The sequence below is a fragment of the Macaca thibetana genome, chromosome 6 (genome assembly GCF_024542745.1).
Source record: "Macaca thibetana thibetana isolate TM-01 chromosome 6, ASM2454274v1, whole genome shotgun sequence".
NCBI classification, from domain to species: domain Eukaryota; kingdom Metazoa; phylum Chordata; class Mammalia; order Primates; family Cercopithecidae; genus Macaca; species Macaca thibetana.
The window spans coordinates 100,666,737-101,243,452 of NC_065583.1; the positions used below are offsets into that span (position 1 = coordinate 100,666,737).

The window sequence follows — 576,716 nt, forward strand, 5'->3', positions numbered from 1 at the left end:
ATTAAGCTTCAAATGATCATGTAGCAGGGCTTCCTGCCAGTTCCAGGTGACAACGCCAGCCCCAGTCATCAAGAAGTAATCCTGTCTCCACTAGACAGAACAGGGTGAGAGTTCCATGGTCCCCAATAGATAGGGACTGTGCCCCAATAATCATGAAGCAGTTACAGAAGAAAGGCCGTCGATCCCTCTGCCTTCCATAAAGATTCATGGGGATCATGTCTCTCAGGAGGAAATGAAGCAGAATAGGGTGGAAACAGGGAGCCTAAGGCCAATCTGTGGTTGACTTCTTGGAATTGGACCAAAAGGAAAACCCCACCTCTCCATGCCCAAGGAACAAGGGGCCAGAGGTCCCTCCCTCTACATAACCTCCTCTCCCCTATGTCACAAATGGGAAATGCCTCTGACTGGTCACAGAACAAGCCTCCACTTCAGCCTCTGATTGGTCATGGTCCAATCCTTCATTTGCATAGTGTATAACCTATCAGAGGCCTCTTAAGGGTACTTGGGGATATAACCAAATTCTTTTAGTTAATAAAAACCCTAAGAACATTACAGTTGGGGCCCTTGAGTCACTTGCTCCAGCTCGCTCCCACTCTGTGGAGTGTACTTTCACTTCAGGGAATCTGCGCTTTCGTTGCTTTGTTCTTTTGTTGCTTTGTGTTTTGTTCAATTTACCAAGAACCTGGACAACTTATAGTTAAGACTTTCCATCCAGTAACAATCTCAAGATACAGGATATTATCATCGCCACAGAAGGCTGCCTTGTCCTTCACCAAAGGAGGTTTTCTAATGGGGTAAGTCGGTTTTGCTTCTTTTTTCACTGGGTGTACATGGAGTCATACATCCACAGCCATACAGTATGTATGGTTATGTCCATTGGTCATGCCATTTTTATTTCCTCCTGTGTAGTTTCCTAACCAGGGAGAGAGGTCAAGAGATGAGGAGCAGAGGGAACCAGCTTGCTGTAGAGCAAAGATGACTAAACACAAATAAGTAAGACTGGACATTTTAAATAAATGGCCGGGGAGTCACAGAACCTCACACTGTCCTCCAATTTGAAGGTAGGAGAGCCTGAGAAATCTGGGACTGTTCACTCCTCTCCCTTACACCAGACTAGACATACACTAGTGATGAAAGATGAAACAGATACAGTGACTGCATGCTTGGAGATAGCATACCTAAAGTGGGCTGGCTGATTTGCTGCTCAACATCACTGCTCTCTGCTGCTCCCTTCCTATCTCTGCTGAAAGTAACTGAATAACCATACAGATTACAAGGTAAAAACATAAGGAAAAGGCAGGTGCATTAATACTTACTTTTACTACACTGGGCAAATATCAGTCTATGCAGAACTGTCCCCACTCAAAGATAAGGAAAATGATAGTATGCAACCTATGCAAAAATAATTTTTATAATTAAGGGCTATAACATGAAAAAGATAAATGCAGAATATACACTCGAAGCCTGGCGTGATGGCTCACACCTATAATCCCCGTATTTTGGGAGGCTGAGGCAGGAGGACTGTTTGAGCCCAGGAGTTTGAGACCAGCCTGGGCAACACGGTGAAACCCTGACTCTACAAAAAATACAAAAACTAGCTGAGCATGGTGGTGCATGCCCGTAGTCCCAGCTACTTAGGAAACTGAGGTGGGAGGACTGCCTGAGCCCAGGAGGTCAAGCCATGATTGCACCACTGTACTCCAACCAGGGCAACTGAGCGAGACCCTATTTTGGGGAAAAAAAAAGAAAATACATTTGAAGATTCCTCCTGAAAACCTTTAGAGTTTTAAAAACTTTAAAAGTTTTAGAGGAAAAACATGCCCTGTGATATCTTAGGATCTGAAGAAAACAAATGGAACGAGAAAGGGAGAGCAATGGAGGATGAGAATAGCTGGGGTTACAGAGATGAAAGTTATTACTAAAAAGGTCCCATACAGAATTCAATAGAGTCAACATGTGGTAACAATTTTTCTTTTCTTTTTTTTTTGAGACAGGGCCTCGCTCTGTAGCCCAGGTTGGAGTGCAGTGGCATGACCACGGCTTACTGCACTCTTGACCTCCTGGGCTCCGGTGATTGTCCTACCTCAGGCTCTGCAGTAGCTGGAACTACAGGCACACACCACCAAACCCAGCTAACTTTTTTGTGGTTTTTTGTAGAAACGGAGTTTTGCAATGTTGCCCAGGCTGATCTTGAACTCCTGTGTGCAAGAGATCCACCACTTCGGCTTCCTAAAGTGCTGTTATTATAAGCATGAGCCACCGTACCTGGCCTACAGTTTTCTAAAGAGGAGAACAGAAAAAAAAACAATGCTCAAATACACATTAGAAGAAAATTTTTCTGTATAAAAGGAAAGCTAGACTAAGTAGCATAAAAGGGTTATGTTTTAGGAAAAATTAATAGAAAGTAGTCAGTAATAAAACAAATTCTGGTTACAGTGTTGAACTTCAAGGATAAAGAATATCTGTGCACCATAAGGAAATGTAATCCCCAAGATGACCTTACATTTCTCCTTAGCAACATTAGATGCCAAAAAGTAATGATGCAAAGTTCACAAGGCTTGAATGAAACAATGAGACCCTAAAAAGCCAAGCTTCCATTCACACATACAAACAAAAGAAAGCCAGGCTCACGTATGTGGAATTCAGGAAATACAGCAACCATGAATCCTTTCTAAAAAATATTGAAGATATAATCCACTTAAGTTGATGCATCACAATAAAGAACTTGCAGGAAAGTTTTGATATGGAAAAGCTAGAAATAAGCATCACTTCTAGTTAAACATAAACACAAAAATATGTGTAAGTATAGACACCAAATAGACTATAACTGTCATAAATTTTTGAAGAAAAGCTAATGTTAAAAAGAGAAAGAGTAACTCAATCATCATAATGAACTTAGAAAAAAATCCAGAATACATCAACAAAAAGGGAGCCAAGAGAGATAGGAGGAAATCAGTGTAAGAGAATTGGCAGCACATATTTTCCTGTAGTTTTATACATACACACACACACGAGTGTGTGTGTGTATATATATACATATGTGTGTGTGTGTGTGTGTGTATATATATATCTACACACACATTTTTGTGTGTGGGGGGGGGGGTTGGGGGGACGATGGGGTCTCACTCTGTTGCCCAGGCTAGAGTACAGTGGTGTGATCATGGCTCACTGCAGCCTTGACCTCCTGGCCTCAAGTGATCCTCCCACCTCAGCATCCCCAGTAGCTGGGACTCAGGCATGCACCACCACACTGAGCTGTTTTTTTTTTTTTTTTGGTATTTCTAGTAGAGGCGAGTTTTTAGCATGTTGCCCAGGCTGGTCTTGAACTCCTGGGCTCAAGGGATCTGCCTCTCCGGGCCTCTCAAAGCTCTGAATTAGGCCGGGCATGATGACTCACGCCGGTAATCCCAGCACTTGGGGAGGCCGAGGCGGGCAGATCACTTGAAGTCAGGAGTTTGAGACCAGCTGGCCAATATGGTGAAACCCCGCCTCTAAGACTAAAAATACAAAAATTAGCCAGGCGTGGTGGTGCATGCCTGGATTTCCAGCTACTTGGGAGGCTGAGGCAGGAGAATCACTTGAGCCTGAGAGGTGGCGGTTACAGTGAGCCAAGATTGTGTCACTGTACTCCAGCCTGGGCAACAGAGCAAGACTCCATCCCAAACAACAACAATAACAACAACAACAACAACATAAAAGTGCTGGGATTACAGGTATGAGCCACTGCACCTGGCGTGTAGTATTAAAGAATAAAAACTTAAACATACGATTGTTTTCAGTTATAAAGACAATCCCAACAGAACTAATGGGATGATGGGCAAAACAAAAAGGGGCCATATAGAAAAACAGAAGAATTAAAACCTTCACAAAGACATGTAAGAAGAAAACTAACAGGGCCAGGCTTGGTGGCTCACACCTATAATCCCAGCACTTTGGGAGGCCGAGGCAGGTGGATCACTTGAGGTCAGGAGTTTGAGAACAGCCTGGCCAACGTGGTGAAATCCTGTCTCTTCTAAAAATACAAAAAATCAGCTGGATGTGATGGCGCATACCTGCAATCCCAGCTACTTGGGAGGCTGAGGCTGAGAACTGCTTAAGCCTCGGAGGTGGAGGTTGCAGTGAGCCAAGACTGTGCTACTATATACCAGCCTAGGCAACACAGTAAGACTTTGTCTCAAAAAAAAAAGAAAAGAAAAGAAAAAAAAAGAATAACAGGATCCCAGAAGTATATCAGTTGTATCAGTTAATGTATAAAGGATAAGTTCACCTATTCAAAAAAAAAAAAAAATGGTCAGAGTTTCTAACTATCTATCTATCTGCTGTCTTCAAGAGACATACTGAAGTCACTAGGACTAAAAAACAAACACACACACACAAACAAAACCAAACGGTTTTGGTGCAGATATACTGGGCAAATGCAAACCCAAATAAAGTAGGTCATCATGTTAATATCAGGCAAAGTTGAATGCAACACATAAGGCATTAAATGGAACAATGTGGGTTACAGCAGAATGATGAAGAGTGTAATCTATAATGAAGATATATAACTGGCATAAACCTTTATGTGGCAAATAAAAAAGCATCAAAGTACATAAAACAAAAACTTCATAAATAAGGAAGTATCAGGTTTAATATGCTTCTTAGTTCTAGAAAAATTGAACAAATTTGAGGGGAAAATTATATAGATAATCTGCAGAGTATAATTCATATGATTAAAATCATAAAATAGGGTCTGGGCGTGGTGGCTCACGCCTATAATCCCAACACTTTGGGAGGCTGAGGTGGGAGGATCATTTCTATCCAGGAGTTTGAGACCAGCCTGGGCAACAGAGCGAGTCACCCATCTCTGCAAAACACCAAAAACTAGCTGCTCATGGTGGCATGTGCCTGTAGTCTCAGCTACTCCTACTCAGGAGGCTGAGGTAAGAGGATGGCTTGAGCCTGGCAGTCAAGGCTACAGTGAGCCTGATTACACCACCGCAGTCATCCTGGGTGACAGTGAGACTCTATCTCAAAATAAAATAAAATAATTATAAAATACGACATAAAAAATGTGATTAATATAATAAATTTACATAGGATCTGATATAAGGGTCAACCAAATAATAAATATTTTAGGCTTTGCAGACCATATGGTCTCTGTTGCACTACTCAACTCAACTGTAGTGTAAAAGCAGCCACAGACACTATAGAAACAAATGGTCATGGCTGTAATCAAACTAAACCTTATTTACTAAAGTGGGCAGTGGGCTAGATTTGGTCCATAGGCTATAGTTTTCCCACTTCTGATCTAACGGTATAAAATTTTACATAAACATGCATACAACTTTATATCCTGAGGACAGGAAATGCGCCTTTTACTCAAGCACTCAGGGAACACTTAAATAAACATAACAGGAGAATTTCTAAGATAGTCAAAATGGTATAGATGATATTTTCTGACCACAATGAAACAAAACTCAGTAACAAAAGAAACAAAATAACTTCTATGACAAATATAACAGAGCGGCTCAATCAATAGGACTCCAACTTTGTCAGATTCTTTCCTGTGGACAAGAGCTGGAAGGCCAAAGTCTGCATTTTTCCCATTCCCTTGAGACTAAGGTTCTGTATGGGCTTGCCTTTCACCAAAGACACATGTCTATGAGAGACATGGAGGCAGAATTGAATTTTGTAATGGAAGACCATGGCTGCTCAGACAGGTATCATCTTGGAGTTTGGTTTTTCTGCAACAGCTGCAGTGGAGCGTTTGGTGTCTAGTCATTATCTTTGTGAGCAGCAAAGGAGAGGTGGTAGCAATGCCCTTTTTACCGGCACAGTACAGTGGGTCATTGATCCTGACCGTACCACTTCTCATAAAATGTCTAGGCTTGATCCTTTAGCTCATTCAGAAACTCTGAAAGCTAAATAGACCCCATAATAAACTACCGTCTCCATAAACTGGGGAGTATGTTCTGTGGTCTGTAACTAAGAACTTGTTCAAAACAACCCCAACAGCTTGAAGGTTTTACAACTGTCTAAATCTTTGTGACTCTTTTAAAGATACTAAGTGGCAGGGCCAGCACTAGAAGTGCTGTTTGTACTGAGCCATGGAGCCTCAGTTGAATGTATATCTGTTGTGTCACTCATATTTCAACCAAAGATCAGGTGAGTCACAGTCCGATGAGTATCTTTGGAGCCTAAAGAAAGGCTAGTTAGTGCTGTCTTTGCATATTCTCATTTTGGGTGGAAATCATGAGCTAAGCGGAACAATTTTTCTTTCCTCTGACTACAGTGAAAAATACATGTCATAAAAAATGATGGCCCCTGGTGAAACCCCGGCTCTACTAAAAATACAAAAATTAGCTTGACGTGGTGACGTATGCCTGTAATCCTAGCTATGTGGGAGGCTGAGGCAGGAGAATCACTTGAACCAGGGAGTCAGAGGATGCAGTGAGCCAGGATCACGCCACTGCACTCCAGCATGGCGACAGAGAAAGACTCCGTCTCAAAAAAAAACACAAAAAAGCAAAAAAACAAAAAACAAAACATGGCCCTTCTGGTTCCCCTTTAGATCCTCTTCTTAGTAAAATGAAACTTAGTGATTAAAATACACACACACACACACACACACACACACACACACACGCACGCACCCCTAAGACAATCCATTGAATCCAAGTTAATCCTTTCTACCCCAAAGCTATAAGTTGCTCAGCAAGTTCAGAGCCATTGGGAAGCCAGGGAAAGGCATTTCAGAGAAACAAACATCACAGGTTTGGGACTTTAAGAAAAGACAGAGGAGTGGAAGGTAGCATGTGAGAGGAGTGGGAGGTAGCATGTGAGAGGGTGATGGGTACAGGCAGGTGCAAAGGACACCACACAGGAAGTTATAAATTGTACTGAGAGAGAAGGGAGAAACAGCATGAGCAAGTACAGAAAGAAGTGAAGGACACACTGGGCTGCTAGGACCTTTGAATCATCAATTCACAAGGCCATAGGCAGGGAATTCTGTGCCAGTGGTTGCTACTCTCCACGCTAGCTGGCTATCCATGTGGGGGCCCCAGACAAAAACTGTACAACAGAAATTACCATCATTAACATAACCAATCAGGTCTGCCTTCCTAAACAGTTGAAGAATAAAGGAAGTAAGAAATTGGTAAATTGGTAGGGGCGGGCAGCAACAGAGACACTTGGAAAGAAGTCAGTTAAGCCAGAGGAAAGCACAAGGCCAGAAAACAAAGAGAAAACAGAGTAGAAAGTCAGTAATGGCAGATGCAGAAAAAATGAAGATAGAGAGAAACTGATTGTCTATAATGGTGGAACAGCCGCCAAGCCCAGAGAAACTGAGGCAGTGAGAAAGGAGGCTTGTTGTGGATAGAGTGACAAAATAACAGAAATCAAACTATGCTGTATTCTGAAAATGATTCCAATTTCTTTTCTTCCATAAGCCCCGGTTGGGCTACTGTTTCTGTTTTACTTTGCAATGCGTCCCCCAGTGTTTTTCTGTTCTTGCAACTTATGAGAATCTATCACTATTAACTAAGTTTGCAATTATTCATTTAGACCAGATTTATGATAAATTGCCACTCTGAAGGAATCATTTTAGTTTAACGACGTCTTAGCTATGGTTGAGCATTTATATTACATTTTTTTCTTCTGGTTTAGGGCCAGTCACAAACTGCCTGAATATAATTAGGTGTCTTGCAATTGACGACCTATACTCATCTGCCACTAACAAATGTCTCTTTACATTTAAATCAGATAACTTGAAGTCTCTGGTACTTCTGTAGAAAGTTACCATTCAAAAAGCTACTAGTCAACCCAAAAGCCCATCAATGACAGACTGGATAAAGACACTCCGGTACATACACACCATGCAATACTATACAGCCACAGAAAGAACAAGATCATGTCCTTTGCAGGACCATGGATGGAGCTGGAGGCCATTATCCTTAGCAAAGTAAGGCAGGAACAGAAAACCAAATACTGCATGCTCTTGCTTATAAGTGGAAGCTAAATGATGAGAACTCATGGACACAGAGGGGAACAACTGACACTGGGGCCTCCTTGAGGGTGGAGAGTGGGAGGAGGGAGAGCAACAAAAAACATAACTATTAGGTACAAGGCTTAGTACCTGGGTGACGAAATAATCTGTAAAAAAACCCCTATGACAAAAGTTTACTTACATAACAAACCTGCACATGTACCCCTGAGCCTAAGAAAGGAAAAACCTTAAAAAAGAAAAAGTAACTATTTCAACTTATCCAATTTATTCCTTCCCACAAATAAGAAACTGCATTTTCTCACTACAAGAGAACTGAAGGACTTTTTTTTTTTTTTTTTAAATTCAAACCTTACTGCAAGGCTTCTAATATAGGAGTGATTGTTTTAGGAGCATTTAATATTGCAGTATAAGTTAACCCACTGCTGATCAGCATTCATTTACACAGGGACTTATACGCCTGTTGCTTACAAAGTATCAGTTAATTCCTGGGTTCATTAACAACTCTTTTTTCTGTGTTTAAAACAGCCTGTCTTCTTATGTTGCCCAGGCTGGTTTCAAACTCTTGGCTTAAAGCAATTCTCCAGGCCGGGCGCGGTGGCTCAAGCCTGTAATCCCAGCACTTTGGGAGGCCGAGACGGGCGGATCATGAGGTCAGGAGATCGAGACCATCCTGGCTAATACGGTGAAACCCCGTCTCTACTAAAAAATACAAAAAACTAGCCGGGCGAGGTGGTGGGCGCCTGTAGTCCCAGCTACTCCCAGCTACTCGGGAGGCTGAGCCAGGAGAATGGTGTAAACCCGGGAGGCGGAGCTTGCAGTGAGCTGAGATCCGGCTACTGCATTCCAGCCTGGGGGACACAGCGAGACTCCGTCTCAAAAAAAAAAAAAAAAAAAAAAAAGCAATCCTCCTGCCTGAGCCTCCCAGCAGTTTAGAGGTATGAGCCACTACACCTGGCCAATGACTCTTTTCTATCATGCTTTTGTACCCACAGTGAAATAATAGTTTAGAAACCTGGCTTGTGTGCTAATACCAAAGCTATTGATTGCTGGAAAACTTAATGCTCAAGGTCATGAAGCAGACTTAGTGCTTGGGAATATTTTCGTTACCTCCTTTCCTGATAATGCTGTAAAATGATTCAAATATCATTTAAAATATAAAATACTATTCTTGTAGAGTTTATCAACAGATTGAAGTATTATGCCTGCTCTTCATAGACATTCCTTTAAATCTCATAACACAAAAATGCAATTTAAATGTTTGCTTTTGTTAAAAAGTAATCTAAAAAGCTTGGAGAAATTAAAGGCCCACTGTTATTTGCAGAAGTGGGCCTCTTCTGATGAATAACATTTTGAAGGCGATATGGCTGTGCTTTTTAAAACTTGATTCTTTATTTGCAAAGGAATCACTTAGGATACTCAGTTTAAAAATCAAGTGTCCTCTTTATATTTCCATTCAATTTTGCTGTGAGCCTAAAATTGCTCTAAAAAATAAAGTCTATTAAAAAAGAACCTAGATATAGACCTTACACCCTTCACAAAAAAGTCACTCTAGACCATTGTAAAATGCAAACTACAAAATTCCTAGCGGATAGAAGAGGAGAAAATCTAGATGACCTTAGCCGTCGCAATGACTTTTTAGATACAACTCCAAAGGCATGATCCATGAAAGAAAGAAAGAAATAGCTGATAAGCTGGACCTCATTAAAACAAAAAACTTCTGTTCCATGAAAAGCACTGTCAAGAGAATGAGAAGACAAGCCACAGATGATAAAAAACATAGCTGATAAAGAACTGTTATTCAAATTATGCAAAGAATACTTGAAGTTCAACAATAAGAAAACGAATAACCAGATTTAAAAATGAGCCAAAGATCTTGACACTTCACCGAATAAGATATAGATGACCAATAAGCGTATGAAAAGATGTTCCACATCACGTGTCATCCAGGAAATACAAGTTAAAATAAGGAATACCACAACATACTATTAGAATGGCAAAATTCATAACACTGATACCACCAAATGCTAGCAAGGATGTGGAGCCACAGGAACTCTGATTCATTGCTGATGGGAATGTGAAATGGCAGTGTCACTTTGGAAGACAGTATGGTGGTTTCTTACAAAACAGAACATTTACCAGCAATCGCACTCCTTGGTACTTATCCAAATGAGCTGAAAACATACGTCCACGTAAAAAGCTACACACAGATGTTTACAGAGCTTTATTCATAACTGTCAAACTTGGAGGCAACCAAGATGTCCTTCGGTAGGTGAATGGATAAACTGTGGTACACCCAGACGATGGAATATTATTCATTGCTAAGAAATGAGCTATCAAGCTATGAACAGACATGGAGTAATCTTGAGTGCATGTTATTAAGTGAATAATAAGCCAGTCCGAAAAGACTACCTACCGTATGATTCTACCCATACGATATTCTGGAAAAGGCAAAACCATGGAGACAGTGAAAGGATCAGAGGTTGCCAGTGGTTTGGGGTGAGTGGGATGCACAGGCAGAACAGAGGGTTTTTAGGGCAGTAAAACTATTCTGTATGATACTATAATGGCGGTTACATGTCATTAGAAATCTGTCCAAACACATAGAATATACAACATCAAGAGTGAGCTCCAATGTAAATTACGAACTCTGGGTGATAGTGTGACAATGTAGGTTCACCAGCTGTAACAAACGTGCCACCGTGGCGCAGGATGTCAATAGTGAGGGAGGTCGTGTATTTGGGCAGACAGTATGTGGGACCTCTCTGAGCTTTCCACTCAATTTTGTGTTGAATCTAAAATTGCTCTAAGAAATAGTCTATTTTAAAAATAATAATGAAGCTCCCTAGACCCCACATCAGATGCAGTAAATCAGATAGAATCTTAAAGAGCAGTCATGAACCAAGAAACATGATTTTTAACAAATTTCTTTGGAAGCCACATCACTGGCTCTGTGAGGAAGGAAAAGGTGAGAGAACATGATGCAGAGATGACAGAAATTAACACTGGTATTGCTGTGTCCCAACTTCAGAGATTCAGATTCAGTAGCTTTAAGGTGGGGCCTAGAAATCTACATTTAAGAAACTCCTTTGGTCCTTCTGATAGAGGGCAAGACATTCCTACCTCCAAAAGTGAGCTTTCTGGAAGTAGGATTAAGAATAAGGGGCTTGAAGCTGAAAAAGAGGTGAAGATGGCAAAGAGTATTTCTCTTCTGATGTGAAAAAATACCCTTTTGTCAAAAAAATAAAAAAAAGATAGTCAAAGGCAATGAAGAGAGGATCTGAGCAAAGGACAAAAGAACTAGAGGCAATTCCTCCTCCTGAGAATAACTATTTCTGCAGGAAGACAGTCTTGTCGTGTGTCTCCCAAAGTATGTAGGTGCACATTCCTCACCATGATTTCATGGAGACAAGGCAGATGACATGTTATCTTCGGGGATTTAGCCTCAAGAACAGATTAAGTAGTAAAGCTCTAACACACCAATTAGCAGAGCTGTAGCCTCTAAATGCCACAATACAAAGCACTTATCAAGAACAGGCAAAAACAACTGGCAGGTTTTTGGGGGAAAAACTGGTTCATCCAATGGGTAAGAAAAAAAATGATTTTTTTTTTTTAGATGACATTCAAAATGTAGCAAGTCAGTAACTGTGCTTATGGAATAGCACCTATAATTGGGGTAACTGTGTAAGTTATTATCTAAAACAGGAAACTTCTGAGTTAAAGAAGGTTTTTAATAATTATGCCAGCAAAACAGGTATAGAATAGGACTTCCCAAGTAAACCAGAATGAATGGCTCTCAAACTGTGGTACTTCCCTGGATATTAATAAACCAAATAATCATGATATATAATAACGACAATGTTCCACAGAGGAATTGGCCTTAATTACAAAGTTAGAAACCACAGATGGTGTTAATACAAGTTCTTTTCTCTCTCCACCCATATCCTTGGTGTGAAACATCAAATAGCCCTTTTATAATTACAAAGCACAGCAGTAACTAATATTGATCTCAGAACTCAATAAAGGTCAACATTAATTTACAGAACATTTTGGATTCAGTCTAGTTTTTACTCTGGAATTCATGCAGTGGGCAGTGTTTCACCAGCCCCATCACCATCACCATGATGACAACAGGCACAAACTTGGACAAATTGTCTGAAAAAGTTTTTATTTTTTTCTAAAGATACAGCACACTTCTGTATGGATCTTGAATCCCTAGTGAAATGGTGCCTTCATTATGAAAAGAAACATCTTTTCATTGGGTTTCTAAGCTGAAGGAGTTTGGTTTTACTTTTCCATTTTAACATATATTAATTAGGGTCGATAGTATGCCATGCTCTGCCCTAAGTGACAGATAAAGCAGAGGACAAACAGACCAAATGATTGTCAACTCAATTAAAAATATTGTTTAGTCATTTGTCATCTTTGAGACTAATGGTTCATAAACCTGACTGCACATCAGAAATACTAGGGGAGCTTTTTAAAAAACATTATGCCTCGTCACATAAAAACCTGTACACAAATATTCATGGTAGCATTACTCATAATAGCTAGCAATAGAAACAATCCAAATGTGTGTCAACTAATGAATGGATAAATTAAAATGTAAGTATACATAAAATGGAATACTTTTTACCAGTTAAAGAGAATGAAGTTCTGATACACAGATGAATCTTGCATCTAAGTGAAAAAAACCAGACACAAAAAACCACATATTCTATGGTTCCATTCATAGGAAATGTCCAAAATAGGCAAATCTATAGAGACGGAATGAAGATTAGGGGTTGTCCAGGGCTGAGGATCTTGGGGAGGAAAGGAGACTGACAGTTAATAGGTACAGGGTTTCTTTTTAGGGTAGTAAGAATGTTCTAAAATTGATTGTAGTGACAGTTGTACAAGCTTGTGAATACACAAAAACCCACTGAATTATTCACTCTAAATAAATTGTGCAGTATGTAAACTATGTCAATAAAGCTGATAAAAGAATACTAAGCTTGGATCTCAGTCCAGAAGACTATGATTCAAATGGGAATCATTTGATTTTCATATTCAGCACTGAGAAACATTGAGACAAACTGAGTAACTCAAATGCTTAGGTTTTTACATTTTTTTTCCTTTAAATTTTTTTTTTTGGAGACGGAGTCTTGCTCTGTCACCCAGGGTGGAGCACAGTGGAATGACCTTTGCTCACTGCAAACTCTGTCTTCAGGGTTCAAGCAATTCTCCTGCCTCAGCCTCCCGAGTAGCTGGGACTACAGATGCCCGCCACCACGTCTGGCTAATTTTTTGTATTTTAGTAGAGACGGGGTTTCACCGTGTTGCCCATGCTGGTCTTGAACTCCTGAGCTCAGGCAATCTGCCCGCCTCGACCTCCCAAAGTGCTAGGATTACAGGTGTGAGCAACCACACCCAGCCTTTAAATTTCTTTTTAACTTATAAAATTTAATTTTGAAAACTCATTTTTCCTTTCTCTTTTTAAATTATAAATTATAGTCCCATGAATTTTCAAATATTGTTATACTAGTTATATAATAAGAATATTTTAAAAACTACATAGAATAGACAGCACTGAGGAGAGATGAAGCAATAGAAAGGTCAAAGTTGAAACTTGTTAAAATGTGTTTGGCTTTTTTTCCCCTAAGGTTGGAATTATTAAACTGGTCTGACTTTAGAAGGTTTTCGAGGAATTGGTGTGTGTTATTGCAGAATCACTAGCTCTTAATTTGTAATTTGATGGCTAAAAACAGACAAGTCACTTAAAGGAATACATCATATTCAAAAGTTGCTTTCCTTGACATTTGGCCACCAGTCAGCCCTGTCTCCCCCAGTCTCCATCTGAAGTATGCTCATGCCTATGCAGTACCAGAGGGAATCTGAAGGGCCCTTGCCATGCACCAGCAGCCCTATTCTCACCTGTGTGGTTATATCTAACCTTAGAATTGCAGCCCCAAGATGGTCATCTGAAATACAAACACAATTGTTTGCAACTTTCTGCCTACCTCCCCATGGCATTTATGCAGTCTTTATGACTGGGATTTGGCCTCAACATTTCCTCCAATATCTCAGTAACCCAGCTGGGGATGAGCCTCACTTAGAAATGCTGTTCAGCGGTGCTGATCTCTTCCCCAGCTTAGAGGAGGCCTGCGCTTCCGCAAGCTGGCGGCCTGGCTGGCGTCCTGCTCATGCTGGAGAACCTACCCTGTAAAGTTCTACGCTGTCAGCTGCCAGACACTGTGTGCTACCACTGCCAGGACACAATGCTCCTGGAACCCCTACCTGCTTCAGTGTTGATGCTGGCCTGGACCAAGCAAGAGGGAGAGGTGGCTCCAGATGTCCACCTGGACATTACCAGTGATTGCTGGTCCCTGCAGCTCCCTCTGGCATGGGCATCACATTCCTGGAGTCATCTCCTTTTCTCCCTGTGAGGTGAGGTTACAGCACTATCTTTGAAATCTTGTTAGAAAGAATATAAGACATTTACAGTTATATAGAGTATTGAAACAATTTTGTTCTTTTTAAAAGTTAAAGCATACATTCCAACTAACTCTATTTTGACAGTTTTGAGAATTTGACTATACATTAGTATCTCTGGAGGGGTGGCAGAATCAAACTACATCATACTCTAACTCCAATAAGGTTGGGAGTCTGATAGCTAAAGAGTGACTGACTCAAAAGTGAAGCCACAACCTGGGGACACTGTATTGACTCCTGTGTCTGGGGTCATTGCTGGGATCACTGAAGGTAATAATGCAGAAGAAGGAATGAAAAATATGTCCATCAAATGTGGGGAAGACATTTAACTGAGCAGAAATAATAAAAGAGAGGAAAATAGGATGGAGAGCTTTTGTGCAAGATCATATATTTAGAAACAAAAAGAACACATGGATCTGGGAAGCCAGATTGTAAGTGCTGTAAAAAACCCAGGGACACAGTTGAGCACGTGTTACCCTAAATTTGCAGGAAGGGAGCACTGTTATGAATCAACTAAGCTGTAAGGCTCATTACTGGGAAGATCATACACTTGGTATGTTGATGAATAGCAAGGTCCCAAATGAATAAGTTCACTTCTGTGTATTGCGCTGATCAAAGCAGTAACCTTAATTTCATAATTACACCTAAAAAAATGACAATTTCCAAACACTTGAAAACACCAAAATTCAATGGGACATACCATCATCTATAGCAAGTATTCATTAAATATTTATTACTCAAACAAATGACAAATAATTTCATCCAACAGTCTTTAAACTGCTTAATCCTGTGACAATATTTAAGATTTTAAATTTCATGACCTTATTCTTTCTATGCCCTAGTTTTTAAAAGCTTGATAATTCTATTTCTTTCCTTTTTTTTTTTTTTGAGATGGAATCTCACTATATTGCCCAGGCTGGAATGCAGTCACGTGATCTCAGCTTACTGCAATCTCCACCTCCCAGGTTCAAGAGATTCTCCTGCCTCAGCCTCCCGAGTAGCTGGGACTACAGGCGTGCGCCACCATGCCCGACTAATGTTTTTGTATTTTTAGTAGAGATGTACTTTATATTTTTAGTAGAGATGGGGTTTTGCCATGTTGGCCAGGCTGGTCTTGAACTCATGACCTCAGGTGATCTGCCCGCCTTGGCCTCCCAAAGTGCTGGGATTACAGGCGTGAGCCACCATGCCTGGCCAATTCTTTCTATTTCTTATAAAAAATTCTTATGTTCTTGGTGGATAAACTGGCTGCCTAATAAAATTATTTTAGTTCAAATGGAGAGATTCCTGCCAGATTCACCCAGCTGCCAATTATCTGAACTGAAACAAATAAAAATATGAAGTAAATTTTTATATCACCCTCCAAAAGCTTGGGAATTATATTCTGCCACTTAAGGCTTTACTGGACTTACTGTCCATGAAATTTTCTAATTACAAAGTGGAAGTCTATTCAAGAGTGTTTATACTTAGAAAAGTTAGGAAGACAGGAACCTGAAAAAGACTGTCTTCAGAAAAACCTCTCTGTTTCCAGTAGGAATATACCATGGTCATAATTTTATGCTCACATGTCACACAAACATAGGCTGTTACTGGAGAGTTATTTTGTACAGTTGGTATTTTTAATTCTCCATTTTTTGTTCACAAATGTAAGTCTTTATTTTAATGAGGAAGAGAAGTCTGTGTTTCTTCCATTTCGAACTCCTCTGTCCACTTCTGCAGGTCTTGTGCATTATGCATCGTCCATAACTTTGCAAAATACTTGAGTCTCTTCCTGGGGAAAAATAAAATACTATTTAATAAATGAAATTGCTGGGAGACAATACATCTCATCAGAAGCTATGAAAAGTCTGCAATATTTGAATACTGGGCAGGCTCTATAGTTAGGAAGCTGTGTCAGTGTCACCCTTCTGGTGAAAGGAGCTTTCAGAGCTGCTACTATAATCAAAGGACCCAGGTTACCAATTGCCACTATTGCCTTTGTGCTTTCTCCTAAAATCCTTACCCCTGTCAGCCCCAGAGGGGAGAACCTGACCTCCTCCTCCTTCAAACTCTGCTAGAGGCTGGTGGTGTGTACTTATTTGCACCTGGAGACAAGAAACTCCTGTGAAGTGTTCCCAGGATGAAAAGTAACACCAACCGAAGACAATGAAGCTAATTAAAGAGTAAAACGCCAGCATAACACAGACTTACTTTTTTTTCCCGGCAGAATAGCAACCCAATTGAGTATTTAGGGTATGGAGCTAGAGTATCTGAGTTCCAATTACTGCTCCACCATCAACGAGCTGTGTGACTCTGGGTCAGTGTCCTGTCCTTGCTGGCCTCACTTTCCCCAACTAGATCATGAGGATAAGGCTGCCATAAGGATGAAATGAAATAATGTATGTAAAGCGATGAGAAGAGTAGCTGGCACAGTGTCTAGGCTGCTGCAAATGACTGCTCAGAATGGTTTCTACACACAGTAACCATCCAATAAATAGCAACTATTATAACAAATACACACTAAGGCCCAAGATTCAGTTTGATTTCTTTGATCTGGCCAAAGGAATTGATGTGATAAGCACTTTTAGAAAAAAGGTAAAACAACAAATACAGTATCTTGATAAATGATCAGATTCTATCCCAAAGCAACATCTTCTAATAATTCTCTCATCTTGTCAAGGTAACTTCATAGATTTCAAAATGTCACTTACTAGTTGGAAGAGTTATGAGTAATCTGTGAATGTTTTTGCTCTTGGCTTTGTAGGCTATATAGCAGAAACAAGAATATATGAAAATATAGAAATTGCCATATTTTATTGCTAGCTTGCATATATTTCTATAGCAAATTTAGAAATTGACATAGTTTATTGCTATCTTGTGTATATATATATCCTTTGTAGTAAAGCTTTATTCTAGGTTTTTTTCAGAGAAAAAGAACAATAATAATATGGCAACTAAAGAGAGTTTAATTTGTCTCTGGACTTTGCAGAGGAAGAGGGCTAACTTTATTTTTTAATTCTCATAGATAATTTTCCCTCAGGAAAAATTTTATATTAATCTGGCTTGTAACAGAAATAGGCTGAAACTGATTATGCCACTTTGCTTCTGTTTTGGCATTGTGATTTGGAAATGAGCCAGAAAAGAGTGTCACTAGAGGAGGCTGTGTGCCATTTGTAGAGCCCAGCACTCTGGACTTGGTCAACTATAGTACACCAAAGTGGAGGAGTGCAAGGCGGAAGCACAGGAGAAGGAGGTAGAGAAAGAGAAGTTAATTGCACTACTGTAAACAAGTTAGCAACTGTTTCTTTAGCTAGTATGATAGGCATTACTATTTCAATATTGAAATTTGGTAATAATTCCCAGAATTATTACCAAATATTAAAGAATATTCTTGGAGTATAACATAGGAACCACCAGTAGCCAGCCAAGATTTTCTGTTCGATCAACAATCTGTTCATCATGGTCATATGGTTATCAACCAGGGTACTAATGTACCCAGCACATCAGGCTCCCCAAGTATGGCAGGGGTAGGGAAGTAGGTGGATGGGGAGCTTATGTTGTTTCAGAATTTTATATTTGGGAAACAAAAGGGTGTAATTTACGAATATGATATTTCCCTAGGAATATCTTTCTTTCAAAGTGTATCTCAGGTTTACATTAAGATTAATTTATGTACTGACTACATACTAGCTGGATAGCAAGGGTAAAGGTGGAAAGTATTTCCATAAGCATTTAAAGTGACAGAAGCCTGTTTAGAATGAAAAATTTGTCACAGTCTATAAAATAAGTGACATGTGGATACTGACTATGATTGCCTGTTATGTAGTACTATTTCATTAATATTCTGATAGAATTTCTGGATGTAATTGTTGCATATCTGAATAAAATCTATGAATAAAATAAATTTTCTGTAGGTTCTCAATATCTTCAGTAACCTTTCGCATAATTGAATCTTTAAAGTAACCAATGTGGCACATATTAAGGAATTAACTTAATTCTTTATAAAAATGACTGAAAAACCAATTCAGCAACTTAATGATCTAATGAAGATGCACTGAATTCACCTGAGCTTTGCAAGAGCTGTTTTCACTTCATCATAATTAAATGGTTCAGAATATTTGAAGAGGCGCTTAAAAGGAGATCTGATGTTCATTTTTAGGACACTCCTCTTTCTTGGACAACTTAGGTTTCATTACAAATGAAAAAAATGTAGCATAATCATTCTGACCTTTTCGTATTTATTAATCCTTCCAGCTCTTTTGACTTGTGAGCTGCTTTCTTCAAAATTTCTCCAGGAATATCTGCTAGTTTAGCCACATTTAATCCATAACTCCTTGCTGCAATTCCTCTAGTTATTTGGTAAAGGAAGGTGACAAAATCAGGGACTTGTTCTTCGCCTGTGAAATAAAGAAAGGAGATCAAATCCGTGCCCGAATGCTGAAATAAATTATAGGATTAAAAAGGACATGTACATTCTCATAACTTTATTAAATCATACAATCTGAAATCACTATTCCTACTTGCCTGTTAGATCCATTTATTAATTTGATATGTCAAGAAAAAGGTAAATACTGTTTTGAAACTGCTGTGTGCATATAGGATCTTTTAGCTCACTTAAAATAGTTTTCAAAAATGATTCATTGCAAATTTGAACTGAACATCTATATTAAAAAGAGAATGATTTTATTTATTTACTTTTTTAGAGATAGGGTCTCGCTCTATCACCTAGGCTGGAGTGCAGTGGCGTGATCATACCTTACTGTAACATCAAACTCCTGGGCTCAAGTAATCCTCCTGCCTAGCCTCCTAAGTAGCTAGGACTACAGGTTCATGCCACCACACTCAGCTAATTTTTTAATATTTTTTGTAGAGATCGGGTCTTGCTATGTTGCTCAGGCTGGTCTTGAACTCCTTGGCTTTAAACAATTCTCCCTCCTTGGCCTCTCAAAGTGTTGGGATTACAGGTGTGAGCCACTGCGCTGGGATGAGAATGATCTTAGTATGTGGTTGATACAATATAATTTCTCCTTTTTATGTTTCTGAGACAGGGTCTAACTTGCTTGCCCAAGCTGGAGTTCAGTGGCACAATCTCAGCTCACTGGCAGTCTCAACCTTCCAGGTTCAAGGTGATTATCCCATTTCAGCCTCCAGAGTAGCTGAAACTACAGGTGCATACTACCATGCCTAGCTAATTTTTTTTTTTTTTCTTCAAGAGATGGGGTTTTGCCATGTTGCCCAGGCTGCTCTCGAACTTCTGGGCACAAGTGGTCCGCCCACCTCGGCCTCCCAAAGTGCTGGGATTATAGGCATGAACCACAGTGCCAGGCCTATAATTTCTCCCTTAAAAACAGGTAAGAAAATATTACATGTTGGTCAGTTTAAATAACAGGATTGAGATGTTCTGGTTTATTAAATATTCAGTTTAACTAAGAGCTATACATACTGGATTCTGTTCAGTACCACCCAGATCCCTCTTAAGACTAAAGAGTTTATTCCCTCAGCTGTCAGACAGATTGTTGGCCTGCAACCCTCGACTGTTTGCCTTCTTTGGAAATTGTTGCAGCTGAAGGGGGGGCTTCACTCAAGACCACACCTCGCTTTGGGGCAGCCTGCAGCCAGTGACTGGTTGTTGTAGGTAGCCTCGAAGATGGCCACCAAAGACCTCTGCCTGCTGGTGTTCACGTGCTTGTGTCATTCCCAACCAGTGACTCACTTTTAATGAACAGAATACGGCAAAAGTGATGAGATATCACTTCAGAGATTAGGTTACAGAAAGATTGTGGCTTCTGACTTGGGTACGCTCACTTTGTTGCCTGCCTGCTCCGAGGGAAGCCAGCCACCATGTTGTGGGCTGTCTATGGAGCTGCTCACATGGAAAAAACTGATGTCTCCCACCAACAATCGGCGAGAGCCTGAGGCATGCCAACAGCAGCATGAGTAGGCTTGGAAGCAGATATTGGGAGGCTTGGCAAGAGCCACATGTGAGCTGGGAAGCCTTGACATGGCTGTTGCCCTGATCAGTGACTGACTGTAGCCCTGTGAGGAACCGAACTAGAGGATCTCTCATAGGGCTACAGTGTTCAGCCTTAGAGGTGTGGTTAAGTTGCCCCTGGACTCCTGACTCACAGAAACTATGAGGTAATAAATGTTGTTCTAAGCCACTATGCTTTGGGGGGTAATCTGTTGCACACTGTTTGCAAATTACCCCAAATTAATAAAGATAACTAATAAAGGTATAGAGGTCTATCCTCCTCACCCCAAGTTGAGGTAACTTTGAAGGACGATTCTAGCCTCAGAGTTCTCTGCAGGGCTGGCTGAAGCCTTTTGACTATAACACAGCCCAGCACTCCCAGTGAACCTCCTGAATGCAAATCTCAGAATCTGCTTCCTAGAGGACCCAGCCTGTCATATATACATACACATGAACTTAAAACTTCGAAAGAACTGGGATATAATGAAGTACAATAATTATAATAAACCACTGCATGTAGTTTAACCTAAAGCAGCTCAGGATATTATGTAACTTTTATTATGAAATTCAATATAATTGTGCTGCAAAATGTGCATTGTGCTGCAAAAATGTCCAAGGTGGGCCAGAGTTACAAAGATTTCTACAATCCCAGTATACTTATGAGTTTATTAAGAGCTTTTTCTCAATCATTATTTCATTTGATAGATGTGTATGCTTTTCTTCTTTTATCAGTGAAAATTTAAAAAGCCAAAGACTGAACACAACAGAGAAAAAGGACAATGGATTTTTCCTGGCCCTCCTCTAAGAATTCGGCAGCAGACAGATAAGAGCTTTCTAAGGGTGGGTGCTGAAGTAGGAGGTGGAGAGAACACCAACTCACTCAGAAACACAGACCCAAATTTCCGTTACAAGGCACTGAGAGTACCTTTTGCCCCCAAATGAAAGTTGAGGAACACAGGTGCGGAAGTAGGTGGGAACAGATTAGGGAAGACGCAGCTAGAAGCCAGTGCCCGCAAACCTGGATAACTTTTTGTTACTTTTCAAAGTTCACAAGACTAAGACTGAAGTGAAAAGCAATAGACAATCAAAAAAGCCATTTCTTATCTTTAAGACAGAAAAATAGTTTATCACTTCAACTGTGTTAGTCCTAACTGATCTCCCCGTCTCCAGTTCTCCAATATAATCTAGACTCCATGCTGACCTTTCTAAACAAGATTCATTCATCTGTCTCTCTGTCCATCTATCCATCCAGCTAGCCATCAGTATTTTCTGGGAGCCTAATAAATGCCATAAAATCCCCCTACCTAAAAATTTGTTAATGAATTTTTTTTTTTTTTTGAGACTAAGTTTCGCTCTTGCTGCTCAGGACGGAGTGCAATGGCATGATCTCGGCTCACCGCAACCTCCGCCTCCCGGGTTCAAGTGATTCTCCTGCCTCAGCCTCCTGAGTAGCTGGGATTACAGACTCCCACTAACAAGCCCAGCTATTTTTTTTTTTTGGTATTTTTAGTTTTTAGTAGAGTCAGGGTTTCTCCAGGTTAACCAGGCTGGTCTCAAACTCCCGACCTTGGGTGATCTGACCACACTTTGGCCTCCCAAAGTGCTGAGATTACAGGCGTGAGCCACCATGCCTGGCCTATTGATGACTTTTAATTTTTTTTTGTTTTATACAAATAGTGTGTGTGTGTGTGTGTGTGTGTGTATATATATGTAGACATATATAGAGTGCATGAGAGATAGTTATAACAATGTTCTTATATAACGTATAATATAGCTACAAAATATAGCTAACTTACATAAAATATTTCACTGCTCTGAATACCTTGTTAACATACAAATAGTTGCTGAGTGTGTCATTATATGCTGGTCTCCACTTTACATTATGGTAGTTTTCACACCTTCAAGGTAAAGAATGTGACCACTCTTCCATAATCACCTGGAGGATCTCTTTTTGTAATTATGTACTCCTTTACCCTCTGTGCGGGAGAGGGGTTTGGGGTGCTGGCAGGATGGAAATATGGAGTCAGAAAAAGCCACATGGGAGAGAATAAAACTTGTTTTATGAGTAAAACTCTGTTTCTTTACAGGTTCACAGCAAAAGTTCTTGATGAGGAAGTAATTACTTACAAGCTATGGCCACTTCTTAAATGGACATTATTAAAATGTTTACCTGGCACTGCTTTGAGTCAGTGGAAGTAATAATTCATGTTTCTGTTTATTATAGGGAAACTTAGCAAGATTTATATTTAAGCTAAACTTCTCTAAGCAGTTATTCAGGAGATATGTGCTGACAAATAATTTCTGAAGTTGCTTTTAGAACAGATTCATAAAAATTTAGGGGTGAGTGAAGTTAGGTGACTTGTCCAAGATCATACAGATTGGAATATACTAAAATACAGGTTTCTTAACTATTTGTCCATTGTTTTACCTATCACATCATGGGAAATAGAGTATTTTAAAAGCCATCCAAAAGACCTGTGGGGCATTTTACTGATGACCTATGCAATGGCCTCTACCTCATACAGAAGAGGAGAAGTTGGGGGAGAGCTAATGGATGAAGCACAGATATAGCCAGGAACAATACTGGAAGGCAGCAGGCAGTGGAGCACTGCTTCAAAATTCTGAGTGAGATGGTTTTCAATCTAAAATTCTAATCCTGGCTGAACTATAAATTTGAACATAGAAGCTACATATATTTTTTAAACTTTTAAGTTCAGGGGTACATGTGCAGGTTTGTTATAGAGGTAAACTTGTGTCACAGAGGTTTGCTGTACTGATTATTTAATCCCCCAGGTATTAAGCCTTGTATAGATTAGTTATTTTTCCTGATCCTCTCCCTCCTCCTACCCTCCCCTGTCTAGTAGGCCCCAGTGTGTGTTGTTCCCCTCTATGTTTCCATGTGTTTCATCATTTAGCTCCCACTTATAAGTGAAAACATGCAATACTTGGTTTTCTGTTCCTGCATTAGTTTGCTAAGGAAAATGACCTCCAGCTTCATCCATATTCCTGCAAAGGATATCATCTTATTCTTTTTTATGGCTGGATAGTATTCCATGGTGTATTTGTACCACATTTTCTTTAACCAGTCTACCGTTGATGGGCATTTAGGTTGATTCCATGTCTTACTACTGTAAATAGTGCTGCGATGAACATACGTGTGCATGTGTCTTTATGACACAACAATTTATATTTCTCTGGCTATATAAATTGTAATAGGATTGCTATTACAGTAATAGGATTGCTGGGTTGAATGGTAATTCTGTTTTTAGGTCTTTGAGGAATCAACACATTGTCTTCCACAATGGTTGAACTAATTTACACTCTTACCCAGTGTATAAGCATTCCTTTTTCTCCACAACCTCACCAGCACCTGTTATTTTTTGACTTTTTAATAATAGCTAACCTGACTGGTGTGAGAAGGTATCTCAATGTGGTTTTGATTTGCATTTCTCTAATAATCAGTGATATTTTGCTTTTACAATTCTGGACACAGGAATGGGCAAAGATTTCATGACTAAGAGGCCAAAAGCAATTGCAACAAAAGCAAAAACTGACACATGGGACCTAATTAAACTATAGAGCTTTTGCATAGCAAAAGAAACTATGAACAGGGTAAACAGGCAACGTACAGAGTGGGAGAAAATGTTTGCAAACTATGCATCTGACAAAGATCTAATATCCAGCATCTACAAGGAACTTACATACATTTATAAGAAAATATGAACAGGGTAAACAGGCAACGTATAGAATGGGAGAAAATGTTTGCAAACTATGCATCTGACAAAGATCTAATATTCAGCACCTACAAGGAACTTACATACATTTATAATAAAAAACCAAACCCATTAAAAAGTAGGCAAAAGATATGTACAGATACTTTTCAAAAGACAACATACACATGGCCAACAAGCATGTGAAACATTTTCATTCATGAAAAATCTCAAAACTTTTACCTCCTTTAGTTGATATTAGTAGTAGCCTAATTCAACATTTATCCCACCCCTAAGAGAACCTTGATTTTATAAGGAATTAACTCCCTAATCATTTAACTCAGGGGACTGGGTCTTCAAAGCCAGCTCCAGAAGTGGATCCTGATTCACCTAGGCCCATCAAAGTCGCCCCTGCCATCCTCTGCTAAGGAGTGGTTTAGGAAGGAGCCTGTTACTCAATTCCGAAAATGCGATGAGGCAATTGTGAGATACTGGAAGACATCTTAGAAAAAGTTCCCTTGTTCTAAGAAAGAGTTAACAGGAAATGCTTGTCTCTTTTCTTCCTTTGGACATTCTGGACATGATGCCAGGAAGGGCTGCAGTCATTATCACTAGCCTGGTGATAAAACCGGCCAGGCAGGAAGACAGAGCCTGGGAATTGCAAAAAGGAGGCGCTGAAGCCCACTCTTCCTCTGGAGTTCATGGAACATGGGATTATACATAACTGCATCCTTTTGTCTGAGCCAGTGTGAGACCGAGCATTTCGTTCCTTGAAATCACATGCTTAGAAGAGGGGTAAGGGAACTCCTAGGATGCCGGCAAGGCAGGCTCGGGATGACAGCTATGCAGCAGGCCCAGATAGCAGCCAGTTCAGATGAGCAGGAGGACAAAGGGCTCCAGGAGGAAGAGCCCCAGTGGGACAAATGGGAACCAGTAGGTTCAGTTGTGTGGAAAAACATCTACAGAGGCATTTTACGAAGCTATTGGAGGGTACAGGAAGATTCAGCTATAGACTCAAAAACAAAACAAAACAAAATGAAAAAATAAGGACAGTCAATTCTTATTTTTGAGAAAACAGAAAACATTGTAAAAGAAATGTACTTGTCTCATACTTGGCTCATCAGTAAGCAATACTTAGCATGGCAATAATAATGAAAATAACAAATATGAATGACATGCAATAAATGCGAAATGACTACATTGGAAGGACAGAGGAAGGGAAAACTGAAGATTCTCAATTAACACAATGACAATAGTCAACTTGACGAATCAAGGGACAGGAAAATATGCATATTACTTAGAAATACAACAGAAATGGGGAAAAGTGTTGAAAGTAGTTGCCTTGGGACTAGGATGGGGAAGGACAAGGACTGGAGGGATGGAAGCTTGTCAGCTGGAGCCTTTTAGCACCACTGAATTTTAAAAATTATGTTCACTGATAAAAATTAAAATCAGCCAGGCAAGGTAGCGCATCCCTGTAAGCCTAGCTTTGGGAGGTCAAGGCAGGAGGATCACTTGAGTTCAAGAGTTTGAGACTAGCCTGGGCAACATAGTGAGAGCCTGTCTCTACACAACATACAAAGATCAGCCAGGCATGGTGGTGTGCGCCTGTAGTCCCAGCTACTGGGGAGGCTGACATGGGAGCATCACCTGGGCCTGGGAGGTTGTGGCTGCAGTGAGCTGTGATCGTGCCACCGCACTCCAGCCTGGATGACAGTGATGCCCCATCTCAACAAAACACAAAAATTAAAATCAATAAAATAAAATGCCCAGAACATTTAAGGGAAAGGTACAATGCTCTGGGTTAGTTTTCAGTTCACATCAAATGCTTATTAGTGGCACTGACTCCTCCTCTTCCCTATTGGTGAACTCTATTCTCTTTGTCCCAAGGGTTTTAGCTTAAGTCTCCTCTAGTCACCCTGGATGCAGATTAATAGATACAAAACTACCTCCATGACAGAATTTATGATGTGTTTTTCAAGACTGCATGGTGGTGAAAAGCAGGAACTGCCTAACATTACATTTATCTTAGGGCCAGTGCTTTGTTTCATTTGGGCCAGTTGCCTGATTTCTTTTTCAGGTCCATCCCTATTACTTTTCCAAAATAAAATTTGGACTCTGGGATATCTTGCATGATGGATTTTCCATTGTAGCATACCAATTGCGCAAACCACCACAGTTCTACAGGCTGGTAGCTTAAAACAATTACTACTGAACAGAAAAAAAAATGCTAAAGTCTACTATGTTACTTATGGCACTTAAATTTATTGCTATTGGCTAACGGTGTTCTTTTTCATAAAATGTCTCATTTCTGTGACACCAGTAACTGGAAAGACTAGGAAAAATATTGTAGATTTCCTTCATAGCAGCTCTAGCAGAGGGGCACAGAAGAGTACCCAGAAGCAGAAGTGAATTCTAGGCTCATTTTAGCCCCCATCTAAGTGGTTGACATGGTCAAACCACTTTACCTGTCTGAGATTCAGTTTCCTTATAATATTAAAAGAAAAACCTATGTCCAGTACAGTATATGGCCCTTAGTAAGTTAAATGATATTTTGGGGAAAATATTGGGCATTTTTAAAAGATGACTAATTACATTCTGCAGTTGACTGTCATCTATACTGAGATGAATCATGTAAGAGTACAAGGCACTAAGAGGAAAACCTAAGTGCCCCCTCCACCCACACCCTATTCCTGTAAAAAAAAGAGAAATGGGCTGCCATGACAAATGAGACAAGGAAGACCAGAGAAGGACTCAGAGATAGCATGGATAAATGTAAATTCTACTTGACCTAAAGCTTAGCAAAAATGAATCCTGACAAATGTTATTTATAGCTCACATTTACAGCTTTCATTATTAATAAGCAGTAAGTTCATGTTCCAACAAACTTTGAGGTATCAAACATGAAAACCAATATTTGTACCAACTGTAGGAATATTTTATACCTGGATCCAGTTTGCTTTCATCCTCGCTGACCAAGAATCCCATGTGGTAATTCCCCACCTCGTGTGAGTAATTTTTTTCTAGCTCACAAACTGGCGGATAATGGGTGACAAACAGGGTTAAGGATTTCACCTAAAGCAATAAGACAGAATAAATGTTATTTCATCTTTAAATTTTATTGTAATTAAAATTTGTCTTCAACTTTCTTTGGAAAAATTTTAAATCTTCCTAAAAGTCACAAGAAAAGTACAACGACCAACTATTATATACTCTTTATCTAGATAACCAATTGTTAATATTTTGTCATATTTCCCTTCTTCCTCCTCCTCCACAGACACAGACATTTTTTCCTGAACCATCTGAGAATTAGTTGCAGACATCATGACACTTCATCCCTAAAGATTTAAGATTCTCTTTTTTTTTTTTTTGAGATGGAGTCTCGCTCTGTCACCCAGGTTGGAGTGCAGTTGCACAATCTCGGCTCACTGCAAGCTCCGTCTCCCAGGTTCATGCCATTCTCCTGCCTCAGCCTCCCGAGTAGCTGGGACTACAGGCACCCATCCGCCACCATGCCCAGCTAATTTTTTTTTTTTTTTAGTAGAGACGAGGTTTCACCGTGTTAGCCAGGATAGTCTCAATCTCCTGACCTCGTGATCCATCTGCCTCGGCCTCCCAAAATGCTGGGATTACAGGCGTGAGCCACTACACCGGGCCAAAGATTCTATCTTCTAAGAACAAAACATCCTCCTATATAACTAGAATACAATTATTACACTCAAGAAATATATTACTATTATATAACATATACAGTCCCTAAATCTCCCTAATTTTCCCACAATGTTTCTTTTTGTCTCTTTCCTTTTTTGTCTTTTATGACATGGACATTTTTGAAGTATCAAGTATCCTTTCCTACAGGAATAGAGTGTGGGTGGAGGGGGCACTTATGCTGTTTTGCATAATGTCTTTCAATTTGGACTTTGCTATTTCCTCCAAACATCATTGCCAATGAGGACTAAGCTCTGATTTTTTTTATCTTGCCCAAATTCCTACCTAAGGGGTCTGGGGATTCATGCCCTACAAACCATGGATTCTCATCAGATGGGTTTTATTTGACCCTGTATATTGTGACTTGCTTTTCAATATGACTCCAGCACAACACTATGAGACACGGAAAAAATATTTAACCCCAAAATATACTTCCTTGCCACACCTTGAAATTGCCCTGTGAAGTCTCTTGTGAGAAAAATCCACATTCTATACAGAATCCCCTTCCCCCTTTGTTTTCCTTCCTTTCCAGATCCATGAGATAATCAACTAAAAGCCAGGCACCCTTTTAGGTCTGATAAGAAACATTTTACAACCTGCTCTCTCTGTGAAGTCTGAGAGCTTCCTCTGCACAATAAAACTTGGTCCCACAATCCTTTATCTTAACCTGAACATTCCTTTCCATTAATCCCAGGTCTTCAGATAAACTCAACCAATTATCAACCAGAAAATGTTTAAATTTACCTGTAGCCTGGAAGACCCTCCTTTGAGTTGTCCCACCTTTCTGAACCAAACCAATAAATGCATTTCTTAAATGTATTTGATTGATGTCTCATGCCTCCCTAAAATATATAAAACCAAGCTGTACCCTGACCACCCTGGGCACATGTTCTCAGGACCTTCTGAGGGCTGTGTCACGGGCCATGGTCACTCACATTTGACTCAGAATAAATCTCTTCAAATATTTTACAGAGTTTGACTCTTTTCGTTGATACCAGGAATATTCCACGGATATGTAGGTGATGGATCCTTCCCAGTGCATCACATCAGGAGGGATGTGATATCATTTTCACATAACTGGGGATGCCAAATTTGATTATCTGGTTGAAAAGGGTACCCATCAGATTTCTTCACTATACCTTTTCCCTTTGTAATTAATAAATAACCTGTTATTTTATTAATGATATTTTGAGATATATGAATATCCTTTTCTCCAACAATCTTTCATCCAAAGGTTTTATAATCTATTGATCATCGCTGCCTGAATCTGTTATTATTCTAGTGGTTATTGAAGGCTGATTAAGAAATTCTTCCTACATTTATTCATTGGTATTCTGTAAAGCAGAGGTTTCACTTTTCCCCACTCACCTCCACCATTTTAAAGTTTATTTTTGTTAGTGTCAGTATGAATTCTTTATTAACAATTTTTTTTTTTTTTTTTAGAGACAGGGTCTCACTCTATCATCCAGTCTAGACTGCAATGGCACAATCATAGCTTACTGTAACCTCAAACTCCTGGGCTCAAGGGATCCTCCCACCTCAACTTCCCAAGTAGCTAGGACTACAGGTGTGTGCCTACTGGGAGAACCCGCTCCTAATGATTACATGGGTTCTTTTCTATTTCCTAAGTGTCTCAGCTGGTTTGATAAATAAAGGGAAAGAGCACAAGAGAGAGAAATTTAAAGCTGGGTGTCCGGGGGAGACATCACATGTCGGCAGGATCCGTGATGTTCCCCGAGCTGTAAAACCAGCAAGTTTTTATTAGCGATTTTCAAAAGGGGAGGGAGTGCATGAATAGGGTGTGGGTCACAGAGATCACATACTTCACAAGGTAATAAAATATCACAAAGCAAGTGGAGGCAGGGCGAGATCACAGGACCACAGGATGGGGCAAAATGAAAATTGCTAATGAAGTTTCGGGCATGCATTGTCATTGGTAACATCTCATCAGGAAACAGGGTTTGAGAGCAGACAACCTGTCTGACCAAAATTTACTAGGTGGGAATTTTCCTCGTCCTAATGAGCCTGGGAGCATTACAGGAGACCGGGGCTTATTTCATCCCTTTGGCTTCGACCATAAAAGACTGCACGCTTCTAAGGGGGCTGTTTATAGACCTGCCCTCAGGACGCATTCTCTTTCTCAGGGATGTTCCTTGTTGAGACGAAGAATTCAGTGATATTTCCCCTATTTGCTTTTGAAAGAGGAGAAATATGGCTCTGTTCCGTCCAGCTCACCGGCAGCCAGAAGTCTTATCTCTGATGTTCCCTGAACATTGCTGTTATCCTGTTCTTTTTTCAAGATGCTCAGATTTCATATTGTTCAAACACACGTTCTACAAACAATTTGTGCAGCTGACACAATCATCACAGGGTCCTGAGGCGACATTCATCTTCCTCAGCTTATGAAGAAGATGACGAGATTAAGAGATTAAAGACAAGACAGGCATAGGAAATCACAAGTGTATTGACTGGGGAAGTGATAAGTGTCCACGAAATCTTCACGATTTATGTTCAGAGACTGTAGAAAAGATAGGCATAAGAAATTATAAAAGTATTAATTTGGGGAACTAATAAATGTCCATGAAATCTTCACAATATATGTTCTTCTGCCGCGGCTTCAGCTGGTCCCTCCGTTCGGGGTCCCTGACTTCCTGCAACATGCGCCACTATGCCTGGCTAATTTTTTATTTTTAATTTTTGTAGAGAGAGGTCTCACTATGTTGCCCAGGCTGGTCTTGAACCTGGGCTCAAGCGGTCCTCCTGCTTCAGCCTCCCAAAGTGCTGGGATTACAGGCGTCTGCCACTGCACCCAGTCTCATGGATTCTTTAATAAGCATTATTTTAAGGCATATTTTATATATTCTGGAAACCTCTATCTGGAGGAAAGTTAACACCAATCTTAGCCTAAATATTGGCATAAGGAGATAATTAAATCAAAGAATTCCAGTTTTGATTCACCTGCCATTCACCTTATTAAAAGTCTGAACGTGTGCCTTCTTTCTGATAACAATAACAAAGAAACATATTAAGGCAGGATTTCTTTTAAAAGCTGTGCTTAAAATCTGCCCTGAGGGATCTTAGGACCACCTATCTCCATGGTGCTCCTTCTCCAAGCTGATAGGCACTTTTAGCCTAAGGGTCTGGGATTGGACACTGCACTCCTCAAGGCTGTTCTCAGCCTGCAGCAGCAACACGTGACCTCCCTTATTGCTCCTCTCTGATCTCTCTTCCCTATCCAAAGATCAGAAGGAACCATGAAAAGAAAGATTTCCATCCATAAAAAGGTCAGGGAAGTTTCTGGTTTCCAGTCTAGCATATAAGAAGGTTGGAGGTTGCCTCTCCATCACAAGGAAAAAGTAGAACAAACTGAAAAATCAACTCTTCTTAGATCTGTAAGAGAAACGAAGTCACAGGCAAACCACTGTCCCCCAAATTACAGATAGACAAGCAGATACAAAGAATCACAACTTTCCTGGGCTGAAATGCAGGCAGAAACCTCTGAAGGAACCAGTATCAGGGTAGGAAAACTGGAACTGGAACTGATCAATTACTGGAGGCTCAGTGTCAACAAGTCTGAGAGTCAAAAAGTCCAGGGGAACCGAGTCACGGGGGAAGGGAGCACACTTCTGTGAGCTTTACTCCCAGGAGTTACACTTGATTCTTACAATAAATGCTGGAGTAAATTCCCCTTATGCTTCAGGCAAGGGGAAGAAAGAAAGAACTATTTTGAAATGCACCAGGGCACTCTGTTCTTAACAAGGCCTGCCTCAAAAGAAACTAAAGCGGAGCCTTAAGTAGCCTTAAGTAGTTTAAAAACCTGCTGGGGTTTTATCAGAGCCTAACCTACTTGGGGGAAGGGAAAGACTCAACTCTACTCTCCTCTAGCCTTCCACATGAGAGAAAGGAAATATCGAACTCCAGCCCACTCTAGCCTTCCTATCCCACCTGAGGGGTGGGAGGGAGGTAAGACTGAGACTTAATCATAGGACTCCTCCCCTAGCCCCTTACCACCACATTACTAAAAGCTAATTTACAGCAGTTCCTTTTACCCAATACATCATGGCCAGCTGTCAAGAAAAAGTCACAAGGCATACTAAAACTAAAAACCCACAAATGTGAAGAGACAGAGCAAGCATCAGAACCAGACATAGCTATGGCAGGGATGTTGGAATTATCAGACTGGGAATTGGAAACAAATGATTAATATGCTGGGGGCTCTATGGATAACACAGACAGCATGCAAGAACAGATGGGCAATGTAAGCACAGAGATGCACATTCTAAGAAAAAACCAAAAGGAAACACCAGAGATCAAAAACACTGGGATGGAAATGAAAAATGTGTTTGATGAGCTTACTGGTAGACTGGACACAGCTGAGGGAAGAATCTCTGGGCTTGAGGACATCTTAATAGAAACCTCCAAAATGGAAAAGAGAAAAAGATTGGGAAAAAAAACCACAGAATATCCAAAAAGTTTGGGACAACTACAAAAGATGTAACATACAGCTAATGAGAATACCAGAGAGAAAATAAAGAGAGAAAGAAACAGAATATTTAAAACAAGAATGACTGAGAATTTCCCCAAATTAATGTCAGACACAAAACCACAGATCTAGGAAGCTCAGGGACCACCAAACAGGATAACTGTCCCCAAAACCACACCTAGACAAATCATATTCAAACTACAGAAAACCAAAGATAAAGAAAAAAAAATACTGAAGTAAGCCAGAGGGAAGAAACACCTTATCTGCACAAGCTCAAAGATAAAAATTACATCTGACTTCTCAGAAACCACACAAGCAAGCAAAGAGAGGAGTAAAATATCTAACGTGTTGAGAGGGAAAAAAACAAAACAAAACAAAACAAAAACCTCTCCAACCTAGAATTCTGTACCTTGCAAAATAATCCTTCAAAAGTGAAGGAGAAATACAGACATTCTCAGACAAACAAAAATTGAGGATTTGTAGTCAGCAGATCTATCCTGAAATGTTTCAGAAAAGTTCTTTAGAAGGAAGGAAAATAATGGGTCAGAAACTTGTATCTACATAAAGAAAATTGCACTATTGAAGAAGGAATCAGTGAAGGTAAAAAAACATTTATTTTTCTTATTTTTAATGGATCTAGTGTAACGTTTTGTTCAAAATAATAATAGCAACAGTGTATGAGATTATGTGTGTTTTTATATATATGCTTATGTACACTTACGTATAAGTGAAATAAATGACAGTGATGGTACAAAGGATAGAATAAAGTAATCAGGATTATTTTGTTATTAAAAAATACGTACATTATTCATAAAGCAGTATAGTGTTATTTGAAAGTAGACTTGGATTAGTTGCAAATGTATATTGCAAACTCTAGGACAACCTCTAGAAAAAGTAAAACAAGAAATATAACTGATATACTAAGAAAGGAGAGAAAATAGCTGGGCACAGTGCCATGCACCTGTACTCCCAGCTACTTGGGAGGCTGAGGTGGGAAGGTCACTTGAGTCCAGGAGTTTGAGGCCAGCCTAGGCAACACAGTAAGATCCCACCTCAAAAAACCCCAAGAAACCAAAAAACAGAAAAAAAAAAAGAGAGAGAAAATGAAATAATATAAAATACTCAGTTAAAAACCACAAAAGGCAGAAAAACAGTGGAAGACACACGTAGGAACAATGAACAAGAACAACAAATAGAAAAAAGTAAAAAATGGTAAATATTAATCTAACTCTATCAATAATCACTTTGAATGCTGACGGTCTAAATGCACCAGTTAAAAGACAGATTATCAGAGTGGATCAAAAAATAAGACATGATGTCTACAAGAAACTGACCTTAAATACAAAGATAACCATATATTAAAAATGTATGGAAGGGCTAGGTGTGGCAGCTCACACTTGCAATCCCAGCACTTTGGGAGGCCGAGGCAGATGGATAACTTGAGGCCAGAAGTTCAAGACCAGCCTGGCCAACATGGTGAAACCCCATCTCTAATTGAAAAATAAATACAAAAATTAGCCAGGTGTGATGGCACACACTTGTAATCCCAGCTACTCGGGAGGCTGAGGCACAAGAATCACTTGAATCTGGGAGGCAGAGGTTGCAGTGGGCTAAGATTGTGCCACTGCACTCCAGCCTGGGTGACAGAGTGAGACTCTGTCTAAAATATATATATATGTGTATGGAGGAAGATATATCATGTTAACATTAAAGAAAGCTGAAGCAGCTATATTAATTTCTAAAGAAAGCTGGAGTAGCTATATTAATTTGAGACACAGCAGACTTCAGATCATGTAAATTTGTCAGGGATAAAGAAGGATATTACATAATGATAAAGGGATAAATTCTGCAAGAAGACATAATATCCTTAACATGTATGCATCTAACAAGAGAATGTCAAACTACATGAGGCAAAAGCTGATAGAACTACAAAGAGAAACAGATGAACATACTACTATAGTTAGAGACATCAAAATTCCTCCATCTGAAACAGACAGATTCAGCAAGCAGAAAATCAGTAAGGACATAGCTGAACTCAACAACACCATCAATCAACTAGACATCATTTATATCTATAGATATTTCGTCCAACAGCTGAAAACACATTCATCTCAAGCTAACATGGAACATTCACCAAGAAAGACCACACTTTGGGCCATAAAACACATGTTGACAAATTTAATATAATAAAAATCATACAATATTTGATCTCAGACCACAATGGAATTAAACTAGAAATCATAACAAAAAGGTAACTGGAAAACCCCCAAATACATGGAGACTAAACAACACATTCTTAAAAAACATATGGGTCAAAAAGGAAATGAAGATAAATTTAAATTATTTGAAACTAAATACAAACAGGAAGCACACCTTATCAAAATTTGTGGAATGCAGCAAAAGCAGTGCATAGAAGAAAATTTATGGACCAGGAGTGGTGGCTCACACCTGTAATCCCAGCACTCTGGGAGGCCAAGGCGAGAGGATCACTCGAGTCCAGGAATACGCGACCAGCCTGGGCAACACAGTGAGACCCCCATCTCTACAAAAAATAAAAAAGAATTAGCTGGGTGTTGTGCCATGTGCCTGCAGTCCAGCTAAGTGGGAGGCTGAGGCAGGAAGATCACTTGAGCCCAGGGAGTCGAGGCTGCAGTGGGCTGTGTTCATGCCACTGCAGTCCAGCCTGGGTAACAGAGCAAGACCCTGTCTCAAAAAAGAAGAAAAAATGGAAAGAAAAGAAAGAATGAAAAAAGAAAATTTATAGCACTGAACACATTTTAAAAAAGAAAGATTTAAAATAAACAATCTAAGCTTCCATCTTAGGACACCAGAAAGAGAAGAGCAAAAATAAGCAAAAGAAAAGAGATAATAAAAATTAGAGCAGAAATCAATGAAATTAAAACAAGAAAGCAATGGGGAAAATAATCAATAGAACCAAAAGCTGGTTTTTTGAAAAGACAACTGATAAGCTTCTAGCCAAGCTAACTAAGAACAAAAGAGAAAAGATACAAATGGCTAATATCAGAAACGAGAAGGACAACACTACGGATGCCATGGACAAATAAAAGGGTAATAAGGGAATACTATTACCAACTCTATGTCCACAAATTTGGCAACCTTGGTGAAAATTTCTTGAAAAACAATTCCTTAAAATTGGCTGACACAATCAGCCAAAACTCACACAAGAAAAAACAGAAAATCTGAATAGGTCTATATCTATTGAAGAACTAGAGTCAATGGCCTTCCAAAACAAAAATCAAAGGCCCCAGTAGCGTCACTGGTGAACTCCACCAAACATTTAAGGAAGATATTTTACCAATTCTCTACAGTCTTTTTCAGAGGACAGGAGTGGAGTAAATACTTTCTAACTCATTCTATGAGGCCAGCATTACCTTAATACCAAAACCAGACAAAGACATTATAAGAAAACTACAAACCAGTATCTCATAAACATAGATGCAAAAATCCTCAATAAAATATCAGCAAAATGAATCCAATGTATAAAAAGAAAAACAGACCATAACCAGGTAGGACTCATCCCAAGTGTGAAAGACTCATTCAACATTTGAACACCAGTTAACATCATCCATCACATCAACAGGCTAAAGAAGAAAAATCACATGATCATATCAATAGATGCACAGAAAGCATTTGACAAAATCTAACACCCATTCATGATTAAAAAAACTCTCAGTAAACTAGGAATAGAGGAGAACTTCCTCAATTTGATAAGGAATAGCCACAAACAGCCTCTAGCTAACATCATACTTAATGGTGAGAAACTTAAAAAGCTTTCCCACTAAGATCAGAAACAAGGCAAGGATATCCTTTCTTACTACTTTTTCAACACTGTACTGAAAGTCCTAGTTAGTGCAGTAAGACAAGAAAAAAAAAATAGATGGGGAAGAAAGAAGCGAAACTGTCTGTTTGTAGCTGACATGACTGCCTATGTAGGAAATTCAAAAGAATTGACATACACACAGACTGGCATTAGTAAGTGATTATAGCAAGGTTGCAGGATACAAGGTTAATATACAAAAGTCAATTGCTTTCCTATGTAGTTTCTAAAATGATTAAAGTTTCTGAGTTACGTCTTTTTGCAAATAAATTTTTTAAAGCAAAACAAAAAATTCCTTTAAAAAAACAAAATGTCTTAATTACCTATGTAATCTAAATAAATGTTTAAACAAAACCTGAGTCTCTCTTGGGTCTTCACTGCCAAAATAACAAAGAAAAGAAGGGAGGCTGGGCACGGTAACTCATGCCTATAATTCCAGAAGTTTGGGAAGCCAAGGCAGGTGGATCGCTGGAGCCCAAGAGTTCAAGACTAGCTTGGGCAACATGGTGAAACTCCGTCTCTAAAAGAATACAAAAATTAGCTGGGTATGGTTGGTGTGTGTCTGTAGTCCCAGCTACTCGGGAGGCCGAAGTGGAAGGATCACCTGGGCCCAGATAGTTTGAGGCTGCAGTAAGCCATGATCATGCCGCTGCACTGCAGCCTGAGTGACAGAGTGAACCCGTTTCAAAAAAAAAAAAAAAAAAAGGAGGAGGAGGAGGAGAAAGAAGAGAAGGAGGAAGAACAACAACAATGGTTGTGCCAAAAAGGGCCATAGCTAGGTGCAACCTATTTGCTGCACAAACTGTGTTGGATGCAAACCTAAGGACAAGGCCATTAAGAGGTTTGTCATTTGAAATATGGTAGAAGGTGCAGCTGTCAGGGACATTTCCAAATTGAGCGTTGTTGATGTCTCTGTGCTTCCCAAGGAGTGTGTGAAACTGTATTACTGCACAAGTTCTGCCACTCACAGCAAGGTAGTCAGGAATCATTCTCAAGAAGCCTAGGGGACCAAACAACTCCACTCCAATTTAGATGTGAGCATGCTGCCCCATGATCTCCATCAAAGCCCATGCATGGAGCTGAGTCTCTAAAGACTGAAAAAAAACTATCTTCTGGGAAAAAATCAAATGGAAATTAAGCTTTAAAAACAAAACTAAACCCCAAAATACCAAGGGCAACAAAAGGTTAAAGAAAAAGAAATTTTATTTTTGTGTTGCTTTTTTTTTTTCTTCTGAGACGGAGTCTTGCTCTGTCACCCAGGTTGGAGTGCAGTGGCACGATCTCGGCTCACTGCAAGCAACGCCTCCCAGGTTCACATCATTCTCCTGCCTCAGCCTCCCAAGTAGCTGGGACTACAGGCACCTGCCACCACGCCCAGCTATTTTTTTTGTGTTTTTAGTAGAGACGGGGTTTCACTCTGTTAGCCAGGATGGTCTCGATCTTCTGACCTTGTGATCTGCCCACCTCGGCCTCCCAAAGTGCTGGGATTACAGGCGTGAGCCACCATGCCCGGCCTTGTGTTGCTTTTTGAAAAGAAATATTAAAAGTATGATTTTATTGGCTTAAATAGCCAATCTCTTCCTTAAATAGAAGAGAGAAAGAAATGAAAACAAGGGAAGACACAATGACAAAGGAGCAAGAAAATGGGGGGAAAAAACAGAAAAGAAAGACCAGAGAAGGGAAAGGCCTAAGGGCAGGTTCCATGAGGGAGAGATTTCAAAAGCAGAGACCAAAATGAACAAGATAGAGAAAGTAAACTAAAGGGGACAGTTAGACGGAAGTGATAGGGATGGAAAGTTTGACACAAACAAAATTTCACACTGAAGCTTAGAAATGCACCCTGAAAAAAGGAGACATGCTTTGAAGGAATGATGTTACCAAATCATATAGAAACACAATGAGATGAGATCAAAGATCTCACAATGAGATCTTTCAGGATGTTGGTAAAATAAAAGGATTTCACAAAGTAGAAATGGCAGTATTTCCTTGTTTGTCCCTCGAGGAATTTGGCTGTAGATGGATGATACCTGTTCTTGATTTAGGGTTCACCAAGGATAATAAGATACAATTCTGAGTGAAAACACTGCCAGGGAGGCCTTTTTCATACAACCAGATTTATGTTGAGTCAGCAAGAAAAAGGAACATGTATCAAAAAACTACAAATATTATTTAGGGTCAATCTGTCTGAATTCAGTGTGTAGCATTCTAGTGATCATTTGCAGGGCTGCGGTCAGTTATAAAAAAGAGAATTCTGAGTATTTGCAGACTGAGATCAGGAAAATAATGTGTATAATATGTATCATCCATGTACACAAGGGTATGCAGGGATTGCATAATGGTATTATGACTACAGCAGTAATAATATATATTTCAAAATAACTAAGAGAATAAATTTCAAATGTCTCACTACAAAAAATGATATCTAAATGAGGTGAAGAATATGTTACTTAATCACTCCACATTGTTTATATATTTCAAAACATCACACTGTACCCCATAAATATAGTACAATTATAACTTTCATTTAAAAATAACAATTTAAAAATTAATTTCTTTTTAAATACAGTTTACCGGATACTTACATCTCTGATGAAATACTCAAGTGTAGCATAGGCAATGGCAATTCCATCATGGGTGCTCGTCCCTCTTCCCAATTCATCCAAGATAACCAAGGACTGTGATGTTGCTTTTCTGATTATTTCTGCTGTGTCAGTCAGTTCTTCCATAAATGTACTCCGTCCTTTATATATATTGTCTGCAGCACCCATCCTACAAGCAAGAGGAAAACACCTTGATTTTCCTCTTAACTTTCTTATTAGGAAGCCAAACATTATTTTATGAACAATAAATATAAAAGATCACTAAGAATCTATATATTTTGAGCCAATAATAGCTCAAATTACATTAAACAAAAGAAAACATGTTGGATGTAAACAGTGTCTAACATCACACTGTACTTTGTAGGAATATTCTGGACAGAATTTGAGGTATTGCACAGAACTCCTAAAAAGTAGGGAAATGTTTGATCCTGCTTTTTTCTCACCAATAATTCCAAATCAAAGTTTTGGTATTCACAGGATAAAACAATGCTTCTCTGTGTTTCTGTGTTTAAAAATCCATGATACTGTACAAAGATCTTGTACAATTAAAGGATTTTTTCAGTGTTTCCTTAAGAAGATTCCATACTGATATTACAAATTAAAGTACTACATAAAAAGTAACTTATTTATATACAACTTTTTACTGGAACTAGAATTATAGATGTTTGATACCTTGCACAGCAGCTAATACAGCTTCCTGAAGTGGATTTATGAAATGGTTCCTACAGATGTCAAGAAATAGGCCCAAAAGATTTAAATTTCTTTTCTGTAAGACTTTTTAGAGCCTTTAGTATGGGACTACATATTGTGCATTTCTTTTTTTTTTTTTTTTTTTTTTTTTTTTGAGACAGGGTTTCACTCCCATCACCCAGGCTGGAGTGCAGTGGCATGCTCTGGGCTCACTACAACCTCTGCCTCCTGGGCTCAAGTGATCCTACAGCCTCAGCCTCCCAAGTAACTGGGACTACAGGCGTGCGCCACCAAGCCTGGCTAATTTTTTTTTGTATTTTTAGTAGAGGTGGGGTTTCACTATTTTGACTAGGCTGATCTTGTACTCCCAACCTCAAGTGATCTGCCTGCCTTGGCCTCCCTAAGTGCTGGGATTACAGGCATGAGCCACCGTGCCCAGCCAATGCATTTCTTAGAGAAGGATCTAGTACACAGCTTTTCTTTAACTGATTTAGCTATGGTCCCTGAAACGTCTTCCAGAGCACCTTGCAGCAATAATGTCTTCCAGAACACATTTGGGAAAACACCTATATAATGCAAAAGCAACTGAAAAAAACAAAAGGAATCATTAGGTAATACTCAGTGTCATGCAGTTAACTGCAAAACTTAGAATTCAGGTTTTTCACCCAGTAGCCAGCTCTGTGAATGCTGGTAACCACTTTCTCAGCAAAATCCCTTCATTGATTTAGTTTTGCTACAATAGTTCACAAAATAGGACACATACTTCACATCTGACCTACAGCACCATAATGTACTTTTCATTTCTTGAGAAATCCATGGTCAAACTGTACCTTAACCAGCTGTGTGGCTGAAGCCCTATAAGGACAAGGAAGATGGAATGTGATGTCCAGACATGGGCAGAGCCTTAGAACTGTTCCAGTAACCAGCAGCATTGAGAAACTGTATAATTTCTGAAATGCTGCCACCTTAGGAACATTCTGGCTACTTTTTCAAAGTTCAAATACTGGTATTTACCTCAATTTTCAATGTTTACTTTACCAATATTTCCTTTTCCCCTAACACAAAACAAGATGATGAAATTTTCATATCTCTGAAACCACTTAGAATGCTTCAGAATCACAACGGTTCACCCTGTCTACCACTGTTGCCTTTATTCTGGCAGGCTGTGAGCTGACAAAAAGAAATCTTTGGCTGATAACAGAACATTCTGATGAGGGAAATATTTTGGGGGGTCATTAATTTTTAGAAATCAGGATTTTTAGAAATACACTAGCACTGGATACAATTTTTTGTTTGTTTGTTTGAGACAGGATCTTGGTCTGTCACCCAGGCTGGAGTGCAGTGGTATGACAACAGCTCACTGAAGACTTGACCTCCCAGGCTCAAGCGAGTGCCCGCCTCAGACTCCTGAATATCTGGGACCACCGGCGCATGCCACAACACCCAGCTAATTTTTAAATTTTTTGTAGAGTCAAGGTCTCACTATATTGCCTGGGCTGGTCTTAAACTCCTGGGTTAAAATGATCCTCCCACCTCAGCCTCCCAAAGTGCTGAGATTACAGGCATAAGCCATCATGCCTGGGTGTTGTATACAGTTTTAATACAGTAGATTAAGTATTACACTTAAGTGCTTTCTAAAACAGTAAAGTAACAGAGTGGTCTTGTTAGAAACATCAAGAATTGTAAGATGTGCCTGGGCAGGCACATAGGATTTCTAGGCAGATACACACACATATTATATAAAACGTTTAGTATATGACAAAGGTGAGATTTCAAATTAATGGGGAAAGGATGAACTACCAGTCAAGGAAAAAGATGCTAGCTAATTAGTTATTTCTGAAAAAACAAAGATGTGTCCCTATATAAGCCATATTCCAAAATAAATGTACATGGATTGAAAAGTTTAATGCAAAACTAGAAATCATAAACATACCAAGCTACATAGATGAAATTTAATCTCTGGACAGGTGAGTGGGTGGTTTTACATATACAGCATCAAAACACATATTTAGTAAAAGACACATAAAAAAGTTAAAGGCAAACCACAAACTGAGAAAAAACTTACAGTAATTATAACAAACACTTAACATTCCCAAAATAAAGTCTGACAAAGCAGAACAAAATGGTGAACAGAAAAACAGGCAAAGGACATAAAGAGTCAATTCACAAAAGAAACAAACTTATGAAAATGCCCAAATACGTAAATTCAACAGGAAAATATTCATATTCAATATGTATATAGTAATATGTATATTGCTAAGTTAGCAGAGATTAAAAAGAACGTTATTATCTGCCATTATCAAGAGTGTTGGGGGGAAAGGGTATTTTTATGTGAGACTGAGACTTGTTACAATCTTCAAAAGACAATTTAGCAATGTCTATTAGAAGTCTTTCATGACCTATAAATTTCACTCTAGGAATTAACATTATGAAAACTATCAGAGATACATGAAGAAATACATGTACAAATCTGTTCTTGATGTTATTTAATGAAAAGTTGGAAAAAATCAAATATCCAATAATAAGAGAAAGAGTAAACAGTACTATGATGAAAAACTATGCAACCAATAAAACTAGTATGTTAGAATTTTTGGCATTGGAAAATGGTTATATTAATAACATAGTGAATGTTACAAATCAGGTCACCAGAAATTTTTTAACTTCAGTGGAGAGGTCTACTAGGAAAAGAGACCTATTGAGCTACTGGAAATTCATCCTTGCTATTATAATAACTCAAGTAATGTTCCAGGCAGATATATGAGTAGCATCCACATTAAATAAAAATTTGAGGACACATGAGGAAAAATGACAGTATGAAAGAGAAGACTGAGAAAACCAACAGAACAAGTAACACAGAGGAAGTGGATAAAAATACAATTCACTGGTGATATGATTTGGTTCTGTGTCCCCAGCCAAATCTTGTCTTGTAGCTCCCATAATTCCTACATGTTGTGGGAGGGATGTGGTGGGAGATGACTGAATTATGGGGGCGGGTCTTTCCTGTGCTGTTCTCATGATAGTGAATGGGTCTCATGAAATCTGATGGTTTTAAAAACGTGAGTTTCCCTGCACAATCTCTCTCTTTGCCTGCTACCATCCACATAAGATGTGACTTGCTCCTCCTTGCCTTCTGCCATGATTGTGAGGCCTCCCTAGCCATGTGGAGCTGTAAGTCCAGTAAACCTCTTTCTTTTGTAAATTGCCCAGTCTTGGGTATGTCATTATCAGCAGTGTGAAAATGGACTAATACAGTAAATTGGTACCAGGAGTGGGGTGTTGCTGGAAAGATACTTGAAAAAGTGGAAGCAACTTTGGAACTGGGAAATAGGCAGAGGTTGGAATAGTTTGGAGGGCTCAGAAGAAAGGAAAATGTGAGAAAGTCTGGAACTTCCTAGAGACATGTTGAATGACTTTGACAAAAATGCTGATAGTGATATGAACAGTAAGGTCCAGGCTGAGGTGGTCTCAGATGGAAATGAGGAACTTGTTGGGAACTTGAGAAAAGGTGACTCTTGCTTTGCTTTAGCAAAGGAACTGGCAGCATTGCGCCCCACCCTAGAGATTTGTGGAACTTTGAACTTGAGAGAGATGATTTAGGCAGAGGATGATCTGGCAGAAGAAATTTCTAAGCAGAAAAGAATTCAAGAGGTGACTTGGGTGCTGTTAAAGGCATTCAGTTTTATAAGGGAAACAGAGCATAAATGTTTGGAAAATTTTAGCCTGACATTGTGATAGAAAAGAAAATCCCATTTTCTGAGGAGAAATTCAAGCCAGCTACAGAAATTTGCATAAAAAAACAAGGAGCTGAATGTTAATCCCCAAGACAATGGGGAAAATGTCTCCAGGAATGTCAGAGGTCTTCATGGCAGCCCCTCCCATCACACCCTGGGAGGCCAAGGAGGAAAAAGTGGTTTCATGGGTAGGGCCTGTGGCCCCTCGCTATGTGCAGCCTAGGGACTTGGTGCTCTGCATCCCCAGCAGCTCTAGTCATGGCTAAAAGGGGACAAGGTACAGCTCAGGTTGTGGCTTCAGAGGGTGCAAGCCCCAAGCCTTGGCAGCTTCCATGTGGTATTGAGCCTGCAGGTACACAGAAGTCAAGAAAAAGGTTTGGGAACCTCTGCTTAGATTTCAGAGATACATGGAAATGCCTGGATGTCCAGGCAGAAGTTTGCTACGGGGTAGAGCTCTCATGGAGAACCTCTGCAAGGGCAGTACAGAAGGGAAATGTGGGGTCAAAGCCCCCACACAGAGTCCATACTGGGGCACCACCTAGTGGAGCTGTGAGAAGAGGGCCATAGTCCTCCAGACCCCAGAATGGTATATCTACCTAGAGCTTGCACCGTATGCCTGGAAATGCTGCAGACACTCAATGTCAGCCTGTGAAAGCAGCCAGGAGGTAGGCTGTACCATGCAAAGCACAGGGGAGGAGTTGCCCAAGATCATGGGAAGCAATCTCTTGCATCAGTGTAACCTGGATGTGAGATACGGAGTCGAAAGATACCATTCTGGAGCTTTAAGATTTGACTGCTCCGCTGGACTTTGGACTTGCATAGGGCCTGTAGCCCTTTTGCTTTGGCCAATTTCTTCCATTTGGAATGGCTGTATTTACCCAATGCTTGTACCCCTACTGTATTTAGGAAGTAACTAACTTGCTTTTTTTTTTTTTTTTTTTGAGATGGAGTCTTGCTCTGTCGTCCAGGCTGCAGTGCAGTGGCATGATCTCGGCTCATTGCAAGTTCCGCCTCCCAGGTTCACGCCATTCTCCTGCCTCAGCCTCCCGAGTAGCTGGGACTACAGGTGCCCACCACCACGCCCGGATAATTTTTTGCATTTTTAGTAGAGACGGGGTTTCACCATGTTAGCCAGGATGGTCTCAATCTCCTGACCTCATGATCCGCCCACCTCGGCCTCCCAAAGTGCTGGGGTTACAGGCATGAAAATCACGCCCAGCCCTAACTTGCTTTTGATTTTCCAGGCTCATAGGCAGAAGGGACTTGCCTTGTCTTGGATGAGACTTTGGACTGTGGAATTTTGAGTTAATGCTGAAATGAGTTAAGACCGTGGGGGACTGTGTGAAGGCATGATTGGTTCTGAATGTGAAGATATGAGATTTAGGAGGGGCCAGGGGTGGAATAATATGGTTTGGCTCTGTGTCCCCACACAAATCTCATCTTGTAGATCCCATAATTCCCATGTGCTGTGGGAGGGACCCAGTGGGAAATGACTGAATTATGGGGGCAGGTCTTTCCTGTGCTATTCTCATGACAGTGAATGGGTCTCATGAGATCTGATAATTTTAAAAATGAGAGTTTCCCTGTACAACATCTTTACCTGCTGCCATCCACATAAGATGTGACTTGCTCTCCCTTGCCTTCTGCCATGATTGTGAGGCCTCCCCAGCCATGTGGAACTGTAAGTCCAATAAACTTCTTTCTTTTGTAAATTGCCCAGTCTTGGGTATGTCTTTATCAGCAGTGTGAAAATGGACTAATACAACTGGAAAGAATTAAAACAAGCAAAATTTCGATTTGGTATCCTCAGGGAGATTACGAATATTACAGACTTAAAACAAGAACAGTCTATGAAGAAATAAACAACTGGAGAACAAGAAATCTTGAAAATTAAAAATATCACTGAAAAAATTTACTGTATGGGTAAAATTAAAATTACATGCTGTACAGGACCAAGCTTTTATTTTATTATTGTTTATTTGAGAAAGGTCCTAACTCTGTTGCCCAGGCTGCAGTACAGTGGCATGAACACAGCTCACTGCAGCCTCAACCTTCCTGTGCTCAGATGATCCTCCCACCTCAGCCTCCTGGGAAGCTGGGACTACAGGCATACCTGGCTAATTTTTTATCTTTTGTATCTTTAGTAGAGATGGAATTCCACCATGTTGCCCACGCTGGTCTCAACACCTGTGCTCAAGTGATCCACAGGCCTCAGCCTCTTAAAACACTTGGATTACAGACGTGAGCCACTGTGCCTTGCCCTAGACCAAGTTTTTAAACTGGGAAGATAAATTCAAAGAAATCTGAGAACAGTAAAGAGAAAGAGAAAGACCAAGAAATGTAAAGTACACACAAACAGATTTAAAACATGGAGGCCATGTCCTGACAGTTGAAAGCTGCTCAAATAGAAAGTGCAAAAGATACAAACAACAAAGATAATGAAACGAAATAACTTAAGAAAATGCCCCGATGCTGAAATAAGACATGCATCTTCATATGGGAAGGTTTCGCAAAATGCTGAGTAAGATTGGTAAGAAAAGATTCACAGCTAAACATTCTGCTGAAAATTGTACAGTAAGGATTTTTAAAAATTCTAAATACCTCAGAGAAAGAAAAAACTCATCATTAAGCAAGGAATGAGAATCAGACTCTTACTGACTTTTTATATACATTGAATGAAATACTGGAAGATAATGGGAGCAATTTCTTTAAATTTAAAATCTGGATATTTATATTCATCTAAACTTTCAAAGCAAATATGAAGATAAAGCTTGAGACTTTCTAAAACTAAAAAAATTGAGACTTTGTAAACTAAAAAAATTTGCCACTGTGAGCCCTACATGAAAAAAGTACTGAGAGACAGACTCAAAAAAAAAAAAAATTTGGCCGGGTGTGGTGGCTCACACCTATAATCTCAGCACTTTGGGAGGCTGAAGCAGGCAGATCACTTGAGGTCAGGAGTTCGAGACCAGCCTGGCCAACACGGCAAAACCCCTTACCTACTAAAAATACAAAAATTACGCAACGATAGTTGTGCATGACTGTAATCCCAGCTACTCAGGAGGCTGAGGCAGGAGAATCACTTGAGCCCACGAGGTAGAGGTTGCAATGAGCTGAGATTGCACCATTGCACTCCAACTTGGGCAACAGAGCGAGAACCTGTCTCAGAAAAAAAAAACCCAAAAATTGAGGGTCACTTCCAAGATGCCTAAATAGGAACAGCTCCAGTCTGCAGCTCCCACCGAGATGGACACAGAAGATGGGTGATTTCTGCATTTCCAACTGAGGTACCTGGTTCATCTCACTGGGACTGGTTGGACAGTGGGTACAGCCCATGGAGGGTGAGATGAAGCAGGGTGGGGTGTTGCCTCACCTGGAACGTGCAAGGGGACAGGGGATTTCCTTTTCCTTGTCAAGGGAAGCCATGACAGAATGTACCCGGAGAAACGGTACACTACTAACCAAATACCACGTTTTTCCTATGGTCTTAGCCACTGGCAGACCAGGAGATACCCTCCTGTGCCTGGCTTGGCAGGTCTCACGCCCACAGAGCCTTGCTCACTGCTAGCGCAACAGTCTGAGATCAACCTGTGATGCTGCAGCTTGATGGGGGGAGGGGCATCCTCCATTGCTGATGCTTGAGTAGCTAACAATGTAAACAAAGTGGCCTGTAAGCATGAATTGGGCAGAACCCACCGCAGTTCAGCAAGGCCTACTGCCTCTCTAGATTCCACCTCTAGGGGCAGGGCACAGCAGAACAAAAAGCAGCAGACAGCATCTGCAGACTTAAACATCCGACTTAAACATCCCTTTCTGCCGGGCGCGGTGGCTCAAGCCTGTAATCCCAGCACTTTGGGAGGCCGAGGCGGGCGGATCACAAGGTCAGGAGATCGAGACCACAGTGAAACCCCGTCTCTACTAAAAATACAAAAAATTAGCCGGGCGCGGTGGCGGGCGCCTGTAGTCCTAGCTACTCAGGAGGCTGAGGCAGGAGAATGGCGTGAACCCAGGAGGCGGAGCTTGCAGTAAGCCGAGATCGCGCCACTGCACTCCAGCCTGGGCAACAGCGTGAGACACCGTCTCAAAAAAAAAAAAAAAAAAAAAAAAAACATCCCTTTCTGACAGCTCTTCAGAGAGCAGCGGTTCTCTCAGCACAGTGTTCGAGCTCGGAGAACAGACAGACTGCCTCCTCAAGTGCGTCCCAAACCCCCATATAGCCTCACTGGGAGACAACTTGCAGATGGGGCCAACAGACACCTCAAACAGGTGGGTGCCCCTCTGGGATGAAACTTCCAGAAAAAAGATCAGACAGCAATTATTTGCTGTTCTGCAGCCTCCGCTGGTGATACCCAGGCAAGCAGGGTCTGGAGTGAACCTCCAGCAAAGCTCAACAGACCTGTAGTTGAGGGGCCTGTTAGAAGGAAAACTAACAAACAGAAAGGAATAGCATCAGTATCAACAAAAAGGACATCCACACCAAAACCCAATCTGTAGGTCACCAACATCAAAGATCAAAGGTAGATAAAACCACAAAGATAGGCAGAAACCACAGCAGAAAAGTGGAAAATTCCAAAAACCAAAGCGCCTCTTCCCCTCCAAAGGATTGCAGCTTCTTGCTAGCAAGGGAACAAAACTGGGCAGAGAATGAGTTTCACGAGTTGACAGAAGTAGGCTTCAGAAGGTCAGTAATAAGAAACTTCTCCGAGCCAAAGGAGCATGTTCCAACCCATTGCAAGGAAGCTTAAAATCGTGAGAAAAGGTTAGAGGAATGACTAACTAGAATAAACAGTGTAGAGAATACCTTAAATGACCTGATGGAGCTGAAAACCACGGTACGAGAACTTCATGATGCCTGCACAAGCTTCAGTAGCCAATTTGATCAAGTGGAAAAAGGATATCAGTGATTGAAGATCAAATTAATGAAATAAAGCAAGAAGACAAGATTAGAGAAAAAAGAGTGAAAAGAAATGAACAATGCCTTCAAGAAATATGGGACTATGTGAAAAGACCAAATATAAATTTGACTGGTGTACCAGAAAGCAATGGGGAGAATGGAAATAAGTTAGAAAACACTCCTCGGGATATTATCCAGGAGAACTTCCCTAGCCTAGCAAAGCAGGCCAACATTCAAATTCAGGAAATACAAAAAACGCCACAAAGATGCTCCTCGAGAAGAGCAACTCCAAGACACATAATTGTCAGGTTCACCAAGGTTGAAATGAAGGAAAAAATATTAAGGGCAGTCAGAGAGAAAGGCTGGGTTACCCACAAAGAGAATCCCATCAGACTAAAAGTGGATCTCTTGGCAGAAACCCTACAAGCCAAAAGAGAGTGGGGGCCAATATTCAACATTACTAAAGAAAAGTATTTTCAACCAAGAATCTCATATCCAGCCAAACTAAGTTTCATATGTGAGGGAGAAATAAAATCCTTTACAGACAAGCAAATGCTGAAAGATTCTGTCACCACCAGGTCTGCCTTACAAGAGCTCCTGAAGGAAGCACTAAACGTGGAAAGGAAAAATTGGTACCAGCCACTGCAAAAACATGCCACATTGTAAAGACAATTGATGCTATGAAGAAACTGCATCAATTAATGGGCAAAATAACCAGCTAACAGCAAAATGAAAGGATCAAATTCACACATAACAATATTAACCTTAAATGTAAATGGGTTAAATGCCCCAATTAAAACACACAGACGGGCAAACTGGATAAAGAGTCAAGACCCACTGGTGTGCTGTACTCAGGAGACCCATCTCATGTGCAGAGACACACACAGGCTCAAAATAAAGGGATGGAGGAAGATCTACCTAGCAAATGGAAAACAAAAAAAAAAAACAGGGGTTGCAATCTTAGTCTCTGATAAAACAGACTTTAAACCAACAAAGACTAGAAGAGACAAAGAAGGCCACTACATAATGGTAAAGGGATCAATTCAAAAAGAAGAGCTAACTATCCTAAATATATATACACCCAATACAGGAGCACCCAGATTCATAAAGCAAGTCCTTAGAAACCTACAAAGAGACTTAGACTCCCACACAATAATAATGGGAGACTTTAACACCCCACTGTCAAGATTAGACAGATCAATGAGACAGAAGGTTAACAAGGATATCCAGGACTTGAACTCAGCTCTGGACCAAGCAGACCTAATAGGCATCTACAGAACTCTACACCCCACATCGACAGAATATACGTTCTTCTCAGCACCACATGGAACTTATTCTAAAATTGACCACATAATTGGAAGTAAAACACTCCTCAGCAAATGTAAAAGAACAGAAATCACAACAAACTCTCTCAGACCACAGCGCAAACGAATTAGAACTCAGGATTAAGAAACTCACTCAAAACTGCACAACTACATGGAAACTGATCAACCTGATACTGAATGACTACTGGATAAATAATGAAATGAAGGCAGAAATAAAAGTGTTCTTTGAAACAAATGAGAACAAAGACACAACATACCACAATCTCTGGGACACATTTAAAGCAGTGTGGAGAGGGAAATTTATAGCACTAAATGCCCACAAGAGAAAGCAGAAAAGATCTAAAATTGACACCTTAACATCACAATTAAAAGAACTAGAGAAGCAAGAGCAGACACATTCAAAAGCTAGCAGAAGGCAAGAAATAACTAAGATCAGAGCAGAACTGAAGGAGATATAGACACAAAAAATGCTTCAAAAAATCAATGAATCCGGGACCTGGTTTTTTGAAAAGATCAACAAAATAGGTAGACCACTAGCAAGACTAACAAAGCAGAAAAGAGAGAAGAATCAAATAGATGCAATAAAAAATTACAAAGGGGACACTACCACCGATCCCACAGAAATACAAACTACCATCAGAGAATGCTATGAACACCTCTATGCAAATAAACTGGAAAATCTAGAAGAAATGGATAAATTCCTGGACACATACTCCCTGCCAAGACTAAACCAGGAAGAAGTTGAATCTCTCAATAGACCAATAACAGGTTCTGAAATTGAGGCAATAATTAATACCCTAGCAACCAAAAAAAGTCCAGGACCAGATGTATTCACAGCTGAATTCTACCAGAGGTACAAAGAGGAGCTGGTACCATTCCTTCTGAAACTATTCCAATCAATAGAAAAAGAGGGAATCCTCCCTAACTCATTTTATGAGGCCAGCATCATCCTGATACCAAAACCTGGCAGAGACACAACGAAAAAAAGAGAATTTTAGGCCAATATCCCTGATGAACATCGATGCAAAAATCCTCAATAAAATACTGGCAAACCGAATCCAGTGGCATATCAAAAAGCTCATCCACCACAATCAAGTTGGCTTCATCTATGGTATGCAAGGCTGGTTCAACATACATAAACCAATAAACGTAATCCATCATATAAACAGAACCAAAGACAAAAACCACATGATTATCTCAATAGATGCAGAAAAGGCCTTTGACAAAATTCAACAGCCCTTCATGCTAAAAACTCTCAATAAACTAGGTATCAATGGAACGTATCTCAAAATAATAAGAGCTATGTATGACAAACCCACAGCCAATATCACACCAAATGGGCAAAAACTGGAAGCATTCCCTCTGAAAACCCACACAAGACAAGGATGTCCTCTCTCACCACTCCTATTCAACATAGCATTGAAGTTTTGGCTAGGGCAATCAGGCAAGAGAAGGAAATAAAGGGTATTTAATTAGGAAAAGAGGAAGTCATATTGTCTCTGTTTGCAGATGACATGATTGTATATTTAGAAAACCCTATCATGTCAGTCCAAAATCTCCTTAAGCTGATAAGCAACTTCAGCAAAGTCTCAGGATACAAAATCAACATGCAAAAATCACAAGCATTCCTATACACCAATAGTAGACAAATAGAGAGCCAAATCATGAGTGTACTCCCATTCACAATTATTACAAGGAGAATAAAATACCTAGGAATACAACTTACAAAGGATGTGAAGGACCTCTTCAAGGAGAACAACAAATCACTGCTCAACGAAATAAAAGAGGACACAAACAACTGGAAGAACATTCCATGCTCATGGATAGGAAGAATCAATATCATGAAAATGGCCATACTGTCCAAGGTAATTTATAGATTCAATGCTATCCCCCACATCAAGCTTACCACTGACTTTCTTCACAGAATTGGAAAAAACTACTTTAAACTTCATATGGAACTAAAAAAGAGCCCGCATAGCCAAGACAATCCTAAGCAAAAAGAACAAAGCTGGAGGCATCATGCTACCTGACTTCAGACTATACTATGAGGCTACAGTAACCAAAACAGCATGGTACTCATACCAAAACAGATATATAGACCAATGGAACAGAACAGAGGCCTCACAAATAACATCACACAACTACAACCATCTGACCTTTGACAAACCTGATAAAAACAAGAAATGGGGAAAGGATTCCTTATTTAATAAATGGTGCTGAGAAAACTGGCTAGCCATATGTAGAAAGCTGAAACTGGATCCCTTCCTTAAACCATATACAAAAATTAACTCAAGATAGATTAAAGACTTAAATGTAAGACCTAACACCATAAAAACACTAGAAGAAAACCTAGGCAATACCATTCAGGACACAGGCATGGGGAAAGACTTCATGACTGAAATACTAAAAGCAATGGCAACAAAAGCCAAAATAGACAAATGGGATCTAATTAAACTAAAAAGCTTCTGCACAGCAAAAGAAACTATCATCACAGTGAACAAGCAACCTACAGAATGGAAGAAAATTTTTGCAATCTATCCATCTGACAAAGGGCTAATATCCAGAATCTACAAATAACTTAAACAAACTTACAGGAAAAAAACAACCCCATCAAAAAGTGGGCAAAGGGGCCATGCGTGGTGGCTCATGCCTGTAATCCCAGCACTTTGGGAGGCCAAGGCGGGTGGATCACGAAGTCAAGAGATTGAGACCATCCTGGTTAACAAGGTGAAATCCCATCTTAAAAAAAAAAAAAAGAAAGAAAAGAAAAAATGGGCAAAGGATATGAACAGACACTTCTCAAAAGAAGGTATTTATGCAGCCAAGAGACATATGAAAAAATGCTCATCATCACTGGTCATCAGAGAAATGCAAATCAAAACCACAATGAGATACCACCTCATGCCAGTTAGAACGGTGATCATTAAAAAGACAGGAAACAACAGATGCTGGAGAAGATGTGAAGAAATAGGAATGCTTTTACACTGTTGGTGGGAGTGTAAATTAGTTCAACCATTGGGGAAGACAGCATGGCGATTCCTCAAGGATTTAGAACTAGAAATACCAGTTGACCCAGCGATCCCATTACTGGGTATATACCCAAAGGATTATAAATCATGCTAGTATAAAGACACATGCACACGTAAGTTTACTGCAGCACTATTCACAATAGAAAAGGCTTGGAACCAACCCAAATGTCCTTCAATGATAGACTGGCTTAAGAAAATGTGGCACATATACACCATGGCATACTATGCAGCCATAAAAAAGGATGAGTTCATGTCCTTTGCAGGGACACGGATGAAGCTGGGAACCATCATTTTAAGCAAACTATCACAAGGACAGAAAACCAAACACTGCATCTTCTTACTCACAGGTGGGTGTTGAACAATGAAAACACGAGGACACAGGGTGGGGAACATCACACACCAGGGCCTGTCAGGGGGTAGGGGGCGTGGGAGGGATAGTATTAGGTGAAATACTTAATGTAAATGACAAGGTGATAGGTGCAGCAAACCAACATGTCACATGTATACCTATGTAACAAACTTGCACGTTGTACACTTGTACCCTAGAACTTAAAGTATAATAAAAACAACAACAAACCCCAAAAATTAGCTGGGTATGGTGGCAAGTGCTTATAATCCCAGCTACTCGGGAGGCTGAGGCACGAGAATTGCTTGAACCTGGGAGGGGGAGGTTGCAGCCGAGGTTACGCCACTGCACTCCAGCCTGGGCAGCAGAGCAAAGAAAAAGAAAAAGAATATTCAAGGAAGATAATAACATGAGATACAAGGAAGAGCAGTAGTTGAAATGGAAGAAGTGAAAAAAGCTGGAGAGAAATGAAGAGTTTTAGACAGGGATGCCTAGAAGATTCCCCTCTGATCAACAAAGTTTAGTATCTTAGAATGACATACATATTATTTAGCTCTAAAGCGAATATACATGTAACATGTGATCACAATAATGCATTCCATTTTTAAACTAGCCTATGAAAAAGCACAAGAGATACTACACCAGTAATAATAAATGTCAGAGACCTTTTCAAGGAAAAAAACAGTTTTAGAAACTGGAAGCTGAGAAGAAGAAAGGCTCAATCTTGAACTGATAAAAAATTTCTTCATATTTTATAGCAAAAGGTCAACAGATACTGTCTAAAGCTAACAAATCTAAAACCAGAGTTAAAATATTTTATATGAATACAATGTTAACTACCAGAACAAAATCAGGGACCACTCAGTGGTTGCCTCTAGTGAGTAGGGCTGGGGAGGACAGTCAGGATTGGGAGGAAATGGGAATCCTCTTAGTTTTCAGTTTTGTGCCCTCTGATTTGCTCTAGTTTCCTCCTACCATGATAGGCACTGTTTCTGTAATTATAATTGTTGAAAGTATTTTATTATGTCACTTTTATTAAAACCTACATGTGCAAAAAATATATAGAGAAGGCTGTCAACATGTTTAGAGTAGTTATCTGTGGGTAGGAGGATTACGGTCATGTGGTGACCCTTTCTCATCCCCCAAGCACCTAGCAAACATCTGACACAAAGATGGAGATTGATAAATGGACATTAAATGAAAGCAACATAACCAAGCCTTCTTTCCCAAATCCAGTGAATTAAAATATACAGGAAATACTGTTCTAGGATGGCTATAAAATTCTATGCTGCTTATTTTCATTACTATCATTGGGATACCCTTAAGAATCAGTTAAAAAAATATAGAGCACGCCCAGATATACAGTGTGAAGACACATACACATGTAAGTAGCAAATTTAGTTTAATTTTGCTGGCTTGTTTGTTTTTTGAGACAGAATCTTGCTCTGTTGCCCAGGTTGGAGTTCAGTGGCATGATTTCAGCTCACTGCAACCTTCACCTCCCGGGTTCAAGTGATTCTCGTGCCTCAGTCTCCCAAGCAGCTGGGAGTACAGGTGTGCACCACCATGCCTGGTTAAAATTTTGTATTTTTAGTAGAGACAGGGTTTCACTATGTTGGCCATGCTGGTCTCAAACTCCTGGCCTCAAATGATCCGTCTGCCTTGGCCTCTCAAAGTGTTGGGATTACAGGCATAAGCCACCGTGCCCAGCCAATTTAGTTTAATTTAAAGTTAAAACATCAAATCACATCTTATACAATAGAGATATTCAGAGAGACTGAGTACTGTCACTAGAAATTTGCAAATTCTTATTTTAGGGCTAGGCCTTGAACTTTTCTATATATCTATTTCTTGGCATTAAAAAATTAGCTGTCACATTGAAAAAGGAGCTTCTAGTCCACAATATTGAGTGAAAAAATTTATAAATGTCATAATTAAAAATTATGTCACACAGCTAAATATGGTAGAAACAGCAGTAACTTGTGTAAAGACGCCATCACTCTAGTCCTGGCTTAGCCACTTGTGAGATCGTAGGCAAGTTGGGTAACTTTTCTATGTGGTTGTAGCTTCCTTGTCTGTAAAAAGAAGAAGTTGACTAAAAAAAAAAAAATCTACTCAAGTCTAATGATTTTTCATGAATGTATTAATCCATGCTCACAATGATATAGCAAAAAGTCCATTAGATTAAGTTTACTCAAGAGCAAAAACTGATTTAATATAGGCAAATCATTTAATGGGAAACTTTCAATTAGTTACTTCTCATGGTAGCTGAGACTCAAATGTGATAACATACGTGAGCAATTTTCCTGTGTCTTGGGTGCTTACAAAGTGTTGTACCTGCATTATCTCATTTTGTCCTGACACCACCATCGTGAGATGTAGATCTTTATCCCCATGTACAAATGAGGAGACTGAGGTTACTGCTCAAAAGGATAGTCAGTCATGGAGTCAGGATTCAAACCTGGCTCAGTCTGATGCCAGAGTCTACACTCTGGTCACTCGGCTTTAGAGGACACTGTACTGTACTTTAAGAGGCTGAAAAGTACCTGTGGTGGACATGCTCTATAGTGACCCCAACTATCTCTACTTTCTGGTGTTTACCCCCTTGGATAATTTCCTCCTCTTACTGGGAGTGGGGCTTGTAACTTGCTTTGAACCATCAGACTATGGCAAAGGTGATAGGATATTAATTTCATGATTATATGATGTTGTATGTTTTGCCAGTCAACTAGCGCTAGAGACTTTCTCCGTAGCAGGCTTTGAAGAAGTTCACTGTCATGTTGTGAGAAGGCCATGTGATCTGCAAGCATCCTCTAGGAGCTGAGAGCAGTCCCCAGCCTACAGCTGGCAAGAAGCTGAGGACCTCAGACTCACAACCTCAAGAAATGAATTCTGCCAACAACCTGGGTAATTCTGAAAGTGGGTCCATCTCTAGTCCTGCCTCCACGTAAGAATCCCACCCTGGCTGATACCTTGATCACAGCCTCACACAGCCCCAGCTAAGCTGTATCTGGGGTCATGAACCACAGAAATATTGATATAATAAATGTGTGTTGCTCAAGCTGCTAAATCTGTGATAATCTGTTACACAGCTCAGAAAAATAACACAGTATCTTTGTTCTATAAATACAAAAATGAAAATTCAGCATTTTCTTTCACTTTCCTTGCTCCTTTAAGATTCAATATCCAGTCCCCAGTATTTTTATTTTATTTTATTTATTCTATTTTTTAGAGAAGTTCTGGCTCTGTTTACACAGGCTGGAGTGCAATGGCACGATCTTGGCTCACTACAGCCTCGACCTCCCAGGTTCAAGCAAGCTCCCACCTCAGCCTCCTGAGTAGCTGGGACCATAAACGTGCACTACCATGCTGGCTAATTTTTGTATTTTTGGTAGAGATGGGGTTTTGCCACATTGCCTAGGCTGGTCTAGAACTTGTGAGCTCAACTGATCCTCCTGCCTCAGCCTCTCAAAGTGCTGAGATTATAGGCATGAGCCACCGTGCCTGGCCGCCTTCCCTGGTATTCTTGCAAACTAGTTTCACTAGTTTACACTCTTTGATCGAAGCTGTTCCAATAGCCTAGTTTCTCTCTCCACCTTCACTTTGACTAACAGCTAATTTATCTTCTACCTCCATATTTTAAAATCAATGGAGTCTTTTTGATTCCTGTGCTTAAAAACTTACAATGTTTTGCTAATGCCTGGAAAATAAAATACAAAATTCCTAGCATAGTTTTCAAGACCGTCTGTGCTCTGGTCCTACATCTCTCTCCAATCTCCTCTCCTTCTGCACAACACAGGATCTCATGTCACCATCACAACAATTTATCCTTGCCATCCCTAACACATGGCATGTACTTTTAAAAAATAACAGTTTTATTAAGATATAAGTGACACAGCATAAAATTCATCCTTTTAGGGGGTATACAATCGGCTCTCCGTATCTGCATCCACAAATTCAATCAACTGTGGATCCAAAATATTCAATAAAAATAAAAAAAATACAGAATAATATAAATGTTAAAAATAATACAGCATAGCAACTGTTTACATAGCATTTACATTATACTAGGTATTATAAGTAACCTAGAGATGATTTAAAGTATTTAAAGGATGTGCACAGGTTATATGCAAATATCCCATTTTATATCAGGTGATAATCTCCTGATTTTCATACTGGAGGCTCCTGAAACCAGTCCCCAGCAGATACTGAGGGAAAACTGTAATTCAGAGGCCTTTTTTTTTTTTTTTAAAGCATATTTAAAGAGCTAATGCCACACACCTTTATCCCTCTGTGTGTTCTCATGGTTCCATTATCCGGAATCATCTTCACCCTTCTCTTTCTATGGACTGGAAGCCCTATCATCCTTAAGCTGCTTCTGTGTAGCTGTCCCTGATTCCCTTCCCATAGAACTGACCAGAAGAGCTTTCTCTTGTCATCTTTCTAGAAGTCAATGTTCTTTGAGAACAGGCCTCACTGATTTACCTTTGTAGTCCCCTCAAATGTTAGGCAGAGTGTCTTGTACATAAGACGTTCAATATATATTGAAATGAATGATTTGTTTCCAGAACTGTAATACAACTTACTCAACCCACATCACTCAAGAGTTAATAATTTTGTGAATGTCCAAAATTAAAGTTTAAAATAAAAAGAACCGACTGATCAAGGAACAAAAGGATTTAAATTTATATGTTCCTTTGTGCTTCCATATAGATTAGGATATCCTTGTACACTATTGCTGAGCTTATTCTAAAAAACACAAAATTATAATGTATATAATTCTAAAAAATATGACAGAATCTTAATTTTTAATAAGGTATCAAAAAGTACTTTTTGGTGTTTTCATGGAAAGCTTATTATAGTAATATAACTGGTTGTTGTCATTAAAGACTGGCACACAACCTTCACAGTATTAATATTTTCTTTTTTTCTTTTTTTTTTTTTTTGAGACACAGTGTCTCTGTCACCCAGGCTGGAGTGCAGTGGTGCAGTCTCAGCTAACTGCAACCTCCACTTCCTGGGTTCAAGTAATTCTCGTGCCTCAGCCTCCAGGCAATGTGCCACCACGCCCAGTTAATTATTGTATTTTTAGTAGAGACAGGGTTTTACCCTGTTGGCCAGGCTGGTCTCAAACTCCTGACCTCAAGTGATCCACCCGTCTCAGGCTCCCAAAGTGCTAGGATTACAGGCGTGAGCCACCACACCCGGTCTCATAGTTAAAAACACTGCATTTAAAAAATAACTCCAATTGTTATTTTTCACAATGACCTAATTAGTGTAAAAATGCCTTTCCTATATTGGTAAAGCCAAACCTGTGCTAATGGAGTATATAAAAAAAAATGCTATTGCTGTTTTTTATTTTTTTACCTTCTGCTTATCCAATCTGCCTTTGCTAATACCTTCCTCTCTGGAAGACTAATAGATCACTCATTCTCCAGCCTGCCTCACTTGGAGATTTTGTCACTGGTGACTACTCACTTGTTGTAGATGCTTCTGATGATCTTTGCATCAAAGCCCAGTCTCTCAGTCATCTTTTATCAAACGCCTTTGTTCTTACCAAACCTTTCCTATGGGATGGTCTGACCTAGACAAGCTGTAAACAACAAAAGGCAATTGCTCTAGACAGAGCTACTTATCTTTCACCTACATTTTTTTTTTTCTGTGCTTAAGCTCTCTACATCGAATTTGGTCATTTCTTTCTCCAGTGGTTCTTCTCTTTTGACAGAAGGGAAGAGCTTGTCTGATGGCACATTCTTTGCCATCTTTGAGGCAAGAGAAAGAATTCTGAAAAGGTCTTGGTGTTGGACAAGTTTTTAGTAATCATTTTATACTCCTATTTTACAGATGAGGTAAGACATTTCAGAGGTCAAGTCACTTCCCCAACATGACAGGGCTAATCTGTGGCAGACAAGAGACAAATACTTACGTCTTCTGGTTTCTGGCGTGGAGTTTTTTGAGTCACCCCTACGTGCCTCATGGTATTACAGAGTTTCCTTCTTAAGGAGGGCAGGCCAGTGTTCAGGAGATCTTGGACATACTTTTATTAGGCAATGGTCCTCACTATACTACTAGGTCAGAGGTTTTAAAATATCTTCTTAGCTGTTCAATCCTTTGTTCAAATAATATGCTTACTTCATTATTTTTAAGTATTATTATTTTATATTTATATATAAGTATTTATGTATTAAGTATTTAAAATAAAAATATATTTTATTATATTTAAAATGTAATAACTAGAGCTTAAATATTAAAATTGTTAAGTAGAGGCAACAATTATTTCTATTACAATAGGATTCTTTGACATACTTCAAGTGCTTTTAAAAATTATGATAAATATATATAACATAAAATTTACCATTTTAGCATTTCTTAGGTACATAGTTCAGTGGTATTAACATCCACAAGGTTGTGTAGCCATCACTACTGTTCATTTCTAGAACTTTTTTTAATATTTAAAATATATTTTTAATTAAAAACAATTTAATATTTTATAAGAAAATTCACTTTGCAGATTAGATACAATGAATGATGTTCACTCTGGTTAAGAACCCAGCACTATTAGGCCTCTTATTCAGAAGTGGCTCTGTGGGACTTGCACCCTGGAGGGCAGTTTGAAGGAGCGCTCACATTGCATTAGGAGCCAACACATTTTCTATTACAATTCTATTTTTCCATAGCACCTGATGGTATGGATGTAGCAGCAATGGAAGCAGCAATGCTGCCCTGTACACACTGAATAAATACTGGCTCATGAACCAGTCATCAAGGCTACTGGGGACGTATGCATTTATAATTGTGGGAACTGTTTATTGATAAACGTATTTTCTGTTAATTTCCTTTAAGAAATGTATAGTTTATTTATTCTAGTTTGATTACTAGAAAACAACTGAATAACATCTTATAATAACAAATAGATACCTGGCTTTATCTCATAATTCAATTCTTATTTTCTCCCTGATTCAGAGTCTTTGGATACCATTCTCGTCTCTTATTATTCTGCTATGTTGTAAATATCTCAATAAAGTGCCTAAGATGGCCAGGAGCGGTGGCTCATGCCTAAAATCAGTTTTAGAAGCCAGATAAGACATACATTAACAATAAAGTTTGGCTGGGCGTGGTGGCTCACGCCTAAAATGTTCTACAAGCAAGGTAAGATATATATTAACAACAAAGTTTGGCCAGGCGCGGGGGCTCACGCCTATAATCCCAGCACTCTGGGAGGCTGATGCAGGCGGATCATGAGGTCAAGAGATCGAGACCATCCTGGCCAACATGGTAAAACCCCATCTCTACTAAAAATACAAAAATTAGCTGGGCATGGTGGCACACTCCTGTAGTCCCAGCTACTCAGGAGGCTGAGGCAGGAGACTCACTTGAACCAGGGAGGTGGAGGTTGCAGTGAGCCGAGATGGCACCACCATACTCCAGCCTGGCAACAGAGTGAGACTCCGTCTCAAAAAAAAAAAAAAAAAAAAGAAAAAGAAAAAACAATAAAGTTTATAGATTTTTATTAAATCAACAATCATTTATAAGACACACTATACTAAACAATGATCCTTAAAATTTTCAGATATTAAAATATGTTAGAGATTTAGGGAATTCCACAGCATATGTTATTATCATGCTATCTGTATTTACAGTCAAATGTAGTAAAAAATGAAAAATCCATTCTTTAGGTTTCATCTTAGAGTTAGTTTGCTCTGAGTAGACAGAAGGTTACAGTTATGTGATTAAGGGGAAAAAAAATCACTCTGATATTTTTAGGAGTGGCAGCTGACTAATCTTTCTAATCCCTCTACTCCCCTCCTCGCCTATAACCCTTATTTAGGTCAACAAAGCTTAATAAAGCATTAATGGAGAAAAGAAATTATTACTTTTTTGAGTCAGTTTCTAAAATCAAAAACACTTTCATTGAAATTTTGAAAAAGAGTTTGTTTTTATGAGATCTTAATATTTTGTGATAATATTCTAGATGTCTCTCAGTTAGGCAAACAGAGTGGGCTTCTGTCTCTTCAAATCACAATCTCTGGGCCTTTTGCAAGAAAAATGCTAGTATAAGGGAGAAATACTTCAATTAGGAAAAGAGGACTTTTCATATTGAATGATAACTAGAGCTTAAATATTAAAATTGTATTAAAATTTGTATTAAAAATTAAAAAGAGGCAATGATTATTCCTGTTACAATAGGATTATTGGACATACTTCAAGTGCTTTTAAAACTTATGATATATATATATGAAATAAAATTTACCATTTTAGTATTTCTTAGATACACAGTTCAGTAGTATTAACATCCACAATGTTGTGTAGCCATCACTACTTTCCATTTGCAGAATTTTTCTTTTTTGAGATGGAGTCTCATTCTGTTGCCCAGGCTGGAGTGCAGTGGGACAATCTCAGCTCACTGCAACCTCTGCCTCCCAGGCTCAAGGCAGTCTCCTGCCTCAGCCTCCTGAGTAGCTGGGATTGCAGGCATGCACCACCACCCTGTATAATTTTTGTATTTTTACTAGAGATGGAGTTTCGCCATGTTGGCCAGGCTGGTCTTTAACTCCTGACCTCAGGTTATCTGCCCACTTCGGCCTCCCAAAGTGCTGAGATTACGGCATGAGCCACCATGTTGGGCCTCCATTTGCAGAACTTTTTCATCAGAAACAGAAACAGAAACTCTGTATCCATTAAAAGTAACTCTTTACTCTCCCCTTTCCCCATCCTGGAAAACCTCTATTCTATTTTCTGTCTCTATGAATGTGCTTATTCTAGGTATCTCATATAAGTGGAATATAGATTTATCCTCTAAGTGCTTTGTATGGGAGGGTTTTCAGTGATAGTTTATTTGTGTGCTTTCTGAAACTGAAGATGTTCCCATTCACTTCAGGTTGTTTAAAACTTTGCAGAACTCTGTCCAAAATGGATGTCTAAGTTGAAGCTTCTTTTGTGTGTGTGTGTGTGTGTGTGTGTGTGTGTGTGTTTGTATATTACATACATTTTACAAAAGATAACTAATTTCCTAACAAAGTACTCTAACTTTTAAGAAGGATAGTATAAAGAAGAAAAACAGCCCAAAAAACTAAAGTCCAAGTAGAGTAAAGACTAAGAGAATACCAATTACTGAAAGATATGTAGGCAACATATGGTATTTAAAAGGCATAAAAAGCATGAATTAGTAAATTTGTCTTGTATTTAATTAAACATAAACATTAACTTAGAAATGGAATGCAATTACAAATGATTTACCACTACATGTGTGCATTTAAAAAAAGCCTGGAAGGCCATCTACCTAACAACAATGATCTCCAGGTGGTGGAATTACAAGTGATTTAAAAATTTTTCTTTTGAGTTTAAAATTTTGCATAATGAACATGCATTACTTGTGTAATTAGAAAAACAAAAGTTATTTTTAAAAATCACAAATGATATATTTAAGAATTATATTGTATCATTCTGTTAAGACAAGGCAGAAATGACTAGCCTTCTTCTAGCAATATGAAAAACATTTATTGGCATGAGTAAAATTAAAGACAATCCCTGACTTATTATTTTTAAATTTTATAACGAGCTTACTTAAGTATTAAGTGAATTTTTGATTTATGATGTTTCTGACTTATGATGGGTTTATCAGGGCACAGTCCCATTTTAACTTGAGAAGCATCTGTATTATAATAGACAAAAAGTTCCTCTAATATAATCCTTCTTTCTAATGGTTGCGACAAGATCACACTACAGTATTTAAAGTTTATTTATAAAAGTTATAATACTAAACTGCACATATAATCAAGCAAAAACCACTGTAGTAATCTTTCAATTTCCATGGAAACACTGATGAGAATCAGGAGAACAATCCAGAAAAATTCTAAATTTCTACTGGCTCACATGACAGTGTTCACTGGACCTATCTATAAAGCATGTGTAGGACACTTATGAAGGACACAGGTATTTTCCTCCAAAGAAAATCCACACTGTGCTGATTGGGCAACTCATCCTGTAACATAGCTAGTAGTACACTCTGTGGGAAAGTACCAAGAAATGCAAAGAAAAATAATTAACAGAGCAAATGCTTTCACTCAACCTTAACCTTAGCTAGGAAAACTACACATAATTAAGGTTGTCAAAGGAAGATAAGATTAATCCGTCATCATGGCTAAGATTAATCAGATAAATTAGTAAGATGAATACAGGGGAACCCAATATAACCAGAGGATGCATTCTTATAACTGCACACATTATAACCTCATGTAAGACAAAATCTCTCTGATCCTCAGTTTTTCTTCCTATAAAATGCAAGAAATTAAAATGGAAACAATGTCTCCTAAATTTGTGCATCAGAGTCACTCGTAGAGATTCTTAAAAATAAGAGTTCCAGGGCAAACCAGAAACAGGAAAGTAAATTAAATCAGAAGTAAGCAGAAGACAATAAATGAGGAGATTACAGCAGAAATCAATGAAATTGCAAACAGAAAATTCATAGAGAAAAATCAACAATACCAACAGCTAATTCTTTGAAAAGATCAAGAAAATTGATAATTTCTAGCTTGGCTAATAGAAAAAGAGAAAGGATACAAATTACTAATATTAAAAATAAAAGAGGAGACATCACCACAGATCTCATGGGCATTAAAAAGATAATAAAGGAATACTGTAAACAGTATTATGGCCACAAATGTCATATCCTAGATGAAACAGACTGATCCTTGAAAGATACAATCTGTCAGAACTCACACAAAAAGAAAGGGACAATCTGAATAGGCCTGTATCTATTAAAGAAATTGAATCAATAATTACTAACCTTCTAAAACAGAAAACAACAGGCACAAATGGCTTCACTGGTGAATATTATCAAATATTTAAGGAAGAAATTAAACCAATTCTCTACAATCTCTTTCAGAGAATAGAAACAGAGGGAATACTTCCTAACACATTCTATAAGGCCAGCATTACCTTAATACCAAAACCAGACAAAGGCATTATAAGAAACACTACAGGCCAATATCTCTCATGAACATAGATGCAAAAATCCTAAATAAAATATTAGCAAAATGAATCCAACAATGTATAAAAAGAAAAACAGACCACAACCAAGTAGGATTCATCCTAAGTGTGCAAGACTGGGTCAACATTTGATCACCAGTTAACATAATCCATCACATCAACTGGCTAAAGAAGAAAAATCACATGGTCATATCAACAGATGCACAGAAAGCATTTGACAAAATCCAACACCCATTCATGATAAAAACTCTCAGTAAATTAAGAATAGAGGAGAACTTCCTCAAATTGATAAGGAATATTCACATAAAAACCTATAGCTAACATCATACTTAATGGTGAGAAACTTGAAGCCTTCCCAACCAGGATCAGCCAAAATGGGAAGCTGTCACCTCTTACCACTCCTTTTCAACACTGTAGTGGAAGTACTAGTTAATGCAATAAGACAGGAAAAGAAAATAAACAGTGCTTTGGTTCAAATTTTGCCCCTTCTGAAACTCATGTTGAAACTTAATCTCCAATGTAAGAGTATTAAGAAGTGAGGCATTTAAGAGGTGATTGGGTGATAAGGGCTCTGCCCTCATAAATGAATTAATCCATTCGTGGATTAATGCCAGGTGAAAATGTGGGGTCAGAGCCAGAGCCAGGAGAAACAGACCCAAGTGGGGTAATGCCTAGTGCAGTGAGAACAGAACCCTGCTGAGATCTCAGAACTGTAGAACCGCCAGCATTTAGCTTCAGCCTGTGAAAGCTGCAGGCACTTGACTCTTATTTGTGAGAACTGAAGCCTGGGAGAGCCCAGGAAAGCCTAGGTGGTGGGGCTGTCTGAGGCCCTGGGATCCAATCCCCACAACCAGTGTATCTAGGAAGCAAGACATGGAACCAGGGAAGATAAACTAAGTCTCAAGGCTTAGTTTTTCCTTTGGGTGTTGGACTTACTTGGGACCTGTTACCCCTTTCTTCTTGTCTATCTCTCCCTTATGAAATGAGAATGTCTTACACCTGTCCCACCATTTATTTTGGAAGTAGATAACATGGTCATTTCATAGGCTCACAGCTGTAAGAAATTTACCTCAAGATGAATTGTCCCTTGAGCATTACTCACATCTGATTCAGATGAGACTCTAGACTTTGGGGCTATAAAGATGGAATGAATGTATTTGTATACAAAAAGTACATAGAATTTTGGGGGGCCAGGGGCAGAATGGTTTGAATGTCTGTCCCCTCTAAAACTCACATTGAAATTGAATTCCCAATGTAACAGTATTAAGAAGTGGGACCTTTGAGAGGTAATTGGGTCATCAGGGCTCTGCCCTTAGGAATGGATTAATCCATTTGGGGATTAATGGATTAAGGGGTAACGAATTAATGGGCTATCATGGGAGTAGGTTACTTTCATTAGAGTGGGTCTGTTGTAAAAGACAGTTTGGTTTTTTTTCTAGTAAGCCCCCTTGCCATGTGATGCCTTCTGACATTTTATGATGGAGTTAAGAAGGCCCATACCAGCTGTAGCTCCTCGACTTCGACTTCCCAGTCTACAGAACTGTAATAAATTTACTTTGTTTATAAATTACCCAATGAGCCCTCATGTAAACTGTGGACTTTGGGTGGTAATGATGTGTCAATGTAGGTTCATCAATTGTAAGAAACGGAGCACTCTGGCAGGGGATGTTGAAAATAGGGGAGGCTGTGCAGGGGCAGTGGCAGGGGTAGATGGGCACTCTCTATACCTTCCTCTCAGTTTTGGTGTAAGCCCAAAACTGCTCTAAAAAATTAAAGTCTTTTTTTAAAAAAATAGTGTCTAAAGGTCTCCTTCATCATACCTACTACAACAGTATCTATCTCCAGGGGATCTTCAATCAGGAGATTTGTCTGGGATTTGCATTTAAAACCAAATCAAATCAAACTTTCAGGTGACTTTGAGGGAGCTCATTAAGGAACAAACATTAAATTCATAAAACCATCTCCCATGAAAAAGATAAAATAAGATAACTAGTGTTTGCTAGACACAGCTACAAGAGCTAAAGAAAGCACAGAGACATTCATAAGACAACATTTCTAACGCCAATAAAATCATAACAACTTACTCATTTAGTGCTCACTTATCATGTGGATTTTAGTACGGCTATTTACAACTAATTAGAAGTGTGGACTGATTCAAGATGTTTTCTTTCTGTTCATAAAGAATATATTTTGTATAGAGTACAAATACTCCACAGTAGGTGCTCAATAAATATTTTCTGAATTACACTAACTTGGGCAAACAAATCAGTTACTAAGTACTTGAATGTCTATTACCTTCCAATTCTTTTTCAAGATAAACACACTCATGCCACTCTGAATACACAGCATTCTCTGAAGCTGGGTGTCAGAAGAGGGAGTTTATGTAAGTAGCATGGCATGAAAATTGTTAACTATGGGCCACTTGGAGTAAATACCCCTTTTCACCAACATTAATCACTAATGTTTAATAGAAATAAATTATGCTGAGAGAAGAGGCCAATTGTTTTGCTTTATTCAAACTGTTTTCTAATGAGACTTAATAATTCATTGCTTTTCTAAAACTTAATTACTGAGTCTAAAAGGCTAGATGAGATTTAAGTTCATATTCATCAAGATAATAAACATCTTATCTCAGTGATGCATTCAAGGATGTTAATGATCCTTGGAAATACGGGTCTAGAAATATTTCATTGATGAGTACACATATCATAATGCACAGATATATCCATTAGAGGCAAATGTATGTGTTTGCCAAAACTCTACTTTTAAAAAAAACCTGTTTCTTATTCAGGAAAAGATTCATGTGAGGTTAGAGTATTCAGATAAAACATTCTGGAGGCTGGGTGCAGTGGCTCACGCCTGTGATCCTAGCACTTTTGGAGGCCGAGGCAGGTGGATTACTTGAGGTTAGGAGTTCGAGACCAGCCTGACCAACATGGTGCAACCCCATCTCTACTAAAAATACAAAAATTAGCTGGGTGTGGTGGCACATGCCTGTAATACCAACTACTTGGGAGGCTGAAGCAGGAGAATCACTTGAACCCAGGAGGCAGAGGTTGCAGTGAGTCAAGATTATGCCACTGCACTCCAGCCTGGGCAACAAGAGTGAAACTCTGTCTCAAAAAAAAAAAAAAAAAAAAAAATTCCTAACCTCCTGTCTGTTTATAGCTTTTCATCTATTTACTACTTTTTCTTCTAGCACACTGTATAGCACATAGTGGGCACTCAATGAATATTTATGGAATCCACAGATTTAAACCTAGTGTTCTAAATGGCAAATTGATAACAGAATCAATTTACAGACAAAGCTTGGAGCTAAATCTTATGCAAATATCTCATTCTGCTAGATTTTAATATTTTTTCCATTGAGTACAAAAAGTATTTGAAGTGATTTAGAACAACATATTCTAATGAAAGAATTACATGAAACACAGATTACAAGCCATACCGTAGATTCTTACATTTGAGCTTAGCATGAGCTTTTAAAATGCTAATTCTTGCGTACCACCTTGGAGATTCCAATTAAAAAGATGTGTGAAAGGGCTTAGTAAGTAGCATTTTTAACTAGCATCCCCAAGATTCTGATGCAGCTGTTCTAAGAATGACGCTAGAGAAATACTCCCATATAAGAAGCGAAGGGGAAAACTAAACCAAATTTGTTTTCACACCTGAGCCTTGAGTTTAGCTCTTGCTGTCTTGGCAGCCAAGACAAAAAGGAATTAAAGAGGAAGCAGCCACTGGCTGATAGCAGGAAGTCTGGCAGTTTGTCAGAAAAGGCCAATAAATTGCTTCAAATCTTTTTGTAAACAGGCACAGTATGCACATGGAGAGAAAAAATGTTCCTAGCATTAACAAAAAAATAATTTACCAGATGGCACTTCATGTAAAGGACATTAATAAAAATGAAAATGTTCTTATGAGCAATTTTGGAGAATATATAGAAATATCATCAAATGAGTATTTCTTATTCTAATCTATTTTAAGCATAGAACAAACTTTTAAGCACTGGTAGTGGGATTCTAAGCTGATACAGCCTCCTTGGAGAACATGAAAAACACATGTTCCTTACAATCCAACAATTCCACTCCTAGATTGAGAAAAACTCCCTTGTGTGCACTAGGAGTATGAGACAAGTCACAAATATGACTGTTTATATTTGCAAAAAATTGGCATCATATCAAGAAAAATGAGTGAAGAGTAATATATTCATAAAATAGACCATCATAATTCATAATTAATGGAAAAATTAATGAACTCAAAGTATATGTACCCATATGGATGAATTTTGTAACTATATAACACTGAGGGGGGAAAAGCCACTTACAGAAGAATATAGTGTGATACACTGTGTATAAAGTTTAAAAGCATACCAAATACTTCCATGCATTGTTTCAAAAAACATCAATGAGTAAAAATGTAGAGAGAGGCATGGGATGGATACCAAAGTCAAGGACAACCAGTTACTTACTATGGACAGGGTAGAGGGCAATGGGATTAGTGAGGATTAGAGGTTCGATTGCATTCTAGTGTTTTATTTCTTTAGTAGGGTGGAAGGTGCATGGAGGATTACTATATGTCTGAATTATTTCTTAAAAAATAAACGCAAGCTACAAGGGCATAATATTAAACTACATCCTAGGGATATAATTTAATGGGATATAATTATATCCTAAGGATAAAATTTAATGTAGTCCATATAGATTCCTTTCCAGTGGTAACAACAGGAAGGTAGGGGAGCACAGGGGAATGGATAGGGAACATGTCCCATATACTAAAGGGCAGCCTGTCCCAGGCGGAACTCTCGGAGGTTAAAGAAATCAAGGAGTATCTGTACTCCAGATACACTGCAGTCATTAAAAAGAGCAAGATTAATCTGTATAAACTGATAGAGAAATATGTCTCCCACATATTAGGAAACAAAAGCAAGTTATACAATAGCAATGCTTAGTACGATACCATTTTAGAAAAGAAAGATGTATACTTGTAGACTTGTGAAATGTTACCTAAAGAAACATGGTAGACCTGGGGAGAATGGGGGTGTTTTTGTTTCACTTCATACCCTAGTACACTGTTACATTTCATAATAAGCATATATTATTTTTATAATTCAACACACGATTTCTCCAGCAAGGGCTTGGGGAAGTGCTTCCACATCTTGGCTTCACTTTAAAAATCATCTGGGACACTTTAAAAATGTGACTTTCAGACACTGCCCCAGTCTGACTTAAGATTTCTGGAGGTAGGGTTCAGGCATCAATATTTTTTTTAAAGCTCCGTGAAAAAAAAAAAAAAAAATTGAATGTGCACTGAGGGTTAAGAGTGCCATATGAGCTGGGCGTGGTGGCTCATGCCTGTAATCCCAGCTCTAAGGGAGGCAGAGGTGGGAACATAGCTTGAGCCCAGGAGTTTGAGACCTGCCTAGGCAATATAGCGAGACCCTGTTCTCCACAAAAAGGAACAACAACAACAACAACAAAAAGACACACACACACACAAAAAAAGTGTAAGAGTGCCATATGAGCAGTGTTTTATTATGAAAATTAAATCCATAAATCTCTGAATCTTGTATTCTCTCCCAGACAGAATGCCATCAACTCCTAAAGGAATAAGAACTAGGGTTACTTATAGTCTGGGAAAAACTTTGTGTAAGGTCTGATATATTGAAGTGCCCAGGATGGTCTAAAGCTTAAAACCCCAAATTCCATGTCCCTGGGTAGGACAGAGATATTTGCCCCAGAAAAAGAGTTGCCAGACAGTGACCATGTAAGCATTTCACCAGCTTCCTATAAAACATCTCATTTTGACGAATACTGGTAATTTGTGAGGGTGAAGAGTTTTACTTTTTTTTACACATTTATTTCAGAAATTAAAAAATTTACACAAGAAAAGAAAAATCACCATAAAGCCATATCCCCCATGGTATTTTGGAATAAGCCTTCCATCTAGATGGTTTTCTCTGCATATATTTATACATACAATTACTCATACAAAAGTGAAATGAATGCCAGGCTTTGTAACTGGCTCTTTTTCACATATTGTAACAAGCATATCTTTCCAAATAACACTACCCACCAGGACCAAGTCACTGCAAAATATATCCCAAAGTAGCTAAAAAACTGGTATGTTTGATGGAGTTAATTGAGAATGAATCCTACTATGCTGAAACAACAAATGTGGTGCTGACAAGGTTTAAAGCTTATTTGTTCTTTCACACAGTGATTGGCAATTGGGCCAGTTCCTTGAGGCTATTCCTGGGTCATGAGATAAAGGCATGTCTCAGCATGGAGGAGGATGTGCATCTTCCATGTGACCACCTTCCAAGCCAGCCACTTCCTGAGGAACAGGAGGAAAGGCACTGCCATCATCCCATTCTGTGTGGGTGGTGCCTCTATGTTGCGGGAAGTCAGGGACCCCAAACGGAGGGACTGGCTAAAGATGCGGCAGAAGAACATAAATTGTGAAGATTTCATGGACATTTATTAGTGCCTTAAATTAATACTTTTATAATTTCTTATGCCTGTCTTTACTGCAATCTCAGAACATAAATTGTGAAGATTTCATTAACACTTATCACTTCCCCAGTCAATACCCTTGTGATTTCCTAGGCCTGTCTTTACTTTAATATCTTAATCCCATCATCTTCGTAAGCTGAGGAGGATGTATGTCGCCTCAGGACCCTGTGATGATTGCGTTAACTGTACAAATTGTTTGTAGAGCATGTGTGCTTGAACAATATGAAATCTGGGCACCTTGAAAAAAGAACAGGATAACAGCAATGTTCAGAAACAAGACAGATAACCTTAAACTCTGACTGCCAGTGAGTCGGGAGGAACAGAAACATATTTCTCTTCTTTCAAAAGTAAATGGGAGAAATATCGCTAAATTCTTTTTCTCAGCAACGAACATCCCTGAGAAAGAGAATGGCCCCTGAGGGTAGGCCTCTGAAATGGCCCCTTTAAGGATGGCTGTCTTTTACGGTCGAAGCCAAAGGGATGAAGTAAGCCCCGGTCTCCTGTAGCACTCCCAGGCTTATTAGGATAAGGAAATTCCCACCTAATAAATTTTGGTCAGACAGGTTGTCTGCTCTCAAACCCTGTCTCCTGAGAAGATGTTATCAATGACAATGCGTGCCCGAAACTTCACTAGCAATTTTAATTTCGCCCCGTCCTGTGGTCTCGCCCTGCCTCCATTTGCTTTGTGATATTTTATTACCTTGTGAAGCATGTGATCTCTGTGACCCACATCCTATTTGTGCACTCCCTCCCCTTTTGAAAATTGCTGATAAAAACTTGCTGGTTTTACGGCTCACAGAGCATCAAAGAACCTGCCGGCATGTGATGTCTCCCCCGGACACCCAGCTTTAAAATTTCTCTCTTTTGTACTCTTTCTCTTTATTTCTCAGACCAGCCAATGCTTAGGGAAATAGAAAAGAACCCACATTGAATATCGGGGGTGGGGGTTCCCCCAATACCTCTAGGTTCCTGGATTCTCAATTTGATTACGGCCACAGCACTCCAAGAGGGAAAGTATCAGGGAGATTAGATTTGGTCAATTTCTTTCAAAGAGAATAACTAAGAGGAGCATTTCATAGTGATTTCACATCCTTTTAAAACTTATCTCAAATCAACCTTGTGAAGTCAGTATTATCGAACTTTTTGTTTTATAGATGCAAAAACTGATGCTAAGTTTAGAAAACTGAGTATTATACTCATACATATATGAAGACAGACTTTTAAATGTAAAATACTAATGGCATAGAATCTGGAAGGAAAAAAAAACTAAAATTTACTAGGTACCTACTATGTGTCTGGCATTTTTATGTACTTTATTTAATTCCCACAATAATATATGAGGGTAAGTAGTATCATCTCCATTTTACAGGAAAAGAACAGAGACATTGAGAAGCAGTAATTCGAAAAAGGTCACAGAGTTGTTAAAAGGGAAAAGCAAGATTTGTACTCAAGTATATATAACATGTCTGATTCTTTTGACTATGGCACAGTACTTCTCTCAGGGTTCTAGAAGGATGAAGTAACTTGCACATGGCCAGGATGCTGAAGAACTTGTACAGAATCTTGAGTTTTCTAGATCTAAAGCCCCCATTCTTTCCCATACACAGCTGGTTTACTCACATTTTGCAGGTAATTAATATATTAGCAAGAGATCTGAGAATCCTATTGACCTATTAAAAACTGTGTAAAGTCTAGGATTTTACTCTACTTAAAAGCTAACAAGTTACCCTAATACCACTGGTTTCATAGATGCCAGCAGAAGATACAAGGTCACTGAGTCAGAGACAAAAGACTTTATTACTCATGTTGGTTTGCATTAGCCCCCAAGTCCTGTGAGGATGACGTACCATGGATGCTGTACATACAACAAGGGAAGCAAGCTTCCTCTTTAAGGGGGGAATTAACTTATCCCTCCAGGTTTTCTGCTGCAAGCACAACCCTGACAAATAAATGGCCCATGTAAAAAGCAATCGGGGCTTTCTTGATATACTCAGTAAGAATACGCAGGGACACAGGGCCTATGGCAGACTGCTTCTATAAACATGACCTGAAGGTTGATAAACTAACAGCTACTCGAATGGCGGAGCACAGGAATATGTCCCATATTTCAGTACTTAAATCTCCATAATCTGCATATTTCTTTTTAAACTGGCACATGTAATTCTTTATTAATTAATTAATGCTTTAAAGTTGTGGTCAATTTTGAAATATGGGATCAGTATCTCTGGGTATGTTTCAGACTAATGAAAACTTCCAGGATGAAGTGAAAACAATGTAATATAAATGTGAAAATAATTTCATTTCTGATTGATTTTAATTTATATTAATAGCTATACTTACTGCCATCCTGAGTGGGACAGGGGATACACAATGGAGTAGAGTTCTTTCCCTCAAATCGTGAACAATAGCATGATGGCATGGGATAACCAGTTATGAACTAAGACAGATACTGAAATAACTCAGAGTCCAAATAAATAGGGCATTAGGAGTTTACCATAAATAGACCATTGTGGAATGAAATGGTCAGAGTAAGTGTCATAGAGATGGGACTTAAAATTATAACTAATATTCCTGAGGAACTATTATATGTCAGATACTAGATTGTTTCATATGCATTATTTAAACTACACAACAACGCCCTGGAATATAAGTATCATGATTATCCCATCTTACAGAGAATGAAGCAGGTTAAGAGAGTTGAATTGCTGGCATGGTCTGATACTCAGATTTTCCTGAGACTTCCCACTTTAGGGACCAGAGTCCAGACTGAGCAACTAAGCTTAACCTGGACCTTCATGAAGTACCAATCTCCTCTTACTCAGCATCACAAAGGTGCACTGGTACACAGAGTGTTGTCAAGACAGACTAATCTCCATGATTAGTCTCCACCTCCATGACACTGGAACTTTTGCTCTTTCCCTGTGTATTAATAACTTACTCTGCCACATACCTAAACTTAAGTGTTTTCTTTGTAAGACTGAACCTTACATAGAAATTTGATGACTTTTTGAGTCCTGTGGCAAAACTTAGTGAAGCTCCAATATACTATTTTAGATGGTGCTTGAATCACAAGGGGATGTTTCAGTCAGATTCCAGAAATCTGGACTAAGAAACAGAGTTATGTCAACACATCTTATTTATATTACAATTTTTTATTGTCAGTTTTTAAACAAACATTTACTGCACATCTACTTAGTACTAGGAATAGGGGATCAAAGGTATGCAGAACAAGCACCATTTCTGTCTCAGTGGAGCCTGTGATCCAAGAATAACATAATCGAACATTTGTTTCCTAAACTCTAACCAACGGGACCCAGTAAAACCTGGTCTATGTGATACTACCCAATATATTCTTCTAGCTGATTTTATTACTAAAAGATTGCTGTCAAACACAATAAAAATTTGTTTTAAGTTCTCTTCTTAACTAATTAATTCATATGGTTTTCTGGGCCCTGTGAACTATTTAACTGAACAAATTTAGCTTTGTGGAAACCTCTGAACCAGATTTATGGCTTATCCACAGCAGTGTTAGGCATTGATGTTTTAAGCCTCAGTCGTGGCTCCATTTTAAGCCCTCATCCTTATTTATTCACTTATGCTAGTTTGAATTTTCTGCAAGCTGCCTCACCCCTTTCTGGAAGATGGCAGGATAAGCATGAATGAATGAATGAGCAAGCAAATAAACACATACACACACACACTTCTCTAGTATTGCATGGTCTTACCAAATTGTAAAGATTTGCTTCTCCATCTCCCTTACTGCACTTGAGCTCCTTAAAGACAGGTAAATTATCTTATTCAGGTTTGTATCCCTAATGTCTAGCATAAAATTATAGCGCACTAAGGTTTTAATAAAAACATGTTTTTGGCGGGGTGCGGTGGCTCACACCTGAAATTCCAGTGCTTTGGGAGGCCAAGGCGGGCAGATCACCTGAGGTCAGGAGTTCAAAACCAGCCTGGCCAACATGGCGAAACCCTATCTCTACTAAAAATACAAAAATTAGCTGGGCATGGTGGTGGGTGCCTGTAATCCCAGCTACTCAGGAGGTTGAGGCAGAAGAATAGCTTGAATCCAGGTGGCAGAGGTTGCAGTGAGCTGGGATCATGACATTGCACTCCAGCTTGGGCGACAGGAGCGAAACTCCATCTCAAAATATATATATGTTTTTAGCACAACAGAGTTTAAATCTCATTATTGGGCCAATGTTAACATCTCCTAATACCATTATAATTTTTATATCATTACTGATGACATGAAAATGTAATGGCCTTCTTATTGCATAACTCCACCTCTATGCCACATGCTATAAATTAATGATTTTGATATCTTTTCTTCTACTCCATTCTACTGCATTTTTTTTTTTTTTTTAAAAAAAAGCTTATTTGGGTCAACTGGATATTGGTTTCATCCTGATATGCTATGATGTGGTACACAAAGCACAATCTAGGAAGTATTGCCCCAAAATGCTATTTGCAATTCAATGCACTGATTTCATACCCACAGTTTCAAACAATGCCTATCCTACACGAAGGTCTCGTCTCTTTCTCAAATGGCTAAATCCCATGAACTTTAGAACAACAACAACGAAAAACTTATAAAAAATCCAAAGATGTACAACAAAGAAAAATGCATAATGCAACTCCAATGTAGCCATTATCAAACTCAAACAATTATCAATTATGGCCAGTCTCATTTCATCTCTATCCTACCAAATTTCCCTATCCATCCTTGATTACTGTGATGTAAATATTGGGTAGCAGATCATGTAACATGTAAACATTTTAGCATGTATCACTAAAGTAAGGATTTTTCTATTAAATCATAACCATTGCATTGCACTATTTATCTCACTTAAACATTTAAAGTAATTCTTCAGTATCATTAGATATCTAGTCAGTGCTCAAAAATTTTTAAATGTTTCACTAGTGCTTTGAAACAAAGGTTTATGTGTTTGAGTCAGGACTGAATTAAGATCTGTATGTTGGAACTGGGTGACTGGTCTTTAACTCTCTTTTAATATGCAGGTTCTCTTCCCTCTCTCCCCAACTATTTTTTTTTTTGTCATTGCTATTTATTTGTTAAAAAAAACACCAGCCATTTGTCCTACAGTTTCCCACAGTCTAGATTTTGCTGACAGTATCCCCATGGTGGTGTTCAACATGTTCCTCTATTCTCTTTTTCTCTTGTAAATTGATATCTAGATCTAGAGGTCTGAACAGTTTCAGTTTGATTTTTTTTTTTTTTTTTTTTTTTAAGATACAGTCTCCCTCTGTTGCCTAGGCTAGAGTGCAGTGGCGTGATCTTGGCTCACTGCAACCTCCATCTCCCTGGTTCAAGCAATTCTCCTGCCTCAGACTCTGGAGTAGCTGGGATTACAGGTGCTAACCACGACACCTGGCTATTTTTTACATTTTTAGTAGAGACGGGTTTCACTATGTTGGCCATGATTGGCCAGGCTGGTCTTGAACTCCTAACCTCAGATGATCCACTCGCCTTGGCCTCCCAAAGTGCTGGGATTACAAGCCTGAGCAACTGCGCCCGACTATTCGGTTTGATTTTTTTGGGCCAGAAGACATCATAAGTTGTCACAAACTTTTACCTAATGTCTGATTGTCTGTTCTTTGGTGACATTAGCAGCCATTTCTGATTATTACTTAAATCTGTTATCACATCGGGGTTGCAAAAAGGATGATACTCTAATTCTTATTCCTGCTTTGTTTATTAGCTGGAACATTTCTATAAAGAGAAACTTCCCCCTGTTACCTATTTGAAAAGATAGGATACCTGCTTGGATCTTTCTCTTTTTCAGTTTTCATCCTCCAAAGTGACTAATGATATTTTTATTTTAAATATCATTAGGATTCATTCTAGGATCCTCCAAAGGTGATCAATTAATTTTTTGTTTTTTTTAGAATCATAAATTCTTGGGTATAACACATCCCACTGGATATCCTATTGAAATACGTTCAAGTCTACCATTTAAAAACAAAACAAGCCCCTCACTGGATCTCTCTTGCCTTCTTCCTGGCCAGCCTTCGCAGTATCACCTGTACTAACGCCCTCTACTTCCTGACCTCTAACTCACTCTTTAGCTCTCTTTTAACTGGAGTGTGGCCCCACCACTCCGCGAAAGCAGCTCCTGCTAAGGTCATTAGTGACAGTTATTTTGCTAAGACCAAAGGTGACTTTTCAGGTTTCACCTCACCTAACCTTTCAGCACTGCTGACCACTTCTTTTCTTCTTGAAGCACTCTTTTCCCTTGCTCCCGTGACACTGTAATGTCCTGTTTTTTCTCCTGCTTCTCTGGCTACACTTCTTTTGTTGGTTTTCAATCTTAACTTCTTACTCAACTATGAAATCTCAGCAGTTTTAAGGTTCAGTCTCAGAATATTAATCTTCTCCACTATACTCTCTGTCAAAATGATCTCATCCACACCCAATCATGTACACAAAAATGTCTCACAACAAATTTACATCTTTACCTTTGATCTCTGTCTCTGAAATCTAAACTTTATATGCACTGCCTACTACATAATAGCTCCCTTTGAATGTCTCAGAATAATTCTACTTATTGTATACAAAGATAAAGTCAGAATCTATGAAAAAACATCATCCTCTTCTAGCAAATGCCAGCATTTACCATTCAGAAGCACAAACTCAATGTCATCTCTGACAACTCCATGTATCTCAGCGGCCATACCCCCATCTATCACCAAGTCCTGGTGATTTATTTCCCAAATATATTTCAAATATGACTCCTTTCCACTTAAACTAGCACTACAAACTTAATCCAAGCTACTGATCCTCTCACCAGGACCACCAAAAGAGCCTGCTCTTTGGGTTCCTCTGATCTACTTGGTTTTTTCTCCAGACGTTCTTTACAGTGTAACCAATGCAGACATAATCATGCAAAATCCTGGTTAAAATTCTTCAACAGTTTACCATGGCTCTTAGGATAAACTCCTAACATGGCTATGCTTCACCTAGAATCTTGCTCTCCTGGAGGACCAGCCTTCACTCATTGTCTACGTTTTTTATGCTAAAGGACTTTTGCACATAATCTCTCTGAAATGTTCTTCCTTCCTTCTTACACTCATCCTTCAGATAGGCACTCAAAAGTTACTTGCTAAGGGAAGCCTTCCCCTGACGCCCCCAATCAGGTCATATCCCAGGATCACAGCCTAACCCAGCATCTTGCATATAGCCTTCATAGACTTGTCATAGCTGCAGTTTCACATTTCTGCATGTGATTATTTGGTTAATGCTGATTTTCTCCACTAGGTAGCTTTCATGAAATCAAAAACTGTGGTTCCTTTGTATTCTCAGTGACTGCCATATGTTAGGTATTCATTTAGTATATGTTGGATGAATGAATAAATGCTCCAATTTCTTGAAATTAGCATAGTTTAGCACGCTTAGACATGTACTCGCTGAACGTACTTTACATAAAGTACTCTATATAAGGTGCACATAACAGTGCCTGTACCTTGATAAGAATATTACACTAATATTGTAAAGATATCATAAAGTTTAGCTGTTACTATTATTACCGATTTCACATCCTATGACAGAAACTATTTTCTGATTACCACTGATTGTATTCCCAATTACTGTGCTTAACTCTATTTAAAAGCTGGACAAAAACCACCTTCTTATTTTCTGTTTTCTTTGCAACTACGGCCATGAGACATACTTCTGGTCACTGAAATGTAAGTTTTCTGGGAGGATCCTAAAAACCTACTGATGTCCTAAAACAAAACAAAACAACAACAACAACAAAAACAAACAGAGGGGCAGTGGGGAAAGCTATGGCAGTCCCGTCTCCTTTTTACCTCATGTGAATAGGAATGTGATGCCTGGAGCTGCAGCAGCAATCTTATAACTCTGAGGGAAAGGCCAGTGAAATGGCAGAGCCACTGAAACACCAGAAGCAGCTAACCACCTCCAGCCTTCTCCTTATATGACAAAAATAAACCCTTCTTTTACTTGTATCTACAAACAATCTTGATATTCTGCTCAGTAACAAGATTCCCTTCCAGGTAAATTCCCTTATATTGACCAATACTTTTTTTCTTTTTTTCTCTTTTTTTTTCTTCACTAAATATCTCTGTTACTTTCCTTAATACTGTAACCAAAATAAAATACCTGGTTTGTTTCTCTTATAAAATAGAAAATGAATTACAGCCTTAAGAACTAAAGAAAGACTCTTTAAATTTCTTATTTTGAGTTAAACATATATGGGGATCAGAATAACACCTATTTGGTGACACGGCATCAAACAGAATTCAGGGTACTTTGTTCATTCTCAGATGGAAAATGAAGTTTTAAAGCATTTTAGTGTCTACTCAAGAATATCAATATTAGCATGTGATATATTCTGATTTGATTCCATAGTCAAATATTATATAAATATGTAGCTGGACAACTCAGACACTCTATACACAGAGATTGACTATGCACAGAGACTGTATTTACTTTTTAGAAATGTACATGTAAGACATATACACAATGCTTTAAGAACTGATAAATCAGAAGGTGTTAAACAGATTAAACTGTGAATTCTCCTTAGTGAAACCAGGATGTTTCACTCATATTCGTAACATGGCATAAAATTTAGGTTCACACATTGAGGGTAAGACTTAGTTGCATGTAATGTTCGTAGCGTAAAAAGGGATATCAACAAAATGATCTCGGTCCAATGCCTTTTGCAGTTTGTCTCAGGTCTGCACCTAAAATGGGAAGGATGGACTAGTTTTCAGACTGTGCTCTACAAAGCCTAACAGCCAAGTCTCCAAGCCTTCTACCCCTGGAAGACAGAGCAGATCTGTTTTTATCTGTTTAAATATTTATTTTCTATAAAAGGTTTTCTTCAAAATAATAACTCAGCTGGGTGTGGTGGCTCATGCCTGTAATCCCAGCACTTTGGGAGGCCAAGGCGGGCAGCTCACTTGAGGTCAGGAGTTCGAGACTAGCCTGGCCAACTGGCGAAACACTGTCCCTACTAAAAATACAAAAATTAGCCGGGCGTGGTGGCGGGTGCCTGTAATCCCAGCTGCTCGGGAGGCTGAGGCAGGAGAATAGCTTGAACTGGGGAGGTGAAGCTTGCAGTGAACCGAGATAGTGCCACTGCACTCTGGCCTAGGCAACAAGAGCCAAACTCCATCTCAAAAAAAAAAAATAATAATAATAATAATAATAAATAAAATAAAATAAAATAAAAAAGAACTCAATAACTAAAAATAATTTGGAAACTACTGGACAAAATTAACTCCTAAGTTCTTTCTAGTATTATCAGTCATGATAAAAATAGTTTTTTTTTTTGTTTTTTTTTTTTGAGACAGGGTCTCACTCTGTTGCCCAGGCTGGAGTGCAATGGTGGGACCTTGGCTCACTGTTGCCTTAACCTCCCCAGCCTCAGGTGATCCTCCCACCTCAGGTTCCTGGCTAATCTTTTGATTTTTTGTCAAGATGGGGTTTTTCCATGTTGCCCAGGCTGCTCTCAAACTCCTAGACTCAAGTGATCCTCTTGCCTTGGTCTCCAAAGTGCTGGGATCACAGGTGTGGGCCACCATGCCTGACCTTTCCTAAATGCTGAATGCTTTAAGAGCATCTAAATATGTACACAAAAGGAAAATTCATGTGATAATGTGGGCTTGACTTATTTTCAAGAATATATTCAAACTGAATTAACGTACTTACCTTGTGAAAATGCCATCCACAATCCCAATTGTCGCTTCTTCTGCAGGAACATAGGAGCCAATCTGAGCCATGATGGTAATCAATGCAACTTGTTTTATGTAGGAGCTCTTTCCACCCATGTTTGGTCCAGTAATTATCATTACTCTCTCTGAGTCCTCCTAAAAATTAGAAAGGAATTTCACTTATTGTACCAGAAACGTTTTTAGATAATATCCACAATTGTCTCATAAATGGAAAGGCATTAGGCAAAACATTACTTTGCAGCATAAATATCACAAAAGGAAAGCGGTCCTCCAGAATCCAGGATCCTCCCAGAACACTTACATTTCACTGACCAGAACTGTGTCTCATGGCCATAGTTGCAAAGAAAACAGAAAATAGAAGGTGGTTTTTGTCCAGCTTTTAAATAGAGTCCTTCAACCTGAACTGTGTGATACTGCAGAAAAATAAATTCTTAGCAGTACACACAGCTGTTCCTGGGTATTAAAAAGGAAATAAGACCAGAAGTGGATAACTGCTATGGCTTTCTCAGTAAGCATTTTTTAATCTGCCTATGTGCATGTTCTACCTATTGCTTACATTTAAAGTCTATCAATTTTCATTTGTCCATCTTAAAACAACAGGTATTACACATCTAATTGCCCACGGCCCTATTTGGGGTTGGCAGCACATATAATTTTTGGCAGCAATTTTTCAGTTACAGGTAGATGACTATTAAAAGATATTTATAACATCAAATTCTAGACATTGGTTTATCAGCATTTAATTATTTACTAGCATTCACCAGAGCACGTGGAGGAGGCAGAACTATAACTCTTGCAACAACTTAATTTTCTAGAACTTCTCTGTATTGATCAATTATAGTATTTTCCAGGTACACATCCCGCTAAGGGAAATTGTCCAAATACAGCCCTTGGCAGAGGAGTTAGCCCAGGGCATCCATGCTCTGTGCTATGTGAATCCCACCCTTTGGCAATAGCTGCCTGGTCAAGAGTAGCCAAGCCGGTCAAGCATGGTGGCTCACACCTGTAATCTCAGCACTTTGGGAGGCCAAGGAGGTGGATCGCTTGAGGCCAGGAGTTTGAGACCAGGCTGGCCAACATGGCAAAACCCCAACTGTACAAAAATTAGCTGAGTGTGACGATGCTACTCAGGAGGCTGAGACACAAGAATCGCTTGAATCCAGGAGGTAGAGGTTGCAGTGAGTCAAGATAACGCCACTGCATTCCAGCACGGGTGAAAGTGAGACTCCATCTCAAAAAAAAAAAAAAAAAAAAGCCAGAACCAGCCAATGGGCCTAGCATAAAAGCTTCTCAAACTAGGCCAATCAAATAATCTTTTGGGAGTTAACCGAGAATCAGAGAGGTTCAGTTACCTGGTAACTTGAAGAGAGGCTAAAAAGAATCACAGAAATAGGCCACAAGGCACCGGGGATCATGAGTAAGTAGTTATGAGAAAATAAAAGGTATGATGGAAAATTATTTAGACTAGGAGTAAAGAGGATAGTTAGTAATGAAAGGAAGGAAAGATAAAAGCCAAAATGAAGTGAGAAACTTCACATAAACAACTGGGTATCAAAGTAAAGCCTTATAAAGTGTTGCTAATGGGGGATAAAAAGAAAACCTGTTCCATCCCTAAAGCTGTATCGTATTCTAATTCGCTACACATTTCCAGTCTCCCTAATGCCAAACTGTGCTAGAGATCTTTCTCTTCCTGTGTAATTCCTTTTTCTTATGGCACCATATGGCTTTATATTGCACCTAATACATCTCCATTACTTGAAGGAACTTGAGTATATCTGTTTCTTGTGACAGAAAGAGCTTAACACAGTAAGAACCTGGAAAGTAGTTTCATATAAGCAGAATGATAAAACTAATGATAAAAATAAAATGAATTTTACAGAGAGTAAAAAATAAGCATGTCATAAAACAATGATAAAACTAATGATAAAAACAAAATGAATTCTACAGAGATTAAAAAATAAGCCTGTCATAAAATAATCAAATATTGACATGATCAAATATTTTATATCTCTTTAATCTCTTTTTTAATATGTCTTTATCTCCTTTTTTAAAAATCACAAAATGACACAAGAAATAGAAAACCTAACAATCCTATATTTATTAAATTTGTAAAAGCCCACAAGAAAAACTCTAAATGCAGAGAACACCCCTACTGAATTCTTGCAAACATTTAAGAAATAGCACCAATATTACAAAACTTCTTCTAGTGAACAAGAATTTTTCCCAAATAATTTCAGATTTGGATATCAAGAACATTGATATTCAAACCTGATAAGAACATTACAAGAAAAATTACAGACCAATTTCACCCATAAATATACATGCAAAACTTCTTAACAAACTATTAATAAGTCAATCTAAGGTTATATAAACCACTTAGAGCTTTCGAGAAATACAAAGTTGGTTTAATATTCAAAGGCCAATCAATGTAATTCACCACATTAACAGAATAAAGAAACCATACAATTATCTCCAATAACACGGAGAAAGCATTTGAAAAAATTCAACATTCACTTGTGAAAAAAATGAGGCAGGATGCGGTGGCTCACGCCTTTAAACCCAGCACTTTGGGAGGCTGAGGCGGGTGGATCATGAGGTCAGGAGATTGAGACCATCCTGGCTAACACAGTGAAACCCCGTCTCTACTAAAAATACAAAAATTAGCTGGGCATGGTGGCGGGCGCCTGTAGTCCCAGCTACTCGGGAGGCTGAGGCAGGAGAATGGCGTGAATCCAGGAGGCAGAGCTTGCAGTGAGCTGAGATCGCGCCACTGCACTCCAGCCTGGGTGACAGAGCAAGACTCCATCTCAAAAAAAAAAAAAAAAAAGAAAAGAAAAAAATGCGCAGGAAAGGGAAATAAAAATAAAAGGTATAAGGATTAGAAAGCAAATAATAAAACTCATTATTCCTATACGTCATGATTGTGTTCCCAGAAAATCCAAGGAAATCTTTAAAAACTGAACTTCAGATACAAGTTCAGTATTCAAAAACCAACTTTTCCCCTATATTTTAGCAACAAATACAGGTTGAATATCACTTATCCAAAACACTTGGGGACAGAAGTGTTTCCAATTTCAATTTTTTGGATCTTGAAATATTTGCATTCTAAATAAAATCTAAAATGCTCTGAAATCCAAAGCTTTTTGAGCAACAATATGATGCTCAAAGAAAATGCTCATTGGAGCATTTCAGATTTTAGATTTTCAGGTTAGGGATGCTCAACCTGTAATTCAAAATAAAACATTTTTAATGATACAATTTACCATAGTATCAAACGAAATCAAATACCTAGGAATAAATCTAACAAAATGAGCAAGACTCTACACAGAAAACTACACAACATTATCGAAAGAAATTAAAGAAGACCTAATTAAGTGAAGGAATATACCATGTTCATGAACTGGATGACTCAATATTATAATGCTATAGTAATTATAGAAGTGTGATTTGGCACAATAATATACATATATAACCAGTGGAACGGAAAGCACAGAAACAGACTGACATGTATACAGTTCCTTGATTTATGACAAAGGTGACATTGCAGCACAGTAGACAAAGGACAGTCTTTTCAACACAGTGTGCTGGGAAGATATGGAGAGCAATTTGGAAATGCCTAGTAAAGTTAAAGATCGTGTACATTGGTCTAGATGACCCAGCAATTCCTCTTTTAAATATCTATCCAAGAAACATACAAGTGCTCAAAAAGGCATGTATAAAACTGTTCACTGTAGTACTGTTTGTATGTATTCATAACTGACAAAAATAGAGATAATCTAATTGTCTATTGTTAGGAAAATAAATAGATCTACTTGTACAATTATTAAAACAATTATTTACAATGCAGAATACTAGGGCTCAGTGAGACATTAATGTATATTTTTTAAAATACACAAAAATGATTATATGCTGCTAGTATATATATATATGTCAAACAAAAGAATAAAAACCATGCATAAGGATAATAAATAACATCAGGATAATGGTTACCATGTAGGTTAAGAGGTGAAGATGGAGAAAAAGGAATAGCAGTTATTTATGTATGACCTTAGCTGTATCTGTAATTTTTTATTTACTTAAAAAAACTCCTAAATATTACAAAACGTCAATCTCTATGACATTTGTGTGATGGGTAAATGGGTGTCTGTTATACTGTTTTCTATACTTTTTCATTGGCTGAAATCATTAAAAATCAAACAAATTTTCTTAGTTATTTCATGCATCACCATCACGAACAATTCAATAACTCCTTACAAACATATTTATGTAATTTACGAATAATTCACATAACTTCCAAATGACATTTTGTTACTTGGACTTCAGAACACTACATACAAATAAAGCAAGAGAGAAAAGTACAAAATGGAAAGTGAAAGAATGCAATGCCAGAGAGAATGTAATGTAAGAATGTAATGCCAGAGAGAATACCATACAGAAGGGTTACGTATGTCATGCCAAGGCTCCCTGAACTGTGACAGCATTGTTAAAGGAGCTGTCTCAAACAGGATTACCAAATTCAACAAGCACATGAGAGTGACCAATGGAAATGCAGAAATAGAAATGTTTTTAAATGGTAGTTTAGAAAAGATATGAGAAAAAAAGAAAAAATACACACTTTTTATTTTGTAGAAAACTTAAGCCTTCCAATACCTTGAAAGATAAGAGAATTTATACTTACTGTTCAATTTGGCTTTTTCATGCAGTGAGAATCAGTAACTTGACAGTGTGTTATTTAAAAGTATTAATTTGGTCAACTAAAATAACTTAATAAATCAGATTTCTAGTGGTAAAGCATATTATAATACCGTTTAGAGTTAGAAGACTGAGGTTCCATTTCTGGCTTAGCCATTGGTTAGATACATTTCATTTCTCATCTGTAAGATTTAATAATAATAGAAATCCTAGCCTTATGTGCATTTTGTAAAGTTTAAAACAATTAAGAAAATATATATGAAATTCCTTTGAAACTATAAATGCTCTAATCATTTTTATAAATCATAAATTCTTAAAAATAAAAGATGCCCAAAGTAGCCACATGAAGTCCCAATGCCCTATAAATGAATTAACTGAAAAAGAAGAAATGAACTAAAACAAATGAAAATACATTTGGCTTGGGCCAAAGTCAGATGTGAAACTTATTTGAAGGCCTTGATGAGTAAAACAATGTGTGTGGCATTTACATGAATAGAAATGTTACTCTCTTTTGAATTTAAATTGTATATACATTGGTGAAAAAGATGTATTACCCAAAGTGAACAAGCAAGTCTGACACTTTCCAATATTTTCAAAAGGAGTAACATTTTTATATTGAACTACACAGAAACTGCTGGCTTTTAAAACTATACAATCGTGTATGTGTTCTTTGAGCATTTTATTTCTCCTGAATTTAATACAGAATGAAGTTTTTAGTTTATTTGAACTTTAGGATTTCAGAACTAATTGATATACAAAAATTAATTCGTTGTATATATAGAAAAAATATCACATAAAAATTTAGACTTCACAGTTCTAATATTTAAACAATGTTTATTTAGCTGGGAAACAGGTTTCTTTCTGACACCATCCACCAGTAAGTGGGGAGTGACTGAGAGAACAAAATGACCCTTAGACAACTTCTTCAACCAGGTCAAGGATAGCTACCAAAAAGCTGCAGCAAACACAGGCTTAATGGTGAAATGGTAGAAACCTTTCCTTAGGTCAATCAAGACACTTTTCATGGAGTGTCTTTTCAATCCACATTTTCATGGAGGTCCCAGATAGAAAAACATGACAATAAAAAGAAATAAAAAGGCATTAGACAAAACAAAACTGTCATTGTCATTGGCTGCCCACAAGGAAAACCAATCTCTATACAAAGTAGTATACATATATAATACAAAGTATTATAATTAATGACAGGATCTCTAGCAAAATGGCTAGATTTAAGATCAAGATGGAAACTCAGCTATATTTTTGTATAAGAGCAGCAAATAATTATAAGACTATTGTAAAAAAGATATGACCTATATACTAACAAAAAGTACTTAGTAATTAATCTAACAAAAGATGTAAAAATCCTTTATAGAGAACACTTTAAAACTTTACTGAAAGGACTTAAAACCAAAATAAAAATACAGCAGGTCCTCAAATAATGTCATTTCATTCAATGTCATTTTATTACAAAATTAATAAGGAAAAATACATTCCCAGCCAGGGCACTGTGTTTGCACATCCTCCCTATGCCTGTGTGGATTTTCTCTGGGTATTCCAGTTTCCTCCCACATGCCAAAGATGTGCAAGTTAGGTTCACTGGTGTAATAGCCTCGGTCTGAGTGTGTGTGTGTGTGAGTGTGCCCTGTGATGGGATGGCATCCTGTCCAGGACTGGTTCCTGCCTGGTGCCCTGCACTGCCAGGATAGGCTCTGGCTACCTATGACTCTGAAATGGAATAAGTGGGTTGGAAAATGAATGAATACAAATGACTGTCAAGTAAAAATTCATAAGGTATGTGATAATCATACAAATGCATGACAATAAACTGATATAACACAAAAGTGATAAGCAAGTCTGCCATATGTATTGTTTTTGAGCTGCATGGTAGTAGGAGGTGCTTCTTAACAATCTTCACTACACAAACATTTACTCCTTGATTTAACCCACCATCACTATGACCTCTGTCACTCCCTGATTTACCAAAAATTATGTATACAACAATCTTATTTGTTTTTATTAATATTTCTTAAACATATAGCTCATACTTATTTCAATGTTTAATATTAGAAGTGTGTTGGGTATTTAGAAGTTTGATGATGTTTTCTGTGGCCAGAAATATGACATAGGAATTTAACTTTGTTTATAACCATTAGCCTATGGTAAAACTGGTTTCATTATATGTCATTTCACTTAAAGTTGCAGTTATTTCCTTTTTTTTTTTTGAAATAGGGTCTTGCTCTGTCACCTGGGCAAGAGTGCAGTGGCGCAAACATGGCTCACTGTGCCTCAACCTTCTGTGCCTCAAGAGATCTTCCTGCCGCAGCCTCCAGAGTAGTTGGGACCACAGGTGGGTGTCATCACATCTGGGTAATTTTTTTGTAGAGATGGGGTCTCCCCATCCCAGGCTGGTCCTGGGCTCAAGTGATCCTCTCAATTCAGCCTCCCAGTGTTCTGGGATTACAGGTGTAAGAGTTCATACCCAGCCAGCAGTTTCCAAGAACCCACTGAGAATGTTAAGTGAGGACTCACTGTATCTACTGTTTTCATGGAGGGACATACTCATATGTTCACATATATATCACAAAGATGTCAACTCCTCCCCAAATGGATCTATAGGGTCAATGCAATTCCGAAAAAAACTCAAATTTTTTCCCCCAATTAACTGAGTAAGTTGATTCTAAAATAAAGAGAGGAGCAAATGCTAAAGAGAAGTCAGAAAGTTCTATTAGAAAAATAGAAGGGGAGAACTTTCCCTACAGATGTAAAAAGTTATTATAATGCTATAGTAAATAAGCTTGTGTGATTCTGGCTTACAGACAAACACTGACTAGTGAAAAGTAAGAGTTCAAAACAGTCCCATAAAAATTTGGAAACTTAATATATGATAAATAATTCCATAAACTGATGGGAAAAGGATGATTTGAAAATTGGTACAAAACAATTGATTACCCATATAGAAAGATATTAGATTCCTAACTTATATCATGCATAAAAATAAATTCTGGGTCAGGCACGGTGGCTCACGCCTGTAATCCCAGCACTTTGGGAGGCTGAGGTGGGTGGACCACCTGAGGTCAGGAGTTCGACAGAAGCCTACCAACATGGAGAAACCCCGCCTCTACCAAAAACACAAAATTAGCCGGGTGTGGTGGCGCATGACTCTAATCCCAGCTACTCGGGAGGCTGAGGTAGGAGAATCACTTGAACCCGGGAGGCAGTGGTTGCGGTGAGCCAAGATCGCGCCTCTGCATTCCAGCCTGGGCAACAAGAGCAAAACTCTGTCTCAAAAAATTAATTAATTAATTAATTAATTCTGAGTAGATTGATTAATGACTTAAATTTGAAAATTAAACTTTAAAATGTTGATAAAAAATTATAGGAGAATATGTTTAAGATCTCAGGGATTGAAAGAATTCCTTATTTAAGGCACAACACCATTCACCCATAAAAGGAAGGACTGATACATTCAACTTCATTAAAGTTAAGGCTTTTGTTGTCATCAAAAGGTATCATACTGAGGCCGGGCAGTGGCCCATGCCTGTAATCCCAGCAGTTTGGGAGGCCAAGGCGGGCAGATCACTTGAGGTCAGGAGTTTGAGACCAGCCAGGCCAACATGGTGAAACCCCATCTCTATTAAAAATACAATAATTAGCTCGTGGTGGCGTACACCTGTAGTCCCAGTTCCTCAGGAGGCTGAGGCAGGAGAATCGCCTGAACCCCAGAGGCAAAGGCTGCAGTGAGCCAAGATCGAGCCACTGCACTCCAGCCTGGGCGAAAGAGTAAGACTCCATCTCAAAAAAAGGGAGGGGAGCATCATATTGAAAGTGAAGACAAAAAATTACTCTAAGTAATCTCCTTAGACTTATATAGTTACAAAAAATATTAGATTCCTCATCATTTAAAAGTTCTATGATACAAGTTCAATGTAAAGTGTAGAATATCTCAAATTTTCTAATAAATAAATTATAATGTCTATTTCAGTATTTAACTGTGTACATTAGAGGAAATTTAGATGCTTGAAAAGTCAAAAATAGTATTAAGAAGACTTAAGTGTATGGAGAAGTTTTTTCCACCATCCCTTCTAAAATGACTTGCCTGATCACTATGTTTCCCAATCCACATAGCAGTTTTAACGCTCTTGGCTATTTTGGTCTGAGGTTAGGTACCAAGACTACAACTTTTGAGAGCCAGACACTGCTGAAGCAGGCAAGGGAAATACCAACACACTCAGTGCTTTGCTTTGGCATCTACTGAAACACAAAATGTGATGAAAGTTGTTAGACTAGAACAAACTTCAAATAAAAACTTCACTTTCTGGAGATGATGGGTAGATTCCTGTGGGTCTTTTGGCCCAAGGTATCAGAAAACAAACATTACAAGGTAAGTTATTCTGTCTTCACTCCTGTGACAGTGACCAAAAAGATCCCTATTGTTGAAGGCTAACAAAGAACAGGACTGCCTAATCATATACATATCATCAAGGTCAAATTAATTACTTCCCTCCCAGAGTTTCATTCACTATTGCCACGCATGGTGGTATAAACAATGATAGCCCTTCAGGCTGGATTTGCCACCTGCTGACTGTAGATCCTAGGACTTTGAGTGAACTTAGGTGGTAGTCAGACAGTGGTCACTATGGGCCTTGGGTAAGACCCAGTGTTGTGCTGGCTTCAGGTCAGACCTAGTGCAGTCCCAGAGGTGGTGGTCACAGAGGTGCTTGTGTCACCCCTTCCTCAGCTCCAGGTGGCTCAGCAGAAACAGAGAGGCTCCATTTGTCTGAGGGAAAGTAAAGGAAGAGACAAGAGTCTTTGCCTAGAAATCCAGGGAATTCTCCAGAATAGTATGCAAGACCACCAAGGTGGTACCTCTAAGAGTCTACAAGAGCTACAGCATTACTGGGCTTAGGGTGCCCCCTAATGCAGACACAGCTAGAGTGACCACAGATTTAGATCAGAACACCCAAGTCCCTTTGAATACTTGGAAAGCCTTCCCAAGGAGAAGTACAAACAAGCTAGACTGTGAAGGCTACAATAAATACCTAATTCTTCAATGCTCACCGGGTCAGACCTGAATCCAGTGCAACACTGGGTCTCACCCAAGGCCCATGGTGACCACTGTCTGACTACCATCTATGTTTATTTAAAGTCCCAGGGCTCTACATAACCAAAAGAAAGGAAATCAGTGTATCGAAGAGATATCTGCACTGCCATGTTTATTGCAGCACTATTCACAATAGCCAAGATTTGGAAGCAAACTAAGTGTACATCAACAGATGAATGGATAAAGAAAATGTGGTACATATACACAACGGAGTACCACTCAGCCATAAAAAAGAATAAGATCTGTCATTTGCAACAACATGGATGGAACTGGAGGATATTATGTTAAGTGAAATAAGCCAGCCACAAATTAAAACGATCGAACTCATGGAGATAAAGAGTAGAAGGATGGTTACCAGCGCCTGGGAAGGATGGTAGGTGGTGAAGAGGGTGAATGGTCCCTGGGTACAAACATATAGTTACATACAATGAATAAGATCTAGTATTTGATAGGACAACATGGTCACTATAGTCAACAAAATTTATTGTACATTTAAAAATAACTAAAAGAGTATAACTAGATTGTCTGTAACATAAAGGATAAATGCCTGAGGTGATGGATACCCTAGTTGCCCTCATATGAGGGTAACATTATTACACATTCTGTGTCTGTATCAAAACATCTCATGCTACCCATAGATATATACACCTACTATGTGCTCCCCATTTTTTTTTTTTTTTAAGAATCAATTCCATGAGGTACCATGGCAGGATTATTCATGACAGCAAAGAGTAGGTAAAACAGTGAAACTTTTAGGGCGATAATGGTATATCCATATTGTTGAAAACCATGAAGCCATTACAAATTACCTTAAGACTTTTTAAGAATATAGGAAAATATTCATGTTATAATATTAACTAAAAAGGCAGGATATAAAAATTTTTTGTATAAAAAATGGCTATTTTTTTAAAAAAATTGCAAAGAAAGACAAAGGAAACATTTCAAAATGTTAACAGTGGCTGTCTTTGGAATTAAGGAGCAATTTCCTCCCTTTCTTTGTACTTCGAATCTCAATCTAACACTTATTTGTAAATGGATTCTACAGCAATGAGAATACTAACAACCATTTGTTCATTGAATGCATACTATGTCAAGTATTATACAAAAATTTTCACGGTGGTGTCAATTTCTATGAGAGCTTTGATAAGCAAGAAAGTGACAGAGTGTGAAAATAAAAGTATAAATATGAATAAAGAATTGGCCCACAAGTCAAGAAAGGTGGTTTCTCGTATGGAATTTGGGCAAGCCAATGCACCTCTCTAGGCTTCAGTTTCCTCCCCTCTAAAATCAGGGAGCTGAATTAAATGGTCTCTTACCCTAAACTCAGGTACATTGCTTGAATATGTAGCCCTGGGTGGAATGAAAGAGCAGGAATTAAATTGGCACCAGAGCTCTGTCCCAGATTTGTTTGAAAGATGAGAAGTTGTGGAAATCGTTTGCATGAAGTACCTGGGAAAAGTGGTGCGTGGTGAACCTGGTCAGACTTGGGGATACTGTTGTGGAGACAGATTTTTTCCAGCCCCACTTCCTCACCCCAGGATTTGAGGATGTCAAAGAAGAACTAACTTCAAGGCTTTAGGAGCTAAATGTGTTCAACCCACTAAACTCAAATATTTGTAGGTGACAACATGGTGGCTTTCCTAATAAGCCCTAAGAGACCGCCAGTGGGAGATAAAGTTGTACACCAGGCCCTCTAGTAAACACCAGCGGGAAAAAAGACACGAGACTGAAGAATCAGGAGGTCCTCTAGGTGCATAAAACCGCCTGTCTCCGTGCCCACTGCCACTGCCCTGACGTGACTGTAGTGGCTCATGCTGGGTCTTCCTGCTTCTCCTCTGCCCACAATCCACTCTCCATAGGGCAGCCAGAGTGACTGTCATAAAAAGTAAAACAGAACTTGTCTTTGCCAAAAGCCCTCATCCAGATCCTCAGAGCACTTCTGAGTGTCTAAAGGTCATAGTCTAAAGGCCATGTCTGCCTCCACCATGTTCACTTGGTGCTAGCCAGACTTGATTTCTGCTCTCCTTCCACCTGGCAGAATACAACATGCTCGTTCCTGCCTTAAGGCCTTTCTACAGGTCTACACTCAAACATCAACTCCCAGGACACACCTTCCTTGGCCACCCAACCTACAGAAGCCCCTCTGCTCTGTCATTCTCTATCACATCAGCCCATTTTATTTTGTTTTAACCTTCTCTGAAATTACCTGAATTTTCTTGCTTGTTTATTATCAATCTCACTGCTAGAAAGTAAGTTCTCATGAGAACAGGAACCGCGTCTTCTAGTTCATCCCCATTGCCTAGAACAAGGCTTGGCACAAAGAAGGCACCCAATAAACAGATCAAAGAGATGAATGTAATACACGAAAGGCATTACAGCGGGTATTTCCACCATGTTTACATTTCAAAAACAATCATTTGCATTCTCTATAAAAATCCATCAGGAATATATGACTCCCGTGTTTCCACAGTTCCCAAGATGACACAGTAAGTAAGGAAATGGTCAAGAAATCTCACTCATCTAATGTGTTAATCTCTCTTTTAGCAAGGATCGTGTGTATTTGAGGCAGCATACATCAAGGGTTCCCAGATATAAAAGACACATAAAATCTATCTACAAGACCAGTTAGTACAAGTAAGTGTTCTAACCAAATAGCCAGAATCCGAAAGTTGGCAATAACCACCTCTCCACCTACTCTGGAGCCCACTGGGAATGACAGCAAACAAAAGCTGAAGTATCGTGCTGAAGGGACTATGTTTCTGGATAAGCACTAGAGAGGACTGCCTTGGTGAACCTATGGAGAGACTAGAAGTACATTCTTTTAAGTGCTCACTTTAGTATTGGCAATATCTGTCTAAATATCATCAATCAATAAGATCTTAGTATTGTTTATCCAGTATCTAAACAGTGAGTCTAAACTTGTGATAACTAAGCAACTTCCACATAGAATGTCAACTTCTGTGGGGGAAGAGAAGATCTAAAAATAAAAGGCAAACTTCAAGGTATCATAAGAAAATCACAGATAACAAGTGCCAGGCACTGTGCTAATGATTTTATATGTATCACCTCATTTAGTTCTTAAAACAGCATCACAGGGTGATACTAATATTACTGGATTCCCATTATACAGGTGAGGAAACAGGCCTAGAGAAGCTAAATATCTTGCCGAGCAATGTAAAACAGCTAAGTCGCAGAACTGGAATGTTAAGGGAAGCTCATCCTCTGACCTGTCTCAATGGGGACGCTTGCCAAACGACAGGGAATCAGTCACTACTAAATAGGAGAAGACACGCTTTAGCTCTGTGTGTTCATCATTGAGTACACTAGAATGATGGACAGTCATAATATCCCTAAAGTCAGGAGATGTACGGCAGAAAAAAATAAAAATAAAATTGTCACGTTAATTTCTAAGACCTGAAAAGCTAATTTTCCGTAAAAAAAAAAAAAAAGGTGCCATCTTCCTTGACAGGTATAAATATTGACAACTACCTTTAAAGAAGAATTACAGGAGAACTATTTTTATAAGAGCTACAGACTGCTGGAAAAAGGTTGGTAGTTTCAAAGTGTTCTATTCCTCGAAAATGTCAATCAACAGCAGGTTATGGTAAGAGACTCTTGAGTTAAAGGCTCCTCCAGACAAGCTCTCAGCCAAATCTTTGCACTTTTAACCCAAGGTGAACTAGAAACAAAAAGAGGGGAAATGAGGCTGGAGAGTAGCACCAGCTGCATGTTGAGATGCCAAAGTCAGGACTTAAATCCCTCCAACACCTGGATCCTGCCCAATTTACATTCCCCTGGGTGTGAGGGCTGGCTGTGACCCAGCTCACTCACCTCCTTTTATAGATGAGGAAACCAAGACCCAGCGAGTATCACAGTCTATCCAAAATGACAGTGAAACAAGAGCAGAGCAGGATTTGAATTTAAATCTCCCACCACTGTGAGCCGCTTTCCCACTACACCTGTGTACCAAAATTAGTACGTGAGAACTTTAAAACCAGAGCAAAGAAAGGGCTCACATAGAAAGGGATTTTTTCTGGCCAGAGGATGGTGAAGGCCCTCAGGAAGAGGCAGTGTTTTGTTGGGTCCTGCAGGAAGAGTGTGAGTCCAATCAATGCAGACAGGTAAGAGGAAGAGAGGGGAGGGCCATTGTGAGCACAGACAGCAGTGCAGGTCAGAACACTTTATCAGACAAACGTTCTTCTCTATCCATTATTTCAGAAGCAGGAGAGAGAAGAACCAGAGGAAAGGACTGACAGGAAAACAACATTCAATTGCCATTAATATTTCCCAGAATTTTAATCCATGGGCCCATGATTCAAAGATCATGCTATGTGAAAAACACCTTTACAGCATAATCTATGAGAATGTAATTTAGCCATGGAATTAAATCAAGCTTAAAGCTCAGACATATTTTATGGTATACATTATTACTGTTCTGCTTGGTAATTAGGCACAAATTGCCAACAGCTTATGAATATTACTGTAACTAGTTTTTTAAACTTTTATACAGCCAAAGCAAGTATTTCTGGGCCAGCTAGACATTATTTGTACTGAGATAAGGGAAGGAATTGGGAAGTCTGTCCTCATCTTTACCAGCTTCAAGCACTTGTTCATGTAACAAACGCATGAGCACCCATTCCATACCACATGCGGAGCTAACGACTGAAGCACCCCAGGCCCATCTTGATCTCACAAGAAGGGACTGTGACTAGCATCTCAGTGTCTACCCTGTCCCAGCAATAAAACACCTGGGCGGTGAATTCCTCTTGGGCCAGAGAGTTACAGGGTTCGAGCGCTTCCTGGGAATCTTCCTGTTCTGCACATTTGACTCATTTTCTTCCCACCTAACAAACTGAGAAGCTGTCAACCACTCTCTCCCCTCCCTCTCCATCAGTTGAAATTTATATTATTTATACTAAAAACAAAAACCTTACAAATGAACTGAAAACCCCAACTTTAACTGCTGTTGAAAATCCATCCACTAAAAAAACAGTCATTTGGTTTAGCAAACAAACAATCCTGGCAAAGCTGAGATTGCAGCGGGTACGCTGGGTTTTCCCTAAGCAGCAGTCCTGGGCTGCCTCACAAGGTGACAGGGGCCAAGACACTGACCCCTTAACCCACAGGTGGCGGGTGGGGCTGGGGCAGCCACAGTCCCTGGGCCAGCCTCCTTGGCGTCTGAGCAACCTCTTCCTTCTCCTTTTAATCCGGTGTTCCATTAAAATATTATCATTTTCTGTATGATGCAAAGTGAAAAAGGTTGGAAAGCACTGGCTTGCCTTAAAATATGTTTATGTTTTGGGAAACAGTTCAAGACGACGCAACCTGAGTAACTTCTGGAAGATCATTTCCCCTTTCTGAACCATAGTTTACTCAGAAGTATGAAGAGGTGGTTACACTAAAAGATCCCAAATTTCCCTTTTAGTTTGACAGTAAAATTATTCTGTAAATTGGGGAAATCCCCATATAATATCCTGAAAAATAACATTTTGTGTAGAAAATAAAAGGCAAAAAAAAAAAAAAAAAATTTCAAGTGAGACTTGGAGACTGCTAAAGGCTTCTAGCTAATCCTTACTGATTTAATCAATCTGATTAGGTGCCAGCTATGTGCCAGAGAACTGTGACTGATCCAGGGATTACACATAGGTGACAGAGTACAGTCCCTGTTTGCTTCATGCTTACAGTCCACTGGGAAAGGCAGATAAAAAAAAGAATGATTATAATTTGGCGGAATAAGTACTGAGATGTGGAGAAACAGAGTGGCAAGGGTATGTGAGAGGGCTACCCATCCCAGCTGGGCAAAGGAATGCTGAGTGCAAGAGCTGACATCCAAGGCAAGACTTGAACAAGCCAGAGCTGGGGAGTGGGGTGGGTGATTGGTGGGTGGATGTGGGAGTGTGTGAGGCGGGAGTGGTTGGGGTGGGGAAAGATGACATTCTAGGCAGAGGGAACACCATCTGCCAAGTTCCAGAGGCACAGTGACTTGGGAACGGCATGAACTCCAATCTGGCTGGAGTGTGAAGCATGAATTCAAAAGGGAGAGTGGCATGGCAGGTTCCAGAAGCCTTGTGGCTGCAGAGTAGAGAATCTATGGAGGTGGGCAGAGTGGAGGAGGAAGCTCCAGTGGTGACCACATGTATAAATGCTTGGATTATACAGTGAATCAAGGAAGAGGAAAAAAAGAAAGAGGGTTTTAAAAAGTATTCTTAAAACTGGGAGAGGAAAAGCGGGCAGAAAGTTGGCTTATTCAGAAGCACTATAATAAGTTCACGTAATACAGAATACAGAAAAGTATACTCTTAATTACATTTACAAAACACCAGTTCTTAAAACCCCATGATTATCAAAAACAACAATGTCATTTAACTTTGAAATTATTTTCAGGGTATATTTTATAATTAACATTCATAAAATATTTTAAATTGAATTTTACGTAAGTTCTTTCTCAACACTATCCCTATATATAAATTTTTACCCTGAAAAATAGAATGCACTTCACCATAGCAACAGTTCTATATCAACTCCTACTCAAGTTAGAAAAAGCATATGTAATAGAAACGAATATTCTGGAATATTCTGAGATGCCTGCTTGGAAAAAAAATTACTCCATTTATTTTGTAAAGATTTAAATATAAGAGTTCAATGTTCTTTAAAACATTATTGTAATTAGACAGAAGGCTATTTTAGTTCTTCAAATCTTGTTTTATTAAAGCGTAACTTACTTTTTAAAAGAAAAGAATGAAAAAGGAAAGAAAGAAGTCAATTTCTTGGGGTAATATTCTTGGGGTCAAGTAGATGGGCATGGAAGCAGTAACAGGAAATTATTTTAAGAGACTTATAGTCCTAATATTTAGTTGCTTAGTTTATATTTAACTTACATTACTTTCTCAAGAAAAGCCATATCCTACTGGTATTATGAGAACTGAAAAAAAATTCTTATGTTGACATAGTCTCTTTTTTTTTTGAGACACAGTCTCGCTCTGTTGCTCAGGCTACAGTGCAGTGGCCTCTCAGGTTCAAGCAATTCTCCTGCCTCGGCCTCCCGAGTAGCTGGAATCACAGGGAGGCGCCACCATTCCCAGCTAATTTTTATATGTTTAGCAGAGACAGGGTTTCGCCATGTTGGCCAGGCTGGTCTCGACCTCCTGAGCTCAACTGATCCTCCCGCCTAGGCCTCCCAAAGACATAGTCTTCTTTTTAAAGACAGTAAAAAGATTGGTACTTATTAACTTATTTGATTAATAAATATAAAAATTTCCTAATACGAATGAACAGGTTTATAGACACCAGGTCTTAGGTTGCTATGGTATGAATATTTGTATCTCTCCCAAATTCGTATGTTGAAATCCTAACCCGCAAGGCAATGGTATTAGAAGATGGAGCCTTCAGGAGATGATAAGTTCATGAGGGCCTGAGAGTGACCCCTTCCCCCTTCCACTGTGTGAGTACATGGGTAAGAGACCCTTTACCCATTCCACCATGTGAGGTGCCATCTAGGAACCAGGAAACAGGCCCTCACCAGAAACTGATCTGCTGGTACCTTGATCTTGGACTTTCCAGTCTCTAGAACTCTGAGAAATAAATTTCTGTTGTTTATGAGCTACTCAGTCTATGATATTTTGTTACAGCAGCTGAACAGACTAAGACATGCATTATATACTACCAACAAGTCTTGTTACGATACGAAAATGCAATATTAAACTAGATGTCATTCAAAGTATTTCCTTTCACATCTCCCTCTCATGGCCAGCCAAATGCACAATGCCACACATCTCTGCCACCCTTGCTCACAGCCCGAGGTAGAATACTCTGTTACAGTCCCAGCTCACTACTATTCTGAGCTTTCTCTGACCTACATTCCAAATGCTCCCCTACATCTCAATTTTTCACTGTCCTCAGAAAAATTCCTTAGTACTTCTGTTTCTAACCACCTTGCTTAACATTTCCTTCATACACTAAAATGAAACCTGGCTGGCTGTTTGTTATTCCCCTGCAGCTCCCTCATTTGGGGGCTGACCTTTTTCTGCCACATCCAACCATGGACCATATACCTCAGGGTTCAGGGTTCAGAAGTTCTTCTTTGCTTCCTTAGGGCTTTACCACTGTCTGTCTTCAATCTAAGCCATCTATAAACTTCACAATTCCCAATCACCATTCCTTGCAATCTCGGACACCTGGATCCTTGTTGTCCTCTATGGCTAATCTTGCTGCTATCTTAGATTTCAACATTCACGTGGACAACTTTTTCCCAAACTCTGTTCCTTGATCTCTTCATCTCCAAAGACCTTCTCCCTTCTGCTACCCACCTTCTATAGCCATACATAGGATCTTGCCATCACCCAGAAGACCACCACATCTGATATCCGAAAGTCTGGCATTTTATTCTTTGATACCTTCTCTCTCACATAACTACTCCCTACATATTAATTTTTTGACCCATCACCATCCCATTTTACCCCATGTCCTTGACCAAATTCTCATCAGGTTTCTCTGAGCCCTATTCTGGACTAGTTCTCAACTTTGACCTATAAACACCTACAGACTTTGAATAAAAATGATTTTGTCCACCCTCCCTACTTAGAAGCAAGCTCACTAGCATAGTTTCTAACAGCTCAAGGCTGCATCCTTAGGATGACCCCAGCCCCACTAAAAGTACCTGCCTGAGAAAGCTTGGTGCTGCCAGGATTCACCATTCCAGTCAAAATTTGGTGACAGGCAGCCAGATGCTGAAGCCCTTCTTAGAACAGTTACCTTAGAAAGCTTGCAATTATAAAGACTTTTTCTGCCCCTCTGGGATGTAAATCTATCACCCAAAATTGTCTTTTTAAGGACCAGAGAGCTGACTCTTTGAAATGTGGTATTAGCAAACAATTAGTAAACCCACATGGGTTTCACATAACCACACCTCACTCGCTCTCCTCCCCCAGCTCATTCCCTTTCCCTGTTCCCTCATACTCCCTTTAAAACACCCAGTCATCTATGCCAAAATGAAGTCAAGTTCAATTCACACCGGACTCTTCCCTACTGCAGGAGTATTATTGAATAAGATCAATCCTTACCACTTCAGTGCCCAGCTCCATTTAGCTTTGACAATGGAACTCACACACCCTGCCACCACTTCACTATTTTTCCCCAGCTTCTATCACTCTCTTGCTAGTATTCTTAATCTTTTAGGGGGAAAAAATGTAAATTTCTTCATATAAGTAAACTGGCCTCTTCCTTATCTCTGAACACTTCTTTCTTTACACTCTGCACTCCAACCTCACTCATCGTCTTTCAGTTCCTTGAATTCATCCTGCTATGCTTCACTTCCAACAACTGCCATGCTGGTTCTTCTACCTGGAATACTCCCCTAACAATACCATGGCTTGCACCGACTCATTCTTCAGTTGGTATCTCATCCCTGGGGAACATTCCTCAATGCTTCCCTGCCCTTGGGTTAGGTTAACCTGCTACCTATCCCCAGGCCATCCTGGTCTCCTCCAACATGCCATGCACTAAGCTGTATTGCACTAGCCTGTCTTCTCTGCTATACAACAAGCTCTGTGAGGGCAGGGAAGACTTCTGTCTTGCTTACCACCCTCTGTTCCTAATACTCGCTTCATTACCTGAGACACAGGCACTCAGTAAGTATGTGTTAAATAAATTAAGTATTCAGGATCATTCGTGTTATGTAAGAGAAATACAGCCCCTATAATGAAAATTCTCATCACTGGAATCTGCAAAGGCATCTCTGATTCTTTCACAGAACATCTGAAAATAGTCACAGTACAAAGGATGGAACACTACATGCTAATATGAATTTGCAAAAACTATGGTATTATTCCAACTCTATTTGCATATTGGGTATTTACAAATGTAAAATATTTTTATTGGGTTACCTAGGATAACTAATTAGAACTAAACTTTTAGTTACTAAACCTATTGATAATCTTTCATTGGAAATAGCACCAATTCCACATTTCATGGTAAATATAAAACTATGTCCAGACTTAGCCCATTTAAAGCCGAAGTTGAAATTTGGGTAACTTTTTTTTTTTTTTTTTTTTTTTTTTGAGACGGAGTCTCGCTCTGTCGCCCAGGCTGGAGTGCAGTGGCCGGATCTCGGCTCACTGCAAGCTCTGCCTCCCGGGTAACTTTTAATTATAAAAATGTTTCTTTCGTATTTAAAAGTTTGGGATGTTATGTTGACTTATTGTTTTGTATTATATGGTACTTACTGATAAATCTGTACTATTGGGAACATATTGATCCTGTTCTCCCAGCAACACATCAATCACAGGATGCCTTCCATTTTTTATTATGATTTTTCTTTCTTCTTGTACAGTTGGTCTGCAAAAAGAAGTATGTTTCAATTTACTAAGCATGGAAATAGCCTTAAAAAAAAAAAAAAAACTAAGACAGCATGAAAAATTTCAGTGCTGTTTGTACGACAGAAAACAAAACTTTAAACATAGATTTTAAGAACATATGTCCAGAATAAAACCTTGAGTATAAAAGTTAAATTTGAACTATAAAATAAAAATTGGGAAAATATTTATTATAATAATTGTGCAATGAAGCACATACTTTAGAAGAGTCTTATAAATGGCTTCACCCTTGTAGTTTACCTTTATGAGATCTTTTTTTTTTTTTTTTTTAAGAGACAGGGTCTCACTGTGCTGCCCAGGCTGGAGTGCAGTGACTATTCACAGACACAATTGTAGCACACTACAGCCTCAAGCTCCTGGGCTCAAGTGATTCTCTTGCCTCAGCCTCTTCAGGAGGCTGGGACTATAGGTGCATGTCACCATGCTGGGCTTTATTTTTCATTTTTCTATTATTGTTTGAGATCAAACCAATATTTTCACTAGTAAAGATAACAGTTCAGATTATTGTTACTTATTTTCATTAATGAATATAATAAAGCAAATCACATAAAATTATTTCTAGATGTAATTATTAAACTATGTGTTGGACTTGGAAACGAAATGACCTAAAATTTTCATACATTGTTTCATTAAAACATCTTTCTATGGTCTTTTGTATCTTTTACTTGGATACAAGAATCATATTTTGGCCTTGTTGTTCTTTAAGTTTTTTAAAGACCTCTATATCTGTTTTATCTACAGCTTTAGCTGTGTAGTCAAGACCCTCTGAGCCCTGCCTTACTCTCAGCTCTCCTTCCCAGATGTTACTACTGAGACCAGCTTGCTGTCTACCTTTTCCAACCTTCTTCTGTGCATTTATGTTTATGTATGCATCATACTGGTTGTGATTTCTTTAGAAAAGTCATACTGTAATATATCATTCTGTAATTTAAAAAATTCGATAGTTTATTTTAACTCAGTACATACATAAAAAATAGATTTCACCATTTACTATCTGGATATAATATATTCCTTTAAAGTCATTTCACAAATAATTTTACAGAAATGAGAATAAGGGGATAGTAAAAAAAAAAAAAAAACCTCATGACAGATTTTAATAAGAATTTAAACACAGTAAATCTCAAAGTTTTATTCCATATTCTCCTGGTTTTCAAGGCATATATATCTGAAATGGGTAACACATTCTGAAGGTCATTGCTCATCAGCTGTCAAGCATGCATCTGGAACATATTCATTCATAAATACTAAATTCCAAATTTCAATACATTTCTAATAGGTTCTAGAGCAGATTATTTCTGATTCTTTTCACATTTGTATCAACGAAAATATAAATACTTGAAGTTTTCAAAATATTTTAAAGCTTATAATTTTCTTAAAGAGATGTCAGTTTTGCTCCATAATTGCAAAATATTTTCATTTTTTGACTTATCAACACCAATTAGAATAATCAAATGAGTACCTTTATTTCTACATCATCTATATCCTTTCAATCTCCTGTCTGTCTATAAATTATAACCTATAAATTGTATCAAGTAAATTTTAATGAATAAATATTATAAAAGATAGAAGAATACTATCACGTCTTTCAGCAAAACAGGACAGTCCAGGTTCTTGTCACCAAATATTACATGATGAATGTTTCCTATTGAATGATTAACTGGACAAGAATAACAGAGTTCATTTTGCCCTTACAAATATATTATTCACACACCAATCCTTGAGTTTGAGAAAATTCACCTAGGATATTGTCTGAGCATTCAGAATCTCAGATTTTGCTGATACATGAAATTTCACCATCACCATGAATATCCAGGGCACTGGTTTCTTTCTCTTCATATTCATCATCTGATGAACCTAATAATTATGAAAGGCCTTCTGTCAATTTTTTTCTCTTTGCCTTTATGGGTGAACAATGAAAAATTCTGAATTTTCAACTGTGTTCAATGAAAGTTAGAAGCAGACTCCAACTGTGGCATCTGCACTCTTCTTTTATAAACCTTCTTGGAAGATGATGTAACACGGGCAATACAATAAGAAAACGGATGATGTGATAGTGATTTCTCTCCTCACCTCTGCATCATCATTCTCCCATTTTCTTTTCATTTTAGACTTTTTTTTTTTTTTTTTTGAGACGGAGTCTCGCTCTGTCGCCCAGGCTGCAGGCTGGAGGGCAGTGGTGTGATCTCAGCTCACTGCAAGCTCCACCTCCTGGGTTCATGCCATTCTCCTGCCTCAGCCTCCCAAGTAGCTGGGACTACAGGCGCCCGCACCACACTTGGCTGATTTTTTTTTATTTTTAGTAGAGACGGGGTTTCACTGTGTTAGCCAGGATGGTCTCAATCTCCTCACCTTGTGATCTGCCCGCCTTGGCCTCCCAAACTGCTGGGATTACAGGCGTTAGCCACCGCACCCAGCCTATTTTATACTTTTATAGTATAGTTGAAACAAATGATAAACAATGTTAAAACAATTCTCAGGATGATGAAATAACAAAATGTTCCAAGATATAGAAAAAATAAGATCACTAAAGATCCCAAAATGCATCTTACATTTATAAAAGAATCCAATAAACCCACATGGTAAGTGTAAGACAGAGTAAGTTTTACTCTCCTTTTTAAAGGGAAAAAAGTAAACTTTGTTCTTTAAATGGCCTTTAAGAAACTGAAGTTAGGTTCAATAGACCCTTATGGTAGAGTATATTGAAGATCACTTCTTGTCAGATATTCAGCATTCTTTCAAAGCTGCTACACATTTTCCACTGTTAAACATTTAGATTGCATCCAAATTCTTACTTATAAATGATGATGCAATGAACAATCCTATACACATCTCCACGTGTACATGTCCAAGTGTTTCCCAAAGCTAGAGTAAATTTTTGAAGTGTGATTCCTAAGTCATAGGGTATGCATATTTTTTATTTTAATAGATAACAGTATATATACCAATCTACCTACCTACAAGCAGGATATGAAAGTTAACTTGTTTTCTCATACCCTCACCTAAAGTTGGATTATTAAACTTTCTAATGTTTGTCAACAAAACAGGTAAACAGCGTTATCCCATTGTTTTAATTTGCACTCGCTGATTACTAAGATTGAACATCTTTTCATCAGTTTCTTGGTCATTTGTTGGTCTTTTTCAAAAGCATAATATCCTACCATCGACCTCCTGTAGTTCTTTGACTCAGAACTTTCAAGTGTAACCACATTTCTGAACTTACTCATAACACCAATAAATACTACTTTCCTAAATTATTCTTCTTAAATATATCTGGCTAATAAAATCCCAGATGCTCTCACATTTTACAAAGAAAGTGACTACAGGTCAGGCGCTGTGGTTCACGCCTATAATTCCAGCACTCTGGGAGGCCAAGGCAGGTGGATTGCTTGAGGCCAGGAGTTTGAGACCAGCCTGGCCAACATGGTAAAACCCCATCTCTACCAAAAATATGAAAATTAGCCAGGCGTGGTGGCACACGCCTGTAATCTCAGCTACTCAGGGGACTGAGGCTGGAGAATTCGTTGAACTTGGGAGGCAGAGTTTGCAGTGAGCCGTGATTGCACCACTGCACTCCAGCCTGGGCCACAGAGTGAGACTCTGTCTCAAGAAAAAAAAAAAAAGTGACTACAGTATCTTCTGAGTAAATAATCTGAAATCATCTGTTGGAGAAAGACACTTAAAGTTATGAAAAAAGGATAGTTTTTGGATTTTAGAGTGTAATTCTGAAGACAAGATTTTTTATCTAGGTGGGTTACAAATTCATTGTAAAAGAAAAAAATAAAAGTATTTGTGACATTAACTTCAAAATAAAATCCTAGGTGCTCTACCAAGTTAAATCATTATGTAATAATCATGACACGGATATGATTTACCAAGAAGATTTTCACTTTGGAACAAAATTTTAAGTGATTTATTCGGCACTAAAATTTACATCGACTTATTCTGTTGCTATCAAAATTATACAATGACAAAATGTTTCCTGGTAGAACAGGACACAAAGGATAACTCACAGAGCTAGGAGGATACAGTAGGATAGAACAGGCATAGCAAGAAAGACGGGGGAAAGCATACTGATGACATCTATGGCAGTGAAGGAAAGAATCTAGATGCTTCCTGGAAAGAATAAAACATTTGAACTTGAACAACTTTATTTAATTTTATATTTTTTAAACTGTACCTTTTTTTTTTTTTTTTTTGAGACAGGGTCTCGCTCTGTCACTCAGGCTGGAGAGCATGGGCACTATCATGGCTCACTGTAGCCTTAAACTTCTGAACTAAAGCAATCCTCAGCCTCCCAAGCAGCTGGAACTACAGGTGTGCACCACCATGCCCAGCTAATTTTTTAATTTTTGTAGTGAAGGGGTCTCAATATGTTGCCCAGGTTGGTCTCAAATGCCCAGTTTCAAGAGACGTTCCTGCCTCAGCCTCCCAAAATGCTGGGATTACAGGCATGAGCCACCATGCCCAGCCTTACTTTTTCTTAAGTATATATAAACTCAAGCTTTTGGAAGACATACAACTTGTATGAAAGTTTTGTCTGAATTTTTTTTGAGACAGAGTCTCACTCTGTCGCCCAGACTGGAGTGCAGTGGCATGGTCTTGGCTCACTGCAACCTCCACGTCTCGGGTTCAAGCAATTCTCCCACCTCAGCTTCCCGAGTAGCTGGGATTATAGGCGCGTGACTAATTTTTTATATTTTTAGTAGAGATGGGGTTTCATCGTGTTAGCCAGGATGGTCTTGATCTTCTGATCTCGTCTGCCTTGGCCTCCCAAAGTGCTGGGATTACAGGCGTGAGCCACCATGCCCGGCCATCTGAATTTTAAAGTTAGATTTGTTTGTGCTAACATCCTTTATGAAAAAGAGAATAAATATTCCATGTTGGGATGCTTAGAGGTCAATAAAGAATAGTGGGATGAATATGGGCTCTTAACAAAAGGAACAGATCACTGAAATGCCCCCCAGTCCCTATTCTTCTCAGTCTTTTCTTGCCTAATCAAACTTTTATAATTATAAGTGTTCAAGTAAAAGTTAACAAATGAAAAGAGTGCTGAAACTTTATTAAAAAGTCACCCACATAAACTTTAACATCTGCTTTCATTGTACTCAGTGACAGAGCAAGCAAGAAATGAATTTAATTTTCAAATCAAGCTATATATGTATGACATTCAGCTTTCCCAAGAGTCTAACACATATGAGTAATTGTAATATTTTATAATAAAGACACTATAATTAATTGAATAATGTCATCTTATCTAAGGCACTGATAGAAGGGAAAATGAAAAATATATTACCTGCAGTAATTTCCTTGCTTAGCGACCTTGGCCAGGGAGAAAATGCAGTCAACAGTTGCTAGGTGATGCACTGCTTTACACAAGTAGTGATAATGTTCACTGAATTTCCTACAGAAGCAGCAGCAATAACGAAAAGGTGAGCAAACTGATTTCTTAGACCTATAATAGCTCTACAATAAGCAATCACTTTATCAGCTAGTGTAAGCGTACAGATGATTAGCAGGCATTCCTAACAGTTAAGAGAGATGGAGATTACACCAAACAGCTTTACTTTTTAATACAATAATTAAATTATTGAGGCTTCTTTTTGTTTCGTATATAAATGTAAAACAGCTTCTACGTAAAGATATCAACTGTTAAGAACATATCATAGATTTCATCTGACCCTGACATTTGAACTTAAGGTATAACACAAATATAGCAGTCATTTTCATTTCGCTTCAATAACATCATGAAATATTCATGTACATCAGCTTCCCCTGTGCTTCTTCACAGCATCCTCCAAACCTGGAATAACAGTTTCAATATCTTTCTCTCACACTAAACTGGAAGCTTCTTGAGAGCAGATTGTCATCTGATTAACCCCATTGTAGACATAACATCTAGTTTATAATGTTGGCATAAAATAAACACTGTAATAAGTATTTATTGAAGGGGAAAAGGTACTTTTCTCACTTATCTTCAGTTATCTTATTAATGCATATAAAAACTAAATTTTAGATTTGTTTTTTAAAAGATTATGGTCATTGCCTCAAGTCTTTGGCTACTTAAAACTATAATACCTATTGATGTAAAAGCCTAAATGGCTTTTATTGAAAAACTTATTTGGAAAACACACATGAATACTTTTTTCTTTTTTCTTAAATTATCCCATTATCTCATATCATAGTATTTTATGTCAATGTGTGTAGTGTCGTATAAATTGTGGACATCTGTATGTAGTGATCAATTGTGGATGTGTGAAGTATACATAATTAAACTACAAAAATGACCCAAAACTTAATTTTTAAGAATGACCAGTATAAAGTATCTTTTTAAGTAACAGGAAACATACAGCTGAGCTTAAATCGTTATAGTAACTACTCTGCTTCCAAGAGAGATTAAGAGATTGTTTGATTAAAAAAAAACTTTAAGTAGGTGGTGATAAGTCACAAATTCTTCAAAGATTGGAAAATGAGAAAATGTAATTAACTAACTGTAAATAGGTCCAAAAGGAAAGCTGAAAGGAAAACAAACATTTACTAATCAAAAACTATGAAGAAGCCACTACATTTTTTTCTTTACAACAACCATAAAGATAGGTCATTACCTAAGTTTTACAAATGAAGTTCAGAGAGGAAAAGCAGTTAGCCTAAAGCAATTGAGCCTAGACTCAAACTGAGCTCCTCCTATCACCCTACCTCACAGTGCAGTTTTACAGACTCCTACTAGCATCTTTTCTTATTTTTGTGCATACATAGAAATAAAATAGAAATAAGGTGGCTACTTTCTACATTTAAAAAATAGTGTAGCTCAGATATTCTGTACGACCTTTTAAAGATGATCCAAAAATGAGAAAAAAGACGACAAATGAACAATAAATGCCTCTCTTAAAAAATATTTGTCTATTGTAGTGTGAGTTTCAGAAATGTTGAGACAGTCTATTTAGTACTGAAATCCAAAGGTTTCTAGAGTGCTTCCTAGCTTGAAAAAGATATCCAGATTACACTACTAGAGTGATGGACTATTCCTATATAATCATTATGACTTTTTAAAACTGTAACTTCTGATTTTTCTAGTATTAGAATAAGGTATTGTACATAAATGACTTTTTCCAGATACTAGGAACAACATTTTAACTATCCAGCTTTATTTCTGTGTTTTTTTTGTGAACTGAAAAACATATTCACAGTGTACTATATACTTATTTGCTGAGTAGACAGAACATAATGAATACAACCTATCTATTTCTCACTGAATTAAAGTTCATCAAAACAAATAATATGATTCCCACCGTGTTAGAATCTGTGCAAAACCCCAAACACAAAAGGGACAGGACCCTGGCATCAGACAGGCAGCCCTCAGTCACCACTTTAAAATGTGGAGGGAAGTGGGGATGGCCAAGGGATCCAAAAAAAATAGAAAGAATGAATAAGACCTACTATTTGATAGCACAATACGATGACTATAGTCAATAACTTAATTGTATATTTTGGAATGGCTTAAGGAGTGTCATTGGATTGTTTGTAACTCTAAGGATAACTGCTTGAGGGGATGGATACCCCACTCTCCGTGATATGCTTATTCCACATTGCATGCCTGTATCAAAATATCTCATGTACCCCATAAATATATACACCTACTATATACCCACAAACATTTAAAAATAATTTAAAAAATAATAAAATAAAATAAAATAAAATAAAATGCTCCCTAGTTTTGAAGATGCCACATGTTGCACTGGCCTAACTGTCCTGGGTGTTTAGAGTTAAGAGTCACCCTAAACCCGGAGTGGCTGCTCACTGACTTTGCCTTGTTATTCCTGCTCTGGCTTTGACTTTATGTTTTCTTTCCTTTTTTCCTTTTTTTTTTTTTTTTGAGACGTAGCAGTCTCACTCTTTTATCCAGGCTGGGGTGTAGTGGCACGATCTCAGCTCACTGTAACCTCCACCTCCCAGATTCCAGCGATTCTCCTGCCTCAGCCTCCAGAGTAGCTGGGATTATAGGCGTGCACCACCACGCCCAGCGAATTTTTGTACTTTTAGTAGAGACGGGGTTTCCCCATGTTGGCCAGGCTAATCTCGAACTCCTGGCCTCAAGCAGTCCACCTGTCTCAGCCTCCCAAAGTGCTGGGATTACAGGCATGAGCCACTGCACCTGGCCATGGCTCTGACTTTAGATCTGACCACTCACTGTCCTCTTGCACTGTGGCGTATGCTGTCCTTGTTCTAATTACTGACCCATCCAGTCCTCCTACCTAGGCACCCTCTCTTTTGCCAGAAAGCAGCCACATTTGCTGTTTCTGCCCTTGCCTCTTGGGACATGAGCATCAAAGCTTTAGCAGTAACAAATGGTCAGTTTTTTTCCTCACTCTTTCCCTCCTTCTCAGATCCTGCCCAGGTCCTCAAGACCCTAATTTGCTACTACTCAGCAGCTTGACTTGAGGGTAGCTGTCTCTGATGATCTAATGTTTAAGATGGAAATGAGTTAACACTGCTCTTAGTGGGTCCCATTTCAGTTACAACAACAAAAAAGCAGGGAGGGATAAAGTAATTATTTTGATATGAACAACAATGTTCCTTCTGATGTCAATGGTATAAATAAGACATGAATACAATGAAAAACTATCAAAAACCTATAACATCATCATAACTCTTAAAGAAGCCTTGACTTCTTGGTCTTTGTCCATTTGATATACTTTGCCAAACTTCAGGGAGATTATCCATACTTAGAAAAATGGTAAGCTGAAAAATGGTCAATGCAGATAACAATCTGATAGACTGGGTTTACAGCATAACAACAAGCAATTTTATCACTATGCTACCAACCAACTTAAGGATGAAATCAAGGCACTATGATTTAACCTCTGGCCAAAAGACATTGCTGAGTTCATAAGAAGCAGATGAAGACACTTGGGTTCTAAAGCTGTTATGGTGTTATGATGACTACAGAAGTTTACCATCAAGTGTTGCTCAATGATATCTGAAGTTAATAAAAATTGAAAATATTTTATTTGCAAATGAATTTCTACAATTTTTTATTATATAATTCAACTTTTAAATAATTTGCAATTGAGAAGATTACTGAATATACACAGTGCATCTTCTAGAACAAAAAATAAAAGAGAGACATGTTTCAAGGGAGGATTTACTCCACAGCAGTGTCTACAGCCTTAATTTCTGGCAACATTTTGATCAAAAGTAATATGACTAATACACAACAGTTAGTACCTCAGTAAGTGACAAATACATTTGTAATGCTGGTATTCAGTCCTCTGATGTCAGGTTCATTGAGGTTAATCACTTTTTTAATGATATCACAGTCACACCATCTGGCACCTCAATAAATAGTGTACATAACAATCAATGCTGCTCTCAAGTGGGGGCTCTAGCTGCAAAACGCTCTAGCTAAATTTCAGCCAATATTCTTTTTTTGGATAAAAACTTTAATGCACTTTTTCTTATTCTGAAAGTAATATATGTACATTATAGGTACTTCTGAAATCGTGCTCAGTCATCCCTCAGTATCCATAGGAGATTGGTTCTAGGACGCCCTGCAGATGCTAAAATCCAATATGCTCAAATCCCTTACATAAAATGGCAAAGTAGTTGTATATAACCTATGTACATCCTCCCATAGGCTTTAAATCATCTCTAGATTACTCACAATACATAATACAATGTAAATGCTATAAATAAATAGCAGTTATATTGTACTGTTTCAGAAATAATGACAAGCGGAAAAAAAAGCCTGTATATGTTCAGTATAGATGCTACCATCCTTTTCATTCCTCGAATATTTTCAATCTGCAGTTGGTTAAATCCATGGATGCAGAACTCACAGATATCAAGAGCCAACTGCATTTGCAAAGGAAAGAAATTAAAATCACCAGTAACCTCACCATCCAGAAATAATCAGTAAATGTTTTGAGTCTATATATATATATATACACACATACACATATATGTTCACATGTACATAGGAATAGATATTTCTCCAAAGATATACACATGGCCAATAAGCATATTAGTAATACAATAAGCATATATAATCTTTAAAATATACAAGTCTGTATGCTGTGCATTATGTGAATATACACATATAAAATTGTATCATACTTTTACTTTTTTACATCATTTTCTTCACTTAGTAATTAAAGTATCATATGCTTCTGTGTACTGTTAGCTCACTCTTTGCAATCTCAATTATAGCCTAGGGATAATATAATAAAAACTCCTGGGTCAACCTAGTAGAAGGCCAAGTCAGAAGGCTGATACAGTAAGAATGGTTTGAGGTAATAATGGGCTATTAGAAGACAACATAAAAAGGGACAAATCAAAGAAACATCTCAAAGGTGGAAAAAGACAATCAGAAATTTGATAACAGGTTGGGCATGGTGGCTGGCACCTATAATCTCAGCACTTTGGGAGGCCGAGGCAGGCGAATCACTTGAGCCCAGGAGTTCAAGATTATGCGGGGGAACATAGAGAAACCCTGTCTCTACAAAAACACTTAAAAATTAGCCAGGTGTGGCGGTGCATGCCTGTGGTCCCAGCTACTAGGGGGCTGAGGTGGGAGGACTGCCTGAGCTGGGGAGGTAGAGGTTGCAATTAGTCATGATTGTACCACTGCACTCCAGCCTGGGTGGCAGAGTGAGACCAAAAAAAAAAAGAACTTGATAACAGATAAAGGGACCAAACGGAAGAAAGAATCAAGAATAACACCAAGATGATTAGCCTGGGAGTACTGAACTTTCTTTTTTTTTTTTTTTTTTTTTTTTTTTTTTGAGACGGAGTCTCGCTGTGTCACCCAGGCTGGAGTGCAGTGGCCGGATCTCAGCTCACTGCAAGCTCCGCCTCCTGGGTTTACGCCATTCTCCTGCCTCAGCCTCCCAAGTAGCTGGGACTACAGGCGCCCGCCACCTCGCCCGGCTAGTTTTTTGTATTTTTTAGTAGGGACGGGGTTTCACCGTGTTAGCCAGGATGGTCTCGATCTCCTGACCTCGTGATCCGCCCGTCTCGGCCTCCCAAAGTGCTGGGATTACAGGCTTGAGCCACCGTGCCCGGCCCTGAACTTTCTTTAGTCTGGAATAATGACAGAGAATAGAAGCCAGATCTATGAAATTATGTATGGTCTGAATAGAGTGAACAGGAAATTACCTCACCAAATCCCAGGACCCTTCTAGAATGTGAGTCCTTGAAGACTGAAAGGTGTAATTTTAGTTCAGTTTTCACATTCTCAGTGGTAATACTAAGGAAAAAGCCAGGAGAACTGAAAGACTCAAAGGCTCTGAAAACCCTTAAAATAGAAAATTGAAAGTGAAATAGAAAAGAAACTGAATAGACAAAATTTCCATCCCTACATTCAAGATTCTGAGTCAAGATAGTCTCAAAAGATTTAAGTAAATTGGAATCTCTTCCTGGTCTTATAATTCAAGACTCCTCAGGGCAAAAAGATTGGTACCAACTTACTTCCTTGTAAAAATTCTCACATATCTTTTTTGTTTTTTGTTTTTTTCATTTCATTTCAGGTTGATTACTTGAAATACAATAAAGCTCCCTGAAGGACATCACTGAATTTTTAGTGTTTAAGGTTGTATTTATTTATTTGAGACACAGTCATGCTCTGTTGCCCAGGCTGGAGTACAGAGGCGCAATCTCGGCTCACTGCAACCTCTGCCTCTCCGGTTCAGTGATTCTCTTGCCTTAGCTTACTGAGTTAGGTGGGATTACAGGTACATGCCACCACACCCGGCTAATTTTTGTATTTTTAGTAGAGACAGGGTTTCACCATGTTGGCCAGGCTGGTCTTGAATTCTTGGCCTCAAGTGATCCGCTCACCTCGGCTTCCCAAAGTGCTGGGATTACAGGTGTGAGCCACTGTGCCTGGCCTGTTTACAATTTTAAAGTAAGAGACTAACAGAGATGTATTTAGACTGATGTCTGCGGGCTCACCATGGGCAGGCTGGCAAAGGCCACATACCTGGCTGTCAGATGGCTGGGGCTGAATCTGGGCTCCAACCCTTACCCTTAGAAGATTAACTTCGTATTTCTGAATCTCACTTTATTCATTTGTAAGTTGGTTATGATACTTAGCCTTACAAGGGTCACATGAAAAATAATGAGTTTATATTTAAAGTACTCAGACCAGTGGTGGCCTAGAACTGGCTCCTATGGACTCATGAAAATCAACTGTGCACATCTCTTCCCAACTCCAGTCCAGTGGTAGTTTCACATCAGCCCTGGTGGGAGTGTTTACACTTCAGAAACCTGCAAACTCTACAAACATGACTGCCCTTCCAAAGAGCTGGCTATTAGCCATTCGCCAGCACACTATGACTTAAAACTGGCAATATAAATATATGACTATCAATAAATCCAGAATGTGAGGCATTCTTTGAGACAATGGCAAGGAGTCTTCAAAAAATACCATGGTAAAAAAAACAAAAAAAATGGCAGGCAATTCTAGGTTCAAATAGACTAAAGAAGCATAATTACCAAATGCAACATGTAAAAGTTGATTACGTCTTTCATTTTAAAATCTAAAGAGAGGGCAACATTGGAAAAATTCAAGAAATTAAAATATATTCACAAATTAATGTTAATTTTTTTAGATGTAATAATGGCGTTAAGATTACATAGTAGAATGTCCTTATTTTTAAAGATGCAGGTTTAAGTATTTAGGGGAAAGTGTTATGATGTCTAAAACTTACTTCCAAATGTTTCAGGAAAAAAATACATGAGAGAGAAAAAGCAAATGTGGCAAATGCTAACATGTGATGAACCTAGGTGAAGGGTATATAGGTGGTCATCTTAACTTTCAGTAGCTTATAAGAATTTCTTTCGGGCTGGGTGCAGTGGCTCAAGCCTGTAATCCCAGCACTTTGGGAGGCCGAGGCAGGCGGATTACTTGAGGTCAGGAGAACAACATCAGCCTGGCCAACATGGCGAAACCACGTCTCTACTAAAAATACAAAAATTACCTGGGTGTAGCAGTGGGTGCCTGTAATCCCAGCTACTCGGGAGGCTGAGGCACAGAGAATTGCTTGAACCTGAGAGGTGGAGGATGCAGTGAGCTGAGATCGTGCCATGGCACTCCAGCCCAGGTGACAGAGCAAGACTCAGTCTCAAAAAAAAGAAAAAAAGAAAAAGAAAAAAAAAGAAATAAAATCAGACAACACATGTACTCAACTATTTTATGGTGGGTCACAAGCTGTAATCTCTATTTTCTTTTTGATGGGAAGATTTTTCCAGTCTGTTTCTCATAGCAAAAAGTCAGATTATATTTTTCACTGTAAACTCACTCTAGAAAATCAAGCCATTCAGCACTGCAGTCAAGGACTAGCTGCTCCCGGAGTTGATTCAGATGTCTGTAATTTTCTACAACAAAAGGAGAGTGAAACCGGCTCACAGCTTTTGTGCTAGAAGACAGGAAAAAACATAAATAGGAAATCAAGGTTAGTAAAAAATCCGAAATGCCATCACTTTAGAAAATAAAAATAGTTATTTATTATTCTCTGATGAACCTTGAAAATAAACAGCTGTAAATAGAGGAACATTCTTTAATTATGGTCCTGAACTCTACTGATTCCAAAGAACATGACTTTGCTCAGGAAGCCTTTTAAAATGCATTTCAAATTATACCCATATGGCAAAGTCAAAGTTTAGAACTTTTATTTCATAGGCAAAAAGCTTTTTTCTTTAAATTATACTAAGTGAAAATGCTCTTTAAAAAAGATCAGAAGCAAATATGGTAAAAGAAAGTATGATAAAGCTAGGAAGTAGATACACTGGTGAAGGTTATATTATTCTTTGTTTTATGGGCTTTTCTGTATGACTGAAGTATTTCAGAGAAAAAAGAAAAATAAAAAGCATTACAAAGAATAGCAATGCATTAATTCAGGAGGCAATTAAGAAAGAGATCTTCAGGATACTATGATCTGTGCAGATGCACAGTGGCTCTGGATGGGAAGAAATACCACATGCTCCCCATCTGGGCTTAAGTATCATCTCTGCTCTCCGTTCAGTAGCTAGAGCACAACAGGGGATGCCATGGGTCCCCAGTCAGAGAAGCCAGGTCGAGGCTCTGGTCCTGCTACTTACTTACTAACTATGTGATTTGGGGCAAATGAAACAGACCTTCTCTAAATATCACTTTCCTCATCTATGAAACGGGGATAATAATATCTACCTCATAGTTACTCTTGACAGGATCAGACAGACAACACTTAGGAGAGCGCCTATAAGTATTCAATAAAAATTAGTTGTTTGGTGGTGGTGGTGGTTGCCATTGCTGTTAATGCTGTCATTATGATAAGTCTTTAAGAAGAAAAGGTCAAGGCATCTGGTCTTTGTTCCCCAACTCTTGTAATACACTGTTGCACTTTAATTTGCCAAGTTGCTGGATTAGGGGTGGGCCTTTTGCATTCAAAATCTGACTCCTGATGTTCTAACCCATCTCTGTCAAAACCCTATGGCCCAACAGATAAATTGCAATGAACCTTTCCCAAACTATCTTATCTGTTGATTCAATTTACATTACTAACATTTGAAAGATGGTGTCACTGATTTATGCCTTGCTTGTTGCTTTAAAATTGTATCATCTAGATTTCTATGCCAACATATTTATCAAAGCTTTATCTTCTGGAAAAACTCATTTAGTGAGATATTTCGGTTATTGTTGTAGACAGACTAACATGGTTTTTGGTAATTTCTCTTCATAATGCATATTTCATTCATTAGCTGTGATACAGGACAAAAGCAGATAAAGGAAAGAATGTCTGCAAAAAGAGAAAACAACCTCCCCTAGAATCAATAATACTCAAATCTAAAGTACAGCTTCTGGCAGCATTTTAAAAAAAAGATGGTATTAGAACGAAAGAAATCCATGCCTGTGCCTTCAGCATCTGATGATGTGGCAATGGATAATAAACATTTTCTTTTTAAGTTAAAATAATAAATTACTGGGAGGTCAAGGCAGGTGAATCACTTGAGTTCGAGACCAGCCCCTGGCCCACCCCTAGTGAAACCCCGTGTCTACTAAAATACAAAAAAAATTAGCCAGCAGTGGTGGCAGGTGCCTGTAATCCCAGCTACTTGGAAGGCTGAGGCAGGAGAATCACTTGAACCCGTGAGGCGGAGGTTGCAATAGGCTGAGATTGCATCACTATACTTCAGCCTGGTTGACAAAAAGAGACTCCGTCTTAAAAATATATATATATTATATATGTATCATTATATATATTTTTGTATATATGTATATTATATGTATAATAAATTAATCAGTCATACATTATGTCAAAATTTCCCTTCATCCTTAAAACAGAATGCCTGTACACTATTACCAGTTACTGGTCCCTCTTCTACCATCTTAGGCAAATGTACCATTTTCATCTCATGTTTGTGCAACTTATTGATAACAGTACTAATAAATATTCCACAAAGGATACTACTCACAGCTGTATATACTTCCCTAATACCTTGTCTTTAAATGAGTCCTCTCTTGGAGATTAATGTCTAACCAAGGAGAAAAGGCAGAGTCCCATTGTGGTTCTCTAAATTTGTTTTTGATTAATTTATTTTCATCAATTCACGATCTGGGTTATAAAAAAAAGATGTAAAGAATTACAATAATTATGTGCCAAGGAAGGCATTAAGAGTAAAGAAATGTGGACCTCAGTGAGGTAGAAAATGAAATTGCAGCTTCTTGTAAGAAATGTCAGGCATAGCATTCATCATGAAGTAAAAGCAACTAAATTAATCTTACAATTGAAGGTTCCTCAACTTTTCTTCCATGTGTATCCTGTGCTATAAGAATAAAACAGTAATTTACAAAATAAGAAAACAAATGTGTAAAAATAAGATACCTTTTTGAAAAATGTTTTAAAATCAATGATAAAGAGTTAAAAATAGTCATCTCCTTGGTTAAAAGTTCCCTAAGAAAGGGCAGGGCACAGTGGCTCACGCCTGTAATCCCAGCACTTTGGGAGGCTGAGGTGGATGAATCACCTGAGGTCAGGAGTTTGAGACCAGTCTGGCCAACAGGGTGAAACCCCGTCTCTACTAAAAATACAAATTAGCCGGGGGTGGTAGTGCACACCTGTAGTCCCAGCTACTCGGGAGGCTGAGGCAGAAGAATCCCTTGAATCAGGGAGGTGGAGGTTGCAATGAGCTGAGATCATACCACTACACTACAGCCTGGGCAACAGAGCAAGACTATATCTCCCCCCGCAAAAACAAAAACAAAAACAAACAAACAAACAAAAAGTTCCATAAGAAAAAAATAAAAATAAAAAGAACTGCTTTTAATTTCAAGAACGTGGCTACTATGAGCCCAGTAGCAAATAGATATACAGATGTCATTATAATTCATTATAAGAAAAAAATGTATTTTAAACCTACCTTCCAACCTTTACCCAATCAGTTGGTATACAAGATACAGCAGAGTTCTTTATTTCGATCATAAACTAAAACAAATACAAATAAACAGATATTTAGATGAGTAACCATTATATATTTTAAAGCTTTCCCCAAATTGTGGTATAACAATTTATTATATATTGTTAAACACTCAAGATAAGTTCAGAATTGTTTTTCATACTGTATATATGTCAATACAGACAAATATTATTAATTAAGGGTTCAATACTTGGGACAAAGTACAATTTGTGTTGTGTAAAACATTTGTAATACTTGGGCTTTCATGTTTCTAATATTGTTATACATATACTCTGAATGATGGCTTTTTCATTAACCGTCTCTTTCATTTATTAATACTCACTTAAGAATTCTATTACTCATAAAAGATTGAATTTCTAAGCATGTAAGATTTTAAAATATTCAATTAGTAGATGTTACACCGGTCTGAGATATGATCCTCCCCTATTCTGAACAGAGAAGATTTTTAGATAGTTTTTACCCAAGGAACCGAAATCCTCTAGAAGTATCTTCACAGGAAAGCACTGACTTCCCTAACTATAAAGAGAAGAAAGTATTTCTTTCCATATGAGAGTTTTCTTTAAGTTTTCACTTATATGAACCATAATATCTTTTTCTTATTTTGGTGGGTACATGGTGGTTGTATATATTCATTGGTTACATGAGATAGTTTGATACAGGCATGCAATGCATAATAATCACATCAGGGTAAATGGGGTATCCATCACCTCAAGCATTTATCTTTTGTGCTACAAATAATCCAATTATACTCTTTTAGTTATTTTTAAATGTACAATTAAATTATTGATTATAATTACCGTGTTGTTACCAATACTAGGTTTTATTCATTCTTCCTGTTTCTTTTTTATCCATTAACCATCCCCTCATCCTCCCCACCCCCACTACCACTACCAGTTTCTGGTAACCATCATTCTATTCTGTATCTCCATGAGTTCAATTGTTTTAATGTTTAGCTCCCACAAGTTAAGTGAGAACATGCCAAGTTTGTCTTTTTGCACCCGGCATATTTCCCTTAACCTAATGACCTCCATAATCCACCCATGTTGTTGCAAATGACAGGATCTCATTCTTTTTTATGGCTCAATAGTACTCCATTGTGAATACATACTACAGTTTCTTTACTCATTCGTCTGTTGATGGACACTTAGTTTGTTTCCAAATCTTAGCTATTGTGAATAGTGCTGCAATAAACACGGCAGTGCAGATATCTCTTTAATATACTAATTTCCTTTCTGTTGGGTATATATCTAGCAGTGGGATTGCTGGATCATATGGTAGCTCTATTTTTTTTTTTTTTTTTGAGGGACCTCCAAACTGTTCTCCATAGTGATGGTGGTACTATAATTTACATTCCCACCAACAGTGTACGAGAGTTCCCTTTTCTCCACATCCTCATCAACATTTGCTATTGCCTGTCTTTTGGATAAAAGTCATTTTGACTGGGGTGAGATAATATCTCATTATCATTTTAATTTACATCCATAATATCTTTATAGATCCAACTGTGCTCTGCAAATAAGGTTCTCATCAGCCAGGAAGCAAGTGAAGTTCTATCAAACCATTCATTTTTAGCCTTAGTTATATATTACCTCTTCTCAGTGTGCTTGCATTCCTGTATTATTACAATCAAATTCAGGCTGGACGCGATGGCTCACACCTGTAATCCCAGTACTTCGGGAGGCTGAGGTGGAGGGATTACCTGAAGTCAGGAGTTCAAGACCAGTCTGGCCAATGTGGTGAAACCCCATCTCTACTAATAGAGATAAAATTAGCCAGGCCTGGTGGCAGGCACCTGTAATCTCAGCTACTCAGGAAGCTGAGGCAGGAGAATCACTTGAGCCCAGGAGGTGGAGGTTGCAGTGAGCCGAGATCGCGCCACTGCGCTCCAGCCTGGGCAACAGAGCAAGACTCTGTCTCAATAAAAAACAAAAACAAAAACAAAAATTCAATGATTCATTTAAATAAATTTCTAAAAACCCATTTTGAGTGGAATGGAACCCTAGAAGCTGTGTGGTTGTAATTTTGAGAGAGCTATGAGAACTTTTTCGTATTTATCAGCTTTATTATATGCACACAACTTCAGGTATTTATAATGTTCATATTAATAACAGTATCAACATGGTTCTTGAGTTTATTTTTCCCATTAATAGAAATACTGTAGTTTTTACATTAATTATATTAAGAATTAGTGGCTAATTTCCCTTAGAAAAATGTTTTGAACTAGTGATGCCCTCACGTACAGAGAATTAATACAGTTTCAAATCTGCTACACCCATTTAAATAGTTAAGAGTCAAGAGTCTAAAAAGCCTCGTTTGGCTACAAAAAGTAACTTTTGAAAAACCACAAAAAAAATCATTAATGGGAAAGATAAAACCACTTTTAAACTGTGCTAAATAATTCTGCTATTTTAAAGTGTTCTACCAAAAGAGATGTTGGCCTTTTTATAAAATAATTCTGGAAAGAGCTCTGCTAAAGGCAAACAGCAAAATTCAGGAACAGACTGATTGGATCACTGATATTTGGGAAGGACACATCCAGATGCATAATGACTAACAGAGCTCCACAGGAGTTACTACCTAAGGGATGACGGACATTTTGAACAAGGAGCACCTTCGGAACAGTTTGGACCACAACTATTCAATCTGTAAGTATCAAAAGTGCTACTCTAGGACCACAATCCCTACAGCGGGCCACCATATACAGAGCCAATACAGTGCCAATGCAGTCGGGAAAACAGTGGGAGTCAGGAAGGCACAAGTTAAACCCCTCTGGTCACGTCCTCAGACAGTGGCTGGTCCTTGGACTGATCCTGAGTGTCCCTTTTCCTCACTCAGCAGTCCTCGGAATTTCAGCCTGGGTTCCTCCTCAGAGTGGTCATCTGCTAGCTTTTCTTCTCTTCTACAGCGATGATGAGATACAAAATTTTTTCTCTAGCTATTCTTTTTTTTTAACATTCTAAGAATGAACAGGTAGGCCTTTGGTTTAAGAATTTTATTACTAAAGAAAAGAAAACTAACATAGAAAAATAGCATACATTCCAGTAATCTTAGAAAGCTCTCACAGCAACTTTTCCTGCTTTACAGTTCCTGACTTTGTTTCTTAGGTGTTGATGTGAGTAGTCTGCCTTGATTCATTATAGCAATCTCTCATATTCTTCTCCTGGGACCCAATTCTGTCTTATTTAATGTCAGATATTGTTACTCAATCTATATAGCCTGTGGTATCACCGGGCTGGCAACATCACTAGGTTTGCCGAAATTCTTACTCACTCCAGAAACTGCTGTTTTCTCCAGCACCACACTTAACCCATTCCTCCACTCCCCACTTTTCATTCTCTTAATAATTTAAGCATTTTTTACTATATTTTAAATCTAAGTAAAAAGCACTCAGATTTAACAGATTATTTTCCACATTTTAAACATAGTAAACAGATATTTGGATATGCTGCATGCTGTCAATGAATAAAACTCTTTCTAAAGATTTTTTCCAATATTTTTCTTTTTCCCTTAGTAATAATAATACTTATCAGTACTGCCCCCAATGTAAATATTGCCCCTTTTCCATTCCATATTTGATTCAAGGTTAAGAGATAATTGGTCTATATTCATAAAATATGATAGAGACTGTAACAGAAGCAGTAAACTATGTAAACTTCTGCTTTCATTACATACATACATACTTTCATAAATACATACATACATTACATAATACATAATAATGTATGTATATTATTACATAAAAATATAAAGTTTCTGCTTTCATTAATTTCTTCTAAGCCAATACTTACATAGTCAGAGACAATAAGGCATCATACAATAAGGTTTTAGTATTCTAATGAGTATATAAAAGCTGGGAACAGAGGTGAAAAATGAATGTTGTCAAAATAACACTGGATTAACAGACCGGCACATTTACCTAATTTTGGTAAAAATAACAAGATCCACATATTATCACATGGATCACGTGGGGCTGCTATAATGGGTCTTTTAAGGTTATTACAAAAGCTGTATGTATAGAAATAAAATGTCAGAACAGAAATGTATAAAGAAGCACCAATAAATGTAAAATAAGGGTTTTCCATCGTGCCTCCCTCACTTCTCAGAGATAATCATATTTGATGGAGTCTTTCCCTAGTCTTTTAAGTACCTTTAAATAATTTGAGAATACCGTTAGTCTTTTTTTTTTTTTTTTTGGACAGGGTTTCACTCTGTTGCCCAGGGTGGAGTATAGTGGCATGATCACGGGTCACAGCAACTTCAGCCTGTCAGGCTCAAGCGATTCTCTACCTTAGTCGCCCGAGTAGCAGCGACTATACACACATTCCACTATGCCTGGCTAATTTTATTTTTATATTTAGCGATGGTGTCTCACTATGTTGCCCAAGCAGGTCCTCGAACTCCAGAGCTCAAGCAATCCTTCTGCCTTGGCCTCCCAAAGTGTTGGGATTATAGGTGTGAGTCACTATAGTCTTTTTTAAAACAGAATTTGATGAAAACAAGTTTGAATATTTAGAATTCCTTTGGTGTTCCAATGAATGGAATCATTAATTTTCAAAAGGTTTTATGAAAGTAATTTTGTGTTAACGTTCTACTAAAATCCTAGAGAAGATTATTAAAAACCAACAATAATCCATCCTACTATTCATAACGAAGAAACTTTGTTCCTCAAATTCATCAACTTAACCTAGTAAAGATAAAAGATAACTGATCTTCCTTTCTAATATTTTTTAATACAATTAGTTGATCTCCATGCTGTACTTTTTCTTAAACCTCAATGCCACACTCACAATGAATAACCAGTCTACTATCTCTTATGAATTCCTGATAATTTTCTTTCATTTTTACTCAAAAACTACCAAATGAATCCAGGACCGTCTTTCCAAGACTTAAATTTTATTTTGAATACTATGAGCTCTAAAATGTCCAGATTTTGTCAGATAAAATCCATGGTGTTGAGAATCCTTTGTGTTAATATTTGGAATTAATAAATGGAACGAAATACTGGTATTAACATAATAGAAAGACAAGAGTCTGGCAGAACTGGGCTGGATTTGTGCTTCTGACCTTGGGTAACTTATCTAACTACTCCAAACCTGTTTTCTTTCCAACAAAACTAGAATGACTGACCCTTTTTGGTGTTGTTACAAGAATTAAATAATATATGTAGGCACCTACCACTCTTCTAGACTTTAACAAGTACTTGATAAATGGTAACTCTATTACTATTATTGTTATTATGTGAGTAGTATAAGCATAGCACTTTATGATTAAAAAGCACTTTCATGTATTTTAATTGGTCTCCATAATAGTCTTATAACAGAGGTAACTCTTCCATGGTCATATAGCATGTAAATGGTAGAACTGGCACTTACACTTAGCTTTCTCCACTGTAATACCAGGCAGCCACTTTTCTACTACATATCTTTTATTAAAGTAACTAAAGCAATGTTCATCATTTGATTTTAAACCAATAGCCAGAATGGTGGCCTTTAGGCCAATTTTCACTTTGCAAGGTCATGACTGCATAGTAAAAACAAGAACTACAATTAAATATTTGGTATTTGTCTGTTCAGACAATAAACTTAAGTATAAATATTGTCAAATCATTTTTCTATTATATAGAGCTCCATGTGGCATTGTGAATGTCTGCTGAGTATAATATCTTAATAATTGTAGTTCAGAAGACAGGTTGACTTAATGGGTAAATCTATGAAATAACACAAGACAAACATTTTAATGAATATTCTCTATTAATGTAGAGCTTCTTATTTCAAATAACTACACAATCAACAATCTTTTGGCAAAACACACAAAGCAATGTAAATGTTAAAAATTTTGATTTGAAATTAAGTTCTTCCCCACCAGAAAAATATCTATTTTTAAAAATCCTGAATAAAATGCTCACTCTATAGAAGTTATCCATAAGTTTCGTAATTTGGTATTTTAATAAAACAGAATTTCTCAAACTCCCTCTGTTTGAATCTTCATATTTTATTAAACATAAGATATAGGAGTAGCATGCCTCAAGACTCAGAATAGGACTGAAAAGTACAACCATATTTAAAAGGCATACTTCTTCCTTTTCTGGTTCTCATTGAGACACTACTATCAAACTTTAAACAAAAGTACACACCCCAAGAAACACATTCTAAACAGTACCATAATTTTATGGAAGACTCACTAAGTGTAGTTTTTCACTCTAGATTTGTTTTTTTAGCAGCTATACTCTTAACTTTAGTAGGAAGCCCTGCCGTTTAATCACTATATGAGCCAATCAACACAGGTGGCCAACTTTGTATTATTTCATCATCTGTAAGGCAGGGATCAAAGACTAACTTCTCTTTCCTGGATTTAGAACAAATGAATTCTATAAGTTGCTATTCATAATAATCGAGATTTTCTATAATATAATTTTAACAGATAACGCTAATACACATATAACATTAAGTTGCATTACTTTCATAAGAGACTAATAAAACACCATCATTAAAATAATTCTTATCAAAACAAGTTATTACAACATATTTCCAAGGAATAAAACAGAAAATTTGAAGAGATAATACATATCCTATCCTCAGATTTTTATTTACATTTTAAAATAGCTTTTCTGCTAGAGGAAAACTAATAGAAAATAGAAGTAGGTTTGACATTACCTCCTGTCCTGATACTGTCACATATTGTGCAGAAGGATTTTTTAGTATTTTTCGTATTTCTTGCAAATGCATTCGGATCTTGTCACTAACACCTTGAATTTCATCCTTCCTCTTTTTTATTAAAGGGAAGTCAGAAAGGTCTTTAAATAATTCAGTTTTATCCCCAACTCTAAAAAATCAAAAAATGCAAATACATATTCGAAGTTTATTGATTAAAGCAGTTATCGTTTATTTTTCATAGTGTGATGAAAGAGGAAAGCACTGGAAGTCAGGGAAATGAGGTTCCAATTGTCACTAAGCACTTATGGGCTTGTTTTTTAACTTCTCTGAGGATGGTCAAAATTACCCTAATATCATTTTCACTTTTTAAGTTCATGATTCCCATGGTAAAACCAAGAGATACACTATTTGTTGTTTGCCTATGCAGAAAACAAAGACAAATGTAAATGTCAAATCCTATTTCATTTATATAGAATGTTTTGTGCAATACGTTATAAAAGAACTAACTTTTAAAGGATAACTTTGCTTTTACAGATTCTAAATATAAGGACATCTCTGGAAATATAGGAAATGAGTACACGATATCTGACATTCATTTTGGGGTTAATAATCTACTACTGCTTGGCTTTGCCTGTGTTTTACCTTTCCATCATCTGATACCTGGGGGAGTACTATATCTGTCCTAGATGGTAAACTGCCTAAATTTTAGATAGCAAGTATTCCAACTGTAATGTAACACTTTTAGGGTCCAATCACATTTCTAATTATATATGTACTCATTCAACTTCTAGTAAAGATTAAGAATCCACAAATCAAATGGCAAATGCACTGGAGTATACTGACTGTCGAAAAAGAAGAATTCAGGGTCTGGTACTTACTTGGCAGCTTGTTCATTGAGTATCTTTAAGTAATGCTCCACTGGACTGAGGAGTTCAGGAATTTCTAAAATAACGGTGCGGAGCAAGTCTGACTGAACGTGGGAATTAACAGCAGGTATTATTGCTTGAAATTCTGACTTTAGGTGATATAAGGTTTTGACAATCAAGAAGAACTCTTGGGTAGAACACTGAAAATAGAAATTTTTTTACAAAATAGCATAAGATACATGAAAATGATTAACTAGTGATCTTTTAAAGTTAGAATCAGAATTGAGGAAAGTTTAAATTTTCTATTAACTAGTTAGTTGAAATAAAATATCACTGATATTTTCTAAATGAGGTTAAATACTATGTAATATTTTAAAGGCATAAAGAAAATAATTTTAGCCAAGGAAAACAAAGCCAATACTTGTTTAGTATTTTTTCATTTTAAAATAGCATAAACCAAATAGCAAAAATAGGTTAAACAAGCTAAAAAATGTGAAGGATAATATCTGTAAGGCATAACAAACACAAGGCAAAATTCTCCCAAACATAATAGGCTCTTACAAATTGACATGAAAAAGATGAATAATCCAAAGAACAATGGCTAAACAAACTGAATATGCAGCTCATAGAAACAGTCAGTATGTACATGATTATCTTCATATACAACTAAAGACAAGCAAATTAGAAATACAGGATAGCATTTTTCACTTATCATAATGTCAAATATTTAAAAGCTCCACAATAACCATGTAACAGGATTTAAAAAAAAAAAGACACTTTCATATACTATTAGCAGAGGACTAACCTTTTTGAAAAACAACTTGGCATGTCTTCATAACAAAAAAGTGCATATAACCCTTTGAATAAACATCACTTTAAATAATTTATCTAAAATAGACTAACAAATAGTGAAAAACATGTGTCTGAATATTCATAGTAGCACTGCTTATAATTTAAAAAGATAAATAATAAATATCCATCAATTGGGATCTTATTAGGAAAAACTCATGCAATGTAATACTATGAAACAGCTAAAAAAATTTAAGATGTTTGTATCAGTATAGAACTCCATAATTTCAACATACATTGAATATATATAGTATGTTTATATCATATACCACATAGCCCATATATGTATATATTTTTATGTATTTACATGGTAATACTTTCTTTGTGATTCTTTAAATGATATACATTTTTCTATATAAATAGAAAAATCTAAATATCAATAAAAATTTTAGGAGGTAACACATGTGACTTACTCTGGTTACCCTCTGGGTAGTAGGTATGGAGGGGTGGCAGAGGGAGACTTTTTACCCTTTATTGTATACCCTTGCATACTACTGTAGTTTTTTTTAACATGAACATGAATAATTTTTACATCGTAGCTTCTGGTAAACAGAGTGGCTTAAACACATGTGCATCTAATTTCCATCTTCAAACAACAGTTAAGAGATTGTTTAAAAAGGCATAAAACCAGCCAGGCACAGTGGCTCATGCCTGTAATCCCAGCACTTTGGGAGGCTGAAGTGGGTGGATTACAACGTCAGGAGCTCGAGACCAGACCGACCAACATGGTGAAACCCCATCTCTACTAAAAATACAAAAATTAGCCGTGTGTGGTGGTGCTCGCCTGTGATCCCAGTGACTCAGGTGGCTGAGGTAGAAGAATCGCTTGAACCCAGGAAGCAGAGGTTGCAGTGAGCCGAGATCGCACCACTGCACTCCTGCCTGGGCAACAGAGCAAGACTCCATCTCAAAAAAAAAAAAAGGAAAAAACCACACTAGAAAAGAGGACAACAGCAACAATATGTTAGAAGCTATAAAGTAAATGGATAAATAGTGATTGACTTAAAAGACTCAAGGTACCTGAATTTTAAACTGTCCTTAAGGAAAACTGAGACACAATTTACATCAAGAATCCAAAAAGACTTGTGTACCAATTTGGATTCTGCCCTGCGAGGGAACTTCTAAAAATATTAATAATATCTTCCATGAAATAGAAGATACTACAACCATGAAACAAGATGCTACTTTTAAAAAGAAAAAACGTTTGGAGAACAAGAAAACAAAAATTCTTGGAAATTAAAGTATAATAGTAGAAATGAAAAATTCAACAGAAGCGGTAGTAAAGATAGTAAAGTCATCTAAAACCTAGAATTTTATACCCATTCAAACTACCAATCAAATGTGAAGGTAGTAACAACGATAATTTAAAAACAAAACAAAACAAAAAAAAACACTTTCAGACATGAATGTTTCAAAAGATTTACTTCCAACATTCTCAGGAAGATTCTAGAGGATGTACTCCACCAAAATGAAGAAATAAACCAAGAGGAAGACATGGAATATAGAAAATGACAGATTCAACTCAAGGCAAGTAAAGGGAATTTAAGATAGTACTATACAACAGATATGAGGACAACCAGTCCATACTGGATCAAGTCAGAAGGCTCTAGAAGACAGCTCAGGAAAATAAAACTGACAGAATGTTGACTGAAAAGAACTGTCTTGAGAAAACAATTTAAGGCTAAGGTAATAAGGCACATAATAAGTAGTATATATGAAATAGATTAAGGCTAGGAACACATTCAAAAACGTAATTAACCACAAAGGGTGAAGTAAATTATGCAAAAAAAGTAAGAAGTTAGGTCCAGCTGAGCAAATGTTGAATTCTAAGTGTATCATGAGGCAACTTTTCTCCAGAAAGACCCCCTCCCCAGCCCATACAGGAAGCTGGACTGTTTACATAAATATGAAACCTAGAAGCTTTTTGGCCACTAGTCAATTAATGATACCTTTTAACAAAAGTAAAGAACTAAACATAAACATTTTCAATATAATTTTGAATATTCACCTCTTGTAATTATTGTAATCCCAAGAAAAGGATTAATTTTCCAAGCTGAGACACAATGTAAAGTCAAGTCAACAACAGAAGCAAGGTGAAAACCAGTAGTGTTTTACAATCACCTTGAAAGCCAGAGGCAGCAGGTTGTTCTCAAGTTTCTTAAGCAAAAGAACTCAAAAGAAGCTGCAAGAAAGCTGAGGATGGGTAGGTGGCTGCTCCTGGAGTCACTCTCCAGGAATTCAGCCCTACTTCTGGCAGCAGCTGTCTCACTGGGAGAGCTTGAGCACAGACCCACAAGTACGGAGGCAGGGCCTCACTGGACACAGGATGGAAAGGACCCCAGCTTAAGCGCAACACTGAAAACAGGGCTTTGGGCTTATTCCTGCCTGGCTAAAAAACGATTCTCACCTAGAAAATTCTGAAAACACTCTCCTCAACATTTGCTAAGTGTGATTATCCTTTAAATGTATTCACCAACCTCGGCAGTTACTTAACACTTTCTTACAAAACAGTTCTTGAGCAAAGTTAGTATGGGTTCCTGTGACTAGCACTATTTACAAGATTTGAATTTAATGTTTTGTCATCAAAAGAAATGTTTATTTTAGGCTAGGAGCAGTGGCTCACGCCTGTAATCCCAGCACACTGGGAGGCTGAGGTGGGAGGATCCTTGAATCCAGGAGTTGGAGACCAGCCTGGGTAACACGACAAGATCTTGTCTCTACAAAAAATACAAAAAAAAAAAAAAAAAAAAAAAAATTAGCTGGGCATGGCGGCACATGCCTGTTGTCCTAGCTACTCAGAAGGCTGGAGGCTGAAGCTGTAGTGAGCTGTGGTCATGCCACTGCATTCCAGCCTGGGTTACACAGTGAGATCTTGTTTCAAAAAAAAAAGAAGAAGAAGAAGAAGAAATGTTTATTTTATGCCAGAATCAGCTCACTTGAGATCCTCTATCATTATCGACATAAAAACACCTATTGGTACGTATTCCAGGACACTTTCCACAAAACCGTACAGCCTGTGTTGACCACTTCCCACAATATCCAGTGTTCCTTCTCGTTTTATGAATTTCACATAATTGGCATAATCTGTACCCAGGACATCACTCACTATGTGGTGTACATAGAAGCTTATGTAGAGTAATCTAATAATAAAGAATAGACATATGTTTGATGGTGTGTTCGTAGAGCCAGCCAACTAATCTATAAAACATTAGTTTAAAGCATTCAGCTTTCCTGAAGTTGGTTTGTTACCAGATCATTTCTACTCTTCACCCTTCAAACTAATCTTTAGGCACATTCTTGTGCAAACAAACACTAGAACAGCAACAAGGAATGGCTTCCAAGTGAGTTATAAGTTCCTTTAGTAAAATATATTTTTAAATTCCAAAATAAGTCATTCTTGCACTGCATAGTGGCCACTTTTTAAATGAATTAGATTCTGACTTTACTAGAGTTTTGAAACTTTTATAAATACACAAACCCTGTGCAATACAAACATCAAAGTAAAGTTTACAAAAAGGCAGGAAGGTGGAAAAGAAATCACAGCCCCATGAACTGATGCTGCCATCTTGATGCCACGGACACTTTGACTTAGTGCATTTCAGTAGTCATTGAAAGATCTTCAGCTTTGCTTCTGTTTTCTCTTAAGAAAAACAAGGCCGGGCGCGGTGGCTCAAGCCTGTAATCCCAGCACTTTGGGAGGCCGAGACGGGTGGATCACGAGGTCAGGAGATCGAGACCATCCTGGCTAACACGGTGAAACCCCGTCTCTACTAAAAAATACAAAACACTAGTCGGGCCCAGTGGCAGGCGCCTGTAGTCCCAGCTACTTGGGAGGCTGAGGCAGGAGAATGGCGGGAACCCGGGAGGCGGAGCTTGCAGTGAGCTGAGATCTGGCCACTGCACTCCAGCCCGGGCGACAGAGCGAGACTCCGTCTCAAAAAAAAAAAAAAAAAAAAAAAAAAAAAAAAAAAAAAAAAAAAAAAAGAAAAACAAAAATCTCTGACATCTGTCAGTGAATCCTTTCAAGTAGTTAAGGCAAGGTGCCCGGAGAGCCGTTGTTTAAAGAAGGTTAATATGCACCAATTTTCAGACTCTGAGCCTAGGATACAAAACAACAAATGGTTTGGCAACCACTATGCAACTTCAAAAAGATCTACCATAAAACTTGCAACTATCAGCACAGCTTCTGCTATTGCCAGCAAAACAACAACATGGTGTACCCAATAATGATACAATAGGCTCCCTTGACCCCATAACCAACTCCTACATTCTTTCACCCCAGGATCAGTATTTCCAATTCTGGCTTGTGCATTGTTTTCAAATTTAGCTGAAGCATGTAAAACAGTTACATAAGTCCTCTTGGGCACCTCAAGTATTCTTAGAAGCAGTACTTATTCTAGTAAAATTCTGTGGGGGTAAAAGGGGCTGAAAAATATAGAAACTCTAATGAAAACTTGGTCACAACTAAAATTTAGGCATATAGGCTGGGTGCGGTGGCTCATGCCTGTAATCCCAGCACTTTGGGAGGCCAAGGCGGGTGGATCATCTGAGGTCAGGAGTTCGAGACCAGCCTGGCCAAAGTGGTGAAACCCCGTCTCTGTTAAAAATACAAAAGCCAGCAGGGCATAGTGGCGGGTGCCTGTAATCCCAGCTACTCAGGAGGCTGAGACAGAAGAATCGCTTAAACCTGGGAGGTGTAGGTTGCAGTGAGCCGAGATCACCCCATTGCACTCCAGCCTGGGTGACAAGAATGAAACTCTGTCTCAAAAATAAAGTAAAAATTTAGGCATATAAAAACTGTTTTACAGTAAAATTATTATATTGGCAAGGAGTTACGTTTGGAGGAAAAATAAAATTTGCTTATGAAAAGTGGCAAACAGAAAAAAAAAAAAAAGGCAGTCAAGATAACACATCAAACATGATAGTGTCCAAAAGACACAGCCAATGAAAACACAATCAAGAATCCTGGGTCTAAATACAGATTCTGTTACTAGCAAGTTATTAAACCTCTCAGCATCATCATATGAGCCAAAGTAATTCAAGTGGTTGCAGCAATTTATATATATATATATATATACATACACACACACACACATATATACACACACACACACATATACATAGCATTAGATACAATTTCTTATTAGTAAGAACGTAATAAAAATAGTAACTTCTCAATGTCATAAAGTTTTGACAAGGAACAAAGAGTATAAAGTGTGTAAATGACTTCTGCAAAAAGTAAAACCCCATAAAGAGTTTATCGTGTTTTTTATCATTTAAAAGTATTAATAATTTTTTTAAATTTTAGGCATATTTTGAAGATAACCTAAATTATTTCCCTAAAAGTGGAAAATGACTCATTTTTGCTATGACTCAAACTATAAAGCTTAAGTGATAAAAATCAAAATAATCCTTTACTCACCTTCAATATCCAAGCTTGTTTTCATACTAATTACCACCACAGATGTTATACTAGCAGATTTTTCCTTAGTTTAAGAAATAATAAGTTGTTCTAAGATCAAAAGAAATAAGGTATCTTTTTTCTAAAATAACTAGTCTACATAAATTTCCTATTTTGATAATAGTCTATACTTTCAGGATGAAACAGGAGAATATCCTGTATTATAAGAGAAGGGCCTCTATGTGGCTGTAGTTAATGTACATGAGAAAACTATTTTTTACAATGGTTAAATTGGAATAATTCTAATTTGTGCTATTAAAATTTCTGAGGATTCAGCTAGTCTCGCATGCTATATTTGTAAGATTTTACAAAATAAAATAATAATAGAGCTCTCAGAAGTTTTCTTTTAATAAAACTTTCCTTTAAAAGTTTTCTTTTAATTTGTGAGCTGAAGAACACTGTCAGCTTTATTAGATTTGTCACACTTACTTTTTTGTGATAAATGCTACAGAGTCCTCTCTCTATGTCAGGCAATTTACGTAGATGATTTTCTATCTGACCAAACACACTAGATTCTGAATGGAGAACTTCAGATACAGCATCAAGCCGGGCATTTATTTCCCTGTGAGAAAAGAGTAATAGCAATGATCAGATATGTTAGGAGTTCAGAATGTAGACATTTCCCATTCTAATGTCCAGGACTGTGACACAGCCACTTATTAGGCACAAAGGAAATTCCTCCTTCATATTGAGACAGGTGGGAAGGGCACCCTGAAAAAACTCCAATGGGCATATGCACTGGGAGGAGGGTACACTGGAGTGGAGACGCAGAAGTTCATGCTTTTGGCAGCAGGGAGGAGCCTGGCCCCTCCTCCTCCTGGGTGGAACCTGGGATTACAGTCTGTGAGGCGGGAAGCATACTAGCAAGATTCTTGTTCTGACTTGGTGGAGAGTCCCTGTTTCCCTTTTTATTCCTCTTTGCCCAATGAATTCCATTTTTCTCCTCCTTCGAACTGTCTGTGAGCCTAATTTTACATGGCTGTGTGATGAGGACCACCCTCCCCCAACCCCACTGTCTTTAGCTGAACTAAGGAAAAAGTCCTACAACAATAGATCTGGTCCTTCCATGCCTCTTATTATATCTGAATCAAACAGCAGGTATTGTACAAGGACATTCACTAGCTGGGTTTGACAAAGACAGGCTTACCAAGAAAACACACAGACTACATTTCCCAGTCTCCCCTGTAGTTAAGTATGGACATGTACCTGAGTTCTGAAGCATGGGTGGGAATGATGTAAGCCACCTCTAGCCCTGGCCCATAAAAACTTCCTGAATAAGCTTTCACATTCACCTAACTCCCTTTGCCAGCTAGGCAAGCTTGTGAGCCCCATGGTGACTCCATCAGCCTGAGTCCACAGTGGAGCAGAAAATCCACCATTCCTGTATCTGTTACCAATTGAACTTATATTAGCAAGAAATAAACTTCTAATGTATTTAAGCCACTTACATGGAGAACTTGTTTGCTGATAGCTTGCATTACCTTGGCTAATATAATAGTTCAACAATGATCAACAAGATGACTTAGTGGTGGTGGTGATGGCTGAACTGACCAACTGTTTGAATGAAATGGAATTAAACATACTGACCCTGACCAAAGACTGGGGAGTAGCAATAGAAAGTGCAGAGGATATGGGCCACAGGAGATCAGGATTGCAGGATTTTACCAATGGCTACACTTTAAGTGATGAGTCAACTTAAAACGGAAACCTGATGGACTAAATGTATCCTCAATGAGAAGTGGTCCATGAAGTACCTATAAACATCAAAGGCCCACACTAGGAATAATGGCCATATGTAGTATTAAAAACTAAGATAAGTAAACATGTCTGGTGAGTAGTAAGCCCTCAGTAAGGATTTGAAGTATTTGTAAATGAATACAATGAATAAATAAGCAAGTGGATGAAAGATGTTTTGGGGGAAAGGAGGCATCGGCCACTGAATAAACATGTCTGTCTCTCAAAATTCTGTTGACATCATACACACTAATATGAAGAGCAAATCTCAGATCAGGATCCTGGCTAGATTACAATCAAACTGAGGACTTTCCATTTAGTTGAGTGTTTTTGTCTTTATTATCCTTAACTACCTGTGAGATCATGCCTTTTCATAATACAGAGCTTCTATACTAACTTCAGGCCTCATGTTTGTTCATTTTTCTCTGGCTCATACTCTTATATGCAGAAAGACCATTTGTTAGTACAATAGTACGATGCAGGAAAGCAAGACAGAGCTTTGTACACACACGGGTTGGCTCTTCCAATCTCAGCAGGGTGGCCTCTGTAATCTATCCACCACCCTCCGCCTCTACTGCCACTACTATAGCCTAAGTAAAAATCATATTGAAACAGCCTAACTTTCCCCCCCACTTCTGTCCCTTTTTCCAACTCATTCTCCACACGGCAGCCCAAGTGGTTTTCCTATAGCCCAAATCTGTTCATGCCACACCTCCGCTTTAAACTCATCCGTGACTTGCCATTAATCTTAGGTTCAAATCCAGAATCTTTAATTGTCCTAAAAAACAACTGATACCTGTTTAGCTCTCAGGTCTCCCCTGAGATCACATGTCACTCTCTTCCTCCTACTCTAAGTTCCAGTCAGACTGCATATCTTTCAATGACTTAGTTACTCCAAGCTCTCTGCCATGGAGGCTTTCTCATTTGCTGCTTACTTTGCCTACAATGTTATTTTCCTCTTCCCTATCACCCATCAGCTACACTTCGTCTGGTGAACTCCTACCCACTCTTCCCCTGAAAGGCCTTTCTAGATTCACTAGACCAGACTTAATCCCTTTACTATCATTTCCCATACTACCATCTTTTCTCTTCGCATAATGGTAATCATAATTGTATTTCTTCTTCAATGGGAATTTACTACTTCACTGTCTTTCCTACAAGACTATAAATTCAGTGAACACAGGGGTCATTTCTTATCCTTACATTTCAAGATAATAATTTGTGCTCAATAAACAGTTATTTGATTCAATTTCATTCCGAAGACTACATATAAAGTAAATCAAGATGAGCTGGAAAAAATAAATTTTCTTTGCAAAGGATTGTTGTGATAAAATAAACCAATGTTTTACTCTAACATTTACCCAAAATGTTATACAAATATAAAATTTTACTTTAATAACTCACTCCTGCATAAATGAAAGATGACACCAATTGGAATAGACTAAGTTGATGCTACAGATGGTTTGAGGACTGATAAAATAATGCCATCTGTGAACGTATAAGACAGCCTACACAAATAGCTACTGTCTCAAAAATTAAAGGTTTTCTGAGATATAGAAAGATACGAGCAAAAGAGTTTAATAAAAACCTAAGTCATATTTATGAAGTCTACCAGAAGACTTTTTTAATAGATATAAAACTATAAATTTCTTAGAGACTTGAAAGGTTAGGCCAAGTTAGTTTGGAATCTGGGAAAATATAAAGGAAAAGGTTTTCATTCTAGCCAGTGCCAACATAAGCAAAAGCAGTATGTTCACTATCAATCAGTTTGGTTTTAACCCAACCTTCTTTAAGGGCTACCTCAGAGGTTAACAATTTGGGCTCAGAAGTCAGGTGGCCTTGATTCAAACTCAGGCTCTGCCATTTACCAATTATTTAGCCTTGCCCTAGTTTCTCCATCTATAAAATGAGAAGAGCAATAGGCCCTAACTCTTGGTGTTAGTAAAAGAATTCAATGAAATAATACATGTCAGGTACTTAATGCAGTACCTGCTACATCATGAGAACCACTCATAAATGTTTACTGTTACCACATCATTACAAGTTTTGTTTAGTAGACACTACAAAGAACAGCACGGAAGAGGGATAAATAGCACCCAAAATATGAGCTCAGAAATTACCATGTGAGGACAAACCTTAGGGCATAGATATGTAAACAGGTATTTTGTGCAAAGTGAACAAGTGGGAACTATATAAGGAAAGCTAGTCCTGGCATCTTGAGGGCTAAACCTGACAAGCAGTGATGATCTGAAGTACTCGCTGTGCTGAGACTGGACAGTAGGTTGCACTGAGAAAGCACACTATAACGATTAATAATTATGGAGGTCTAAATGGGCAGGGAGAGAGTGAAAGGGTATGTGGCACTGTTCACCATGAATTTCTCATCACTGCGGTTAGCTATAATTCCATCTTTAACTCCTATATGAAGATCAGAATGGAAATAAGCAAGAATGACTACACTTTTTAAAATTAAACAATTCACATACCTTAGAATTGTTGTTTAATGTGCAGTAGTAACAAGACCTTCCAAATAAGTGTAACAAAACAATATGTCAGGACACAATAGAGAATTATTATTTTAGTGCAATTAATGACAGAGATTGAGTGACAGCAACAGGAAACAAAACTGGAAGAAGCATCAATTGGATGATGATAAAGATATTATTCCAAGATGCCTGATAGTATTCTACAGTTGATCTTACTATACAACTTAAATAACTGAAAGAAGGCACCTGAGTCATTTCATTCCATGTACCAAACAAACAAAAAGACGAGGTCCTGGGGATGACAAAGATTCTTCTTTACTACCAAAGATGCAAGGAGTAAAAGTGAGTGTCACTGGAGTCCTTCATATTTGAAGATAAACTAGGTGGTGACGTGAGTATCTACTGTGTTTGGCTGTCACTCAGAAACACAGAGTGTGACCTAAAGCTATTGTCAGTGATGGTGTCAGTACCTACTGGTTGCTACTGTGAAAACGCCTCTATAATTCAAACTTAAGATAATTTTGTATAGATATGTTGAATAAGATCTAGTATTTGATAGTGCAACAGGGTGACTACAGCCAACAATTTATTGTACATTTAAAAATAACTAAAAGAGTATAATGGGAATATCAGTAACACAAAGAAATGGTAAATGCTTGAGTGATGGATACCCCATTTACCCTGATGTGATTATTATACATTGTATGCCTGCATCACAATATCTCATATACCCTTAATATATATACCTACTGTGTACCCACAAACATAAAATGTTTTAAAAAAAAGGTTATCTGGTGGGGGTGGGGAGCTGAAATACAGACTGCTGGGAGTGGATTTTTGTTTGGTTTCGTTTTACTGAAAAGTTTGGCTTTAAAGACGACACAGAATGAGTAAATTAAATTCAGACATTAACACACTGGTCATGTGAAATGGTTAAACAAACTACCTAAATAATCTCCTGTCAGAAACATGAACCATAAGCCCTTTCCCAGGATCTAAGCATCATTAGACCTATCTAGCTTCACCTTTCACATATACTGTTCATTTTTACATTCAATGAACAATTACTGAGTGCTTACAAAGTACTGATTGTACAAATGGTAGACATTAGGGCTATAATTGTTAACAAGAGAGCCTTGCTAGTCTACAAAGAACTTACACTCTAGTGATGAATAGTAAAACTTTTAAAAAGCATTAATGATAACAATGTAATAAGATTATAACTGGGTTAGGATCTAGATACAATGGGAACACAGGCCAGGAGCATCTAATGAACAAATGCAGTTTTAGGATCAGGGAGGATTTCCTGGGGGTAGCTATTGAGTAAAAGATTAGCTATTGTCTATAAAAGATAAGTGGAAAATGGAGGGTGAAGGTTTGAAAATGTGACCACAGGAGCTGGGATCCAAGGCTAATAGTTTGGATGCACATAAGAACAGTAGCAGGAATACTAGTTAGAAAGCTGTTTCAAAAATCCAGAGAAGCAACACTGAAGGCCTGACATTGCCACCCTATGCTACATTATAGGTAATTTCTTCAGGTATTATCTTGCATTTCAGTCATTTCCTCTATTCTTATTTAACCCATATACTGCTTTTTTGTTGTTGTTTTCTTTCTTTCTTTTTGGAGTATAAGATCCATTCTTACTTAAGTCATTCTTTTTTTAATTTCAATAGTTTTTGTAGAAGAGATGGTTTTTGGTTACATGAATGAGTTCTTTAGTCCATTCAGTTTTAAAGAATTCTATGTGGTTCCTTTTTAAATCAATCTGAGCCCCTTTGATAGTATTTATTTTCTATGCTCATATTTTTTATTCTATTTTGTTTTTTTTTTTTAACTTGGTGATTTATGTGAGTACAATCAGACTGTTTTAAATAAGTTTCACAGCTTGGAAATTGCCAGACCACACAGAGTATAAATTGAAACTGAAAATCTATGAGGGAGGACCTGTGGTTAAGAATTCTTAGAAACATTTTCCTCAGGTAAGAACAGGTTGAGACACATTTGTCACCTCTCTACTGAGACCACAGTCCTTTGAGTGTCTCATATTACTATAGTATCCCTAACTTAAATGGACCCAAGGCCCTGTCTCCTGTCTCCCACAAGGCAACTGAACCCCAATCCTTTTGATTACCAAGATCTGCAGGAGCCCAGAGGGCAGCTGCAGCAGTCAATTCACTTCCACTTCCAGTCCTTTTCCCATCTGTTCTGAGTTTTCCCCTTATGTTTTAAATACAGATTCAGCAATGTCCTAAAGGGATGTTTGTTACGCTTGATCCAGCATATCCAGTTATTTCACATAGGGAGATATTTTATGATATTAAAACCACAGAAAATGAAATCTTCTTATGGCATTTTTGAAGAGAGATATTTGGAAAATCCTCATTAATAAAGGCATAAAGATGGAGAAAGATAAAGCAGGAAGGGCCAAGAAAGAAAAGATATTTATCTCCTTCTCCTCATTCTTTCCAATATTCCTCTTCCTCAGCCCAAATGAAAGCTGCCATATTTGCTGCAGGTCATTTGTGCAGGTCTAGAGCTCACTGAAGGTCCTAATGTTGAAGAACAAAGCAGAGGCCAGCTAAAAGTTCCTGGATGTTAGTTAATCCCTATGCATTGACAGTCGGGACAAACATTTGGGTAAGAGGCACTTGGGTTCATTTCATTCTTAGCAGCAGCAGTTCCTCCTTTAAACTCCCATTCAACCCAGCAGACAAAAGGGGCACCAGGTCAGTCCCAACCAAACACAGCTCTCAATTACGCACCACATGCTACTCTCCCTTCCCATTTCCGAGCCCCCCCTGGGGGCTGAGTAAACCAGAGTCACTGCAGGTGAACACTCTGTTGGTGGCTCATGGAACACGGGAAACCACAAAGAATTCAGAGGGCTTCCCAGTGTAGTTCATTTTAAGAAGTTCCAGAGTTAAAACTGACATTTAGTTTCATTAATCTAAATTAAATGTTAAGTGGAAGGAAATATGTAACATTCTATTACTTCATCATTTGGGCCAGAGTAACAAATTAGAAATACAACCATTAATACTCCAAACATATGGGTTTACCAAAACAAAAGCCATTTAATGTAGAGAACATTGACCACTAAAATGTACTTAGTGCATCAGAAAATCATGCAAAAATGTAGCCAAAGATCTATTTCCTAACGCAAACCATTTGCTATTCCCTTAATTTTAATTTACATGATTTAAACGCCAAGAATTATCTTAGCATGCCTAATTTCCTGAAGCAGTTTTCTAAAAATCTAATTTGACTTAAAAAGGTATAACTCATTTGCTCTAATTTTGATATTGAGTTGCAGAGTGAGTAACAGGTATTTGATTTTAGTACAAAAGCTTCCACTACTCATATCTCCTTCTCCTTACTAGTAGATTATACCTTGACCAGACTAGATTAGAAATTCCCTGAGGCTGGGAACACCACCTTCTTATTGAGACTGAGTAATACAAAATTCAAAATAACTATCTTATACTACTAAGGGAAAACAGCCAAGTACAAAGTTCTGGGTATATCATGGCTTCATCTATGTAATAAGGGAGGAAGAGATTTCTCATATATATATATATATATATATAATTCATATTTGCTTTTTTAAACAAAATGTTTCTGGAAGTATACATGACAAAGTAATAACCATGATTACCTAGTGGGATCTGGGCAGACGTGGGGCAGGAATGATAAACAAACATTTTACTGTGTAACTTTTCACATTTTTAAACTTTTAAAGTATGTGAAGGTATTACCGTTCAAAAGTTCAAATAATTTTTAAATGCTAAGAAGAATGTACAATGGAATTGAAACAACAAAAACCATCTCTGGCAATAGACTGCTAGGTATTCACTAAACATTTCTTCCTACTCCTTGAAAAACAAGCAGACATTTGTTAGCCCCCGTGCAGTAAGGTGTGACCATCGGAATGCATTCTTCTGCTTATAATCAGATTTAGGCAGAAGAGCTATGTGCCAATGCAAGGCCTACCTTACATAAAAGCCATAAACCTATAACCTCCCTGTTCTTTCTCCTTCTACTGGCTGGACGTCAGTTGCCAAGATGACGTTGGAAGCCACATGTTTAAGACTGAAGAGACTCTGGGGTTCCTAACTGCCTATGTGATGAGAGTCTCACCCCACCCCCAATCTGGAAAAGCCATGGATTGTTTACTCAAATAAAAAAAAAGAAGAAATTAACTTTCACACCTTTAGAGTCATTAGACTTTCTGGGATCTTTGTGTTAACAGCTAGCTTCCCTAACCAATGCACTGGTTTTTGTGTTAACGAACACATTAGCATGTACTTAGTCAATCAGAACATGAGGTTGAGCTTCCTCAGTTTCCAGAACTTAGTCAAGTTTAGAGCATTAAATAAAAGGGACCATAAAAAACATTCCTCAATTGTTCATGGTTATATTATTTTGAGAGGAGGCCCATATAAAAGACTCTACCTACTCACCAGTAGTCCTTGCAAAGTCTCCCTACATTCTTGACGGTAGCTACAGGCAAAAGAAAACACAGGCAAGTACTAGATTTAGGTAAAGAAATGACCGGGCAGATCCTAGAAACTGACAGTGCAAGCACTCAGCCTTCTCCCTGCCATCCCTGGAAGCCTTGGTCATCTGATGGCCATCTTCTGTCTTTCTAATGCAAGACGTGCTGGAAAACAGATGCTCTCAAGTTCAGCATGGGCTTTCTAGACAGATGTGCATGGGTCTCATTTTCACCTGATTATGATGCTAGTGAAAGTCCAATAGCAGTACAATGTAAAAAATTCATGTGTGTGTATTTTCTGTATAATTTTTTAAAAATTAAATATTGCAAATACATGTAAAACACCAGCCTACTTATATCTCTATCCCTTTTCTCACTTCCCAGAAGTTATTATTGTCCTGACTGCCCATGTGATGAGAAAACACCACTTCTGTTTGAACCCCTAAACGGTGTGTGTGACAAAATTTAAATAAGTGGTATAATTTATGTGTTCTTTTATAACATTTTTTTTGAGATTTATCCATGTTGATACATGTAGACTTAACTCATTCATTTTAACTGCTGTATAATATTCCGATATATAACCAGACAATTTATTTTCCCCTTCCCTACTAATAATTACACTGCTTCCAATTTTTTGGTATGCTAAAGACCATGCCTATCTTCTTGACCAAAAAATTGTTATGAGGAACCACACTATTCCTTTTACATATACTGTCTCATTTGGTCCTCACAACACCACAATGAGGTAGGTAGTTAATTCCCATTTTACAGGTGAAGAAACTGAGGTATATACAAATTCATAACTTCTCCAAAGTGACAAAAGGGAATCAGAACTCAAGCTGAAGTATCATTAACTCCAAAGCTATGCTTTCAAAAGGGTCCCTACGTGCTTGGCTGGATGATCTTGGAAAAAACTGAGACTTAGTTTTTCTTATCTCTAAAATAGAATCACTATCTCTGAAGATAGTTGAAAAAAATACAGATAAAAAATAAAGCACAGTTAGAGATTAGTTCACTAGCCTGACATTTTCTTTCTACTCCCTTGATCCCTCAGAGCTTTAAGTCCTCTGCTTGTCCTATACAAAGACATGTTCCCAGAGAACACATCTTACCTCTTAGACCTCAGCTCTTCTCCCATTCCACCTTGGCTACTTTTCTCTCTTCAAATCTTAGATTCAGACCTCTGCTCCTTTCTTCCTAGGCATTTTCCTTTATTTTTAAATATATATAAACGTTTCTTTTTCATCTCTAAAATTAATCTAACACTTCCCATACATACGTTTACCTGGACAGATACTGTCCAGGATATTTGTCAAAGATAAGAGAATAACTTTTCAGAGAACTGTACTACAAACACAAAATTGCACAAGATTGGCAATTTTACAAAATTCAATGGTTTTTTACAACCTCACATCAGATGTTGAATAAATGTGCAAAACATTTAAATAATAATCAAAACACTTGTTTCTAGTAAAGAGATGGGTACAATCAGTCTACTTGTACCAAAAGGAAGAAAATTTGGAAATAGTGGGCCTATTTGTTTTGGGTTGAATTGTGTACCCCCAAAAAGATATGCTGAAGTCCTTACCCCATTATCTCAAAATGTTATCTTATTTGGAAATAGGGTCATTGTAGATGGAATTATTAAGATGAGGTCATTCTGCAGTAGGGTAGACCCCTAATCCAATATGACCATGTCCTTATTAAAAAACACTGTGTGAAGAGACATACATACAGCAAACACACCATTTAACCATGAAGGCAGAGATCAAGGAGCTACATCTACAAGCCAAGGAACACCAAAGAGTGCCGGCACACCACCAGCAGCTAGGAGAGAGGACTGGAACAGATTCTCCCTGATTGGCCTCAGAAGGCACCAACCCTACTGATGCCTTTGATCTTGGACTTTTAGTCTCCGGCTAACTAGTTTTCCCAGCAACATTTATCATATAGAGAATCCTTTCCCCATTGCTTGTTTGTATCGGGTTTGTTGAAAATCAGATGGTTGTAGATGTGTGGTATTAATTTTGAGGTCTCATGAAACTTTTCATAAAGCATTAATGATTTCACCACTCTTCCACCCAAGCTTCACCATAAATATGTTTGTTCTTGCTTTAATTTTTAGCAGAATTCATGTTGTGCTGATAGAAGCTCTTTTCAAACTGGTATCTTATCCCTGTTAATGCCTCAAACTACATCCTATTCAGATACGCTCTAACAAGTTAGTATGAGTTTATTTTGGTGCCAAATTTTTTTGAAATCTATGCAAAGTTTTTTCATAATATGCATTTTCCATGAACTTTCTGAAGACCCCTTGTACAGATAATGTAAGACCCCTCATACATATTAAGTAAACACAGGTAACAATCATGATAAACCCTATATGCTATCAATGAGTGATACAAGGAACATAATTTAGATTAGGAGGTCAAATAAAACCTCTTCAAAGATAGTAATATAACGTTTTAAGCTGAGACCTCAAGTATAAGTAGTTAACCCTGTAAAGATTAAAGTGAAACAGAAGAATATTCTACAAAGAGAGACCACGAAGTAAAAAGACTATCAAGAGCAAAGACTTGAGAAAAAGCTTTGGGACGCTCAGGAACAAAACCATAGACAACAAAAGCAAAAACAGACAAATGGAATTGCATCAAACTAAAAATCTCCTGCATAGCAAAGGAAACAGTGAACAGAGTAAACAGACAAACCAGAGACTAGGAGAAAATATTTGCAAATCATACACTGGATAAGGGGCTGATATCCCAAATATACAGGGAACTCAAACTACTCAATAACAAGAAAACAAATAACCCTAGTTAAAAATGGGCAAAAGATCTGAATAGACATTTTTCAAAAGATATACAGATAATAGACAAATGAAACAATGATAAATGTTTCATATTGGCATATTCATGCCAATAGATAAATGAAACAATGCTCAACATCTCCAATCAGAGAAATGCAAATTAAAACCACGATGAGATGTCACCTCACTCCTTTCAGATTAGTTATTATTAAAAAAGATGAAAGATATCAAGTATGGGTAAAGATGTGGAGAAAAGGGAACCCTTGTCCACTGCTGGTGGTATTATAAATCAGTACAGTCACTTTGTAGAACAGTATGGAAGTTCCTCAAAAAACTAAAAATAGAATTACCATATGATCCAGCAATTCCATTTCTGGGTATATATCCAAAGGAATTGAAATCAGTATGTTGAAGAGATATCTGTACTCCCTATGTTCACTGCCACATTATTCACAATTCTCAAGATATGGAAACAACCAAAGTGTCCACCAATAGATGAACAGATTTTTTAAATGTGATACGCACACACACACACACACACACACACTTTGGAATACTATTCAGCCTTTTAAAAAAGCAGGAAATTCTGTCATTTTTGACAATATGGATGAACCTAGAGGACACAACACAAAATGAAATAAGCCAGGCACAGACAGAGAAATACCATATGATCTCACTTATATGTAAAATCTAATAAAGTCAAACTCATAGAAGTACAGATCAGATTGGTGGTTATCAGAGGCTGGGGAGAGGGTAGATGGGGAAAAGGGAGATGCTGGTCAACTGGTGCAAAGTTTTGTTTAGACAAGAAGAACAAGTTCTGGTGATCCACTGCACAGTACGGTAACTACAGTTAATGCATTGTATATGTGTCAAAATAGCTAAAAGAGGATTTTAAATGTTCTCACCGAAAGAAATGATAAATGTTTGAGGTGACAGATATATTAATTAGCCTGATTTGATCATTCTATAGTGTATATATGTAATGAAATATCACATTGTACCCCATAAATGTTGTGATGGTTAATACTGAGTGTCAACTTGACTGGGTTGAAGGATGCAAAGTATTGTTCCTGGGTGTATCTGTGAGGGTGTTGCCAAAGGAGATTAACATTTACTGGACTAGGAGAGGCAGACCCACACTCAATCTGGGTGGGCACCATCTAATCAGCTGCCAGTGTAGCTAGGTTAAAAGCAGGCAGAGAAACGTGGAAGGACTAGACTGGCTGAGTCTTGCAGCCTCCATCTTTCTCCCATGCTGGATTCTTCCTGCCCTTGAACATCAGACTCTCAGTTCTTCAGTTTTTGGACTCTTGGACCTACCAGTGGTTTGCCAGGACTCTGCCCTTTGGCAACAAACTGAAGGCTGCACTGTTGGCTTCCCTACTTTTGAGGTTTTGGGATTCGGACTGGCTTCCTTGCCCCTCAGCTTGCAGACAGCCTATGATGGGACTTCACCTTGTGATCATGTAAGTCAATACTCCTTATATACATCTATCCTAATAGTCCTCTCCCTGTAGAGAGCCCTGACTAATGCAAATATATACAATTATTTGTCAATTAACAATAAAACTTCATAAATTTTTTAAATTAAAAAATGTAAAGTACAGGCAGAAGAGGTACTCATGAAAGAAACTAAATTTATTTTTATTTTTAAAATATATAGTATGCTACTGAAAGTGGAATACCTCTAAGATAAACAAATCCGCCTTGGAAACTAATTATTTTGCTTAACTCAACGTTTTAGAGACTCATCCCATATACACACCAATGAGTCTGGTACACAGACTCGTCTCACGGTTTTCTTTTTTTCTCCTCTACCAATATTTACAAGCAGAATTTGCATTTTCAGGCTTTTTGATAAAACCAATGGCATACATACAGGTGGGTGTGGGTGTGTGTGTGTGTATAAATAAAAGATTGACAAGACTATATCAACTGAAAGAAGTCCAAAGACAGAACCTCAAAAAAATGAATTCAATATAATCTATTTAATTTTAAAAGGCCTTAAGAATAATGGCATGCCAATGTGACATTCATTTATCTAAAAAAAAAAAAAAAAACTACATTGAACAATCTTCTTGCCTAAAATTAGCAGAACTGATAAAAAATACAGGTGAGAACACATAAGAAAAAATAACCTATTTATAAAAGTGAATGTGATATCAGTACAGTAAAATCTAGCCTCAATAATCAAGTGAACTCTCTGAATCAGTCAGTAAGTATAAAGTAAAAACCATTTTTACGTTCTAAAAGTCACTAGTAAAATTTTGCACCAAAGAGACCATTTCATAGAATGGTCTGGTCCTAGACCACTTGAATGCCTGGTCCTAGACTTATGAACTATGTGTTTGCCCTTAAGAGCCAGAACAAGACAAAAACACAGAGGAGTTTAAGGGATTTAGGAGAATTCATGGATGACTGACAAACAATGGGATGTTGTAAAACCTGGGGAGATCTGCATTATTTTGCTAAATTCCCTCGTCATCTATTATTTGTTCTATGATCTCACTATAGAAGAAAACCAGACCCTAAACTTACCTTTGGCTGTCAATGTCAGAGACAGAATATTAGTCTGGATGAGCCACTGATGTGATCAGCAAAGCACTTACGTTAGTATATACACCACCACCATCACTCCTCACTAAATGATGGGGATACATTCTGGAAAATGCATCGTTAGGCAATTTTGTCATTCTATGGACATTACAGAGCATATAGTTACATAAAATTAGATAGTATAGCCCACTGCACACCTAGGCTATGTGGTACAGTATAGTGCTCCTAGGCTAAAACCTGGACAGCATGTTACTCTACTAAATACTGTAGGCTACTGTAACACAATGGTAAATGTTTGTGTGTCTAAACATTTCTAAATAGAGAGAACACCTCTGTATATGCAATTCCCCCAAGGACCAAAATGTTGTCATGCGGTACATGACTAATTATACAGCTGAGCCACTGACTAATCAGCAGATTCTCTCCAGGTATTTGTTTGGAATAAGTTGCAAGTGCCAATAAAATTAAACTGGAATTCTTTTGAAATAGATTTTAATAGATTAGGAGGATAAAAGTTTAAAAACCATGACCCAAAATAAAAGGGCAAAGAAAAGTTTCATGTGTTTGTTTTTGGCTAACATCAATGTTAGGTCAGTCAAAAGTTCATACTTGAAAACATTAGTGTTGAATGCCTGGCGTATTTTCTCTCTGCATTTCTGGGAAGGTAGGATCCCCAGAGATACTTGATTCGGCCCTTAACAACAGACAACATGGTCTAGTGGATTTATCTCAAATTAATCCTGGGTACACAAAAGAAAGGAAATGTAACATTGGAAATAAAAAATTTTAATTTACATGAAAAAGTCTGCTAGTGAGTCTGTCTCTGCTGAAACAAGCAAGCAAAAACACAGTAAGAATTGTAGTAGATGTTTAGGCAGCCTTTCCAGCAGCCACAATGCTGCATCCCTTACACTGTTGTCCACAGAAAGCCATCTTGTCTGCGTTTGCTCTCCGAGGTCTGCTTATTTCATTAGAATGCTGAACTAAAGGAAGTATTTCCATTTTCAGGATTCCTTCTTTATCTCACCAGTTTCCCATGTCTTAAGGTCTTTACGGCTAAGAAATCGGAGTGACCCACTAAATCTGAAAAGATTTGGTAATTATCGTCATCCAAACAGTGTCTTGAGTGTCCTTGTCCTCTGCCTTCCTCTTCTTTGCTGACGCCGCCCTGCTCTCATAAGCCTCTGGCCAGTGGTCTCCTTAAGCTCAAACACCATGCTGTCAATTAAGGTGCTGAGTTCTGATGGGGAGATATTTGATGTGGAAATTGCCAAACAATCTGTGACTATCAAGACCATGCTGGAAGACTTGAGAATGGATGATGGAGATAATGACGCAGCTCCTCTACCAAATGTCAATGTAGCAATATTTTTAAAAGGTCATTTGGTGGTGCACCCACCACAAAAATGGACCTCCTCCTCCCAAGGATGATGCGAACAAAGAAAACGAACAGAGGAGATCCCTCCTTAGGACCAAGAATTCCTGAAAGTCAATCAAGGAATACTTTCTGTACTTCTTCTGCCTGCAAACTACTTAGACATCAAAGGTTTGCTTGATGTTACAAGCAAGACTGTTGCCAATATGATCAAGGAGAAAAGTCCTGAGAAGATTTGCAAGACTTCCAATATCAAAAATGACTTTACTGAAGAAGAGGAAACCCACGTACACCAAGAGAACCAGTGGTATGAACAGAAGTGAAATGTCCTTGATGCCATCACACTGTAAGGATTATTCCAAATACTAGCTGCCCTGCTCTGTTTATAATTGTTAATATCAGACAAAGAGCAGAGAAACACAGCAGCAAATCAATTGTGTGAGGAGAATATTATCCTCAGTGAATGTGTGGTGTGAGTACAGATTCCAAACCTATGGCTGAGTTTCTCATAGTATGATCAAGTTTCTTTTTTCTTTGCCCTGAACAAAACTGTACTGTGGGTTCTCTATAGAAAAGGGCATTTTGAGCTTTCCCTCTTTTTTTGTAAAGTGATGTCTGCCTAGATTATTGTTCAGTTAACTTTAGTGACCTTTTAAAGTTGACATTGTAAGTAAAACACCTTGCAAAAGAAAGAGAAGAAAACAGCAGCAAAACCCGAAACAGTGTCTTCAAGCCTACGACCAACATTAACATCTGCAATCCTTTCTTGAAGATAGTGACTATTTATTAATCACAGAGTAACATGGGGCTAATAACAGCATCTGTGTAGTGAGGCTCTGTGCAGTTTAAAAGAGACAATGCTCATAAAGCTCCTAGCGTACTGTGTGGTGTGAGATAAAGAGGTCAAAACTTTATTCCTTACAGCAATGCTATGATGAGGTGTTCCACCATGTCAAAGGTGAGACCACTGAGGATTAGTGGGAGTGACTCACTCAGTTGACAGAGCCAACACATAGCAGTTCTCTTCACCACCACACCATATTCACTCTGGTCTAGCCAGAGGTGTAACTATTCAGGATAATGGCTTGTTCCTGCTAAGGTCTCTGGAGTCAATGCTGGTTTTAAATCTGATACTTAGCTCTATCAGCTGTGAAACACTGAGCAAGTTAGTGAAGCTCTCTGAATCTGTTTCCTCATTTCAAGGACCTATCTCAGAAGGTGATTTTCAGTATTAAACACCAGTAAATAGAAACTGTGCAATAAATAACAGTTTTCATTCAATAAACATAAACATAAACTACTAAGTGCCAGGCACTGTTCTAGGTCAGAATCTCCACATTTATCTGCATATCAGAATCATCTGGGTAAAATTTAAATCTCAACTCCCTGGTCATGCTGGAGACCAGTTAAATCACAATCTATGGGGGCTGGACACAGGCATCAGTATTTTGTGATGCATCCCAGGTGATTCCAACATGCAGACAACATGCAGACAACCTTGGAAATCACTGTATGTTAGGCACTGGATTCAAGTATCTTCCCTTAGGGAGCTCCAAGTTTACTCACTTTACTCTTCTAAGCATTTCACACCTAACCCCTCTTTTGGACTCCTTGCTGTTACTGCTGTAGCTCGGGTTCTCGGCATCTCTCCCTGAACTTGCTAACTTGACCCCACCACCACTACCACTCAGTCCCCTCCTGCACATAAGCCCAGCTCTGATCATATCAGCCCCATGCTCAGAATCACTGAATGAACTCCCTCTGGCTATGAACTCCTCAGCCTAGCCTTCAAAGTCCTCCACAAAACGCATCTCTCCTCACTATCCTTGGGCAATGCCCTATGTCTGCCAATCTGCAAGCAGGCTCATTCATGAGAATGGGGGAAAAAAATCCCTGTAATACTAGACAGCCAGTCTATTGCTCAGTTATAAAATAAAATGTTACCCAATTTAAAACTGTGTTCTTAGAAATAATGGTAACCTTGGTTTTAAGAGATGCCTTTCACTTCACAATTTTATAATTTCAGATTAAACACCCCAAAAAGGATTCCCTTTACCTTAATTTAAGGAGTGGCTGGGTCACCCACTTCTTTAACTTCCGTCTCCCAAATGAAGTTTTAGTGTGGTCTAAAACCCACAGCAAACTTCCTTTGGTTTTCATATCAGTCTAAGAAAGACCAGAAAACAAGTTTTATTAACTAGACAATTATTTGTGCCAAATGGTTATTTCATATACCCCGATTCTAAATGTCATATATACCTACCACAATGTGGCTTATAACAGGTGTTCATTTAATGTTTGACAGATGAATACATACACACAGAATGAAGGACTGATATTTTACACAGAAAAGGGATCGTTTGTAGTTTTTGGTTACCTAAGAATAAATTATTCAGAAGATTATTTTGAAATGTATGCTTATTCAAGCATCTTTAAAATATAATTGCACACTTTCCTGCCTTGGGAAATACAATATAGTGAAGATGATTTAATTTTCCTTTGGTTTTTCAGTTACCATTTTATAAACCAATGCTCTCACGACAACACTGAACAAGGTGCTGGAGATAGATATGAACCTGCACTGCACTCTAGTTATTTACCCAGGAAGGATTTTATTTTAGTTTGTTTTACTAAATCCCTAGAAACGTTTGCTTTTGCCACTTAAAATTTGGGTCCTTACAAAAAAAAATCACAATTAACTAGACATAATTAATTTTAACCAAGGTTTCACAGTAGTATTACAAAACCCACTGAGACATTTAAATCTTGAGACCTAAAATGGCTGTTTCCACTTGAGTTGAGTTTTTTTGTCTTGTCTTTTTTCCTTCTCCTCTGTAAGTAGCTACTTCCAGAGTACCTCCTATGTGCTGAACATAGCAAGGACATGGTCCTGCCCTCAGAGTGTTCATAGCCAAGTTGGAAAAAGGCCCATAATTAGGACACAATGCCACCTGCCAGCAATCAACTAGAAAAGGTGTGACATGAGCTCTCAGGTCTCAGGATTTCAATGCAGAGAACACAGAGAAGGTACAAGGTCACAAAGGTTCCTCTGAGGATGGCTGGACAGGCTGAGGAGGGCAGTTCAGATCAGGAGCAGCACTGCTCCTGAGACCAGAGCTTGACTGGCCTGACTGGGGTAAAGGGTCCCGTGAGGAAGGCAATTCTTTGACACCCCTGGAGAAGCAGGCTCAGACAAGAGAGGTGCGAGAGACATGTGTCCTATTATATCCTTGTTCTCGCTGACACCCAACTCCTACCCTGTACCTCTTTCCATTGCTCCTTGAAAAGGTTGGGGGTGGGTGGGGGTGAAGTTGAGGTACAAAGACAAGCAGAAGATGTTAATTCTCAGCTTCTGCTTCTAAAATGGTGCAAGCCCCAATAAAGGAAGGAATTTTGAAGGGTATTTTGACTCTAGATGATTTCTGCCTTAGGAATTTGATTTCAGAACTGACTCTGTTGTAGTAGGATTTGAACAGGTAAGATGCACAGAAGCAAGGAATGCTTACAATGCCACGGCTGGCTGCAGGCTGACTGTGAGCACTCCTTCAGTCAAGAAATGTCTCTTTATTCCTACTACTTATTTCCTATCATGGAGATGGCTACAGAGTTGATGAGAGAGACCTGCAGGACAGATTTTCAGCTTTTGGATGATGACAAGATAAAAATGTTATTGAACAAAAATACATCTGAACTCAGAATACTAGAACAGACTGGAACAGGAAGAAATTGAGAGACACTAGTTAATAATATGCAGATTCAGGAGTCAGGGGAATAAATTCAGTGTTTACTTTAATTTGCAATAGTAATAAATATTTCTGGAGAATTTTAACTCCTTTGACTCAGATGGTTCAGATGATTCTCCACTACTTAATCAAATGATGTGGGGTTGCTTTTTATCTTTATGATTTTGTTAGGATAACATTAATGTTATAATATAATATCTCATCTTCCCAAGTGATAGTTTAATAAATGAAAGCAGTAACTTTAATCTCCCTGTTATCTTCCTAATTCATCAACAAAGGACAAATAAACAATGAAAGTTTGTGAACTGAGGCCGGGTGTGTTGGCTCACGCCTGTAATCCTAGGACTTCGGGAGGCCGAGGCAGGTGGATCACCTGAGGTCAAGAGTTCAAGACCAGCCTGGCCAACATAGTGAAACCCTGTCTCTACTAAAAATACAAAAATTAGCCAGGCGTAGTGGTGGGTGCCTGTAATCCCAGCTACTCGGGAGGCTGAGGCAGAAGAATCACTTGAACCTGGGAGGCAGAGGTTGCAGTGAGCCAATATGGTGTCCCTTCACTTAATCCAGCCTGGCCAACAGAGCGAGATTCCGTCTCCAAGAAGAAGAAAAAAAAAGTTTGTGAACTGAAATGTTATAAATCTTACAGTCAAAATGAATATCCCAGAAACCTGTTTTATAACCTGAATAATGAAATAAGACTGCAAACTTTTCAACAAAAAGTTAAAGGTATATAGAAAAAATATAACCAAGTAGCCAAAAAAAAAAAAATCCACTTCATATTAATTTTCAGTGACAATGCCTTTCCAAAAAACTACCTGATACAGAGATGACGTTACAGAAATTGTCAGGATAAGCATGCCCCTCAGTCATTAAAAAGGACAGCTCCATCATTCCCCCAAAAAAAACCCAGAGAAGTATTATGTACAGTTCATTCTCCAAAGAGTGCTACAGTTATCAACTAATAGTGCAGTCAGCTAAAGACACTACATTTTCACCTGCATCTCTAAAAACAGACCGTTGCCTTACTCAGAAGTTTTTCCAAAACCATTTATAATAAACTAGCCCTTATGGTTGCCTGACCTGATTCTGTAGGATTTCCAGATTCCTTAATGTTGTTCCATTAATTGTCATAAATTCCATTTTACTTGATAGCTGTTTAAAATTCCTGTAAAAGAATCAAATACAATTAGACTAGATGTAAATGCATAAATAAAAAATTAATTCAGGAACTAGAAACATTCTGGCTACATTACGGCAAACATTAGCATTCTGATAGGAAATCAAACAAAAGGAGCAAAATGAAAATTCATCAGGCTGTTGTATTCCATTAACACTGGTGCTGTTAAGTAGACTGATGCAAGACAAGGATAGTTACTCTAACACGAAAAACAAGAACGGGAAAGGGAAGTAATGGTAACAACATTTTGTTTTGGTTTTGCTCTAGGAATAGAACCAAACACGGTCTTGATTAGCCAAGCACAGTGGTCATATCTTCATGAAAAGCTGTGATCAGCTAGAAAAATATGTCAAGATACTTAAAACTGTCCTCCTTATTCTTTAGCATGAGATCATCTTGATAAATACTTTTAATCAAGATTCTAAGCCAGGCGCAGTGGCTCACACCTGTAATTCCAGCACTTTGGGAGGCCGAGGCAGGCCGATCACCTGAGGTGAGGAGTTTGAAACCAGCCTGGCCAACATGGCAAAACCTCGTTTTTACTAAAAAATATAAAAATTAGCCAGGCATGGTGGTATGCACCTGTAGTCCCAGCTGCTCAGGAGGCTGAGGCACAAGAATCGCTTGAACACGGGAGGTGGAGATTGCAGTGAGCTGAGATCACGCCACTGCACTCCAACCTGGGAGACAGAGCGAGTCTACATCTCGGCAAAAAAAAAAAAAAAAAAAAAAAAGATTCTAACATATGCAACAAGTGTTATTTTCTCTGTAATTAACAACATATATGCGGCTCGGAGCAGTGGCTCACGTCTGTAATCCCAGCACTTTGGGAGGCCGAGGCGGGTGGATCACGAGGTCAAGAGATTGAGACCATCCTGGTCAACCAACATGATGAAACCCCGTCTCTATGAAAAATACAAAAATTAGCGGGGCGTAGTGGTACACGCCTGTAGTCCCAGCTACTCGGGAGGCTGAGGCAGGAGAATCGTTTGAACCCGGGAGGCAGAGGTTTCAGTGAGCTGAGATTGTGCCACTGCACTCCAGCCCGGGTGACAGAGTGAGACTCCGTCTCCAAAAGAAAAGAAAAAAAACACACATTACCATGGCCACATTTAGTGGGTATAAAACACTGTTACTTCCTTAAACTCAGTTAAAGCATTCACACTCTCCTTATTGTCCCTGTATCTATCCAAAACAAAATTAGAAGTTCAATAAATTTCAAAAAGATTTGAGAATGAGCTACAGCATGACTAATAAATGTATGTACAATTCCAATTCGTGTTAAGAAGTACTAATCAATGCAGTACTAATGCAGTAATTCAATTTCCTTTATCAGCCAGTCCTTAGATGTTTCTGTCAATAGCCCTTACAGGCTTGAGAGCTTATTTTTAAAGGCAAGGAAAATAACAGCAGGTCACTAAATTATTTAACAAAAGAAAGGCATAAGTGTTTGTGCTATAAACCTAACCACCCTTCTCATAGCTGTAATTTTAGGTAACGTCCAGTTTCCCGAGTTAAGAAAACAAGCCATCACCCAGAACTTTAGAGAACCTAAAATCAGAGCCCGAAAAACCAGTACCCAAAAGAGATTCCTTCACTTCTAGATGACTCCTTTGACTAAGGCCCCAAAGCCCTGGAAAAGAGAAATACTTTACCTCAAATTAGGAATGTTGCCTAGTAACTGAATGCTGTCCTTTGGTGGTGTAATGTATCTGTGACAGGTTTGAGCTAGCTTCCAAAGAATGATAATCTGTTAATGATTTTCAGAGGGAAGCAACTCCAAAACTGAAGGATAACAGGTGTTCAGCCCTTTCTCTCCCTCTTGTAGCAGTTAACTTAATTTGTCTTGAATTACAGCAATTTATGTTGTGCCTCTACCTTCCTTAATAGATCTAAGCTCCCTGAAGGCAAGAATTATGTCTTAATTCATTTTGTACCACCTGTAGGGCTCAGCGGACAGTAGATGCTCTACAAATGTCTGCCATCTTCCTATGGGAAAACCAGGTTCGCTTTATTTTTTTCCCTTTGAATCACAAAGCTCCAGAACTGTCTGTGAAATAGCCAGATAGTTATTAAATGTAAAACATTATTTACAGGAAGAAACAGTTAGGCAGTGATTGGTTATGTAGCTGACAAGAGCTCACTTGAATTCATGGTCAAAGATCTAAGTTGGAAGTTCGGCTGATAGCCTGGGCTCTGAGTTGGTATCTAACCAGTTACCCGTATGTTTAGATGTGAGTCCTTACTTTGGCTGTTCTGACAATTAGGTTTAACTAAGTCCATCCTAGGAGTGACTAGTTAACATGTTAGCGCCCTAATCAGACATCGACTCTAGAAGGGTGCTTAGTTGGCATCTTTGTTCATTTGGGTTATAACAGAATACCTCAGAATGGGCAGTCTGTAAACAGAATTTTATTGCTCAGAGTTCTGGAAGATGTCAAGTCCAAGATCAAGGTGCCAGCAGATTTGGTGTCTAGTGAGGGCGCAGTCTCCATAGATGGCACCTTCTGTGTGTCTTCACATGGAGGAGGGGCAAACAGTTCCTTTAAGTCTTTTCTATTAATTTAAGGGCATTAATCCCATTTGCAAACGTTCTGCCCTCATAACCTAATCACTTAGTAAAAGGGCCCTTCTTAATATCTCCACAGTAGTGATTAGGTTTCAACATGTGAATTTTGAAGGACACAAACATTCAGGCCATAAGAGTTGGCATGAGACTAATCAAGAAACCACAATCTAGCAGCCTTTCCTAAAAGCATCTCAGCTAGCTGCCTTTATCTTCTGTCAACAACAGATGTGTAAGACATAATTTTTCACTGTGGTATGGAAGTTTGTGGGCTGTCCAGAAATACTGCCCAGTTGCCTCCTCCCTCACATGAACAGGGTATAATAATCCTATAAATCCAACAGACCATACCCTAAGGGATGGTGTTTTAAGGCTTAGGATTCTGAAAGCATCCCCTGTTCTACCCATTATCTCAGGGTTTGTTCCCTGACTCCAACTAAAAGTGAACTGTCGCTATTATAATGTTGCATATGCCTCAAGTGAACCACTGAAACAAGGTACTGACAGAATACCAAAAAGACAATTGGAATTTCATAGAGCTAGAGAAGAGTTTACATGACTGTTTTTGTGCCTGCTTGCTAAAAAGTATCTAAATGAGTGACAGAATTCAGTTTGAATTAACCCACTACCTGGTACACAGCAGGTGGGGTAGAAGGCTTACAGCCTTCATCTACATATAATTACCCAATATCTACAATATCAAAAAGAAACCAGTAACTGTGAACAACCAAGTTGGTTTTTAAGTTAGCTCACAACCTTTAGAGAGCACAGGTATAGGTTATTTTAATTAATGGTATTAATGTAAGTATTAATGTGTTGTGTGTGTGATTTTTTATTTGGTTGGTTGTGGGTGTTTTCTGTGTTTTCTTTTTGCTATGTGAGTTTTTGTTTTTTCTTTTTGCCCTTACTAAACAAGTAATCTAAATTTCAAATTAGATGCTGTTTTTTAAAACTGATATCTACATTGACTTTAATAAAAGATCAACCACTGGGCAATCTTAAATCAGACTGATTCCCATCTAGAATAATTATCAAGCAACTACAAGAAGGACTAACCATGCTTCTGGAGTTGCCATATATTTCATAAGTATTTATAAGTATAAATTTATAAGTATTCTGGAGTTGGAGTCTTCCTTCCCAATAGAAATGAAATTTCCTTCTGTTAGCACCTATTTCCATTAGAATTATATATTTTTTTGAACTAAGGGTTATATCTACCAGCATCCTTAAGTATCCAATAGTATCTGATCACTGACCTGAAACATTCAAGCAATTCTAAATTATTTATCCTTGTGGAAGACAAACTCTATGTGCTTTGAAACTCACCAACAACGTGTAGCTAGAATTCATGCTGTGTGAACCTGCATAGAAATCTTATATACAACATGGGAAAATAGTTTATCAATATTTCAGACACCAAAAATATAACAGATGCTTTTTTTCCCCTCAATAATGGGAGGGAAACATCTTTGCCAAAAGCTGCACAGAGAAATTGACTCTGTATTACTCTAACCCTGCTTACAAAAAAAAAAAAGAAAACCAATCTTTTTGACTTAGACAAAGGCAATAAGGGTACAGAATTTATTTAAATACCATTTTAAAATGGAAACAATGACAAAAAAAACTACCATATAACACATGAAATCTATTGCTGAAAATATTTCTGTATGTACAGTTTTCAGAGTTCATAAATTCACCATTTGTCTAACTTTTCAGCAGTTAATGTGATTTATAAAATATAAATTGTATTATATTACAAAACTTCAGGGTTGTAGATTCACTTACAATTGATTTGTAATTAAACAACATGACTAACTTTGCATTCCTAAATCCTGCCAATAAGCCCATTAGAAAGGCAAATAATGAGAAAAGTGTATGTTGAGTCCACAAGACCGCTGCCAGGTTCAGTGATTCAAGGAGGATACAGAGGACTCAACACAGAATAATACTAAGAGCTATGATTTACTACAGTGAAAGAATGCGAAGCAAAATCAGGCAAAGGAAAAGGTGCCTAAGGCAAAGTCCAGGGGGAACCGGGCATCCAAGAATCCTCTCCAGGCGGAGTCACACAGGATGCACTTAATTTCCCCAGCAATGAATTGTAACAACACGTGTGAAATGTTGTCCACCAGGGAAGCTCATTAGAGACTCAGCACCCATGATTTGTATGCCAGACTGGTCCCATAGACACTGTCTCCCTACCATGTACCAAAATTCCAGCTCTGAGAAAGTAGGTGATCAGCATAAACCACGCTGTCTGCGTTAACAGTTAAGGCACAGTGAGGCACTCTCATCAGGAAATGGTGAAAACTCTTCCGAAATGCAAGGTCCCAGACTCCAGTCAAGGGCCAAACTTGCAGGATGGCCTTTCTAAGGAAAGCTTTGTGATCAAGCCTGCTATGTTAGTTTTTTGCACATCCCTCTTTTTAAATTCTACTTCTCTAAAACTATATGTATTACATTTATTTGTTACTATATTCTTTCAAGTTTACGCTTCAGTCCTAAATTGATCTTTTTCTTTATACTTCTTTCTTAAATCCTATCACCTCATTTCTAAGCTTTCATATTGCTCATTGATGTTCTTTCACATCTAGTATCATTTTTTTTAGTGTCTTTTAGCTCATTTTAAAACAGATTTTTTTTTTTGGTGGGGGGGACGGGTGGGACAGGTGGGACGGATGGGACGGAGTCTCGCAATGGCGCAATCTCGGCTCACTGCAACCTCCGCCTCCTGGGTTCAAGCAATTCTCCCGCCTCAGCCTCACGAATAAGCTGGGATTACAGGCACCCGCCACCATGCCCAGTTAATTTTTTGTACTTTTGGAGAGATGGGGTTTCACCATGTTGGCCAGGCTGTTCTTAAACTCCTGACCTCAGGTGATCTGCCAGCCTCGGCCTCCCAAAGTGCTGGGATTACAGGTGTGAGCCACTGCGCCCAGCCAGATCATCATTTTTATTTCATCTGTGAGCATGTTTTTCTGGCATGTACACATTATCTGTAATGACATCCTACTCCTTATTCTCTTTCTTCTCATAATAATTTTGTAAGAAATTTGAATTTGGTTCTTTTCCCATTGCTAATTTTTAAGTGAAGATTAACTTTCCTGAAGTTTTAGAACACGGGCAACGTTTAGGACAGCTTTTCTAACTTCATACATCTCCCTCTTCTGTTTTTGTTTTGTTTTGTTTTGTTGGAGATGGAGTCTCGCTCTGTCACCTAGGCTGGAGTGCAGTGGTATGATGTCAGCTCACTGCAACCTCCACCTACCGGGTTCAAACAATTCTCCTGCCTCAGCCTCCAGAGTGAGTGGCTGGGACTACAGGTGCCCACCACCACACCTGGTTAATTTTTTTGTATGTTAGTAGAGATGGGGTTTCACCATGTTGCCCAGGCTGGTGTTGAACTCCTGAGCTCAGGCAATCCGACAGCCTTGACCTCCCAAAGTGCTGGGATTACAGGCGTGAGCCACCATGTTCGACCTTTTTTTTTTTGAGATGAAGTCTCACTCTGTCACCAAAGCTGGAGTGCAGTGGCATGATCTTGCTCACTGGAACCTCTGCCTCCTAGGTTCACACCATTCTCCTGCCTCAGCCTCCCAAATAGCTAGGATTACAGGCACCCGCTACCATGTCTGGCTAATTTTTGTATTTTTAGTAGAGACGGGGTTTCGCCATGTTGGCAAGGCTGGTCTCGAACTCCTGACCTCAGGTGATCAGCCCACCCTGCCCTCCCAAAGTGCTGAGATTACAGGCATGAGCCACCACACCTGGCCGGCAATCATGTTTTAAACTTAATAGAATGTTTTTCTCCAGCCTTCCTCTTCTGTTCGTTCTGTGCAGTGTTCTGTGCAGTGTTCAATTGTGCCACCTGACCTCTGCTTTCAATCATAAAAAATTAACTGCATGAGAAATGTCCTCCAACCATAAACAATGAGAAAACTGGACAAAACATGTGAGGGGGAAAACTTTTCAGGTGTATTTGGCACAGAACTGTGATTCCTGAGAGAGGAAAAACAAATGAGGTAAACAACATGACTGCCTCCTTGGTGGGCACAGGGAAACTATAATTTGTGAGACAGAATGCCAGATAACAGAGCTGCACATAGAGGGAGCTCCAGAGATCTGCTGAAGGGTCGGTCACCTCAACTCTTGCCAAATACCAGTCCTCAAAGTTGTTTAGGAACCTCTGTGGGACCTGGTAAATAACCACCAGAAATTAGTAGTGAACAGTGACCAAAGTTCACAAAGAGCTTGGAACACACTCCAACCAGAGTAGAAATACCTCAAAATACATGATGCATTGGGTATAAGCCTCAGAAGGATATTGCCTTAAGAATGGAATTAAAATAGAGACAAAGATTTTTCAATCTCAGCACTACTGCCATTTAAAAGTGTGTGTGTGTGTGTGTGTGTGTGTATCAACTTTATTGATATAATTCACACACTATGCAATTCACCCACTTGGAATGTGCAATTAGGCGGTCTTTAGTATATTAAAATTGGCCAACCATCACCACCATGTAATTCTAGATATTATCACTCCAAAAAGAAACTCTATACTCATTAGTAATCACTCTCCATTCCCCCCCACAACCCAAGAGCCCTAGGCAACCACTAATCTTTCTCTCTATGGATTTGCCTATTCTGGATATTTCATATAAATGGAATCAGACAATACGAGACTTTTTGTGACTGATGTCTTTCAACTACCATAATATTTTCGAGGTTCATCATGTTGCAACATGTATCTGTACTTCATTCCTTTTTATGGTTGAAAAACCTTCTATTGTATGCATGTAACACATTTTAGGTATCCATTCTTCAGTTGATGGATGTTAGGGTTGTTTCTACTTTTTGGCTATTATGACTAATGCTCTTATGAACATGTGTATAACTTTTTATGTGGACATCATATTCTCATTGTCTTAAGTAACATCTAGTGGAATTGCTAGATCACATAGTAAATGTCATGAGGTACCACCAGACTGTTTTCCAAAATGGCTGTACCATTTTACAGTCCCACTAGCAATGTATGAGGATTCTAACTTGTCTGCATCCCAGACAATACCTTTTTTTTTTTCATAGTTATAGCCATCCTAGTGGGTATAAAGTGGTATCTAACAATGGCATTGATTTGAATTTACCTGATGCTTAATGATGTTGAGCATCTTTTCATGTGCTTCTTGGTTGTTGGCATATACTCTTTGGAGAGAAACCTATATGGATCATTTGTCCATTTTCTGAGTTATCTTTTTACCACTGACTTTTATATATATATATATTTTCTAGATACAAGTCCCTTACTGGATATATGATTTGCAAAAATTCTTCTATTCAATGGGTTGTCTTTTCACTTTCTTGATGGTGTTCTTTGAAGAATAAAAGCTTTTATTTTGATATAGTTCAACGTATCTATTTTTGCTCTTCTCACTTGTGCTTTTGATGTCATACTTAAGAAATCCTTGCCTCATTCAAGGTTACAAAGATTTAGACTTATGTTTTCTTCAAAGAGTGTAACAGTTTTAACTCATAACAGATCTTTGGTCCATTTTGAGTTATCTTCCAAACTCAAATATGACAGGAAGTAAGGCTCCATCTTCATTCTCTTGCACAGACAGCTATCTTGGCACCATTTGTTTGAAAAAAAATCTTTCTCCACTGAATTGTCAGTAATCAAATGTCCATAAGTTTATTTCTAGACTCTCAATTCTATCACATTGATCATATGTCTGTGCTTATGCCAATTCCACACTGTCTTTTCTTTTAACCCCACCCTCCACACTGTCTTGATTACTCACTTTGTAGCAAGTTTTGAAACAGAGATATGAATCCTATGAATTTTAGGATCAGCTTGTCAATTTCTCCAAGAAAGCCAGCTGGGATTTGATACAAAAATTGCATTGAACTTAGAGAGTGATCTGAGGATTACTGCATCTTTTTTTTTTTTTTTTTTTTTTGAGATGGAGTCTCGCTCTGTCTCCCAGGCTGGAGTGCAGTGGCGTGATCTCAGCTCACTGTAAGCTCCGCCTCCTGGGTTCATGCTATTCTCCCGCCTCAGTCTCCCTAGTAGCTGGGACTACAGGTGCCCACCATCACACCCAGCTACTTTTTATGTATTTTTAGTAGAGACAGGGTTTCACATGTTAGCCAGGATGGTCTCAATCTCCGGACCTCGTGATCCGCCTGTCTTGGCCTCCCAAAGTGCTGGGATTACAGGCGTGAGCCATCGCGCCCGGCCGGAATACTGTATCTTAACAACAGGTAAGTTTAATGTCTTTGAGGTTTTCTTAAATGTCCATTGTCAGGTCAAGAAAGTTCCACGTTAGTCGTAGTTTTTTCAGTGTTTTTATTATGAAGGGGTGTTGAAGAGCTTTTCCTGTCTATTGGGACTATCATGTAGCTTTTGATAAGCGAGATTAGATTAATTGGTTTCCAGATTTTTAAACCAAACCTGTATGCCTGAAATAAATCCAATAGTCATGATGTATAATCATTTGTTATATATTTCTGATTCCATGTACTTACATTTCACTGAGGATTTTTATGTCTATAATCAAAAGATACAGGTCTGTGGTTTGTTTTCTTGTAATATATTTGTTTGGTTTTGGAGTGTTGAAATTTGGGGCCAAATAATGTGTTCCGTAGGGATATCCTGTGCATTTTGGGATGTTTAGCAGCATCCCTGGCTGCTAGCCATTAGATGTCATTAGAGCAGCTTATATATTAAGCCATTTCTTTCACTAGTAAGTAAAGGTAATCACCACATGTTATCATTCTGTTATCATAAGAAGTTTTCTTTAAAAAAAAGGTTTTACAGTTTATCTTGGGTGGATTTTCTCACTCTTTCCTGAAATTTCCACTATCTTTTTGAAGTTGTGACCACTCCAAATAAAAACTATCCAAAAGGACAAAAGCACTCACTTCTAACAACAAAAAGTTGATTCCTTTGAATTTCATAAATTTAGGCATCAGGTTAATTCTGTCATAATAAATACCTAACACCCTCACATTCTATTTATTTTGTTTTTTTGTGTTTTTTTTTTTTGAGACAGAGTCTCGCTCTGTCGCCCAGGCTAGGGTGCAGTGGCCGGATCTCAGCTCACTGCAAGCTCCGCCTCCCGGGTTTATGCCATTCTCCTGCCTCAGCCTCCCAAGTAGCTGGGACTACAGGCGCCCACCACCTCGCCCGGCTAGTTTTTTTTTTGTATTTTTAGTAGAGACGGGGTTTCACCGTGTTAGCCAGGATGGTCTCGATCTCCTGACCTCGTGATCCGCCCGTCTCGGCCTCCCAAAGTGCTGGGATTACAGGCTTGAGCCACCGCACCCGGCCTATTTTGTTACACCATTTTTCTTTGAAACAAACTTAAACTCTCAAAATAACTTTAGAACCTCAAGTCTGCCTTAACAAAACTTCACTTAAATCATCCTTAAGAACAATTCCTGAAATGGCATATTTTCTCAGACTACCTAAAATTCTACTGTAATGGCAAAAGGGCTTTTAAATAAATACGTATCACGATTTTAATGAAACATGCAGCAATGTTTGTGAAAGAATTTGCTAAACAAGCCAATTCAAGTGAACTTTATTTTCCCCTTGATAACACAGCTTTTGAAATAAAAGTCCAAAACTTCAGCAGCATAAGGTATGTTTATAAAGTAATGCAACTGAATTTTTCATCTACAAGGAGAAAATTCATTTTTCCAAAGTAATCACCTTAAGAAGCAACTGGGTGCGGTGATTCACGCCTGTAGTCCCAGCACTTTGGGAGGCCGAGGGGGGTGGATCACAAGGTCAGAAGTTCGAGACCAGCCTGGCCAATATGGTGAAACCCCACCTCTACTAAAAATACAAAAATTAGCCGGGCGTGGTGGTGCGTGCCTGTAGTCCCAGCTACTTGGGAGGCTGAGGCAGAAGAATCACTTGAACCCGGGAGGTGGAGGTTGCAGTGAGCCAAGATCATGCCACTGCACTCCAGCCTGGGCAACAGAGCGAGACTCTGTCTCAAAAAAAAAAAAAAGCAGCAACATTATTTTTGCAAAATATAAGAACTATAGAATTACTCTTTTAGAATGATCTTTAGAGTCAAATTACATGCCACTCATAAACACAACATTTCATTTTTAAGCAAAACTAGAGTACCAGTTTGATCACCATCTTCATTAATTAATATTGGTTTCCAATGACCTTTTGGCAATTTCCAGTGAAATACACCCTCACAGAACAAAGAATTCCTTCCTTCTTTCATTCATCCTGTATTAATACTATATATAATAATAATAATATATAATAAAAGCCTACTAGGTGCCAGGCTTATGCTGGATGCTGGGAATATATACAAAGGGGAGCACTTTATGTCTTTTGGCTTTGGCTCCATGGAAGTACCCAACAGGTACATTATATCATACACTAAGTCACCAGCAGAGCCAGTTTCCTGACCATCCTCCACCATCAATTGTAAGAGGCAAAAAGTTCAGCTTCTTTCAATTTATCAAGAGGTTAACCTTCAGGTAATTTGAAAAGATGCTATTTTAATTTCAGTATATATAGACATCTTGTTTTATTGTTTGGTATTATTCTTACTTTGAATTAAATATGAGGAAGACAGGCCGGACGCAGAGGCTCACGCCTATAATCCCAGCACTTTGGGAGGCCAAGGCGGGCAGATCACTTGAGGCCAGGAGTTCAAGAACAGCCTGGCCAAACCTGTCTCTACTAAAAATACAAAAAATTAGCTGGGCGTGGTGGCATGCACCTGTAATCCCAGCTACTCGGGAGACAGAGGCAGGAGAATTGCTTGAACCCAGGAGGTGGAGGCTGCAGTGTGCTAAGATCACACCACTATACTCCAGCCTGGGCAAGAGCGCTAGACTCCATCTAAAGAAAAAGAAAAAAATATATATATATATATATATGTATATATATATATATATGGGGAGGACACATCTTTCCAGGTCCAAATTCATTTGCTTCTGAACACACCAGGGCCTGATTTTTAAGTTAGTTTCCTTACTCCAACATTAATACTTCTTTGCTTGGTGATATAGAACAGAAACATAAGTCTTAATGGGCAAGCTATTTATCACTAATTCTACCTCACTTACAGGGTCCCTATCATTAACAAGTCAAACTGGTAGGTAGCTTGTCACCCCTTTTTTAAAAAGCCCCAACACAGCCAACCATATAGACTGATCTCTTTAATAAGTTTATTTTTGGAGCTTAAAGTAGAATCCAATGAGGGTATAATGCCGGGCTGACACGTTTTAAAATAAAACATTTTGGCCACACTAAAAAATGTCCAGATTAATACAATACCCAGGTTCAGAAATGAAACATCAGTTGAACTCCACTATGCCACATCCATCCCCAATCTTTACTCCTTTCCCTTCTTCCTCCTGGAAGAAACCCTGCTTCTGAATTTTCTGTCACTCCCCTGCATGTTTTCACTTATTCCCTAAGTACATATATATTCTTAAGCAGTATAGAGTACGATTTCACATGTTTCTAACTTCATATAAAGGTATGTACTGTGTGGCCTTCAGCAACTTTATTTTTGGCTTAATATACTGTTCATGAAATTTAAGTATTGGTCATATATTAATAGCTCTAGTTCATTCATTTTCACTGCTGTATAACATTACATTGCATGAATATAGCACAAAGATCCCTGATGGGCATTTAGATTGCTTTTAAATAGGATAAAATTGTTTCCAGAGAAATGATACTCTGTTCTAGTACCACACGGGAGAACACACATCAAAGACATTACAAAAAGAACCCCAAGGAACCTGCCTTTCTTCGACTCTCTCCAGCAACCTTGAACCAGCACCACTTCCTTGTTTCCTAGTTAATTTATATTCTGTCATTTTGCTGAGATAGCACCCATCTCCCCTCCCACCTGTGCAGAATGGGACAGAGCTGATGTATCCCGGATCAATATAATGGAGGGTGATTCTTGACAGAGCCAAAGAAGTGGCTGGTGAAGGCGGAATGTAAAAAGACAAGAAAAGTATCCTACTACTTTTTTCTGTTCCACTGGTTATTAAACAAGTATTTTCCTAGAATGTCAATTGTGAGCTTTTAAATTTCCAAAATCCACAGTTAATCACTCTTGTAAAAAGCTGTGTTAGCAGCTGGCCCTTTTCTCTCTAACTTTATGGTCTATGAAATAAGAAATGAAACCAAGAATAAGAAAGGTGGTAAAATTTTATGAATGCTTTTTAATACTATTTCTGGATCCATTAGTATAAAGCAGAGTTTTGTAGTCAAAACTATAATATATCAAATAGCTACCATGAATACAATTTATTTGACAGAATTCTATCAATATATTTTTAATATTCTTCAGCAACAATACCAAACAGCTCATCCTTGCACCCTAGTATTCTATCAATAGCAGGCAAGCTTCTCTAAGTGTAGTACTACCAAATTCAATTTAAGAAATGTTCATAATATAGCCTCCCCCTTTTTGTAATTTTGGAGGAATCACTCACTCAGGTTTGGAGAGCATTTTTTCCAAGTTGAATTCTTTGAGGTATTTTATGATGGCAGCCAAAGAGCAAATCACAGGCTTCTCTAAGTTAACAATGCCAGAAATAATTTGAGAACCTAGAAAACAGAATATATTAACTTGTTATTAAAAAAAATTTTTAATTAATCAAATTCGAAAATGTAATAAATAGAATCATTAACTTATTACCATTATGAAACACAAATTTTAAGTAAAACTTTATGGTTATTGAAATAGTAATTTAGACAATATCTCCTAAAATTGACCTTTGGAAAAATGTAAATCATTACTAATACCCAGGGCATGGAAAAAAGGGGCATTTTTCTGATGGTGGAATGAACCTTTTTTGGAGAACAGGATATTTTTTCAAAACATAAAATGTCCATCCCGTTTGCCTAGAAATACTCCAAACTGCATGTCGAGGATGTGTGTACAAGGAGGTGACTTGAAAAATCTTTTGGAGTATTAAAAAAACTAGAGGCCACCTAAATCAACATTAACAGCATAGTACTTAAGTAAAGCTTGGTAAATCCTGGTTATTATGTACCAACTAAATGGAATGACTTCCAGTTATCTGCACTGATACGGAAGGCCATCTATAACATGTTGCTAAGTGGGGGAAAAAAGTTGTCTGATCATTTTCATGTCTCACCACAAACACTGCAACAGCTTTCCATCTGGTCTCACTGCTTCATCCTTGCACCCCACAGGGTATTCTTAACAGAGCAGCCAAAGTAATTCTTTTTAAAATGTATATCAGATCATTAGACTATTTTGCCCCAAAGTCCTCCAACATCCCCCAACTCATTGAGAGTAGAAGCCAAAGTCCTTACAGTGACCCTACACAATCTGCCTGCCATCTCTTCTGTATTTCTGAGCTCACCTCCTAATGTTCTCCCCATCAGTTACTCTGTTCCAGCACACAGACTACTTGCTATTCCTTAAACATGCCAAGCACCCTCCTACCTTAAGATATTTTGTGCTTACTGTTGTCTCCGCTTGAAATACTGTTTCTTCACGTCTATGTGGCTTTTTCCCTTAACTCCTTCAGTCTCTATTCAAATCTTCGTTCAAGTGCCGTTTCTCAGTGAGGCCTTTCTTTACCATCCTATTTAAAAGTTCAACCCACTCCCCTGCCTTATTTTTTTCATAGCATGTATCACCTTCTAACACACTAGTTTACTTTATTGTCCATCTCTCACCAATAGAATGTAAACTCCAAAAGAGCAGGAATTTTTGTTTGTTTTATTCCTTATTGTATACCCAATGCCTCCCATATAAAATAAGCCTTCAAAAAAATTAGCTGAACAAATAAATCCCAGCTATGTTAAACAAATACAGAGAACTATGTGTGTACGTTTATGTGTGGATGTGTGGATTTTTACACAAGGATATATGCCAAATTTTAATGATAATCCTTCCGACATATAAGCGGCAAGGGCAGAGGACAAGTTTGAGGGCAGGCACTTTACTTTTTTCTTTATATACGACTATGTTGTTTGACTTTCTTGCAATAAGCATTAATTACTTTTAAAAGTAAAAATATATATATATTACAAGATGTTCTCTACAAATCAGTAATATAAAATATCTTATTAATTTTAACTACAGGTGTTTATAAAACCAGAGTGTAAATGAAGTGCTAACAACACCTTTCCGTTCCACTGAGAATTTTATTTTCTTTTAACTTTCTAGCTTTGTTCCCCAGAAAATGTGATTAAGATGGTGTATCAATGTGTCAGAAGTAGCACTGCCTGTGGTAAAAATGACCAAATATCAGTACATTATATCTGGACTGAGAAGAATTATAAATACCTGACTTCAGAGCTTTGGCCTTCTCTCAGTGCACTGACTTTTGCAACCGGGCATGTCTTCTGCAGAGACTGCAGCAAGAAATACGGTCTCCTCAAGGGCATGGAGCTTCTAAGCCAGGGTGGCGCTTATGCTCACTTGATGTGAGTCTCCTTCCTTCATACACTCTCCAGGGCACTGCCACAAAGACTGCTGTGAGGACTATCCCACTAAGGGGAACACAAGCTCCACTTGCAAGGTGTGTTTTCTGGCCCATGTCTTTTAAGTAAATCTGATACCACAAATGGGTCATCGTAGTCTTGGGATTTAATCAGGTCTTTAGCTGAACATAAGATGACCCCTTGGTAATACTGAATACTGGTGTTAGAAGTGGGGTACACTTGGTTGGGCATGGTGGCTCATGCCTGTAATCCCAGCAACTTTGGCAGGCTGAGGTGGGAGGATCGCTTGAGCCCAGGAGTTCAAGATCAGCCTAGGGAACATGACAAAACCCCACCTCTATAAAAAATACAAAAATTAGCTGGGTGTGGTGGTGCATGCCTGTACTCCCAGCTACTTGGGAGGCTGAGGTGGGAGGATTGCTTGAGTCCAAGAAGCAGAGGTTGCAGTGGGCTGAGATCACGCCACTGCACTCCAGCCGGGGTGACAGAGTGAGACCTTATCGAAAAAATAAAAAGAAGTAGGATACATGCTCAGACACTTGATTCAATTTGATGAAGGCATCATGAAATTAAGAGACATGCTAACAAGACACTGATGCCTAGATGCAAGGAAATGCTAACCAGATACTGATGTTTAAATGGAGCAGTGACGGGGAGCTGATGACGAACGCTCTCTAGCATGTGACAGGGATAAATTTCCTCCATATGGGGTCTGATGAAGATCAGACTAAAGCCAAGTTTATGCCGAGGGGGAAAATGTCTATTCACCTCACCATCCATAAAATGGACCCTAACATAAGCTGGACTGGCAGGAATGTGAGGTACAAATGAAAGTAAGCATTAATGCCTGACTGTGGACATGTGAATTAGACAAATAATGATTACCTAACATATTTCAACCCTGTCACTAACATTCTGGTGTTTTAATTTTGGCAACCAACATTTCAAAATGCTAGTCTTCATCAGAATATTTATCATCCAAACGGTCTACAAAATACAAAGATACTAATGAGCCATCTTTAAAGATAAGCAAAAAGGAAAGATGGTCAAAAACTCCTTCTACTGTAATGAATATGTCAAAACCATCAAGTTACTAGCTGGTCATAATTTTTTAAAAAGCTGCAATGGTTCTTTTTGTTTTTAGGAGACAGGATCTCACTCCAGGCTGGACTACAATGGCGTGATAATAGCTCACTGCAGCCTCAAACTCCTGGGCTCAGGTGATCCTCCCCTGCCTCAGCCTAACCAGTAGCTGGGACTGCAGTGCAATAGTGTTTCTGATGAGCACAACAACAGTGAGACCTTCTTCTCCCACATATTTATAGTAACAACCTAGACGTCATTAAATTGAGAATCATACTCATGCCTTTATCCAAATTTCCAATCAGTTCAACTTCAGGACCTACAGGGAAAATATTTACCTTTGATGTCAACTGTGTCTTTTGCATAAAACTCTGTAACTGCCTGGAAAGCATGGCTGTATTCAAAATAAATGTTATCCATCCTTTCAACTCGAATTCTGTCATCCTGCACACTGAAAGAAAAAAGGAAAATTTCAAAGATAACTTGTCTATTATCATGAAATGCTGGTATTTAGGTCTTGGAAAAAAGATATTTATTCCTTATTCTTTCCCAAGTTGAAGAAAGAAAGAGAAAGAAAGAGCTAAAGTTTCTCTGCCAAAAAGCTCTATTTCATAAAATATTAAAATGAATACTTTTTATTAACTGCTATTTTATATCACCTAGCACATTGTGAGTTCTTTATCATTATTTAAAAAGAAAAACTCATTGAAATTAGGGTCCATTATGTTACTAAATATGAAGGGAGAAAAAATGAAAAGCATCATTTCGATTTGATTACGTTATTTGTTTAAATACTCTAGCCACAGAATACAGCACTGAGTAACTCTTTCTTTGAGGGACTTTCTGCTAAATCTGTTTCTATCACAGTCTCCAGTCAAATATAGTAAATTAGGTTAACTCTCACTCTTTAAAGTGATTCTACAGTCCTTCTAAAAATATGTATAAAAATTTGCCTGAGTACATAAACAAAATCATATCATGCTGGGTTAGTGCATTTTCGTTTCCTATTTTTCTTGACTCCCTATTCCTTCCTCCTTCTCTTCTTTCTTTAGCACCTCACTCCCATGACTGTTATCTCTCATGTTAACAGCCTAGAATGAATCTCTCCATATTTTTTCATGTTCATATTTTGGTCATACACAAGCATATCTAATATATGCTCATTATATATTATGTTACTATATTATAAAACTGAGATGGTTTTATAAACATATTTCTGTGTCCTGTTCTCTTCACTTAATAATTCTTGAAAGTCCCTCCATAAAAATGACCTAGCTACAACTCCTTTTTAATGGCTGAAAAATATTTCATAGTATATAGATGCCACAATTTCTTCAACTATTTCTTTGTTGTTTGATATTCATTTGGTGTTAATGTTTCGTCACATGTTGCTTTAAAACATTTTTATTTAAAAATATAAAACTTTAGTTACAGTTGTAGCCTGCACATATCCCTCCCTAATCACATCCCTCTACGATTTCCAGAAGGAAACACTGGCTAGGCACAGTGGCTCAACACCTGTAATCCCAGCACTTTGGGAGGCCAAGGCAAGAGGACTGCTTGAGCTCAGGAGTTTAAGACCAGCCTGGGCAACATGGGTCTCTCTACAAAAAACACAAAAATCAGCCAGGCATGGTAGCACATGCCTATAGTCCCAGCTACTTGGAAGGCTGACATGGGAGGATCACTTGAGCCTGGGGGGTCAAGGCTGCAGTGAGCTGTGATCACACCACTGCACTCCAGCCTGGGTAAGAGTGAAATTCTGCCTCAAATTTTTAAAAAAAATTAGTAAAAGAAAAGAAGCAAACATTATCTTTAATGTGATGTATATTACCATGTATGTTTTCATTTTTTATAAAAAACTGTATCATTTCATGTTTTTCATTTTGTATGAGTGGTACTTTATCTTAACCATACAAATTGACTCAATGTTACACTATTTCTAAGATTTATACACGAAGATATATGTACTTTTTAAATTTTAACCGCAGTTAAGTATTTTGTTATTATATTTTCTAATAAATTTAAGACCTGCTTTCTGAATTTATTCACCAGAATTCATCTTTGTGGATAGTGTGAAGTTATAAATACAATTACATTTTCCATATAACTAATGATCAAAGTAGCAATTAGAGAGCATTCCATATGTCTCTGCTGATTTATAATGTTACTTTCACTGCATATTGCATTTCTATATATGTCTTTGGCTTCTCCATGCTGTTCCACTGATCTTTTTGTCTATCTCTGAATCAGGACCACGGTCTCTTAATTTCCAGGGCTTGGCATCTATAGCTAAAGTGGCATGGCCCCTACCTTGCTCTTCAAGATTGTCTTGGCTACTCCTGGACCTTTGATTTTCTTTGTAAATTTTAGGTTCACTTACCTTCTGTCTTCACAAGAAACTTGCTGTGATTATTTTATTTTATTCTATTTTATTTTATTTTAGTTTAGTTTATTTATTTATTTATTTTTAGACAGAGTTTCACTCTGTCGCCTAGGCTGGAGTGCAGTGGTAATGGTACGATCAGGACTTACTGCAGCATCATCGACTTCCCAGGGTGAAGCAATCCTCCCTCATCAGCCCCAAGGAGCTAAGACTACAGGTATGTATTACCATGCCCAGCTAATTTTTTTCTATTTTTAGTAGATACGGGGTTTCGCCATGTTGCTCAGGCTGCTGTCAAACTCCTGGACTCAAGCGGTCTGCTCACCTCGGCCTCCCAAAGTGCTGGGATTATGGGCATCAGCCATTGCACCCAGCCCTTATTGGTATTTTGCTTTGATATGTAATGAATTAATTTAGAGAGAAATAACATCTTAGAGATATCACATTATCAAAGCTGGTATATTCCTCTATTCATGTCTATTATATCCAACAGTAATGTTCTGTAATTTTCCCCATGAAGGTTTTATATAGCTTTGGTTGTGCTCACTCTTAGATATGTACACATACCTCTCTCTTGTCTTTATCTGAAACAGAAGCAGGTGTTAGGAGGGGCCCAGCATCAGGGGACTCTACTGCACATTAAAGTTAAAGAACCACTGACCTATACAAATAAAAGACTGGTGCTATAATGAAAATTAGTAGATGATAGGAAAGAGTATTTACAAAGAGTATTCCCAAAGCAAAGCGTATTTCTTTTGGAAGCTTATCTTATGTATATTGATGTAGGTATATCTAATGATCTAAGTACATAAAAAGTTGTCTGTAAAGCTATACTATAAACAACTGAGTTAAGATAATTTAGAAAGTTTCTCAATATTTTTTTCTTTGGCTCCCTATGCAGAACACTTTCTTGGTCTCTACAGAAAACCGAAAAAAGACTTGAAACCATCCCCAGCACAAAAATAAAGCAAGCTTTTTTCTATTTTTATGATTTTCCTTCCTGAGCAAGGAGATCGTATGAGTTGATTTAAAAGTTCAATTACAATGCCTTATAATAAATAAACATAGTGAAACTTTATTACCTATTTTGCTTAACAACTAGGTTAAAATTCAAAAAGAAGGATTTATGACAGAAAATCTATAGTGTATATATTTGTTTTTACTTCACAAAAACAGTTAAACAAATTCTCATGGGTATATGCCATGCATCAATCACTCTTTCTTAGTTTACAATCTAAGACAACAGACAATAATGTGGTAGACATATGTAAAAGATACAGAAAATACATAAACACAAACGGCTATACCCCATCACAAAGGCAGAACACTCCCTCCCTCAACATTATGAAAAGTAGAAATAAATGTATCATTTCATCAATGTAACACATATTGGTAATTTTTTGGTATTTTTCTTGATATAATATTTTACTGAAATAATTGTTTTTTGTTAGATTCAAGCAGTTTTTGTCTCCCTAAATCCTGCCATAAAAACAGAGAATTTAATAACCAAACTAAAACCCCCATGTACTACATTATGACTGCATCTCAAGATATTAAGAACCCTGAAATGCAAGCAGGTGGGATGAACAATAAGACACAAATGCTATCAGCAACCATGTGAGAAGCAGCAGACAGAAGCAACAGAACTCTAACAATCGGAAAACAGGAACAACACAAAACAGCAACCAGGTACTCACTGGAAAGTATAGTAGGATATTTTGAGGAGCTGAAATTGGGAGTGCAGGTTGTACATTTGATAATAGTGACTACAGGGAGTCCACAGTAAGGCCTGAAGGGGCTTGAGAACTCTAGGCCCTATGAACTCACAAAACCAATGGTGCAAAGCACTTTTTTAGGACAAATCTTACACTGAGGAAAAACTCCTATGAACAGAATCTAAAATGAGGAGAAAAGGGTAACAGGGTAATTGTTAAAAAGACAAAAGTACTACAGAAGAGAGCCAGGAGAAAATGAGCTGTCACATTTGCAAATACTGAACAGTATGCAGCAAAATGAATGAATCTCAAAAATATCGTATTTTGTGAAAGAAATCAAGCCAAAAAAATGTTAATATATACTGTAAGATATTCTGTATTTAAAATTCTGTAAAAGGTAAAATATACTGGTGGAAAATTAATAATTGCCTAGGGCCAGATGTGAAGGGAGGGAACCAACTGCAAAAGCACATGAGAAAGTTTGAGGGTAAAAGTATTCTTCCACATCTTGACTGTGATAGTGGTTACAAAATTGTGTAACACTACCACTTACACTTACAGTTGTGTAATCTGTACACTTAAAAATGAATGAATTGTTTATAAATAATACTTTGAGTTAAAAACCACTACCAGAACTATGAAGTCAGAAAAGCTATTTTGAATCTACGCCTCCTCTAAAAGTTTGGGAAAATGAATTTGCATAAAAATGAGTAATAGAAAAGGACCAAACTCAAATCCTGTCCAAAGTTATGATAAGAAATAAGAGAATAAGCACAATAACATCTCCACAGACAATAGAATGTTAGACATCTCCATAAAACATGCAAACCCTAACAAGTTAAAAAAATTATTAAGAAAACAAATTGGACTTAGAAAAACTCAGAAATGAATGGGCAGAACTCAGGAATTAGAGACAAAAGAAAAACTCAGAATGAAGGATAGACTAGAAGGAACACAACTGAATAGATACTACAGATAATAAAGATAAGAAGCAGGAAATGAAAGGGGGAAATTTTTTCAAAGTCAAAAAGAAATGAAAAAGGAGATCTGAAAGATTGGAAGAAAGTAACAAATGGAAAAGGTTGGCAAAGAAGATCTAAAACGTTTATAAAAGGTGCTCCCAAGGTACAAACTTGGCAAAGAAGGCAAAGCAAAGAAATAGAAAAATAACTTGACACTATATATTTAAAAAACACATCACATACCTGGGGAAATCAACCCATAATGACCACCACAATAAGTAATCTAGTAAAATTATTTCCAGCCAAAATGACAAGTTGTTTATAAAAGAAAGAAAAACAGAGTTGCCAAACTTTAACAGCAATGTTTTATACTACAGACAATAGAGTAACATATTTAAGATACTCAAAGAAATAAACTGTAAGTAAAGAATTTTACGCTTAGCCAATCTTCCATGTATAAAGGCCACAGACAGCTATAACCAAAGTATGGTCACCAGACCAGTAGCATCACCACCACCTGGGGACTTGTTAGAAACACAGATTCTCAGGCCCCATCCCACATGTACTGAGCCAGAGAATCTGCCGGTGAGGCCCAGTACTCGGTGCTTTAACAAGCCTGCCAGGTAATTCCGATGCACACTAAGGTGTAAGAACAACTATGCTACAGAATAAATTTCAGACACCCAAAATGACTAGAAAGACATGGATATAAGAATTGGCGGTGAGCATATACTACATATTTGCTTGGAGAACTAAGACTCAATGGAGGCTATAAGAAAGACGGTATAGTACCTAATGGCTATATGCTCTGACGATGCAGATATATTACAACTGTGAAATAAATGGGGAAGAAATGGAAGACCAAAAGGAACGGCATTTTATAATATACAATTTTAATAATATGGATTCAGTAATGTGGGATAAAGCAAATTAAATACCTGATATTTGAAATGAGAAAATCAGAGTACTTACATAAGAACCAGGCTTTTCAACATGGTTGGGAAAAGGAGATACAGATGTTAGACTGTAAAAGTTAAATAAAAACTCTTTAGCCCTGAATTTGAATTAGAAGGAATTTTTTTTTTTTTTTTTTTTTGAGACTGAGTCTCGCTTTGTCGCCCAGGCTGGAGTGCAGTGGCCAGATCTCAGCTCACTGCAAGCTCCGCCTCCTGGGTTTACGACATTCTCCTGCCTCAGCCTCCCGAGTAGCTGGGACTACAGGTGCCCACCACCTCGCCTGGCTAGTTTTTTTTTGTATTTTTTAGTAGAGATGGGGTTTCACCGGGTTAGCCAGGATGGTCTCGATCCTTGACCTCGTGATCCGCCCGTCTCAGCCTCCCAAAGTGCTGGGACTACAGGCTTGAGCCACCGTGCCTGGCCTAGAAGTATTTTTTAATGAGTTCTTAACATAGTCTGACCTATCCAATAAATAGACTCCCTAGTTGCACAGGCTGTGGTTTAGAAATACCATTTCCTGGCCGGGCTGGGAGCAGTGGTATATCTCTGAAACAAAAGTCTATTTGGGCCAGAGGTGGTGGCTCACGCCTATAATCCCAGCACTTTGGGAGGCTGAGGCGTGCAGATCACGAGGACAAGAGATCAAGACCTTCCTGGCCAACATGGTGAAACCCTGTCTCTACTAAAAATATAAAAATTAGCTGGGTGTGGTGGCACGCACCTGTAGTCCCAGCTATTCAGGCAGCTGAAGCAGGGGAATTGCTTGAACCCGGGAGGCGGAGGTTGCACTGAGCCGAGATGGCGCCACTGCACTCCAGCCTGGTGACAGAGTAAGATTCCATCTCAAAAAAAAAGAAAGAAAGAAAAGAAAAAGAAATACAATTTTCTACTAAAAGAAACTAGGGAGGGATTACTGGAGAAATGACTAACTCCAGGTCTGGGACTGAAAATGTTTAAGATGAGCCTAGACTATCTTGTTACACCAAAAAGCTACTAAAGATTACTAGCATCATGGCAAAATGGCACAGAAGTCAACTTGAAGAGACTCTCTTTGCCCAGTAACAGGCCATTTTGAGCACTGGGAAGAATAACAACTGCAATGAAGCCACAACACATAGATATGTTTAAACCCTTGGGTTCATAACGACACTTTAAAAAGCAAGACTTGTTCATCACTACTGAGTATCAATGACTACTCAATTCACAAGAAGAGAGATAATTATATGCCTCCTAATGAAAAAATAGAATCTATGAAGTTCTCTTCCTCTTCCATGAAAAAAAAAATTCTGAATTTTACTAAGCCTCTCAATTCAACTACCAATTTACAGAAAATACAGAGGAATATTTTAAACTCTATGGAGATGTAATCAGCAAAATCTAGACTTTGGAAAACTCCACAAGAAAAGCAACTGAGTTTCTTCAAAAAAAACAGACAAACAAAAAAAACCAAAGGAGGGGTTAGGAATAAAAAGAGATGGAGAGGAAACCTGTAGATCAAGAAGCTTTTAAAAGGTATTTTTATAAAAAGTCGGGCACAGTGGTATGCACCTGTAGTCCCAGGTACTCAGGGAGCTGAGGAGGGGGATCACTTGAGCCCAGGAGTTCCCAGCTCACCTGCGCAACAAAGCAAAATCCTTGCCTCTAAAAACACAAATTTTAAAAATTTTGAAGACATTTAAAAAATAAACTGGCAAAATTAAACCATAAGGATACATACTTGGGTGACAAAACTACAAAGGAAATTAAGAAGGTGATAACAATGACAAATTAAGAAGGTGACAACAATGACAAAGTCATGGTTCCTCTGAGGGCTATGACAGCGAGGCGGCAGAGAGAGCTTCCAGAGTGACTGCCAAAACGCTATATCCTAGACTAGATGGTGGTTTCAGCAGCCTTCTTCTATATCTGTATTACATTTGTTTCTTACATTTGTAACATATTTTAATTTTTTCAAATAAAACACAAATGATTCCAATTTTAATGACTTCTCCTAAAATTAAATTACTTCTGAAACTTTTACTTTTTACTTTAACCCAAGAGTCTGTTTTATCTCATAAGCAACTACCAATGTTCCATCATCACGCTGAATTTAGAAGTATTTTGATACAGGAAACTCAAACAACTCAATACCAAAAACACAAATAACCAGATTTTAAAATGGGCAAAGGACCTGAATGAATGGTCAATAGATATAAAACAAAAAAAAATGTTCACGTTAATCATCAGGAAAACACAAATCAAAACCACAATTAGATATTTACCTCACTCCTGTTAGAATGGCTATTGTCACAAAGACAAAAAGTGTTGGTCAGGACATGGAGAGGCGCGGACTCTTACATACTGTTGGTGGGAATGTAAACTAAGACAACCCTTATAGAAAATAGCATGGAGGTTCTTTAAAAACTTAAAATAGACCTACTGGCTGGGCAGGATGGCTCACACCTATAGTCCCAACTACTTGGGAAGCTAAAGCTTGAGGCCAGGAGTTTGAGACTAGCCTAACCAACATAGCCTGTCTCTAAAACAATAATATAAATTAGCTGGGCATGGTGGAGTGCACTTGTAGTCCCAGCTACTCAGGAGGCTGAGGTGGGAAGGATCTCTTGAACCAAGGAGCTCCAGGCTGCAGCGAGCTATGATTATGTCATGGCATTCCAGCCTGGGTGACAAGGCAAGACGCCCTTTCTTAAAAGAAATTTTTATAATAAAATTAGAACTACTAGATGATCCAGCAATCTCACTACTGGGTATACATCCAAAGGAAACAAACTCGTTATGTCAAAAAGATATCTGCTTCTCACATTTATTGCAGCACTATTCCCAACAGCCAAGTGATGGATTCAGCCTAAGTGTCCATCAGTGGATGAATGGATAATGCAAATGTGGCAAATGCACACAATGGAATACTATTCAGCACCCCCCAAAAATGAAACCCTGTCTTTGCAGTAACATGGATGGAACTGAGGTCATTATGTTAGGTAAAATAAGCCAGTCACCAAAAGACGAATGTCACATGTTCTCACTCAAATGTGGGAGCTAAAAAAGTTGATCTCATAGAGGTAGAATAATGGTTACCAGAGCTTTGGGGAGGGAGGTAATGAGAGGCTGGTTAATAGGTACAAACATACAGTTAGATAGAAGGAATAAGTTCTAGTGTTTTATAGCACAGTAGGGTACGAGTATAGTTATCAATAATTTATCATACATTTCAAAATAGCTAGAAGACATTAAATGTCTGACATAAAGAAATGTTGTGTCTGAGGTGACAGGTATCCTAAACACCTGATTTTATAATTATACATGGTATACATAAATGAAAATATCACATGTACCCCATAAATATGTATAAATATTATGAATCAAGAATAAATATGTAAAAAAAATAAAAAGTTTCTCAAAAAAGGTGTTAGACAGGCACAGTGGCTCACACCCGTAATCACAGCTACTCAGGAGGCTGAGGCAGGAGGATCGCTTGAGGCCAGGAGTTTGAGACCAGCCTGGCAAAATAGCAAAATCCAATCTCTGCAAAAACAAAAAAGATAGTTGTCAGATACTATCATAAAAGTTAGACACGGGAGAGAAATTTTAAAAAAAACTTCCACTTAGAGCACTTCAACAAGTTTTCTTGTAAGTTAAGAATCGACCTTTAGAACAAATAAATCATAAAGAGGAATTTCTCTAAATAAAAGTTTACTGAGGAATGTTCTATTTAATAAAGAAATAAATATAAAGCAGTTGAAAGATAGGTGTGGGGTGGGGAAAACTGGCATTTTTCATTAGTCAACACAATTCTGAAATAGAGTCTACATAACGCTTTTAAACATTCACAGGCATTTCTACCAGCCACTCTTATGGCTCATAGTGAATGGCAGAATGATCACTTTTAAAAATGCTTAGCAGACATTTATGGAGTGCCTACCGCACGTTACCCCTCAAGCCCTTGCACCACACTGCTGTCAGAGAGAGCACTAAAGATGAAGACGCTGCACTTGCCCTCTGACTCCTTCAATAGCTCCCCATTCCTGTGATCAGGAAAAGTGCTTCCATATATGATATGATTGGGATTTGTGTCCCTGCCCAAATCTCGTATCAAATTGTAATCCCCAGCGCTGGAGCAGGGACCTGGTGGGAGGTGACTGGATCATGGGAGTGAACTTCCCCCTTGCTCTTCTTGTGACAGTGAGTTCTCATGAGATCTGCTTGTTTGAAAGTGTGTGGCAACTCCCCCTCTCTCTTGCTTTTGCTCCAGTCATGTAGGACTTGCCAACTTCCCCTTCAACTTCTGCCATGATTGTAAGTTTCCTGAGGCCTCCCCAGCCACGATTCCTGTACAGTCTGTGGAACCCTGAACCAATTAAACTTCTTTTCTTTACAAATTACCCAGTCTCAGGTAGTTCTTTATAGCAGCACAAGAACAAACTAATACAACAGAGCACATTTAAAATTATCTAACAAAATGAATACCACCCCCTGCCCACCACTGTCATAGAGCTTACTTTCTAGTAGGGTTAAGCAGAAAATAGAAAAGAAAAATAATAATAATGTTAAAAAGTAATTTTTTATGGTGATCTGACCCCCTCACCTCCCTCAGGTCTCCATTCAAAAGTCGTCGTATCAGTGAAACCTTCCCCAATCACCTTGTGTGAAATGACTGCTCACTAGAATCCATGAGGATGGGGACCTTTGTCAGTGTTATTTCTGCTGTATTCCATGCCTGGAACAGTGCCTGGCATAAAACAGGTACTCAACCTAGAGAGTATTGCTCAATAAAGGAATGAATGAGTACAAGCTCCAGAACTACAGCTCTCCTTGCTGTGGGCAGCATTATTCCCATTTTAAAAATGAGTAAATTGAGCTTGAGACATTAAGTACAACGTCCAAAGTCACGAAGAGATAACAGATTAATAGATATTCAAATCAAGAGTAGCTAGCTCCAAAGGCTTTATCTATTCTACTACAAGCCTAGGCAGGCATAAGCTGACTCAGGAAGAAACCTAAGAGGGAGGATATTCTCCCATCTGTGGTGCTGAAGAAGGATTTTTCTACCTTAATCCACTAGAGAGAGAGTATCAGACTAACTACTGCAAAGTTCTTATCAATCTTTATCTTCCTGTAGACTTCCTTAATACCTGGATTTTTAGAAGTCTGCAATGAAGTTATTTAACTCAAAAAGGCGTGACCTTACATGAGCTCCACAATGTTTTTAGACAAGTTCCTAGAGTGAACACAAGCGGCAGCTGGTTACTCAATTATAGTTCTAATTAAAATTTTGTTTGATAAGCAGATAAGGATTTAGAAACCCATTAAGTTTGATAAAAATGGACTTGTCACTTATCCTTGAGGCTTTCCTGGAAGTGTTACAAGAATGTTAAATTCATCCTTCTGCAATCTGTATATTAAACCATCTTCACACAAATATTTTTTCAAACTGGATGAAGTTATAAAATCTCCTATCTCTATTTTCCTAGATTTCTTAATTAAAGAACATTATGGTAAATTCAAATCACTATATCTCTGAAACAAAAGTCTATTTGGGCCAGACGTGGTGGCTCACGCCTGTAATCTCAGCCCTTTGGGAGGCTGAGGCGGGCGGATCGCCTGAGGTCAGGAGTTCCAGACCAGCCTGGCCAACATGGTGAAACCCTGTCTCTACTAAAAATACAAAAATTAGCCAAGTGTGGTGGTGGGCACCTGTAATCCCAGCTACCTGGAAGGCTGAGGCAGGAGAATCACTTGAACCTGGAAGGTGGAGGTTATAGTGAGCCAAGATTGTACCACCACACTCTAACCTGGGCAATAGAGTGAGACTCCTCAAAAAAAGAGAAAAAAAAAAAAAGTCTATTTGAAATTCTGCACACACGCAAAACATCCTACCAGAATTCTGTCAAACAGATTTTACGAAAATTTCTACTTTAACCTTTTCATATGTAACATGCCTCTCTGTTGCTGAAGGTATGTTTTTGAAAAATTAAAGGGTAATAAACCTTACAAGATTGTCAGTCTTGATTTCCTCAAACTGTAGTCTGTGGGACACTGGCATCAGAATCACCTGCAAAGCACACTGGAAGTACAGATTCCAACTCCAAAGATGCAAAATCTGAATTCAGCAGGAAGTTAGAGGACAGCGAGCATTTTCAACAGGTTTCCCGGGGTAAGTCACAGGCAAACTGCAGAATGAGAACAGCAGGCAACAAGAACAATACCAGTAGCCACCATAGGACTGGAGTAAAAATGGATGGAAATCTGCTCCAAAGACAAGTATCCAATGGTAGTCCATGATTCAGCTGCTTTAGTAGAGGTGGACAGTAAATACCATTGCATCAAAAAAATTAAGTTATCTATGATTATATAATTGACCCAGGTCTAAAAAATTATAAAACCACATTCCCTTGCCCACTCGCTACAGAGGCTATTTGTGCTGTGGGGTTGAAGCCTCGTGAATGGAGAGGAGCCTGAACAGAAGATGTGCTCCTCCCAGGGTGGCAACTTCCCTTCTGCCCTTGTTGGTGGGACTAACAACAGGACAGTCATCTCGGTCTCTCAGTCATTACATAGGGCATGCCAAGCTAGACTGTTTTAAATTAAAGCTTCTAATTAAAAAAAAAAAAAAAAAATCCTTTTCACATGTAACAAGGCTCTCTGTTGCCTACTATATTGCTTTTGAAAAATTAAATGCTCTCTCGGCAAGTGTTGAGCACACACTAAAACAAGGGAACGTCAGAACCAATAATATCTTTTAATGTCTACTTGGAAATAAAACTGGTGACTCTCTGGCATCATATAACAGACCACCAACAGAGATTCTGAACTAATGTTCCACTGTGAACAAACAAATGTCAGCTAACCAATTTCATGATCTATACTGACTTCAGAAACTCATAGACAAAAAGAGCCTTGTTAAAGGCGGACAATATCCTCTGGGAAAACTCACAAGGCCTCCTCTGACAGTGAACTCATTGGTAATAATAACACTGATGAGTTCCAAGCTGAGTAATTCATTCTCTCCTCTGAAGACAGAATGAAACAGGGTTCTTGACTGAGTAGGACAGACAAGGTAACCTGGCTTTAATGTCTCCATATTAGACTTACTATGAAACTCATTAATTTTATCAGTACTCACAGTAGGGAACAATCACTACTTTCTTAGAAGACTAAGGGCATTATTTGAAATTATAATTCTAAAACCAACAAGAGAACAAAACCAAACAAAAAAAAATCCAAAGAAAACAGATCACATCGTGAAAGATTTAAGAGATATAAAAATAGAAAGTATAACACAAAATAATATAGATAAACTAATATCAAATGTATCTGACATATTAAAGGGTTAAATTCACCTATTAAAAGAAAATTAAATTCAGATTGGATCACACAGGAAAAAAAAAACCCAAAAATTCTGTGCTACAAACAGGATTGCAACTCAAAACAAAGTAATTCAGAAAGGTTACAAATTTAAAAGATGGCTGAAAAACAACTGCCTAGAGGTATATATTAGGTAAATACAAATAAAAAGAAAGTATGAGATCAAATCTTGTTATCAGGAAAAATAAAATTCAGAACAAAAACCATTAAAACAGGACAAAGACAGGTATTTTTATAATAGTAAAAGGGACAGGATGGAAGAAACTCTTTACCCCATAACCTTTTTAAAATACTTTTCGTTTTTTGAACTAAAATATACAACTTATTAAAAAAATAAAATGGCACATTAGAAAAGAGAAAGAAGAGAAAAAAATGATTACAGGATTTATGCAGGAGCTCCCAGAAGGAGATGCTGTTCTTCTCCCTGGACTAGAACCTTGGAGGCTGGGAGTTGGGACAGAGCGCCGGAGCATCCTGCCACCTTGTGGAACACCAGGAGGCAGCCAACACAGGAGGAGAGGAAAGAGCAGAGCCCCTATATCCGGCCAAGCCAGATTCTAGCCACGCCCGATTCCAGCCTGCCCTCAAGCTTTTCACTTATAAGCCAACAGCTTCATTTTCAACTAAAAATTTTTTCAAGAAAAACTCATTAGAAAGTGTAGTGCTGGCCGGGCGTGGTGGCTCGCACCCGTAATCCCAACATGTGGGAGGCCAAGACAGGCAGATCACTTGAAGTCAGGAGTTTGAGACCAGCCTGGCCAATAGGGTGAAACTCTGTCTCTACTAAAAATACAAAAATAGCTGGGTATGGTGGTGCAGGCCTGTAGTCCCAGCCACGCAGGAGGCTAAGGCAGGAGAATCACTTGAACCCAGGAGGCGGAGGCTGCAGTGAGCTGAGATCACACCACTGGGCTCCAGCCCGGGCAACAGAATGAGACTCCATGTCAAAAAAAAAAAAAAAAAAAAAAAAGAAAGAAAGAAAATGTAGTATTTTCAAAAAGGGGTGTCCTGCTGTCCAGAGAAGGAAAGAGATATAATCGCATAGCTTCTTAGAAGGATGGCAGCCCCTATTGAAGTCCACATGGCCAACAGTGAACCAAGGTGAGAAAGACCCAGTTTGACAGTCAGCTGGTGAGTCCTCTTCAGAACAAGCCAACAAGGAGACACAGCACCTGTGAGAGGTTCTGGAGGCCTGAAAAACCCCTCCTTATCAACAGAGGCGAAAGGGCCTTAGCCAAGTTACCACAAGGGATTGAAAACTAAAAGCAGATTTAGGGCCCAGGCTTCTCCAGGCTTAAAGAGGCCTGAGGTGAAGAAACACACCAGGACCTATACACAAAGGAGAGGCCTGTTTGGGAGCAAGGGAGGATTGAGAATTTCCCCACTATGAAACTCCATGGGGCCTCAGACTCAAGGCTAGCACAATGGGAGATGGACTGTTCAAAAGGCTGAGAGAGACAGGAGGTATTACCATAAGGCAGGAAGTCTGAACTAGGTAAACTCGTGTTGTTCTAAAATTTTTTTCTAGTTTTTTCTATACTTTTGATTATACCTTTGCTTCTTTTGTAACGGTTGGTTTTGGTTTTGTTGTTTTTAAAGGTAAAACTCTATCAAAAACATTGTAGTCTGTCTTGGCAAACCTGACGGGAAAGTACTTCTGTCTGCAGTGAGGTTAAAAACACTAAGAGGATCAGCGTCCAACTGGGAAACCAAAGGAAAGGGGAACACTTGAAGGGGAAGGGAATGGCAGAGAGGTCAAGGGCTGAGAGATGACACTCATTTCTGCCTGTTGTCATCATCGTCCAGCTCTTGGTCCTTGATCCTAGAAATCTTTTCTAAGGACAGAATTCTTTAGTAGCAGTATTTTAAAACCCCCATCCTTTCTTAATCTTTCAGCCCCTCACAATCCCAAGTCTTTTTACCACCAATCCACACATACTATACCCCAGACCTGTGCACACATTCTCAGTTAACAAGTGGGCCAAGGCTCACCTCCTCTAAGACGCTTTCCCAGAAGAATAACCACATGTGAGGACAACCCATGCTTTCTGCTGGACACCAGGGCTGTGGTTTATAAAGAAATACCTTCATAAATAAAGCTGCTTTGTTTTAAGCACAGATGCTTTGTCAGAAACTTTACCACCAGAGAGAAATTCAGACTGTAATATGCATTATAAGGGAAAGAAATTTCATAAAATATTAACCAAAATAATTTTAATTGTGCTATAAAATATTACGCCTTTTTGCAGTCAAAAGCAGAGGTGAAGGAAGGGAATAGCTGCCCCTTTGTGTGTTTTTCCTGAGAGGCTGTAAGACATAGTGCGCTTCAGAGCCAGGAAGTCTGTGTCAAATTCCAGTTTTGCCACTTAGCAATTGTATAACCTAGACAAGCAACTTAACACCTCTGAGCCTCAGTCTTCTCATCTATAAAATCTGTAGTAAAATAATAGCAGCATCCTCACAAGGGTGTTTATGAGGATTAAGTCAGTCAACAAACATAAAGCCTTTAAAACAGTATCTAATACACAGTGTTATATTACTACTGTTGGTTAAGAATCAGAGATAGCAGTAGTCATGTGCTCAAAGGAAAAGAAGGGGGAGAGCTTTAGAATAGATGTAATTGGGTAAGAGAGGCACAAAGTCAAGAAGCTACCAGCATTAAGGAATATTTTCAGTAGCCACAAATTTTGCCTCTAATAGCACCTTTTTCACTCCAGGAGAACAGAAGATAAAGGATAGGAAAAGCTACTAATGTGTGATTTCAGAAACAACTGGCCACTGCCCAAAATACCACCTCATCTACCTCTGATACCTGAAATGCCTTTAAAAGCATTTCATTTCACAAGAAGAAAGAAAAGAACTTCTTGAAGATCATTTAAATTGCAGTCCTCAAATATGAGAAAACCAAAGGTACAGAAAGGCTTATCTATACTAAAGTTATTATTAAACATAATAAAAATTAACAAAAGTTGTTAAAAACTCTTAGAATTGATTACTTAAGATTGTACCAGTTGTGCAATATTTATGAGCTTTACCAAATGCTCCACAAATTCCATTAGCTCAGGGTACACACACACACACCCACACACACCCACCCACCCACCCACCCCTATTTTATATTCATCGCTAATGGGGATCTACTAGGAAGAAGCTGACATGGTAGATTTCTAGAGCTCCCATCCCACCTTTTATTTCTAGTATGTGATAAATATAATAACTTCTGCAAAAAAAGAAAAAGAGGGTCCAGTGTCGCGGCTCACACCTGTAATCCCAGCGCTTTGGGAGGCCAAGGAGGGTGGATCAGTTGAAGCCAGGAGTTTGAGACCAGCCTGGCCAACATGGTGAAACCCTGTCTCTACTAAAAATACAAAAATTAGCCAGACGTGGTGGTGGTCGCCTGTGATCCCAGCTATTCAAGAGGGTCAGGCAGGAAAATCGCTTGAACCCGGGAGGTAGAGGTTGCAGTAAACCAAGATCCTGCCACCGTACTCCAGCCTGTGTGACAGAGAGAGACTCTGTCTCAGAAAAAGAAAAAAGAAAAAGAGAGACCTAAAAACATTTTTTAAATGACATCCTATAAAGTCAAACTCTAAAATATCTAATATATGAACATTAAATTCTAGGTCATTTTTCAAAGTCAAATCCAAAACAAAACCTTTGATCAAGGCCAAGAGTTTGAGACCAGCTTGGGCAACATAAGTGGGACTCCATCTCCACAAGAAAATCTATACCCCAGCTACCTGCAGGGCTGAGAGGATCATTTGGGCCCAGGAGTTCAAGGATGCAGAGAGCTATGATCATGCCAATGAACTCACCTGGGTGAAAGAGCGAGACCCTGTCTCTAAAAAAAATTTAAAAATTTTAATTAAAAACAAAGACAAAATGAAGCCTTTGGCACCAACATAATTCAATGCATATAAAAGTCTTTTCTATAAACAGTGTGGTAAATGTACAAAGAAAAAGGAACCTCAATCCCTGCCTCATATCATGATGCCCCAAAGTTAAATCCAACTATTTAATACACTAAAAGTAAAAGCTAAAACTATAGAACTAAAATAAAGTAGGAGAAAGTGTTCATGATGTTGGAGTAGCAAAGATTTCTTAAGATACAAAAAGCACTAGTAACCATAAAAGAAGACACTGATGCATCTGACTTCACCAAATTAAAATCTTCTGTTTTTCCAAGGTCATAATCAGGAAAATTAAAAGGCAAGCCATACACTGGGAGTAAATGTTCACAATACCTATAACTGGCAAAGGATTTTTATTCAGAATGTGTAAAGAATTCTTATAACTAAAAAATAGAAGTAATCCAAGTCTTAAAATGGGCAAAAGAGATATGTAAATGAATAGCCAATAGGCACATGAAAACATCACTAGTCATCAAGAAAAAGCAAATTAAAAATAAAACATGACACTATACATTAACTATAATAGCTAAAGTTTAAAAGACTGACAAGAGTCGGCAAGGATGTGCAACAACTACAGCTTTCACATACTGCGGAGGGGAGGGTAGACTACTCCAAAACCCACTTTGGCTGTTACTTTTTTGTTGTTTTTTTGAGACAGGGTCTTGTTCTGCCTCCCAAGCTGGAGTGCAGGGGCATTTATGGCTCACTGTAGCCTCAACCTCCGGGGCTCAAGCCATCCTTTCACTTCAGCCTTCTGAGTAGCTAGGCCTATAGGCTTGTGCCACCACACCTGTTTAATTTTAATTTTTATTTTTCTTAGAGCCAGGGTTTCACTGTGTTACCCAGGCTGGTCTCAAGCAGTCCTCTCACCTTGGCCTCCCAAAGTGCTGGGATTATAGGTGTGAGCCACTGTGCCTGGCCTGGCTGTTTCTTATATAGTTAATACATACTTACCCACATAATCCAGCAATTCCACTCCTAATTGTTTGAAGAAAATAAAAACATAGATCTGTGAGAAGACTAGTACACAAATGTTAATAACTTTAATGAAAATAGTCAAAAGCTGAAAACCCAAATGTTCAGCAAGTAAACAAATAAAATGTTGGTATATGCACATGACATAACACAACTGAGTGATAAAAAGGAATGAACTACTGATACACTCAACAACATGGATGAATTTCATAGGCATTATGCTGAGTAAAAGGAGCTGGACACAAAAAAAGTATGCACTGTACTGACTCCATTTATGTGAAATTCGAAAACAGTCTAAACTATCCTATAGTGACAGGAATCAGATCAGTAGTTGCTTGGAGTGGGAGGTGGAGGTGGGGAGAAAACGACTGCAAAAAAGGCACAGGGAACGTTTTGGGAAGATGAAATGTTCTAGATCTTAATTTGGGTGGTAGTTATATTGATGTGTGTATCTGTCAAAATTGATTGGCTCATCTACTTAAAATGTATAAATTTTGTTGCGTATAAATTACACTTGATTAAAATTGATTAAAAATAAAACTTTTTATATTTGTCATATGTAATTTATACCTAAAGATTTTCTATTAAAAAAATCTGGAAAAAAGAAAACAAATTCCTGTGCAAATGTATACTCCAAATATATTTTTGGCATAAGATTCTAATTCTGGTACTTAGCAAAAAGCAATGGTGAGAAATATCTCTCATTTTGAAGAAAACTATTTAACTTCAAAAAATATATTCTATATTTACATGCATCAAGATGATAATAGTCTAAATGTCATCCCTTATATATTTAATATATGACACAATCATTCTAACACATGGTGAATCTTTTAAAAATAATTTATGCTTCCTGTGACTCAGGAGGTATTTTTTCAATAACACAACAGCAAAATCACCTGACATTATATTTGCCTTTAAGAAAAAGCAAGAGAGGCCATACTCTTCTAAGAACTCTACAGTCTTACATAATCCTGAAGAGGACTAGCAACATTAAAACATTTTCAGATCAGTGGAAATTCATCACAAACATTTTTTTCATGCATGATTAAAAGCATCTTCTCAGCCACTGACACAAAATCAAGACCATTTCACTCAGATCATATGCCTTTTGAGTCCACAAGTTCATTAAGAAGCTCAGGTCTGCCTTAGCCTAAAATAACTAATCTTTCTAAACTAGTATTTTTCTCTAGAAATACTAGCTCTAATATTTTTCCAAGAAGGAGCTGCTTCCAAGAAAAAAAACAGTTTTTTTAAACCATACTGACTCTGAAGTTCCTGGTACAATGAATAAAAAATTATATACAAATAACATTAGCCAAAAGGTATTTCCTTTTCAAATCTACAAACCTTTACTGTGCAACTACCACAGGCACAAAAGGACTGAGGAGGGAGGTGGAAAAGAAGGTCCTTGCCCTGTTCTGAGTTGAATTATGCCCCCATAACATTCAAATGTGGAAGTCCACACCCCCAGTAGAGAATGTGACTTTACTTGAAGATAGGGTCTTTGCAGGCATGACCAAGTTAAAGTGAGGCCATCAGGGTGGGCCCTAATCCAATATGACTGGTGTCCATGTAAAAAGGGAAAACATGGACACAGAAACATGCATGGAGGAAAGACGATACGAAGAGACGTAAGAAGGAGGTGGCCATCTACAAGTCAAGGAGAGGCCTGGAACAGATCCTTCCTTCACAGTCCTCAAGAAGGAGCCAATACTGTTCATACTTTGATTTTTTCACTTCTATCCTACAGAACTATGAAACAATGAATTGCTGTTGCTTAAGCCCTCGGTGGCATTTTGTTACAGCAGCCCTGGCAAACTAATACATTCCACCGAAACGGCCAACACCTATTGACAGAAACAGGCTTATAAACAAATCACTAGAACATCAAACAGATTGAAGACAGAGCTGCGGTAGTATTTGCCAATTATGAGTGCAAATATTCCCACCATGGTTGATTTCAAGTTACCAATGCTTTCACTGCCTGGTACAAAGTCCTGGAACTATGACAGTCAATTCTTACAAGCAGCTACAAGCGGCTCTAGCACAGGCCAAAAACTCCAGCATCCGCATTTTTTAATATCCACACGTAATCCCAATGTACAGCTAAGATTAGAAGCTCAACTGGAAATTGTAGGGCAGCTTCATGAAAGCAATGAGACCGTTAGTATATAGAATATTTGAAAAGACAGATGTGACAAAAATGCATTGCACAATGTGAGAACAGCTTAAGAATGGTAGAAAAATAAATGCTGAATGAATAACAGGAGCTAGCATTTAATGAGCACTATGTTTCAGGCACTGTATGAACTCATTTAATGCTTGCTACTCTAAAACATTCTATCATTATATACTTGTTTTTGAATGGGGAAACTGAGCCATGGAGAGGTTAAGATTCACAGGCAGTAAGGAAAATAGAGTCCAAACACAGGCTGTCTGGCCCCAGACTGTACCCAGACCATTATTCTGTGCTCTCACTGTACAGTTTTGAGAGCATGGCAATTAGTCTGATGTAGCTAGAGCCCAGAGTGACGGACAAGCACAAGACTAGAGGAAGGGTATCATACTCCTGGCCTCAGGTATGTTACCCTTACACAAACAATGGGCATGCAAACCAAACTTCTGTAAAATGGGTCATTTTAATGTTTTTACATAACTTGTTATTTAAATGCATCAAATCAAATTAGAATTTGAAAAGATCTAAAAGTTTCCAAGTGAAAATCTCTCTGTAAAACAAAATCACCACCACCTTACTTGCCTCATGTCTAAATCCTGATTTTTACACATAAGGATGGGCTTACCAGGCAAAAAGCAGCATAATCACTCCAGAGAGATCAGCACAGCCTAGTGCCTCTGAGAACAAAAGGAAGAAAATCATACAGACACCCTAAGCCACAAAGAGAAATCTGGAAGATGAAGCTTCACTCGCTAAGCACACGGAGGGCAAGCAGCACCAACCAGGAAAAGCATTCCACTTTTGAGGTTACAACAAAGAAAGCCATTAACACTTCATATCACCATGGCTCCAGAGGACTGGTGGGGGTGACAACTGAATTCCAGCATTGTTTTCTACACTTAGCCAGTATTTAACGCCAGAATTGTACTTTCAAAAAAGTCATTGTTTGGTGACTGAGCAGGGAAGGATGGTAAGGAGGACCTTGTAGGACCTGGGAAGGCCACGCTGAGCCCATGGGACCCACGCAGGTGACCCACAGCCATGGCAGCGCTGATAGACCCAGTGCTGAAAGACCTCAGAACAGAAAATCAGGGAGCCCCACTGAGATCAGGACACTTCAGCAGGAGTGTCAAAGGGCGGGACTTCTAAGGAAGATTCTTCCTCCCAGAAGCCCACCATTGTGGCCTGCAGGCCGGATCTCACAGGACATGCTACAGCTGGCTGGGCACCACAGAACACACCCTGTGCAGAAACCACAGACGTGTGCTTCCTGGTCCATTCTAAAAGATTCCCCCGAGATTATGAATAAAATCAGGCTGCCCACTCTCTGCACTTGGATTTAGTGTTATACTAGTGTTTCTGTCCAGTCAACAAAGCAATAAAAAAAAAAATTCTTTAAGTTTGTAGTGCACATCGGCACATTGACAAAGGTACTATTTTAGTATACAGGATAACAGTAGGAGTGAATAAAACACGCGTTCCTGAAGTAAAATCTGTGCACTGTTGTTACAGAAGGAAAGATAAAGTATTAGGAAATATGCAAGATGGAAGTTTCTTTCCTTCTTCAAGCACATGCTTCAGCATACACAGGACTTCAGAATTAACCTGAGGAAGCCCTTTGCTCTACAGCCCCAGGAAAATGACAGAGTGTGACAGGAGGCTAAGTTATGTGTCTCTCTGCAGTAATAAGTAAGTGGGAGGGAGGCAGAATCTGACAATCAACCTGTAGGCCAGGCTGCTCCCACTGTTCTCTGGGAGGCAGAAGCAATAGAAATTCTGTATGGGTAGGCAATCTCTTGTCTTACTCAATTTAATCACCCACAAGTAAACTTTGTGATATCTGGGGGTTGATAGTTAGGAGTTACATAAAAGACTGTAAAATATACTTACCTATAAGGTAATTCATACATAAATGATACCCTGACTTAGCAACTAGAAATTGCTCACACTTAAAAAGAGCACTAATCGCTTTATCAAGCACTTCCTCAACTGCCCAGTATTTCAGTCAGAACCACAATTCAAATACACACTCCTAAACCTATCATTTATTATGTTATGGGCATATTCAATAATAATAGTAATCACCTCAAAGGATTGTTGTGAAGATGACAACAGTTAATTTCGGTAATGGCAGAATGTACCAGGTACATAATAAGAACTTCATTAGCTGTTTTTATTTTTGTTTTGTTGTTGTTTGTCTCTCTCTGTCGCCCAGGCAGGAGTGCAGTGGCATGATTTCAGCTCACCGCCACCTCCTCCACCCGGGGTTCAAGTGATTCTCTTGCCTCAGCCTCTTGAGTAGCTGGGATTACAGCTGCTTGCCATCATGCCCAGCTAATTTTTGTATTTTTAGTAAAGACAGGATTTTACCACGATGCCCAGGCTGGTCTCAAACTCCTGAGCTCAAACAATCCACCCTCCTCAGTCTCTCAAAGTGTTGGGATTACAGGTATGAGCCACTGCACCCAGCCAGCTATTTTTTTTTTAAATAAGTTATTTCAACTTTGTTTAAACTTTGCTTTCATTGCGGAATGTATTTTCCCCAAGCCTGTCTAGTTAAGTGTTACCTGTCTTTCTAGGCCCATCCCTTGCATACAGCTGTGCTACTGTCTATAAAACTACATTGCCTAACACAGTAGCTACTAACCACATGCAGTTAATGAGCACTTGAAATGTCATGGCTGGACACGAACTATCTTAAATACGCCATGCGATACCTAGCACTCCTCTGCTCCCAGTGGCTCCCACCAGGTAAGGACTAACCCTGTGGTGTGGTCATGGTCCCACATGGCCGTAAGGGAGGCATGCGAGCCCACTCATCATGCATTCTTCTCTAAACTTGCCTTTACATTAAGGCTGGGGACAATCCAGTGCACCCACACGGTGTGTTCAGGATTCGTGTTCACTCCCACGGAGTGCAGAGCCCAGTTCAGCCAGGCCAAGAGAACTGGACAGAGCTGAAGGAGCGTTCACAATGGCACTGAGGGAAAGAATCCTAGGACCTTGTCACGGAGCATTCTGGACTGCAGTGGGGAGCTTCCACAAAAGCCTGGAAAAACCTCAGTATTGTGTATATTAAGTCAACTTATACATATATAATTTTATATTAATGCATATGTTGATTATTGATACAAAATCAAGTATCAGAGGGCTTTTTTGGTTTGTTTTTTGTTTTTGCTTTTGTTTTTTCAGAAAGAAGGGTAGAAAGAGAAGGGAGGGAGGAAAAACTACAGAAAAACCATACCAGGTCTTCATATGCTTTTACTGCTTTAGAGATCAAGACTTGGGACAGAGGTTAAAGAGGATTCACCAAAAAAAAGCTGGAAGGGGGAAGAAATTCCTGGCCTGAAAACAAGAGATAAGAGAATAATCTCAAAGCAAGCAAGCCGGGAAAATAACAGAAATTAGTAAGAAGTCTCCCTTCAGCAGGGAGGTTTGACAGGAAGAAGTCATTACAAAGACTAATGGACAAGTCTAAGACCACAAAGGCTGGAAGATAAGCAAGCCCAGAGGAGCTCTAAACGAAGCTAGTCTCAAGATTTTGACTTCAGGTAGAAAGTGAAAGGAAGCTTTGCTGGAAGGGAAGAGATTAAAAAGGATCTCTCTTTGAACCATGAAGAGAAAAGGAGAAGAAAAAAATAATTAAAGAGATCGTGAGGACAGACAGTAACTGTATTTGGAGTTCAATGAAGGGGTATTTTTGTCTTACACTGCTGTCAGGTTACACCTTAATGATAGCAGGTGAATTTACCAGTATCAAATAGGGTTAGGGCTCTAGTGGGCTTTGCCACTTACTACCTAAGTGATCCTGTAACTTCAAGAGAGGTTCACAGCATCTCTGCCTCCTTGCTGCAAAATTAGGATAACTACATTTTCTTCAGAGGGCTGTGCCAGGGTTATTGAAGCCATGAACAATGCGTCTGGAACATGCTGGGACTCAATCTTTCCATTCATCTCCTGTCTTTCCTTTTCCTTCCTTTCCATTTACCCCCTACCTTGCAACTTGTACTGTTTCCCTTTGACTTCACCTGAAATAATAAACACTACTTTAATATTTCGCATAGGATTTGTTAAGATGCTAATAATAAATCACTTAAAAGCACTTTTTTTTTGAGATGGAGTCTTGCTCCAGGCTCGAGTGCAGCAGCGCGATCTCAGCTCACTGCAAGCTCTGCCTCCTGGGTTCACGCCATTCTCCTGCCTCAGCCTCCCGAATAGCTGGGACTACAGGTGCCCGCCACCATGTCCGGTTAATTTTTTGTATTTTTAGTAGAGATGGGGTTTCACCATGTTAGCCAGGATGGTCTCGATCTCCTGACCTCATGATCTGCCCGCCTTGGCCTCCCAAAGTGCTGGGATTACAGGCATGAGCCACCGCACCCAGCCTAAAAGCACTTTTAATATATTAACATTTACAACACAAACTTCTGGGAAAAGCCATGAGGACAAGATGCTTCAGCTAAATAAAGAATCTTTATGCAATTAAATCCTCAAACCCAAATGAACAGGTTTATTTACAAAAATCAAGTCGAATTAGTAAAACAAATGCTGCACACCTTGCACAATTGCTTCCAAACTTTCTATTTAAGCAGTCTGGCCCCACTTTAGGAGGTATCTGTAGTAATCAGGAAGATCTTTCCTCCACACTCCTCAAATGTTGTTTCTTCCTACTCAACTATCAATAAACCTACTGCAAACACACCCATTTTTTCTTTTCAAGGATATATATTCCTGAGGCGAATACCCTCAGTGAAAAGGCACAAAGAAGTTCTCATTCTTTAAATAAACCCATGGCAAATGTTCTTATAAAATAACTATTACCTACTAACTTACCATGTTTTAAAATCTGGATTTTCATGAGTTAAGCACATCCATTAAAAGTGCTAGCTAGATATATGAAAAGTATCAGGACTAAAAAAAACTACTGCAAATACAATGGCATTCCCACCAGGGAAGAAATTAATGTAAATTTTAAAAAGAAATTTCAAAAAGACAGATTTTTTAATACTAATAATACTTCCTCTTTAAATGGTTTCCCAGAGGCAAACATTTTCCTAGAGCATATGAGATTTATTTCTTCTATGTAGTCACTACCACCTCTACTACCAGAATTGATCTGTTCTGTCACCCAGACAGGAGTGCAGGGGGGAGATCTTGACTCACTGCAACCTCCGCCTCCCAGGTTCCAGCAATTCTCCTGCCTCAGCCTCCTGAGGAGCTGGGATTACAGGCACGTGCCACCATGCCCAGCTAATTTTTTGCATTTTTAGTAGAGACGAGGTTTCACCATGTTGGCCAGGCTGACCTTGAACTCCTGACCTCAAGTGATCCACCTACCTCAGCCTCCCAAAGTGCTGGGATTATACATAGGCATGAGCCACCCTGCCAGGCCCACAATTTATTTTCTAATTCTAGATTATCTAAATAGTTAAGTGAAACTATTATCTAATAAACATAATGAAATAGAATGACAAAGTAGTCAACTTTATATTTATCTTCTGCGCTCGAGAGGAATGAGGAAGACAAAATATAAATTAAAAAAAAAAAAGATTTCCTATGAACACCACAACAGAAAAGGTTTCAAGCGCCAGAGGGGAGGCTAGTGCCTAGTTTTCATCAGTATCAATCTTTAAATAGTAACTTAGCCATGTAGATCCCATTAATACTTACCGTAAAGGAATATATATGGAAATGTCAGAATGCTTCAATCACTTAAAGTGGTATTAAAAATTTTTTTAAAGAAATAAAAATGGGAAAAAATGATAAGAAATTAATATGATCTTTCCAAAAGAAGTAAATGAATTGGCTATATCTATATCATGTAAATAGACACTGATTACCATACATGTTAATGTACAGATTTCCAGCTACTCCAACAACCTCCTTTTTTTTTTTTTTTTTTTTTTTTTCTTTTGAGACAGCGTCATGCTGTGTCACCCAGGCTGGAGTGCAGCGGCGCAATCTTGAATCACTGAAACCTCTGCCTCCCAGGTTCAAGCCATTCTCCTGCTTCAGCCTCACAAGTAGCTGGGATTACAGGTGCTGACACCAGGCCCAACTAATTTTTGTATTTTTAGTAGAGGTGGGGTTTCACCATGTTGGCCAGGCTGGTCTCGAACTCCTGAATCCACTGGGCTCAGCCTCCCACAGTGCTAGGATTACCGGCATGAGCCACCACGCCCGGCCTTACAACAACCCTTCCATGTTTACAAAACCCAAATCACTTTTCTTAAGAAAAGCAAATAGGAGATACCCATTATTCTCTTTATTCTCAACATCACTTATTTAATCATTCATTTACCAAGCATTTATTAAGTACCCATTATGTGTGAGCTACTTCGACAGGTGCTGGGTACACAAAGGGTCACTAGGCTACAGTCCCCATCACCAGCCATCTCAGTTCAGTCTGTCACAGGAAAATCTTTATCCAGGCCCTGTGTAATATCACTTTCTCTCTCCACTGTTTCACTCTTGATTCTCTTTCACTTTACACACCCTTTCTCTCCAAACCACATGTCTGCCCTGTCTCAGGCTGCCATGCTCACCCTGGCAGAGTAACCCAACCAAACTAGTTTGTTTCCTAAGAAAAGCATGCTTTCTCACACCTCCACCTGACCGGCATTCATTCTTCCAGTCTCAATTCTAACATACTCCTCTAGCAAACCGGCATGATGCTCAAGTGCTGCCAGTAACTCTAAGATATTTTCAACCAGCGCTTTCATTACAATTGTTTATTTCCATGACTACCTCCCCTCTAGACTAAAAGAACTTGGAAAGGAGGGATGTTACTCATTTCTGTATCTTCGCCACCTTGTAACAAAGCTGGCACATAGCAGCCACTCAATAAATGTGTTTAAAGATGAATAAATGAATGACTGTATAATAATGTTCAACTCAGAAGATGTATCAACAAGTTGAGAATCTACTGGAAATATCCATCAAAGTGCAGATTTTGGCCAGGCGTAACAGCCCACAACTGTAATTCCAACATTTTGGGGAGGCCAAGGTGGGTGGATTGCTTGAGCCCAGGAGTTTAAAACCAGTATAGGAGACATAGAGAGGCCTCATCTCTACAAAAAAAATTAGCTGGGTGTCACTGCGCACACCTGTAGTCCCAGCTACTCAGAAGGTTGAGATGGGAGGATTGCTTGAGCCTGGGGGATCAAGGCTACAGTGAGCCACGATGGTGCCACCGTACTCCAGCCTGAGCAAGAGTGAGACCCTGTCTCAAAAATAAATAAATAACATTGATTTTTTTAGATATTAAAAAAAGAATCAATTAGACTTTCCTGCTCTCTAATTTAATAAAATAAACTTGACAGCAGGATAAAATACCTTTAAAAAGGTGAACTACTACAAAAAATGGAGTAACTCATCTTAAGGGAGCTTAAATGTCCTTTCTGGGCTTCAAATTCATCTATATTTCTCTACATCTCAAGTTTGGATTTTCTTTCTCATCCAAACAATGGTCCCATTTATACTAGATTTAGCTTACATAATCTAAATGACAAGAGGCAAATAATGTGACACATATTGCCTTTACAATTGCTCCAACATGTTTCCTTAACTTCAGTCATTCCCCCTTTACCTTCAGTAATACTGACATATTTGTAAGGACATCACTACTATAACCTGACAGTTCTTATTAAGTTAACTCACATTTTTAACTCAAATACCAACTTAAGAATCTTTCTTTGCAATACAAATTTATGAAATCAACAGGTTTGATTCACTGATTATATGTTTTTAATATACCTTAAGTAAATATTTAACTATGAAGGTAAAAAATGTTATTTGTGAAGCACTTAAAATTCTATCAGGTAAGTAAACCTGGTGTTTAACTTGGCTCTAGCTGACAACACCTGGTGTAACTCAGGCACCTTTCTTATGGCAGGGCCATTCCTCTGTCAACATAAGACTCTGCACATGATTTCTGACCTCTGGGCTCTCTAAATCCACTTGGTATTGAGGTTCTTTCAATTTTTTTTTTAACTTTGATGCTTTTTTGTGGGTGATAAACAAGAAAGGGTAAGCTTCTTAAGAAGGAAATATGAACTAATCATCATGACAGCACTCTGATGGAGAGCTGGCAAATTTTTCCTATACATTTTTGTATGCTTAGATTGTTAATTTGCCAAGACAAAGGACAGAATTTTCCCCACTGGTTGTGTTTTTAAAAATATACTAACATGCTTAAACTGTAAGCAGCACTAAAAATATTAAAAGCACTTTTTTAATTATAAAAAACATGAGAAGAGTTTTCTTTTTCTCTTAATCAGATTCACCTATGCGCAAAATTCAATTCTATTGCAGTTAAAATTTGCACATTGGCATCATCAATATAATCAAAGTACAAATTTTATTATAATTAGATCAAAATAATACCAAGGAAGCAAAGTTCATTTATACATAGAGCAATCTCTAAAATAAGATCTTGATTGAAGAACTTGTGCTTCTGGGAAGAAGGAATGGAGGTATGTTTCCCCACTCCTACTCTAAGTACCACTCCCTGCATATTATATATCAAACAAACATAAGACGACTCTGAAAGGTGAGCAGAAAGCAGAACAGGTAGGGAACTTGGGATGTGAGGAACAGTATTATGGTGAGTTCCCCAGGTTTACTTTTTGTAGCATAAAACCCAGACTTGGAGCTGAAGAAGCTGACAACCCAGAAAGACTAACAGGCACAGACAAAAAAGCCTCAACAGAGAAAAGGAAGCCTGGTAAGACAGAAAACTTTTAGCCAATAACCACTCTACTCTAGCCAAGCACCAGAGAAAAACCTGTGGTACCACCCATGCTAGCAAAGGCTGGGACCCCAGATTTCCATTCTCACCAGTGAAAGAAGACACTCCAAACTCCAGCTAGGGTTGTGTCAGCGCCAGTCATACAGTAGCAAACAAGAGGTTCATCCTTGCTGGCCAGTACTGAGGCTTTAACCCCCATGGTATCAGAGGAAACACCAGACAGAGACTGGACTTCCACACCCACTCAGCAGTACTGAGACTCCCTTCTCACTCCTTACAGGGATGGTGTCAGAGAAGGCCCAGTGGAGGCCACATGGGAAGCTGGAACTCCTACAGGGACCCAGCAGTAACAAGTACCCATCTCCCTTGGGTTTCAACGGAGACCAAGCAACCTGGGTTTCTATCTCCACCTGGCAATAAGAAGGCAGCACACCCCTACCCTGCTGAAGCAGTGTCAGGGAAAGCCACCTAAAACAGAAGGCTTAAATGAGACCCAAAATCTCATACCATAATACAAAAAAGCACTGGTTCCAACCAAAAATAATTTGTCATAGCAAGAAACAGGAAAACCTCCAAACCTCCAACTGAATGAAAAAAGACACTCGATAGATGCCAACACCAAGATAACAGAGATGTCGGAATTATCTGGCAAAGCTTTCAGAGCAGCCATGCTAAATGCTTTAACAGCAATTACACACATGCTTGAAACAAATGGAAAAATAGAAGGTCAAGGCAAGGAAAAATTATCTGCAAAGTAATAGAAAGGCATAAAGAAAAAAATGGGCAGGACGCAGTGGCTCACACCTGTAATCCCAGCACTTTGGGAGGCTGGGATGGGTGGATCTCCTGAGGTCAGTAGCTTGAGACCAGTCTGGCCAACATGGCAAAACCCCCTCTCTACTAAAACACAAAAATTAGCCAGGCGTGGTGGCGGGCGTCTATAATCCCAGCCACTAGGGAGGCTAAGGCAGGAAAACTGCTTGAACCCAGGGGGCGGAGGTTGCAGTGAGCCGAGATTGTGTCACTGCACTCCAGCCTGGGCACAAGAGCGAAACTCCATCTCAAAAAAAAGAAAAAATGAACAAAAATTTTAGAAGTGAAAAATATAACAACAGTGGATGCACTCAACAGCACAACAGAGGAAACAGATGAAAGACTCAGTGAAATGAAACATAAAACAATAGGAATTACCAAATCTGAAAAACAGAGAGGATACAGACTGGAATAAAAATAAAATGAATAGAGCCCCAGGGACTATAACAGAAGATCTAACATTCTTGTGATCAAAGTCCCAAGAGAAGAAAAGAAGGCAAAAAAGAAAAACAACAACAACAACAAAAACCTTGAAGTAATAATAGACAAAATATTCATAAATTTGGCAAGAGACATAAACTTTCAGATTCAAGAAGTTGAGTGAACCCCAAAAAGGATAAAGCCAAAGATACATGTTCCATGACACATAATTAAACTTCTAAAAACTAAAGAAAAAAAAAATCTTGACAGCAGCAAGAAAGAAATCATACCTTAGCTATAGAGTAAAACAATTTGAATGATAGTAGATTTCTCATCTGAAACCATGAAGGCTAGAAGGAAGTAGCAAAATATTTTTCCAGTGCTGAAAAAATAACTGTCAACCCAGAATCCCATGCCTGGCAAAAAATGTCTTCCAAAAATGAAAGGCAAACCAAGGCATTCTCATATGATGAAAAACTAAGAGACTCTGTCACAAGCAGAGCTACTCTAAAAGAACACTTCAAGGAAGTTCTCTAAACAAAAAGGAAAAATAAAAAGAAGAAACCTTAGAATATCAGGAAAGAAAGAGCAAGGTAAACCCCTCCTGAGTTTCCTAAATTATATCTGATGGTTGAAACAAAAATTATAATGCTTTCTAAATATTTAAGACAATTATAATATTTAAGGTAATTATATTATAAATGGGGGAGGATAAAGAAGCATAGACAGAGGGAAGGTTTTTATATTTCACTCAAACTGGTAAAACGATGACACAAGTACACCGTGATAAGTTATGTATATATAATACCTAGAGCAATCTGTAAAAAAGCTACATGATTTACTAATTGTTTCCTTTGATTTGTGCTTTTTGTATATGTCATGTGTAGGTTATCTCTTCAGATCCTGAGGTCACGAATACATACATATTTTCCAACTGAAATTTTCTATATGGTCTGAAGTAGGGTTTAATTTTACAGTATGGAAAGCTGTTTGTCCCTGCAGCATTGATTGAATAATCCCTCCCTCCTAGGATGTCTAATGCCATCTCTGCCATATGAACTTCCTATGTGTGCATGAATTTGTTTTCTCCATCTTTCTTCTGCTCCATTGCTCCATTTGCCACTCTCTTCATATGCTAATTCCATACTACCTTACCACTGCTTTGTAAGTTTTCAGTTTTGACCACGCATGGTGGTTCATGCCTACAATCCCAGCACTTTGGGAGGCCAAGGCAGGAGGATCATTTAAATTCAGGAGTTAGAGATCAGCCTGGACACTATGGTGAAACCCCATCTCTATTAAAACTATGCAAATTAGCCAGGCGTGGTGGCACATGACTGTAGTCCCAGCTACTGGGGAGGCTAAGGCAGGAGAATTGCTTGAACCCAGGAGAGGAAGGTTGCAGTGGGCCAAGATTGTGCTACTGCACTCCAGCCTGGGCAACAGAGTGAGACCTCCATCTCCAAAAAACATATATATAAAATAATATATATATATAATATATATACACACACATACATATATTATACACATAAAAATATATATAATATATATTCTATATATATTATATATGTACATGTATATATTTATATATATAAGTTTTGAGTTTTGATAGGGCAAATATGTCTACCTTTCTCAGTGCTATCTTACATATTATTGGCCCTTTGATTTTTCTTTTTAAAAGCAGCTTGTCAGTTTCTGTGAAAAACCTCATTATCCTTTTGATTAGAGTTGCACTGAAAAACATCTCATGTACCCTACTATGTACTCACAAAATTATTTAAAAAAAAAAAAAAAGAAAAAAAAGAATTGCATTGAATTTATATTAAGGAGAACTGATATCTTTATGCTGAATCTTTCCATTCATGAACATGTTGCATCTTTCCAGTATTTATTTAGTTATTTAATATCTTTCAGTAAAGTTTCCAAATTTTCTTAAGACCTTATTTTCTTTTTGGTAAATAGAGTCCTAGATAATATTATTGTGGTTGCTATTTTAAATAGTATCTTTTAAAATTGTGTTCATTTTCTATTTGTTGCTGCTGTATTGAAAGACTATTCATTTTTATTAACTAATCTTATATTTAATGGCCTTGCTGAATTCTTATAACTTCTGATAATTTGTCACTTCTCCTAGATTTTCTATGTAGGCAATATCTGGTCTATGAATCATGTCAGCTTTAGGATTTTAAATACATAGTCCAAACATTAACTACTTTTCAGTTGTGCTATTCAAATATACATTTCTGGGCAGTATCTGATCAGTTTCAGGTAATAAGAATGTATATATAAAATAACCTATGAATAACATTTATTAATCATATTAATATATTAAATTATGAGTTCAATTATTTTCATGGACAATTACAAACATGATAGGAATTGGAGAGAGGATTAGAAGGCATATACAGAGAGATTATCTATAAACAGATAAAACTGAAAAAAAGCAATTTCATGAAATACTTACCCTTACTACAAGTGATATACTCTGGTAACTTCTACCATGTTTTTTTAAAATGTTAGTCACAACCTACCGAATTGATTTCATGATCTTAGGTTAAGGTCTTAGATCAACTGGATTATCAGCTTTTAAAATGAATATTGTGCCGGGCGCGGTGGCTCACGCCTGTAATCCCAGCACTTTGGGAGGCAGAGGTGGGCGGATCACAAGGTCAGGAAATCGAGACCACGGTGAAACCCTGTCTCTACTAAAAAATACAAAAAATTAGCCAGGCGCTGTGGCGGGCGCCTGTAGTCCCAGCTACTTGGGAGGCTGAGGCAGGAGAATGGCGTGAACCCGGGAGGTGGAGCTCGCAGTGAGCCAAGATCGCACCACTGCACTCCAGCCTGGGGGACAGAGCGAGACTCCGTCTCAACAACAACAACAAAAAAAATGAATATTGCTACATGCTTCAGTTTCTTAATTTCTGTTTATGTTTAAGATCACATTAGTAATAAGGAGCACTTAACGGTTAAAGTTTAATGAGAAAAATAAAACCAAAGTAGTTCTAAAATTGAACTGGATGGCCAGGTGCGGTGGCTCACACCTGTAATCCCAGCACTTTGGAGGCCAAGGCAGGCGGATCACTTGAGGTCAGGAGTTCGAGACCAGCTTAACCTACATAGTGAAACCCTGTCTCTATGAAAATACAAAAATAGCCAGGTGTAGTGGTGGGTGCCTGTAATCCCAGCTACCTGGGAGTCTGAGGTAGGAGAATCGCTTGAACCCAGGAGGCAGAGATTGCTGTGAGCCAAGATTGTGCCACTGCACTCTAGCCTGGGTGACAGAGCAAGACTCCCTCTCAAAAAAAAAAAAAATTGAACAAGTACACTGGTACCAAATGGAGGGCAAACCACTTAAGTTATACTATGGTTTGAAGAGAGAAAAGACTGGAAGATGCTACATGCAGTCACTCACACCTGTAATCCCAAGAACTTGCAAGGCTAAGGGGAGAGGATCACTTGAGGCCAGAAGTTCGAGACCAGCCTGGGCAACATAGCCAGAACCTATCTCTAAAAAAAAAAAATTTTTTTAATTAGCTGGGAGGGGTGGTACATGCCTGAGTAGCCAGGACTACAGGTATGTGCCTGAGTAGTATGCTGTTCAGGAGGCTGAAGTGAGAGGATCACCTGAGCCCAGGAGTTCAAGACTGCAATGAGCTATGACCACAGCACTGCACTCCAGCTTGGGTGGCAGAGCAAGACCCCTACTCTTTAAAAAAAAGGGTGCGGGAAAGGTTTGAGCCTTTATACAGCACATCACAGCAACATCATAGCACAGGATCTGGTGGAGATTACTGATGATATGACACCTTTACTCTGTACCTTACTCTTAATTTTGCTGTGAACCTCAAACTGCTCAAAAATAAAATAAAGCTCATCAGAAAAAAAAAAAAAGAACTTGGTCCTCAGTTGGGGATATATCCCACTTGAATTGACAGGAACAGTTTATTTTTAGCAGCAGAACATCACCCTTCATGCCAAGCAATCATTCATTTATATTTTATCAGTTTCATACATTTACTTTAATCTCAAATTTTGCTTGAACTTTATTCCTGTTAAAATAGGTATAAAACCTAGAGCACTAAGTTTTCAGTTTATAAATATCTAAGTCACGTTATAATAAAACTAATTTAAGTCAAATGGATGGGGAGGTTAGCAAAAATTATTTTTTCCTTTAAAATAGACTTTTTTTCACTTTTACAGCAAACATATATTAACTCTGTAATTTTTTAAACTATAATTTAACAAACTTAAAGAAGAAAATTGTAACACAAAGTAGTAAATTAAAAAGTTGGTAGGCCAAATTTGAGAAACATCTAAATAAAGTATCAGTTCCTCCCACTAGTGCCCAGCATCCTCAGTGAAACAGCTCCAGTCTTCCTCTCTGGCCTTAAACAAAATCATTTAGCAAATACTCACTGAACAGCTCTTCTGCACTAGATTCTGTTGCAGGCTACTCTTGATCCATATATTCCTAACATTCCAGTCAACTCAATGTTACCAATTCCCTTTTCCCATCCTGTGACCACACTTCCTGGGATGCCCTCTTTCTACTCAGCCCCACTTTCCCACCTAATTTAGGTGCTATGTTATTCATATCCATATGCTACCCAGTATTTGGTATGCCATTCCACATTTACTGGGCTCTTAATATCTAAGAATTACATTGAAATGACTTCATATGAACCCACAGAACTGAGCTTATTAAACTCTGATAGACCAAACTGTAACATCGCAATCACAAAATTGGTACCATCAAGTACTGACCACTTAATAACATTTCGTATGTGTAAAACACTTCCTCTAAACCAAATTAATGAGTAAGACCTGTTGTTGTTTCTTTTACTCTCATTCTTTAAAAAAAAAAAAAAAAATTAAACTTTTATACTAATGTTAAATTCAAATGACATTAGAAAGAAGCTGGACTTCAGCCATAACACAGATACCTAATTTGCATAACAATTCCTCTGATAATTACATAGCCTCACAGTTATCACTTCATTTTGGCACCAAAACTCTGCTAAATATTTTCCATTAAAAACTAGAAAGTCAAAGTACAATAACACAAAGTAATAAGTAATTTCTACTATATAAATTAATTTAATAAGAGATGAACACAAAATTAAAATGCTACGATGGTAATTTCAAATATGTGTCACCATAAATGACATTCAGGTGGTATTATGCCTCCATATAAAGAATCATGTTAGATAATACTTTTGGTTAAACCTCAGATGATGTAAGGCTCTCTGTGGCCAAAAAGACATAATAATAATATATTTCTAACACTGAAAGTAAACATAGTAGAGGTTATTCTTATTCCCCAACATTAAGATGTCAATGTTTTCTTTAAATCTGCAGCATACACATCTGTCTTTGAGGAAGCACTTATGTGTTCAAGCATTTATTTCAAAGGTCAGATAGCTGAAGTCACTGTGGTACCCCAGGACATTCTTCCACACGTCTTTTTCAAATGATATCAATGAGCTAAGGCTAGTTTTTAACCAAGTATCTTTCCAAATGTCATACAGTGTCAATAAATTATAACAGTCAATAATGTAAAAAATTAGCTCACACCACTGGTTATATCATGTGTGACAAATTATAACTACACATCCCTACCTTGTCCTGGTTCTCCACCTAGCTCTTTAATTCCTCCCTTTCTGTTTCTATTCTTGCTCCTATTTCCAACTACTGGCATTCTCTAAGCTCCTTGATCTGATTCTTTTCTCTGTATCCTCTTTTTCCTTCGGGGAAATATTTATTTTTAAAATTCAACTATCCCATCTCGGCAGTACACTCACCTCTTCCCTCCTATCATGCCATTCCTTTCCCCAGAAACCTTACTGTCGTCTATAGGAGTCCATACCAGTTTGCTGGATTTCATAGGCCTTCACCCTTTCTTTCCCAATTCTCAACATGAAAGTTCCCTCTGATCAGAGAAATCTCCCTGCTCTCTTCACACTTCTCTAATATTTCCAGCCTGTGTGCCTCAGACCTTATATCATTTCTGTACACATACAACATACCCTTCCTCCCTCCCCATTACCAACTCAAAGCCTTCTATCCTGCAAATGTACCACCCAAGCCCACCTTCTTCATACAGCCTTCCTTGGCTATGCCAGTGCTCAGGAAGCTCTCATTTCTTTGAACACAAAATTGACTGTCATTTGTAATGTCCCCCTGATTCACCTTAAAAGTCAGTTTCCTTGAGAATTAGTAAATATCAACAGTATTTGTTTATCACTTTCTAAAGCTTTCCTCTCAACCATTTCTATAAACATGTAACATTTCTAAGCTAAAGCAACCTTAACTGCAATTGATAAAGAGCTCAAGACTATTGCTTTCCATTGGTTTCTTTCTCTACAGTTTTGCAACAAAGGAAAGTGTAACAAGATAGTAAGACTGATTCCCTAAGACCCAGGCTGAAATCTTATAAACATACTTTACATAAATAAAAATAAATAACCTAAGAAAAATTGATTCTATATCATTATTTAAGAGTAATAATTTTAGCTTACTACATCTCTAATATTTGTTCTAAGTCACAATATGATACAAAGTAAGTCAGTCTGTACTTAGAGCTATTTTAGTAACCGTTACACACCAATTCACAGAATATAAAATCCTTTGGAGACCTCTTGTGGTTAAACTTAAGAATACCAAAAACCCTAATATTTTAAGATAGACATTCCACAATTCCAAGCCATTCTTTTGCCTTTCCTCACACAGCTTTAACATATTATGTCTTCAATATTAATAAAATGTTATTAACCGGTAACTGACAAAAACTGCTGTTTTTACCTTTAGGTATACAGCATAAGAAAAAAATGGGGTACTTAGTCTGAGATACAAAAAACTACTTACCAGTGGTTAAAACAGACAAGAAGATATCACCGAAAACAAAATAAATTTTGTACTTGCAAATTTAATACTGTATTGTTTACTGGTTGTAAATATGGAAACAAAGAAGGTCATTATGTAATGACAAAGGGGTCAATTCAGCAAGAGGATGTGATAATTGTAAATATATATGCACCCAACACTGAAACACACACATACGAAAAGCAAATATTCAAGTTAAAGAGAGACTGGCCGGAGGCGGTAGCTCATGCTTGTAATCCCAGCATTTTGGGAGGCAGAGGCAGGCAGATCTCTTGAAGTCAGTAGTTCGAGACTAGCCTGGCCAACATGCTGAAACCCTGTCTCTAATTTTGTAAAAATACAAAAATTAGTCGGGCATGATGGCACCTGCCTGTAGTCCCAGCTACTCAGGAGGCTTAGGCAGAAGAATCGCTTGAACCCAGGAGGCGGAGGTTGCAGCAAACTGAGATCGTGCCACTGCACTCCAGCCTGGGCAATAGTGAAACTCTGTCAAAAAAAAAAAAAAAAAAAAAAGAGGCTAGGTGCAGTGGCTCACACCTGTAATCCCAATACTTTGGGAGGCCGAGGCAGGCAGATCACTTGAGGTCAGGAGTTCAAGACCAGCCTGGACAACATGGCGAAAACCCATACCCTGTCTCTACTAAAATACAAAAAAATTAGCCAGGCGTGGTGGTGCACTCCTGCAATCCCAGCTACTCGGGAGGCTGAGGCAGGAGAATCACTTAAACCCAGGAGGTGGAGGTTGCAGTGAACTGAGATCACACCACTGCACTCCCCACTGGGTGACAGAGCAAGACTCCGTCTCAAAAAAAAAGAGAGAGAAAAAAAAAATAGCGGCTGGATACTTCAACACCCCACATGGACAGATCTTCCAGACAGAAAATAAATAAAGAAACATCAGACTTAATCTTCACTACAGACCAAATGACCCTAACAGATATTCAGAGAGCATTTCATTCAATGGTTACAGAATACACTTTCTTTTCCTCAGCACGTAGAGGATCTAATCATTACAGCATGAATGATCTAATCATTCCCAAGATTAGATCATATGTTAGGTCACAAAAGAAGTCTTAAAACATTCAAAAAAACTGAAATAATATCAAGAATCTTCTCTGACCACAATGAAATAAAACTAGAAATCAAAAACAAGAATTTTGGAAACTATACAAACACATGGAAATTAAACAATATGCTCCTGAATGACCTGTGGGTCAATGAAGAGATCAACAAGGAAACTTAAAAATTTCTTGAAACAAATGATAATGAAAACACATACCAAAACCTATGGCATACAGTGACGGCTGTACTAAGAGGGAAGTTTATAGCTAAAAGCACCTACATCAAAAAAAGAGGAAAAATTTCAAATAAATAACTAAATGATAAACATTGAAGAACTAGAAAAGCAAGAGCAAACCAAACCCAAAATTAACATAAAATAAAAATAAAAATCAGAGCAGAAATAAATGAAATTGCAACAAAGAAAACAATACAAAAGAGCAACAAACCAAAAGTTAGTTTTTTGAAAAGATAAAACTGATAAGACTTTATCCAGACTATGAAAAAGAGAAACCCCAAATAAATAAAATTAGAGATGAGAAAGAAGACATTACAACTGACACTACAGGAATTCAAAGGATCATTAGCGGTTACTATGAGCAACCATATGCCAATAAATTAAAAAAATCTGGAAGAAATAGATACATTCCTAAACAAATGCAATCCACCAACACTGAACCACGAAGAAATCCAAAACCTGAACAGATCAACAACAAGTAACGAGACTGAAGCCATAATAAAGTCTCCCAGCAAAGAAAAGTCCAAGACTCAATGGCTTCACGGCTGAATTCTACCAAACATTTAAAGAACTAGACCCATTTTCCTCAAATTATTCCAGAAAAAGAAAAAAGAGAAGAGAATACTTCCAAACTCATTCTATGAGGCCAGTATTACCCTGACACCAGAATAATACAAATTCATATCAAATAAAGAAAATTAGAGGCCAGTATCTCTGATGAATATTGATGCAAAAATCCTCAGCAAAATACTAGCAAACTGAATTCAACCACACATTAAAAAGATCATTTATCATGACCAAGTAGAATTTATCCGAGAGATGCAAGGATGGTTCAACATAGGCAAATCAGTCACTACGATACATCACATTAACAGAATGAGGAACAAAAACCACATAATCATTTCAATTGATGCTGAAAAAGGATTTGATAAAACTCAACAACCCTTCATGACAAAAACTCTCAAACAACTGGGTATAGAAGGAACATACCTCAACATAATAAAAGCCATATAAAACAGACTCAAAGCTATTATCACACTGAATTGAGAAATATTGAAAGCCTTTCCTCTAAGATCTGGAATATGATAATGATGCCCATTGCCACCACAGCTATTCAACATAATAGTCCTAACTAGGGCAATAAGACAAGACAAAGAAATAAAGGGCATCCAAATTGGAAAGGAGGAAGTCTAATTATTGTTTGCAGATGAAGTGGTCTTATATTTGGAAAAACCTAAAGACTCTACAAAAAAACTGTCAGAACTGATCAACAAATTCAGTAAAGTTGCAGGACACAAAATCAACATACAAAAAACCAGTAGCATTTCTATATACTAACAGTGAACAGTATGAAAAAGAAATTTAAAAAGTAATCCCATTTATAATAGCTACAAATAAAATAAAATATCTAGTAGTTAACCAAAGAAGTGAAAAGCTCTCCACAATAAAAACTATAAAACACTGATGTAAAACATTGAAGAGAACACACAAAAATGGGAAAGATATTCCATGTTCACGAATTGGAAGAATAAATATTGTTAAAACATCCATACTATCCAAAGCAATCTACAGATTCACTGCAATCCCTATCAAAATATCAGTGACATTTTTCACAGAAATAGAAAAAATAAGCCTAAAATGTACATGAACAATGAAAGGCCCAGAATAGCCAAATGTATCCTAAGCAAAAAGGACAAAATTGGAAGAATCACATTACCTTACTTCAAATTACACTACAGAGCTATAGTAACCAAAACGGTATGGTACTGGCATAAAAACAGACACACAGACCTGTGGAACATAATAGAGAACCCAGAGATAAATCCATACATCTACAGTGAACTCGTTTTTGACAACGGTGCCAAGAACATACACTGAGGAAAGGACGGTCTTTTCAATAAATGGTGCTGGGAAAACTGGACATCCATATGCAGAACAATGAAACTAGACCCCATCTCTTGCCATATACAAAAATCAAATCAAAAATTGATTAAAGACTTAAAAATAAAATGTCACATTATGAAATGACTAAAAGAAAACATTGGGGAAACTCTCCAGAACACTGAACTGGGCAAAGATTTCTTGAGTAATAGGGCAACCAGAGCAAAGATGGACAAATGGAATTATATGAAGTTAAAAAGCTACTGCACAGCAACAGAAACAATCAACAAAGTGAAGAGACAACCCATGGAATGGAAGAAAATACATGTAGACCGCCCATCTGACAAGGGATTAATAACCACAATATATAAGGAGCTCAAACAACTCTACAGGAAAAATCTAATTATCCAATTTAAAAATAGACAAATAGACATTTCTCAAAAGAAGACACACAAATGGCAGCCTGGTATACGAAAAGCTCTCAACACCATTGTTCATCACAGAAATGCAAATCAAAACTACAATGAGATACCATCTCACCTCAGTTAAAATGGCTTTTATCCAAAGACAGGCAATAATAAATGCTGGTGAGGATGTGGAGAAAAGGGAACCCTCATATACTGTTGGTGGGAATGTAAATTAGTACAACCAATATGGAGAGTAATTTGAAAAAAACTACTAAAAAACTAAAAATAGAACTACCGTATGATCCAGCAATCCCACTGCTAGGTATATACTCAAAAGAAGGGAAATCAGTATATAGAAAAGATATGTGCACTCCCATGTTTACTGCAGCACTATTCACAACAGCTAAGATTTGGGAGTGCCCAGGTGTCTGTCAGCAGACAAACGGGTAAAGAAAATGTGGTACATATATACAATGGAGTAGCATTCTGCCATAAAAAGGAATGAGATCCTGTCATTTGCAACAACATGGATGGCACTGGAGGTCATTATGTTACATGAAATAAGCCAGGCACAGAAAGATAAACTTTGCATATTCTCACCTACTTGTGGGACCTAAAAATTAAAACAATTGAACTCATGGAGGTAGAGAGTAGAAAGACAGTTACCAAAAGTTGAGAAGGGAACTGGAGATGGTTAATGGGTACAAAAAAAATAGAAAGAATAAAACCTAGTATTTGGTAGTGCAGCAGCATGACTACAGTCAAAAATCATTTAATTGTACATTTTAAAATAACTAAAAGAGTATAATTGGATTGTTTGTAACACAAAGGATAAATGTTTGAGGAGATGGATACCCCATTTACCCTGATGTGTTTATTATGCATTGCATGTCTGTATGAAAATATCTCATGTAACCCATAAATATATACATCTATTATGTACCTACAAAAAACTTTCATCATGCCCGGCTAATTTTTGTATTTTTAGTAGAGATGGGGTTTCACTATTTTGGTCAGGCTGGTCTCAAACTCCTGATCTTGTGATCCGCCTGACTTGGCCTCCCAAAGTGCTGGGATTACAAGCATGAGCCACTGCGCCCAGCCACAGAAATTTTTTTTTTTAATTAAAATATAAAAACAACACTTCCTCTTACAGAGAGCTTTCTACAGCAGGTACTATTTCTGGTGCTTTACCCATATTAACTTATTTAATCCTTAAAACAACCCCATGAGGTAAGCAATCTTAATACCCCAATATAAAGGACATTGAAGGACAACGCAGTAGATAACTTACTCAAAGTCACTAAGGTGAAGAGCTAGTTTTCCAACCCAAACCCTAACTCACAAGAGTCCACACTGTTTGACCCCGCTAACTTTTGAATTTCCTCTACTTCATTCTGTCCATAGATATAAATTAGCTGTAGGAACTCCACAGAAATGCAGACTTCACTTTTGACTTTGCTTAGTCCAATATGCAAATAAAGTGAAAATGATCAAAGGATATAAAAAAAAAGTGCAAAGAATGAAAAATCACACATGGTCAGTAAACACAGGGAAAATTATTCACAATGCTAACTAGAGAAATTCAAATTAAAATAAGACAAAAGCAGGCATTAAATTTGGTAAAACCCACAGAAGACACCTAAATTATCTTTGATATGCCAAATTCAAGCTTTTAAATCTCATGTGATGAACAAACATTTAGGAATATCACCAATGAATGCTGCTTGCCAAACAAAAATTCACTTTTGGCAATGTCTGTCATTATGAAATATTTTGATATTTTATCGAATTTTGCCTTTGTTATTTTATAAAATTAAGTGGAAAACAAAATAATGAATGTGTTGATAAAATTGATTGACTTTAGACTCAATCTAAATAAAATATATACTAAGTTAATAAAATATAAAGAAAAATGAACTATATAATCAAAGACAGGAAATTATAATTTATCCATTTGGCATAATTTATCCATTTCATTTTTATTATATTCACTTTTTCAGTATTACAAATACTGTTAGGATGAATATCCATATATAGAAATATTCGTGTGCAATTTCTGAATATTTCCGTAAGATAAATTCCTGGAAATGGAATTAACTGGATCAGAGGGTATGAATGTTTATAAAGCTCCTGATTGCCATTTCTCATATTACCATTTCTAGCAAAGACATGATAGGAAATATTGAAAATACAATATAGAAGCCTACCTTTAAAATTTTTTTTCGAGATTTTATTAACGTTTTCAGTTCTGTAAAAGCAGCCCTCCTTATAAGTTTACTGTTTGACTTTCAATTATTCAAGTTTGAACACATGGTCAGAAAAGGATTAAGATCAAAATAAAGAGATCTGATGCAAAATTTTTCACCTATGTGACTGGCAGAGATTATTTAAGTGATCACCCACAATGTGAACAAAGGTTCAAAGAACCCTCCTAGACTATACCAGTAGAAGTATAAATTAACATTACCATTTCTAGCAAGCAATCAAGAGCTTTATAAACATTCATACCCTTTGATCCAGTTAATTCCATTTTCAAGAATTTATCTTAAGGAAATAATCAGAAATGTACTTGAGTATTTCTATATATGGATATTCATCATAACAGTATTTGTAATACTGAAAAAATGAATACAATAAAAATGGAATAGATAAATTATGATACACTTAGATGACAATGTTGTGTACTTATTTTGTTTTTAAGTGTACCTACTGAAATATTAGAGGATAAAATGATGCTCACTAGGATTTGCTTCAAAGCCAATAATCCAGGGAGAGAGAAAAGGGGAGGGAGGGTAGAAAAATGAGATTGGTCCTGAGAAATGCTGAAGTTGGTTGATAGATTCACAGAAGTTCATGACACTATTCTGTATAATTTTGTGTAAATTTGAAATTTTCTGCAATAAAGTTTTTAAAAATGGGGAATTTTAAAGTATTAAAAAAAAAAAAACCCACAGGATACAAAAGTGATTTTGCAGCAGGAATGCAAGTTCACAAATGGAAAAAAGTGATATACACACACAGAAATAATATGCCAAAATGTTTACCAGTCATTTGCTCTGGGTTATAGAATTCAACTTATGACTTTTATCCCTTTTTTTGTCTTCTAAATGAACGTATATTAGTTTTATAATCAGAAAAACAAATTATGAAAGCTACTTTGAAAGTAATTAAATTCAAATGAAAATGAACACAACACTAAGGACAAATAAACATATGGAACTTTACTTAATCAGTTTGATTTTCTTTTCGGTTTTTTTTTTTTTTTTTTTTTTTTTTGAGACAGAGTCGTGTTCTTGCTCTTTCCCCCAGGCAGCAGTGAAGTGGTGTGATTTTGGCTCATTGCAACCTCTGCCTCCCAGGTTCAAGCGATTACTCTGCCTCAGCCTCCGGAGTAGCTGGGATTACAGGTGTCTGCCACCACACCCAACTAATTTTTGTATTTTTTTTAGTAGAAACGGAGTTTTGCCATGTTGGCCAAGCTGTCTTGAACTCCTGTCCTTAGGTGATCCACCAGCCCCAGCCTCCCAAAGTGCTGGGATTACAGCTGTAAGCCACAGTGCCTGGCTTTGATTTTCTAAATGATTTGTCCGCCTACTACATGAAAATCCTCATGGGCTTCTCTGCCTAGTCGAAAGTCCAAATTCCTCAATATACAGTCTACTTCACTGAAGCCCCAGCACACCTTTCTGGTCTCTTTCCCACCACACTCCAGGTGGCAGTACAGATCTTTCCAACAAGGCACCTTCACGTTTAGCACTTAATACATCATGCCTTTAAGTCCAGTTAGGTATGCACACATCTTCCTCTCCTGTGGGGTTGTAAACTCTGCCAGACATACATCATAACCACATCTTCTTCCTCTGTATGCACAGTGCCTAGCACACTGCTTCATAAATAAGTGGTCTGATCTTAGATCTAGTAAATAAAACCACTGGACACAGCCATGAATTGAAACTTGCAGCACAGACAAAGCATTTCCAAAGTTACATAAACTTTTTAAGAAGTCAACTCTAAATTATCTCCAGAAACTAAAGATTACCAATAATATAATTAAATATCATAAACCTCATAATTATCAAATAATATCATTAAATAATATCAGAAACCTCTTCAGAAAGACTGCCTTCTAAAGTCCTACATTAAGGTGATAGTAGGGGTAGGTGGTGGTTCTTTTCTTCGTTTTTTAGATATGGGGTCTCACCTTAGTTGCCCAGGCTGGTCTCAAATTCTGGGGCTCAAGCAATCCTTCCTCCTCAGCCTCCCAAGTGGCTGGGATTACAGGCATGTGCCACCATGCCCAGCTTGGTTGTTTTACTTTTTGTTTTAATTTCCACTACTATAGTGGAAATACAATTTTTATAAGTAAAAACTATTTTTAGTAACTTTAGTTAAGTATCAGTTTTGGAACTAAACCTAAGTTTTAGAATCAGTTTTATTTTCCAGTGATGCGCCAACTTACCTAACAGATGTGGCTCTGTGGATGAGCATCTCTGTTTGCTCGGACAAGGCCGAAGGAAGCAGCAGCTCTACTGGCTGCAGGTTTGACATCCGGGTTTCTAGCTCTGAACGAGAAGCAGAGTCCTGGAAACTATCAAACACAACCTCGCCTGTGGCAGGCTGCACTCCCTAAAAACAAATACAAATATAATGTTACAGGAAAAGTGTATTTTCCCAGTTATGGCTATAACACAGCTAAACATTGAAAAGGTAAAGATGATACACTCAGGAGTATGTATGTACTCTATTCCTAAGGTGTTAGAAACCTGTTTGCTTTTCAACACTCTTACATGAAGAGTCAGACTCACAGATATCTAAACCATGCTATAAATCAGATTTCCAAGAGCCACCCTGAATATGAGGCCTGGAGTTAATATACCTAGCGGAGTGACTATGGCAAGTTACCAAACACTGCCAGGCCTCAGTTTCTTCCTCTGTAAATGGAACCAAACCAGCCTACTTCTCCCATAAGGTTATTGTAAGGATCAAATTATAAAATAAACATGAATTATTTGTGAACTATAAAGCACTGTACAGATAGTAGTTATCACTCAAAGTAACAAGTGATATGGTCCTAGTAACTAGACCACCAGAACAGCAGTAAATTACTACTTCATACATCAAAGTAACCCATAGAAAGTATACGTCACCAAACTCTGAATGAAGCCCAAGTAGACAGTCGATCCGGTGGAATCATCATGCCAACCTGAACCTACTCCCTAACATCCTAAGCCAATAATAGCAAAGATAAACTGGAAAAGATCATGGTTTGGAGAAGTGATGGGAAGTTTCTAGCCAAGGTCCCAGAGTGACAACGGAGTAGAGTCAAAGATTCAAACCCAGGAAATCTGACTAGTCCCCAGTACACACTGTTAGCCACTACGGATGCTTATGAAAGCCATGGGAGCTAGTTACAGGCTGCATTAGCTTAAAAAAGGAAAAATCACCAATCCCTATGTTCATATACTACCAATGGAAAGCCACTTCTGACAACAGCAAGGCATCATCTAGGAATGTTGAAGTATCCATACCCTATAATTCAGCAATTACTCCCCCAGGGATATACTCTGGAGAAACTCAGGCATTTGTATACGATACAAGACATACAAAAATATTTACAGCAGCATTCTCTATACAACTGTAAACCAGAAAGAATGCACATGTCCATCAACAGAGGAATGAATAAACTGTAGATCATAAAATGAAACAGGACAAAGCAATGAGAGAACTACAGCGACACATGTAAATAAATCTCTCATACAAAATGGTAAACAAAAGGAGCAAAACCCAAAAGAATACACACACTATATTGACATTTGTATATAAAGTTTAAGGTAGTAAGGCTGGAACTAAAAGCTCCAACTAAAAGCAAGGAAATTATTATCTTAAAAGTCTGGATTACAGTCACCTCTGGAGGGAATGGACACCCAGGGATCTTATGGGTTGGAGGCAGTGTTATAGTTTCTCTAACGGTAATTAGGGAACATCCTTAATTCTAGCCCAGAGGCTTTCTCTAGAGCCTAGAGAGATAGACTATCAGTATATAAGGATACATATGTAAATTTATATACCAATCTACAAACCAAGCATTTACAAAAACCAGGTACAGATGTCAAAGTAACAAATTCTTCAGTCAGCTGAATTCCCTTTTTCTTTAATCAGAGAAATGGTCCATACTGTAATACCCACAACATCTTTCACCCTGTGTGATATGTGACACACTGAGAAACCTAAAATCAGTCTGTATAAAACTGCACTGCCCAGACTGAAGGCACAGAGCCTGACTACAGTGCTACTACAACAGCAAAGCCCTTAATTTCAGACTAATTACCAGTTCTCAAAAGGTGACTCCCATGTAGTGACCAGGCAATGGGTGACACCCATCGTGACAGGGAAAACAGTGTTGAGGGTAAAGGAAGATAAGATCAATTTCAGTCACGCTGAGTTTGAGGAGCCAGAGTAAATTCTAAGTGTCTTTGTTCAATAAAAATTTGGATGCAGGAGCCTGAAGTTCGGGAGAGGTGCAGCTTGGACCCAGAGCTCAGGATGTCATCAGCCCAAAAGTGGTTGCTGAAGTAAAGGACAGCCCCCAAGAAAATGCTTGAAGGGCAAACAGCCGTTTTCATTTTTCTGAGTGCCAGTTCACACACATGGTTAACTTTGGTGGTAGACCAGATGGCATTTCTAAATGCACTAAGTAGGAATTATATACTATCAACTCTGTTCTTTAGACCGAGTTTTAGGTAAATATAAAATAGCACATTACATATGTTAAAGCTTAAAAGTAAATAACTTTACTATTTGTAGATAGGTCCAACTGCCTGTAGCTAGATAAAACGTGCTTCTCAAGGATAAAAATATCATTTAGAGCTGTCTAACACCAACAGGAATGCTAACTCTCTAAAAGAAGGGCTTATTGGTTAAGCAAATGTCAAGTTAACACCGAGTTATGCAGTCAAAATAAGGTATTAAAAGGCACATTGGAGACATTCGAGTTGTAAGAATTTTTGTTGATATTGCCACTGACTGTAGAGATTAGAAAAAGCAAAGAGAATTAGTTTTTACCTGGACAGAGTTCCACATGTGCTTAACTTACAACAGAAAAGGGGTGTCTGATTGTTCTGAAGGGCCTTAAAAAGTCTAAGACTTTTAGCAGAGTCCAGGTAAGTCTGTAAATGGGCAAATTTATTCATAAACTGCCAGAAAAATCAATAAAACTATGATTTGGCCAGGCACGGTGGCTCACGCCTATAAACCTAGCATTTTGGGAAGCAAAGGTGGGCAGATCACCTGAGGTCAGGAGTTTAAGACCAGCCTGTCCAACGTGGTAAAACCCCATTTCTACTAAAAATACAAAAATTAGCCTGGTGTGGTGGTGGGTGCCCATAGTCCCAGCTACTTGGGAGGCTGAGGCAAGAGAAATGCTTGAACCCAGGAGCAGTGAGCCGAGATCACACCATTGTACTCCACTGCACCCACTGCAGTCCAGCCTGGGTGACAGGAGCGAAACTCCACCTCAAATAAATAAATAAATAAAAGTACAAATAAAATTCACAAATTACACTTATCTAGAAAACTATAAATAATCCTAATATTAATTTACTATGGCATTTTATATCAGCCAATTATCATTTCTCTTTAACTATCCCTTCCTCCAAATCTAGATATATACCATAGTCATTCATGTTTAATTTCAAATCCCTAGAGGAAATTTATAGAACACTCTGCCACCCATGCCTGTGTTGGCTTAGTGTTTTATTCTGCTATCTGTACATTGTCCACATGCACGTCTGCCACTGTGTCTGTCTTCAGCCTTAAAATTCCAGGGCACATGGACCAAAACCATCTGGATCTCTCCGTAGCATAGAGTATTGATATGGTTTAGCTGTGTACCCACCCAAATCTCATGTTGAATTGTAATCCCCAATGCCGAGGGAGAGACCTGGTGGGAGGTGATTAGATTATGAGGCCAGATTTCCCCCTTGCTCTTCTCATGATAGTTCTCACAATATCTGGTTGTTTAAGTGTGTAGCACTTCCCCCTTCACTCTCTCCCCTGCTAGCCTTGTGAAGATGTCATTGCTTCCCCTTTGCCTTCCGCCAGGATTGTAAGTTTCCTGAGGCCTCCCCAGCCATGCTTCCTGTACAGCCAGTGGAACCATAAGCCAACTAAACCTCTTTTCTTTATAAATTACCCAGTCTCAAGTGGTTCCTTATAGCAACCTGAGAACGGACTGCTACAAGAATCAAGTAGCCATGAGAAAATTGTAACTAGCGATTTAACATATAATATTGTGAAAAAATGTTTTTCTTGTGTAATTATCTGAGGGTACACTTCATCAGATATCTTTATTATAAACCACACATAATAGGTCATATTTAGAGATACCATGAACATCTAACATTTGTTCCTCACCTGCAAAGTACTTACCACAATGCCAATAAAAACGATGCCCTTTTTTTTGTCCCTAACATTTTCCTTATTTTCAGAGATGCACAGAAGATAGCTGGTAGAAGTATCAGTCATTATCTCATCAACATTTACAGCATCATCCAGCTTGATTAGGGGATTCACATTTAATAATAATTAAAGAAAAATAATCATTTTTATATTTTAAATTCTAAATGCTAATAATGCTAAATTTCCAATAATATTAACTATTTTCTCCTTTAAAATAATGGTTCACAGCCAGGCGCAACGGCTAACACCTGTAATCCCAGCACTTTAGGAGGCGAAGGTGGTAGGATCACTTAAGGCCAGGAGTTTGGGAGACCACCCTGGGCAACATAGCAAGATCCTGTCTCTACAAAATAAAAAAATAAAAATGAAGAAATAAATAATAAAATGATGGCTCGTTTCACCCAGTACTTTTGCTCTTTGCAAAATCTGCCCAGTATTCATTCTTCCGATTTATTTAGATCATAGTTCCATGCCTTATCTTTCCTAAGATATAAAGATCATAAAGACAGATAACCAGTATCTTACTTCCAAAAGGCTTAGTGGAGTACATCAAACCCCACAGAGGCCCAAATAACCCACTTCTTCACTTGGATGGTGCTGAGACTTGAATCCTTAACAATCCCATAATGTTTAATTCCACAATTCAAAGTATAAATACACTAAAATAGTGTAAATTATTTTCCTCTTTTAATGTGCCTAAAAGCTCCCAGATATAGTAAGAGAATTTTTTAAAGACATGAGAAAAGAAAACAGAAACACATATACATTATATGTGTATGTATGTCTGTGTATGGGTGTATAAAATAAGTCCATTAACTAAATTTCAGGGATGAAAGCTGATTTGGGGCAAAGTCTGGGCATATCTTTGGACATCAGGACATACGAGCCATAAAAGCAGCAAAGGAAAAGCAGGAATGTACTAGAAATGGGCTTCAAATAAGAGACTCAAGCTTTGGCAAAAGAAAAAATAAAAATACCAGGTTCTTACAGGCTCATCAGCTTAGAACAACACAAGGTTGTTAATAGTTTGGAGCCCATTTTGAGTGATAACTGTTCCCTATTTATAGTATTCATGGAACAAAACAGACCTTAGAATTAAATGAGCTGAGAAATAAGCAGATCTGTAATAAACCATAACAGAAATAATACTTCCACACAGTATCATTTAAGGCCTTCTTATCCCTCCATTCTTTCATTATCAGAGAACTGATTCCACTCCATAGTAATTTTTTTTAAATGCACCCTGATCTAATTTTACATATAATTATTTGGCTTTTGAAACTGACAATTTTGCTTTTGAAATTATTTGGCTTCAAATAACACACCGCATTTATGAATTGCCATAAATTTAGGGGCAAACATTATGCACACTGAAAATTCTTACAAAGTGAGACAACTTCACCCACAATCCATTTTCAAAAGTAATAAAATTTTTATAAAGTTAACAATGAAGATGGACTACCATTATATTTTATAGGCATTTAATTCTGTCTTAATTCTGACTTCAGCAGTTTTCTTTTCACATTTTGAATTTCTGTTTGTTTTTTTGAGACATGGTCTCACTCCTGTCACCCAGGCTGGAATGCAGTGGCATGATCACGGCTCACTGCAGCCTTTACTTCCTAGGCTGACATGATTGTCCTACCTCAGCCACCCAAGTAGCCGGGACTATGGGCAAGTGCTAACATGCCCAGCTAATTTTTTTGTATTTTTTGTAGAGATGGGGTTTTGCCATGTTGCCCAGACTGGTTCAGCCTCCCAAAGTGCTGGTATTATAGGCATGAGCCACCATGCCTGGCTTCAATAAGTTATTTGTTAGGTCTCACTTTGGGAAGACCCTGAGGAGCTTGTAGGTCCTAAGTACCTAACTACTACCCACAAATGGGCTAAGGAAGATATAATTTCAAATCAGATACTAACCTGACATCATCTTTTATTAGGGTTGCTTTTTTTCTTGCTCTTCAAGTGTGATGAACTTGCCTTCTACTATGACATCTGAAAAGATGCTTGTTTCCAGCCACTACTTCCCTCTTGAGTAGCACACCTAATCAAGAGTTCACCATAATGCCTCTCAGCTCATGTAAAAAGTTCCCAAAGAGCAACTAAAACAATAATAATAAAACAAAAACCTGCCATCTTCAAACAAAGCCCTTGTACCATTAAAGAGAAAAACTCCTGTCCAAAAAGGATATCTTCTCCAATGAGTGTAGATTTTGTATAAAGGGCAGTCAATTTCCGGGAAAAGAGTGAACTTCTGTTGTCTCCAATGGCCTTTAATGCTGCAGTTTCAGTTTGCTTCACAACTCCCACCTTCAACAAAAATAAGAAATATTGATATCAAATGATAAAAAATGATTTGATTTGTAAAAACTCATTTCAAAATGTTTAAAGGTAAATTCTGAAATGGTTAAAATAATCAGTCCACAATGCTCAGATGTAGGGTTTAAAGGAGTTGACGAGGGTAGATAAATCACTAAGAAACACTATCATCGAGTTAAAAAATTTACCCTAAATATCTAACAATTGTTAAAAACTCAAAAATATATAATACTAATAATTATGAAACACTTTTTCTCTCAAATGCAAAATTCTAAACCAATTGAAGCCTACCTACCACCTTATGAAATACATTTGCATTCTCTGGAAGAGAATCCCAATTTCCTTTTCCCACAAGTTAAAGCCAAAGCTGACCTTATATCCTTTTGCCACCAGGCGGCGTACATGAACAAACAGTCTGTGAGTAGGTATACTTGCTGTCATAAAGTTGTGATCTAAATGGCAATAAATATTGAGCTCTCGGGCTGCAATCTAAAAAATGAAAAAAGAAAATATCAATAAATTTCTATTTTAAGACTCCCTATGTGAGGTTGGTTCACTCTGTTAAAAATTCATCAAGGTATACATTCAGGATTTGTACACTTAATCTAAATGTGTACTATGTCAATAAAAAGTTTTTTAAAATGTTCCCTGTATAGCCTGTATAGAAGCCTATGGTTTAATGTCTTTTGGGCAGTTCCAGTGACCTAACTTCAGTATCAACATCTGTATCTATAAAAGACTCAGAAAAATATGACAGGTCTTCTATGTCCTTAGAGCTTTCCCTACACAAAGACTATCCAATACAGAGAGCATGAGACTGTAAAAGAATAAGCATTTGCTCCATGGCATTTGCAAATGACTGACATTTAGAAGATACTACAGAGTATGCAGAAATGATGAACCCATCTGGAAAGAAGAATCAATGAAAAAGTAAAAAGAGAAGCCCCAGGCTGGCTAACTAATTAATGACACATGACTGATAGAAATATAGAACCATGCAGCACCATCTGATTCCCTGATTTATTCTAGAAAGCACCATGGCTTAGATATTGCCCACTGGAGCCATGGAACTCTAATTCCAACACTCTCACTACCCAACCTCAGCCCATCTCTGAACTCTATTAGTCCCTCACAGAAGGGCAGGAAAACATCAGCCTTTACCGTGGTCAGGCCTCAATTTACCATTTAACCTAGACAGTTTCTCTCCTTCACCTAGGGGATGCCAACTACATATTTGTTCCTGCCCTCAGAAAACATGGTGATACTATTTCAGAGTCTAATTTAATATCACAGAACACAGCATAATGCGCCTGACTTAGAGAACGCTGCTTGCCTGCCACAGAGGATTTAGGAAACTTGAAGAAAAAAAGTTGGCCAAGTCTTTACTTCCCATCCATGAGTCACAGACATGCGACCTCATCACTCTCCAGTGTACAATCCAACCAGGTCTCAAGCTATAAAATCATCACAAGCATTTATGACTTCCAACAAACGTGTAATCAGCAATACTTTCCCTAAGTTTGCCCATGAAATGCTCAAATTTCACTTTCAACCTTCTTGACTAGGGCCTATAATAAATATTTCAACATTAAATACAATTCCAATTTTTTTTGAGACAAGAGTCTTGCTGTGCCGCCCAGGCTAGGGTGCAATGGCAGGATCTTGGCTCACTGCAACCTCCATCTCCCGAGTTCAAGCAACTCTCCTGCCTCAGCCTCCTGAGGAGCTGGGACTAAAGGCATGCACCACCAAGCCCGGCTAATTTTTTTTATATTTTTAGTAGAGACAGGGTTTCACCATGTTGGCCAGGCTGGTCTCAAACTCCTGATCTCAAGTGATCCACCCACCTCAGCTTCCCAAAGTGCTGGGATTACAGTCTTGAGCCACCACACCTGGCACAATCCCAATTTAGAATAAGACACCAAGTTGACTGACACACAAAGAGATCTGTAAAACTTCAAACAACTTCTGGTGGTAGCTGGCAAAGTTCACGTGTTCCTCTATTGAGACTTAACTTTGTTCCCGGCTATGAAAATTCATAAATTAAGGGTAAACAGAGGAATTTCTATACATCTCAAAAAATTTTTCTCACTTGAGTCTTCATTAGAAAACGTATTTACATGATTATGGTTCATTCACTAATTGACTCATCCAATAAACTTCGGATGGATAAAAAGTATTGGCCTAGTACCATGGAGAATAAGCACTAATACTCCAATAGAGACCCCTCACTTTTCCCCACCAAGTCTGGTTCCCACTAAGTTTCTTGTGTTCATTTTTAGTTTTTACTTTAAATAACAGTATTTTTTAAGAGGTGATTGATCAAGTCAGCATTTATATAAGGTCAGAAGATGAAACAAAAATACTGAAAAATATCTAAGGCTAGACAAGAAAAACATAAAATAGTGCCTGAAAAAAGGACTTACCTCTGCATCTTCCCCAAAGAATCTATACTTATATCCACATTCCACACACAAAACTGCATCTTTGTGCTGCTGCTTCATTTCTATGTATTGTAATTCTAGCGGCGTATAAATGCTTTTGGAACGTTTGTTAGCTGGTTTAGAAGCAGTTTTCTGTAAATTTTCATGACTTGTATTTGATGATCCAAACTGACTGACATCAAAAAGTGTTGTATCCTGGCAACCAAAAGATTTATAAAGTTTTAAAAATATTAACCATAGTAATAAGTTCCCAGAGATGGAAAATGCAAATCTGGCGACGAGCTAACACTTGGTGAATCTAGGTGTAAAGTTTATAGAAGCACGTTGTAGCATTCAGGCAAATTATCTATAGGTTGCAAATATTTTCAAAGTAAAAGGTTAAAAAAATTATGAACCAAGTGAGCTATCATAGAATTTTTATGCAAATTTTGAAAGTCTAAATATCTTAATGTTTTACATATTTGTTTTTAAATTTGATTTCATTAAATCTATTATTATTAACATTTCTTTTCATTATTTATTCTCAGGTGTGTAATGCACAAAAGGCCAATGGGGACAAATCCGCCTTTCTCTCAGGAGTAGGACAAAACCACTTTGAGCAAAGCATGCCAACAGATAAAGGTGCACTTAATGTTTTTTACTTCCAAACACACTGTAAAAGACAGCACATTCTATAAAGTCTTATTCCAAGAAAGAACCATGATTCTCTTGGTAAAGAAACACGAGAAAGAGCTGTTAAAAAATATACAGCACAAGGTCACATTTTCAACATTACTACTCCTACTATTCTTACCTTCCTACCATAATTAATTCCAATTCACAGCTTAGAGAAAATTCCTCGCTTATTGGACTTAATTTAGAAAAATGTGAATGAGACAAATTTATAGGCTAAATCTAACTTCTAATTAATTGCCACTCTGTCACTACCAACTTCTAAAAATTTACCCAGCTCCCCCTACAATCAAAAATATGGCCTAAAAGTCTGGTGACCAAAAAGAGGGGAGAGTGAGAGAGAAGCAAAATGGCCCAGGAATGGGAATCCCAATCCAAAAGAAAACCCAGAAACATGTACACTTTGTAGTTCCCAAATGTTTAAAACAACTCAGCTTTACCGGGACATCAGGTAAAGATACTAACTTTTCAAAAAAACTCAATTTATTTGAACAGTGCAGTCCAGCAAACCTCCAAAGATCAGCAATAAGAAGATGGTGAGGGGTGGGGAGGTTGGCAAGAGAAATCCAGGTCATTATGATGGCAGTGGCAGCCCATCGGGAGCAGCCACTGCCATAACGCCAGCTGCAGTAAGAGAGGCACAACCAGGGCTGCATGCTCCACAGAACCAGCAGGAGCCAGAAATGGGTGGAAGAAGCCTCACTCCCTTCTAAGTTGGCAGGGTGAGAGCCTCACACTCCCCGGGCACAGCTGTGGCTGCCCAGCCGTGGCTGCAAACCTGGGCATCTCTGTGCTCTTGGGGGCTGGGAGCAGGCAGGAGCCCTGCCCTCCTGGGTGCAGCTGCAGCGGCCACCCAAGCTGCAGCTGTGGACCCGGGCATCTCTGCACTCTCAGGGGCCCAGAAAGGGAATTCCCCGTCCCTCTGCAGGCTCAGAAGTACCTGCTCCCACTGCCTCGCCTCTCCCAGCTCCCAGCACCCACTCTGATCTCAAAGTTGAGGCCAAGCCTGGGAACTGCTGCAACCTTGCCGGTTGTGCACATGTTAAGGGCAGTGCTAACATGCCAGCCCCCTGCTGCCTTGGCCCCCTCTGGACTTTGGACACTGATGAGCATGGCAAGGAGGCCGAGGAGGGGGCTGAGGGCAGCTCAGAGCTGTCCTGCAGGTGGCCCTTGGCACAAACAGCCTGGGTGCCATGGATGACGGCAGGGGGCAGACAGGCTCCTGGGCAGAAAGGGTCCGGTCCAGGTGAAGCCCCACCTTCAAGCCAGGAACAGCCTAAAGCCTGGGGGCCAGGCTGATGAACCAGAATTATAACTTACAGTGCTTTTTCTGAGCCCGCCCATGGCAGCCCATGAACCAATCAGCACACACTTCCTCCTCTCAAGCCCATACAAACCCCCAGACTCAGCCAAACTTGAAGAGACAAGCAGACAACCTGCCTGCAGAGAGGAGCTACCCACTCCAGGGTCTCCTCCCTGTTGAAGGCTGAACACTTCTCACTTGTTGGGATGCCCTGCCTGCAGAAAGGCCCTACCCACTGCGGGTCTCCCATGAATGTTCTGACACTCAAGAAAGCCCCTCTTTGCCTTGCTCACCCTCCACTTGTCCACATACTTCATTCTTTCTGGAAGCAGGATAAGAACTTGGGACCCATGGAATGGCAGGGCTAAAAGAGCTGTAAACAGGCCTGAAACACGTCCCTTGCTTGCCACATTGCAGCAACAAGAAGGAGAGAAGAGAGGACAGAAGAGCTGTGGACCTTTTGGGAGCTCAGACCTAGGGGCTCCCAAGCCAGGTCTATGACACCCTCTCTGGGCTCTGCAGTTCCTGGAATCTCCAAGCTTCTGGACACCACTGTGTTCCTGGGTGCCAGCCGTGGAAGCTGCTTGCAGTACGCCTGGTCCAGCCCTCACTCATGCTGGCACCTGGAGCTGCCTACCCTGCCGAAGCTGGCATGCCTTGCTGTGCACAGTAGCCAGACCCCATGGTCACTGGCTCACACACCCCTCAACACTCTGTTCCTGGCTCACCCTTGGCAGCTGCGAGATTCGGGCCAAAAGCAAAAGCCAAGCACAGCCTGCCAGGCCCAGTGGGAGGAATGAGCCCAGCCAGGTCCAAGTAAAAACTCGGGCAAAGGCACCACCAGCCACAGAGGTTTACAGCTGGCGAAGCGACACCCCAAGGATTGCATAACAATTTTCCTACACCTGAGAATGCATTTGCTTTTAATTTTGATGGGTTTCCTATTTTGTTTCCATGATTTTTATGTGAAATGCAGGTATATGCTATGCAATATAAAAGTTAATACAGAAAATATATTTTAAAATAAAAACTTATTCTTACTTTATACTTTATTCATTTAGGAAATGGGATAAGCTTCCAGAAAAAAAAAGTTTTATCCTTATGGGAAGTTAACAATTAAATCAATCTAAATACTTGAATATTAAGCAACTTTTTTTTAACTTTCATTTTAAGTTCAGGGGTACATGTGCAGGTTTGTTATATAGGTAAACTTGTGTCATGAGGGTTTGTTGTACATATTAATACCTGGGCAACAAAATAAGCAACTTAAAAAAAAATGATTTGGATGGGAATACTTATCAGATACATCACATTCTATTTCATATTCCCAGAGACAGTATGCTGAACTCAATTTAACCTTGTCTGGACAATTCAGAGTGATCAGAATATATTTCAAAATCTACTGACAGTTATGGCGTTGCCGACCCCACCCTAATGGTCCTGGACCATGGGGCGTTTATGTTCATTCAGTAGCTTTTTGCCATTCATCCATGTCTTTCCATGCCATCAAACAGCTTATCACTTGTGATAATGGCACTGCTTCTAGGTGCCCCCTTCTATCTACTTGCTTCTAATTTCCTGTGATGTGGAAATGTCAAGTTGGTCATTCTATGTATAAAGCAATAATGTATACGCTCTTCTGAGACTTTGGAGTAAATGTTCCTATCAATAAAGTGAGCTTTAATGGATAAACTTTATGACTTCTATGCTTAATAACCACTATACTTAGGTGAACTGCTTCTAAGTATGAAAAGAGACCAAAAACAAAAACACCTTTTTTTTTTCTGATGATCTAAGATAAGTCAACCAATATTAGCCTGGCTGAGGGAGGAGTTCATGGATCTGGACTTTGTGGGAAAGGTGTGAAATCTTGAAAATCATAGGCAAAATTTTGTTGGCTTGAGAATTTTTCTGAGGAAAAAGGCCAACAGCTTTCATTGGAATTTCAATGACTCAAATATATACATACATACACATATACATATACATATATAGGATCATTTCTCTAATTCAATGGTTGTCAATCACAGCTACAGATTAAAACGACTGCTTTTTCTTCAGTCTCACCTTGTCTGGAGGCTAAGGTGGGAGGATTGCTTGAGCCCAGGAGTTTGAGACTACAGTCAACTATAATCGCACAACTGTACTCTAGCCTGGGCAACAGAGCAAGACCCCATCAATAAAAATAAAATGTAAAATAAAATGCAAGCTTTCTAAAAATAGCCACGCCCATTTCTCAGTGAAAACCAATTAAATAAGATTCTGAGGGAAGGTTCTTAATGGCAATTTTTGGTTTAAGGTCTCCAGGTGATTCCAATGTAAAGCTAAGGTAATCATGGAAACTCTAAGAAGGACTGTAAGAAACTGTGCTTGTATTAATTGTCAATAAAGAATCCCTCCAAGTCAAGGGCTCCTGATCCAGGCAGTACCTCAGAATTACCTGGAAGGCTTTTGTTTTGTTCTCATACAAACCAATTAATCCCTCCCAAAACATAGTAAATCGAATCTCCAGGGATGTAAAAAACTAAACTAAAACACAAAATCTCCCCCAGATGATTCAGAAGATCATCCACGTTTAGGAACCATTGCCATGAATGACCCCAGAGAACCTGATAGTACTTCAGAACCCACTATTCTAGGTAACTGGATACTCATCTATAGCAGTTACATACCTTTTGTTTAATTTGACATTTCGAATCTTCAGAAGAAACTGCATTCTTTGCACGTAGAAGACTGATATCATCAAAATCAGTACATTTTGGCAGAACTGCAAATCTCTCCTGCAGAGATTCTGTCTGGACTCTACTTTGAGGAAGGGCAGAATCGCAGCAGAATTCTTTCAATTTTTCCAGAGACTTTAAAACATTCCTGGTCCTCAGACATTTCTTTGGCTCTTAGGTAGCAAAGAAGAAGAAAATACAACAATAGTATTTTGGTGTCATTCTATCAATTCACAACCAGCATAGAATTTTTTAAAGAGGTAGATTCCCAATAAAGCAATGAACCTAACTATAATGTGATTTAAAAAAAAAAAAAAAAAGAAACACTGGGTTCAGGGTAAAGATGTCATATTAAACACAGACCAAATTTCACTCATTCCTGAAACGTCATTACTAGAGTTTTTTTTTCTTTTTTTTTTTTTTTTTTTTTTGAAGACACAAGCCCATAAGGACAGAGAGGAGAGGTAATAACTGGAAATGAGATATCTAAAGCTAGAAAGGAAAACAAATGAACAACAACCAATTCAGCACACCTGAGAGCTAAATCCTAAGTCAGTAATTAGGAAAACCAAGAGCCAACTCTACTTAAAACACAAAATGCTCAAAAGACTCAGGAATTAGGGTACCAGTAGCTCTGGAAAGGAATAAAAGAAGGTTCTAAAATAAAGAGGATTGGTTCCAAGTAATTGGTTCCCTAAACCCCTACCATACTCCAAGTTGAAAGATAACTGCCCTTCCTCCACATCAGCAGCCAACTGGAGATTTCTTCCCTGGAAAGGCAAAACAAGCACAGTTGACGGAGTACTGTGTTAACCCAGAAGGATGACAGGAACACAGACACAATGTATGCTGAGATCCACGGCCTCTCCAGAACCCAGGCAGCCAGACACTCCCCTCCAGGCAGAAGCTGGGAGGACTCTTGACTGGGAAATCTAACTAGCTCAAGGAGAAAGACTTGACATTGACATCAGGGGTTCACCAAGAAAACCAAATCGACAGACTCAGACACACCATCACTTTGCTCATGACATGCCTTCTGCATGTCAAAATTGTATTCATTCTTCAAGACCCATTTCAAATCTACCTTTCCCATAAAACCTTCTGCTAGCTTTCCCAGCTTAAAATCATCTTTTCTGGCCGGGCGCGGTGGCTCAAGCCTGTAATCCCAGCACTTTGGGAGGCCGAGACGGGCGGATCACGAGGTCAGGAGATCGAGACCATCCTGGCTGACACGGTGAAACCCCGTCTCTACTAAAAAATACAAAAAACTAGCCGGGCGAGGTGGCGGGCGCCTGTAGTCCCAGCTACTCAGGAGGCTGAGGCAGGAGAATGGCGTGAACCCGGGAGGCAGAGCTTGCAGTGAGCCGAGATCTGGCCACTGCACTCCAGCCTGGGCGGCAGAGCGAGACTCCGTCTCAAAAAAAAAAAAAAAAAAAAAAAAAAAAAAATCATCTTTTCTTTCTCTATATTCCTATAACAAGATCACATCTCCCTGTGGCACTCATCACAGTCTGCCAATTGGCAGTTTTTCATAAACAAGCAATCCATGAAAGAAGGGAAACTATCATTTTCTGGATCCCTGGATCCCTACCATGTACTAGAACACAGTATTTCACTGTTTAGAGCAATACTATTAGGTTGGTGCTACTAAATGTAAAGGAACTGGGACTGCATGCATTTATCACCTCTTACCTTCCCTATTAAAGCAAAAACACTCTGAGGGCAAGAGTTGTGTTTTGTTCATTCTAAAAGTTTAAAATTGCTCCTGAGCTGCTTGCTAGGGCCTGCTCCCACCCTGTGGAGTGTACTTTTTGTTTTCAATAAATCTCTGCTTTTGTTGCTTCAAAAAAAAAAAAAAAGGGCTTAAAATTTTCCCGATTTATATTTAGACGTCTTCACAGGCTTTCATTAGGTCTCCTGTGAATTTTCTAGCTACAAAAATGTAAATTTGACTCTTTTCTCAAATGTATATTCCCCTTGTTTACTATTACTCTCTTTTTCGAAATGTACATGTGTATCACCCTCCAAAGTATACTATAAGTGTGTATGTTATACAAAGATTTTCCCTCCTATAGACATAAAAAAAACTTTGCCTGGAATGGAGGTGGGATGAAGAACTTGGAGTTTTTGTTGGGGGAAAAAAAAAAAAAAGTATTGTGAAAGTTGATCATATGAATTGGGTCATTCTTGTCACACTCACTTAAAATGGAGTAGAGAGACCAGGGGAAAAAGCACTGAGAGCATATATCATTGCTCCAAAAATGTAATTCTCTGCAAGCCTAGCTGCTAAAACTGCCTACTGTAACCTGAAACCAATTTTACCTGATAGCTGCTAAAACAACCTGCTGTGACTCTAAGGCTAGTTTTACCCACTGCGGTCATTCACTAATCAGAGCTTGCCAGTTCCCCCAGATTTTCCTAGTACCAATGAACCTTCTTTCAAAACAATACATTTCTTTTTCTTTTTGCAACCTTGACCTCCAGGGCTTATGAGATCCTCCCACCTCAGCCTCCTGAGTAGCTGGGACTACAGGCAAGTGCCACCATGCCCAACTAATTTTTTTAAATTTTTTTATATAGTTGGGGTCTCCCTATGCTGCCTAGGCTGGTCTCCAACTCCTGGGCTCAAACAATCCTCCTGCTTTGGCCTCCCAAAGTGTTGGGAATACAGGTGTGAGCAGCTGCTCCTGGCTCATTTCTCCTTTTTAATAAAACTTCCAATTTTATCTTTGTCCTTCATCATACCAAAGACCACCTGGTCTGTGTGTATGCCCCAAATTGCAATTCTTGCTTCCCAAATAAAATGGGTTTTTTGGGGTTTTTTTTCCTTTTTTTGAGACAAAGTCTCACTCTGTCACCCGGGCTGGAGTGCAATGGTGTGATCTCGGCTCACCACAACCTCTGCCTCCTGGATTCAAGTAATTCTCCTATCTTGGCCTCCTGAATAGCTGGGATTACAGGTGTGTGCCACCATACCTGGCTAATTTTTGTATTGGTAGTAGAGATGGGGTTTCATCATGTTGGGCAGGCTGGTCTTGAACTCCTGAACTCAGGTGATCCGCCCACCTCCGCCTCCCAAAGTGCTGTGATTAAAGGTGTGAGCCACCACACCCAGCCCCAAATAAAACGTTTTAAATTTAGAGATTTGTCTCCATATCTTATTTGACTTTGACAGTATTTAAAACCAAAGTGTGAAAAACAGAGATGAAATAATCAGGGACTCTTACGGCTGGTAGATGCTACTGGTTGAATAATAAATAATCACTGCCTAAAACTTACTACAGGTGTTGACAGTCTTGCATCATTTAATGATGGGGATATGTTATGAAGAACGTGTCATTAGGTGATTTCATTGTGTGCACATCAGAGAGTGTACTTACACAAACCTAGATGATGGTATAGACTCCTACACACCTAGGCTATATGGTATAATTTACTGCTCCCAGGTTATAAACCTGTATAGCGTGTTACCATACTGAATACTAGAGACAACTGTAACACAATGGTATCTGTGTATCTAAACATATTTAAACATAGAAATGGTACAGTAAAAATACCTACTATAATCTTGTGAGACTAATGTTGTATAGGCAGTCCCTCATTGACTGTTGTTAGGTAGCATATGACTGTATTTATGTTCTTAATGTTACCAATGTCTACTATCTCTGTATTGTGGAAATACGATGTAATGGTGTGCTACTGCTACTATGCGTCCCTTTCTAACTCTAAAAAGGTCAAGCCGTAGGAATGTGACTAAAGTTGCTCTAGAGTAAGGGCTATTATTCTCTACTGAAGTTTAAAAACAATCCTTAAAAAGATCAAAGTGATCCAAAGGAATTTAACTGCTTGCCAGAACAGAGTCCAACACTCTAAAGAAACACAAACTCCAGCAGGAGACAACACAGATTCAACATATCCATGATCCAACTAGTTAGTTACTAGACATGCAAAAAGCAGGAAAAATCTGTCAAGGGATGCAGGCCCAGAAATGACAGATGATGCAATTAGCATATAAGAACAAGAAAATACAATTTATAAATATGCTCCATATAATTGAGAATATAAAGGAAAACATGAGCAAAAAGAGAAGCAAAAGGATTTTTTTCAATAGCTTTACTGAGATATAATTCACATAGAGAACTGGAAGATATTTTAAAAGAACAAAATGGAACTTCTAGAGATGAAATATACAATATAGGAAATGAACATTTTATTGAATGAGATTTACAGCAGATTAGACATAGCAGAAAAAAAGACCACTGAAAACAGAGCAGTAGAATCTATCCAAAATGAAGTACAAAGAGAAATAAGCCTGGAAAACAAATTAAAAGAGCCTCGATGACTTAAGAGATAATATCAAATAGTTAATATCCCTGTAATAAACTCTCAGAAGGAGACACAGAGATAGGAAGACAGAAAAAACGTGAAACAGTAACAACCAAAAAAGTTTCCCACAATTAATAAGACCTATAAACCCACAGACTGGAGAAGCTTTAAATGAGCTCCAAACAGGATAAAAATAAATGAAGAAATAAAAATTAAAAACCAGACAAAGGCAGCTGGGCACGATGGCTCACGCCTATAATCCCAGCACTTTGGGAGGCCAAGGAAGGTAGAGCACAAGGTCAGGAGTTTGAGACCAACCTGGCCAACATGGTGAAACCCGATCTCCACTAAAAATACACAAATTAGCCAGGCGTGGTGACGAGTGCCTGTAACCCCAGCTGCTCCAGAGGCTAAGGCAGGAGCATTGCTTAAACCTGGTGGGGTGGGTTGCAGTGAGCTGAGATTGGGGGGGTGGCAAACAGACAAGGTCCATCAAAATCAAATATGTGTTTCTGCAGATTCTATGGGGCAGAAAAAAAATTGAATATGAAAATCAGTGATTAAGAGAAAATCTTAAAAGCAACCAGAGAAAAAGACAACCCTCTATAATTAAAAATAAAAAACCTTTGATGTCTTTTATGCTAAAGGCTAAGAATCTCCGAAGAAATACAGTGACTCTTTCCTTCTAAACATGACTTTTCCAATATACAGTTACCTTGTTTCCTATGACTTCCTTTATGCTAGAAATATATTTTTGAATCTTTTCCAATGTGATATAGTTTGACTGTGCCCTGACCCAAATATCAACTTGAATTTTATCTCCCAGAATTCTCATGTGTTGTGGGAGGGACCCAGTGGGAGGGACCCAGTGGGAGGAATCATGGGAGCCAGTCTTTCCTGTGCTATTCTGATGATAGTGAATAAGTCTCATGAAATCTGATGGGTTTATCAGGGGTTTCCACCTTTGCGTCTTCCTCATTTTCTCTTGCCACCGCCATGTAAGAAATGCCTTTCAACAAACTTGCATGTTCTACACATGTATCCCAAAACTTAAAATATAAAAAAATAAAAAAAAAGAAGTGCCTTTCACCTCCCACTATGATTCTGAGGCCTCCCCAGCCATGTGGAACCGTAAGTCCAATTAAACCTCTTTTTCTTCCCAGTCTCTGGTATGTCTTTATCAGTAGTGTGAAAACAAACGCATCTCTTACTTTATTATTCTTCCCTTGGTTTTCAAAATACATACTTAACTGGCTTTTCAAATGTATCTAAGTTTGCTTGTATGTATAAAAGTTTCCTTCTCCTGTGGATCCCAGGTATAAAAAATAACTTGTTAATTGAAGAGTTAAGAACTGAGGTGGATATATACAATGGAATACTGCCTAGAAATAAAAAGGAATGAATGTATTATAGAATAGCCAAAATGATAGAGACAGAAAGCTGAATGGCAGGCACCATGGGTTGGGGGAAGGGAAATACATGGAGTTAGTGTTTAATGGGTACAGACTTACAGGATTGCAAGATTAAAAGTTCTGGAGATGGATGGTGGTGATGGGTGCATATGTACTAAATACCCCTGAGCTGTATACTTAAAAATGTCAAGGATGATAAATTTTATGTTATGTATAGTTTACCACAATAAAGAAAATGAATATTTTTAGAAAAGGGAATGAAGTAGATACATGCTACAACACGGATGAACCTTGAAAACATTACAGTAAGTGAAAGAAACCAGACACCAAAGGCCACACATTATATGATTCCATTTATATGAAATGTTCAGAATAGGCAAATCTATAGACAGAAAGTAGATTAGTGGTTACCTAGGGCTGGGAAGTGCTGGGGGAGAACAGGGGGTGGCTGTTCATGGGCACAGGGTCTCTTTTGGGGTGACGAAAATGTTCTAAAATTGACTTTGATGATGGTTGCACAACTCTGGGAATATCCTAAAAGCCACTGAATTGTGCATGCTAAATGGGTGAATCATATTGTATGATAACTGTATCTTTTTTTTGAGACTGAGCCTCAATCTGTCGCCCAGCTTGGAGAGCAGTGGCATGATCTCGGTTCACTGCACCCACACCTCCCAGACTCAAGCGATTCTCCCGTCTCAGCCTCCTGGGTAGCTGGGACCACCAGTGCCCGCCACCACGTCTGGCTAATTTTTGTATTTTTAGTAGAGACGGGGTTTCACCATGTTGACCAGGCTAGTCTCGAACTCCTGACCTCAGGTGATACACCTGCCTCAGCCTCCCAAAGTGCTGGGATTACAGGCGTGAGCCACCATGCCCGGCCCCAAGAACTATATCTTAATAATTCTGTTATTAAAAAAAAAACAAAACTTGCCAGGTATGATGGCTCAGGAGTGCAGTCCCAGCTACTGAGGTGCTGAGGCAGGAGGATGGCTTGGGACTAGGAATTCAAGACCAGCCTGGTCAACACAGCAAAACCCTGTCTCTAAAAAACATATATTTTTTTTAATTAGCCAGGCATGGTGGCATGCACCTGTGATCCTTGCTACTTAGGAAGCTAAGGCAGGAGGATGGCTTGAGCCCAGGAGTTTGAGGCTACATGAGCAATGATCCTGCCACTACACTCCAGCCTGGATGACAAAGTAAGACCTGTCTCTAAAAAATAAAATAAACTGAAGTGGAGCAGTCACCCAGCTTCTGACTAGTGAATGATCCTCTCCCTTCTTCCTTAGTGCCATTTTTAACAAGTGGCAAAGGTCCTATTTTAAAGTATGCCAAGTGCATTGTCCTATTTCAACAACATTCTATTTCAACTGTCCCATGTGGTCTTAGTTACTTAACTGTGATAATCTTCAGTTCTCTTCATCTATCACCCACTTCTTCCTCTATAAAAAGACAACAGGCCGGGCGCAGTGGCTCACACCTGTAATGCAGCACTTTGGGAGGCCAAGACGGGCAGATCACTTGAGGCCACCAGGAGTTTGAGACCAGCCTAACCAACATGGCAAAATGCTGACTCTACTAAAAATACAAAAAGTAGCCAGGTGTGGTGGCACGCACCTGTAATCCCAGTTACTTGGGAGGCTGAGGCAGGAGAATTGCTTGAACTCAGGAGGTGGAGGTTACAGTGAGCTGAGATTACACCAGTGCACTCCAGCCTGGGTGACAGAGTGAGAGACCCTGTCTCAAAAAAAAAAAAAAAAATAGAGGGCAAAAAGCCTTCTTAGGAAAAATAAATGAGCTACAAAAAGTCTCTAGAATAAAAATCAGTTGCATATTCAGTGCTTGTAGACCTAAAAAATGGGTCTATACAGAGTAATCAAGCAATGAAAGGTAGGCAGCCCCAGAATTGTAACATTAACACGTGACAAATTCTCTCAAGTCATGCCTTCTTGCATGCCCCCTCCAGAAAGGAGAAGTTTTAGATTTACTTTTCTCCTTAGCCACACATCTCCATTCCTGTAGTTATTTCATACTAAAGCTTTCATGTTGACCCTAAATCCAAATTTTACCTTTAATGGAAGGATTAATATTTTACATATATCTCCACTGGACAGATACCTCTACTGAATTGGGACTTTCTTTTTTCTCATTCTCTTTACCTAATTTCCTGGGGATAATGAATAAAGATGGATTTCCTGTCTTCCCTTATCACAAATTCTCTGATACCATAAAACCAGAGAAAAATCTGCTCAACTGTCTATATGCAACAGCACCTCTAGAAATCCAGGAACGCAGGCACTCAGGCAGGCTGGGTTTTTGTTTTTTTTTTTTTGCTGTTTTTCGTTTGTTTTTTTTTTGTTTTGAGACAGAGTGTCGCTCTGTCGCCCAGGCTGGAGTGCAGTGGCACAATCTTGGCTCACAGCAACTTCCGCCTCCTGGGCTCAAGTGATTCTCCTGCCTCAACCTCCCACGTAGCTGGGATTACAGGCAACCACCACCAAGCCCAGCTAATTATCGTATTTTTAGTGGAGACAGGATTTCACCATGTTGGCCAGGCTGGTTTTAAACTCCTGACCTCAGATGATCCGCCTGCCTTGGCCTCCCAAAGTGCTGAGATTACAGGTGTCAGCCACCGCGTCCAGCCTAGGCATGCTGTTTTTATTCAATGCCTTTTACATACACAAACAGCAGCTCTAAGCACAAAAAAAAAAAAAGGGGGCGGAGAGTAGATCTACGGGTCCTGATACTGAAAATTGTTCAAAATTTTCTATTAAGTAGAAAAAGACAGTAGCAAATTAGTATACAATATAATATAATCCATAAAATATAATTAAATAAACTAATTTGTGAGCTTATGAGTATGCACATATATACACATGTATAAATTTTTAAAATCTGGAATTATATACAGAACACCAGTTAGCAGTGGGCCTCACTCAAAGGGAGGGATTATGGGGTCTATCACTGTCTACGTTCCAAATTTCTGTACTGTTTGAAATTTCTGTAGCAAGAATGTTTTAATTTTATAATCAGGACAAAAATAGCTAGAAGGAATAAAGGAGAAAGTTGGGAGAACTACAGTTAAATTGCAGAATTCTAGCTCTACCATCCCTTTAACGTCCTATACACATCACCATCACCTATAGGGCGCCACTCTGCTCAGGAACAAAGGGGACCTTTCTCCAAAAAGAAAAAAGACATAATTCTAATATACTCTTCCACCCTCTGGAGAATTCCAGAATAACAGGGCCATGACTGAGAGAGAAAAGAATCCCCCACAACTCACCAGAGTTGCCAGACATTCCCAGATCACTTCCTCCTTCCTTTTGTTGGGCTTTCTTTACTTTCTTTTTAACAGGCCCATCATTTTCCAATGGTCTCTTCTTACTTCTGTCAATTTCTGTAGCCTATATCGGGAAGGTTAGAAAATGATGTGTTATCTCTATTCTGAGAAGGCCTGAGGTATGCGAAGTAATTTAAACCTTACATCTGAATGACAAGTTCCTTGCCATCCATTCTTCAAAGAATCCCCTACGTTTAGTACTGGAAAAGTCTATGGGTGAACTGTTTTTAACACCATAAAAGACAAGGTAGAGTCTAATGACTGAGGCCAGGAGTCTCAGCAACTCAAGCCCTGTTTAGAATTAATTGAAACCAAGGCTGCTACCTGTCTTGACTCAATCAGCCTTCAGCTTTCTCTAATTATAAAACTTGAATCACCCTACTTACATATGCTAAATAAAATACCTCTAAGAAATAAACAGCTATGTAGCAAAGGCACAGAGAGGAAAAGATACATAATAAAAGAACAGTATCATTTTTGACATGGTCATTCCAATTTAAGTGTTTCCTGTTTAAATGGTTTATGTTCATCACTAAAGATGTGACAAGATTATGAACTTTTTCTTGGCAGAAAACTTGCCAAAAGCATACGTAAGTCCTTCACCAACTACCCTTTAAATGGTGGGTGCAAACTTTTGGTGAATTCACGAAAATGTCGGCCTCAAAAAAAAAAAAACAAAAACAGAAGAGAAGTAATCACTATAAGGGAGAAACATATAAGAAGGGAACAAGATTTTGAAGCACCCAAGCTGTCACCTACATTATAACACGGTAGGTGGCTAAATACCAGTCTTCAATGCCTTTCCACCCTCAGTTTGAAACATACTGTGCAGGTGACCCCAGTGAGGGGTCACCCTTGGGCTTTTCCCCTGGCAGTATCTCCCGTCTAAAAACAAACAAATGTACTTATTGCGTTGAAGGATGGCAACAGGAAGGACTCCATAATTAATCACATCTATACCATCCTAAGAAACTTTATCCACCCAAATTGTATTTCAGACTTTATAATCTAAACTACAAAAAGTGTTCACTGGGGAACTGCACAATATGACTGCTTTTAACCGTAGTGATTTGAAATATTGAGCAACGCTGTTGCAGCCTTGAAAACTGGAGACCTAACGGCAGCTTTCTTCTAGTTACCCAATCCTGCACTTTTTAAATCAGTAAAACTCTTCGACCACCAAGGAAAAAAAAAAAGGATGGAGGTTAAAAGACGCACCCCTTACCCACAAGCCCCCTTATCAGAATGCGAGTCAGGAGACCTGAGTTCCTGTCTCAGGCCTGCCATTAAACACCTGCGTAACCTTAGCCTATCTACTCAAATGGAAGTACTAAAAACCTCAGCGCTTCACCTAGTTTGTAGCCCCGCCTGGGCTCTTCCCACCTTCCCCTTCTTCAGCCCACCCCTTCCTCCTCCAGCCCTGCCATCTGGCGGAGAGTACCCGCCTCCGCCCGCCTCACCCACAAGCCCCGCCCACCGGCCCCGACAGCCCTTCCCCGTCCCGGACAGAACCTACCACGAGCGGCGGCAGCTGGGGCGGGAAAGTGGACGCTGGGGGCGCTGCGGCGTCACGGTCCACCTGATCGGTTGCACCCGTGGGGGAGGAGGTGGATTTCAGGCTTCCCGTAGACTGGAAGAATCGGCTCAAAACAGCTTGCCTCGCAGGGACTGGGCTGGAGGCAGCGAGGCCGCCCAACGCAGGCTTCCGGCGAGACATGGCAGGGCAAGGATGGCAGCCCGGGAACAGGGCCCTGCCGGGAGCGCGAGCCCGCGGCCGCAGTTCCCAGGCGTCTGCGGGCGCGAGCCCGCCGTGACCCTGCCGTGCGCCGGGGCGGGGGGCGGGGCCTCGCCTGCACAAATAGGAACGAGAGGGCGGGGCGGCCACAATTTCGCGCCAATCTTGACCGCGCGTTCTGTTTTAACTAGCGGGCTCGGAGGTGCTCCAGCTGCTGTCATGGTTCGTTCGCTAAACTGCATCGTCGCTGTGTCCCAGAACATGGGCATCGGCAAGAACGGGGACCTGCCCTGGCCGCTGCTCAGGTATCTGCCGGGCCGGGGCGATGGGATCCAGACTGGCGCAGGCTGCCCGCGGTCGGGGTATCTGGGTGGGACGCGCTGGGCCGACTCCCGGCGGGAGGATGGGGCCAAACTTGCGGTCTGCGCTCGCAGGAAGGGTGGGCCCGACTGGATTCGGATTCCCCTTTTCTGCTGCGCAGGAGGCAAAGTTGCTGATTTCTGCCCGGATCCTGCTGCCAGGTGAGGTCTTTGCCCTGCGGCGCCCTTTCCCAGGGCAAAGTCCCAGCCCTGGAGAAAACACCTCACCCCTGCCCGCAGCGCTCCGTTTGTCAGGTGCCTTAGAGCTGGAGCTCAAGGGATAATTGTCATGCGTGTCCATGTGAAGAGACCACCAAACAGGCTTTGTGTGAGCAACATGGCTGTTTATTTCACCTGGGCGCAGGCGGGCTGAGTCGGAAAAGAGAGTCAGCGAAGGGAGATAAGGGGTGGGGCTGTTTTATAGGATTTGGGTAGGTAAAGGAAAATTACAAAGGGGGGTTGTTCTCTGGCGGGGTAGGAATGGGGGTCACAAGGTGCTCAGTAGGGGAGCTTTTTGAGCCAGGATGAGCCAGGAAAAGGAGTTTCACTAGATAATATCGCTTAAGGCCAGGACCGGCCATTTTCGCTTCTTTTGTCTTGGAATGTCATCAGTTAAGGTGAGGCAGGACATTTGCACTTCTTTTGTGATTCTTCAGTTACATCAGGCCATCTGCGCGTATACGTGCGAGTCACAGGGGATGCGATGGCTTGGCTTGGGCTCAGAGGCCTGACAATAATGTTTCGAGTAACGCTCTTTCTCTAACTTGTAGGAATGAATTCAGATATTTCCAGAGAATGACCACAACCTCTTCAGTAGAAGGTAATGTGGGATTAAGTAGGGTCTTGGTTGATGAAATTTACCAATGCAAATGTTATTTAAATGGAAAGTTTTCCGTGTTAATCTGGGACCTTTTCTCTTATGGATCTGTATGCAGTTCCCAAGGTTCATTTACCACTATTAAAATTTTTTTGTCTTAGAAATTTTATGTTAACGCACGAGCAAATTATCAGGCATGGGGCAGAATTGGCAGCTGGGTGGAGGCTTCAGTGGAGGTTAGCACTCGGAAAGGAAAGCAGAGGAGGCCTTTGGAAGAGCTGCTGGAAGATATAAGGCCTGAACAAAGGCAATGGAGAAGAGAGGGTAAAAAATTTTTAAGGTTACATGACCCTGGATTTTGGAGATCAGGAATTTAAAGATGATGCATCAAGGAAGAACGCTCAGATTTTCAGTTTGAAAGCTGACGTGACATGTAAAGGAGTGGAGAATAATGTACCATTGTAATGATGAGGCGCCTCTAGGACATCTAGGATAATTTCAGGCACAGAGATCTAGGTGAATTGAACTATTGGAGGGAAGGGAATAACCAAGGAAAAGAATGTGGGGGTTGAGAGATGCCCCATTTAAAACCTAAGAGACCTGGATATTTATGGTTGTAAGAGGAGGCATGGCAGAGGAAACAAACAGTAAGAAAGGAGCAGATGCTGCAGCTCTTGAATGGGACAGATACAAGGTATTTGGATTTGACACTTAGGTCACTGGTAGAGATGATGACGAGAGCCCATAGCTAAAGAATTGATAAAAGCCACTCTCAGAAATCCCAATATGGTCTGGTAATGTTGATGTTTCTTTGGTTCAGATAGCTGAGTCTCAAAGTTATTCTCCTAAGAAATTGACCCAAAGTGGACGCTATATGTAAAAAGGTTTTATAGAAGCGTTAAAAGAGTAGGATACAGACATAATTAAACATGTTTTAAGGCAATTGAGTGGAACATTAAGCAGCTATTTTTAAAAGTATGATTTAATACCAATCTACAAAGTACACAAATATGAATAATACAATTATATAACAGTTTTGACAGTACTGATTAGAGGCTGAACATTATTCTAAGTCTTTAATTCCCACAACAACCCTAGAAGCAGGAACTATTGTTATCTCTATTTTATGGATAAAGAAAGTAAACTACAAGGGGTTAACACGATTTGTCTTGTGGATGACAAAATGCATTCAACTTCAGCACTTTGACTCAGTTGTTTTTTCTTTTTTTTGGGTCTCACCTCTATCTCCCAGGCTGGAGTGTAGTGGCGCGATCTCAGCTCACTGCAAGCTCCACCTCCCGGGTTCACGCCATTCTCCTACTCAGCCTCCCAAGTAGCTGGGACTACAGGCGCCTGCCACCACGCCCAGCTAATTTTTTGTATTTTTAGTAGAGACGGGGTTTCACTGTGTTAGCCAGGATGGTCTTGATCTCCTGACCTCGTGATCCGCCTGCCTCTGCCTCCCCAGAATCTTTACTCATTACTATGTTATACACAATTGCAATTGATTAAAAGTAAATATTCGATATAAATTGGATAATGCCAAAGGGAAAAATAGTTATATTTAGGCAATAAGTGATAAGTATGAATTTTGGTAAGACTTTTAAGTTTATTTTTTTTAAAGGAGAGCCACTAAGTGTCAGGATGTCAGTCATATCTATGCACATACCTACACTAAGTCCTCACTTAACGTATCTGTGAGTTCTTGGAAACTGTGACTCTAAGTGAAACAATGTATAGCAAAACCAATTTTACCATAGGCTACTTGATGTACACAAGAGTTGAGTTCCTAGGGCATATTGCTGGTCACAAAAACATCACCAAACTTCTAAATGAAGGCCGAAAACACTTCTAATATTAAACACTGAAATAAATATAAGCTATACATACATTTAAGAATAGTAATGTGCATGTCTTTGGGATGTGGAAGGAAACTGGAGTACCTGGAGAAACTCCATGCAGACATGGGAAAAGCATGCAGACTCCACACAGACAGTGGCCCTGGCCAGGAATTGATTATTTTTCTCATCAATGTTAGAAGAAAACAATGTTATTCAAGGACTTGTTGTATATAAATATATGAAAATACATGTATATTCCCAAAATATACTTAGGCTTTGTGATTTTATAGGTAAACAGAATCTGGTGATTATGGGTAAGAAGACTTGGTTCTCCATTCCTGAGAAGAATCGACCTTTAAAGGGTAGAATTAATTTAGTTCTCAGCAGAGAACTCAAGTAAGTACCTTAACATAAATTCACCACAAGAAAATCGTGTCTTATAGTGGAGATCAGTATATGATAAAATGAAATTGTATAAAAGGAGCTATTGATGAGGCTGCTTAATATCACAAAGGTGATTATAGAAAATAAGCAGTTATCTATATTACATGGCAATAATTTCTTCTACTACCTGAGTAATTGATTTCATCATCTTGAAAAGTTACATTAAACATTAAGTATCTCACTGTGGTATCAGATTTGCAAGTTTTGAACCATCATTCAGTAGGCTCAAATATAAGTTATACAGTATAATCAGTAACTTGTAGTTTCACATAACGTCAAAACAACTATGTTTTAGGACTTGCTAAAATTAAGTGATGATCTCCTTTCTGGACCCAACCCTAAATGCAATAAAATGTGAATTTTAGGATGGGCTGAAATGGGTCATAATCTTCTGCTCTATTATGCCTAGTTAACCACAATACCCAGTAATATTTTGTACTTAACATTCATTACTCAGTGTCTGAAGGTAAAAAATTTCAAAGTATTGAAATGGTTCTAGAGATCCTGGAGAGAAGCAAGTTATCTCTAGTTAGCCTCTGATAAGAATTTTCCTGTACCCCAATCCAGGGTTGGAGTCAGCAGTTCATGAAGCCTAGATATGCCTTGGCAACTGGAGAGTGGGAGGGTTAATCATATTAAGACTGCCCAGGAAGTCAACTCCAATGGCTTGGGAGGTTGAGGGGTGGCCAGGATTGGACCTGTGTTAATCCATTCTCATGTTGCTATTTTTAAAGAACTGCCAAGACCAGGCAATTTTACAGGAAAGAGGTTTAATTGACTCAGTTCCTTATGGCTGGGGAGGCCACAGGAAATTTAAAATCATGGTGGAAGGGGAAGCAAACACGTCCTTCTTCATGTGGTGGCAGGAAGAAGTGCTGAGCTAAGGGAGAAAGGCCCCTTATAAAACCATCAGATCTCATGAGAAGTTATTATCACAAGAACGTCATGGGTGTAACCACCCCTCCATGATTCATTTATCTCCACCTCGTACTACCCTTGACATGTGGGGATTATTACAATTCAAGGTGAGATTTTGGTAGGGACACAGCCAAACCATATCAGGACCTAAGGGGAAAGTGTGGGATCTGGCATGTTAATCATTCTTAGTCTAATAATATAATCACCAAAAAGAATGCAGTATCCTAGGGCATTACTTGCTTGGGAACAGTGGTCATAGTATTATTTTCCCATGGATATTAGTAAAGATTCAACCAAAGAAGCAGAACCAGTAGGAGATAGAAATAGGTATATTAAAGAGTTTTATTGCGAGGAATTGGCTTACACAATTATGGGGACTGGGCATGTGAGTCCAAAAATCTGTAAAGCAGGCCATCAGAAAGGGCAAGCTGGAATTCTCCAGCAGGGGCTGAAGCAGTACAGGTGAAATTTATTCAGGAAAGCCTTAACTCTACTCTCAAGGCCTTTAAACTGATTGAATCAGCCCACTCAGATTAAAGTCCGACCTGGCACAGTGGCCAACCCCTGCAATCCCAGCACTTTGGAAGGCCAAGTCAGGTGGATCACTTGAACCCAGGAGTCTGAGACCAATCTGTGCAACAAAATGAAACCCCATCTCTGCAAAAAAATTAGCCAGGCATGGTGGCGTGTACCTCTAGTTTCCGGGAGGCGGAGGTTGCAGTGAGTCAGGATAGTGCCACTGCACTCTAGCCTAGCCAACAGAGTGAGACCCTGTCTCAAAAAAAATAAAAACTGAATTGTAATCACATCTACAAAATGCCTTCAAAGCAACACCTAGATACAGTATCTGAATAACCAAGAACTATATCCTAGCCAAGTTAACACTATGGGAAGGAAAGAACTACACAGCTATATAGGCTAAGGGGATTCAGGCTTACATAGATTTTCTCCCAAGTTCTTCCTAGAATGGCATAGGTAAAACCCCAGAAGAAAGTGTATAGAATATTTGCATTGATTGCCTCTGGGCGACCGGGCAGATTTATTGATATGCATCTTGCCGCCTGCTTCCATCTTCATGCTATTCTTTCTTCTGGTTGCTAGGATGCTCTGATTATCTCTTTCCTTGGTGTATTTCAAATTCACAGACTATATCGCCATTCCAAGAAGCTCTTTAATGACATTTTTGAATACTACTCAAGTTTGTTTATGGCTAGCTTGAGCTCAAACAGAAAGAAATCTCAGTGTGGGAGATGTTCACTTGAGCCGGCATTTCTCCTCAAAGATAATGAGTGTAATTTTTTTTTACGACCTCCCTGTGATGCATGTAATTGGGTTTGGTTGCTTCTTGTGTATTTATATATAACATATGTTGGTGTCTTGTGCTTTTTTTTTTAAGGCTAAGAAAATTTAAAGTCTTTATTATCAAGCATGCCAGGGAAATAGTGATGCCAGTTGTAAAAAATGTTAGAGTTCTTTTTTGTTGTTGTTCTTCCTCCCGCTTCCTTCCTTGTTGGTCAGTCCCACACAGAGAGACAGCACCTGCTGAGTGCCAGGCACTGCAGGCTCTTGAATAAAAGGGCAGAGATTTATACATGGAAATCACTTGCTTATGTCAGCTCTAAAGAGACTTCATTTTTCACCCCTCTCCCCCAGTGTAAGAAGAAGCTGAATCCTCAAGGTAATCACAAATTTTCTACCGAACACTAGTTATTTAGGGTAAATATTTCCTTAGTAAGGTATTGGGGGAAAATGTTTTTCCGAAGTTGTCTAGACAATCAAGTTGTGGCTTTAAAAGAACTTGAGGTGAGGCCGGGCACTGTGGCTCACGCCTGTAATCCCAGCACTTTGGGAGGCCGAGGAGGGCGGATCACGAGGTCAGGAGATCGACACCATCCTGGCTAACACAGTGAAACCCCGTCTCTACTAAAAATACAAAAAATTAGCCAGGCCTGATGGCGGGCGCCTATAGTCCCAGCTACTCGGGAGGCGGAGGCAGGAGAATGGCGTGAACTCGAGGGGCAGAGCTTGCAGTGAGCCGAGACAGGGCCACTGCACTCCAGCCTGGGCGAAAGAGCCAGACTCCGTCTAAAAAAAAAAAAAAGAACTTGAGGTGAGAAGGGTGGGAATGACCACTGATGAGTACAGAATTTTTTTTTTTTTTTTTTGGTGATGGAAATGTTCTAAAAGTAGATAGAAGTTATGCTTGCACAACTCTGTGAATGTACTAAACGTCACTGAACTGTATACTTTAAAAGGGTGAATTAAATTTTTATCAATAAAGTGACTTTTAAAAGTCTTTGGAACCAGCCAGGCACAGTGACTCACACCTGTAATCCCAGCACTTCGGGAGGCCAAGGTGGGCAGATCACAAGGTCAGGTGTTCGAGACCAGCCTGGCCAAAATGGTGAAACCCCATCTCTACTAAAAATACAAAAATTAGCCAGGTGTGGTGGTGAGCGCCTGTAATCCCAGCTACTCAGGAAGCTGAGGCAGGAGAAGCTGTTGAACCAGGAGGCGGAAGTTGCAGTGAGCCAAGATTATGCCACTGCTCTCCAGCCTGCACAACAGAGAGAGACTCCATCTAAAAAAAAAAAAAAAGAACTTGTTGGAACCCAAAATTAAATAAACAAGTTTTGCTGCAATGCTATAGTAGCCTTGACACTATCTTTAGAAAATCCAAAATTGCCTCCATGTTACAAGATTTAAATAGTCTCCCATCCATGAAAGTTAACTAAATTTCATGTCATAATTTTTTCCGATCTCACTATCAGAGTCTCCACAGTGATTAAAACTTGAAGGTGCAGATCTCTCTCCCCGTACACTTGGAGTAGCAAATGCTGACTGACCTGGTTTCTGATATCTGCTATGGCCCCTAGTAACTTTTGACTTTAGGCAGGTTACAAGTAAGCCTTGTTGAAGGTTCTTCCCTTACCTATTAAATGAGATGAATAATGACAACTTTTTAGGGTGATTTTGAAGACTCACTGAAGTTTTGTATGTAAAGTTTCTGGCACACAGAAGGGTATAGGCATCAGTTCTTACCGCCGCCGCGCCCCCCTCCCCCCCCCACACACACAAACTTGCTACTTTATATCTTATAGAATGTACACATTAATATATTAATGAAATCACAGTGAACAGACTCATGATCTCATTTTCACCTTAAAATATTATTTTGTTCTCGTTTCCCTCGATCTTGAGACAAAAATCCACTGCCACCTAAATCAACTCTCATCTCTCCTGACTTCATTCTGGATTCCTTTTTTTTTCTATCTTCACCATGCTCTGCTGTCCCAACCTTTTAGTATTATCAAAGGCAAAATAAATGTTGAGATTAATCTCTAAATTTAACATTTTGTTTGGGAAGAAAAAAAATTGCAGTTTAGGGCATACATGCCGACAGGTAGCCTTCCATATATGTCTGAAGAACAAAGGGAAGGTTAGAGGTTTTATTTAAAAGGAGAACTGTTACCGCTCTTTGAGAAAGTTCATTGGCACTACTAAGGTTTGGGGGAGCTGACAAGCTCCGATTGGTGAACAGTGAGTGATGGGCAAAATTAGTTCTAGAGTTGCAGCAAGTTATCTCAGAAGCTGGAGATAAAACCGGTTTCAAGTCACAACAAGCAGTTCCAGCAGTCAGGCTCACAGAAAATTACATTCTTGGAGCAATGTTTTATACCCTGAATGCTTTTTTCCCCTGTCCCCTCAACTCTGATTTAGTTGGGTATGACAAGAATGACCCACTGTCACCCAAGCTGGAGGGCAGTGGTGTGATCTCGGCTCACTGCAACCTCCACCTCCCTGGCTCAAGCAGTTCTGCTGCCTCAGCCTTCCAAGTAGCTGGGATAACAGGCAGGCACTACCATACCCAGCTACTTTTTGTATTTTTTGGTAGAAATGGGGTTTCTCCCTGTTGGCCAGGCTGGTCTCGAACTCCTGACCTCAGGTGATCTGCCCATCTCAGCCTCCCAAAGTGCTGGGATTACAGGCATGAGCCACCAAATTCGGCCTACCCTGTTTTAAACCTCACCACAGTTTACTTTTCTGCTACCCTCAACTTTCTCAGAGCTTTCTTGTGTTAAATAACTTTAGTATGATTAAAATAAAATTCTATACTACACTTCGATTGTAGTCTGTCATGCCTGTACCTTTGCACGTGTTTTTATCTCCTTTGACACTCGGTTAAGAAATCATGCCGTGAGGAGTATTTTCCCTCATCACCCCAGCCCTGCGTTCCCATGAAGCGTCCTCTGCACGTCTTCATTGTATGTCCTTTCATACATTATAGTCACTGCTGAGATATTTCTGACTGCCATCACAATCTCTTTGAGTGCAGGGACTGCATATTTTATCTCTGTCCCCAGAATCTAGCATAACCCCTAGCAAATTAGGGATTCAGAAATCACACAATGAATAGTACATAGGTGATTTATAAAAATAGAACCATCCCACATAGTACCACTTTGTTACCCTCCTCTTTTTCCCTTATATATTAGAAAATAAAGTCCTGTAAATATTTTTAGTGGCTGCATAGTATTCCATTATGAGGCTGGAGCATACCCGATTTTTAATATGGGTATACCTCAGAGATATTGCAGGTTCAGCTCCAAACCACTGCAATAAATAAAGCAAATACCACAATAAAGGTGGTCACATGAATTTTTTGGTTTCTCGGTGCATATAAAAGTTATATTTACACTATAGTTATAGTCTAATAGATGTACAATAGTATTATATCTTTAAAAAATGTATGTACCTTAATTAAAATATGACTAAAAAATGCTAACAATCATCCAAGCCTTCAATGAGTCATAATCTTCTCACTATGGAGTGTCTTTCCTTGATATTGATGGTTGCTGACTGATAAAGGTGATGGTTGCTGAAGGCTGGGGTGGCTGTGGCAATTTCTTAAAATAAAACAATGAAGTTTGCTACATTGATAGACTCTTCCTTTCATGAAAGATTTTTCTGGAGCATGTGATGCTATTTTATAGGATTTTACCCACAACAGAATTTCTTTCAAAATGGGAATCAATCCTCTCAAACCTTGCTGTTGCTTTATTAACTTAGTTTGTGTAGTATTCTGAATCTTTCGTGGCCAAACAATGTTCACAGCATCTTCGCCAGGAGTAGATTTCATCTCAAGAACCCAGTTTCTTTGCTCATCCATAAGAAGGAACTCCTTATCCACTGACGTTTTATGAGATTCCAGCAATTCCATCCCATCATCAGACTCCACTTCTAATTCTAATTTTAATTCTCTTGCCATTTCCACCACATCTGCAGTTATTTCCACCCCTGAAGTCTTAAACCCCTCAAAGCCATCATGAGGGTTGGAATCAACTAACTCCAAACTCCTGTTAATGTTGATATTTTGATCTCCTCCTATGAATCATGAATGTTGTTAATGGCATCTAGAATAGTGAATCCTTTTTAAAAGGTTTTCCATTTACTTTGCCCAGATCCATCAAAGGAATGACTGACTATTGCAGCTACAGCCTTAGAAAATGTATTTCTTAAATAGTAAGACTTGAAAGTCAAAATTACTCCTTGATCCATGGGCTGCAGAATGAGCAGGAATATTTTGAAAGGAAATCTTCCTTCCTGAGCAGTAGGTCTCAACATTAGGCTTAAAATATTTAGTGAACCATGCTGTAAACAAATGTGCTGTCATCGAAGTTTCGTTGTTCCATTTCTAATGCACAGGCAGAGAAGATTTAGCATAATTCTTAAACGCCCTGGGATTTTCAGAACGTTAAATGAGCATTCGCTTCCACTGAAAGTCATCAGCTTGCCTTAACCCCTAACAAGAGAATCATCCTGTTCTTGGAAACTTTAAAACTAGGCATTGACTTCTCTTTTATAGCTATGAAGTCCTAGATGGCATCTTCCTTGAATAGCAGGCTATTTTGTCTCCATTGAAAACCTGTTCTTAGTGTAACCATCTTCATCAATGATCTTAGCCAGATCTTCCGGATAAACTTGCTGCTTCACCTTGTACTTTTTTCTTATGAAGACAGCTTTTTCCTTAAACATCATGAACCAAACCCTGCTAGTTTCAAACTTTTCTTCTATAGCTTTCTCACCTCTCTCAGCCTTTACAGAATTAAAGAGGGTTAAAGCCTTGTTCTAGATTGGGCTTTGGTGTGAGGTAATGTGGCTGGTTTGATCTATCCAGACCACTCAGCTTTCTCCACATCAGCAATAAGGCTATTTGTTTTCTTTGTGGGTTTTTTTGTGTTTTTTTTTAGAGACACAGTCTCGCTGTCGCCCGGGCTGGAGTGCAGTGGTGCGATCTCGGCTCACTGCAAGCTCTACCTCCCAGGTTCACACCATTTTCCTGCCTCAGCCCCCCGAGTAGCTGGGACTACAGGCGCCGGCCACCACGCCTGGCTAATTTTTTTGTATTTTTAGTAAAGACAGGGTTGTACTGTGTTAACCAGGATGGTCTCGATCTCCTGACCTCATGATCCTCCCGCCTCGGCCTCCCAAAGTGCTGGGATTACAGGTGTAAGCCACCGCGCCGGCCAGGCTGTTTGCTTTCTTACCGTTCACATTTTCACTGGAATAGCACTTCTGATTTCCTTCAAGAGCTTTTCTTTTGTATTTACAACTTGGCTGTTAGATGCCAGAGGCATGGCTTTTGGCCTGTCTTGGCTTTGCTATGTGCCTCCTTCACTAAGCATAATCATTTCTAGCTTTTGATTTTACATGAGAAATATGCAACTCTTCCTTTCACTCCTACGCTTAGAGGCCATTGTAGGGTTACTAATTGGCCTCATTTCAATATTGTTGTGTCTCAGGGAATTGGGAGGCCAGAAGAGAGGGAGAGAAACAGGAATAGCCAGTTAGTGGAGCTGTCAGAACACCCAACATGTATCAGTTCACCATCTTAAAAGGGCATGATTTATGGCACCCCATAACAGTTCCTTGCAACAGTAGCAGCAAGATCCCCAAAACATTATAATGAAAAAGCCTGAAATATTGTGAGAATTACCAAAATGTAACATAGAAATACAAAGTGAACACATGCTGTTGGAAAAACTTCACCAATAGACCTGCTCAGTGCAGGGTTGGCACAAACCTTCAATTTGTAAAAAAGAAAAACACCTCAGTATCTTTGAAGCACAATGAAATGAGGTATGGCTTAGTAGAGAACACCATTTTTAAAGGCTCAGTGTGAAAGGTCTTAAATTGAGGGTGTATTTTTGTGTTCTGGTTAAGACACCATTCCATTTCAGGGTTTTTTGTTTTTTTAAGTGGTTTCCCAGCACTCCCTGGGGAAATGGAGCCAGAATTCCATTGGCCGTCCTCACATCAGGAACAGTGAAAAAGGATAATGTTTACATGTCACCCGGGGTAATCAGATAAGGCCATAGGACAAGAGTCAGGGTTCCACTAATCTAAGCCCTACCATCCTGATGTCTAAGGGCCCCTGTAGCCCACAGGCACCAACTGCAGTCTTTTGTCCACGTAACAAGTTGCAGCTCAAGTTTCAAAGTCAGGCTGCTGGAGTTCAACTCCAAGGTCCGTCATTTCCTGGCTGTGTGACCAGTAGTGTCTTAACCATTCAGCCTCAGTTTCCTCATCTATAAAAAGGAATGATAGTACCACGTACGATTGCCAGTTAAATGCAATGTGTACATTATCTCATTTAGTCTTCATGCAAACCCTCAACACTCAGTCACAAAAACATCAAGCACGTCCACACATTTGTTAACAAAGAATATGTATGCTACCACATACCAACTCCCCTTTGTCAGGGAATCCAATCTGGATTGGTTTAAAATAATTATAGGAAAGAAATTCAGCAGTGAAATACGTCACTATATTGGATGCTTCCTATTTGTCATTTACTGTATTAATTTCTAGCACTTGTGCCGTGTAAGGGCTGATGAACTCAAACACTAGCTCAGCTTTTTGCATGTTCTTTTTTACCCACCTGGAGGTCCAGTGTTTCCTGTGATACTGAACTGTAAAGTGCTAAATAGCCACATTTTACGGAAGCGTATTCTTCATACCTTTTTTTTAACTTAAATCTCTAACTTTGCTCTATCTTTAATTTATTTTTTTTGTTTTTTTTGTGGCGGCGGGAGTTGGGTTTTTTTGAGACAGAGTCTCGCTGTCTCACCCAGGCTGGAATGCAGTGGCGCAATCTCGGCTCACTGCAACCTCCACCTCCTGGGTTCAAGCGATTCTCCTATATCAGCCTCCCAAGTACCTGGGATTACAGGCACGCGCCACCATGCCCAGCTAATTTTTCTACTTTTAGTAGAGACGGGGTTTCACTGTGTTGGCCAGGCTGGTCTGGAACTCCTAACCTCAGGTGATCTGCCCGTCTTGGCCTCCCAAAGTGCTGAGATTACAGGCATGAGCCACCATGAGCCTGGCTAATCTGTTCTTCACTTTCTTTTCCACATTCACTACAAAAGGGCAAGGAAGTCGTCACATCTGCAGTTACTAACACCGTCACAGCTCTGTTTTGGCCATCATTGGTTTATTAACGAAACTCTCTTCTCTCCCAACTCCAAATCTTTGTTTCTTCTAGGTTCAGTTCTCTCTCCGAAGAGCCTAGTCCAACCTGGTCCCTGCAACTGCCCTGATACCTTAGGAGATAACCTGGGCTTATTTAACTTCTCCCTGGCCTCCATGTCTTTTTCCAGCCTGAGTCAAAGTACATTCTTTGCTCTAACCTAATTCTTTTAAGAATGACAGAATAAAATAAGTAAAATACATATTAGGAGGGAGAGGGAGGAGGCAATCAAGTTCTTGATTAATCCTTATTATAACTATGAGTTCAAGGGCAATTATATAATCTTGTTAAAGCAGCAGGCTAAAAACTTGACATTGAATTGTAATTTCTGTTGTGTATCTAATTACTATGAAAGCCTATTTCCACATGTTTCGTCATTTATAAAGGGAATTGCAACCCCCACCATGACCAACAAAATAGTTTCAGAGATTGGGAGAGACTAAGCTAGTCAGTGTACACCAAGCTTGTCCAGCCCACGACTCGCAGGCCTCAGAGTGGCCTAGGATGGCTTTGAATGCCACCCAACACAAATTAGTGAACTTTCTTAAAACGTTATGCACAGATCTTTTTTTTTTTTTTTTTTTCAAGCTCATCAGCTATCGTTAATGTTAGTGTATTTTATGTGTGACCCAAGACAATTCTTCCAATGTGGCCAAGAGAAGCCAAAATATTGGACCACCCCTGAGTAAACACTGAAATTAATTAACTTCTTCCCTTTTGGATTTTAATTACATAATAATAAGCTCATTTTTTAATACTTCACCCATTCCTGTATTGTTTGAAACATGAAAATCCTTTCCCCATTCCCAAAGGTAATGACATATTAACAGTCTGAATGTCATTCCAAGCTTTTCTGCAGTCATTCAAACATATCACTCTTTTTCTAATATTTTATCAGGAAAATCTTCACACATACAGAAAGAAGTTTACAGTAAACCATCCACCTAGATCTACCATTAACATTTTACTCTACTAGTTTCATCACATCTTCATTCATCCATCAATCGATCTTGTTCATTTTTGCATTCATAATAAACTACAGACATTAGTGTATTTCCACCTAAATACTTCATCATTCATACCATTAATGATTCAGTCTTGGCCGGGTGCTGTGGCTCACACCTGTAATCCCAGCACTTTGGGAGGCCGAGGCGAGCAGATCAGCAGGTCAGGAGATCGAGACCATCCTGGCTAACAGGGTGAAACCCCATCTCTACTAAAAATACAAAAAATTAGCCAGACATGGTGGTGGGCGCCTGTAGTCCCAGCTACAGAGAGGCTGAGGCAGGAAAATGGCGTGAACCTAGGAGGCGGAGCTTGCAGTGAGCCGAGATCGTGCCACTGAACTCCAGCCTGGACAACAGAGCAAGACTCTATCTCATAAATAAATAAATACAATGATTCTGTCTTTTACAGTTTTTGTCCTTCTGAAGTAACTATTACATGAGACACAAGTCTTAAATGTACATTTGCTAAGTTTTGGTAAATGTATACACCTGTGTAACCCCAGCCCTATCAAAGATACAGAATAGTACCTATCATCCCCAGAAAGTTCTCTCCTGCCCTGTCCAAGTGAATCTTTATCCCACCCCTCCGGAAATAACTCCTATTCTGATGTTTTTCCACCAGAGATATCACAAGATACCACCTGGTTCTGTTTCATGATTCATTGTGAGCCATAGATGTACAAATGTAGGCTGAATTATTGGTCATAGGCCATACTGATGTTAAGTGCTTCTTGTTGAAAGGATTCATATTTATGATTATTTTAATTCTATAGTCACTGCTGCTTAGTCAGATTATTTGACTAGTATGGATGGATTTTACGAAAATTATGTGTAGGCCGGGCGCGGTGGCTCAAGCCTGTAATCCCAGCACTTTGGGAGGCCGAGACGGGCGGATCACGAGGTCAGGAGATCGAGACCATCCTGGCTAACACGGTGAAACCCCGTCTCTACTAAAAATACAAAAAACTAGCCGGGCGAGGTGGCGGGCACCTGTAGTCCCAGCTACTCAGGAGGCTGAGGCAGGAGAATGGCGCAAACCCGGGAGGCGGAGCTTGCAGTGAGCTGAGATCCGGCCACTGCACTCCAGCCCGGGCTACAGAGCAAGACTCCGTCTCAAAAAAAAAAAAAAAGAAAAGAAAATTATGTGTAATTCTTTTTTTAACCTCAGGGAACCTCCACAAGGAGCTCATTTTCTTGCCAGAAGTCTGGATGATGCCTTAAAACTTACTGAACAACCAGAATTAGCAAATAAAGTAGACATGATTTGGATAGTTGGTGGCAGTTCTGTTTATAAGGTAAGTGTAGTTATTGGTAAATAAAAAGAAATGTTCTATTCTACTTTCTTTCAGCTTCCCTGCCATTTAAAGGAAGTGGAAGAAAACAGACATAACTCGTCATCTGAACCTTTAAAAAATTAAGCCATGAGTATAGGAAGCAGCACATTATCTGTACTGTAAATTATTTGTTGTCAGTTCAAATTATTTGTTGTTTGATACTATACAAACTAAATAGAAATGCAAAAATAAATATTTTAGTCTGTATCAGCCTATCTTTTATAGGCTATTTATTATTATTTATAGCCTATTTATTTATTTATTCATTTATTTTTGGGACAGGTTCTTGCTTTGTCACCTGGGCTAGAGTGCAGTGGCACTGTCTCACTGTAGCCACAAGCTCCCAGGCAGGCCCAAGCAATCCTCCCACCTCTCCTCCCAAGTAGCTGGGACTTTAGGCACACACCATCATGCCTGGCTAATCTCTGTATTTTTTGTAGAGTCAGGGTTTTGCCATGTTGACCAGGTTGGTCTTGAACTCCTGGGTTCAAGCAGTTGATCTCCCAAAGTGCTGGGATTACAGGCGTGAGCACCTAGCCTATTTATCTTTTTAATTGGCAAATAATTGCATATATATATTATGTACAACATGTTGTTTTGAAATGTGTATATATTGTAGAATGGCTAAATGGAGCTAATTAACATATGTATTACCCACTTATTTTATGTGGTAAGAACACTTAAAGTCTACTAGCTTAGCAGTTTTCAAGAATACATTTATTAACTATAAAATAATAGATGTTGTACAATAGATCTCTTTAACTTACTCCTCCTATGTAACTGAAATCTTGTATCCTGTGACCAACATCTCTCCAGTACCAGTCTACTTTCAAATCAAAGAATAATTGATATTTCCAATTTAAAATCCATTCTAAATCTTTTCCTGAGAAATGTAGTTGCATTGCACTGGTTTCTACTACCTAAATGTACCCTAGATACACTTTGTCTTTCAGGATGAATGTATCTCTTACTGAGAAAGGGTTGGGGCTCTCAGTTGATATACACTAACTAGATGTATATGAATTTATTACAAGCAGAAAACTTCCTCAACCAATTTTTTTTTGGTTTTGTTGTTGTTGTTGTTGTTGTTTTTTGAGATGGAGTCTCACTCTGTCGCCCAGGCTGGAGTGCAGTGGCATAATCTCGGCTTACTGCAAGCTCCGCCTCCTGGGTTCACGCCATTCTCTTGCCTCAGCTTCCCGAGTAGCTGGGACTATAGGCGCATGCCACCATGCCCAGCTAATTTTTTTTGTATTTTTAGTAGAGATGGGGTTTCACCATGTTAGCCAGGATGGTCTTGACCTGCTGATCCGCCTGCCTCAGCCTCCCAAAGGGCTGGGATTACAGGTGTGAGCCACTGCGCCTGGCCAATGTACCTCTTTTTTTTTTTTTTTTTTTTTTTTTTTTGAGACGGAGTCTAGTTCAGTCGCCCAGGCTGGAGTGCAGTGGCGCGATCTCGGCTCACGGCAAGCTCCACCTCCCGGGTTCACGCCATTCTCCTGGCTCAGCCTCCCGAGTAGCTGGGACTACAGGCGCCCACCACCGCGCCCGGCTAATTTTTTGTATTTTTAGTAGAGACGGGGTTTCACTGTGATCTCGATCTCCTGACCTCGTGATCCGCCCGCCTCGGCCTCCCAAAGTGCTGGGATTACAGGCGTGAGCCACCGCGCCCGGCTTATACCTCTTTTTTAATACCAAATGACTTCCAGCTTTAAAACTTTTGAGGATAATAGAATTCTTTGCCTTTTAAAACACTAATGAAAAATTAACATTTATGAGGAGGAAGAAAAATCCGTTTCTGCCATTTGGGTGGTCTTGTGGTAAGATATATACACTGAAATTATTTTAGAAAGAAGAGGTAGGTGGAGGCCTGTAATCCCAGCACTTTGGGAGGCCAAGGCGGGTGGACTGCTTGAGGTCAGGAGTTCAAAACCAGCTTGGCCAACATGGTGAAACTCCATCTCTCCTAAAAATACAAAAATTAGTTGGGTGTGGTGGCGGGCCCCTGTAGTCCCAGCTACTTGGGAGGCTGAGGTGGGAAAATCACCTGAACACAGGAGGCAGAGGTTGCAGTGAGCTGAGAGCGTGCCACTGCACTCCAGCCTGGGTAACAGAGAGACTCTGTCTCAAAAAAAAAAAAAAAAACTCTCAGTTTCTTGGGCTCCTGTTTCTAGAACCTCTTATTTTCTCAATTTGTGATAGAAGAAAATGGACATTTTTTCCTTGATATTGTCATCCAAGTATGAATTTCTTCTAAGAAAACAAGTTATTTCTTTATTTTGTTCAGTGCCTACCACACTTTGAATGATTCATTACCATAGTCACTAGAAAATGTATTCTTTAAGCAATATAAGTACGTAAATGCATTTATATAATATGATAAATCTATATATAGATAAATAGGAAGTAGAATCTTCAAATGATATTTTTACATTATCCACCTACCACACATCACAACAGCTTGTAGATATCATTCAGGCTTATCTTCTGTGGGCCAAATCGGACCTCCCAGCCTATTTTTGTAAAGAAAGTTTCATTGGAACACAGCTCCACCCATTCATTCAGTACTGTCTGTGGCCTACAAAGGTAGGAAACCCTATGGCCCTCAGAGCCAAAAATATTTACCATCTCTCCCTTTACAGAAGGTTTGCTTATATAATCACCTTTTTTTTTTTTTTTTTTGTGAGACTGAGTTTTGCCCTTTTTGACCAGGCTGGAGTGCAATGGTGCGATCTCGGCTCACCACAACTTCTGCCTCCCAGGTTCAAGCGATTCTTCTGCCTCAGCCTCCCAAGTAGCTGGGATTAGAGGCATGCACCACCATGCCCGGGTAATTTTGTATTTTTAGTAGAGACGGGGTTTCTCCATGTTGGTCAGGCTGGTCTCGAACTCCTGACTTCGGGTGATCCACCCGCCTCAGCCTCACAAAGTGCTGGGATTACAGGCATGAGCCACCGCGCCCGGCTTATAATCAACTTTAATACAGAACTTCACCACCACAGTCAATCTAATAATCCAGACGGCTCCTAAGTGACTAAGGGGCAGGTAACATAGACAGCATGTGCAGGACAAACTGATAATTCACGTCCTAGGCAGGACAGAGCAGAACAGCACAAGATTTCTTCACACTACTTAGAACAGCATGTCATTTAAATCTTATGCATTATTTCTGGAATTTTCCAGTTAATATTTTCAGATCACAGTTGGCCACAGATAACAAACTGGAAAGTGAAACTGCAAATAAGGGGGAGACTCTGCGTTCCACTTTTTAAATTTTTGGTACAGTAAGAATTGGTAGAGCATCTATTTGGTTGTAGCAAAAATAATAAATGATTTAATATAAAACGATGTTTTGAAAATAAAAAGTAAAATTTGTTCTGTACCCTTATTTGGAATTTTAAAAATAAACACTTGGATTTGTTGTGTGTGTGTGTGTGTGTGTGTGTGTGTGTGTGTGTGTTTTCTATAAGCTATTTAAGATCAAGAACTACTGCTTTCTTAGAATTGCAATTAAGACATACTTTTTATGAATGAGAATTTTAGGACACTCATTCTAGGGCAACTTTTTCTACAGAAATTATCAACCATATTTTAGGGAGTAGTTAGAAAAGTCATGTACAGTATTAAGCCAAATGTTAATACAATTGTTAGCAACAAGAAGCAGAATAAATTACCTACCTACTAGCATTGTAATTATCTTCTGAGAATTGGAAGCATTACTAAATTTTATGTATATGTACTAAGTATGCTCTTGGGGTTTTCCATAGTCAAGGTCTCATTAAATTGCACTATCTTATTCATACATGTTAATGTAAATTTTTCTATGGAGAACAACTAGATAATTTTGGGCTCTTAACTCTAAACAGCCAAAGGGAAAACAATAAAAGAGAATGCTTAGGCCGGGCGCGGTGGCTCAAGCCTGTAATCCCAGCACTTTGGGAGGCCGAGACGGGCGGATCATGAGGTCAGGAGATCGAGACCATCCTGGCTAACACGGTGATACCCCGTCTCTATTAAGAAATACAAAAAACTAGCCGGGCGAGGTGGCGGGCGCCTGTAGTCCCAGCTACTTGGGAGGCTGAGGCCGGAGAATGGCGTGAACCCGAGAGGCGGAGCTTGCAGTGAGCTGAGATCCGGCCACTGCACTCCAGCCTGGGCGACAGAGCGAGACTCCGTCTCCAAAAAAAAAAAAAAAAAAAAAAAAAAAAAAAAAAGAGAATGCTTAAATTAAAAAGTTCTTGTAAGCAAACTGGAGGCCAGACTATATTTAAACTCAGTCTGTCATAATTATTGTTAATGGTTAGTGTCATTCTCAATATAACTAAGGCATACTTTGCAGCACCCCAGATGAAATAATAGGATATTTTAATAATACGCTTTGGCAGTACCAAGCATATTTTTAATACTTAGTATAAACTAACTAAACATAAATCTTAGAGTTTCTATGTCTTTTGATACACATTAAGAAAATTGATGTTGTTTTATTTCAAAGGAAGCCATGAATCACCCAGGCCATCTTAAACTATTTGTGACAAGGATCATGCAAGACTTTGAAAGTGACACCTTTCTTCCAGAAATTGATTTGGAGAAATATAAACTTCTACCAGAGTAAGTATATTATTTAAAAAAAAAAAAAAAAAAAAAGGCCAGGCACAGTGACTCATGCCTGTAATTCCAGCACTTTGGGAGGTCGAGGGGGGCAGATCACCTGAGGTCAGGAGTTGAAGACCAGCCTGACCAACGTGGCGAAACCCCATCTCTACTAAAAATTCAAAAAATTAGCTGGGTGTGGTGGCACATGCCTGTAATCCCAGCTACTTGGGAGGCTCAGGCAGTAGAACTGCTTGTTCCTGGGAGGCAGAGGTTGTAGTGAGCCAAGATCACGCCATTGCACTCCAGCCTGGGTGACAGAGCAAGACTCTGTCTCAAAAAAAAAAAAAAATTTAAACCCTGAGCATGTGATGTCTTTCCCCTTGTTTAGGTCCTATTTCGTTCAGCAATGTTTTATACCTTTCAGTGTTAAATTCATTCTTATGTATTATATTCCTTTTGATGCTGTTGTAAATGGTGTTTTCTTTAGTTTCAGACTGTTCATTGCTATTTACAGAAATGCAAGTAATTTTTGTTTATTGATCTTGTATCTTGCAACCTTGCTGAACTCATTTAGTAATTCTGATTCTTGGTAGATTCCTTAGGATTTTCTCTACAGTATAATGTCATCTGCAAATATAGGTTTACTTCTTCCTTTTTAATCTGGATGTTTTTTTACTTTTTTCTTTGCCTAATTGCCATGGCTAGACCTGCCAATACAGTGTTGACTAGAAGATAGCAAGAGCAGACTTACTTGTCTTATTCCTAATCTTAGAGGGGAAGCTTTTCTCTCTCATCAAGTGTGATTTAAGCTGTTAGTGCCTTTATCACATTGAGGAAGATCCCTTCTGTTTCTAGTTTATTTAGTATTTTTTATCATGAGAGTATTATAGATTTTGTGACATACTTTTTCTGAGTCTATTGAGATGATCATGTGGTTTTTGTCTTTTATACTAATACTTTAATGTACTATTAATATGGTATAACACATTGATTTTCACGTTAAACTAATGTTTCTGGGATAAATTCTACTTGGTATCTAATCCTTTTTATATGTTACTGGGCTTAGGTTGCTAGTATTTTGTTGAAGATTTTTGCATTTATATTCAGAAGGGGTGATTTATAGTTTGTTTGTTTTTCTTTTTGAGACGGAGTCTCGCTCTGTCACCCAGGCTGGAGTGCAGCAGCACAATCTCAGCTCACTGCAAGCTCTGCCTCCCAGGTTCACGCCTCCTGAGTAGCTGGGACTACAGGTGCCCACCACCACGCCCGGCTAATTTTTTGTATTTTTAGTAGAGACGGGGTTTCACCATGTTAGCCAGGATGGTCTCGATCTCCTGACCTCATGATCCGCCCGCCTCGGCCTCCCAAAGTCCTGGGATTACAGTTTTTGTTTTTGTTTGTTTTAAATGCCTTCCCCTGGTTTTGTTATCAGGATAAAAGTGACCTCATAGAGTGAATTAGGAGATGCTCTCTTCCCTTCTGTGATTTTGAAAGAGTTTGTGACGGATTGGTAGTACTTCTTAAATGTCTTAGAAAATATTAATAGTGAATAGATTGAGATAGGAATAAGGAAATTGCTCCAAAGTGGAGATTCTAAACAAGGCTATGGGAGAAAGCAAAAAACTCTTCCATTGCAACATTTGATGGTCATTTGTACTTTCAGGCATCTACTAACATAACATCATAACAGCCTCTTTAATAGAATGGAAGGAATTCTCTAACGGGAGACCTAGAATAAGTCAATCCTTCATTCTCTGGAGAAAAAGGAAACCTGTGAAGATAAAGTGAATATACCTTGTCCCTGGAAAACTAACATTGCTCAATTCTGGAGCGGCTTTCTCTCCAGATCTCTGTGCGCTGGGGAACTTGGATTTGCTTTCTACTGTCCAAATATAAACTTTGGTCATTCTCCACCTCCCCTATCCCTTTCCCCACAGCTACTCACTTAGTTTAAGCCCCGTTGTCTCTATCAGTTGACCTCTTGTGGTTATATAGGTTTCTGTTCAAATATAATGTATTTTATTAACACTATTCTTCCCGATTTAAAAAATAAGACACACTAGTATAGTGAAATACCGATGAAAGAGAGAACTTGTGAGGCAAGAAGAGAATAAAATTAGAATGTAGAAGGAGCCACAAGTGATGGAAGCCAGAGCAGAAGGTCATATTAATAAAGTAAGGTGGTTTTACTTTGTGTCTGCCTTCATCCCTGTAGGTCATTGTTTGGGCAGTCGATTTTTCAACAGCACCGTGCCAGCCTGTCCTCTAGGGCTCTGCTCTTATTCATCTTACCTGGAAGAAATCTATCTCAGACTATTTCACACTAGACCCCAACCAAACCAGCAGGCCCAGATATTTTATATCGGCAGTTTTCTACTTAATGAGCCCCCAACAGGCTTTTACTTATAGTTAACAATCTTGTGTGTGACCACATAGTCAAAGAGAATAGAGATTAAAAGAGGCCTGTGGAGGCAGTAGTTGGCTCCAGAGCTGGGACAGATGCCCCTTGTCAATGGACACCTTGAAGTAGGTTTTGGATAGGCTGATGTTTCTTCTTCTGACCCTACAACTTCCTGTCTGGATGCTGGCATACTCGTCCACATTACTCAGCTGCCCCTTTGCTCCTGAGCCTGTGCTTCCTGTAGAGTCTTGATTTTAATTGTGTTTTGGTTTTTCGGTTTATTTTTTGTTTTTGAGATACAGTCTTGCTTTGTTGCCGAGGCTGGAGTGCAGTGGCACGATCTTGGCTCACTGCAACCTCCTCCCAGGTTCAAGCGATTCTCCTGCCTCAGCCTCTCAAGTAGCTGGGATTACAGGTGCCCGCCACCATGCCCAGCTAATTTTTGTATTTTTAGTAGAGACGGGGTTTCACCATGTTGGCCAGGCTTGTCTCGAACTCCTGACCTCAGATGATCCACGTGCCTCGTCCTCAGCTTCCCAGAGTGCTGGGATTACAGGCGTGAGCCACCGCCCCCGGCCCAGAAACTTCTTGATATGTCGCTTTTGTCTTATGAACTGACAGTCTTGACACTTGAGAATTTTGCACCAAAAATGTATGTAGATGTTACTTTTCATGACTCATTTCAGAGAGACTAAAATTATAATAGAAAATGGTTAATAGAAACATTGCTTCTTCCTCTGAAATATAAATTATTCCAGAAAGCATCTTTTTCCCTATAATTTTGTTACTTTGTACTCCTAATTTTTTTTTTTACCAAAATTGCATAATCTCTCATTAGTCAACAAAGGTTAATGTCTGTTATTACTCAGCAATGAATTGAATATCAGGAGACTTAAACGTTTACTGTGTTTTCCCTGCCTACAGTGAGTTTTAAAAATAGAGAAATGAAACAAACCAATAATACTAGTAGGCACCATTTATAGAACACTTAATGTGTTAGGCACAATGCTACATTCTTTTTTGATTTTTTGGGGTGGGGGCGGAGTCTTGCTCTGTCATGGAAGCTGGAGTGCAGTGGCGCCATCTTGACTCACTGCAACCTCCACCACCCAGGTTCAAGCAATTCTCCTGCCTCAGCCTCCTGAGTAGCTGGGATTACAGGCACCCGCCACCATGCCAAGGTAATTTTTGTATTTTTATTAGAGACAGGGTTTCACCATGTTGGCCAGGCTGGTCTTGAACTCCTGACCTCAAGTGATCCACTCACTTTGGCCTTCCAAAATGCTGGGATTACAGGCATGAGCCACTCTGCCTGGCCAACAATGCTAAATTTTTTACAAGGATGAAGACTTTGACAGCCAGGCTCAGAAGCATGTCACACAGCAGAACCAGAAAGAAGCACAGTCTGATTCAAGCAGGTGTTCCTGACTACCTGGAGCATACTGGGGTGCAGCCTGCATAGTACTGAAGAAGTAACCAAAGATTGGGGTTTATTGGAGGCTGGAATGGTCAGAAGATTCCTCAGTGGAGAAGCTGGGTTTTGGATGGGAAGCTGGAGAGAACACAGGTTTAAGTGAGAGTTAGGGAACAGGAATAGCAGATCCTAATAAAGGAATTACAATCTGCCACACATTGTGGAATTAGAGCAGTGTGGTGTCCATCAATCAAACTGAAGCAGAGAACCTGTCACTGTCCAGGGCACATAATTTCAGTTATGCCCTAAACAGCTTCAGGTTGTATTTTGTCTTTTGCTTACACAAGAAATGTGATACCAAATGTAAGTCTTTCCAAAAGTTCTTAAGAAATTTCCTATGAGCTGGGTGATAGAGAGGAAAGATATGAGGGAAACTGCTAACTGGTTTTTGAGAGAATTAGGAATCCAAAGGAAACAAAAGAGGAGAAATTACACTTTTTGTTTTCTAACTTTCTATATAGTTTACAGTTTTTTTCTTATCATTTGCATATGTAGTATATTTGCATGATATTTATCCAACTTGACAGTGGTTTACCATTGTGAAGAAAAAAGGGAAACTTTTTATTTGCTTTATGCATTATTGATGCGTTTAAACTGAGAATGACGGAAGCTGTGTTTTTAATGGACACATAATTTAATTATGTATTTTTTTCTTTTACAGATACCCAGGTGTTCTCTCTGATGTCCAAGAGGAGAAAGGCATTAAGTACAAATTTGAAGTATATGAGAAGAATGATTAATATGAAGGTGTTTTCTGGTTTAAGTTGTTCCCCCTCCCTCTAAAAAAAGTACGGATTTTTACATTAGAAAAAAAGTATTTTGTTGACTTTAGATCTATAATTATTTCTAAGCCACTTGTTTTTATTCCCCACTACTCTTGACTCTATCAGATACCATTTATGAAACATTCTTGCTATAAATAAGTGCTTCTCCAAGACCCCAACTGAGTCCCCAGCACCTGCTACAGTGAGCTGCCTTTCCACACCCATCACATGTGACACTCTTGCCAGTCCTTGACATTGTCGGGCTTTTCAAATGTTGGCAATATTTATTAAAGGTGAAGATCCACATACCCTTCAACTGAGCAGTTTCGCTAGTGGAAATACCAAAAGCTTCCTACGTGTATATCCAGAGGTTTGTAGATAAATGTTGCAGCCTTGTTTGTAACAGTGAAAAATTGAAAACAACCTGGAAGTCCAGTGATGGGAAAATGAGTATGTTTCTATCTTAAATTGGGAAACCCAAAGTAGATTCCAAGACTGAAATTTCAGTGAAAGCAGTTTATTTGCTAGGTCATACCAGACACCGTCAGTTGAGGTAAGGAAAAACTGAACTGAGAAGGTAAGAAAACCAGTTTAAAGTCAGCGAGCAGGTTCTCACTGGTAACAAGCTCCATACTGCTGAGATACAGGGAAACGAAAGGGAGAAAACTGGAGTATTGATTCCCCTCTCTCCTTGGTTGTCAGCTCTTTGTCCTGTGTGTGGGCGGAATGTACTCCAGCTGCTCTATAGTAAGTCCCAGGTGTTTGCGGTAAGAAGCTGCTGGCATGCACGGGAACAGCGAATGCCAAACACTTAAAGCAATTCATGTTTAAGTATGTAAGCGTTCATTCATATATATATATATATATGTGTGTGTGTGTATATATATATGTGTGTGTGTGTGTGTATATATATATATATATATATTTTTTTTTTTTAAAGACAGTTTAGCTCTTGTTGCCCAGGCTGGAGTGCAGTGGTGCAATCTCAGCTCACTACAACCTCCGCCTTCCCAAATTCAAGCAATTCTCCTGCCTCAGGCTCCCAAGTAGCTAGGACTAAGTGCACACCACCATGCCTGGATAAATTTTTTATTTTTTATTTTTAGTACAGACAAGATTTCACCATGTTGGTAAGGCTGGTCTCAAACTCCTGACCTCAAGTGATTCGCCCACCTCAGCTTCCCAAAGTGCTAGGATTACAGGCATGAGCCACCACACCTGGCACATCTTCATTCTTTTTATGTAGTAAAAAGAATAAAACCACGCATGGTTTATTTGAAATATTCTATAATTTAAAAAAATACAGAAGCAGGAAAACCAATTATAAGTTCAAGTGAGGGATGATGGTTGCTTGAACCAAAGGGTTGCATGTAGTAAGAACTTGTGATTTAAGATATATTTTAAAGTTGTAAGTAGCAGGATATTCTGATGGAGTTTGACTTTGGTTTTGGGCCCACTGAGTTTGAGATGCCTTTGAGAAATGAAGGAAGTAGAGAGAGAATAAAAGAAAAACTAGCTGGGCCCAGTGGCTCACACCTGTAATCCTAGCACTTTGGGAGGCCAAGGCAGGTGGATCACTTGAGACCGGCTTGGGCAACATGGCAAAGCCCCATCTCTACAAAAAACACAAAAATTAGCTGGGCATTGTGGCGCACACCTGTATTCCCGTCTACTCAGGGAGCTGAGATGGAAGGATCAATGGAGCCCATGAGTCCAAGGCTGCAGTGAGTGGTAGTTGTGCCACTGCACTCCGGCCTGGGGGACAGAAGAGACCCTGTCTTGAAAAGGAATCTGAAAACAATGGAACCGCGCCTTCAGAATTCTAGAAAGTTATTTTCAACTGATAAATCTGTATTCACCCAAATAAGCAAGGGTGAAGGTAAAATACATTTTTAGGCAAGCAGACTCAGGGGTTACCTCCATGTACCCTTTTTTGAGAAGCTATTGGAGAAAATACTCCAGCAAAGTGAAGGAGTACACAAACCAGAGAATGACATAGATCCAGACAATATTCCAGCTATGGAGCTGGCTTAAAAAGAAACAGTAAAAATATTAATAGGTTAGCTGGGTGGAATGGCCCATGCCTGTAGTCCCAGCTACTCAGGAGGCTCAGCAAGAGGATGGCTTGAGCCCAAGAGTTCCAGACAAGCCTGGCTACCTTAGTGAGATCCCTTCTCTTAAAAATAAGTTATTGCCAAATTTGGGGCATTTGGAAAGAAGTTCATTGAAGATAAAGCAAAAGTAAAAAAATAAGGGGGAAGGGTTGGTTAGGCAATCATTAATTCTAGGGCAGAAAGAAGTACAGGATAGGAAGAGCATAATACACTGTTTTTCTCAACAAGGAGCAATACATATACAGTCATAATGATGTGGTGACTACTTCACCCCTAAATATGGTAAGCACTTTGGGACAATATGGGAGGAAGTGAAGATAACGATGGTGTAAGAGCTAAATCCTCACCTGTCATATCCAGAAATCACTATATAATGTACAAAATAATCAGGAAATGACTAAGTAGTTATGTGAGGGAAAAAACAGAAGACATTGCTGGAAGAGTTAAAAGTCATTGCTCTGGAGAATTAGGAGGGATGGGGCAGGGGACTGTTAGGATGCATTATAAACTGAAGAAGCTTTTTAAATTTTTATGTATTAATATATGCATTCACTTGAAAAACTAAAAAGATAACAATTTGGAAAAACCCATGAAGGTAACTAACAGAAGGAAAAATTAAGAATGAAAATTGTTTGCCTCTGGAAAGAACAACTGGCAGGACTGTTGTTTTCATTGTAAGACTTTTGGAGCCATTTAATTGTACTTAACCATTTTCATCTATTTCTTGAATAAGAACAATTCTATCTTAATAAAGAGTTATACTTGTTCATAAGTGCTGGCCTCCTGTTGTTCTTTGTACACTCCACACAAAATTTCAAAGAAACTCTGATGGCAATATATCTCCATGGTCAGCTTAAAAATAGAGAAAGGAAAACATAGAATTAGCCAAGAATCACACAAAACAAAGATTATTTGTGTTAGGAAACAATCAAAATCAAGTCTTACTTTTTCCAGATTTCCTTATGGAACAGCACTGTAAAGTGATAACTTGAGGCAAACATGTAAATAATAAAACGAATGTTTTAAATGTTCAGATTAGCACATTTTTTGTTTCTGTGAGATTAAAATTGTGTGTGACATACCCACTTCCTTAAAGGCAATGTTTCTCAAAATGTTGTACCTGCTATTCCTGAATCAGGAATGGGTCCCAGAATCTGCCTTTTAAACAAACATCTCAGATAATCTGAAGCCTGCTTAAGTTTGTAAGGCACTGCTTTTGCACTCTAAGGAAGAAAAAAAAACAAGTTTTAATTCCCATCTCTGAAACATCTCAGGAAAGCAAAACAGGAAAGCAAATTATAAATTAGTATATGAGATTTCAGAAGGCAAAGTTGTAAAGATTAGATTTTCTCAGCCTGGGCAACATGGCAAAACCACGTCTCTACAAAAAATACCAAAAAACTAGCTGGGTATGGTGGTGCCTGCCTGGAGTCCCAGCTACTTGGGAGGCTGAGGTAGGAGGGTCACTTGAGCCCAGGAGGTGGAGGCCGCAGTGAGCCGAAATCGTGTCATCACTCCAGCAGCCTGGGTGACAGACCAAAACCCTGTATCAAAAAGATTTCCTTGTTGCTGATCTATGTTAAGAGCGAGACCTTCTTAAATGTGTAATGCAAATACATTAAAAAGTATTTAATATCAGTAACTCCAAGAGAAACAGTAAACAAACAATAGATTGCCCTTAGCAGATGCTTTTCTTATACGGGTAGTAAACTAAAAACTGTAAATGGCCTAATTAGGCAACAAGACTGTGAGGAAAACGTTGGCTGGCCAGCTGTTAAAGTGATTCAGACAAATAGTTATCTATGAAAGATTGAACCTTGTAATTAAAGATGTGCCAGCAGAAAGAAAAGAAATGCATGATTAAATGACTAATGGAAATAGGATTAGAGACTCTATAAGGAGAAGATAATACTTTTTGGTTTTGAGACAGTCTTATTCTGTCGCCCAGCCTGGAATGCAGTGATGGCAAAATCTCGACTCACTGCAACCTCTGCCTCCTAGGTTCAAGTAATTCTGCCTCAGCCTCCCTGTAGCTGGGATTACAGATGTGTGCCACCAAGCCCAGCTAATTTTTTTCCCTTTTTTTTTTTTTTTTTTTTTTTTGAGACAGTCTCCCTCTGTCACCCAGGCTGGCGTGCAGTGGTGCAATCTCAGCTCACAGCAACCTCCAACTCCAGGGTTCAAGCGATTCTCCTGCCTCAGCCTCACAAGTAACTGGGATTACAGGCCCCGCTACCATGCCCGGCTAATTTTTGTATTTTTATTAGAGATAAGCTTTCACCATGTCACCCAGGCTGCAGTACAGTGGCACCATCTTGGCTTACTGCAACCTCTGACTCCCAGGTTCAAGCAATTCTCCTGCCTCAGCCTCCCCAGTAGTTGGGATTACAGGCATGTACCACCACCCCCAGCTAATTTTTGTATTTTTAGTAGAGACGAGTTTTTGCCATGTTGGCCAAGCTGGTCTCAAACTCCTGACAAGTGATCCACCCACCTCGACCTCCCAGAGTGTTGGGATTACAGGCCTGAGCCACCACACTCCGCCCATTTTTGTATTTTTAGTAGAGACGGGTTTTTGCCATGTTGGCCAAGCTGGTCTCAAACTCCTGACAAGTGATCCACCCACCTCGACCTCCCAGAGTGCTGGGATTACAGGCCTGAGCCACCACGCTCCACCCATTTTTGTATTTTTAGTAGAGAAGAGGTTTCACCATGTTGGCCGGGCTGGTCTCAAATGATCAACTCCTGGCCTCAAGTTATCCACCTGCCTCGGCCTCCCACAGTGCTGGAATTACAGGCATGAGCCACTGCGCCCGGCCCAAGATGTTACTACAGGCCCCTGCCACCACGAGGTTAAAGGGGGATAAAGCTTCTAGCCAAACAGAAGAAAGAAGGCCTATAAGCTACATGAAGTGCTGTTCTTGTTACCAAGGAGAATTACTTTAATGACCATTTCTAATGATCTGCTCCTGCCCTTTCTGTTCCCCAGCTGACCCGATGTGTGCCAGGAAGTTACTCTGTAAATATAGTGACATTTCTGTTAAACTTTTTCTTAAAAAAAAAAAAAAAAAAAAAAAAAAGGATAAAACACATTGGTGTGTGATATTTCAAATAGCTTTGTAGTAAGTAATCAAATGTGAAATCTAATTAGAAGAAAAAATGAGATGGTCTCTACTTTGCCTAGGAGCCCTAACACAAAGACAAACACAAGACAAAACCTAAAGGGACAGAGTTTCGTCTGCAAGGAAGAAAAGACTTCATGATGCTGGAAGTCAGGAAAAGCTGGAGGGAAAAGATATTTTTTTCAGCACCTACCAGCTAAAGTAATTTGGTAAAGGGATCCTGAATTAGACTGCCTCCTTTTCAGTGCCTAGTCATGGTCCCCTTCAAAAGGCCAGAGACAAGGAGTTAGGAGGCTTCCAGTTAACTATCACTGTCCACAGGTTGACTTCTCACTGCCAGTTGTCTTTACTTTTATAGGTGAATTGACAAAACAGACTAGGGATTCCTCCCCCTCCCCCACCACGCCATACCACTCAGCATTTTATAATGAGTAATTCAAGCACACGGAAAGGTTGACAGAATTGTACAGTAAGCACCCATTTAACTATCACCTAGATTCTATCATTAACACTTTGCTATCTCTGCTTTATCATATATGGAGCCATCCATCTATCCATCCTATATTTTGATGCATTTTAAAGTTACAGATATCAGTATTCTTCATGCCTACATTCTTCAGCTTGCCTATTAACTGTAGTTCGCTTTTTTGGTAAAATTTACATCATGAAATGCAGATCTTAAGGATAAACATCCTGGCCGGGCGCGGTGACTCAAGCCTGTAATCCCAGCACTTTGGGAGGCCGAGACGGGCGGATCACGAGGTCAGGAGATCAAGACCATCCTGGCTAACACGGTGAAACCCCATCTCTACTTAAAATACCAAAAAAAAAAAAAAAAAAAAAAAAAAAATTAGCCGGGCGAGGTGGCAGCGCCTGTAGTCCCAGCTGCTTGGGAGGCTGAGGCAGGAGAATGGCGCGAACCCGGGAGGCGGAGCTTGCAGTGAGCGGAGATCGCCCCCACTGCACTCCAGCCTGGGCGACAGAGTGAGACTCCGTCTCAAAAAAAAAAAAAAAAAAAAAAAAAAAAAAGGATAAACATCCTACAGGTTTTCATAATGACATACACCTTTCTATAACCCAATCTCTATCACCCTAGAAAACTCCCTCTTAGTCAGTCCTCAACCCCAACCCCCAGAGGTAACCACTATTTTTTTTTTCTCATTATAGGTTAGTTTTTCCTGTTTCTAAACTTCATATAATAGAATCATATAGGATACACTCTTGTGCATCCTGTATGGCTTATTTCAGCATGATTTATTTGAGTTTTACCCAAGTTGTTCCAGGTATCAGTGGTTTGTTCCTTTTTATTACTATATAGTGTTAAAAGATAAGTCCTGTTAAATGTTTATAGAGTTTATTTCAGCAAACAGCAATTCACAAATTGGGCAGATCCAAACCAAAAGTGGTTCAGGGCTCTACCAAGGGAATGCAAGGAAAAGGCTTTTGTAACTTGGAAGCAAGGCAAAGAAAATAATGGCTTGGTTATGATTGTGTAGTTGCCTTATTTGGTCTCCCCCCACCACTGGAAAGTCCCTCATTATGTAAGTTAGTTGGTGACTTCTGATTGAACTTAAACTTCATTTTGCGTTAATGCAGGTATTTACAAAAAATAGCCCAAGTTAAGTTTAGCTTATCTAGGTCAAGTTTGTGTCCATGACTTAACTGGCTTTGTCTGCTCAAGAGATTTACAGTCCTGGTCCCCATTTTCTCCAACAGTAATATTTCACTGTACGGATGCATCAGTTTATCCATTCTTCTCTTGATGGATGTATGGACTCTTTTAAGGCAGGACTCAAGACTGGCCTTGAAGAGGCTAGAAAAGCAATGACTAAGGGTCAGGACAAGAACAGATACACATTCCAGGCAGAGGGAAAGCCATGAAGAAACTTCATCTCCAGATTCCAAAACCCAGGACAAGCCCTTAGCAAGGGCGGGTGAGTTGCTATTAGGCCTATATTAGTCTGTTTTCACACTGCTATAAACAACTGCCTGAGACTTGGTAACTTACAAAGAAAAGAGGTGGTGGTTTTTTTGTTTGTTTGTTTGTTTTTTGAGATGGAGTCTTGCTCTGTCACCCAGGCTGAAGTGCAGTGGTATGATCTCGGCTCACTGCAAGCTCTGCCTCCCAGGTTCACGCCATTCTCCTGCCTCAGTCTCCCAAGTAGCTGGGACTACAGGCACCCACCACCACGCCCAGCTAATTTTTTTGTATTTTTAGTAGAGACAGTGTGTCACCATGTTAGCCAGGATAGTCTTGCTCTCCTGACCTCATGATCTGCCCACCTTGGCCTCCCAAAGTGCTGGGATTACAGACGTGAGCCACTGTGACGAGCCAGAAAAGAGGTTTAACTGATTTACAGTTCTGCATGGTTGGGGAGGTTTCAGGAAACTTACAATCATGGCAGAAGGGGAAGTAGGCATGTCTTACATGGCGCAGGCAAGAGAGAAGAGAGCAAAAGGGGAAGAGCCCCTTATAGAACTACCAGATCTTGTGAGAACTTGCTCACTATCACAAGAACAGCATGGAGGAAACCACCTCCACGATCCAATCACCTCCCACCAGGTCCCTCCCTCCATAGGTGGAGATTACAATTCGAATTACAATTTGAGATGAGATTTGGGTGGGGACATAGCCAAACCTTATCAAGGCCCCACCTCCACCAAGTACTCCACCTTGGCTATGCCTTTCAATCTGTTCTCTTTCATAACCACATCTAGTTCATGCCTTTTTTTCTCTTAGACTGCTGGAGAAAACTAAACTGGTGGTTTCTCAATCTCTGATCTCCCTCTCCAATGGTCTCTCATAAACATGGCCACAAAAACAATCTTTTTTTTTTTTTATTTTTTGAGATGGAGTCTCACTCTGTTGCTTAAGCTGGAGTGCAGTGGTGCGATCTCGGCTCACTGCAATCTCCACCTCCCAGGTTCAAGCAATTCTCCTGCCTCAGCTTCCCAAGTAGCTGGGATTACAGGTGCCTGTCACCACGCCTGGCTAATTTTTTGTGTTTTTAGTAGAGACAGGGTTTCATCATGTTGGCCAGGCTGGTCTTGAACACCTGACCTCAAGTGATCCACCTGCCTCGGCCTCCCAAAGTGCTGGGATTACAGGCGTGAGCCACCGTGCCCGGCCCAAGACAATCTTTCTGAACAGCACCTCTGATTATATCTTTCTTTCTCGCCTCCTTAATGCTCCCCCGGCTAAGGCCAAACTCCACCTTGATCTTTAAGGCCCTCTACAGTGGCACTGACCAAACTCTCCAGATTTACCATCTACCATTTTCACTCCCTACATGTTGTACACAGGCTACCTCGGGTCTTCACAAATCCCCAGACAGACCCCAGCTTTGCCACTCCCATGCTCTTCTTTATGCTGTTCTCTCTGCCTGTAATTCCTCCTTCCTCACATCCTCCAATGCAAATCCTACCTGTTCCTCAAAGCCCTACCCAAATCCCAAATTGAAGCTGTCATGAAGCCTGCCTTCTCACCCTCCTCTGAACCATGCAGCACTACCTAGTTTAGCACTTAAATACTGTTTTTCCTTACAGCTGTTTGTTATTCTCGTCTCCTCTCCTTTATCAATTAAGAATGTTTTCAGCTGCGAGTGCTAGAAAACCTAACTTACAGTAACTAAAACAAACTGGGATTTTGCTGACTCTGATTTTTTTTTCTTCCCCCTCCCCTCAAAAAATCAAACCAAACTTGGAGTTGCAAGATGGCTGCTACTGCTCCAGAGAACAGGCCCATGTTCTCAGTAGGAAGAAGAAATACAGTGTCAGGCACATATTTCCTTTTTGTCTAGAAAGCAAAATTTGCCTCAAATCCTCCTTCCCCTTGCCGACTCTCCCCTTATATTTCAGTGGCTAGAACTGGGGCACGTGGCCACTCCTAGCTGCAAGACAGGCTAAGAATATGGAACCAGGATTGTAGTGACTGACTGATTCAGATCAGTGGTTCTTAACTCTGGCTGCACATAGAACCACTGAGGGATTCTTCAATGTCTGGCTCCACCCCCAGACAGTCTAATTCTAATTTACGCACATCAGAGTTTAGGAGCACTGGCTTAAAACCAAACTTGATTCATCATCGGTGTCTGGCATGTTGCTCCCCAACAAACAAAATGTGGGTCTCCTGGCAAGAAAAAAATGGAGAAAGGAGAGAATACAATTAACCATGTTTACTTTTATCTACCCTGTCATATGGCCAGCTGTTTCAGGGCAGAAACCACATCTTATTTACTTTTGTCTTCCTGCAAGATGTCTAGAATTCAAAAATGTTGGAGATTAGGTAGACAGACATTGATATATATATATATTGCAATATGGGTTAAATGTAGTTTTGCATATTGTCTTTGGAATCTCATAACCTGTATAACATTGATTCATTAGGAGAATTGGCTTCAAGTCTTAACCAATTTACAAATGAACTATTTGTTTAAAAAAAAAATCCTGAGGAGGAAACAATCAATAGTTTTTTGTTTGTTGAGACGAAGTTTCATTCTTGTCACCCAGTCTAGAGTGCAGTGGCACGATCTCAGCTCACTGCAACTTCTGCCTCCCGGGTTCAAGCGATTCTCCTGCCTCAGCCTCCCGAGTAGCTGAGACTACAGGCCCGTGCCACCACGCCCAGCTAATTTTTGTATTTTTGGTAGAGATGGGGTTTCACTATGTTGGCCAGGCTGGTCTCGAACTCCTGACCTCAGGTGATCCGCCCACCTCAGCCTCCCAAAGTGTTGGGATAATAGGCTGGAGCCACCATGCCCAGCCAATACTTAGTTCTTTTAATGATGTGTTTGTGTGTTGGTTTTATTCTATGATAACTGAATAGAAAACCATGCTAACTTATCTCTTACTTACTGTGTACCTGGTGGCCATGTGCCCAAAGTATGGGCAAAATACCTAGAAAGGAAATCTTCAGCTTCCTCCCCAGCTATCCTGCTATCTGCTTTCCTCCCAGGTTACCACAGATTCTAGTCTCTTCCTGTAATAAAAAATTTCAGACCGTGTGACACACGGACACATGGTCTCGTGACATGCTAGCACAGTGCCTGAGGGAGAAAATCCTGTGACCAATCTAGGATTGAAATGTCATATTTAATTGCTACCATATATTCAAACTCATAATAAATTCTATGTGACATCCACATTTGGAATTTATCTGGCATTTCATTATATTAGCCACATTGCTATAAATTACATTCCCAATCAATTGATTAAACGAACTTGTTCACTTTCCCTGTATTACCTTAAAAGTGAAAAGCAATGCTGTTCACCCACTGTGTCAGTGAAGGACTTGCTAGCTGCCTTGGCAGATAAAACCCCAAATTGCAATGACTTAGAAATAAACAATGGAAGTTTATTTCTTACGCATCTGAAGTCCAACATAGCTGTTTTTTGTTTGTTTGTTTGTTTTTGTTTTAGAGACGGGGGTCTTACTTTGTTGCCCAGGCTGGTCTCAAACTCCTGGCCTCAAGCAATCCTCTTACCTCAGACTCCCAGGCAGCCACCATGCCCAACTTACCACAGGTGTTTCTGATCAACAGTTAGCCCTCCAGGTAATGACTTAGGGATCCAGGCTCCTTCCATCTTGTGTTGTATCTTCAGGAAGGGATTTCCAAGGTTGTTGCCAAAGAGGGAAGAGCACAGAGGACCACATGTGGGAGGTTCGACGAGGAGGGCAGGCTGGGAAGTTGCACATACTGCTTTTACCCACATTCTTCTGGCCAAAACTTCATCACATAACCATAACAACTGCAAGGAGACTGGGAAATGTAGTCTACCTCTGAACCAGGAGGAAGACGACACAGGCTTGGTGAACAACTAGCCAGGCTCTGCCATACCCATAAAAGGAAAAAGACGTACCAGGCTTACAACTTGACTCCCGCTTCCCCAAATTTTTCAATTTTTTGGATCTTTGTTTTGGAATTAAGAGATTTGGGTGGATGGTTTGGAAATGCATCTTGCTTGTAGTGAGGGTCCTTGAGGTGTTTAAAACCATAAGACTCAAAGGCGTTAATGCTAATTATTCTTTAATGGTTGTGAGAAATAAAAGCAGAGTTCAGCTCTTCTTAGAAAATAATTCCATATTTTAGAAAAGTGACTCAATTATGAGCAGAGACAGATGTTGCATTATCTCCCTTGTAAAAAATGCAATGAAAGCCAGGTGCAGTGGCTTACACCTGTAAACCCAGCACTTTAGGAGACCAAGGCAGGAGGATCACTTGAGCCCAGGAGTTCAAGAACAGCCTGGGCAACATAGCAAGACCCCATCTCTAGAAAAAAATAAAAAATTTAGCCAGGCATGATGACACCTGTACCTGTGGTCCCAGCTACCCTGGAGGCTGAGGTGGGAGGATCACTTGAGCCCAGGAGGTCAAGGCTGCAGTGAGCTGAGATTCCAGCCTGGGTGACAGAGTGAGACCTTGTCTCGAAAAAAAAGGAATAAGTACCATGCTTGGCTGGCATGTGGAGATAATTTTATCATATAGAGCCTTTTCCTACATTACACATTGGGCTTGGGTTTTAGTTCTATATTACCTATAGTTTCATTGTCTATGTCATTATATTTGGTAAAAAGTGTTCTGTTGTGGGATATGCTATTCTCATTTATCATTTGCATCTAGACTTGGAAGCCTGTCCTTGCCTAATGGGCCATTAGTAACACAGACTTCTCCACATTCTATCCTCAAAGGTCTTTGTTCTCAGATGTGAGGGAGAGGAAAATATGAACCATGTGGCCTTTGTTGGTGAATGTTCCCTGCTGGGCTTCACCACCCAGTGTTCTCCCGGGCTCATCCTCGGGCAGCCTGACAACTCATTTTTCTCACTTCCCACCTCTACAGAACTTTGTGGCATTCTGATTGAAATTAAGAATGTTATCAATTTGCTTAATATGAACTCACAGAGGAGAAGACACGCTTATTCAGATTGAAGAGTTCTGTATTTCCAGCTTAAAAACTTTAGCTTTGGCTGGGCAAGGTGGCTCATGCCTGTAATCCCAACTACTCTGGAGGCTAAGGCAGGAGAATGGCTTGAACCCGGGAGGTGAAGGTTGCAGTGAGCCAAGATCAAGCCATTGCACTCTAGCCTGGGCAACAAGAGTGAAACTCTGTCTCAAAAAAAAAAAATAGCTTTTACTCTAGTACTTAAATATAATCATATTGCTCAGGGTTTTCCACAGAAACAGAACCAATAGAATCTATCTGTCTGTCTGTCTATCTATCTATCTATCTATCTATCTAAATATATTTATATAAATATATTTTATATATATATAGATTTAGAACCAACAGAATACATAAAGATATATTTTAACCAGAAACTATTTTCCCCAAAGCCAGCCATAAAAACTAAACATATTACTCAAACCTTCCCCCATTTTTGTATAAAAATGGGCCATAAAGAAATTCTCTGACCTACCTTGTTTGATTGTAGGCCATAAGCCCCCATTCTGGGAAAGGTCCTGCTCTACACCCTGGAGGAAGGAGTGCTGCAGAGGGGCCAAGAAGAATCTGCACAGATGAGTCTTGCTGGGTTCCCTCCTCTCTGGTTCCATTAAGTCACACCCTTTTATTCAATCACAGTTCTACATGGCCATCCATTCTTCATCGAATCTAAGCATAAAAATAGACAGTTCTGGGATCTTTGGGTCTTCATTCTGAAGGCTCCTGTGTTGCATAAAACTAGGATTCAATATGTTTGGTATGCTTTTCTCTTGTTAACTTGGCTTTTATTACAGAAGTATCAACCATGACTTTTATGATGGTTATGATCATCCCTTTCCATCCCTGTGTTAACTATATCTACAAAATACTTTCATAGCAACACCTAGATTCATGATTGTTTACATCACTGAGTACTAAAGCCTGGCCAAGTCAGCAGAGAAAACTAACCATCACAGCAATCAAAGTAACAAAATGCAATTATGCTATATGCCTCCTTGGAGTTATTCCATTTTCACATCAGAAAGTGTCTTGGGGAAAAAGGCAACATTCTCTTAAGTACTGAAGTCACATTTGTTGATCTACCAGTATGCTTAAGAGTTTGTGGTTCGGTCTGAGCAAAATGACAACCACATTCCAGAGGTTGTTGATTTGTGGTTGGGTCTTAATTGTCACCTCCTTCCCCATAGGTCATAGTGATTTTTCAAGCTTAGATCAAAAATGAAAAGTGAACTCAAACTTTGAAGATTATCTTCCCTATGCTCCTGAAATTCCAGCTCGAATAGGACATCCCACTTTTGCTTTTTTATCAGTGCTTGCAGGTATTTGCAGCTTTAAAAAGCATCCTTCTGGAAAATCAAATCTGAAAATATTAAAACAGCTGGCCTTCAGCTCTGCAAACTTTGAACAATGATGTCTATTGAATGCAGTTTCTCAAAATGTTTCTTTTCATAGCCTGTGGCTTGTGAGTGATTTCTGGGAAATGTTGATTATAAGATAAACTCTTTTCAGTCGGTTTCAAAAGGTGACCCCCAGGTAGGTAACCGTCAGGCAGAGGCATCTTTTCAGAGGAGCAGGAGGGTGAGCAAACTCCTCTGCCCCCGCTATTGTCGCAGCAGCGTCATGAAGCTGCCCATTCAATGCATGAAAGGCCGCGCAGGCAGGGGTGTGGGATGGGATTGGGGAGCTTTGGCGTTTTGTATTTTAACTTTTCAGCACAACGTTAGAGCCGGGAGAGGGCAGGACAACAGCCCACATTCACACAAGCCAGCCCTCAGATCCGTCCTTGAGTCACTCTGTTAAGTGGAACCGGGTAATTGTCTCGTTGGACACCTGCAGAAACAGCTCGTGGGAGAGAACGATTTGTACCTGGAATATAGTCATTAGCTTATGTGTCAAAAGGCCACACGTGGATAGAAGCCATTATCCTGGCATTCTTTGCACTCTGGCAGCCTTGAGGTTGGAAGTGCAGAAGCCCACGTTCCAGTGTGGCCACTGTCTCCCTCTGTAGCCCCACGGGCAAGCGCTGGCAGGTGGAGGTGGTGGGAGGGGGCAGCCGAGACTAACCTGGATTTGGGTAGAGAGACAGCAGAGAAGGCAGACAACTTGTACACACAGGCAATGTAATCAACCCTCCTACTGGTCTCCATTGAATTGAGAGGGGATTTGGTTTCCCTTGCTGGCTGTCTCTGCCCACTCACATTTACAATTACATACTTTTCATTGTCATAAAATACATGTAATATGTGCCCTTTTTTCTACGTGGACCTCCGTCAAAATCTGCACAAAGACAATGTCCCTTGCCCTGAAATGGTGGAAAGAGCACTGGCCTCAGAGAGAGAAGTCTTGGGTTTCAATCCTGGGTCTGCCTTGGAATGTTCATTAAAATCTCTAGTTGCAAGGAACAAACACTGGAATCACCTCATGTGATTGGGCGGGACAAGGTGTTGAGTGTCAAGATACACACACAAACCAAAACCTGAACGTGAAGGTCCCATGGCCCAGGGACCCTGCTGGGAGTCAGTTGGGGTCTCTTTCGTGTATGTATATTCATATATATATATATCAATGGATTAATCTACTCATGAATTAATGAATTAATAGATTAGTGGGTTAATAAATTAATGGATGGCTTCATAGGAAGAGGAAAACAGACCTGAGCTAGCATGCCCAGCCCCCTTGCCATGTGATGTTCTGTGCCTCCTCAGGGACTCTGCAGAGAGTCCCTACCAGCAAGAAGGCTCTCACCAGACGAGGCTTCTCAACCTTGGACTCTCAGCCTCCATAACTGTAAGAAATAAATTCCTTTACTTTGTAAACTACACAGTTTCAGGTGTTCTATTATAAGCAACAGAAAAGGGACTGTTTCCTGTAGACACCCATGAATATGGAGAGATGGAGCAAGGCTCTCTGAGGAGGAGCTTGAAGAATGTGAGCTCCAGAACTGGCAGCCAATGTGAGATGGAGCTGGCCAAGGACCATAGATATGTAAAGGTCAGGGCAACACATGCTTAGACCATAAAGCGTATATATTATACCTGTCAAGGTAATCTATATTTGGGGATGGAAGTGAAGGACAACATCTCACATATTCCTGCTTTTCAGTAAAAAAGGACCTGGGAAAGTCATCATTTTTTCTTATAAACCCAGAATAATTCATAGAGAATGCTAAGAGAAGACACAATGATTGAGGTTTACACAAGCAAGTATGTTTTTTTTAGAAGTTTGAGTCTCCATAATATATTAGAAGTTGAAAAGTAGAGAAGAAAAAGAGCAAAAGCTGATAGAACAAATGAGCAAATGATATGACGGTCACAAAATAACCCTTAAACAGAAACGACTCTTAAACATATGAAAGGCTGCTTAACATCACTAAAATTAAATAAATGCCAATTAGAACTGCACCATAAAACTCAAAGCTTAACATCATTCTCAGGTATAACCCCTATGAAGGGAAATTTAGCAAAATGAAGTACACAGCACCACTTATGTAGTCCTTTTGCCAAAAAGTTTAATCTGAATTAAGCCTCTGGACTCAAATTTCGATTTACAGGAAAGACAGGGGCATAAAGGAGGAAGTCAAATAGTATCATCACAAATCCAGAATGTTAGACTTTTTTAAAAAAAGAAAGCTAGCCTGCGTGGCAGCTCACGCCTGTAATCCCAGCACTTTGGGAGGCCAAGGCAGGTGGATTACCTGAGGTCGGGAGTTCAAGACCAGTCTGACAAACATGGAGAAACCCCATCTCCACTAAAAACACAAAATTAGCCAGGTTTGGTAGCATGTGCCTGTAATCCCAGCTACTCAGGAGGCTGAGGCAGGAGAATCACTTGAACCCAGGAGGCAGAGGTTGCAGTGAGCCAAGATTGCGCCATTGCAACTCCAGTCTGGGCAACAAAAGACTCTGTCTCAAAAAAAAAAAGCTAGCCTGTACCCTTACAAATGTTAATGTCATAAACTAGAAATGATCTAAATGCCTATCAACAGTGGAATAATTTGTTATATAGTCATACAATGGAATGCTTAAATTACACATAACAGAATAATTTTACAAATATGAGGTTGAGTAAAAGAAACAGAAACAAGAAACAAAACCCGTGTGTTCCATTTACATAAAGTTCATAAACAGAAGAAACTAAACTATGGTATTAGAAGCCAGGATAGTGGTTTCACTTAGAGGGCTAGTGACAAGAAGGAAATGGGCTGTTCAATTTGTGAAAATTCATAGAGTTGTAAACAGGATTTGTGAAACTTTTCTTCCTTTTTAAACTTTTTTTATTGTGGTGTGGTGCAACACATACAGTGACATGCATAAAGAATAATAATCTTAAAAAGTACAGTTAGATGTTATTGAACATTTATATGCACCCTGCAACCACCACCCAGATCAAGATATAAAACATCTTCAGCACCCCAGAAGGTTCCATGATACTCCATCCCAGTCTATATCAACCCCCACTCCATATATATAATATATTATATATATCACTTTTCTGACTTCTATCATATTTGGTTAGTTTTTTCTGTGCTGAACTTCATCAGACTTCCATGTCTGACTTGTTCATGTCTGACCTTTTTGGCTCAGCATAATGCCTATGAGATTCATTCTTATGTTGCATGTAGCTATAGTTATGTGGTTTTTTTTTTTTAATTGTCAGCTGGGCACAGTGGCTCACACCTGTAATCCCAGCACTCTGGGAGGCTGAGGTGGGCAGATCACCTGGTATCAGGAGTTCGAGACCAACCTGGCCAACATAGTGAAACCCTGTCTCTACTAAAAATACAAAAATTGGCCGGGCATGGTGGCGAGTGCCTGTAGTCCTAGCTGCTCAGGAGCCTGAGAGGCGGAGGTTGCAGTGAGCCGAGGTATCATGCCACTGTACTCCAGCCTGGACAATAGAACAAGACTCTGTTTCAAAAAAATAAAAAAAAAAATTGTCATGTATTAGTCCATTGTATGAAATATAGCACATTATGCTTATTCTTTTGTTGGTGGATATTTGGGTTGTTTCCAGTTTTGAATTATGAATAATTCTTGTACACATGTTTTGATAGATATAGCCACTCATTTCTCTTTGGTTATTAACCTGAAAATGGACTTGCTGAGCATTTGGGTAGGTATATATTTAGCTTCAGTAGATAGCACCAGTTTTCCAAAGTGATTAAACCAACTGTACTCCTACCAGTAATGTATGAGAGTTTCAATATTTTTGTAACCTCATCAACTCTTTAATTTCTCATCTTTTTAATTTTAGCCATTTTGATAGGTGTATATTTCATTGTGGTTTTAATTTGTATTTCTCTTACGACTAATGATATTGAATGCCTTTTTATATGCTTATTAGCCATTTGGCTATCATTTCAACATAGTTTGTATATTTGTCCCTACCCAAATCTCATGTTGAATTGTAATCCCCAGTGCTGTAGGTAGGGCCTGGTGGGAGATGTTTGGGTCATGGGGATAGATCCCCCATGGCTTGATACTGTCTTTGTGATAGTCAGTTCTTGTGAGATCTGGTTATTTAAAAGTATGTGACACCCCCAACACAGAAACATACTCTCTCTCGTTCCTACTCTTGCTATGTGACATGGCTGTGTCCCCTCTGCCTTCTGCCATGACCGTAAGCTTCCTGAGGCTTCCCCAGAAGCTTAGCAGATGTTGACATTGACACCATGCTTCCTGGAAAGCCTACAGAATTGTGAGGAAATTAAACCTCTTTTCTTTATAAATTGCCTGGTCACAGGTATTTCTTTATAGCAATGCAAGAATGGCCTAATACGCTTTTCTTGTGAAGTACCTGTTAAGTCTTTTACCATTTTTTTAAACACTTGGGTTGTCTTTTTCTTATGGATTTGTAGGAGTTTTATATATATATTCTGGCTATCTGAGAACTTTTGCAAATATAAATGCTGAAGCTATCTTCTCAACCTGTGGCTTTGTCTTAAATGTGTCTTATGCTAAACAGACATTATTGTGTCTTTTGATGAACAGACATTATTTTAAAGAACTTCAATTTATTAGTTTTTTTTCTTTTAGATTAACGCTTTCTTATTTCCCATTTTAGAAATATTTGCCTCCATAGTTCAGGAAGATATTCTTCTACATTTTCTTTTAGAAATGTTATTTTACTCCACACACCTAAGTCTATGATCCACCTTAATTTTTGTATATGATCTGAGATAGGAGTCACATTTTATTTTCCCCCCAATGTCTTAGTCTATTTGTGTTGCTATAAAGGAACACCTGAGGCTGGGTATTCCTTTATAACCACACACCATGTGTGTCTGTGTGTGGGGGTGGGGGGGACGGGGGGGCGGTGGATGTAGAAAGAGATATAGAAAGCGGATGTGCAAAATATTAACAATTCTTGAATCTGAACTGTATTTTTCTGTATACAATATATTCTAGTTTATAAAGAAAAGAGGTTTCTTTGGCTCACTGTTCTGCTATACAAGCAGCACGGCACAAGCATCTGCTTCTGATGAGAGTCTCAGGATGCTTCTATTCATGGCAGAAAGTGAAACAGAGCCAGCATGTGTGGAGATCTCATGGCAAGAGAGAGAAAACAAAGAGTGGAAGGTGGTGGTGGAGGTACCAGGCTCTTTTTAAGGACCAACTCTCTTGGGTACTAATAAAGCAAGAACTCACTCATTACCTCAATGACAGCACCAAGCCATTCATAAGGGATCCTCTCCCATGACCCAAACACTTCCCATTAGGCCCTACCTCCAACACTGGGGATCAGATTTCAACATGAGACTTGGGGGACAAACATCCAAACTATAATACTCATATAAATATCCCATTGATCCAGGGCCTTCTATTGAAAAGGGCACATTTTCCTCCGTTAGATTGCAGTGGTGCTTTTGTCATATGTTAAGTTACTATATATGTTTGGATGTATTTCTGGACTCTGTTTTGTTCCTTGATCTTTTGTCTTCCCTGGAGCTAGTACAACACTATCTCAATTATTCTAACTTTATGGCAAATCTTGAAATCTTATTGGATAAGTCCTCCATATTTGTTCTTATTCCACATTGCCTTGCCTATTCTAGGTGCTTTGCAGTGCCATATAAAGTTTAGAATCAACTTGTCAATTTCCAGACAAGGATTTGCTGGGGTTTTGATTGGGATTACATTGAATCCAGAGATTAATTTTTTTCTTTTGCTTTTATAGACAGGGTCTTGCTGTGTCACCCAAGCTGGAAAACAGTTGCATGATCACAGCTCACTGTAGCTTTGAACTCCTGGGATCAGCCTCCCAAGTAGCTGGGACTTCAGGCATGCACCACCCTGCCTAGCTAAGCTTTTCTATTTTTTGTAGAGGCACGGTCTTATTATGTTAACCAGGCTACTCTGAAACTCCTGCCTGAAGCAATCCTCCCACTTCAGCCTCCCAAAGTGCTAGGATTACACGTGTAAGCCACTACCCTGGGCTGAATCTAGAGATTAATTTTCAAGAGTTAATATCTCTCCATTAATTTAGCTCTTCTTTAATTTCTGCCATCAATATTATATAATTTTTGGTATAGAGGGAAGACCTTATACATCTTAGGTTTATTTGTGAGAATTTGGTGCCTTTTGATGTTATAATTGAATTAATGTTATAATTGAATTTTTTAAGTTTTACTTTTATTTTTTGTTTCTGGTATATAGAAATGATATTTACATAATGATTGTATCAAAAGGCCTTGCTAAATTCATTTATTCTAACAGCTTACGGATTCTTTGGATTTTCTTTGTACACGATGACGTTTACTTATAATGCTGGCTACAATCTCCAGTGATATTTATACTTTTCTGTATGTATAATACACTTCAGTTGTTTTAGTGACAAAACTGAGTTAAACTAAAGAGACTATAATGACATAACCAAATGTAATGCATGAAACCTGATTGGATCTTGATTTTTTAAAATGTATAAGAGGTTTGCTTCTACAATGAAAGAAATTTGAACATGATCTGAACATTAAATGATTGAATGAAAATATTGTTAATTTTCTTTAAAATACTTTATTGTGTTGTAGTTATATAGAAGTGTACTGTTCTTAGGAGATGAATGTATTTAGAGAAATAATCATGACAAATATTCATCAAAAGTGTGTATGTAGAAAGAGAGAGAGACAAAGAAACAAAGCAGATGTGCAAAATGTTTACAATTCTTGAATCTAAATGGAGACTTGTGGTACACAGGCTTACAGTGGTTCCCATGATTCCAACTCCTGGTGTTCATACTCTTGTGTGACACCTCTCCCTCTCCCTTCTTGTGAGCAAGAATTGTGACTTGCTTCTGGACAATAACATATGGCAAAGGTGACAGGATATACATGATTATCTAATTAAGTCCTCTCTTTTTCCTTTATTAGCTTTGAAGAAGCAAGTGAACATATTGGGCAATCCCATACAACAAGGAAGTAACATGGCCTCTATGGGATGAAGGTGGCTTCCAACTGACAGCCAGCAAGAAACTGAAGACCTCAATCTTACAGATTTAAAGACCTAAATTATGCCTATAATGTGAGTGATCTTAGAAGTTATTCTTCCCCAGTCAAGCCTCTGATGAGACCACAGCCCTGGCTGGCCTCTTGTACAGTCTTGTGAAACCTTAAGAACAGGATCCAGCTAAACCATAGCCAGCATCGAGCCACAGAAACTGTGAGATAATAAATATATGTTGTTTTAAGCTGCTAAATGTGTGGCAATATTATTGTACAGCAATAGAAAGCTAATACAAGATGTGATGGTTAATTTTATGAGTCAACTTGACTGGGTGCCCAGATACTTAGTTAAATGTTATTCTGGGTGTTTCTGTGAAGGTGTTTTTTGTTTGTTTCATTTGGGTTTGGTTGTTTTTGTTTTTATTTTTGTTTCAGGGACAGGGTCTTGCTCTGTTGCCCAGGTTGGAGTGCCGTGGTGTGATCATAGCTCACTTATAGCCTCAAACTTCTAGGCTCAAGCCATCTTCCCACCTCAGCCTTCCACAGTATAAGGTTTACAGGTGTGAGCCACTGCTCCCGGCCTTGTAATGTTTTTTTGGTGAAATTAACATTTAAATCAATAGCCTGAGTAAAGAAAATTGTCCTTCCTAATGTGAGTGGGCCTCATCAAATCAGTTGAAAGCCTGAATAGAATTAAAAGGCTGACCCTCACCCAAGTAACAGAATTCTTCCTGCCTGCCTTTGAACTGGGACATTGGCTTATTTTTCTCCCTTTTGACTCAAACTGAAATATCTGTATTTCCTGGCTCTTGAGACTAATGGCCTTTGGACAGAAACTACACTGTTAACTCTACTGGTTCTCAGGTCTTTGGACTCAGATTGGAACTGAACCATTGCCTCTCCTGGGTGTCCAGCTTGCTGATTTCACCCTGAAGATCTCAGGACTTGTCAGACTCCATAACTGCATGAGCCAATTCAAATCGATCAATCATATTGGTTCTGTTTCTCTAGAGAACGCTGACTAATATGCAAGAATATACAGATATCATCATATTATTCTTTAAGCTTTTCTGTATATTTGAAAATATTCACAATAAAAATTGGGAAAAATGATTCAAAGTCAGCAAGTGCCAGAAGACAGTTCAAAAGTGGCTCTTATGGAAGTTCACTAGGCTTTCTCCTTTCCTGATTCTCAACCTGTCTCCCTTCCCTTCCTACTTCAGTGAATCTGCTTCATTGAAACACACAATAGACACTGTAGTTAAACACAAATAATAAATCTGCCCCTTTTTGTGCAGATTTATTCTCTATAAACATTATGCTGATAAAGTTTGGCCTTAACCTTTGTTCTGTATATGTTTCAGAATTTTTTACTGCCACATTACAACATAAATGTTAGTCTAAATGCAGGCTTTTCTATAAAACTCAGCAGCTTCACAGATGGCCTCTAATTCATAGTCATAAAAGACAAGACTACATTTTTTTAGTTGAAAATAATTTCAAGAAGCTCTTAAGTTCCCACCAGAACATAATGCTACTCTTGATTCTGCATGAGGTCAGTTTAATAAACTCAGATACCATCCTCCAGGAATTATCAACCAAACTGAGAAAAGTATATAAAAGCAAGTTTTTAACTGAATATTAATACAAGTATTTTTTCTCAGAAACCTTGATAATTATCCATAGCTAAATAGCTGGGTTGCCCCAGGTTGCTTTCTCTGATATGACTTGATGAATAATCCCATACAGAAATTGCCCAAGGTCAGCCAGAGGCAAACAATGGAGACATGCCTCAAATTCATTTTCTGAAAAACCTACCTTAAGGAAACCTATACCCATTGACACTGTATTTTGAAGGAGGCCTACTGCATAGTAAAGCAGCGGTTTTCCATTTCAGCTGTACATTAGCCTCACCTGGGGAGCTTAAAATACTGGTGCCTGAGTTCCTATCCCCTCCTTATCCTAGAGAGTCCAATTTTGGTTTGGGGATATAGGCCAGGCATCAGGATTTTTAAATTTCTGTGATTATTCTAATATGCAACAAAGGTTTAAGAATTATTGTAGTGGAGGCTCAATACATACTATTTGAGTAAACAAATGAATTCTATACATATTCTTAGATTATATACAGAAACTTAAACAGCTTAGTATGAATCAATTTTGGAAGTATAAAGCATTTTGGTACTCTATGATCTGGACTGCTCATGCTAAACCAAAATGCTTAAACTTAGAAAAAATGGGGTCAAAAATAGAGAAAGGACTTAAAATGTTTTCAGATGAGGAAAAGACATAGTAACAGGTGTTGAGTCTGAAAAGAAAGGACCTGAGAACTTGAGAATGGCCTTCACATGTCTCAGGGGTATACCCAAGGGCAAAACGAGGGTCACAGATGACTACCAAAGAAAGCAAGACACTGGCATAATACAAGACTTTCCTATAAGATGGTGTTATCTGGGGATAGACTGAATTACCTTAAAATTGTGAGTAACTGGTCACTATAGGAATTCATACATTGCCTTTTCAACTGCTAGGCCAGTTTCCTTCAGAGAAACCCCTAGACAAGGTGCTATATTAAGCATGTATGTTCTTTTCTGACCGTTCAATATCCCTTTAGCTCTTTTCCTAGTAACAGCTGCCTATTTTTCTCTGAAGGCCACTCTTCCCCCACTCACAAGTTCTGATGGAGCTGTCTTTCTATCTAGCTCTAGGGGGGGAATGTTGATCCACTCTCAACCAGCTGGAACACTGTGGACTCCCTACACAGTGCCTGGTTCAAGAATGAGCAAATGACCCAAGTTGAGTCAATCAGAGCTAATTAGATTAAACTCTAGGGATTTTTCCTTAAAATTTTGAAGATTCTTACTAGATTTAAAGTTGGGAGAATGTTCAGACTTAAAAGGAGAAATTTTAAAAATAAAGTTGTGAAAATGTGATGCAGAAAATATGAACTCAGGAATAATGAAAAGAAAATAAGTTTCAAAATAATCTTATTAATAGCCTTAGAGAGATGAAAGATATTATATCTATGAAACAAGAGGATGATGCTATAGAAAAAATTCAAATACCAAGGAAGAGTTGTTAGAAATTTAAAAACAGGATGTTAGCAATAAAAAATTACGAAGTTGAAAGACAAATTTGAGGAAATCTTACCAAAAGTAGAACAGAAAAACAGATCAATAAAAGGAGACATCATATATACACATATAATACACATATACATGTATCTATTATATTCACATATGTGTATTTATAATATAAATATATTATTAATCCAGGAGGATTAACATGCTAAAAATAGGAGGTCCAGAAAGAAAGAATAGAGAAAATGAAAGCAAATAAATTGTCAAAGAAGTAATACAAGAAAAATTCCTAGAATTGAAAAACAGGAGTATTTATACTATAAGGTTTTACCATTGAAAGCACAGCAAAATAAAAGACACATCATCATTCTCTCAAGATAAATTATTATTATCATAGGACTTGGAAGAAAGTAAAAACCAAAATATAAGAAGTGTCTTGCCCCAACTCTGAAATGCAAATAACAAACAATGCTCTGCTTTCATAATACATATTACTTTTCAATAATTAGAAATGAAAAATCCGTAAGATACATTAAGAGAGTTTGATATTTTAAGGAATTCTCTAGTGTCTTCTTTCATAAATATGGCAACCAGAATTCCTGGTTTAAATGGGCCTAGTAGAGAAAGGGAATTGGGAAAACAGCCTCCTTTATATTTCTGCTAGTGGATGGTGAAGGCCAGCTGTCTTAGTTCATTTTATGCTGCTATAACAGAGTACTTGAGACTAGGTAATTTATAAAGAACAGAAGTTTATTTCTCACTATGCTGGAAGCTGGAAAGTCCAAGACCGAGGGACCAGCATTTGGTTTGGTGAGAGCCTTCCTGCTGCATTATCACATGGCAGAAGGCTGAAGGACAAGCTGCGTGCCATGTGAAGCCTCGTTTTTCTTCTTTGAGATGGAGTTTTGCTCTTGTTGCCCAGGCTGGAGTACAATGGTGTGATCTGGGCTCACTGCAACCTCTGCCTCCTGGGTCCAAGTGATTCTGCTGCCTCAGCCTCTCAAATTACTGGGATTACAGGTGCCCGCCACCACGCCCAACTAATTTTTTGTATTTTTAGTAGAGATGGGGTTTCGCCATGTTGGCTAGGCTGGTCTCGAACTCCAGACCTCAGGCGATCCACCCGCCTCGGCCTCCCAAAGTGCTAGGAGCTAGGATTACAGGCGTGAGCCACCACACCCGGCTGTGAAGCCTCTTTTATAGGGACCTTAATCCCATTAATGAAGAAGAAGCCTATATCTCCTAATCATCTCTTAAAAGCCCTAACTCTTAGTATGGATGACACTAGAATTTTGGAGGGTTACATATTCAGACCATAGCACCAATTTGCTGGTATATAATCCTGGAATACTTCATGGGACTAGCAAATCTTTCAGGATGACTTCTCATACTCCAAAATTTTCTTGAAAGAGGACTGAATACAAAATTTTACCAATGCTACAATACGTAACAAATATATCTATAAAATGGCCAATGATAACAATCACAAAGTTAAAATAAGTCTTAATAGTATGTTTCTATTTACTCAAAAATGTTCTTAATATTGCTATATTAGTTTTGCAATTGAAAAATTAAGTTCCAATAGCTTCCTGCTCCGTACCTTCTCAGTGGGCTCCCAGGAAACTGCCAGTTGTTTGAGAAAGCTGCCAAGGATATTAAGCGCCTTGAGACCAAGCCAGTAGATGATGAGAGGATGTTCATCTACAGCCGCTGCAAACAAGCGACTGTGCAGGACTTAAATACACAATGACCCAGGATGTCGGACCTCAAAGGCAAGGCAAAGCGGGATGCTGGAATGAGCTGAAAGGCATTGCCAAGGGAAAGCTGATGTCGACAAAGTAGAAGAGCTAAATAAAAAACACAGAACATAAGAGATTGGATTTGGTTGCCAGCCATGCATTTAACCTAAATTGATACAATGCCTTTTTTTTCCTTATACTGTGGATGATGTGAAATAGTGAATATAAACAGTTAACCCAGTTTCTCAAGGCTGTTCGGGATACAGTTCTAACAGATTAAGGGCTAAAATGATTACTAATCTTCTCCAAATAGTTTTTATTTTAGATCAATTAAAAGTGTATTTGTTACTTTAAAACAAAAATTAAATTCCTTCATTTTTCCTTTAAAATAATTGGCCCCAAGTACAAAATGATAACTTTATTTTGTTTACTCTCACAACATGTTCCAGGATGATTTTGTGAAAACCTAAGTGTTCTGTTTAAAGAAAAAGTAAAATGTTAAGGGATGTTTAAAAGTTCTTTAAAGTTGAATAGAATAACATTTGAATGACAGGATATAATTATAGATCACTAAGGATATGGTACAAAGTGTACCCAATCCCACCTCTTCATACTTAGCTGAGAACAGAGTGCTTCCATGAGATACAAGATTAATAAAATATCAAATGAAATAATAATTCTAGAAGAACTCGATCTTCCTGGTTAGAGTTTATCAGAGCTGGAATAATTATTACTAAAATTTAATAAAATCTATAGCAACTATAATGGACTGGAATCTGTACCACTCATGTGTCATTTAATTGAAACCTGCTTTTTCATTTTATTGCTTTCCAATAATATTTGTTCAAATACTCCAACTAAACTTATAAGTCCCCATGGGCAATACCATATATATATGTATGATATGCCCATATATATATGATATGCCCATATCTCATATATATACATATATGTATCATGTATGTATATATATCATGTATATGTATATATGATACATATATGTATATAACATATATGTATATGTGTATATGTATATGTGTCATAATACATATACATGATATGCCCATATCATATATATGAGAGAGAGAGATATATATATATTGATTTGAGTTTTTCTTAAAGCAGAATTTAGAATTTAGACAAGGTCTGGGAACATGTAGTTTATCTGGAATGCAATCCTAGGAAGCAGAAATTAGGGAATAGAGAGAGTAAAACAGGAGAGGAGAAAAGGGCCTTTAAAGTATGCATTCTCAAGGTTGCAATTAAAGGTGACCAGGGCCTGGGTGAAAACAGAGGTGGGGACGTGATGTAAAGCACTGAAAGCATCAGCAAGGCTCACAGACCTAGAATCCTGCCCTACAACTCAAAAGGCTCTCAATGAGCTTTCTGAATTGTTTAATCCATCCCAGTGGCTTCCCAAGTCTTTCTGCTCCAATCAGTGACAGTATCAAAGATCATCTGAGGAAGAGTTGTGCTTTTCCTTTTACAATTACATTCCAGGACCTCATTTCATTTTGTCAGGTCCATGTGTAACAGAAGCCTTCTCATGCTAGCTTAATCATATAGGGTATTATGAGCCTGTGGATTCTCAGGAATCCCAAAATGAGTCTGGACTCCAAAATCTGAAGATGACTCTCTTCTCTGCATGCTGCTTTTTCTCTGCAAGGTTTAAAATGAGCCATCAAGTCCAGGGTTTTGGGGATGAGAAATGGAGAGAGGAGGCTGAGTTGCTGCTTATAGATACCCCAGAAGGCCAGTTGCATCCTGTCCTTCCAAAATTTTATGACACAATAACCCTTTTTTTTTTTTTTTTTTCTGAGATGGAGTCTCACTCTGTCACCAAGGCTGGAATACAGTGGCGTGGTCTTGGCTCACTGTAACCTCCACCTCCCAGGTTCAAACCATTCTCCTGCCCCGGCCTCCTGAGTAGCTGGGATTACAGGCATGTACAACCACGGCAGCTGATTTTAGTAGAGATGGGGTTTCACCATATCGGCCAGGCTGGTCTCAAACTCCTGACCTCAAGTGATCTGCCCACCTTGGCCTCCCAAAGTGCTGGGATTACGGGCATAAGCCACCATGCCTGGCCTAATCCCTCTTTTATGCCTGAGCTAGTTTGAGTTGAGTTTCTGTCACTAGCAACCAAAATCATCTTGTCCAACACTGTATGCAGAAACTATGGGTCTCAGATGGGTCTCAAAGGACAATAGCTTTTGCTAACCAAGGGGAGAAGGAGGTGGGAAATGGGAAAGCCAGAAGAGGAGCCTGTGCAGAGAATGCCAGTGAAGAACCACTTGGTGAAAGGGTAGGTAGAAGGGAATTGGGCTCTATCCCCAGAAAAATACATAGAATGCACAAATCAATGATTGCCCAGTTTAAGGGAGTTCAGAGATTTTAAAGCTTGCCAAAAATAACTTTGCCTTTGCTCACCGGCAGCGATTGGGATATTTTATGTATATATATTTATATCTATAAATATATTGAATATATAATATATACTATAAATGTATATCGAATATATATTATGTAAAATATATAATATATAAATATATATTATATTAAATGTATGATACATTAAATATATGATACATATTAAATATATTATATATTATATTACATATATAATATAGTAAATATATAATATAGTAAATATTCAATATATAATATATAAATATATATGTATTATTAATATAGATTAATACATATACTTTTTTTTAGACGGAGTCGCACTGTGTCACCCAGTCTGGAGTGCGGTGGTGTGATCTCAGCTCACTGCAACCTCCGCCTCCCAGGTTCAAGCAATTCTGCCTCAGCCTCCCGAGTAGCTGGGATTACAGGTACCTCCCACCACGCCCAGCTAATTTTTTGTATTTTTAGTAGAGACAGGGTTTCACCATATTGGCCAGGCTGATCTCAAACTCCTGACCTCAGGTGATCCACCCGCCTCGGCTTCCCAAAGTGCTGGGATTACAGGCGTGAGCCACTGTGCCTGGCCATATTCTTGTTATTATAAATGCTGCACTGTGGCCAGGCATGGTGGCTCATGCCTGTAATCCCAGCACTTTGGGAGGCCAAGGTGGGCAGATCACTGACATCAGGAGTTTGCGATCAGCCTGGCCAACACAGTGAAACCCTGTCTCTACTAAAAATACCAAAAATAGCTGGGTGTGGTGGCACGTGCCTGTAAGCCCAGCTACTCGGGAGGCTGAGGCAAGAGAATTGCTTGAACCCAGGAGGCGGCAGTTGCAGTGAGCCAGGATCACACCACTGCACTCCAGCCTGGTGACAGAGTGAGACTCCATCTCAAAAAAAAAAAAAGGTTCACTGCAAATTGGCTGGCAGCTCCTTTGATTCTTTTAGGGTATAGCCATGTTCCTCATCCCCAAAACGCATCTACCACCTTCTCCTGCACCTCCAGCTTTAGTGGAGGCTGATAACCAGTCATTCAATGCTCTCTGCCTGTACTGAGATGGGTACTCTCAACAATTCAAGGATAGAAGACCTGATCCTGGACCTCAAAGAGCTGAGAATTTTGCTAGGAAGGCAAAGGATACAAAGAAAAGTCTAAATTCAAACTAAAAACCCAGTAACTGCTACCATGTATCATAGAAGCTCACAAAAGCTCACAAAAGGGATATGCCATGATGGTTGGGATGCTTAGCAAAGGCTCCACAGAGTTGAGGTGGGCTTCTAAGGAGGTGTAAGAGTTAGAAAAGCAGAGAGAGGAGAGGACAGGAAATGCTTCATCAGAGCAAACCAAAAATCAGAGGAAGGAATGTGTCCAGTCCATTTCCAGTACTGGAAATGACTAGACCTGTGAGGACAGTGGCTCTGCCCACACTGATTAACTCCCTGCTGAATGTTGGTCAGCATGGCAAGCCAGAATCTATCGGGATGTTGAAAATATTTTCCTGGCCTGGCGCAGTGGCTCACGCCTGTGATCCCAGCACTTTGGGAGGCCAAGGTGGGTGAATAGCTTGAGGTCAGTAGTTCGAGACCAGCCTGGTCAATATGGTGAAATCCCGTCTCTACTGAAAACACAAAAATTAGCTGGGCATGGTGGCACGCACCTGTAATCGCAACTCCTCGGGAGGCTGAGGCAGGAGAATCACTGAACCCTAGGAGGCAGAGTTTGCAATGAGCAGAGATCGCACCACTGCACTCCAGCCTGGGTGACAGAGTGAGACTCTGTCTGAAAAAAAAAAAAAAGAAAGAAAAGAAAATGTCTTCCTGTTCTTTTTAAACTACAATTCAGTCATTGCTGTACTTTGCATAAGATTTTGAAAACCGCACAGAATATGGCCTTGCTAATATCCTGGGTGAAAGCTCCTGCATGGTCACAGGTATAATCAATCTTCATTAGGATCAAAGAATGTAAAATTCAGCCACGAGAAAGAGGCTCTAACAACAAAGAAAGGTGTTTTCCCCCAAGGAGCCTTAACACATAGATTTTTTTCCTCAGAACTTAAATATATGGATTATATTACATTGATATGAAGGTCTCATAATACATTTTAACATTTCACTCTTAAAATGATTTTTTGATTGGAAACAAACCTGAAAGTTATATTATTAATTATCTAGTTCTTAACCTCCACGATCTCCAAGAAATAGGACACTCCCAACTTAAACCCGTAAAGCATCAAATTATCCTATTATACAACGAATCGTTATCATCGCCTAAATAATACTTCAATACAGATTATAACAATTTGTTGTTTTCATCACACTATGATGTAAAAACACTCACAAAACATTTTCAAAGTTTTAAAAATATATAGTTTTGCTATTGCACCTTAGCCAGGTGTATTAGTCTGCAGTCACGCTGCTATGAAGAAATACCCAAGACTGGATAATTTATAAAGGAAAGCAGTTTAATTGACTCACAGTTCCACATGGCTGGGGAGGCCTCAGGAAACTTAAAATCATGGTGGAAGGCAAAGGAGAAGCAGGCACCTTCTTCACAGGGCAGCAGGACAGAGTGAGTGCCAGCAGGGGAAATGCCAGACGTTTATAAAACCATCAGATCTCATGAGACTCACTATCAGGAGAACAGCATGGGGGAAACCGCTCCCATGATCCAATTACCTCCACCTGGGCCCGCCCTTGTCACGTGGTGATTATGGGGCTTACAATTCAAGATGAGATTTTGGGTGGGGACACAGCCAAACCATATCACCAGGTAATCACTTCTTAGTTTTCTTTCTTCCTTCTACATGTTTGCTAGGTAGGAGCTACAAGCTCAGCCTTATAGAACAGTTGCTGTTTGAATTTCTCTTTTTCCTGTAGTAAGATGCTGGACTTTCCCCGCTAAGGCTGGTCTCCATTTGGCCTGAATTTCCTCTTTTCTTCTCCATCCTGTGACACCCCCGTTCCCTTCATAGGACCCAGCTTTGTTTGGAGACAGTTTCCTTCTCCCCACAGTTCCTTTGCTCACCCAGGAAACCTTAAAAAATAGTAAGAAGATCTCTATTGGGCATAAATCAAATGATAAATAAAAATCAACTCTAAATGGCAACAGCCTACAGGAGAGATGAGTATCCTGAGGCATATCAGTGCTTTCAACAGATCCATCTGGCACTAACATCACATGAAAGTCATGGTGATGCCTGAGAAAGCAGTTTAAACTAGTCAAATTCCCTCCTTCCAAATGATGTATTAGTTCTCTTGAGGGGCCCATATAACTAATACCTGCCCAACATATAAAGTAAACACCTCCAAATGAGGGAATAATTCTAAAAAACAGATAGAGGCACAACTGGTGATGTGCCCAGTTGCAACCTGATTCTGAGGCATGTCAATATTCAGACCAAAGGAAGAGGAAACATAAGTTCCAGAAATTACAGCTGGATTCATGAGTTTTAGAAAGGTGAGACGTTCCCATGAGGTAAAAAAAAAAAAAAAAAAAAAAAAAATTGAAAAAAAGGAAGGAAGCTGGGTGCAGTGGCTCATACCTCTAATCCCAGCACTTTGGGAGGCTGAGGCAAGCGGATTGCTTGAGCCTAGGAGTTTGAGACTGACCTTGGCAACAAAATGAGATCCCAATCTCTCTAGGAAAATTTAAAAATTATCTGGGCATGGTTGCTTTTGCCCGTAATCCCAGCTACTCAGGAGGCTGAAGCAGGATGATCCAGGAGTTCGAAGCTGCAGTGAGCTATGATGGCACCACTGTACTCCAGCCTGGGTGACAGAGGGAGACCCTGTCTCAACAACAACCAAAAGGGTGGGAGTGGGCTGAGGAGTGTTTAAATTCTTAAGCTTCTTATCCACACAACTCTGGGGAGAAGAGGAAAACTTTAGGTTTGGCCCTGGCTCTGAGACTGTCCTTTTCTTATCCAACCCTATTGTCCAGCAGCACAGCAACACCTGCCAGCCTTGCTGTGTGGCCATGCTCTGACCTCAAGACCCTATTCTGTCACTGCCCAGGCCTCTTAACCAAATGGACACTTGGTGATCTCAGTTCTGCAAGCAAGATACCAGTCATTGCCACTCGCTTCCCTACCCTGTTCATCTTTCCTGTCAAATAACACAGTTCCCCAGGAGTGATGTCTGATTAGAATTCCTGCTCTCTCACTAATTGGCTGTGCAATTTAGGGTAAATAATTCAGCCAGTCAGAACCTCAGTTTTCTTGCATGTAAAATGAAGTGTTTGGATGAAATCGTTTCAAAGGTCTCTTTGAATTCTAGCATACCACTGCCTCTCTGTCAGGTTCTTGGAGACTGTGGCTGTCCCTGATTAGTCTTTTGTCCATAGAAAGGGTGAGTAGCAATTAAGTGCACCAAACAACACGTTACAACATATTCTTTGTAAAATATATGCTTTCCTGTCAATTCATCCTTAAAATAACTGTAATTTTAGATTAATCCTTCCCAGTCTAGAATTGGACCATATATAGAATAAAATTTTCTTCTTACATAATACTGTATATCTTATTCTTACATAGAATATGAAACAACCAGTATTCTTGAAAAAGAGGAAACCAGTACTGGCGAACATATACAGAAAATAAATTTATTGAAAGGCTACTGGTTGTCTCAAAAATGTCATGAAGGGCCAGGCGCGGTGGCTCACACCTGTAATCCTAGCACTTTGGGAGGCCGAGGCAGGCAATCACAAGGTCAGGAGATCAAGACCATCCTGGCTAACACGGCGAAACCCCATTTCTACTAAAAATACAAAAAATTAGCTGGGTATGGTGGCGGGCACCTGTAGTCCCAGCTACTTGGGATGCTGAGGCAGAAGAAAGGCGTGAACCCGGGAGGCAGAGCTTGCAGTGAGCTAAGATCGCGCCACTGCATTCCAGCCTGGGCGACAGAGCGAGATTCTGTCTAAAAAAAAAAAAAAAAAAAAAAATCAGGAATGGGCTGGGTGCAGTGGTTCATACCTGTAATCCCAGCACTTTGGGAGGCTGATGCAGGAGGACCACTTAAGCCTAGGAGGTCAGGGCTGCAGTAAGCCATGGTCACACCACTTTACTTCAGCGTGGGTAACACAGCGAGACACCGTCTCAAAAAAAAAAAAAAAAAAAGTCAGGAAGAATGGAGAATTAGCCTTGGAAACAGGAACTCAGGTACACAGGGCACAATCAGGATCCCACCAGAGATTTAGTCTACAAAGGGTGCCAGCCCTAACATCATCAGCTCCAGACACTTGTCAACATCCACTGACATCTCAATTCCATCCAGCAGCCACTCTGAATAGTCTCTCCTCTCTCTGGCCTTGGTATCACTCCCTGAAGATCCAAAGCCTCAGGGAAGAACATGTGATCAGCAGAGCCTTGGTCAAATGTCCACACACAGAGCCTCGCTCTGTCACCCAGGCTGGAGTGAAGTGGAGGGATGTTGCAATTATTCTAGAATCTGGAGGGAGATTCTTTGCTCCTCTCCAGCTTCCAGATTGGGAAGCAAGATCCTGGCCTTCACTGACCTTGTACTTGCCAAAATAGAAAGGGTGTTTGGATGCTGGACAACCAAAAATGACAAATGTTCACTACAGTTTTCTCACTTATGATTATAAATGTAACACATCCTGACGGCCTCTGTAAGAGGTTTCATTATACTATGGACAGGCTTATATCTGATCAATTATTCCAACATTACTTTATCTCTTCATTGATTTACATGAATCAGTATCCAGCTAATGAAAACATATTCATCAGTATACTGACTAATTTCTTGGACTGGCTTTTCTTATGTGCATGACTCCTCTACATGACAAAATGAGTATTTAAGAGTGAATAATGAATCACCAGAAAAAAAAAAAACATATCTTCATTCTGAGCACAGGCTGTCATTGACTTCTTTTTTTTTTTTTTTTTGAGATAGAGTTTTGCTCTTATTTTTATTTATTTATTTATTTTTGAGATGGAGTTTTGCTCTTATTGCTTGGTAGTGCAGTGGAGAGACCTTGACTCACTGCAACCTCTGCCTCCCGGGAGGCTGGCGATTCTCCTGCCTCAGCCTCCAGAGTAGCTGGGGTTACAGGTGCACACCACCACACCTGGCTAATTTTTTTATTTTTAGTAGAGACAGGGTTTCGCCATGCTGGCCAGGCTGGTCTCAAACTCCTGACCTCATGTGATCCACAGGCCTCAACCTCCCAAAGTCCTGGGATTACAGGCATGAGCCGTTGCGCCCAGCCTGTCATTGACTTTTTTTTTTTTCTTTTTTAGACAGAGATTTGCTCATGTTGCCCAGGCTGGAGTGCAGTGGTGCGATCTCGGCTTATTGTAACCTCTGCCTTCCGGGTTCAAGCTATTCTCATGCCTCAGCTTCCTGAGTAGCTGGGATTACAGGCATATGCCACTACTCCCAGCTAATTTTGTATTTTTAGTAGAGACAGGGTTTCACCATGTTGGCCAGGCTGGTCTCGAACTCCTGATCTCAGGTGATCCACCCACCTCGCCCTCCCAAAGTGCTGGGATTACAGGCGTGAGCCACCGTGCCCGGCCCATTGACTTTTAAAGTGAAAATAGTACCTAGTATTTAGTCCTGGAAGAAAGTTCTTTGCAAAGCTGATGTTATTTTCCTAAGACGTTGTATTGTGCTAGTTTTATGTATAGGTCAGCAGGGATGTCAAAATTACCTGGAAGTTAGATGACAGATGTCAGAAGAGATATCAGAGTGAAATCCTCCCAGTCTCTTCTCAGAGTATATTCACTAAACCTCAGAAACATTTCTTCTACCCTAAAAACAAAACTGGCGAGAAGGTTCCCACCGAATTGTGTGTTGTTATGTCAAGGAGCTCTAGTTAAAAGAGTCTTTCAGAGTAAAAGTTAAGCTCACAGAGAGGAGCTTGGCTGAAGAAGGGTAGGGGCATCATTGCATAAAAGGCCTTTTGTTTTCATTTTTAAGACATTTAGAGGCCAACCGACAAAAACTCCCCCAAAGAGTAAAAAGCAGCCAGCAACCCAGAGTCCTTGTCCCTTGGAACTTCAAGCTCCTCCCCAAACCAGTCCACACAAAGGCTCTGACTCCCAGCTCCACAGGAGGAAGCAGGTAGTGCAGTTTTGGTACAAAGAACGCATTAGAGCCAAGTGCACTGGCCATGCCTGTAATTCCAGCACTTTGAGAGGCCAAGACAGGAGGGTCACTAAAGGCTGGAGTTTGAGACCAGCCAGACAACATAGTGAGATCCTGTCTCTACAAAAAACTAAAATTTTAAAAATTAGGCAGACGTAGTGCTGCATGCCTGTAGTCCTATCTACTCAGATGACTGCAGTGGAGGATTGAGGAGGTTGAGGCTGCAGTGAGCTGGGATCATACCACCACACTGGGCTACAGAGTGACAAAAAAAAAAAAAGGTTGGATGCATATAACAAAGACCCCCAAATAACAACTTAAATAACATATAAGTTTGTTTCTCTCCATGTAAATGTTACCTTGCTCTTCACTGATATGATACCCACTTGTCCTTCAGGTCTCCCTAGAAATACCACCTCCTCGGAGAAGCCCTCCCTCGATATCACCTACATAAGCTAAGGTATTCCCACTCTCTAGTCTCTGGACACCTTCTATCTTCTCTATGAAAAAAATTACCATACTTTTGTTTACAGATTGCTTAATTTTTCCCATTAGAATTAGCAACACAAGGGAAGGCTGTGTTTATCTTGCTCCTTACCATAGCTCCAGAGAGCTTTCCTCTCACCTTCCTATCGCAGGTACTTAGTTTGTGGAATGTTCTTGAGGATCACAGGAATTGAATATTTCTGGTTTATCAAACAAAGGGCTGTTGCCCAGAAGATTTCAAAAGAGTAAATAGTGTAAAAAATAAATAAGTGAGATAGTAACTGTTAATGTCCCTAGTATGACTGAAGATTTGGAAGAGAGCAAGAACAAATATTTCCATCGGAAGGACCTTAGCGTATTAAAGGAACAGGAGTCAGCAAATTTTTCTTGTAAAGTGACAGATAATTAATATTTTAGGCCATACGATCACTGTTGCAAATTATTAAACTCTGCCCTGGCAGTGCAAAAGCCACAACAGACACTGTGTAAAGGAATGGGTATGGCTATGTTTCAATAAAACTTTACTTATGGACAGTGATATCTGAATTTTATATGATTTTCACATGTCATGAAGTATTATTCTTCTTTTAACCATTTTTTTTAACCATTTAAAAATGTAAACACATTCTTAGCTCATGGACTTTGCAAAAACAGGCAGTGGGTGAACTTGGCCCACAGGCTATAGTTTGCCAATCCCTGTTAGAAAGCACATTTTTGGCAGAGAAGACTCTCCACCTTTGGTTCTTTTCTTTATTCCCTTTTGGTGGCATCTGAGGGCTGTGAAGTGAGTTAAGTGCCTGTGCACGCAGGGGAGTCCCACAGGGAGCTCTGAGAAGGCTGGAAAGGCGTTGTCCAGACATGGAAGGGCCCTTGGGGGCCAGCATGAATCACTATCTGGTGGGCAACTGAGAACCAACGGGAATAATTGAACTGGGTGCTCCCAACAGTGTATCAGTGGTTTAATGTTCTAACTTTCAAAACAATAAAAAGTGGTTTCTGAAGCCATTTTGAATCTTTTTCTGTTATTAACATACCAAACCATCCGCCTGGCAAAGTCTCCTAGAAAAAATGGATTGAGTCCAACAAAGGGGAAGAGGGGAGCCATCAGTGACTCCTGAAAAGGGAGTTAATGGTTTATCAGGGGTGATCATTTTTCCATTGTACAAAAGCAAGAATAAAATAATTTCAAATATTCATTAGATTTTGGGCAAACTCTGAATTTCTATCAATCACACAATGCCCTCCCTTAATCCATATTGAATCAGAAACCCCCATTTTGTGCTTCAGGAGAAAATGACTAAATATTATATTGTCCCTTATCTTTTGGCTTTGGAATGGGAATCTTGTTGAAAACCTTGAATAGGAAAATAATAAATCAATCATCCCAACAAAAAATATAGGAGGCAGGAAAAATCAATGAGTTGCAAGAATGAACAGTGAATTTCCCTTCGGTTAGTTACAGAATGTCACATTACTCACTCAACCAAAAACTCAGGACGAATCTCTGAGTGCCTCACATAAAACGATATTGTCCTGGGACAGGATGCTCAGGAAATGGAGTACCTGCATTGATGCTCCATTGCAGTGATCACCTCCCTCATGCTGACACATGCTGTCCTATGGGGGTGAGCAGTCGGGTCACAGGCATCCAGATGAGCTGTTTTGGGTGGACGTTTAGGTGGAGCCCTGCAGCTCTCCCTCCACCCGGTCATTCACCCGGCGGACTCCTCTGTGCTGGCTTCTTCCATCACCTTTCTCCTTGCCCTGATCATAGATTAGTAGACAAGATGCTCACATGCACGCTGAGTGCCGATCAGTAATGACTTTCAACAAACTACAGTGGTGCAAGATCAACACTTAATTTGTTTTTGTTTTGTTTTTGTTTTTGAGACAGGGTCTCACTCTGTCACTCGGGCTGGAGTGCAGTGTCAGCCTCCTGAGTAGCTGGGACTGCAGGTGTGTGCCACCATGCCTGGCTAATTTTTTTTTTTTTTGAGACAGAGTCTTGCTCTGTCACCCAGCCTAGAATGCAGTGGTATGATCTCAGTTCACTGCAACCTCCGCCTCCCGGGTTCAAGCGATTCTTCTGCCTCAGCCTCCCGAGTAGCTGGGACTACAGGTGCACACCACCACACCTGGCTGATTTTTGTATTTTTAGTAGAGATGGGGTTTCACCATATTGGCCAGGCTGGTCTTGAACTCCTGACCTTATGATCTGCCCGCCTTGGCCTCCCAAAGTGCTGGGATTACAGGTGTAAGCCATGGTGCCTGGCCAATTTTTAAAATTTTTTGGTAGAAACAGGGTCTTGTTATGTTGCCTAGGTTGGTCTCGAACTCCTCTGCTTAAGTGATCCTCCTGCCTCGGCCTCCTAAGGTGCTGGGATTACAGGCATGAGCCACTACACCTGGCCTTATTTACATTTCTTTTCTTTCTTTCTTTCTTTTTGAGACAGAAACTGGCTCTGTTGCCCAGGCTGGAATGCAGCGGTATGATCCCAGCTCACTGCAACCTCCACCTCCCCAAGAAACCAAGCGATTCTCTTGCTTCAGCCTTCTGAGTAGCTGGGGTTACAGGTGTCCCCACCACACCCCTATTTTTTTTTTTTTTTTTTTTTTAATAGAGACAGGGTTTTCACCATGTTGGCCAGGCTGGTCTCGAATGCTTGACCTCAAGTGATCTTTTGGCCTCAGCCTCCCAAAGTGCTGGGATTACAGGTGTGAGCCACTGCACCCAATCCCTGTATTTTTTGAATAAACATTACATTTATATGGTTCAGATTTCAACAATTATACATAGTTACAGAGTGAAAACAAAACAAATGAGACTCCTTCCCATCACTATCCCCCAGGCTCTCAGTTCCCCCTTCCACAGGTAGCATATGTTATTATCACTTCCTAAATATCCTTTCAGAAATATTTTATGCATAATATCAGCAGATGTTTTAACACATCCTATTTTAAATTATGAAAGTAATTGTATTAGTTGAGGTAAAAGGCTAGAATGAAGAGTTACAAAATGCAAAAGCTTAAACAGAATAGAAATTTCTTTCTTTTCATGTAACAGTCCAGAGTAGGTGTTCCATGTCAGTGGGTGGCTCTTTACCATGCAGTCATTGAGGGATCCAGGCTTCCTGGCAGCTCTGCCATTGTCACAAAATAGCTTCCGTCATTGTTGCTCTTGCCATTGGATGGGTGAAGGAGCAGAAGGCAAAAGGTCAGAGATTTTTCTCCTATGCACAATCCACTTCTACTCACTCTCTATTGACAAAAGCTTAGTCACATGGCCAACCAGTCGAGGGCAATCTGGGAAATATAGCCATATCCCAGCTACAAATCTGCCACCACTCTTGTGGTTGTGCCTTGTTACTTTAAGGAGGTCAATTCCTTAGGCCTGGCCGCTCTCTACAGGTCACCTTACAACACTTTCCCAGGCTGCTGCCACGTGCCTCTGCCAAATGAAGGCAGCCCTTCTCTTAATCCCCTGATGTACAGCTGATATCAGATTGTAATGGTTAATTGACTGTTACTGTAAAAGAGAATTACCATGCAGAATAGCCATGCTTAATGGAAGGCCCTACCTAGGCCCGCCTAGTGAATACTCTTCCCTTTATTAATTTAACAAACACTTTTATACTGCTGTATTCTGTGTGCTTTATAAAAATGAAGTCAGGCCAGGCACAGTGCCTCATGCCCTGTAATCCCAGCACTTTGGGAGGTTGAGGTGGGAGGTCCAGGAGTTTGAGACCAGCCTGGGAAACATAGAGAGAACCTGTCTCTATAAAAAATAAAATAAAAAATTACTCGGGTGTGATAGTGTGTACCTGTGGTCCTAGCTACATGGGAGGCTGAGGTGGGAGAATTGCTTGAGACCAGGAGGTCAAGGCTGCAGGGAGCTGTGAATACACCACTGCACTTCAGCCTGGGCAACAGCGAGAACCCTGTCTCAAAAAAAATATCCACAACAATCCTCTGATGCACACACCATTACTGTCCAGTGTCCATTTTATAGATGAGAAAGTCAGAACAAAGAGAGGTTAAGTAGTTGCCCAGTGTCACAACTAGAAACCTATGCTATTCTACCTTTTTTACTGATTTCATTGTGATTTCAGTGGACTTAGTAAAAAATTCTTGTTTACGGGTAGAGATAGCCATGTGACTCAGTTCAGGCCAAAGACTAGAAGTGGGAATCACTGGGCCAGGCACCAAAGAAAGCTATTGTTCTTCTGATAAATTAGGAGCAATACAAATGGGATGCATCTTTTGCCTTTTGACCTTTGCCCTTCTGGTCTGTAATATGGATAAGAGCATTTTGTGCTCATGAGACCAAAGCTACAATTCTCAAGAGGACTGAATGGGAAAGAAGGAGTCAGCTACATTAGCCCTGGACTCTATGTTATGTCAAAATATTATATATATAGTCTCATTAAGTTAAACACTAAAATTTGCCTAAAGCTGTTGTAACTGATATTTAGATATAGATCCTGGTCCTGATCACCCCAAAGTCCACAGGCCAACTGGCCCCATTTAGGGGTATCTCTACTGTCCTCTCTGTCACTGGGTCTGTCTCGTGTCAAAGACTCACTCTCTGCATCAGGCCCCAATGCCATCTTTTCCAGTCATGATGCACAGCAATCTAGCTCCTCATGGTCTTGAACCTCCGCATTCCAGAGTAGGATTTTGGATCTCACCACTTAAACACTGAGGGAAGCAGTCGTGAAAATGGGTAAGCCAATTTCACTGTTGCCCATGTGGTTATATTTACCAAGCCACTTACACAGGCCAAGAAAAGAATTATACATATCTAAATTTTGGAAAATTGCAGCCTCCTCTTTTTGAAACAGGGTCTCTGTCACCCATATGGAGTGCAGTGGTGCTCACTGCAGTCTTGAACGGCTGGGCTCAAGCAATCGATCCTTCCTCCACAGCACCCTGAATAGCTGGGACAGCAGGTGTGCACCATTACACCAAGCAGGTTATTTTTAACATCTGTAGAGACGAGGTCTCAATATGTGTAGAGACGAGGTCTCAATATGTTGCCCAGGCTGGTCTCAAACTCCTTGCCTCAAGTAATCCTCACACCTCAGCCTCCTAAAGTATTGGGATTACAGGCATGAGCCAGCCACTGCACCAAGCCCACAGCCTTTTTATGAAGTCCAACAGGCCATGTGTTGGGGGACCAAGAAATAGGCCTTTCAACTCTGAAGGACTTAGTTTTCAATCCGAAAGAGTCATATTAATACTCACCTGCTGTGTAATATTGAGATATAGAGGCTCAGCTCCTACCCCAGGGAACATGGCCTAGCTTAATGATTATGGCCTAAGGACCAAGGATTGGACATACAATTTATACTGTATTGCCCTCTGAGAAGCTTCCAGAGGCTATTATGAAGCGACTCTTTTATGGCAGCTTCTCTTTCCTCCTATCAGTAAGTGTGTGGTGGACACATGTGGGACCAGGGTGCATAGGCAGTTGGGGTTTTTGAAAGACTGAGCACATCAAGTCTAAGGCTCATGGATTTTAAGCGTGGGCTTTCAAATGGAGGCATTAACCCTTACTTTTGATCTTTCTAGCACATCAGAGCATTTTTTTTTCTTTCCTAGGAAAGGGATGCAATTATCTCCCAAAGATGAATCAGAAAGCTGCTGGCAGCCTGGAAGCCGCAGCCCATCCCAATGTTAAGCTGTTTGAGAAAATGTAGGGGAAAGGTTCATCCAGAACATCAGGACAGTGAGCAGAAAGGGGGAGACATGAGGAAACAAGTGCAAAGAAACTGGGAAGAAAAACATCATGAATAGATGAAGCAAAACAGGCTCTGTTTTGTTCAGTGTGACTGGAAGCTATGTTTAACCTGTTCCCACAGCCTTTCCTGTCCTAAAGAGAACCTCTTCCAGAAAAGATAATATTCATTGTATTTAAATCTTTTCTGAAATGAAAAAGACCTTGAAAAATGCATTTACATATCAAGAGCTGAAACGAAATATTGTCCTGTATTTGAAAGATGAGGCCGGGCACAGTGGCTCATGCCTGTAATCTCAGCACTTTGAGAGGCCAAGGAAGGAGGATCACTTGAGCCCAGGAGTTTGGGACCAGCCTGGGCAACATAGTAAGACCACATCTCTACAAAAAATACAAAAATTAGCCGGGTGTGGTGGTTTGCGTGCCTGTAGTCCCAGCTACTCAGAAGGCTGAGGTGGTAGGATTGCTTGAGCCTGGGATATCCGGGCTGCAATGAGCCATGGTCATGCAACTGCATTCCAGCCTGGGTGACAAATCGAGTCACTATCTCAGTGAAAGAGAGAGAGAGAGAGAGAGAGAGGGATCAAACTCATAGCCTCTTTTATGATTAACATTAATCATAAACATTTAGCAATTGGTAACGGGTAATAGGCATGATACTATCACTATTACTCTCTATCTCTGGGATGGAATATTATGCAGTCATTAATGCATTTAAAAATTATTTTAAAGAATACAATATGTTTATATAAAAAGTGAAAAAAAGCAAGATTCAAATTGTTCACTGCCATCTACATTTTGTTAAAAATATATCTGGACAGAGAAAGATTGGAAGGAAATATACCACTTTTTCTTTTTTGTATTTCCAGTTTTACAAATAGTCTATAATGATCATATATTACTTTCATAATAAGAAAACATATTTAACATTAAAAACATATATTTGACAAAATTAGCTGGGCATGGTGGCGCATGCCTGTAACCCCAGCTACTTGGGAGGCTGAGGCAGGAGAATCGCTTGAACCCAGGAGGCAGAGGCTACGGTGAGCCGAGATCAAGCCATTGCACTCCAACCTGGGCAACAAGAGCAAAACTCCATCTCAAAAAAAAAAAAAATACACCATGTATTTTAATAACTACTTCTTTTATATATTTATGCACTATCACATGAGATCAGAAAAAAAATCAAGGCTGCTAAGGAGCTAAGGTAAAAATCAACTCTGGGATATTCAGGACAATAAGTAACTGCTCTCCCAGTCTTTCGAATACAATTACTCAAAATATAAACGTTCCCTCTATCGCTTCCAAGATGAAGACGTTTTATGGTCCTCCTCAAATCAGGTGGGAGGGATGACAGCTGAACTCCTTCCACAAGGCCTCCTCCCCGTTACCACCCTCACCTCCAAACCTTCACTGTACACACAGGCTTCCGGGGATAGCCAGAGGGGTGACGAGGCCTCAGTCAAGCAGAGAGCAGACATTCTGGGGTGTATGGGTCTGTTTCCACACTGCTATACAGAACTACTTGAGAATGGGTAATTTGTGAAGACAAGAGGTTTAATTGACTCACAGTTACACAGGCTGTACAGAAATCATGACTGAGAGACCTCAGGAAACTTACAGTCATGGCAGACGCAAAGGGGAAGCAAGCAAGTCTCATCATGGTGGAGCATGAGAGAGAGCAAGGAGGAAAGTGCCACACTTTTAAACCATCAGATCTCGTGAGGACTCACTATCATGAGAACAACATGGAGGATTGGAAATCCGCCCCCATGATCCAATCACCTCCCACCAGATCACCCCTTGACATGTGGGGAACACAATTTGACATGAGATTTGGATGAGGAACAGAGCCAAACCATATCACCAATGCATCAGAGGCTTGAAGAAGAAGGCAGGACAGACTGAAGGACATTAGTGCAGGCAAAGGGTATGCTAGGTGGCACTCGGACAGTCAATTGTGTCCCCCCGCTACGAAGTGAGAAGAGGAGAGGCTGTGATCCTTTCCAACTAGCCTCCCTCTCTTCCTACTTTACTTTTGGGAGCAAAGTGGAAAACAGCATTGGATCCAGCGACTGAGAGACAACAGAACAGATGACTCGATGTCAAATCCAATCACATTTTTACCAGTTGTGTGAACCTGGGCACATCACCTGAATTTTCTGAGCCTCAGTTTCTTCCCCAGTAAGGTAGGAATAACAAGAGTTGTGAGGACTATATGAGGTGATGCATGTGACGTGCTTACTTGTGCCAAACACATGGTTTTAAGCACTGAACAGCATTAGTTTTACTTAAACTTTTTATTTTGGGGTCAGGTGCGGTGGCTCATGCCTGTAATCCTAGCATTTTGGGAGGCTGAGGCAGGCGGATCACATGAGGACAGGAGTTTGAGACCAGCCTGGCCAACATGGAGAAATCCGTCTCTACTAAAAATACAAAAATTAGCCGGGCATGTTAGTACATGCTTGTAATCCCAGCTATTCGGGAGGCTGAGGCACGAGAATTGCTTGAACCTGGGAGGCAGAGGTTGCAGTGAACTGAGATGGCACCACTTCACTCCAGCCTGGGCAAAAAAGTGAGCTCCGTCTCAAAAAAAAAAAGAATAGTAGAAAGAATTCTCAAGTACTTCTACCCAGATCCCCCAAATGTTAACATTTTACCACTCTTACTTTATCCCTTTCCTTCTCCCCGCCCATATATATGTTAACTCTTAAACAACAAGGGTTCAAGCTACTTGAGTCCATTTACATGCAGATTTCTTCAACCAAAGGCTGATAAAATATAGAGCATTGGAGGGATTCTAAACTTACCGATACAGAGTCAACTTTTTTCCTATATAGCCTGGTTCTGCAGGACCAACCCGGAACTTGAGTATTTTGAGTGGATTTTGGTATATGCAGGGTTCTGGAACCCATCCCTTGCATATATCAAGGGATGACAGGTGTGTTTGTGTGTGTGCACGTGTGTGTATGTAGTTGAGCATTAGCTACCATTGACCTTAAAATTGGCATTTAAATTTATTAAAGTAATAAGTGTATACATTTTTTAAAAAGTAAATAATTGCCGTCCGGAAGGGCTTGTACCAAAGCCCTAGCACTACCCCTCTCCACCCCAGCACCATTCCCCAAATGGAATCATTTAAACTCTTTTAATTATGTCTATTTTCAGTTCTTCTTGTCATGACTCCATATTCCTAACAAGGTGCTTATACTGTTATTTTATGAGTTACTGATTTTAGACATTTATTCCACGACTTCCTGCAATGACAGATGAGGATGTAGCTCATTCATACCATCCAGAAAGCCTCCCAAGGTAAGGATGGAGAGAAGACAGCACATTCTTCCAAAATAACCGCTTTTCAACAGCTATACAGAAAGATATTGTTATCTCAGTATCTCAAATATTAAAACCATGCTTAAAAGTTATTAGACTCTTGGCTGGGCACGGTGGCTCACGCCTGTAATCCCAGTGCTTTGGGAGGCCAAGGTGGGCGGATTACAAGGTCAGGAGTTCGAGACCAGCCTGGCCAACATGGTGAAACCATGTCTCTACTAAAAATACAAAAAGTTAGCCAGGCATGGTGGCAGGCGCCTGTAATCACAGCTACTCGGGAGACTGAGGCAGGATAATTGCTTGAACCTGGGAGGAGGAGGCTGCAGTGAGCGAGACTACACCACTGCACTCCAGCCTGGACAACAGAGGGAGACTCTGTCTCAAAAACAAAAAACAAACAAACAAAAATTACTAGAGGCCAGGCATGGTGGCTCATGCCTGTAATCCTAGCACTTTGGGAGGCCAAGGTGGGTGGATCACTTGCAGTCAGGAGTTCAAGACCAGCCTGGCCAATATGGTGAAACCCTGTCTCTGATAAAAATACAAAAATGAGCCAGGCATGGTGGCAGATGCCTGTAATCCCAGCTACAAGGGAGGCTGAGGCAGGAGAATCACTTGAACCTGGGAGGTGGAGGTTGCAGTGAGCTCAGATTGCCCCATGGCACTCCAGCCTGGGTGACAAGGTGAGACTATGTCTCAAAAAAAAAAAAAAAAAAAAAAAAAAAGTTCGGTTCACACCCACCTAGGATGGCTATTTAAAAAAAAAAAAAGAAAGAAAATCAGTGTAAGTGTTGCTGACAACGTGGATAGTATCTCTTTACCACCAACCCCTTCTTTGTAAGATGAGTACACTAGAGACCCCCTGCTGTCATGTGCACTTTTATTTTTATGTCATTAAAGTTGATAAAAGATATTCTCTTCTGTAATCATGATTAAGTTTTCTACACTTCGTCTTTATAGTTAAAATCAAGTGTTTATACCACTGTGACTGTGTATATATTGTTTGCTACACTGTATAATAACTGTTTTCCCAGATAGCCAAATCATGAGTGAACTCCTATTCACAACTGCTTCAAAGAGAATAAAATAGCTAGGAATACAACTTACAGGGGATGTGAAGTACCTCTTCTAGGAGAACTACAAACTATTGCTCAACGAAATAAAACAGGAGGACACAAACAAATGGAAGAACATTCCATGCTCATGGACAGAAAGAATCAATATTGTGAAAATGGTCATACTGCCCAAGGTAATTTATAGATTCAATGCCATCCCCATTAAGCTACCAATGACTTTCTTCACAGAATTGGAAAAAACTGCTTGAAAGTTCATATAGAACCAAAAAAGAGCCCACATTGCCAAGACAATCCTACGCCAAAAGAACAAAGCTGGAGGCATCATGCTACCTGACTTCAAGCTATACTACAAGGCTACAGTAACCAAAACAGCACAGTACTGGTACCAAAACAGAGATATAGACCAATGGAACAGAAAAGAGCCCTCGGAAATAATACCACACATCTACAACCATCTGATCTTTGACAAACCTGACAAAAACAAGAAATGGGGAAAGGATTCCCTATTTAATAAATGATGCTGGGAAAACTGGCTAGCCACATGTAGAAAGCTGAAACTAGATCCCTTCCTTACACCTTATCAAAAATTAATTCAAGATGGATTAAAGACTTAAATATTAGACCTAAAACAATAAAAACCCTAAAAGAAAACCTAGGCAATACCATTCAGGCCATAGGCATGGGCAAAGACTTCATGACTGAAACACCAAAAGCAAGGGCAACAAAAGCCGAAATTGACAAATGGAATCTAATTAAACTAAAGAGCTTCTGCACAAAAGAAACTACCAGCAGAGTGAACAGGCAACCTACAAAATGGGAGAAAATTTTTACAATCTACCCATCTGACAAAGGGTTAATATCCAGAATCTACAAAGAACTTAAATTTACAAGAAAAAATCAAACAACCCCATCAAAAAGTGGGCAAAGGATATGAACAGACACTTCTCAAAAGAAGACATTTATGCAGCCAACAGACACATGAAAAATCATCACTGGCCATCAGAGAAATGCAAATCAAAACCACAATGAGATACCATCTCACACCAGTTAGAATGGTGATCATTAAAAAGTCAGGAAACAACAGGTGCTGGAGAGGATGTGGAGAAATAGGAATGCTTTTACACTGTTGGTGAGACTGTAAACTAGTTCAACCACTGTGGAAGACAGTGTGGCAATTCCTCAAGGATCTAGAACTAGAAATACCATTTGACCCAGCCATTCCATTACTGGGCATACACCCAAAGGATTATAAATCATGCTGCTATAAAGACACATACACACATATGTTTATTGTGGCACTATTCACAACAGCAACGACTTGGAACCAACCCAGATGTCCATCAATGATAGACTGTATTAAGAAAAGGTGGCACATATACACCATGGAATACTATGCAGCCATAAAAGAGGATGAGTTCATGTCCTTTGTAGGGACATGGATGAAGCTGGAAACCATCATTCTGAGCAAACTATAACAAGGACAGAAAACCAAACGCCACATGTTCTCACTCATAGGTGGGAATTGAACAATGAGAACACCTGGACACAGGGTGGGGAACATCACACACCGGGGTCTGTCATGGGGTGGGGGGACCGGGGAGGGATAGCATTAGGAGATATACCTAATGTAAATGACAAGTTAATGGGTGCAGCACACCAACATGACATGTGTATACATATGTAACAAACCTGCATATTGTGCACAAGTACCCTAGAACTTAAGGTAAAATAAAAAATAAATAAATAAATAACTGTTTTCCTTTTTGAACAGCCTTTTCCCTAACTGGGGCATTTTTGTCTCCCTTTTCACCCCCGTGCAATTTTTCTGCCTTTGTTGCTTACTTAAGTTGTTCTAAATTCCTAAGGATAGTGTCAAATCTTCGTAATCCCCTTTTACCTCCTCTGTTCTAATTCTGATTGGCTATTTGCTGGGAATGCTGCTCTCCTGTAGTCCGAGACCTTATTCTGTGATTCTCCCAAGGGACTCAATTGTATGTGTCACATCCCAAATCTTAGTCTTCACTTCCTCTATCTGTTGGTGTGCATCCCTTAAGAAAGGAGAAAGCATATACAGAAGGCAAATTTTTTAGTTCTTACATATCTGACGATGTCTTTATTCTAAACTAACACTTGTTTGATAGGTTTTTCAGTATAGAATTCTAAATTGAGACTAACTATCCTTCAAAAATCTGAAGGCATTTCTCCTGTTTTCTAGTTCCCAGAGTTATCGAGAGAAAATCTGAAGCCATCCTGATTCCTGGGTTTTATTGGTGACATTTCCCACCCCCTGTCTTTAGAAACACATGGGATTTATTCTTTTTCTATGGTAGTCTAACATTTCACTATTATTTGCCTTGCTTTGAGTCTATTTTTATGTAATGTTTTAGGTACTTAGTTAGCTCTCTACATATGGAAACTCATGTTGTTCAGTTTGGGGAAATTTTCTTGGATTGTTTTCTTGATGATTTCCTCCTGTAGCCCCACTGTCTTCTCTTTCTGAAACTTTTCTTGGTCAGATGTTAGACCTCGTCCTCTTTCTCTTTCTTTTCTTTCTTTCCTTTCTCTTTCTCTTTTTATTTCTTCTTTCTTTCTTCCTTCTTTCTTTCTTTTTCTTCCTTCCTTCCTTTCGTCTTTCTTCTTTCTCTCTCTCCCTCCCTTCCTTCCTTTCTCTCTTTCTTTCCTCTTCTTTCTCTTTCTTTCTCTTTCTTTCCCTCCCTCCCTTCCTTCCTTCTTTCTTCTTCCTTCCTTCTTTCCTTCCCTCCCTCCCTTCTTTCTCTCTCTTGTTTTTTGCTTCTCATTCCCTCCCTTCCTTCCTTCCTCCCTCCCTCCCTTCCTCTCTCTTTCTCTCCTTCCTTCCTTTCTTCCTTCCTTCTATCCTTCCTCCCTTCCTTCTTTCTTCACCAGTGTGACTCACCATACCTGTTAGATATTTTAAATCCATCCTTCATGTTTCTTATTTTTTCTCTTTGTTTTCTCCCTCTTTTGTGGAGAGGGCTGTACTTACTCAAAGACAACTTTATTTTTATTATCAAACTCTTCTTTTGAGGTTATCTACGTCAAGTTTCTCATATCTGCTCTAAATTTTAAAATTTCAAAGGCCTTTTCTTGTTCTCTGATTGTTTCTTTTGTTTTTAGAGACTGAGTCTCACTCACTCTATCACCCAGGCTGGAGTGCAGTGGCATGATTTCAGCTCACTGCAACCTCTGCCTGCTGGGTTCAAGTGATTCTCCTGCTTCAGCCTCCTGAGTGGCTGGGATTACAGGCATGCACCACCATGGCCGGCTCATTTTTGTATTAGGGCTGGTCTCAAACTCCTGACCTCAAGTGATCCACCCATATCTGCCTCCCAAAGTGTTGGGATTACAGGCATGAGCCACTGCACCCAGCCTGATGGTATCTCTTTTATAATATCTTGTTCTTAGGCTGGGTGTGGTGGCTCATGCCTGTAATCTCAGCACTTTGGGAGGACGAGGCAGGCCAATCACAAGGTTAGGAGTTTGAGACCAGCCTGGCCAACATGGTGAAACCCCTTCTCTACTAAAAATACAAAAAATTGGCTGGGCATAGTGGCAGGCGCCTGTAATCCCAGCTACTCGGGAGGCTGAGGCAGGAGAATTGCTTGAACCCAGGCAGTGGAGGTTGCAGTGAGCCGAGATTGCGCCATTGCGCTCCAGCCCGGGTGACAGAGTGAGACTCAAACCGCCCCCATCCCCCGAAAAAAAAGAAAAAATCCTGTTCTTATTATGTGGTTGAAATATTGCACCTATTATATTGAATGATTGGGTTTTTTTTTCTCCTTACATTGTCTGTTTCCTTCAAATTTTGATACTTCTGTTTGTTTAGTTTAGTTTTAATCTTTCACATTAAAAGCTTCCCTCAAATGTCACATATTTGATGGTCAGCTCATATTTGAGAGTGAAGGACTTAAAAGATGTTTGGAAGCTCTAAGCATGTGGCTGGGGCATTTGGACAGGAAACTTCACTGGAAGCTAATCTGAGGGCCATTTGGAGAGAGTCCCTGACAGGTCTGGCTTCAAGCTATCTGGGAATGGAGCAAGAGGGCGGGGAAATCCCATCCCCAGCATCCATGACATCCCCATGTAGTCAGGATGGCACCTTCACCTCGACTCTACCTGGTGTCCTCTCCAGAGGAAAAAAGTGCCATTGTCTGCTGGAATGGCACAGGGCAGTCACATTTCTGAGAGGAGTAGGGGAGAGGAAGTGGGAACATCACTGCTTCTCAAACAGACTTTAAAAAATGTGTGACAACTTTATTCAAATGCATCTCACATACCATGTTATCATCCATTTAAAGTGTGCAATTCAGGGGTTTTAGCTTATTCACAAGGTCGAACAACTATCACCACAATAAATTTCAAACATTTCTTCATGACCAAAAGAAACCCTAAACCAATTAACAGTTACTCTTAACTTTCCCCTCCTCCCAAATGTCCCCTCCTCCCTCAGCCCTAGGCAACCACCAATCTACTCTTAGTTTGTGGATTTGCCTATCCTGGACATTTCATATAAATTGGATAATGTGATTGTGTGTGCTCTTTTGTGATTGGTTTCTTTCACTTAACATGATGTTTTTATTTTTTCTTTCTTTTTTTTGAGACGGAGTTTTGCTCTTGTCACCCAGTTTGGAGTACAATGGCACGATCTCGGCTCACTGCAACCTCTGCCTCCCGGGTTCAAGTAATTCTCCTGCCTCAGACTCCCGAGTAGCTGGGATTACAGGTGTCCACCACCACACCCGCCTAATTTTTGTATTTTTTGTAGAGACAGGGTTTTGCCATGTTGGCCAGGCTGGTCTTGAACTCCTGACCTCAGGTGGTCCACCTGCCTCAGCCTCCCAAAGTGCTGGGATTACAGGCATGAGCCACCATGTCAGGCCTTAACATAATGTTTTTCAAAGTTTATCCTTGTTGTAGTATGTATAAGGACTTCATTTCCTTTTGTTGCCAAACAATATCTCATTGTCTCAATATATCACATTTCATTTGTTCGTTCATCACCTGATGGACATTTAGGTTTCCTTTTTTGGACTATGAGCATTGATGTGCAACTTTGTGTGTGTACACATAGTTTCATTTATTTGGGGTATAGCTAGGAACAGAACCTCTGAGTCATATGGCAACTCTCTGTTTAAGCTTTTGAGGCTTAAACCAAAATATTTTTCAAAGCACCTGCACCATTTCACTTTCCCACCAGCAGTTTATGAGTGTTTTAATTTCTCCACATGCTCATCAACATATGTTATTGTCTGTCTTTTTTATCATACCCATCCTAGTTGGTGTGAAATGATATCTCTTTGTAGTTTTGACTTGCCTTTCCCTAAATGACTAATCATGAGCTTTTTTTTTTTTCTTTTTTGAGACAAGGTCTGGCTCTATCGCCCAGGCTAGAGTGTAGTAGCACGATCTCAGGTCACTGCAACTTCCACCTCCCAGGCTCAAGCAATCCTCCCACCTCAGCCTCCTGAGTAGCTGGGACTACAGGTGCACACCACGACACCTGACTAATTTTTTGTAGAGACACGTTTTTGCCGTGTGCCCAGGTTTGTCTCAAACTTCTGAGCTCAAGTGATCTGCCCATCTTGGCCTCTCAAAGTGCTGGGATTACAGGTGTGAGCCACTGCACCCAGCTGAGCATCTTTTCTTGTACTTATTGACCATTTATATATCTTCCCTGGAGAAACGTCTACTCAGATCCTTTGCCCATTTTAACACAAGCCCCTTATCAGGTATATGATTTGTAAAAATCTTCTCCCATTTTGTTGTCTTTCCATTTTCTTCTTGGTGTCCTTTGAAGCACAAAAGTTTTTAATTTTTATTTAGCACAAGTATCTATTTTTTATGTTATTGCTTTTACTTTGGGTGTTATATCTAGGAAACCATTGGCTAATCCATGGGCAAGAAGATTTATGCCTATGTTATCTTCTAAGAGTTTTATCATTTTATCTCTTACATTAAGGTCTTTAATCCTTTTGAGTTCATTTTTGTATATGGAATGAAGTAGAGGTTTAAATTCTTTTGCACATGGATATCCAGTTGTCCCAACCCCATTTTTTGAAAAGAGTGTTCTTTCCCTCATTGAATTGTCTTAGCACCTATGTTGAAAATCTGTTGACCATAAATATGAGGGTTTGTGTCTGGACCCTGCATTCTATTCCATTGATCTATCTTTTTGTCCTCATGTCAGTATCACACTGTCTTGATTAACATGGCTTTGTAAGTAAGTTTTGATATCAGGAAATGTGAGTCCCCCAAAAAGCCAGCTGGGATTTTGATAAGAATTGTGCTGTATCTGTATATCAATGTGGGGAGTATTGCCATCTTAATAACATTAAATCTTCTGATCCATGAAAATGGGATGTCTTTCCATTTATTTAATGTCTTTGACTTCTTTGACATAACTTCTTTTTTTTTTTTTTGAGACGGAGTCTTGCTCAGTCGCCCAGGCTGGAGTGCGGTGGCGCTATCTCGGCTCACTGCAAGCTCCGCCTCCCGGGTTCACGCCATTCTCCTCCTCAGCCTCCAGAGTAGCTGGGATTACAGGCGCCGCCACCACGCCCGGCTAATTTTTTTGTATTTTTAGTAGAGACGGGGTTTCACCGGGTTAGCCAGGATGGTCTCGATTTCCTGACCTCGTGATCCGCCGGTCTCGGCCTCCCAAAGTGCTGGGATTACAGGCGTGAGCCACTGTGCCCGGCCTGACATAACTTCTTTAACGTCTTCAAGCAATGATTTTGTTTCCAAAATATGTTTTCCCCTTCTTTTGTTAAATTTCTTCCAAAGTGTTGAATTATTTTGGATGCTATTATAAATAAAATTGTTTTTAGAATTACATTTCATATAATTTATTGTTATCACATAGGGGTATAATTTTTTTTGTATATTGATCTTGAGTCTCACAACCTCGCTGAACTCATTTATTAGTTCTAATTGTATATAGAATCTTAGGATTTTCTGAACACAAGATCATGTCTTCTGCAAGTAGATATAGTTTTATGTATTTCTTTCCAATCTGAATCCCTTTTATTTTATCTTCTTACCTAATTGCCCTGGTGGTTACGAAGTTGAATAGAAGTAGTGAGAGTGGAAATCCCCGTCTTGTTCCTAATCTTAGGGAGAAAGCTTTCAGTCTTTCAACATTAAGTATGATGTCCACCTTGGGAAAAACAGAATTTTAATCAGTTCTTATTTTAATTGCCTTTTTACCCCTAGTTCTAAGATAACAATGCTACCAATTTCTGAGCATTTTAGGCCTTCTGGATTGTTGGCTGGATGGTTTTAACTGTCTCCACTGCAAGCTTAGAATTCTGTTTTCTTTAATAAAATATTAATGAAATGATAACTAAGATACTGATAACCATGGAACTTTAAAAAAATTGTATAAATTTAAGGGGTGCAAGTGCAGTTCTGTTACATGGAAATACTGGGGAGTGGTGAAGTCTAAGCCTTTAGTGTAACTATTACCCCAAAAATGTACATTGCACCCACTGAGTAATTCCTCATTCCTCACTCCTCTCCCACACCCCCACACTCAGTTCTAAGTCTATTATTCTATACTCTATGTCCATGTCTACACAGTACTTAGCTCAACCATGGGATTTTAACTTCAAGATGTCAGACTAACCACACATTTTTCTGTCCAGGTGAGGGATGAGAAATTACTCAATAGGTACAATGTATATTTTTTGGGTAATCGTTACACTAAAGGCTGGATCTAAACTAAATTGGCAGTAAGTGAACTGTAAAATAGTATAAACCACAACTGTGAAGAGAACTGGGGTGATTTCATCAGTAGACCAGAATTTTCAGCTGATTTCAAGAAGACAGAAAGTAGATGGAGGGGTGTCTGATGAAAATATGTATCAAACACATGCATCTACGTTTGTTTTTTTTTTTCTTTCAGATGGAGTCTCACTCTGTTGCCCAGGCTGGAGTGCAGTGGTGCAGTCTCAGCTCACTGCAACCTCCACCTCCTGCGTTCAAGCAGTTCTCCTGCCTCAGCCTTCCAAATAGGGGGATTACAGGTGCACGCCACCATGCCCAACTAATTTTTTTGTATTTTTCTTTTTTAATAGAGATAGGGTTTCACAGTGTTGGCCTGGCTGGTCTCAAACTCCTGACCTCAGATGATCCACCCACTTTAGCCTCTCAAAGTGCTGGAATTACAGGCATGAACCACCACGCTTGGCCCAAGCATCTGCTTTTACTTGTTTCTAAAATACATTTTTTAATGGCATAAAACCATGAGGACAGGGAGTCCCACATTCCAGAGAATCCCAGTCTACCACTCACAAAGTAGGATGTATCCAATTTTGTTTGAACAGCTTGGGTCAGTTCTGTGTCCTCAGCTTCCATGACCTCAGGTCCTAGTGAATCTATACTCCAGGGAGGTGGAGACACACCAAGGACAGCAGGAAGAGCTGGGAGTCTCTTTCTGTTCCTGCTTTCTCTCCCAAGGCTTTTTAGGTGAATCATGGAGCCTCCTGGAGCCTGGCAGTCCCTTTGCTAAAATCAGGATAAAAACATCTGTCCTCTCTCCTTCAGGGGTGTAGTTGTTGGATTAAACTGAGATCAGAAGTAGGTATAATCTAGAAATTCTCATTCTCAGACTTTGAATGTTAAAATCATCTCCCTTTAACATTCAGATTACAACGATGGCATGGAATGTCCTGCCCAAATTAGCAGATGAGGTTTGTAGTCTAATCCAGCCCTCCCCTTAACTCTCCTGCTGTGGAAGTCAGTCCTCATAATTCCACCACTGTGGCACGTGATGGGACACTGTCCACTGACCACAGGGCCTTTCCCACAGTGTAAAATGTGATATGTTCACCACTGTTTAACTGCTGTTACCAACTCCCACGAAGGAGGATCTGCCTTCTCTAACATGTCACTCAGCATGGGTGCCCCAGGCACAAATCATGTAGTGCCAGCAGGTTGGTGGTGGCTAGAAGTGGTGTTCCAGCATCAGTCCCCCTCTCCTGTCCACCAGTCCTGGCACAGCACCCAGGTCAGCAGTAAAAATCCTACAGGTAAATTGTATCTGGGATACAATGTAAATTGTGAATTCTTTGTCCTCTGTTTTTCAGCCCATCCTCCATCCATGCAACATGCTCCAATATCCTGCTGATAGGTGTGGTGGGTTGAGCAACGAATCGCCATAGAGTTTAATGTCCTAATCCCTAGAATCTGTGAATATGTTACCCTACAGGCCAAATTAATTTTGCAGCTGTGATTAAATGAAGGATTTTGAAATGGAAGATCATCCGGGTGGGTCCGCTGTCATCACAAAGGTCCTCAAGAGTGAGGCAGGAGAGTCAGAGGGAGAGAAGGAAGCAGAGCGAGAGAGAGACATGTGACAACAGAAGCATGGCAGTGGGGAGAAGGGGGCAGGGAGAGAGAGAGAGGGAGAGACAGATATTTGAAGATGGATGAAGGGGCCACCAGTCAAGGAATGCAGATGGCCTCTAAAAGCTAGAAAGGGTAAGGACACAGATTGTCCCCTGGAACCCCCAAAAGTAATGCAGTCTTGCTGAGACTCTGGTTTTTTTTTTGTTTGTTTGTTTTGTTTTGTTTTGTTTTTTGTTTTTTGTTTTGAGACGGAGTCTCGCTCTGTCACCCAGGCTGGAGTGCAGTGGAGGGATCTCAGCTCACTGCAAGCTCCGCCTCCTGGGTTTACGCCATTCTCCTGCCTCAGCCTGCCGAGTAGCTGGGACTACAGGCGCCCGCCACCTCGCCCGGCTAGTTTTTTGTTTGTTTGTTTGTTTGTTTTGTATCTTTTTAGTAGAGACGGGGTTTCACTGCGTTAGCCAGGATGGTCTCGATCTCCTGACCTTGTGATCCGCCCGTCTCGGCCTCCCAAAGTGCTGGGATTACAGGCTTGAGCCACCGCGCCCGGCCTGAGACTCTGGTTTTAGCCACATAGAACTCAATTTGGACTTCTGACCTCCTGAACTGTAAGAGAATAAATCAGTGTTTTTTAAGCCACTAAGTTTGTGGTGGTTTTGTTTGTGGTAACAAGCAGCAATAGAAAACTAATAAAGTAGGAGTGAAAACTGGATCATCTGCTCTGAAAAGCTGTTTGGTGGCATCTCCAGAAGCTGAACATATGCCTACATTATGACTCACAATTCCTCTCCTAGGTATGTACCCGACAGAAATATGTATATATGGTCACCAAACGACATCTATTTTAATATTCATAGCAGCATTATTTGTAATGTCCCAAACCTGAGAATTACCCAAATGTCTATCAGTAGTAGAATGAATAAGTAATTGAGGCACAATCACACAACGGAATACTATACAGCAAAAGGAATAAACAGACAACAGCCACACACAGTATGCATCTCTTAAACATACTGTTGAGTGAAAGATGCCTGTCAACAGAGTGATTCCATCACTATAAAGTGCAAAAACAAAGAAAACTACTCTATGCTGTTTGAAGCCACCACTCCCTCCAATGAGAGATCTGAAGAGGGAGTGTTCTGGGGGAACTGGTAACGTTCTGCTTCTTGATCTGGATGATGCTCAGTTTGTGCAAAATCATCCGACTTGTGAAATGTGCATCTTTTTTTTTAGATGAAGTCTGCGTCCCTGTGGCCCAGGCTGGAGTGCAGTGGCGCTATCTCGTCTCACTGCAATTGCTGCCTCCTGGGTTCAAGTGATTCTCCTGCCTAAACCTCCCCAGTAGCTGGGATTACAGGTGTACAACACAACACCTGGCTAATTTTTGTATTTTTGTAGAGATGAGGTTTCATCATGTTGGCCAGGCTGGTCTCGAACTCCTGACCTGGAAGTGATTCACACTCCTTGGCCTCCCAAAGTGCTGGGATTAGAGGCGTGAGCCACAGCATTCAGCCAAAATATTTGTCTTTTAATAGGTACACTGCACATTGATGAAATTTTTTTAAGAGAAGGGTCGGAGGTGGTAAGGAGGAGGAGCCCTGTGCCTTCGTGCAAATTTGCTCAGTGTTCCCTGGCAACCTCCAAACAAATGGTTGAAGGCAAAGGGCAGCCCAGATCTAGGATTCAAACTCTTAGAGCCTAACTTTGGGGTAAAGCGCCTTGTGTACTTGCTTTGTATATGTTTACTAAATGAGGATCCTTTGGTCCTCATTTCAGAGGGGTCTTTTCTTTAATGAAGGAAGCCTGACCAGAGATAAGTCTATTTTTCCCCGTTGAGGACTCAAAACTATAAACAAGTTTTGATTGACATTATCTGAATAACAAAAATAGTGCTGGTCTTTTCTCCAACAGACCCTCCAAAATAAATGAAGAGTTAAAAACGTTGCTTCTGGTCGGGTGTTGTGGCTCACACCTGTAATCCCAGCACTTTGGGAGGCCGAGGTGAGCGGATCACTTGAGGTCAGGAGTTCGAGACCAGCCTGGGCAACATGGTGAAAATCCCTCTCTATTAAAAATACAAAAATTAGCCAGGTGTGGTGGTGCACACCTGTAATCCCTGCTACTCCGGAGGCTGGGTCATGAGAATCGGTTGAACCCAGGAGGCGGAGGTTGCAGTGAGCCGAGATCACACCACTGCACTCCAGCCTGGGCGACAGAACGAGACTCTGTCTCAAAAAACAAAACAAAACAAAACAAAACAAAAAAACAAACAAAAAAAAACTAAACTAAAACTAAAAAATAACGACAAAAAAAGTTGCTTCTACTTCATTTCCTTTTCATCTCTCAGTGGAGTTTAACATATGAAATGTATTTTGCGAAATTTTGTTAATGTGTTCTATTCGTGTTTTTTTTTTTTTTTTTTTTTTTTGAGACGGAGTCTCGCTCTGTCACCCAGGCTGGAGTGCAGTGGCCGGACCTCAGCTCACTGCAAGCTCCGCCTCCCGGGTTTACGCCATTCTCCTGCCTCAGCCTCCCGAGTAGCTGGGACTACAAGCGCCCGCCACCTCGCCCAGCTAGTTTTTTGTATTTTTTAGTAGAGACGGGGTTTCACCGTGTTAGCCAGGATGGTCTCGATCTCCTGACCTCGTGATCCGCCCGTCTCGGCCTCCCAAAGTGCTGGGATTACAGGCTTGAGCCACCGCGCCCGGCTCTATTCATGTTTTAATAATAGTATAATAACCTTATAAATTCCTAAAGACATAAGAATGGTTGTTCCCACTAACACCCCAACCTGAAGTGAGGCTCTGGCATTACCTGAAGTGGGTACAGGGAGGTGGAGGGGTGGAGGGACCGGTGGGGACAGACAGACTCATGGACCAGCGGGTGGATGTGAGCTGAGGGGAGGGATACGGCCTGGAAGAGCCAAAGCCCGTGACGTAGGGGTGCGTACTTCCCTCAGTGGGGAGACCCTGCTGCCGCTGTTGTTGACCAAGTCGCCGTGGCCGAAGCGCGGTGGCCGAAGCGGGGGACGGGGGTGGGACTTACAGGGACAGAAGGCGTAGCTTCCAGTAGCTTCTGGCCCCTCTGGGTCCAGAGTGGCCTTGCCGCCCTCACCTGCGCAGAGCCGGGAGCCGACGCGTCACCCCCAACGGAAGCGCCGCGCTGCCAGGGCGTCTGGCGAGGTGCGCCCTCCGCGTCCCAGCTCCAGCGCTTCGCAGCAGTCGCCCACCTCTTTCTGCCCAGCAGGGCGGGGACGGGGCGGCATCTCCGAGATCTGCGATTCGAACCGCCGAGGAGCAGAAGACCACAGCTCACCTCGGACGGTGCCCTAGGGCCACCACACAGAGGGTCGGGCAGTGCCAGAGGGAGGTTGCAAGCGCCGCCGCCAACTCGACAGCGCGTCCCAGGTCAGTGTGAGGCGCCGTGCCTGCCGGCTGCACTTGGGAAACTTCGGCTTGCAGTGGCGGCTGCCGGGAGGAGGACATCGAGGGCGCAGCGTGGGACCCAGCGGCCCGCACGACCTCAATGCTCCCTGCCCGGTGCGCGCAGGCCCCTGAAGCCCGCACCTCCCGCGCACCCTGACAATGCAGTGCCCAGAGCAGGGTGCGAGACCCAGGGCCAGCCGAGGGCCGTCGGGCTGCAGGGGCCTCCCGAGAGACTCTGCCCCGCCACCCCGGGGCGCGCTCCACGCGAGCTCACCCTCGCGCTTCCTGCCGTTCCCGCTGGTTCTCGGTTCCAGTTTTGCGGCCGCTGGGGCTTGGACTCCGCGGGGATGCGGGTTCCGCCTCCTCAGCCTCGCCGAGCGGCGGGAACCGGCTAGGGCTGCCCGGCCGGGGGCGGTCGAGGAGGACGCGGGGCGGGAGCCTGACGGGCGAAGGTCGGCAGAGGGAGCGGCGCGCGCTGGGCCGCAGGAGCGCGCGGGTCGGAGGGTCTGACTTGGGCGCGTCTCCGCAGGTGCCTCGGCACCTGGGCAGCAGGAGGTGCCGGCTGGGCGCTGGGGACTGGCTGGGGACTGCGGAGCCGTTTGCAGCCTCTGGCTCTGGAAGCACAGGGGCGGGCAGCTGGTCCCCGCGCTTCTCAGGCGCGCACAGCCTTGGCACCAGGATACCGGACCCCCTTAGCTGAGAGGCGGGTGCAGAGGTGCGCCTGCTCCGGGATGGGGGCCGTGGCTGCGCCCCTCAGACGCGCCATTTCCCAAGGGAGGGCCGCGTCCGGCGGGCGGGCGAGCGGCGCAGGGACCGCTCCGCAGCGGCTGTGGGCAGAACCCGTTTTCGTGGATGGTGATCGCCTTAGCCCGCCAGCTGCCTGCCCTGGCTCAGAGATGAGGCGACGAAACGCGCACCCCGCCCCCATCGGTGCCCTGGCGCTGTCTCCCCAGTCACCTTCCTTTGCCCTTCTCCGACAGCGCCTTGAGCTCGCTTCCTCCTGCTCTCAGGAAAAACTGAGGAAACGCGCCTGGTTCCAGGGGTCGGCGGGGACCGCGGAGACTGCTAGCATCCTCAACAGCTTGGAAATCCCATCGCCTTGATTCCCTGAGACTTGGAGGAGTAGGTTGCGCTCTCTCTCTCTCTCTCTCTCTCTCTCTGTCTGTCTCTCTGTCTCTGTCTCTCTCTCTCTGTCTCTCTCTCTCTCTCTCTCTCTCGTGTGTGTGTGTGTGTGTGTGTGTGTGTGTGTGTGTGTGTGTGTGTTGGCGGGGGAGGTGAATCAGTAACAGAGGTTGAGGCATAGATGCCCCAAAGGCCTGGGGCACAGCCGAAGTAACTAGGAGAACACAACAGCCCTTTGGGGGTATGTGTGGGAAACACAGCAAACCTTACCAGCTACCCGTCTCCTTGGGCGGTTTCGAAATATTTCTTGCAAGTCAATACCAGGGAAGAATCTTTTTCTGGCCAGTCATTCCATTTTCCAGGACGACCTCAGATGCATCTTTTATTCTGTCTCTGTCCCTTTCCTTGGGTGGGGAGGAGATACACATTTGCTTGTGGCAGGCAGGCTTGCCTTATTCCAGTGCCGCTGGCCTCCCTCCTGGCCTTTGGCTGTCCACTAGGACTCTGGGTTTTTTTCAAACCCGTCTAGGAAAGGCAGGGCAGCAAACCTCCGGCTCCTGGCCCATTCTACTAATTTAAGGCTGTCGTCTTCTCTGGGACCTGTGAGCTCCCTGGACCCGTCTCTAGGCTGTGGCAGCCATCTGTCTCTGCCTTTCACTCCTGCAGGGGAGCTGAGAATCATACCACTTGGAAGTAATGACGGAGACAGTTCTGTGTGAATCTGAGGCAGGGGTCTATAGCAAACAGGAAGTGGCCTGGAATGAGGAATGAAGAATTTGCCTCAGATTTTCTCCAAGTGTGCATTAGAAGCATCTCCCATGGAATATGTGGGAGTGGAGCCTACAATTTTCTTTTTAACAGGCGCTCCATGTGTTTCTTATGCTCACAAAAGGAGAACCCGCTGGTATAGGGAACCTAGCATCCCATTGTCAGACCCCACCAGCCCTGAGGATTCCTGTATGCAGTGCCTATATTTGGTGATGCATGTTTATAAATGGACATTCATTGAATTCTTAAGTAGCAAGTGTGTTCGGATCTTAAAATCCTCACAATCATCTACTGTAAAGTAGATATTGTGCCCATTTTAGAGGTGAGGAAACTAAGGCTAAGGATGACTTCTCAGAGGTTGGTAACTTGGAGAGAGCTGGAGCCCAGGACCCTGATATGCCCCCTGCTGCCTCATCTGAGCAGTCTCTAATCGCCTTTGGGGCAGCGCATAGGCAGGGACCGAGGCAAGGGCGATGGGCTGAATTTTGAGTTCAAACCCATTTGTTAAGTTCTACCCCACCATGGCCAGATGATGAACTTTATGAGAGGAAGCGTGGATCCTATTTGGAGGCAGAGTGAAAGGCTCAAAGGAAAATAACTTTTCTTTCTTTTTTTTTTTTTTTTTTTTTTTTTTTTGAGACAGAGTCTTGCTCTTGTCACCCAGGCTGGAGTGCAGTGGTGCAATCTCGGCTCGCTGCAACCTTCACCTCCTGAGTTCAAGTGATTCTCCTGCCTCAGCCTCCTGAGTAGCTGGGATTACAGGCACCCGCCACAATGCCCGGCTAACTTTTGTATTTTTAGTAGAGATGCGGTTTCACCATGTTGGCCAGGCTGGTCTCAAACTCCTGACCTCAGGTGATCCGCTCCCCCTCAGCCTTCCAAAGTGCTGGGTTTACAGGCATAAGCCACCATGCCCAGCCACTTTTCTGTCTTAAGAAAGGAAAACTGGGGGTGGCATGGGGACAAAAAGCCACAGGAAAGGCCTGGTCTATCATCTCCAAGATGGCTTTGCAAGCATCTCAGCTCATGCAGCACTGCCATGTGAGATAACACACAAATCAGGCCGTCAAAACGGAGTCCTACTCCGTGGGAAGCTGGCCATCCAAGAAGCAAGGCGATATTGAGATAAAGGACACAAACATGAATTGACTTCTGGCAAGCAGGTGAGTAAGATGATTGACTTTGGGAGAGTGCCCTCACCTTTCCTTTCTCAGCCTCCTCATCTGCACCAAGTGAGTGCCGAGGCCCTTCCAACCCCAGCAGTTCTTGCGCAGCAGACTCAGCCCTGCAGGCAGACACACACAGGGTTGCTGTGCATAGAATCTCCAGACACTTTACAAACTCATAATCAGTGAGATATGACTAACTGAGCAAACATTGTAGGGATTTCTTAATAAGGAATTTAAAAACTAGACTCCAAATGGGAAAGATGCATGTAACAAGTTATTGGTGTTTATGTAACTCTGAATAGCTTTGATTTCCTTCAGTAGGAACTGACAGCTGGCTGACAGAAAACTCATCCAGGGAGAGAAGAGACAAAAGTGAAGTATGAAATTTTGAATAATGTTTTCAGGTAACTTTCTATTTCCATCTAGAGTGGGTGTCTGGAAGGGTGAATGCAGTTATGGTTTGAATTGCTTTCATGTATCAACAGATATTTTTAATAGGGCTCATCTTTCCAAGATGCAATGTGCCTTACTTTCTTTTCCTGGCTTCCAGTCCCCTTGTAGCAGGGCAGGGAGCTGAGGAATTCATCCTTTGGCCTGCACATGCTCACTGAACCCCTGTTTTCAGCAAGCTGCCTCTAAGTTTGAAGACTTTCTGATCAATTTAGAAAATAAATCTTTGTTTTCTTGCCTAGGAAAGTGATTGTCTGCTACTTGGGCTGGGATAAAATACATGGGGATCCAGGAGTTCTGTCCACAGACTTTCAACCGTCTTCTTGTTCTAAGCCCTGTTACTCATTGCCATTTTCTATGGCACTTGGAACCTCTAAGTCCTAAATGTCACAGGTCCTGTGGGTAAGCAGCCTCCCTGGGTCTGTGTCCTGCAGCCTCCTCTGCCATGCTAAGGCCATTTGCCACTCCACCATTCCCCCATTTCCAGAGCCTGTTTGAAATTGCTTATCTAATGGTATCTCTCCTCCAATTTTCTTTGTTTTTGTTTTTGTTTTTGTTTTTTTTTTGAGACGGAGTCTCGCTCTGTCGCCCAGGCTGGAGTGCAGTGGCCGGATTTCAGCTCACTGCAAGCTCTGCCTCCTGGGTTCACGCCATTCTCCTGCCTCAGCCTCCCGAGTAGCTGGGACTACAGGCGCCCGCCACCTCGCCCGGCTAGTTTTTTGTATTTTTTAGTAGAGACGGGGTTTCACCGTGTTAGCCAGGATGGTCTCGATCTCCTGACCTTGTGATCCACCTGTCTCGGCCTCCCAAAGTACTGGGATTACAGGCTTGAGCCACCGCGCCCGGCCCCTTCTTTGTTCTTAAAAATATACATATTTAAAATATTTTTAAAAAATAACTCAATGCTTATAATTTTGGTGGCATCTTGGGCATAGAGGGAGGAACTAAAGGAGCATTGTAAATATGCCATCATGAGGTGCAAGTGATATTAAAGACACTGTAATTTTTGAATGAAAAGCAGTTTATCCATCGGTTTAATAATTAATATCTTGTAATAATGTCAAAATGATAGTATTTGGAAATTGTAAGGAAAGTACACTTAAAGGATATGCTCTTTCCATGTTTTGCTTATTAGATTCTACTGATGTTTACAGAATGAGAAGAAGCATTGTATCTTAGAAATATGAGATCCTTAAAAAAACAACATTTCCAATATTTTATCTGTTATTTTAAATAGGTTGTGGATTGGAGACATGATAAACTTTTCAAAAAGCTAATTCTGAGATAAACATTTTAAAAAGAAGAATGCAGTGAGTATGAAGACAAAACAAGAAAGTCTTTCTCTAGACATTGTCTGATTTCATTACCACATCCCCATGGAATGCATATTCCATGATTGTCATTCCACGCGTGAGGAACTCAAGACTCCTAGAGGCTGAGAGACTTGATCAGGGCACATAGCCAATAAGTGTGGGAGTCACGATTGACCCCTGTCAGATGCCTGAACTTTCTGCAGTTGAACTATTATCTGTATAGAAGGTGCCACTGAATTTGGGGATTGCTTATAGTCTAGACATAACAAAGGGATTGACTGGATGTTAGTATGCTCTCAGCACTCAGTGTCCAATCAGGATGCTTCCAGGAGGAAAGAACGTTCTAGGCAACAGAAGTGGTCCTCATCAAAAGTTGAGTTGGACTCTGTGAAAAGGAAATAAGTCAGACATAAATATCAGTGTTTTTGATGCACAAATGGAGAAAACAAGATAAAAGAACCCCCAGAAAAGGATGAAGGGCTAAAGAGAAGGGGGTTCTTCCATTCAGGTACTGATTACAGAAAGAACCTGAACATTTGGAGAATAAAGTATCTGGCACCTTTTTTCCCTGACAAGTTTAATGTTTAGACAATTTCAAAAGTTATCTACTAAATGTTAAGAAGTGAGCAAACAGGCTGGGCGCGGTGGCGCACGCCTGTAATCCCAGCACTTTGGGAGGCTGAGGTGAGCAGATCACCTGAGGTCGGGAGTTCGAGATCAACCTGACCAATATGAAGAAACCCCATCTCTACTAAAAATACAAAATTAGTAGGGTATGGTGGCGCACGCCTGTAATCTCAGCTACTCAGGATGCTGAGGCAGGAGAATCACTTGAAGCCAGGAGGCGGAGATTGCAGTGAGCAGAGATGGCGCCATTGCACTCCAGCCTGGGCAACAAGAGCGAAATTCCATCTCAAAAAAAAAGAAGTGAGCAAACAAAGTGGCTTTAAAAATCTTTAGAATGAGGAAAGAGTCAACCTCATGAGGTTGGTGTTGCTGGACACTCCCCGAGTCCTCAGAGGAGAGGGTCTGCCTATGTCCACACTGCAGGTGGATTAGGCAGCAAGTTGGTGCCACTGCTCAACTTCTCTGAGACCCTGAAGCCCACAGCACCCTCTTTTTCCACAAGACTGTGATGGGGCCACTGTCCTCCTTAGGCATGGTAGTTGCCAGCATAGTAGCAGCTCCTCTTCTTCTCCCAGAACCTCCTGACACCAACCTTGGTGAAAGAAAAGCTGTGACAGCAAGCGGTCAGGTTTAGTGTTGTGGAGAAAGGCCTTTACTTGAGGATGGCTGAAAAGTAGAAAGCCTTGGCTGGCCATGGTGGCTCATGCCTGTAACCCCAACACTTTGGGAGGCTGAGGCAGGAGGATTGTTTGAGGCTGGGAGTTCAAGACCAGTCTGGGCAATATAGCAAGACCCTGTGCCAAAAAAATAAAATAAAATAAGTATTAAAAAAAAAGTAAGTAAAATATCTTCCCCCAAAGATTCTGCTAAGACTTTAAAAAATAAAAACAAGATTGACGTAAATACTAGAAACTATACGAGAATATAATATTGACATCTGGTATCTGACAACTTGTTCTCGTTTGAATATCTGTTTCTCAAATGCTACTTTTTGTCAAATAATTTTTTAAATGACTGATACTGTATAGCAATTGAATTGCAATTACTAAGTAGTTTCTATATTTGATATTACATTCCAGCTCATTTCTCTACATTTCTATGCTCTATTAAGCCCATTTATATATGAAAAATGCTTTAAAAATGATCCTTTTGTGATCACTGTCTCATGTGAGCTCTTTTCAGATGCTTTGCATTCAGAATAGACCTCTGAGTTGGGACCGAAGCAGTCAACTGATCCCAAATTCCTAAGTTCCTGACTTGCAGGTATGTGTGGCTCCAAGATAGCCTTTATAGAGTATGTCACGGGGAACATAAAATGAAAGCATTCACTCTCATTGTATTTATGTATGTACAGATTGAGTAGTTCTTTGCTTTGCACCATGAATGATACTGAAGTGGAGATGAATTCTATGTCCTTTTGAATACTGCCTTTCAGGAGCTTAGTCAGTTGAAACTCCAGTTGAAAGTCAAGGCACAAATGTCATTGATAATGTCATGAGAACTGAATTACTCTTTTAAAAGGAAGACCTAATAGGACTCTTTGTAAATTTTAATAATGAAGTATATCTTACATATATGCTATGCTCTTTTCTGCACACACATTCTATTTCACAATAAGTAAATAAGAGTGATATACAGAAGAGTATGTGAAATGTGTACTTTTAAAGAAGAAGAATAGAATGGACACCCACCTATGCATCACCCAGACTGGGAAATAGAACATCACCTGAACCTTTGGGCCTCTCTGTGTCCCTCCCAAAAGGCATTATTCTCCTAATCTCTACCAAGGAGTAGCTTTCTGTTGACTTTTGTATTAATCATTCCCTTTGCTTTAAAAAAAAATTTTCAGGTGCCCCTTATATTTGATCCCTAAGTAAAATAATTGTTTATTTTTAAAAAACTTAGTAGCAGGTACAAAATTAGGTAAATAAAGAAAAGACAGTATTGCTAGTGTATGACAAAAGCTTTTCATTTTTCATCTTTTTCAATTTCTCATCTTTTCATTTTTCTGATTAATACGTTTCCTGCAAGTTGCTTTTTTCAATTTGTTCTAGTCTCTATCTTTAATGTAAGAGGCATTTTTGTTTGTTTTTAAATTTTTGTTGTGGCTGCTCATGATTAAAGGGTTGGGATTAAAAGCTGATGAGAAGCCTTAAGCACACAAATGAGGCTTGTCACCTGTAAGCCTCACTGTAGTACAACCTGGGTGGCATGTCAGATTCTTGAGAGAACGCCATAGCAATCAATGTATCCCTCAGGGGTGAGGGTATGGCTGCCGGCCTCCTCGAAGCCAAGGTGGGGAAGCAGGCTGTGGCCCCCTTCAGCAGTGGTCAGTAAGCAATCACTTATTCCCCTGCTTTCTTGTTCTCAAACATGCTGGTGTCTCCCGGTTCAGAGATGCTCTGTTTCATCATTTCCTGAGAATAAACCTCTAGACAGCCCGTAGGATGGGAGGACGGGAGGGGCAGTCTTGCATCTCCTAGTGACTGGGAGCTGGAGGAGTGACCTAAGGCAGCACTTCTCAAACTTTAATGTGCATGCAAATCACCTGGGGATCTTGTTAAAATGTAGGCTCTGATTCAGTAGCTCTGGGGTGGGGTCTGACATTCTGCATATCAAATGAGTTTTCTGGTGGTGGTTATGCCAGGGTAGGATCACACTTCAAGTAGCAAGGACCTAGGAATTCTAACTGCTTATCTAACAGCTTTTCACCTACTCCTCTTTATTTTAGCTGTATTCCTCACACACACACACACACACACACACACACACACACACACACACACACACAGCTGAGTCAGTTACTACTGGCTCATCTGCTTTCTGGCTTCCAAAATAGTGTTGCTGCCATCTTTTCCTCTTCCCTCTATCTTTATGAGTTTCTGTGTTTGACAAAATTCTTTGGTGTTAAGGATTTTCAGGAAGAAGCAAAATTAGATGTGTGTGTTCTACCATATTAACCCTAACCATCTGCTAAAATATTTTCCTGAAGTTTGGTTGTAACCAAGTAAATAAAGCCTGTTTCCTTGTAAATAACCACTATTTAGGCCTCTAGGTCTTTGTAAAAGGAGTATTACCTACTTCTCCCTCCTCCTTTGTCTGCCTGCCAGATTCTTACAAAATCTTCAAGACTCAACTCACACAACTGGCTTCTGTGAAGCCCATTTTGGTCCCCAAGATGTTAAAGCTTCTCGGCTCTACTGACTCTGAAACCAGATGCTTATTCAGTATCTCTCCCAAAAGGCTGTGAGCTCCTCAGACATGGGGCTTGTGTCTTTGTAGCTCAGTGCCCAGCACATATCAGGAGCTTGTAGATGTTTAAGAATGAAATTTCTGCCTGCATGCTTACTTTTCTCTTTTTTCTTCACTTTCTTTCTGCTCTCTTCGTCTCTTCTTTCTTTTGGTTGTTATTAGATTTGTTATCTATTCTGTTATCAAATAGAAATCCATTTCCCATAATCTTAATTTTAAAAGTAAATAGGTAGAATAAACAATAGTTTTCAACTTCCAAAAACTACTGAATCAATGAAACAGATTTAAATATTATATATACATTCATCTGATTCTCCCTACCAACTCTAAGGACTGTTAAAAGACAAAAATTTTCTTAGTCCTAGATGAAGACATAATTCTTACCACCTAATGGAATTATCTGTTGAAGGAGTCTGAATCTAAATTATTTAAATAAATTAAACATAAATATTTTTTAGTTTCACTAATAAAAATTAAAATGTTTACAAAGTCTGCATGGCTCCTTTCAGGTTTCTTGCCTATGAAACTCCTTTTTCAGAGCAGATACACTGTTGTCAAATTTTAACCCTACAGTTCTTGCTAACCTTGTTATCTGGTCAGTATATGATTTAAATAATAGAATCAAGAAAAATGCGTAATCACATGCTCACCATTCCAATCTCAGTGTGGATTTCAGATATTATGTCCGTTATTTTAACATGTTGCAGCCCAAACAATATTTCATCTTTCAAAAGAAACATAAAAATGTCCCTCAAATTGAAAATCTAGATATCACTTGCATTGTTTAATTGAAGAGCATGTTTAAGTAATGTAATACTAAAGTTTTTACATTCAGCTACCACAAACATGTTATATTTAATTGATTCTGTTGCAATGACAACAGAATTTTGGCTTTTTGGCTTAAGTTTACTTTTTAAAATTTACATTTTAATTAATTTTTTTTTTAGAGATAGGGTCTCACTCTGTTACCCAGGCTGAGTGCCTGTGGGATGATCATAGCTCACTGTAACCTCGAACTCCGGGGCTCAAGTGATCCTCCTGCCTCAGTCTCCTGAGTAGCTGGAACTACAGGTCACACTACCACGCCCAGCTAATTTTAAACCTTATTTTTGGTGGAGATGGAATCTCACCACACATTGCCCAGGCTGGTCTCAAATTCCTGTCCTCAAGTAATCCTCCTGCTTCAACCTCCCACCGTGCTGGGATTACAGATGTGAGCCACTGTACTTATCCTAAATTTGCTTTTTAATATTATTAATTTAAAAATTATTTTTCACAGGTGGATTCTTTGTTAATTAATGTGGGACTTAGGAAAGTACTATGTTGGTGTTATAAATATTCAATGAAGATTTTGAAAATAAATTTTAATTTTTAATCTCCTAAAGGTCATTACTATTCAAAAATTTATTTTATGTTGCAATTCACTATTTTGTTCTGCATTTATTAATAGCATAATCCCATTTATGTCCCCTACATATTTTCAAAATTAATTCTAACAAAATGAATATAAGTTGGGATGTTGATTCTGGCTAATCTTTTGGTCTTTACCATCTTTGATAATCAGGTATTGATTTCTAATCTCTGAAGATGGATGAAGGTATGGAAATTTCAAGTGAAGGAAATTCCTTGATCAAAGCAGTCCATCAGAGCCGGCTTCGCCTCACAAGACTTTTGCTAGAAGGCGGTGCCTACATTAATGAGAGCAACGACCGTGGGGAAACCCCTTTAATGATCGCTTGTAAGACCAAACATGTGGATCACCAGAGTGTCAGTAAAGCCAAAATGGTGAAATACCTGTTAGAGAACAATGCTGATCCCAACATACAGGACAAATCTGGGAAAACGGCTTTGATGCATGCTTGCTTAGAAAAAGCTGGCCCTGAAGTTGTTTCCTTGCTCCTCAAGAGTGGGGCTGACCTCAGCTTGCAAGACCATTCTAGTTACTCAGCTCTTGTTTATGCTATAAATTCAGAAGATACAGAGACCCTGAAAGTTCTTCTTAGTGCTTGCAAGGCAAAAGGGAAAGAGGTCATCATCATCACAACAGCAAAGTCGCCCTGTGGGAAGCATACTACTAAACAGTACTTAAATATGCCTCCTGTGGATATAGATGGGTGTCATTCCCCAGCCACCTGCACCACTCCTTCAGAAATAGACATCAAAACTGCCTCATCACCACTTTCACATTCTTCTGAAACAGAACTGACACTTTTTGGTTTTAAAGATCTTGAGCTCACTGGAAGCAATGATGATACCTGGGACCCAGGTTCCCCTGTGAGGAAACCTGCTCTGGCCCCTAAGGGGCCCAAGCTCCCCCAGGCTCCACCCTGGATCAAGAGTCCCCCATCATTAATGCACCAGAACAGAGTGGCTTCATTGCAAGAGGAGCTCCAGGATATTACACCAGAGGAAGAATTATCCTATAAAACCAATGGGCTGGCACTTTCCAAGCGGTTCATCACTAGGCACCAAAGCATTGATGTAAAAGACACTGCACATTTGCTAAGAGCCTTTGATCAGGCCAGCTCAAGGAAGATGTCATATGATGAAATAAATTATCAGTCTTGTCTTTCAGAAGGAAATCAGCAATGCATTGAAGTCCCTGCTGACCAGGACCCAGATTCTAACCAGACAATATTTACTTCCACCTTAAGAAGTATAGTTCAAAAAAGAAACTTGGGGGCAAATCACTACAGCTCTGATTCCCAGCTCTCAGCTGGCCTTACCCCTCCAAATTTAGAAGATGGCAAAGCACTTGTAGGAAAGAAAAAGATCCTCTCACCATCTCCTTCCCAATTGTCAGAGTCCAAAGAATTGTTAGAGAATATGCCCCCAGGTCCCCTGAGCAGGAGAAATCATGCAATTTTAGAAAGGCGAGGTTCAGGAGCTTTCCCTTTAGATCACAGTGTTACCCAAACCAGACAAGGATTTCTCCCACCCTTAAATGTAAATTCTCACCCTCCCATCTCAGATATCAATGTCAACAACAAGATTTGCAGCCTTCTTTCTTGTGGCCAAAAAGTGCTTATGCCAACAGTTCCGATTTTCCCTAAAGAATTCAAAAGTAAGAAAATGTTGTTAAGGAGACAATCGTTGCAAACTGAACAAATTAAGCAATTAGTAAACTTTTAGGAGATGGGTATAAAACACACTTTCTTCAAATGTTTCTATCAGAGAAACAGAAATAGAGAAGAAATCTTAAATGTTCATTCTTTTAAATCTCATAATTGGTTAGTCCATAATGGCTAGATGGATTAAAGTGTAATGTGATTTGTACTAGGCATCATGAATATAAAAAACAATATGTAGTTTCTGTTAAGGGAATTATCTCAAACAAAAGCAAAGCTATTTTTCCCAATGCTTCTAATATTTAACAATCTCGATGTAGTCCAAATTTGTCATTAAAAAAAAAATCAGCAAAGAAAGAAGGCCACATATGTTGGGGTAATTTTTTTTAATTTTCAGATTGGCTAAATATTTTATTAGGAAACAGTTTTCAAGTCAATAATTTTTTTAACGTTTCATGTTAATCAATGAGATTGTAATTTTTTATGATCCCCAAACCATAAAAGAAAACACTCACAGCTATAAAATGTTCTAAGATCAATAAATTCGAGCTACAAAGAATGAGCTAATTCTTTACAAATGGTGACTGAAGGTAGATAAAACTCTACTTAAAAATTTAAAAGGTTAAACACTGTATTAGAATAGGCAACTAAAATATTCGTGGTGTCAGTTTAATCAGTGTCAAACTGGCAAGTCAGAATTTTACAACCTACTAGGAATCTATGCTGAGTCTTGTTTGTGTACTGTGTTTTGCTTTGCTTTGTTTTGATTTTTAAACAGACTTACCTGTAATGTTATCTTACGGAATTATTCTTTCTCCATATCTTTTAATTCCTATTATTAGTTTTGGAAGCCTATCCATAAGTTTCCAATGACAAGATGATATAAAAGTTAAAAAGCATTCCTCTTTACTTATATCAAATTATTCTTGTCTTTCAAAAATAACAACAAAAAAAGTTCATCATGGATAAAAACTAAGCGCTTGCTTTCTTTTAAGAAGAAAAACTGATGATTAGAGTAGGTTAGCTAAAATTAAGAGAGGCAGTAGAAAATCACAAAATGTACTAAATATTTGGCAATATTAAACAATACCTTTTTATTTCTGATATGTAGTTATTAGACATTTATATATTAAGGATAACTTCCTTAGTGTGACATTCCAATCATCTAGTATTTTAGGACCTGTGAAGAACTTCCAACAAAATTAATAAATACCATATTAGTATTATAAAATAAAGTAATAATTATATCATCTATATAACTTCAAAGTACGATGTTTATACAAAGAATCCTTATTTCAATCTAGCAGCTTAACAACAAAGAATAAATCAGACTATACAAAACCTAAGTGTATTAATTTGATGATTGTCATGTACAACTTTCTTTGCCTTCTGAATAGAGGTGATCCTAACAATTGGCATGACGCTTTTCTTGGTAATTTGATATAAGCAAGTTGTAATGTACATAGTAATTAGTTAATTAATTGTGACTTTAATTTAAAAAGTAATTAGAGGCATTTCCATTTCATGTCTTCAACATTAATATTAATTACACTAAAAATATTTTTTGATTCAGAACTTAGAATTGTACCTGATATTTATAGGTAGCTAAATGCTTTCTGCAAGTTTAACATCGAGAAAAGTACTTGACTTCAAGTTGTAAGGATACAATTTGGAAGGATATGTAAATAGATTAGTTCATAAACAAAATGGTATCAATAAAGATTTAAAATATCATTTTGGTTACTGATTTTTCTTTATCTTTCAAATACTAATGATATTTCAACATAATTTCAAGAGTAATTGTGCCACATGCTACTTTGAATCAATAGAAAACTAAGAAAGGATAACTTTTGTTGCTATTCTCAAACCAACATGAAAAAGATTTAACAGCATTTTAAAAATGTTTTTTGGCTGGGCTCGGTGGCTCATGCCTATAATCCTGGCACTTTGGGAGGCCGAGGCAGATCACTTGAAGTCAGGAGTTCCAGACCAGCCTGGGCAACATGGCAAATCCCCATCTCTACTAAAAATACACAAAATTAGGCTGGGCATGGTGGCTCACACCTGTAATCCCAGCACTTTGGGAGGCTGAGGCTGGTGGATCATGAGGTCAGGAGTTCGAGACCAGCCTGGCCAACGTGGTAAAACCCCATCTCTAGTAAAAATACAAAAATTAGCTGGATGTGGTGGTGTGTGCCTGTAATCCCCGCTACTTGGGAGGCTGAGGCAGGAGAACTGCTTGAACCCAGGAGGTAGAGGTTGCAGTGAGCCAAGATTGCGCCACTGCACTCCAGCTCTGGCGACAGAGCAAGACTCCATCTTGGGAAAAAAAAAAAAATCAGGCATGGTGGTGTGCGCCTATAATCTGTAATGCCAGCTACTCGGGAGGCTGAGGCACAATAATCACTTGAACCCAGGAGGTGGAGGTTGCAGTGAGCCAAGATCGGGCCACTCCACTCCAGCCTGGGCAACAGAGCAAGGTCCCGTCTTAAAAATAAATAAATAAATAAAATAAAAATAAAAATTTCTGGCCGTATTTGGAAGAATTTTAAACTTGCTAGCAATCCTAAGAACACTTACGGTGTTTGAGTCTGGTTGTAAAGCTATCCGGTGGGACTTTTCACCCCATTAAGTAAAATATATCATTGTGATCCCAATGGTGGGTCCTATAGATGTTTGCAACAGCAATTTGGCATGTATGTATGCACATAATAAATGCATTTTGTTATATTTTAGCTTCATCTAAGAGTATGATTTAACTTACAGGTATAATGACATTTCATTTATTCGTCTTACAGGTACCGTTCTTAGTTACCTGGGACCAGGATTTCCAATGAATACAACTAATACTGAATCATGACAGTCCTTTCTCGGAGGACAAAGGGCAACCCCAGTTACTGAGAAAGGTGTTGACAGTGCCCATCCAAGCGGTGCCCAGGGAAGGGTAAACAACTGCCTGGCATATTCTTGGCTGGAAACACATCTATCAGACATCTCGTACTTGAACTTTATAAATTTTCAAATAAAACTACCCTTATTCTGATTAATCACCCACTGTGTAGCCTTTTAATAATTCGATTCCCATATGGCTTGCTTAAAGGAGAGAATAAGCCTGTTAGGCTGATAAGAGTATTCATCATATCTAATTTTTGTATTTCTTGAGGCTTTGACATCCTGAGACCTTGCTGACACTGGAGAGACAGTCCCTCCCAGGATAAACTAATTCCTAGAGATAGAAAACAGCTCACCCACTGAACATGCCATCCATATGCAAACCAACCAATCCAGAGCCCATTCCCCAAACATCTCCTTTATCAGGCTCTCACAGGGCTCTCACACTCTGGGTCACCATTCCTTGTCCTAATCACCCCAGGGCCAGGAACCAGCTAGAGACAGCTCCTACACCCCAGAGCCCCCTGAAGCTATTGAAACTAGCCAACCAGAAACCTGCTTACCTTGCCTTGCCCATTCCTTCCCGCCAAAACCACAATAAAGCCCCTTTCCCACCTTTCCCCCTTGCTCCTCCTGCCTCCCAACCAACCCGGGTTCTCCACATGTGGTGCTGCACAGTGTGACCCCCCCCCCCCACCACCCTCGTCACCAACCCTGTTTCCTCTTGGGAACTGAGAGTAACAAACTCTTTTTCAATATCAGTTTGTTGTCTCTTTATTTTTTGAGACAGTCTTGCTCTGTCGCCAGGCTGGAATGCAATGGTGCAATCTTGGCTCACCACAACCTTGGCCTCCCAGGTTCAAGAGATTCTCCTGCCTCAGCCTCTTGAGTAGCTGGGACTACAGACGCGCACCACCACACCTGGCTAATTTTTGTATTATTAGTAGAGATGGGGTTCACCATGTTGGCCAGGCTGGTCTTGAACTTCCGGCCTCAAGTGATCCACCCACCTCAACCTCCCAAAGTGCTGGGATTAGGGGTGGGAGCCACTGCGCCCAGCCAGTATCAGTTGTCTCTTGATCTGTTGGCCTCACCATACCTGAATAATAATTAAACCTACTGTGTTGGTCCGTTTTCACACTGCTGATAAAGACATACCCGAGACTGGGCAATTTACAAAAGAAAGAGGTTTAATAGGACTCACAGTTCCACGTGGCTGGGGAGGCCTCACAATCATGGCAGAAGGCAAGACATGGATGGCGGCAGGCAAAGAGAGAGCTTGTGCAGAGAAACTCCCATTTTTTTTTTAAACCATCAGATCTCCTGGGACCCATTCACTATCAGGAGAACAGCATGGGAAAGACTCACCCCCATAATTCAGTAATCTCTCACTGGTCCCTTCTACAACACGTGGGAATTATGAAAGCTACAAGATGAGATCTGGCTGGGGACACAGAGCCAAACCGTATCACCTACATTTTAAAACAAGAAGACATAATGCAATTGGGGATGATATTCTTATACATTAATATTTGAGCTTATAGGCCAGGTGCGGTGGCTCAAGCCTGTAATCCCAGCACTTTGAGAGGCCGAGATGGGCGGATCACGAGGTCAGGAGATCGAGACCATCCTGGCTAACACGGTGAAACCCTGTCTCTACTAAAAAGTACAAAAAAACTAGCCGGGCAAGGTGGCGGGCACCTGTAGTCCCAGCTACTCGGGAGGCTGAGCCAGGAGAATGGCGTAAACCTGGGAGGCAGAGCTTGCAGTGAGCTGAGATCCGGCCACTGCACTCCCGCCTGGGCGACAGAGCGAGACTCCGTCTCAAAAAAAAAAAAAAAAAAAAAAAAAAATTTGAGCTTATATAGCCTTATGCCAGTATTCCTCAGATCTCATTTCTAACTCTCCAAGAGGGCCAGATGGTGGACCATCACAAACCCACCAGATTTACTGGCGCTGCCCACTGGCCTCCCCAAGGTGACATCTGTCTTTTGTGTACCTTCTTTGAATGTCTACCATTCATTTTTTTTTTCTTTTTTCTTTTTTCTTTTTCTTTCTTTTTTTTTTTTTTTTTTGAGATGGAGTCTTGCTCTGTCTACCAGGCTGAAGTGCAATGGCCCCATCTTGGCTCACTGCAACCTCCACCTCCCAGGTTCCACCGATTCTCTTGCCTCAGTCTCCTGAGTAGCGGGGACTACAGATGTGCACCACCACGCCTGGCTAAAATTTCTTTTTTTTTTTTTTTTTTTTTAAGTAGAGATGGGGTTTTATCATGTTGGCCAAGCTGGTCTCAAACTCCTGGCCTCAAGTGATCTGCCTGCCTTGGCCTCCCAAAGTGCTGGGATTACAGGTGTGAGCCACTGCACCAGGCCTGAATGTCTACCCTTCTTTTTTTTTTTTTTTTTTCTTGAGATGGAGTCTCACTTTGTCACCCAGGCTGGAGTGCAATGGCGCAATCTTGGCTCACTGCAATCTCCGCCTCCGAGGTTCAAGAGATTCTCCTGCCTCAGCCTCCTGAGTAGTTGGGGTTACCGTCACCCAACATCACGCCCAGCATTTTTTTGATTTTTAGTAGAAACGCGGTTTCACCATGTTGGTCAGGCTGGTCTCGAATTCCTGACCTCAGGTGATCATTCTTATAAGAGAAGGCCAGGAAAGGAAAAACTGGGAAGAATAGCTAACACAACAAATTACAAAAACAATTCAAAAGAATGTCGATTAGCTGGAACAATGGATCAAAACCAAAAGCCTAAAGTGTAAGCATCATAAATACCCATATTTAGGTTTTAAAATCAGTTGTATAAGATTAGGATGATCGGCCGGGCGCGGTGGCTCAAGCCTGTAATCCCAGCACTTTGGGAGGCCGAGACGGGCGGATCACGAGGTCAGGAGATCGAGACCATCCTGGCTAACACAGTGAAACCCCGTCTCTACTAAAAATACAAAAACTTAGCCGGGCGAGGTGGCAGGCGCCTGTAGTCCCAGCTACTTGGGAGGCTGAGGCAGGAGAATGGCGTGAACCTGGGAGGCGGAGCTTGCAGTGAGCTGAGATCCAGCCACTGCACTCCAGCCTGGGCGACAGAGCGAGACTCTGTCTCAAAAAAAAAAAAAAAAAAAAAAAAAGATTAGGATGATCAGCAATTTATATGTTTAGTGAATTCTTAAAATCTTATGTTACCTCAGCATCCATTTTGAATATGAGTTGGACTTTCTCATACCAGAAGCAAGGTTCAGTCATCCTTGACACACTGCTAGTTCTACACCGCCTCCCACTTCCGCAGCATGGTCGATCCAGATACCTGCCTTATGTAACTGCTCCTGGGGACTTCCCTAAGGAACAACTAGATACACCCTGCTTGACTGGCCCTGCTGACCCTCACACCCCACATGGATTGTGCAGGTATGCCACAGCGGTCACCTCTTAGTCACTGTGTGACCTCCTAGAACCCATGCCTGATTACCTTAAACCCACCAATTCAGATTCCCCTTGGGAAACCTGTTTGGATAACACCCTGGACCCAATAAAGGCGTTGACCCCTGGGTCCCTTCCTCTCTCTCTCCATGTACTCCCTGACATCCCTGCATGTGGCCTCCAGGTATACTGTATACCCCAGGACCTGTAAGTAATAAAACGTTTATTTCTCTCTTATGTTTCTCATAATCATTGAAGGGATGCTTTGTATCTTAATGATCCTAAATTGAAACAACATGGGGCAGTTAATTAACTAATGCAGGTTTGTTGGGAGTGCTAACAGCCTGAATACATTATTTAATCAGTGTCTACTCCTGAATCTTAGCACTCAGAGATCAAATATGAAACGGTGTTTTTAATTCTAGGTACCATATCTTAAACTAAAGAATATGCAGTAAAAGATGAAAGTGATAGAATCTAAAAAAAATTTTTTAAATAAGTAAAAGAATTGTTGCTTAGCTTGGAGATAAAAAGACTCAGCTGAGATTAGATGGCTGGCCTTAGATACTAAAAGAACCAATGTAATGACTTATTCAGAGTCCTCCAAATAAAGATAAATTAGAACCAGAAAATTAAGTTACAGAAATATTTCAGTTCTCTCTTAGCTACTGGAGCTGTCTATCTATGGAAAAGCCTGTCCTAGGAAGACATGAGTCACCATTTTTGGAAAGAGGAAGAGGAGATGGACATGGAAGAGGAGATGTTAAATCAGAGATTTAACAAAAAAGATTCCATTTACTGAATAATCTTTAAAGTCTTTTTAAATAGATAGTACTTTGAGACAATCTTTACTTATTAACAGTTTCAGATTTAGCAGAAAAATTTGAAAACGATTGAAGTTGAAAACATTTCAAAAAGGATCTTCTTGTCAATTAAAAAAAGTTGCTATCCTACCCCTGCAACTCTGAGCCCTACTGATACTGATACCACTGATATCAATAATCTGGCATCCAAGGGAAGAATACTTCCACCAAAGGATACTATGGTAGTTCCCCTGAAATGGAAGCTGAAATAACTACCTGGTCATTCCAGTTTCCTTCATAGGAGATAAAGGGGTCATGGTGTTGGCTGGAGTGATTCTTAGAACCACAAAATAGGAGCTACAAGGAGCATGGGTGGAATCTGAGGAACCCATGGAACACCCCCTTATACTATCATGGCCAGACACAAATGTAGATTATCTCAACTATACACAGGCAGGACTATCAAGGCCTCAGAACCCCCAAGAATAAAGGATTGGGGTGACCACCAGGTACTTAGCTGGTCTGGAATTCCTGGGCTCAAGCGATCCACCTGCCTCAACCTCCTGAGTAGCTGGGATTACAGGGAGGCACCACTGTACTCAGCTGGAGTTTCCTGTCCACAGCCATTGGAAGGGGCAGCATCGGGAAGAGGCCCACACATCTGCCTGGAGAAGTCTGGAAAACACTCCTTGACCCAGATTGGGGGTGGAGCTGCATAGGCTGCTTGAAGAACTCATTCTATTCTAAGCCAGAGTTTTCCCATTAGCCCCTGAATTGACAAAGGGCAACAGACTCTCACACTGAATATTTCAATTAAATTTTTTGAACTTGGTTATATTATTTCACTCCAAGGAAGGGATAAAGAAGAAAGTGGCAATGACCAGTTTCACTGAAGATTCAACAGTAGCAATCAAACCCAGACCACTTTAGTTGCCAGATTTAGTCAGATTGGTTCCTTCGGCAAGCAGAAGTATAGAAACCAAAGGCAGCTTTCTTGAGAGGAGAGGTGGCTGGGTGAGCCCCTTTCAAACTCTGCCGGCTTTCTCTCCATTCTGAAGGTGGAATTGTGTGGATAGTTTTATTGTTTAATATTATGAAATAACTGAAATTTTTTTTCTCTTCCATAGAGATGGGGTCTTGCTATGTTGTCCAGGTTGGTCTTGAACTCCTGGACTCAAGGGATCCTCCCACCTCAGCCTCCCACAGTGCTGGGGTTACAGGTGTGAGCCACTGTGCCCAGCCTTGAAACTATTCAATTATGTAGTAGAGATTACTAAGAGGAGGCAGTGGGGGAGAAGGATGGTCTTTAAGAAACTGGCAGGATTACAAAAGCAATCTACAAATTCAATGCAATTTCCATCAAAATACCACCATCACTCTTCACAGAACTAGAAAAAACAATCCTAAAATTCATGTGGAACCAAAAAAGAGCCCACATAGCCAAAGCAAGACTAAGCAAAAAGAACAAATCTGGAGGCATCACATTACCTGATTTCAACCTATACTATCAAGTCATAGTCACCAAAACAGCACGGTACTGGTATAAAAATAGGCACATAGACCAATGGAACAAATAGAAAACCCAAAGATAAACCCAAATACTTACAGCCAACTGATCTTCAGCAAAGCAGACAAAAACATTAAGTGGGGAAAGGATATCCTATTCAACAAATGTTGGTGGGATAATTGGCAAGCCACATGTAGAAGAATGAAATTGGATCCTCATCTCTCACTTTATACAAAAATCAACTCAAGGTAGATCAAGGACTCAAATCTAAGACTTGAAACTACAAAAATTCTAGAAGAGCATCGGAAAAATCCTTCTAGACATTGGCTTAGGCAAAGATTTCATGACCAAGAACCCAAAAGCAAATACAATAAAAACAAAGATAAATAGCTGAGACTTAATTAAACAAAAGAGCTTTTGCACAACAAAAGGAACAGACAGCAGAGTAAACAGACAACCCACAGAGTGGGAGAAAATCTTCACAGTCTATACATATGACAAAGGACTAATGTCCAGCATCTACCATGAACTCAAACAAATTAGCAAGAAAAAAAGCAAACAATCCTATCAAAAAGTGGGCTAAGGGCCCATTAGTGATGCTCAACATCACTAATGATCAGGAAAATGCATATCAAAACCACAATGCAATACCACCTCATTCCTGCAAACATGGCCATAATCAAAAAATCAAAAAATAACAGATGTTGGCGTGGTTGCAGTGAAAAGAGAACACTTCTACACTGCTGGTGGGAATGTAAACTAGTACAACCACTATGGAAAACAATGTGGAGAGTTCTTAAAGAACTAAAAGTAGAACTACCATTTGATCCAGCAATCCCACTACTGGGTATCTACCCAGAAGAAAAGTCATTATACAAAAAAGATACTTGCACATGCATATTTATAGCAGCACAATTCGCAATTGCAAAAATGTGGAACCAACTCAGATGCCCATCAATCAATTAGTGCATAGTAAACTGTTTTATATATATATGAGTGTGTGTGTGTATATATATGTATGAGAAATACTACTCAGCCATGAAAAGGAATGTGAATTAATGGCATTCACGGCAACCTGGAAGGGATTGGAAACTATTATTCTAAGTGAAATAACTCAGGAATGGAAAACCAAACATTGTATGTTCTCACTCATAAGTAGGAGCTAAGCTATGAGGATGCAAAGGCATAAGAATAATACAATGGACTTTGGGGACTCAGGGAAAAGGTGGGAAAGGGGTGAGGGATAAAAGACTACAAATTGGGTTCAGTGTACACTGCTCGGGAGATAGGTGCACCAAAATCTCACAAATCACCACTAAAGAACTTACTCATGTAACCAAATACCACATATTTCCCAAAAACCTATGAAAATAAAAAATTAAAAAAGAAAAAAAGAAACTGGCAGGATTACATTTTTTTTTTTTTTTTAAAGAGTATCTTAGAGTGAGTTCAGGGTCAGGGGGATAGGATTTTCATTTTTCTTTCCAAGTTGGTATGAAGTAACATCAAAGAGCCATTGAGAAATATAGCCACACCTGGCTCTTTTCCATCCTGATGGGGTCGGTGGTATTATCTTAACATTCTGTCACCCAACCTAAAAATACTAGACTCCTCCCTCTCCCCCATACTACTCATTCAACTACAAATTATTCCTTTTTAACCTTTACTTTTTCTTTTCTTTTCCTTTCTTTTTTTTTTTTTTTTTTTGAGATGGAGTCCCACTCTGTCACCCAGGCTGGAGTGCAGTGGTGCAATCTCGGCTCACTGCAACCTCTGCCTCCCGGATTCAAGCAGTTCTTCTGCCTCAGCCTCCTGAGTAGCTGGGACTACAGGCGTGCGCCACCATGCCCAACTAATTTTTGTATTTTTAGTAGAGACGTGGTTTCACCATATTGGCCAGGCTGGTCTTGAACTCCTGACCTCGTGATCCACCCGCCTCAGCCTCCCAAAGCTCTGGGATTACAGGCGTGAGCCACCACGCCCGTCCATAACCTTTATTTCTTGAGCCTCTCCATCCCCTTTTGGTGTCTCCTTAATTCAGGCCTTCATCTTCTTTCACTTTGAGGATTCCAAATCTCCCAATCGATTTCCTCCTTCTCACCATCATAATCACTTTTCTAACATTTAAAACTGATAATAATGCTTCCCTAATTAAAGTAGTATAATAACTCCCACTCCCTAAGAAAAGCAGCCAACTCCTTACTACAGAAAATAAATCTGGTTCGTGTCTCACAGTGTCATGGCCCCAGAAACATTTCTGAGCAGGTTGATCAGGCTCTTTCCCGCGTGGCTCCGGTGCCTGGGTCTGAAAGGTCCTTCCCCTGTCAGTCTACCCGGTGAATCTTACTCATCTTTCAAGACACAGCTCGTGTTCCCTCCCAATTAAAACAGACGGCTGTCTCTTTGGGGACTACTCCACAAGCCATGTGTTATTCCATCATAGGAGTTTTAGCAAATATTCAACTTATCATTTACAGGTCTCTCTCCCAAGACTAGATTACTGTAAGCTCCATTTCTGAATTACATAGGGACAACTATGGAATTATTTGCACAGCCTCAGCATATCAGACATTGTTTAGATGCCTGCCCCTTCGCTCCCCCATCTACCCCCCAAGTCCCTACTGAGCTGTGACGTCTTGACATGAGATTCCGTCATGAAAGATACAGGTGGCTGGACAAGCTGGTTCCCCAGACCAAAGGCTGATGGATATAAAGAGGTAATTACTATGAAGAGTAAGAGTAACATTGATGTGGAACACTAGGACACTGGAGCCCAAGCTCCTGCTGCTTAGGTCTGGGAGCTCCCTTGGATCTTGCCCTAAATAACAAGGTCAGAGATACAGCATGTGTCTATATATTGAGTAGGTACTTAATTTTCTTTGTAATTACAGAAAAAACAAACAAAAACAAAACAAAACAAAACCCATGACCCCAACTCCAACAAAGAAGCAAATTAAAAACTGTTCCAAATTACTTTTAATCATTTCCCACTGGATAAGTACATACCTGGCTAATTAACAAATTATACCACTCACAGGACAATAAGCCACTCTATTAAAAGCCTTTGAATTTTTGAACAATTGATTTTCTTATTAAAGTCTCTTCTGGAATTAGGATTGCTCTGCCAGTCTTGGGAAATAGCCTTTGGATGCTATGTGATCTCAACATCACTATATTAGACATCAACTTAGAGGGGACAAATAGGTGGCACTTAACCATTATGTTGTGCATTTGAACTTCTTTGCAAAAACTTTCTATACATACAAAGATATACACTTTTATTACATCATATATATGTTTTTTTTTTTTTTTTTTTTTTTTTGAGATGGAGTGTCACACTGTCACCCAGGCTGGAGTGTAATGGTGTGATCTCTGCTCACTGCAACCTCAACCTCCCGGGTTCAAGCGATTCTCCTGCCTCAGCCTCCTCAGCAGCTGGGATTACAGGTGCCCGCCACCACGCCCAGCTAATTTTTTGTATTTTTAGTAGAGACAGGGTTTCACTATGATGACCAGGCTGGCCTTGAACTCTTGACCTTGTGATCTGCCCACCTTGGCCTCCTAAAGTGCTGGGATTACAGGCATGCGTTACCGTATCCAGCCATATATATGCTCTTTTACAACCTGCAGTATGCTGTAACATCTTCCCACGTTAATAAAGGTTGGGCCAGATGCAGTGGCTCATGCCTGTAATTTCAGCACTTTAGGAGGCCGAGGCGGGCAGATCAGCTGAGGTCAGGAGTTCGAGACCAGTCTGGTCAACACGGTGAAACCCCATCTCTACTAAAAGTACAAAAAAATTAGCTGGTTGTAGTGGCACATGCCTGTAATCTCAGCTATTCAGGAGGCTGAGGCAGAAGAATTGCTTGAACCTGGGAGGTGGAGGTTGCAGTGAGCTGAGATCGCTCCACTGCACTCCCGTCTGGGCAACAGAGTGAGACACTGTCTCAAAAAAAAATGAAAAACTAAAAAAAGTCAAACTTTCAGTTTCTGCATAGTATTCTATTGGATTTCTGTACATCAAGGTCTTTAAAAATATTATTGAAAATGGATATATAATTTACATACAGTAAAATGCACAAATATTAAATGTTACAACTCAATGTTTTTTGCCTTGCCTATGTACACATCAAAATAACCACCCCCCAGAACAAGATACAGAACATTTTCAACACCCAAAAAAGTTCCAACATGCTCCATCCCAGACAAAACCCCACAGAACCACATAGGTTACTACTATTCTGACTTCTAGCACCATATATTAGTTTTTACTATTCTTGAAATTCATATAAATGGATCCAGATAATATGTATTCATTTGTGCCTGCTTTTTTTTTGCATGATGTTGTTAATAATCATCTTTATTGTTATATCAGTTCAAACTGTTTCAGTGCTGTGTAGTAATTTCATTGTATGAATCTACCATTATTTATAAATTCTCTTACTGATGAAAATTGGGGTTGTTTCCAGTTTTTTGCTATTAAGGATAAAGTTTTTATGAACATTCTTTTACAAGTCTTTTAAAGCAAACATATAAGCACTTTTCTCTTGAGTATATGGCTATAGATAGAGTGGCTGGGTCTTAAGGTAGAGATATACTTATCTTTATTAGAAACTCCCAAACTGTTTTCCTTTTTTTCCTAAAAGGTGTTTTTAGTCCTTATAATATTAACCTTTCTGGTAGGTATGTACTGGCATTTACTGTGGCTTAAACTTGCCTTTTCTGAATAAGTAACGCTGTTGAATTCCTTTTCATATTCTTTTGGCCATTTGAATTATTTTGTGTGTGAAGTATCTGTTCAAGTCTTTTGCCCATTTTTAGTCAGTTTTTTGGGATTTTTTCTTATAGTTTACAGGAGTAATACACACTTTGTCAGATATGTGTCAATGGTGTCTTTTCTGAGAAGTTTTAAGTTTTGATAAAGTCCATTTATCAACGTTTCCTTTTATGGCTAGTGTTTTCTGGGTTACAAGAAACCTACGCCTACCCCAAAGTCCTGAAAACATTCTCTCTTATTCTCTTCTAAATGCATTAAGGTTTTAGCTTTGACATTTTGGCCTAAGATCCATCTCAAATTATTTCTATATGGCATAAGGTAGGGACCAAGGTTATTTTTTCCCATATGGATAGCTATTAAAATTTTACTTTTCAACAGAATACATTTTATAATTCTCTTATGTGTTTTTGTTCCTGACAACAGTTTAAAATATACCTTTAAATATTAATCTAAGTGAGGCTGGATCCCCGCCCTTTGGTAGGCCAAGGCGGACAGATCCCATGAGGCCAGGAGTTCCAGACCAGCCTGGCCGACATGGCAAAACCCTGTCTACTAAAAATTCAAAAATTAGCCAGGCATGATGGCACAGTCCTGTAATCCCAGCTACTTGGGAGGCTGAGGGATGAAAATCACTTGAACCCGGGAGGTGGAGGTTGCAGTGAGCCGAGATTGTGCCACTGCACTCCAGTCTGGGTGACAGAGTGAGACTCTGTCTCAAAAAAAAAAATTAATCTAAGTGATATCAGGCTTATAGATTTCTCAATATATAATTTTATACCATAATACTAATATTTAAAAAAATATTATCAAAGGTAGGACAATTACGTAGTAAAAATAATATTCCGGACAAGTGAGTTTTACTTCGAACTTCAACAAAAGGCAGTTTATTTATAAATTCACTTGTCTTTAGTAATGCATGGTCTTTGTAGAAAATTCATAAATTACTTTTTTACTATAATTTTAAAAATTATTTTCTATAGCAGTTGTTGAAATTTTATAATGAAATTGCACCTTTTGTCTTTGGCAAACAGCCATGGATAGTAAAGTTTTAGGTTATGTATGATTTGACAAGAAGGATTCCATTTGACTAGAGCTGAATTTTCAAGTGGAAATACTACAATTGCCTTTAAGTATTTGCAGGTCTACAGTGTTTCATGTTGTATCTCTTAGTGCTATCTATCTATAATGGACATGATCACAGGATAAGTCTAAAAGAAGAGTAACTTTGCTGAGCATTCGCTATGTCATTGAGCTAGATGTCTCTATTACATGAATCTCACATAATCCTCACAACAACCCTTCCCCCACCTCTGTTTTATAGACAAGTGAGCCTGGAGTCAATGGCATTAAAGATTTCCCAAAGTCTATGGCTAGTACGGGATAGAGGTGGGGCTGTCAAGAAAACCTGTCTGATTTCAAAACCCAAGCTCTTTTCTCTATATAGAACTACCTTATTCTCTAGGAGAAAAACGGTTGATTAACAAAAGGCAAATTACATATTTTACGACATTCACTAGTAAATTACTTGTTAATAAATCAACGCAGCAACATATTTTTCTGGATGTTTTTCTCAGGACTATGCCAGACACTGTAAAAGATACTTAAGCATGAACCTTTGCCATAAAGGAATCTACAGTCTAGCTGAGGAGACATAGTTAACATGCACGCGTCAATTAGTGAACATAACTAAATAGTTAAGATTAATGGTTAAAGTAGGATTTAGAAACCATTGATGTTGAATAAATTTTTTAAATGAGTAACTGTGTTGGAGCACAGCAAATTGACTTTTAGGTGGGACTGCATTATGAAGGGTCTTGAAAGACGAAAACTGAGTAAAATTGAGTTTAAGCCCTTGAAGGTTTTTGATTTGGCATAAAGAAAGAGGTATTTAAGAAAGTTTTGGCTGGGCGTGGTGGCTCACACCGGCAATCCAGCACTTTGGGAGGCCAAGGTGGGTGGATCACCTGAAGTCAGGAGTTTGAGACCAGACTGGCCAACATGGTGAAACCCCATCTCTACTAAAAATACAAAAATTAGCTGGGTGTGGTGGCACACAACTGTCTGTAGTCCCAGCTACTCAGGGGGCTGAGCCCAGGAGACAGAGGTTGCAGTGAGCCAAGATCGCACCACTGCACTCCAGCCTGGGCAACAGAGCAAGACTCTGTCTCAAAACAAACAAACAAACAAACAAACAAAAAAAAAAACCCAATAATAATAATAAAATAAAACAAAAAAAGAAAAAGAAAAGAAAGTTTTGTTTAGCAGAAAAAATCAGGTTATCTCTGAGTAGAGTGTGAGCAATGAGCCATGAAAAAAGTATTTCATAAAATTCTACTAGTAGAACAAGGACCTGAATGAAGGTGGTGGCAGTAAGAAACTTGGAAAACAAATGATATATTACAAAGACTAAAACTGCTCTCCAATAGTATATTGTTCACTATAAATCAGATACTATAGAAATAAGAAATACAAAAAAATATTTAGCCACTAGCATGCTTCCCAGTGACATGGAAATTCTAGATCTAATAGTTTCAGGAAATGGATTAATCTTGATATAAGACAGCTGCTCACCCCTGTGAAAATTAAACACACTTTAAAAGCTCTCTTCCTTTTTTATTATCTCTGAAAAAAAACAGTTTTCTAGGAAAAAAGGAAAAGAGAGTACCATATTTTTCATAATCTCTGTAATGCAAGTGCCAAGCACATGTGGTTTATACCTGTTTTATAACATGTGGATTCTGCCAATCATCTTTAGTTTATCAAAACTATTTTTTATAAAGGGGTGTAGAGTATCATTTTCCTGAATTATTATTAGACTAGGCCACGTGTGGAAATAACTCTCTTCCAAATCTTTTATGTAAGTGCATTATTATAAGGACATATGCCCACAGAGTAAGCACACAGTAAACGTTTCTTGATTAGATGACTTGGAACGTAAACCAATAACCATAATTTATATGGTAATTAATTCAGACCAATGGAGAGGATTATGAAACCAAAACACAGGAAATAATTGAGGAGAATCTTCTTCTTAGAGATTAACTTTGATTCCAATAGCTTGTTTAAATTCATGGTTTTGTGGTTCCAAGATGTCATAGAAAACTTGTTTTTTGTCAAAATGGTCTCTAATGTAAAGTAAATCTTCAATGGAATAGTTATCATTTTTTCCAGTCCAAATAGTCAGGCTGTACCTGCATTGAAATAAAACAGAATTATATAGTTAAAAGTGGAAGAAAGTGATGACTCATTCCAATAAGCCTAAAAATACTTTCATTTATCTCTAACTCAAATTCACTCAGACGAAAAAATTAATCAGCAATGGTGTAACTGTACTTTCATATTCCATTCTTTCATGAAGAGGGACTAGAGACAAAAAACATTCATACTGCTGTTGTCTAAATGACATAACTGCTCTATCTGAATTGCAAGAATGTTAAATGGACTAAGAAACCAGACGGGTGGCATGGGAAATGGGTCTAATTTTGGAAAAAGGAATAGATGAGATTGTGTTGCTGATGGAGGAATCTGTAACCTGGGTTTGTTCAGGAGCCTCGTCAGAGTGAAAAGCACAATGGGAAGGGATTGTGAAGAGACACAAATGTCACTGATATCTACAACACTCAGAGTCATGTATGGAGGCCCTGCTGTTTCTTTTGGAGGTTTTTGTATGAGATACAAGAATGCCAAGAGATACCACTAAGAATGACAAATAGAATACATTTAGATCTTTATCTGATGAGCTGAAAACCAACAACCTATGTAAATTCATTATGGATGTAAGAATATGCTCAGAATGTTAATGTTACTTAAACTGTATACTTTCATTTCTTCTGGTGACACTACTACTGTTGCATTCAAGTCTAGGGAAATGCAAAGCTGTTAAGCAGTTTCATATTTATATTCCCTGTAAGCTTGTCAGAATCCAGGGAAAAATTTCCAAAGCATTTTTTCTGCTAATGATAAGGAAGAACTGCCTAACCAAGGCATATTTTCCTGTCATATTGACATATTCCTGCCCTTATAGGATGGTGACACCATTCTGGAAATGCAACAGAGGAAAGCAATTTGGATATTGCCCCACAGCAGTATCATATTACAAACCAAAAAGAATTTTAAACTATAGCTCAGGGACACAGAAAATGAAAAATGAAAATTAGTTCTGAAACCTACATTTTTTGCTAAAATGGAATCTTTATTACTTTATCTGGGCACCACGGTGACAAATCTTATGAAAAGACATGGTTATGATCATTTAGGTAAAAAGAAGAGCTTCCCAGTATTATTTTGCCTCTTTTAATATTCACTTAATTCTATTTAGACTGAAATGGAAAAACCATTGCCTGAGGGTATCTTAAATTGTATTCATTGATATTAATTCTCAAACTTCATTTTTTAACCTTCTTTATTGTGAAATAACACACATAGAAAAAAGTACATAAAACATAAATATAAATTTTATCAGATTATTATAAAGTGAACTCCAGTGCAAATAGAACATGACCAGCAGTTGAGGAAGCACCTTGGTGTTACTGCTCTATCACAATCTCCTCTCCTTTCAAGTCTCCATGATCTTTAAGATTGTTAAGTATATGACAGAGAAGGAAACAGGAACTATTACAGAGTGAAGTAGGCTGAGGAGATGTGATAACTAAATTCAATGCATGTTCTTGGAGGGTTTTCCGGATCAGAAGAGGAAAAGAGGTATTGTTGCAATGGTTGGCAGAATCTGAATGGGGTCTGTGGACTGGATGGTACTGTTGTACCAATGCTGACTTCCTGGCTGGGAGGCTGCATGATGGTAATACAGAAGCTTTCCTTCGGGGTGGTATCCTCTGGAGTACTTACGGATAACGAGGCTCATGCAGGAAAACATAAACAGAAAATTATATATGTATAGAGAAATAATGGACAAATGCAGGAAAATGTTCACAATTGGGGAATCTGGGTGAAGGAAATGTGGTAGTTTTTGCAACTTTTCTGTAAATTTAAAACTTTTGAAAAATAATCATAAATCACTCCTAGAAAAGACAGTAAAAAAAAAAAAGAAAAAAATAAAAGGCAGGGCGCGGTGTCTCATGCCTGTAATCCCAGCACTTTGGGAGGCCGAGGCGGGCCAATTGCCTGAGCTCAGGGGCTTGAGACCACCCTGGGTAACACGGTGAAACCAAGTCTCTACTAAAACACAAAAAATTAGCTGGGCGTGGTGGCGCGTGCCTGTAGTCCCATTAACTCGGGAGGCTGAGGCACGGGAATCGCTTGAGACTTGGAGGTGGAGGTTCCAGTGAGCCGAGATAGTGCCACTGCACTCCAGCTTGGGCTACAGAGTTAGACTCTGTCTCAAAAAAAGAAAACAAACAAACAAACAAACAAAAAAACAGTAAAAAACCAAAACTCCATTAAGTTACTTTTCAAATAAAGGATAAAGCAAAGTTATTCAAAGCAAACAAAAAGAAAATGTGAATTGAGGTTAAAAAAAATCATTAAATAAGACCAAGAACACCATGGTAAAGGTATAATTCTTAATGAAGAGAAAATAGATATGAATGTGTACATAACATATAGCATATCATAAACATTTAAAAAGCAAAAACTATGAAGGTAGATGAGGAAATAGACAAAAATACTTTAAGAGTTGGAGATGACATATATTTGTACATATGAAAACATTTATAATAAGGTTATTCATGAAAACAATGTAATATAAAACATTAGAAACAGGCCAAATGCCCATCAAAATGAGGCTTGTTAAGTCAATTATAGTACATACATACATATCATGCACCTAGGAAAGAAAATCAAGAAAGTTTACTTCAGAAAGAGCTCCACGATGTATTGTTAAGTTAAAAAAAAAAAAAAGAGGAAGGAAAAGAAAAAAAAAGCAAAGAAAAGAACAGAATCAAGAAGCAAGGTGTATGACATACTATCTTTTGTTTTAAAAATGAGGGGGGCCAGGCGGGGTGGCCCACGCCTGTAATCCCAGCAGTTTGGGAGGCTGAGGTGGCGGACCACTTGAGGTCAGGCAATCAAGACCAGCCTGGCCAATGTGGCGAAACCCTGTCTCCACTAAAGATAAAAAAAAAATTAGCTGGGTATGGTGGCAGGTGCCTGCAAACCCAGCTCCTAGGGAGGCTGAGACATGAGAATCACTTGAACCCAGGAAGCAGAGGTTGCAGTGAGCCAAGATCCTGCCACTGCACTCCAGTCTGGGCAACAGAGCAAGACTCCATCTCAAATAAATAAATAAATAAGTAAATAAATAAAATAGGCTGAGTGTGGTGGCTCACGCCTGTAATCTCAGGACTTTGGGAGGCAGAGGTGGGTGGATCATGAAGTCAAGAGATCAAGACCATCCTGGCCAACATGGTGAAACCCTGTCTCCACTAAAAATACAAAAAATTAGCTGGATATGGTGGCGCCCACCTGTAGTCCCAGCTACTCGGGAGGCTGAGGCAGGAGAATCACTTGAATCTGGGAGATAGAGGTTGCAATGACCCAAGATTGCACCACTGAACTCCAGTCTGGTGACAGAGTGAGATTCCGTCTCAAAAACAAAACAAACAAAACAAAACAAAAAAATGGCCGGGCACGGTGGCTCAAGCCTGTAATCCCAGCACTTTGGGAGGCCGAGACGGGCGGATCACGAGGTCAGGAGATCGAGACCATCCTGGCTAATGTGGTGAAACCCCGTCTCTACTAAAAAAATACAAAAAACTAGCCGGGCGAGGTGGCGGGCGCCTGTAGTCCCAGCTAGAGATCTGGCCACTGCACTCCAGCCTGGGCAACAGAGCGAGACTCCATCTCAAAAAAAAAAAAAAAAATTAATAATAAAGATAAAAGTAAAAAGGAGGGGAAATTAAGAAGTTATATTTACACTTACTCTTATATGTATAAAGAAACTAACTATTGTAGTTAGTGACATTGGGCAGGAAGACTGGGTAGATGAGAGAAAGACTTTTCACAGTGTAAGTCTTTATTCCATTAAGCTTTTGAATTAATTTTTTTGTTTGAAAAATTAAATTTAAAATACTTTTAAAAGAAAAAAAGTAACACACAAAACACTTAAATAAAATAACATTAATAATGTTTTATTAATGTATGACAGAAGCTGGTACTTTTACTCCAATAACCATTCTCCTTTTTCTTTCTAACAAACTCCTGAATTCTAACCAGACACAAGGTTGTACAAAATAAAATCTACATTTCCCAGCTTTACCTGTAACTAAGTACAGGTACATAACTGAGTTATAGCCAATGTGTTATTACAGGAAGACATGTAACATGAGTAAAACTGCAGAATAGGAGCTTTTATCCCTTGTCTACCCTACTGAAACACTGATTTTTTTTTTCTTTTCTTTTTTTTTTTTTTGAGACAGAGTCTCGCTTTGTCACCCAGGCTGGAGTGCAGTGGCACAATCTCGGCTCACTGCAAGCTCCATCTCCCGGGTTCACGCCATTCTCCTGCCTCAGCCTCCCAAGTAGCTGGGACTACAGGCGCCCACCGCCACCGCCCGGCTAATTTTTTTTGTATTCTTTTTAGTAGAGACGGAGTTTCACCATGTTAGCCAGGATGGTCTTGATCTCCTGACCTTGTGATCCACCCGCCTCAGCCTCCCAAAGTGCTGGGATTACACGCATGAGCCACTGTGCCTGGCCGAAACACTGATTTTGACAACAACTCATGGTTAAAAGTACCTTTGTGGGAACCCAGGAGTCCAGTGGAAAGACTCCGCTACTACATTGGAGTGTACACACACACAAAATCTGGAATAGACACATTGAGGAAGGTAAAACTTTTCACTTTACCCACATTACCCCTCCTCTAAGGCAGGACAGTTCAGTGCCAACAAAGATCTCCTTGGCCTGTGTGTTCTCCTACGAGGAAACGTAAGAGTGAAGTAAGCACCTAGCTTCACTACCCATGTGGGATGCTGCTCTTCCTCTCACCCCACCCAGAACGCTGAAGGGATCAGCAAGGTTGATTAGTCCAGGAGCAACAGGAATTGGAAAATGGGCAGAGGCTCACTTACTTTTAATTTTAGTGGGTAGATAGTAGGTATATATATTTATGGGGTACATGAGATTTTTGATACAGGCATGTACTACGTAATGATCACTTGAAAAACGGGGTTCCCATCCCCTCAGATATTTATCCTTTGTGTTACAAACAGTTCAATTATACTCTTTTAGTTATGTTTACATGTACAATTAAATGAACTATAGTCACCCTGTTGTGCTATCACATATTAGGCCTTATTCATTCAAACTATTTTTTCATGCTCATTAGCCATTCACACCCCCCCACCAACACCCACCACCACTACCTATCCCAGCCTCTGGTAAACCACCCTCCTACTCCCCATCTCCATGGGTTCAACTGCTCCAATTTTTAGAACCCACAAATAAATAAGAACATGAGATGTTTATCTTTCTGTGTCTGGTTTATTTCACTTAGCATAATGATCTCCAGTTCCATCCATGTTGTTGTAAATGACAGGATCTCATTCTTTTTTATGGCCGAGATCTTATATATTCCATTGTGTATAAGTACCATATATATATTTTAATCTATTCATCTGTTGATGAACACTTTGGTTGCTTTCAAATCTGGGGTATTGTGAACAGTGCTGCAACAAACATGGAAGTAAAGCTATCTTTCCAATATACTGATTTCCTTTCTTTTGTTTACATACCAGGCAGTGAGATTGCTGGATCGTACGGTAGCTCTATGTATAGTTTTTTCCTCAAAAAACTAAAACCTGGCTGGGCATGGTGGCTTATGCCTGTAATCCCAGCACTTTGGGAGGCCAAGGTGGGCGGATAGCCTGAGGTCAGGAGTTTGAGACCAGCCTGGCCAGGGTGGTGAAACGCTGTCTCTACTAAAAATATGAAAAAAAAAATTAACTGGGCATGGTGGCAGGCACCTGTAATTCCAGCCACTTGGGAAGCTGAGGCAGGAGAATCGCTTGAACCTGGGAGGCAGAGCTTGCAGTGAGCCGAGATCGTGCCATTGCACTCTAGCCTGAGCAACCCAGTGAGACTCCATCTCAAACAAAACAAAACAAAACAAAACAAAACAAAACAAAACAAAACAAAAAACAAAAAAAAACCCCTGAAATCCTCGTACCAACAGCACACCAGGGTTCCCTTTTCTCCACATCCCTGCCAGCATTTACTGCCTGTCTTTTGGATAAAAGCCATTTTAATTGGGGTGTGATGATATCTTATCGTAATTTTGATTTGCATTTCCCTGATAATCAATGATGTTGAGCACCTTTTCATATGCCTGTTTGCCATTTGTGTGTCTTTTTTTGAGAAATGTCTATTCAAATCTTTCACCCATTTAAAAATCAGATTAGATTTTTTTCCAGTAGTTTGTGCTACTTACATATTCTAGTTATTAATCCCTTGTTAGATAGGTAGTTTGCAAAAGTTTTCTCCCATTCTGTACATTGTTTCTTCACTTTGTTGACCATTTCCTTTGCTGTACAGAAGCTTTATGAGTTGATGTGATCCCATTTGTCCATTTTTGCTTTGGCTACCTTGCTTGCGGGGTATTACTAAAGAAATCTTTGCCAAGACCAATGTCTTGAAGGGTTTCCCCAATGTTTTATTGTAGTAGTTTCATAGTTTGAGGTCTTAGATTTAAGTCTTTAATCCATTTTGATTTCATTTTGGCATATAGTAGGAGAGAGGGGTCTAGTTTCATTCTTCTGCGTATGGCTATCTAGTTTTCCCTGCACCATTTACTGAAAAGACTCATTTCCCCAGTGTATGTTCCTGGCAGCTTTGTGAGAACACTGTAGGTGTGTGCATTTGTTTCTGGGTTCTCAATTCTGTCCCATTGGTCTCTGTGTCTGTTTTTATGCCAGTACCATGCTGTTTTGGTTACTATAGCTCTGTAGTATAATTTGAAGTCAGATAAATGTGATTCTTCCAGTTTTGTTCATTTTGCTTAGGATAACTTTGGCTATTCTGGGTCTTTGTGGTTCCCTATACATTTTAGGATTTTTTTTTATATTTCTGTGAAGAATGTCATTGGAATTTTGATAAGACTGCATTGAATCTGTAGATTGCTTTAGGTAGTATGGATATTTTAACAATATTAATTCTTCCAATCCATGAACATGGAATATCTCTCCATTTTGGGGTGTCCTCTTCAATTTCTTGTATCAGTGTTTTATAGTTTTAATTATAGAGATCTTTTACTTCTTTGGTTAGCTTCTAGGTATTTAATTTTATTTGTGGCTATTCTAAGTGGGATCACTTTTCTCATTTCTTTTTTAATTGTTCACTGTTGGTGTATAGAAATGTTAGTAATTTTTGTATGCTGATTTTGTATCCTGCAACTTTACTGAATTTATCAGTTCTAATAGTTTTTTTCTGTGGAGTCTTTAGGTTTTTCCAAATATAAGATCATATCATCTGAAAACAAGGATAATTTGATGTCTTCCTTTACAATTTGGATGTCCTTTATATATCTTTCTTGGCTGACTGTTCTACCTATGACTTCTATTACTATGTTAAATAACAATGGTGAAACTGGGCATCCTTGTTTTCTTCCTGGTCTTAGAGAAAAGGCTTTCAGATTTATCCCACTTAGTATAATACTAGCTATGGGTCTGTTGTACATAGCTTTTATTATGTTAAGGCATGCTCCTTCCATACCCAGTTTTTTGTGGGTTTTTATCACGAAGGGATGTTGAATTTTACCCAATGTTTTTTCAGCATCAATTGAAATGATCGTATGGTTTTTGTCCTTTATTCTGTTGATACGATGTATCACAGTGATTGATTTACATGTGTTGAACCATTCTTGCATCCCTCGGATAAATCCCACTTCGTCATGATGAATGATCTTTTTAATGTATTGGTGAATTCAGGTTGCTAGTATTTTGCTGAGGATTTTTGCATCAGTGTTCATCAGTAATATTGACCTGTAGTTTTTGTTTGTTTGTTTTTTAAATATGTCTTTGTTTTTCGTATCAGGGTAATGCTGGCCTTGTAGAATAAGTTTAGAAGTACTCCCTCCTACTCTATTTTTTGGATAGTTTGAATAGGACTGATGTTATCTCTCTTTAAACGTTTGGTAGAATTCAACAGTAAAGCCATCGGGTCCCAGGGTTTTCTTTACTGAAAGACTTTTTATGGCTTCAATCTCATTACTTGTTATTGGTCTGTTCAGGTTTTAGATCTCTTCATGGTTCAGTATTGGTTGGTTGTATGACTCTAGGGATTTGTTCATTTCTTCTAGATTTTTCAGTTTATTGGCATATAGTTGCTCATAGTAGTCACTAATAATTCTCCGGATTTCCGCAGTATCAACTGTAATGTCTCCTTTTTCGTATCTGATTTTATTTATTTGGATTCTCTATTTTTTCTTAGTCTGGCTAGAGCTAAAGATTTGTCAGTTTTCTTTAACTTTTCAAAAAGCCAACTTTTTGTTTTACTGATCTTTTGTACTGTTTTCTTCATTTCAATTTCATTTATTTTTGCTTTTTTTTTTTTTTTTTTTAATGGAGTCTTGCTCTGTTGCCCAGACTGGAGTGCAGTGGTATGATTTCGGCTCACTGCAATCTCTGCTGCCCAGGTTCAACTGATTCTCCTGCATCAGCCTCCCGAGTAGCTGGGATTACAGGTGTGTGCCACCACGCCCGGCTAATTTTTGTATTTTTAGTACAGACAGGGTTTCGCCTTGTTGGTCAGCCTGGTCTCAAACTCCTGACCTCAGGTAATTCACTGCCTTGGCCTCCCAAAGTGCTGGGATTACAGGCGTAAGCCACTGTGTCTGGCCTGATCTTTATTATTTATTTTCTTCTACTAATTTTGGGTTTGGTTTGCTCTTGCTTTTCTAGTTTTTAGCATGCACTGTTAGGTTATTTGAAGTTAAAAAAATTTTTGATATAGGCACTTATAGCTATAAATTTCCATCTTAGTATGGCTTTTGCTGCATCTGCTAGGTTTTGATATGTTGTGTTTCCATTATCATTTGTTTCAATAAATTTTTCAATTTCTTTATTAATTTCTTTATTGACCCACTGGTCATTCAGGAACATATTATTTAATTTCCATGTATCTGTGTAGTAATTTCCATGTATTTGAGACAGAGTCTTGCTCTGCCTCCCAGGCTGAAGTGCAGTGGCATGATCTCGGCTCACTGCAACCTCTGCCTCCCAGGTTCAAGCGATTCTCCTGCCTCAGCCTCCTGAGTAGCTGAGATTACAGATGTGCGCCACTACACCCAGCTAATTTTTGTATTTTTAGTAGAGATGGAGTTTCACTATGTTGACTAGGCTGGTCTCAAACTCCTGACCTCAAGGGATCCACCCACCTCGGCCTCCCAAAGTGCTAAGATTACAGGCCTGAGCCACTGTGCCCAGATGACCTAATGAAAAATTTCTTAAAGCGATACATGACTGTACTTCTGTAGTATCTTTGCAGAATACTAAGCTGTTTTTAAAGGTAAGAATAAGATATGTTTGGGCACTATTAGCAATATTATGTAACACTGTTCTAGAGTTCTCAATGTTGACTACTGACATTTCAGTTAGATAATTCTTTACTGTGGGAGCTGTCCTGTGCCATGTAGGATGTCTAAAGCGGAATCCCTGGCCTTTACCACTAGTTGTTCAATAGAATCCCTGCCCCCCACCCCTCATCTTTTGGTGTGGCAATCAAAAACGTCCTCAGGCATTGTCTGCTGGAGAGCCAAATCACCACTACTGATAATACCTTGAGAATCACTACTCTAGAGGTATTAACCATCATAAAAAAGAAATTAGAGATACAAAAGTTGAAAAAAGTTAACATTATTTGAAGAGAATAAATTTTTTTGCTTAGAAAACTCAAGAAAATCAATTGAAAGACTATATATATATATTTTTAGACAGAGACCTGTTCAGCTGCACAGGCTGGAGTGCAGTGGTGAGATCTCGGCTCACTGCAACCACCGTCTCCCGAGTTCAAGCGATTCCCCCGTCTCAGCCTCCCAAGTAGCTGGAATTACAGGCACCTGCCATCATGCATGGCTAATTTTTTTTTTTTTTTTTTTTGGATTTTAGTAAAGATGGAGTTTCACCATTTGGCCAAGCTGGTCTTGAACTCATGACCTCAGGTGATCCGCCCACCTTGGCTTCCCAAAGTACTAGGATTACAGGTATGAGACACTGTACCTGGCCCTGAAAGACTATTTTTTAAAATGCTAAGATAATTTAGGATATAGATTTGGACACAATATCTGTATCAGTATAGTTGACTCTTGAACAACACAGTTTAGAACTGAGTGAGTCCATTGATATACTGATTTTTTCAACCAAATGAGAATGGTTGAGTATTTACAGGATTTGAAATGTGGGTATAAGGAGGTTGACTTTCTGTGTACTCAAGTCCCACAGGAACAGCTTGGGAACTTCAGAATGAGCCGATTTTGGTATATGCTGAGCATCCTTGAACCAATCCTCCACATATACTGACAGATGACTGTATACAGAATCTATAGCCTTCATATATATGTATATGCATTTTATATATATATACACACACACCCCAGTATAAAAATATAAATACTCCTAGTATATACAGGTCATCTAAATACACCTAGTATATGCCTTCATACACACACACACACACACACACACACACACACACACACACATATATATATTTATGCATACAGGCACTGTTTCATCATAGAGGGCATTAGAAGTCTGTACTTTCTGGAGAAGCAGTTTTGGTGTTTAAAGACAAAAATAGTTATAAAAGGCAGCATTAAGCAAAAAGCCTTAGAGGTTATTTTAGTTACTCTGGTGTATGTTTTTTTTCTTTCAACATTTGTGGGCTGGAACGGGAATGTGATGGTGTATGTCAGCTTCTACTTATGTGCATGTTGACACTCCCAGGGTTAGCAGAGGAACAAGACAGAATGAACCTACGCTCTAGATGACCGTTGGAGAAGAGCCTCTACTCTCCTGAGACCTTCCTGAGTCTGGACTGTTTGGAGAGAGGAATATAAACTTCTCTCCTGTTTGAGTTACTGTATTTTGAAATTTCTATAATAAAAACACTTAGCCTGTTCTTTGAACAGGTATGCTGTCAAAAACTGAAACTTCGCCATGGTTCATGGGTGTGATGGCAGAGTGGATTCACCAACTACTTAAATGAGAAGCAAAAAGGGATTGGCAGTTCATCATTCATTGAGTTCCCTGACACAGAAATAGTGTGATAGTGTTTTATTTCAAATAGCTCTCTTGACATTGCAAGATTCATTCATGTACAATTGCTTGACTCAAAATGAGGTTCTTGTTTAAAGGTGGGATATTGCTGTCTTTTTAGAAGCATCCTTTCTCTAGAAGCTACTCCTCTTTGTAATATATTATTCGTATTACTAATTGCATTAGCACACATCACAAGGTGATTGAGGCGGTACTTGACACCACAGTAACAAAAATAACCTCTAAGCCTCTTTGCTTAATGCTGCCTTTTATAGCTATTTTTGTATTTAAACACCAAAACTACTTCTCCAGAAAGTACAGGCTTCTAATGCCCTCTATGATGAATCAGTGCCTGTATGCATTTGGTTTTTCCATTTAATAACTATTTATTAAATTCCTATGATGTGCTGGGCATTGTTTTAAATTCTGAAGATTTGTGGATAATCAAGATAAGCAAGGTTGCTGTCTTCATGTAATCTCACAAACATTAGATAAGAAAATTATTAGGAACAAAATTAAAACACCTGGGTCCACCATAGAGGCAATTCTAACCTTCAGTCTTTTAAAGTAGAACTGTATTATCCAGATTTTGTTATCTGAAACACTGTTATCGGCCTACATTGCTTTTACTATAAAAAGTAGTCTACATAAATACTTCAGTGCTAAGTTTTTAAAAAATAAATGTACTTTTCCTTCCTATCTCAAACAATATAAGAACCTCTAAGTCTGTAGAACTAATGATAATGTTCTGTAGTTTTTTTCTATGGAATAATTAGAAAAACAAGCAGACTCTAGAACTTTGGAGGATAAATATGATTCTCAAAACCAGTAAAATGAGAGTAAATAGGTATCTTTAAAAGATAACGAGTAGATGAACTTGCAGTTACACAGGATACTAAGTCTAGAGATCTAATGGACAGTATGAGGACTATAGTTAACACTGTTGTATTTGAAAAATTTGCTAAGAGAATAGATTTTAGGTGCTCTTATCACACACATGACTATGTGAAAATCAATGTGACATCATTAAAAATGAAACAAAATATACCCAAATGGAATATAGGCTGGTCTGAATTCTCTCATAAATGTGGCCATAGTCTTATGGTACTTGTGCACATGATTATCTGAGTATTATGTCTCCAAGAAAACAGAGTCCATCTATATTGTAAATGTTTCTCAAATGGGGGTAAGAAGATATATTCTAAAAAATTCTAGCGTTTTCCATGAGAATTGAAAATTTTAATTAAATGTAATGCTTTAATTTCAATAATAATCTTTAAAAAATTAATACAGTATGTTATTTGATTTCAGTGCACTTCTCTGACACTAATGAAAACAAACAAAATTAGAGGCAGAGTTAATAAATAGATGATGTGTTTGCAAAAAGAGAATGTCAAATAGCATCATGGGATACTTTAACAATGAGAGTTGCCCCATAATTGTTTGTAACTAAGAATCTGATTGGTATAATGTCTGGTATCACTTAATATTCCTCTTTAAGCATAATGCTAGCAGCCACTGATTCAAACTACTCTAAGCTCAATTTATCTATAAATATTTTTACACATCAATTTTCCCGCATGCAAATGGAATCATACTATACCTATCATTCTGCATCTTAATTTATTCAGTTAATGATATACCTTACAGATCATTCCATATTAAAACATAGGGTCTACTGCATTATCTGTAACATATAATATTCCATCATACGGGTGTACCATAATTTATTCAACAGTGTCTGACTGATAGATACTTAGAATGTTTCAAGTCTTTTATTACTACAAATGATGCTACCAGAATATCCCTGTACCTATGTCTCTGTGCTTATGTGAACTTCTATTAGTAAGACATGGTCTCAATAGTGAGATTCATGAGTATATGCCAAATTTCTCTCCAAGGAAATTACTGATCAGGTTACACTCCAGCCAAAAATGTATGATTGTCTGCTTTCACTACTCTCTGCAATATAGTGAATTATTAAACTGGGCCTATTTCTGGGTAATTTGTAAAAATCTTTTATTTGTCAGAATTCTTTACATTTCTCTGACATACACATTGGGGGCCTTTTTAGTAGTTGCTTTCCATTTTTATGGATTCAAATGTATCAAAATTCCTTTTACAGTTTCCGGGTTTTGTGCCTAAAGGTCTTCTCCATTCTCAAACTATATTTAAGGAATCATCCCTGTTTATTCTTTATGCATTTACTGCTTGATGTTCAAATCTTTAATTCATTGGGAATGTATTTTGGAGCAAGGAATAAGCAAAGGTGTCAGCATTGTTTTTCCTACATAGCCTGTTGTCCCAAAACCAGTTGTTGAACTTCTTGCTCCAAAGATCTGAAAAGTCAGCTTGTTTCTACACTAAGTTCCATGACAGATTCTGGACTTTTTCTTTTGTTCTACTGATTGACCTCTTAAAAGAAAACAAAATAATAAAAATTTTAATATCTGTACTTTTATAATCTATTTAAATATTCAATAGGTGGTCCAACTAATTTTTATTACATATTAAAACTTTTATATAAAAAAGATTTCTGAAAGTATTATTATTTTTGAGCCAGGGTCTCGCTCTGTCACCTAGGCTGGAGTACACTTGTATGATCTTGGCTCACTGAAGCCTCTACCTCCCGGGTTCAAGTGATGCTCCCACCTTAGCTTCCCGAATAGCTGAGACTACAGGCGCATGCCACCTTGCTCGGCTAATTTTTAATTTTTTTGTAAAGACAAGTTCTCACTAAATTGCCCAGGTTCATCTCAAACTCCTGGGCTCAAGAGATCCTCCTGCCTCAGCCTCCCAAAGTGCTGGGATTACAGGTGTGAGCCACCACATCTGGCTGATTTCTGAAATTATGATGAAATTAAAAAAGAAGCTAATTTATCCATTCATCACTTTTTGTGAATGTATAACATAATGAAAAAGACAGCTAACACTTACTGAGCACCTACTATGTACAAAAACTTTTGTGAGGAATAGGGGTAAAATATATGATGTTAAGTGAGTTAGGGTTCATCAAGGAGCTCCAATCTGGTGAGAGAGTCTGTGTGCTTATATCATCAGTTTTCATTTTTTCCATCTACCTTTCTCTCATACACACTGCCCTTAAATAATCAATTTTCATGCCCTTTCTATCTCTGTCTCTCATACACACTCACATACACATTTGTTTAACTATTACATACCTGCTTGATTGCTTTAACAGCCAAAGTAACTGAGAACAAGACTGCCTGACTAATGCTGCTCTGACAGGGAACGTTACGGGCTGACTTAGTTCATTACATATATATTCCATCTCTTTCACCATTGTCCAACTGTACCCTTAAAAGAAAAGAAAAAAATTTAACCTTACTGATTGAAATCTTGAAAGACAATTAAATAAAAGACTAAATTACCTACAATTAGGTAAAACCATAGATAATTCATAGGTAATTCATAATACTTTCCATTTGGATGCTAAGTGAATTAAAGTGCTACTTAATGCGAAAAAAAACTAAGTGGAAAATGGAGATAAAAAATCATTCCACAAGTGACCTAGAGCAAATTTAACAAAAAAATTAAGGAATTAAAAAGGTTTTACTCATCACTCAAGCATAAGAAAAGAAAATTTACACCACTAGATTTTATTTACTTTCAAGATTTTAAGGCTCTTCTTTTAGGTACACCTGCATCATTATTATTCTCTGTAAACTTGGATTTTCTATTTTTGTTAAATTTTCTTTTCCAAGAAAAGGTAGCTTTGGGGTATATACTAGCTATTTAAGTGATAGTTAACATCAAATCAATTTTCTTTTTGGCTTGCCCAAATTACTTGTACATTTTACTTAAAGTAGAAATAGTGGTAAAAAAAAAATTGACTCTCTCTCTCTCTCTCTCTCTCTCTCTCTATATATATATATATATATATACACAAAAAATATATATTTAAATCGTGTTAAGACATTGTGGGGCCAGGCACGGTGGTTTATGCCTGTAATCCCAGCACTTTGGGAGGCCAAGGTGGGAGGATCGCTTGAGCCCAGGAGTTTGAAACCAGCCTGGGCAACTTAGTGAGACCTCATCTCTACAAAAAATTTAAAAATTAGCTGTGTGTGATGGTGTGTGCCTGTGGTCCCAGCTACTCTGGAGGCTGAGATGGGAGGATCGCTTGAGCCCAGGAGGTCAAAGCTGCAGTGAGCCATGATGGTACCACTGCACTCAGCCTGGGTGACAGAACCAGACCCTGTTTCTTAAAAAAGAAAAAGAAAAAAAAAAAAAAGGCCAGGTGCAGTGGCTCATGCCTGTAATTCCAGCACTTTGGGATGCTGAGGTGGGCAGATCACTGGAGGTCAGGAGTTCAAGACCAGCCTGGCCAACATGGTGAAACCCCATCTCTACTAAAAAAAACACAAAAATAAGCTGGGCGTGGTAGCACACACCTGTAATCCCAGCTACTCAAGAGGCTGATGCACAAGAATCACTTGAACCCAGGAACCTGGGAGGTGGAGGTTGCAGTGAGCTGAGATCACATCACTGCACTCCAGCCTGGGCAACAGAGCAAGACTCTGTTTAAAAAAAAAAAAAACCACGTGGAAAACACACTTGTTTCTAAATAACTTCAAAAAAAAAGTATATATATGGACAGAGAATATACATCTTTATATATAAACTATATACACACATAATAAATAAATACATATATATAAACACACACACATTTTTTTTTTTGGGGGGACAGAGTCTCACTCTATTGTCCAGGTGGAGTGCAGTGGCACAATCTTGGCTCACTGCAACCTCCGCCTCCTGGGTTCAAGCGATTCTCCTGCCTCAACCTCCTGAGTAGCTATAGCTGGGACTACAGGAACGCGCTACCATGCGTGGCTAACTTTTGTATTTTTAGTAGAGACGGGGTTTCGCCATGTTGGCCAGGTTGGTCTCAAACTCCTGACCTCAGGTGATCTGCCCACCTCAGCCTCCCAAAGTGTGGCGATTATAGGCAGGAGCCAACACGCCCAGCCAGAATATATCTATTTTAAGTAACTCTATACTCTATCAAAAGCAAGTTGTAAAAAATATTGGTCAGTCAGTAAAGGAACATTTTACAGAAATCTTAAGTGAATATGTTAGTTTAGCTGCTAATTTCCTGATAAAAAGAAGGGAAATATTCCACTTTCCTTTAAAATCTGGAAAATTATGTTTTTAAAAATTAGAAAAAGAGATTGCTAACAAAAACTTTACTTATATGACTATAAATCTATGAACTCTCTTAAAATTTGCAGCATCACCAGTGAACATGGCATCTATCTGAAAGAGCAGACGGAAGGGTCTACACATACCTGAAGGGTCAGGCCTTTTTTTCCATTAGGCTCAGATGTTGTCGAATGGGTTTTGGGCTTTGTATTAAAGATAATATTTTTATACCTGGAGGATATTTTAATTTGACCAACAAGAAATACATTATTAGAATTATTACCTTCATTGACTTTCTCAGGATGCCATCCTGTTGTCCAACCCAGGGAAAACGTCACGTCTGGAAAGAAGAATGTCACGGTGTCTAAAAATGGTTTTGCATCTATTACTTTGCTATTTCCATTTGGACCAGGAAGAATATCGGCATTAATCCATACAGGGCGCTTCAGATGCCTCTTCACATTTTCCAAAAGCATCATGGATGGTTCTACAGCTGCCAGACTAAAAACATAATTTGTTGTCAATGAGAGATTCCTTAGGTAAAGTAAAAAGAAATTCTTTTAGACTAGTGGTCTTAATGTTCTCAAATTCGTAAGAAAAATACAATAATGTCTGGGTTAAATAAAATCAGAGATCACATAGCACCAGAGGGAAAAGCTAACATATGCCATATCTCTAAACATTGAATTGTGCTTATTATTCACGAATATACCTTAAACAGTCTATAAGTATATGAATAGTGGCACTACTTGTGGACAAAATAGAGGTTTCAAAACTCCATATTAGAATCACTTAGTGTGAAAACAGTTTTTAAAAAGACACAAATATTAACTTGTTAGAGAATGTATAAATAAGATAAATGAAATACTCTTAATAACCTGTAAATTCACATTTATGAAATACCCAAGTAGATCCAAGCTCTGTATCTCTAATTCAGGCTCATGACCCTGGAGAAAAAAAGTAGCTTCTGTCCTTTATGTATTCTTGGGTGAGTTTGGATACATAAACACTATTCTAAAAATGACTGCAAAATATAAAATTATAGTATTTCCTTCAAGTTTCTGTTTCATTTTTCTTCTTTTATTGTAAGAACCTTTTCTGAAAACTAGAAACATGCATATTTTAGTTTAAATTTAAAAAGCAACTTCACTCTTTTTACTTCCCTACATATATTCTAGCTGATACCTACAGACTTTGAAACAGTAGGGTTTTAATCAGCTTCCATAATTTTTACTTGCCTATGTTCATTTATAAGAAAATTACCTTGTAGTGAATATTGTAATGGGAGGCTAAGAATTTTGGAGATGGATATTGGAGGGGAGAACACTCACCAACCCCTCCTCACAGTTCCCTCTCTCTTCCTAAGAGACGGCAGTACTTCTATCTATACTTCTCTCTCTCCTCTTTCCACTCCATTTGGGCCGTCTACTCTAAGAGGAGAAATTTAAATAATCTTATTATTTATTGGGTTACGTTTGCCAGTGAGCAAGGATACTATGTACTAAAACCAGAGGAACCCAGGCTCTATCCCTTAGCCTCTGGCCCCTTTCCCTCTGCTCCCATGTGGTACATTTCCTTCTCACTCTTCTGCCCCTGAATGGAGGGCCTAGATTTTAGTGGATTAATAAACCCTAATGCTGGACTCTGCAGACTTTAATTCAGACGCTGCCATTTGTCTCTTTTAAATTCTCCCTGCCTTGCCCTGTGTCAACACTATGTTAAAACCACAATTCTGAGATCCAACGCTGTACCTCCTACAAAATTCCATTTTTGGTAGCAAGCAACTTGTACCTGTGACTCCAAAGTTTGCTTGCCTGTCAGTCCCACAGCAGCAGCCAAGCCCCCATGAGGTGCTGCTTTTCATAGGTGGAGTAAGGACAAACCTTGAACTAATCCATGCATGTCTCCTGCCAAGCTCCTCTTTTTCCAGAAAGGACTCTGATTTCTTAAGAAATCTGGTGTCCATGGAATCTGGGTTAAATACTAATTTCCAGTTTACATTTCAGGAGGGAGCCTCTTAGGCTTTCTCAATTTAGTAAGCTGCCATAGAGTGGTTTAAGATCGATTCTCCATCTGATAATATCCAGTTTCTTTTTTTTTTTTTTTGTTTTGAGATGGAGTTTTGCTCTGTCACCCAGGCTGGAGTGCAACAGCGTGATCTCGGCTCACTGCAACCTCCACGTCCCAGGTTCAAGCCATTCTCCTGCCTCAGCCTCCCAAGTAGCTGAGATTACAGGCATGTGCCACCATACCCAGCTAATTTTTGTATTTTTAGTAGAGATGGGGTTTCACCATGTTGGCCAGGCTGGTCTTGAACTCCTGACCTCAAGTAATCCACCCACCTTGGTCTCCCAAAGTGCTGGATTACAGGCATGAGCCACTGCGCCTGTAATCTAGTTTGAAACAGCGATTCTCCCACAAATCGAAATTCCACCAGTGTTTACTAAGTGCCTACTACATGCGAAGCACTGTGCAGTTAAACATAAGGAACTATGACAAAGAACATAGTGAGGCAAGAATTTAATACATTTATTTCATTCTATATGTAAATGTTTTAATTATCACTAATGTAGACTAAGGATAATGATATTTTCCCTTACCAGAAACTTAAATAAGAAAAACAAAGCCTGCAGTTAAACAAATTTAAAACCTCACTAAGGAACCAAAAACTTTTTATTGTAGTTCTTATTTTCTAAAACTTGACAAAGTAATTTTAAAGTTCTTCTGGAAGAAAAGGTGTAACATTTTGTGGGAGAAAAAAGGACTGAGGACAAACTTTCCTAAACAACAAAATAAAATATACAGTAGTCCCCCTTATCTGCAGGGAGTATGTTCCAAGACCTCCAGGGGATGCCTGAAACCACATAGCACCCAACCCTATATGTACTCTGCATTTTTTTCCCTACACATACTTATCTCTGATAAAGTGTAATTTATAAATTAGGCACAGTAAGAGATTAGCAACAAAAACTAGTAATAACAATTATAGTTTGTTAGAACAATTATAACAATATACTATAATAAAAATTATATGAATGTGGTCTCTCTCTCTCTCTCAAAATAGCTTACTGTACCCTACTCACCCTTCTTCTTGTGATCTGTCAATCTGATAACCGTGACGGCTATTAAGTGACTAATAGGTGGGCAGCATATACGATGTGGATACGCTGGACAAAGGGAAGGGATGAGTCACATCCCAGGTGGGATGGAATGGGAAAGTACAAGATCTCATCACATTGCTCAGAATGGTGTGCAATTTAAAACTTATTAATCGCTTATTTCTGGAATTTTCCATTTAACACTTTTAGACCATGGTGTACTGCAGGTTACTGAAACTGCAGATAACAGAGGACTGCTGTATACTACAAGAAATAACAGACCCAGCCTGGAAAGCTCAATACTGCATGGATTATAAAATAGACACATCCTTCTAAATCTATAAATTCCATGTAATTCTAATTTAAAATACAGTGGCCAACATTCTCAATTCTTACATATACTAGCACTAAGTTTCCCATAAGGAAGTGCCAAAGCTTCACCAAGATGATCATCGAAGAGGAAAGTCCTGGTCGGAATACTACCAAAAATTGCTCTTTGGTGGGATTTAAGTCTCCTGAAAAGAATATAAACTTAGTTATTATAGAATATATTTTTTCCTAAAAAGTTATTTGTAAATCAGACTTCTAAATATCATACTCTGCTTTCCTATTAATTTCATTTAAAAATTGAGAGTGATAAAATAAATATCATACTTAAAATTATAACAAACTATATAAAATTGCATTGTTTAAGGGAAAATAATTCTTGGCTAAAACACTGAAGAGTTGGCTAAGACTCCAGATAAAATTTTAAAATATAATACTTGTTTTTAACTTTTGAGACGGCATTTCACTCTTGTTGCCCAGGCTGGAGTGCAATGGCGCGATCTCAGTTCACTGCAACCTCCCTCTCCCGGGTTCAAGCGATTCTTCTGCCTCAGCCTCCTGAGTAGCTGGAATTACAGGCATGTGCCACCACGCCCGGCTAATTTTGTATTTTCAGTAAAGACGGGGTTTCTTCATGTTGGTCAGGCTGGTCTAGAACTCCCGACCTCAGGTGATTCGCCCACCTCGGCCTCCCAAAGTGCTGGGATTACAGGCATGAGCCACCGCGCCCAGCCAAAATATAATAGTTTTTATTTGTGTTACCAAATAAAGTAACTTAGAAGCACAAAACAGTAACTACTAAAATTTAACTAACAGGTCATTCAGCTGCTCTTACAAAGGGAGTGAATGTAGCATTGTGATTAAAAGTGTGAACTCTCCAGCCAGGCTGATAGCTCTCTAGTTCCATTAACAACTATGTGACAAGTGGGCTCCTTAGCCCCCTCCACCTCCATTGCCTCATCTGGAAAATGAGGAGCATAACAGCAATAACCTACCTCTTAGGACTGTTACGAGAATTTAATGAAAAATACCTGCAATGCTTTTTTTTTTTTTTTTTTTTTTTTTTTTTTGAGACGGAGTCTCGCTGTGTCGCCCAGGCTGGAGTCCAGGGGCGCGATCTCAGCTCACTGCAAGCTCTGCCTCCCGGGTTCCCACCATTCTCCTGCCTCAGCCTCCTGAGTAGCTGGGATTACAGGCGCCGCCACCTCGCCCGGCTAGTTTTTTTTTTTGTATTTTTTAGTAGAGACGGGGTTTCACTGGGTTAGCCAGGATGGTCTCGATCTCCTGACCTCGTGATCCGCCCGTCTCGGCCTCCCAAAGTGCTGGGATTACAGGCGTGAGCCACCGCGCAAGGCCATGCAATGCTTTTAGAACAGTGTCTGACATGTAATAGGTGTTCATATACCTATTAGTTTATATTGAATCCCCTTCAAATGTTATGATTGAAAAAAAAAAGAAAACTTGCAAAATCTTTGTTTCAGCGGCTCAGCCCTTTTGTGGTAGCTGCTAGCATTTAAGAATGAATGAGCTGATCTGACTGGTGAGAAGCCAAAGAATATGTCACAGGAAGCAATTCAAGGGGCAAGAGTAAACATGAAAAACTGAGCACAAGACAAGTCAAGGAGATCTAAAAGTTTAAGCCATCAAGCACTAAAGATCAAATGCTATATTTCATGGTGTAGAGAACACTGGACTGGTTTCAGGAAACCTAGGATCCGGTTGTAGCTTACCCGTCAAAGCTTACCTGTTGCCCTTAGGTACATCACTTAACCTTTCTGGAACTAAGTTTCTTTGTCAATAAAATGAAATTGAACCATTCATAACTCAAAAAGCTTATGATTTTTTATTTTTATTTTTTATTCTTTTTGAGACAGAGTTTTACTCTTGTTGCCCAGGCTGGAGTGCCGTGGCACAATCTCAACTCACTGCAACCTCCACCTCCCGGGTTCAAGAGGCTCTCCTGCCTCAGCTTCCTGAGTAGCTGAATTACACATGCAAGCCACCATGCCTGGCTAATTTTCTGTATTTTTAGTAGAGATGGAGCTTCACCATGTTGACCAGGCTGGTCTCGAACTCCTAACCTCAGGTGATCCACCCGCCTTGGCCTCCCAAAGTGCTGGGATTACAGGCATAAGCCACCGCACCCAGTCGAAAAAAAGGTTTATGACCTTAAGATAGTTCTTTAATTCACCAGACCTTGTCAATCCAAATTCCTGTATATCAAGATTTTATATATCTATTAATTCACCAACAGTATAATAAAGTTTATTGGTATATTTTGCCCCATAACAAATGGTTAGAGTCATCTTAAGAATCCTACAAGATTCCAAGTCCTTATTAATTTCTTGAGATAATTCTATTTAAAAATATTACTCAGAGATGAAGTAGGCTTACTGCCAATCCTAGATTTCAATAGCAGCTCCCTTCATAAGCTTTACAGTGTGCTTCTGAAGTGTTGCTCTATATTTTTGGCTTTCTTTATCATTTTTACACGGCCAAAATACTACAAAAGTAAAATTTCCTGTGATGGCCACAGTGAAGAAAATGACAACTTACTCTTGCTCTTCAGTATTAATGCCTCCAAATATTATTATTATTATTACTACTATTATTATCATTTGAGAGGGAGTTTTGCTCTTGTCGCCCAGGCTGGAATTCAATGGTGCAATCTCGGCTCACTGCAATCTCTGCCTCCCAGGTTCAAGCAATTCTCCTGCCTCAGTCTCCCCAGTAGCTGTGATTACAGGCACCCACCACCATGCCTGGCTAATTTTTGTATTTTTAGTAGAGGTGGGATTTCATCATTTTGGTCAGGCTGGTCTCGAACTCCTGACCTCAGGTGATCCGCCCACCTCAGTCTCTCAAAGTGCTGGAATTACAGGCTTAAGCCACCGCGCCTGGCTGCCTCCAAGTATTATTTTTAAGGAACACTTTGGTTATTGGAGAATTCTAAATAATTCCCTTTACAAATGTAATAATACAAATCAAATAGGGTATGCATTAACTAGCTCAATGAATTTCTCCCAGCTCTCTCTCTCCTGGGTTACTTTCTAACAAACGTAACATTTTTAACTTAGCTTTCTGTTGTCACAATGGTCACTTATGATAAATTCCTTTATAAAAATTAATCTAACTTTAGCCTTTAAGGGTCTCCAAAAAGCAATTTTAGTAAATAACTCAGTGGGTCTTAGGTTCATTTAGGTTCAGTCCTGAAATAGAGTCTACAATCCCATTTTCAGTTTGGATAACATAAAAAAAAAATAGGTAGTCAGGCACAGCTATTCATTTTTTCCCAGAAAATTGAATATGTTTATACAAATACCTTTTGAAATCCAGCTTGATGCCTTTATTGCTTTTCGTAACTTCAGTCAGCCACTCCTGTAGAGTATTATCACTGTTTGTTTCAGGGGGATGGGCCATAATTGGCTGGCTGTGTTCTGATCCATCACTTGGAAGAAGGACATCAGCCTCTATCATGTGAGCAGTACCTGTCCAAATAAAAGAACTTCAGTTAATGCTAAGAAAACAGGGCACAGAACTACAGGAGCCGCCATGTTCAGTATCCTTTTGAGGAAGATAAAAAAAAGGAAAGAAAAGTAACACTCAGTGAGCAATGATCCCATGCCAGGCAGTATACAAGGCCCGAACCCGTGGTCCTTATTTTTTAGATTAGCAAACAGATGCCAAGAAGTTAAATGACTTTCCCTAAGTCACACAGATCGTAAGCTGTTGACATACTCTTGAATTTCTTTCTAATACCTAGCAAAGTGCATACAAAATGGAAGGCTTAATAAGTGTTTGCTAAAGTTTTCTGGGAATAAAAATCGTACTTTTATCTCCTCAGTCCTCAAATTAGAAATTATGGATATTCATTGCTCATGTTTTTTTTTTTTTTTTTTTTTTTTTTTTTTTTTTTTTTTTTTTTTTTTTGAGACAGAGTCTCGCTTTGTTGCCCAGGCTGGAGTGCAGTGGCCGGATCTCAGCTCACTGCAAGCTCCGCCTCCCGGGTTTACGCCATTCTCCTGCCTCAGCCTCCCGAGTAGCTGGGACTACAGGCGCCCACCACCTCGCCCGGCTAGTTTTTTGTATTTTTAGTAGAGACAGGGATTCACCATATTAGCCAGGATGGTCTCGATCTCCTGACCTCGTGATCCGCCCGTCTCGGCCTCCCAAAGTGCTGGGATTACAGGCTTGAGCCACCGCGCCCGGCCTCATTGCTCATGTTTTAAAGTCCACATTAAAAATTCACTTCTTTGACTTACAGTTTAGTTACTGCTTAAAGGCAGACATCCTTTGAACAGGTAATGAGCTTCAGCAGACACGGTGTAAGTATGTTCAGCCGGCTGTGACAGACTGCCTCCAAGATGGCTGCCAACAACTCCTCCCGTACGTGCACACTGCTCTCCCCATCAACTTCTTCTTCCCTGCCTCCTCAGCTGGGCTGGTCTCTGGTGGGTTGCGGCCATAATTCCCAAAATAACATAATCTCGAATTTTGAAATCCCAGAAGATCAAAATCCCTAAAGTCTAAAATCCCCAAAATCACAATCCCGAAAGATCAAAATCCTGAAAATATTGGAAAAAATAATTTTAAAAACTCTCTAAAATACATTTACTTACATTTTTTTAAGTTTCTTTTTCTTTTTCTTTTTTTTTTTTTTTTTTAGAGACAGGGTCTTACCCTGTCATCCAGGCTGATACAGTAGCAGCATAGTACTTCACCAAAGCTTTGACCTCCTGAGCTTAGGGAATCCTCCTGCCTCAGCCTCCTGAGTAGCTAGGACTACAGGTGTGTGCCACCATGCCCAGCTGATTTTTTTTAAAAAATCTGTTGTAGAGAAAGGGTCTCACTATGTTGCCCAAGCTGGTCTTGAACTCCTGGGCTCAAGTAATCTTGCTTTGGCCTCCTCAAGTGCTGGGATTACAGGCATGAACCACTGTGCCCATTCTGTTCATTTTTAAAAGGGCATTTATTTGAGAAACCTATGAAAACATGGCAGAATACTTCAGAGGTCACTTTACACAATAAAATAGGCAAAAAACCACACATTTTTGTAAGCATAAACATCCAGGTATATTAATCAGTTGCAGAGATATAACAGTTATGAGCAAATGAACTGTAGTCATAATGAAATAGCTTAAATAACTGCAGTCATCTGAAATAACTTGATGAATAACCTAAGTCTCTTGACAACATCAGTCAAAAACTGTGATGGGTTGCCATCACACATGTAGTCACCCAAAGAACTGTGATCTTGAGAAATTTTATCTTTCACAAATGCAGATGTACAAATGGATATCTCTTCATTTATTGTGAAAGTTTCAACATTTTTATCAATAAGCACAATGGTTACCCACAAAGTCAATGTTGTGAAAACGCACCTCTGTGGAGTCGAATTTGAAAAAAAAATGCATAAAACAAATTAGAACACTCTAAAAGTCTTTATACAATCTATACCTCCAATACCAAAAACAACACAAAGATGAAATATGTAGCATAGTGAATTATAAAAAATAATGTTGACAATTTAAAGTAGTGGAAATAGCCAAGCATGGTGGCTCACACCTGTAATCCTAGCAGTTTGGGAGGCCAAGGCAGGCAGATCACCTGAGGTCAAGAGTTCGAGACCAACCTGGCCAACATGGAGAAATCCCGTATCTACTAAAAACTCAAAAATTAGCCAGGCGTGATGGTGTGCACCTGTAATCCCAGCTACTCGGGAGGCTGAGGCAGAAGAATCACTTGAACCCAGGAGGTGGAGGTTGCAGTGAGCTGAGATCACGCCACTGCACTCCAGCCTGGCCAACAGAGCAAGACTCCTATTTCAAAAAAATTTTTAAAAAAAGATAACTACTAGTGGACAAAAACGAAAAAGAAACTTCGACACATAAAAAAAGTGGGATAGATGATAGGTAATCGCACAAGTGTACTCCATAAGAGGTGGCCAACTTGCACTGCAATGAATAGTTGCTTTCTTCTTTCTTTTCTTTCTTTCTTCTTCTTCTTTTTTTTTTTTTTTTTGAGACACAGTCTCGCTCTGTTGTAACCTCAAACTCCTGGACTCCAGGGATCCTCCTGCCTCAGCCTCCTGAGTAGCCAGGACTACAGGCATGCACCACCACACCCTGCTAATTTTTTAAAATTTTTAGTAGAGACGAGGTCTCACTGTGTTGCTCAGGCTGGTCTCAAACTCCTGGACTCAAATGATTCTCTCACCTTGGCCTCTCAAAGTGCTAGGATTACAGGTGAGAGCCACCACAACCAGCCACATTTTTTCTTCTAGGGCATGAGTCTCCTTGGAGAATACATTCAGATTCATTTTCTATGTGGCACTGTTTTTTCTGAACTTCTTCTATGATTTGATATGCACCTGCATGAGTATTCCCTATTAAATTTTCCCATCTTCTGTGCCATGTTTCTATGCTGTTTTGGGTACGTGGAAATCCATTTCACATGCACTTACATGCATAACACAAATTTGGTAGAAACAATACTGATGGTCAAACAGCAACCTCATGGCGTGTCTTCTTATCTGACCATGCATGTCATTATTTTCAAACCAGTCAGTAATTTCTCTGGCTTCTTCTTCATGCTAATGCAGCTTTAATTTACTAAAAACTCCTGGAATTTCATCAGCTGGAATGAATGCCAATGCAGATCCATAAGGCATTTTAAGCTGAAGTTTTTGTCATTGCCATCTCACATGGCCAATCCACTCATCTGAGTTCTCTGTCAAAGGCATCAGGCTGAATGAAAAAGACAAACTCTACTGGTAACAACTTGAAATTCACTCTTAGAAGCCTTGATTGCACCTAATTTTAAATAATATCGTTATGGTTTGGGCATTCAATTAGACATTAGGGATTTTAGACTATGGATTTTGATCTTTCAGTATTTCAACACTTGGGATATGGCATTTGGGATTGTGTCTTTTGGGATTGTGATCGGCACCACTTGTGACCTGCTTTGATCAACAGAAAGTAGTGGAAATAAAACTGTCAGTTCTAGGCTTAGCCTTTAAAACAGCTGGCACCTTCAGCTTTCTTACTCTTGAAATCCAGCTACCATGTGAAGACATTTAGGCAAGATTACTGAAGACTGATAGACCACGTAGAGAGACAGAAGCCACATGGAGGAGAACTAAGACTTCCTATCTGACAGAGCATTAAGGCCACTGACGTATGAGTGAGGTCATTTTAGAATTTCCAGGCCCAGCTGAGCTCCCAGATGAGTGCAGCTATATGAACGTCCTCAGCCCGTACTACATGCAACAGAAGAACCACACAGCTGACCCACAAAATCATGAGGAAAAAACACACTACTGCTATTTTAAGTCACTCATTTTTGGGTATTCTATTACACAGCAATAGATAAAAAGCAATAGGTACCTGGAAGTGGAGTGTTGCCATATCAAAAACCTGAAACATGTGGCACTGGCTTTGTGACCTGGTGGAGGCTAAGAAAGGCAAGGAGGGAACTGTTCATGGAAGTTGGAAGAGCAGTGCAGAAATTCTTATTGGAAGCTTGAGAACAATAAGCTCGTTTTATTGTTTTCCATAGTGGTAAAACTTCTGGCAACACTGTCACTGCAGCAACTGGTGGAAGACGGAGAGGATACCCAGTAAATCTGTGTATTTGGCTGACAAGGTTTCCAGGGGAAATGGAGAAAAGTGGCAACTGGCTTCTTTTAACCACTCACGATAAACAATGAGAAGAAAGAGCTAAGCTACATAATTAATGTTTCAGATTTTCAGCAGCATATAGACAAAATATTTCCAACTCAGGACTTCCTGAATTCAAAAATAAAACTGTTTCTTATTCCTGTCCTTTCCAGCTAGCAAGAGATTCTCAAAGTAAGAGACAGTCTTGGGCCAAAAGTTAAATCTAGGGTGTTGCCTGTCTTAGTCTGTGTTATACTGTGATGACAGAATAACAGACTGAGTAATTTATAATAAACAGACATTTATTGGCTCACCATTCTGGAGACTGGGAAATCCAATATCAAAGTGCTGATACTTAAAGAGGCCTTCTCACTGCATTTTCACCTGGTGGAAGGCAGAGGGAGAGAAGACCCACTTTCCAAAGTCCTTTTATTATGGCATTAAACCAACCCATGAAGGTGAACCCCTCATGGCCTAATCACCTCCCAGGAGTGTTACACTGGCAATTGAATTTCAACATGAAGCCAGAGTGGTGGCTCACTCCTGTAATCCCAGCACTTTGGGAGGCAGAGGCAGGAGGATCACTTGAGCATAGGAGTTCAAGACCAGCCTGGGCAACATAGTGAGACCTCATCTCTACTGAAAAAAAAAAAAATTAGCCAGTTCAAGATCAGCCTAGGTAACATAGTGAGACCTCATCTCTACTAAAAAAAAAAAAAAAAAAAAAAAAAAAAATTAGCCAGGCATGCTGGTGGCACAGGCCCGTAGTCCCAGCTACGTGGAAGGCTAAGGAGGGAGAATCGCTTAAGCCTAAGAGGTCAAGGCTGTAGTGAGCTGTGATTGTGTCACTGCACTACGGCCTGGGTGACAGAGTGAGACCTTATCTCTAAAAAAACCAAAAAATTTCAACATGAGTTTTGGATGGAACAAACATTCAAACCATAGCACCACCAGTAAAATATGGCCTCAGTGTCAATATCAAGCCAAGGGTACAACCATACGACCCTTTATTAAGCCCTCAGAAAGAAGGTGCCTCATGTAGCCACATAGCTAGATATGGAATCTTCTGGAATCTTAAGGGTGTTGCCCTCAGTACCTTAACTTGCATACCAAAGTAGAGAGAGGTCTACCTCAAAGAGACTTGGGGGTGTGGCTTCTGATTAAATTTAATATATTAAATGTCCACTATATTTTTAAGGAAGATATATCTACTTGGACACAAAAGGACAGAGACAGTTTAAAATGAAAAGAGGTCTGTGGGCTCCCAAATTTCTACAGGCAGGGAACAGGCTAAGAAAGCTACTCAGCTGCAAATATGAGCCAATTTCCAAAAAGCACACAAAGAGATGCTCACCAGCATTAGTCTTTAGGGGATGTAAATCTACACCACAATGAGACACCAACTCACATACACAGAGCTGGCTATAATGTTTTTAAAATGTACAATAACAAGTGTTGGCAAAGATGTGGAGAAACTAGAACCCTTATCTACACTGCTGGGAGGAATGTAAAAAGAAGCAGGCACTTTGGAAGAGTCTGGCAGTTCTTTAAAAAGCTAAACATATAGTTACCATATGATCCAGCAATTCTACTCCTCGACATATAAGCAAGACAACTGAAAACACATGTCCACAAAAACACCTGTATGTGAAATGTTTATAGCAGCAGTAATCATAGTAGCAAAAAAGTGAAACAACCAATGTCTATCAGTTGATGAATGGATACACAAAATGTGTTATATCCACACACAAAAAAATGATTCAGCCATAAAAATGAATAAAGAACTGATACACACTAGAAAACAGCCAAACTTTGAAAACATACTAATTGAAAGAAGCCAGTCACAAAAGGCCACATAGGAAGGTGTTTCCTGAATTTTGATTCTGGAGTCAGGAAAAGTCTTTTTGAGGAAGTGACAATTCAGTCGATACCAAAGAATCAGCTTAAGGGGTTAGCAAGGCAGAGTGTGGGGAAAAGAGCTTTCCAGGAAAGAATGTGTATGACAGCCCAAGGAGGAGGGAGCGTAGCCACGTGAGGCACTGCTGTGAGGCCAGTGTGGGAATTTCTAGGAATGTGAAAACACCGTGAAGGTGGACTTGGAGACACAGGCCAGTCTATGCAGGGCCTTCAGGTTATTGAGGTGGTTTGAAGGTGCCAATAAATAGCACCCCTTTCTCCAAATGGACTTATTAATTTTTTTATTTTTTTCCAGACAGAGTCTCGCTCTGTTGCCAGGCTGGAGTGCAGTGGCACAGTCTCAGCTCACTGCAGCCTCTGTCTCCCAGGTTCAAATGATTCTCCTGCCTCAGTCTCCCGAGTAGCTGGGATTACAGGCATGCACCACCATGTCCAGCTAATTTTTGTATTTTTAGTAGAGACAGGGTTTCTCCATGTTGCCCAGGCTGGTCTCAAACTCCTGGTTTGAGTCAAAGTGCTGGGATTACAGGCAGGAGCCACAACACCTGGTCTCCAAATGGATCTTGAGAAATAAAATAGCCAAGTTAAGTAGACGGGGATCAAAGTATACTTGTATTACCTCTAAAGCTAGGTCAGGGGACACAGCTTAGTTGAGAGCTAAATGAGCCTGCACCTGCTACCTGCTAACTGCCACAGTCACCCTCTAGTCCAAATCTTGGAATAGCCCCTTCGAAGCAAAGTTGTAACAAATACAAATATCCAGATGGCTATTTCCCTGTGGAAGAGAAGAGCTCACTCCCTTGTCCAGCCCTTTTTTTTTTTTTTTTTTTTTTGAGACGGAGTCTCGCCCTGTCACCCAGGCTGGAGTGCAGTGGTGTGATCTTGGCTCACTGCAACCTCCGCTTCCTGGGTTCAAGCGATTCTCCGCCTCAGCCTCCCAAGTAGCTGGGACTATAGGCGTGCACCACCATGCCCAGCTAATTTTTGTATTTTTAGTAGAGTTGGGGTTTCACCATGTTGGCCAGGCTGGTCTGGGCCTCCTAAAGTGCTGGGATTACAGGCATGAGCCACCTCGCTTGGCCTAGGGCATTTGATAGATTAGCTCCACCCCGCCAAGAACTACAAACCAAAACAATCTCTCCACCTCTGTGTCAGAAATAAACAGTGAGGCAAGAGGTCAAAGCCTTTAGGGAAAAAAACCTCTCCTCTTGGAAATCAGAGCAATAGAACCAAACACGTTTCCATCTAGCAATTATATTAAAGATTTTAAACAGAACACCATTTGGACCAATAAAGAGGCTTGATTTATGTTTAAATATACCACTTTGGATGCTGGGTGGAAAATAAACTGGACAGGGACAAGTGTGGAAGCAGGGAACATAATCTATCCCATTAGGATGGACTCATAAATCTATTGGATGCTTCTGGCTGCAAATAAAGAGAAATTCAGATTCAAGCTAGCAGATTTATCATCTCAAATAACTGAAAGTCCAGGGGTCAGGTGAGCTTTAAGTGTGGTACAATCAGCAGCTCAGTGACATTATCGTGATCTTCATGTCTCTTTTCTTCACTGTCATTGGTGTTGTCTTCGTCGTAAGGCAATTTCATCTCATGATTTTAAGACAGCTACCAATAACCACTGGGGCTACATATTTTCATGTTCACATATTTCAATTTTAAGATATAAAACTTCTTTCGTAATTATAGATATAATTACTTTACTTGAGTCTAATTGTGCCCAGTTTGATCACTTGCCCACCATGGGGACAATATGAATCATCAGGAAAACTTCAAGTGCTGATTAACTTATGGTAATCCACCCCTGGAGCTACAAATGAAATCAGTTTCCATATGCTTGTATGGAGCAGAAATGGATACCTTAATAAAAGTAAAGTTCTTGGCTGGATGTGGTGGCTCATGCCTGTAATCCCAGCACCTTGGGAGGCTGAGACAGGAGGATCACGAGGTCAGGAGTTCGAGACCAGCCTGGCCAACACAGTGAAACCTCGTCTCTACTAAAAATACAAAAAATTAGCTGGGTGTAGTGGTGTGAGCCTGTAATCCCAGCTACTTAGGAGGCTGAAGCAGAAGAATTGTGTGAATCTGGGAGGCAGAGGTTGCAGTAAGCTGAGATTGCACCATTGCCCTCCAGCCAGCCCAGGGGACAGTGCGAGATGTCTCAAAAAAAAAAAAAGTTCTTATAGGAAGAAAGAAAAGGGGACTGGTGATGCAGTAAGAACTCAATAGATGTTTGCTATGTCTCTCTTCTCTAAGCTACACCATATTTAGGCTCTTTTAATTACAGTGAGGCAAAGCATAAAATAACAAAATGGCTGGGTGTGGTGCTCACACCTGTAATCCCAGCACTTTGGGAGGCTAAGGCAGGAGGATTGCTTGAAGCCAGGAGTTTGAGACCAGACTCTACAAAAATTAAACAAACAAACAAAAAAAATAAACACCAAAACACCAAGACCAGTCAAAGAGTTTTATACTCCTTTTATTCTCTATCAAATGCAATTCTAAGCAATGTCCAGGTACTATCCAAACAGCTTCCAGCCCTCTGCCAAAGGTGGAATTCTTCAATCATGTGAATAGTACTGAGTCCTGATGTTTGTGTGGCTTATCTCGCCAGGGGGAGGGTAGATACAGAGAAGTTGTTCTTTTACCCTATGGCCAAACCTCTGCAAGGACAATAGGGCAAGTGAATTTGCAGAAAAATAGATGATCTAGTCTTTTATTATTTTCCCAGGATGAAGCTGGGGAAAGGGGTTGTAGGTTTCCTTTATCAATGTGGTTATGAAGGGGCATGAAAGCTTGGAATTTTTCATTTAAGAGTAATAGTCTAATCCCAGCACTTTGGGAGGCCAAGGCGGGCAGATCACGAGATCCGGAGATGGAGACCATCCTGGCCAACATGGTGAAACCCCATCTCTACTAAAAATACAAAAATTAGCTGGGCATGGTGGCACACGCCTGTAGTCCCAGCTACTCGGAGGCTGAGGCAGGACGATGGCTGGAACCCAGGAGGCGGAGGTTGCAGTGAGCCTAGAGCGCACCACTGCACTCCAGCCTGGCGACAGATTGAGGCTCAAAAAAAAAAAAAAAAAAAAGTAATAGTTTGCTAATTCCATTATTTCCAATAGATAGAAAAAAAAAATTGGTCAATGGGCAAGTTGAGGAGTCTCTGGGCCCATGTAAAGTATGTTCCTAAGGTCTCCTACATGAAAGATGGGAAACTACAGCAGTACGAGCAAGAAATCCTGGTGGCTTCTAGGATAATGATAAGAAAGATGGAGAGATGTGGACTAATTCAAAATGTATTTTGGAATAGAATCATAATGACTGGATGCTATATCAGATACAACAATAAAGAAAGGAGCGAAGGCCAGGCGCGGTGGCTCAAGCCTATAATGCCAGCACTTTGGGAGGCCGAGACCGGCGGATTACGAGGTCAGGAGATCGAGACCATCTTGGCTAACACGGTGAAACCCCGTCTCTACTAAAAAATACAATAAAAAAATTAGCAGGGCGTGGTGGCGGGCGCCTGTAGTCCCAGCTACTCAGGAGGCTGAGGCAGGAGAATGGCGTAAACCCGGGAGGCGGAGCTCGCAGTCAGCTGAGATGAGGCCACTGCACTCCAGCCTGGGCGACAGAGCAAGACTCCGTCTCAAAAAAAAAGAGAAAGGAGAGAATAAATGACTCCTAGATTTCTGGTTGAAACATTTAAGTAGATTGTGGTGCCATTTCCGGAGCCAGGAAAGATCATAGGAAGTGCAGGTTAGTAAATATAGTCAAGAATCTCAATTCAAATAACGTAAATTTGAGACGCATGAGAGATCTCTAAGTGGAAACACCAATAAGCAGTTGGATAGACTAATATTAAGAGTCCTAACGAGAGGGAGACCTGGCATGGAGACACAGAAGATATAGAAACCGCCCAGCCCCTCTCCCTACTCTCCCATCCACAGTTCACTTTTAAAAGTGAGGGCACACTTCTGCATGGGAGACTGCATGGCTCTAATAGTCTCATATAACAGGGACAGCCAGAGGAGGAAGTCTGTATATCAAGGCATATGTTGCCTCACCCACAGGAGCTCCAGCTTGTGACCATGGCCAGACTTTGCCTTGCTTCATCAACTCCTGTTCAGCAGACCGAAGTAACTTTTCACCATCCCCAGGCTATGACGGCAAAAGGGCTTTGTATATACTATTATTATATAAATTGCATATACTATTATTATACAAATTGTATAATTTTTTTAAGTTGTATTTCTGGATTTTCAGTTGTTAAACAGAATTTATTTTCTATTTTGACCTTGAATCCTGAGATTTTTTTTTTTTTTTTTTGAGACAAGGTCTCACTCTGTCACCTAGGCCGAGTGCAATGGCGTGATCACAGCTCACTGCAGCCTCTACCTCATGGGCTCAATCGATCCTCCTGCCTCAGCTTCTTGAGTAGCTGTGACTACAGGTATATGCCACCATGCCTGGCTAATTTTCTATTTTTTGTAAAGACAGGGTCTCACTATGTTGCCTAGGTTGACCTTGAACTCCTGGGGTCAAATGATCCACCCACCTTGGCTTCCCAAAGTGCTGGGATTACAGGCATGAGCCAGCAGCCCCTGATCACATCCTGAGATTTTCTAAGTTCACCTATTTATTATGATCATTTACCTATAGAATCTTGTTTCCTATATATACAATCATATTGTCTGTGAATAATGGTTTTATTTCTTCCTATCATTTTTTCATTTTTAAAAACTGAGACATAATTTACATACTATAAAATTCACCCTTTTAAAGTGAACCCTTTAGTGGTTTTTATTTAGTGTATTCAGAAGGTTATGCAACTATCACTACTCTCTAATTCTAGAAAAATTTCATCATCCAAAAAAGAAACTCTGTACTCATTAGCATTGACTCCTTACAGTTCCTGGCAATCATTAATCAACCATTTCCTGAGGCATCAATTTTGCCAAAATTCATTTACTAAATAATCATTGTGTAGTTATTATATGCTATGCACTGTTTTAGGCATTAACGATTCAATATGAAACAAGACGAAGTTCTTCCTTTTGAGGAGAAAAATACAACTTAAAACAGTGTTTTGACAATAAAAGAAGCTCAGATATATAATGGATTAGGATGCAAAAATGCATACATTTTTACAATAAAATATGGAACTTCAAGGTAATTTCCTGTTGGACCACATACTGCAAGCTCTGCCCCAGCCCTGTGGTGATATGCTTTCATTCTCCTTCCCGGCTGCAGCCAACATGAGCACTTTATAGGAAAAGGCTGAGAAACACTGCTATAATGTTCATCTGTACAATGAAGGGATATACATACAATGATTACAGGTTGAATCAGTAAACCAAAGGCTTGATTTCTAGCTTAGGCATAAATATTGCCCAATTATTTATTAATTATAAATTGGTATACAATGGCTTCATCTATCCACTGAACAAATATTGAGTGGGTTTCTCATTAATACATGACGAAAGACATAAAAATATGTAAGATACATGGTCCTGATCTTAAAAGCTTTACTCAAATCACTAGATATATAAGAAAATATAATAATATATGAGAGTTTTGAATCACACATAACAGGCAAATTGCTTCTGGAAAATAGGAAAATTCTTCCATTATGCAATTTGTCCATTTTGTAAACAAAATGAAACACTTTATAAAAATGTTCAGCCTGGTGTGGTGGCTCACAGATTGCCTGAGCCCAGGAGTGTGAGCCTGCAATGAGCTGTGATTACACCTTTGTATTCCGGCCTGGGCAACAGAGAGAGACTATATCTCTAAAAATGAATAAATAATAATTAAATAATAAATAAAAATAAATAAAATACTCATGTCAGCCTGGAACTTACACTTGGATCACCTGTCTCTAGTATCTGAAAATATACCTAGATATCAAAAAAGGAGTTGAATTAATCTATTATCCAAAGTAAATTACAAGTAACTGTACTAACTTACTTTTCAGTGCCTCATTCATTTGTGCCTTGTGGTTAGCTGCATGATACCAGGTGATTTCAGCGCCATCTTCTGCTGTAATCTGGCTATTTCTCAGAAAATACTCCAGTATATTTTCACTCCAAGATCCTAAAATAACAGTATTTACATGTAAATTAATATTGTTTTTTATAGGATAAAATTTTTAAAATTAATTTTGTTGTATATATTTAAGATACACATATGCTGTTATGTGATATAGATAGATAGTAAAAATGTTACTATAATGAAGCAAATTAACATATCCATCATCTCACATATCTGTTTTCTCTGTGTGTGGCAAGAACAGCTAAAATCTCATTTAACATGAATCCCTTATATACAGTACAATCTGGAGTCCTCATGTTACACATTAGATCTTGACTTGTTCATCTTTTTTTTTTTTTTTTTTAACTTGAGAGCAGGTACTGTTTATTAACCAACCAACTTAGAAAAATAATCATGGTAGACACCTTAGTTCATTCTTCTAATAAGCCTGTTGATCTGGTCCTCCCTGCTGCCAGCATCTCTCCCTTCTACAAAATGGGTGGTCTCTCAGCTAGGTGCAGTGGCTCACACCTGTAATCCCAGAATTTTGGGAGGCTGAGGCAGGCAGATTACTTGAGGTGAGGAGTTCGAGACCAGCATGGCCAACATGGTGAAACCCCGTCTCTAACAAAAATACAAAAAAAAAATTAGCCAGGTGTGGTGGCACACGCCTGTAATCCCAGTTACTCCAGAGGCTGAGGCAGGAGAATCAATTGAACATGGGAGGCGGAGGTTGCAGTGAGCTGAGATCACGCCACTGCACTCCAGCCTAGATGACAGAGCAAGACTCTTGTCTCAAAAATAAAATAAAATAAAATAGAATAAAATAAAATAAAAAATGGATGGTCTTTTTCTCCATTCCACCTCATGGATAAGATAATTTGAAGGCCCACAGGAAGTTATTTGCTTCTCTGAAGTGTTTTCCAACAGTATAGATCTCATGAATCAGATCTTCCATGTAGATGATGCCGTATTTACCAAGAGATCGAGCAATCAAAGTGTTATCTGTTAAAACAATTCGCTTCTTATTGATTTTGCCATAACCACACTTGTAGATTACTGACTTCAGATTTGGGTATCCCCAAGCAATATATGGTTCTACAATCCTCAGCATGTTAACTGAAGCCTGTTGAGCTTCACAAAGGTTCCAATGAAGATTTGATGAAGGCGAAGAAGCTGCAACACCTTTTGGACCTTTGGGCTCACACCACTGACACCTCTGATCCTGAAGACAAATGCCAATTTGGGTTTTGCAGGTACACAGAAGTTGCCAGCTTTTCTTGCCATCCCTGCCATTCGAATTTCAGTTCTGTGTATCTGCCTATATTCCTTGAGACAGTGCTTTGCTTTTTCATAGATAAGCTTCCTCCTTGCCTTTTGAAGCATCTTTTGGTCAAACGTCTTTCTCAGGCACTTGATCTTCAGCTCTGCAAAATTCCTTTGCTTTTTCTTAAGGGTTTCTGGCACAGCAGGAACCTTCTTGTCTTCCACACCTTCCACGGTTCCAGCCAGAAAAAGAGGCAACTTGCTCATCTTACATATCTGTTCTGTATCCTCTAACCTACATCTCCCCATTTCCTCTGTGTCCCTCCTCCCCGTAGCCATTGTTTTGTCATCTATTTCTGTTATATTTGATTTTTTAATTCCAGATATAAGTGAGATCATGCACTATTTTTCTTTCCGTGTCTGGCTTATTTTACTTAGCATAATGTCCTCCAGGCTCATCTATGTTGTGGAAAATGGCAAGTTCTCATTCTTCTTTAGGACTGAATAATATTCCATTTTATCTGTGTACCACAGTTTATTTATTCACTCATCTATCAACAAACACTTGTTGTTTCCATACCCTGGCTACTGTAAATAATGCTGCAATGGACATGGGGGTGCAGATATCTTTACAAAGTGGTGATTTCATTTCCTTTGGGTATATGACCGGGAAAGGGATTGCTGAGTTATGGGGTGGAAAAAAAATTTAATAAAGCACAGATAAGATATTGAGGGATAATAACAAAGTAGTTAGACTGGGAAAAATATAAGATTTTAAAAATAGAGAGCAAGTATTATGATGTGGCAAGTATGTAATATAAACATGTTATATATTATAATTAGTAGACATATAGGATAGTCTGAACATTAGAAGCATAAGAATGTAGGAAGAAACTAAAACTCAAGTGGATATTTAAAAGCTGGAAATTACATATGATGTTCTCTACAATGCTGGTCCCAGAAATATAAGGAAAACTGAGGTAAAGTCAAAGCTATATTTAAAATTCTAAGTTTTACTCACTTGTTTTCTCTACCTGAAGCCCCATTCTACATTTATATTAGCAATTTAATATTTAAATTGCATATTTTACTGCATATCTACCTTCAGATTATTCTGAGCAACATCTATATGAGTGAGCAAGTAATCTCTTGAATTAGGATTCATAAGTTTATCTAGCATGTGCAATATACGTAATTCTCATATCCTTCAACTATTTTTTGGTATAACACATTTTCTCTTGATTAAGCATTAAAATTTGTGAGTTAACAAAGACTAAGATAAGTGGTAGCAAAAATATCTGAACCCAGATCCACTCCATACTATATCATAACATACAAGAAGAAAATGATGAACAAAGGGTGTCCATAATTTTACCTCCCTAATCCTTGTTCATGCTCCGAACGTTTATTAAGAGCCTAGCAAGTGGCTGCAAAGTCCCCAAGCATGAGAATCTTTCCTCTGTTAATTATTTGTTTGTTAACTCTGCCTAACAACAGTTAAAAATCTGAAACTGCTTCTTCCTTTTTTGTTTGTTTTTTTCCCATCTGCCATCTGTGGTGGAGCTGCCACCAAAACGCAGATTTCGTAAAATCCCTTCCGGGGAAGACCACCACCCTCAAGGTTGAACCCTCAGACACAATAGAAAAGGTAAAGGCCAAAATCTAGGAATTCCTCCTAATCAGCAAAGACAGATCCTTGCTGGCCAGCAACTGGAAGATGGACGTACTCTGTCTGACTACAACATTCAAAAGGAGTCTACCCTTTATCTTGGGTTGAGACTTTGTGGTGGTGCTAAGAAAAGGAAGAAGTCTTACACCACTCCCAAGAATAATAAACACAAGAGAAAGCAGGTGAAGCTGGCGGTCCTGAAATACTACAAGGTGGATGAGAATGGCAAAATTAGTCACCTTTGTCGAGAGTGCCATTCAGATGGTGCTGGAGTGTTTACGGCAAGCTACTTTGACAGACATTATTGTGGCAAATGTTGTCTGATTACTGCTTCAACAAACCAGAAGACAAGTAATTGCGTATGAGCTAATAAAAGACATGAGCTAACATCTTTTTTAAAACCCCCCCAAAAAGCCAAAAACCCAAAACCTAAAAATGGCTATCGGAAACTGCTGATAAGATATTGAGAAAAAGTAAAATTTGATCAGAGAATGGAGGGGCATATAAAGACAAATTCTAACTAACATACGAGGGACTTAGCAACCACTTCTAATACTGGGCTGCAGAATTAAAAAAAAAAAAAGACAGTTAGGTGGAGGATTCACTATCCCCAAAGCAGTCTCCCACTCAAAACACATGGCCCTATTTGGCACATATAATAGAGTCATAGACCTTTCATACTAAGATGGCAACACATGGCCAACATTCTTTAAAATATTAAGGTAGCCATTTTAGAAGGCACATTATCTATCGGCTATAACAAATGTCTGACAATAGGAAAATAATTAAATCAGTACATATGCATGATAGAATATATGACTAATGTGGCTGTTAAAAATGAAGGTTTTCCCAGCACTTTGGGAGGCCGAGATGGGCGGATCACGAGGTCAGGAGATTGAGACCATCCTGGCTAACACAGTGAAACCCCGTCTCTACTAAAAAAATACAAAAAACTAGCCGGGCGAGGTGGCGGACGCCTGTAGTCCCAGCTACTCGGGAGGCTGAGGCAGGAGAATGGCGTGAACTCGGGAGGCGGAGCTTGCAGTGAGCTGAGATCCAGCCACTGCACTCCAACCTGGGCGACAGACCGAGACTCTGTCTCAAAAAAAAAAAAAAAAAAAAAAAAAAAGAAGGTTTTGAGATACACCAAATGATTCAGAGATCTGATAAGCATGACGTTACCAGAAAAACCTAAATGTTGGTTAATGGTTCATATTGGATATTTCCAAAGCACTTTTCAACTACACATACTGCATTCAGAATTTTTATAAAGGCAACCTACAAAGTAATAATAAAATATCAGGACTCTAGAATTTAAAAACATTTAAAGTAAAAAGTTTTCCTTACCCTTTTACTAAGTGAAATTGTTAGTTTGTATTTAAGCCACAACTGTATATATCTTAAAACTTAAAAGAGGATCCAATTACCTATGATCTAGGGTCTTAGTATTATTATTTAAACAGGCTGGAACTCTGAAAACAGGACCAAGAGAAAGGCAAAAATAGTTGCAACTTTTTTAAGATTGAGTTTTTGAGCAGTTTATTTATTTATTTATCTATTTATTTTGAGACAGTCTTGCTCTGTCACTCAGGCTGGAGTGCAGGGGGATGATCTCAGCTCACTGCAATCTCCGCCTCCTGCGTTCAAGTGATTCTTGTGCTTCAGCCTTCCGAGCAGCTGAGATTACCGGCATGCATGCGCCATCACATTGGCTACTTTTTGTATTTTTAGTAGAAATGGTGTTTCACCATGTTGGCTAGGCTGGTCTCAAACTCCTGGCCTCAAGCAGTCAGCCACCCTCAGTCTCCCAAAGTGCTGAGATTACAGGTGTGAGCCACCATGCCTGGCCTTTTAAGCAGTTTTCATTTACAGAAAAAAATTAGGCTGGGCATGGTAGCTCATGCCTGTAATCCCAGCACTTTGGTCGGTCGAGGTGGGCAGATCATCTGAGGTCAGGAGTTCAAGACCAGCCTGGCCAATATGGTGAAACCCCTTCTCTACTAGAAATACACAAATTAGCAGGGTGTGGTGGCTCACGTCTGTAGTCCCAGCTACTCAGGAGGCTGAGGCAGGGTAACAGCTCAAATCCAGGAGGCAGAGGTTGCAGTGAGCCGAGATCATGCCACTGCACTCCAGCCTGGGTGACAAAGCAAGACTCCGTCTCAAAAAAAAAAAAAAAAAAAAAAAAAAAATTAGCAAAAAGAGCAAAGTTCCCATATCATCCCCACTCTTCCCTCAATTTCCCCAGTTCTTGTTTTTTTGGAAATTACAAAATTGCTTTTATTTAAATATCCCCAATTTTTAACATCTTGCATTAGTGTGGTATGTCTGTTAGACTAGATGAGCCAATACTGACATTTTGTTATTAACTAAAGTCCATAGTTTACATTAGAATTCACTCTTGGTGTCATACATTTTATAGGTTTTGACAGATGTCTAGGTGTATATCTGAGATAGCAGGTTCAGTTATGGGCCACTGGAATAAAGTGAGTATCACAATAAAGCAAGTCACACAATTTTTAGTTTCCCAGTATGTATAACAGTTATGTTTACACTGTTACACTGTAGCCTATTAGGTGTACAATAGCATTATGTCTAAAAACAATGTGCATACCTTGATTTTAAAACACTTTATTGCTAAAAAGTGGCAACAATCATCTGAGCCTTCTGCTAGCTGTAATCTTTTGACTGGTGGAGGGTCTTGCCTCAATGTTGATGGCTACTGACCAATCAGGGTGGTGGTTGCTGAAGGCTGTGGTGGCTGTGACAATTTCTTAAAATAAGACAATGAAGCTATTGATATCAGTGGATTCTTCCTTTCATGAAAGATCTCTCTGTAGCACACAGTCCTGTTTGATAGCATTTTACCCACAGGAGAACTTACAAAATGACAGTCAATTCTCTCAAACTCTGCTGCTGCTTTAACAACTAAGTGTATGTAATATTCTTTATCATCTGTGGTCATTTCAACAATGTTCACAGCATCTTCACCAGAAGTAGATTACATCTCAAGAAACTACTGTCTTTGCTCATACATAAGAAGGAACTCCTAGTTCATTAAAGTCTTATCATAAAATTGCAATAATATAGTCACATCTTCAGGCTCCTTTCTAATTCTAGTTCTCTTGCTATTTCTTTTTTTTTTTTTGAGACAGAGTCTTGCTCTTTCGCCCAGGCTGGAGTGTAGTGGCGCTATCTCGGTTCGCTGCAAGCTCCACCTCCTGGGTTCACGCCATTCTCCTGCCTCAGCCTCCCGAGTAGCTGGGACTACAGGCACCTGCCACCATGCCCGGCTAATTTTTTGTATTTTTAGTAGAGACTGGGTTTCACTGTGTTAGCCAGGATGGTCTCCATCTCCTGACCTCATGATCCACCTGCCTCGGCCTCCCAAAGTGCTGGGATTACAGGTGTGAGCCACTGTGCCCCACCTTCTCTTGCTATTTCTATCACATTTGCAGTTACATCCTCTACTGAAGTCTTGAATCCCTCAAAGTCACTCATGAGAGTTGGAATCAACTTCTTCCAAACTCCTGTTAAAGTTGATATCTTTACTTTCTCCCATTAATCACAAATCTTCTTGATGGAATCTAGGATGATGATTCTTTGCCCACATTCATCAGAGAAATCACTATCTATGGCAGCTACTGATTTACAAAACATTTCTCAAATAATAAGATGTGAAAGTCAAGATTACCCTTTGATCCACGGGCTGCAGAATAGACGCAAGCATGCAGGAAAACAACATCAATCTCTTTGCATATCTCCATCAGAGCTCTTGGGTGACCAGGTGCCTTGTTAATGAACAGTAACACCTTGAAAGAAATCTTTTTTTTCCTGAGCAGTGGGTCTCCACAGTGGGCTTAAAATATTCTGTAAATCATGCTATAAACAGATGTGCTGTCATCCAGGCTTTGTTGTTACATTTCTAGAGCACAGGCAGAGAAGTAGATGTAGCATAATTCTTAAGTACCCTGTGATTTTCAGTATAGTAAATGAGCACTGGCTTCCACTTAAAGTCATCAGCTGCATTAGCCCTAACAAGAAAGTCAGCCTGTCTTTTGAAGCTTTTAAGCCAAATATTGGCTTTTTCCCTCCAGCAATCAAAGTTCTAATGGCATCTTCTTACAACAGAAGGCTATTTTATTTACACTGAAAATCTATTGTTGGCCCTGCACAGTGGCTCATGCTTGTAGTCCCAGCACTTTGGGAGGCTGAGGTGGGAGGATCACTTGAGCCCAGGAGTTCAAGACCAGCTGGGGCAACATGACGAAATCCCATCTCTACAAAAAATACAAAAATTAGTAGGCTGTAGTGGTATGTGCCTATAGTTCCAGCTACTTGGGGGGCTGAGGTGGGAGGATCGATTGAGCTCAGGAGATCAAGGCTGCAATGAGCCATGATCGTGCCACTGTACTCCAGCCTGTGTTACAGAAGGAGACCCTGTCTTGAAAGAAAGAAAGAAAGAAAGAAAGAAAGAAAGAAAGAAAGAAAGAAAGAAAGAGATCTACTGTTAGTATAGCTACTTTCATCAATGATCTTAGCTAGATTTTCTGGATCACTTGCTGTAGCTTCCCTATCAGCACCTGCTGCTTCACCTCGAAATTTTTTGTTGTAGAAGCAGCTTTTTCCCTTAAACCTCATGAACCAACCTCTGCGAATCTCCAGCTCCCCTTCTGTAGCTTCTGTACTTCTCACAGTCTTCACAGAATTGAAGAGAGTTAGGGCCTTACTCTGGATTAGGCTTTGGCTTACGGGAATGTTGTGGCTGGTTTGACCTATCCAGACCGCTCAGACTTTCTCCATATCAGCAATAGGGCTGTTTTGCTTTCTTATAATTTGTGTTTTCCATGGAGTGGCACTTCTAATTTTCTTCAAGAGCTTTTCCTTTGCATTGACAACTTAGCTGTTTGTCACAAGAGGCCTCTCTCAGCTTTCAAAATGTTTTTCACGCTAAGCTTAATCATTTCTAGCTTTTGATTTTGTTTCTGTTTTTTTTCAGAGACAAGTCTCACTCTGTTGCCCAGGCTGGAGTGTAGTGGTGCAATCATAGCTCACTGTAATCTGAAATTCATGGGCTCAAGTGATCCTCCTGCCTCGGCATCCCAAGTAGCTAGGACTACAGGTGCGTACCACCATGGCCAGCTAATTTTTAAAATTTTTTGTAGAGACAAGGTCTTGGTACGTTGCCCAGGCTGGTCTTGAACTGCTGGCTTCATGTGATGACCTCAGCCTCCCAGAGTGCTGGGATTACAGCCACTGTGCCCAGCCCTCTAGCTTTCAATTTTAAGTGAGGAACAGGTGACTCTTCCTTTCATGTGAACACTTAGAGCCCATTCTATGGTTATTAACCAGCCTAATTTCAATACTGTTGTGTCTCAGGAAATAGTAAGACCCTAGGAGAGGGAGAGAGACAGGAATATGGCTGGCTGGTGAAGCAGTCTGAACACACACCATATTTATGTATTTAGTTTTTATCCTCGCCAAGCCGGTCAGCATGCACTGCCCAAGCCGGCAAGGCTCACATGCCACATTTACAGATTCAGTTTGACTTTGTGGTGCCCCAAAACAATTATTATTGTGGCATTTAAAGATCACTGATCACAGATCACCATAATAAATATAATAATTTTTAAAATATAATAATTTTTAAATTTGAAATATTGCAAGAATTCCCCAAATGTGACAGACACAAAGTGAACACATGCTATTGAAAAATACGGCACCAATAGACTTGCTCAATATAAGGTTGCCACAAACCTTCAATTTGTAAAAAAAAAAAAAAAAAAAAAAAAAAAAAAATTATCTTCAAAGTGTAATAAAGTGAAGTACAATAAAACAAGGGATGCTTGTACAATGGCATGTATTTACCACTACAATATCACATGGAATCACAGTGTTGCTGCTCCAAACCTCTGTGCTCCATTTATCCCAACCTCCTTTCCCGTGCAACCTGTGGCTGTTTTCCAGCTACCATAGCAGAGTTGATTAGTTGGAACAGAAATGTATGCCCTGCAAAGCCCAAAATTTAATATCTGGCTCTTTACAGAAAAAGTTTGCTGACCACCAAGATATGGAAACAAGCTAAGAGCCATCAGTGGGTAAATGGATAAAGAAAATGTGGCAGAGATACACAATGGAGTACTATTCAGCCTTTAAAAAGAAGAAAATTCTGTCATCTGTGACAAATGAAGAAACCTGGAGGACAGTATGCTAAATGAAATGAGCCAGGTATGGAAAGAAAAACACTGCATAGTCTTACATGCAGTCTTACATGTGGAATTTCAAAAAGTAGAGCTTACAGGAGTAGAAAGTAGAGTGGTGGTTACCAGAGGCTAGGGATGCAGCCGGGGCAATTGGATGGGAGGGGAATATGTCAAAGGGTACAAAGTTCTGGTTAGACAGGAGGAATAAGTTCCCAAGATCTATTGCACAGCATGGTGACTATAGTTAATAACTCTGGGCATGCTGGCTCACAACTGTAACTCCAGCACTTTGGGAGGTCGAGGCGGAAGGACTGCTTAAGCTCAGGAGTTCGAGACCAGCCTGGGCATGAAGCAAGACCTTGTCTCTACTACTAAATAAAATAATAATAACCCGGGCATGGTGGTGTGTGCCTGTAGTCCCTGCTACTCAGGAGGCTGAGGCAGGAGGATCACTTGAGCCCAGGGAGTCAAGGCTGTAGTGAGCCATGACTACACCACTGCACTCCAGCCTGGGTGACAGAGCAAGACCCTGTCTCAATAATAATAATAATAATAATAATAGTGTATTATATATTTTGAAATTCCTAAATGAGTAGACTTTAAATGCTCTCATTACAAAGAAATGATAAGTATATGAGGTGATGGATATATTAATTAGCCTGACTTAATCATTCTAACATGTATACATGTATCATAACATCACATTATACCTCACAAATATACAGTTATTATTTGTCAATTAAAAATAAAATTAAAAAAGAAAGTTTGCTATTTGCTGACCCCTGGATGAGACAATCATTAAGGTTCCTTCCAGTTTCCAAAAGCAACTACGAGAATTGACTTACCATTAAAGACAGTGTACCATATGTCCACACAAACACTTGTACACGCATGTTCACAGTAGCATTATTCACTATACCCAAAAGATGGAAACAACTCAAATGTCCATCAACTGAGTGGATAAACAAAATGTGGTGTTTCATGCAATTCCTTTTCTGGCCATAAAAAGGAAAGAAGTACTGAAACATGCTACAAGATGGATGAATCTTGAAAACACTATGACAAGCGGAAGCAGCCAGACATAAGAGGGTCTATGTTGGGTGATTCCACTTATATGAAACATCCAGAATAGGCAAATTCAAAGAGATAGAAAGTAGAAGAATAGTGGCTCTGGGTTTAAAGGATGGGGCATGGGGAAGTGTTTCTTTTTGTAAGGTGAAGATGTTTTAAAATTGTGGCAATTGTTGCACAAGTCTGTGAATAAGCTAAAATCAAACAAATAAGCTAAAATCACTGAATTATACTCTTTAAATGAGTAAATTGTATATTAATAGTATGCAAATTATACATCAGTAAGGATTTTTTTAAATTTGTTAATTTTTTTTTAAGGCTCTGGCTCTGTTGCCCAGGCTGGCATGTTCTTGGCTCACTGCAGCCTCTCTCAGGCTCAAGCGATTCTCCCACCTCAGTCTCTTCCTGAGTGGCTGGGTCCACAGGCATGTGCCACCACCATACCTGGCTAATTTATTTGTATTTTTTGTAGAGACAAGTCCTCCCTGTGTTGCCCAGGCTGATCCAAACTCCAGGGCTCAAGCCTTTCAAAGTGTTCAGATTACAGGCGTAAAACACCACGCCCGGCCAGGAGGGAACTTTTCACTATACATCCTATTGTGCCTTTTTAACTCTTTTATGTTAAGAATGTATTTTTTTTTTTAAGTAAGGGGGAAAAATGACATATAACAGAAGAATCTGGTTAAGAATTAGTTTTATCAACAACTCGGTAATGAGAAGAAAATTTGTTTTTTTGTTTTTGTTTTTGTTTTGAGACAGAGTCTCTCTCTGTCGCCCAGGCTGGAGTGCAGTGGCAGGATCTCGAATCACTGCAAGCTCCGCCTCCCGGGTTCACGCCATTCTCCTGCCTCAGCCTCCCGAGTAGCTGGGACTACAGGCGCCCGCCATCACGCCCGGCTAATTATTTTGTATTTTTAGTAGAGACGGGGTTTCACCGTGTTAGCCAGGATGGTCTTGATCTCCTGACCTCGTGATCCGCCCGCCTCGGCCTCCCAAAGTGCTGGGATTACAGGCGTGAGTCACCGTGCCCAGCCCGAAAATTTGTTTTTTAAAAAATGGTATTTGTCAGGAATTGGACGTTTTTCACTTATGCACACATTTTTTTCCCCAAGATTCCGTAAACCTTGCATCGATTCAGAAGAGAACCTGGATTTATACAGCCTGTGAGTGAGAATGGTGTAAGTCTTGAGTGTGGGCTTTGTCCCAGATTTGTTTGGATTCTTAGGAAAACCAGGCTTTAAAAGGATTTATACTGAGAAGTAAAGAACCCAAGAGTTAAAAATGGAAAACTCTGGTCTGAAGAAAATGTTCTATGGAGGTTTAGCACAGGTCTTAAAAAAGAGAAAAAAAAGTTCACATCCTTTGACCCAGTAATTTCAGTTACAAGAATCATGTCCAGGATAAAAACAAACCAAAAACATAACTGAGGAAGAACAATGCAAAAATGTTTATTACAGAATGAATTCTAACAAAACTAAACAGGAAACAACTGACTAATGTTCAACATTAGGAGACTGGTTAATTACAATATAACTGTATTGTATACAATATAATTGTGTAAAACAATTCAGTCATTCAAAATTATGTTTATAAAAACTTTGGTGACATGGAATACTATAAGAGGCAGGATTTTAAAAATTATGTTTACCATGACCTTAACTCTATTTTTAAGAGTCAGGGTTGTTAGAAAATAACAAAAAGTTAGTAGTGGTGCCTGTGGGTATCAGCATTTGGGGAATTTTTTTTTCCTACTTCTCTATACTAATATATTTTATAAATGTTCTATAATGGCATTTATCAGAACCTGGACATTTTTCGCTTACACACACGTGTTATTCCAAGATTCTGTAAACCGTGCATCGATTCAGAAGAGAATCCGTATTTATACAGCCCGCTAGTCAGAATGGTGAAAGCGTGTATTATTTTTACAATTAGGGAAAAAATCTAAACTGAAGAAAGAACGCGTCACTGAGGTTGTCTCATGCCACTACTTCAGTTTACAGAAAAGATACTGTAACGTTCAAGAGTGGAACTATTGTTCCGCAAGTTGAAGCACTTGACTCCAAGGGGAAACAAGCGAGCCGCACTCTGCCAGGTTTCCAGGCCGCGCGCTCAGCAGCCGGACTACGCCGGGCCCGGCCCACCGTCCGCATTCCCAAGCCTCCCCCAGTTTCCAAAGAGGAACCGACTGACCCAGACCGCCCCCATGCGGTCTGCGGAAATTAAGGAATTAGGGAAACGTCACATTCCTTTCCTTCCAACCAAGACCTCAAAAGACACTGACTCTGCCATTCTCCGACCTCCCCCTAACGCCTGTCCCTTAACGCCCACCCGGCAAACCAAGGTCATCGGCAGGCGATCGGGGGCGCGCCCCGAGTGCGGAGCGGGCTTCAAGCCCAGCCGCCCGGTACTGCGCGGCGCGCTCCTAGGTCCCTAGCAAGGAGGACCGCGGGAGCCCACAAAGGGAGGGTGCCGCCGGCGGAGCCTCTCAAAGCTCCCCACCTCCAGGCAGAGGCCGCGTGCTTGGCGCTTACCTGGGCCTCCAGCGGATGCTGCCATGGTGATGACGCCCGCCGTCCGCGCAGGCGCCCAGCGGCTGGCGCCCCTGCTAACCGGGCACTGGCGGCACGGAAATTCGACTCCACAAACCACAGGCCTCGGGCAGGGGAAGAGCAAGGCGGGCGCCAGCGAAGCGGAACCAAATGGAGCCGCGGCACGCAGGCGCAGAGGCTGGCGTTCGAGGTTCGCTTTCGGGCCGCTCCGCCGGGCAGGTGTTGGCCAAGCGCTCCTCCGAAAGGTTTCGGAAGCAGGTGGTAGCTCTGAAGATAACGCTGCGTTAGGGAATTCTGCGGCGGAGGATGGAACTCCGATTGAAAGCAGTTGCTGGAGTGGAGCACGAATTTCAAAAGTTGGATATATTTTCTTTTAAATGTTAGTAATATCCTAAAAGGGTGTGGAATCATTACTGATAAAAATCAGTGTTTCTGGCCGGGCACGGTGGCTTACGCCTGTACTCCCAGCACTTTGGGAGGCCGACGTGGGCGGATCACTTGAGGTCAGGAATTCGAGACCATCCTGGCCAACATGGTGAAAACCCGTCCTTACTGAAAATTTTAAAAATTATCCGGGCATGGTGGTGCGCGCCTGTAATCCCAGCTACTAGCGAGGCTGAGGCACAAGAATGGCTTGAACCAGAGAGGTGGAGGTGATCCGAGATCGCACCACTGCACTCCAGCCTGGGCGATAGAGGTAGACTCTGTCAAAAAAAAAAAAAAAAAAAAAAAAAAAAAAAAAAAAAAAAGTTTTTGTACAGTTATCGAGCAGATAACCTGAAGTTTTCTTCTCCCCTTCTGTCTCTCTACCAGTGTTCACTCAGAAAACGCTCCCAGCAACTGGGTTCTCCCATCCACTGTCTTTCTAGCCCTCCTTAACTCATTACTTTCTGATGCCAAACTAGTGATCAGAATTAGCAACAAAGCTCTGCCATTTTCGGCTTCTGTGACCAAAAAACTCAATCTGCCAGTGGTAGAGTTAGGATAACTATCATCACCTGACACATAATACAAAGGGGAGCGATTCTTGCCCAGCCTTTCAGATAAAATATTTTTCATCACTCCAAAGCAATCACTCTCCATTTGCCCCCTTCCTACCCCCAGGCAACAATTCATCTACTTTCTGTCTCATGAATTTGCCTATTCTGGAATTTGATGTAAATAGAATCACAGACTGTATTGTATGATCTTTGTATCTGGCTTCTTTCACTTGGCATGTTTTCAAAATTCATCCATGTTTTAGCATGTGTCAGTACTTTCTTCCTTCTTATGTTGGAATAAATTCCAGTTTGTATATACCACATTTTATGTGTGTCCATTCAACAGCTGATGGACATTCGGGTTGTTTCCACATTTTGTCTTTTATGAATAATGCTGCTATGAACATTTATTGACAAGTTTTGCGTGGACGTATATGAACACATTTCTGCGTACATATCTGTGTACATACCTAGGAGTGGAACTAACTTGTTCATATAGTAACTCTGTTTAACTGTGTGAGGAACTGCCAGTTTTGCAAAGCAGCTGTACCATCTTTCATTCCTACCAGCAGTGTATGAAGATTCCAGTTTCCCCCCGTCCTCACCAGTACTCCTTGTTATTATGTGTTGTTTTTAATTATAATCCTAGTAGATATGAAGTACTACCTCATTATCTTGATTTGCATTTCCCTACTAATAATGTTGAGCCTATTTTCAGGTGCTTATCGGTCATTTATATATTTCCTTTGGAGAAATGTCTTCTCAAATCCTGTGCTCATTTCAACTGTGAGAATTCTTTGTATAGTCTCAATACAAATTAACAGATAATTTGCAAATATTTGCAATATATTCTCCCATTGTGCAGATTGTCTTTTCAGTTTCTTGATGGTATTGATTGCAGTACAAGTCTTCTTTAAAAATTTTTTTTTTCTTTTTCTTTAGATGAAGTCTCACTTTGTTGTCCCAGGCTGGAGTGCAGTGGCACGATCTCGGCTCACTGCAACCTCCACCTCCCGGGTTCAAGTGATTCTCCTGCCTCAGCCTCCTGAGTAACTGGGATTACAGGCATGCACCACCACGCCTGGCTAATTTTTGCATTTTTAGTAGAGACAGGGTTTCACCACGTTGGCCAGGCTGGTCTCGACCTTCTGACCTCAAGTGATCCACCCCACCTTGGCCTCCCAAAGTGCTGGGATTACAGGCATGAGCCACTGTGCCCAGCTATCTTTTTTTTTTTTTTTTTTTTTAACTTTTAACTTCAGGGGTCCAAGTGCAGGTTTGTGTCTTTTTTTTTTTTTTTTTTTTTTTTTTTTGACTTTTAACTTCAGGGGTCCAAGTGCAGGTTTGTTATATAGGTAAACTGTGTTATAGGGGTTTGTTGTACAGATTATTTCATCACCCAGGTATTAATCCTAGTACCCATTCATTATTTCTCCTGATCCTCTACCTCCTTCCACCCTCCACCCTCCAAAAGTCCCAGTGTGGTGTTCCCCAATCTGTGTCCATGTGTCTCATCATTTAGCTCCCACATTTATAAGAGCATGTGGTATTTGGTTTTCTGTTCCTGCATCAGTTTGCTAAGTTTTTATGACATATTGGTCACAATATTACCACAATATTTTCATATATTTTACAATATTCCTCTTCACTGTCCTTATTTTTAGAGCTGCATATCGAAGTGTGAGACATGAAAGGATATGTCTGATATTTGCTTTAAAATGCTCCAGCAAAGAAATTAAAGGATGGAGGAAGCAAAAGAGGCAAATCTTGATAGTGTTGACTTGGAGGACTTTGTAAGCTGGGTATATAGATTTTCATCCTACTATTTCCTTTACTTCTGAGTGTTTGGAAATTTATGGTAAAAATAAGTCTAATTACTTTTTTGGCACAAAACAAGGGTTTTGTAAGTTAAGGGTACATGCTGCACTGGGGAAAGAATATAACAATTAGAATGTGGGACACAGGCCCCAGTTTGAGTCTGGGACTGCTTTTGGTGACATCTAAATAGGAATAAAGGCAAGGCATGGTGGTTCACACATGTGATCCCAGCACTTTGGGAGGCTGAGGCAGGAGGAGACTCATCTCTACAAAAAATAAAAAACAAGCCAGGTGTGTTGGCATGTGCCTGTAGTCTCAGCTAATCAGGAGGCTAAGGTGGGAGGATTGCTTGAGCCCAGGAAGTCGAGGCTGCAGTGAGCCATGATCACACCACTGCACTCCACCTGGGCCACAGAGCAAGACTGTCTCAAAATCAAAACAAAGCACTGCATGAATACATTTTCAGAGAGTCCTAATAGCTAGAAAGTGTTCCCTTAAATTCCAATTTAGTTTCTAGCTGTGTGACTTTGGTCAGATTACTCTCTCTCTGAGCTTGGTATCCAGTCTATGAAATGCAATAATAAATCACAGGGGAACTGGGTGCAGTGGCACGCACCTGTAGGCTCAGCTACCTAGGAGGCTGAGGCAGGAGGATGGGTTAAGAGCCTAAGTTCAAGGGCTGTAGTGTGCCATGACTGTGCCTGTGAATAGCCACTGCACTCTAGGCCTGGGCAATACAATGAGACCCTGTCTCATAAATTAATTAAAAAATAAATTACAGGTAATATTCATTGTTCTGAAGTTTGCTTTGTCTGATAGCAAAATAACCACTCCAGCTTTGTCCCGTTTTCTTCTTTTTAGTGTTTGCATGGAATATCTTTTTCCAACCTTTTACTTTTTACCCTGCATGTGCCATTGTATCATAAATGGCTTGTACAGATAGCATATAATTTAGGTTAAAAAAAAATCTATCTGGCCGGGCACGGTGGCTCATGCCTGTAATTCCAGTCCTTTAGGAGGCCAAGACAGGCAGATCAGTTGAGGACAGGAGTTCAAGACCAGACTGGGCAAAATGGTGAAACCCTATCTCTAATAAAAAGAAATAAAAAATTAGCCAGGCATGGTGGTACATGCCTGTAATCCCAGCTACTCAGGAGGCTGAGGCAGGAGAATCACTTGAACCTGGGAGGTGGAGGTTGCAGTGAGCCAGGATCATGCCACTGCACTCCAGCCTGCATGAGAGTGAGAGTCGATCCAAAAAAAAAAAAAAATTCCAATCTATGTGTTTTAGTTGCCATATTTAGACCATTTACATTTAATGTAATTGTTTTTTATTTTTATTTTTAGGGACAGGGTCTTGCTCAGTGGTCCAGGCTGGAGTACAGTGGTATGATCACAGCTCACTGCAGTCTCAAACTACTGGACTCTAATGATCCTCCCACGTCAGCCTCCTGAGTAGCCAGGACTACAGGCATGCACTACCATGGTTGGCTAATTCTTTTATTTTAAATTTTATGCAGATACAGGGCCTCACTACATTGCCCAGTCTGATCTTGAACTCCTGGCCTCAAGTAATCTTCCTGCTTCAGCCTCCTAAAGTGTTGGGATTATGGACATTAGCCACCACAACTGGCCTACTGTGATTTTTGATACAGCTGGATTTAAGTGTACCATTTTATCATTAATTTTTCTTGTTGGTCTCTTACTTTCTTTACACTTGTTTTCCTTGCTGACTTTATTTTGAATTAATTATTTTTCCAAATTCCACTTTTTATGCTGGCTTTTTAAACATATCTCCTTGCATAGTTTTTTAAAATGGTTGCTCTAGAGATGATCATTACATACCAAACTTTTTGTAACCTACTTAGAATTTTTACCACTTCAAGTGAAATTTAGAAACCTTACAACGTAGGTTCTTTTACTGTCCCCTTGGTGAGGATGCAGTTTTCATCTGTATTACATCTACATGCATTGAAAATCCCATCAGATGATGTTATAAAGTTTTTGTTTCAGCAGTTACATATATTTTAACAAACATATAAATTTATTTGGTTTATCCAGAGATTTGCCATTTTGGTTGCTCTTCCTTCTTTGCAATCATTTTCCATCCCCATGAACTTCCTTTAGCTTTCTGTTACAGGAGGACTACTAGCAATGGAATTATTATAGCTTTCCTTCTTCTGAAAATGTCTTTATTTCAGCCAGGTATGGTGGCTCATGCCTCTAATCCCAGCACTTTGGGAGGCCGAAGCAGGTGGATCACCTGAGGTCAGGAGTTTGAGACCATCCTGACCAACATGGTGAAACTCCTCTCTACTACAAATACAAAAAAAGTAGCCAGGCATGGTACCACGCACCTGTAATCCCAGCTACTCCTCGGGAGGCTCAGACAGGAGAACTGCTTGAACCAGGAGGTGGAGGTTGCGGTGAGCTGAGATCACACCACTGCACTCTAGCCTGGGCAACAGAGCAAGACTCCACCTCATTTAAAAAAAAAAAAAAAAAAAGTAAAGAAAAAAGAAAATCTCTATTTCATCTTCTTTCCTAAAGAATATATTTGCTGGATAAAGGATTCTGTGTTGACAGTTTTGCTGCTTTTTTAAAGCACTTTATAAATGTTGCTCCATGGTTTCTGATGAGAAATCTGCCATCACTGAAATCTTTGGTTCTCCTATATACAAAGTATTGTTTTCTGCCAGTTGCTTTCAAAATATTTTCTTTACACTTGGTTTCATCACTTTGATTATGATGTGCCTGGGTGCGGTTTTCCTTTTTGGGATTTGCTGTGCCAGTAGACCTGTTTTAAATAGAATACTATGTAAATGTATGTAAATACTTGTCTTTTGCCAAATATTTGGAAGTTTTCAACTATTATTTCTTCAGATATTTTTTCTTCCAATTGTTCTTTTTGGACTCCTAAGACATGAATATTAGACCGTTTGATATTGTCCTACAGATCCCCAAAGGTCTTCTCATTTTTTTCACTTTTTTCTCTTTTGTCATTCAGACTGGATAATTTCTGCTCATGTATCTTCAAATTTACTGACTCTTCCCTCAGTCATCTTCATCCTGTTGTTGAGACCTTCCAGTAAATTTTGTTATTGTATTTTCAGTTCTACAATTTCCACTTGATTCTTTTTATAGCTTCTATGCTGAGACTTTTAGCTTTCCATTTATTTCAACAGTGTTTACCTTTACTTTATATATTTCCTTTGGAGAAATGTCTTCTTTACTTTGTGTAGCATGATTAAAATAACTAGTTTAATGGCCAGGTGTGCTGGCTCATGCCTGTAATCCCAGCACTTTGGGAGGCCCAGGTAGGCAGATCACTTGAGGTCAGGAGTTTGAGACCAGCCTGGCCAACAGGGTGAAACTCAGTCTCTACTAAAAATACAAAAAATTATCTGGGCATGGTGGTACACACCTGTAGTTCCAGCTGCTCAGGAGGCTGAGGCAGGAGAATCACTTGCACCCTGGGGGTGGAGGATGCAGTGAGCCAAGAGTATGCCACTGCACTCCAGCCTGAGTGATAGAGACTGTCTCAAAAATAAATAAAATAAAAAATAAAATAACTAGTTTAAGTCTTTTTCTGATAATTCTGACATTTGGGTAACCTTAGAGTTGGCTCTTGTTCATTGTCTTTTCCCTGGAGAGTTGCTTAGGTTTCACTAGTTCTTTGCCAAGTAATTTTGGATTGTTTCTGGGATATATTTGGAATATTATGATATTCTATATCCTGTTTAAATCCTCATAAGAATGTTTTTGTTTTGTTTTTTGTTTTAACAGACCATCAATCCAGTTAAGTTTCAAAGCACACATCCTGGCCGTTTTTTGGTGGCTGTGGTTCCAATGTTAGTTTTCACTGCCTTTGTTAAGCTGTTCTTTGCCCCAATTGTGCACCATCTGGTGGCTAATCTGAAACCTGGACAGTGGCCTACACTGTAATTCAGGATTCAGAACCTTTGCTCACCTTGCTTCTGGTGAGTTTCACACATACACAGCTTGGGAGATGATCCCAGGATTTTATTCACAGTTTTAAGGGTTCTTTTCCTTTAGTTCCCTCCTATTTGTGATCTTACCTATACTCTGGTTTCTAGAACCCCATTCTTGGTTTCTGGCCAGAAAGTCAGGGCTTTAAGCCTCCCCACACCATTGCCAGTGTTCTGCCCTGCAATGTCTGCCGCTAGTGCACCAGGGGTAAGAGAAGAGTGATACCTCTTTACTGCTGCGGGATTGATGTAGAGCAAGGAAAGTCCAGAATGTTCCAAGTCATTACCCATGGTGTCTACTGTTGGGGAGGTGGGTCTTACTGCATCTTTCCTGAGGCTTAGAATAGTACAATTAAATTAAAAACGGTTTTGCCCCATAGCCTCCAACCTCCTTTCTGGTCCTCTGACTAGAAAGAACAAATTGTTCCTTGGACTCTTTTTCTCTGTCAGCTAGCATTTCCAGTTGTCCTGTTAAATGTCTTTTTTCTTTTTCCTTTTTATTTATTTTTTTGAGACAAGGTTTTGCTCTGTTGCACGATCACAGCTCACTGAAGCCTCAACCTTCTGGGCTCAAGTGATCCCCCCACCTCAGCCCCCATGAAGCTGGTACCACAGGCATAGCCACCACACCTGGCTATTTTTTAAAATTATTTTATTTTTTAGAGACAGTGTCTGTCTGTGTTGCTCACTCTGGTCTCAACCCAAGCTCACGTGATCATCCTGTCTTGGTCTCCCAAAGTGCTGGGATTACAGGTGTGAGCCACTGCACCTGGCCCTGTTATGTGTCTATGTGTGGATTTTCTAGTTTATTCTGTTTGGGATTTGTCTGGCTTCTACAATGTGTGGGGTCATGTCTTTCATCAGTTTTTAGAATTCTGCATTCTATCTAAGTATTTGCTCGGTCCTATTCTCACCTCTCCTCACAGCTAATGAAACACATTAGAATTTTTCACTGTATTCTCTATGGGTCTTCTGTTTTTTTCCAGCTGTCTCCCATGTTGCTCTGTGAATAGTTTCTCCTGAGTTATCTTCCAGTTTATAAATTACCCCTGATTGGCTGTGTTCTATTACATCTATTTACTGAGTTTTAAAGTGCAGTTTTTAATGCATATTCTTGAAATGTTTATATTCAGTTCTTTCCCAGATTAGCTCCACAACTTTTTATAGTATAGTTTCCCATTTCCTGCAAGTACATTCACACACCTGACTTTATTTCTTTAAGCAAAGAAAACAAATCTAATACCTGTGTATAAAACAAATCTAATACTACATCTGTGAGTTTGTTTTCATTGCTTCAAGTAATTCTTGCCTCTGTAATCTAGTTTCCTTATATGACTACTTATTTTTTACTATGTGTTACTAGACATATTTGAAAAGTAATTTGAGGACTACAGTGAAATTACTTTTCCATGGAAAGTATTTACATTTTACTTTCTCTGTCACCCGGAGGCATTACTAGTGTGGGAACACCTTAAAGGAAGTTCAGTGCTTAAGATTCTTTAGATCACTGGGGCAATTCTAAACTTGCCTGTTCTTTTACATTGATTCTTCCACCTCTGATTCATTATCATCCTAAAGGTGAAACTATTTGGGGATCTCAGCCTATTGTGTGGAGGGTCTCCTGTTATATGCATCACCTTATATGGGCCCTGAACTTTAATTTCTGTCCCCCTCACTCATAAGGTTGTCAGAGTAAGGATCCATGCTCGCTTCTCTTATTCTCTTTACTTTTGGACTAGGCATTCCTTATTGTCTGGAAAATCTCTTTGATGTTTTAAGATTATTCTTGTATTTTAATCAGGAATTGTTTTCAACAGGAACATGATGTAAATATCCAAGCATGCAATTTTCAGAAACAGGAAGTTTCCCACAATTGAATCTTTGTTCCTACATGGCCAAATCCTACTCTTTTTGTTGTCATACTCTGCACTTAAGCGCATACTACTTGTGGCATGGAATCCATAAATGTTGATAAAGAACTATGTCTAATTCTGCCAGAACAATTAATCATTTTTAGAAATTTTTGCTTAGAAACCTGGTAAAGTGCTCTGCATGTAGCAAGTATAAAAACACACAAAGTTTGTTGAACAGCTGCATAAAACAGATGGGCTAACTTTTACTTCATATTTCAAAATTCAGAGAAAGAGAGTAGTATTAAAAGACATAAGCCAAAAATAGATCATTGCAGACTGAGTACAAAGAACTATTCTATTTCTTCACTCTTAAAAAATTAAAATTTCAAATTACGTACCAATGACCAAATAAGTAACATTCAGAAACATACTATATATCTACAAAGAATACTTCAAAATGTGCCTCCAAACTTCAGGCACGTAATTCCAATTTTTATTGAATGTAGAGATTTTAAGAAAACAAATCCAAAGCTATTCCATCATGGAACAGCCCTCTACCATTTGGTTACTTTAAGACTGTGCAGTTACTTACACGGCAGAATACACACACTATATTAAGAAAACATAAATTGGGTTTGATATGCAATTGTTTGCATCTTACACCATTTCAATACATTTCACAAATTATAACAGGTTGTCATTTTAGTGAATATCTGCAACACTTTACATTGTTCATGAAGTAGCTACTTCCAGAAGGCTGATATTCTCCTCCAAATTGTCTTTGGCTAGTACTACAGATGTGATTCAGTCCAAACTATATGCCCAAACTGATGAAAATTCTCAGTCTCTCCTAGCTTGAGACCTCAGATCCTGAGTTATAACTTTGACTTGATCTTCAAGTTGAGATGCTTCATAAATATTTTTCTTAAAACAGGGCTATTTAACATAATTTATTTTTCTTGAAATATATCAGTGTTTTTGATACAAAAACATATTACACATAAGAATATTTAAAGCATCAAAATAATGATTAAATTTTTTACATAAATGACAGGACTACAGTATGCCCCCCACTTTTTTGATGTTTGAAGAGGAAAGCTCTGTAACAATTTCAAATACATAGGATTTAACTTATGTTAATATCCTGTTATAAAAAATAACTACCATATAAAGAATTTAAAATATGCAAAAGTAATTAGTTCATTTAAATTTATACTTATACATTGGTGTCAGTGAAAATATGCTGAGTTGCCAAGAAATTTCTAAGGATTAAAGTGGAAGTAAAAAAACCTGTTTCAGGCTTATTGCTACATAATGACTACTTCAAGGGTCATCTGGCCTGTCGTCAGTCACTCTTAGAAGTGGTAAATACAGTGGTATACTTTGGAAGGAAAGGAGGAAAAAAATAATGCACTGTGATACAAAAATATTACCTATATATAAATTATTAAAGATTTATAAAACACATTCAGAATATGTTCTTGCTATAAAAACAATATACTTAAATATAGAAGCAAAAAGTCCTGAAGCACCCACAATTATTTTAATATCCATTTAATCAGGAAAAACTATATATATATGGATATATAATACATACATATGTAATAATTTGAGAAGAAAAAAGGCAAAATTCTGATTTTAATCCAAAAAGAGTTTATCTAATTATGGAGGTAGGTCTCCACTCCAATTATACAAATAAGTTATCAGCTTTATTCAAAGAATTATAAGTCTAAGATCTCGAAACTGGTTTTTGTGCCACTGAAATACAATTTTGACAGACTTTAGAAACCAGTATTCTAACTGGCATATACACAAAACAGATATTTCCTTCATAAGGTTACATCTGAAAAGAGCCTCATTAAAATCATTATTGGCATAAAGAGGTATACCTAAGTGCAGATACTTTGGCTTAGCATTTAAATAACACAGTAAATGCTACAAATTTCTTAGAAGAAATCTTTGTCTTTTTAGTACTTAAATTAATTGTAAAGCTTCAAAAAGTATGGATCTCTTAAATTTTTAGATATTTAAATATTGTGCTAATGATTTGAAAAGATCATTCCTGCCTAAAGAGTAAAGCTTATGTGTTTCAAAAATCAGACATATTTATACTTTTAGTGTTTGTGGCATTTCAGCTTTAGTGCTGGAGTTAGTTTTAACAAATCAGGTTGCAATATGTAATACGGCACATTCTTTCACTAAAAAAGATGTTCTATAATGAAAAACACTAATTCTATTTCTAATGGTAAACTAGAGTTGGAGGTCCCACCATGGATCACAGGTATCAGAGCACTATCAAGATCATTTAGATAATGCTGAGGCAGAAGTTGGCCTTCAGATCCTGCCTGAAATTCAACCTGGAAAAAAAAAAACATCTTGCTAAGAAAATGAACAATCTTGTCTAGCTCAGAATGTGAATATAAAATAAGTGAAATATTTTAAAATATCAGTTCAAGCATGTTAAATAAAATATTGATATATTTATTTTAAAAATTCTACATTCTCCTGTATCTTTTATCTGTCTACTACATAAACTATAATTGTCCCTCCCCATATATCATAAATATAAAATTCCACTATGTCATACTTTATGTTTCCTCTAAATGAACACATAAACAAATTAGAGGGATTAAGCTTTGAATAACTGCCGACACTACTTAAATTAAAAACCCCATGGTATTAAAAATACTTAAATTTCAAATTTGTTATTGCAATAATATTTAATATTAGACTCTAACGTTGGTGCAAATTACATTTTAATACATTTAGCTAAAAAAAAATTTACAGTGCTTACTCAAATAACAAATAGTGGGTGCTTCCTTGAAAAGAGGGCTTTTAATAGTGAGATAAAAACAAAACCCCTTTTCCAGTGAGAACTATGAGTAAAACATATCCTGGCTGAAGAAAAGCAAACCTTCAGCATATGAACTCACCCATGTTTAGATTAACTATTCTAATGAAGTCTGATTTGAAAATCTATATTGGATGTTGGAAAGAGTTACTTGGATGTCAGAAAGAGAACTTTCAGTTCAAATCTGTTAGGAAAATAAATATTCCTATTCCTAAAAAATTAGAAATATTTTCCTAACAGATTTGAACTGAAAGTTGAAAGAAAAACCAATTGTTTTTACATGCAAAATGATTATCACTCCTTGTTAAGAGAAATATGCATTAAAATAACACCGGGGGCCAGGCGTGGTGGCTCACACCTATAATCCCAACACTTTGGGAGGCCGAGGCAGGAGAATTGCTTGAGCCCAGGAGTTCAAGACCAGCCTGGGAAACACAGTGAGACCCCATCTCTTTAAAAAGTAATAATATTAATAGTAACGCGGTATTATTTTTTACCTATCAAATTGTCCAAGTTCAAAAGTTTGATTATATACTTCTTTGATAAGGATGTGGGGGAGGCCAGGTGCCGTGGCTCACATCTATAATCCCAGCACTTTGGGAGGCCAAGGTGGGCGGATCACGTGAGGTCAAGAGTTCAAGACTGGTCCAGCCAACATGGTGAAACCCCATGTCTGCTAAAAATACAAATATTAGCAAGGTGTGGTGGCACATGCCTGTAGTCCCAGCTACTTGGGAGGCTGAGGCAGGAGAACTGCTGGAACCCAGAGGGTAGAGGCTGCAGTGAGCCAAAATCATGCCACTGCACTCTAGCCTGGGTGGCAGAATGAGACTCTGTCTCAAAAAAAGGATGTGGGGGAAAGAGCTCTCACAAATTGCTGGAGAAAATAAATATAAATTGACATAACCTCTATATGAGATAATATGGTAACATCTATTGAGTATATACTCAGGCCTGGAAATTCTACTCAGAATTCTTCTTATAGATATACTTATACTATGTAAAAGCAAAATATTGTGGACAACCTGAATGTCTATCAACATATATCAAATATGCACGAATAACGAGTTAGATAAATTATGGCACATTTATATAATCAACTACTATGTCACTTTAAAAAAAAATGTATACTAGTACTAATACCTTTAAGATATATTAAAGAAGGTAAAAAATCTGTAAAAGGGGGAGATGAAAAAGGAGGACACACACTTATTTGCTTGTACATGCATAAAATCACAAAGAATACATAAGAAATGAGTAACACTGATTGCTTGGCCGGAGAGGGAGGATAAAGAAAAGTATGGAGGTGAACTGATGGGTTGGATGTCAACAGTAGGAAAGACATTTCCAAGGCTGTTGCCTTATACAACTCTACTGGGAACCATTTACATTGTAGTCTGGAGTTATTATCTTGAGTCCACCAGTTACACAGAATACAGTGTGAATGCTGCTCTCTGCAAATATTCAGTGAGGTGGTCCTGTTATATATACACTTTTAGACTTTTAAGATTTTAAGTCATGTACATATAGAATCTAATCAGAATAAGTAAATTTAAAAACGTACCTATAAAAGGCAGAGTAGTCATGGAGAAGGGTTCAGTAAACTATGGCCTACAGGCCAAACTTGGCCCCACTGGGTAAACAAAATTTCACTGGAACATAGCCACACTTATTTGTTTACATACTGTGAATGGCTGCTTTCCCAATATAACGGTAGTGTTGAGTAGTTGTGAAAGAAACCATGCTGCCTACAATGTCCAAAATAGTTACTGTCTGTCCTTTTATGAAAAAAGTTTGCTGACCCCTGTTGTGGAGATTAATACAGATAATATATGTGAAGTGTGTAGCACACATTTGATGCTCAACAATTTTCATTCTCTTTCATCTCAAAAGGTTGAAGAAAAACTTCACTATTTTAATATGCAATACATTCATTTCAAAAATACATCACAAAAACAGGCCTCACCATATCAGTGTCAGTGGAAACTCTGAGTCCAATTTTATTCATCCCATTACTCTTCAGAGTTTTCAGGTGAGGGCACAGGGCAGCACTACAAGCCATGGCTATTTCTTTTGCAAACTGATAACAAGTTGATAAAATAGATAAATCCTGTTCCTTTAGAAAGTAGAACACCTGAAATATATTTAATTAGGCAACAAGTCATGATTAAAATTAAAAGTAACTTTAAAATGCAACAATTGCTGCTTTCAATTCAAGTTTAATTAAATTCCAATGTAAAGTACCACGAAAATCATTAGTTGTGAGAATTCAATATCAATAGCTTGATCTGTACTATAAGTAAAAACATAAAACCAAAAGTTATGGTAAATATGGAAATGTCTCAGCAATTTTTGCCTGAAGTTAATTTGTAGCAAGGAAAGCCTTATTAAATCAGTATGAGTCTATCCTGTAAAGAACACCTATATGAAGTTAAGATAAAACAAATCATGTTCCATTGTGCCTATATTCTCTATAGGTTCTATTTTGCACATGTAATAAAATCACAAAGAATGCATAAGAAATAAATATGAGGGGGAATAAGGAGGTAGACTAAGGAGTTGGGGGTCTATAGTTTCATATCCTCTAATTTAAAGAAAATACTAAAGCATGAAAAAATAACTTTCATATGTGAATGCTGATTATAAATAAATGACAATAAAATATCTTATTTTTCATAATATCTGAGGAAAATGAAAATATGGTCAAGTAACATTAATTACAGTACTAAGATGGCAATGCTGCCAACACAGATGGTAGGCAGTACCACCATCTGATAGCCTGAACTAACCCTATGGAAATCCAATTCTGGTATATAAAAGTCTGGGGTGGAAATGTGTGTGTCTCAAAGTGTAGCATAAAAAGTATAATAAGCTATGCATAAATATTTAGAGATTGAGTATGCACAATCTCCAAAGAACAAAAATCATACTGAAACACAGCATGTAAAGGGACCTTCTTCCTTAGCTACCTCGGTACACTTTACAATCTTCTCATCAGTTTCAAAATCTGCTTCCAGTTTTATTTTTTCACTTGGAAATCCTTGTAATGACATTCCATCCACTGAACTGGTAACACTATGAAATAAAACATAATACAATAGAATTATTGGCACTAATGTGTTTTTTGAAATGAATTATTAGATGTGAACAGACGGAATAAGAGAAAAAATATAAAAGAAGATATCTCCATTATATACAAAATAATTAAATCTGTAGTTCATATTCATTTACCAAGATTTCTTGATTGTGTAGTAATCTTTTTTTGTTCATCAATAAATTATATCTCCTTTTTCATATGCCCAATTCAGACCTGAAGTTTAAAATACCTTAGAGAGTCTAATAAAAAAGCTGCCTCATGAATTCAAAAACTCTGTTTTGGAATCCTTCAGCCCTCTTCTTCCTTCTTTGCTCCAGACCCCTTAGCCAATCTCAAAAAAAGAAAGAAAATGGGTAACTGAAGAGAGGAAGGAGTGGCAGTAATAATCTGTAAGGCCTCTAATGTAAATATTATTAAATTCAGTTGTTTGCATTTATAGTGAATCAAAATAATACAGTATATATCTTCCAAAGGGAATCTTTTACTTATGTGACAAAAATAGGTACCATCTGAAAGAAAAAGTGTCTTGCCTTTCTCAGCTGTGGCATCAAGCCCACACTGGTACACAATGGATGTTTCATCATCAAGCCCCTCCCAAATAGACCATCCTGGCCCAAAAACCACACCACCATTTATGAAGCTAGTTAGGTACATGTTTGAAAAACAGATTGCATTCATTAATTTGAGTAAAGGCATTTAAATTGATGGTATAAAAATTGATTCGTTCATAAAATACTTAATTTTATTAATAGGATGTTTTAATCCTGCACTTCCCTTCAAATCAATTATATTTTAGAATTTAAAAATTCCTACCCTTTGTTTCCTTTTTCTTCAGCATCTACCCAGCAGATATCCACGTATTCTCTCAGGTCTACTGCATCAACTTTCCCACATGTAATTTTAAAGTCTTTCTGCTCTCGTAAAGCTAGCCGCAAGCCATTCATGGTCTCTGGAGTTATTTGTACCATTAAGCCATCTAGAAATGAGAGTAAGTTTCACATTTATTTTGCCAAATACCAATGTGTATATCTAAGCCATAAAATTTGCTACCAAAATATGTTCTGTGTAAGATTCAAGTTTTAAATCATTTGCTAATCATCTTAATGGTTGTTTTCCACTAGGAAATAAGTATTTTGTAAAGTTAAGAATTTTTTTTTAAGGTTGAAACAAAGATGAGAATTTCTGCTTCTGGCTATGATGAAATAACTCGTACCAGATAGCCCTTTCATGACAACCAACCCTAAGACTAGATAAAATATATGAGATAACTGTTTTTAGGTTCTGGACAATAGGCAGTGCAATACTGAGATCCCTAGAGGGAATCTGAAGAAGTTAAGCCCACAGTTATCTCCAGGCACAGAGAGGAAATTATTCCCAGACAGAGAGCCCTTACCCTCTGCCCTGGGCTCTCTGCCTGGGGATAATTTCTTCAAGGTGACCCACTAAGTCTACAATGGCCCTATTGGCTGAGAACTCAGAGATAAAGAGTTCGGTGAAGCCTAGAATCTGCAGTCAGGACACTTAAGAGTGGGGCACTAGAAAACTGCATGGAAGACTTTGAAGTCTTTGGACTAGAACTGGGGACACAATAACAAGAGTGAGACTAGATGAGGCTTAAACATAGCGTAGTGTTATAGCATGGGGAACAGAATGGAGATAATAGAAGTTAAATAATGTTGGGGAATTTGGTCATGTGGACCAACCAAAGTGAATAGACTTTATTAACACCTGATTAACAAACATTGTAGACAAGCCAAAACGAAGCCCTTACAAAATCTATAGGCAAAATAGATTTGAAGACTGAGTACTGTCAAATTAGTGGGGACCGGGAAACACCTTAGGATTTCTACAAATCCATCTTAATAAAGTGAAAAATCAAATCTATACAATGTCAAGGTTATCAACCATGAAACTGCCTACTAAAACATAAACAAACCTTCTTCAGCAAAATGTAATTAGAATCTAGTTTCTAAAGCATGTAACAATGACAAATACACAACCAAAAATTACTAGACAGGCCAGGTGTGGTGGCTCACAAATGTAATCCCAGTGCTTGGGGAGGCCAAGGAGGGAGTATCTCTTAAGGCCAGGAGTTCAAGACCAGCCTGGACAACACAGTGAAACCCCATCTCTACAAAACATTCAAAAATTAGCCAGGTGTGGTGGTGTGCACCTGCAGTCCCACCTACTCAGGAGGCTGATGCAGGAGGATCACTTAGCCCAGGAGTTCAAGGCTGCAGTGAGCTATGACTGTACCACTGTACTCCAGCCTGGGCAACAGAGTGAGAGCCCGTCTCAAAAAAAAAAAAAAAAAAAATTACTAGACAGAAATGAGAAAATGTGACCCCTTCGGCAACTGAAGCCAACTTCAAGATGGCCAATTAAGCATGTAAAAATTTTAAAAGAGCTATAATAAATATATTCAAAGACAGGCTGGGAGCAGTGGCTCATGCCTGTAATCCCAGCACTTTGGGAGGCCAAGGCGGGCGGATCATGAGATCAGGAGATCGACACCATCCTGGCTAACACGGTGAAACCCTGTCTCTACTAAAAATACAAAAAATTAGCCGGGCATGGTGGCAGAGGCCTGTAGTCCCAGCTACTCGGGAGGCTGAGGCAGAAGAATGGCGTGAACCCGGGAGGTGGAGCTTCCAGTGAGCCAAGATCGCGCCACTGCACTCCAGTCTGGGCAAAAGAGTGAGACTCCATTTCAAAAAAAATACACACACACACACATATATATGTATGTATATTCAAAGACCTACAGGAAACACATTCAAAGAATAAAAAGCAAATATGGGCTAAATAAATGTATAATAAATCTTGAGAGAAATACCAACTGGAAAAAGAAACAAAAAGAAATTCTGGAACAGGAAAGTACAATCTAACTAAAACTGAAACCTCAAAGGAGAGACTTAACAGTAGACTAAAGAAGGCAAAAAAAGAACTGGAGAAAATAAAGAAAAATCAGAATAAATAAAGAAAAGTATCCAATCTGAAGAACACAAAGAAAAAACATTGAAGAAAAAATGAGCAGAGCATCAAGAATCTATGGGATGACACAAAACAATCTAACACACACGTACATATATTTGCGTACACAGACACACACACACACACACACACACACACACAGTGACAGAGTCCTAGAAGAAGAGAGACTGGGATCTAGGCACACATAGTTAAGCTGATAAAAAACAAATATAAAGATGGCATCTCAAAAACAGACTGATGCCAATGGCTCACACCTGTAATCCCAGTATTTTGGGGAGGCTGAGGTGGGAGGATCACTAGAGTCCAGGAGATTGAGACCAGCCTGGACAACATAGGAAGTCCTCATCTTTACAATCTTTTTTTTTTAATTAGCCAAGCATGGTGGCATGTGCTTGTAATCCCAACTACTCAGAGGCTGAGATGGGAGGATCGCTGGAGCCCAGGAGTTCAAGCCCCAGCCTGCACGACATAGTGAGACCTTGTCTCTCCAAAAAAACAAAACAAAACAAAATAGCCAGGTGTGGTAGTGTGTGCCTGTAGTCCTAGCTACTCAGGAGGCTGAGGTGGGAGGACTGCCTGAGCCTGGGAGGTTGAGGCTGCAGTGAGCCATGATCATGCCACTGCACTCCCACCTGGGTAAGAATGAGATCTTGGGTGAGAATGAGTCTCAAAAAAAAAAAAAAAAAAAAAAAGAAAGAGACAGAAAAGAAATAAGAGGAAAAATATTTGGATATCTCAAATTCCATTATCAGAGTGACAGATATGGCACATAAAAATGAATCATAAAAGTTCACTTCTTAAAAGGTATTAATGATAAACATGGATCCAGACAGGTGTGCTTACGATTATTGCTTCTATTATATTAAGAGTCCCAGTAAGTAACCAAAGTAAATAAATAAAGAGCATAAGAATTGCAAAGAAAAAAGCAAAATTACACAATTTGATTATATAATTTTAGCTACACAGAAAAGTCTAAAAGAATCTACAGATAAATTATTATAAATAAGAGTATATAATGTAGCTGAATATAAGTTTAAAAATGCAGAGATAAATTTATTTCTACATACCAGAAACAGATTACAATTTTAATTTAATAAGATACTATTTACATCGGCAATAAAATCTATAAGGTAAAGGAATAAATCAAGAAAATATATACAAGGCCTAAACCAAAAGTCATAAAGTCACGTACCACAAAACAACATTTCAGTCAATGAGGGATCACATATACAACAGTAATCCCATAAGATTATAATACAGTATTTTTTACTGTGCCTTTTCTGTGTTTAGATATGTTTAGATACACAAATGCCATCATATTATAATTGTCTACCATATTCAGAACAGTAACATGCCGTACAGGTTTCCAAACTAGGAGCAATTGGCTATACCACATAGCCTAGGTATGCACTAGACTATACCATCTAGGTTTGTGTAAGTGCACTCTGTGAAGTTTGCACAATGACAAGATTGCCTAATGAAACGTTTCTCAGAATGTATCCCCATCACTAAGCAACACATAACTGTAGATTTGAAATAAGGTGAGAGTCTACTATATGGATAGGAACACTGAAAATGGAAAATGTGCCAATTTTCTCAAAATTAAGCTAATGATTTAATGCAACCCCAAATAAAAATTCCCATGGACCTTTTGTAAACCTGACAAGTTGATCCTAAAATTAATATGAAAAATCGAAGGATTTACACTGGCCAGGACACTACTGAAAAGAAGAATAAAGCATATGGGTGCCATCAGCCTCCTGAGTAGCTTGGGGTACAGGTGCATGCCACCAAGAAGTTTTCATTTTAATTGCTGTAATTTTGAACTCCAGAATTTATATATTTTTCTTATAATTTTATCATTTCTATTACTTCATTGATACTCTGTTTGGTTAGACATCATTCTCATGCTTTCCTTTGGTTGTTTAGACAGAGTTTCCTTTAGTTGCCTGAACGTATTTTAAATAATTGATTTATACCCTTTGTCTTGTAAGTGTAATGTCTTTGTTTCCTTAGGGACAGTTCCTGTTACTTGCTTTTCCCTTCACGTATAGACCATATTTTCCTGTTTCTTTGCATATCTGGCAATTTTATGTTGAAAATGAGACATTTTAAGTAATTAATGAGGCAACCCTGGAAATCAGATTTTGTCTTCTCCACAGTTTGTTTTTGTTGCTGTTTGTTGTTATGTGGCTTTTTTGAACTAATTCTGTAAAATCTGCATTCTTTGTCATACATATAAGTCTCTGCTGAGTTAGCTTATTAGTTGTCTAATTATTGAACTGAGATATCCTTAAATGCCTGAAACCAATAACTATCCTAGTCTTTGCTGGAAGGTCTATGTGCTTGTTAGGGCATGCCTTCAACATTCAAGTCAGGCAGTGGACAACTCTACCTTGGCTATCACTTCCTGCTTGTGCAGAGGCTCAAGGTCCATCTGAGGTGGACACATAGGTCCTTTCCAGGTCTTTCCTGGGCATGTGCACAGCCTTGTACTTGCAACTTGCATGTGACCCCTTACCAACATAGCATTCTCCAGCTTTTACTTTTAACCTTTAGATTTACCTGTTGTTTGCCTCAATTGTTATCCACAGCTCTATTTAACCACAGAGGCTGGTTAAATACTTGCTGTATGCATAATCATTCCATTTTGACAAATGCTCCCTGAGAAAAGATTTTTCCCACTGGGTAAGCTTAGAGTCAGGACAAGTAAAACAGCCTTGTAAGTAGGGTCTTCCAGGAAACCACCTGAGAAGTCAAATAATGACAACCGTCTGATAGTAAGTTTTTGAAGGAGCTCCAACCCCTTACTGCCCCCACCATTGGCTATAAGCCTGCTGGTTTTCAAGGATTCTGCTGTGCTGCAGAAGAGAGGATAGGTATAGGGCAAGTTAAAATAACAGAAAGCTTGCTATTCTTACCAAGATTCTGTCATTTTTTCTTTAATAAACCATCCCCAATTGCTATAAACTTTTGGTTAGTTTCCAGAGTTCTGAAAGAGTTGCTTCTGATTCTTTGCCAGTTTCCTCATTCCTTTTATGGGGCAGAGTATTTTTTGAGGTTTTCAGTGTGGCAACTTTCACTAATGTCATCCTCCATAGTATCTCAGTTACAGAGCTTTATAGGAAACCCTTTTATCCAAAGAAATAGGAAAATATGGCCTATATACGAAGGGAAAAGCAAGTAACAGAGACTGTCCGTAAGGAAACAAAGACATTACACTTACTAGACAAAGGGTATAAATCAATTATTGTAAATATGCTCAGACAACTAAAGGAAACTATGTCTAAAGAATCAAAGAAAGTATGAGAATGATGTCTAACCAAACAGAGTATCAATGAAATGATATAAATTACAAAATTATAAGAAAAAAATACAAATTCTGGAGTTCAAAATTACTGTTAAAATGAAAACTTCACTAGTGGGGTTCAACAACAGATTTGATTAGGCAGAAGAATTTGTGAATTTGAAAAGAGAACAACTAAGACTACCTGGTCTGATGAACAGGAAGAAAAAAGAAGAAAAATGAACAGACCCTCAGAGACGTTGTGGGTATATCATCAAGAATACCAACATATGCGGCTGGGCAGAGTGGCTCATGCCTGTAATCCCAGCACTTTGGGAGGTTGAGGCAGGTGGATCACCTGAGGTCAGGAGTTCGAGACCAGCCTGGCCAACATGGTGAAACCCTGTCTCTACTAAAAGTACAAAAAATTAGCTGGGCGTGGTGGTGGGCGCCTGTAATCCCAGCTAATGGGAAGCTGAGGCAGGAGAAACGCTTGAACCCAGGAGGCGGAGGTTGCAGTGAGTCAAGATCGCGCCATTGCACTCAAGCTTGGGCAACAACTGGGAAACTCCATCTCAAAAAAAAAAAAAGAATACCAATATATGCATAATGAAAAACACTAATCTGAACATCTAAGAATCACGGAGAATTCCAAGTACACTATAAACGCAAAGGGATCCAGCCCTAAACACATCATAGTCAAATTGTGAATGACAAAGAGTGACATGAAAGCAGCAACAAAGCAAATCATGACATACAAAGGATTTCAAATAAAATTAACTGCTGACTTCCTAATCAGAAACTATGTAGAGGCCAGGCACAGTGGCTCATGCCTACAATTCCAATGCTTTGGGAGGGTGAGGCAGGAGGAATGTTTGAGCCCAGGAGTTTGAGACCAGCCTGGGCAACATAGTGAGACCCTGTCTCTACAAAAAATAGAAAAAAATTAGCTAGACATGGTGGTACATGTCTGTAGTTCCAGCTACTCAGGAGGCTGAGATGGGAGGGTCGTTTGAGCCCAAGAGTCAAGGCTGTAGTGAGCTGTGATTATGCCACTGTACTCCAGCCAGGGTGACAAAGCTAAATCCTGTCTCAAAAAAAAAGAAAGAAAGAAAAGGAAAAAAAAAAAAAAAAAAAAACCACGGAGGCCAGAAGACAGTGGAAAGACATATTCAAAGTGCTAAATGAAAAATATTATTAACCAGAAAGTCTACATCCAGCAAAACTCTCCTTCAAAAATGAAGAAGAAATTAGCACATTCCCATATAAACAAAAACAGAAAACATGTTGCTGGCGCATCTCAAGTACAAGAAATACTAAAGGGAGTCCCTCACACTTAAATAAAAGGATGCTAGACAGTAACTGGAATGCACATGAATAAAAGAATAGGTAAGGTAACTACATAGGTTAATATATAAGAACACAAATGTATTTTGGGTTGTAACTCTTTCCTCTTCTCATTTAAAAAACATCTGCATAAATCAATAATTATAAATCAGTGTTGATGGGCACATAATGTATAAACAAGTAGTTTGTATGGCAATAACAACACAAAGGAGGAGAGAGGAAATTTTAAACAGAAGTAAACTTTTTATATACTATGGAAATTAGATTGGTATTTATCTGAATTATATTGTTAAACATTTAGGTATTAACTGTAATGCCTATTAAATAACTAAAAAAAATATATTAAAAGGAATGACAAGTGAATTAAAATGGCACACTAGAAAATATCTAACACAAAAAAAATATCTAACACAAAAAAACAGTAGGGAAGGAACAGAGAAACAAAATATAATTGACAAACCTTTACTAGAATAACCAAGAAAAAAAGAAGATTCAAATTACTAAAATCAGCCATTAATGAGGGGACATTACTACCAACATCACAGAAATAAAGGATTATAAGGGAGTACTACGAAGAATGCTATGCCAACAAATTAGATAACGTAAATGAAATGGATAAATTCTTAGTGATGTGGTTAGGCTTTGTGTCCCCACCCAAATCTCATCTTGAATTCTAATCCCCATAATCCTCACATGTCAAGGGAGAGAACAGGTGGAAGTAACTGAATCATGGAGGCAGTTTCCCCCATGCTGTTCTTGTGATAACGAGACAGTTCTAGAAAGATCTGATGGTTTTATAAGGGGCTCTTCCCCTTAGCTCAGCACTTCTACCTGCCGCCTTGTGAAGAAGGTGCTTTGCTTCCCCTTCACCTTCTGCCATGATCATAAGTTTCCTGAGGCTGTGCTGAACTGTGAGACAATTAAACCTCTTTCCTTTATAAATTACCCAGTCTCGGGTATGTCCTTATATAGCAGCATGAGAACGGACTAATACAGTAAATTGATACCACACAGAGTGGGGTGTTGCTATAAAGATACTTGAAAATGTGGAAGTGACTTTGGAACTGCATATCAGGCAGAGGTTGAAACAGTTTGGTGGGCTCAGAAGAAGAGAGGAAGATGTGGGAAAGTCTGAAACTTCCTAGCGACTTGTTGAATAGCTTTGACCAAAATGCTGATAGTGATATGGACAATGAAGTCCAGGCTGAGGTGATCTCAGATAGAGAGGAGGAACTTGTTGGGAATGAGAATAAAGGTGACTGTTGCTATGCTTTGGCAAAGAAACTGGCAGCATTTTGCCCCTGCCCTAGAGATCTGTGGAACTTCGAACTTGAGAGAGATAATTTAGGGTATCTGGCAGAAGAAATTTCTAAGCAGCAAAGCATTCAAGAGGTGATTTAGGGGCTCTAAAAAGCATTAAGTTTTATGCATTCACAAAGAGATACTTTGGAACTGAAACTTATGTTTAAATGGGAAGCAGAGCATAAAAGTTTGGAAAATTTGCAGCCTGACAATGCAATAAAGAAAAACCCATTTTCTGAGAAGAAATTCAACCTGGTCACAGAAACTTGCATAAGTAATGAGGAGCCAAACATTAATCCCCAAGACAATGGGGAAAATGTCTCTAGGGCATCTCAGAGACCTTCACAACAGCCCCTCCCATTACAGGCCTGGAGGTCTAGGAGGGAAAAATGGTTTTGTGGGCCGGGTACAGGGCCTTACTGCTTTGTGTAGTCTCAGGACTTGGTGCCCAGTGTCTCAGTCATGGCTAAAGGGGCCAACATACAGTTCAGGCCATTGCTTCAAAGGGTGCATGCCCCAAGCTTTGGTGGCTTACAGGTGGTGTTGGGCCTGTAGGTGCACAGAAGTCAAGAACTGAGGTTTGGGAACCTCCACCTAGATTTCAGAGGATGCATGGAAATGCCTGGAGGTCCAGGCAGAAGTTTGCTGCAGGTGTGGAGCCCTCACGGAGAACCTCTGCTAGGGCCGTGTAGAAGGGAAATGTGGGGTTGGAGCACTCATAAAGAGTCCCCACTGGGGCACTGCCTAGTGGAGCTGTGAGAAGAGGGTAACCATACTCCAGACCCCAGAATGGTAGATCCACCAACAGCTCGTACTGTGTGCTTGGAAAAGTGCCAGACACTCAACGCCAGCACATGAAAACAGCTGTGAGAGGCTGTACCCTGCAAAGCCACAGGGCCAGAGCTGCCCAAGGCTGTAGAAGCCCACCTTTTACATCAGCATGACCTGGATGTGAGACATGGTGTCAAAGGAGATCATTTTAGAGGTATAAGATTTGATTGCCCTGCTGGATTTCAGACTTGCACGGGGCCTATAGTGCCTTCATTTTGGCCAATTTCTCACATTTGGAACGGGTGTATTTACCCAATGCCTGTACCCTAAATGTAGCTGGGAAGTAACTAACTTGCTTTTGATTTTACAAGCTCATAGGCAGAAGGGACTTGCCTTGTCTCAGATGAGACTTTGGACTTGGACTTTTGGGTTAATGCTGGAATGTATTAAGATTTTGGGAGACTGTTGCAAAGACATGTTTGTGTCTTGAAATGTGAGGACATGAGATTTGGGAGGGGCCAGGGGAAGAATGATATAGTTAGGCCTTGTGTCCCTACCCAAATCTCATTTTGAATTGTAATCCCCATTAATCCCCACATGTCAAGGGAGAGACCAGGTGGAGGTAACTGGATCATGGGGGCAGTTTCCCCCATGCTGTTCTAATGATAGCAAGTGAGTTCTCACAAGATCTGATGGTTTTATAAGGGGCTCTTCCCCCTTAACTCAGCACTTCTCCTTCCTGCTGCCTTGTGAAGAAGGTGCCTTGCTTCCCCTTCACCTTCCACCACGACTGTAAGTTTCCTGAAGCCTCCCCAGCCATACTGAACTGTGAGCCAATTAAACCTCCTTCCTTTGTAAATTACCCAGTCTCAGGCAGTTCTTCATAGCAGTGTGAAAACGGACTAACACACTTAGAAAGCCACATATTAACATAATTGATTTAAAAAGAATTAGAAAATCTAAATGTATGGACAGAATTGTGTTCCCCCAGAATTCATATGTTGAAGCCCTAACCCCCAAATATAACTGTATTTGGAGTTGGGCCTTTAAGGAGGTAATTAAAGCTAAATAAAGTCATAAAGGTGAGGCCTTAATCTGAAAGGACTGGTGTTTTTTTGTTTTTTGTTTGTTTGTTTGTTTGTTTTGAGACAGTCTCTCACTCTGTCACCCAGGCTAGAGTGCAATGGCACGATCTCGGCTCACTGCAACCTCTGCCTCCCAGGTTCATATGATTCTCCTGCCTCACCCTCCCAAGTAGCTGGGATCACAGGCACCCACCACTATGCCCAACTAATTTTTGTATTTTTAGTCGAGATGGGGTTTCACCATGGTGGCCAGGCTCAAACTCCTGACCTCAAAAGATCCACCTGCCTCAGCCTCCCAAAGTGCTGGGATTACAGGCGTGACCCACCATACCCAGCCTAAGACTAGTGTTCTTATAAGAAGAAGAGATACTGGAGCTCTGAGAGTGCACACAGAGAAAAGGCCATGTAAGGACACAGCCACCCACAAGCCAAGGAGACAAGCCTTACCAGAAACCAACCTTGTTGGCACCTTGATCTGGGACTTCTAGCCTCCAGAATTGTGAGAAAATAAATATATGTTTTTTACATTACTCAATCTGTTGTATTTTGTTACGGCAGCCCAAATTGATTAAGATGAAGTAATCACCAAAAAAAACCCTGAAAATACTCATAATTAAAAGAGTAGACATAATTATTTGCAGTGACTGGATCTTATTTGGATACCGATTTGAACGAACATTTTAAGAAGTGAGAAAATCGGGGTAATGTGACTACTGATTGGATATACAGGAATTATTGATATAACATTTATGTGTGATAATACAGGTGTCCCTTATCAGAAATGCACAGGGCCAAAAGTGTTTCAGATTTCAGATTTTTTTTTTTTTGGATTTTGGAATATTTGCATTATATACTTGGCAGTTGAGCATCTGAAATTGAAATGTGAAATATGAAATGCTCCAATGAGCACTTTCTATAGAATGTCATGTCAGCGCTCAAAGAGTTTAGGATTTTGAAGCATTTCAGATTTCAGATTTTTGGATTTGGAATGCCTAATCTGTAGTTTTGTGCTTACGTTTCTTAAAAAATACTTTTTCTTTTAGAAATATATATTATTTGTGAATGAAATGATATAATAAAAATAATACAATGAGAGGAGAGTAGGTAAGGAGTATGGATAAAGTAGGATTGGCTATAAATTGATAATTGTCAAAGGTGGGTGATGGTTCCATTAATGTTTATCATATTATCCTTTTTTGCTTTTATACATGCTTGATTTTTTCATAGTAAAAGTGAAAATGTTTACAATAATAATAAAATAGTATGGAATTGGTACAGAGTTAAGCAAATGGACTAAAACAAAACAAAAGCTAAGAATACATAGCCCAGAAACGGATTATTGTGCAAGTAAAACATGCTATGTGACAGAGATAGCATTAACAATTACTAGGGCAAAGGGAAAATTCAATATCTGATGCTGGATCAACCCCTATTCAAATGACAAAAAAAGTCATTGGATTTCTCTACCTCACACAGCACACAAAATTAAATTCCAGATAAATTAGGGACTTAAGTGTGAAAGGCAAAACTTTAAATCTTCAAAGACAACATAGGAGAATATGTTTCAAAACCATATCATAGACTTCTTAAATAAAAAACATTAGCCATAAAAGAGTCATAAATTATACTGTATTAAAATGACAACTTCTATTTAAAAAGACACTAAAAATGGGAGAGGAGGAATATAAAATACATAAAGTTGTGTAACTACAAGTCAGTCAGAAAAAGATGCACAATCCAATAGAAAAAAGGGCAAAAGATATGAACAGACATTTCACAGAAGAGGCAACATGCATGTCCAATAAATACGTAATAGGATGCTCTGCTTATTAGTAATTAGGGATATGCTAATTATGACTATATTCAGAGACACCTACAGGATTGACACAAATTAAGCAGTCTGATAATATCATGTTTGGAGAAAATGTAGACCAATCATAAATTTTATATATTCTGATGGTAATGTAAATTGGTACAACCAATTTGGAAAGCAACTTAGCAAAACTTTGTAAAGTGAACATTTACTAATCTGTTAGCCCATAAATTCCACTCTTGCATATATATTTTAGAGAAACTCTTGAATATATTCTTAGAAGAGAACCCAGAAGTTCATGATCAGGAGATGAATATATTGTCATACATTCACAAAATATTTAACAGCATTTAAAATGAATAAGCTATAGTTGTAAGAAACAACATGCATAAATTTTAGAAACTCATGTATGAAAATAGGGAATTCCACATAACTATGTGAAGAATGATTTCACTTTTATTTATCTCTGAAATAAGCATAAACAATATGTTGTTTAGGCAGATGTATATACAAAGTAAAAAACAATTAAGCAAGAGAATGATAAACACCGTATTCAGTCTAGTCACTAATTCCTGGGGAGAGGCAGAAGAGAGAGGTAAGTCTACTTCTTGTGCTGATTGATTTCATAAGTTTGTGGTACTGTGCTTTATAACTTACATATGTTCTTGTGTAAATATCAAATATATTTTTAAAAGGTTACAGAAAAATTACTCTACATTAAAACATCATTAAAAATGAAATTCATACCTTCAACTATGCTGGACTTAGCAAGAAATCCTGAAGATGTTTTTAGAGCTCCATTGAATACCACAAAACTTGCACCTGTCACTGATCAAGAAATACAACAATTATTTGTTTTAAACTGCTCATTTTTATGTTACACATTTGTTAAATGCAGAATGTGGATATGCACATAAGTACTCAATAAATGTTATACCCACACAACTTACACTAGAAAACTAATTATAAAAACAAAAAAAAGAGAGATAAAATATTACATTAAAATAAGTTAATGCGGCTGGATGCAGTGGCTCATGCCACCAGATTGGTGGCTCAATCCCAGCACTTTGGGAGGCCAAAAAGGGCGGATCACCTGAGGTCAAGGGTGGATCACCTGAGGTCAAGGGCAGATCACCTGACCAGCCTGGCCAACATGATGAAACCTCGTCTCTACTAGAAATACAAAAATTAGCCAGGAGTGGTGGCAGGCACCTATAATCCTGGCCACTCAGGAGGCTGAGGCAGAACTGCTGGAACCCAGGAGGTGGAGGTTCCAGTGAGCCGAGATTGCACCACTGCACTCCAGCCTGGATGACAGAGCGAGACTCTGTCTCAAATAAATAAATAAATAAATAAATTTATATTTAATAAATTAATAAATTTATTAAATAATTTAATGGTTTTATTAACAATTGATGGAGTATTATACTGTTTTAAATGTTTGTGCCTATATTACTGAGGGTGTAGGAAATCAAACATTCACTACTGGTGACAGCACAAATCAGAACAGTCTTTCTGGAGCCCTAACTTGGCATTTTTCTATTAAAATTACAAGTAAATGTATCCTTTGACACACCAATTCCACTTCTAGGAATTTATCTTACAGATAGGTTCAAATGTGTACAAAACAGCATGTGTACAAAACTATTCACTATAGCGTTTTTATAAATAGCCCCTAAGGATTGGTAACAACTTATGTCCATCAATAAGCGACAGTTAAATGATGTACAACACATAAAATGGAAAGTTCTGTAGAATATAAAAGCTCTTTATACACAAACATAGAATAATCTCCAAAGGGTGTTAACGACAACAAAAAAACAAGGTATAGAATGGAGCAAATATTAGGACTTGTCTAAAAAAGTGGAAGAAAGAGATAGGTGTGTGTGTGTATTTCTTAAATATATATTAAAACAAAAATGTCTCTGAAAGGATATATAAGAACTGATAACACTGGTTTGGTTGCCTGTAGGGAAAGTAAGAGGATGGCTGGGTGGTCAAGGGAGGAAAGGAGACTTTTCACTATAAATATTAATAACTTAAATTTTACCACGTAAAAATATACCTATTCAACAAATACATATTAAAAAGTTGTTAAATTTTAGTGGCAAAAATGCCAATATCATGTTAAGTGATAAAGTACAATATAAAAGTATAACTATCCAGTATAAAATCATCTATTTAACATATGTTAATATAAGAAGGATATACAGTAAAATGTCAATAGTGACCATAGCTTGGCACTTTTCTCTTTTACTACTTTTCTTTGTTTTTTCTTGAGATGGAGTCTCGATCTGTTGCTCTGTCACCCAGGTTGGAGTACAGTGGCGTGATCTCGACTCACTGCAAGCTCCACCTCCCGGGTTCACACCATTTTCCCGCCTCAGCCTCCCGAGTAGCTGGGACTACAGGTGCGTGCCGCCACACCCAGCTAATTTTTTGTATTTTTAATAGAGACGGGGTTTCCCCGTATTAGCCAGGATGGTCTCGATCTCCTGACCTCGTGATCCGCCTGCCTCAGCCTCCCAAAGTGCTGGGATTACAGGCGTGAGCCACCACGCCCGGCCTCTTTTACTACTTTTCAAAATGTATTTTCCAAGCTTACTACAAATAAGTATATATTACTTTTATAAGCAGAGGAAAAAATTTTACTAGCAGCCAGGATGTCAAGACTATTTTAAGTATGTTATCCTATAATAATTTATTAATTTTATGAAATGCTTCCATTTGACTTTCAATTTGTTAGGCCTTCTACTGCAAGGGTTTGGTAATCATAGCAATCACTGAAGCCATTCAGCCAGAACCGAGTAATGTCATTCACAGATGCTGCTTGTTATGTTTTATAAATCATTCCTACCCTTATCACCCTGTGCTCCCCAAACTAAGAGGAGTCAGAGCAGAGAGTGAACAAATGTGAAAAGAAATACCTTATTTCAGAAAGAAACTACTCAAAGAAAGACTCCCACCCTATGGGATATACTAAACCTAAAGATATCAAAAGGAATACAGTCTTCCAAGTCTGTAAGCCTAATGCAGTCCAAGAGAAAAACAAAAATTAGAAGCAATTTTAAAATCTCTTGTGTAGCTAAAATTTCAAAGCATACTGTTTTATCACCAACAATTCAGCAATTAAGTAAATATACATATATTTCCCCCTTGAAAGGAATTCTATTAATTGAGGTGGTTTTATAAATTAGCACTAGGAACCATGATGCTCACCTTTTCTAGGATGGCCAGTGGCACTGTTGGCCTGGGTTTGATAAATTCCATCATTCTGTATACACACTAGATGAGAATCTGCTTCTGTACTGAAACTAGCTCCAATGCTAATGACATGCTCATTAGAAGAATTTAGTACTTTCATTACCTGGAAAGAAACAAAAACAACAATATTTGTTTAGAAACACTTTTAACATTGTATGCCTATTCTAAGAGCCACGTTCCTGACCAGCTTCATAATCGTCAAGCTTTGGTCTGGACAACTCCCTGGGAATGTGATAGAAACAAATGTTTTAAAATAAAATCACTTCAGTTGAACAGTAATCACCTCAATAAAACAGTAAGGAGAAAAAAAATATGATCAAACAGATTATTTACTAGCAAACAAATTCTATAATTTCAAAAACAATGTTTGTTGCCATAATACATTAGATAGTCTAATTCAAAACAAAAAATTTAATGTGACACAATTCTAAGGAACTCTAATGTTCAATAATTGTCATTTGAATAAAACAATTATACTTACATCGCTGTACTTTTTCCGTGGTATTTTTATGCAGCTTTTTCCCATTTCCATATGAATCAATAGTTGATCTATATTATGCAAGGTATACTGGTAATTTCGAAGGTCCTACATAGAATAATCGCATTACCATAAACTACTAACCATGAGCATTTTTCCATCCATTAAATCCTTCTTTAAGAAATCCTTCTCCACAACAGTAATAAAGAATATGATTCTCAGGAAAAATTTTGTAGTATTTAGGGTATCTCCTCTTTCTAGTTACAGAACTTCCAAAATAGAAAAGGTCTTCAAACTATGCATGGATAAATACAAGTGAGTCCACTGAAATATTTTTCTATGGTAACAGGGAAACACAAAATTACAAAAAGTATAAGTGGAAGGGAACTTTAGGTATCATCTAATCCAACACTTCCTATTATAAACGAGAAAACTAAGGTCATAATTTGCTCAAAATCACAAGACTGACTGACTTTACTAATACATTTACAAAAGTTTCAACAACTTTAAGAGGTCTGTATAGAGTTATTACATTACCTAAACATCCAAGAACTGCAGGAGAATGAATCAAAAGGCAATTAGAATCAGGTACACATACATGAGGAGATAGTATGTTCTACAAAAGCAATTCATCAAAAACTGAGCACTAATATGTTAAAATAATTAGGATTTATTGTAAATGAATGGTCATTATACCAAACATGGCAAATTAAAGTAGGAAAATATAAATGTGTAAACTTTGCTAAATAAAGTTTTAAAGTAACAGTATAAAAACACCTAATAAAATAGTTCAATTACTCACAACAAGTAAGTTCATAATAGTGTGTCCTATTTCTCCAAAAAGAGATTTTCGGCCTCTGATACTTGTTAGAGGAGCAGGATATGCTATACATAAGAAAGGAAAACTGGTTACTATAACAAAAAAAAAAAGCCCAAATTATTGAATTTATTACCTTCAATTCTCATTCTACAAACAAACATTATGTAAAAATATCACCCAATCAGTTCTTAAGGGAGAGAGACAATTTTTTTTTTTTTTTTTGAGACAAGGTCTCACTCTGTTGCCCAAGCTGGAATGCAGCGGTGCGATCTCGATTCATTGCAACCTCCGCTTCCAGGATTCAAGCAAGTCTCCTGCCTCAGCCTCCCAAGTAGCTGGGATTATAGGCGCATGTCTCCACGCCTGGCTAATTTTTGTATTTTTAGTAGAGACAGGGTTTCACCATATTGGCCAGGCTGGTCTCAACCTCCTGACCTCAGGTGATCTGCCCACCTTGGCCTCCCAAAGTGCTGGAATTACAGGAATGAGCAACCACACTCAGCCAAGAGATAATATTAACACTTACTGTTTATCTATGTATCTACTAGATGCTACATTGAACTGGGAACTATACATACGTTATCTTATTTAAATCCAGCAACAACCTAATGAGTGTGTCTATACTATTTCATAAATGAGAAAGCTGAGACACAGAAATGAATCAACTTGTTCCTAGTGGCTAAGTTAATAATTGGTGAAACAGATTTGGAACTAGGCTTGTCTGATTCCAAAGTATTTAATCTTTTCATTATACATCTTGTTTCTGCAAAATTATAGGGGGTGGAAAATTATGATAACTGGTTAGAACTCTATAAATTTCTGATAATTTAAAGATAAATACAAAGAACTAAAGACTTTTAAGACATTCATAATTAATATTCAATTGTGCTAATTTATGAATGGTCGTAAACTTTTAAAGTTATTGGTTCAGCATGATAAAAGAAATATACAGATAGAGTCAGGGAAACTAATGCACAAAAAGGGAAGGGACATGAGGTTGGTTACCTAACTATGTTCTTTCTTTAGAGCACCATAAATACTGGACACCAAAAAGGAAAAGAGACCTTACTGGCAACGCAGCAGGGATTCTGAAGGAAAGAAGGCAAGACTATTTCTATAGTGATAACACACAGACACATTTGTAACCTTCAGTTCTCAAGTTAGGTCTTAAGCAAACTAATCTCTTTAATGTCTATTACACAAATACACTTTCTTAAAATTCTAAAGAAGCACCACATACCCAACATTAGCTGCTTTAAAGACTTAAGTCAAAGTAGTCATATTCTTGCTAGTACAAACATATTTTGTAATTCTAAAAAGGCAACTAAGTTATTTGAAGGACAGTGGGTCTAGATTCGAAAAAAATACAAGACATTAGTGTTAAAAGACATACAAATGATAAAGGACATGATTAACTGGTAACTTTTTGCCTTATATGAATAAGGGGGCATCCTTTGCAATATGAAGAGGTAATTTTGTTTAAAACACTGTTCTCAACAGGTTATAGCTTAGAATGACATACTATCTGAGTTACAAAGGGACCTCATAAATCATCTATTTGAACATTTAATGGTATTCAAAACCAGTGATCTCAGAATAAAACCACAGATATTTTCAAAAGCATTTAAAAATTACTAATTTGAGACAGTTACTTTCAGTCTTTATTCTTGGGACTTTAACTTTCACATTAGTTTTTTCAAATGTACGTTACCTCTGTAACAAAATACACACACACACACACACACACACACACACAGAGTTCACATCTAAAAAGACATGGGCACCAATAATGTCAAAGTGCCAGTCTATGTAAAATCTAGTAGGACAGAAAGAATTCAGAAAACAGCTGAGGCGAATTAACTATTATATATAACTGACAATTTCCCCTTATTACTACTAAATAGCTTATCATAGCTTTGCAGTTCCAATCCCTATGATTTATGAGAAGCCCTTCATATTGCTCCATGATTCTCCAACCTTCAGTGTGAGAAAACCAGACTATCTAGAAGTGCTACTGGCAAAAATACTGTCCATACTTACAGACATGTTCCATAATAATTTGATTAGCTAGTTTATTCCCCTAATCTTCTATTAAAAAATATTAAATCAGAGGCAAAATACTGGGTTGAATTGATGAAACATTTGGCTTAAAGTGAAATGTCTTAAGCTCTTTGGTTCACACAGTACGAAACCTGAGATGCAAATTAAATTTTGTTACTCTTCCCACAAGTTAATAGCATCACACATATAAATCTTAAATGGTAAGGAACACTCATCCCCAAAATCACAATTTAATAAAATTTGCCAAATAGATTATCCCTTTTTTTTTGTTTATTCTGAAATAGTAATCACCACTTTTATAGCTTCTCAACATTTAATTTTCCTCCAAGAAAATCCCTACCAACTTATATTAGAATCAAATGTCTAAAAAGTTCATTAGACGTGATGTACTTCAAATGCAATAAATATATTTCTTGAAAAAAGTCAGAGATAAAAGATACAGTGGGAATTCAAAAAAGTTTAACACTAGAAATGATTCTAACTCAGAAATCACCATATATATAAACATCACAGCAGCTTTAGAATCACCAGTTGTGTCAAGGGTAGATAAGTAAATACACACACATGCCCATACACATGAATGATACAGGCTGTATCACCTTTGAGAGATAAACATCAGAATATAAAAATAAGAATAATCAAGCTTAGAAAAATAACCACAATTTCTAAGTACTTCCTTCCCTAAAAATAGTTAGCTTTTAATTATAGTCAGTAACTGAAAACAATAGCACTGATAACCCAAAAATCCTTTATGTTTGGCTTTATAATATAGAAAAATGGAGAGAGGAAATGATTTACCTTCTTAATATGCAGGCAACATAACAAACTCCCAACAGTAGATACTTTTAAGAAAATTTTAGCAAAAATAATTAACACATGTTGAACATCCCAAATCTAAAAACCTAAAATCCAAAATGCTCTAAACTCTGTAACTTTTTCTTCTTTTTTTTTTTTGAGACGTAGTCTTGCTCTGTCACCCTGGCTGGAATGCAAAGGCACGATCTCAGCTCACTGCAAAGCTGCCTCCTAGGTTCAGGTGATTCTCCTGCCTCAGTCTCCTGAGTAGCTGGGATTACAGGCACCTGCCACCTCACCTAGCTAATTTTTGTATTTTTAGTAGAGACAGGGTTTCACCATGTTGGCCAGGCTGGTCTCAAACTCCTGACCTCATGTGATCCACCCACCTTGGCCTCCCAAAGTGCTGGGATTATAGGCGTGAGCCACTTGCCCGGCCTATAGCTTTTTCAAATGCCAACGTGATGCTCAAAAGAAATGCTCACTGGAGCATTTCAGATTTTGAATTTGGGATGCTTAACTGGTATGTATTCTGTGAATATTCCAGAATCTAAAAAAGTCCAAAATCCAAAAAACTGATCCAATATATTTCAGATATGGCATACTCAACCTGTACTGTGAAAGAAAGTTTTCTGTTTTGTTCTGAAATTTAAGAAGAAAAGTTTTAGGTAATAAAATAACTTATGAACATCTAGAAACTTGAAGATATACCACAGTTATCTAGACCAACCTGGTAGCAGAAGAGGGTTGTCTTAGAACTTTAAAAGCACAGCAAAATAAAAGTAGTTCCATTAATCCATTAAAATTGATGTTAATGATTCCCTGAAAGTCTTTACATTCTTTGAAAATAAGCAATTTAACTTATTACTCTAAAACTTACCTTTATATTCTGCACCCAATCTCAACATTAAACGCATAGGAAAAACCTTTGCCCAGGGAATCTCAAGCTTCTGGATAAGAATTCCACAAAGAAAAGGATTACTTGGTAATGGGAGACCATCAAGTTTCTGAAAAGTAGGTGTAATAAACAGGAATCCTCCATGATCTTTGCTACCGAGAAAACTCTCAGTAAAGGTAATACTGTCCAAGTTTTCTATGTATTTTCCTGCAAAATAAAATCATTAGTAAAAAGATTTTAAGTTGTTTTATTGTTTTGAAGAAATGTTCTGAGTTTGAATATCCCAATACAAACTGTCTTAAGACACTATAGTTTTTTTTTCTTGTTTCTGTTCTTGCAAAAGCATCTATTAAATACCTTCTGTACACAAAGCTCCCAATTATTCCTGGATATTGGGGATTATGAACAAAAACTTGAAAATGTTTCCAACCGTTCAGTTTTTCTCCTTACTGCATGATCATGTGAAAAATTATCAAATCTCCTAGTCTTGTACAGACAGTAAGGAAATTACATAGATACATTTAAAAAACAAGCAGGCAGGCCAGGCACAGTGGCTCACGCCTGTAATCCCAGCACTTTGGGAGACTGAGGCGGGCAGGTCACTTGAGATCAGGAGTTCTAGACCAGCCTGGCCAGCATGCTGAAACCCTGCCTCTACTAAAAATACAAAAAGTAGCTGGGCATGATGGCAAGTGCCTGTAATCCCAACTACTTGAGAGGCAGAAGCAGAAGAATTGCTTGAATCCGGGATGTAGAGGTTGCAGTGAGCCAAGATTGTGCCACTGCACTCCAGCCTGGGTGGAGACACTGTCTCAAAAAAAAAAAAAAAAAAAAAAATCAAGGATATATTTCCATTTTTTAAATACAAAAATCTGCATATAGACCACTAATCACATAAAATGTTAGTTTTAAAGAGACAAAGTAATTATTAAGCTATTTTCAGAAATCAGCAATCTCTTCAAGAAATAATTCTTTAGTATAGCTAGCACAGCCAAAAGCATAAATGCCTTTAACAAATTTATCCATTCCCTAGTCTGAACAGTTCAAAATAAAATGCCATACCTTTTAGAGCATCCTTATATATGGTGATAAATAGTCTGAAGATGTCCTTAGGAATAGTATCTTCATTTGGCAAACGTAACAATAGAATAATAATTTCTGCCTGTCCCAAGCCATGCAATCCATTGGTTGAAAAGTACCAATATTTGTCTGAGGAATCTTAGATGATAAAAGAATATAACTATTAAGGTCAACTTTTATTAACCAAAAAACGAAGAACAATTGTTTCTGCATTTAACTTTTCTTTTTTTTTTTTTTTTAAAGCAGAGACAGGGTTTCGCCATGTTGGCCAAATTGGTCTCGAACTCCTGACCTCAAGCGATCCACCCACCTTGGCCTCCCAAAGTGCTAGGATTACAAGCGTGAGCCACCACACCCAGCCATAACTTTTCAAATTCCTTGTGTTCCCAAAGTTCTTCTTATGAAAACCTTAAACTGAATTGTGTAAGATTCATATAAAGTAAGAAAAAGGATTATCATAGGGAGCCAATTAATAAATAACATTAAAATAAAAGACACACTAAATGCTGAAATGTAGTGGATAAGAATCTAGTTTCAAATAGAATGAAAAGCTGACAGATGCATTATGGAGTAGTGAGGATTATTAATCATTAAGGATTACTTCCTTACTCTTTAATTAGGTCACATGTCACTTACTTTAAAACTGTCTTTACTGCTACTAAATCAGAATTGCTGCTTATTTCGGTTACTAAATTTCAATTTATCTAAAAGCCACAGGAGATATAGTCAATTGAATCATGAGAATCAAAATACAGCTCAGCTATATAAGCTCATGACCTGAACCTAAGATTGACTGAGGGATGCTAACACAAATCTGTAAGCTCATGTTTCAAGTCCTACTGAACATAAATTTGCAAAATTTATTTACAGTCACATATGGCTGAAAAACCAATATCCAATCCTGGTTATTTTTCACCAATGCCAGTCAAAATCTAACCTGAAGATGTAATTAATTGAGAAATCCTGCTTACCAATTAAGGAAATAAGGATAAATTATTACTTACAAAATACGAATTTGACATTCACGAGCAGATTTGCATTTAGGACAAATGTAACAGGATGAAAGCCTTCACCTTCAAGAAGCAAAATGATCTGCTCATGAGATGGATGTTCTTCTACTACAGGCACTAAATGATGAAAGTAATATATTAATCAGGATAAATATCCTGTTAAATATGCTTACAAATGAGAAAAAAACAAATTTATAAATCCACCAGTGGCCTGATCAAATTTAAAAACAAAAGCAAACATGTTTCATAAAATCAATCAACAACCTAGACAACTGTTAAATAGTAATTTTTACTTTTCTTTCCATGTAAAGTTATTAATACTGTAATGCATATAGTATATTTACACTATGTTGATTAAACAGCAAATGTATACAATTTTAGCACCTTCAAAGTTTTAAGACAAACGTTTTTATAAAGTAGATTCCAGCTTGGCAGGCACTCCATTTATAATTTTTGAAATGTACAAGTCTGTGAAAGTAGTCTAGACCCACGTTATATATGCTGCTTGCTACCACATGCCTGTGTCAGCACTTGCTACTATATGCCTATATCAGTGACCAGGTAGCAAAAAAATAAATAAAAATAAAAAATCTTGACAATCAATAGAAAGATACACATGGCACACAAAGAACAGGGCTTACTATATTTTTGCCACTACACCTAGATTCATGTAGCGGCTCCTGCTGACAGAACAGAGATCCGAAGCTTCATTCCCCTACACTATCACACAGAGAACCGCCATGTGACATAACACCTGGAGTGACAAGTGTCTATCCTAGAAACCACTCTGGGGTGGGGGTTAGCCATAGAATCTCCTGCTTGAAAAGGACCTTAGAAATCATCTAGGTTCTCTCTATTTACGAAGGAAACTGAGGCCCAAGGAGATTAAATAACACATTACAAGTCATAGATGTAACAAGTAGCAGACAAGGAACTAAACTTCCTAGCTTTGCCATCCAATTTAATGCTCTTTTCTTTAGGTATCATGCTCATTAAAAAAAAAAAAAAGTAATAATACGGTGTCAAAATTCTAATACAATGGAAACATTTCTTCAGACTAAAGGTCTACGAGCTTCCCTATTGCACTGGAGTTTGCGTCATTTGAAATTAGGGAGCCAGATGTGATAAATGGATCATAAAAGTTCAAATACTTTTAGAATTTGTTTTTAATATAGTAAGACTTTCTGTAAACAAGTTACCAGCCCTAGTACATACTGCAGCCAAAGTAAGTTTTAAGAAAATCCATTTCATATGTCACAGACAAAATTGATCAATATATAGTTTTTAATTTTTTTAAATTTAAATAACTGCTCTCCTACCTGATCCCTTTTCTCCAGATGCAACCAGAAGTGGGGGCAAACTGTCCTCATCATTAGGTAGAAGACTAATCTTATTGCAAACGTACTTGTTAATATCACACAGTAACCTATAATCTGAAATACCAGCAATAGGTAAATTGCTGTTAACTAAGGCAACAGTAGCACTAGATGGTTCTTCAATTTCTGCAAAAACATCATTATCTAGTGTAAATGAACCAGAAGTAGGTAACCCCTCGTTTCCTGTGTTTATAGGCAATTTTTCCACTGATGGAACCTGAGAAATAGGACTCTGAATTATCTCATTTCTTGTAATATCTCCTGTCTCACTGTTTGGTTTTTCCACTGTAGTAGAATGGGAATGATCCACTGTGTTTACTGTCTGTAAAACATGGAATAAAAAAATTAACAAATCAGTTCATATTCTCTGTTCAACTATGAAATGAGATCACTATAGCCAAACATCTTTTTGGTAAGAATAAAACCAAAATGGGCTCAGAAATTCCCTTAAAGTCAAATTTCCCAAGAAACAGTACCATTTTGATTCTTCAAATTCAGGAGCATAACGTATTTAGAAGTATAAAGTTTTAGTTTTACTGCATGCTCAGGTAGGTATTAATGACTTAATATTAAGACTGGGAAAAATGAGGCAAGAAGAACTTCAAGATCCCATATCATATCACACAGTGAGCAAGCTTAGTTCAATCCAAGGCTCTCCCCTTCTTATGATAGCCAAAAACCCTTGGGTGGGTAGGGAGGAGGGACAAGGTAGGAAGAAGGGGAGGGGAGTGGTTAGGAAGCAGCACATTAGCTATATTCCACAAGAGTAACCACCTGGAATAAACTACCCATAAAGACTATTTCAAAAAAGCCTTTTTCTTTTTAGACTGTACAAAGTCAATATGAAATAAGAACCATTTATGAACTCAATATTTACTAGCCTGTTCAGAGTTTTCATTAATATAGACTGACAGTAGGTGCTAGCTAGGAAACATACCCATGGTAATTACAGCTATTTGTAAAGTGTAGCTCATGAACTCTTGACAAACAGCGTATGTTTCTACCAAATATAAACTTCAACAGAGCCGGTAAGTATCCATCTTTTTTTTTCTTTTTTTGAGATGGAGTCTCACCCTGTTGTCAGGCTGCAGTGCAGTGGCGTAATCTTGGCCCACTGCAACCTCTGCCTCCTGGGTTCAAGTGATTTTCTCCTGCCTCAGCCTGCCCTAGTAGTTGAGATTACAGGCATGCGTCACAACACCCGGGTAATTTTTGTATTTTTTTTAGTATAGACGGGGTTTTGCCATGTTGGTCAGGTGGTCTTGAACTCCTGACCTCAGGTGATCACCCACCTCGGCCTCCCAAAGTGCTGAGATTACAGGGGTGAGCCACCGCAGCCGACCTAGTATCCATCTTTTCTAATATATGTATGTAGCTAGAATCAACCAGGTGACTGGCACAGAGTAGATGCTCAATAAATCTATTTAATGCATAAAACATTACTAATTCATACATTTATACTTGCTTCTGTGAGTATGTGCCACTTTACAATGAGAATTCTTAGTGATCTGGGATTCTGTATTATATATCTTATGTTTAACATCTAGTACATTTATGCAAATGCAAGCATAAGTTATCATCATCACATACTTTCTTGAATGTTTGAAAATAACTAAATGGATCTTAGTATAAATTAAATTACTAAATCTGTTACATTTCCCCAAACCAGTGGTTCTCAAAATGTGGTCTAGAGATCCCTGGGGTCTCCAAGACCCTTTCAGGGAATTGGTGCGGTCCTACAATTTTTTTCATATAATTTAACCAAAAAAAAAAGTATCACAACACACAGAATGTAGAACCAGATGTGAGAATATGTTTGTCTTCTATTAAGTCAGGCATTTAAAGAAATTGGCAAAAAGGCAAACAATGCCTCTATTCTCACTAAATTTTTGTTCTGAAAAACTTTTTTCATAAAATATTATTTCTGCTAATGTAATAGCCTTATTTTGTAATTAGTTAATAAATATTTAAATTTCTGAATTTTAATTTTAATGTAGTAATTATCAATAGGTATAACCCACGAAACCTATAGTGCTTTAGGGTGCTCAATAACTTTTAGGAGTATAAAGGGGTCCTGAGGCCGAAAGTGTGAGAACCAGTCCCTTAAACTGACATTTAAAAAAGTAAAATCTGGGCCAGGTGCGGTGGCTCACTCCTGTTATAACCAGCATTTTAGGAGGCCGAGATGGGCAGATAACTTGAGGTCAGGAGTTTGAGACCAGCTGGCCAACATGGTGAAACCTCATCTCTACTAAAAATACAAAAATTAGCCAGGTGTGGTGGTGGGTGCCTGTAATCCCAGCTACCTGAGAGGCTGTGGCAGGAGAATCGCTTGAACCCGGGAGGCGGAGGTTGCAGTGAGCTGAAATTGCGCCATTACACTCCAGCCTGGGCGACAGAGACTCCATTTCAAAAAAAAAAAAGGTAAAATCTGCCAGGTGTGGTGATTTATACCTGTAATCTCAATGACTCAGGAGGATGAGATGGGAGGATTACTAAAGATCAGGAGTTTGAGACCAGCCTAGGCAAAATAGTGAGACCATGTCTCTTAAAAAAAAAAAAAAGTAATTAAAAAAAATCTTTTTTTTTTTTTTAAACAGTAAAGTCTAAACCAGGCATGGTGGCTCACATCTGTAATCCCAGCTACTTGGGAGGCTGAGGTGGAAGCATCACCTGAGCCCAGGAGTTAAAGGCTGCAGTGAGTGGTAATTATGCCACTGCACTCCAGCCTGGACAACACAGCAAGACTATCTCTCTTTTTTTTTTTAAGGGGATAAAATCTAAAATGTATTCAGTATATCAATACATCTCTTATTTTAGGAAGCTCAAAGTGTTTTTAAAAAAAAAGTACTCTAATAAAATCACACCAGGAATTATCTATGAAATAAAATTTTATTTAGTCAATAAGTTATTCTTTGAATTCCTTACCACAGGCATATCAGGTGAAAGAGGACTAAAGTCTTCAGAACATCTTTTACTTCCAGATGATAATTTTGTTGTATCTGCAACTTCACCATTGGGCAATATACCATCTGCAAACCATACTCTCTTCTGTTCTTTGGAGCACAGTCCTAGAATCCCAATTGAAAAAGTAAAACATTTTAATCTGGTAATATGACAATGATTTAATGCCAAATAGATCAGGAAATGTTTTCAAAAGCTTTTTGCTATCCACTGGCAATCCCTGAATTCTCAGGGCTACAAAGGTCTAGAGAAATAGCCTTTTGTGATCCCTCTACCCTGAGTGGAGTCTGTTTCTATCTAATTCATACAAAGGGAGCATATTAGACCAGGAATGGCCGTGGCAATCATATACTATGAAAAGGAAGGGACAGGAGATCTGTATAACTTCAGAGCATATTAGACCAGAGGTGGCTCTGGGAATCACTCTGAAGAGGAGTAGACAGGAAAGGTTACACCTTAAAGACAATGGGGAAGGAAGATTTAAAGCCTATATTATTGAGACTAAGTTTTTGTGAGTACGGAGTGGAGACTGAATAAAATTTAGGGACTAAGGTACAGTGATGAAAAGTGGAGTAGACTGAAGCATATATATATATATATATATTGCTTATCTATATATTCCTCATATATATATATAAAGAAAAAAAGAAATTTAAAACCTCAAAAAAGGTAACAGGATCACTTGAAATGTCTTAATATCACACGACATTTCTTTTATTTAACAAGTATAACATTTTTTGTTCTTATAATGCAGATACTGAATTTTATTAATACTTATTATTTCCTTCCAAATTTGAAGGAAATAACTAGACATCAGCATAAACATTTTTCTCTTTTCTTACAAAGCATCCATAGAGGAAGGTTATGAAAATCTCTGCCAGATGATTTTAGAACAATATTTTTTTTAAAAAAAAGGTTCAATGTCTACTTTCCAGAACATAATAAAGATAACTCTGAAAAAACTGGAATTATATATATATATTTTTTGCAATGTAGGTAGACATATTAAATAACATATCTTTTTTGTATTTGCAATATTTTTATAATTTAATCATTTGGGTTATCAATATAAGAATATGCACATATTTTCAAACACAAATTATTCATCTTTAGGCTATAATATACAACCATATAATGCTGAGTCTCCTTATTTCATTATAATAAATGGAAAACAGTTACTGAGTAATAAACTGAAGTCCACAAAAATACAAGGATCCAAATTTGCCTTTATCTGACATTTATGGTTTTTTTCCAGCATGTAAGAGACTAATAATTCATATTTAAAGACATACATGTGCCTTACTCAAGATGCTAATTGATGACGGGTTGTAAAAAGGAGCAGATAACTCAATGATTTAAAAACAGATTTAAAAAACATTATTACTGTGGTAAAATACACAACTACAAATAGGTTTTTAATGAAAAGGAGATAGAACAATTATTTACGTATTGCCTCTCAAACCCAAGCTCACCCTCTAAACTGGGCTCTTGGATGCCAGGTTGGAAGTCTGGAAAGTGCAATTCCCAGACTCTCGTTACTGGCTTTGGTCAGCTTTTTCCAATAGCAGGCACTGGTGGGAGACCATAAGGTGGGAAGAAATGAGAAGGAATTCTTTGTTTCTGGATCCTGCCAGGATCTTTGCAGCAGCAACACCGCTAGATACAGCTGCTAGACTCATGATTTTCAGTACTCCTAACATCAAATCTGGAGCTCTACTTTAGTCATCTGAGCACCAACTCTATGAGGCCTCTTGATGGTGCTGTGACCATGGCTTCTGACTCCAACATCTGCGATCCAAACACCTCCTGGTGCTCCTACACTGAGCTCTAGCCTCTCCCCTTTTGTAGCCCCAAACTCCAGTTGTGGTGGTTGCTTCCTGCAGTTACTAATTGCTGAGGCACTTGAGCACAGCCTTTTTGCTCTTCCAGTCTTCCAGCCTGCATGTGTAACCAATTCCCTGTATTAAATCCCTCTTGATATTTAATCTGGTTTCTCTTTCCTGACTACATTAGAGAATTTCTGGCTACATTAGAGAATTTCTATTTTGATAATTTATCTTTAGTCTTAGACACAGCATTTTCTTCTATTACCTTCAACATTTGGTTGTTTAAGTGCTGAGACTGGCAAAGTTGTTGGTGAAGGTATACTGGACGTCTGGTTCTCCTGAGGAGGCTGGACAATAGTACATTCGTCGGAATGATTAGATTTAAGATTAGAACCAGTTGGACTCATCATCCTTTCAAATGCCTGAGCTATAAAGGGGAAAACAATAGTGTTAAAATCTCAGATGTTTTTGTAATTTACTTCAAAGTAAATTTCAATAAATATTCTATTTTTCAAGTTGTAACGAGAAAGAAAGAAATGGCTAATCAAGAAAAAGAAGTAGCACTTGGCAAAGATACTGTCTGAGTTGGCAGCATGCCACTTTGATAAGCTACCAATAAGTTATTTCAATATTATATCTAAGGTGTATATTTGATATCCACAGAGAATAACCCTTATTTAACATGACTATCTCTGTTTTCGTCCTTGTACCCCTAGAGTCTATTTCCAACATAGTTTAGAGAGATTCTTTTAGACATAAATCATATCTCATTATTCCTCTGTTTAAAATCTTTTAATGGCTAACTAAAGTGAAAATTTAAGTTGTTACAATGGCTCACAAGACCCAACATAATTCATCCCTACCTCCTCCACTTTCCCAGTTACATGTTTGACCTCATCTCTCACTACAATGCCACTCATTCGCTATGGTCCAGCCACCCAGACCTCCTTGTTCTTCAAGTAAGTACTCCTACAGCTTAGAATCTTTGCTCCTATTATTCCCTTGGCCTAGAATGTTCTTCTCATACTCACACAGCTTTATTATCTCACCTCCTTCAAGACTCTGCTCACATGTCATATTACCATAAAGCCTTACTCTGACCACATTATAAAAAATACTACCTAAGGCCAGGCACAGTGGCTCACGCTTATAATTCCAATACTTTGGGAGGCTAAAGCGGGTAGATCACTTAAGCTCAGGATTGCTTTGAGACCAGCCTGGGCAACATGGTGAAACCCCATTTCTATCATAAATACAAAAAATCAGCTGGGCGTGGTAGTGTGTGCCTGTGGTCCCAACTACTAGGGAGGCTGAGGTGGGAGGACTGCTTGAACCTGGGAGATGGAGGCTGCAAAGAGCTAAGTTCGCACAATTATACTCCAACCTGAGTGACAGAGTGAGACTCCATCTCAAAAAAAAAAAATTCATTTTGCCACTAATCTGTTAACTATCTATCACTCTTACACTTTTAAAATTTTTTAATTGAAGGTAGTATCACCATCTGATATCTTTTTGTTTACTATCCATCTCTACATACATTCATAAATTTCATGAGAATATGGCTTCTGTTTTGCTCTCAGCTTGAGCTTCAGAATGCAGAATAGTGCCTGAATACTGCTGAGTGATTCTTCATCCAAAAAACAAGGTACATTGATAGCTCTCCCTTCAGCATTTCTCCAAACTGATCTGCTATAAATGTTGCCACTGCTAAAACAATCTTCCTCAAGTGCCACTGAACGATGGCACTCATAAAATGGCTTCCATTAACCAAGTGAAGTCCAAACATCTTACTCTCAATTTCAAAGTAATTTCTAACTTGCCTCAAATCTACTTATTGACATTCACATGTGCGCTTCCTTGAAACTCACATAATCTCAGGACAGCTTTCTCATTATCTACTATCTCTATTCAAATTATCTTTTTCTTCCAATCTTTCACGTAGTGTGTCTCACAACCCATGAACCATCTTTCTCTTCTCATTTGATATCATTATTTTAAATGATCACTTCTATTATTTTCAACCCTAAAGCTGATATTAACTTTTATTTATGCTTTCCTGTGGCATATAAATTAATAATAAATAGCACCGTAAATGAAACTATATGCTATATCAAAATAGAATAAATTTAAACAGATAACTAAATAAACTAATTCCACAGTATTTTCTTTGATAAACCAAAGCTTGATTTCAGTATTCTACTGAATTTCTTTAATGATCATATCTTCTCCCCTCCTGGACCCTTAAGAGTCAAAATATGTCTGAATGCTCACCCAAAAATCTGACCTGTCAACATAAATAACATTTCAAATCCTCATGGATGTTTAATTTCTTTTTAATGGGGGAGATAATTATGTGGGAGCTTGCTCTAAAATTTCTGAATTCTAGCAGATTGCCTTGGCTAACAGCACCAGCAGTCATCTTCTAGGCTACTGAAACAGCATAAGAAAAAACAAAACAACTATAAGCACTTAAACTGACCTCTTCATAAACAATGGCGGTAACATGGAAACATAAAAAGATTTACACTTTGTTATCTTCCAGAGCAGAGGTCAACAGCAGGGAGAAAAGCAGCTTACCTCAGGCTAACAGACTCACATCAGAGCTTTTTGAAGAATTGCTGAAAAAAGTTATCTTCATTCAAAAGAGAAAAACAAATTATTATCAGGTATTCATTCCCCCTGGCTAACAGGAAGCAGTGCCTGAGGTAGTGCACAGGTCTGGTCAAAAAAGGCCCAAGTAATATTTGCCAGGAATTAAACTGTCAACGAATCTTTGAAAATGCCAAGTGGTACTCAAAAGAATAAACATGGACTTGGGGAAAAAAACACAACACACACACACACACCCCCACACACACACAACCTGTGAGAACTCAAAGACCACCAGGACTACTGCTAATAATTGTAGCTAATTAGAGAGCCAAAGAAATAATGGGAAGTGTACATATGCAAAATTCTAAAGTTGAGAAAGCAAAAAAAGATATGAGACAAAAATGTGCAAATAGTGTGGCAGTCCTATGAATTTATAAAATCATAAATATTACCACCTTATCTTGTACTATCATTTTAGGTTGTTATTCTCTAAAGGGTTTGAACTATTATCTTGCCCTATGCTATTAATAAATAATATTGAGTACTACTTATTGGTAGGTATCTACAAGTGTTTATTTAGATTAAGATGATGAACATGACGATGATGACAAAAACAAATAGGCAGATGAAATGCAGCATTTAGGGACTTGGTACCTGTTAAAAGTTAATGAACTGCCACTCCAGAAACTGAATGCTTCCTTTCCAGACTGGTAGTATTAATTGTGAGAGTGGAACAAAAAGAAGAGAAACCAAGCCTTGGGATGTCCCACCTAAGCCAGATAATTCAACACTAGGTCCTTGCCTTAAGAAAATAAAGAAGTTTATCTTTGTCACAATCCAATTAATTTTAACATATATTCAATTACTGGAAGAAAATACATCAAGTTAATACTCACCTTTACTAATAGTTTCATAGCAGACTACACATACTCTTGCTTCCTTTTCTAGATATTGCAGTTTACTCTTCCTACTACAACAGACACCACAAAATACCTATAAAGAATAAAATACCAAATTTATTTTTGTTTCAAGAATACTTACACCATCTAGAACTAGAAATACCATTTGACCCAGCCATCCCATTACTGGGTATACACCCAAAGGATTATAAATCATGCTGCTATAAAGACACACGCACACGTACGTTTACTGTGGCACTATTCACAATAGCAAAGACTTGGAACCAACCCAAATGCCCATCAATGATAGACTGGATTAAGAAAATGTGGCACATATACACCATGGAATACTATGCAGCCGTAAAAAAGGATGAGTTCATGTCCCTTGTAGGGACATGGATGAAGCTGGAAACTATCATTCTCAGGAAACTATTGCAAGGATTGAAAACCAAACACCACATGTTCTTACTCATAGGTGGGAACTGAACAATGAAAACACGTGGACACAAGAAGGGGAACATCACACACCGGGGCCTGTCGTGGGGTGGGGGGAGAGATAGCATTAGGAGATATACCTAATGTAAATGACGAGTTAACGGGTGCAGCAGCACACCAACATGGCACATGTATACATACATAACAAACCAGCACATTGTGCACATGTACCCTAGAACTTAAAGTATAATAATAAAAAATAAATAAATAAATAAAATAATACTTACACCTACTAGAGGCAGTGTGGAGAAGTCCTAAACCTAATTAACCAAAACTCTTTTTCCTTATTATATAAATCATTTCCTAATCACCATAATCATAGGTGGAATTCTTTTTTTTTGTAACTTAAATGAAGTTTCTGCAATTTGATACCATATTTCTGATAAGGAGAATTCCTCTAAATCAATTATGTTCATTGGAAAGGGAACAAAAACTATTTTTAATGAATAAGTTTACAATATTAAAAGTTCTTTGTAATTCTTCATTTAAAACTTTTTAAAGTAAAATATTATTTTGTTAAAAAAAATAGGACGGATCTGAAACCAACATATTACTGAAAAATCTGAATAAAAATGTAATAGGATTTCTATAGGCAAGCCTTAGAATTTATAGACAGTCTTTTTATCTTGGCTATTACCAGTCACAACTCAAGGTCAGCTTCAGTATTCTGAACCCTGTGGAAGCCAATTTGCTCTGGAGTGTTTCCCTGGGCACTGATCACAACACTAGCTGTAGATTGGTCTTGAAATTAAATGTTTGAGGACAAAGGGGAATCTGACCAAATCTGGAATATTTAACGTGTCAATATTACAGAGATAAGAACAAATATTCTTAAATGTCACAAAAATTAGTAATTAAATAATTGTTTCTCATTTCCCAGCATGTAATTAATGCCCCTGACAATGTAACATTTATTCAACCATCAACCAATCTGCAAAATAACACTGCTTTATTTATTTCCCTGACTGGTAGATGAAAAACACTGATTTTAAACTAACTCAATCTTGTAATTATCTGTTAATCAGCCTTTTCTATCACATTATATTTGTTTAAAATGTCTCAAAAGAACAAAAGATTTAAAGATTTTTATAACTTACTTTCCCACATGCTCGGCAATGGTGTCGTCGTTTTGTAAAAGTAAATTTGACTTGGCAGTTCATACAGTTTGGAGCTTCTGAATCAGGAACCCAAGTAGGCTGCTTCTGGCCCAAAACCAAGCCTTCTTTGCAAGTGTTTTCAGGTAGAGAATCTTCATTTGCAGTTACAGAACTAGATCCACCTTCAGAATTACTTTCTATATCAATGTAGTTAGAGTTGAAGCTAACCTGAGGATCAGCTGTAGAATCCACAGCGCAAGTGACTGGAACAACGGTGTCTGCTATGCTGGGTTCACTTTCTATTGTATTTGGAACATCTGGCTTATTCAGGTCTTTTGAACTCCTTGTTCTTGATGGAAGGCCAAACAATTGCTTAGGTCTGGCCCCTCCAACAGATTGACTATTAGTATCAGAGACTGATAATTCATTTGAAATCTCAGACTTACTGGTAAGTAACCCTTGTTCAATTGGAATTGTGCTTTTTTCTCCTAAAGAAAGGCCATTTTCTATTGCATTTTGTTTATCAACTGTTTCACAAATTATATTAATACCATGACTTTCCCCAATAGCTCCTGCTTCTGCATTGAAATATATATTATTGATGTTTCCATCATCTAAGTCTTTCATATCTATATGATTCATTTGCAATTTAGAGTCATTTACATTTTCTTCAAAAGACTTTATGTTAGTGGTCTGAAGATACTGTTCTGTCAGAAACGCATCAAGTTCAGCATCACTAATTAATGTGCCACTTTTTGTGCCTTCATCAATATTAAAGTAATCTAAGTCTTGTCCATCCATATCATTGCTTGAAAAAGTATTAATAAAACCCTCACAACAATCGGAAGACTCTAGGACATTAGTGCCAGAAAGCCCCTCTTGAGATTCTACAACTGTAGAATTGGTGTCACCACCATCCAAAGACGCAACTCTGATTACCGTCTGGTCAGGATCTATCTTTCTGTCTTCCATCCCTTCAATTAATGGCTGAAGGACTATGTTTTTACATTTTTCCTGTTTCAAAAGATCAGTCTCCTTGAATGGTTCCCCACCTAGAACAACACTGTTCTGTATTTCTTCATGTATAGTCACAGCATCTTGTATATTATCTTTATGTTCATGCTGAGGTAAAAAATCACCCCGTGCTTTACTTTCAATTAATGATCCACACATAGACCCAGATACGGGAAGACAGGACAATGAGGACTGTACATCTTCACCTGAAACATGTAAAGCTGAAGAGGAATCTTGGATTACATCATTATCCTTAAGGTCTAAATTTCTTGAGTCTTCTTGTGGAGATTGTTTCATAAATATAACAGTCTTATCTTCCTGAAAGGAAAAGTCAGGTAATTTGAAATTTTCATCTCTTGAATTTAAATCATTTAAGCATAAATCTTCATTTTTTGGAAGGCTGAAGGTCAAAGCACTTGTCTTGCCCTCTTCTTTTAAACATTCTGCAGCGGTTATGACTGCCACACCTACTTCCTCTTTTACTAAGCCATCATCTTTTAGTAATTCACATGGCTGGCTCTTGTGTTGTAGCTTGTCTTTGGCATCAAACATTTTGGAACTTTGCTGAGTCAAAGCAGATGACATGTTAAAATCAACAATTGGTTCTAAGTGATTAAAGATCTTTTTATCTTTTAAATTTTCTGTTCCACTGTAATTACAGGAATCTGAAAGTGTATCTACTTTTATACTCAATTCTTTTATTCCTCCGATTTCTCTATTTTGTAATTCAGAACTGGTATCATTCTGTGGTTCTCTGACAGTATCACTATCATGGTCTGTTGAAGAAACACAGGGAGTATCTGACACTGAAGATAAATCCAATCCAATCAAGGAATCTGCATTAGACTTAAAATCATCTGACAATAATTTTTTAATATCTTCTTCACTATTAGTTGCATTAACTAAGTTACCCATGTCACTTATCAGATCACAGATAGGTTTACTACATCGTCCCATATATAAAGGCTGGATTTCATCTGAAGTACCACCATCCACAGAAGAAAGAAGATCAAGTCCTGTCACATTTTTTTCATTTTGTATAGAAGTAAGTCCCTTGAGTGATTTTTCATTGAGGGAACTCTCATTTATTTCATAGCTTGTTTCTGATGAGGCACAACTATTAATACATTGTTGGTCTCTTGGGAGCAATGAAGTTGGCTGTGAGGAAGCCAACTCTGAAGAAACTGAGCAGTGGTTAGAATCATATGCATTTTGTACATCTTGAAGATAATCTTGTTCATCTGAAATAGAGAAACAGTGTTATTCGGGAGACTCAAATCAAATAAAAATTATTAAACATACTATGTTTCCCAAGACTTCTAAACTAAATAAGCTTTTTTTAAAGAACACAGATTATCCTTTTGCAAAGCAGAAATGACCTCCAAAACTATTTTTTTATTTCCTTTACAGCATTTATTTTTATCTGAAATTATCTTGTTTATGAGTGTTGGCTGTTTCAACTACAAAATAAGTGTCACAAGTGCAGGGACCTTGTCTTTTTTTCTGACTTATACCCCCATTGCTTAGAATAGTTCCTGAAACTTAAGTGTTCAAGAAATGACTGACTGAATAAATGAACGTTCTTAGATCTTGATCTCATGCACAGTTGCTCTAATAATTTGATCTTAAACTTTCCTTTGTTTGTGAGGACTCCTCAAGTTGGCTTTCTACTTGTTCATTTTTCTATCACCTGGATCCTACCCTCGCTCCCCTGTGGTGCTCTAATTGAGGTTGCCAATGGTAGTAGCATCACACACTATGGCCATAGTGATGGGCATGTGATTGTTTCAAGCTGGGCCACTTAGAAGCATTCTCCTGATACTCCGAATTTGAAGAAAGGAAGAAGGACACTTCTCAGGGGGCAGTGTGAATCTGGAGCTGTTGGTGGCCATAGCCACATCCAGATAAAATAAGCCAATAGTTCTGCATGGCCAGGGAGGCCTCAGGAAACTTACAATCGTGGCAGAAGGCAAAGGAGAAGCACCTTCTTCACAAGGCAGCAGGAGAGAGAACCCGAAGCTATGTTTATTTGATTTTAAAGTACTTTCTAGTTTTCACTTTTGAATGCAGATACCGTAAGTGATAAAAATTCCACTCAAAATAACTTAGTTGTCACCAGGCATGGTGGCTTACAACTGTAATCCCAGCACTTTGGGAAGCCATGGTGGGAGGATAACTTGAGACCAGGAGTTCAAGACCAGCCTACAACACAGTGAGACCCCATCTGTAAAAAAATATACATATTTTTAAATTAGCCAGGCATGGTGGCACACACTTGTGGTCCCAGCTACTCAGAAGGCTGAGGTGAAAGGATTGCCTGAGCGCAGGAATTCAAGGCTGCAGTGAGCTTATGACTGTACCATTGCACTCTGGCCAGGGTGAAAGAGCAAGACCCTGTCTCTCAGAAAAAAAAAGAAACTTAGTTGCACTATTAAAAACTAGACTAAGGAAGAGCTGAAAAACAATCTAACCTCTGTGTTCTGTCTTCCAGTTTCCTAGTCTTCATTTTATAGAAAATACCAGCCAGGCGTGGTGGCTCATGCCTATAAGCCCAGCACTTTGGGAGGCTGAGGCAGGCGGATCACCTGAGGCCGAGAGTTTAAGACTAGCCTGGCCAACATGGTGAAACCCCATCTCTACCAAAAATACAAAAATTAGGCTGGGCGCGGTAGCTCACGTCTGTAATCCAGCACTTTGGGAGGCCGAGGCAGGTGGATAACAAGGAGTTCGAGACCAGCCTGGCCAATATGGTGAAACCCTGTTTCTACTTAAAATACGAAAATTAGCTGGGCACGGTGGCGGGCACCTGTAATCCCAGCTACTTGGGAGGCTGAGGCAGGAGAATCGCTTGAACCTGGGAGGCAGAAGTTGCAGTGAGCCAAGATCGCGCCACTGCACTCCAGCTTGGGCAACAGAGCGAGACTCTGTCTCAAAAACAAACAAAAACTAGCCAGGCATGGTGGCAGGCGCCTGTAATCCCAGCTCCTTGGGAGGCTGAGGCAGAAGAACTGCTTGAACCTGGGAGGCAGAGGTTGCAGTGAGATGAGATGGCGCCACTGCACTCCAGCCTGGGCAACAACAGTGAAACTCCATCTCAAAAAAGAAATAATAATAAAATAAAATACCATCTCTTGTTGTAATGAAATACCAATTTATGCAGAACTCTTAGGTTGCTTTTAGCTTGTTCATATGTTGGTTTTAAAGGTCTTTCTGGGGCCAAGCACATGGCTCATGCCTATAATCCCAACATTTTGGGAGGCGGTGGCAGGAGGATTGCCCAGAATTCAAGACGAGCCTGGGCAACATAGGAAGGTTCTGTCTTTACAAATAATTGAAAAATTAGCCAGCATGGTGGCATGCACCTGTGTTACCACTTGGAGGCTGAGGTGGGAGGAATACTTGAGCCCAGGAGGTTGAGGCTGTAGTGAGGCTGATTGTGCCACTGCACTTTAGCCTGGGTGATGGAGTGAGACTTTGTCTCAAAAAGAGAAGAGAAGAGAAGAGAAGAGAAGAGAAGAGAAGAGAAGAGAAGAGGAGAGAGAGGACTTTCTTGTAGCTAATTTGCATCTAGAAAAAAACCTTCTAGGTTCCTTACTTCTGTTTCTGGCTATGGGTCCCATTCAGTCTAAGAATCAACTAACATCTTATTATGAAATAAATGAACTTTTTGCAGAAGATAACAATGTGACCAAAATTGAAAGAAAATTTTGCTAATATTACTATATACCTGAGATTATTACAGATATTTTAAAATCCCATTAGTGGCAAAAATGGAAAATCAACAAACCTGGGTTCTGTTCAAAATCATCAAGGAGTTTGTCCAAGTCACTGACAGCTGCTTTAAAATAACTGTCCATCCTACCTGTAGACTTATTCAGAATTTAATTCTTGTATGCCTAAAAAATAAAAAGTATAATAATATTTCATTTAATTCTGTAACATAAATATTATGCCATGTATTCCATGCCAGGAAAAACAGTCAAGAAATTAACACAGAAATAAAATTTAAGAGTGCTGCTTTAAGGAATATACAATTCAGTTGGGGAAACTGCCCCTGTATATGTAAAAATGACATGAAAACCAACTCTAACAACATAATATTTGCATACATAAACTATTGTAAATTTTTAAACACCTAAATAACTCATGGGTCAAAGAAGAATTCAAAATGGAAAGCTAAAACTACTTATAAATACAACATATGAAACTACAAACACATAAAAACATGCACATAAAAACTCTGGGATTCGGTAAAAGTGGTACTTCAAGAGATACTTAGAGACTTGAACTTTTTTTTTTTTTTTCTTTTGAGATGGAGTCTCGCTCTGTCACCCAGGCTGGAATGCAGTAGTGCTATCGCGGCTTACTGCAACCTCCATCCCCCAGGTTCAAGCGATTCTCCTGCCTCAGCCTCCAGAGTAGCTGGGACTATAGGTGTGCGCAACCAGGCTCAGTTAACTTTGGGTTTTTTTTTTTTAGAAGAGTAGGGTTTCACCATTTTGGCCAGGCTGTCTCGATGACCTCAAGTCATCCGCCCGTCTCAGCCTCCCAAAGTGCTGGGAATTACAGGCATGAGACACTGCTCCTGACAAAAGAAGACTGAAAACTAGTAAACTAAGAGCAAAAATTAAACAAAAGAAAACAAGCATACAAGAGAGGTGCACAAGAAAACTAAAAGTTAGTTTGATGAAAAGATGAAAAAAGTAGGCAAACCTCTGGTCTGGAACAGAAACTACACCAAATAAGCCTGAGAAACCTCACAGGAATCTGTCAATAAGTAATAGGATAATATCAAAAGGACAAAAGTCAAGTTGAAGGGCACCAGCTTAAATGGGACAAGTGAGCATCAAATGAATGAAGACTGCAAAGGACTAAACATAAATCAAATAGATTTGAAAAAAAAAAAAGATAAAATAATACTAAAGACAAAAACAAAACATACCACTCACTGGAGGGGTAGCAGGGCACTAACCAATTACTCTAAAAATTGATCAATTAAGGGAAAAAAATCAAGAATTTATCCTACCCAAGGACATGAACAGGCACTTTTCAAAAGAAGACATTTATGTGGCCAACGAACATAAAAAGGCTCAACATCACTGATCATTAGAGAAATGCAAATTAAAACCACAAAGAGATACCATCTCAGGCCAGTCAGAAGGGCAATCATTAAAAAGTCAAGAAACAACAGATGCTGGAGAGGCTGTGGAGAAACAGGAACACTTCAACACAAAGACAGTGTAGCGATTCCTCAAAGACCTAGAATCAGGCAGATCATTTGTCACAGCAAATTCCAATTACTGGTATATACCCAAAGGAATATAAATCATTCTGCTATAAAGATTCATGCATGTGTATGTTCTCAATAGCAAAGACACGGAATCAACCCAAATGCCCATCAATGATAGACTGGATAAAGAAAATGTGGTGCATATAGTATCATGGAATACTATGCGGCCATAAAAATGAACAATATCATGTCCTTTGCAGGTACACAGATGAGGCCAGAAGCCATTATTCTCAGCAAACTAATGCAAGAACAGAAAACCAAACACCTCATGTTGTCACTTAAAATAAGTGGGAGCTGAACAATGAGAACACGTGGACACAGGGAGGGGAACCAGACACACTGGGGCCTTTTGGGGTGGGGGGTGGTGAAGGGAAAGTGTCAGGATAAATAGCTAATGCATGTGGGGCTTAATATCTACGTGATGGGTTGACAGGTGCAAAAAACCACCATAGCACATGTTTACCTATGTAACAAATCTGCACGTCCTGCACATGTATCCCGGAACTTTAAATTTAATTTAATTTAAAAATATATATATGTATATCAATCTGGGGAACACTGTCCTTAATAATATTGAAATTTCCAATTCACGAGCATGGTATATGATGTGATTAAGCCTTCTCTGTTATATTTCAATAAAGCTTTGTCACTAAAAAAAGAATTTATCCTGCCCTTTATTTACAAAATCTACTTTATAACAAAATAATTACTGATGAAAAGTTCTTTAGATAAGAATTCCAGTGAATAAATGCAAAAGGATATTAAAAATTTTTAATTCATCTCTTCATAATCCCTAATGCAATAAATAGACTAGGCAATGGCTATAAATGGATGTTTAAAGGCTAGAGGAAAAGGTTTATGGGGAATTTTACAACGGTGGGATCAAGTCAACACATCCAAACCCAACAATCAATTTCACCATCAATAAATGTGGAAGAACAGTATCACCTAAAAAATATTACTGCCTAAAAAAATTGAATTAGAATGTAATCAAACTAACTGCTTGTTTACAGGAAATTCAAGCATAAGGAACAAGTTAAATGACATAAAAAGAAAGCAATCAGCTGAGCTAATCTGGAAGGTGAAACACCGTACAGCAACATTCCTCAAACTGCCTATGGTAAGTATTTTGCTTACACTTCCAATCCGTTGCAAACTGTTACTTTTTAAAAATATAATAAAACTAAATAAATTTGTAATAATAAATACCACAAAAGAATATACATTATTAAACACATCTGTTTGGCTACCTGGCATGGGGACTAGGAATAGGAAATGGGGGTAAAAGACAACAAACGAATGACAGGGCTTTACAAGAACTAATTATGATTGTGTGCCATCAACTAAGGACATCTGAGGTCCAGAAAAAATAAATATAAATAAACAAAAAAGAGATACTTTAAAAATGGGCTTGAAAATTAGGCAGAGCTTAAGAGAGAACTGAATGACATCAAAGACCTATCTGAAGAAATTACCTAAAATAATGCCTAGAGGGACGAGGAAGAGAAAAATATAAAAACTAGGTTAAAAGGTATTGATGACAAAATGAGAATGGAGTACTATGAGGAGAAAAGACAGCATGGAACAACTATATTTGAAAAGATAATGCTGAGAGTTTTTCCAGAATTGATGAAAAAGTCAACTCAACAGATACAGGTAACAAATTACACCAAACAATACAAAGAGAAATCCACATTTAGACACACTACTGTAAAACTACTAAACCCCAAAGATAGAATAACCAGAGAGAAAAGGTCACTTTCAAATGAACAATAATTATGCTGGCAACAAACTTAAAACTAACAGGTACACTTCAGAAGAATTTTCAATAACACTGGTATGGCATCTTAATTCAATAAAGCATGTTACCTTTTTTTGTTTCAATTTTTAAAGTGTGGTTATACCATACACACAGAAGAGTGCACAAAATAAACAGACACCAAACAAACAAAAGGAATTCGGAGACCAGACGTGGTGGCTCATGCCTGTAATCCCAACACTTTGGGAGGCCAAGGCAGGTGAACTGCTTGAGGTTAGGAGTTCAAGACCAGCCTGGCCAACATGGTGAAACCCTGTTTCTACTAAAAGTACAAAAATTAGCTGGGCATAGTGACGCATGCCTGTAATCCCAGCTACTTTGGTAACTGAGGCAGGAGAATCACTTGAACCCGGGAGACAGAGGTTGCAGTGAACCAAGATGACACCACTGCACTCCAGATTGGGCAACAGAGCGAGATCTTGTCTCAAAAAAAAAAAAAAAAAAAGAAATTTGGAGGAAGACACAATGCAGGAGGCATAATAAAACTTCAAAGAAGCTGGCTGGGCACGGTGGCTCAAGCCTGTAATCCCAGCACTTTAGGAGGCCGAGATGGGTGGATCATGAGGTCAGGAGATCAAGACCATCCTGGCTAACACGGTGAAACTTTGTCTACTAAAAAATACAAAAAACTAGCCGGGCAAGGTGGCGGGCGCCTGTAGTCCCAGCTACTCGGGAGGCTGAGGCAGGAGAATGGCGTAAACCCGGGAGGTGGAGCTTGCAGTGAGCTGAGATCCGGCCACCGCACTCCAGCCTGGGTGATAGAGCGAGACTCTGTCTCCAAAAAAAAAAAAAAAACTTCAAAGAAGCTAATATTCTCAGAGACAAAAAAGCAATGAACCATGAAACAGGAACACGAAGCCATAAATAAGAACTATACAGAGAACCAAAAGAGATCATGGAACTTGATTGCAGAAATCTTAAAATTCAAGCAAGGCTTGTAAGCTGCAGTGAAAGCACTGCTTAAGGGACAGTGACAGCACTAAAAATGCATACATTAAAAAAGAATTTGGGAGGCCAAGGTGGGTGGATCACCTGAGGTCAGGAGTTTGAGACCGGCGTGGCTAACGTGGTGAAACCCCGTCTCTACTAAAAAATACAAAAATTAGCTGGGCATGCTGACAGGCACCTGTAATCTCAGCTACTCGGCAGGCTGAGGCAGGAGAATCACTTGAACCTGGGAGGTGGAGGTTGCAGTGAGCCGAGATCCGGCCATTGCACTACAGCCTGGGCAACAAGAGTGACACTTCATTTCAAAAAAAAAAAAAAAAGTAAAAGTAAAAGAAAAGAAATCTAAAATAAATAAGCTTCCACCTTGGGAAACTAGAAAAACAAAAAAAATTTTGGCCTAAAACAAGTAGGAAAATAAAAATTAGAGCAGAAATAAATTTAAAACAGGAAAACAATAAATAGAGAAAACCAGTAAAACAAAAAACTCATTCCTTTAAAAGATGAATAAAACTGATAAACCCAGTTAATTAAGAGAGAAACAAATGATCAATTTCAGAAATAAAGGAGGAGTCATCACTACTGATGCCATGGATACAAAAAGGATAATAAAGGAATATTATTAACAACTCTGCCCACAAATTTGGTAATTTAGATGAAATGAACCAATTTCTCAAATGATACAAACCACCAAAAGTCATCCAAGGAGAAACAGATAACCTAAAACCCCTACATCTATTTTAAAAGTTAAATCAATAATTAATAATTTTCCATAAAAATAAATCACCAGATTCAGATGGACCAACTGGTGAATTCTGCCAAACATTTAAGGAAAAAATAATAGCAATTCTCTATAATCTCTTCCAGAAAAAAGAAGTAGAGGGAACACTTCTAACTTATACTATAAGACCAGCATTACCCTAATATCAAAACCAGATAAAGACACTGCAAAAAAGGAAAACTACAGACCAATATTGCCCATGAACACAGATATAAAAATGCTCAAGAAAATGGTGCCAAATTGAATCCAACACTGTATAAAAAAATTATATATCATGACCAATATAATTTATCCAGGTATGCAAGGCTGGTGCAACATTTGAAAATTAATCTATGTAATCTACCATATTAACAAACTAAAGAAGACATATATAATCACATAAATTGATGCAAATAAAAACAATATTCATGCTGGATGTGGCGGCTCACACCTGTAATCCCAGCACTGTGGGAGGCTGAGACGGGCAGATCACAAGGTCAGGAGTTCTAGACCAGCCTGGCCAACATGGTGAAACCCTATCTCTACTAAAAATACAAAAATTAGCCTGGCGTGGTGGTGTGCACCTGTAATCCCAGCTACTTGGAAGGCTGAGGCAGGAGAATCGCTAGAACCCAGAAGGCAGAGGTTGCAGTGACCCGAGATCACGCCACTACACTCCAGCCAGGGAGACAGAGCGAGACTGTCTCAAAAAAACACAAAACAAAACAAACAAACAAACAAAAATATCCATTCATGAGAAAAACTCTTAGAAAACTATGAGTAGAGGGAAACTTCTTCAATTTGATAAAGAATATCTATAAAATACCTACAATTAATAGCATACTTAATAAGAAACTGCCTTCCCTCAAAGATTGGGTTCAAGGAAAGGATATCTTCTCTCATCACTCCTATTCAATATAATACGGAAAGCCCTAGCTAGTGCAATAAGATGAGAAAAGAAAACAAGAGTATACTGTTTGGAAAAGAATACATAAAATGGTCTCTATTTGCAATTTGCAGTTACATAATTCTCTATGTAGAAAATACCCAAAAATTGACCCCAAAAATGTCCTGAGTATAGTAAGGTTGCAGGATATAAGGTCAGTACACAAAAGTCACTTGCATTTGAAGAACAACTGGAAGTTGGACTTTAAAATACCATTATAAGAGCACCTTTAAAAAGTGAAATACTGGCCAGGCACAGTGGTGCACACTTGTAATCCTAGCACTTTGGGAAGCCGAGGCAGGCAGATCCCTTGAGCCCAGGAGTTTAAGACCAGCCTGGGCAACATAGTGAAACCTCATCTCTGCAAATACAAAAAAATTAGCCAGGCATGGTGGTGCATACCTGTAGTCCCAGCTACTTGGGAGGCAGAAGTGGGATGATTACTTGAGCCCAGGAGGTCGAGGCTGCAGTGAGCAGAGATCTCACAAGTGCACTCCAGCCTGGGCAACAGAGTGGGAAAAAAAAAAAAAGAAAAAAGAAAAAAAAAGCAACAACGAAATGCTTAGGTTATAAATCTAACAAAATATATACAGGATCTATATGTGCAAAAGTATAAAACACTGATTTAAAAAAAAAAAGAAAGAAAGAAAAGAAAAACTAAATAAGGCTAGGCGCAGTGGCTCACGCCTATAATCCCATCCACTCTGGGAGGCCGAGGTGGGCAGATCACCTGAAATCAGGAGTTCAAGACCAGCCTGGCCAACACGGTGAAACGCTGTCTCTACTAAAAATACAAAAATTAGCCGGGCATGGTCACGGGCGCCTGTAATCCCAGCTACTTGGGAGACTGAGGCAGGAGAATCGCTTGAACCAGGGAGGTTGCAGTGAGCCGAGATCACACCATTACACTCCAGCTTGGGGGACAAGAGCGAGACTTTGTCTCAAAAAAAAAAAAAAAAAAAACAACAACAAAAACCACTAAATAAAATGGGACATATTCCATGTTCATGGATAGGAAAACTCAGTATTAAGATACAGGCCAGGTGCAGTGGCTCACGTCTCTAATCCCAGCACTTTGGGAGGCCAAGGTGGGTGGATCACTTGAGGTCAGGAGTTAGAGACCAGCGTGGCCAACATGGTGAAATTCCATTTCTACCAAAAATACAAAAATTAGCTGGGCATGGTGGTGCCCACCTGCGCCCACTTACTCAGGAGGCTGAGACAAAAGAATCACTGGAACCTGGGAGGCAGAAGTTGCAGTGAACTGAGATTGTGCCACTGCACTCCAGCCTGGGCGACAGAGCTAGACTCCATCTCAAAAATAAAATAAAATTAAAAAAAAAAAAAAAAGGCTGGGAACAGTGGCTCACACCTGTAATCCCAGCACTCAGCACTCTGCGGGGCTAAGGTGGGCAGACCACGAGGTCAGGAGTTCAAGACCAGCCTGACCAACATGGTGAAACCCTGTCCCTATTAAAAATACAAAAATTAGCCAGACATGGTGGAGTGTGCCTATTAACCCCAGCTACTCAGCAGCTGAGGCAGGAGAATCACTTGAACCCAGGAGGTAGAGGTTGCAGTGAGCCAAGATCATACCACTGCACTCCAGCCTAGGTGACAGAGAGAGACTCTGTCTCAAAAAAATAAACAAACAAACAAAAACAAAGATATGGATTCTTCCCAACTCTATCTCTAGATTCTTGTGCAATCCCAACTAAAATCCTAGCAAGCTATTTTGTAGGCCTCAAGAAACTAATCCTGAAGTTTATATGAAAAGACAAAGAATTGGCCGGGCGTGGTGGCTCAAACCTGTAATCCCAGCACTTTGGGAGGCCGAGGCAGGTGGATCATGAGGTCAAGAGTTCGAGACCAGCCTGGCCAACATGGTGAAACCCTGTCTCTACTAAAAATAAAAATAAAAAAAGAAAAGACAAAAAATCTAGACTAGCTAACATGATATTGAAGAACAACAAAGTTGGAGGACTCATACTATCTAATTTTAAGATGTACAAGAAGGTTCTAATAATCAGGGCAATTTGGTATTGGCAAAAGAACAGACACATAGATCAATAAAAAAGAAGAGACCCCAAAAATGGCCAGGCATGGTGGCTCACGCTGTAATCCCAGCACTTGGGAGGCAGAGGCAGGCAGATTATCTGAGCCCAGGAGTTCAAGACTAGCCAGGGCAACATGGAGAAACTCTGTCTCCACAAAACATAAAAAATAAGCTGGGCATGGTGCCATGCACCTGTAGTCCCAGCTACTCGGGAGGCTGAGGGGAGAATCAGCTGAAACCAGGGAGGTTGAGGCTGCAGTGAGCCATGATTGCATCACTGCACTGTAGCCTGGGCAACATAGTGAGACCCTGTATCAAAAAAAAAAAAAAAAAAAAAAAGGCCCCAAAAATAAACCCACACAAATGTAGTCAACTTATCTTTGACAAAGGAGCAAAGGCAATTCAATGGAGAATAGACAGTCTTTTCAATAACAGGTGCTGAAAAAACTGGACATCCCTATGAAAAATATGAACCCAGACACAGACATTACACCTTATATAAAAACATATTCAAAGTGGGTAACTTAAACTTAACATGCAAAATTGTAAAATTTCTTCAAGAAAGCATAGGAGAAAATCTACATAACCTTGGGTTTGGTGAGCAGTTTTTAAATACAACACCAGTACCATGATCCATCAAAGAAAAAAATTGGTAAATTGGATCTTACTAAAATGTAAAACTTCCACTCTGCAAGAGATACTGTTAAGAGAATAAGAAGACAAGTCACAGACTGGAATATTTGCAAAACACGTATCTGATAAAGGACTTGTATCTAAAAATCTAAAAAGAACTCTTAAAATTTGGCAAGAAGATAATCCAAGGCCAGGCACGGTGGCTCACACCTGTAATTCCAGAACTTTAAGAAGCTGAGGTGGGAAGTTCTATTGAGGCCAGATGTTCAAGACCAGCCTGGGCAACATAGAGAAACCTCATCTCTAAGAAAAAAAATTAAGAATTAGTTGGGTGTGGGGGTGCACGCCTATAGTTCTAGCTACTTGAGAGGCTGAGATGGGAAGATAGCTTGAGCCCAGGAGTTCAAGGTTACAGTGAGGTATGACTGTGCCACTGCACTCCAGCCTGGGAAACAGAGTCAGACCCTGTCGAAAAGAAGGGAGGGAAAAGGGGAGGCGAAAAGAAAGGGCAAAGGAGAGGGGAAGGGAGAGGGGAAGGGAGAGAGGAGAGGAGAAAGAGGAGAGAAGAGGAGAAAGGAAAGAAGAAAAGAAAGCAAAGGAGAAAGGAAAGGAAAGGAGAGAAAAGGCAAAAAGTGAAAGGAAAGGAAAAGAAGAAAGAAAACAATCCAATTTTAAAATTGGCAAAAGTTCTGAATGGACATCTCAGCAAAGAAGATATAAGAATGGAAAATAAGAATATGAAAAATGCTGAACATCATTTGTCTTCAGGGAACTGTAGATTAAAATAATGAGATATTCACTTCACATCTACTAGAATGTCACTGAGGACGCCAAACAAGAGAAAATCTTATTACTGCCAGTGGGAATGCAAAATGGTATAGTCGCTTTGGAAGACTATTAGGTGGTCTCTTACAAAACTTAATACTACCATATAATCCAGCAATCATGCTCCTAGGTATTTACCCATCTGATTTGAAAATTTACATTCACACAATAACTTGGATGTGAATGCATATAAACGTAACTGCCAAAAACTGGAAGCAATTAGGTATTTGGATAAACAAACCATCACACATCTATCCAATGGAATATTATTCAGTGATATAAAGAAATGAGCTATCAAGCCACAAAAACACGAGTGAATCTTAATGTATACTGCTAAGTAAAAGAATTTACATACTACATTATTCTAATTATATAACATTCTAGAAAAGGTAAAACTACAGACAGCAAAACACCAACGATTGCCAGTGGTTTACAGTGGGGGAGAGCTGGATATGTGAAGCACAGATTTTTTAGAGTAGTAATGGTGAACGTAAGATAATCACGTTAATATCCATAGAACTTCACAGAAAAAAGAATAAACCTCAACACGCAAATTTTCAAAAAATTATTTAGGGAATGGGGGAATCCTAGATTGGCACTCAGACTGTGACAAAGCGTTTAATTGTATTCTGAATGTATGAAACCACCTCATCACAGGGGATGGAAGAATAAGGTGCTGACCTTTGGAAATGAGTGGAATACGTAAGACTAAAGAAAGACAGGCACTCTACCCTAGTTGATAAAGTTGTTTTCCACAGTGGCACAGGTTAACAATTCTGAAATCACTATACCTGTATACTGAAACTGAACAAGTAAGTAAATGGATGACTGATCGTGGAAGCCAAGTTTCTCACTGTTGAAGGAGGAGGTTACGGCTATACAGGGGAGGAAGATAAAATAATCTATCTGGTAATGGATTTGAATTGAAGACATCAATATAAATTCATGTTTAGCTTAATATTGATACCGATGGTCACACATAGAAATATTTACAGATATGTGTAATACAGGTTAGTATGAACACACATACTAACATATATACTAACATATATCCTTGTATTTGTCAGAGGGCCTAGAAGCAATATCATCCCAGGGGAAACAAACATACTTAGCACCCAGATCTTGGTTTCTAATAAAATTCTCCAATGAAAGGAACCAACACTCCTCGGAAAAATGGCTGCTTCTAAAACTAGGACAGGAAATAAACAAAATGAGCACAAAGCATCTTGTAATGCCAGGAAGTAAAAGTTCATGTACACACATACAACAATGGGAGTAGTCAAAGAGATACAACACCCAAGTGAAAGAGCTCCCAATGGCCAAAGCTGGGACAAAATAAAAGAGCAGTATAACCAACATATTAAAAAAAAAAAATCAGCTGGGCGCAGTGGCTCTCGCCTGTAATCCAGGCACTTTGGGAAGCCAAGGCGGGCAATCACCTGAGATCAAGAGATCGAGACCATCCTGGCCAACATGGTGAAATCCCGTCTCTACTAAAAACACAAAAATTAGCCAGGTGTGGTGGTGCATGACTGTAGTTCCAGCTACTTGTAAGGCTGAGGCAGGAGAATCACTTGAACCTGGGAGGTGGAGGTTGCAATGAGCTGAGATTGTGCCACTGCACTCCAGCCTGGGCAACAGAGTGAGACTCCGCCTCAAAAAAGAAAAAAAAAAAATCTATGTGTTCATACTGATGTAAGTAAATGATTAAATAAATAATTGGGGAGAAGACAAATCTCCCACGCAATTAAAAAAAAATCCAAATAATTTATGTAGATTTTTGCTCTCAAGGAAGTAGAACTCCCCACTCCTTAAGTGTTCAGTGCACAGTGACTTTCTATTGAAGAATACAGGAGAAAAAAAGAAAATACTAACTTCAAAGTGAAGAAACCTAACAAACACTACCTCAAGTCAAGTGATCAAGGTTAACATTAAAAGTGGCAAGTTGGCCGGGCGCAGTGGCTCTCGCCTGTAATCCCAGCACTTTGGAAGGCGAGGCAGGTGGATCACAAGGTCAAGAATTGGAGGCCAGCCTAATTAACATGGTGAAACCCCGCCTCTACTAAAAATACAAAAATTAGCCGGGTGTGGTGGTGCGTGCCTGTAATCCCAGCTACTCAAGAGGCTGAGGCAGGAGAATTGCTTGAATTCGGGACGCAGAGGTTGCAGTGAGCTGAGATTGCACCACTTCACTCCAGCACGGGTGACAGAGCGAGACTCCAAAAAAAAAAAAAAAAAAGTGGCAGTCACATTGACAGTATGTATTGATGAAAATTGTACTTCATCTTTGTTGTCTTTCTCCCCAAAACGCACCACCCCAATATAATGAGAGAGGGCTGGGCATGGTGGCTCACGCCTGTAATCCCAGCACTTCGGGAGGCCAAGGCGGGAGGATCACAAGGTCAGGAGACAGAGACCATCCTGGCTGACATGGTGAAACCCCGTCTCTACCAAAAACACAAAAAATTAGCGTGGTGGCAGGCACCTGTAGTCCCAGCTACTCTGGAAGCTGAGGCAGGAGAATGGTGTGAACCCGGGAGGCAGAGCTTGCAGTGAGCCAAAATCGCACCACTGTACTCCAGCCTGGGCGACAGAGCAAGACTCCATCCCAAAAATAAAAATTAAAATTAAAAAAAACAATGAGACAAATTCCAACTGACATTCTACAAAACATCTGACCAGTAATCCTCAAAACTTTCAAGAGCATCAAAAACAAAGAATGTCTGAGAACTATCACAATCAAGAGGTGCCTAAGGAGACAGGACTACTCAACATAATGTGGTATCCTGGATGGGATCCTGGAACAGAAAAAGCATATTAGGGGAAAAATGAGGAAATGTGAATAAAGTATAGCCTTTAGTTAATAATGTATCAATACTGGTTCACTAATTATAACAAATGTACCATATTAATCGAAGATGTTAATAATAAACTGGGTATGGAGTATACAGGAACTCTATACGGTCTGCAGTGATTCTGTAAATCTAAAACTGTTCCAAAATAAAATGTTTATTTTTTAAAATGCAATCAAGGTGTTAGAAAATAAAGTTGAGAAACTATCCGAGAAATCAGAACAAAAAGAATGGGATGGAAAACAGGAGAGAAAATATTAGAAATCAGAGAATCAATCTAATGAGGTTTAATATTCTAATTAAAAGAAATCCAGAAAGAAGGAAGGGAGTGAAAGAAGAAATTGTCAAATAAAACACCACAGATATGGTCTCCAAATGGAAAGGGCCCATTTGGGGCCCAACACATGAATGAAAAACTCTTACCAACCAACATCATTGTGAAATTTCAGAATACCTGAATGGTTGAAGGGAAGATCACCTCATTTAATACTAAAGTCTGCATCCCCTACCTCTCCTTTCCCCAGTATTCCTGAACTTCCCACCCCATCCTGCTCTCCTTTTTTCTCTTTTCTAAAGCAGTTATGTATTTTACAAACTCCCAATGTTTTGTATAATTTATTATATTTGCGGTTGAACAACTCCTTCCTCCCTAACTTTAAGCTCCACAAGGACATGAATCTTGTATTTTTGTTCACCTTGTATATACACCTTCAATCTTGTATATATGTTCAAAATGTCTTGGCCAGTGCCTAGCACATAAAATGTGCTCAATACATACTTCTTGAATAAGTGTAAAAGCTTCCATAGAGATATAACAGGTCATAATCAAAGGATTGGTTATCATAAATGTGAGGGTTAAATAAAAAATGTATGGACATGCAAGAACCCAAAATATGTGCATCCCATTCAGTCTTTCTCAGGAAGCTACTGAAAGATGTACTCTGCCAATATAAGGGAGACACCAAGAAAAAGGAAAACCTGAAATCCAGTAAAGAGGCTACCCACACAGAAGAGACAAATGCAATTCACAGATGACTGTAAAAGGGCAGTCCAGGAAGACAGTTGTGCAACAGGCCTAGAGAGCAACCCATCAAGATGGAGGCAGGATGACCAGCACATTACAGGAAAGATGTTACAAAACCAACAGATTATCAGATGTGTTTGAATCTACTAAGAGGAGATTGACGTATCTGGTTCAAGAGGTTAATAGATCAAATAAAGAATACAAAAGACACATTAAAAAGATATAAAACATATATTTATAAAGAAACATAAAAGGTACATGTACAAAAGAATTAAGATGATTATTAACTAGGAAAAACAAAAATCATACAAGAAAGGAAACAACCTCACACTTACCTGGTTCAGCTACATACAATATTTACATAGTTAAAATGAGGTAAACACCAAATAACTAAAAGTTAACGTATAACTAATCTGGTAATAGAGAAGGGAGAGGAGAAGTGAAATGCAGTGTTTAAAGGTAGGAGTTGGTGCAAAAAACCTAAACTCCCATCTTCTGTAATGGGAAATTAGTAAACGATACCTAAAATTGCATTAGGATAGGAATGGGAAGGGGACATCACCATATATCTAAATATGTTATTTGTAAAAACTGGAAGTGATAAGGAATTGAAGTCACTGACTCTGGAGCAGCCTTTCTCAATTAAGGTTCGGCGAGAGAATCAATCTTTAATGCCCTAAGGCTTCCATTTTATGTAAAAAACTAACTTCTCTCCTATGCATCTATCATATTAGCTACATACCCTCCTTGAGAAAATTAAGAAAATAGTTGCTCAAATCATTTTTCTTGTTCAGTGATTCACACAGAAAGCACTGATTGAGAAAGACTGCTTCTGGAGAGTGGGATTCAAGGGTACTGGGGCAGAAGATTGTTGTTTTCCTCTTTCTTTTTTTTTTTTTTTTTTTGACAGAGTTTCACTCTTGTTGCCCAGGCTGGAGTGTAATGGCGTCATCTCAGCTCACTGCAACCTCCGCCTCCCGGATTCAAGCAATTCTCCTGCCTCAGCCTCCCGAGTAGCTGGGATTACAGACACGCGCCACCACGCCTGGCTAATTCTGTATTTTTAGTAGAGATGGGGTTTCTCCATGTTGGTCAGGCTGGTCTCGAACTCCCAACCTCAGGTGATTCGCCTGCCTCAGCCTCCCAAAGTGCTAGGATTACAGGCGTGAGCCACCGCGCCTGGCCCTCTTTTCTTTTTTGAGACAGGGTCTCAGTCTGTTGCGCAAGTTGCACTGTAGTGGTAGGGTATCAGCTCACTATAGCCTCTATGGGCTCAAGCAATCCTCCCACCTCAGCCTTCTAAGTAAATGGAACAACAGGTGCGTGCCACCACAACCCAGTTAATTTTGTTTATTTTTTGTGGAGACAAGGTCTCACTATGTTGCCCAGACTGGTCTCAAACTCCTGGGCTGATGTGATCCTCCTGCCTCAGCCTCCCAAAGTGCTGGGATTATAGGCATGAGCCACCGCACCCAGACAGATTTTCATTATAATCCTTGAAGTATTATTTGACTCTTTATGTACAGGTATCCCTTTGATAAATATAAACATTAAATTTAAACATAATAGTAAAAAGTAGCAGTAAAGGAACTCTGAATATAGGATGTATTTAATGAATAAAGTACAAAAACTGAAAGGTCTAGAAGTAGTTTCTTATTAGCAAAAGTCAGAGAATTTTTTAGAAATAAATTATGGAACTCATTAAATAACATCTACTTACAAAACATTCCTATCTATATAGCAATGCTTTACTAAGCATTAAGTTATTTGAGGTGCCAAGAAAGATATGAAAAAGATAATATAATTGTAAAAGGTATGACAATGTAAATATGGTATACTGAAATGTTTTAACATGAAACCTCATTAAGCTGTATACATTTCCCATTTCAATCAATCAGGACATACTTTTTGTGCCAACAAGCTACCATATTCAGTAGAAGACATAAAAGAAATATAATATATACTTCCTTTTAAAATAGGTTTATTTATGTGTACATATAACTTATTTTAGGTTTTTACTCACTTGGCTATTTATATATTTTTAGATTTAAGAAAACATCTTCATAATATTTACAATAAAATGGCTTTCAAAAATCTCTTCATGATTACAAAAATTGGCAGTAACATGGAAGATTAACCAGAAAACCAACAAAACCAATAGTAAGGGGACACCTAAAATGGTTAAGGTAAGAGATGAAGGCCTGAGCTGAGATAGTGTGGTGGAGAAAAAAAGGAAACAGATATAAAGATGGCTAAAATAAGCCAGGCATGGTGATGCCCGCCTTGGTCCCAGCTACTCCAGAGCCTGAGGTGGGAGGATTAACTTGAGCCCAGGAATTTGAGACCAGCCTGGACAACACAGTGAGATCCTGTCTCAAATAAAAATAATAAAATGAAATAAAAGTGGCAAAAGAATGAGAACTTTTGGAGACTGAAAGCAAGGGAGAAAGCTGGATTAGTGCCAGGTTTCCACCATGAGTGGCTGGGGTAGATGGTGGTGCTACTGACCATGACAGGCAATACAAAGAGGAGCAGGATTAAGGGAAAACATGAGTTCACGTTTGGACTGTTTGAAGTACCTTGAGAACATCCTGGGAGAGATATCCAAAAGGCAGTTGAATATAATAATCTGGAATGCAGGAGAGAAGTCTGAGTTAGATAAAGATTTTGGAATTGGCAACACACAGCCGTTAATGGATGAGATCACCTAGGAAGAGAATACATTTAGAAGAGGACAAGAGTCTGCCATCAGATAACTGAAGATCACAATTCATGTTCCTAAAACCACCCAGGATAAAACTTTGCCCATTTATATGGACTTCGGTAGAAAAATATCCAACATATAATGTTAAATTAAAGAAAATCAAATCACAAAACTTTATGCATTGTGCAAACCTATTTTTACAAATAAGTTGTAAAAAAATTAACAAAGGCACAGTAAAAAAATATATGAAGGAACAAACATTAATGATGTTAGTAATACTATAAATGTAGGAAAGGGATTACATAAACCTTTCAGAGCTACATGATATGTCTTCATACTATTTTACTTTTTTTAAATAAGCATGTACTCAGCCAGTGTACTCAGGTGACTCGCGCCTGTAATCCCAGCACTTTGGGAGGCTGAGGCAGGCAGATCATGAGCTGAAGAGATCGAGACCATCTGGCCAACATGGTGAAACCCCGTCTCTACTAAAAATAAAACAACAACAACAACAAAAATTAGCTGGGCGTGGTGGTGCGCGCCTGTAGTCCCAGCTGCCTGGGAGGCTAAGGCAGGAGAATCGGTTGAATCCCGGGAGGCAGAGGTTGCAGTGAGCTGAGATTGTACCACCGCACTCCAGCCTGGCGAGAGAGAGTGACTCCATCTCAAAAAAAAAAAGGCATGTGCTCTTGCAAACAGAGAAAACATAATTTTGTTCTTTTCCTTAAAAAAACGTACAGCACGTTTCCTAAGGCCGGGCGTGGTGGCTCATACCTGTAATCCCAGCACTTTGGGATGCTGAGGCGGGCGGATCACGAGGTCAGAAGATTGAGACCATCCTGGCCAACACAGTGAAACTCCGTCTCTACTAAAAATACAAAAATTAGCTGGGCGTGGTGGCGCGTGGCCGTAGTCCCAGCTACTCAGGAGGCTGAGGCAGGAGAATGGCCTGAACCCAGGAGGCAGAGGTTGCAGAGAGCCTAGATCGCGCCACTGCACTCCAGCCTGGGCAACATAAGGAGACTCCACCTCAAAAAAAAAAAAAAAAAAGTACAGCACGTTTCCTTACAATATATTTGAGAAGATAAAAATGTGTTAGAAAAACACTTGGACACTGGACTATAAATGGACAAATAACATCAACAGACAACCAGTAAGATTATGAAAAATATTCAGTGCACTAGCAAAGTAATAGAACATATACCATTTATTGTCTGCTAAATTAAAACAATTTTTAAAATAATAAAAGTACTCAATGTTGGTAAGCGTGTGCATGTGTGTGTGTGTGTGTTTTGTTTTTGTTTTTTAAGCATGACAGACACTGCTGACAGGAAATAAACCGGTACTATCTCCCAGGAAAACAATGTGACAATATGTACCAATAGCCTGAAAAAGATTCCTAATATTTGATCTAACAATTATCTTTTTCGAAATTTTAGAAAAGAATCCATGTGTTACAGCTCTTTTAGAATATATCTAGCGGTTGTCTGGTTTTTACTGGACTTCCTCCAGCACCCCCCAAAAAGAAAATAATTCAAAACAACTAAAAATATGCAAAGATATTTCACCAAATCATTAGTTGAAACAATCAAATCACCAACATTAGTGCACAACAGAAAATTATACAGGCATCAAAAGTAATGTGTTCAACAAACTTAAAAAAAAAAAAAGCCAAACTCTATGACCTAGCAATTCTACTTACAGAAAAACACTAGCACGCATACACCAGAAAACATCACAAAGAACGTTCACTGTTGTAGTGGTTGCAATAGTGTACAATTTTAAACAATCTAACAGCCCATCAATCCAAAAACGGTTAAATCAGCTTTCTCAAACTGTGGTCTCAGGACCCCTGGATGTCCCCAGGAGCCTTTCAGCAGGCTTGTAAAATCTTCCCTTCTCCTACTACATATCTGTGCAAGACTGGTGTTTTCTTCATATGCTTCAACCTAAACCAGATAGCACAACAGACGCAAATATGAAAATCCAGCTGTCTTCCATAAATCAGATATTAAAGTAATTTGAAAAATTTAAAACAATGCCACGCTCCTCTTCTAAGTTTTGTTTTAGAAAATACTTTTCACTCAAAAATTATTTGAGTCTGTTATTTTTAAATGAATAAATAAAACATCTTCAGTTTTCTGAGTTTTAATTTCCAAAATGGCAAATATACTGCAGCACTAGGAACCAAAAACTCTATTGGTCCTCAATAATTTTTAAGCGTAATTATCCCCAATCATAATGTTAAATGAACTGTAGCACTATTCTATCATGTAACATTATGATTGGGGATAATTAATGGGAATTTGCTTTATCTGTAATATAACTGTTTCAAAAGATACTTTGCTCATGTATAATCAAGAAGTCATTTTTATGAAGCTTTTTAAAAACATGGGGAAATGCTTACAACGTAATTTAAATCAAGGAAAGTAGACAATCCAACGACATAAAATCTCAAGAAAATGCACAGGGTAAAAAAGACTCAAAGGAAAAAAGTCAAAACATTAAAAGTGATTACTGTAACATGGTGGAATTATGGTTGATCATTTTTGCTTATTCTTTATTCTATTTTTTCAATTTTTGCCACTAAGCATGCAGTTTAATATCCAGGGGAGGAAAAAAGGGAAGAAATTAGGCGGAAAATTACATATAGTTCTACTGGATTAAACCATTAAACTCCTGCCAACTCAAGAGACGACAAGCTCAAGTGAATAAACGGAGGAATCTGACTGAATCAACAAAGTGCCTATTTTTTGAATTGAAAAGATTCACTTAATATCAAATGTATGGACTAGCCAAACTAACAAGAAAGAACATTCTTAGTCTGGAACATAACATTTGCAATCACGGTAGTACAAATAAGAGTTAAAAATAAGGTCCTCTTTTGGACTTTCTCAAAATACCAAAGGAAAGGCAGCGGGAAAGACGGCCACTGCACCCTTCTGTTCTCTAACGAAGAGAAAATGCATGGGTGCGGGAATGGGCAGTGCGAGAGCACCGGCAGCGATGAGACTCCTCTGCGGGGACCGAGCCTCTGCCACTCCTAAAGAACCACAGTCCCCTCTGCACTCGCAGCCCCTCCCCAGGCGGGACGGCGGCGCCAGGGCGCTTCTCCCTCCACCCGCTGGGGTCTCTCCCCCAGGAGCGCCGGCCACTCCGGCGGCCCGGGAGGGTGGAACCGGGCAAACAGCCGCCGTGATTGCCCTCTCGGTCCAGTCCGGTCTGGCCCTTCAGGCTCCAGGAAGGGACATCAGATTGGAGGGCCAGAGTTCCCCGGCCAGCTCCGGGGGCTCGGAAAAGGAATCGGTCGGGGCCCAGGCTCTGTCCGCAGAGGAAGAGGGCCAGACCCAGCGCCCAGGTCGGCGGGTCCAGCGGTCACCCCGCCCCCTCTGTGGGAACAGCAGGGCTGAGGGGAGGCCGAGACGACCGGTCACGGGGGGCTCTTACCTCCCCTACAGCCCCGGCGGAGCTTTTTGGGAACTCGACACGACGTCACGCTGAGGAGTGAAGAGCGACCCCGGCCGGGAGTCCTGGGAGTGCCAGCCGCCGGCTCAGGGTTTCTTTCCCCGCCCCCCGGGCAGCGCAGAGAGCGCAGGCGCAGAGGAGGCTTTCCTCTTCGGCTCACACGCCTCCTACCTCGGCGTCCCCGGCTGTCTCCAGGTCCGGGGCGCCTGCGCACTACGATGCAGGTTCCGAGCAGGGGGCGCTAGACTTCTTACCGGAAGTGCCCGAGTGGGTTCTAGGGTGACCGGGAAGCCTGATGATTCGGCCTTAGATCGGGACTCGGTTTTCCACTCGATTGCGGATCGGGAGGCCTCTCGCGTCAGTGTCTGACTTCCTTTACCCTTCGCTAACCTAGAGGCAGCTTCTCCGGCCCCAGCCGTAGCCCTCCGCTGAGCCTGCGCGGCGTTCCGGTTTCTACTGGACAGACCTGCCTTCCTGGCAGCTGGCTGGGCCTGCTCTCCGCGCTGCTGGCCCCTCGGAAAACCTAACTTTTTGTTTACTTCAAACTGATTTTACAACAGACTGCCCCCCCCCCCCCCACTTCCCCCGCTTCCCCTTTTTCCTCCCGGCAGCAATAAAAATGCTCCCAGCCAACCCCGAGCTCCAAGCCACTCCAGCTGACTGGACATCCCTTTCCTTCCCTTCGCTGCGTTAGTTCTGAATGTTTTGTTTCGTTTTTTTTAAAGCGGCCACTAGAACAGCTGTCTCCCTGTCTAAAAGCAAAAGCTGACTGCTCTGATGGAGAAATAAAATGTCACTCACTTGATGTATATTTGCTTGTTGAGCTTTGCTATTTTTACCACAAGTTTCCAAGAAATTTAAATGAGAGACCGGGCGCGGTGGCTCACGCCTGTAATCCCAGCACTTTGGGAGGTGGAGGCGGGAGGATCGCTAGAAGTCAGAAGTTCCAGACGGGCTTGGGCAACATAGCAAGACCCTGTCAATACTAAAAATGAAAATTAAAAAATTAGCCGGGCGTGTTGGCACGTTCCTGTAGTCCCAGCTACTGGCTCAGAGTTTGAAGTGGGAGGATCACTGATGCCCAGGAGGTCAAGGCTGCAGTGAGCTCTGGTGGCAACACTGCATCCCAGCCTGAGCGACAGAATCAGACCGTGTCTCTAAAAAAAAATAAAAATAAAAACAAGGGAAGAGACATACATATGGGATCCGATACAGACAGATACAGGGAAAAAGCAGTTCCTCAAAGGTTTAACAGCCCACAGTTCATACTGATCTTTCAAAAATTGCAAGAATTGGCCGGGCGCTCACGCCTGTCTGTAACCCCAGCACTTTGGGAGGCCGAGGCAAGCGAATTACCTGAGGTCAGGAGTTCGAGACCAAACTGGCCAACATGGTGAAACCCCGTCTCTACTAAAAATACAAAAATTAGCTGGGTGTGGTGGCCGGCACCTGTAATCCCAGCTACTCGGGAGGCTGAGGCAGGAGAATCGCTTGAACCCAGGAGGCGGAGGTCGCAGTGAGCCAAAATCGGGCCACTGCACTCCAGCCTGGGCGACAGAGCAAGACTCACTCTCAAAAAAGAAAAAAAGAATTGCAAGAATTATAATTTTTCGAGTATTCCAGCCACATGTGATTTGTGATGAAAGATTTGAGAATCAGGGTTCACATCTTAAATCTGCAGTTTACAGCTATAGTTCCCGATCTTTGAAAGATATTGAATCTCTAACCTTTGTTTTCCTAAACAACAAAATGAAATAGCAAAACTTTTGATTGCCTAAACTAATGTATGTATTGAGCATCTGCTTTGTGACAGTGTGTTAGATGCTTTGCTTACATTATGTCATTTAATCCTAAGAATAATTCTACAAAGTACAGTATGCCTTTTTCCTACTATGTGTTAGGCATTCTTCACAGATAAAATAAAATGGGGCCACTGTCTATGGGGAACCACAGTCTAGTAGCAGAGACTCATATACACAAATGCATATTGGGGACAGAAGTATTTATATAGTAAAGTAAAAGGACAAAGAGAATAGAAAAAAGACACGAACACCTTAAATAGATCAATGGGGAAAGTATATACAATGATCAGTTCACAAAATATGAAATTTAAATGCCTACTACACATTTTACCAATCAATGTTCAAAGTCATTAATAATAAACAGAGACAAAAGAGAGGTTATTTCCCAGGCATCTAATTACCCGATCTGTTTAAAATGTGAATAAACTCCATGGGTGACAGAAGAGTAAAGCGGACACTTACACCCTGGGAGGGATATAAATTAGGACAAAGATTTTGGAAAGTTATTTGTCAAATCATGTCAAGAACTTTACGGGTGTTCATGTGACCTAATTTCATCATTTCTCTTTTGGAAATTATAAGGAGATAGTCCAGAACATGAAGATCTCTATGGAAAGATACTTAACCATGGTAAATAAATTGATAAAAGTAAAAAATCCAACATTAAGAGAATGGTTAAAATAATTACCGCATATATGTGATTAAAACTATTAAAATTATGTTTACAACGAATTTTTAATGACCTGAGGAAGTTACCTCATGAAAAAACATTTTAAATATTTAAAAATATTTAACATTGCCTATGTAGTATGAGGTCAGCTACAGTATACAATATATGTAAAAGAGTGAAGAAAGCATATCAAAATGTTGACAGTAGTCATGTCTATCTGATTATAATATAGATGTTATTGTCCTGGACAGTCTACATTTTCTACAATGTTTATATATTACCTTTATATTCTGGGGGAAAAAGAAAAAAAACCTCTAATGTAACAGGTGTGATAATTTGCCTAGGAAACATAAGAATCCATTTCCCCTGTCATTACAAGTATGGTCTTTAGAGTCTGATTACCTGAATTTGAATTCTAATTCTATAACCTACTAGCTGTGTAACCTAAATTTCCTAAGCTTAGATGCTCCTATAGTCAAATGCTAATAGAACTAATACATTGATTGAGATAATCCATATAAAGTACTTAAGCACTGACTGTAAATGAATAACTGATAACTGTTATTCTTTTTTTTTTTTTTTTTTTAGACAGGATCTTACTGTATCACTCAGGCTGAAATACAGTGGTTGGATCATGGCTCACTGCAGCCCCAACTCCTAGGGCCCAAGTGATCCTCCTATCTCAGCCTCTGGAGTAGCTGGGACCACAGGTGTGCATCACCACGCCCAGATAATTTTTATTTTTATTTTTTTAGAGACGAGGTTTCACCATATTGCCCAGACTGGTCTCAAACTTCAGGGTCCAGGCAATCCTCCCAATTAGAATTCAAATTCAGGTAATCAGTCAGCCAACCTCCCAAAGTGCTGGGATTACAGACATTAGCCACTGTGCCAGCCTAACGATTGTTATTCTTGATGGTTATATTTCTTTTTATAAATTGATCAGTTACATTCATGTTGTTATATCAGTATCCTATGAATTTGGCTAATGCATGTATAAGTTCCCCGGAGCACAATTACTTGCAAATACATTTTAAAACTGAATTTCTTAGTCTACTAAACTGAGAATAAGATACAGGGACTTGATGACCACTCCACATGTTTGTCACTATATAAAGGCTTGTTTGCTTTGTTTTTGTTTCTGTTTTTGTTTTTTAAAGAAAAGTAATAAGTTTGTTCATATAAAATTTATAGCCTTTGATTACCTTTTAATGCCAAATGTCTAATAGAAATTTAATCTGCTAACAAAGCAATTGCAATACTTTTAGTAGATGTTTAGAAGTATAATAACCTTTCCTAATTATGCCTTGGAAGAGTATTTAATTCGGGTTCCACAAAACTTCTGATCTATAAAGTAGCAAAAATAGATGAAATCAGCCAACTAACCAAAGTTTAAATCAATGACTACTACTTTAGCCCAATAGTTCTCTGTGGAGGTAAGGGTGATTTTTGCCTCCCAGAGGACGTTTGACAATGTCTGGAGGCATTTTTGGTTGTCACAAGTGAAAGAATGCTACTGATATCTAATAGATATAGGTCAGTGATGCTGCTAAATATCTTGCAATTCATAGGACAGCCCCCAACAACAAAGAAGTTTTCAGCCTAAAATATCAACAGTGCCAAGGTTGAGAAACCCTGATTTAGCCAGTGAGTTTAAAGCTAGTATATTTCTTCCAATTCCTAGTAAACAGTTCCTTTTTTTTTTTTCTGATGACCACAGCAGCACAAATGTGAGTTCAGAAGAACTGGGTTTTGAACTTCTACATAAGGCCCTACACTAGTGAAAATTAAACTTTGTACCAAGCAGTACACAAAGTTAACTAGACTAGAGAGAAAAAATCTACAATGACCAGCTTTATTGAGCAGACATCTGGTCAGTTGTACTTTGGCACAGAAAAATGATCCATTCCTATTGTTCAGTTCCACCAGACACACATATCATCACTTATTACTAAGAACCACTTTATAAATAGCTGTCATTTATTGATCACCTACTATTTTCAGCCTTTATCTAATAAGTAAACCAGATGTTCCTGCAGTATGAACATTGTTGCTCATCCATAAACAAAACCTGAAGTTCAGAAATTCTCCCCACTGTTATAACTACTTTGTTAAGTACAGCAACACTTGCTGGTCAAGGCCTTTATCAAAACAGCAAACTGAAGAATACACTATCAACAGCCCATTCTACTTTTGTACAAAGTGCTATAATAGAGTATTGGTTCTTGTGAGAGATACTTTTCAATTCTCTAAGGAAAGTTTTAGTTGTAGTGCTCAGACAATCACTGTACATCCTTGTATATAATACAGCAACTGTATTTACTTAAAGTTATAAAGTCGAAAAGCTCCAATAATCAATATTTTTTCTGAGTTCTTTAGAAATATATGACAAACAATAAATTAATGACATAGCAATGATTTGTTGATAAACATTATAAATCTTATGAACTTTCTATGTCAACAGTAAAAAAGAGGAATAACTGGTGTTTAATTCAACAAATACTTATTCATTTTTTGTTTTGTTGTTTTGTTTGGTACAGGCTTTCACTCCCATTGCCCAGACTTGAGTGCAATGGCTCGATCTCGGCTCACTCGCCTCAACCTCTGTGGCTCAAGTGTTTCTCCTGCCTTAGTCTCCCAAATACCTGGGACTATAGGCGCACGCTACTGTAGCACCTGGCTAACTTCTGTATCTTTTGTAGAGGCAGGGTTTCGCCATGTTGCCCGTGGCTGATCTGGAACTCCTGGGCTCAAGCCATCCACCAACCTTGGCCTCCTAAAGTGCTGGGATTACAAGAGTGAGCCACCAAGCCCAGACAGTTTATTAAACATAATTGCATTGTTTTTCCTATTGATCACGCAGTCATTGCAAGATCTTGCTGTGCTTTTGAATTGACAAAGAAAATAGAGATAAAGTTACATGAATTTTTAGAATTAAATTGCGTTTTATTATATTAAGGTGATTTCCTTAACCATTATAATAAATGAAAGCTTATTCAATTAAACTGGTCTAACCCTTCTCTACACATATATTCAATAAGCAAAAAGAAATGGTCAGTATGGCGTGAACCTTAAATTACTTTTAAAACCAATTGTTATTTTATAAAATATTGATTATATTATTTTGTTAACAGATTCAACAATTGTAGCTATGTTAGCTAGTGACTTCATGTCATTTTGTAACATGTAGCTATGTTACTTTGGAGATGCATGTTACTTTATAACACTAAATACAAGAAATGTGGCTTAGTTTTTGGTGTTGGGACTGAGTAATAAGGAAAATCAACAAGCTACTAAAAACTCGAATGCCTTTCACACACAAATGAAACTGCACTCTGTATTACCTTTACTTGTTTATGGGTGTTTCTTCTTCTGTGCAGTGCATTATGCTAGGAGTTGGAAGAATTACAAAAGTGAATAATTCATGTTTTTTTGCCATGAAGAAGTTCACAATCCACTATATCATTCATTTATTTACTAACAAATATTTGAGAGACTGATGGAAGATGATGAAGTTACAAGATCTTTTTGTAGATTCTTGGTCAATTAAATTTTCCATGAATTCCTTTGTTGATTGAAATGAAAAAGAAATCTGCATATCAAATTCAGTGTCAAATCAAATATTAACGAAAAAGAATCCTTGGCAAAGTTTGCATCATAATTGCTAAAAAATTCCATGTATCAGCTTTGACCTCTAAAGAGCTCAGTTTATAACAGTGGTTTCTGCATTTGAGGAAATCATCCCAAATGTAACATGTCTGGGCAATTTATTCCCTAGACCAACCAGCCATGATTGACTAATCTACAGTTATTATTATTATTATTATTATTATTATTTTTATTATTATTAGACAAGCTCTCACTCCGTCACCCAGGCTAGAGAGCAGTAGCCCAGTCATAGCTCACTGCAGCCTCAAAATCCTGGACTCAAGTGATCCTCCCACCTCTGCTTCCCAAGTAGCTGGGACTACAGGCACTTACCACCACACCCAGCTGATTTTTAAATTTTTTTTTTTTTTTTTTTTTTTTTTTTTTTTGAGACGGAGTCTCGCTCTGTCGCCCAGGCTGGAGTGCAGTGGCCGGATCTCAGCTCACTGCAAGCTCTGCCTCCCGGGTTTTTACGCCATTCTCCTGCCTCAGCCTCCCGAGTAGCTGGGACTACAGGCGCCCGCCACCTCGCCCGGCTAGTTTTTTGTATTTTTTTAAGTAGAGACGGGGTTTCACCATGTTAACCAGGATGGTCTTGATCTCCTGACCTCGTGATCCACCCGTCTCGGCCTCCCAAAGTGCTGGGATTTAAATGTTTTTGTAGAGATGGCGGGAGGGGGTGGGGGGTGGTTGGAGTGTCTCATTGTGTTGCCAAGACTGGTGTCAAACTCCTGGTTTCAAGTGATCTTTCCACCCTTGCCTCCCAAAGTGCTGGGATTACAAGGCGTGAGCCACTGCGCCCAGCCAGTTTTTATTATTTTCAAGAGAAACAGGTATCTTGATGATTTTAAGAGGCTTAAATTCCACAATAATATGAACTCCCAAAACTATTCCTTTTTCATAAATAACCTGGGTAAAGAAAATACCAAAAGCAAATTGAACTCAACTGCAGTATTGCAATTTTTCATTTCTTTCCTGTTTCTTGGCTGGTCTTATGCTAACAAGCAATTTTAGAACCAGGGATTCTTTGCCACAATGCACAGAATGTGACCTGGAACTGTTAGTTAACCGCTGGTATTTAAGTGCTATGCAACCATACTAAAACACTCATTTCAAGAAAAAGGGATTTTAAATTTTTTTAAAGAAGATAAGACCTTTGTTAAAATTATCTGCTGGTCCATGGCCATTAAGATCAGCTGTTTGGAGCAATGCCACTGCTATTGATTGACTATGTCCTCCAAAATTCATGTGTTGAAATTTAATGGCCAATATGATAGTATTAAGATGTGAGGCCTTCAGGAAATAATTAAGTCATGATGAGGGCATAGCCTTCATGGACAGGACTAGGACCCTTATAAAATGGCTTGGAGTCTGGGTAACATAAGGAGAACCCATCTCTATAAAACACTTTTTTGTTAAATTAGCCAGGCATGGTGGCGTGTGCCTGTGGTCCCAGCTAGGGAGGCTAGGGAAGAAAGATTGCTTGAGCCTGGGAGGTCAAGGCCTGCATGCAGTGAGCTGTGATCACACCACTGCACTCTAGTCTGGGTGACAAAGCAAGACCCTGTCTCAAAAAAAAAAAATTAAAAATAAAAAATACACAAAAGGGCTTGGCGATATGGTTTGGGTGTACTTGAACTGCATCCCAGAATTTCCATGCACTGTGGGAGGGACTCAGGGGGAGGTAACCGAATCGTGGGGCCAGTCTTGTCCATGCTATTCTCATGATAGTGAATAAGTCTCATGAGGTCTGATATAGGTTTATTAGGGGTTTCGGGCTTTTGCTTCTTCCTCGTTTTCTCCTGCCACTGCCATGTAAGAAGTGCCTTTCACCTCCCACCATAATTCTGAGGGCTCCTCAGTCATATGGAACTGTAAGTTCAATTAAACCTCGTTTTCTTCCCAGTCTTGGGTATGTCTTTATTAGCAGTGTGAAAATGGACTATGAAGTGTACTTGGGTTCACTGTCTTCCATTCTTCCATGTGAGGACACCAAAACACCACTACATAGAAGGAACAAACCTTCCCCAGACAGCAAACCTCCTGACACCTTGATCTTTGACTTCCCAGCCTCCAGAACTGCAAGAAAATTAATTTCTTTTCTTTGTAAATTACCCAGTCTCAGGTATTTTGTTATAGCAGCACAAATAGACTATGACAGTCACTAATGAAAAAAATGGTTACAGTTTTGATGATCATGAGAACTAATTTTTTAAATGCAAAGAAAAGTTTGGAAAGAAATCCACTAAAATATTAACTGTGACTATAAATCATGAGTGATTCTCCTCTTCTTTCTGAGAAAAAAACACTTGAAGAATTGAACATTTTCTTTTTAAAAGTATTGCTAAATTAATAATTAAGACAACCTATTACCTCACATTTATTATGCAATCTCTGCATACAATATATTGCATGACTGTGCATCACAAGCCACAAATAAACCAAAAGGACGAATGAGCACTTGTGTCTGGTTGCTGCCTTAGAGGTGGCAACAAGAAACAGTCATTCCCAAGGCTCAAGTATAATACAGCTTCAACATCATGACACAGATTCTTTCATCAAATTATTTGCCAAATATTTTCAGTTCTCCTTTCTTCTGGTCATATGATGGCAGTGTACTTCCTGACCCCCTTGAGGTTAAATAGGGCTATGTGACTGATTCAGACCAATAAATTGTGAGCAGAAATGACATGTCATTTCCAGACTGAATTCTTTACTCACCAATGTGAGATCCTCCTGAGCCTACTTTCCCTCTGGCATAACAATAGACAAGATTTGATACTGTGACTGCTCCATCAGCCTGAGTCCCTGTGGGATTTCAGTGAAGAAAAAAAAAGCCTTGTTGTTTTGTGCCCTGGGATTTTGAGAGTGTTTTAGTACCGCAGCATAATTCAGTCTGTCCTTGAAGATAAACTGGAACTTTGTGTTATGCCCCTGAGATTTGTGGCTGGCTATTCTGATTGATACACTGAAATAATGCTTCAAAAAGACTATCTGCAACAGCATTGTTTCCTAGCATGTTTTTCCTTTGCAAGTGAATTACTCTACATTCACGGCCACAGATCTTATTTTTATCTAAACACCCACCTATTTTATCCCCTCTCCCCCACAATTAGATTATCTTGAGGCAAAGCTCATTTATTACATATTTTATCTCTAAATTTTTCTACACGTATATTTAAAAGATAAGTAGAAAACCTACAAAGTGGAAATAATGCAGTCAACCCCCTTGTAGCCAATCCCATAATCCAGCTTCAATATGGACAACCTAGTTTCATCTGTTCCATTACCTGCCCATATGATTTGAAAGCAAATGCCGTATGTTATATTATTTCATCCATAAATATTTCAATATATATTTGCAAAAGAAAATAACTCTGCCTGGGGGCAGCGGCTCATGCCTATAATCCCAGGACTTTGGGAGGCCAAGGCAGGCAGATCACCTGAGGTCAGGAGTTCAAGATCAGCCTGGCCAATGTGGCAAAACCCCATCTCTACTAAAAATACAAAAAAAAAAAAAAAAAAAAAAAAATCTGAGCATGGTGGTGCATGCGTGTAATCCCAGCTACTCGGGAGGCTGAGGCAGGAGAATCACTGGAACACAGGAGGTGGAGACTGCAGTGAGCTGAGATCATACCACTGCACTCCAGCCTGGTAACAGAGCAAGACTCTGTTTCAAAAAAAGAAAAAAAGAAAGAAAAGAAAATAACTCTTCACAAAAATCTAATAATACCATAATCATTCCCGAAAAAAATTTAATAATAATTCTCAATATTACCAGATATTTAGGTACTGATATTCATATTTCTTTTTTTTTGTTGAGATGAAGTCTCCCTGTCTCCCAGGCTGGAGTGCAGTGGCCGGATCTCTGCTCACTGCAAGCTCCGCCTCCCAGGTTCATGCCATTCTCCTGCCTCAGCCTCCCCAAGTAGCTGGGACTACAGGCGCCGGCCACCTCGCCCAGCTAATTTTTTGTATTTTTAGTAGAGACGGGGTTTCACTTTGTTAGCCAGGATGGTCTTGATCTCCTGACCTCATGATCCACCCGCCTCGGCCTCCCAAACTGCTGGGATTGCAGACGTGAGCCACCGCGCCCTGCCTGGTATTCATATTTCTAATTGTTTGATAAATGTCATAATTTTTTAATGGTTATCAAAATCCAAATAAGATCCACATACTGAGATTAGTTCATGTGTAATAAAGTTTCCTGTTCCTTTTTTGTTCCTAGCAATTTATTTTTGAAAAAAAGTTGTCTTTTGGCCTGTAAAATTGACAATATCTACATTTTTCTTTTTTGCGTACATCCTCCCCATTGTATCTTTTAACATGTTTCTCTCTCCGCTGTGTTTCCTATGAACTTGCAGTTAGCTCTAGAGGCATGGTTTGATACAGGCTTAGTGTTTTGGTAAGGCTGCTTTATAAGCGGTGTTGTGCACTTCCATCAGGAAACACATAATACCTTGTTAGCTCTCATTCGGTGATGTTAACAACCATTAATAATTGCGTCTTGGGGCCGGGCGCAGTGGCTCAAGCCTGTAATCCCAGCACTTTGGGAGGCCGAGACGGGCGGATCACGAGGTCAGGAGATCGAGACCATCCTGGCTAACCCGGTGAAACACCGTCTCTACTGAAAAATACAAAAAACTAGCCGGGCGCGGTGGCAGGCGCCTGTAGTCCCAGCTACTCGGGAGGCTGAGGCAGGAGAATGGCGTAAACCCGGGAGGCGGAGCTTGCAGTGAGCTGAGATCCGGCCACTGCACTCCAGCCCGGGCTACAGAGCGAGACTCCGTCTCAAAAATAATAATAATAATAATTGCTGCTTGGATCCATTCTTTGATTTGGGGTTTGCAAATGACGATTTTTTTTTTTTTTTTTTCTTGAGACAGAGTCTCGCTCTGTCGCCAGGCTGGAGTGCAGTGATGTGATCTCGACTCACTGCAACCTCTGCCTCCCAGGTTCAAGCAATTCTCCTGCCTCAGCCTCCCGAGTAGCTGAGAATACAGGCATCTGCCACCACGCCTGGCTAATTTTTTGTATTTCTTAGTAGAGACAAGGTTTCACCGTGTTGGTCGAGCTGCTCTCAAACTCCCGACCTCAGGTGATCCACCTGCCTTGGCCTCCCAAAGTGCTGGGATTACAGGCACAAGCCACCAGGCCTGGCCCCAATGATGTCGTTTTAATCTATCATTTCTTCTTGGAATTGACTAGACCTTTTTTATATAGTTTAAAATATCGTTACATATATATTTTTTAAGTTCCCTTAACAACTATTTAGTTCTCCTGAAATAAAGTTTATGTAGGAGGCCAGGTGTGGTGGCTCACACCTGTAATCCCAGCACTTTGGGAGGCCGAGGCAGGCGGATCACAAGGTCAAGAGGTCGAGACCATCCTGGCCAACATGATGAAACCCTGTCTTTACTAAAAATACAAAAATTAGCTGAGCATGGTGGTGCATGCCTGTAGTCCCAGCTACTCTGGGGGCTGAGGCAGGAGAATCGCTTGAACCAGGAGGCAGAGGTTGCAGTGAGCTGGGATCGTGCCACTGCACTCCACCCTGGCGACCCAGCGAGACTTCATCTCAAAAAAAAAAAAAGTTTATGCAAGAAAAGGAAGTAAAATATTTATCCCTTGATTGATAGTTTTCAGAAGAATGAGTCAGTTCCCTTGTATTTTCTAAAGAAGATCAATGTAAATGGAAATATACAAAAAAATCTACATATGATATTAAATCAGATATCTAGATTTTTTAGTATTTTTGTAAACAAATTTAAGCATTTTAACCATTCTTCAACCAAATGTTAAATACTGTAATAAACATGGCATGTCCATTGACATAGTCATAATACTACAAAATATTTAAGTGGTCAAAGGAATCATAATTTAATTTGTTTAAGACATGGTCTTGCTCTGTCACCTAGGCTGGAGTGTGGTGGCACAGTCACAACTCACAGCATCCTCAACCACCAGGCCCAAGCAATCCTCCCTCCTCAGCCTCCTGTAGCTAGGACCATAGGTGGGTGCCATCACACCCAGCTAATTTTAGTTTTTGTAGAGATGGGGTCTCACTATGTTGCCCAGGTGGGTCTTGAACTCCTGGGCTCAAGTGATCCTCCCGCCTTGGCTTCCCCAAGTGCTGAGATTAAAGGTGTGAGCCAGTGCATCCCATCCATACTTAAGTTTAAATCAGATTAGGATTTAGTTATAATTATAATGCTAGATTTCTACTTTCTTACTTTCCCATCGAGTCATAAAACAGGTTCAGTAAGAATCTGTTCTTAGTTCAATTAGTTACTTTTATATATATCTAAGGGTAGTCACAGCCGAATTCCTCTACAAAAACTTTGAAGATATAGACATATTGCTTTCGGAGGGTGATAACTGGGTCTGTGGATGCTGCCCCAGGAGCGGGAGCTGTTGCATCCCCTCCTGCTTTCCACTTCCCACTGCAACTAATAAAGGCCATTTCTACCATTAAACTTTCTAAAAAGATATAGGCATAAAAAGGAAACTCATAGGAGCTTAAGCATGTTAAGATGGAATTGACAACGTCAGGCAATTGACTGAAAGAAGAGCCAGTTGTTGGCCATCTAATTCCACTGCTAGTTAGCATGTAAACTGGAGCCAGAAAGAGAACTGAAATTCAAGTGAGAGAAGTGAAATTAATCATTCTACTTGTTAGTCACTTGAATCATGATATTTTGTGAGAACAACTGAAAACATGGTTCCTTCTGAGTTACATAAGTTTAACATTGTACATAGCTAGGAGAAAAATATTTACTCGGGTTACCTTCTCCTTCCATACTTATACTCAAGAAAAGACATCATGTTTCCAAACATTGGAAGAAAGACTTTTAGCTTTCTTTAGGTGAGAAGAGAAGGAACTCACCACAGAGTGGCAGAGACCAAGTCCTGGGGCATGCAGTGACTCTCTCGCTAACTTGGCTGTGGCTGTCACGGTTTGAATATAGTGAGAAGGTCTCCGATAGGTGTGTCTCTGAGACTGTCTGGAGCCTCAGTGCCCAAGAGGCAGGCTTCAGGCTCTATAACAGCATCCTGGAGTCAGCAGAGCAATGACAGCAAACATGAAGAACAAAGGACCAACTCAACCTCTTGATTTTGACATTACAGAAACCCAACATTCTTGTAGGACCCCACCAAGGATGCAAAGGGAGTCCCAAAAATGATTGTTTGGATTTTCCCTTCAACCTCAGAACAGATTACATTTGATTTAGGAAATACGAGAGTGTGATATTTCTTGTACCCTGGCATTTTAGAATAAAACTCATGCTCATTATATGCAGTTTTATAATAGTGATCTCTCAGCAAAAAGCATATATACTAAAAAGAATTCTGTCCTCTATCATGAGAGCTCATAATAAGTCTCTCATCAGTTTTTTGTCTCAGATTTTTATTATTAATTTATTTATCTATTTGAGACAGGGTCTGGCTCTGTCGCCCAGACTGGAGTGCAGTTGTGTGATCTCAGCTCACTGCAACCTCTGCCTCCCAGGCTCAAGCCATCTTCCCACCTCTGCCTCCCAAGGAGCTGGGACTACAGATGTGCGCCACCACACCTGGCTAATTTTTGTAATTTTGGTTGAGACAGGGTTTCACCATGTTGCCCAGGCTGGTCTGGAACTCCTGGGCTCAAGCAATCCTCCCACCTTGGCTTCCCAAAGTGCTTGGATTATAGGCATGAGCCACGGCACCTGGCTTGTCTCTGATTTTTAAAGATCAGCTGACACTTCTTACTTCTTGAAACCTTCTCTTCTATTGGATTCCACGATACCACATTTTTCGTGAAGCTCTTTGTAAATTTCCTGTGTGAGCTTTTCCTCCATCAGAACACAAAACAACAGATCTCCTCAGGGCTCAGTTTTAAGGCCTGCCCCCATCCACTACCACACCTAGATGACTTCATCTACTGCAGGCTGCAGTTATCACCATGTACTGAAGATTCCCATGTCCCTTTTCTGAGCGACAAACCTTTATATTCAACTAATTGCTGATGATTTTTACTTACATTTCTCATGATAACGTATTATAATACTTAGCACAATGTCTGTTACATAATAGAATCTCAATAAGTATTAGCTAATTGACAAATATACGTCCCATTAAAAAGATAGACATATAGAATTCCCTTTCATTTTTGAACTTAGAATTTTTGTGTATGTTATATAAGCTAATAATGTTGTGTCCTGTGAGAGAAACAAAAGAACTAAAATTTCCCATATTAAAATTTTAAATTATTATCTTTCTCACCCAACCAGGTTTTCTCCAGTGTTCACTGTATTTGTGAACTGTACTTACTTATTTGCTCAAGACAGAAATTTAGGAGTCATTCACTTTGCCTTCTTTTCCCAAACCATTACCCTCCTACCACAGACACACACAGACACACACAGCACACACACACACTCTCTCTCTCTCTCTCTCTCTCTCTCATTCACAGGCCTATGAAGTTTCTTCTAAACATGTCTCCAATCAATTCTCAAAGCCTCAGCCCCCAACCCTCTTGATTTATTGGGGGCTACATGATCTGATTTCTTAGCCATCATCCTCTCTCTGACCCCAAATTCTCACTCTAGCCAGGGTGGCTTCCATGTTCTGCAAACAGGTCAATCTCTTCATAGCCTCACAGCCTTTGCTCTTCCCTCGACTTGGAATGTTCTTCCCCATCTTCCCCCACTTTCTCTAGGCTTTTAATCAAAAAGTCCTTTCTTAGTGAGACTTCCCTGATTATGTTATGAAAAGTGTAACACCTGGCATTTAACATCTCCCTTTCCAACTAATTTTTTGTTACCTTAGACCATCCTATATATTTTACCTGCTTATCTTGTTTGATATGATCTTAATAGAAAATAAGCTCCATAAGAGTAGGATTTTTTAGAGTCGGTCTCACTCTGCTGTCCAGGCTGGGGTGCAGTGGAGCAATCATGGTTCACTGTAACCTCAAACTCCTGGGCTCAAGTGATCCTTCTGCCTCAGCCTCCCAAGTAGCTAGGACTACAAGTGTGTGCTACCATGCCCAGGTACAGCAGGATATATATATACACACACACATATTTGTTTATTTATTTATTTATTTTGAGCTAGTCTCACTCTGTTGGTGGCCCAATCTCAGCTTGCTGCAAACTATGAACTACTTTCATAGTTGATAGATCAAGGAGAGCAGGTTTAAGTGTGTTTGAATTTGGCAGTGCCATTAGTGGACAATTTGAGAATAAGTAACCATATTGTCAGGGCTAGGGGAAGGCGTAAAGGTGGAAGTTTGTGCTGGGGGCATGTAAGTAAGAAAAAGTCTTATCTAACGTGTCATCAAGTTAAAAGACAATGTCTAAATTTGATGTTTCAAGATATAATGTATAAGTGCATTATTTATAAATATGAAGGTTACTAACAAGAAGAACTGACACTGTGAAAGAGTTGGGTAGAATAGCTTCCAGTTGGAAAAAATGGCACAGAGGACTGTTCATTTCTATTATAAATGTTATTGTACTCCATTGCCCTATTTAAAAAATGGATATAGTAATAGTACTTACTTTATATGGTTGTGAGGATTAAATAAGACAATTTCCATGAAAGGCTAAAAACAATGCTTGGAACAAAGTAAAAACTCAATAGCTATTAACTATTATTACTAATACTTTAAAAATTACTTAACATACACATACATTATTTTGGTTAAACTTTTTTTAATTTTAAAAAAGTGAGGCGTTGACATTACTGAGCAAAGATTACTGTTTACAGAATCTAGCTAAACTGGATTTTTTTAGGTTAGTTTCCTAAATTCAGTTAGTTTTAGTTTAGTTTTTTTAAGATTAGAAAAACAAGTTTATAATGTAAGGAGCTGATGGGTAAGACCTGGTGAAGTGCAAGAGGCTTAAGCTTTAGAAAATAAAATATATAATTGATAAAATAAGATCATGCAGGAGGCAAAAGAAGTTGAATTTTAAAGTCGATGGAGTATTTTCATTGCTTTTTAAAAAGTATCCCCCTAGATTGTGACATCTTTGAGATCAGTGTCTTGCTAATCTTGTCAGTCACCTAGGATATATCATAGTACCTAAGACAAAGTTGGCATACCATAAATATTTATGAGTGAATGAGAGTGAAAAATAAGAATGAATCTAGATGTCCTCTTTTGTCTTGAGTGGAGTTAGCTGAATTGTTGTATTCATAACAAAAAAATAATAAGAGTAATAGATTTGATTTGGGAAGAAGATGATGAGTCCATATTTGGAGATGTTGAGTTTTGAGTTGCCTGTAGAGATATCCAACAGAGATTTAGAAGTTTGAGCAGAGGTCAGGAGGTAGATTTGGGATCCATGAGCACATAGGTAGGAGTCAAAACTCAGAATTTAATTGTGTAGGATTCTTAGTTACAAACAACAGAAACCACACTGGATATTTTAAAAGGAGAAAAGAAAGTTACAAAAAAGATATTGAATATCACAAATCATTTTCAAGAGGGCTGGAGAACTAGTGTCAGGTCACAGATAGAAACAGGATCCAAAATCCTGCCATAGAATTGGTATGGTATTACTGCCACTAGATATTGGAGATTGCAGCCCTGTTGCCAGTGGTGTCCCAGGAATTTACCTTTCTACAACCACTGTCTCTTGGGAGTTCTTATGATTGCTATTCCACATTGAGTGTATATGACTGGTAGTCCCGGTTATACACTTTTATCCTGCCCTAGCTATAAGGAAAACTGAGAAAGATAATTCCTACCTTATTTTTTTCATTGAGGGAGAAGTCAAACATTACCTTCTACCAAGGTTTACAAGATGGAGAAATTATCTGAATATGGGAAAAGGATCCAGATAACTAGCCATGATAACAAAGGTTTACTATAGAGGATATAGAATGAAAGGAGAAGAGGGTCAAAGATGTAACCCTAGGGGAAGACCAACATTTACATGGTGGACAGAAAGAGAACCCAACAAAAATCACAGAAGGACAAAAGGAGTAGGTTGAGAATTAGGAGAGCTAGTTATCATGAAAGTCAAGGAAAAAGAGATTTACAAAGGTCAATATTGTCAAAAGGAACAAAGAGGTCAAATAAGATAGAGCTGTTGGTAATTTTCTTAAGATCAGTTGCATTGAATAGATTGGGGGTAAAGGAGGAAAATTCAAAGATTGAGGAGAGAATGGAGGTAAACAAGTAAAGTCAGATAGGAACCAGTCTTCAGAAACTGGTTATGCAGGAAGAGGAAAGCCAGGATCTAAAAGAAAATGAGTAAAATAAATACGTTTTGTAAAATAGGAAGGCCTTTTGGCAGTGAAGTCCAATTTAGTTAAATGTATTGAGTTTGAGATGTTGGCAAAGTTGTGGACAGTCAGACAAAAACTTGCTTGAAGCATAGGTAAGAGAGGTCAAAAAAAGGATCTTTAGCTCAGAACTGAAGATTATTTTCATGGTAGTCATAATTGAAACTTAAGACAGTGGAAGTGCTATCTGAGAGAGTAGAAAAGGAAGAGGAAAGGCCTGAAACAGAAAAGTGCCTAGTTAGGGTGTGGGTGCAGAATAAAGGAGTAGAGAGGAAAATGGTAGGTGAACTTGGCACATGTAGTGCTATGGTTTGAATGTTTGTGTCCCCCCAAACATTCATATTGGAACCGAAGACCCAACACAATATATTAAGAGGTGAGGCCTTCAGGAGGTGGTTAGGCCCTTATAAAAGGGCTTGAAGGAGTGAGTTTGTCCATTTTTAGCCCTTCTGTCCCTTCTGCCATGTAAGGACACAGTTTTCATTCCCTCCAGGGGACACAGCGACAAGATGTCATCTTGGAAGCAGACAGCAAACTCTGATACACTGAACATGCCGGTACCTTGATTTTGGATTTTGCACTGTGTAAAATACATTTCTATTATTTATAAATTACCCAGTCTAAGGTATTTTGTTATAGCAGGAGCAATGGACTAAGACACAGGGTGACTCTGAAAAGGTGAATTGAAAGGGCTTTGGGAGAAAGGAGTAAGTCTGGGGCCAGAGTAAGTCTAAGAGATGGTCACCAAAAGGTTTGGTGAAGAAGAGAGTCATGATCGCCTCCCAGGGAGCGATTTTAGTGAAAGAGGAAAGAAACCGAAACCAGGATGCAAGAAATTAACAAAAGGCTGCTGCAGTGTTCTGAACTGCTACCTCAGTGGGAGCTATTTAGCTGAGGCTAGTGGTTTAATATACCCAAATGAAACATTTAACAAAGTAGATGATACTCCTAAACAAAATGTATAAAATAATAATAAAATGAAACGTAGGCACCAAACAAAAAAGTTTAGTTTCCCTGACAACCATATCTTAATTTGAAACTGAGGATGGTGAAACCCAAGCTAGAGAGGAAAAACGTAATTGCCAGTATTTATCATGTTAGTGGCATGGCGAAAGCATATGCTCTGGAGTCAAACCAATTTGTTTTCATCCTGGCTATGGTGTATGACCTTGACTCTGAACTTCTCAGGGACCTAGTCCTGATCTGCTCTCGTATGTTCTCACATGTAAGGCATGTAGGAATAACACTTAGCAGAGAGTAAACAATAAATCTTCGATATTGCTATATTATTACTAGACAGGTCATTGGAATCCAACAAATGGTATCTCCTAAAACGTAAACCAAGAAGTAAATGTTTTAATCTCAATTTAAGAAGGTACAGTTCCTAAGTAGACTACAGGCTTTTGCTAAGAAGCTACAGTGGCCTATAAGGGTACGTAGAGCCCAAAATCGTATTTTTAAATACCTGAAGTTCTGTGAGTGAAAGTGAAAATTCAAGATTACAACAATTATGGCAAAGTTTGTCATACTTGCATATCTTGAAGGCATCTTAAATTCAATATGTATAAGACTAAATTCTTGATTTCCTCTTGTTTCCCTTGGTAGACCCCCCTCCCCGCCCCCCACCCAGGTATTCTCATATTTTAAACCAGACACCTGGGAATCACCCTTGGGTATTCTTCTTGTCTCATCCCCATGGCCAACCTGTTGCTAAGTGCTGTCCACTCCTTTCTATCTCTACTGCTGTTGCCAGAATCCAGGCCATCTTCCAGTTCTGCAACAGCCTCTCAAATGAGCTCTCTGCTTCCCTCTGGCCTCTCTCCATTCATTCCCCTCACAGAAACCAGAGTAACATTTTAGTTCATCTTACTTCCCTGCTTGAAACCTGACCAGGGTATGGCATAAATATCTAAATGGTTTTTGATTTCCCAAAGAATTAACCAATTGCCTTACCACCAATTATTAAATAGGCCTTCCTCCTGCCCTTGACTGTGAAGAGGCACACACATTTATTAGACATTTTGGCATATGGTTGTAGGAAATCTGTTTCAATCCATTGATTTACCAGTACCATGCTGCTGAAATTAACAAAGATTTATAGTAGATTTGTACATTTTTAGTGTCTAGTTTGGCTTATTTTCCATAATTCAATGGATAATTTTTATACAGCAGATTTTGTCAAGCATTCAGTTTATATAAGTGCCAATTACATATCTATCTGTCTAGCACAACCACAAAATAAATGGTTTACATCAATTATTGTATTAATAATACCCAAATGCAATCTCATCTAAGTAACTTCTAGTATAACTGCTAATAATATATAATTAACATAATTATAATGCTAGGTATTTAGCAATATTCCCATAATATATCAAAAGATGGCTAGCTTCTTTTCTGTAAATCTGGCACGGAATTAAAATTATGTAGCCTAATATTCAGCACCAGTATCATGAAAATGACTAAGAAGTGCCTGACTGTACTTAGTATTCTACATAAGTTCTAGGCTCCATAATGTTAATCACTTTGACAAGAAAAGGAGCTGTAAAGTAATATATTTCTTGTATACTTCTGCCAAGATACAAACTTCTGGCAAAGTCCGACTATCATAATTTTTTGGGTTGAAGTTAAAAAAGAAAAAAAACCCTATTATTCCTAAACTTTGCATAACAAATTAGAATACACACACAAAAGAAAGGAAATTAAAAGAAATACGTCTCAAATGTCAATTGCTTCTGCTTAACATTTAAAACTTGTTATTGTCATTTCTTAAAGAATCACACTTATAGATTCTATTTTTCCTTAGTCAATCTGTTTCCTATTTAAAATATTTAAATTCTTGAGTAGATTTTCAAGATTCTTTCTAAATCGTGTAATGTACAGAGTTTTAGAATGTTGGTCAATAAATACTTCATATAATTTTTTTTTTTTTTTTGAGACAGGATCTCACTCTGTTGCCCAAACTGGAGGGCAGTGGCTCCATCTCGGCTCACTGTAACCTCTACCTCCCAGGTTCAAGTGATTCTCCTGTCTCAGTTACCTAAGTAGCTGGGACTACAGGCACATGCCACCACACCCGGCTAATATTTATTTATTTATTTATTGTATTTTTAGTAGAGACGGGGTTTCACTGTGTTGGCCGGTCTGGTCTCAAACTCCTGACTTCAAGTGATCTGACTGGCTCAGCCTCCCAAAGTGCTAGGATTACAGGTGTGAGCCACCACACCCAGCCAACAAGTCATACAACTTTTAAATACAATTTGCAAATGAAATGTTTCTCTTTATTTATTTATTTATTGTTTTGGAAATGGAGTCTCACTGTTGCCCAGGCTGGAGTACAGTGGCATGAACTCAGCTTACTGCAGTCTCGGCCTCCTGGGTTCAAGCGATTCTCCTGCCTCAGTCACCTAAGTAGCTGGGACTACAGGTGCGTGCCACTACACCCAGATAATTTTTTGTATTTTTAGTAGAGACGGGGTTTCACCATGTTGGCCAGGCTGGTCTTGAACTCCTGACCTCAAACGATCCTCCTGCCTCAGCCTCCCAAAGTGCTGGGATTACAGGGATAAGCCACTACTCCTGGCCTGCAAACAAAATATTTCTAATACACAATACCAACATATCTTTTGTAGAGTGTTTTTCCATGAGGTTTGATTACATAAGCTAATCCCGAGAATTAGAAATACCCAGAAAACGGCAACTTCCCAAGTTATGTTGACATTCAGTCTTTCTTAAAGGACTCGATATAAACATCTTTAATTCTGATACGAATTGGATTTTTGTCTAAGTAGCCAACTCCTGATAGCAAAAGATGGCATTTTAACAAGTATTTTTGTGCAGTTTGACATAAGGGATTTTGGATTAAACCAATGCAGCCCTTGGGAGTAAAAAATTGGGAATTTGAATAAACAAGATCACGTAAAACATAGCATTTTGAAGTTTTATGGCAGTGATTTTTGGATGAAAAACTTTTCCTTGAACAATTTCTTTATTCTTTGTTGCAGTAGCTTTTTTTTTCTTCCATGCCTGAGCAAGTGACTAACTTGTCTTTGATTAGCTAAAGGCACTTCTTTATTATTCATCAAAATGCACAGAAATTTAAAAATGTGTGAACTTATCAGTAAACCATAAACCACACAACCATATTGAGAAAAGAAGTTATTATAGCTGTTATTATAGCTTGTAATTGTAATTTTAATCTTTTGTCCCTTAAACTGTCAATCAATATAAATAATTAGGTGTCTACTGTTTCCCAGACATATTCTCTACATATCATTGAGGATTTATTTATTCATTTATTTAGAGAGGGAGTCTCGCTCTGTCAACCAGGCTGGAGTGCAGTGGCACAATCTCAGCTCATTTCAACTTCCGCCTCCCAGGTTCAAGCGATTCTCCTGCCTCAGCCTCCTGAGTAGCTGGGATTACAGGTGCGCACCACGACACCCAGCTAATTTCACTGAGGATTTAGAAAAGAAACTAATAGTACTATTTCTTAGTGTTTTAAATTAGAACATGTCTTGACTCATGAAGCTTTAAATTATTATTTTCAGTTTCTCCCCATGAAGTGCTCTCATCTGACATTTGTTTGGAATCGTGCCACTGCCAGTCTGCACCAGATGTATGTACCGTCCTTTCCAATACGATTTTCTGTCGTACCTTGTAGTGGATTCTGCAAATCATCTTCTCCACCTAAAAATGTCTGAATGCTAACACAAATAAATTTTATAACATGCATAAATAAATAAATAAGAAACTAAAGACAACATTTTTTTTTTTTTTTGAGATAGAGTCTTGCTCTGTCCCCCACACTGGAATGCAGTGGTGCAATCAGAACTCACTGCAGCCTCAAACTCCCTGGCTCAAGCCATCCTCCTACCTCAGCCTCCTGAGTAGTGGAAAATTTATTTTTTTTTTATTTTTTTTTTTTTTTTTTTTTTTTTTTTTTTTTTTTTTTTTTTTTTTTTTTTTTAAATTTTTTTTTTTTTTTTTTTTTTTTTTTTTTTTTTTTTTTTTTTTTTTTTTTTTTTTTTTTTTTTTTTTTTTTTTTTTTTTTTTTTTTTTTTTTTTTTTTTTTTTTTTTTTTTTATTTTTTTTTTTTTTTTTTTTTTTTTTTTTTTTTTTTTTTTTTTTTTTTATTTTTTTTATTTTTTTTTTTTTTTTTTTTTTTTTTTTTTTTTTTTTTTTTTTTTTTTTTTTTTTTTTTTTTTTTTTTTTTTTTTTTTTTTTTTTTTTTTTTTTTATTTTTTTTTTTTTTTTTTTTTTTTTTTTTTTTTTTTTTTTTTTTTTTTTTTTTCTATAGGCATGTGGCCTCCATGCCAGGCTAATTTTTTTTTTTTTTTAACTTTTCTGTAGAGACAGAGTCTTGCTATGTTGCCAGAGCTGCTCTTGAACTCCTGGCGATCCTCCCGCCTCAGTCTCCCAAAGTGCTGGGATTACAGGCGTGAGCCACCACTCCCAGTCTTCTTTTATTATTTTAAATAAATATTAATATGTGTAATTACATATTTTTGAAAGAAAACCTTCCAAATTATTTCAGCTTCAGGCCCCATAAAATCTGATCACCCCTGAAAAATAGATAGGAAAGAACTAATATTAATTCACTGCTAAAGTGATGAGGAAACTTTTAGTAAAGGTAAGACAAGTAGCACAAGATAAAGAAAAGGGCAAGAATTTTAGGGCAGAGCTTGTAAATGCAAATGCCTATTGGCAGGACCTAGTGCAAAATAAAAATTCGTGACTCCTTGATCAAGGATTTTAATGAATTTCAAGATAGTGATAGCAGAACTTTAAACCAAGCACAAGTCTCTTCTAAGCATGCAGGCCAGGAGGACTGTCCATGACCCACATGCATGAAGCCAGCCTGTGGGCACCATTAGGTAATATAAGCAAGAAAACCTCCAACTAAAAAGGCTTGGGTCCTGCTTAAAGAACCCTCAGTGACTTAGCTTGAGTGACAGTTGTCGGGCCAAGCCCAGTGTTGCCACCTTTGTCAATCTATTAAGAGAAGTCAGAAATCTGGATTTCTTTATGCAGTCAGCTGGTTTTTAAATATTGGCTATTCATATTATCAAAACCAAAAACCAAAAAACAAAAACATTGTACAGACCATAACAAATTTGTCTGAGTGGGTTAATCATGGTGTTAAATATAGGTTGCAAACCTTTTTCTGGAATCTTTGCTTCAGAAGCAGAAAGACCTGGATTTGCATCTTGACTTTTTTCTCCACATGGTGACTATTTGGTCTTTTCTGAGATTTATTCTCCTTATCTAGTTCAGAGCCTGGCATATGGAAAGTGCTCCGTAAAAGCTAGTTCAATATTTCACACTCTCAAACACATATGCTGGTTGCTCTTTGAATTATTTCATTGTCATAGAAAGCGCATCTTGTTAGAGTAGTAGATATTTTTATTTAAAAGTAAAAACAATTCAGCAATCTTTTTTCCTTTGGATGCTATGTAAGTGGTAGACTAAGGAAATGCCCTCCCTCCACCTCATCTAATCCTTAAACAGAATACAGTTATGGGGCTCACATGCTTATTTTATTTATTGCATAAGAAACTATGGTTAGAAAAATAATCAGACAACCTGGTACTCAAATCAACAGTGAATGTTCAACTAGGTACCAATTTCCTCTGCCTATAAAAGGAAATCTATGTACCTATTTCTACCATCTAAAACGGAAACATTTAAAATAACCTAATTCATAGCATTTCTCAAAATTTCATAACCAAAGTCTTGTTCCTAAGAAGTCTGTAAAGATATGATGAAAACTGTTTGAAATGGAAAAATGTTTATATAGATGAATTGTTTTATAGACTTCGATACTGTATTAGTCAGCTATTACAATAATAATGCTCCGTACAAACCACTGCAAAATTCAGTGACTTAAAACAATTAGCATTTGTTTCTTGCTCACCAATCTTCGGATCTGTTGTGGTTCAAGCTGACCTAGATTGGACCCAGCTGGGCTAGGCTCCAAGCTGTAGGTTGGGTCCAAGTCTAATAGATGAATTTCTTTTTCTTTCTCTTGTTTCTCTTCTTTCCTTCCTTCCTTCCTTCCTTTCTCTCTTCCTTCCCCTCTCTCTGCTTCCTTCCCCCTTTCCTTTCCTCTCCTTCCCTTCTCTTCCCTCCCTTTCTCCTTTCTTTCTTTCCCTTTCTTTCTCTTTCTTTCTTTTCTTCTTTCTTTCTTTCTTTTTTCTTTCTTTCCTTCCTTCTTTCCTTCCTTCCTTCTTTCTTCCTTCCTTCCTTCCTTCCTTCCTTCCTTCCTTCCTTCCTTCCTTCCTTCCTTCCTTCCTTCCTTCCCCTCTTTCTTTCTCTCTCTCTCCTCTCTCTCTTTCTTTCTCTCCTTCCCTCCTCTTTCCAGACAGAGTCTTGCATGTTGCCCATGCTAAAGCACAGTACCTATTCACAGGCACCATCATCGTGCACTACAGCCTTGAACTGCTAGACTCAAGCAATCCTCCTGCCTCAGCCTCTCCAGTAGCTGACACTATAGGCATGTGCCACCACACCAGGCTGCCCCACGGATTTCTTCTCTTCCTTGGACCAGCAGCATATTATTTTCATGGCAGAAGGCAGAAGAGGAAGAGGGCAGACCCCAATGCTCATTTCAAACCTGTGCTTACAAGGCCCTTGGCATTCACTGACCGAAGTAAGTCATATGGTTAAGCCCAAGTTAAGAGATGAAAAGGTCTACTCCACCAGTCATGGGGACATTGTAATGGTGAGGATGGAATAATAAGAGAGCGAATAATTGAGTTTAATAATTCAAATATGCCTCAAATGCCTTAATAAAACTGAAATATTTCTAAGCTATACCTTTCAGAGTTTTATCCTCCATGGAACATTATTGAAGTTTGCCTATATTTGTTTTGAATTTTTTTTTTTTTGGACCAAAATGATTGCTGTGGATATTCTGGTGTGGAACACTGAGATAGCAAGTCAGGAGTAATGCAAATGTTAGGGGAAATCCAAGTCTACCTCTTAAGGAAAATCCCTGACTTTGCATATTGATACCTATTCCTATGACCTACTTATATGCAGACATGGGGGTCTTCTATCCTACCTCACTACTGTTAATCAGACCCCATCTATTTGCCAAAGCTCCTGGCTCTGCCTTCATCAGCTACACAGAATGCCAACATTCCTGAGTCTTCCTCAGACTTTATTTATTTATTTATTGAGATGAGTCTCACTCTGTCACCCAGACTGGAGTGCAGTGGCACAATCTTGGCTCACTGCAACCTCCGTCTCCTGAGTTCAAGCAATTCTCCTGTCTCAGCCTCCCGAGTAGCTAGGACTAGAGGCATGTGCCACCACGCCCAGCTAATTTTCGTATTTTTAGTAGAGATGGGGTTTCATCATGTTGGCCAGGCTGGTCTAGAACTCCTGACCTCGAGTGATCCACCCACCCTGGCCTCCCAAAGTGCTGGGATTATAGGCGGGAGCCACCGCACCTGGCCCAGACTTTATTTTTATATCAAAAGCTCAGATGAAAGAAGTAGTTCTTGAGGAGTCATCTAGGGTAATATTTTCCATAGTCTTCCTTGGTATTCTAAGTATTTTCTTTGGGTTAAATTATATTTCAGCCAGACACAGTGGCACACACCTGTAATCCCAGCACTTTGGGAGGCCGAGGCGGGTGGATCACTTGAGGTCAGGAGTTCCAGACCAACTGGGACAACATGGTAAAACCCCATCTCTACTAAAAAATATAAAAAATTAGCTGGGCGTGGTGGCGGGCACCTGTAATCGCAGCTACTCGGGAGGCTGAGGCACAAGAATTGCTTGAACCTGGGAGGTGAAGGTTGCAGTGAGCCGAGATCATGCTACAGCACTCCAGCCTGGTGACAGAGCAAGACTCTGTCCCAAACAAACAAACAAACAAAAAGGCCGGATGCGGTGGCTCACGCCTGTAATCCCAGCACTTTGGGAGGCCAAGGTGGGCAGACTGCCTGAGCTCAGGAGTTCGAGATCAGCTTGGGCAACACGGTGAAACCCCATCTCTACTAAAATACAAAAAATTAGCCAGGCCTAGCGGCATGCGCCTATACATCCAGCTACTTGGGAGGCTGAGGCAGGACAATTGCTTGAACCCGGGAGGTGGAGGTTGCAGTGAGCAGAGATTGCGCCACTGCACTCCAAACTGGGTGACAGAGTAAGGCTCCGTCTCAAAAAAAAAAAAAAAAAAAAAGAGTCACCACTACTGAATTAAGATTTGATGTTATATGCTCAACTTTTACCAAAGTCATTATAAGAGAAAGTCATATAAAACTTGATCTTGTTTTTGTTATCAAACAATCACTGAAGGTCATCTTCTTGCTCAATGGCCTCTTGTAATCCTTTGTCAGAAATTGCTATTATAATTTAATGCCAGAAAGAATGATGCATGTTTTGAGAAATAAGTATGCTTCTTCCTTTCTAAAATCTACTCTGATTTGGTTTGGTCCTGGCTGCCAGGAAGTTAAGAGGCAAATCAAATGGTCAATCATACTAAGTTCACAGCCTTCATGATCACTTTTTACCTTCTTTCATGGCTAATTTTCTGTTTCTGTTTTACTGTATGTAAACATATAGAAGCTAGCTGGCTTGCTAGATCTCCTTTAGGATAAGTTACAAAAAGTATTTTAAGGAAAGAGATACCTTCTACTGTGCCATGTATCTTTTTTTTTTTTTTGAGACAGAGTCTCACTCTGTCCCCCAGGCTGGAGTGCAGTGGCGCAATCTCGGCTCACTGTAACCTCTGCCACCCAGGTTCAAGCGATTCTCCTGCCTCAGCCTTCTGAGTAACTGGGACTACAGGCGCCTGCCACCATGCCCAGCTAATTTTTGTGTTTTTAGTAGAGATGGGGTTTCACCATGTTGGCTAGGATGGTCTTGATCTCCTGACCTCGTGATCTGCCCCCCTTGGCATCCCAAAGTGTTTGGATTACGGGTGTGAACCACAACATAGAGCCTCTTCTTCTTTTTTTTTTAATGTTAAAGGAAATGTATCATTCCAGTTATTGTAAACACATAAGAAATACTGGAATTAGGGTTAAAGGTTTAACAAATTTTAATAAGATGTTTAGAATTATCTTCTCAGAATTTGAGTACTGTAACAACAAACATTCAAACATATTCTAAACTTCAATTTAATCTTTCTTGAAAATGACAAATACATAGTTTTTAAAAATTAATTAATTAATTAATTTTTTGAGACGGAATCTTGCTGTCTTGCCCAGGCTGGAGTGCAATGGCACGATCTCAGCTCACTGCAACCTCTACCTCCTGGTTTCAAACGATTATCCTGCCTCAGCCTCACGAGTAGCTGGGATTACAGATGCATGCCACCATGCCCAGCTAATCTTTTGTATTTTAGTAAAGATGGAGTTTCACTGCGTTGCCCAGGCTGGTCTCGAATTCCTGAGCTCAGGTAAGCCACCCGCCTCGGCCTCCCAAAGTGCTGGTATTACAGGAGTGAGCCACTGCTTGTAAATTTAAATTGTTATTAAATTTAAATTATTATTTTATTTAAATTGTTATTTGATTGGCATTACTAATTTACACATCATGAATTCTGTAAAATAAAATAAAAAGGCCAGGTGCAGTTGCTCACACCTATAATCCCAGCACTTTGGGAAGCTGAGGCAGTAGAATTGCTTGAGCCCAGGAGTTAGAGACCAGCCTAGGCAACAAAGTGAGACCCTGTCTCTGCCAAAAAAAAAAAAAAAAAATTAAATTAAATTAAATTAAATTAAAAGTTTGGCATGGTGGTTCAGGAGGCTGAGGCTAGAGGATCCCTTGAGCCCAGGAGGTTGAGCCATGTTTGTACCACCTTATTCCAAGCTGGGCAACAGAGAGAGACTCCGTCTCAAAAATAAATAACTAATTTTAAAAAGTTAGAATTGTTTTTATGTATTGAATACTTAGCAAAAATACAGTCTCTATAGAATATGACCTGCTTTGGGAACAGAAAACCAAATACCACATGTTCTCACTTATAAGTGGGAACTAAATGACCAGAATTCATGAAGACAAAAAAGGGAACAACAGACACTGGGGCCTACTTGAGAGTGGAAGGTGGGAGGAGGGAGAGGAGCAGAAAAAATAACTATTGAATACTAGGCTTAGTACTAGGTGACAAAATAATCTATACAACAAACCCCCACGACACGAGTTTACCTATATAACAAACCTGCACACGTACCCCTTAACTAAAATAAAAATTAAAAAAAAAAAAAAAAGAATATGGCTTGCTTTGTTTAGATTGCAAAACCTCTTCAATTGTAATGTCATTCTCCATGCTGTTTTTATATTTTGCTTAGAAAATGCAGTGCAAAGCCCGGGCATGGTGGCTCACGCCTCCTGTAATTCCAGCACTTTGGGAGGCCAAGGCAGGTGGATTGCCTGACCTCAGGAATTCGAGACCACCTTGGGCAACATGGTAAAACCCCGTCTCTACTAAAATACAAAAAAGTAGCTGGGTGTGGTGGCTGGTGCCTGTAATCCCAGCTACTTGGGAGGGTGAGGCAGGTGAATTACTTGAGCCTGGGAGGTGGAGGTTGCAGTGAGCTGAGATCATGTGACTGCACTCCAGCTTGGGCTACAGAGTGAGACTCCATCAGAAAGAAAAGAAGAGAAAGAAGATAAAGAAAAGAAAGAAAAGAAGGAAAAGAGCAATGCAAAAAAGCTGAAATTGCTATAACATTTTGGTAGGCTTCTAAGGCTAAAGGTATCCAAAAAGGCCTATTTTATTATATACAATTCTAAAAATTAATAGACTATGCTTTAAAGCAGTTTTAGGTTTGCAGGAAAAATTAAGCATAGAGTACAGAGTTTCCACATACTCCCTCTGTCTACCACCCACTGTCTCATATATTATTTCATTTTTCACGGGAATAGTTTGTAAAATTTTTCAAGCCAAAATGATTTTATCTCATCCTTAAATGTTCCCTCCAGAATTTCACGCATGCAGCATTGGCTAAGTAAATCAAATAAATAAATTCAACTGTGTGTTTCATCAACACTGTCAATATTACTTCTGGGGAGTTCTCCTTTAATTACATGCAGCTTTCATTACTCCCGTCCACCCCAACTAAATCTGGTACTGTTCACATGAGACAGTAGAGTATAAAGAAGTGATTCTACTCTTTATGTGAAAAGATGATTTCATTGTTACAATAGACCATTGGCAGCTCTGACCTCCAATGACCTCCTTTGTTACTTTATTCAGAGATGCTAAATGGTTTAATGGATCACAATTGTAAATGAAACATTATAGATTACAATGTTTAAACTGAGCATAGCTGAAATAAATACACTTATGTTTAATGAGAAAACATTACATTTAATTATCATTATTAGAAAAATATTTTTACATCCCCTTTAAGGCACCTCAAATTTATCTGTTCTCATTTTCTTTTTACACATTTCATCCATTTGTGCCAGTTTTAGTGCCCGGTTCTTTTTCTTTGTCAATTGCTTCTCAAAGGCAATTTGGAGAACATCTTCAATTATATCAGCTCCTTCTTTACTCTTCTTCAAAAGTTCCGACTGTTGTTGAGATAGTGTTTACCAGGTGTCAGAGATAAACTCAGGATAATTCTTGACTGAATTCTGAGGATGATGAGTGGGTGTGGGATCCTGGGCTCTATATCTTCCTGGGTGGAACACTGAGCCCAGACTAAGTCTGATTTTTGCCTGTCCATTCATATATACAATGTAGAATTAAAGTATGCTTGGAAGTGTACATGAGTGTGTAGCAGGACAAGCTGCAGACAAAACTCTTCAGACATCAGGTTAAAGATAGAAGGAGGCTTTATTCTGCCAGGAGCTTCGGCAGATTTATGTCTCAAGAGCTGAGCTCCCCGAAAAAGAAATTCCTGGCCCTTTTAAGGGCTTACAACTCTAAGGGGTCCATGTGAAAGGGTCGAGATAGATCAAGCAAGTGTGGGGAACGTGATTGGGGGCTACATGTATCAGCTAACAAAACATAGTTTTGCAGAGCTTCCTCAAACAATGTCTGGAATTTACAGATAATACAAGTAGTTTAGGTCAGGGGTTAATATTATTATTATTATTATTATTATTATTTTAACTACCAGGGCTGGGTGGTGGCGCCAAGGTCATCTAGCTATTTATCTTCTGTTTCTTTTCAACTTTTGCTTTCTCCCTTTTTGCCCTGTCTTATAAACTAGGGAATGGCAGGGGGTGGCGGGGGTGGGGAGGGAAGGACAGCAGGAGAAGTGGTGTCTCCTTTCTTATTTCCCCGCTTTGAGAATTTCACTTTTTAGTGGGAGTTCTCAGGTGGAGTTTGTGAATTTGTGGGGAATTACTATGGAGTGATTATGGACTCAGATACTCCTGTGGGAAATCCCTAATCATTGGTATCTGTAGGATTTTTTTTTTCTTTTCTTTTTTTGAGATGGAGTCTTGCTCTGTTGCCCAGGCTGGGCCCAGCTAATTTCTGTGTTTTTAGTAGAGATGGGTTTCACCGTGTTGGCCAGGCTGCTCTCGAACTCCTGACCTCATGATCCACCTGCCTCTGCCTCCCAAAGTGCTGGGATTACAGGCGTGAGCCACTGCTCCCAACAAGGAATTTTTTTCTTGAGTGAATCAGTTTTCCCAAAGAGTAGTAAGTACCCAAATCTCTTGTGGTTGGGGGAAGGGTTGGGGAACAGTGAATGGGTAAATCTTGTCTGCCAGCTTTCTCAGAATCAAAGGAAGGAAGAAAGATGGGGTTCCACGTTTGGATGTATAGACTTTCACTTAATAATTTCCCTGGTTTCAGTAGTGTGCCTCCTGCTTTACATTAAAAAAATAATAAAAATGGCAGTTTTGAAAAGGATCCTTTGAGAACAAAAAGTTTTAAAATTTGGCATATCAAAAAAACAAATTCTTGCTATCCTCCCCAAACCTTACTATCCTCCCCAAATCCTCTCTTGCAGCTTGCTCATCTGAATAAATGATGGCTTCCAGTTGCTCAGCATAAACTTGGGGCATCATTCACCACTCTTTTTTTCCTCTCGCACTTGCGCCTGATCAGTCAGTAAATTCTCTTGACTTCACCCTCAAAATATATCAGCATCTCACCATCTGGTTCCCGTCACCATCATCTCTGGTCTATTGCAGACTGTTCCACTGACATTGATTATCGATTTGTTGCCAATGATGAATCTATTTTATCTACTTAGAAGAATAAGCCATTTCTTGTCTTTGTGTTTTTCTGCCATGATTTCCTTCTCTGGACTTGAAGAGATACTCTAATCTAACTTGTGGTAACTATTAGCCTTCTTGTCTGATCACAGTTTTAGATCTCAGTAGCTGGACTTGCCCTGTGCAAAATCCTGGGAGGGAAGGCACTGATGGTGAAGAAAGGAAAAAAGCAAAAGCAGTAAACCACCTGCCTTGTAATCCTGTCCCAGGCCATGCAAACAATTCCTCAGAAAATAACTGTGAATGCCACTGTGCTGGTCATTTGTCCACTTGGTCTCAGACCCATTCTCTGCCCTTCCTTTACTCAGCTCCGGATTGCAGGGCACTGACCTCTGCAAACTGCATTTCCAAACCAGTTCCCCTTTGACAATCGGTTTATAGTTAGAATTGACCAGTGGGGAGGCAATGACTGGAGATCGGTGGGTAGGAAGGGGGAAAGCCAGGCTATTTCTTCTCCTTTCTCTCTCTCTCTGCTTTGTGTGGAATCTCAGGCAGGGCTTGAGCCTTTGCCATGGTTCCAACTCTCTCCAGGCTTCCTAAGCTCTGCTTCTACCACTTCCTTTGTTCCTCCCACTCTGGGAGCAATAGCAGTTTCCTGACATTTGTAAACCCTTTGTTGCCTCACTGACCTCTGATTCCTCTCAGCTCTCCCATCGCTTTTGTGACCAGGTCCCCACCTTGAATTTCTTCTATGAAGACACCTTGGTTCTGTCTTCCTGCCTGGGCCTTCAATGATACTGCCACCTTTCAAATTCCTGCCACATGCTGCTAATACCTGCTCTTAGGTCTATGCTTTTAACCAGACTTCCCCCCCACCTGCCAATGCATTTTTTTTTTTTTTTTTTTTTTTTTTCTGAGACGGAGTCTCACTCTGTCGCCCAGGCTGGAGTGCAGTGGCGCAATCTCCGCTCACTGCAAGCTCGGCCTCCTGGGTTCAGGCTATTCTCCTGCCTCAGCCTCCCGAGTTACTGGGACTACAGGCGCCCGCCAACACGCCCAGCCAATTTTTTGTATTTTTAGAAGAGACGGGGTTTCACCGTGTTAGCCAGGATGGTCTCCATCTCCTGACCTCGTGATCTGCCCGCCTTGGCCCCCCAAAGTGCTGGGATTACAGGCGTGAGCCACCGCGCCCACCAATGCATTCTTAATATTTATTTGCTTTCATATCCACTCTGAAAGCGTAAAATAAAATTCTCCACCTTTTATAAAAGTGAAATATTTGTAGAATCCTACCCTAAGTATTTACTTCTAAAAACCAGAAATTGCAGCTTCCATTTTAGTGAATCTCTATCAAGTGTTTGTATGGAGCTAGACACTACAAAAATATTTTCTGGAATCCTCACTATAACCTGCAAGGTAGTTACTACTTCCTGCTTATAGAAGGAGAAAGCTAAGGCTCCGATATGCTAAGTAACAGGATTGCACAGCTAGTAGACGGCGAAGTGCAGCTGCACCCTTTCATCTGTGTGCTACAATAGCTTTCCACTGCCCTAATCCACTTTCCTAACTCGCTCCATGCCTGTCATTATGTTAATCCGTATTTGCTTATCCTTTCGATTTTAATCAGCACAGTAGGTTTTATTATTCCCTCACATAGCAATTTCAGGGTCACATGAAAGACACATGAATTTAGGAAATACTAAGCACAAACAGAGAACCAATTGTGTCTTGGTTAGATCAATAATTGTACATGGTTGTAAATGTCATTCCAACTACTATTTGTACACTTGAACCATGGAAACAAAATCTATTTATCGAGTTAATTCTATCATCTAGAATTAATCATACATTTTAATACCATTTGAGTACCACAATAAAGTTAATACAGAACAGGTACTTTCATTTTTTCTACAAAAAATGGAGAACTGAAACAGTTGTTGCTTTACCTAATTATTGAACCTCTGTTTTGAATGGAGGAAGCTGCTTCCTGAGAGAAGCGGCCCCTTTTAGCAGAGGAACAGGAGTTATAATGGAAGCAGGTCCTAGCCACTGCAAGCTTTAAATCCAAAAAGCATCGTAATGCTTTATTTGCCCACAAACACAAAGGCATGCACACAGTTTATATGTTATTTTCAGCTCCATGTCCAAAGAAACTAGAAAAATAAGCATAAACCAAAGAAATGCTGAGGCCAGCATATCAAATGAGAATTAACCACAATTGAGAAAGAATAAATTTCATTTGAAATAGAAAATAAAATATGATCCTATCTTCCTCCTTTTTACTGTCAAACTCTCGAACAATGGCATTCGTTTTCAATAGTTACAAATCCTCAGAAGAAATTTGGCCTAATTTCACAGGTATATATGTTCATATATATACACATGTAGATTTTGGATTTTGTGGATTGTGGATTTTTCTGTGACAAATTAATATTCCATACTGGTTTCTCCCTGCTGCCTGGTATTCGTTGTTGCCAATTCCTTCCAGTCTTGGCCGCCGCGTGTTAAGAAATAACAAATAATAGTATATTGTCGGCCGGGCGCGGTGGCTCACGCCTGTAATCCTAGCACTTTGGGAGGCTGAGGCCGGCGGATCACCAGGTCAGTATATCAAGACCATCCTGGCTAACATGGTGAGACCCCGTCTCTACTAAAAATACAAAATAGCTTGGCGTGGTGGCGGCGCCTGTAGTCCCAGCTACTCAGGAGGCTGAGGCAGGAGAATGGCATGAACCCGGGAGGGGAGCTTGCAGTGAGCTGAGATCGTGCCACTGCACTCCAGCCTGGGCGACAGAGCAAGACTCTGTCTCAAAAACAAACAAACAAACAACAACAACAACAAAATAGTATATTGTCAAGTAAAACACAAACACTCTGTAAACCTCTCTGATAAAAAAAAAACATAATCTTATTAAACATTTCAAAGCAAAGAGAAAAAATTTCTTAGGTGATCTACTGTTCTAAAAATATCTGTGCCCCTAATCCCTTATAATAACAAAGATGATCAGAAGTTAATAAAAATTACCCTGACAATGTCTGCATGTATTGAAACATCACACTACTCCATAATATGTAAAATTATTATATGTCAATTATAATTTAAAATTAATTAAATTTTAAATGTTTTACATTAATTATCTTTGCTTACCCCCAAGGCAAAGTGAAGATATGTAGAATTTAGTTCTGACAAACTCACAAAAAATGGGATAAAAATAATCCTTTTTAAAAAATACACATTTTTACAATAAACAATAAATATTTACTTTCCTAACAAATTCCGATTTCTACCATTTAATAGAAACATTCTGTTCACTGTATTAGGCAATGCCTTTTAAAGTTTCAAATGTTTTCATGTGGAACTTATTATAAAATTATTTTCTAGACTTTTATTGGCTATAAAATATATTCATTACTAAACAGATGGGTTTGTTTTTATACTATCCTATTTTTAGATACTTCTGGAAAGACTCTGCATAATTTCTCGTGATTGAGGGCTGCCTCTAGAGTAGCTAATCCTGTCTTACTTACCCCAGCACCCTTTTTGCTGGCTATTGGGAATAATGCTGCATGAATTTGGGAGTGCAGATATTTCTTTGAGATACTGATTTCCATTCCTTCAGATATATACCCAGAAATGGAATTGCTGGGTCACATGGTAGTTTTGTTTTTTGATGAACCTTCATACTGTTTATCTCCTTCACTCTTTGTAGTTGTACAGTACTCCATTCTATGGAAGTATACCCATAATTTATTTAATCAATCTCCTGCCGTTGAATAGTTGTATTGTTTCCAGTATTTCTCTCCTAAAAAAATTCCGCAATGAAAAATTTTACATTGTTTCATTCCTTATGTGTCTGGATATATCTGTAGTATAAATTCTCAGAAGTGGAATTACTGGGTCAAAAGGAAAAGTGAATTGATTAATATATTAGACAGCCTGTTTCCCCACAGACTTGCCGATAGAGTATATTTGCTGTATATTCTATAAACAGAAAGTGATTGTAAAAGAATATTTTTTACTTCCATTATTAGAATACAAAGTATACTTTTTAATATTACAAATCATTCTTTAAAAGAATGTGATACTAAATAGTTTTGTTTTGTTAAACAGAGTCAGGGTCTATGTTGCCCCGGCTGGTCTCAAACTCCTGGACTCAACTGGTAAGCTGCCTTGGCCTCCCAAAGTGTTGAGATTACAGTCAGGAGTCACCATGCTAGGCCACCAAATTGTTTTTTGTTTTTGGGGTTTTTTTTTTTGAGATGGAATCTCACTCGGTCACCCGAACTGGAGTGCATTGGTGCAATCTTGGCTCACTGCAACCTCCGCCTCCCAGGTTCAAGCGATTCTCCTGCCTCAGCCTCCTGAGTAGCTGGGATTACTAATTCTTCTGCCTCAGCCTCCCAGCTAATTTTTTGTATTTTTGGTAGAGACAGGGTTTTGCCATTTTAGCCAGGCTGGTCTGAAACTCCTGACCTCAAGTGATCCTTCCACCTTGGACTCCCAGTATGCTGGGATTACAGGCGTGAGCCACCACACCTAGCTGACCAAATTGTTTTTAATTAGAGTGTTTAAATACACTCCTATACCATCATACTTATTAATTTCTTTAAGAAAAAAAATAGTACCAGAAATGATGTAATACTTTATGTGCCTATTCTCTTTATTTGTGTTTTAATTCTACTTAATAAGTATTGTTGCTTACTAGTCCAAGCTCAAAAAGCATGCATAAAATATGGATTTTAGCCACTGATGCTAAACAACTTGAGAAATTTAGGGACTTATACAAATTGTTTTTCAAAAGAAAATTTATTAGAGTATAACCAAATTTTTAAAATATGGTTTTTATGCATGCTTTTTGAGCTTGAACTAGGAAGCAACAATACTTATTAAAAAGAATTAAAACATAAGTAAAGAGAATAGGCACATAAAGTATTACATCATTTCTGGTACTAATTTTTTTCCCAAAGAAATTAAATAAGTATGATGCTATAGGAGTGTATTTAGGCACTCTAATTAAAAACAATTTGATCAGCTGGGCACAGTGGCTCATGCCTGTAATCCCAGCACTTCGGGAGGCTGAGGTGGGCAGATTACGAGGTCAGTAGTTTGAGACCATCGTGGCCAACATGGTGAAACCCCATCGCTATTAAAAATACAAAAAATACCTGGGCATGGTGGCAGGCGCCTGTAATCGCAGTTACTCAGGAGGCTGAGGCAGGAGAATTGTTTGAACCTGGGAGGTGGAGGTTGCAGTGAGCTGAGATCGGGCCACTGCACTCCAGCCTGGGCGACAGGGTGAGACTCCGTCTCAAAAACAAAACAAAACAAAACAAAACAAAAACACATTTTAAAAATTTCGTTATACTATAAGAAATATTATTTTGAAAAACAATTAGTATAAGTCCCTAAATGTCTCAAGTTGTCTAGCATCAGTGACTAAAATAATATGTAAAAATAAAAACAGAAAAAAGAGCAGTAGTCAGTAACTCACCACTTAAACGTACAGCTTAAAATAGAAATTCCTAGGCAATTCAATGGCACATACTTGTGGAAAATGTTACATTCAGCAGTCAGAATTGGCCTCGGATCATCAACACAGTGGTTGTTACCATCATTTATTAACTTGAAGCTTCTCAATTCAAGATGCTACATAAATTGAAGGCATTCGTTTTCTACCCAAAAAATTTGGGTTTAATTCTAGCTCTGCCACTTGCTGCTTGTGTGACCTTAAGCATATTAACCACTCCAAGCCTCAGTATTTCCACCGATAAAATAAGGCTTCTGTGCTCACTTGGCAGCATATATACTAAAATTGGAACGATACAGAGAAGATTAGCTGGTCCCTGCGCAAAGATGATATGCAAATTCGTGAAGCATTCCATATTTTTAACAGACAACATATAGAATAAGATAAAATTTTTGCAATCTATCCATCTGACAAAGGTCTAATATCCAGAGTCTACAAGGAACTTAAACAAATTTATAAGAAAAAAACAAACAACTCCATTAAAAAGTGGGCAAAGGACATGCATAGACACTTCTCAAAAGAAGACATCCATGCAGCCAACAAACATATGAAAAAAAAGCTCAACATCACTGATCATTAGAGAAACGCAAATCAAAACCACAATGCAATACCATCTCATGCCAGTCAGAATGGTGATTATTAAAAAGACAAGAAACAACAGATACTGGTGAAGTTGTGGAGAAAAAGAAACACTTCTACACTGTTGGTGGGAATGAGATTAGTTCAACTATTTTGGAAGACAGTGTGGTGATTCCCCGAAGATCTACAAACGGAAATACTATTTGCTCTAGCAATCTCATTACTAGGTGTATACCTGAAGGAATAGAAGTCATTCTATTATAAAGATACATGCACGCATATGTTCATTGCCGTACTATTCACAATAGCAAAGATATGGAATCAACCCAAATGCCTATCAATAGTAGACTGAATAAAGAAAATGTGGTGCATATACACCATGGACTACTATGCAGCCATAAAAAGGAATGAGATCATGTCCTTTGCAGGGACGTGGATGGAGCTGGAAGCCGTTATCCTCAGCAGACTAACGCAGGTACAGAAAACCAAACACCGCATGTTCCACAAGTGGAACAAGCTACCCCAAGTGGAAGCTGAACTATGAGAACACATGAACACATAGGGGGAACAACATACACTGAGGATTGTTGGAGTTGGTTGCAGGGGAGGGAGAGCATCAGGAAGAACAGCAAATGGGTACTGGGCTTAATACCTGGGTGATGAGTTGATCTGTGCAGCAAACCACCATGGCAGACGTTTACCTATGTAACAAATGTGCACATCCTGTACATGTATGTCAGAACTTAAAATAAAAGTCGATTAAAAAAAATAGGGCTGCCAGGCATCGTGGCATATGCCTGTAGTCCCAGCTACTTGGAAGGCAGAGGCCTGAGGATTACTTGAGCTCAGGGGTTCCAGGCTGTAGTGTACAATGATTGTAGCTGTGAATAGCCACTGTACTCCAACCTGGACAACATAGTGAGACTCCATCTCAGAAAAAAAAAAAAGGCTAATAATAGTAGCTACTCCATAGAATAGCTCTTCTTGGAGAAAATTTAATTGGATAGTACTTATAAAGTACTTATCAGAGTGTGTAGTATATAGCATGCCTTCTACTAATAGTAAGAATAATGAACATTCTTCTGATTTCAAGTTTTTTCCAACATATTATGTTGCATTGGTAATCTTTCATTAAAAAATGTACTTTGCCATTTGACGTGCCTTACACTTGTAATTCCAGCAATTTGGGAGGCCATTGGGGGAGAATCACTTGAAGCTAGGAGTTCAAGACCAGCCTGGGCAAGAAAGTGAGACCCTGTCTCTACAATAAATAAATAAATAAATAAATAAATAACCAAGTGCAGTGGTGTGTGCCTATAGTCCCAGCTACTTAGGAGGCTGAGGCAGAAGAATCATTTGATTGCCCAGAAGTTTGAGGCTGCAGTGAGCTATGATCATGTGACTGCACTCTAATCTGGGTGATACAGCAAGACCTTGCTGCTTAAAAAAAGGACTTAAATTTTTTTTTTTAAACTTTACACAATCTGATGTGAGAAAGACTGCCTCTGAAGCCAAGGAAATTTGAGTAACAAATATGGATTCTTGGCCCAGTGGTCTAGTACTCTAGATCTCTGGTTTTCAACCTGAGTTCTGTAGAATCCTAAGTTTTTTGTTGTTGTTGGCTTTTTTTGAGACAGAGTCTTGCTCTGTCACCCAGGCTGGAGTGAACTCATGTAATCTCGGCTCACTGCAACCTCTGCCTCCCAGGTTCAAGCAATTCTCCTGTCTCAGCCTCCCGAGTAGCTGGCATCACAGGCGCCCGCCACCACACCTGGCTAATTTTTGTATTTTTAGTAGAGCTGGAGTTTCACCATATTGGCTAGGCTGGTCTTGAACTCCTGACCTCAAGTGATCTGCCTGCCTGGGCCTCCCAAAGTGCTGGAATTACAGGCGTGAGCCACTGTGCCCGGCCCAAATCCTAAGATTCTAAGGAGGTTCTTTAGAGGTTCACAAATATTTGATTAGAATTTTACATTAAAACTATGATTTAGGGCCAGGTCCAGTAGCTCATGCCTGTAATCCCAGCATTTTGGGAGGCTGAGGTGGGCGGATTGCTTGAGGACAGGAGTTCAGGACCAGCTTGGCCAACAGAGCAAAACCACATCTCTACTAAAAATACAAAAAATATTAGCTGGGCAGAATAGTACACACCTGTAATCCCAGCTACTCGGGAGGCTGAGGGACAAGAACTGCTCGAACCTGGGAGGCGGAGGTTGCAATGAGCCGAGATTGCTCCACTGCACTCCAGCCTGGGTGACAGAGCAAGACTCTGTTTCAAAATAAATAAATAAAATATAATAATAATTAAGTAATTAAAAAATAAAAGTATGATTTAGAAAACAAATTGAACTCTCAATATGTTATACAGAAATATCCCGGAGGTTACCAACAAATTGATTCTTATACTACCAGATAATTCATTTTGTAGAGATCTCAGAATAAAGCTTCCTCTGCCGTCTGTTTAATTGAAGAATATCAAGAAAATCGAGCTATTAAATATCTGCTAGACTGTAAGTGACTTAGAATGTTCCCCACACTTTATAGCCAAAACAAATGCAGATATAAATTATATGCGAAGGCCATCTATAACACTTGATTTCATATTTGGTCTGATTAAAACAGTTTTGTTGTTCTTGCTGATTTACTTGCTAAAAATAAATGCTGTACTTTGGCATTAACTAAATCCATGCTACAAAACAGCTCATCATTAGATATTGTCTGCGAAAAAACAATCTCCTGGTTAAGAGTGTATGGAGCTGGGTGTGGTGGATCACGCTTGTAATCCCAGCACTTTGGGAGGTGGAGGTAGGCAGATCGCCTGAGGTCAGGAGTTCAAGATCAGCCTGGCCAATATGGCAAAACCACACCTCTACTAAAAATATAAAAATTAGTGCGGCGTGGTGGTGGGCACCTATAATCCCAGCTACTGGGGAGGCTGAGGCACGAGAATTGCTTGAACCCAGGGGGCAGAGGTTGCAGTGAGCCAAAATTTTACCATTGTACTCCAGCCTGGCGACAGAGCAAGATTCCATCTCAAAAAAAAAAAAAAAAAAAGTATGGAAAGTGCTTCTCAAACAAACTGTAGAAATGTGTTTAGAATAGAAAAAAAAAAAGTTGATTTTATAGGTACAGATTTTTGATGGAGAAGAAAAAGCAGGCAAATAAATAATAACAGAAAATATGAGCTGATAAGATGGAAAAAATAAGAATTTAATAAAGCTTGCAGTCAGGTGTGGTGCCTCTCATTTGTAATCCCAGCATTTTGGGAAGTGAGGTGGGAGGATCACTTGAGCCTAGGCATTAGAGGACAACCTGGGCAACATAGTGAGACCCAGTTTCTACAAAAAATATAAAAAATAGCCAGGTGTGGTCGCGTGTGCCTCTACTCCCAGCTTCTTGGGAGGCTGAGGCAGGAAGATGATTTGAGCCCAGGAATTTGAGGCTGCAATGTGTCATGACCACTTCACTGTACTCCAGCCCAGGTAACAGAGCAAGACATTGTCTCAAAAAATAAAAAAAAAATAAAAAATAGGTTGGGCATGGTGACTCATGCCTGTAATCCCAGCACTTTGGGAGGCTGAGGCGGTGGGTCATTTGAGGTCAGGAGTTCGAGACCAGCCTGGCCAACATGGTGAAACCCTGCTTTTACTAAAAATACAAAAATTAGCCAGGCATGCTGGTGGGCGTCTATAATCCCAGCTACTCGGGAGGCTGAGGCAGAAGAATCACTTGAACCCAGGAGGTGGAGGTTGCAGTGAGCCAAGATCTGCCACTGCACTCCAGTCTGGGCAACAGAGCAAGATGCTGTCTTGAAAATAAATTAAAATAAATAAATAAAATAAGATAAAGCTTGCAGTTAGATCATGTAGAACAAATCTACAATGGAAGATAAATGTGTGCATATATATACACATATGTATGTATATATGTGTGTGTATATATGTACAAGTAAAAAATGTGGAATGGGCCAGGCATGGTGGCTCACACATATAATCGCAACACTTTGGTGGACTGATGTGGGTGGATCACTTGAGTCCACAAGTTCACAGTCAGCCTGGTCAATGTAGTGAGACCCCATCTCTATCTAAAAGAAAGAAAAGAAAAGAGAGATATAAAGGGAGGAAAGAAAGAAAGAAGGAAAAAAGAAAGAAAAAGAAAAAGAAAGAGAGAAAGACAAAGAAAGAAAGAAAGAAAGAAAGAAAGAAAGAAAGAAAGAAAGAAAGAAAGAAAGAAGAAAGAGAGAGAGAAAAAGAGCGAGCAAAGGAAGGAAGGAAAGAAGAAAAGAGGGAGGAAGAGAAGAAAGGAAGGGAAGGATAGAAGAAAGGAGGGAGGGAGGAGAGGAAGAAAGGTTGCAGAATTTGATAAAGAAAATACAACATTATACATTCGTTCCTCACGCCTATTTGTAGTTTAGAGAATAAGCAAACAATTTCCCTAGTGGCATGGAAAAGGGAAAGTTTAAATTATCCCTGACTACGGATTTGTGGTTATGATGAGGTACCAAGGGATTTAGAAGTAGGTATTGTTCTTAAAAGGTTAGGCAGGGCCAGGCGCGGTGGCTCAAGCCTGTAATCTCAGCACTTTGGGAGGCTGAGACGGGCGGATCACGAGGTCAGGAAATCGAGACCATCCTGGCTAATCCGGTGAAACCCCGTCTCCACTAAAAAAATACAAAAAACTGGCCGGGCGAGGTGGCGGGCGCCTGTAGTCCCAGCTACTCGGGAGGCTGAGGCAGGAGAATGGCGTAAACCCGGGAGGCGGAGCTTGCAGTGAGCGGAGATCCGGCCACTGCACTCCAGCCTGGGCGACAGAGCGAGACTCCGTCTCAAAAAAAAAAAAAAAGGTTAGGCAGGCAGAGGTGGGCAGGAAAATGAAAGGCAATTCCTGGGCCATGAAGCAAAGCAGCTTTATGATGAGTTTAAGCACACTAAGACTCGCCTGTTTTACTTATCCTAAGAATAGAAATGGACTGCACAGTCAAGAGTAGTGAAAGAGGAAGCACATAGCTTCAAATGTGAGTTGTAGCTTCTTTCTACAGAGAGGAATCTTGAGATTGATTTGGGCACCAAGCCTTATGACTTGAAGCAAAACGTCAAATAACCATTAGAAGAAGAGCCAGCACACTATAACTTTCCCCCATAAATATAAATGTCATATTCTTTGAGGAAAATTCTACATTAGATTGCAAGTAAATCATATACCACCAACCTTTGCATATCCTGTAAGTCACAAGTTACTAGATATATATGATAAGCCCAGAAGCCAGGAATCATATTAAATTAAAAAGGGCTGCCAGGCACGGTGGCTCACACCTGTAATCCCAGCACTTTGGGAGGCCAAGGTGGGTGGATCACTTGAGGTCAGGAGTTTGGGACCAGCCTGGCCAATATGGTGAAACCCCATCTCTACCAAAAATACAAAAATTAGCCGGCGTCGTGGTGCACACCTATAGTCCCAGCTACTTGGGAGGCTGAGGCAGGAGAATCACTTGAACCCAGGAGGCAGGGGTTGCAGTGAGCTGAAATTGTGCCACTGCACTCCAGTCTGGGCGACGGAATAAGACTCTGTCTCATAAAAAAAAAAAAAAATTAAAAGGGCCTAGAAAAAAGTCATGCACAACAGCATATTAATTAACACTAGAAAGGAGATTTTAGAACAAATACTATTTAAAGCTTATTTGCATTAAACAAGATTACATACAAAAATCTGTCTTAAAATCTTCACTTACAGAGTTATATATACTGTTACAGAAAGCTGTCCAAGATATAGTGCCCTTGATAAGGGCAGGATACAAAATAGATTGTTCATTTCCATGAAATATATAAGTAAAATAATATGTAGGCCTCAATTAATGACTAAATTGTTCCTGAAGATCTTGTCATTAAATGAAAAAGTATTTTCATTCATTTTAATGGAGAAAAATTATGATCACAGTGTATTCCATCCTAAGACACCCAAACAATTCTTACAAATAGAAAAATCAGAATAACGAAAACAAAATGATGTAAGTAATAAAAAGTGTTTGAAGGTAAATAAATACACTTTGAACATAAAGTGTAGTAAATGAAACTGTATCATATTCACCAAAGGAAGAAGGTTCCTATTTTGATGGAAGAAGGAAATGGAGTTTTTCTTTGGAAGAGGGTGGAGAAGCAGATGATTAATTTTCAAACAGGCAACTCTTTGTGGGTTCATGGTTATCTTGCACTCAGACAGCTCACAACCAACTGGAGAGTGGTAGCCACTATTGTAAAAAACAGTTTAAAATTTGGAGATAGATAGATAGATACAGATATAGATATAAAACACAAAACAGTGGGGTTGTCAGACATGGGATTATTAGCCACTTTTACTTTCTATACTATATACCTTATAAAATTTAACATTTACAATGAGCATGCATTTTTGTTCACAGGAAATAAAAGCTGAAGAAAAAATTGTTTATTGTAACATGTAACCAAAGCTGATACTCTTGTTATATATAAAGCTAATATATATAAACTGACAGGACTGGCTATATCATTTGTGGAGACCCATAATTTCTGGAGCCCAGTGCAAAATGAAAGGTGGAAACTTCTGTCCTAAAATTGTTAACAATTTCAAGATGGCAACAGCAGAGCATTAAACCGAGTTCGAGGCCCCTGTAAGTGTGGGGCCCAGTGTGAATACAAGGGTATGGGCCCATGAAACTAGCCCTGAAAATTGATAAGGAAAACACAAAGGCTCTAGTATACAATGGAAAAAGGATATGAAAAGACAATTCACAATACAGGAAGTTAAAATGATTAGTAAACATATAAAATGTTCAAACTCACCAGTTATCATAGAAATGCAAATTAAAATAACATGCCATTTCTTCCCTATCAAACTGAAAACAATATATCTTAAATGATAACACCTAATGTTGGACTGGAGGGTAAAATGAGTATCCCATTCATTCCTAAAAGATTCTATACTGAAATAATCCTTTGAAAAATGATTTGATGCTATCTATCAGGAGGTCTAAAATGTTTTATAAACTTTGAGTACTTCTTCTTTTAGAAATTTAAGGAAATAACATGAAAGAAACACAAAAATATATAAACAAAGATATTTTCAACAAAGCATTTGAAGCCCAACATTAAAAATATGCAATAGATTTTTTTAAGCATTAAAAATGTCAACTATAACTACATAATTTTCATACTTATAACCCAGAAATTTCATTTCTACTTGTCTACCCCGAAGAAGCATATATTAAAGAAAATTCATTGCAGCAATGTTGTAGTAGGTAAATAGTGGAAATAACTCAGGACAATGACTAAATAAACTGTGATATTTTCATACTGAGGAAACTTCTACGTGGGAGCGGTGTTCAAAATTCTATTGATACCTATCCTTACACCTAAATACTTTAATATTTGAAAAAGGAGACATTTTATTCATGTATTACATGCATGATTAAATTAAATTATATGTTTACCTTTTTAAAGATGGAGGAAATGCTTATCATGTGATGTTATGTGAGAAAAAAGCAGATAACTCAATTGTGCATACATCATGATGTGGAATGTATAGAGAAACCTCTAGAAGGATACAACCCAGAATGTTATCAGTAACTGGTTGCCTCTAGATGGGAGGATTATGGTTTGTTGGGTTTTGTTTATTCTTTGTGCTCTGTTTCTTTTGTACTTTCCTTTTTTTTTTTTTTAAACCATAAACATGTATTGTAACAAAATAACAAGGACAAAACTACTCTCTCTCACCCACCCCCCAAAACCCAGACTCTAATATATATGAATCTTCTGGATCAAGTCATTGAACCTGATCTTGAAGCATTAGAGATGCATGACTGAGCAAATATAGAGCAAAATATATTAAACTGAGGCATGTGATTTTTTTTAATAAAAAAGAGATTACTGTAAGATTATTACATTTCTGAGCCTAGTTTCAAGTCAGACTAACATAAAACACCAATACATTTAATAGCTAATCTGTAATAACCATAGAATTCATAATTACATAAATAAACCTAAGTAAGTAATATAACATTTTAGACATCTTTGAGGGTTTTTTTTTTTTCCCCAAAGAAAGGGAAGTGCAAGAGAACCTCTCAGTTTTTAACACCCCCCGCCTCCGCCCCGGGTATGTTGGTCTAAATGATGACAAAATATACCAGTGGAGAAATAGGCATTGCAAAAGTATGAAACTTAGCAGATGCGACAACTCTTGGGAATGAGACTTGGGAATAAGAGAGAGAGAAAGGGAGACATTGAGAGAACTTACGATAATTAAGGGGCAACTGAAGAAGAGGAGGATGGGACAGAGGTGGTTAGTCTAGTGTTTTCCAAATGACCGAGTGACTACCACAGAAGGCCATTGTGAAGGTTTCATGGACTAATTCATGTCACATGCTTACCATAGTAGGCACTCAGTAAGAGTTAACTATTATAACTTTTGATGGTTATATTTCTTATTGTGAATTAACACATTAGCATTCTTACAGCTAAATTAGTCTCCTGTATTTTTGGTTAGGGTGCATATATGCCCTGGAACCCAGTCTCATGTAGATGATCCAATACACTGAATTTCCAAGACTATAAAACTAAGACAAGATGCTGAGACATACTGATGTTTTACTGGATTGCCACCCTATACAGATCAAAATTTTGTAAAATGAGGAATGAAAAATGCACAGTCTTTGATTCTTAAATTTAGTGCCAAAGAACTTCATGATAAGGATTTAATTCTGAAGTTGACCAAGAAAATTGCAATAATTTAGCAGATCCGTAGAAATGTAACGATGTCTGTTTCGTATTTCGAATAAAACATGGAGAATATTGGAAGCAATCTTTGAAATGAATCTTATTTTGCCAGTTAATGACCTAGTAGTTGAGAAAGAGAAACGCAGCCCTTGACATCAGAAGCTGGCCTGGCACTGGCAGTTAGGCCACAGTGTTTTCCTGTGAAATAGAAACAATTTCACCGAACATCAACATCATATAAAGTTGCTCTGTGACCTTGATGGATAAAGACAAAAATAAGGCCTCCCCATAATCACGTCTGACTACAGACAAAGCATGAACATTGCCCAAGCCTCAAAATACCAAACATCTCCCTATCCTGGCAAATATTAATATAAGTGCCTGATGCTTTTTTTTTTTTTTTTTTTTTTTACCAATTACACCTTTAGCGTGGGTTTGGTCTTCCCTTCCCTTAGATAAAATATGGTAAGATACCTAATCATAGAATCGCCCCTACATCCTAAAAGTCTCCAATCAAGAGCAAACCCAGCTTCCTTAAACCCTTCAAAATCACCTAACATAAGCCCAAATCCTAGGAAGTTTTTCTAACCTGTGCTGCAATATCCCACAGTCCCTGTGGTGTCTGTTCTCCCTCACTGCAATGAGTGACGAATCCAATTTGTTTAACTGTAAGCATATTCCTAGTGGCTCTTGGCTAAGGGCATTGATATAGTCATATTTGAAATATATTTCCCAGTTTTTATTTCCTTTTCTTTTTTTTTCTTTTTTTTTGAGACGGAGTCTCACTCTGTCGCCCAGGCTGGAGTACAATGGCGCGATCTCGACTCACTGCAAGCTCCGCCTCCTGAGTTACGCCATTCTCCTGCCTCAGCCTCCGGAGTAGCTGGGACTACCGGCGCCCGCCACCTCGCCCAGCTATTTTTTTTTTTTTTTTTTTGGTATTTTCAGTAGAGATAGGGTTTCACCTTGTTAGCCAGGATGGTCTCGATTCCGTGATATCGTGATACACCCGCCTTGGCCTCCCAAAGTGCTGGGATTACAGGTGTGAGCCATCGCGCCTGGCCTGTATCTCCCAATTTTTAATAAGTAGTTCACTTTGGCTTTGACAAAACAGGCACAAAAAGGTGCATTCAGATTTCAGCTTTTGCTCCTGGCATGGAAATAAAATGATATTCCTATGCCAAACTCAAATAGGCCCTTCTTCTAAGCTAGCTCACATAAACTTTAACCACAAACTATAAATTTCTGATGGCAAGTTTATGAACAGAAATGTTCCAAAAAATAGTGCTATGGTCTGAATGTTTGTGTTCCTGCCCCCACCCCCCAATTCATATGCTGAAACCTAATCCCCAGTGTGATACGAATATGAGGTGGGGCCTTTGGGAGACGATTAGGTCATCAGGGCAGAGGTCTCATGGGGTTAGTGCTCTTATAAAATTGTCCCACGGGGAGCTTGCTCCTGCTTTCCACCACATGAAGGCACAGCAAGAAGGCGCCGTCTATAAATTAAAAAGCTCTCGCCACCAGAATCTGCCAGTGCCTTGATCTTGGACTTCCCAGCCTCCAGATCTGTGAGAAATAAATTTCTGTTGTTTGTAAGCTGCCCAGTTGATGGTATTTTTTTATGCCAGTCGAAACGTACTAAGACAGAGTGAAAGCAACTCCTACCCATTGATTATAGCCATGAGTTTCATATGCAGAATTACTCATACCAAGAGCCTACACATTGTCTTTTTTAACAAACTCCTAATTGTTAATAATTTTAGTCTTTAGCTGTGATCCAAACCTACACATCACTAGTTCTTCTTGGTGTTAAGAGAGTTGTTTGTTAAGTAGGAAAACAGTCCCTCAAGAACAAACCATCAGCTGATAGTCCTTTTGTACCCAATACTATTTTTTATTTATTCTTCGTCTTAGAGCTGCTTTTTCAGTGCTCTAAGGACACTCATATTTGCAATGTCTATAGCCATACTCACTTGGGATCCTTGGGAAGAGTGACAGAATAATTCCTTGTACATCCAACATTCCAAAGATGAAAACATCCAAATAACCAGGCTTTTGAGAGTGAGAGGGGTTGGGGTCAGTAAACAAGATAACATAAAATTAACTAATTATTTTATTGAATTTCTGGTAGTAATATAGTTAGCATGAATTTATGTAAAATTTTTATACTTTCTATATCTTTAGTAAAATGTGGGACTATCTGTTGTTCAAGTCAACAACATCTGTTGCTTATTGATTGAATTACATTGTCACTCTTATTGATGATCCTGATGCAGTCATTGCAAAGTCCTGAAATGCCTTGTAAATTATATATACATATATATAAAAGATAGTGTGTATAACAATAGAGGCAAGTTTTAAAAAATGTTTTACTCTTTTGAAAATTAATAATGCATATATATTATGTATTGTGACTCATTCATATTCTAGATAGTCTAGATAAATGAAAACTTCCTCTAAATCCACTCTGACATTCAGTTGTAATCTCCTTTTTTTTTTTTTTTTTTTAAAGACAGGGTCTTGCCCTGTCGCCCAGCCTGGAGTGCAGTGGCACAATCACAGCTCGCTGCAGCCTTCACTTCCCTGGCCCAAGTGATCCTCTTGCTTCAGCCTCCCAAGTAGCTGGGACTACAGGTGCATCACCACATCCAGCTAATTTTTGTATTTTTTTTGTAAAGATGGGGTCTCACTATGTTGCCCAATCTGGTCTTGAACTCCTGGACTCAATCAATCCACCCACTTTGGCCACCCAAAGTGCTAGGATTACAGGGATGAGCCACCATGCCCTTCTGAAAATGACATTTTTTTAACCTCTGTAATCTCCTTTCATATCTCACAACCCAATTTAACCTAATGAGAAAGCCAGCAGTTGAAGTCCCATAGTGGGACATCCCACAACATAACTGGCCAGTACTTCTCAAAACTTTCAAGTTTATCAAAAACATGGAAAGTCTAAAAACGGTCGTAGTCAGGATGATATAGTTTGGCTGTGTCCCCACCCAAAATCTCGTCTTAAATTATAATTCCCATAATTCCCATTTGTCAAGGGCAGGATCAGGTGGAAGTAATCGGATCACGAGGGCAGTTTCCCCATGCTGTTCTCATGATAGAGGGTGCGTCTCATGAGATCTGACGGTTTTGTAAGCATCTGGCATTTCTCCTGCTTGCACTTCTTCCTGCTACCTTGTGAAGAAGGTGCCTTGCTTCCCCTTCATCTTCCACCATGATTGTAAGTTTCCTGAGGCCTCCCCAGCAATGCTGAACTGTGAGTCAATTAAACCTCCTGCATTTGTAAATTACCCAGTCTCTGGCAGGTCTTTACAGCAGTATGAAAATGGACTAATACACAGGAGAAGCCTAAGGAGACGTGAGGACTAAAGGTAATGGGGGACTCTGAAACAGAAAAGAGACATTAGGTTAAAACCAAAAGAAATCTGAAGAAAGTATGAATGTTAGTTAATAATAAACAAACAAAAATTGTGGATTTTCACTCATCTTGTATTACTTCGAAACATACTTATTTCAGAAGATGTAGTTAGAGTTACAAGTTATGGTCTGTTGCCACAGAACTGAGTAACTCATTCTGCAGGTCATCAGAACCATGGCTATTTTTCTGCCTTATTCCTGTTCTGGCAGACCAAAAAATAATTTTTAACAAGTGTACTTTCTTTTCAGAAAATAATCGAGTTGTTTTCTTGAAATACAGTTGTTTTAAAAGAAATACATGCTACTTATTTTTAAAAAATACTGTCAAATCCAATGGTTAACTACAAATCTAGGCAGTCTAGATCTGTGCTGTTCTTCAGGGCATTTATTTCCTTGTTTAAAAATGTTTATTATAAAGCCGGGCAGGGTGGCTCACGCCTGTAATCCCAGAACCTTGGGATTACAAATCCCAGCTGCATAGCTGGGTTTACAGGCACCCATCACCACGCCCGGCTAATTTTTGTATTTTCAGTAGATACGGGGTTTTGCCATGTTGGCCAGGCTGGTCTCAAACTCCTGACCTCAGGCGATCCACCCGCCTCAGCCTCCCAAAGTGCTGGGATCATAGACATGAGCCACCACGCTGAGGCTGAGGCGGGCAGATCGCCTGAGGTCAGGAGTTTCAGACCAGCCTGGCCAACATGATGAAACCCCAACTCTACTAAAAATACACAAATTAGCAAGGCTTGGTGGCAGGTGCCTGTAGTCCCAGCTACTCAGGAGGCTGAGGCAGGAGAATGGCTTGAACTCAGGAGACAGAGGTTGTGGTGAGCCGAGATCACACCATTGCACTCCATCCTGGGCCACAAGAGCGAGACTTCGTCTAAAAAAAAAACACAAAAAAACAGCAACAACAACAAAGAAGTTTATTGTAGTAAGACCAATTAAAAAGCAATGAACATTGAGAGGTAAACTACAAATAGCTCAATGTTATATGCTTCTGGTATTTTCTCCATCCAGGTTATGTATGAGTGGGAAATGGCTTACTTATAAATAATATGATTTTAGAACATGCTACTAGGTAATTTAAATTCTTAAAACCATCAACAGGCCGGGCGCGGTGGCTCAAGCCTGTAATCCCAGCACTTTGGGAGGCCTAGATGGGCGGAAAACACGGTGAAACCCCCTCTCTACTAAAAAATACAAAAAAAAACTAGCCGGGCTAAGTGGCGGGTGCCTGTAGTCCCAGCTACTCGGGAGGCTGAGGCAGGAGAATGGCGTGAACCCGAGAGGAGGAGCTTGCAGTGAGCTGAGATCCGGCCACTGCACTCCAGCCTGGGTGACAGAGCAAGACTCCATCTCGAAAAAAAAAAAACCATCAACAAAATTTGATTAACATTCAAAATCGTGAAGCGTTGATGATTCCTTAAGTCCAATCAGTTAGAAACAAATGAGATCCTCTCCAGAATTCTTTTAGCAGTTATTTCTCAAGTTACATTAAGAGATTCTTTTTCATTAATATTTGATTCAGTACTACATCTGCTGTACAAATTTCTTCTTCATTTCAATTAACATATGAAATAATAGAAAATTTAATTGACCAAATCTCTTCCAAAGTCTCTGAAGTCTCTTCTCAGTATATGCAAAGACAGAAATAATCAATAATTCAAAATAATTGTCACAATGTTGTAATTCACCAAATCCTTCACTCCTCCAGAGCAAAAACATCTATTGCTTATCTTTCTGATTCTCACTGACTCGAACTTAGTGTCTTGCATACAATAAGTACTCAAATAGTAGTGAAGAAATAAATAATAATTTAAAGGGCAGTTTCACTTTGTGAAAGACATTGGAATTTTTGATAGCCCGCTTACTTTCCTTATGTTAACATTTTTTCTATTTCTTGACAAATACCAACTAATGGCAGAGGGTAGTACCTTAGCTTGTTATAAAAGAAAAGCTAAACTGTGATAAAAAAATTTTTTTCTGTAGTTAATCCATAAAATACCCAAATCATACACAGGTAACCAAAAGTTGACTATGGTGTGATTACACTATGTAAAATAAAATAAATAGACAAAAAAACTAGCATGAGTTATATTATTAAATATTGCTATCTTTGAATGATGGAGATATATATATATATATGTGTATATATATATATATATATTTTTTTTTTTTTTTTTTTTTTAGACGGAGTTTTGCTCTGTTGCCCAGGCTGGAGTGCAGTGGCCGGATCTCAGCTCACTGCAAGCTCCGCCTCCTGGGTTTACGCCATTCTCCTGCCTCAGCCTCCCGAGTAGCTGGGACTACAGGCGCCCACCACCTCGCCCGGCTAGTTTTTTGTATTTTTTAGTAGAGACGGTGTTTCACCAGGTTAGCCAGGATGGTCTCGATCTCCTGACCTCGTGATCCGCCTGTCTCGGCCTCCCAAAGTGCTGGGATTACAGGCTTGAGCCACCGCACCCGGCCAGAATGATGGATATATTTTTGGGTTGACATTAATAGAATCTGGAATAAGGGGTAGCTATACTTTTAGATTTTAGGATCTATTACTTCAATATTATTACACAATGTCTCTGAGTCTCCCAAAATATATTTCAAGTGACATGGTGCAAGAGCATTATTTCCTCATTATGCTTCTCTAAAACATGTTTTTCCTTCATAAGTAAATGACCTCATACTTATTCCTGTTATAACTCTTCAGGTAAATATATATTGCATAAATTTCCATGCACATATGTAATTTTCCGGGTCATGTTGAATTCTAATTCAGTTCCCCAGGATATCAAAGATCCCTCCTAATTCTTTTTTTTTTTTTTTTTTTGAGACAGGGTTTTGCTCTTGTTGCCCAGGCTGGAGTGCAATGGCATGATCTTGGCTCACTGCAATCTCCACCTCCCAGTTCAAGTGATTCTCTTTCCTCAGCCTGCTGCATAGCTGGGATAATTTTTGTATTTTTAGCCCAGCTAATTTTTGTATTTTTAGCAGAGACAGGGTTTTGCTGAGTTGGCCAGGCTAGCCTCAAACTCCTGACCTCAGGTGATCCGCCCGCCTTAGCGTCCCAAAGTGCTGGGATTACAGGCGTAAGCCACCACACCTGGCCCGAGATCCCTCCTAATTCTATATCTTTAACATGCCTAAGCATTTTCACAATTCTTCATCAAAATACCTAATACATGCAATAATCACAAGTAGCATCCATTGACATAATCCCAATTCAAAAACAGTTATGATAATTATACCATAAATAGACAGCACAGTTAAATTCAAATCCAAGTAGGGTGTAGTTATGATTCTGTTAGGTTTCTATTTTTTTTTTCCCTTTCGCTAACACAAAGTGCTCAATAGAAAAACCTTTTCAGGCCAGGCACAGTGACTCACACCTGTAATCCCAGCACTTTGGGAGGCCAAGGCGGGCGGATCACCTGAGGTCAGGAGTTTGAGACCAGCCTGGCCAATATGGTTAAACCCCATCTCAACTAAAAACACAAAAAAATTAGCTGGGCGTGGTGGCCGGCGCCTGTAGTCCCAGCTACTGGGGAGGCTTAGCCAGGAGATTCGCTTGAACACAGGAGGCAGAGGTTGCAGTGAACCAAGATCGCACCACTGCACTCCAGTCTGGGCGACAGAGCGAGACTCCATCTCAAAAAAAAAAAAAAGTAAGTTTGTTTTTGTGTGTGAACTGAATGCTTGACAGCTCTATGCCAGGAAACTCACACTAGACTCAAAATGGTCCCCATTAAGGTCTTACAGGGTGCTTGCAGTGGTTCCAGTTTACAAAGGGACTAAGCTTATATAGGACTTCAGTCTCTCTGTGGCATTTTCTCTCTCTTTATGACCATTTCTATCCAGTGTCCTTTTAAGGTCAAGGGCTCCTAAACAAGATCTCTGGCTTAGAACAGATCTATAGAGAGAACAGCTAACTGTTGGTGACCTAATTCTCTTACCACTTACCACTTACACTGAAACCAGAAACAGATGTGAACAATAAGTTATTCTTTTCTTGAACAAAGATATTTTTGAAAGAGAAGGATGAAAAATATGACTAAGATATTTTTTGAGTTAGATGAACAAACTGGGTGAGTTATTTTTAAAATACCTCAACTGCAGGCCGTATATCATGTGTTCATCCCAAGATTAAGAAGCATGGCCCAAGACTAAGAGGTAGAGTTTGTAGCTGCTTTTGGGCCTGGAAAGGCAATGGGAAACTATAGGGACCATGTGGTGGCAGAGGACCAGAGAACGTGGGCATGTTCTAAAGTCAGTGGGGAAGATTAGGTGAGAATTGTCCTTGAAGCTGCTTGCAGCCTCAGTGCCCATCAGACAGCAGCTCTGCAGAGCCACTGAAGCAACCGCCTAGGACAAAGGGCCAGCCCCTACCCCCCTATTTTCTGAGACCTAGGAGCCCAGAATTCTTGTGTAATTCCATTGAGGTAAAGAAGGAGCCCCTAACTAACTGAGGCTGACTTTGTCCCTCAGTTTCACCTCAAAGCAGATTAAGTTTGATTTAGGGAAATAAGGCTCTGTGGCTTTTTGCATCTTACTGTTTAGCACCCACTAAATATGGTTTTGGTTTTTTGGGTTTCTTTTTTTTTTTTTTTTTTTGAAGACAGCATTGCCCAGGCTAGAGTGCAATGGCACAACCAGGGCTCACTGCAGCCTCAACTTTCTGGGCTCAAGTGATCCTCCTGCCTCAGCTTTCCTAGTACCTAGGACTACAGGTGTGTGCCACCACGCTTGGCAAAATTGTTTTAAAAAAATTTTAGTAGAGATGGGGTCTCACCATGTTTCCCAGGCTGATCTTGAACTCCTGGACTCAAGTGATGCTTCTGCCTTGGCCTTCCAAGATGCTGGGATTACAGACCACTGCACCAAGCCACTAAATATGGTTTTAAATTTCTCAGTAAAGAAAGCCAGAATAGAGTAGGAATACTGCTGTCTGTATGAGTATTCCCAACTACCCTGATTAGCATTTTCTCTTCCTGGAGTGTGGTGATCAGTAAATCTTAAACACTGTAATGGGCACAAGATGTGTTTTTTCCTTCTCTACTGTTTAGCTTTTTTTTTTTTTTTTTTTTTTTTACAAAGTCTTGCTCTGTGGCTGGAATGCAATGGTGCAATCTGGGCTCACTGCAACTTCCACCTCCTGAGTTCAAGCCATTGTCCTGCCTCAGCCTCCTGAGTAGCTGGGATTATAGGTGCCCGCCACCACACTCGGCTGATTTTTATATTTTTAGTATAGACAGGGTTTCACCAAGTTGGCCAGGCTGGTCTCAAACTCCTGACCTCAGGTGATCTGCCTGCCTCAGCCTCCCAAAATGCTGGCATTACAGGTGTGAGCCACTGCACCCTGCCAATTTCTGTGTTTTTAGTAGAGATGGGGTTTCACCATATTGGCCAGGCTGGTCTGGAATACCTGACCTTAAGTGATCTGCCCACTTCAGCCTCCCAAGGTGCTGAGATTACAGGTGTACACCCACAGAGACACACACATGACAGCTAAACAGTTAAAGAAAAGTATGCAGTAAATGGAAAAAGGGACACTTTATGTGCCTGCTTCCCCATTAAGGTCTTACAGGGTGCTTGTAGTGGTTCCAGTTTACAAAGGGACTAAGCTTATGTAGGACTTCATTCTCTCTGTGGCATTTTCTCTCTCTTTATGACCATTTCTATCCAGTGTCCTTTTAAGGTCAAGGGCTCCTAAACAAGATCTCTGTCCTTTGTTAGTTTGATGTCAGTAAGTTTCCTCATATGCTTTTTTCCAAAATGGAATTTTCATCCTTTTAATCTGTTTTTGCAGTTTTGTTGATGGCCTCTATCCCCATTGAGTTCCTTTCTGAGCTTTTCTTGTTGCTTCTATATTTGAAACTGGAGACATTGAAACATCTCTTGGAATAAGAATAACACTATTATGCCAGGTACAGTGGTGCACACCTGTAGTCCCAGCTACTATGGAGGCTGAGGGAAGAGTGCCTGAGACCAGGAGTTTAAGGCTGCAGCAAGCTATGATTGCACCTGTGAAAAGACACTGCACTTCAGCCTAGGCAACATAGTGAGACCCCATCTCTAAAAATACAAAACAAAAAAAGAAAAACTCTATTAATTTTGTATATATAGACTCAGTGGGCTCTGCAGCTATTCAGATCCAGACAAAGGACTGTCTTTAGATCAGCAAGTTTTGAAAGTAGAGAAAGGATATTCAGTCGCCCCTAAAAAACACTGGTGGTGATCACATCGTCATTTGTGTAACCTTTGCCCATAAAACTGAAAGCAAAGACTCTTCCTTTGACCATGTAAAGACAGAAAAAGAAGATGGCCATCTACAAGCCTAGGAGGCAAGCCTCTGAAGAAACCAACCCTGATAACACCCTGATCTCAGGTGTCTGGTCTCCAGAATTGTGCGAAAATAAATTTCTGTTTTGTTTTTTTGACGGAGTCTCGCTCTGTTGCCCAGGCTGGAGTGCAGTGCTGTGATCTCGGCTCACTGCAACCTCCGCCTCCCAGGTTCAAACAATTCTCCCACCTCAGCCTTCTGAGTAGCTGGGATTACAGGCACCCACCACTAGGCCCAGCTAATTTTTGTATTTTTAGTAGAGACGGGGTTTCACCATGTTGGCCAGGCTGGTGTTGAACTCCTGACCTCAGGTGATCCACCTGCCTCGGCCTCCCAAAATGCTGGGATTACAGGTGTGAGCCACCATGCCTGGCCAAATATCTGGTTTTTTAAAAAAAGACAATTCCTTAACTCTCGTTCTTTCTCTTTCTCTTTCTCTTCTTGGGAAAGACCTCATTTACTGTTTGTATTTCCCCACCTTGACCATAGCTGCCATCCAGTTAGGATTTCAGCCAGTTACTCCATTAAACTGATTTTAACTGCTCTTGGTAATGTCACAATGACCTCCAACTTCTAAATTCAGTGGATATTTTCCATTCTCATCTTATGTGGTCTCTCAGCATTTGACAAACCTGACCACTCATTCCTCCCTGAAGCAGTCTCTCTTTGATTCACCTGGAAGCTTCTTCATGTCTCCCTTGAATTCTTCCATTTTTATCAGATTATTGCATTTTGGAGGTCCTCAAAGCTCTCTGAATTCTCCTTTCATGATGTCACACTAGTCTAAATGATTGCGTCCACTACCATGGTTTAATGACCACTTATGTGCTAATGACTCCCAAAGTCATATCCTTAGGCCAGGTTCTGCTTCTGAACTTAGGATCACATATGCCACTGGTTGCTGGACATGGTCAAGAACTATGAATGGCCTGAGATCTTACCTTAGTTTCAAGTAAACTAATTAATCTGACACAATTTTATAAGCTCTGCCACAAGACATGAGACTCTTGAGTCAAAAACAAAGGGTAGGCCAGGTGCAGTGGCTCACGACTGTAATCCTAGCACTTTGGGAGGCTGAGGTGGGTGGACCACCTGAGATCAGGAGTTTGAGACCACCGTGGCCAACATGGCGAAACCCCGTCTATACTAAAAATATAAAAATTAGCCAGGCATGGTGGCGCACACCTGTAATCCCAGCTCCTCTGGAGACTGAGGAAGGAGAATCACTTGAACCCTGGAGGTGGAGGTTGCAGAGGTGGAGGTTGCAGTGAGCTGAGATTGCACCACTGCACTCCAGCCTGCGTGACAGGAGCGAGATTCCATCTCAAAAAAAACAAAACAAAACAAAAACAAAGGGCTTTATTATTCACAGAAGAGGAAGCATGACCTTCATGTTTGCATCTGTGCATTTACCCCCAAGACTCCACAGTGGCGATGGAAAGGTGGGCTCAGGTAGATGCTGCACAGTCTGTAGGTTCGTCTTACAGCCAAGGGACCCTGAACTTACCTGAACTTAGGAAGTCCCAATCTTTTTTTTTCTTTTTCTTTTTTTTTTTTTTGACAGGATCTCAACCCTGTCACCCAGGCTGGAGTGCAATGGCACGATCTTGGCTCACTGCAACCTACACTTCCTAGGTTCAAGCCGTTCTCCTGCCTCAGCCTCCTGAGTAGCTGGGATTACAGATGCCTGTTGCCATCCCAGCTAATTTTTGTATTTTTGGTAGAGACAGGGTTTCACCATGTTGGCCAGGCTGGTCTGGAACTCCTGACCTCAGGCGATCTGCCCACCTTGGCCTCCTAAAGTGCTAGGATTACAGGCGTGAGCCACCATGCTTGGCCCCCTCTTTTTTTTTTTTTTTGTACAATGTCTTGCTCTGTCACATAGGCTGGAGTGCGGTGGCATGATCACGTCTCACTGCATGCAGCCTTGACCTCCTCGGGCTCAAGTGAGCCTGTTACCTCAACCTCCTGAGTAGCTTGGACTACAGGCATGAGCCAATACATCCAGCTAATTTTTGTATTTTTTGTAGAGATAGGGTTTCACCATGGTGCCCAGGCTGACCTTGAACTCCTGGGCTCAAGTGATCCACCTGCCTCGTCTTCCCAGAGTGCTGGTATTACAGGCATGAGCCACTGCACCCGAACCTGAACTCTCAATCTTTTAAAGGAGCTGATATCTAACCTACCCAACCTTTACCCTGGAGAGAAACATTATTGGAGAAATATCTTGGATGGTAAAAAAAAATCCTGCTGTCTTCCCTGGAGGGAAATGCTATTTCAATCTTTCAAGGCTGTTCACCACACAAACACCTTTCAAGGAGGTTGTCCGGAAAATAAAAAGCTGCCACAGTAACTCCAAAACCCATGAAGAATTTTCTCCCAACAGATATTTCTCCATGTTTCTTTAACATATACCTCACCTAATACCTGGCATAAAACAGATGCTTAGTAAAAAATTGTTGATTAACATGCCTGAGGAAAACTAATGTTTAAGGAAGAGGGTCAAATGTATCAAGCACCACATAGAGATAAAATAAAAGAATACTGGAAAATGCCACTGAATTCAACACTGAGAAAGTCACATCAGTAAAAATTTAAAGCAGCAGATGAGGAGCCTATGTAAGACGAGGTGTGGAGGAAAAAATATGAGAGCTGACATTCTCATCAAAAACATAAGCGGTCAAAAGTTATTGTTCATAACTATGAAATAAGAAATGGATGTCAAAGTATGTTGTTTATAGCTGCAGAGGTTGACCAGAGGAGGAACTGAGAACAATTACGTAGCTTTCTTGGAGGGGAATATAATGGAATTAAATCTTCATCTTTCCCATTGGGAAGTCAAAAGCCAATGTCTAAATTTCTTTACTCAAGAGATAGCAGTGTGAACAACTTACAAAAATGGAAGTGACCAAAGGAAGAATAAAGAACAGAAACAGTTACAACCAGTGGCTACTGGACAATAGAACTGATGGGGGATAATGGGTGTGGGAGACTATTGCTTCCTGTCATAAACTCATCTGTAGCTCAGTTTCCTCATCTGTAAAATGGAGATAATCGTGCCTGCCTTAGAGATTATTGTGAGGGTTAACTGAGCTAACACATGTAGAGGGCAAAAAATGACACAACACAAAACAAGCATTCAATTTATTTAATTTTTATTGTTTTAGCCCTTTGCACATATCACTTTGATAAAAATTTTAATTTAAGGTGAGAAATTAGAGCTATTAAATGTGAACTACTTTTTCCAGACTCTAGCTAGAACAGGGTGTGGGTTATAAGAGCTATCGTTTTGTTTTGTGTTAAGATTAGAGACTATTGAATTTGCTTGTAGACTGAAGGATAGGAACCAATAGCAAAAAACATGTTGAAGGTACAAGAGAGAAGTAACTGACAAGGTCTCTGAGGAGGTAGGAGGGGGTGGAATTCAGAGCACAGGTTGAGATTTTTGTGTGGAGAAAACAAGTGTCAGTTCTGAGGACAAAAATAATGGAGTTGCAAGATTATGAAATTAGGGGCTATGATTCATTCATCTTTAGAACTTCAGGGTTTAGCCTAATGGTAGGGCTAAGAAGATCTCACTATACACTCCTTTTGAACCCTTTTTAATTTTGTATACATGTATAAGTACCACCTATAAAATAAAGAATGAGACTTGAATTATCCAGCAAACCATCATATACAAATCTGCTTTGTTTAAAATCTTCTAATTCGTAATTCTTATTCCCTTCTTCTTTATCACTTGGATTTTGACCCTATGTCTATTTTTCCATATACATGTATCTACATAGATACATGTATATATATACACATACATACATACACACATATACATATACATATATATGCATATGTACATATACACATATACATATACATATGTATGCATATTAACATATATAATGCATGTACACACACATACGCACATTTTTTTTTTTGAGACACAGGGTCTCACTTTGTTGCCCAGGCTAGAATGTGGTAGCACCCTCATGGCTCACTGGAACCTCAACATCCTGGGCTCATGTGATCCTCCTGCCTCAGCCTCCTTAGTAGCTGGGACAACAGGCATGTGTCACCATGCCCCATTAAATTTTGTATTTTTTTGTAGAGATGGGGTCTCCCTATGTTGCCCAGACTGGTCTTGAACCCCTGGCCTCAAATGATCCTCCAGCTTGGGTCTCACTAAATATATATATTTGGAGATAGGGTCTTACTCTTTTGTCCATGCTCTGTTGCCCAGGCTGGAGTTCATGGCACTTGTGCCCAGGCATGATTGCAGCTCACTGTAAGCTCAACCTCCTGGGCTCAAGCAATCTCCCACCTCAATTTCCTCCGTAACTGAATACAGGTGTGTGCCACCATGCCAGGATAATTTTTTCTCTTTTGTTTTGAGACAGAGTCTCACCTCTATCACCCAGGCTGGAGTGCAGTGGTGTGATCTCAGCTCACTGCAGCCTTGACTCCCTGGGCTCAAGTGATTCTCCCACCTCAGCTTCTTGAGTAGCTGAGACTACACGTATGCACTACCATGCCTGGCTAATTTTTGTATTTCTTACAGAGAAAGGGTTTTTCCCTGTTGCCCAGGCTGGTCTCAAATTCCTGACCTCAAGCGATCTGCCCACTTTGGCTTCCCAAAGTGGTGGGATTGCAGGCACAAGCCACCATAACTGGCTAATTTAAAAAAAAAAAATTTTTTTTTAGTAGAGACAAGGTCTCACTGTGTTGCCCAGGCTGGTCTCAAACTCTTGGCCTCAAGCAATCCTCCCACTTTGGCCTCCTAAGTGTTGGAATAGGCTAGAGGTGGTGGCCTACATCTGTAATCCCAGCACTTTGAGAGGTAGAGATGGGTAGATCACTTGAGGTGAGGAATTAGAGACCAGCATGGCCAACATGGAGTAACCTTGTCTCTACTAATAATACAAAAATTAGCCGGGCATGGTACTCTGCACCTGTAATCCCAGCTATTTGGGAAGCTAAGACAGGAGAATCGCTTGAACCTCGGAGGCGGAGGTTGCAGTGAGCCGAGATCACGCCACTGCACCCCAGTCTGGGCGGGCGACAGAACGAGACTCCATCTCAAAAACAAACAAACAAACAAAAACTAAAAACTTGTTGTATTATTTACTTATTTATTTTTAGACAAAGTCTCACTCTGTCACTTAGGCTGGAGTGCAGTGGCGTGATCTCTACTCGCTGCAACCTCGGCCTTCCAGGTTCAAGTGATTCTCCTGCCTCAGCGTCCAGAGTAGCTGGGATTATAGGGGCGTGTCACCACACCCAACTCATTTTTGTGTTTTTAGTAGAGATGGGGTTTCACCATGTTGGCCAGGCTGGTTTCTAATTCCTGACCTCAAGTGATCCGTCCGTCTCTGCCTCCCAAAGTGCTGGGATTACAGGCATGAGCCACATGCCTGGCCACAAAACAAGTTTTCCTAGGATTCTATCTTCAGTTCACTATAAGAAGACTTGTTAGCTTTCATAATGGTTAAATATTCTTGTGAAATTCTTATACTCACAAGATCCTGCCATGTCGATACTTTTGTTGAATCATGTTGATAAATTTAGATAACAGGATAATAATGGAGCACTAATTATAATAAAATAATTTAATAACATTTCCTAACATTCTTTAAATACTAGAAAGACGTTTTGAAAAATAACATCTTTTAATACTAAGAGAAAAATTTACCAGTTGCAATAATTATATATTTATGAATTTGATATTATAGGAAATTTTTGAAAATCTCAAATCAATAATGTAAATTCCCACCTCTGACCAGGCACGGTGGCTCACGCCTGTAATCCCAGCACTTTGGGAGGCCAAGGTGGGTGAATCACCCGAGGTCAGGAATTCAAGACCAGCCGGGCCAACATAGGGAAGTCCCATCTCTACTAAAAATACAAAAAAAAAAATTAGCCGGGCATGGTGGCACGTGCCTGTAGTGCCTATAGGCTGAGGCAGGAGAATTGCTTGAACCCGCGAGGCAGAGGTTGCAGTGAGCTGAGGTTGCACCACTGCACTCCAACCTTGGTGACAGAGCGAGACTCTGTCTAAAAATAAAATAAATTTCCATCTCAAAAAACTAGAAAAGGAGAGTAAAATAAGCCCAAAGCAAGCAGAGGGAAAGAAATAATGAAGAATAGAAATTAATGAAACTGAAAACAGAAAAAAAAATCAACAACAAAAAAACTAGTTCTTTAAAAAGATGAATAAAATTGACAAACCCCTAGCAAGACCAACAGGGGAAAAAAGTAGAGGAGATGCAAATTGTTACTAATATTAGGAATTAAACAGGGGATATAACTGCAGACCTTGCAGACGTTGAAAAGTTAGTAACAGCATAACACAAACAACTCTAACACAGAAATTTGACAACTTAGATAAATTAGCCAATTCCTTGAAAAACACAAACTAGTTTGGGAGCAGTGCCTCACACCAGTAATTACAGCACTTTGGGAGGCCAAGACAGGAAGATCGTTTGAGGCCAGGAGTTTGAGATCAGCCTGGGCAACGTGGGGAAACCCGTCTACAAAAACTTTAAAAAAAAAATTAGCAGGCCATGGTGGCACGTGCCTGTAGTCCCAGTTACTCAGAAGGCTGAGGATCACTTGAGCCTAAGAGGTTGAGGCTACCGTGAGCCGTGATCACACCACTGCACTCCAGCCTGGGTGACAGGGCAAGACCCTGTCTATAAAAAAACCCACACAAACTATCACAACTCATCGAATATTAGATAGATTATTTAAATAGTCCTATAGCTAATAAGGAAGTTAAATTCATAACTTAAAATTGTCAGGCCCAAATAGTTTTCACCAGAGAATTCTACTGAATGTTTAAAGAAGAATTAACACCAATTCTTCTCAATCTCTTCTAGAAATTAGAAACGAAAGAAACACTTTCCAATTCATTTTTTGTCAATTCGTTTCTAAAAATCGATGTTACCTTAATACTAAAACCAGACAAAGACAGAAAAGAAAACTACAGACCAATATCCCTTATGAATGTAAAATCACACATTCCTATCAAAACATTAAGCAAACAGAATTCAGCAATATACAAAATTATTCTACTACAACAAGCTGGTTTATTTTGGGGATTCAAAGCTGGTTCAATATTTAAAAATCTATCTATATGATCTACCATATTAACAGGCTAAATTTAAAAAATTACATGATCATATCAATTCATGTAGAAAAAGTACTTGAAAAAATTCAAGGCGGGGTATAGTGGCTCACACCTGTAATCCCAACACTTTGGGAGACTGAGGCAGGAGGATCACCTGAGGCCAGGAGTTTGAGACCAGCCTGGCCAACGTAGTGAGACCCTGTCTCTACAAAAAATAAAAAATTAGGCAGGTGTGATTGTGCACGCCTGTAATCCCAGATACTCAGGAGGCTGAGCAGGGAGGATTGCTTGAGCCCAGGAATTGCAGGCTGTAATGAGCTATGATTGTACCACTGCACTCCAACCTGAGCAACAGAGGAAGACCCTGTCTTTAAAACACAAACACAAAAAAGTCAACACTTATTCCTTTTAAAAAAGTCTCAGAAATCTGGCAATAGAGAAAAACTTTCTGACTTGATAAAGAATATCTATTAAGAACTACAATTAACTCATATTTAATGCTAAAAGATGGAATGCTTTTCCACGAAGATTGGGGGCAAGGTAAGGATGTCCACTTTTACCACTCTTGTTCCATGTACTACTGGAAATAGATGATTTCCAAAAATTCATACATAGAATATCTTTTTAAAAATCTACAACTTCAACAATAAAAACACACAAATAATCCTTAGAAGATGAGCAAAAGAGACATAAAGAGACATTAATCTACTGAAGAGAATAAGTGGGTAGCAAATCAACCCACAGAAAAATGTTCATCGTTAGCCATTAGAGAAATGCAAGTTAAAACCACAATGAGATGTCACTACTCATCGCTATTAGAAAGGATAAAATTAAAAGTAGTGGCTGGGCATGGTGGCTCATACCTATAATCCCAGCACTTTGGGAGGCCAAGGCAGGAGGGTCACTTGAGCCCAGGAGTTTGAGACCAGCCTTGGTAACATAGTGAGAGCCCGTCTATACAAAAATTAGCCATGCGTGGTGGCATGCACCTGTGGTCCCAGCTTCTCAGGAGGCTGAGGTGGGAGGATTGCTTGAGCCTGGGAGATTGAGGCTGCAGTGGGCCATAATTGTACTACTGCACTACAGCCTTAGCTTCAGAGCAAGGTGCTGTCAAAGAAAGAAAGAAAAAAAGAAAAGAAAAGAAAAGACAACCAATAAAAACTGAACATGTAGCTAACATATAACCTAGAAATTGCATTTCTGGCTTTTATCCCAGAGAAATAAAGACATGTTAACACAAAAACTTATAAATACATGTTTACAGCAACTTTATTTGTAATAGCTGAACAATAGAAATCATCCAGATGTCTTTCAATGGGTGAGTGGTTAAATAGTGGTACATTTATGCTATGGAATATTATTCAGCAATCAAAAGGGACATTTTCTTTTTTAAATTGATAGGGAAGAGGCTAGTGCAGTGCTGGCATTCTCCTTCCATTTTTTCTTTTGGCAACATGGTCTTGCTCTGTCACCCAGGCTGTAGTGCAGTGGTACAATCACAACTTACTGCAGCCTTAAACTCCTAGGCAATGAAATGATCCTTCTGCTGAATTGCTTGAGCCTGGGAGTCAGAGACTGCAGTGAGCCAAGATTGTGCCATTGCACTCCAGCCTGACCAACAGAGTGAGACTCTGTCTCAAAAAAAAAAAAGAAAAAAAAAAAAATGATCCTCCTGCCTTGGCCTCCCAAACAGTTGGGACTATAGGCACGTGCCAACATGCCTGTTTAGTTTTTTTAAAAAAGGTTTGTAGTGACTGGGTCTCACTGTGTTGCTTAGGCTGGTGAACTCCTGGCCTCAAGAGATCCTCCTGCCTCAGCCTCCCAAAGCACTGGGATTTTAGGTGTGAGCCCCCGTGCTTGGCACAAGTATAGGTTTTTAATAGGAATTTTAGTTCTCAGTTATAAGAAAATATGTTATATAACACTAGCCTGCTAGTGAATATTCATTCCCATTCCAGATCTTCACTAGCAAGTGGTATGGTCTTGGACAAATGACTTGACCTCTCTTTGCTTCAGTTACTCTGTCAAACAGGTAGATTGGAACAGTGACAGGTGACCAAGAACCCACAATTCTACCCTGAGTGGAATTTCCATCAGTTTACTGTAATATATTGAATTATTTTCTTTTTTACTGCTTTTCACTTAAAATTTTTCTTTTTAAAAATTCACATTTACATTATTTATATTTTGATTAAAATATTAATTTACTTGTTGCAGAAACACAATTTTATGACACAAATAAACATTTAAAACAATTGCCCAATTTGAGGCTCTAAATTTTTAGACATTTCCACATGTTGGCTGATGTATGGAAGAGATTTTCTATTTTATTAGAAATTTAATTGAATAATAATAATTTCTTTTTTTCTTTTTTTGAGACAAGGTCTCACTTTGTCATCCAAACTGGAGTGCAGTGGCGCCATCTCAGCTCACTGCAGCCTCAACCTCCAGGTTCAAGCAGTCCTCCTGACTCAGCCCCCTAAGTAGCTGGAACTACAGGCACATGCTACCATGCCCAGCTAATTTTTTGTAGTGATGGGATTGCCCAGGCTGGTCTCAAACTCTTGAGCTCAAGCAATCCACCCACCTTAGCCTCCCAAAGTGTTAGGATTACAGGCGTGAGCCACCATGCTGGCCAATAATAATAATTTATTTATCATAATTTATCTTTGTATATTGAAGCATCCATTTTATAAACTGAAATAAAAATCTTTTATAGTTCTGAACAGTTTTTAAATGGAATAATATGGTTATGTCTGGTTTTAACATGAGATGAATTGAAAAAGACATGTTTTTTTAAAAAAATAGCACACCCTTCATGTTTAGTGGTGAAAGAGTAGGAAGAAATTATTTGCCTTTACTAAAGAAATATCAATTAAACTTAAAATATTAGGTCATTTGCTCTGATGATTTTACAATCTCAAATGGAAACAGATTTTAGCCTGGGGGTCAGATGGGGCAAGGATAGACATCTCAGGTAATATTTTCAATGCTATGGCGATTTTAGAGATGTTTTTCTATGCACTTGCCTAGAGCAGAATAAATATGTAAGTCTAGCAGTTTAAATATGTACCTTAAAACTCTACCAACTTAAAATGCAAACAGCTGTTGTAATGCAATAGGAAAATAATCCAATTTTTTAAAAGGGCGAGAGGCTTGAAATGTCACTTCACAAATGTATATAAAAGGCTAAAAAGCATATGCAAAAATATTCAGCATGCTAGGCACACTGGTGCGTGCCTAGAGTTCCAGCTACTTGGGAGGCTGAGGTGGGAGGCAGGAGGCTCGCTTGAGTCCAGGAGTTCAAACTAGCCTGGGTAACATAGTGACACCCTGTCTTAAAACAAAACCAAAAAAACCAAAAAGTTTCATTTTTAAACAAAAGTTCAGGCCGGGCGCGGTGGCTCACGCCTGTAATCCCAGCACTTTGGGAGGCCAAGGCGGGCGGATCACAAGGTCAGGAGATCGAGACCACGGTGAAACCCCGTCTCTACTTAAAAAAATACAAAAAATTAGCCGGGCGCGGTGGCGGGTGCCTGTAGTCCCAGCTACTCAGGAGGCTGAGGCAGGAGAATGGCGGGAACCCGGAAGGCGGAGCTTGCAGTGAGCCGAGATCGCGCCACTGCACTCCAGCCTGGGCGACAGAGGGAGACTCCGCCTCAAAAAAATAAAAATAAAAATAAAAATAATTTTAAAAAATTTTAAAAAAGTTCAGCATCATTAGTCCTTAGAGAAATGAAAATGGAATCCAAAACGAGATATCTCTACACATCCACTAGATTAACTAAAAGTAGCAGATTGACAACACCAAGAATTGACAAGGATTTAGGTAACAAACTCTCATACGTTGCTAGTGAGAGTGTAAAATGGTACACCATTTTGGAAAACGGCCTCACAATTTCTTACCATGTGATCCAGCAATTACATTCCTAAGTATATACCCAAGAGAAACAAACAAACAAAAAATGTCCACATAAAGACTTGTACCTAAATGTTCATAGTGGCTTAATTCATAACATAGCCCAAAACTAAAAAGAACCCAAATGTCCATCAGCAGGGAAATGAATAAATTGTTATCTATTTACACAATGAGAATTACTGATACACAAAACAACAGGGATGAAGTTAAAAACATTCAACTGAGTGAAAAAAAAACCTAGACTAAAAAGAGTCATATAATGTGATTCCATTTCTAATAAGCTCTGTAACTGTTAAACTTAACCTATAATTGATAGAAATCAAATTAGTAATTGCCTGGGACAGGGAGTGGAAAAGAGGCATAAGAGACGTTTCCATGGTAAAGGAAATGTTTACTTTTTTTTTTTTTTTTTTTTTTTTTTTTTTTTTTTTTGGGGTGGAGTTTCGTTCTTGTTGCCCAGGCTGGAGTGCAATGGCGCAATCTCGGCTCACTGCAACCTCCACCTCCCAGGTTCAAGTGATTCTCCTGTCTCAGCCTCCTGAGTAGCTGGGATTACAGGCGCCCCGCCACCACGCCAAGCTAATTCTTTGTGTTTTTAGTAGAGACGGGGTTTCACCATGTTGGCCAGGCTGGTCTCGAACTTCTGACCTCAGGTGATCCGCCAGCCTCTGCCTCCCAAAGTGCTGGGATTACAGGCGTGAGCCACCGTGCCCCGGCTTGGAAATGTTTACTATCTTTTTTTTTTTTTTTTTTTTTTTTTTTTTGAGGCGGAGTCTCGCTCTGTCCCCCAGGCTGGAGTGCAGTGGCCGGATCGCAGCTCACTGCAAGCTCCGCCTCCCGGGTTTACGCCATTCTCCTGCCTCAGCCTCCCAAGTAACTGGGACTACAGGCGCCCACCACCTCGCCCGGCTGGTTTTTTGTATTTTTTAGTAGAGACGGGGTTTCACCATGTTAGCCAGGATGGTCTCGATCTCCTGACCTCGTGATCCACCCGTCTTGGCCTCCCAAAGTGCTGAGATTACAGGCTTGAGCCACTGCGCCCGGCCAATGTTTACTATCTTAACTATAGTAGTGAAGGTTACATAAGACCACACGTTTAAATAGATGTGTTTTACTTTATGTAAATTATAACTCAATAAGGTTGGTAACACACACACACACACACACATACACACACACACACGTGCGCGCGTGCGCCACGAAGTATCACACGGGGGCTGCCTCGCCCGGGCACTGATACCTGAACGTTGAGCGCGAGCCCGCGGAGATGAACGCTTTAACTAAGGTGAAGCTGATCAACGAGCTGAATGAGGAAGAGGTCAAGCTTGGGGTGGCCGATAAGGTGTCCTGGCACTCCGAGTACAAGGACAGCGCCTGGATCTTCCTGGGAGGGCTTCCTTATGAACTGACTGAAGGGGACATCATCTGTGTATTCTCACAATATGGGGAGATTGTTAACATTAATCTTGTGCGGGACAAGAAGACTGGGAAATCCAAAGGATTCTGTTTCCTCTGCTATGAAGACCAGAGGAGCACGATTCTGGCCGTTGACAATTTTAATGGGATCAAGGTCAAAGGAAGAACTATCCGAGTGGATCATGTGTCTAACTATCGGGCTCCTAAGAGCTCGGAAGAAATGGATGATGTGACCAAAGAGCTCCACAAGGGCTCCCGTGGGGCTCATACCTACTCGTCGAGTTTGTCTGAGAGCTCTGAAGACGAAAAACCAACAAAAAAGCACAAGAAGGAGAAAAAGGAAAAAAAGAAAAGAAAGAAAGAAAAAGAGAAAACTGATCGGTTGGTACAGGGAGAGCAACCATCCTCTTCGTCACCCAGAAGCAAGACAGTAAAGGAAAAGGATGACCCTGGCCCTAAGAAGCACAGCAGCAAGAACTCGGGGAGAGCTCAGAAGTCACAGCCCAGGGAGAGGCGGAAGCTCCCTGAGGCCAGGACTGCCTACTATGGTGGAGTAGAGGACGTAGAGAGGGAGCAGAAGAAGGAGAAACCCAAGCACGAGCACAAGTCCTCAAGTGGGAGGGAGGCAAGAGAAGAAACAACCAGGGATAGGGACAGAGGGCGGAGCTCAGACACACTTTCTAGCCCGTACAACGCGCATTCCGAAAGGCGTAGTCATAGAACTCGAAGTAGGAGCCGAGATAAATCCCATAGGCATAAAAAGACCCGTCGCTCCTGGAAGTGAGAGTCTTGGAATCCCAGTGACCGTAGGCGTCACTAAAGACTGTGCAGTTGCTCAGTAGATTTGGAAAAATTATGTTTTTTAAATGAAGTAAAATTCAATTGGGTTGTTACTATTTTTGTATCTAAAACTTTTGGGGCTGGATTCACCATTAGAGTCATTGAGAGGGCTGCAGTTTCAACAGCTAGATATCCTGGATATTTTTTGCACCATCCATTGTCCTTGTACCAGAGTATGTGTTCTAAATTTTGGTTCATAAATATGGCTTTTGAACCCGTAGACCCCAATTGAAGATGGAATTTTCAGGGAAGGGAAAATACCAGATAATTCTATTATTCTAGTCTTTGTGTTCAATGTTAGGAGCCCAGCATTACAGGACCTTTCCAGTTACTAGTTTTGGACAGTTTGATGGGAATAAATGGGTTAGGAATTATTCTTATTCTCATTCTTCTTCTTCTTCTTCTTCTTCTTATTATTATTATTATTATTATTATTATTTTTGAGATGGAGTTTCGCTCTTGTAGCCCAGGCTGGAGTGCAATGGCGCGATCTTGGCTCACTGCAACCTCTGCTTCCCGGGATCAAGTGATTCTCCAGCCTCAGCCTCCCAAGTAGCTGGGATTACAGGCACCTGCCACCACTCCCAGCTAATTTTTTGTATTTTTAGTAGAGACGGGGATTTCGCCATGTTGGCCAGGCTGGTCTCGAACTCCTGACCCCACCCGCCTCAGCCTCTCAAAGTGCTGGGATTACAGGCCTGGGCTACCGTGCCTGGCTGGGTTAGGATTTTAAAGATCAACCAGCTCCATGCCCAAACCTTCCTACCTAAAAAAAAATTTAATATCTTTTTCATTAAAACTTTGATTAAAAAACAAAAACAACAAGTATCAGCTTGTGAATCAGAGGCGGGCGGATCACGAGGTCAAGAGATTGAGACCTGCCCGGTGGGCGCCTGTAATCCCAGCACTTTGGGAGGCTAAGGCAGGCAGATCACCTGAGGTCAGGAGTTTGAGACCAGCCTGGCCAACATGGAGAAACCCCATCTTTAATAAAAATGCAAAATTAGCCATGCGTGGTGGCGCATGCCTGTAATCCCAGCTACCCGGGAGGCTGAGGCAGGAGAATTGCTTGAACCCGGGAGGTGGAGGTTGCAATGAGCCGAGATAGTGCCATTGCACTCCAGCCTGGGCAATAAGAGTGAAACTCTGTTTCAAAAAAAAAAAAAACAAAAAAAAAAGAGATCAAGACCATCCTGGCCAACTTGATGAAAGCACGCCTCTACTAAAAATACAAAAATTAGCCAGGTGTGGTGGTGCACACCTGTAGTCCCAGCTACTCGGGTGGCTGAGGCAGGAGAATCGCTTGAACCTGGGAGGCAGAGGTTGCAGTGAGCCGAGATCGTGCCACAGCACTCCAGCCTGGGCAATAGAGCAAGACTCTGTCTCAAAAAAAAAAAAAAAAAAAAAAAGGTATCATAGGGGACTATGCATCCTTATAATATCTGAAATACACAAATAAATGACTTGAAATATTTTGAAATTAAGTGGAAAAAAGTATTACAAATTACTGGCAAGTATTTCATTTGTTAACCAGAGCCAACAACTAGATTTAGCTTCCAGGACACGCTTTCCAGTGGAAACTTTTAAGAAGCCAAACATCACTTGGCAATAAAATAAGAGTATTAAAAAAACCCTTATAACAAGTTAAAGCTCATGTGCTGATAACAAATGCATGAACTCAGAAGATTTCAAGGCAGATACTAGAACTAATGACTGGAAGCAGGCTAAGAAAATTAGATTGTTGAGTAGTTGCTTTTCAGAAACGAGAATTATGCTAGGTAAACAAGATGCCGCTGTACCTACAATGCTTCCCTTGAAAACACCCACATCCTATCATAAAGGAGCTTACAGGTACATTTGATGCACATGTTAGAAGTGCTAATATAACTTTTTAAAAAATAGCTACTCAGGAGGCTGAGGCAGGAGAATGGCATGAACCCGGGAGGCGGAGCTTGCAGTGAACCGAGATCACGCCACTGCACTCCAGCCTGGGCGACAAAGCGAGACTCTATCTCAAAATTAATTAATAAATTTAAAACTTAGTGGTTTTTATTTATTTTTTTATTTCTGAACACTTAGTGTTCAGAAAACACTATTGGAAAAGCTAAATCTGACTATAAATGATACCAATATTTTTAGAATACAGTGACTGGTTAAAATTGCTTTTTTTTTTTTTTTGGAGGAGTCTTCCTTAACAAAAAAAACCCAAAAAACACCTGACTTTAAAAATATGTTAAGGCAGGCATGGTGGCTCAGGCCTGTAATCCTAGCACTTTGGGAGGCTGAGGTGTGTGGATCACCTGAGGTCAGGAGTTTAAGACCAACCTGGACAACATGGTGAAAGCCTGTCTCTACTGAAAATACAAAGATTAGTCAGGTGTGGTGGCGTGCACCTGTAGTCCCAGCTACTCAGGCGGCTGAGGTGGGAGAATCACTTGAACCTGGGAGGCAGAGGTTGTAGTGAGCCGAGATCATGCCGCTGCACTCCAGTCTGGGTGACAGAGCAAGACTCCATCTCAGAAAAACACAAATAAATAAAATTTAAAAAAATAAAAATTTGTTAAAATATTGAGTATTTTACTCTTAATGAAAATATACAATAAGAAAGACAACAAGAAATGCTAAATGCTACTGTTGTAAAAATAATTTTGTAACTATAATATTCATTTAAGGTATGTAAAATTTTAGGTGGTTAGTTTTATGAAAGTTCTTCATCTGAAGTTTTCAAATTTCTTTTTTAAAATTTATTTTTATTATACTTTATGTTCTAGGGTACATGTGCACCACGTGCAGGTTGTTACATATGTATACATGTGCCATGTTGGTGTGCTGCACCCATTAACCCGTCATTTGCATTAGGTATATCTCCTAATGCTATCCTTCTCCTCTCCCAAGTTTTCAAATTTCTAAGAATTTTCCTTTGATTAATTAGGTATCATAATTGACATCAGTCCAAAGTTCTGACAAAAGATGTCAAAACATCTCTCCATGTTGGTACATGTAAATTTGGTTTATTCATTTTATTCATTAAAATTACATTACTTATTTAAATTAGATTACTTTTCATAACTATATCCCCCCAAAAGATAAACAACTAAATAAAAATCCCAATTTAGCCATTCCTCACAAAGGTGCCAGGGCTACACAGTGGGGAAAGTGCATTGTCTTCAATAAATGGTGTTGGGAAAACTGGAGGTCTATATGCAAAGGAATGAAGCTGGACTCTTACATTATATACAAAAATTAAGTAAAAATGGATTAGAGATCTAAATGTAAGACCTAAAACACAAAACTCCTAGAAGACAATATAGCAGGAAAGCTTCCAGACATTGGATTTGACAATGATTTCTTGAATGTGACACCAAAGCACAGGGAAGAAAAGTGAACATAGACAAATGGGACTACACCAAACTGAAAAACTTCTGTGTATCAAAAGAAGCAACTAACAGAGTAACAAGGAAACCTATGGAATGAGGAAAAATATTTGCAAGTCATGTATTGGATCAGGGGTTAATACCCAGAGTATATAAGGAAGTCGTATAACTCAATACTACCAACAAGAAATAACCTGATTAAAAATGAGCAAAGGACTTAAATACACAGTTCTACAAAGAAGATGTTTTAAAAATCACCATATTAAAATGTGCTCAACATCAATAATCGTAATAGAAATGCGGTTTGCCTTTGTGATTTGTCATCTTACACCCATTAGGATGGCTACTATCAAAAGAACGGAAGGCTAGGAACACTGGCTCATGCCTATAATCCCAGCACTTTGGGAGGCTGAGGGGAGAGGACTGCTTGAGCCTAGGAGTTCAAGACTACAGTGAACTACAATTGAGCCACTGCACCCTGGGCAACAGTGCAAGACCCTGTCTCTTAAAAAAAAAAAAAAAAAAAAAAAAAAAAAAAAAACAGAAAATAATAAATGTTGGCAGGAATCTGGAGAAATTGCACTGCTGGTGGGAATATAAAATGGTGCAACTATTATGGAAAACAATATGTAGATTGTTCAAAAAATTAAAAATATAATTACCATAGGATCCAGCAATCTCATTTCTGGGTAGATACCCACAATAATTCAAAGCTGGACCTTGAAGAGATATTTGCATACCTATGTTCATTATAGTATCATTCACAATAGCCAAGAGGTAGAAGCAAACCAGGTGTCCATCAGTGTTTGAACGAATAAAGAAAATGTGGTATATACACGCAATGGAATATTAAGGAGTTTCAAATAGAAGGAAATCCTGCAATATGCAATAATGTGGATGAACCTGGAGGACATTATGCTAAGTGAAATAATCTAGTCACAAAAAGACAAATACTCTGTGCGTCCATATTAATTATCTAAAATAGTCAAAATTATAGAAACAAAGTAGAAAGGGAAAAGGAAGAATTAGTGTTTAATGGGCATAAAGTGTGAGTTTTACAAGATAAAAAAGTTATAGAGATCCGTTGCACAATAATGGGAAAATGAATATACTTAACACTACTGAGCTGTATACTTAAAAATGGTTCAGATGAGCTAGGCACAGTGGCACATACCTTTAATCCTAGCCACTTAGGAGGCTGAGGTGGGAGAATACTTTGAATCCAGGAGTTTAAGATGAGCCTGGGCAACATAGCAAGACCTCATCTCAAAATAAAAATAAAACAAAAATTTTAAAAATAAAAAAAATTCTTTAAATAGTTAAGATGGTAAATTTAATGTTGTATATTGTTTTACCACAATAAAAGAAAAAGAAATTGAAAAAAATGCAACAAAACAACTTTTAAAAAGGGAAATCAAGAAGGGACCAGAAATCATTGAAATGGAATACTAAAAATAATGAAGATTAATGAAGCCAAAATCTGGGTTTTGTTAAAGATTAATAGGATACATCAAGAAAAAGGGAGAAGAAACAAATAAACAAAATAGGGTCTTTCCCTAGAAAAATCTGAGGACCATTGAACAGTACTTTCTCTTAAATTGGAAAAACCAATTAATCTTTAAAATCAAAGCAAAATACACATATCAGTATCTAATTCCTCATAAACTGAGGCTTCCTAACAGACCAGTACAAACCAAAGCAATATATGCTTCCCTGTGAGAGAAAATTTAATTAAATATGGATTAGTGGTCAGTGGTTTCCGCTGGAAGAGTGTGTGATTGTTAGGAAAGAAAAACAGTCAACTGGCTGTGACACTCCAGTGATGATCTGCCTGAGGCCTTTCTTTATTAAGGTAAGAAAAATTAAAATGATTTTCTGTATCAATCAGGTTTGTAGGATAACTTTATAAAAATAATAATATTGATGTGATAATGATGATAAATCCACTCCTCTACCTCACATTAATCTAGAATAGCTGTCTTTTTAATGTAATACTTATCTTTCTTTTTACTTGCAACACACCAATGACCCCAACTTCCGGATATCCTGTGTGCTTGGGTTTTTGGCTATTGTTCCCTTTCTTTTTAGCCAGGTTTGCTTCTGATTAGTTTCTAATTCTCTCATTTAATCTGTTCCTACTTCCCAGAGAGCAATAAGACCCCAGCTGAGGGAGCCAGAGAATCTTTGAACAATTTATCCACGGTCCAAAAGAAAGTTATTATCGCCACCTTTTAAATGAAGCAACTCAGACTGAAACAAGTTGAGACTTAGATTACCTCCCTATTTGTGAAATGCTTCTTCCATTATTCCATCCTTACTTTTTACAGTGCCTCATACTTTCTTACTGGAAAGGTTAAAAAGGGCTCAAAGCATAGACAACCAAAAAGGGACTTGAAAACACCCATCGTACAACTTATAGACAATCAACCTAAATACCGTGATGAATCTTTTTCTGGATCAATTCAAGATAAATTAAAGAAATAAATGAGAAAGACAAGAAATTAAAAGGGCTTTGGAAGACTTTTATTCATGATATGAGGAAAGATTTCTTTCTTTTTTTTTTCTTGAAATGGAGTCTCACTCTGTCTTCCAGGCTGGAGTGCACTGGCGTGATCTTGGCTCACTGCAACCTCTGCCTCCCAGGTTCAAGCGATTCTCCTGCCTCAGTTACCAAAGTAGCTGGGGTTACAGGCATGCGTCATTATGCCCAGCTAATTTTTGTATTTTTAGTAGAGACGGGGTTTGTCATGTTGGCCAGGCTGGTCTCAAACTCCTGCCCTCAGGTGGTCTGCCTGCCTCGGCCTCCCAAAGTGCTGAGATTACAGGTGTGAGCCACCGCACCTAGCCAAGCAAACTACACAATTCTTTATTAATCAAAATGCTTGGAGAATAGTGTGGAGGGTATCTCCATTTGAAGGAAAGACAGATGAAAAGAAGTGTGTAATTTTTTTAAGGACCCCCAATATTATTTAAGTGTGGCAATCTCTTTTTATTTCACTAAGGGCTGTAACAAGAAAGTGTTGGCTGTTAGCTTTTGAATAAAGTGATGCATATTCCAAACATAGAAAGCAATGTTGGTTTAGGAGTAGGGAGCAGCATTTCAGTTGTCATTTTGGTACTTTCAACATATGAAAATCTATTATGCCCCTGCTACAGGTATAATAGAACCTGTGGTGGAGATTGTGATTGTCTTCGTTGGGTTTTTAATACTCATCTTTATGTTGCCCTGAATGCATACATGAAGTTTTTGCACCAGAGACAGATTATTATAATTACTGTGCTGGATTCCCTTGTCCTAGTTCTTATCCTTGGAGGCATGCAATGAGAACCAGATGTCATCCTCTATGAGATCTGTACTGTAAGTGAGGAATTCTGAGAAAATGAAACTGAGCATTCATATAGAAGAGAAAGACAGCTGTCCTCCCCTTCTAAAAGAAGAGAGAAAAAAGGTGGGCATGGTGGCTCACACCTGTAATCCTAGCACTTTGGCAGGCCAAGGCGGGTAGATCACCCGAGGACAGGAGTTCAAGACCAGCCTGACCAACATGGAGGAACCCTGTCTCTACTAAAAATACAAAATTAGTTGGGCATGATGGTGGGCACCTGTAATCCCAGCTACTTGGGAGGCTGAGGCAGGAGAATCACTTGAACCTGGGAGGCAGAGGTTGCAATGAGCCAAGATTGCACCATTGCACTCTGGCCTGGGCAACAAGAGCAAAACTTGGTCTCAAAAAAAAACAAAAGAGAGAAGAAAAAAAAAAAAAAAACCTTTACCCCTGGAAGGCGAGATGGAGAGGATCCTGGGTTCTCACTCTAACTTTTTGATTGATTGATTGATTGGTTGAGACAGGGCTCACTCTGTCCGCTAGGCTGGAGTGCAGTGGCATGATCATGGCTCATTGCAGCCTCAACCTCCCAGGCTCAAGCAATCTATCTCAGCCTCCCAAGTAGCTGACACTACAAGCATGTGCTGTCATGCCTGGCTAATTTTTGTAGAGATGGGGTCTCCCTGTGTTGCCCAGGCTGGTGTCAAACTCCTGGGTTCAAGCAATCCTCCCATCTTAGCCTCCTGAGTAGCTGAGACTACAGGTGTGCCCCACTACCCCTGGCTAATTTTTGTATTTTTTGTAGAGATAGGGGTCTCACTATATTGCCCATGCTGGTCTCAAACTCCTGACCTCAAGTGATCCACCTGCCTCAGCCTCTCAAAGTGCTGGGATTACAGCCATGAGCCACTGTGCCCAGCCTCTCTGTCAATTTTCTCTGGGTCATCTATATAGTTCTATCTTCAAGTTCATAGAATCTTTTCTCTGATAACTATATTTTGCTATTGACCACATTCAGTGAGGCTATATTACTTACATTTTTCAGTTCCATAATTTCCACTTATGTCTCCTTTATATTTATTTGCTGATACTTTCTACCTTTTCATTTGTTTCATGTTTGTAACTGTTCATAGAAGCTTTTTTTTTTTTTTTTTTTTTTTTTTTTTTTGAGATGGAGTTTCACTCTTGTTGCCCAGGCTGGAGTGAAATGGTGCGATCTTGGCTCACTGCAACCTCTGCCTCCTGGGTTTGAGCGATTCTCCTGCCTCAGCCTCCTGAGTAACTGGGATTACAGGCATGTGCCATGATGCCCAGCTAATTTTGTATTTTTAGTAGAGACGGGGTTTCTCCATTTTGGTCAGGCTGGTCTCAAACTCCCAACCTCAGGTGATCCGCCCACCTCGGCCTCCCAAAGTGCTGAGATTTCAGGCGTGAGCCACGGCGCCCGGCCTGAAGCATTTTTATAATGACTGCTTTAAATTCCTTGTCAGATAACTCTAGTGTCTGTGTTATCCCATTGTTGATATCTGTTAATTATCTTTTCTCATTCAAATTGAGATTTTTCTGGCTCTCAGTATAATGAGTGATTTTTCCATTGTGTCCTGGACATTTTGGGCATTGTTAGGGGACCCTGGATCTTATTAAGTCTTCTTTTTTAGTAGGGCCCTGCTGATGCTGCCAGCAGGGAAAAGGGGTAGAAATCTAGGCTACTCATGTGGCCTCCACTGACATTCCACCCTACTGGAGGGGTTGGGGGAGGCCAGGGAAGAGCACTGTTACCATCAGGTGGAGGGCAGAACTTTAGGATCCCTACTCTTACCTCCTCTGCACCATCCCAGAAGAGTAGTGGAGGGGAGCCTCATGACTGCCAGGCAAGGATGAATGTCTAGGCTCTCTACTCAGTATTTGCTGAGGGCGATGGGGGTAGAAATATGTTTCTACACAATTTGGCTGGATTAGGGCAGTTTTGTCAAAAGGTTTCTGTCTTGCCAGACTGTTCCTTTCCTCATCTGTTGGCAAAAGAAAGCAGGCTTTATGGGGGAATTTTTTTGTCTACGTGCATTGACATTTTTGGGTTGTGGACTTCTCCAGCACCTAGCTCAGAATATATAAGAGGCAAAAAGAAAACCCAGAGAACTAAGCACCATGTTATTCCTTAAGTTTCAGGGTCCCTGGCCATTCCACTTCCTTTTCTCCACCTTTCAGAATCTTCTTATATTTGCTTTATATATAATGTCCAGGGGTTTTAGCTTACCTAAAGGGAAGAATAAGGGAAAATTCATCTGCTCCATCTTTTCTGGAACCAGAAGTCCAGCTCCCTTAACAGAAGATACTGCTTTTTTCCCCCTGGGTAACACTACTGTCTATACCTGGAGGAATGGGAGAAACTTTTCCAGCAAAAATAAAATCTAGGCTGGGCATGGTGGTTCATGCCTATAATCCCAGCACTTTGGGAGACTGAGGCAGGTGGATCACCTGAGGTCAGAAGTTCGAGATCAGCCTGGCCAACATGATGAAACCCCATCTCTACTAAAAAATAAGAAAAATTAGCCGGGTGTGGTGATAGGTGCCTGTAATCCTGCAACTCAGGAGGCTGAGGCAAGAGAATAGCCTGAACCTGGGAAGTGAAGGTTGCAGTGAGCCGAGATCATGCCATTGCGCTCCAACCTGGGCAACAAGAGCAAAACTCCATCTCAAAAATAATTAAAAAAATAAAATAAAATAAAACAAATAAAATAAAATAAAAAATGAAATTTAGAAATGTCTCTGTTCTTCCAAACAAGTTGAGGGGGTCCTTCCCAAGGGCCTCTGCTGCCCAGTATGCCCACAGTTCACTAGTGGAGGAGCAAGGGAGGCCCCTTAGAAAAAGTAGAGCCAGTGCAGATTTATAAGAGAAAAATGATTTGTTAGGGTTGGATTATCAGCATTTTTTAAATTCCCCCACATCCCACATTTCAGTATATAATAGGGAAAGGAAACATACATTTAGAAAGGGGACTTTAAAAGGTCACAACTAAAGCATTATGTACTTTTTTACACTTAATTTTTTTTTAGAGATGGGATCTTGCTGTGTTGCTCAGGTTTGTCTCAAACTCCTGGCCTTGAGCAATCCTCCCACCTTGGCCTCCCAAAATACCACTGCACCTGGCCAAAAACACTATACACATTTTTCCCCCAGAACTCCCCCTGCCCCCAGGCAATGATTAAATAAAGAAAAAAAAATATTCCCTTGTATTCTGGTTTTAATTTAGATCTTTACTTAATTGGACCTGTAACTTCTCACTCTAGGCTGTCTATCTAATAATTACAAAAAAAAAACAAGCAGATTGTAAAGGTGAAAAGTTATGAACCTGATGTAGACACAATGGTCATCAAAGACCGGACTTACATAACTGCTGAGGTAATGAGTAATGTAAGTGTTAATCTTCTTATTCTATAACTTTTTCTTGGTTGAATCAGCAGATCTGCCCAAGGTCTGATGATTGATCATGCCTGACAAGCTGGATGTATCAGATGTAGTTTTTTAAGGATTCACCTTTTCGTCTGCTTTTGGTATTTTCTATCTTAGGCTGCTAGCTGACCTCATTTTTCCCCTAAGAGCTTTTCTTGCAACATGAATATTGAACTGGTTATTGCAAGCTTTCTTATTAAGACAAACATCCAGGCTTCTACAGGATCTGTCTTTTTTATGAAATGTACCCTTCATTTCTTGCTTGTTCTGCTTATACATTTCTACTTTCTTTGCTTCTGATGGCTTCTGATTTTTCTTGTCCTGTTTACAGTTTATCTGAATTGGCTTCTCTTGCAGAGTTCCCTGTTTCTGATGATGGAGTTCCTTGAGAATCTCTACTCTCTGCTGTAAGATTTGGCATTCATTCTCTAGCAAAGCTGCCATCAACTGCAATGAATAGGTGTCATGGCTCAGTTTCTTCACCTGTTCCTCCAGCTCATGCTTAGCTGACACTTCATTATTTGGCTGGGTTTGGAAATCGACTCCATTATTTCTGAGAGTTTCGCTTACGTCTTTCTGAGATTTCTGATAGGATTTTATCAGTTCACTGAGCTCAGTATGTTGTTTACTCCAGTGTTCTGCTTCCTGTAGTAATTGCTCCATGTTGTTCCTAATTTTCATAGTTTCTTCTTGAACATTAAGGAGCCTGTTTTTCGCTTTTTCCTGACTTTGTTGAGTTTCGTTGACTTTTTTTTCTTCTAAACGATTTACCAAATCTCTTGCAAAAACTTGTACTATGTTCTCAGAGTCCTGGTTTTCCAATATCATCTCCTGTTTATGTTCATTCTCTTCTTTCTCTGGGGCTAAATTAACAGGCAGGTTTGTTGATAACATTTCATTGATTTTGTCAAGTCCTCTGATATTTTCTTTGTGGGCTGACACATCCTCAGAAATATTGGTTTCCTCAAAAAGTTCTTTTGCTTCTGTGATCTTCTCTTCAAAACCTGCCATATTTTTAAGAATATCTTTAATTTCTTTCAAGAGACTGTTAAACTTCTCTGCAGTCTGTTGTTCTGTAACTTGATGGCTGCTATTCTTTAGGGAAGGGAGAGAGCCCCAGGAGGAAGGGGAAAGTGATCCAATTTCGAATAAGGCAATGGTAATCCTAGGGTCCAGAGATTCTTGATGAGGATCAGGAGTAGGGTTAAGGGTTTTGGAGATGGTGGGCATCTCAGCTGACTTCGCAGAGTTGGCCATTGGGACAGAAGGAAAGCAGAAAACCTTAGAGATTCCAGGATGGACAGGTGATGTTCCTTCGTGCAAATGTGGCTGGAGATCAAGCAGAAGTCAGGGACCAAAGTTAAGGATTAAAATTGGGGAGCTGATGTTTAGGTGGAAGGTGGCATCTCAGACAGCCTTGTGGGGAGGAAGGGTGGGAAAGGGGACCAGGGCTGGGGCTCCATCTCTTCTCCTCTAGGCACCCGGTGTTTATTCTCTGGCCCTAGCAACCAGGTCTTTATTCTGTCACTGCACCATTGTGGCCTATCCGTAGCGTCACAATGGAAGTCTCTTAAATTCCTGCCCAGTGACTCCTGCATCAAAATCCACCTTGAGCTACCCCTACTCCTCATGCCAGAAAGAGCTCATCAACAGCTCTTCCCCTCAATTTCTAGGTTGCTATTCATCTCAGTCTAAATGCACTCAGTTACTTCCCTACCTCACCTCTATCCCCTCACAATCCTGACCTCAACCGCAGCATGTTTTGACCACTTAAGGGCATTGCTGAGACCAGTCCTCTCTGGTGAGGTACCCATCCTTTCATGGCACCCACAGGCTTTATTGCTCCCATCCTAGGACAGATGTGACTGTAAGAGAAAGTTATCCACACAAAACAAAACCCTGAGAGTGAGAGCCTTTTGTGATTTTAGGAAAGTAATGTCAGGAGTCCCTCCATTCAAAAATATTCTACTGCTGCAAGAAGGGACTATCTGAATGGTTATTTATAATAGCAACACAATTACAAACTGGGACTTTTCTTGGCTTTGAATATAGGCATCCTTTAAGACAGGCTTGGCAAGCTTACTCGCAAATCATTTACATCAGGTGATAGAAAACTTTGACCATTACTTTTCACAGTAACTTATTTGGGGATTTTTTTTTTTTTTTTTTTTTGGCTCTTTTATTGATCCTCTAAGATTTCTACACTCTACACAGTAACTTGTTAAAATGACACAATTATGTTTCTAAAGTGTTTGATTAGCAGGGCATGGTAGTGTCTGCCTGTGGTCCCAGCTACTTGGGAGGCTGAGGCGAGAGGATCACTTGAGCCTGGGAGGCTGAGGCTGCAGTGAGCCATGACTATGCTACTTATTGCACTCCAGCTTGGGCAACACAGCAAGATCCTATCTCAAAAAATTAAAAAATTGGCCAGGTGCAGTTGACTCATGCCTGTAATCCCAGCACTTTGGGAGGCTAAGGCAGGCAGACCACTTGAGGCTGGGAGTTCAGGATCAGCCTGGGCAACATGACGAAACCCCATCTCTACTAAAAATGAAAAAATTAGCTGGGCATGGCAGCACACACCTGTAATCCCAGCTGCTCGGAAGGCTGAGGCACGAGGCTTGCTTGAACCCGGAAGGAGGAGGTTGCAGTGAGCTGAGATCGGTGACAGAACAAGACACTGCCTCAAAAAAAAATTGAAAAATAAAAAGCATTTGAAACAGGTAAATCTATAGTGGGTTATAGGAAAGTAACAAGTTTATTAAAATTCTTGTATTTTAATAAACTGCTTTCTTGTCTTTTTGTTCTTAGGAGTCAGGTCTTGAGAATATAGAACTCAATCAAAACACTTCTTGCATATTACTTTTTCCTGGCCTTCAAAATCTTGCTAGCAAGCACTTTAATAGAAATTTACTTCCAATCTTAAGGGAAAACTCATACTCAGGTTTTTTTCCCCTAGAGAAGAGAAATTTATATGTTTTCTTTCTTCTCCAGTTACCAACTCACTTTGGCTCTAATTCCCTAAAGCCTCATGCTCATCTTTCAGCCAGCTGGGCTCCAGGCCATTGTCACTCAGATACAGCAGGGTTGGTCTCTGTTTTTACTTGAAAAAGGAACACCTTTTCTAATTCACACAATGACAGCACAGATGCTAGCAACTGTCCTTATGCTTTAATTCCATTTTAGAAGTTCAGCATTGGTTCTGATTTCCCCCTTTGACTCAAGCATCATTTAAGACAATTTTTTAATCTCCAGGACAAGGGGAATTTTTTCTGATTCGATAATTAATTTCTAGGTTTACCATACTGTATTCAGAAAATGTCTGTAATATTTCTGCCTTTTGAAATTGATATTTCCTTTCTGGCCTAATAGATGATCAGTGTTCATGTATGTTCCCTAGATACTTAAAAAGAAAATGTATTCTCTATCCTCTTGTGCTTGCAGCTTTTTAATGCTGTCAGACATAAATCTAATATTGCTCTTGTCTTGATTTTTTTTTTTAATGAAAACTGGTTTGAAGGTAGCATGGTCAAGATACGAAGATAATTTTTTTCTTTAATCTGAAAAGAGCCAGGCACAGTGGCTCACATCTGTAATCCTAACACTTTGGGAGGCTGAAGTGGGCGGATCACCTGAGATCAAGAGTTCGAGACCAGCCTGGCCAACGGGGGAAACCCCATCTCTACTTTAAAAAAAAAAAAAAAAAATTAGCCAGGCATGGTGGCGTGCACCTGTAATCCCAGCTACTTGGGAGGCTGAAGCAGGAGATTCGCTTGAACCCGGGAGGTGGAGGTTGCAGTGAGCCAAGATTGTGCCACTGCACTCCAGTCTGGACAACAAGAGTGAAACTCCATCTCAAAAAAAAGAAAAAAAAAGAAAAGAAAAGAAAAAAAAAATCTGAAAAGGATTTAAATATTTCCTTTCCCCTACAACTAGAATGAATTCCAATTAACAGTTGTTAATTTTATTGGAAATGTGTTTATGTTAGACACTGAAAGGTATATAGATGTTGAGAAACAAGAGCAGTCCTCTTGTCTCTATTGACCCATATTCCCCAGTGGATAACCACGAAGATTAAACACATTTGGACTGTTTTACAATTTCTATCCACTAAATTTCACATAGCTTAATGACTCATGAAAGAAAAAATTGGCTGGGCATGGTGGCTCATGCCTATAATCTGAGCACTTTGGGAGGCTGAAGTGGGAGGATCACTTGAGTCCAGGAGTTCAAGACCAGCCTGGGAAACATGGTGAAACCCCCATCTCTATTAAAAATACAAAAATTAGCCAGGCATGGTGGCGCATGTTTATAGTGCCAGCTACCTGGGAGGCTGAGGTGGGAGGATGGTGTGAGCCTGGGAGGTTGAGGCTGCAGTAAGCCGTAAGCATGCCACTGCACTCCAGCTTGGGCGACAGAATGCGACATTGTCTAAAAAAAAAAGAAAAGAAAAAAAAGAAGAAAGAAAAGAAAAAGAACTGTTTCTAAAATTGTTAAGGTGACAACTTGTGTCAAATTTTTCTTTCATTTTCTGTTTCTGGGTTGGGGGACAGTGTCTTGCTCTGTAGCCCAGGTTGGAGTACAGTGGGGCAATCATGGGTCACCTACAGCCTCAAACTCCAAGGCTCAAGCAATCTTCCTGCCTCAGCTTCCTGAGTAGCTAGGACTACAGGCACGCACCACCACATCTAGCTAGTTTCGGTTTGTTTTGTAGAGACAGGGATCTCACTATGTTGCCCTGGCTGGCCTCAAACTCCTGGGCTCAACTAATCCTCCTGCCTCAGCCTCTCAAAGTGTTGGGATTACAGGCATGAGCCACTGTGCCCAAATTTTTCTCTCTTTAAAACAAGACTGCCTTTACAAAAATATAAAATCAATGTTCTCCTTTAATACATTTGAATTTCAAAGTGAGTATCAAAATATAGAATGTAGGCTGAGCACAGTGGCTCACGATTGTAATCCCAGCACTTTGGGAGGCCGAGGCAGGCTCATCACTTGAGCTCAGAAGTTCGAGACCAGGTTACACAGCTTGGTGTAACTCCTTCTCTACTAAAAATACAACATTAGCTGGGTGTGGTGGTGTCTGCTTGTAGTCCCAGCTACTCGGGAGGCTGATGTGGGAGGGTCACTTGAACCCAGGAAGTAGAGACTGCAGTGAGTCGAGCTCCCATTATTACAATGCAGCCTCAGCCACAGGAGTGAGACCCTGTCTCAAAAATAAATTAATTTAAAAAAATAAAATATAGAATGTTTCTTTTTTTTCAATAGTACATTCTTTTTTAAATTTTTTAAATTTTTTTATTTTATTATTATTATTATTATACTTTAAGCTCTAGGGTACATGTGCATAACGTGCAGGTTTGTTACATATGTATACTTGTGCCATGTTGGTGTGCTGCACTCCTCAACTCATCAGCACCCATCAACTCATCATTTACATCAGGGATAACTCCCAATGCAATCCCTCCCCCCTCCCCCCTCCCCATGATAGGCCCCAGTGTGTGATGTTCCCCTTCCCGAGTCCAAGTGATCTCCTTGTTCAGTTCCCACCTATGAGTGAGAACATGCGGTGTTTGGTTTTCTGTTCTTGCGATAGTTTGCTGAGAACGATGGTTTCCAGCTGCATCCATGTCCCTACAAAGGACACAAACTCATCCTTTTTTACGGCTGCATAGTATTCCATGGTGTATATGTGCCATATTTTCTTAATCCAGTCTGTCACTGATGGACATTTGGGTTGATTCCAAGTCTTTGCTATTGTGAATAGTGCCGCAATAAACATACGTGTGCATGTGTCTTTATAGCAGCATGATTTATAATCCTTTGGGTATATACCCAGTAATGGGATGGCTGGGTCATATGGTACTTCTAGTTCTAGATCCTTGAGGAATCGCCATACTGTTTTCCATAATGGTTGAACTAGTTTACAATCCCACCAACAGTGTAAAAGTGTTCCTGTTTCTCCACATCCTCTCCAGCACCTGTTGTTTCCTGACTTTTTAATGATTGCCATTCTAACTGGTGTGAGATGGTATCTCATTGTGGTTTTGATTTGCATTTCTCTGATGGCCAGAGATGATGAGCATTTTTTCATGTGTGTGTTGGCTGTATGAATGTCTTCTTTTGAGAAGTGTCTGCTCATATACTTTGCCCACTTTTCGATGGGGTTGTTTGTTTTTTTCTTGTAAATTTGTTTGAGTTCTTTGTAGGTTCTGGATATTAGCCCTTTGTCAGATGAGTAGATTGCAAAAATTTTCTCCCATTCTGTAGGTTGCCTGTTCACTCTGATGGTAGTTTCTTTTGCTGTGCAGAAGCTCTTTAGTTTAATTAGATCCCATCTGTCAATTTTGGCTTTTGTTGCCATTGCTTTTGGTGTTTTAGACATGAAGTCCTTGCCCATTCCTATGTCCTGAATGGTATTACCTAGGTTTTCTTCTAGGGTTTTTATGGTATTAGGTCTAACATTTAAGTCTCTAATCCATCTTGAATTAATTTTCGTATAAGGAGTAAGGAAAGGATCCAGTTTCAGCTTTCTACTTATGGCTAGCCAATTTTCCCAGCACCATTTATTAAATAGGGAATCCTTTCCCCATTTCTTGTTTTTCTGAGGTTTGTCAAAGATCAGATGGCTGTAGATGTGTGGTATTATTTCTGAGGACTCTGTTCTGTTCCATTGGTCTATATCTCTGTTTTGGTACCAGTACCATGCTGTTTTGGTTACTGTAGCCTTGTAGTATAATTTGAAGTCAGGTAGCGTGATGCCTCCAACTTTGTTCTTTTGACTTAGGATTGTCTTGGCAATGCGGGCTCTTTTTTGGTTCCATATGAACTTTAAAGCAGTTTTTTCCAATTCTGTGAAGAAACTCATTGGTAGCTTGATGGGGATGGCATTGAATCTATAAATTACCTTGGGCAGTATGGCCATTTTCACGATATTGATTCTTCCTATCCATGAGCATGGTATGTTCTTTCATTTGTTTGTGTCCTCTTTTATTTCACTGAGCAGTGGCTTGTAGTTCTCCTTGAAGAGGTCCTTTACATCCCTAGTAAGTTGGATTCCTAGGTATTTCATTCTCTTTGAAGCAATTGTGAATGGGAGTTCATTCATGATTTGGCTCTCTGTTTGTCTCTTACTGGTGTATAAGAATGCTTGTGATTTTTGCACATTAATTTTGTATCCTGAGACTTTGCTGAAGTTTCTTATCAGCTTAAGGAGATTTTGGGCTGAGATAATGGGGTTTTCTAAATATACAATCATGTCATCTGCAAACAGGGACAATTTGACTTCTTCTTTTCCTAACTGAATACCCTTGATTTCTTTCTCTTGCCTGATTGCCCTAGCCAGAACTTCCAACACTATGTTGAATAGGAGTGGTGAGAGAGGGCATCCCTGTCTTGTGCCAGTTTTCAAAGGGAATTTTTCCAGTTTTTGCCCATTCAGTATGATATTGGCTGTGGGTTTGTCATAAATAGCTTTTATTATTTTGAGATACGTTCCATCAATACTGAATTTATTGAGCATTTTTAGCATGAAGGGCTGTTGAATTTTGTCAAAGGCCTTTTCTGCATCTATTGAGATAATCATGTGGTTTTTGACTTTGGTTCTGTTTACATGCTGGATTACGTTTATTGGCTTGCGTATGTTGAACCAGCCTTGCATCCCAGGGATGAAGCCCACTTTATCATGGTGGATAAGCTTTTTGATGTGCTGCTGGATCCGGTTTGCCAGTATTTTATTGAGGATTTTTGCATCGATGTTCATCAGGGATATTGGTCTAAAATTCTCTTTTTTTGTTGTGTCTCTGCCAGGCTTTGGTATCAGGATGATGTTGGCCTCATAAAATGAGTTAGGGAAGATTCCCTCTTTTTCTATTGATTGGAATAGTTTCAGAAGGAATGGTACCAGCTCCTCCTTGTACCTCTGGTAGAATTCAGCTGTGAATCCATCTGGTCCTGGACTTTTTTTGGTTGGTAGGCTATTAATTACTGCCTCAATTTCAGAGCCTGTTATTGGTCTATTCAGGGATTCAGCTTCTTCCTGGTTTAGTCTTGGGAGTGTGTAAGTGTCCAGGAAATTATCCATTTCTTCTAGATTTTCTAGTTTATTTGCATAGAGGTGTTTATAGTATTTTCTGATAGTAGTTTGTATTTCTGTGGGGTCGGTGGTGATATCCCCTTTATCGTTTTTTATTGCATCTATTTGATTCTTCTCTCTTTTCTTCTTTATTAGTCTTGCTAGCGGTCTATCAATTTTGTTGATCTTTTCAAAAAACCAACTCCTGGATTCATTGATTTTTTGGAGGGTTTTTTGTATCTCTATCTCCTTCAGTTCTGCTCTGATCTTAGTTATTTCTTGCCTTCTGCTAGCTTTTGAATGTGTTTGCTCTTGCTTCTCTAGTTCTTCTAATTGTGATGTTAGAGTGTCAATTTTAGATCTTTCCAGCTTTCTCTTGTGGGCATAGTGCTATAAATTTCCCTCTACACACTGCCTTAAATGTGTCCCAGAGATTCTGGTATGTTGTATCGTTGTTCTCATTGGTTTCAAAGAACATCTTTATTTCTGCCTTCATTTCGTTATGTACCCAGTAGTCATTCAGGAGCAGGTTATTCAGTTTCCATGTAGTTGAGCGGTTTTGATTGAGTTTCTTAGTCCTGAGTTCTAGTTTGATTGCACTGTGGTCTGAGAGACAGTTCGTTTTAATTTCTGTTCTTGTACATTTGCTGAAGAGTGCTTTACTTCCAATTATGTGGTCAATTTTGCAATTAAGTGTGATGTGGTGCTGAGTAGAATGTATATTCTGTTGATTTGGGGTGGAGAGTTTCATAGATGTCTATTAGGTCTGCTTGGTGCAGAGCTGAGTTCAATTCCTGGATATCCTTGTTAACTTTCTGTCTCATTGATCTGTCTAATGTTGACAGTGGGGTGTTGAAGTCTCCCATTATTATTGTATGGGAGTCTAAGTCTCTTTGTAAGTCTCTAAGGACTTGCTTTATGAATCTGGGTGCTCCTGTATTGGGTGCATATATATTTAGGTTAGCTCTTCCTGTTGAATTGATCCCTTTACCATTATGTAATGGCCTTCTTTGTCTCTTTTGATCTTTGATGGTTTAAAGTTTGTTTTATCAGAGACTAGTATTGCAACCCCTGCTTTGTTTTGTTTTCCATTTGTTTGGTAGATCTTCCTCCATCCCTTTATTTTGAGCCTATGTATGTCTCTGCATGTGAGATGGGTCTCCTGAATACAGCAGACTGATGGGTCTTGACTCTTTATCCAGTTTGCCAGTCTATGTCTTTTAATTGGAGGATTTAGTCCATTTACATTTAAGGTTAAGATTGTTATGTGTGAACTTGATCCTGCCATTGTGATATTAACTGGTTATTTTGCTCATTAGTTGATGCAGTTTCTTCCTAGCCTCGATGGTCTTTACATTTTGGCATGTTTTTGCAATGGCTGGTACCAGTTGTTCCTTTCCATGTTTAGTGCTTCCTTCATGGTCTCTTGTAAGGCAGGCCTGGTGGTGACAAAATCTCTAAGCATTTGCTTATCTGTAAAGGATTTTATTTCTCCTTCACTTATGAAACTTAGTTTGGCTGATATGAAATTCTGGGTTTAAAATTCTTTTCTTTAAGAATGTTGAATATTGGCCCGCACTCTCTTCTGGCTTGGAGAGTTTCTGCCGAGAGATCTGCTGTTAGTCTGATGGGCTTCCCTTTGTGGGTAACCCGACCTTTCTCTCTGGCTGCCCTTAAGATTTTTTCCTTCATTTCAACTTTGGTGAATCTGGCAATTATGTGTCTTGGAGTTGCTCTTCTTGAGGAGTATCTTTGTGGCATTCTCTGTATTTCCTGGATTTGAATGTTGGCCTGCCCTACTAGGTTGGGGAAGTTCTCCTGGATGATATCCTGAAGAGTGTTTTCCAACTTGGTTCCATTTTCCCCCTCACTTTCAGGCACCCCAATGAGACGTAGATTTGGTCTTTTTACATAATCCCATACTTCTTGCAAGCTTTGTTCATTTTTTTTTCTTCTTTTTTCTTTAGATTTCTCTTCTCGCTTCATTTCATTCATTTGATCCTCAATCGCTGATACTCTTTCTTCCAGTTGATCGAGTCAGTTACTGAAGCTTGTGCATTTGTCACGTATTTCTCGTGTCATGGTTTTCATCTCTGTCAGTTCACTTATGGCCTTCTCTGCATTAATTATTCTAGTTATCAATTCTTCCACTCTTTTTTCAAGATTTTTAGTTTCTTTGCGCTGGGTACATAATTCCTCCTTTAGCTCTGAGAAGTTTGATGGACTGAAGCCTTCTTCTCTCATCTCGTCAAAGTCATTCTCCATCCAGCTTTGATCCGTTGCTGGCGATGAGCTGCGTTCCTTTGCAGGGGGAGATGCGCTCTTATTTTTTGAATTTCCAGCTTTCCTGCCCTGCTTTTTCCCCATCTTTGTGGTTTTATCTGCCTCTGGTCTTTGATGATGGTGACATACTGATGGGGTTTTGGTGTGGGTGTCCTTCCTGTTAGTTTTCCTTCTAACAGTCAGGACCCTCAGCTGTAGGTCTGTTGGAGATTGTTTGAGGTCCACTCCAGACCCTGTTTGCCTGGGTATCAGCAGCAGAGGCTGCAGAAGACAGAATATTGCTGAACAGCGAGTGTACCTGTCTGATTCTTGCTTTGGAAGCTTCCTCTCAGGGGTGTACTCCACCGTGTGAGGCGTGGGGTGTCGGTCTGCCCCTAGTGGGGGATGTCTCCCAGTTAGGCTACTCGGGGGTCAGGGACCCACTTGAGCAGGCAGTCTGTCCATTCTCAGATCTCAACCTCCGTGTTGGGAGATCCACTGCTCTCTTCAAAGCTGTCAGACAGAGTCGTTTGCGTCTGCAGAGGTTTCAGCTGCTTTTTTTTTTGGTTGTTGTTGTTGTTTAGCTGTGCCCTGTCCCCAGAGGTAGAGTCTATAGAGACAGGCAGGACTCCTTGAGCTGCTATGAGCTCCACCTAGCTCAAGCTTCCCAGCTGCTTTGTTTACCTACTTAAGCCTCAGCAATGGTGGGCGCCCCTCCCCCAGCCTTGCTGCTGCCTTGCCGTTAGATCGCAGACTGCTGTGCTAGCAATGAGGGAGGCTCCGTGGGTGTGGGACCCTCCCGGCCACATGTGGGATATAATCTCCTGGCGTGCCCGTTTGCTAAGATCCTTGGTAAAGCGCAGTATTGGGGTGGGAGTTACCCGATTTTCCAGGTGTTGTGTGTCTCAGTTCCCCTGGCTAGGAAAAGGGATTCCCTTCCCCCTTGCGCTTCCCAGGTGAGGCAATGCCTTGCCCTGCTTCAGCTCTCGCTGGTCGGGCTGCAGCAGCTGACCAGCACCAATTGTCCTGCACTCCCTAGTGAGATGAACCCAGTACCTCAGTTGAAAATGCAGAATTCACCTGTCTTCTGTGTCGCTCGCGCTGGGAGTTGGAGACTGGAGCTGTTCCTATTTGGCCATCTTGCTCCGCCCCCCAGAATGTTTCATTCATTATTCTTTTTTAAAAAACGAAAGGTCTCACGTATTGATTACTCAACCCAGCCAAACAACACGCTCATAACTGATTCAGAGAGAAAAAAATATATTCCCAATAAAACATCCAACTCTCCAGATAGTGGTGACATTTTCAGCTTGATATGGTAACATGATCGTGACCTTCAGACAGCATAAATATGTGTGCCATCTCATGTGCAATTCCTTACAGACCTAGCTTGGTTCTTCTCCAATGTCTCCTTTTGGAGTTGTACCTGATTTTATTACCAGTTTTCATCCGAATCCACTGGGGAATGGGACGATTTTGCTTTTGTTTTTTAGCCAGGAATCACTTAATCCTGAAAGTCTTGTGAGAAGACATGGTGAGAAGCGGAGTCAGGCACACACCACGATGATGGAGAAAGGAAGAGCTCATTCATGACTCTTTTGGTATCAAGTGACAGAGACTAAACTCAAACCGGCTTAAGCCAAATAAACTGAGACAGAAAGGGTGGAAGGTTGAGAGTATCAGTGACTCATGCTTAACATGGTTAAGTTAACCAAGAAACCTATGGTTTCTGACATACCTAGGTTCAGGGGCTGAAGTTATATAATTAGAGCTGGACCTCACCATCTCTGAGGATTCTTTCTCTACATGGTGGTATCGGGTAGCTCCAGGTTTATATCCTAGAAATTGAACAATCCCAGAGGAAAACAAATTTATCTTTCCTTATAGTTCTAGCAAAAGTGCCAAGGAAGGCACTGATTGGCCCAGGTAAGTCATATGTTCATGGAGTTTTGGGGTGGGTCAGCTCATGAACTGGACCAGGGAGGGATTAAGTGGCATAACGGGGGGGCAGTTATCAGAAGAGAGGGGAATGTGGTCGGGCACGTTGGTTCACACCTGTAATCCCAGCACTTGGGGAGGCTGAGGCCACAGACCCACTGAGGTCAGGAGTTCTGGACCAGCCTGGCCAACATGGGGAAATGCTGTGTCTATTAAAAATACAAAAATTAGCTGAGCATGATGGTGGGCACCTGTAATCCCAACTACTCGGGAGGCTGAGGACAGGAGCAATCGCTTGAACTGGAGAGGTGGAGGTTTCAGTGAGCCAAGATCATGCCGTTGCACTCCAGCCTGGGCAACAGAACAAGACTCCATCTCACAAAGAAAAAAAAAAAAAGAAAGGAAAATAGGGGAATGAGTGTCTGTCTGGCAAAACCAATAGATGCCTACCACACTGTGCCTACAACAGAATAATAGCACAAACCTCTGCTTTCTATCCAAATTAAAGATACGCTGTACCCCTTGGAGATTCTGGTATCTCCTATAAGACTTGTGCAACCAGGCCAGGCACAGTGGCTCACACCTATAATCCCAGCACTTTGGGAGGCCAAGGCAGGCAGATCACCTCAGGTCAGGAGTTTGAGACCAGCCTGACCAACATGGAGAAACCCTGTCACTACTAAAAATACAAAAATTAGCCAGGCACGGTGGCGCATGCCTGTACTCCCAGCTACTCGGGAGACTGAGGCAGGAGAATTGCTTGAATCCGGGAGGCAGAGGTTGCAGTGAGCTGAGATCGCCCCATTGCACTCCAGCCTGGGCAACAAAAGCAAAACTCTGTCTCAAAATAAATAAATAAAATAAAAAGACTTGTGCAACTGATAATTACCCTTGATAATAATCGCTTATATTATTAACTCAGAGATAATCCTTTTTTATGTGGGAATCATTTTTTAACCTTTTATTTAGAAAAATTTTAGATTTAGAGAAAAGCTGCAAAAATAGTAGAGTTCCCATGTATCCTTCACCCAATATCCCCTAAGTTTAACTTCTTATGTAATTATAGTGCAATTATCAAAACTAACTTCAGCACGATGCTACTAAATAAACTACAGATTTTACTGGGGTTTCACCAGTTTCCTCTCTAATGTTCTTTTTCTGTTCTAGGATCCCACACTGCATTTTGTCATGTCTAATTTCCTCAGTGACAGGTCTCAATCTTTTCCTATTTTTCATGACACTTCTGAAGAGTACTCCTCAGTTATTTTGTAGAATTTCAATTTTCAGACAATTTTCCCTTTAGAATGGCTACCTACAAAAGCACTACTACTTCTAAAAGTATCATACAAATAATGATTAAAATCACACCTTGCATTGAATCCTTGTAAACATCAAGACTAACCCTTGAACAGTCACCACCAATCAGTTATTATTCTTTGGTTTTTTTAAAAAACCTATTAAACAGGCCAGGAGCGGTGGATCAGGCCTGTAATCCCAGGACTTTGGGAGGCTGAGATGGGCAGATCACGAGGTCAGGACATCGAGACCATCCTGGCTAACATGGTGAAACACCATCTCTACTAAAAATACAAAAATTAGCCAGGTGTGGTGGTGGGCGCCTATAGTCCCAGCTACTCAGGAGGCTGAGGCAGGAGAATGGCGTGAACCCAGGAGGCGGAGCTTGCAGTGAGCCACTCCAGCCTGGGTGACAGAGTGAGACTCTGTCTCTAAAAACAAAAACAAAAACAAAAACCTATTAAACAATTACATAAAATTTATATATATGTATATTTTGGAGTCAGGATCTGGAGTGCAGTGGTATGATCATAGCTCACTGCAGACTCAAACTCAGGCGCAAGCCATCCTTCTGCCTCAGCCTCCTGAGTCACTGGGATTACAGGCATACACCACCATGCCCAGCTCAAATATTTTTCATTATACCAAAAACTTTTCATGATATTAAAATTATTCAAACATATTTGAGCAATAAAATTAATGACTGTATTGGACTATAACCTAAATAATAAAATAAATATCTAGCCAAGTGCGGTGGCTCATGCCTGTAACCCCAGCATTTTGGGAGGCCGAGGCAGCGGATCACCTGAGGTCGGGAGGTGAAGACCAGCCTGACCAACATGGAGAAACCTGTCTCTACTAAAAATACAAAATTAGCCAGGCATGGTGACGCCTGCCTGTAATCCCAGCTACTCAGGAGGCTGAGGCAGGAGAATCGCTTGAACCCGGGAGGCAGAGGTTGCGGTGGGTGAAGGAAGCCGAGATCGCGCCTTTGCACTCCAGCCTGGGCAACAAGAGTGAAACTGTCTCAAAAAAAAAAAAAAAAAAAAAAAAAAAATTCTATGAAACCATAGGTTGTTGAATGAGTAAATAAATACAGGAAAAGAGACACTTATTCTTCACCAAATAATTCCAATTAATATATAGCAAAGGAATGAGGGAAACAGAAACCATCCTTAGAACACCACTGTAATAACTGTTGCAGACAAGATCCTCCTATGGGTACTAAAATTAGGAGAAACAGGAATTTGCATAGTCTCAAAGTAATTAACAAGATGTTTGTTAAATACAAACGAAAAGATAGTAACTTCATAGTCGATAAACCCAGTAGATAGCTGTCTTAATGAAGTGATCAAAGCTAACATAACCAGAAATTAGACATATTCACATCATGTACCCTTTTGTATTGATATAGGAGTTAAAAAGAAATTACTTAAGCAGATAGGATACAGAAATCCTGGGTAAGGTTTCCCTTTTAATGAGAAGCAGCCCCAGGGCCAGGCACGGTAGATCACGCCTGTAATCCCAGCACTTTGGGGAGCCAAGGTGGGTGGATCAACTGAGGTCAGGAGTTCCAGACGAGCCTGACCAACATGGTGAAACCCCATCTCCACTAAGAATACAAAAAATTAGCCACGCGTGATGGCAGTCACCTGTAATCCCAGCTACTCGGGAGGCTGAGGCAGGAGAATCGCTTGAAGCCAGAAGGCAGAGGTTGCAGTGAGCTGAGATCATGCCACTGCACTCCAGCCTGGGTGTGACAGAGCAAGACTCTGTCTCAAAAAAAAAAAAGAAAAAGAAAAGCAGCCCGCAAATCATTTCCTTTTCTACTAAAGAGCAGCCTGTAAAATCGAGCTGCAGACGTAAACAAGCAAGCTGGAAGCTTGCACCGGTGAATGCCAGCAGTTGTGCAAATAGGAATATACCAACTGGGACTAGGCATGTTCAAAATGGCGGCTCCATCTTCTGTTTTGGCAGCCACGTGTACCCTAAGGAACAGACAAGATGGCGCCAGCCCAGTGGCAAGCTCATTTGCATAATAAGATTAGGGTAGGGCGACCAGCTTTCCCTGGCCTCTATGTAAGTGTCACACTTGGTCAAACAAATATGTGAGCCCAGGTAAATCAGACACCACCTTCTTCTCAAGCCTGCCTATAAAATCTGCGGCAGTCGGCTGCTATTCTGTGTTTTGGAGCCTCTGTCTCCCAAGTAGCTGCTCTCCTCTCTCCTTTCTGCTACATATTAAACTTTCCGCTCCTTAACCCAAGGGCATGTCTCTGTCCTTAATTTTCTTGGCGCAAGATGACCAACCCCAGGTGTTTACCCCAGACAATGATGCTGCTTCAAAATGATACGCTAAGAACTTACCACATCTGTGGCATTTTTACCAAAATTGCATCACCTCAATCTAATAATGATTAGAAATTAGACAAACACAAATGGAGACAAACTGCTATTATTGTGTTTTATGCGCAATGTGGTAGGCATCTGTTGGTGCCTCTGAGAGTCATTTCTCATATGAAAAACTTTAATATGGAAATGTTTTGATATGATAAAAAAATTTTATTTTATATAATTGTTTAACAGATTTCTTTAAAACCAAAGAATAATAGCTGGCCATGCATGGTGGCTCACACCCGTAATCCTATCACTTTGGGAGTCCGAAGTGGGAGGATCTCTTGGAGTTCGAGACGAGCCTGGACAACATAGTGAGATGTTATCTCTCCAAAAAAAGAAAAAAAGGGTAAGAATAATAGCTGCTGATTGGTGATAACTATTCAAGGGGTAAAGTCTTTACATTCACAAGGAATTCTATGCAGGGTGTGATTGTAAGCATAATTTTATGATGCTTTTAGATGTAGTAGTACACCTATAGGTAGCCAGTTTAGAGAGGAAATTGTCTGAAAATTGAAATTTTTATTCAAAAATCAAAAATTACAGAATCTCCTTTCTTCAGCATGTCCTTTTCTGTAACCACCAGGTGGTGCCATGAGCTTTAAAAATTACTATACGAATGTTACTTTTTTTGGTGGCGTAATACCTGAACTCTAGAATACGTGGAACCTTAGAGATCTTCTCATCAAAAGTCTTTTTTTTTTTTCCTAAGAGGCTTGCCCAACATTACAGCTAGTTGTGATGAGAGCTGGGATCAGAGTCCAAGTCTCCTGCCTTATTAAAGTTGCTGGAGAGGCAGGTTCTGCAGAGAGGAGGCTACAGAGAATTTTTAAAAATACCTGCTAAGTGTTATACAGAAAAAGGATTATGAGGCCAGGTGCAGTGGCTCATGCCTGTAATCCCAGCACTTTGGGAGGTTGAGGCGGGTGGATCACCTGAGGTCAGGAGTTCGAGACCAGCCTGGCCAATATAGTGAAACCCTGTCTCTACTAAAAATACAAAAATTAGCTGGGTGTGGTGGCACGCACTTGTAATCCCAGCTACTTGGGAGGCTGAGGCACGAAAATCACTTGAACCTGGGAGGCAGAGGTTGCAGTGAGCTGAGATCGCACCACTGCACTCAGCCGGGGCAACAGAGTCAGACTCTGTCTCAAAAAAAAAGAGAAAGAAAGAAAGAAAAAGGATTATGAGGAAGAGCAGGCTTTCAACATTGGTGAGACTGACTTGCTTTACAAGGGCACTGGCAAACAAACCTATGTAACACAAATGGGATTTCAACTGACAAAAATGTTGAGACCGGAGGCTCACAAGAACCTCACCCTGTATTGCTCCGAAAGCTATAGTAACCACCAGTTCAATGTTTGGAGTGACTTGGTAGATTGTAATTACTGCAAATGATGAGAATCAACTCTACGTAGAAATAAATGTAATAAAAAGAAGTGCAATACTTCTGAAAACTCTAAAAGAGTGCTGAAAGATATTAAAGCTTCAAATAAGTGGAAAAAGATCTCATGTTCATGGATTTGGAGACTTAATATTCTTAAGATAGCAATATTTCCTAAATTGATCCACCAATTCAACACAATCCCTTTCAAAATCCCAGCTGCCTCTTGCCAAAATTGACAAGCTATACATCCATTTGACAGACCTGGTGCAATTACTGTGTGCTGCTAAGGTTCTCACTACAGATGCAAGTGTCTTTGTACTTTCTGTCTGTCTTATTGTGGCAGCCAAGACTGAATAGAGGAAAACAGAGGAAAAATATGGACAGAGAAGTTTCGCAGATCAGAAATAACCTTGTAAACAGTGAAGAGCCTGTTTCACTTCAAAGAAGAACCCAAAATTTGAGTATACATGAGAAGTGTTGGGAAATATCTCCTACCACCCTCACCTGGTTGATCGCACTTAAGTAAAAGCTTAAAGGTTAGGCTAATGAAAAGCAAGTTGAGGAATGTGGCGGGGGATAAATTGGCAAGCTGATCCCAAAAATCATATAGAAATTCAAGGCATCTAGAAAAACCAAAACAATCTTAGTAAAGGAGAATGAAGTAGGAAGGCTCATATTCACTGACAGTGATCAAGGCCGTGTGAAAGGATAGCCACATAAGGCCAGGCACGGTGGCTCACGCCTGTAATCCCAGGTGTGATTACCCACCTTGGGAAACCAAGGTGGGTGGATCACTTGAGGTCAGGAGTTCGAGACCAGCCTGGCCAACATGGTGAAATCCCATCTCTACTAAAAATGCAACATCAGCCAGGTCTAGTGGCACATGCCTGTGATCCCAGATACTTGGGAGGCTGAGGCAGGAGAATTGCTTGAACCTGGGAGGCGGAGGTTGCAAGAGAGCCGAGGTCGTTCCATTGCACTCCACCCTGGGCAACAAGAGCGGAAACTCCATCTTGAAAAAAGAAAAAAAAAAAAAAGAAAGGACAGACACATAAACCAGTGGAACAAAATAGAGAGCTCAGAAATAGAACCATACTAACGTAGTCAACTGATTTTTATCAAAGATACAAAGGCAATTCGATGGAGAAATAGTCTTTTTCAACAAATGGTGATGAACAAATTGGACATCTATATGCAAAAACAATAAACTTTGACACATCTCATACCTTAGAAAAAATTAACTTTAAATGAATCATAGATTTAAATATAAAATACAGGCTGGGCGCAGTGGCTCACGCCTGTAATTCCAACACTTTAGGAGCCCAAGGTGGGTGGATTACTTGAGCTCAGGAGTTTGAGACCAGCCTGGGCAACATGGCAAGACCCAGCTACTTGGGAGGCTATGGTGGGAAGATCGCTTGAGCCCAGCGGGGCGGAGGTTGCAATGAGCAGAGATCGTGCTGTAAAACTGCTAAAGAAAACACAGGAGAAAGTCTTTGTGACTCCTGATTTGGCAATGACTTTTTAGATACCATATAATCTATGAAAGAAAGGTTTAATAAGTTGGACTTTCTAGAAATTAAAAACTTTCACTTGTGAAAGACACTGTGAACAAAATAACAAGTCACAGACTGGAAGAAAAAATTGCAAATTACATATGAAATCTGCTTATAAAATCTTCTGCAGTAGATTTTGGTATATATGATCATACACCAAACATAACATTCTCAGACTCTGAACCAAGTGAATGGACCCCCTTTAGCCAAGGGCATTCCAAAGGAGGCCTGAAAAACTAGTTCAGGCCATGAGGGGAAGAAGGGATTGGTTGAAGGGATTGCCTCGTTATACTCTCTGTCCTTGGAATTTAGGCACAGCTGACCAGCATTAACATTAAAACAGAGCTCTTAAGCTGTCCGCTGACAAAGCTGACTCTTTGTAGCAATAATATACCAAATTCCAACCTGGCTCTAGTGTAACATCACATGCCAGATAGCAGGCCCTGAAAGTGAAGTATTTTACCCCGAAATATATTTGCTTTTTGGTTTTTGGTTTTTTTTTTTGAGATGGAGTCTCACTCTGTCACCAGGCTGGCGTGTGGTGGCATGATCTCGGCTCACTGCAACCTCTAACTCTCTGGTTCAGGTGATTCTCCTGCCTCAGCCTCCCAAGTACCTGGGATTACAGGCACGCACCACCCTGCCCAGCTAATTTTCGTATTTTTATTAAAGACCAGGTTTCACCATGTTGGCCAGGATGGTCTCAATCTCCTGACCTCGTGATTCAGCCGCCTCAGCCTCCCAAAGTGCTGGGATTACAGGTGTGAGCCACCATGCCCAGCCTCCTTGACGTATTTTTTAAATGGCCCTGCAAAGCTGACTTTTATGGGGGAAATCTACATTCTGTAGAGAACCCCCTTCCCTTTCCAGATCTTTTCCTGACTCAGGAGAGATTAACTAAGAGTCTAGCACCTTTTATTTGAGACAGGGTCTCACTGTATCACCCAGGTTGGAGTGCAGTGGTGCAGTCTCGGCTCACTGCAGCCTCGATTTCCTGGGCCTCAGGTGATCCACCCACCTCGGCCTCCCAAAGTGCTGGGATTACAGGCATAAGCCACTGCACTTGGCCAACCGCTTATCTTTTTTTTTTTTTTTTTTTTTTTTTTTTTTTTGACGCGGAGTCTTGCTCTGTGCCCCAGGCTGGAGTGCAGTGGCGCGATCTCGGCTCACTGCAAGCTCCGCTCCCCCGGGTTCACGCCATTCTCCTGCCTCAGCCTCCCGAGTAGCTGGGACTACAGGCGCCCGCCACCTCGCCCGGCTAATTTTCTTGTATTTTTAGTAGAGACGGGGTTTCACCATGTTAGCCAGGATGGTCTCGATCTCCTGACCTCATGATCCGCCCGTCTCGGCCTCCCAAAGTGCTGGGATTACAGGCTTGAGCCACCGTGCCCGGCCCAACCGCTTATCTTAATCCAGAGTTCCTTTCTATTGATTCCAGATCTTTAGATAATAACATAATGTTTTTCAACCAACTGCCAACCATAAAATCTTTGACTCCATCTATGACCAGGAACCCTCCCCGTCCCCACTTCAAGTTGTCCCACCTTTCTTTCTTTTTTTTTTTTTTGAGATGGAGCCTTGCTCTGTCGCCAGGCCAGAATGCAATGGCGCGATCTTGGCTCACTGCAACCTCCGCCTCCCAGGTTCAAGCTATTCTCCCGCCTCAGCCTCCCGAGTAACTGGGACTACAGGCACCTGCCACAACGCCTGTCTAATTTTTTATATTTTTAGTAGAGACAGGGTTTCACCGTGTTAACCAGGATGGTCTCGATCTCCTGACCTCGTGATCTGCCTGCCTCGGCCTCCCAAAGTGCTGAGATTACAGATGTGAGCCACCGCACCCGGCCAGGACAGTCTATAAAATTACTGGACTATTCAAAAAAGTCAAGATCGTGGCTGGGTGCAGTGGCTCACGCCTGTAATCCTAGCACTTTGGGAGGCTGAGGTAGGTGGATCACCTGAGGTCAGGAGTGTGAGACCAGCCCGGCCAACATGGCATAACCTCGTCTCTACTAAAAATACAAAAATTAGCTAGGCATGTTGGCGGGCGCCTATAATCCCAGCTGCTCAGGAGGCTGAGGCACCAGAATCGCTTGAACCAGGGAGGCAGAGGCGGTGGTGAGCCGAGATCGTGCCACTGCACTCCAGCCTGGGCAACAAGAGCAAAACTCCGTCTCAAAAAAAAAAAAAAAAAAAAAAAAAAAAAAATCAAGATCATGAAAGCAAAGAAAGACTGGGGAATTGTTTAAAGGAGACTAACGAGCCTGAAAACGAAATGAAATATGCAATCCTGGACTGGGTCATGACTGGAAAAAAATGATCTATAAAAAGCATCAGTTAAATTTGAATACAGTCTTCAGATTGAAACTCACGCATCAGTACTTTTTAAAGTTCCTGGTAGATTTCCAGGTGTAGCCAAATTTGAAAATCAGTGGAGTTTCTCCCCTGGTCTTCATTTAGACCTCACTACAGGCCCAATTAAACCAGGCAGTTTCTAACTTCTGCATAGTGTCTTAGAATGTTTAGGAAGCTCTGAAGACAGAGATTATAAAGATGACATGCTATAAACCTAATATTGGCATGCTTTTATGGTAATTAATAAGACAAATGATTATGAAACTGCATTAAAAGAATTGCAGAGGGCTTGAATGATGTAAATAATTAATCTTTTTTCCTAATTACAATGATGTTCCTTAGTCATCAATTCTGCCTTCTTAATTTCTAAAGACAAGCTTCGATTGCTAAAGAGGCTGCAGTGAGCTGAGGTCACGCCACTGCACTCCAGCCTGGGCGACAGAGGTGAGACTTCGTCTCGTCTCAAAAAACAAAAAAGTAAGAAGGGCACACAATGAAATCAGCACGAGAGTTAAGTTTAAGAACCAAAGTAGCTTGTCTCTAGGTGTCAGACTTCAGTTCTCTTGACTGTCAGTACTAGAAGCCATCCCATGTTTTCCTCTGTTGTTGTTGTTGTTTTGTTTTGCTTTGAGATGGGATCTCACTCTGTTATCAGGCTGGAGTGCAGTGGCATGAACTTGACTCACTGCAACCTCTGCATCCTGGGCTCAAGTGATCCTCCCACCTCAGCCTCCCAAGTAACTGGGACCACAGATGCATGCCATCATGCCTGGCTAATTTTTGTATCTTTTGTAGAGACAGGGGTCTTGCCATGTTACCCAGCCTGGTCTCGAACTCCCGAGCTCAAGCGATCCACCCACCTCAGCCTCCCAAAGTGCTGGGATTACAGGTATGTGTTGCTGCCCCCAGTCTCCAACTTTTCTTTCTTATTTCCTCTGGGCCCAGAACACCATACTGGGCCTTTTCAACTCCTCAAAGGTGTTTTTCACTATTTACATGTGCTGAAATTGCCAAGAAATAAAAAGCAATAGCACTGCCACCACATTCATCCTCCAGCTAGGGCTCCGTCTCTCCGCACTTTCCAGGGAAACTGCTGAGCACTTTCCATTTCCTCACTCCTACTCGCTCTTCAAACCATTAGAATCGGCCCTCTTGCCCAGAACTTTACCAGGTTCCCCAAAGATTTCCTTGCTAATAAACCCAAAGGACAACTTTCCATCTCTGTTAACTGGTCCTCAGCTATGTTTTACACTATTGGCCATTCCAGACACGCAGACCCAGAACAGCTTTGAAGTCAGACAGCCTAAATTCAAATCCTGGCTTGGCCACTCACTAGCCCAGCAACCATAGCCAGTTACCTAATATTAGAGCCTCCGTTTCCTCAAGCGTTGCATGGAGATTGTAACAATATGTACCCCTGGAACAGGTTGCCGTAAGTGCTGAGCACCATGTCTGGCGTTTGGTAAGCACTCAGTGAATTATGACTTTCTAATAAAAATTTCTCTTGTCAGTAGGCATGGTGGTTCATGACTGTAATTCCAGCACTTTAGGAGTCCAAGGCAGGGAATTGCTTGAGCCCAGAAGTTTGAGACCATCCTAGGCAACAGCAAGACCTTTTCTCTACAAAAAGAATTTTTAAAATTAGCTGGTGTGGTAGCACGTGCCTGTAGTTCCAGTTGGGAGGCTGAGGTGGGAGGATTGCTTGAGCCTAGGAGGTCGAGGCTGCAGTGATCTGCGATTGTGCTACTGCACTCCAGTCTGGGCAAACAGAGTGACATCCTGTCTCAAAACTGATCAATTCATCAATTGATGGACATTTGTGTTGTTTTCCCTTTTTGGCTATTATGAATTATGTTTTACTATGAACACTCATGTACAGGTTTTTGTGTGGACATATGTTTTCACCACCCTTGGTTAGCCCAGCAACTGTAGCCAGTTACCTAATCTCAGTTCTACTTGGAAGTAAAATTACTAGGCCATGCAGTAACTGTGTTTAACATTCAGAAGAACTGCTAAATAGTTTCCCAAAGTCATAATACCAATTTACAATCCCACCAGTAATGTAAGAGAGTTCCAATTTCTCCATATTCTTGCTAACACTTATTATCTTTTTAAATTTTAGCCATTCCAGTGTGTGTAAAGTGATATGTCATTCTGGTTGGGTTTTTTTTTTTTTTTTTTTTTTTTTTTTTTTTTGAGACAAAGTCTTTCTCTATTGCCCAAGCCGGAGTGCAGTGGCATGACCTAGGCTCACTGCAACCTCCACCTCCCAAGTTCAAGCGATTCTTGTGCCTCAGCCACCCAAGTAGCTGGGATTACAGGCACATGCTACCACGCCCAGTTAATTTTTGCATCTTTAGTAGAGACAGGGTTTCACCATGTTGGCCAGGCTGGTCTGGAACTCCTGACCTCAGGTGATCCACCCGTCTCAGCCTCCCAAAGTGCTGGCATTACAGGTGTGAGCCACTGCACTCAGCCCTCATTCTGGTTTTGATTAGCATCTCCCTAATGAATAGTGATATTTATTGTCTTTGCATATACTTATCAGACATTTTTATACCTTCTTTGGAGAAATATCTATTCAAATACCTTGCCAATTTTGAAAATGAGTTATTTGTCTCTTTATTGTTGAGTTGTAAGTGTTCTTTATATATTCTGAGTACTAGCCTCTTATCAAATCAATAGTTGGCAAATATTTCCTCCCATTCTGTGGTCTGCCTTTTTCACTTTAAGAGCGTCTTTTTTCCCCCCTCTCCAACTTTTATTTTAGATTCAGAAACAAAGCTATTTTTCCAACATATCCAACATGCTTCTGGCTCAAGGCCTTTGCACTGGCTATTCTCTTTGCCTGGGGGACCTTTCCCAGATCTTCACATGGTTCCCTCCATCTGTCCATTCATGTCTATCTCCTTAGGGCAGCCTTCTCTGACCACCACATATAAAGTAACATTCCCATGACTACCCCTTTCCTCTGCTTAGTTTTCCTTTGTAACCCTCATCCCTGCCTGAAATTGTATTATCAGTTTCTCTATTACTTGTCTGTTTCCTCTGTTAGAATGTAGTTCTACAAAGACTAGAACGTTGTCTTGTTCCGTGTTCTATCTCCAATGCTTAACAAAATCCATGAGTCATGAAAGGCACTTAATAACATTTTGTAGAATGAATGAATAAATGTAAGAAGATGGTGAGTTTCCCCAGTAAGGTTTACCGATGAAGCTATCCCAACATGCAGATGAGAGATAGACACTGTTTTAGATACCTGAAATGATCACCGGGGACTAGGTATAGGACCATCCACAGACACAGTTTCATTTTAACACATCTGTTTCACTAACACAAGAGTGAGGCCGGGTGTGGTGGCTCATGCCTGTAATCCCAGCACTTTGGGAGGCTGAGTTGGGTGGATCACTTGAGGTCAGGAGTTTGAGACCAGCCTGGCCAACATGGCAAAACTCCATCTCTACAAAAAATACAAAAATTAGCCAAGTGTAGTGGTGCATGCCTGTAGTCTCAGCCACTTGGGAGGCTGAGGCACAAGAATTGCTTGAACCTGGGAGGTGGAGGTTGCAGTGAGCCAAGATCATGGCACTGCACTCCAGCCTGGGTGATAGCGCAAGACTCTGTCTCAAAAGAAAAAAAAAAAGACAAAAGTAAGATATTCCATATGGGTACAATATCAGTAACAGTGGAGGCTTTCACCAGGTTCAAAGGGTGGGCCAACGATCAATCTTGGATTACTAAACATCTCTCTGAAAGATTTTGTCATTTTGGTCTTCCTGGAGTTTGTCGGAAATTCCTGGTTTTTTTTTTTTTTTTTGAAAAATTATTTAATTTTGATATACACAGATCTGTCTCAGTCTAGCAGCTTGCATCTTCTTGCCAGTTAGAGCTCATTCTGGGGTATATGTTGTCAACTAGCTGTCACAACTTTTCTTAGCACCAAGAGAAACCTGGGTAAGATCTTTGCTTTCTGCCCTTCATCCTCCATTCCTCGAATTCTCTACTTGCAGAATTTTACCTACTCTGTAGCTGGTATGTCTTATCTTTCCCTTCCCTTCCCATTCTTTTTTTTTTTTTTTTAGATGGAGTCTCACTCTGTCACCCAGGCTGGAGTGCAGTGGCACAATCTCGGCTCACTGCAGCCTCTGCCACCGCACCTGGCCTTGATGTAAGGTTTTATATTCATTTACTAGCAGATCTATGGCTTGATGCAACAAGCAAGAATTGTGTTCCAACTTCTCTGTTTCCCAGCCCTTGCCAAGCCATCAACTCAGCACTCAGTTTGGATTAGAAATGGTCTACATGGTTTTCGACTTTGTTTGTTAACAAAGATTCCTTTTGTGAGACATGCATCGTCTGTTTTTTAATTTCTCAGTCTGGTCACCTGCAGCTATTTCAGCTGCACAATGCCATTACTCAAAACTTGAATTTCATTTTCTTTGTGAACAAGAGCACTTGCTATGTCTTTTGGAAATTTCTAACAGTGTTTGATTAGATCACCAAACTCACTTCAGTCTTCTGCTTCTTGTTGTAAGTATTCAAGTCTCTCTCTTTTTAAAATAGTTGAGGCCAGGTGTGGTGAGTCATGCCTGTAATCTCAGCACTTTGGGAGGCTGAGGCAGGCAGATTGCCTGAGCTCAGGAATTTGAGATCAGCCTGGGCAACAAGGCAAAACCCGTCTCTACAAAAAAATACAAAAATTAGCTAGGCATGGTGGCATGTGCCTGTAGTCCCAGCTATGCAGGAGGCTGAGGTGGGAGGATCACCTGAGCCGGGGAAGTCAAGGTTGCAGTGAACCATGATTGTTCAACTGCACTCCAGCCTGGGCAATGGGATTGAGACCCTATCTCAAAAAAATGTATATATCCAGGTGTGGTGGGTACATACCCATAGACCCAGCTACTCGGGAGGCTGAGGCAGGAGGATTGCTTGAGCCCAAGGGGTTTGAAGTCAAAGTGAACTGTGATGGCATCACTGCACTACAGCTTGGGTGACAGAGCAAGACAATCTCAAAAAAAAAAAAAAAAATGTAGGCTGGGGCAGTGGCTTATGCCTGTAATCTTAGCACTTTGGGAGGCTGAGGTGGGTGGATCACTTGAGGTCAGGAGTTTGAAACCAGCCTGGCCAACACGGTGAAACCCCCGTCTCTATTAAAAATACAAAAATTAGGGCAAGCACAGTGGCTCACGCCTGTAATCCCAGCATTTTGGGAGGCTGAGGTGGGCGGATCACCTGAGGTCAGAAGTGTGAGACCAGCCTGGCCAACATGGTGAAACCTCATCTCTAGGAAAAATACAAAAAAATTAGCTGGGCATGGTGGCACGTTCCTGTAATCCCAGCTACTCGGGAGGTTGAGGCAGGAGAATTGCTTGAACCAGGGAGTTGGAGGTTGCAGTGAGCTGACATCATGTCACTGCACTCCAGCCTGGCGACAGAGTGACACTCCATCTCAAAAACAAAACAAAACAAAACAAAACAAAAAAACCGACAAAAAAATACAAAAATTAGCCAGGCACGGTGGCGGGCGCCTGTAATCTCAGCTACTTGGGAGGCTGAGGCATGAGAATTGCCTGAACCTGGGAGGCAAAGGTCCTGCCACTGCACTCTAGCCTGGGTGACAGAGCAAGATTATGTCTAAAAAAAAAAAAAAAAAAAAGTTTAATTGACAAAGATCATATATAGTCAAGGCATACAACATGATGATTTGACATATGTGTATAGATTTTGTAATGATTATCATAATCAAATTAACGCATTCAACACTACCCTTGCTGTTCAGTAGATCCCTAGAACTTGTTCATCTTTTTTTTTTTATTTAGAAGTGGGGGTCTGAGCCAAGCTCAGAAATTGTTCATCTTAGAGCTGAAAGTTTATATCCTGTGATCAACATCTCTTCATTTCTCCTACTCCTCAGCCTTTGGCAACTGTCGTTCTACTCTGCTTCTACGAATTTGACTTTCTTAGATTCTACAAGTGAAATCATACGTTATGTGTCTTTCTGGGTCTGGCTTATTTCACTTAGCATGATGTTTTCTGCTTTCATCAATGTTGTTGCATATTGCAAGATTTTCTTCTTTTACGTGGCTTGAATAATATCCCATTGTATATATACACACCAAAATGTTCTTCATTCATTCATCCATCCATGGACACTTAGGTTGTTTCCATATCTTGGCTATTGTGAATAGTGCTGCAATTAACATGGGAATGCAGATACCTCTTTGAGATACTGATTCCATTTCCTCTGGATATATATTCAGAAGTAGGATTGCTGGATTGTATGGTAGTTCTATTTTTAATTTTTTTTCCCAATGACCTCTGAACTTTGTATTGGCCTCCTGCGCCCCGAAGGATACCCGGCTTCTGCTGGCTTAACGTCTTAGCACTTTGATGTCGTTGGTCTCAGACACCCCTGTGCCGTCCACTATCCTGCAGGTGGTGGTCTTCTGGATGCTTTGGATGGAGTTGCTGCTGTCCAGGGCATCACCAGGATTGAAGCCCTCCCCATCTTCCAGCAGGCAGTGGTAGGTGGCGATCTCAGCCTCCAGCTTGATCTTGATGTTCAGCAGAGCCTCATACTCCTGGGTCTGGTGCTGCCCCTCTGCCCAGGTCTGTGCCAGCTCCAACTCCAGGTGCAGCAGAACCCTGTTGAGCTGCTCCATCTGCATGGCATAGTGGGTCTCTACCTCCCTCAGGCTGTTCTCCAACCTGGCTTTCAGATTTCTCATTGAGTTCAGGTTGATCTCCAAGGACTGGATTTTACATCTCAGCTCCGTGAGCATCATCTCAGCAGCTCTGATCTCAGTGGACTGCTTGGTGCTCTCCTCAGTCTGCTAGGACCAGTACTTGTCCAGCTCCTCTCAGTTCTTCTGAGCCAACTTGTCGTATTAGGCCTGGAT

The 576,716-nt window shown here is 39.4% G+C and overlaps 7 protein-coding genes, 2 long non-coding RNA genes, 2 other non-coding genes and 5 pseudogenes across 26 annotated transcripts; 9 read left to right on the forward strand and 7 right to left on the reverse strand.

Moving 5' to 3' along the window:
• Positions 1 to 403: 403 nt before the first annotated feature.
• LOC126957635 (uncharacterized) lies at positions 404 to 22,580 on the forward strand. The gene is made up of 5 exons (XR_007726838.1): positions 404 to 794; positions 19,483 to 19,560; positions 19,648 to 19,785; positions 21,138 to 21,245; positions 22,493 to 22,580. It is a non-coding gene; the product is annotated as an uncharacterized LOC126957635 (long non-coding RNA).
• MSH3 (mutS homolog 3) lies at positions 15,323 to 236,556 on the reverse strand. Of its 2 annotated transcripts, none has more exons than XM_050795642.1 (24): positions 236,356 to 236,556; positions 234,783 to 234,903; positions 225,708 to 225,928; positions 221,043 to 221,255; positions 218,989 to 219,105; positions 218,488 to 218,607; positions 216,268 to 216,411; positions 212,300 to 212,466; positions 167,274 to 167,386; positions 163,863 to 163,977; positions 150,709 to 150,793; positions 147,942 to 148,051; positions 130,854 to 130,986; positions 124,127 to 124,314; positions 123,249 to 123,417; positions 116,539 to 116,603; positions 113,442 to 113,558; positions 105,440 to 105,547; positions 99,997 to 100,108; positions 79,961 to 80,118; positions 38,727 to 38,913; positions 27,061 to 27,190; positions 18,663 to 18,831; positions 15,323 to 16,226 (listed from the first exon to the last, which is right to left on the reverse strand). In XM_050795642.1, exons 1-24 carry the CDS (start codon positions 236,554 to 236,556, stop codon positions 16,115 to 16,117), a joined length of 3,375 nt encoding a protein of 1,124 aa, XP_050651599.1. In that variant the 3' UTR covers positions 15,323 to 16,114. The 2 variants fall into 2 exon arrangements, with proteins under 2 accessions (XP_050651599.1, XP_050651600.1); XM_050795643.1 differs by lacking the exon at positions 236,356 to 236,556 and adding an exon at positions 236,065 to 236,184.
• LOC126957621 (S-phase kinase-associated protein 1-like) lies at positions 145,726 to 146,208 on the forward strand (annotated as a pseudogene).
• A 12-nt stretch (positions 236,557 to 236,568) lies between the features above and the next one.
• DHFR (dihydrofolate reductase) lies at positions 236,569 to 261,375 on the forward strand. Of its 4 annotated transcripts, XM_050795725.1 has the most exons (8): positions 236,795 to 236,879; positions 237,056 to 237,095; positions 237,174 to 237,261; positions 237,704 to 237,753; positions 239,882 to 239,987; positions 251,662 to 251,788; positions 256,320 to 256,435; positions 260,957 to 261,375. In XM_050795725.1, the coding sequence occupies exons 4-8, from the start codon at positions 237,729 to 237,731 to the stop codon at positions 261,033 to 261,035; spliced, it is 453 nt and encodes a 150-aa protein (XP_050651682.1). In that variant the 5' UTR covers positions 236,795 to 236,879; positions 237,056 to 237,095; positions 237,174 to 237,261; positions 237,704 to 237,728; the 3' UTR covers positions 261,036 to 261,375. The 4 variants fall into 4 exon arrangements, with proteins under 4 accessions (XP_050651680.1, XP_050651682.1, XP_050651683.1 ...); XM_050795726.1 differs by lacking the exon at positions 237,174 to 237,261; XM_050795723.1 differs by lacking the exons at positions 237,056 to 237,095; positions 237,174 to 237,261 and having other exon boundaries at positions 236,569 to 236,879.
• Positions 261,376 to 319,878: 58,503 nt separating this feature from the next.
• LOC126957630 (uncharacterized) lies at positions 319,879 to 324,341 on the forward strand. Of its 2 annotated transcripts, XR_007726833.1 has the most exons (4): positions 319,879 to 319,989; positions 320,415 to 320,556; positions 322,812 to 322,897; positions 324,181 to 324,341. It is a non-coding gene; the product is annotated as an uncharacterized LOC126957630 (long non-coding RNA). The 2 variants fall into 2 exon arrangements; XR_007726832.1 differs by lacking the exon at positions 319,879 to 319,989 and having other exon boundaries at positions 320,323 to 320,556.
• A 1,661-nt stretch (positions 324,342 to 326,002) lies between these two features.
• Positions 326,003 to 332,928, forward strand: ANKRD34B (ankyrin repeat domain 34B). The gene is made up of 2 exons (XM_050795674.1): positions 326,003 to 326,146; positions 329,700 to 332,928. Exon 2 carries the CDS (start codon positions 329,723 to 329,725, stop codon positions 331,265 to 331,267), a length of 1,545 nt encoding a protein of 514 aa, XP_050651631.1. The 5' UTR covers positions 326,003 to 326,146; positions 329,700 to 329,722; the 3' UTR covers positions 331,268 to 332,928.
• A 10,165-nt stretch (positions 332,929 to 343,093) lies between these two features.
• Positions 343,094 to 396,385, reverse strand: FAM151B (family with sequence similarity 151 member B). 4 transcript variants are annotated; one of them, XM_050795717.1, is made up of 8 exons: positions 395,765 to 396,385; positions 389,651 to 389,881; positions 382,959 to 383,084; positions 370,715 to 370,880; positions 364,251 to 364,468; positions 361,984 to 362,119; positions 352,398 to 352,466; positions 347,726 to 347,785 (listed from the first exon to the last, which is right to left on the reverse strand). In XM_050795717.1, the coding sequence occupies exons 2-7, from the start codon at positions 389,721 to 389,723 to the stop codon at positions 352,403 to 352,405; spliced, it is 783 nt and encodes a 260-aa protein (XP_050651674.1). In that variant the 5' UTR covers positions 389,724 to 389,881; positions 395,765 to 396,385; the 3' UTR covers positions 347,726 to 347,785; positions 352,398 to 352,402. The 4 variants fall into 4 exon arrangements, with proteins under 4 accessions (XP_050651672.1, XP_050651673.1, XP_050651675.1 ...); XM_050795715.1 differs by lacking the exon at positions 352,398 to 352,466 and having other exon boundaries at positions 343,094 to 347,785; XM_050795716.1 differs by lacking the exons at positions 352,398 to 352,466; positions 389,651 to 389,881 and having other exon boundaries at positions 343,094 to 347,785.
• On the reverse strand, positions 383,191 to 386,767 carry LOC126957629 (60S ribosomal protein L7-like; annotated as a pseudogene). Its single transcript, XR_007726831.1, has 2 exons — positions 383,871 to 386,767; positions 383,191 to 383,527 (listed from the first exon to the last, which is right to left on the reverse strand). The product of XR_007726831.1 is annotated as a 60S ribosomal protein L7-like (transcript).
• Positions 384,730 to 386,311, forward strand: LOC126957016 (ubiquitin-40S ribosomal protein S27a-like; annotated as a pseudogene).
• An 8,267-nt stretch (positions 396,386 to 404,652) lies between the features above and the next one.
• On the reverse strand, positions 404,653 to 469,452 carry ZFYVE16 (zinc finger FYVE-type containing 16). 7 transcript variants are annotated; one of them, XR_007726825.1, is made up of 20 exons: positions 468,939 to 469,058; positions 465,367 to 465,494; positions 449,425 to 449,533; positions 444,624 to 446,878; positions 443,029 to 443,125; positions 439,806 to 439,967; positions 437,679 to 437,821; positions 434,694 to 435,072; positions 433,369 to 433,491; positions 432,347 to 432,502; positions 431,267 to 431,491; positions 427,513 to 427,595; positions 426,714 to 426,818; positions 426,188 to 426,335; positions 423,716 to 423,796; positions 411,184 to 411,346; positions 410,243 to 410,348; positions 409,240 to 409,407; positions 407,771 to 407,946; positions 406,685 to 406,779 (listed from the first exon to the last, which is right to left on the reverse strand). XR_007726825.1 is itself a non-coding variant. In XM_050795637.1 (19 exons), the coding sequence occupies exons 3-19, from the start codon at positions 449,492 to 449,494 to the stop codon at positions 406,621 to 406,623; spliced, it is 4,623 nt and encodes a 1,540-aa protein (XP_050651594.1). In that variant the 5' UTR covers positions 449,495 to 449,533; positions 465,367 to 465,416; positions 468,939 to 469,058; the 3' UTR covers positions 404,653 to 406,620. The 7 variants fall into 7 exon arrangements, 5 of the variants coding, with proteins under 5 accessions (XP_050651594.1, XP_050651591.1, XP_050651593.1 ...); XR_007726824.1 differs by having other exon boundaries at positions 407,771 to 407,949; XM_050795637.1 differs by lacking the exon at positions 407,771 to 407,946 and having other exon boundaries at positions 404,653 to 406,779; positions 465,367 to 465,416.
• LOC126957757 (U7 small nuclear RNA) lies at positions 466,941 to 467,001 on the forward strand. The gene has a single exon (XR_007726926.1). It is a non-coding gene; the product is annotated as a U7 small nuclear RNA (small nuclear RNA).
• Positions 469,453 to 506,273: 36,821 nt separating the features above from the next.
• LOC126957678 (U6 spliceosomal RNA) lies at positions 506,274 to 506,378 on the forward strand. The gene has a single exon (XR_007726864.1). It is a non-coding gene; the product is annotated as a U6 spliceosomal RNA (small nuclear RNA).
• A 30,989-nt stretch (positions 506,379 to 537,367) lies between these two features.
• On the forward strand, positions 537,368 to 538,752 carry LOC126957607 (RNA-binding motif protein, X-linked 2-like). Its single transcript, XM_050795714.1, has one exon. It carries the CDS (start codon positions 537,416 to 537,418, stop codon positions 538,346 to 538,348), a length of 933 nt encoding a protein of 310 aa, XP_050651671.1. The 5' UTR covers positions 537,368 to 537,415; the 3' UTR covers positions 538,349 to 538,752.
• Positions 538,753 to 548,328: 9,576 nt separating this feature from the next.
• SPZ1 (spermatogenic leucine zipper 1) lies at positions 548,329 to 550,051 on the reverse strand. Its single transcript, XM_050795689.1, has one exon. The coding sequence runs from the start codon at positions 549,810 to 549,812 to the stop codon at positions 548,664 to 548,666; it is 1,149 nt and encodes a 382-aa protein (XP_050651646.1). The 5' UTR covers positions 549,813 to 550,051; the 3' UTR covers positions 548,329 to 548,663.
• Positions 550,052 to 560,268: 10,217 nt separating this feature from the next.
• LOC126956155 (60S ribosomal protein L39-like) lies at positions 560,269 to 571,165 on the reverse strand (annotated as a pseudogene).
• A 5,023-nt stretch (positions 571,166 to 576,188) lies between these two features.
• LOC126956156 (keratin, type I cytoskeletal 18-like) overlaps positions 576,189 to 576,716 on the reverse strand; it is a 1,253-nt pseudogene continuing 725 nt past the window's right edge.

Bases quoted from the DNA above. Each gene is read 5' to 3' on its own strand.
- ZFYVE16 (XM_050795636.1), bottom strand. From the start codon at position 449,494: ATGGACAGTTATTTTAAAGCAGCTGTCAGTGACTTGGACAAACTCCTT. The intron at 439,968-443,028 runs GTGAGTATTAAC...TCCCCTTTATAG, and splicing joins CTATGAAACTATTAGTAAAG to CTCAGGCATTTGAAAGGATG. The intron at 426,819-427,512 runs GTGAGTAATTGA...TATTCTATGTAG, and splicing joins CTATTATGAACTTACTTGTT to GACCTTCGAAATTACCAGTA.
- SPZ1 (XM_050795689.1), bottom strand. From the start codon at position 549,812: ATGGCCAACTCTGCGAAGTCAGCTGAGATGCCCACCATCTCCAAAACC.
- MSH3 (XM_050795642.1), bottom strand. From the start codon at position 236,556: ATGTCTCGCCGGAAGCCTGCGTTGGGCGGCCTCGCTGCCTCCAGCCCA. The intron at 113,559-116,538 runs GTAGGTTTAAAA...CCTGTCTTCTAG, and splicing joins GATTGGGTAAAGGTTGGAAG to CACAAAAGCTGTGAGCCGGT. The intron at 16,227-18,662 runs GTCAGAATGATT...ATTTTTCCCCAG, and splicing joins GGATTAATAAATACGAAAAG to GAAGAGACTCAAGTATTTTG.
- FAM151B (XM_050795715.1), bottom strand. From the start codon at position 389,723: ATGGAGATATGCAAAGAGATTGATGTTGTTTTCCTGCATGCTTGCGTC. The intron at 370,881-382,958 runs GTAAGTTAGTAC...TTATTTGGACAG, and splicing joins AATGAATGAGGCACTGAAAA to GTACTGCTCACATGATAGAG. The intron at 362,120-364,250 runs GTAATAATTCTA...TTTTCTTTTAAG, and splicing joins TCCTGAGAAAGTCAATGAAG to GGTACAGTTGGACAATGGTG.
- ANKRD34B (XM_050795674.1), top strand. From the start codon at position 329,723: ATGGATGAAGGTATGGAAATTTCAAGTGAAGGAAATTCCTTGATCAAA.
- LOC126957607 (XM_050795714.1), top strand. From the start codon at position 537,416: ATGAACGCTTTAACTAAGGTGAAGCTGATCAACGAGCTGAATGAGGAA.
- DHFR (XM_050795723.1), top strand. From the start codon at position 236,569: ATGGCAGCCCGGGAACAGGGCCCTGCCGGGAGCGCGAGCCCGCGGCCG. The intron at 237,754-239,881 runs GTAATGTGGGAT...GTGATTTTATAG, and splicing joins CACAACCTCTTCAGTAGAAG to GTAAACAGAATCTGGTGATT. The intron at 251,789-256,319 runs GTAAGTGTAGTT...TTTATTTCAAAG, and splicing joins GTGGCAGTTCTGTTTATAAG to GAAGCCATGAATCACCCAGG.